This window comes from Struthio camelus, chromosome 5, assembly GCF_040807025.1.
Source record: "Struthio camelus isolate bStrCam1 chromosome 5, bStrCam1.hap1, whole genome shotgun sequence".
Lineage (NCBI taxonomy): Eukaryota > Metazoa > Chordata > Aves > Struthioniformes > Struthionidae > Struthio > Struthio camelus.
This window is the reverse complement of record NC_090946.1, coordinates 22,895,264-23,379,124: the sequence shown is the minus strand read 5'-3', so window position 1 is coordinate 23,379,124 and position 483,861 is coordinate 22,895,264. Positions and strand designations below refer to the sequence as shown.

The 483,861-nt window shown below is 41.7% G+C and overlaps 10 protein-coding genes, 1 long non-coding RNA gene and 2 other non-coding genes across 50 annotated transcripts; 11 read left to right on the top strand and 2 right to left on the bottom strand.

Moving 5' to 3' along the window:
• The first annotated feature begins 7,069 nt into the window (after positions 1-7,069).
• SCUBE2 (signal peptide, CUB domain and EGF like domain containing 2) lies at positions 7,070-54,363 on the top strand. 12 transcript variants are annotated; one of them, XR_011141365.1, is made up of 22 exons: positions 7,082-7,187; positions 9,783-9,905; positions 11,547-11,672; positions 14,837-14,971; positions 20,660-20,785; positions 21,173-21,289; positions 22,405-22,494; positions 24,143-24,259; positions 25,282-25,404; positions 27,204-27,320; positions 30,307-30,429; positions 30,927-31,043; positions 31,653-31,739; positions 32,463-32,567; positions 34,340-34,543; positions 43,423-43,590; positions 46,239-46,400; positions 47,565-47,762; positions 48,744-48,896; positions 50,059-50,138; positions 50,852-51,058; positions 51,200-54,363. XR_011141365.1 is itself a non-coding variant. In XM_068945027.1 (22 exons), the coding sequence occupies exons 3-22, from the start codon at positions 9,863-9,865 to the stop codon at positions 51,002-51,004; spliced, it is 2,544 nt and encodes an 847-aa protein (XP_068801128.1). In that variant the 5' UTR covers positions 7,694-8,291; positions 9,028-9,212; positions 9,783-9,862; the 3' UTR covers positions 51,005-54,363. The 12 variants fall into 12 exon arrangements, 9 of the variants coding, with proteins under 9 accessions (XP_068801135.1, XP_068801126.1, XP_068801129.1 ...); XR_011141366.1 differs by having other exon boundaries at positions 50,852-51,062; XM_068945027.1 differs by lacking the exon at positions 7,082-7,187 and adding exons at positions 7,694-8,291; positions 9,028-9,212 and having other exon boundaries at positions 50,852-54,363.
• A 1,221-nt stretch (positions 54,364-55,584) lies between these two features.
• NRIP3 (nuclear receptor interacting protein 3) lies at positions 55,585-81,840 on the top strand. 2 transcript variants are annotated; one of them, XM_009680242.2, is made up of 9 exons: positions 55,585-56,186; positions 58,703-58,807; positions 67,083-67,594; positions 75,646-75,816; positions 76,460-76,542; positions 78,923-79,062; positions 79,432-79,484; positions 79,587-79,684; positions 80,183-81,840. In XM_009680242.2, the coding sequence occupies exons 3-9, from the start codon at positions 67,421-67,423 to the stop codon at positions 80,196-80,198; spliced, it is 735 nt and encodes a 244-aa protein (XP_009678537.1). In that variant the 5' UTR covers positions 55,585-56,186; positions 58,703-58,807; positions 67,083-67,420; the 3' UTR covers positions 80,199-81,840. The 2 variants fall into 2 exon arrangements, with proteins under 2 accessions (XP_009678537.1, XP_009678538.1); XM_009680243.2 differs by lacking the exons at positions 55,585-56,186; positions 58,703-58,807 and adding an exon at positions 66,401-66,446.
• A 94-nt stretch (positions 81,841-81,934) lies between these two features.
• On the bottom strand, positions 81,935-93,523 carry LOC104147524 (uncharacterized). Its single transcript, XR_694910.2, has 4 exons — positions 93,093-93,523; positions 91,315-91,392; positions 89,364-89,426; positions 81,935-88,472 (listed from the first exon to the last, which is right to left on the bottom strand). It is a non-coding gene; the product is annotated as an uncharacterized lncRNA (long non-coding RNA).
• A 25-nt stretch (positions 93,524-93,548) lies between these two features.
• Positions 93,549-107,385, top strand: TMEM9B (TMEM9 domain family member B). The gene is made up of 5 exons (XM_068945018.1): positions 93,549-93,754; positions 96,579-96,670; positions 100,384-100,492; positions 101,563-101,697; positions 106,220-107,385. The coding sequence occupies exons 1-5, from the start codon at positions 93,671-93,673 to the stop codon at positions 106,373-106,375; spliced, it is 576 nt and encodes a 191-aa protein (XP_068801119.1). The 5' UTR covers positions 93,549-93,670; the 3' UTR covers positions 106,376-107,385.
• A 4,248-nt stretch (positions 107,386-111,633) lies between these two features.
• Positions 111,634-112,176, top strand: ASCL3 (achaete-scute family bHLH transcription factor 3). Its single transcript, XM_009680245.2, has one exon. The coding sequence runs from the start codon at positions 111,634-111,636 to the stop codon at positions 112,174-112,176; it is 543 nt and encodes a 180-aa protein (XP_009678540.1).
• Positions 112,177-115,032: 2,856 nt separating this feature from the next.
• C5H11orf16 (chromosome 5 C11orf16 homolog) lies at positions 115,033-122,370 on the top strand. The gene is made up of 7 exons (XM_068945017.1): positions 115,033-115,403; positions 116,213-116,372; positions 118,065-118,293; positions 119,050-119,112; positions 119,272-119,703; positions 120,176-121,668; positions 122,165-122,370. Exons 1-6 carry the CDS (start codon positions 115,033-115,035, stop codon positions 120,370-120,372), a joined length of 1,452 nt encoding a protein of 483 aa, XP_068801118.1. The 3' UTR covers positions 120,373-121,668; positions 122,165-122,370.
• Positions 122,371-122,512: 142 nt separating this feature from the next.
• AKIP1 (A-kinase interacting protein 1) lies at positions 122,513-127,922 on the bottom strand. 5 transcript variants are annotated; one of them, XM_068945020.1, is made up of 6 exons: positions 127,812-127,922; positions 127,557-127,634; positions 124,852-124,965; positions 124,479-124,529; positions 123,453-123,554; positions 122,513-123,085 (listed from the first exon to the last, which is right to left on the bottom strand). In XM_068945020.1, exons 1-6 carry the CDS (start codon positions 127,920-127,922, stop codon positions 123,062-123,064), a joined length of 480 nt encoding a protein of 159 aa, XP_068801121.1. In that variant the 3' UTR covers positions 122,513-123,061. The 5 variants fall into 5 exon arrangements, with proteins under 5 accessions (XP_068801121.1, XP_068801120.1, XP_068801124.1 ...); XM_068945019.1 differs by having other exon boundaries at positions 122,513-123,554; XM_068945023.1 differs by lacking the exon at positions 124,479-124,529.
• Positions 127,923-127,966: 44 nt separating this feature from the next.
• DENND2B (DENN domain containing 2B) lies at positions 127,967-325,367 on the top strand. 8 transcript variants are annotated; one of them, XM_068945010.1, is made up of 22 exons: positions 131,460-131,624; positions 161,397-161,481; positions 173,429-173,517; positions 215,633-215,737; positions 246,562-247,779; positions 252,020-252,156; positions 268,809-268,957; positions 271,395-271,610; positions 274,958-275,054; positions 276,022-276,066; positions 278,382-278,566; positions 279,231-279,340; positions 281,035-281,104; positions 290,666-290,743; positions 294,877-295,017; positions 297,703-297,851; positions 317,665-317,842; positions 318,953-318,994; positions 320,037-320,148; positions 321,133-321,372; positions 322,389-322,475; positions 322,888-323,670. In XM_068945010.1, exons 4-22 carry the CDS (start codon positions 215,658-215,660, stop codon positions 322,920-322,922), a joined length of 3,369 nt encoding a protein of 1,122 aa, XP_068801111.1. In that variant the 5' UTR covers positions 131,460-131,624; positions 161,397-161,481; positions 173,429-173,517; positions 215,633-215,657; the 3' UTR covers positions 322,923-323,670. The 8 variants fall into 8 exon arrangements, 7 of the variants coding, with proteins under 7 accessions (XP_068801110.1, XP_068801115.1, XP_068801114.1 ...); XR_011141364.1 differs by lacking the exons at positions 131,460-131,624; positions 161,397-161,481; positions 173,429-173,517 and adding exons at positions 173,983-174,174; positions 324,134-324,203; positions 324,769-325,367 and having other exon boundaries at positions 322,888-323,610; XM_068945009.1 differs by lacking the exons at positions 131,460-131,624; positions 161,397-161,481 and adding an exon at positions 127,967-128,118.
• Positions 325,368-325,641: 274 nt separating this feature from the next.
• Positions 325,642-328,867, top strand: RPL27A (ribosomal protein L27a). Its single transcript, XM_068945016.1, has 5 exons — positions 325,642-325,790; positions 326,055-326,118; positions 326,420-326,495; positions 327,296-327,470; positions 328,690-328,867. The coding sequence occupies exons 1-5, from the start codon at positions 325,788-325,790 to the stop codon at positions 328,816-328,818; spliced, it is 447 nt and encodes a 148-aa protein (XP_068801117.1). The 5' UTR covers positions 325,642-325,787; the 3' UTR covers positions 328,819-328,867.
• LOC138067578 (small nucleolar RNA SNORA3/SNORA45 family) lies at positions 326,851-326,982 on the top strand. The gene has a single exon (XR_011141761.1). It is a non-coding gene; the product is annotated as a small nucleolar RNA SNORA3/SNORA45 family (small nucleolar RNA).
• On the top strand, positions 327,815-327,946 carry LOC138067579 (small nucleolar RNA SNORA3/SNORA45 family). The gene has a single exon (XR_011141762.1). It is a non-coding gene; the product is annotated as a small nucleolar RNA SNORA3/SNORA45 family (small nucleolar RNA).
• Positions 328,868-335,354: 6,487 nt separating the features above from the next.
• Positions 335,355-396,706, top strand: TRIM66 (tripartite motif containing 66). Of its 2 annotated transcripts, XR_011141363.1 has the most exons (22): positions 335,355-336,013; positions 345,857-345,960; positions 350,354-350,501; positions 356,239-356,371; positions 357,888-358,004; positions 358,798-358,912; positions 359,375-359,521; positions 359,667-359,784; positions 361,772-362,643; positions 363,861-364,022; positions 373,936-374,205; positions 374,380-374,608; positions 377,475-377,535; positions 378,309-378,483; positions 379,310-379,614; positions 381,194-381,317; positions 382,900-382,974; positions 384,130-384,282; positions 384,877-385,095; positions 385,416-386,588; positions 394,870-395,006; positions 396,599-396,706. XR_011141363.1 is itself a non-coding variant. In XM_009684699.2 (20 exons), exons 1-20 carry the CDS (start codon positions 335,794-335,796, stop codon positions 385,473-385,475), a joined length of 3,807 nt encoding a protein of 1,268 aa, XP_009682994.2. In that variant the 5' UTR covers positions 335,355-335,793; the 3' UTR covers positions 385,476-388,368. The 2 variants fall into 2 exon arrangements, 1 of the variants encoding a protein (XP_009682994.2); XM_009684699.2 differs by lacking the exons at positions 394,870-395,006; positions 396,599-396,706 and having other exon boundaries at positions 385,416-388,368.
• A 2,061-nt stretch (positions 396,707-398,767) lies between these two features.
• STK33 (serine/threonine kinase 33) lies at positions 398,768-462,208 on the top strand. 14 transcript variants are annotated; one of them, XM_068944999.1, is made up of 15 exons: positions 400,245-400,507; positions 425,082-425,189; positions 425,852-426,275; positions 429,339-429,455; positions 431,249-431,362; positions 432,682-432,786; positions 433,973-434,111; positions 435,216-435,304; positions 438,406-438,484; positions 444,596-444,671; positions 449,501-449,613; positions 449,891-449,976; positions 457,167-457,412; positions 460,282-460,365; positions 461,366-462,208. In XM_068944999.1, the coding sequence occupies exons 3-15, from the start codon at positions 426,057-426,059 to the stop codon at positions 461,531-461,533; spliced, it is 1,635 nt and encodes a 544-aa protein (XP_068801100.1). In that variant the 5' UTR covers positions 400,245-400,507; positions 425,082-425,189; positions 425,852-426,056; the 3' UTR covers positions 461,534-462,208. The 14 variants fall into 14 exon arrangements, with proteins under 14 accessions (XP_068801101.1, XP_009682996.2, XP_068801107.1 ...); XM_068945000.1 differs by lacking the exons at positions 400,245-400,507; positions 425,082-425,189 and adding an exon at positions 398,768-398,937; XM_009684701.2 differs by lacking the exons at positions 400,245-400,507; positions 425,082-425,189 and adding an exon at positions 399,476-399,558.
• The last annotated feature ends 21,653 nt before the right edge of the window (positions 462,209-483,861 follow it).

Genomic DNA, 483,861 nt, shown 5'->3' with positions numbered 1-483,861 from the left:
TGTTATGACAAATTATTAGAGATGTCTAAGATGTTTGGAGACAAACTGAGGTTTGGTGACTCTCAAGCGGTATGTGAATAGCACATGGTGATGAAGCTACCAATCCGTTGGACACTAACTGACGTGGATATTTGAAACAGTCTTATAGATGTAGTACATTTGCTGAACTGCAATAAAATTCAACTTTTAACATGAGAAGTAGCATTAATGTGCTATTTTCAAAAGCCTCTAACTATAGTTTGGCTAATGATCTTTTCCTCTTTGCCTGAATGTGGATATGTATAGCTCTTTGGTGTCTAATCTCAAGTGAAGTTCATCAGAAGCATGACTTTCATTATCTTCACTGTATGCTGCAGCAATTAAGAAAATTACATTATCTATACAGTTTTTAGCGTTTTGAAAATAAGTGATTCCTTTTCCCAAACCCGTAATGGCAATGAAACCTGAAACTGAACACATTCTCTGGTATTCTGTAGTAATACGTGTTGAGGATGTGCATGTGAAGTATTAAACTTTTTAGCTAGACTAATCTTCCTCTGTTTTGGGAAGGGCTTGGTTTGCCTCAAACTTCTAATATTAATCTACTATTCTTTCTACGCTGTGTCCTTTAGGCCTTCTTTCCTGTATTGGACCTTCTGTGAAGACCTTCTATACTACTTAAGGAGTATAGAGGTTTTTAACATTACTCCCAATGGATTAACCATGGATCTAACGAGGATTATTAGCCTTCATTTTTGTATATTCTTTTTTACAGGATCTGTTCTTGAAGCCTGATTCTTTATTTGTAAAGTACTCCCTTTTGTTTAGTGGACAAGTAGTCTTAATGTTAGTATATCATCTGCATTTTGAATGAGCATCAGGTATTAAGTGTGTTTGTCCCCATTCCTTTTCAGTTCCTGTAATATGGGATAATATGTGTAGCTGGAAATAAAGTCCAATACACATCAATAGGAGAGAATTTCTGTGTAGATGTATATATTAAAACAATCTCTGTAGAGTGGACCAGAATGGGATCTCGCTATCCAAGAAATGGCTTTTAGATATGACCTAAACTCACTTTCTGCATTATACGTTGTTCTATATACATCTGTTCAATGAATGCCTTTCTCCCTGCCCCAGTGTAGCCTTGTTGCAAGCAATTTTTGTCAGTCAGATGGCACCATCACTGGAAGAGAAGCTAACTCAGTAATCAGGGAGTGGGGGAAATGAGAGCAAAAGAACTAATGTAGCTCTTGGAGAGCATCTGTGAGTACGTATATGTATACACACGCATATACTCATGCATCTATTAGCTTTTCTCCTGTCTTAGAATAACTTCTGATTCTAATAGTTATTTGACAGAATTTGATGGAAGTTTCAAAATGTTAAGTTCTAGAGAATACAGTTAGTGTGCTCTATGTACCGTGTTCTCACCCTGTCGGGGGCGATGTGTACCAGAAGACAACTAGGAGCAGCAACAAAGTATTCTCTCAGTGCCAGAAGCCCTGGGAAAGTGCGCATAACATGAAGACTTGCGTCAGTACCAAGACGGGCAGGTGCGTGTGAGTTATCCGAGTGCAGATATTGAAAGCAGGGCAAGGATGTGAGAGAGGGAAGATAATCCCGATGCAGAGTGCGGCTTGTAGCAATGTAGCAAAGCAGCTTTAATCTGTAAGCACAGCTGCATTCTCACATAATAAGGTATATAAGAGAGGACGGAATATGAAATAAAAAATCTTGCTTCACTACACGCAAGGTTCACGCTTCAATCCCCACATCACCCTTTTTTTAATGTGAGAGGATCCACAGAAAACTAGAATTTGTCTTAAATGTTGATCATGTAACCTTAGATTGGAAGAATCAAATAGTTAAGTGAGAAAATACCTCTGCTCTATCTCTGAGACTCTAAACATAGCTACATCTGTAGCACACATAAGTACCTGAGCATTATTACTTATTTGTCTGTCTCCTACTTGTGTATCCCATCTTTGCCCAGGGTACAGCCTAACTTGGAAGATACTGTGTCAGTCCCAGACCTGGAATTACTGGGAGGAGGGGTTGTATTCAGGCAGAGGCAAAAGCATGGTTCCTTCCCCCTCATTTCACTCACTGCTTGAATGATTTGAAGTACATACTCATGCAGCGGAGCCCAGTATGATCTTTGTTCCTTAGGTATTGCTCTGCTTATCTACCCCTGAAACTGGTTCTGCCTGCCTTACTGTATGCTGAATCTAGTTTCTGGAGTTAGGTGAACCAGTAAAAAAAAGTGAGTGAAGCTTATTTGTAGTTATGCTTTTATAACTTTTCTGCTGCCTATGTCCTGCATGTTACATGCCTCGGTTATGTGAGGAGCAGGGAGACCACATATCAGTTATACTCACTTTTATCTCCTTCATCCAGAATTTGCCTGGGCATGAATGTCCTGGGGAGTACGATGACAGGAACAGGTAAGAATGCTGCTTCCCCCATATTGTACAGTTTCTGCTGCTTCCTCAGCCCAGCGTCTGCAAAATAGAGCTCATTCTTCAGGTGTGTGACTTTTTTTTCCCTTTTGTTTGTTTTTTTGTTTGTTTCATTTTTAGAGGGCTGCCCTGTCTCTTCTCTTGAGCATAGCCAGAGAGACTTGCTTATTCTGACCTGCTGTTGAGGAATGGCTAACACTTGCTTTGACAAATTTTGAAGCAGACAGACACAAAGAGCAACTTTCTCAGCCTGCAAACAGTGGATCAAGTTAAGACTAGCCTGAAATTGATGGGGCTTACCCTGTGTCAATCCATATGAGATCATCACTGGGTATTTTATAAAAACGAGGAAAAAAAGCAAGGAGTTTGATCATTATATAGAGATATTTCTTTTCTCCTCTTCCCCCTGTCTGTGTTGCAGGATCGTTTTGTTTGGGTTTTTTGTTTGGTGGTTTTAAGCTTTACGATGTGTCTTAGTGGAAGCACTCCGGTCTTCCTGAGATGACAGGGATTACGCAGCACTTCACGATTCGCGTTGTCCTCGGGCGGACTCGGAGGGCTTGGCAGGGCCTGCGCTCAGTCTTTGCCCTGCTCGGACTAGATGGCGCTGTTGACCCGAGACTGGAGCAGCTTTAGGGTTTTGAAGTCGTGAACTCGGTGACCGCTGCCAGGTGCGCCGCACTTAGGCAAAATGCCAAGTCTGTATCTCTAGGAAACAGGCCACCTTTTCCCTTCTCTGGTTTTATTAGATCTGCTCATCCTAATTCCTCTGCAAGGGCTACACAACGATGGCCAGTAGGTGCAGGTGTGGATGGAGCTAAGAGGTAAACGTGATTTCAGAAAAGCATTTATTTCATCAGTGATGGTCTTGAGTCTTTCTAATTTCCTGCAAGTGGAAGGAGCAAAAACGGGGGTCTTGGTAAGTAAAATGTGTTGAGTAACTGTTGACTTCACAGCACTTTTTTGTGTGCCAGGTCTGAGGTAAATGATAGGTGATAATGTGTATTAGTGTCTGGTGGTGAGGAGAGTTTGGGCGCTAGACAGGCTAATGCTTTTCTGTTGACTGACAGGTCTAATCATGCTGTGTCTAGAAATGTGCTTGCATTATAACTGATGACTTGGAAAGCTCTTACCTTTTAATAGAGAAGTACAGATGTCAGAATGCTGCAGCAAGCAGGTCTCTGTACAAAGAATTTCATGTAGAAAATATTTTTTTTCTATGAAGATTGTATATTCATTAATGAAACAAATTATATTCAGCCCTGAAACAAACAGAAACAGTTCTTAGTTCAGTGACAGTTGTATTTTAAGGTAAAGATCCAATAACATTTGAAATATTGTCAAGGAATCTGATGTTTGTTTCAGAAAAGATTTTTTTTACTAGACTTTCATAAAAAAAGACTTGAACAAAGAGTATAAATTGCATGAGAGGTTCTTTTGGAGAAATTACTCAAGATTTCATCTGTGCTTGACGTAAGCCATATGCTTGTGCCGGTCCTGCTCCTACCAAAAGCCACAGTTGAATTGCCAAAATTAATGCTGATTACTGAAGCTGTGTTATTTTGTGTTGATCTCCACAACCCGATTAGTAGCTTGGAAAACCCTTGGATACTAAGATGGAAAGTGTAAGTGCAAAAGTCTGAGTGATTCATCTTGATGCAAAACAATTGTTCCAGACTTTATAGGCTATATGGAAATGAGCAGGACTTGACACTGAAGCTCTGAGTCATTATATGTGTGCAAAGCTCTGGAACAACTAAATATTTGAAAATATTCTTTCACTTGTCTGTCTTCTCCTTTCCATTTTGCCTTTCTAGCACTGCTATGTTTTTTGTTGTTGTGTTTTTGTTTTTAACTACTACATTATTTTTAGCTTCTGTCACAAGCACTTGTTATGCTTTCTCAGTTGTATTACGTTTTGGGTCAGCCCCAGCAGACCCACTAGTTCTCACAATGTTCAAGTAGAAGTGAAATAGCAATCTAGATTTCCTCAACTAAATGCTTGTAATTAATGAAACTTAACAAGGAATATAAAGCATAAAGCAGTTGTTATCCCAGATTTTCAGGCAAGTGTGTTCAACTCTACTGAGGAGATCAGGTACGCAATTCCTGGAGCAGTTTTTACATTGTAATGTCTGATACGAAGAAGACTGTGTGACGGCTTAATCTAGACCTTCATGTGAGGCAGCTTCAAGCCATATTTAATTTAGGGAGAACTGGGGAGAATCGTGGATCTTGTCTTTATCAAACAGTTCCTTTGGAGAAGCGGGCTGTATTCACAGCAGTGTTGTAGTCCTGGGGGTCCAAAAAGTTAAGAGATCAGCTTGCAGGAAGAAGTACTAGCTTTTACAAGATTATAACAATCAGAAAAAGCAAATATTTTCAGATGTGCAAGCCTTTCTCTAAGTATAAAACATAGAGCATACCCCCACAAAAGCATCTTTGAAACATAATTGAATGTGACTTTGGTCCACACAGCATGGAGAAAATGTAGTTCAAGACTAAAATACTGTATAGTACCTAAATAAGCAAAAACCTTGCTATTGATTTTAGGATCAGTGTGTATAATCTATGAGGATATCTTGTTTACATATGCTTCTTATGAAGATTTGCAAGTAGCTGTTCCACTGCCCCTAAAATTCTGTGCTTTTCTTTTCTCAGCTATTTAGAAAAAATATGTTATTTGGGGTTTCTTCTTATTGGACTCTCTAGTATTTTTTCTTTCATCATACTTATTTAAATTTTTAAGGCTCAACTTCAGCAACTTTTAGCTTCTCTTTACCAGCCTCAAGATCCTAGTACCTAGTGCTGTCCACTGTGCTCTGGTCTTCATATCTCACTGACTCTGCAGTTCAATAGAAATAGTTACATTGAGGAAGGCTGTCAAAAGGTGTCTGAGCCAAAATCTAAGCTTTTATCTGTTTTGTGTGTGTAAAGAGATATGTTAATGGCATTCATCATAATCAAAAGAGTATTAAAGTGTGTTAAATTATAGTTAAGAATCTTCACAAAGCACTCTAAGGTTTATGTATAAGAAAAGATCTCATTAACTGAGATAAATTTAATATTGGTCGTGTTTATCTTCAGAGCTGTGTATTGGGAGTTTTTGACCCAGCTCAGGCATTCCTAAATAGTTGCTGCTGGTAGCACTGGTGGTAGGGATAGGCTATCAGCTTCCAGCTTTGAAATGAGCTGTGTGTCACTTTAGTTTATATGTTAGTTCACAAAAGTGAATTAGATGCTTTGCTCTTATTGTGTTTCAGAATGCCTTGGTGGTTCAGGTATATGGCTTTTCTCTTTGGTGTCTGTTACTAGCTTCTTGCTACAGTTTTCATAGGTAGATTTCATATCTGTTGTTTTATCTCGTAGCAGTATGAGTTTTAGTCAAGTTCATGTGGTCAAGTTCCTTGGGAGAAATCTTAAGTGGAAGGTGCCAGAAGTGTTTAACAGCTTTTAAGGTAGTTCATAGTCATGTGCTTCAATGGGAAACTGCTTCTCTGTTGATTTAGGACAATTGTTTGCAAAGGGTTTACATCCCTAGATGGAAAGTGCAGTGGATGTATGGGTTTCCATCATAAATACGATTGTTTAGTCACCGAATCATAGAAGCTGTCAAAGTCTTTATTCATTTCTCATTACCCTCTGTTGGTAAGAGGAGGCTGGGGGTGTGGAGTGGTGCTGAAGAATCCTTCCAGTGTTTAATGAGCAGCTTTATGCATTTATGGAGGAGTTTGACTAAGGCTGAAAACGTCCATGACATACAATAGGTTGCTTCTCATTGGATTTTAAAGGAGAAAGACTTTGATCGTTTCAAAAGCACTGGAGCCTGATGCTCCAGTGAAAAAGGAAAGTGGTAATTTATAGCTACCGTTAAGGAAACAAAGGCAAAGACTGAGGGGAAAGTTTCTCTCTGAAGACTTACTAATGTGTATCAACCACCCTTAGGACTAGAAATAGTTTGGTGTTTCCCACAGAACAAAAAAGAAAGCAAAACGGGGTGGGGGGAGAAGTGCCTGCCTTCATTTGCACCCTGAAAGGGCTACTCAGCATTCAGTACACGATACTTCAGCCGGTAGCGAGCGGTCACCTCGGCCGCCGGAGGGCCGGGGAAGGGAGCGGGGCGGGGGCTGCTGTGTGCCCCCGGCGAGGGGACCCCGGCTCTGCAGAGGGGGTGACACCACTGCTTAAAAATCGCCGTACTGCGCTTTTCACGAGGGAGGCGAGGCTGGCGCTGCCCGCGGCTGGTCGGCGGCGCTGCGCTGGCCGGCACGCCTGCGCTAGGCAGAGACGGCCGGCGCCGTTTCGGAAGGGGAGCAGCGGCTCCGAGACGCTGGCGGCCGCCGGAGCGTGAGGTGTCTTTGTGCATCTTGCGGAAACCATCCGCTTGCAGGCCAGCTGCGCCGGGGGTGGCGCGCAGGTGTCGGAGCGTGGCGGCTGCTAACGTGGGCCGGGCGGGGAGCGGCGGCAGGGGCTGAGCCGCGGGGCGGGCGGGCGGGCGGGCCCGGGGCTGGGGCAGGGGCAGGGGCAGGGGCAGGGCGGCGCGGCGGCCCGGGCTGGCCCCGGTGTCAGTGCGAGGCGGGCCGGGCGCCCGCAGACACCTCCCTCCTCCCGCCCGCCCGCCGGCGGCCGCCGCCGCAGCGCCACCGATGGGGTCGGGCGGCCGCCGCGCTGCGGCGGGGGCGCGGGCGCTGCCGCTGCTGCTCCTGCTGCTGCCCGCGCCGGCCGCCGCCGCCCTGCCCCTCGCCGGTGAGTGACCGCGGGGCGCCGCCGCCCCTTCAGCCCTGGACAGCGGCTGCCTCGGGCCGCCGCGTCCGCGCTCGGCGAGCCGCGGGCGGCGGGGACGGAGCCAACCGGCCGCGGAACCGCCCGGCGGGCGCCGGGCCGGCCCCCGCCCGGGGGTCTGCCGTGCGCCGCTTTGAAGGCGCGTGGGGAGGGGGGCGGGGGCCGCTGGCGCGCGGGGAGCCGTTGGCGAGGGGGCGGCCGTTGGAAGCCGGGGAGCCGTTGGCGAGGGGGCGGCCGTTGGAAGCCGGGGAGCCGCTGGCGCGCGGGGAGCCGTTGGCGAGGGCGCGGCCGTTGGAAGCCGGGGAGCCGCTGGCGCGCGGGGAGCCGTTGGCGAGGGGGCGGCCGTTGGAAGCCGGGGAGCCGCTGGCGCGCGGGGAGCCGTTGGCGAGGGGGCGGCCGTTGGAAGCCGGGGGCCGTTGGCGCGCGGGGAGCCGTTGGCGGGGCGGCTGCGGGCACCGCCGGTGGATTTTTAACCGTGAGTTTCCCCCTGGGGCCGCCGCTGGAGCGGGTTGATCCCAGGGGCAGGGCAGCTGGTTAACATCTCACCTCCGCGGGAAAAGCGGGGACAAACTCTGCGCATATCACAGGCTAAATCTGCCTTCAGTCGCCGAGGAGTGAACTCAGTAACTCTCCCTGCAGCCTCCTCCGCATCCGCCTCGCTGCCAAGTTTAAGGCTGCAATGTTTGCTCGTAGTCTCCCTTCCCCAGGGTGTCTCTTCAGCTCAGGCTACCGTCGCCGCAGAGGAAGCCTCGCTGTATGCGCCCAGTAATTTTCTAGCCCTCTTCTCTGTGTACGTTAACGTACGCTTCTGCATGCGTTAATGCTGTTTTTTGCTGCTCTTCTTCGCCGCGTGCTGTGGATCACAAGGACTTAGCGTGAAAAGTAACACAGCCGCAGAACAGCCGTCGTGGTGGACCTAGCTGACGTCTGTGTGCTGTAGCTTTGACAGAAACCCCTCCTTGGCACTTCGTGGCTGGGAGCAGCCTTGCTGCGGGCAGGTGCATCCCCCTGCCCACGCTGGAGAGGGGAGACTTGGCCGTGCGTGGTGATGAAGGCGGCACAGATGCAGTTAATGTTTCCTTCTACCTAGTTTCTTTCCTCCCCTACCCATCCTATCCTCCTGCCCCATCTGCCTGAATCCTGCCAGCTGGAGACCCCCTCGGCAGTTCCCTGCCCCCTCCCTGTGTGACTGCCCCCTCAGCTCGCTACCCTTTCTTAGTGCCTTGTCTTTTCTCTTGAGAGAAAGGGGTTCTACCAGTCTCTCCAGCTGTCCTTCGCCTTCCCCGTGTTTTCTGATGGCTGTCTCTGCAGGCCCCCGTCACAGTTACCGTTTCTGTGGGCACCTGAGCATCAGGAAAGTGCTCTTATATAACACTGGCTCTTTGCCATGCTTCCCGCTGCCAAGGTCCATCAGGAGTTCAAACTACCTGAATACTTTTCCAAAGCTGGCAACTGTTGCAGTACCTACAGGCATATTTTGTGATTGCAAATAGAAAAAGAGATGAATGCTGTAATTGTAAATGGGAGAGGTGCTGGCTGAAATTCAGTTAGAAAGTGATCCCCACCAAAAAAAATGGTTGACTACTCCAGTAGTCGCCTTCTACTGATATTTCTGCAGTTTATTCTATCATTTTAGCATTCACTTTTTGTACTGATACAGGGTACCCCTTCTGCAACTCTTCCTCTTAACCAGTCACTGGAAGTCCTCCTCTTTCTGAGGATTCTGAATCCTCTTCTGCAGCATGAAAAAGTTCTGCTGCCTATAACTACTCTTCTTTTTCTGTCTACGCTTCTTTATCTCCAGGACTTCCTCCTGTTGATGTTTCTCTTTCTCCCCATTTTCTCTACTCTGGAGTTTTCATCTGGATATTTTACTTCAGTATGCCGTGTGTTGTGATGGCTGGCCAGGTGATTTGACGATGTTGCTCATCAGATATTATTTTAATATTACAAATTGAGATTATTAATAAATTAACCATCTGTTTAATGGTAAGTCAGTCTTTTAATGTGTTAAGGGTGGTGGTGACTTTGAAAGTACCTTTCTCTAAACTTCCCTTGCTAGTTTAAAAGTTATCATGCTTCCTTATAGTTACATCATGGCTGTGACAAACAATTTTTTCAGTGACTATTTTTTGTTAACCAAAGAGATTAACAGAGATTTTTTCTTCTCCTTCATGCTTCTGTGGAGAGAGAAAATCATATTTCCTTCTGCTGTAGATTGATGCATCTCTGTAAAACTTTGTCAGCTAAATCTCATGGAGGATCTAGCCCATAATGGATTGATGTAGATGTATTTACAAGTGGGAGAAAAAGCTTAATACAAGCTTATCTGAAGTCACACACACACAAATATACCTATAGGCGGGTACAACCATAATACAAATTTAGATCCAGATACTGTCTCTGCATGTTTCTGTTTGACTTGCACGTGCTTATGCAGGCGCGTGCACCGCGTGCAGACCCACACAGAGAGTCTTACATCGCCTAGTCAGTGATGCACCCAGGTATTCCTACTCTGCTCCTGCTGACATCCCTTCTGAATCTGGTGTCTTTTCACAGATGTGGATGAATGTGCCCTTGGACTTGATGACTGTCATCCAGATGCTATTTGTCAAAACACCCCGAAGCTGTACAAGTGCATGTGCAAAGTGGGTTACACTGGCGAAGGGAAGAAATGTGAAGGTAAAGTGACGGAAGCACGACACTCTGCCTGTGCCAGCAACTGTCTCTCCTTCCCTTCCTGAAAGGTCCTCAAGTGCTTTATAAAAACCAATACAATCAACAAGCTAAAGTTCCTTGTGCAAGTGGAGGGCAGTTGCCTCGCAGTGGCACTGTTTCTGCTCTCTGTGAGATGAAGGCAAATGTCAGCCAGGGATACTGGGACAAAAATCTCATTTTCATAAAAGATGTCTTGGAGGTCCCACATACTCCTGCACTTGAAAAATCTTAGTCAGCACCAATGATCCCTCACCTTAGCCAGCTGTACTAAAATAAAATAGATGGGTATCCATCCACTTTTAATTGCAGTTGGATTGGTACCCAGAAATAGGAGACTTGATACTTTACCGTAGTCCTTGGTTGCTTCTTACCATTTCCCCTTTCCTAATTAAGATAGGTATAAGTGAAGGTGTTGAGCTTCAGGGCTGGCAGCTGCTCAAAATGTAACTGTTTGCTGGAGGAACACGGGATAGTTTACAAGATCAAAGCAGCAATAGTGTTGTGTTTTTGTGTGTGTGTGTTGTGGGTGTTTTGTTTGTTTTTTTTAATTTCCAAAATCTGACTAGCAGACTGAGGAGGTGAAAGAAACACTGCAGTATGCGAACGTGTGTGATGCTGTAACCACAGACGTTTCCTGCCAGCGCTAGAGGTAGAACTTGTTTTTTGTGAACCGTTCTCCATGATTTGCCAGTCCGTGATTTATCTTCTTTAACTTTTGCTTCTCTGAAGTGGATTATCCATGCTACAAGTAAATTAGTGCATACTATTTTTTGAATACTGTGAAGATTTTTGGTGTGAGTGATATGCAGCAGTGAGTTCCACAGATCAGTTGCTTGTATAACATATGTTTGTATGAGCTTTCAATTAAATTGAATTCTGCCTTGATGAGGCATGATGACGACTTGCTGGTATTAACTTTTGCATTTGTTATGTTACGTACTTTTATCATATCACACTTTATTGCATCACTTTACATTTGTCCGTTGAGTCCTTACAGAGAATGCAGAAAATAGCCTCCGACTTCTTAGTGTGCCTTTGTACAGGAGCTTTTTCATTCCCGCCCCAACTGTCTACTTGTTTGTGTGTGTGTGTCTGTGAATCCTCTTAATCATCTGGTTGCGTTTTCAAGACGAGGTCGCTAAAACTGTGCGTGATGTTACGTGTGAAAACATTAAGTATTTCCATTAAGACCAGGAAGGAAATTAAAAAGTAATGGCTTAAAATATGGAAGACGATTTATTCCTCGGGCTGATTTTAAATCAGGATACTCTTTGTCTCGCCACCTGATTTTTTTCGGGTTTACAAAAGCAAAGAGAGCCAAATGCATGGCTTTCATCTAGTAGTATCACTTGATCTAATAATTAGTTTGTTGTTTAATCAGCAGCCTTAGAAAGCTTAAACTGTAACATAAAGCTACATGGGAATCTGGAGGAATTTTGTTACTTTTTAGAAACATTCAACAACTAATACCTTAAGTATAGTCTATTTGCAAGACAATGATGACTTAAGACAGCAGTTGCAGTTAACAGTTACATGTTTGCATCACAACCTGTCTATAATGCTCAAGCAAGCATCCATCATATTGACTTTTGCTTTATTCTGTAGACGTTGATGAATGTGATAACGACTTCAATGGCGGCTGCGTGCACGAGTGTTTCAACATTCCAGGAAATTATCGCTGCACTTGCTACGATGGCTTCATGTTGGCTCACGATGGCCACAACTGCCTGGGTAAGAAGTGTGCTCAAGAACGTTGCAAGTAGCGATGCTAACTTAACCCTTTAGCATTTGCCATGGGTACAGTTACGCTGAATGGGTTTAGCTAGAGAAGAACGTTACACCTGGGATTCAGGAATTCCAGGTGCTGATGTGCTGTCCCGGGGTGGCTGTTCAGTGAATCCCTTTCCCCATCTGTAAAACGAGAGGATAATTGTGCTACGTTTCTGCTAAGCACTTTTGATTAAAGTGTGTGAAGTGTCACATATTATTATGCTAAATATATTTCTAGAAAGTTACACGTGGTGTCATTGCCTTTTCCATTCCAAAGTTAGCTTGGGGTCAGTTCTCAGCTTTGTTTATGGGCTTAGAAATCTTTTCTCTCAGATGCCAATCTAGGTCTATAGCATATGGACTCTTATTGCTCTTATTGTGTCAGAGTTTTTTGTGAGTTGTAAGCTGTAGGAAGGGACACAAGATTAGTAGTGTACAGTAGCTGTATATGATAGAGCAGCATGGAAGTACAAAGGGACTAAGACAAGGGTGTTGTGGGTGTTTTTTGTTTTTATTTGTTTGTTTGTTTGTTTTGTTGGTATTGATAGTTTCCTTCTTTTTGTGCACCAGCAGGTCAAAATCTTTAGAAATGGGTAGCAAGGCCTTCTGGCTTTACTGTGATGGTGTTCTTCAGCACACAGTGCAGCAGTGTGCAGGAATGCTTGGGCTGCCAGCCTGCTGGCACAGGTCTGGGACAGAGCCTCATGGGGATGAAGCTGTCCTACTTGCAGGATCCAAGCTCAGTGTCCTGCCCTGTGCTTTAGTACCTGTCCCATTTACTATTTCAGAGATGGCTCAGTTTCTTTCTTCAGCTGCACTGCGTGTGAATTGCTCTTGCAGACTTCCATGCCCATGTCAGAGGAAACTTGCTCCCACAACATACTTTAAAAACTGCAGTTAGCTTGAGTAGGGTATTTCACACTAGCATATGGCAGATCAGGTGGGGGAACAAACCACCCTGGGCTATATCTTCCACTGGGACAAATCAGAAAAGCTCTGCTATTAGACTGTATTGAGTTTCACCGGCTGGGAACCTGGTTCCTGTGTTCACAAACTAATTTTGTTACAGTGTAAGTGGAAGAGAGGGTAAAGTCACCAAGTTCCAAGTATTTTACTAGAGGAAGTACACAGAGAGATATGAAAAATATCTGCTGATGCTTCAAAATACTAGAAAAAGGATCTTATTTTTCTCTTTGTGTAAACATACAGTGGGGTTCGGTTGAGGTTAGCATGAAGAGCTGAATGTGAGCCTCTTACAATGCCACCAAAGAGTGTATTCTCTTTCCATCCGGTAGCCCCCTTAGAGCATATTTCCCCAGACTGGCTTGCAATCAGTTAGATACAGATATAACTTAGACCAAAATCTACCCCCTATTACATTGCTGTGAAGCTGCTCAATATTGCATGGCAGACTTTTAAAAATAAAAATGTCACTGACATACAATGAAGTTTTTATCACTGACCAGCTAATTTTGAGATGTGATGTAAACTTTAAATAAATATTTTGGCATACAGCAAATTGGATCACATCTTCTCTTAATCTGTTTATTTACTTTGTTCACACCATGGTTGCCCCCTTCTCACCCTCATTTTTGAAGATCTCAGCTATGGGCCTGGGTTTTAGCCAAATAGACAATTACTTCTTGGAAAGAGATGGTAATTTGTAAGCTTTCCAAGGTCTGTAAGACAGAAACATCTGCTGGAGTTCAAATCTGTAGCACTGAAGACTCATGGTGGCTGTTTATTCATGATTGTTTGCACATTCACATCACTGTAGAGCTCTAAAATGCTCTGCTTCTCTGTGATGGAGATATGTCAGCCGCTTTTGTTGCTATGGCAGGTCACGTTCTTTTGCTTCCAATTGGCTTGCTCGTTGCCTTCAGTAGAAATTAAATGTGTTGTAATGCTACGTTATGCTTCTTACTAAAAGGTCTTCTCCTTCTCTTTTTTTGGAAGACAGCTGTTTTATGCCAGAAATGCTTAAGTGGTAAGTTAAAAGCATTGTACTATTAGCACAGGAATCATGAAGAGAACAGAGAGCAAATGTGGCATTCCATCTGAACTTGCAAATGAGACCAGTGCTTTGCCTCGGCAGTTTTTTATCATGTTTTTATGGTACTAAGCATTTTTGTTTCCTTTTCATATTGCCATCTCATAACATCGGGGTAGGAAAACTCTTTGCTGATAGAGGTTACACAAATCTGCCATTACTAAGGGATAAATTTCAGAAGAACTGGAGGCTGGGAGGAACATCTGTTCTAGTCTTTATTTCTCTTGGTTGTATTGCATGCAGAGTCTTCCTATATTCTCTGGTTTTCGTTAAGCTCTGAATATTACAAAATCAGCACTACTTAAACTATTTCAAGAATTTCTGCTTTTGTCCTTGACTACGGTTAGGCAGCACAGCAGCAGCCTTAATATAAGTGATGATGAGCCAGAGCTGAGGGAGGAGGATAGTAAATCAACCCAAGCATCAGAACAGATGTGGTATATGATTTGTAGCTAGAGTGAAGGTCAGAGGAAAGATGAGGGTTTTATGTTTAATTCAGACTGATGTTGAGGTTGGTATTTTTCTTGTTCTATTTTAGCCTCAGAATGCAGAGCTTTCTGAAAAAAAAACCTTTTGCTGCTTGGATGGATTTGAAGCCAAAGTGTGTATCCCTGAGCAAGACCGAACCATGTATGGATGCTCAGCCTAGATATAAACGTGCTAGCTTGCTTAGTGGCAATGCCCTCTAGCTGCCAAGCAAGGTACCTTCTTCTAGGTGGAGGGTGCAGCCAGGGAAGCTGCCCTGCTTCTGGCTCCCCCCAGGCTACTCAACCCTCCTGATTAATTGTCCAGAAGTTCCTTGGAGCCCTGTGACTGAGCTGGCAAACTGTGTGAACAGGGGAAGAGGAGCAACAAAAATACATTTTTCCAAGGGTGGCAGAACAGCAGTCTGGCTCAGGGTGTCTCAGCTGCCTGGATAGTAATATGCTGAGTAGGTGTCTGTTCTGCCTGTTGAGCGGCCTCTGCCCATACGAGGTCTTGGTGTTAATTTGTAGAGATGACTTTCATTGTGGTGGGGCAGGTATAAAGCTGATCTCTCTTCCTCTCTCTCTCTCTCTCTCTCTCTCTCTTTCAGATACAGATGAATGCATGTTCAACAATGGTGGTTGCCAGCATGTTTGTGTTAACACTGTGGGGAGCTATGAATGTCGCTGTAAGGAAGGGTTCTTCCTAAGCGATAATCAGCACACCTGCATTCATCGCTCAGAAGGTATGGGCTGCTTTCTTCCAGGTACAAAGCAGGATTTTTTCACAGAATCTCACTCAAAATCTCTAAAGAAACTTCAAAAGTATTTTTAGTTTGAGTTTTTCAAAGATGAGGAGGGGTCTTGAAGTTCCCACTCATTTTAAAAGGAACTATGGGTCTGGATCTTCTAAGTGACTTTGAAAACTCTTCACATCCCTCCTGCCCCTTTGATCCCACCCTTACATCTGTAGCGTTGAGCTTCTATTAACAGCTGCACTGTTGTACTCCCAGAGTACTTTGTGCTCTGTTGTGTAGCTGGGCTAACCTCTGATCTAGGGAATGGCGACGCAGTACAGAACAGTGAGTTCTGGCTGCTTACATGGACCTCAGTGGCAGGGAAATAACCTTCGGTACTGTCGGGTACCTTTCAGATTCCCTATACACCGTTTAGGTTTCAGCAGGGAGATTTATTGTATGTCAGCCCTAAGGGTATTCAAATCTTGTTCTTTGTTTTAAGTGAAGCCTTTATGAAGCAACCTTTGAGAGATCAGAGAGCTTTGGATGCCTAATTAGATATTAGATTGAAGAAAATTATTTTGGAGGCCCTTAGGGAATGCTTTTAAGTGGTTGCTCAGATCAGGGAGTTGTCCATTGAACTATACCAGGAATATCATACTAACAAGTATTTAAAGCTGCAAAGTTTTCTTTAATCTAAGGCTTATCATTGGCATGACTGTAAGAGGAATCTGAGTATGAATAAACAAAACTCACTTTAAAAATCCCCATGGTGAAGAGATCAACATTTATAGACATATATGGTCATCCAGAGATGAGTGTGCTGAGGTGGTTTTCATCTGACGTAGCTGAATTGATCTTCTGTTTGAATTAAGAATTTGTATTCTCAGCCTCTCTGGTACTGGGCTTGGTCGCCTGGGGACCTGCTCTGATACATGGTGATCTCTCAGGTCATTGTCCAGCTTACTACTGCAGGACCTGAACCAGGAGTGGCAAAAAGTGGGGAGGCTGCAATGGTGGGGCAATGCTTTTCCCTTTATGTTTCCTTACTAGCAGCAATGTTTGTATGGATGGTGAATCTAAGGGTGAAAGTCAATTGCTTGAACTCCTTGTCTCATCTGATGCCATGAGAGGAAAAGCTTCCAATTCTTTTTTCTTCTTTTTTACCTCTTCTTGATAACACTCCTCTCTCTCTTCTCACCTGTCCTAACACCTAAGCAAGGTATTTCCTTGCTTAACTTTTTGTTCCCTAAATTGTCCCTTTGGACTTTCACCTGTGTTCTGCTTTTGGGCAAAAAAAAGTTTTGTCCATAATACCAAATCTCCACTTAATTTAGTCATTCTTTCATTGAAAAAGAAAAGCAAGAGGGAAATCAAATGCATGTTTTTCAAAGAAATACTAAATAAAATGTTTTTTTTTGTGGAAACCAATTTTAAGAAAAAAACCCTTACTGGTTTTATCTGAAATGTGTCTATCTTGATACCAAAACACAGAAGTGTTGTTTTTATTTTTAAAGCCATATTTTTCTGGTCATTACCCTGTTACTGTTTTTTTCACAATTCTTTTCGCGCTCCACAGGAGTCCCCATCTTTTCTTCTCTTGGGTGGGCAGGTCTGTGGTAAGCCAAATCTCATTGTTCTATCTCTCCCCTCACTTTAGTCTCCTCCCCTTTTCTACTCATCTCTAGGTCTTCTCATTTCCTCTGCCACATATATGTCGTCCCCCCCCTCAGAGAGCACACCCTTTATTAGTCCTCTTTTACTGACCTCACAGCATCGATCTAAACAGCATTTGGTACCTACGTCCTAACCTAACTATTCAGTTTCACTTCTTACCCATAATATAAGGCAATAATGAAATTTTCAGCTTTACATACACGGCCAAAGAATGAACTGGAGTTGAGATAGGAGAAGTGTGGAGGCTTGAGGCTGTTGTATTCCTCCTGGTGGCCAGTGTAATGGGGATGCCTCAGACTCGCCTGCCTTTCCAAGTTCATCTGCTCTTATCTTCTGGGTTCTTTGTCACCTATCTCAGGACTGAGACATGGGACTCAAGGTCAGGTAGCTATTAGAGGAGAATTTAGTAATTAAAGTTGATCTTCGTCTGATTGTGTTGGCCCAAAACATAGGGATGCTCTGAGGAGGTTTAATGGTTCTCCCTAGCCCCTACTTAAACCACGTGAACTCAGTGTGTCTTGAGGAGTTGTGCACAATCCTAATTTTTCCTTAGCTGTCTGGTCTCCGTTAGCTTTTCTTCCTTTATGCATGGGGGGATTTATTCTGGGAGGCTGCTGCTCTGGCCAGCAGGTCAGCCATACGCATACAGCGTGTTTCCATGTTTGTTTAACATACTGCATATTAGAGAGTATGAAAATTTAAAAGAACACATGGAGTTTTCACTATTAAATATGCAGCGTGTCTTGCAGCTGCTATTGCTGTTCATTGCCGCTCTCCCATGTGATATGTCACAGAGCCACAGCTATTTACTTTTTGGTTTGAGTCAATGGGAGTGATTTGGACCTGCGAGATGAAGGCCACATTTGAAATCACTGCATGGACTGGTGCACAGGGCACCCTCTCTGCCCCCTGCTGCTCTTGAACTCCCTTCTGCCTGAGGAAAACAGGGGTAGTCAGAAAGCTTTCTGCAAAAATGTTACCTTCATGCAGGGCTGTAGAAAGCATGCAAAAAGGCTAAAGCATTTCTGAGATGCCCTGCTCTGCTGGCTGTACTCCTCGACCTTGGGCTAGCAGAGGACCACCTCAGAGAGTCTCTGGTAGCTCCTGTACAATTGCGTACTCTTCTTCTGTGCTATTGAGCACCTGTCTGGAAGTGCCCTAACTGGACAGTTAATGTTCTCAGTAGATTGTTGTCAATGTCCTTACATCTTCTGGATAAAGAAGATAAAGATGTAAACAGAGACGATATACATAAATGGTGAATTTATTGGGTCCTAATAGGAAAATACCTTATTGGCTCTTTGCCTATGTCTTACCGCTAATAGGAATGCTCAGATCCCATCAAGATTTGGTGGGTAACTTCACAAATGCCCAGACATCCGAAAGGAGTGCCATGGCTCGGGGTCTGCTAGGCCAGGCAGTATCTGGACTCTGCTCTCTTGGCTAGGAGTGCTGCATGAAGGAAGTCGTCCTTCTCAGGGGACTTGTGTGTCAGCAGGGCAGGATCTCCTGCCAAAGCTCTGTGTCTGGGAAGTGCCTGGTGCAATCTGACCAAAATTTACTTGTAGTTTGGATCTGGACCACAATCTGCCATTGGAACAGTATGACCTGGGAGACCCTCTGTCCGTGAAGAAGTTTGCAGTCACATAATGTTTACAATTGCACTGACTTTTCTGCAACACGGCCTTAAAAATTGGGTCTGAATGGAAGATGATAATCTTCTACAACCTTCAGAAACATGCAGCAGCTTCACAGTAAATGTTAGAACATGCAGATGTCTCTCTTCCGTCAAATACTCTCTTTTGGGTCAGCTAGGCTTTGATGGTTTCTGTCATGTATCTTGCAATATGCGCTCTTTTGGAAAGTGGATTTTTAGCTTTCTGTGGAGCAGTGATCGAAATCTGCTCTCTCAGGACTGAACACCCCAATTTGGCATTTAAACCATTTGTTTGATATCAGTGAACTTCACCAAAGTACCTGCTTTGAACGATTTTCCCTTTGGTAGCTCAAAAGAGACAAAAAAAAAAAACTTTGTTAACAGAAACTAAGCTGCTAATTCTCTTAATGCCTTCTAACACCTCTGAGTTAACAGATCAGATCATATTGCGTGTTTAAGGGCAGAAATGTCATGAAAACACAGGAGTTAATAAGGCTAATTTGCAATCTCATGGGTTGCCCTATTCTTTAACTGACAGCACAATAATGGATGACAGCATTCATGTGGGCTTCTTGGGCTGTTTCTGTGTGCTGCAGGGTTTGAAGTGTCATTGTCTTGTTAGCCTTCTACACAGTTCTCACTGTGGGAAAGGAATCAAAAAGCCAGTAGAGCAGAATAATCTAGGCTCTGCAACATCCATTCTTTTGTTGCTTAAAGCTTCCTTAATAGAGGAAGAGTACTGTAGCTCACGCTTGGGATGGCGAGAAGAGTGAGGCGCAGAACAAGGACCTAAATGAAGTGTAATGGAATAATGGTGAGGAGCTGACCTCTGCTTGCCAATATAGTATTTTGCTTCAATTAGTAATAGGGCTGCAAAAAGGGGCTGTGTATGTTTTAAAAACATATAGGGTGTGGGATTGTTCATGTAGTCCATTTTTAGCAGCGTGTCGCCCTGTTCGTCCTCTGTCTGATCCTGCTCCTGCTTTTCTTCAGTAGAAGTTAATTCAGTGAACGCAGGATCAGACCTTCAGTGGGTTAAACCCTTGTAGCCTAAGTACACCGAATCTGAGTCTACTCAGGTTAAGCGTTCTTGCCAAGAAGAAAGCGCGTTTTGGTGTCACATGTTGTCCTGTAAAAGCCAAATGCTCAGCCTGGATGCGTTTGATGGTAAAGGTGTGCCCTCAATATGCCTGAGGAGAGCATTCAGGTCTCCTTCTCTTCTTTCCCAATTTTGTAGCAATATGGAAGGTTTCAGCAAGAATTTGAAGTGTACCTTGGTCTACAATTAGAAGGAAAACTATTCTTTTATTTTGGCCTAATGATCCAGTTTGATAATTCAGCCAGTTGCTCCGTAGTTTTAAGATTTGCGCGTACAAAGTGTGCTATGATCTTGCCAATGGCCAAGGCATTGATTTAGCTGAACCACTGGGCAAGGTGAAGCGGACTTTTACTATAATTGTAGGAACACTTTCTCTCTGCTTAGCTGGCTCTAACGTTTTGCAAGGCCAAACAAGACACTGTGAAAGTAATTGAGTGCTGGTGTGTGAAGGGCTTGTAACTCTCGTAGACCAAAATGACAAGATGCTTTTATGAGGTGAGCCAAAAGGAGGAAAATCACTAGTGTCACACTGCTATTTTTTTTAGTTTCAGTAAGCATTGGCTTGTACTAAACTCTATCCAACTAGAGAGACATGCAGAGATACGGAAAAGTGTGATAATCCCCAGAGGCGTTATTTTGAGAAATTTGTTGAAATTGGAAAAAATGAAAACAAAACGGTACACACAAAAGAAAGTTGAGATACAGCATAAGTACAACCTGCATGTCTGCCTGGTCATTTGGTCACTGCTGGGGCAGTTACAGCTCTGGGAATCTGCTCTATAGGCCAGTAATTGAAATGGGGGTGATTTTTGTGTCCCTGGCCTCGGCGTTGCTGTGCCTGGTGGCAGCTCTTTTAAGCAGAGAGTTAAGAACTTCACTTTAGCCTTTGATCTTGCCAGCTGTCAGCCACCTTGCAGTTATTGTAAAAGGAATCAGGAGGTTTTATTAAGAGTGATATTATTAATTGAGAAGACCAGGTGAGCATGCGGGTGCTGTACAAATCTAGGCATGTTATGTTTTGACCTTGCAATCAAAGGACATGAGAACATAAAAGATCAGAGCTGGCAAGGTGTGAGGGGGCACTGGCTTTGCAGGACTGGACTTTCTGCATTTCCTGTCTGTCAGCTGATACTTCTCGTCCTAACACTGTAGAGCCTTCCCAGAAGTAACAGGATGTTTGCTGTGTGTGTATTTTTATCTGGCCGCTGCCTGCACACAGAGATGCTGAGGATGCTGATGCTCTTGCACTTGTCCTGTTTTGCAGAAGGTATGAGCTGCATGAATAAAGATCATGGCTGTGCCCACATCTGCAGAGAAACGCCCAAAGGAGGGGTTGCCTGTGAATGCCGACCGGGATTTGAGCTGTCCAAGAACCAGAGGAGCTGCATTTGTATGCAACGTTCTGCGTATTCTTATAGTTTCCCATACTAAACAAAGTGTTCTGTTTGCAGTGATATGGGATTTGGTACGCTATAGTTAAACTGGGATGACATGCCTAAACTGTGTACATCTAAATTAAACCAGAATCAGTGGCTTTGCAGGACACTGGCACACCAATCTATTGGTTGCAAAAATATCTGTAGTTTGGGAGCCTCACTGTGATTCGTGATTGCAGGAAGTTCAGCTCCACAAGAGAGCTCTGTGCTGTTTCAGTCCCATAGAGTCCTTGAGGGAACGGGGCATGTTAGGAAGGTGTGTTGGATGGCCGTACAGGGACAAAGTTGGTCATGGTCATGCTGGAAGTACTTGCGAGATGTATCATATATTTTCTTCCTAGTAACATGTAATCATGGAAATGGTGGCTGTCAACATACATGTGATGATGCTGATAATGGACCTATTTGTGGATGTCACCCCAAGTACATCATGCATGTGGATGGGAAAACCTGCCTGGGTCAGTATATAGTGAAGAGAAGTACTAGATGACTAGAGTGTTGTGGCATTGCTATGTATGAACGATTGATACTCCTCTTAATAGTACCAGCAGGAAACATCAAGGAACCTAGAAGAAACCTGCTTGAGCACAAGTGAGTTTGTTGGGTCCAGGCAACTTGTGCTTGCCATAGGATGTCAGAGCAGAAAAAAGGTGACTCTGGTCATGTTGCTGTACCCTCTGAGCTGAGGGAGCCAAGACTGTGCTTTGGCTCCTGTCACCATCTCCAGAAACGAAGACTGTGGGAACTGTTTTGTTGACTGGCTGGGCCAGTCCACAGCATGCAAAAGAGAACCAGGCATTAAAAAGGCTTGCAGCAGGGGGACAGCTGGTTGCGTTAATCTGAGAAACCTTTACAGCAGGAGAGCCCCAGGCTGCCCTTAGGGACTGCTGTCTGTCTGCTTGAGCTGTGCTAAGGCTCTGGCCATGAAGGAAAAATTTTTCCCTATATAAGTAGCTACCTAGTGCTCCTGTTGTCTGTATTTAGTGCTAGTCTCTCTGAAGTACCAGCAGGCCTGTCACTAATCGAAGAATATTCCCTTCTCCTCTAGGATATTTTAGAATGAGCTGTTTGTATAACCCAGGCTAGAGACTGCTTATGTTAAACTCAGGTCTTTGAATTCAATTAATGTATAATTTTTGCAAGGTAGTTATCCAGTAAAGAAAAAACTTAAGATCTGTAAGTCTTCCCGTCTCTGGAAGAGTTTGTTGCCTGCTGATGGAAATCAAATGCTCGGGCATGACTGGCCAGTCCTTGCATTAGTTTGTGATAGATGATGACAGCGTGCTCTTACATAGCAATTCATGACAACTCAATTAGTTCTTTCATCTTGCTACTGTTCACCACATCCGTAGTACACTTTCTATTTTGTCAAGCTTAAGAATACTGAAGCAAACATATGAGTTGTTAGGAAGCAAATGATAGCAAAATATTCTCATGGTTTTGACTGAAGGATTTGACTGAAGGGTTTTCTTGCTCCTTTTTCTCCCATCTCCTCCCTTTTCTTCCCTGGATATCAGATGAGGTTTCTGGTCAGGGCGTCTTTACTCACTTGCTTTCTCCATGTTCCTTACAGAGAGGGAGGAGGCTGCTCTTGAAACTTCTGAGGGAAACACTACAGCAGGAGCCGATGTGGACAAGAGGGTAAAGCGACGATTGCTCATGGGTAAAAGTGCCTATCTGAAATAATTTTGCTTTTTACTAAAACCTTTTGTATTGAATAATTGTTTTTAATATAACCCTCATAGCTCTGGGCTGAATTCTGCCTGGGAGTTGCTCCATTTCCTTTTAAGGAAGAAATATTATTCTATGATGTATAAGAAGCCATATACATGGTTTGTGATTGTCAGTGCAAAGTGTTGGGAGCTTGCTTTCAAAATGTCATGTGTTCCCATGCTTCTACTTCATCTGGGGAACCCAACCCTTCTCAACTCCTGCTTTGGCCAAGTGATGGTGAGAGATGCAGTGTTTTAGCTGCTTCTCTTCAGTTGAAAGTATACTTCTGCATGGAAGAGAAGAACTGGGCCCAGTGAGTGGTTGCATCTGGAAGGGCATATTAGGGAACATGGCCATTTCGTTCTTCACTGAGATGTTCACATCTGGCCCAGAATGCCAGCCTCTGAGGGTCTGTTACTACTGGGAAAACACTTTCATGAGACGCAGCTCACAGTGCTCTCAGGGCAGCTTGGTCAGTGGATGTCTTTCTCTCAAAAGCCCTTACTCCGAGTAGTCAGAGTGACTTACTGTGCTTGTTGGTAATGGCTGCAGAAGGGACAAAGTTCATGGAGGCTGAGGAAGAGAATGCCAAAAGTACAGCCCTCGCACTGGGCTGCTAAATCCATATTAAGACACCTAAATCAATAGCCTCATATTCAAGAGTATTAAGTTTCTATGGGAAAAAGAAGAAAGTTGAGGCACTCTGTCTTCAAGTGGAGGTTGCATGCAGTCTCCCAATATGGAACAAGAGATGATAGAGAAGAGGGGGAATAAACCAGTAAAAGTCTCAGAAATTGAGAATAAGTAGCATATACTTGATGCAGCAGAGAACAAGAGAACAAAAGAGAGGTGCAAAGAGAGAATTAAAAAAAAAAAAAGAAAAAAAAAGAAAATGATCTTTATAGCGATTTTCAGAATCAATATGTGCTGGATAAAGTTGCATTTGTCCAGCCAGGGAAAAGGTTGTTTGACTGAGGCACAAGAGGGTGATTGCCAAAGTGTGAGTTATTCAGTTGGATAGGAAGGGCTGCATTTTAGAGGTATTCTCTGGAGGGGTTTGGCAGGATTTAGACATAGTTTGCATACAGGGAGTTAAAGGAATGTTCAGATTTAAGATGGCACCTGGGCTACAAGCCTGAAGGATGACCCAGTGTTGGCGTGATCCACAGTGACTGAGAGCACAGGTAGCAAGTGATGGTGGGTAGGGCGGAATTTAAGATATCTAGTTTAGTAATGCTGAGTGTAACCAGGTGTTCAAGCATTGGTAGGAAGTGTCAGAAGAACAGGCCAGGACTGAGTGTGGGCGTAAAGGGATAGACTGACAGGAACAGATTCATTATCGAGGAGGTGGGAGTTTAATTTGCATTTAAGGGCAAGGATATCCCGAGGCAACGTGCAAGTCTATAAAGCCTCCACAAAAAACTGGAAATAGCTGAGGGAGGGATTTTGCCAACACATGTATTTAGTAGTTGCTCATGTGTACTAGGCTAAGTGTTGCCAAATATCAGTGTGCCTGGAACCATGCCTTGTATCACATGATATTTCTTGTTTCCCTTATAATATCTCTGAGCAAACTTTAGCTTTATTTTGTCTGCTAGAAACATGTGCAGTGAATAATGGTGGCTGTGATCGTACGTGTAAAGATACATCGACCGGAGTTCACTGCAGCTGTCCTGTTGGATTTACACTCCAGTTTGATGGGAAGACATGTAAAGGTGAGTTTTGTACTTGTGGACATGTGCATACCAACACCTTGCTGTAATGTACTTATCTCCAAGTGAAAGTAACCCAGGGTCCTGAGAAAAGCTGGTATGTGAAATTAGATATAAGAAAGCACTGCAGCCGGGCGAAGATGCATAGTTTCCTTGTAAGGACATTCCACTGTGTCAAATGCATCGTATGCAGAGCATCTCTGCTGTTCTGCCTCTTCCCAGTTTTTCCCCCCTTCTCACCAAGATGGCCTCATTTTTGGGAGATGGGTGGGAGGCGGAAATACAGATCTGTGGTATGGTAGAGGTGAGTGTTGGGAGATGTAGGCATATAGGTCTTTATAGGCATACAGTCCTATAATCTGTATATGACCCACAGTCAACTGGGTATTATAAAAAGTTGTAAGTGAACATGAAAGTGTACACCAGGAAGTATAAGTAGAATTGTTTATGCTGGTCTAAGCAGCTCTAAGGATAATTAGAGCGCTGGAAATGAGCAAAGGGACTTTTAGGTGGTATGATAGAAAATTTTCCGATAATTAGATGTTAGACTGTTCTGCCAGGCAAGAATGCTGGAATTCCCATGTCTGACTTAATTAGAATTAGACAAAGAGCTCGGTCCAGTGTTGGTGAGGAAAGGACAGAGTGGCTCAAAAAGTCTCCTCTGTCTGAGATTTCTGCAGAGCTTAGGAAGAGGAGACTGCAAGATGATTTTTAAAAAGCTAAAACCTTTTAGGGAGCATTTATGTCAACATATTTTCAAGCAGAATTTAGGGAGGTGTTCTTCTATGAATACATGTGCCCAAATGTAATTGATAGCAATATGTTAAATGAAAGCAAATAACACTGTCATGGGTCTGAATGGGCAAGGTCATTCTTGGAGCTGGATCCGAACCTTCTCAAGATTTGCAGTTGTTTTGCTTGATTTTGTTTCTCCAACCAGTTGGATGTGACTGTCTTCTGGATCTGGCAATGAAACTATGTTGAATATACTCTGTTTACTTGCTGAAATTCTTCTTTTGTTACAGATATTGATGAATGCCAGTCCAATAATGGAGGCTGCGATCATTTCTGTAAAAACACTGTAGGCAGTTTTGATTGCAGCTGCAGAAAAGGATTTAAATTATTAACAGATGAGAAATCTTGTCAAGGTATGTGCACTGGGGAGTCAATAAAAGTAGGACAAATCAGCTTGGCTTGGACACCTACTATAATGATGAAGTGATAATGGACTCCAGAATAATTTCTATGCATCAGATTTTTTCTTTCTATAGCAGCTGCTGAGTAAATTCAGTTGGCTTGATACTATGGTACGAGATATGTTTAATGGCACAGTGAACTACTATCTGGAGGCAATACAGATAGCATTGTGTTAGAAAGCTCTTTATGAGGATGACACATTTTTTTCCATCTATTAATGATCCAAAAATAATTTACAGGGAGAAATAAAGACAATATCTCTCTATCTTATTGACTAGTTCAGCATTTGCAGTGAGATTATTCTTTTCTTAAAGGGACATTTAAATGATATAGATTCATTATTAAAAAAAAAAAAGCAATATCATGTGATCTATGAAATCATAGGCCTGTGGGCATAGACTGGATTCACTATTCCCTAAAACACTATAGAAACATTTGATTTTTAAGATGACATGGATTTCCCCATGAGATTTGCAAAGCGTTTTTGGTTTTCTATATAATGATTTGTACGTATAGAGTGAGCAAACCTGTTTTGGCTGTTTAAATACATTAAAAACTAATTATCGCAATGATCTTTGTGGTTTTGTCAAAGCTACAGTATGTAACAATGTAAAGCTGGTCAGTCACTTGGGCAAGTGAATTTCCTAGACAGCCAGCTGACATTTAGTGATGAATTTCAGAAAATTTCAGAAAACTGACTACCAAAGAAAAAATTGTACCCTGGTGTTTGTTGCTTTCTCATCCTTTTTAGATCAGACTTAGAAGAACAAATACATATAGAAAGCAAACTCACTATAGAAGCATGGGATTTTCAAGATTTTTATATGGAAGTTGCTTATTAATTTCTTTTAAAGATTTACACCCCCTCCTTTTGTCTCTATTCTGTCACTTTCCCTAGATTGCTTTCCAAGTGGTGTCTTGAAGTGGGCCTGAATCTTAAAAAAACAAAACAAAGCAAAAACCTCAATGATGTTGATAGGAATTTTTCTTTATCTGGGAACATTCTTATATAGCATGCTTAATGTACTGTCATGGAAATTTAGACACTTTAGATGGTGTAATAAAGATTTGGGGCCTGAGATAGTAATGGGAATTTTATCATTTTACCATTCAGTTTGCTGAGACCGTGTTTAATTTGTTGTACTAACTATACTTTACAAAAAAGATACATGCAAAATGATTATAATGCCAAAGAAAATTTTCACTAGGGAAAATAGATAGCAGGTTTTAGACATCAACATTAAAATCTAAATATGCAATATAAGGGATCCATGAAAAAAAAAATCACCAAATCATTTCAGTCCTCTGTCTTCAGATGTGTCTCAGAAGTAAGTGATTTTCAGCAGACCTACATCAGGCCCTGCATATTACTGTAGGGTTAAAAATTTGGCACCATATTTTCACTGATGGGAAAAAACAAAGGCAGGATTTTTTTTGGTAAATCTATTTCCTGCAGACCTTACCTGGACATTGCTTAAAGAAGTAAGAGTTTCTGCTGGCACGTTTTTTTCACCAAAGAACAGAAAGAATTTATTTTAAACATAATCATTAAAAATATAACAGCAGTTTTCATGTTTACCAAGAAAAAGCTTGTCTAGCAAACTAAATGTTCTTTTAAAAGTTGTTTCATTATGTTAGACTATTTGCTTAGTTTACATAAATCTGCACATCTCTGCATCCAGCTTCACTAGCTGGCAAGTATTGCCTTGACAGGCCAAAAGATACTAATGTATCCCTTTATCACTTGCAGATATTGATGAATGTTCTTTTGAACGGACATGCGACCACACGTGCATCAATCATCCAGGCACCTTTGAATGTACTTGTAACAAAGGATACGCCCTCTATGGCTTCACGCATTGTGGAGGTGAGCTAAAAAGATACTACAGGCCGTGCTAGTAGAGTGCTACTGCTGCAGGTCTAATTAGTGTCTGGGCAACACATATGTCTATCCATGTACAGTAGGCATATACAGTAAATGTTACTCTTTGCCATGGTAAGGGGGACACAGCAAAAGTGAAAAGTCTTTGCTGAGATGATTTGCCCTTCCATCCGTGCATCAGAAAGTTCCTGTGACTATTAGAACAGATGGTTGCATTCTGCACCTAGGTTTAAATGCCATAATTTGACAGATTTTTCACATGAAAAGTCTCAACTTCAGTGAAAAGTCAGTGGAATAAGGTTTTAATAACAGAACGCTCTTGGTGACTTAGAGAATTACTCTTTTGCAGGTGGTTCTTTTGCAGATGTCAAATTCTCATGCGATGTCATTGATATTTAATTGATGTAGTAAGGCTGATTTACACTGGCCAAGAATCTTAGTCCTAACTGTTTTACTTCTCTCTTACAAAAGAAGTTCAACGAAAGAGAGGAAGATGTTGATATGAAGCTGAATGTGTGTCAAGTGTGGAATGGAAATAAATCTGTTACATAAGCCCCAGGCAAGACCTTACTGACTACATATGCTTATTTTATTTTGAGGTAGAATGAGCAGTCCTGGAGATAAGAATACAAAGGTCTCTGTGTGCCTGATCCGTTCTAACCTCTGCCTCTGGAGAAGCTGCAAAGAAGATTACAGGGATACAACTTCACTGTGTTTTATCCTGGTGAACAGGGAAACTTGTTTGATTGGATAGGGAGTAACACTGTTGACATGTTCTAATTGCCAAAATAAGTCTTTCCTCATGAATTTCTCTGTGTTAATTCCACTTCTTTTGGCCACTAATGAAGGACAGGACTGCGATTTTTTGCTTGGGTACCAGTCCTCCTCCTCATATTATACTGCTGTGCAGAAGGTGTTAATCCTTGTACCACAGAAAGTCCTTCATTTACTGGCAATCATAGACTGTGTCAGAGCTGGTAGGTGTACTGAGTATATATGTTCTGACTTATATGCAAGAAGGCAATAAGCACAGGAGACAGTAGGATGCTATTGCTCGCAACATCCTACCAAAAGGTCAATCAAATCCAAAGATTTAGTTTGATTTTGTGCTGTCTTAGGCAGCAGTACCAGTTTAAGACATTCTCTTCTTTCTCCTTCATTCCTCTGCTGCTTGTTCCTGCCCTTGCTGTTTCAGTTGTTAGTAGCATGTTTTATTTCTGAAATCAAGTCAGTTTCATAATCTGGTTCACAGCATTTTCTACTAAATGATTGCCTCTCTAGAGCAGGGAAGAGATGAAGACCAGTGATAAGAACTGGGAAGAGCAGTGATAAGAATTCGCACTGAGAAAAGAGTTTGTAGAAGCTCAGTTACACAAGCTTCCTGGGACTCATTGGGACTCACAAGGCATTCCATGGCGGCAGCTTTGTAGGTTCACGTACAATTACCATAAAGCTATCAGGGGCAAGGGAAGCAGTCATCAGGGTGGACCTGAGAAGCAGAGACACGAAAGTACCGAAGTCACAGAATCACTGAGGTTGGAAGGGACTTCTGGAGATCGTCTAGTCCAAACCCCTGCTCAAAGCAGGGCTGGCTGACTAGAGCAGGTTGCTCAGGGCTATATCCAGTTGCCTTTTGAATATCTCCAAGGATGGAGGTTCCACAGCCTCTCTGGGCAGCCTGTGCCAGTGTTTGATCACCTTCACAGTCAGAAAGTTTTTTTCTTATGTTTAAATGGAATTTTCTCTATTTCAATTTGTGCCCATTATGTCTTATCCTTTCATTGGATATCACTGAGAAGAGTCTGGCTCAGTCTTTTTCAGTCCTTTCATCAGGTATTTATACGCATTGATAGGATCCCCCTGAACCTCCTCTTTTCCAGGCTAAGCAATCGTAGCTCTTTCAGCCTCTCCTCATATGTCAAAAGTTCCAAGCCTTAATCATTTTCATGGCCCTTTGCTGGACTCACTCCAGTATGTCCATGTCTTTCTTGTCCTGGGGAGCCCAGCACTGGACACAGCACTCCAGATGTGGCCCCACAAGTGCTGGGTAGAGGGGAAGGGTCACCTCCCTTGACCTGCTGGCAACACTCTTCTTCATGCTGCCCACGAGGCTGTTGGCCTTCTTGTCTGGATTTCTAGCTCATGGTTGACTTGCTGTCCACCAGCACTCCCAGGCCCTTTTTCTGCAAAGCTTTTTTCCAGGCAGTCAGCCCCCAGCCTATACTGGTGCTTGGTGTTATTTCTCTCTAGGGGCAGGACTCTGCATTTCTCTTTCCTGAACTTCATGAAGTTCCTCTTTACCCATTTCTCCAGTCTATCGAGGTCCTTCTGAATGGCAGCACAATCATCTGGTTATCAGCTACTCCTCCCCATTTTGTATCATCTGCAGACTTGTTGAGGGTGCACTCTGTCCCATCATCTAGGTGTTAATGAAAATGTTAAATAGCATTGGCCCCAGTATTGTCCCCAGGGATACACCACTAGGGACTGGCCCCCATCTGAACTTTGTGCTGCTGATTACAACCCTTTTAGCCCAGAAATTCAGCCAAAGGTCCTAAAGGCTTCCTAGAAGTAGTAAGGGAGGGAACTGCCTATTTAATTCTGTTACAGCAGAGTTCGGGGTGCCACGATGTCAGGTATATTCTGCATCAGCAAGCAAGAGTTCGCCAAAAGAATATATTGTGTTGTGGTAAAATGGTGTTACAATTACTGGATCTTTTTTTAATATGTGAATTAAGGACATACCTAACAGCTACCCTCCTACAACATTTGATCCGTTTTGACATTTAGCAAAGGATTTCCATGAAAACATAGCTATTTCAAGGTGGGTTTCCAGATAGCATTCCCAGAATCTTTTCCAAGCCACACTAAGCAGCATTTGTGTACATGATTATCCAGTGTTTTTTTTACTGGAATGCAGAACTGCAGCAAGAATTACTTTTTTAAAAGTATTTTTACCTTTCTTCTATAGATATTAATGAATGTAGCGTCAACAATGGTGGTTGCCAACAGATATGTGTGAACACAGCGGGAGATTATGAATGCCTGTGTCACTCTAACTACAAATTACATTGGAATAAAAAGGATTGCGTTGGTAAGGTGCCTAGCAAGTATATGTTTCTACTCCTGATGTATCTGACAGCCATGCAGTTATAGTCAAATCTGAAACTCTTGAGCTCTCTAGTGAAGTGGCATGGATCATCATTCCCTGTATTCTGCTTTACTTTTTAATCAGGCATGATGGTACTGATGTTGAAACTGGTTTAAAAAAACAAAAACAGGAGATACTTTGAGGGTCTGTGCTTTCTTTCCTGTGCTTTTATCTAGCTCACTTTTCCTATTTCTTTTTGCTTCCCTGCAAGAGAAAGTTTGCTGATAATAGCTTTTCCTGAAAGGAAATTACTTATGTTGTGTGACCATCCTGTGATTTTTGTTCTGCCTTCCCTTTTTTCTCTATATAGAATTGATTCTATACAGAATTGCATGGGTTCTCTCTGATACCAGCTATATAAGCAGCTGCACATCCATCTCTTGGTAGGGTGTATGCAGATGTTTTACTTTTCCCGTGAGTGTTTGTTTTATCCTGTTTAGAGATAAAGGAGCCCCTGCCTGATAATGTGTCACCCAAGGTATTGCTGCACTGCATTAAGAGTGGTGGGAGTGATAGATGCTTCTTAAGCTGCTCTTCGGATGTCCAGGTAGTTTCTGGTAAGTCAAAAAAACCAAAAACAAGCATATGATTCTGTAGAGAGTGCAAGAGTAGCAAACCTCCTAACCCTCATGGAAGCCCCAAGAAATAGACAATCAACAGGGACCCTTCCTCTTTCACTACAGATGAAGAGCGATATCCCTGTCAGTGTCCCAAGAAGCCCCCCTTTCCCTGTCTTTTATAACCTCTCTACCCTCAGATTCCCTTCTCATGACAACTGTCCTTTTTAAGCTGGAGGGGACAAGGCAGAATTCTCTGTGCTCCCTGGGCCATTCTTTAATTGGCCCCAAGACCTGCTGCTGAATGGCGTGAAGGCATTCCAGCCCTGCGTGGGGTCCGAGCTTCTGCCTGAACAGCTCCTCCGCAGGGGCAGGACACAGCTCGCAGGCTTGGCCCGTGATTGTGGGACACATGCTGCTTTTCTTCCTGAACCCTTTACTTGCTTAGGAAGAGACAAACTAAGCTGACGTATTTTATGGGTATCATAACCGGAAAAACGTGAAGACGATGATGCAGATCAGAAAATTAAAAATGTCTTCTATACCATAGGGGTCTTCAGTCTGTGCATAGAGCCTGTGTCTTCACTGTCTGTATGGTCTGTCTGTTAGGAACACAAGATGCCTACACCCTCACCTGTGGCAACTCTTCTCAGATTAAGAAAAAGCAGCAAAATACAAATGCATCCACTTGGCTGGGTAATTACTAGATTTACCTGTTGCATGATTTGACTGATTTCTTTTAAAAGATCACTGAGAGAAAGGGGTGTACTGTTAACTTTCTTTGTGTTTTCCCTCGCTATGTTGCTCGCTCTGTTTTTGTCCCTCTTCTTTTGTAAGTGACTGAATAAAATTCATGATTACAGCAGGAAATTCCAATATTCCTTTTATTGCTTCATCAGCATCACCTCAGCTAAGACTTAAAAATAAGAAAAGTGAAAAGCATCAGTGATGAAACAAACAGTTGGGTCTGGAGTATCATGCCTGTTCTTAGACACGCAAATTTGACAGCATTGGCAACAAACAATGTGTATATATAGGTTGAGCTGTTGGACAGCAAAGTTTAGAAAGCATTTGAAATTGAATGGATAAAAGGTACTATTTTGTATAAAAATAAATCAGTTCCTAAGCTGTTTGATTTAAAGTATTTCCTTTGATTTCAGCCAACCTTTATTCGATTTACCCAGTAGCAGATCTGGGCTTGATCTCAATTAAAAAAAAACAAAATCACACTTTGTTCCAATTCCAGTTGTGAGCCAGCTTCACAGCAGAAAGAAGCTGGCATCTCTTTAGGTCTCCTGTGATTACCACTTTTCAGTTTATATCAGCATTTTTTTGAAGTCATCATTATGATGTGACATTAAGGTTATCCAACTTTTCTAGTAATTTTTGAAAATAACATGCCATTATTTCTTCCTGAAGATGCCTCAGCCATCAAGATAAGTGTAACCTTTAAGTTAAATGAAGGAAAATGTAGTTTGAAAAAGACTGAGATGTTTCAAGAAGGTCTGGAACAGATGATACCAGGTATGAATATAAAAATGCAGGTAAGCAGGTTAGAGTCATAGCTCAGGGGTTAAGTGCTTTCCTGGTAAGAAGTGCACCATAGGCAAAGCATTAGAGGGCTGCAAACTTTCTGCTCTTTACTGACCTCATGAACCATGCTCCTTACCAGCCTTAGTTCTAGCAATAGCTGTTTAGGATGGAAGGACTTCCCTGTGACAACTGTAGAGGTTGCTCATATGGGGAAATCTTGCTAGGAAAGTCTTTCTCCTTTTTTGTTTGTACCACTTCCAGTAAAGTGTATTCTGAGTAAAATCAGGCATGCTTTTCGTTCTTTTGATTTACTTCTTTTCTCTCCGTACCCCTTCTTTCTCTCCCTCTTCTTTTCTTTCTCCTCTATTTCTTACTGTCTGATGCCTCAGTGAAAAAGCTTCCGGCCTCTTTTCTTATGCTGACTGTGGTGCCAAAGTATCATTCCTCTTTTCTTTTCTCCTCTTCGTATACTTCAGCAGCTCCAGATGGACACAGTGAGGTCAGCTCTTCCATCTGTTTCAAGACAGAAAGTATAGTCTGGGAACTTACAAAGTCAGCAGAAAATGAGGAGGAGCACACTTTAAAAAAATTACTAAATAATAAGAGGAATCTGCATGTCAGTTTGTTTGTCCTTAAAAGAGTAATAGTGATAAACTATGCTAGATGCTCAGTGAAGAATATGTATTCCAGAACCAAAGCTTATTCTGGATGTTTTCATTAACTAAATCTTGTTTCCTTATGCAGACCTTGACAATAGTCTCCAAATGTCCTGTGTGTGCAAGCACTACTTACTTTATGCACCATTATAAGCTGGCATGTTTTTCACATGCTTCATCTGAGTGCAAAATTTTTTCCCTCGAGTAGCCTGCTTGGTGCAGGCAGAGTCATGGTTTTAAGATGCTTTGCATAGTGCCAAGGCAGTTTGTTGGAACTCTGCTAGCAAAACCCAGGGGAAGAGGGCTAAGCACTACAGCTAAGCTCTAATCCTTGCAGGGAGTCATGCCTTAGACCTGGTGCAGCCAGTGCCTCAGCCGGACAGAACATCTGTAGGTGTGCTGAAATCAATGATTCTACATGAGGGTATGCCAGTTAAGAAGCTGTCTAAATTTTTTGTTCACTGGCGTCTGGAGTTAGTCGTTTGCTCCCCTTGCAGTTTTTAAAACAAAATATACTTTGAGCGCTAGTGAATGTCCAGTAATATAGCTGGCCAAGCTTTTGCTTCCTTTAATTTTGTTCATACAGAGAGACATAATTCAGTAATGGAGAGCTTCCACTATGTAAATCTAACATGCAGCTCTGACAAGAAAGTTCATGGACCCTTCAGTAGACTGCCAGCGACTAGAGAAATTTTTATCACTGTGGACTTTGAGCTTGAAACAAGCCATAAGGAGGTGACAGGTTGGTTGGAAAATAACACAAGATGGAGTTTGAAGCTTCTTACAGTTTACTCCTCAGTTTCTGTATTTTTCACTTCTATCTTTATGCAAAATAATAATAAAAAGTATCTCCTGTTTTGAAAACTAATTTTTCTGCTTCAAAAAGAGTAAAGGATGGTGATAGTTTCTAAGATCAAAGAGATGCCCATGGATTAAAGGCTTCTGATCTGATTAATTTTCTTCTGGCCTGCTGGTGTTGTCCTTAAGGATTTCAGACTTTCTTCACAGAAGTTGCCTTCTCAGTGATACGCACTGGCTGGCCTTTTCGGTCAGGTGGATTTTTGTGCATGGTCAGTTACAGCAGCTTTCACCCTTGATACTTTTCAGATACGTGTGATGTGCGCTGTGCACGAAAAAAGACTGAAAAGAGGTTCCGTAAAACCATTCGAACTTTACGGAAGACAGTCAGCAGGGACCACTTCCGTGTTCGCATCTCTGGCATGGACCATGAAGTGGCAAGAAAGTCCCTCAAGCTACCAGAGCCACAGGAATCATGTGGTGTAGGACAGGTGCATGTGGGTAACAGATGTGGTGAGTAAACATAAATTAGGAAGAAACCAAACTGTCTTTTTTGGTTGTTTTGCCCAGGTCTGATGAGTATGAAGGGACAGTGGGAAGTTTGTCCAGGAGAGAGGACAGCTGTGTGGAGTAGTAGGGGTTGCTCTTTGTGCCAGTGATAGCCTCAGTCTCTGTCTTTTTTACTGTTGGTAATTGCCATGTTATAGAGTAGAACTCAGTGCTTTGCACTCTGTTATAAATGATGCACAGCCTACAGTAAGCTTTGAGGTAGAAAACTTGGGGTAACATCAGACACCAATTGCCTAGAGATCACCAATGTTGTTTATGAAAGACTGCGTTTAATATGTAGTATGGTGCTGTGCTTCTGGACTTGTGAATATTTCACCTCTCCCTTGTTCCAAAGAAAAGGCTGAGCAGATTTTGATGGTCGCATTATCTTTGCTGATTAAGCTTTAAATGCCAGAGAATGTTCACAACAGAGTTATAAATTAATGGAGAATAGGGGGTTTTATAGGCCAGTACTGGGCAAATCTTAATTATCATGGCACTGGAAGGCATCACCATAGTTTAGTTCATGATAAATGCTTCTAAACACAAAAGTTAAGGAGAAGGGTCAGATGTTATCTTAACAGGGGTCTAACCACCATGACGGCTAATTCAAACTGCATAGGGCATGCAGCATGTAAGTGCTTTAGTGAATCAGCAAGCCTTTAAAACGCTTGTCAGATTGAATTAGCACATCTTCCAGCAGCAACCCATTCAGCCTCAGAATAGATTTTCCAGTCTGGTTTTGCAAATTCTGGAAAAACTTGGGTTCATATAACAGAGGAATTAATTGGTGATGTTTAAAACCTCTGTCAAGAGCATATCCTTCTCATGTAGATTTGCTGTGATCAAATGAGCATGAAACTTCCACCTCAGCGTTTTTCTTGCTTGGACACTAAGAAATTCTCTCTCCTTCACTTGCATATTTCCTACATATTTTGATTAAACTTATAGAAATTTAGTATCTTTGAAACCTCTCTGCCTTCTTCACCAAAGTGCTGGAAGTTCACTTGTTTGCTGGACAAAAAGTTCACTAGTTGCTGAGGAGGCATAAAGTGCATACACAGGCAGTGTTATCGCATAAGCCTCATTTTCTTAGGAGAACTGTTCCAGCATTTATGGTAAAGGCAGCACGAAGTGGCAGCGGCGGCTGCTGCTGCTCTTATTGTCAGTTTGAAGTAGCTAAGAAATAGAGTGGGAAGAAGAGAATAGAATGGGAATAGAGTGGAAGAAGAGGAAGAAGCTAGCTCAAGCATATGGGTGGGAGAGTAAGTTTATTGTTTGTTTGTTGAATCTGATTGTTTTCCAGAGCTGCTGAGCACTTTGGACAGGATTGACCCCCTGTTTATCTAGACATGCTTATGCTTATGATTCTAGGGAGAAGATGACTATAGCAAGAGATATCAGGTCAGCAGATGGATTCAGTGTGGTTGGTCAATGTGATCTCAGGACTGGCAGAGAACTTTGGCAAAAGGATTTTGCCTAGTCTGATCTGAGGAGCAGGAAGCAGTGAGGGAACAAAGTAATTTTAGGGTCTTGCAAGTCTTCTATGATGCAGATAGTGAGAAAAGTACAGGATTCAGTTCACTTTTTTCAAATATTTTTTTTTTAAAACAAAATACTTGGAATCTGACAAGGTCAGATACAGCTTTATTGATTCAGACAGTACTGTACTGGTCCTCTTCCTGTGACAGATTCCTCTTGGCAGCGCGTTGCCTGAAACATTAGATTCATCTATGGAAGAGGAAAAGTCCAGCTCCTGTTCCAGCGACTTTTTTCTTAGGTAATTGGCCTGCCATTGCAGCACTAAGCTAAACTGCATTTGGTCTCCCAGTTTTGGTGAGGTAGTACTTTTCCTGACTTTGATGTTTTAACTCATACTGTCTGCAGTGGGACACAGTGCAGAATAAAAGTTGCAGAAAGGCACTAGGAATGGATTAGGCAAGATTTCCAAGGTAGTTCATCTTTCTGAATGTGCCAAATAGTTGCCTGGGTATCACAGAATCACAGAACGGTTGAGGTTGGAAGGGACCTCTGGAGATCATCTAGTCCAACCTCCCTGTTCAAGCAGAGTCACCTAGAGCATATTGCCCAGGATCACATCCAGACGGATTTTGAATATCTCCAGCGAAGGAGACTCCACCACCTCTCTGGGCAACCTGTGCCAGTGCTCTGTCACCCTCACAGTAAAGAAGTTTTTTTCTCAGGTTCAGATGGAACTTCCTGTGGTTCAGTTTGTGCCCGTTGCCTCTTGTCCTGTTGCTGGGCACCACGGAGAAGAGGCTGGCCTCATCCTCTTGACACTCCCCCTTCAGATACTTGTACACGTTGATGAGATCGCCTCTCAGTCTTCTCTTCTCCAGGCTGAACAGGCCCAGCTCTCGCAGCCTTTGTTCATAGGAGAGGTGCTCCAGCCCTCTAATCACCTTAGGAGCCCTCCGCTGGACTCTCTCCAGGAGTGCCATGTCTCTCTTGGACTGGGGAGCCCAGAATTGGACTCCAGAATTGGTATGTTGAGTGTTCTTTAAACAGCTGTTGATGGTAAAAGGGAAGTCGCTGTTGATTCCAAAGAATGACATATTTTATTTCAAGCTTGCTGTTTAACATACAGTTCTGTCTGGGACTTCTGATGTTTTTGAGGTCCAAGTATTCTGATTACACTTATCTACCTTGTCACATCAGAGTGCTGTACTAATGAGTAAGGATATATAGCACTGGCTCATGTTAGTTAATTCCATAAAGTCCTGTGAATGGCTTCCAAGGAACAGTTGGCAGTAGGTCTCTATTAATGTATGTCACAGGAAATACGTATAGTAAAATGGAACCTTCATCAACCTTTTCAGAGTTGGACTGTCGTAGAAGGAAGGTGATTCTCCCACACTAAAATAAATCTTGCACTAAAAAACATATTTTGACTCAGTTTTGACTGAGAGTGCTTCAAGGCTGAAGCCTCCAGGGATTCAGGAAATCCTAAACGCCTCTCTGAAAGGTGGAGATTTGTCTTGGAGAGCGATAGCCTTGTCTATCGAAGAATGCAGTTACATCCGCTAACTTGGCTACAATTACTGGTTCTAGAGCATGAGCTAGATTTTAGACAGGTTTCACAACCAAAAACCAAACTGTTTAAATACTGGCAATTTCTTATTGGAATTTGGTTTACTAGGAACAGCCATACTGAAAGAGATGAAGTTGATATCCTTCGAGGCCCTTTTGCCCCCAAGTGTTTTCCACTGAGAGAGAAGCAGCCAAGCAATTTAACTGCTTTTCCCATTGCTTCAGATACTATGATTACATTGGTCACATCCCATGTAGCTGAAAGTTTTGTTTGGTATTTTCTGTGTTGGATGCATGAATACTTTTAGTGATGGAAGCAAGGCAAAGAAAAATACCATTTCCTGGTCTTCTCACCGTGTGGAAGGACATGTAAGAATGCCCTTGATCCACTGTAGTCACAGACGGTTTCATCCAGAGGGCTTAGCCACTGCAGAGAACAGCAAGCATGATCAGCACAGGCAAAGGCACTGCTCTGAAGTACAGGTTGAGCAGCTTTACTTTGTGTGGGAGGTGTTGCTGCGTTTCATTGCTCAGCACTCAGCAATTTTGTCCCCTTAGTTTAGAGGATGCAAACAAAATATTAACTTTTCATACAAAATGGTTGTTAAAGTTTGGATGTGGTACGATACCGGCATTATAAAAGCGTGAAAAAGAGGCTTGTAGAGGAAAAACAAAATACTGTCTGTCTTTGCAGTTGTTGCAATTTGTAGTTGTGTTTTCACACAACAGAGAACCATAAGTTGCATTTATTTTTTAACCTTTTATAAAACTGACAAGAAGAAATAAAGAAGTAAGTTATCAAACAGCAGAGACTTCACTATTCTCACCTGCTTGCTCTCACAGTCATAATTTAAGACATAAATCCTTAAGAAACATCACTATCCCATGTGACCTAAGTATGTGAACTGCTAAAAAACAATAACTTCAAGGATGCCGTCTCAGTATCAATTTGCATCAGTTGTTTGTGATTTTGCTTATAGAGTCGAGGCATAGTTCTTAGGAAAATGGCGAGATGGTGGATCATGACCTCCTTTATGAGGTTCACCTTCTTAGCCAGTGAGTACTACAGCATTTGTCTATAGGCACAAACGCTCAAAGACTAATGTGTTGAAAAGAGGGGAAGAGCCTTTAAATGTCTTTGTAACTATTAATCCTGGTTCCCTGTGGGCCTCTCTCTTTCTTTTTTTCCCCCTTTATTTTCTTTCTTGTTTTTGCATCAGAAAAGCTTTCACTTTTCTCTCCCTCCCTCTCTGTCTCTCTCTTTCTCTCTAAAACAGCTGCATGAGATTCAAGACTGGGGTTTTAATGGGCATTGAAGACAAAGACAGTGGCTGCAGAAATGAAGTGTACTGGAGGCAATTGATTCTTTTGTTCATTTGGAGAAAAACAAGCAGGTTGCTGAAAAAGAGCAAAGCCCATCAGTGGAATTCTGATTTAACGTTGTTTGCAAATCTTTAGCTCTTGTTTCAAAGTGGGCATTTCCCATGTGTCAGGAGGGACTATGCAGCTTCTAGTTTTGTGAAATGAGGCTCATAGACTTTTTAGCTTCATTTAAACAAATGCTCTGACAAGAAGAATTTTAATCTGCCTTAGAGGGGGGTTCTTTGGTTTTTGTTCTCTTAAGAGAGGACTCATTTGTGTCATCCTAATTCCATGCACAGTCCTATGGATTTCCGTGGGATGATTTCTGTGTTGATGTACTGTCTCTGTAATGAATGTTACTATAATTGAGCCTAATGCCAATTATATCTGTTTGTTATGGTAAATTGGGCCCTGGTAAGTGCTATGAGTTTCTAAACATGCTTTCCTCATTGCCTCTGCTTTGTACTTGAGTGGGGTTAGATGAGGTGTTTGGAACATCTCTAGGTTGAAGATGGGAAGGAATTAGGAGCAATCCACAGGGAACGTGTTTGCAGATCAGGCTGTGTGGACACTTGTACCACTTATAAAAGCTTGGTTTTATGTAGTCATGTAGAGAAACTGGTGTGTTTAAGAGCTTGAAGCATTAAGGCTTAGGCATCACTTGGAGTAATTTTAATATTTACATTGAATAATGGTATTTTTCAGACATAAATAGCTATATCTTTATCTGGAGGTATTAGCCTCTTTTCTCATAGGTACATAAGATCTATTAAGGCTTGAAGTGTTTGGCATACCTCAAAAGTCATGATGGGAAAAAGACAGGATTGTGCATTTTTTGCATTACGGAGTCCAAAATTTAAAACTTAATTTTCCCAGTCCTTGTATTTCATATATTTTACCTTTATAGGACTTAATCTAGAGTTGCTTGCTTTTTTTCAGTTCTCATTATTTTCAAATAGAGCATGGGCACTTAATACCCTTGTGAGTCAGGGCCATTACTGCAGTTAGTAATATCAGGTATGAATGTGTGTCGAGTATTCTCATAGGCCTATTCCATCTGGGTCAGGTCTCTGCAATTGCAGGCACCATACCACATAATCCATTTAATAAACTAGTAACCTCTGCTGTAAAGGCAGCTAGTGTTTCCTTCACCCAGCTTGCCTTGGAAGGCTGCTCTGTCACTGCAGGGCTCTGGTAATGATGTGAACTGATTTCTAAGCAAAGAGCAGCTGACCTCTGCTTGCGAGGGTGGTGGCATCCTATTAGCCAAAGCCCCATGGAAGCACAGAAGAGCCCATTGCTCATCCAGCTGGATTCCCCTGTCAGTCCAGTTTGTCTCAGGCAAGCTGCCATTGCCCAAACATAGATTCCTGGTTTTAAGCATTATTTCCTACTGAAACAGCCGGGTAGTCATTATTTGGCTTTGTCTCCATGTTGGGCCAGTCTGTCTTCTCTCCTTCCGCTTAATCCTTGACTGATGAGCTTTTCTCTCTTTAAGCTCTTTCAAAACTGTAACCGCCACGCTGTACGCAGCTTTTGTCAGCTGGTTTTGCATATTGCATTGGAGAGTAGCTAGTTGGACACTTTTTACCTTTTGTTGTTGCCACCTTTTAGGAAAATCAAAATGAAATACTGAGGTTGATTGGTTCCGATCAAATGGGAACTTTTTGCTTTGACTCAGGCTGATTTTTAGTTTCTGCCTTTAGCTGCTGCAGTTATATTATAATATGTCACAGCTTTGTATTTGTTCTGTGAGCATGGCCAATGTCATACCCTACCATGCCCCCAGCAGAACTGACACAGTGCATCCCTGGGTGCCCTGTACAGGTAAAGGATGGGAGGGAAATGGGGCCTGAAACAGTTGAAGTGTACCTCCCTTGCGATATGGTAGCAGCTTAATAGGCCACAGATTAACCCTGAATAAAGCTGAAACAAAATTCCAGCAGTCTTTCAGTTGTGCACAAACCCCCAAATAGCAGAAGTCCTGGTATTTGATCAGCTCTAATACTGTTGTAAATCTAGTCTTTGTATCACCTCATAATTTGTCTAGTAGTTTAGCTGCTGCCATCTAATTTGGCTTTGATCCCATAGACACAAAATGGTGATGAGCTGATATTTTTTCTTGTTGTTAGTTAGCTGCAGTGTGGGAATATGCTATGATGGGGAACAAGAAAGCTGTGTTTTATGCCCTAATAGAATTGACCAGGATGAGGAAGGACAAATGACTTGTGACCCCAGTCCTCAAAATCCTGGAAGCCAAAAATTAGCTGGAGCTCACAGTGTGTCTGAATGTGGAGGTAAGGCACAGAAACAGCCCACCTGATGCTTCTGCACCTTCTTTCACTTGCTTTCAGTAATCGGTTGTGCAACATGTGTATGGAAGCCACAGGTTTGGGATCTCAGTGATGCCAGAGGAGAGCTGCATAAATTTACCTCCAGAGTGCAGATTTCCAAAAATTAGTCATTTTGCTAAATAATTCTGCAATATTTAGATCGACTCAGTTTTCTTCCACAGGGAGCTCTATAATTTTATAGCATAACATTTCAAAGTAGGTGATGTGCAGATGGTAAAATAGTCAAGAAGGAGAGATCTGATAGGATAGGTTCTCAAAAGTGACATTTCTATGTAAGGAGTGGATTTGGTTCCTGCCTGGGATGCAGGACAGGTTCCTGTTGAGCTCTGTGAACTAACCTACTGTTATGCTGCACTCTGAGCATGTTCAGGAAACCTGAAGTACAGTTTAAGGTGGTACTTGTGTTTTTATGTGTGTCAACGTAAAGTTACGTTTTTTTTTTTGTTTCTGTTTTTTTTTTTTAAAAGACACACCAAAGATCCCAAGCCTGAAGTGTGATTAGAAGGAAGGCAGAAGGCAGTTTACGAGGAGGTAGCAGAGGGCAGATAGCCTCTAGTGAGGCCACTCAGAGCTTTCCTTGGCCATATAGCCATATACCCATAGAGTTTTTGGGGAAAAGAGACTAGCACTGGGCTTCTCACTAACTCTGGGTTCCTAAAGTCAGTAGATACTTCTCAGAATCATCTTTACTAACCTTGGTGTCTTTCCTTCTCACTGAAATGAAAATATTGCTCTTTCCTTACCTTATTAGGAGTGTTGCAATGAAAGCCTTAATTCATTCATGTTTGTTGAGTTGCACAGAGAGTACAGAGGTGAGGGTTCTGTAGGAATGTTTATAAAATAAGAAAGGATTGAAAAGCTTGGGAGCAAATGAACGTGTGTCCTTACGAGAGCAGAAGTGATATATGATGGAAAAGTCAGAACCGAGAGCTAAGATGGTCATTTTCCTCGCTAGCTTTCGTTGATGATCTACAGAGCATTGCTTAACCTGCTGTATTTTATTTTTAAGCTAAAGAAGAGTGCTCACTATTCGACCAAGTGTATCAGCCATAAACGAAATTCTTCATCATTGATCATGACCGGTAGTTAATGCATGCTTGTTGTTAGTCATATATCCTGAAATGAAGCCAAGGCCAATTTAACTTGCTAACAAAACAGCTATTCAGTGAGTGATTTAGTGGAGCTATAAACTAAAACTAACAGTTTATTATTGTAACAGCTCTTTAAAAGGGCAGGGTTTTTCAGCACAGCTCAACAACTGCAACAGTATTTTGTGCCTTCTACAGCAGGGTAATTATTGAGTATCGGCATGAAAATTAGTTGTTTTGTGAAAAGTTTGAAAAGCAGAATTTTTTGAGGCACCCATACATATTCCTGGGATTTTTACGTAATATTGGAGTGTGTATTTAAATAAAATCAGTCTGATTAGGTTAACGGTCTCTACATACTATACAGAAAACAGCAATTTAGGGCACAGATAATCATATCTAAGATCCAGTACCAGAGGAATTTAAAGTCTTTGAGGCATGCGTTATGTTTAGATTAGTAAGTTTGCACAAGTCTTTATTGTGCTTGAGGTTTTCATGCAATTCAGCAACATTGTTTTTTTTTGAGGTATGATATTCCAACAATCATTAATATTAAAAATACTTTTAGAAATCTGGAAGTACATTTTTGGTAGCTCTGTTTCAGTGCTAAATTATTTCGTTTTGGAGAGGTCCAAGAGCTCTTTACCTAGAAAGAGGAGATAAGCACTATCTGATCACACCATACAGATTAACAGAGATTACTGGGCAGGCCTGGTGTGACAGCTTTGCAACAAAGCATGAAATCCATAGCAGTTCACAGAGAAGTTCACCAGCACCAGAAGTTACCAATGTACATTTCAATTTTACAGGGTACAGTGTATGTACCAAGTCCTATATATTCCTTGCACTTGGTTCTGAACCCCAGGCCCCCACTTGCCCAGTTAAGAGGAGAGCAGTTACATTGTGGAGTTGCAGGTCCTGTGCAGGCTCACTAACATCCTTCATCCCTAACGTACAGGTTGAGGCAAGTGTGTTCTTCCTCCTCTAGATCAGTGCTCACCAGGTGAATATTCCCCTGATGGCTTCAAACCTTGTCTGCCATGCCCCCTTGGAACATACCAGCCTGAAGCTGGGCGGGTATCCTGCTTTCCCTGTGGAGGAGGTCTAACAACAAGATACAGCAGTGCATCCTTGTTTCAGGAATGCGAGACCAAAGGTAAGATCAAGATATGATGGGCTGCACTGCTTTGAGGCAAAGCTATGGCTTTGGCTACAAATGGGGCATTGCAAGAAGGGTGCTTCTCCTTTCAAGGATCTCTGCTGCCAAGCTTCTTGTGGTTGGCTGCCCTGGCCTGACTGCAAGGAAACTCAGTAGAGCCTCAAGTCTTTTCATAAGTGATTTTTATACAAGACTAGAGGCGGCACTGGGAGACAGGTGGAAGTTGGTTGGTGAAGTCTTGGATCTGTGAAAAGTTACAGCAAGGAACTCTGGAAGGAAAAGAAATAAGTCTCAGGGGAAAATCAACAGCTCTATGCCTTATTTCCATTTTGGTTTTGAGCACAGCAGCCTGCTTCAAAATGTGAAGGAGGAAACTGCAGACCTAGGGGATAAGTAAGAAAATGGTTTCTTCATGTTCATAATGAGAAACTGGCTTGGATGCCTTGGGAGACATATGAAGAGCCAGCATTCAGGTTAACTCTGCAGGACCTCACAGAGCCCTCCGAACTTGACCACAATGGAGCTGCCATGCAATTAACTCTCAAAGTTTGACTTACAAGAGTGAAAATCAGGTGGGATCATATCTTTCAAAATGGAAAGATATCTTGTTAGTATTTTAGTCATCTAAAATCTAAAAAACTGAAAGATAGCTATAAAGTTGTCTTTGAAAATGCTGATAAAAATACGTGTCCATAGAGAAAGATGAGACGTTAACTGTTATAATTGCCTAGTATCTTAAGGCATAGGTAGAAGACCATCACTTGTATCAAAATCACCATGAATAAAAAGAGGAAATAGAAAATCTTTTGGAATAGACTAGAAATAAGGGACAGAAATAAGGTCCTGATACAAATATTTGGTGCTAGTTTAGCTTAACAGACCCCTCTGGTATCAGTTAAGTTATGTATACTGTTGAGCATATTGAGAATTGCAACGTAATAGAAGAATCTTGCAGTATGGTTGAAGAACAATGCTTCTGGTAATAATGTGAGAGTTAACAGATTTCTTCAATGAAGAATCACTGAATCCACAAACGCTGCTGTTTCATACTCAATTTTGCAAAGTAAGAACAGTTAAAAATAGTAAAAAAAAAAAAAAAAAAAACACATACGAAAAAACAACTTGGATCAAGATAAGAGGAGCTGATTTCATATTTATTTAACACAACAGGTAAACAAAAGCAGGTCTGTAAATGAGACTCAGTTTCTGAGTTACAGTAAAGATTAAAGGAATTTTTATATCATCTGGAATGAAGAGCCCCCAGGGACTTGCATGTGGAAGAGGCCACATGAGACACTGAATCTGTTTAAATCACAGGTGCAAGAACTTTTTGGAACATGTGTCTGAAGCATTTGGAAGGAGAAAAAAACATGTAGGGAAGTGCTTCATATTGAGCTAGCTGAATAAAAAGCTGAACAAGGAAAAGATTATTTAGGAGCAAGCAAAGACTAAAAGGAACAGAAAAAGGGACCGTGCAGCACAGAAAGGCTGTGCATACATCTGAAAGGCCAGGTGGAGAATTATTTTAAAGTCAAGCTGAGAGAGGTAAATTTGCCAAGTGAAGGAAAAGAAATAGGAAAAGATTTTTCAATCCCACAAATTAAAAAGGGCAAAGAGGTGGAGATGGAGGTAAGAGCAAAGATAATCTATGGCCTATGCTGTTGACTGCTTTCTGTCAGGTTTCAGTACAGATGATGATGGACATAGATGCAGAGGCAGAACAGCTAAGCAAAATCATATGAAAACAATCATATTAGAGATGTAAGCAAAGCTGTTGAGAGAAGAGAGAGAAGAAAGAATGAGAGAAGAAAATCTTCCTGTCTGCATTCCAGTGAGCTGGAACAAGAAGTTGCAAGTCTGCTAGAAAGGAAAATTTTTTTTCCCGTTTGTCCGTCTGTCTTATGTCTAAATCTTCCGTAGAATTTGTTATGTTTATGAAAGGTTTTGTATGTCAGAGTTGGGGCTGGCTTTGACGCAGGAGGTACCCTCAGCAACCCCTGAGAAGGTTATAGCTTATGTGTCCTGGTAATTTGGGTGACATGATGAAATAAAGTAGCAGCAGATATGGTGAAGGTGACTGTACCATGAGTCATTGCATGTTGTTGTAAGACAGTGTGTGATCATGAGAGAAGAAGGCAAAATACTTGTTTAGTCACTAGTATTGGTACAATGTACAAATTGCAGAGGGCCAAACCCTTTCCCCTCTGCTTGTGGTGAACTGATCACAGGGATCTCCTAGGATGCAGCAGCACTACACCTGCTGCTCAGTGTAACCTGGCAAGACAGAAAGATTTAGTTAGTATTTGCACAAAAAGCTCATCTTCCACGTCAAACATTTGATAACATACTCTTCAGGTCTATGCCCTGCTACCAAAATCATGCCAGACTTCTCACTCCATCTTATCTTTTATTACTGCTTCCACACATTGCTCTGTAAAACTACATTTGGGGTTTTTGAACTTGGACAAAGTGATTTGGTGAACTGAAGTCTTTTCAGTTAATTCTGTTTTATCATCTTAGTAGTTCATGGATATAGCATTGCAGGCATTGAAATTAGAACGTGCTCTATAAAAATGCATAAAAATTACATTCTGATGTGCTACTGCCACTTTTTAAACTATGCTGCCTTTTAAAATACCTTCCAGTTCAGTGTTCACCTGGCCATTTTTATAATACTACAACTCATCGGTGTATTCGCTGTGTAGTTGGGACGTACCAGCCTGAGTTTGGACAAAATTACTGTATTTCATGCCCTGGAAACACCACTACTGATTTTGATGGGTCAACAAATATAACACAATGCAAAAGTAAGTATAGCAAGACGCTTTGACAGTCTGTTACAAATGAAAAGGCTGGGTCATTAATATCCAGAGTGACCTTAAGAGCAAAATTTAGCTTTGCTCCAGGGAGCTTGGAGAGAAGGCAGTGGTGTTGCCCCTCTTTTGCTGCCTACCTGCATCTCACGTGACTTACTGAGGTCCATGGGAGACCACTTCTGCAGAATGGTTCCACCATTCTTCTTAAGGTAAGTGATGATTGTGTCTTGCCATTGGGTGCTGGGTCACTCTGGGTCTTGCTATTAAACCTTTTCTCCCGGAATGGAAGTTAGCTCACAAAATCTACTTAGCTCTAGTAAGCATTTTTACTTAATAAAAAACCTCTGAAAGAAGCAATTACAAAGAGAGCCTCTGTTCTACATTATGGTAGCTGTAGTTTGAGAAGTCAAGGGTAAATTAAAGAAGAGAAAACAGAGCAGGGAGAGGAGACACTGGAGTAACTCTGGAGTTACTTGTATATACACACACACATGTATACATACATACGTATATATATAAACATGGTTCTGGGTACTGCGTGTCTCTCACTTGAAAGCCCTGCTCCCTGGACATGTCATACTCACACATCCATGTTATGGTTCTGCAGTACCCAGACGGTACGGTTATGACCATGCCAAGTTGGGGAGTATGCGCAAAGCATCCTGCACTGGGGCTCACCATCTCCTAGTGAAGGTTATGGCCTTGTATCCATGCTGGGGTGCTGATGTGTGCAAAGGGAAGGCCTGGCCTCTTCCCTGTTTGCGTTGCTGCAGACATAGCACCTGAGCAGAGCAGAGCAGATTCCAGTTAGACTTTGGCGGATACTTCTATAAAATATTCTGTCTGGTACAAACAAGAGGAGCATCCTCACTTGACCATTTTTATGTCCTCTTACAACCGTCCTGCTGCTTGGCTATGGGTTGGTAATTAGCAGCTCTTGTTCTTTAGCAGGAATTAGTCTATATTTTATTTCTCAACACTGATTAAACCACAAAGGCAGAAGCAAGCGGTAGTGTGAAGCAAAGCTGGCAGAGAGAGCTGTAGCTGCATCAGATGCAGGCAGCAAAGCGTGTGTGCCTGTAAGCCAGCGACTGCAGAGAGAGCTGTAGGAAGATCTCGCTCTGCCTGGTCCTGCATGCTGTATTGCTTTTTCAGACAGGCAGTGTGGAGGTGAACTGGGAGACTACACTGGATATATCGAATCACCAAACTATCCAGGGGACTATCCTGCGAATGCAGAGTGTACTTGGAATATTAACCCACCACCAAAGCGCCGTATTCTGATTGTGGTTCCAGAAATATTTCTGCCAATAGAAGATGAGTGTGGAGACTACCTGGTGATGCGAAAAAGCTGTAAGTCTGAAATATTTACTGAGGCATATGGTATCTATCTCGATGTGCAATACAGGCTGCTTCTATGCATTGTTGTTAGCCCTAACGTTGTTAGCTAAACTAAGCATAGCGCAGCTGTCCTGTACTTAAGACTAGAGCTCTGAAGGGTAGGACAGCTGATTTCTTTAAATGACAAATTGAGAAATCTTATTTTGCAGAGCTTCTCCATGGGTTCAAGTGAATCAAGGGTGCAAGGCTATGATGTGTCAGTGAACTTTGTGAGAAACATTGTTAAGAAGAGGTAGATAGCTTTGCGCATAGTTCATCACTAGTTAGCTTGAGCTTTTCTAGCCTGGGTTAGGAAAGAGGAGATACTTGCTGGACTTCAAACCACTCCCTTCAGGTGCTTCATCTGTGAATATATAGCTTCAGTTTCTACTATAGGCACATCCTTCAAGGAGTAGACCGTTTTTGTGAAAAAGGAAAATATTCTTGGACCAACAAGTCATCCATTGTTGGCCTGCCATCCATAGATGGCCTGCCTGGTTATGAAGGACAGGGTTTTCTTAACACTAGCAGGATATGGGTGCAGGTTGGAGCATGCTTTTTTCACGTTTACTACATATGTTACTCACAGGTGTAAAAGGCATTCTAGGAACTCCCCTTGGGCTGTACAATACCAATTGGGTGTGAGTTGTCCTATTGAGAGATCAGAAGCATACTGCAGATATTGAAAGCTGGCTGAGTGCCTTGGGAGAAGAAGATGCCAGTGTGTTGAAGGCAGAATTTGTTCCTCTCAATACAATTTCAGACTGTGAGCAAACTCCTAATGCAGTCATGCTTGCAGAACTAGATATGCAACTGCTTTTATTTGACTGTCACAGCATGATGCCTACCAACATGCAAGCATTTCTTGATTTGGTAGTTTGACTTTTTATTTTTTTAATTGTTGATTACCATGAAGTATTGTCCGATAACTGGCTATTGTGTTTTCTTTGAAAGCTTCTTCCAATTCTGTGACCACGTATGAAACCTGTCAAACCTATGAACGCCCTATAGCTTTCACTTCGAGGTCTAAGAAGCTGTGGATCCAGTTCAAGTCGAATGAAGGGAACAGTGCCAAAGGATTCCAAGTTCCTTACGTAACATATGATGGTAAGCGGATGTGAGCAGCTGAGAGTGATGTGGACGAGTGCAGCTGCAGCAGCACACAATTCCTTGTGGGCTTCTTGACCCTGCTAAGAAGGTGTAACCCAGCCCTCTTGGTACTGTCACTATTAGACTGCTTCCAGTAGCTGTCTTCATTTAAAACTAGTTTAAGGGTCTCTGTATTGTGCTGCAGTTCTGAAGTGCAATCACATTTCCAGTCTTCCACAAACTTAAACAAAGAGCTGGGATTCTGGGCTCTCACTCACAAAGGCAAAGTGCAGAACTCGCAGCCTGAGTGTGTACTATGTATTTTTATGCCTTCCTAATTCTGGGTTACTTCAGGGGCAGAGTGTTCCTAGTCAGGGGCACTGGTAAGTGCTGCTGTGGTTTATTGTGTAGTTGCTACCAGCTGTCATCTGGTAGCAGGGGGTGCTCCTTTCAGGCCAGGCCCCTTGAGGCACTCACCCACAGGGCTTTGCAGGCTGGGAGTGTTGAGAGTTCCCCTGTGACCAGCTCTGGATGCTCTGGACCCTTGTAATGTCAGGCAACTCAGCATTGGGGTGGCTGTTATGTCTGATTCTGGGAAATTTGTAGGTGCCTTAAAGGCTCTACAAAGCAGTGATGAGTCTACAGAGTAAAACCTCTCAAAAACTGCCTCCTTCAGAATGAGGCATTCCATCTTTTCTATAAAACTTTTGTGAAAATGCTTCCTTGACCCACCATTTTCAGGTCATTTTGTACATCCCGGCCAGTGCTCCATTATCCCTACGAGCCGTCTTAACCATACGCGTTTATCTTTCTACCCTCAGAGCTAGTTCCCTCCTCTACTGAAACAAAGATAGGAGAGCTCCAGTTTTTTTGTAGTGCAGTTGGATTGAAGCAGGCCACGTGGTTACAGTATGTGCTCCAATCTTAGGTGCCTTATGATTTCTTTTGCCTTTGACAGATTGATGATGAACAGCTCAGCAGAGTATGCTTTACAGCCTCATAGTAAACAGTGTTTGCACTTTATTTACAGAAGAGCATTTGGAATACTTTCTGACTGCCACAATGAGAGCCAAGTACCACTGGTTCTGTTGGGGGTAGGATTTACATATGTAACCAAGGGAGATATTGAATATGTAAGTGAAATGAACGTGCAAATGACTCTCTTGTGCATTCTCAATAGAGGATTACCAAGAGCTAATAGAAGACATTGTTCGGGACGGCAGACTTTATGCATCTGAAAATCATCAAGAAATACTGAAGGTAAATTTCTTCCATGGAAAATGTTGCTTTTGATTGTAAATGACACTAGTTTTTGCCAGTGAGGTTGCCTCCTGCTCTGTATCAGGTTGTTTGTTCCTCAGCGCAGCAGACACGCTACCACTTCAGGAAAGTGCTAAATCAGCACATGCCCCAGTTGTGCAGGGCAGTCGATAACAGCCTCTTTGTCTAGGGAGATCGAAGGTGGGTCAGACCTACTAGGACCATGTGTAATCCTTTATAGTAAGGCTTGGGCCTTAAATAGACTGTGCAGGAAGGAATTGGTGGAGCAAACTGAAGGACACGAGATTTGATCTCCTGGAGCAGAGCTCTGCTGCTATTGTAGCCTATAGATTAGCAGTGGCTTTTCCTCCCTGGGTTAGGGGACAGTTGCATGGGCAAGTTGAGTGGTTGTCATCCCAAGTAGACCTTTCTTTTGCTAGATATCAGCCCCTGCTTTTTGAGTTTTGCTATTCTTGAACATAAGAGGAGTGGAAAAAATCCTGGCACCACTAATGTTCAGTGTGACTCTAAGCTGACTTTCTGTGGGACCTGAACATTAACCTTGCTCTACTGATCTGAGAGCCCCTGAAACATTAGTACTTGAAAAATAAAATGCTCATAATCTGTTATGAGTGGACTGGTCATTGAGCTTTGCTGATACTTACCCTAACTCTTCTGTGGTATGGCTGGAAAATCTGCTTTCCTTTTTCTAGGATAAGAAGCTGATAAAAGCATTGTTTGATGTGTTGGCGCATCCACAGAACTACTTCAAGTACACAGCCCAAGAATCAAGAGAGATGTTCCCAAGATCCTTCATACGGCTGCTGCGCTCTAAAGTTTCCAGATTTTTGAGGCCTTACAAATAGTTGATGCCCAACTTAAAGTACTAACCAGCGCTGGGCATGCACACGGGGCTGGTGGTAGGTGGGGCTGCTTTCTGTGTTTTACTCAGTGGTGAAGAGACTCTGGGGAAACTTGCCAGCTAGCTCCATTCTTGGCGGAGTTTGGCTTTTTCAGCTAATATAAATATTTTCATGACCAGAATTTTGATTCCTTTCTAGATAATACCTCTTGGGTACCCAGGATACTTCATGGGTGTGTGAGCTCTGCCCTGATGCTTCATCAGTAACTCTAAAAGCTAATGAAGACAGACAGGCTAAGTAGTGGGCTGCCATAAATGCACATTACTTCAACAAAGCTGGATTCATGTTCACCCTCACTGAAAGTGAGGACAAGATTGATGTCTCTCTTAACTTTTGCTATGCAGGAAATTCAGAGCAACGATTGAAATGCTTTTAATCTAAACCAGTGAGTCCAAGAATTGCACAAGATGTCATTTTTCTCTGAACGGTGTGTTGTATGAGGCACATGGAGGAATAAGTGAAGTGTTGAATATCAGCTTGAATGCTCTGGGTCTGTATCATGCTGTATTTCTTCATATCCATGCTGATGACCCATTGGTTTAAAAGGAATAACAGCAGGAGGAAAGTAGGGCATCACAGTAGTGGAAAACAGACCCTGACCCACTGGATACTTCCATTTTGGCCTGACTGCAAATGCTGCAATGGAACAGATTCAGTGCTCTTTCCCTGTACATAGGCCTGGGACAGAAATGAGGCATTGCCTCTTCAAAGTAGTATAAAATTCTGTCTTCTGAGCATGTGCAGTTGAACTCATAAGCCCCATTTTAAATGCAGACTTTGCATATAGATTGTGCTCTTGCACATCACAGTTTAAATCTGTATAACGTTCTTAGTTGGGCCTCAATTTTTATATTCTTTATCTTGTCTGAGGACCTTGCAATGACCTTGTTGAGCAGATCAGGGCTGCTTTTCCTGTCTTGCTGGAGAGGAGTAGATGAGTGGAGATACTCCTTAACCAAACTGAGGCCACAGAGGAAGTTTTGGGGCAAACAGCAGTTTCTGGTTCCCAGAATCTGAGGCCTTCTCCTCAGGCTGTTTCTCTTATGTGAGAGAAGGCTATTCTGAAAAGGCCTGAAGGGACAACCATGTTGATCACAATGTTTTTGTCGTCTGAACACTTTTCTGCCTGCGGTTATGTTACAAAACTGTCCTCTAGCAATGCAAACTGTTTCCGCAGTGGGGTGTACTTTCAGGGCCTTGTGTCTGGAAGGGAGACAGGCTCGATCCTGCTCACTTGGAGATGGACTTACAATCTGTTTCTTTCCGAGTAGGTGACTGTCAGTGCTCTGAGTGACACAGTGGGTGCAAAACTTCCTGTGTGGGCCCCTTTAGGAAAAGTACTGAAATTCTGCAGTGCAGCCAGGCTGATTGCTCTTTTCTAGGGTTTGCAATCAGAGCTCTTTGGGTTTCATTGCACTGGCATGTGGTATTTAACTGTTGTATGCAAATAATACCACATTTGCAGTACAGTAGATGAAACTCCCATCCAGAACTAGGGTTTGAGTCTCTTCCATACGTTGCTAGGAGCAAATGAATGCCACCAAATGCAGCCTTACTCCATTGTCACGTCAAGGGAGCTCCGTTCTGTGGCATGAAAGAAGTGTAGCCTGTCATGCAGTAAGGGATGCATCTTGCTCTTGGTGTGATGGGGAGGAGACCTTTTTGGGACAGGTCTTGGGATGCTGGGTTCCCCGTGGTGCTGCTCAGAAGGACCTGCCATGGTCTAGGTGAAGGACAGGAGCTGCTTGTGCTGGTGCCAGAGAGAGAGGTGTGTCCCAGCTGGCTGCGACAGGGCTTCTGCTCTGGCTCAGGCACTGCTTGTGGGTTCCTGCTGGCACGGGGAGGGGTATCCGCTGCAGGAACCGGGCTGCCAGGCCTGCAGCAAGGAGCAGCTAATGAGGCTAGGGGCATGAGGGAGGCTGGGGTAGATCAGCAGAACGGAGGGGAGGGGACTTGGGTCCCTGTGCTTCCCTGGCTGGTGAGCTCCAGCATGAACAGGGCCCTGGTGCCGGGTGGGGAGGGACAACAGGGGTGATCTAGAAGGAGACGGTATGATTGGGGAGAGGAATGGCTAAGGGATGCCCAAATGAGAGAAAGGGCGGTGGGAAAAGTGTGCGATGTCTGTAGTGAAATGTGTGCTGCTGTGCTGAGCTCCCAGCAAAGCGTTTCAAGATAGCCTCCCTTCTGGCTTTAGGGCCTGGCCTCTCTCCTGTCCATGGCTCCCTGCCCCAGACGCAGTGTGTCAGTGAGTCACGGTGACCCACAATCACCTGTGCATGGTGCCAGAGCTCTTTGACATGGGTGAAAGGCCACAGCAGTTGCCCTGAGTGCATGGGTGCTGCGTGAGCAGATGAGCTGCTTGTGGGTGCATTAGCTGAGCCCACTGGAGCAGCTCTGCTGTGGCTTGGCTGCACTCCCCCAGGGAAGTGAGCTGCTCCTTGCTGAAGTCCCTCACGAGAAGGCTACAGGTTTGAATGGCTCTTTTTTGTGTTGCTGAGTGACACACAAATTAGATTGACTGGTTTCAACAAGAGTTTGAGAAAAAAGTTGTACAACATCCAAATGTTGTTCATCAGCACACTCGGGATTTTTTGCACTGCACTCATCTTGTAGGCACACTGATGTTCCAGCTCTGCATGGCTCCTCTGTGACCAAGGCCTCCCCTTAGGTCTGCACGGTAGATCTCAACTTTGCTTCTCTGTTGCCCCATGAGCACGAGGTTTTTTTGCTGTTGTCTGTGGAAGTTTCAGGCATGTGGAAGGAGAGGAGTGTTGTTACTGGGGTGTGCAAAGCAGAAAAACCTGCCACTTCTTGAAGAATAATCCTTTTTGCTCCGTAGCCATGTTTTTTTGTAGGTAAAAAGTAAATGCCTTGCAAGCTCTTTTGTTACCTTTGATATGAACATTATGAATAAAAATTCCCCTTTTACTGTCAATGTTGTGTGTGCAGTAAAAAGCGAAAAGGGAATTTTTACCATCTTAAATGTTGGAAGAAGTGATAACTATGGCAGAATGTTGTAATGCTTCGTACTGTAACTTCATAGCAATGGTAGTGGCGCCTTAGAAATTTGTGTTTCTACTTTCTGCATGGTTGTAGACTGATCTTATTTTTTTTGGCAAGAAATAATTCAAAAAATGTTTAACCTTATATAAGATTAACTTTTGAAATAATAATTAGCATTAACTGGATGACTTAATGTGCCTATGTGAAATACTCATAGGGATCTTTTTCATGACTGTAAATTAATGTAAAATGTTTCAGACTGTTACTCATAATAAGAGAAATAAACTAGTGACCTTTTAGTTGCGTGAGAACATTGGGTAATATTTTCAGTTGTCTTTACTGTGCTAAATAATAGTTTCATGCCCAAATTAAGGGCTGTGCTGCGAGTTACTTCACATCAGACCGACTTTATATCCTGGGAACATCTACTTACCAGGTTATTTTGTTATGTAATACAAATACAAAAAAGTATGATGACTCCAGGCTAATTGCAGCCCAAAACTGTGTTATTCAAATATTCTTCCTGATATTGTGAATGCTGCCACGTGCTAGGCTGCAGTGAGGGACATGAGCGCTGACACCCTCCAGGAGAGGGAATATCAATTTGCTATATCTTCTGAACTCCTAGAAGAGCAGGAGCCAAAATCCTGATTGGGACCTTTGGATGTTTGCATAACGGAAATAAGTAGTAGTGGAATATAGAGAGCAGGATCTGAAGCTTATTTAAATCCAAGGAATGAGAAGAGGTCTAATGTGAGTAAGCAGGAAGGAATGGTATTACAATAATCCTTGGGAACAGACTGCAAGGATAGTGGTCCACAAATATTTCTGAGTTAAATTAGAAATGCAAATGCTTTTTCATCGTGCATGTAGATAACATTCTGTAAATATGGTAGATGCTGAATATGAAACCTGTCACAACTAAAATGTACATAATACTTCCTACATTCCCTTTAATGCTGCTCCACTCAAACTTTGTCTGTCTCTTCCAGCAGCAGCCTTGCACACGTAAGTACTTTCTAAAACCCCTGAGTCAAATCGAGGCCTGGTACAAGTAAGCTTGTTTCTAGGCACTGCTGAAGCCAAATTGTCCTACAATGGGTCTCGCTACTGCCCATTAGTTTGAATGGTCCTTTTGCTTGCAGGGCAGACTTTCACTCCATAGTGTGGAGCTCTGTTTTCCACAACACATGTTATGCTCGTCAGTGGGAAACGCCCTGAGCAATGATGAAAATATTGCACCTGCAGGGAGGAAGACAGAAGGAGTTAAAGAGTATTCAGGGGACAGATTCCACCCTCAGGTCAGTTTGTCTGGTTTATCCTCAAGTTGGTAGAAATCATGTATGACTTTGTGCATGTTGCTGTGTTGTTTTAAACTATCTAATTAAATCCACTTTAAGTGTTCAAAAGAAAGAAACTTTCCCTGTTTAAATATATGTTACTGCAGCTGTTGCTCTAATTAAACAAATTTTGAATAGTGATAGTTTGTTGAGGCCCATTTAGCAAAGCCCATTTAATACACCAGAAAACAAGACCTTGAAATCTTTTTTTCATATTGAAATGTGTGTATAAATACAGAGTTCATTCAAGAAATGCCATCGTGCAGACAAATACTGAATTTGCCTTGTTTTAACACAACTGAAGCCTGCTTTTTTTCAATGGGCAGTTTGCTTCAATAGGCACGGTAGACTTACAAACCTGGATTTTAATAATCTGCTATGAAATTTCCCATCTGTGACCATTGTGGGAATTGGGAAACGAGGGTTTTCTTAGCTTTAAGGGATAGAAAGTTGCACTGGAAACTGTGAAATTCTCTGAAGCTGTCACTTGAGATACAAACTGTTATTTGGTAGTTCTTAGTTCAAGTGTTTCATATTGTGCCAAGATCACTACAAACATCCATGAAAAGTTTATGTATGGAGTTTATGCTTGACTATGCTTAGGCTAAGGGGTTTGTCTTCTGTGTCGGGATCTCACAGAGCAGTGGTGGTCTGAGCACGTTTTCTGTGCCTTCTTTCCCACTTGCTGAGCTACAAGAAATGGCGCAAAGCATAAAGCGTGGACAGGAGCCTTGAGTTTCCGTACGGATGGGAATAAGTTCAGGAGATGGAGAAGTGCAGAGGTATGTGAAATACATCTATGAATCTATGTGTGCGCGTGTGATGAGAATAAGAGCCACGTGTGAAACGGCTGCCATGGAAGCAGCGTGCACAACGCAGCCGTTGTTCAGTGAGGCGGGGGAGGGAAGCCAAGCCGCTGGGGCCGCCAGCGCCGGGTCGCGGCGGCGGCGCCCCCTGGCGGCGCTGGGCGGCCGTGTGCGCGGCCGGGGCCGGGGCAGGCGCGGAGGTGCCCGGCGGCGCAGCGGCCGCGGCAGGGGTGCGCGGGGCAGTTGGCTGTTGTAGGGCCTGAGCGGTCCCGGGTGTTTCACTTGCGTTTCTCTATGAGTCTCCTTCCTGGCCCAGGAACCAGCAGGCAAGAGTTGGGGGTCAAAAGAAAAAGGAGCGGGCAAAGGCGGTTTCAAACGCACCTTTGTCTTCTAAGGTGCTGAGAGCCCTTTACTGCTGTTGGCTGTAGCACTGAAGCACTACAGTGCTATCGGGCTGTTTGCTGTCAGTAAAATGCAGCAGGGAGCCAGAGTTTGCTCTGGATCTAGGGCCCCAGGTTCAGGTTCCCTGTCACTGCATTGGCGCTGGCATCTGCCTTGCACCCTCGTCCCTCCAGGGGCTGTAGCTACGCATGTCCCTGCGCACTGGAAGAGCTGCTGCAAAATGCCAGGTGGGCGCTGAAGGTGTTGCCCAGGGGGAAACCCAGAGCAGCTTAAAGTAAAGAGGCAAGGCATGGATAGCAGCTTGGGGGTGTCAGGAGAGAGGGGATCACAGTTCTTCTGGGGTTTAATGTGAAAATTAAGAAGATACTCCAGAAAACTGGAAATTCCACATCTGTGTGTTCAGTAGATAAGCCTTCATATGGCCACAGCCTACACAAAAATTTGGGTGGCCCCCAGTTTGCTTTTACTGATGCAGTGCTGTTGTGAAGGGTTGTGTGGAAAAGCAGAGCAGTACCAGTTAGTGTATAAAAAAAAAAAAAAAAAAAAACTGGCAGAAAAGTGCTCAGGAGGCCTATCTGACTTATGTAGCGCAACCATTGCACCCCTCCTTCCGTAGGTGCTAATTCTCTCAGTAAACTTACAAAAATAAACCCCTGAAAAGGCTTATCCATGCAGAGAACAGCAACTTCATTCAGTGGAAGAACGAAGCTTAGCTCTGGCAGCTGAGCGCTCAACACTGCAGGCATTGCTATCTCCGTCTGCTAGTGCACAACCCCCTGAGCCAGGGCCGGTAGCTTTAGATGAAGTGAGCATGTTACAGACAACCGTCGCAGCGCTGTACCGAACACTCGTCCGACTGGACTGCGCACCCTTGGAGCGGGTGACAAAGGCCTCTAGCTTTCTGGCCCGGCAGGATCTCTCTGACCCTGTCAGGAACACCTCATTCACAAAAGACCCCACAGGTAAAAGATGTGGGAATTTGCTCTCAGCCTGCCCAGGACTGTATTATTGTATACAGTAACGTAGGAGTAAAATTTGATCCTGAAGACTATCTGGCTTAGGGGTGCTGCTGGCCTGTGCTTTGATGCTGGTGCCCCTGCGCTTAACAGCCTCCTCGAGCCTCGTGCCTCCCTCAAACACCTGCCAGAGACTATGCCTGCCTGGTGTCATTGGGGTGGGGGGAGTAAATAAGATTTTTGAGGATTTGGGGAGCTCTGATAAGGAGGCATAGATTGCGGTGCTCCGTGCGAAGCGGCTGTTCCTGGGGTGCTGCCTGCGTTACCTGCCCTGTCTGTGCCGAGGCTGCCGTGGCCCTGTGGGCTGTGGCACCGTCCTCAGGGCTCCTCACGAGAGGGCAGCATGTCGCCCTCAGGAAAAAGCTCTTAAAGCCCAAGCTGCCAAACAACCATGGGTTTTGTCTAAGGTCTTCTGCAGCAGGAGGCTTAAAACTAAGTGTCTGCTCAAACTGAGGACTTTGTTACCGGAACGGTTCAAGTGTGCTTCTGTCTTCTTGCACAGGCGTATGAATGTACTGAGGAAACGCTTCTTGCTCTCCAGTGCTGGCTTCAGCAGCTCCGGTGGAGTCTAAATGAGTATTTCCTGGTCCACTCCAAACTCTGCAAGATGCAGGAGCCAAAGAGTGAAATGTCATTGCTCATACTTTGCATTATTTTATGCTTACAGAATGCAGACACAGGGCCTAGAAGGGCCCATGCCATTGGGTCAGAATTTGCTTCCTCTCCAGCTTGTGGTGAGAGGAGACCCCTCCTGAACTGCACTCTGAGCATCCATTAGGGCTGTTCCCCCTCTCTCTAGTTGCTAGTGAGGGAACGTGCAGGTTGCAGGTTCCGATTTGCAGGCAGAATAAGCTTCCGAGGAAGCTGGAGGAAACAGAGTGTGACTGCGTAAATTGCGTAGATGTTATTTACTTCTGAGAACAGCAGGCGATTCTGGCCATCCGCCTGACCTGTGCCAAACCCCATCTCTCCAGTGACTCAGGTCTTGTCATTGTCAACAGTGGCCTCTGAACGTTAGTTTTAGGAAATAAAGCTGCGTGTGTAACCAGTAACTGATGTCCTCCATCTTTTCAGGGGAACTCACTTCCTGCTCAGCTAGATCACAGCTTGACTCCTGTCAGTGGCCGGGCAGGTGCTCTTGTCATGCCTCGGGGAGAGCAGGAGTGTCTCGCAGCACAGGTAATCAATAGCACCATCTGTCTCCTCCTTCTCACCCACCGCGCACGTGCTCCTGCTCTCCTGGGGAAGTTGGCTTCGTTTTCAGACATAGTATGAGCTAAAGTATCTCTCGGTTCACTAGACTTGAAGGTGGAGATATTTAACCAAACCACAGCATGGCAAACACAACCTTTCTGTTAGGAGCGTTGCACTGAAGTACTGTTGATGATTCTGTGCAAATATTAGCACTCGGTATCCAGTAACATGTCTCACTACATCTTACTGGTTATGAGTTGCTGCAGTTTTGCAAGTGCTATGTGGAGGGGGGTACAATGGTCGTCACTTAAACTTGCCGCACTTGAGAGAGTTGGAGTCTTGGCTTCATAAAATAAACATAGGAGCGCCACAGAGGTGAGAGATCCTGTGTTTGACTAACACTGGGGTGACCTCTCTGATGTTGTTGTAAATCATATTTTTATCTTAAATGGATACTGTAAAATATCTTAGGCTCAAAATTTAATTCGTCTTAAAGATACTTTGGTACTTAAAGCATTCAAATCCTGAGTTCATTGATTTTTTTTTTTCCCCCCCGATGGGAAATCAGAGCAATTCCAAGCTCTGTAAAGAACTGATGAAAAACAATCTACTCCCCCTTCCCATCTCCGAAGGAGAGGTGCAAAGCTGTCTTAGGTTTGAACTCCATAAGAAGGTGGAAATATTTGTCAAATGAAACCCCTCTATGAATATGCCTTTAACTGGTAGAGGCAGAAGAGGTTCACAGTCAGTCTTTTAAAATACGCAATAAGGATGGTGTTCCTTGGTGAATCCCACACTGGCACAAGTTGACGTAAGCACTTGTTTTCAGGGCTTTTGTAGAACAGGTGGGAAATTCAAATTCTGCTCAAGTCACTTGCTCATTTTGTCACAGGAGATGCTTTGTTATTTTTGTCACCATCACCTGGTGAACCGAGTATGCCATACAGGAACCTTTTCAAAAGTTATACTGTGTCAGCACTGACCTTACTAGCCGTGTTCCAGAAACAAGGTGATCATTTTTGCTAAATTTGCTAAATTTTGTTAAATTTAAATTTTGTCCTGAGATTTCTGTTCTCCAGGAGGTAAACCACGTAGTCCTTTCCTGAGAAGAGTTTCCCTCTCTCTCCTCAAGTGCTGCTATTCAGAAATCATAGCGGGGCAAAGAAATCATAGCGGTGCAACCTGCACATTGCATAGGTCTGCAATGAGAAATATCTTTGCAGCAGCTTTATGCTTGGGTAGAGGAAAATTCTCCAGTTAGAAAGCAATGAGTATTGAAGATCTTCTAAAGCTCTCACAGCACCCATTACAAATCCCCAGTTAGGCTAGCAGCCAGCTGTCTTGACAGCTTTTAAAGGCGAGGGCTTTTAAAGGGTCTGCAAAGCTCCCCTTAGGACCAAGCATTCCCTCCTGTGGCTAGAGGCCTTCAGGTGCCCTGTGCTTCACCACGTGGGACGCTTCCATGCTGGCCCAAACTCCTCTTCAGGCCTCCCTTGTTTCTTCCTGTTGCCCGGCTCGTGTTTTCAGCGCTGCCGTTACGCAGCGAGAGCAGAGCGTGGAGCGGCCGGCCTCAGACACTGCCATAGCAACGGCTTCATCCTGGAGCCAGGCTGCGCTTTGCAGGGACGAAGACACGGCGCTATGGCGAAGACAGCCTCAGCTTAAAATCATCTCGGCTACCAGGAAGCAAGGCACATTTAGATGCCAGTGGGAAATGAATTTGGTCTGCTGTGGGCATCTGCCCATGATGCCACTTCTTTCTGAGAATAATTTATTAGTTTGAAAAGTAAGTAAGAGGGAGATGTCAGCCTATTGTTCCATGTTTGCAGCAATCTGTGGGTAAATATTTACGACTTCTTGCTGCCAAGTCAGAAGTTTAGTAAACTACTTCCCTGAATGTGGACGGGCATGGATGTCACTCTGGGCCTCATGTATTCCCACTGCATCTCCACTGAAGTTCAAGGTGTTGACTCAAGGACAAATTTGGCCAGCATAGATCTAAAAGCAAACACAGATCTCTTAAGTTTCCAAGGGTAATGTATACGTTAAGCACTGAAAAGGCATTGCTTCAGTACCATGGCTCTAGCTACAACTCTCCTGTGCGGTTTTGTGTGCCTATGGATATTTCACATATTAAGGAGTGTGCTTCTTTTAACCATGCTGGAGGAAGGAATTTTGCCCGGAGACCTGTCACTTGTAACCCTTGTTAAGCAAAGCATTTAAGCAGGTGCCTAAATGTGTTGGTGGATTGCAGTGGATTGTTGAATGGGGGCGTTTAGTGCAAGAATTGACTCCTTTGTGTCCACAAAACATTGAAAGATTGCTGCCTGCTGGCGTCACCATCACCGGGGCTTTGTACTGGGTGTCGTGCAGCTGTCTTGGTCTCTCAGGCTGCAGAAAGTGAGAAAGTTGCTGACTGGGCAAGGAAGATACGTGGGGGTGAAAAAACCCACATTTTTATTGGAACAAATTCTGTGCAATTCTTGCTCTTGCGGTGGGTGGTTGTCAGTATCAGCAGTAGCTGCTGCTTAGATACTCTGTTGTTTGGAGATCGTTCGTCCCATGGCTAATGACAGTGAAAGCGTCACAGCTCCCTGGGGTGGGGAGTCCATAACCACTTTTTTCAGGAAGGCTGTGAACCATTTTGAGAAGTCACCAAAAGCAGAGTCAGCAAGAGCGATGCTGCAGCATGCAGCTGCCTTGTGGGAGGCTGCTGCTCAGTCCAGTTTCCCCAGGTACAGCCTGGTTTTACCGTGCTGTTGTTGAGCTCTGCCTTGTCCAGGTATTTCTGACTTTGCTCACTGCCAGAGGAAGCCTCGCGGGCTCTCGTGGGCGGCCAGCAGCAGGTGCCTTACTGCGTGGCGCCGCACGTCTCCTCCTGCCCACGGGGAGCCAGCATCCCACATGTCCGCCCCTGCCTCTCGGGGAGCAAGGGCAGGCTCCCCGTTACTCCTTAGCAGTTTCTGCCACGCCAGAGCAGGACCTGACGTGAAACGAAATGAATGAGCGCCCTCTTTCTCCTGCGTTTAAGACTTCAGAAATCCCCTTCAGCAGCGGTGGAGCTCCCACATCCCCCTTGCTGGGCTGCTCCCTGGTCTCTCCATCTGTTAGGCTTGCGGAAAAATAGAAGAGGAGTGGGGAAATTGTGTTTGTGTAGCATGACATGACTCGCACAGGTTTTGCCTTAACTTTTAACAAGATCCCGCCTATACCTTTAATGACCTGAATGTAAAATTTATGGTGCAGAGAGCCCCCGCAGCGGAGGGAGCCTTCGGCATACAAGTGGCCTTTTGCGGGACAGGAGGGGAAGTGAAATCCGCTGAGATTCGGGAAGCCTGAATGATGTAGTTATGGTTGGCGCTTTGAATATAGGTGTAGCTGACTTCAAAATAAATATTTATGCTTCAACTCTGGCATACATGTGGGAGGGTGAGAACTAGCATGTATTAACGTTTCTTAACATGAATGATTTTGGAAATTACATACTGGCATAATGATATTGCACAAAATAAGCAGAGCTCAGTGTAATATGTATGCGGAAGGAGTGTCCCCTGCCCGGCGCACTGCCTGAGGAAAGCCAGGCCAGGGACGTTTGAGAGAGAAAGAGGTGAGAGCTCATCGCTCTGCTTGGAAAGCACCAGGGAGAACGTCTCTGTGGTGTCCTCTGCTCCATGGGAGCCTTGTGGGGACCAGCAGCGCTATCTGCTCTCGCACGCGCAGCCTGTGGCACAGCGCTAGTCCCGTCTGGAAATGCGGGAGGGCAGCGCCCTTGGCGCAGTGCTCGCCCCGGGTCTCGGAGGTGTGTGGCAGCAGGGGGTCAGCCTGCTCCTGCTGCAGCTGTGAAGGGGGCTGTGGCGGCAGCAGCAGCCCTTCGCTCCTTCAGGGCTGCAGGTGGCCCTTGCTGGCCCTGCGCCTGCGAGGCCCCGCGTGGCCCTGGGAGGCCTGGGTCCCCCAGCAGCCTCATGTTGCTGCAGCTGGGAGGAGCTGCTGGGTGGCTTTCCCTGCGGGACGCTGCCAGCCTGCGCACGGTTGGCAGCACCTCCCTCACCGCTAGTTCACACGTGCGCCGGCAGGACGCCTCCTGACCCGCCGCCAGCCACAAATAGCTCATAGCCACAAGCTGGCCATCACTGAGGTCCGCAGTAGCCCCTTTAAAAGTCTTTGATAAACCTTCCAGGAGACGCTAGGACACACACCACTGTTTTCTGGACCCACTATTCCTGTGCGTTCATTTTTTAGAAGCGTGTTTCAGCCTCTCCAAACCAGGAGAAATATAAGCACAGCTCTTGCAAGACTTGCCATTTTGAACTCTAGCTCAGACGTGTGTCAAGTTTTCTATTCCTGAAGCTCTCATCCATCTGTTGGTGCTGCATGTGAAGTGAACTGGAAAGACCAGCTAAGTGCAGACCCTATGGGAAGCTGCGCAGTGTCCGAGTCCTGTTTCCATCAGTCCCCCGCTCCACCGCGTCCCACCGAGCATGTCTAAGGCAGTGGGCACGTGGGAGGGAAGGGGGCTGGAGCCGCGGCGTGGGCACGTGGCAACATGCCTCGGGGTAGTGTCTGCGGTCGGGCCCGGGAACACGGGCGGCGGGCACAGAGCTGCTGTGCGGAGTGGGCTAAATCTCTCGGGAATCCCATCCTCACTTTAGCTTTGTGTACTACAGCATTTTTTCAGCTCTATCAATAATTTTTTTTCACTAGATGATTGCTGAAAAGCTCACTAAATCGCTCTGGATTTTTCTGTTCAACCCTTTTAGAAAAAGGTGTTTTTCTCTCTGAGTTATTCTGGTTACTTGCCTGAATATGGTAGAGCTGACCCTTTTATCCTGCTCTGATGGACAGAATAACTTATTTCCCTATACCACTTCTTGTGATTTCATTTTCTCAAGCTCATCACAATCTTTCCTCTAGAAACTGAGGTTTTGTCTTTGTGCCGGAGTAAATTATTCTTTCTGGGACTCTTGCCTGCTTTTCCTGTTTCTGCAAAATTATACCACACTGTCCTTTCCTCCTCCTGAGTTTTCTGGGGCATCTCTTCAAGATATGGCAAGTACTAACAAAACACTTCTTTTTAAAGAAAGATGATAAATTATTAAAAAAAAAAAAAAGCCGACCCACTTCCTTCTTTGTCTGCTTGTTCTGGTTTTTCACTGCGAGAGGCGATGAAACACAATTGTGAGCAAAGCTCTCCGCTTTTCTTTCCCTACACTGATTAAGCTACAAGTGCGGCTGGGTACTATGCCAATGTAAATGAGCCATACAGCGCGGTATAAAATTGTTGGGGTTTAGCTCGCTGCGTTCCCGCCGCAGGCAATGTGGATCCTGCATCCAGGCAGGACACAGGTCCGTCCCCTGCGGCAGGCGGCAGATGAGCTGCGGGGAGCTGCACGGCTGGTGCCCTCCCTGCAAAGAGGATCGTTCCCGCGGCCGGCGCTGCCTTCCCACATCCTCCAGCCGCGGTGGCAAGGGCAGTCGAGAAGCTCCAGGAGAGTGCTTCTTCCTTGGGTCTGATCCTGCAGGGGGGTTTGGAAACTGAGGTAAAAGTGCCCCGTTCTCAGCTCTGCTGGGCCAGCAGATGCCTGGGGCCCCGTGGAGAGCCCAGTGCTTCTCCCTCCTCCCCGCACACGGCAGCTCAGCTTGCAGGCTCTGCAGCCAGCGGTCCTCAGGCCCCAGCACATGCTGTCTCCAGCATGTGCCTCTGTCCGTGCCCGCAGCAGTGAGTATCTTGGCTTTCCAGCAAAGCGAGTCTGTTGTGGAAGGCAGGGCCAGCGCCCTCCAAATTAGAGGAATTTTCTCAAATCCGGCCTTTTGAGTCTTCCTGTTGACATCAGCCTTGATGTTATACTGTGCAGAGAAAACGTGCGTGCTGCCTTGGAGTCTGGAAAGAGGAAGATTTTCTTGTCCATTGGGGCTTTTCTGGAGCGAGAGGTGTCGGCCAGGAACATACCTGTCTCCAGTGAGCAGGATGAGAGGTTTTCTGAAGCGTGCTCTGATTTAGGCACACCACGCTGGGAGGGAGCAATATCCCTGGCTAATCTGTTGCGAGCAAATAACCAACTTGCAGGTTAACTAGTGTGTTCAAAGTATCCAAATGGAACTGGTGCTTTATTGTGGATCCTGAAAAATTTGAGCAGATGATTTACTGCTCCTCCTCCTTTCCTCCTTCCCACAATTAATAATCAAGATGGGAGTTAGGATCTTTATCTCATATAATACTCTAAAGCACTGGGCAGATTTTCTTCTTATCTGTTGGCATAAGGTGTATTTATAACATATGGTGGAAGTGCAATTGCAAGACTGATAAAATACGTATTTGCTAAATTAAAACGTAGGCTGCATCTTGGCGCTGTAGTATGAGGAGCTCTTTTAATGCTGCACCTGCTCTTGAAGCTTTACTCTGATAGCTGGCTACGCGTTCACTCGTATGCCAGACAGGATGCCGCTCTGCCATGGAGCTTTTGTATTAAAAATTATCTCCTGGCTTCAGTAGAAGTCCTTCTGTTTTCTTTTGCTCTTCTCCCTTGTCTTTGGGAGAGCGTGGATGCAGTCATACATCTTTATTTAATCAGGTGGATAAGTGCCAAATAGTTCCCAAGGTGAAAAATAAGGTGCTTTTATCCTCTGGGGCATGTTTGCTTGTAGTGGAACAACAGCCCTGCTGCATAATGAGCCAAGTCAGCGCAGGGAGGAAAAACCACATCCCTGTTCAAGCTGTTGGCCTCATTATTGCTCTGCAGACACGGGTTCACTGCGCGCGCGAGCTGGCTCCTGCACAACAGCCTTTCGCACGGCTGTGAAACAACAGGCTTGCATGTTATTGTCTGTCCTGCTCTTCTCTGATTTTGCCTCTCTCTCCAAGGCCACGTGCAGAGGGGCTGAGCGCGTGGCTGCGGCCGGGGTGCCAGCTTGGCTCTGAAAGCCTCCACGCAGCACGCTGCCTCCGTGGCCTCCCCGCGGGCTCTGGGCGCTGCTCTCAGGGATCCTCCTGCCACGGGCTCCTCTGACACCCGCATATCGACTGAGCTCGACGTCCGAGATGCGGCAGTAGGTGGTTGGTCCTGCGCCGCCACGACAGGCCCGGCGGGGAGGGTTAGGGTGCGAGAGCTGGGCTGGCTGAGCCTGGGCACAGGGCTGGATCCGGCCCATCCCTGCTCGGCAGCTCCAGAGGAGGGAGAGTTTGTGGTCTGTGATTTAAAGCCACTCTACCTGTTTGGCGTTTTCATTACTTGCGTGTATTTAGTGCTTTGATATAGCTCAATTCCTACCAGAGGAAAAAGGAACGTCTTTCCTTTGCTGTTTTCAGAAGGGGCTGGTTTTTTTTCTCGTTCTCACCCACCTTAACGTTGGTCTCTTTCTGAAGTGTTTTTCCCTGGCTCCCCCATCCCTTCCCCTTGCTAGGCTCCCAGAGACAGGACTGTTTTTCTGAAGCTGGCCGAGCCCTGGTGACGTCTTCGCGAGCAGAAAGCGTGAGCGTGGGCTGCGTCAGCGGAGAGAGCGAAGGCAGCGTGAGGGAGCCCCGCTCCTCCTGAAGGCTGGATGTGCCCCAGAAGTCGGGCATCACATCCATTCAGGGCTAAGCCCTGCTTTCCTGGAGGTGTTTCCAGACCTACACAGACAGGGAATGGTATTTTCTCCTCTATCTCTACTTTGCAACAGATTGCTTGAAAATCAAAGGGTTCATATGAATAACTTAATCTGCTGGCTGAGCTAGGGCATTCAAAGTGTTTGTGTCCTTCTGACAACAAAAGCTGTTTCTCTTTGGTGAAAGATGCAGCATGTGAAAACCTGCTGTTGTCCTGAAGGCAGCCCCCGGGCGCCACGAGCCCTGCGGGGAACCAGAGCAGAGGGCAACAGCACAGATGGGCCTCTGTGGCGCTCAGGGAGAGCCGTGCTGCCCGGCTCCAGCACTGGCGTAAGGTCCTGGGGCCTGTGCGGGGTGGTCGTCCAGCCGCAGGGCCGTGTGGCTGGCCATCCTGCGTCCGCAGCCCGGGGGTCAATACGTGCGCAGGACGATCGCTGTACGCTGCGAAGGGCTGGCCGCTGTGACCGGCTGGTTGTGAGCTGCACCGGCGCTCCGGGCTGCGCCTGGACAGCGCGGCTTGTGCATCCTGTCCGACTGCCCCACGAGAGCACAAGGTCTCTTTGGTGTTGGTGAGGCTGTCGGGAGTTTTAGGGGAGCCACCAGCGTGTTTGAAGTCTGCATGCCTGCCTGCCTCTTTTTGGATCAGGTCTACGTAAAACAAACTGGTTTCTCTTGCAGGAGCCTCCTGATGCAAAACGGCCCTTTGCTGCTGTGAGTCAGAGAGCAGCGAGCAGTGCAGGAGGTGCCCGCGGCTGACCGCTCTTTCCGAAGAGCCAGCAAGGAGGAGCAGCGCTGATTATTCCCCGCGACGGAGCCCGAGCTCGCCCGCGGTGTCCGTGCAACGTACTGCAGCGCGCCTCAGCCCTCCTTCCCCGCACGGCGCTGCCTGGAGCACCTGCTGCTCTCGGCGCGTCACCAGGCGCTAGCTATAAAGCGCAGGCGACAGAGCGTTTCGCTGCTCGTTCCTCTCCTGGAGGTGCATCCTCGAGAAGGGCGAGGCAGACGCAGACAGAGAGATGTTTTATTCGGGTGTCCTGACAGAGCCGAGCAGGAAAGAAGTGGAGCTCCGGGAAGCCGCGTCCCTCCGGCAGCAGAGGAGGATGAAGCAGGCGGTGCAGTTCATTCACAAGGACTCCGCAGATCTCCTCCCTCTGGACGGGCTCAAGAAACTGGGCACTTCAAAAGATACTGTAAGGTTTATTCTGTTTACTGAAAGGAAAGGATGGGATTTAAGAAGCTGGTGTGTCAGTGTCTGTTTCTTTTTTTTTTTTCCCCCCCCTTGTGCTTAGCATCATTTTATTGTTAAGAAGATAAGTTTGTTTCTTGTGGAAATAAGGGGAAATTGGTATAAGAATGAGGCTTTTGTATATAAAGAAAGGAAGTGGAAATATGATGTTAGGTATCACCAAGGTTGCTTTTTGCTAGTAGGTGCTTTCAGATGTCTGGCACTCAGATCTAAAAGCTTTTTTCTTTTATTTTTTGCATCGTTTCACAAATGCCAGGAAATGGGATACTGTTTTCAGTACAAAAGTGCTCCCTGGATCACAGTAAAACAAAATGGCTTCATATAATACATATATATACACGTGTGTTTGTGATGCATATGCACAATGTATGCTCATAAAAGATTCAGTAAAATGCAGTTACTAGTATACTTCAAAATATGAAATTGCTGAGATTACACTGATAGACTTATGCATATATACATATAAAATGAAGATACTTAAGTTCTAGGTTTTAAATGTATGCACTTGTGATGATCCATGTGATCTTGTAGCTGGCATACAATATCCTCTGTCATGTCCAGGGGCTAGGGAGCTCTTCTAAATATTATCATGCACAAACATTTGAGCTTTCTCTAATGGAAAGTGATGCTCAAGTGTAATATCAAAAGTTCGGGTTGAAAGGAACAATATCAATGAAATATGCCCTACAGGGGAAATCTCCTTTTCCCCTCCCTGCCAATTCTTTCAAAATTTTTGCCATTTGTAATATAAAATATGATTGCTTTCTTCAATGTTTGATGTAGGTTTATTGAAAAATGTGAAGCTTTTTATTATTAGCAGGGTCATTTCATTCTAACATAGTCTTCCTGCTCAGCTGGCTTTGACTTAGATCCATTCACGCGCGATACGTGGGATGAGTTTGGCATCCTCTGCATTGCACACAGCAGCGGTTTTTCAACATCAGAGATGTTTTGCAGCCCTGGGCCACAGAGATTGCTGCCGGAGGGAAGGCTTGGCAGGAGCTTTGCTAGTCACCGTTGCATTGCAGCTGCCTGCCAGGGAGCTACAGAACACCTTTAAAGCACAGTGGTGTCGTTACTGCTATTACTTGCAGGAGAGCAGAGACTAAATAACCTGCTTGGGTCGGGGTCCAGTGGCGCGTTGGTCTGTGACGCAGGTTCCTAGCCTGAGCGGCCGAGCGGGACGGGGTAGCTAGGGGAAGGCGCTGGGTGGCTGAGCGGTCCCGGCTGCTCTGGGAGCCCAGGCTGGTCCTGGGCTGAGCAGCGGCCTGGCCCTGGCCGCCCGTCGGGGGAGTTCGTGCCCTGTGCCAGGCCCTGCCCCTGCTCCGTGCTGGGAGCGCCAAGTTTCCGGAGCATTCGGAAACCTGCCTGTGCCCATAACAACACCAGAGCATCTTCGTGTCTCCAGCTGCAGGGCAGCAGTGATCGCGCGCAGGTGGAACGGCTTTTGGTGTAGAGAGTTGATGTGCCCAGATAAATACTTGCAATTATCTCTGTTACGTCTCAGGTGTTTCTCAGTATGCTACTTTGGGCCGTACCAAACTCTTGCAGCTGCTAACTTGCTTCATATATTACATTTGTATAAAATAAGACCAAACTATCGCATAGCATACATTGGATTTTGGCAAGTACGTGGTTAGCTATACAGTTCTGAGCAGAAATGTTGTTGTTGTGATGCCTCCTTATTGGCCTTCTTCCTGAAGTCACAAGCATCCAGCTTGTTTGACTTTTCCTGCAGTGCGAGAGGCAGCCACCTTACTGAGTACTATATTTTTCTCTCTGTCATCCAGAAGCTTTTCTGCTTCCTGGACAGGGATGGGAAGCACTTGGGCTTGTTTGTGCTCTTCCCGCCAGGCTGGCACCGCTCTGCACCAAATTCACTAGGCTCTTTGTGCATCACGTTTTTGATTTGCCTGTTTTGTGACAAACTTCTCTCGGGCTGGTGAGGTGGAAAGCAAGTCCCTGCTGTGCGCTGAGCGGAGGCAGCAGCTCTGGGACATGGCCTGCCCCGGGCTCCCGCTCCACTTGGGGGCTGGTGTCAGGCGGTGGGTGCTCGGGGCGGGCCCTGCCTGGCGCATTGGCAAAGGATGGAGGGGAAAATTGTCCTGCTCTGTAGTCTTTCCTAGCATCAGAGCGTACCTATTGTAGGTAGTGCCAAAGGGGTGTGTGCAAGCCTCAAAGGCAGGCAGAAAAAGGTTCATTTCCTTTCTGAATTGCTGGAGAACTGCTGCAGTTGTTGCACTGTATGTGCTGCGGCTCTGGGGTGTTTAAAGGAACACCCCGGAGGCGCAGAGCTCAGGGCTGGCCTTCCCCGAGAATTAGGGAAATTTCCCGCAGGTTGCGCTCCTGCAGGGCACCCCCCAGCGCTGGGGCCCCGCGACGGCAGCTGTCCTCGCCCTGGCCCTGGCCCCGCGGCTGTGAACAAGCAGGGAGGCCGGGCGAGCCTCTCTGCCCGCGGGGAAAGCCGCAGGGTGGCTGCGGCGGGCAGGGGCAAGCTGCCGGCGTGGCAGCGACGCGGCATCTGCCTGGCGCGCGCTAGGCGGGGGAAACACGAGCTTTGCTCCCAGACACTGCGGGCACATGCGGAGAGACTGGCCGGCAGCTAGTAATGGCCTGAGGAAAGGGCAGGGGTGAGGAGAGGTAAGGGAAAATGAGGGGAAGGAAAAGCTGCTTTTGCAGCACCTTGGATAATTTATTTTGCTGCCTCATTGTGTTGAATTTTTGCTCCCTGCTCTTTCAGCATATATAGAGCATTTTCCGATTTACAGCCCGTTTGCTTTTGGTCCGAGAGGCCGTGGCTAGTTCTGACGTAGGAGATTCTCCCTTTCCACCCGCCCAGCAAAGCCGGCAGCTTCCTCCTGACCCAGGGGAAAGCATGGCGGCCGTCAGCTTGTGGGGCCAGGTACCCAAATTTACCTGCGTGTGGGGCAGGTGTCCGTGCTCCCACTGCCATCAGCGGAGGCCTAGCCAACACAGCACAGATGTGGCACTTCAGCTGACCCAAACGGTTACCTGCCCCAGGGGTGCGCTTTCGGCCCTGATGGAGCTGTGCTCCAGGGCCTGAGCCCTGCCTGGATGCCCAGGGGCATGCAGGGTTGAAGGGGCGACCTGCAGGTGCCTCAGTCAGTCCCCTCGGCCTCAGCCAGGGAGGTTCGATTTACTGCTGATGAATCAAATACGAGAAAAGTTAATATCGGAACACTTCAGTAATGGTACGGTAATTAGCTTTGTCTTTAGCAGCTCATAGACCCCCCAAACCGGGGGGCACAGGCGTAAAGCATGATAAAGGGGGAATGGGGCACCTGGGCTGCGTGAGTCTCCAGCTGCAGCACGACCAAGCCAGGGACGGGCATGATCCCGTGTGGCGTAAGGAGCGACGCCTCCGAAAGGCGGCTGACAACAACTCAGGCAGAGGCTGCTGAAAGAAGAGGTGGATTTGGCCGAGGGATGGGAAGAAGAGAGAGAAATGGGTTATCTCCTGGGAGGAGCCCTGCTTGTCTGTTAAAACTCCTTTATTCTACTATTTACATGCAAAAGAGAGGACAGACCTCTTGTTCAATATATTCATCGATGACCTGGAGGAAGGGACAGAGTGCACCCTCAGCAAGTTTGCTGATGATACTAAACTGGGGGGAGAGGCTAACACACCAGAAGACTGTGCTGCCATTCAGAGGGACCTGGACAGGCTGGAGAGCTGGGCGGAGAGGAACCTCCTGAAGTTCAACAAAGGCAAGTGCAAGGTCCTGCACCTGGGGAGAAATAATCCCATGCACCAGGACAGGCTGGGGGTTGACCTGCTGGAAAGTAGCTCTGCCGAGAAGGACCTGGGAGTGCTGGTGGACAACAAGTTAAGCATGAGCCAGCAGTGTGCCCTTGGGGCCAAGAAAGCCAATGGTATCCTGAGGTGCACGAGGCAGAGTGTTGCCAGCAGGTGGAGGGAGGTGATCCTGCCCCTCTCCTCAGCCCTGGGGAGGCCTCCCCTGGAGTACTGTGTCCAGTTCTGGGCTCCCCAGGACAAGAGAGACATGGCACTCCTGGAGAGAGTCCAGCGGAGGGCTCCTAAGGTGATTAGAGGGCTGGAGCACCTCTCCTATGAACAAAGACTGCAAGAGCTGGGCCTGTTCAGCCTGGAGAAGAGAAGACTGAGAGGCGATCTCATCAACGTGTACAAGTATCTGAAGGGGGAGTGTCAAGAGGATGAGGCCAGCCTCTTCTCCGTGGTGCCCAGCAACAGGACAAGAGGCAACGGGCACAAACTGAACCACAGGAAGTTCCATCTGAACCTGAGAAAAAACTTCTTTATTGTGAGGGTGACAGAGCACTGGCACAGGTTGCCCAGAGAGGTGGTGGAGTCTCCTTCGCTGGAGATATTCAAAATCCATCTGGATGCGATCCTGGGCAATATGCTGTAGAGGTCCCTGCTTGAGCAGGGAGGTTGGACTAGATGATCTCCAGAGGTCCCTTCCAACCTCAACCATTCTGTGATTCTGTGAGGCTCTGGAAGGGCCGGGACTGAAATCCTCCTGGGCCGCCACTTTCACCTTCACCTGAGTGAAACCACTGTGAAGGGGCTTGTTGTTCCCAGAGGCAGCGGAAGCAATGAGGAGCCCTGCCGAGGAGATGCCTGCTGCAAGCTGCGACTGCTTGTTTGCTTATGGATTAAAGAGGAACAGAATTAGGCTGAGTTATTTATGGTTTTGATGGACACAGAAAAGAACTCATTTTTTTTAGGCTTCTACTGTGACTTTTTAAGTTTTTTTTCCTTTTTTCCCTTGTTTTTTTTCTTTTTTCTTTTTTTTTCTTTTTTGCAAAGCTCTCGAGGATGGAGAGGGAGATATTTTGTGAAAAACATTCTTGCTTGGTATTTATCTTGTACCAAACAGTACCAGGAAATAACGTATTTTTTTGATTTACACAGTGGCATATAGCATTTTATTCTTTCATCAAACTCAAGAGTTCTGTGCAATGTGTTGATCATCTGGGTTACGTTAAACATTTGCACCAGCTGTATTGCCGACCTAAACTGAAGGGAGACCACTACTGACATACAGATCTCTGTCACTGGAGACGTTTTCCTCCTTTTCTTTCCGTAAATGGTCTGCTTGCAGTTTTTCAGCAAAATGTGCATTTGCAAATGTCCCCTGGCACATTATCTGTTTACTGAAGTATGAATCCATCACTTGAGTCATCTCTGTGACTAACATCCCTCACTCCGTTACACACAGAAGTCAAGGGAAATACAAGTTAAAGCAAACTAATTAACAGCCTTAGACAGAACGGTGCTGCAGGGAATCATTTCAACTCCATTTTGCTGGATTATTTATGTATCGGAGCAAGATGTGAGCAACATTTGTCCCCCTGAAGGCAGGAATCAGAGGAGCTTTCAGAAGAACAAGCATCAACAAAAGATGGTCCCATTTCTGCTAGCAGCTCATGTTTGCTGAATGCTGGATTTTTGTTCTTTCAGTGATGAGTTCATATCAGTTCATATAAGATTCATAAAACTCGACCCTTACCTCAGGCTGTGAGGGCCTGTATTTTTCACTTGAGAAAGCCTATGAATGGTTAATGACTTGTAGGAGAACACTCAGTAAGAATTTTTTAGGTTGAAATCAGTAATAGAACACAGTCAAAAGAGCGATGATGGGCATGTGAGTGGCTTGTTCTTCTCCTCTAGCATGTTCTTGCAAAGGAACCTGGCAATGCATTTTGGGCCAGGCAGATCCAAAGAGCATTCAGACTGCCCCGGATTACAACCATTCAGAAATTTCAATCAGTCCTGGTTGCAGCTGACTGGGGCTGGGTGCAAGGTGGTGATCAATATGCAACAGGCTGTCTTTCATCCAGCTGGGAACTTCATCCATCTGTTTCTTCAACTCTTCTTTTTTTTTTTTTTTTTGGTAATGTCAAGAATAAGTTTTCCAGATGTGTGTCTGAACTGCAGGAAAATATAAAGGATAATAAGGACATGCCATCCGCTGTCAGCAAATCCTGTCTAAAACCTGTCTTGCTTTTTTGCTGAAGTGTGTAGCCTCTCTGGTGATAACAGTGCTGGTCTTGCACTTGGCATTTCTGCTTCATGTAGGAGAGCACTCATTTCTGAATTGCTTTCTTCATCTCTCAGTGCAGAGGTTGTACCACGAACAGTGAAGCCAGTCTGCCTACAGAAAGTGGTATTACTTAACTTGATTAAAGGTAGTTTAGTCTCATTGATTTTATTGGGAAGAAGGGAGTTCATGTGAGCAGCACAGTGATGGGATTTGTCTTGCTATTTTTTGTGAGTAGAGGAGACAGCGTAATGCAGAATCTGATTCTTCCCAGCTGCTGTGAACACAGTTATGTTGTCTCATTTACACAGTATCTGCTCTCAAGAGTGCCAGGCAGACACAGCTTCTGCAACTGAAAATCATGATGAAATTTTATTTCCTTCCAAGTCACAGAAGTAAGAACAGTGAAAAGTGGAAAAAGGGAGATTATATATGTTCCAGGGACCACTAGTATTTACTGCATCTACCTGATCTCCTCAGTCAAGTCCAGTTTAACTGTAAGTGTTATGCCTACAACAGAATCTGAAGCACCAACATTGCTTCAGTTATTTTAGGAAGATGCCAAGTTACATTAGTCTCTTGTAAGTGCTGTTATTTAACATGCTGCGCAGCCCATCTCAGAGATGAGGCATCCAGTGCAAGGGTGCTGCTCAGGGAATGAGAGCCTCTGGTTTTCAAAAGTATCCTAATCTCACTGAAATTCCCTTAGCATTAGGAGGTTTATTGCTTTCGATGCCTTTGCAGGTACACAGGCATATTTAATATGAAGGCAAAAATTCAAGCCTGAGAAGGTAAGAAGGTCTCACCATTGTCAAATTAAAATCGTAAGGAAAGGGCAGTGTAAAGGGGGGAAGCTTAGGCAGGCGGAGAAATGAGCAGCTCCTCAGGCAGAGTCATTTCACCCCCAGCAGGGTATGTGCATCCATCCATGACTAATGTTAAATATAAAAAGGCTTTGGGAAAGCAGTCAGAAGCGATATTGAGAGGGGACAGGCTTGTCGCGGAGAAAGTGAAAATGACATTGGCAGCGAGGAAAAGACCCGTGAATGTGGGGATTCCTGGGCACATCCTTTCCTCGGGTGACTTTACCTCTCCTCTCCTGCGGCGGGGCCGGGCACCCTGGGCTTGTCCTGTTCCCTCGCTCCTACCAGCTAAATCGCTACATGGAGGACAGACAGGACAAGAGCCTTATATTAGACCAGATCCTGGTCCGAAGGCCAGACTAGGTCTGACGATAGACAACGTTTTTGGCCATCTTTCTGCAGGTGTGCCTTGTGCGTTTGCCCCATAAGAGCCGAGGTACGCACCCCAAATTGGCTTGTTAAGTCCTGCGTCCGTTCCTATGAGGAGCATCGCCAGAGGCAGAGATTGGCAGCCAGTTATGTCATATATCAGCAGTAGCAGTGAAAGCCTCCGTGTGCGTTCAGTAACTCAGGAAGCTTTTCTCATACATGCTTGGTGCATGTAATTGGGAAGGTAATTTGCTACCTCTTTACTTTTCACTTTGCTGCAGAATTCCCAATACTCCTGTCTACAGGTTGGGGTAGTTTCAGCTGAAACAGCGTCTTTGAGAACCCAGACTTGTTTTGATTCCTATCTGGAAATCAAATCTTGAATCTGAAGTGGAAAAAACAAAGGCATCCCTCCAAATTCTGGTTAATATTTTAAAAGCGTTATACCCTCGCCAATACAAAGTGGCTCTCTTTGATTAAAGTCAGGTAAGCCAGCACTGGCACAAGAACAAATAGGTTTAAACTAGGAAGAGTGTATTTAGTCTGAAATGAGGAGAAAGTTTCTAAACACGGGGAGAGCGGGACCCTAGGGCAGCGCTTGCCTGACAGCAGCAGGGCCCAGGGCGCCACGGAGCGCGCAGCAGGTTGGCAACGCACATCACCTTGTTGCTTCCCACTTGCTTTACTCTGCTGTCTCTTTCTGTTTGTCCTTAAAGCAACCGCATAATATCCTGCAGAGACGCCTAATGGAAACAAATTTGTCAAAATTACGAAGCAGCCGAGGCACCTGGGCTCCCAAGAACGATGTCCCCAATAAGCTGAATCAGACCAAACTGGGCAGCTCCAAGAGGACGGAGGAAGAGGAGCTCATAGTGGTGAGCTGCCAGGTAACGCTCCCTCCCTGACGTCCAGGGTTTTTTCCAAATCCTATTTCTGACAGTCTCAAGCAGCGCTCCTGTTTTCCTTGTTTTCCCAGCTGGGATGCTAGCATAACACATTATTTTGAAACAGCCATTAGTTAGCCATTAATGTCTTTGACAAATTGCTGTTCAGCTGCGGAAGAGAAAGCAGTCGGCTGTAAGGGCAATGGAACAACTTGCAGCAATTTACCCCCCGTCTTCCTCCCCTGCAGGTTATGACACTGGCTCTGCTGTAGCTGAACTTGGTCGCAGTGTTAAGAGCAGCTGGGGGCCACGTGCAAATCCCACGGGCCGTGAGTCGGCCCCAGTGCCGGCCGCTGCTCGCCTCAGGCACATCCCTCCTCCATGGGCTGGCGTCACCCCAGCAGGGATGAGGGTACCATGAGAAATTGGGGCTGCTGGGGCTGGGCACAGCCAGCAAGGGTGCGGGGGGTTTTCAGGTGCTCCTCGAGACCCACCACCAGACGTGCGGCTCGGGCCACGCTGGGCGGGTGCGTGGGAAGGCTGGCGTTTGTGGCATGGAGCAGCACGCTCCTTGCAAACCTGTAACCGCGTGTCCCTCCTCCTCTCCTCCCACACGCGGCTTTCCAACTCCACTCACCCCTCCAAGTGTGCTGGCAAGGAGCTGAAGGCCGTGGTGGACACCGGCTCGCAGTATAACCTCATCTCGTCCACCTGCCTCGACAGGCTGGGGTAAATATCCGCTCCACGGGACTGGATCTCTGTCTTGTGGTTTGGTTTTGTTTTGTGGAAACTGGTGAAGCCTGTCAGCGTGAGCGATGCATCGTGGGCTGCGTTTCGTAAGGGAGAGGGTCATCCTGGCAGAGGTGTCCAGCTAGTGTCCATGCGAGCCCGTAAGTGTCCTCTTAGAGCTGAATCGTGACTTGCTTGTTTTTAAATAGCCTTGTAGGGAGCTGAAATAAAGAAAACGACTTACAACAACCTATTCAGCCTCTGGATAAACCCATTTAGAGGTTTGAATGCATTTGTAATTTTTCAGTGCCTGCCTGTATTTGACTGTGTTCCTCGTGAAATAACTGAAATGCCCCCTGGCCTTCTGCACATCCTAGGAGGGGAGGCGCGGGGCCCCGCGCAGCCCTGCGGCTCTGCGCCGCGAGGCCCGGCCCTCCCTGCTGCTGGGAGCGCTCCCCGGCACCTGCAGGGTTTGCTCCAGCACCCCGGAAAAGCAGCTCTGCAGTTCTGCACCCGTAGGCGCTCCAGGTTAGACGGCTGCCGCTGCTGCTCCCGTCGGCAAATTTCTCCCCGTTAAAAGGAGGGAATAATTTTCTTGGAGGAGGAGGGGATATTAAGCAGTGTTAGGGAACTGAGTGTCAGCCATTCAGAGCAAAGCTCCCATTGATTTCCGAGCAGCAGAATCAGGGCATTGGTTCAGAGGGTATCAAAGAGCTTTTGGAGTTTTATCCCCACAGAGGCATCGCTCTTAACTGCTGACTCGCAATGTTTATGCAGGTGCAATTGTTCCCTGAGCGCTCCTGCAGGACCCTGAATGAGTAATGCCCATTTTCTGTAAAGACTGTAATTGCTTATTTGCACAACAGTCTGTAGTGGCTGGAAAGTGGCTGCACTTGCTACAAACCTGCCACAACTAGGAAGCAGCTCAGTTTACAGATTTTAACAGTGCATGCAGGGAGGGTCCATCCTGCACGATGTTATATTGGCTGCTCAAAATGTCTCAGGTGCAATGTGTCATATGCTGTCTGTGTTACTCGTTTGTGTCCTGTGTACTGGCTGCATCAGTAGTCTGCTTTAAAAGTCCTTCCCTTCAAAGTGCGCGTAGGAAGTAGGTCTGAGCCGGTTTCTGCTCCCGGGTTCAGGCGTTTTCCTGCTGGACTCGCACAGGAGCGTTGTTCGGGGCCGTGAGCCAGGCCAGCCCCCCGCCAGCTCCCGCGGCCCCGCTGCAGCTCGTGTGTGCAGATTAGCAAAGTGAGTTAGGAACCAGAGCGTTGCCCTGCGTTTCTTGCCTGCGCGGCAGTAGGTCCCTGTGCGACAGCAGAGCAGCACTCTGTGACGTTTTGCTTCAAAGCAGTCTGGCGCGTGCAGCAACGATAAAACATGGGTTTTGTTTAAATCCAGCCCAGGACGGCGGCGGGAGAGGAGCCGTGCTGAGAGCGCTTGCTCTCGTTCCTGCCAGGGCAGGAAGGGCCCTGCCCTGTGCTTTAGCGTACTGCGGTTCGTTTTGTTGAACACCGCTGGGCTCGGTGGCGACAGACTTGCCTGGGTCTGGGGTCTCGTCACCTCGCAGCGGCGCGTGCCTCACGCAGGCTGAACGCTCCCTTTCTTTGTAAAACCCTTTTTGCATTGTGTCCCAGTGCCCTGCAAGCTCATCCCCTCACCTCTGCTTAGACAATCAAGAATAACAGAGCTGTTAACGGAGAGAGGAATTACTGCCTCGGACTGCGTTAGAGTCTAGTTCAATTTAAAACACAAACGAAAGCTAAGTAATTCATCAGTGTTACCAGAACAGTTCATGGAAAGCAGATAGGAGAAACTACCGTACTTGAGATATCCCTTTTTCCTCTTCTGGGGCTGCAACAGGATTTATACGTCACCACTTTCTCTGAAGAAAGCCAGCACTGATAGCTGCTAGTAAGTGAGAATGGCACGTGCTGGCCTGGCTGTAAGGCACGGAGACAAAAATGTCGTCAGCTCCATTGGGAAGTCAAAGTGGAGCATCGCTTGCTTCCACCAACGTCAATGAGAAGCAATTTTAGATTAGCAGCTTCTTAAGTCTTGAGGAAGCGTAGAAAAAAGATTCCTCGGGCAAAGAGAAAAGGCGAGTTATTAATTACATTCAAAGCTCTGCTTTGTGCAAGGCCCGATCCTACCCCAGGGCTATAACTTGGAAGTGTGTTATAATCTGAAGTGGAAATCTGCTGCTGGCTGTACACAGATCAGCGCAGGCAACCTGCCAGGGACGCAGCCTGCAGCAGGAGCAGGGCAATAGGAGCAGGCTAGGCGCCCCGGCGCGCGAGTCCCCTTCAGACACTGTTTGCTCCTTCCCAGATCGGCTGCACCGTGGCACTTTCGTACCAGCCTGTTTTCACTGTGATAGGTTGAAGGAGCGTCTCAAGGCCTTTGGTAACGAGGAGGAGAGGATTTCGTTGCCGCACAGCGTGCGGGCGATCGGCCAGATCGACCGGCTGGTCCTGGCGGTGGGAGCCGTCCCCGTGGAGTGCACCGCCCTCGTTGTGGGTAAGCACGCGGCTGGCGCCGGGGCCCTGATGGCGGGCGCCGTCCCCGTCCCCGTGGGCGCCGCGCCGCCGTCTCCCGCCACCGTCCGCTCCGGCACCGCTGCTGCGCAGCCACACGGCACAGGGGGAGAAGGTGGTCGCAGGAGCTGGCTGCTGGCAGCCGGCTCCCTCCCGGCCGATGCGATGGCCCCGTCGCCCTTGCAGGGGCTCCTGCCTGCCCTCGCTGACTTGCCCCTCCAGGGTAACTCGGTCCCTGTATAAACCGGTCGGTATTTTAGCAGAGCAGCCATCAAGGAAGGGGGGGTGATTATTGCAAAAATTCACCAGAGGCCATTTTACATGTATAAATCTGAATATATATATTTTTCAGAAAACAGTGAGAAACCCTTCTCCTTTGGGCTGCAGACGCTGAAGGCTCTGAAGGTGAGGAGGTTTTTCCACTGGGGTTTTTACTGGTGCTGGAGAAACCAGGGCCGCTGCGAGTTGCGGTTTTCCCCCTTCTATAAAGGCGTTTGTTCTTTACAGTGTATCATCAACATGGAGAAGCACCATCTCGTCCTGGGCCAAGCCGACAGGGAAGAAATCCCTTTTGTGGAGGGTGACGCGGCTGTGGAGGACGAGCAGTAAGTCTGTCGCGAAGCTGAGCTGAAGGGGCTGAGCGGGGCTGCGCCAGCCCTGGTGCACGCGAGCCAGAGCGCGCCCCTGCAAACAGGGAGTGTTTTCATCGGCTCGTGCAGTTTCACCTCAAAGCCCCTGGCCTCTTCCAGTAGCCGCTTGCTGATTGTTCTCCAGTAACCGCTGAGGAGTAGAGGGGGGTGTTTACAGAGGCAGCCTCAGGCAAATGCCTCAGAAACTGTCTTTCCTGGAGGTCATCAGGAAGCCCCCACGTGGGCTGAAACCCCGGCGGACCGAAACCCCGTGCAAACCAAAACCCCGCTTTCTCTGTCTCCTTCAAAATACGAATGTGCGAGGGGTGCTTTGTAGCTCTGCCACAACTGCAGTAACAAATTATTATTTCTTGTTGCGGCACTCAAGGCCAAATTTTGTTTTTTGTGTGTTTTTTTTTTTAAATTTCATGCAAAACTCTTACTGAATTAAATGCCTCTTCCTTCCCATTTCAGCACTTTGGAGGCATAAGGAGAAACTGAAATGCCCCCACACGCCAGCTTGACATCAAAGACCCTCTGTGCAGCTGTTCCAGATGAAATGGCAACATGCTGCTTTGGAAACATTTATACTAGGCTTGAGTTTAGCTAAATGAAATCCTGTTCAGTAGCCAGTAACTTAGAGATATTGTCATGTTTATCTATGGGTTTTGAGAAACAAACGTGTGCTTATTTTCTGGACTTTTCTATATAGTGCCCTCTTTATTATGAACAGTCAGACAAACCTTACGAATTTCTTCTGATGAGAAAAATACTTTTTATAGTGGCCTCCTATGAGTAATTGTATTCAGCTGTGATCAGAGGCTATCAGAATGAGATTTTTATTAATAATTTTTCCAGAGGCTAAGAATTTATATTTACTTAATTGATAATGCCGTATTCAAACAGCCATTACCGGGCAGTTACTCATAGCAACATAACGATGCTAATGCCATCCGCGGGTTATGGCTCACCCTGTTAGCCATGGTATTGTTGCTATATAATGAGGGCTGTGGCTGCCAGCTCGATGAGGAGGAGCAATTACAGCGTTATTCAGGGGCGAGGTTTGTCCTCGGTGGCACAGAAGCAGCCCCGCAGCGGTGGCAGGAGGGCACGGCTGGGGGGGACGTTGTCGCCAGCTGTGCGGGACAGGCAGGAAAATTGCCCACTGGATTGAGTCAAAAAGATGGGAACAAGCACAAAATTTTACAGGCTGGAAAGCAGCAGGTGCAGAGCTGTAGTGGTATATCGTGAAGCAATGCCGTTATTTTTACATCTAGTTACAAGTCACTTGGGATCTGTAAGTACAAGACTAACGTCGCTCACCCTCAGGACAAGCGGGAGTTTTTGCCGGGACCAGCATTTCCTTCTGCATTTCTGCCCTGCAGCAGCAGCTTACTGCTTCGCCTGCTGCTCCCTTGCAGACCAGAGCAAATGTGCTGTGCTGCCTCGAGGAGCCTGGCCTGGTGTAAAGGCAGCTTTCTACATTTTTAAAAGCTAATGGGAATTAATTCCTGTCCACTGCTACAGAGGCACCTTTAAAATTCAGAAGAACATCCTTCTGGTGTACGGCACCTGCTGACGCGGGACAGCAAGTCCCCACGGTAGGTTTGCAAGGGCCCGTTCAGTGCGGCATAGCCAGGAGCGCTAACCCTGCGGCTATCACTTAGCAAAAGCACCCAGGTTCCTCCCAGTTTCAGCCAGTCCGGGCCCAGTAATACTGTCAGCTGTGTTCAGCCATCTCATGCCTCCAATGGCATCACAGCTGGAGCTTTATCTCCTGCAGTGGATTTGAACCTTTTTTCAATATTGGGTATTACTAGCAGATCTGGAGCATCCGTATTTTGAGCTATTTTCTATTTTGGTGATATGTTTTAGTGCTTTCTCTACATACAGTATTTTATATAACATAGCTATATACATACATATAAATATATATACACATACAGGGTTGGGCTGCCTAGGGCATCCCACCAGTGTGTTGTAGAAATATTTCACTAAATATGAAATATATTTGATTATTTTATATGCTATGGATTTGGTATTTTGGCACTTAATTCTTTCTGTGCTTATTATTGTGCTGAGTATCAAATTAAATCTAAATAAAGTTTAATTGTTATGGCCGTTTATTTGCTCATGCCTTGCCATATGCTAATTATTTATTTTCAGTGAGCATATCTTCTGGGAATAGGAGTTCATTTTAATCTGCAGCCTGACTAGCCTCCACAGAGCTTTTATGACTCTGCTGGGAATTGATTTTGTACCGTATGGAGACTGGCAGCTTCGACACACCAGCCAAGCAGGCTAAATGGCATGCAGGATTGGTGGTACAATACCAGCATTTGGACTTCCAGCCTTTTATTGCTGTGCATCTCTCTTGCAAAGAACGCATGAACTCCAGTGCGTGCCGTTTGAACTCTACCCTTTAAAAAGACTAGTTTGTTTTTGTGGAGTTTGTCTAGCTTGTTGGGACAATACAAGTCGGTTTAAGGTAATATGAAAGAAACTTTGTGAATTTTATGAAACTAGGAAAAGAAAGTGATAAGAGCAAAAGACAGGTAAGTCATACATATTGGATAATTTAATAGGCATGCAGCCCATGACACAATAACAAAAGAGAGGAAGCCTAAGAGTAAAGTCTTCCCCAAAGCGTTTAATTTTGATTTAGATGCTTGCTGTATCTGCAAGGTGGGCGTGAGGTTGTTTAAAAGGATGTGGTTTCTCACTTGCTGATGAGAAATTGTCCTAGCACCCATGCATTGATCCGCAGGGAAAGGCTTTGGTCGTGCAATAATACTGCAAGCCACAGCAAAAGCCACTTTCCTCAGCGCTGCAGTGCCCTTCCTACTTGGAATTCATGAGCGTTTTGCACTCGGCTGGGGCCTCTCTCTGCAGTGAGACCCTGTGAGCTGCAGGGCATCTGTTGCCTGAGAGTTCGCCAGGGAGGCTGCTCTCATGGACCTTTCTATCACTGTTTTGCTGATGATAACGTGATGCTTAGTGTACTATGAAAACAAATCCAATTCTTGTCTCTCAGAAACAAATAACTAGATGACTTCATTCAATATCAATGTACAGGTTTAGGGCTGTACGTTGGTTGCTTTGTTACGTGGGGCAAACCTCAACTGGGGTCTATATTCCTTTATCGCCTGCTCATTTAATAGAGGAGGTGAGGTACTGGCTTTCCAGCAGCTGAAAGGCTCATTTTTATATACTGGCTTTTCTCACGTGCTTCTCTCCATGGCTCCCTGTGCTGCCCCCACTGTGAGATGAGCCCTCACTTGGGCTCAGCCCAGCGATCGCCCTCTTTCACATATTCCATGAATCACTGTTTTGCTTTTCTACAGTTTTTGTACCTTTTCCTCAAAATCAAGGTCCTGGCTCCTGACCAGCAGCATTACCTCCTGAGTTTTACACCCAGCTCAAACCAAGCTGACCCACAGCCCACACGGTGCTGCTGGGCCTAGCTCAGCCACGTGCTGCTCTCCACCGCCGCCTCCTCCTCCTCCACTAATAACACCACAGCCACCGAGAGGCCACGATTCTCGAGATGACACTGTAGTGACATTTCACTGGTGATGATATTGCTAAAAAGCCATGATTTCCTTACGAGAGTGGTTCTGCCGCTTCCCCAGGATGAGACTTCATCGTTACCAAAGTGGGTGTGAAGGCAGTCAACAGCCTAAAATTACCGTGAGTGTAGACATAGCAGAAGTTACACCAGCAGGAGGAACGTGGCTGGGGGAACGCTGCTATTTTTTCTTATGCAGCAGGATCAATATCTGTGGTTCATGATAGAGCAGTCAGCACGGTGGGCTGCCCCTGCGGTGATACGTCACCATCAGCTCTACAGAAAGCATCTTGGCTTGCACAGAAAGAAGAGGCACAAAAATATACACTTGTTAAATAAAACGCTGCAGACTATGCTGGAAACAGACGTCTCTGTGGAAGACAGGGAGCTCCCAATGCTGTTTCGGCCCTGCAGCTGCTGCGTCCACAGGCTGCATGTGCAGCAGTGGGGCCAGTGGCTCTGCCGCTCGCCTCCACTCACCTGTTTCCTGAGTGTCTCAAAGATCCATCAATACTAATCGATACCAGTTAATACCCCCACACTGATACCACCATATCTTCCAGGCCTCTTCTGCTGGAGAGCATCTAAAAGGCAATGCAGTTAATAATAATGTTGGAAATGCCCACTTAAATAAAAATGCTGAGAACTGTGTTCTCAATTAGGAAAAAATATGTATTTTTTAAATGTTACTATAAACTTGAGTCCTCTATTCCTCCACAAACAGATCAGCTGGAGCAGAGAGCAGGTGCTCAATAATGGCAAAACATGCTGTGTCACAGAGAGCGCATGAAAACTCAAAGGACTATAGGTGCCATCTGAGAAACAGCAGGCTGCTTCGGCTACTAATTTAGAAAGAATATAGTTTGGGGTGCATCGTTGGTCATTCCTAGATCCAAAAAGCATCTCAAAATAGCTGACTGGAACATGAAGTCCAGCCCAAGTGCATTGCAGCCTAGCAACTTTTTTTTATTCAAGCCAGTAGGGATCAGGACATCAGGATTTTTTCATGGGGCAGGTGCCAGCTGGGAAGGGCAAAGCCTTGCGGGACACTGAGCAGGGCCAGCGCTGGGTGCAGGGAAGCCGAACTGCAGTGGGGCGGATGCGTGAGAAGCAGGGAAGCAGGTCGGCTGTGCACGGTGCCTACCGGGCTGCTGCCTTCTTGGGTTGAAAGAGGAAATTTGCGGATTTTTAAACTCCTTATACTCACAGAGAGCTTCTATACCTGGAAGTATCATATTGCCTCTCAATTTAGGCTTCAGTGATGTTTTTAGGATTGACTTTTCAGGCTAACAGAAGGGAAAGATAGGATTTCGTTCCTCCAGAAGCAGATGATAATGTATTTTTAAAAACAAATTATGTATGAGGGCTAATTAACTTGGCATTTCCAGCTTAGCATTTTCCTAGATGAATCTGCTCCAACTGTGATCACATTTTGTTGGAAGGAAGCGTCTGCGTACCATCTCTTTCCACCTGCTGCTTCATACGCCGTGATATTAAGGTCATGAGCCGTTTTCCAGTGCCTTGTGCCTTCCAGTTAAGCAAGGAGTAAACCAAAGATCCCGTGTACGGTTTAGTTGTGAAGGCCAAGGTGTCTCACGGTGTGGCTCCTTATGGCCCAGGTCAATGTTTAACAGTGAGAAAGTGCCTAGTGGGAAAGGCTCCCAGAGGGGTTTGCTGCAGAGAAGTGATTTAACTAGCAGAAATGCTGTTGTTTCCGCTCACCGCCAAGAAGAGCTCTGAGCAGGTCGCACTAATGAGGGGAAGGGCGCTACGTGATGAGGGAGTCATTTCCTCCTCCCGCACTCGGGCTGTGCTAATAATTTTCTCTCTCACAGGCTGTGGGTGCAGGTGATGGCTGGCAGGGGCTGGGGGACAGACTGCCTGGGCACGTGAGCAGCAAGAGGCAGGCGAAAAATGGACTTTGATAGGGCTGGCATGCCCGCACTGCTCCCCCTGCTGCTGCCAGCCCAAATCTTGCTTGCTGGTGCTGTGCTGCTTGAGCATCACGTCGCACGAAGGGACGCCGCTTGCCCAGTTTGCTGGGGAAATGCAGCTCAAGAGGGAAAAGCTAACCTTGCTTTGACCTGGGTGGTTATTTTACGTTGACATTATTTCAGCATTATTTAATTCTCAGCAAAGTCCTCCCTGCCCTGCCATGACTGCTTCCCACCCCAGGCGCGTCCCCTGCCCTCGGGGAAGCATCCGGCATCGGTGCCTGGCAGGTCTCCTCAGCAAGTGGCTCGCGGCTGCTCAGGGCTGTGCCAACACCCTCATCGAGGCGACACAAGCCATGTCCACTTCTGGACTTTGTGTCTTCTAAGGCGTTATCTTAAAGAAGGGAAAAGGGTTTGCCTGTATGTAGCCAGAGGGCACTGAGCAGTGGTGGCTCAAAGAAACTGCTTGGAGAAAGCGCTGATGTGATGAACCACCCTAGACTGTACCAAGGGGACATTAATGGGCTGCTCTCATTCAAAAATCATATTACAGTGTGCTGATTTCAACATCAATTGTCCTCCCCGCACATCCACTTGCTACTGCCCCAAATTGAATTAAGGTGATCCAGATGGGTTTCGTACTGCTTTCGGAGAGAATACATCTTATTTTTTTTCCTGAGTCACAGGTAATTAATGCAATATAGGCCAGGCACAGAAAATTCAGAACCAAATCCTCACCCGCTGTGAAATGCTGTAGTCACTCTGAAATCAGTGGAATATACCCATGGGCCTAGTGTGGACGTTTGGCATATAACTTCAGGAGAGAAACTCTCAAGACTTTGATAGGGCAAAGGAATAACGGGTGCCGGCCACAAAACCAGCTTGTGGGAAGGCTGCAGTTCTGCACGGCTGAATGTACGCGTGCAAACTGAAATCCTGAACTTCTTTCACCCCTTTAGCTTTTCTGCCCTTAATTTTTAAGCCTCAATTGACAAATCTTCAGCTAACAAGCTTGGTTTTCTCTTTCCCCTACTAGTCACGCAATTTCAAATTATAAGCATAGGCTGGGGGGGTGGTGGAAGGGGACAGACAAACAAACCCAAAAGACATGAGCCTTAAAAAAAAAAAAAAGTGTCAGTTGTTGTAAAGCCTAAAAGCTCTCATTAAGGTTCTCGTATATTAAACATGATACAGACAAAATACAGTCCGGCTCCAGCTTTTGAGGCTGTCCCAAACTGCTTTCAGAAAAAGCCATACTACTCAGTTTGAAAAAGGTTCAAAATTTGGATTTTTTTTTTTTTTCTTGCTGCGACACAGCGCCTTTCTGCCCCTGAGCTGAGCGAGGCGGGCACTCCTCAGCCGGACAACAGCCAGCAGTGCCTCTCGGGCTGCACAGCACGCGCTGTACTGAGCTCTTTGGCTTCTGCTAATGGTGTTTGATTAATTTTCATTATCAGTGTGAGCAATCTTTGTGCTTTCTCTGCATCTGTCTTATTTAGAGTTGTCTTTTATTTCTCAGTGAAATGGCAGCTCGTACAGACGGTGATCAAATTGTTCCTCGGTGCCTGCTTGAAGCAGTCATAGTTAAGGATGGACATGGTATAATTTGCAGTCCATGTGCTATGGCTCTTAGGGCTCAGATCAAATAAAATAGAATAGCAGATTAACCAGTAATTAAATTAAGTGAAAATGCAATGTGCAGGCTAATACTGAGGTCACAGAAATGTTTGGGCCAGGCAACACTGAATAATGTAGCCAATCAAAATAGGCACGTTGCAGTCACAAAGCTGCAGGACTAAGAGCCCTCGCGCAGACACCCTGAGCTAATAACACACACCACTGCTTCCTCTGCACCCACGCAACGAGCTCGTGCAATGGAAAGGTTCGTGGATTTTATCCTGCATCTTTGCAGTGCTACAAAACTGAGACACAGCAGCCAGGGCACGAAGAGCCCACTTTCTGCTGGAGGGGCAAACACCCAGCTCTGAAGACAAGTATTTGGGGAACGGCTGTATCTGGCCTCCCACGCTGCCGCTGCGCTCTCTCACGCCTGCAGCAATTCCTGGAGGTGCGCAGCTTTTAGAGAAGCTGTGCCTCACCAAGGCAGACCTTCCTCTCCATGACAATTAGTCCCAGCAACTCACTGCCATCTACTACACACAATCTGGACTTCCTTGAGGTGTGGTTATATTTTAATTCACTGCTGCATGCATGAAGAAAAAGGCACACTGTAGCAGCAGCAGTGAAAACAAGTACCGTCCCTGGGGCACAAACAAAGCCATTCCCGATTACATTAGCAAGCAGCAGTGCGCCATGTGAAATGGCAGCCCGAAATCAGCCGTCTTCCCAACGTTTGGGCAGTGAAGAGCTTCATGCTCCCTGTTTTGATAATCAAAACATCACTATTTCAATTAGGTATTTTTTTTCCTTGTAAAGCGTTTTCTCTTAGCTGGCAGAAGAGGCATTGTCCGGGGTTGCAGGTGGCGCCCTGGACCAGCTGCGGGATGCAACGAAGCAGTCCGGAAACGGGCGCAGAGCTGCTTCGCGGAGCGTCGTCATGGGAACGGAGCAGCCAGGGCACCAGCGAGCCCTACACGAACTCTGGCAGCGCCACGGCATAAAATCAGTGTTGTTCAGCAGCGCTAGGATAGCCGGCTATGAGGTCTTTCTCTAGCAGAGATTTAATCTGAATAAAATCCAAAGGCCAGAACTCGAGTCTGTGTGAAAACGGTGTCACTCCTCTTGAGCAGAATGAAGCCAGACTTGATCTTACATCATGTGAGACTTTAGAGAAAGGACTGAGATTAAAAATATCTGGTAGAACCACAATTTCATCCAAAACCCTCTGAAGTAAGGTAACGTTAGAAAGCAGTTATTGAGGCCTTTGTTTACTTGCATGATTTTGTTCACTTGATTTTCACTGGTTTTGCCCATAATAACAGTCTATTAATTTGGCATCCACAATAATTAGTGGCAGAAGAAAAAGGGTCTAGCCCTGTGTGTGAACCACTGCTGCGTACAAGCTAACAACAGTACAAAATACTACTGTAATGTCAGTATTTGTGGTCATCTGAGCTATCTGATCAATGCTGTGTGAGTGCAGCTTACCTCCTTTGCGCAGGTAAACAAGAATTTTCCTTATAAGAAATACCTTTTGTGATCCTGTAGTTGCAAGGGACGGGCAATGGGAAGAATGGTTTCTCACGTAAAGAGGAACACAGAGATTCCTGTTCTTGCAGTTACAAAATAAGGAGTGATATATCTTAAAAAAAAAAAAAAAAAAGAATATTGTTAATGCTACAACACAGAGACCAGCCAAAGTAGAATCAAAAGCAATGTGTAAACCAGAATCTGGGAAAGGTTGAAAATCTTCACTGAGAAAAGGTTAAAAGAGCAAAACTCTATTCGTTGCCACCAAACTTTCATCGTATCTTGCCTAGGTCTGCTGACAAAGTGAGGAGCTCTTAATTAAAGCAGGCTTCTGCAGCGTAAGTGCGTTGCTGCTGCTGATCCCAGCCAGCTGTGTGTGCTTGAGCCTCGTTTCCTACTGACACCCCAGTGTGAACGACGGGGCCCTGCATCGAGCTGGGCTCGCCCAACGCGTGCGCTGGGAACGTGACTGAAGCAGCAGGCAAAGGAAGAAAGCTGAGCCAACGCGTGGGGGGTCCTCTGTTGAGGTTATTGATTAAAGCCCCTCTTCTTAGCAACGAGCTTGAGAATAGTAAGCATAAACTTTATCACAAAAAGGCCTGTCATTGTATTCTAATCTTAGTCTTTCACAGCCTTTAATATACGTCTCACTGGGTACAGTGTTTCCATGCAGGTTACAGCAAAGATTTGACTGAAATGGATTAAATACACAAATGCAGAAGCAGTGCTTTGTGCTGCAAGGGATGAGATCAGAGTCGTGGACTTAAAGATTGTGATTAAGCAGCTGCAGACCCATCTCCAGCTACGGGCCGCCATTCCTTGCATTTGCTGCACGTCTCCTTTGCTGAAGGAAGGGACGTGCACTAGTAAGTGCGCTGATAAAAGCATGGCATATGTCACTAACTGACGTCATACGTAGAGCACTGCAAGCTCCCCACACGGGTGCTCTGGGGAGGCAGCTGGTACCAGCAAAATGCTGTGGTGTATGAGAGCACAGACTGACCTTGCATTAACAGGAAAGGACCTTGAACCCTCAGAGGCCGCAGAGGAGCCGGGAGTGGATTCACTGAAACAGAAAGACACAATAGACACACAGCTCTTCCCTCCATTTGCCTCATGTCATAAATATCAATACAAATGTGGAGATACAGAGGGAAACACAGTTTGTCTAGCTTCTCTTTTCCATATGCATATCTGTCTGTTGTGAAAGGTTTTATGTAACTTCTTCCCGCAGATTGCAAAATAATGCTTTGATTATGAAAGGAAGCCACCAGCCACCACGTTTCCTACATTACTGTAATGGGTCTCCGAGATGAATTATAACTGGAAAGCTTGCTTTTACTGTAAACTTTGTACCCCGTCCACCCACTGGCATTCGTTTCTCTTTGTATTCAGCAGAGACCAAAGACCATTAGACCAGAATACCAGCTAAACCTGAATGGAGCCACTGAGGTTTTGACTCAAAACAGAAACTCATGCGAGAAAATTGTGCTGTTTATTTCAGGGGATTCAGTATCAGTGACAGAATGTGTTCAAATGGATGCTGATGACCAGTCTGCTGAAAGGTGCATTTTTCTCTTTAGCCTGCAGCAACTGACGTTGTAATTAATTGCTTCCTACGCTTCTCTGCTAAGTAAAGGCTGCTGTAGTAACAAGTATTGCCATCGATTACATTTTTTAACTGAATATAGGAAATAGACAAAAGAGAATCTGTATTTTATTTTTCTTTCTGTGCAAATGTCACATGGCTATCAGGCTGGTAATGACTGTAAAACTGCCGATTCAATTACTTATTTACATGATCCCTTTAGATTACTCTCTTATATAACTGTTCATAATTAAAAGACTTTTTCAGCTGAGAAAAGGCATGGAAGCTAGCAACTTCTGAATGTGAGTAGGCTAAACTGATATAAAAAGATGGCAATTTGCATTAGTAAGAAGTAATTGTAATGTAAATTATCATAATACTGTCTACTCTGCCTGCCCAGAGGATCATCACCTAACACTGAACGGCCATTCAGCTGCCGAGCGTGAAGCACACACCACGCAAATTGTCTGATACAGCACAGTCAGTTCAACGGTACTGCCACTGAGTGCAGAAAGTTATTTTACAGATAAACGGGTTTAGGGCACCGGATTTCAGATGTGACTCAGTGCAGCCCTGTAAGGCAGAGTAAAGACGTTGCTGAGTGCATTGTTTGTACAGGGTTGATGCAACTCCGGCAGGCTCCCTTGCAATGGGAAAGGGACAGCAGGCGCACACTCTGCATGTACAGCGCTTGGAAATACAGAGCTCTGTATCAAGCTGACTGAGGGGAAAAGACACGCCCCCGTGAGTTGGGGAAGGGCTGCACGCGCTGCGCGGGTCCTGCCTGGGGCTGCCCAGGAGCTCGGCCGAGGCTGCACCTCCAGGCACGGGGGGAAGCGCGGCGCCCCTGACTGGCCCCTCTGTGGCAGGGCTGCGACTGGGATTTCTCCCGGCACCCCGAAAGCACAGCCTCTGAGGCACCACGGTACCTCCGGGGGAGTGGGGGTGTGAGCGTCGGCAGTGGAGACAAATATCACAGCCTACAAAATGATCAAAAGCCCATCTACAATTCAACATAGTGTACTAACAGCAAAGCATAACATTTAGCTGAGAGAGGCTGGCTTGAAGTTGCAATTCTCAAATCTTAGTGTTAAAGCCCATCTTATGTTATTTTACAAAAGCAAATGACAGGTGAGAGCTTGGACCCATTAAATTTAAGAGGGTTTATCTGGTGAGGGCTGAGCTAGGACTGCAGGAAGCAGCCTCCACTTCGCTAAAGCTCAAACCTCTCGGATAAGCCTTTGAGAGAGCTCTTGAAGATGTAACCTGTCTTTGGCTTTTCTGGAAGATTAACATAGCTGAAGAACAGCTACAGATAGGGCTGTTATGGTCAGGACAATTGCTTTTTCCTTAAAATCAACCCTACCTTTATCTTTTCACAGGACTGGATGATGACCCATGGTTTTTACTGTGGTTTAACAGTCTTGTTTCTGACGCTGGTAGGCTGAAAAACAAAATTCAAAAATGAAACTGAAAAAATCTAAACATGCAAATAGAAACTTCCAGTATTTTTCCTTAATAATTCATCCAGCAGTTTTGCTTACTAAATCAATGCTTATTGTTTTCTGGGGAAAGAACGGGCTCTGCTTCTAGGAGAAAAAGTCTCTGCCTCCTGCAGCGCCAAGAGCCTGTTGCTCACAGGCCCCTCGTTTTTTAGTGGTCACCCTGGATTCGAAGAAGCTCCAATGCAGGGCTTGAAGGTCCCAAAGGCTGTTTCAGCAGCCAGAAAAGTGTATTTATTGACTGTGTATTAGGAATTGTTCAATGTGTTAGAAAAAAAAATATATATATTAGCCTATTAGAAATCTTTCCCACACAGTGAGCTGTTCCAAATGCAGAGTGATGTCTCTGAAACTGCGTGTATTTACTTCAGCTGAAAATCTGATCCATGATTTTCTAAAGATGCAGCATGTTTTTTCAACTCAGCAGTCAATTTGCCAATCGTGAACTCTGAGCGTGGGTGGTTAGGAAGACAGAGAGCCACGTTCATGCTTCAAAACACTTTCAGTGCAGGTAGAGTCGTTAAAAAGATGATTTGTTTAGCTAAGGTTGAAATCTGATCTATGCTCATTATACTACTCTGGTGGCAATTTCTCCTGAATTTTAAATAAAAGTGTTTGTGTTTCTATAGTAACTCCAGTTACTTTACTGAGACGCTTAGTGCACCGCTAGAATTACGCAACCTACTGAATTAAAACAAAGTATAATAATACAACCGAAATGTAAACTATATACAAAGGATAGTTTTATTTCCTAGGAAATTACAGCCACTTACCGGAAGGTGGAGGAGGAGAAAGAAAACAGAGCAACTCTTTGGCAATGTACAGTGTTCCTGCTAAGCAGTTTGGGACAGAAAATGGATATAAAAAAGGTACAAGATATAGGAACTGGGGAGGAAAGACGGGCAGAGGATGTGGCTAAAACAGGACGTCTGCGATTCCTCCTGAAAGGCAGCGGAGAACCTGAAATGAACACAGGCAGTTTCCGTGGCCGGGCTCAAAAAGCCCTTCAGCGCTGACTCCCGAGCAGGAGACCAGCTGAACCCCCTCCTAGCAGCAGCAGGCGCTCTCTGGGTCTTCCCAGCCAAGGACAGGAAAACTCAAACTTGCTCGATCTGCCAGGTCCCAAAGGACTGCAGCTGAAAATGCTGCTTCTCATGAACGTTTATTGCCTCTCTGAAGGAAGGTGAACTCTCTTCTTGCATGGACACCACTAACCACCACGTGAAAAATAGGGGACAGCACTGTATTTTAGGGACATTATCTTAGAGAAAAGCTGTCTATCTATGTATATGTCTATCTATAAAATACATTGAAAATATATACTGCCCTTCTATGTTCAGTTACTGAAAAACTCGTTACCAGCAACCTCCACCTCTCATCTGGAATGCTACTTTGCATCACTTCTAATACGTTTCAAAACTTTTGTGTTGTTTAACTGACCCAAAATGCACTTTATAGGGATAATTAGCATTAATTGTATTTTTAGGCTTAGCTTCAGTGTAACCAAATGCGCAATTTTTTTCTGTAATTTCTCAGAGCCTGTTTGCACAGGGAAAACATTACTCTTGGTGCTGCACATCGGCAGGTCTGCATACAGTAACTACTGCATGTTTGGGGAGGGTGAAGAAGTAGGGTAACTAACGTGTGGTATGTTGCAGGTGACGCCTGGGTCGTGTCCTGCTCCGCGTCCCCTCGCCATCCGCTCCGTGGGGGACAACGGGGACACTCCTTCTGCAGAAGAAAGGCGGTCAGCCCGAAGGAAGGTATCGCACGTTTTTGTTTCCGCAGCCGGGGCGCACAGCACCGCCGCGCTCCCCGGCCGGCCGGCCCGGGGCCCAACCGCCTCTGCCAGACCTCAGCGCACCCGGTTTTTTTCTTCCCCTTCGCATTTCAAACGTGGCTGCTTGTCATTTCTGTGAGCAGCAGGTGAGGAAACGCCGAGTCTCTGCTCTTTCAAGCGCTTCGTGAATGAGGCTGCTGTTTGAAATCCAAGGGCCAAGAGGCGACGGAGAGGCGGCCGGGCAGGGGCGGCCCCCGCCGCCCCGGAACCCGCCGCCGGCGCCGCCGCACCCCGCCGGCCGCCTTCCCGGCCGGACACCGCCTCACGTGAGGCCGCCGGAAGGCGGAAGTGATGGCGGCGGGCGCCGGGGGGCTGGCGGCGCGGCGGCGGCGGCGGCGATAAGCAGGAGGTTCCGGGCCGGGCCGAGCCCGGGGCCCGACATGGCGGCCGGCGGCGGGGGCTGGCCGCGGCTCTGCTCGCTGCTGGCGCTGGCCGCTCTGGCGGGGCTGGCCGCGGAGGCCAAGGTGAGCCGAGCCGAGCGGGGCGCGGGGGACGGGTCCCGGTGCGCCTTGCGGCTCCTCGCCCCAACCGTCGCCCTCGCTCCCCCCCCGCGCGCGCCCCAACCGTCGCCCTCGCCTCCCCCCCCCGCGCGCGCCCCAACTGTCGCCCTCGCCTTCCCCCCCCCGCGCGCGCCCCGACCGTCGCCCTCGCCTCCCCCCCCCCGCGCGCGCCCCAACCGTCGCCCTCGCCTCCCCCCGCGCGCCCCAACCGTCGCCTTCGCCCCCCCCCCCGCGCGCCCCGACCGTCGCCCTCGCCTCCCCCCCCCCGCGCGCGCCCCAACCGTCGCCCTCGCCTCCCCCCGCGCGCCCCAACCGTCGCCTTCGCCCCCCCCCCCGCGCGCCCCGACCGTCGTCCTCGCTCCCCCCGCGCCCCAACGGCCGCCTTGGCCCGCCCCAGCCGGTCCCGCGGGTGCCACCTTCCCCCCCCCCCCCCAACGGTCGGTGGTCGGCGGTGGGTTGGCGCGGGGCTGTAAGGCCCCGAGGTGAGACGCGGCCTCTCCCGGGGCTGGTTTGTGGCGCCTCGGCTCTGCTCCCCCTTTCTGACGTCCTTGCTGGTACCTCGGCTGGTTTCTTGCTCAGGTCGTTGGTCCTGGTTCCTCCAGGTCTTTGAACGTGTTAACTTTCCCAGCCTGTCGGTGAACGCTTACCTTAGCTGTGAACGCTTGGACTGCTGTTCTAATTTTTTCGCTATCCCACAAGCATGTTAATTCATTATCACGTATTTCAGTCATTGCTTTTGTTAAAACAGAAGAACAGAGATGACAGGAGTCCCTTCTGAATGTCAGAGAGTAGTCCTTTGCAAAGGGAGGACTAGGTTTCCGTTAATTACCTCCTGCTTTTGTGAAGGTTCAGGAGCTTGGGCATCTGGTCTGGCCGTTACTTACTGACCTGCCTTCCCCGGGTGCCATGGAGCAGAGGGTTTTGCCCGAATCTGTTAAAGCGTCAGGCATGTGCCCACGCAAGATCAGATTTAGGGGGTAACTTCAGTTTATATCGAAGTCATAATTGCTGATTTTAGCGGGACGTCAGGTTGCTTTTTACTGATATCTTCATAGGAGGTTTATGAAAAGTAGAGATTGCAGTAGCTAGGTGTTGAAAGCTAGGTATGTGACACGTTGTAGAGCAGAACATAGCAAGAATTAGAACTAGTTGAGTTTTATCTGTTTTTATTAGTGCTTGTGTCTGTACAGAGCTTAAGTTTTCAGCGTTTTACTTTAGTTTTGACGTAGTGCTCTGAGATGCTGTCACGTGCAACCACAAGTCATCGTTGTGTATTCATTGAGAAGGTCTTGTCTGAGAGAAAGCTCATGTTCTTGTGTCTGACTATATAAAAGGAAAAGGGGATCTGCCAGATGTCTTATTTTACTTTCAGCTTGGTGCTCTGCTTCCACTCAGCGTTACATGTCTGAGTGCTTTCATCTTCTCTTCTGTTCCATGGTGGCTCTTCCAGCTTTGCTGCCTTACCTGACTAGAGTGTATTTAAATTCTCAGTTGTTGGTCCTTGTAGGTTAATATTTTGCATTTTGCGGCTATAATCTTATTGTCTCTGTGACTAACTGTGAGAACATAGTATCTCCTAATAGGGAAACTTCCAAATTGCGGAAGCACCTTTATATGTAGCTTCTCCATGTTTTTAATGCTAATTAACTGTTTGACTTTCCTATGGCAAGACCAGAAGTGCCTTGGTATATACTGAAATCAAGGTTTTCCAGCCGACCTACGCTCGTTTAGCGTTACTCTGATCTAACTGTTCAGTATAGATGTTTATTTATCAATACTTCTTAAGACAGTCTCTTATGATCCTGGCAAAAGTTGCCCTGAATTTCAGATAAGTCAGGCTTACCTTTTGTGTCTTATTATTTTCTCAAATAAATTACTCTGATTTCAGTTTGAGACTGCTGTCATCTATAACTCTTTGCTCGCTATCTCTGTTCTCTTCACAGGGTTTTCCGCTCTTGTGCGTTTTGGGAAAGGAAGGAATTATCTCACTAGAATATACACAAAGTAGTTTCTTTCTGGAATTGCTTTCTTCCCAGTAGTGGTCTAACTGTGATCTTTGGGTGTTAACTCTTTCTCACTTCCCATAACTGTGGGATGTTAATTTTCCTCACTTCTTTTTGCAGTGCCTCTCGTTGCTTATGCAAGTCTTCGAATTGTTTCCCTAAAGCTTGCTCTTCCAAGTTTGCATCATTTTTTCACATTTCCTTCTCCTTTATTTGGTATTCCAGTTTTGTACTTCTCTACCAGGCAGTATCCTGCTGCTGTTTAAGATAAGAGGGCTGTAGGTTATAATGGTCCACTAATAGCTTTCCTTACAAAGTTGTTTTTGCTGTTCAGGAGCAATGGTAAATGAGTACAGAATTATCTGCAAAGGCTTTTTTTGCCAACCTCCATTGGGGGTTAATATTCTTTCATTCATTTTAAACTAGTCACTGTGTTTATATTATACAGCTGTCCTCATAAATTGAATAGCTGACTTTAGCGACATAAGTAACTCCTAAAAGTATGTTAACTGTTTAAAAAGAAAAATCTGGAGTTGAAGCTCCCTTTTATTTGGAATACTATCTAAAACAATAGTGTTACTTGAGAAATTGCTCTGCTTACTGCTTTTTCTCAATAATTTTGAAGGATTGTTCTTAAACTTGAAACAATCCTGGGTAAGACTATTCAGAGACACTTGCAAGTAGTTTGTGTTAAATATTTCATGTGTTGCATCAGCAGAATGCTTTCTGTACCCTACTTTGGTCACTGGTGATAATTTGTTCTAAACATGTTGTTTATTTTTCAGAATTCTGAGGATGTCCGATGTAAATGCATCTGTCCTCCTTACAAAGACCATTCAGGACATATTTACAACAAAAATGTTTCACAGAAAGACTGGTGAGTTTGTGGGACATCAAAATTATAATGAGTCTTACTAGTTAAAGTTGTATTCCATTGTGATTATATGCAAGCCTTCTGTAACAAGGCCAGGAGAAATTACATCTTTTGCATAACTTATTGGTAATTTACTTGTAAAAGTAGTCCAGAGTTCGTCTCCAGTGAGGGACAAGGCCCAAAACCCATAATTCTTGCTTTGTCATCTTTTTTTTTTGCTTGCGTGTTTTGTTATTTATTTAGACTTGAAAATAGTAGAGAAGAACGGGAGTGTTGTAACTGAGTAATTGGAGTTCAGTGATTTGAAATTGTTTGTAGAATGGCAAGGAAACATAGCCTTGGAGCCAGGGCTCAGGAGAATTGTCTGCTCTTTCCCTACTCTTAAAACTTGCCTTGCTATCATTTAGCAATTATTTCTGGAGATTTCTGTTCTGTTCTGTGTCTGTGCTATTTCCACAGCCAGAGAGTGCAGATACATGAGACAGCTTGAGCTGTCTCACAGCACGTTGTTCCTGACAGAGAGAAGCCTTGCTTCTCTGTGCTAAAGCCATGCGCTCTGTTGTTTAGTTTATGCCAGCTATGGCGTTTGTCAGACTCTTCTCTGAGCTGAGAGCTGGCGTGCCAGGCTGGGGATGAGGGTTTGGGGGAGAAAGGGACGTGGCAATCATTTACTACATTGGCCTAGCTCTCTTGTGCAATTTCACCTTGAGTATCATTGTCTACGTGAATGATACAAATAAAACACCACACTTTGAGCTCAAGTTGATGTCTGAAGTGGTCAGAAATTCTTGGATTAACCTATTAAAATGTGAAATACTTTTTGGTATATTACTCTTCTTTTATTAGTTCTTAACACATCTGAAGACTTATCAGTCTGATGAGCAGCAACAGGATAGCAACTTGATTCTGAAGAGGTTTCATGCCCCTGAGTAGTCTCACTGAAGTAATTATAGGAATAAATTTAATGATACAAGTGTGTGTAGAGCTGTACCTTAATTTATTAAATTACTTACAGAAGAACTGTGAGAAACAACATTGTAAATTTCAGTCTAACCTAATGAACATGAAATGCACTGTCTAATAAAAGTTATTACTTTTGTCCCATATGATTAACTTAACATTAGTCCTACTATGACAGCGAGGAAGGATGCTGAGAGAATTCCAGCTGCAACAGACATTTCAGAGTAGCATTATTACTGGTTTTGTCACTCATTGCTCCTCTGCAAATGAAAATGGATTTGTCAGTGAGTGTTGCTTAATATGTGACTTTCTGGCAGAAAAGATCCTGCTTCCATTTAGTTCAGTATTGGAAATGACTGACGGAAAAGCTAGAGGCTTTTGGAGCTAGAGGAAGTTGCTAAAGGCTTGACTGATTTTATGGTGAAAGATACTGAGGCATACAGAATCTCCAAAATCTGTTTTCTTCTCTTAAATGCCATTTTGTTGAGATCATGTCTCAGGAGACCATCTGGGAATGTTTTATGGCTTTGATCTTCAGTTTGAGATGTCGTCTTGCTACTTTTAAAAGGCTTGATTGCTGGTTCACGTATACTAAAATAAAGAAATTTAGTGCTGTGCTTGGGCTTGTGCATCTGTGTAAGTGATTTATTATTGAATAGAACAGGATGATAAACATCATCCTTTTGGTGTTTAGATAAGTCACTGATTTAAGAGACAAAAGCCAGATCGATTTCTAGTGTCTTTATGAATTATGAATGGTATAACGATGACTTGGTTTATCCTGTCATAAACGTAAAAAATAATTTTTAATATTGAACCTGTATCATGCATGATGATATTCTTATTTAGGTGTTTCAGTTCTTTCACTTGAAGTGCTCATTTTTTTCAAGCTTCAAAGACTGGCGGACAGTGTTACGTTATTGTCAGTACGAGATGATGGTGCTTTGATCCCATTAAAAGCATTCACTGTTCTAGATTCAGGCTAAGTACTATCGCAGGCAATCCAGTCCTGATGAATAATGCACTAGGCAAGCGTAATGATGTCTAAATCTAAGCACCTAGCGACAGTGTATTCGCTTAAATAACCCACTTTGAAAGGAGTCTATTGTTGCTTCGTGTTTGGAGCCTGACTGCTCCACCATTATAGTGGTGGATTTGGAAGGGAGGGAGGACACCCTGTCTTCTAGCGGGAAAAACTGAACATCTATCTGTGCAGAAGCTGCCCTTCTGACTAGCCCGGCTCACACAGGAGGAAACACTTCCTCAGTGCTGTTATTAGAGGCATAAGGGAAAGGGTGGGAATGAACATACTTCAGGAAGGGGTTATCCTTTTCCACGTTTTCTTTCAAAATGACTATGGAATGACAGTCCAAGGAGATCTATTATCAAAATTCTGAGATTTTAATGGCTTTTATACTTCCTAGCAACTTGAAACACTGAACTAGAGAAAAAAAATGCTGACCTTAATATTTGATAATTCACAGTAACAGCCTTCCCACTGTTCTTAAGCAGCATACTGATGTAAGCCTGCAGTATTATGAATTATGCAGCAATTATGAAATTGCTTAGATTATAGCTTCACTTATCTTTGATTTTATAGTTTGAATGTGGCATTTTGGCATGGAAACCGTAATTCCAATTACAAATAAGTGGAAAAAATAAACCTTCCGATCCTCTTGAGAGAATGGATTAGATGTTTAATAGTTTTAGTTTTGAAGGAGAAATACAAACAAAACAGAAAAGATGAGTTGATGTCTGGCCACATGGCTCTGCAGCGTCTTCATCTAGCGCAGTACAATGCAGAATCATAAGCTACTGCTGTCAGTCAGGCACTTTATTACCTACTTCTATCTGTACCACCACTGAGTTAACAAAGATAAAGGCAAAACCTGTTTTCTTCTGCCTGTGCTGTGCCCTGGAAAGGAGCTTGGGATGTGAGCTCTGAACAGCCAATCTGAGTCGGCACAAGGACTGGAATTGCGTAAATTACTGGCAGAAGTAGTCTCGTGACAGCTGGATTTAGTGCTGTGGTATAGAATGTCCACAAGATTATCAGTCACGCCTTTTTGCATGGGAGCTGACTTCTAATCTGTAATCTTTTAAATCAAATTACACTTTTGCATCCTGGTCCGGTGCTGAAAACTGGTTGCTGCTTATTTACTGTTAACGTTGCTTAAAAAACCAACCCATATGACTTCATTTTTTTTCTGTAGTGCCTGTAACTCATGACAGTAAAAACAAGACTTCCATTCATGAGCAAAAAGAGGTTAATCTTCCTTCGGACACTGGAAGGATAGACTAAAGCTCTTAAAATATGATGGAGAAAGAAGCAGGCTATAGCTGGAATTTACTTTCATCTGATATCAGTGTCAAATGATGCGTTCCCTCTGGGAGTGTACTGTGCTCTTAATGATGAGCAAGCTCAAATCCTTGAATTTGTTATGCGAACAGCTGTAAGCTCTTGTATTTTTCAGTGAAAACGTAAACATCTATATTTAGTTAAAGTTCTTATCAGACTTGTTTAGTAGCTTGTCAATAGCCTCTTCCTTACTTAAGTAAAATAGTTGTGGCATAGTGATTTGTTAAATCTTGGATCCCTATAATTCAGAACAGTTTAACTTAACAAAAGGTGACTTCTTAACTCATGCAACTGGAGTCTGTGTGCATCTGAAGCTGTGAGATCCGCCTGCATAGTGGAATAGGTAGGGTAGGGTAAAACCAGCTCAGAACTAACTGAGCAGTTTTTCTTTCCTCAGCGACTGTCTTCATGTGGTTGAGCCTATGCCTGTCCCTGGACCTGATGTAGAAGCGTACTGTTTACGTTGTGAATGCAAATATGAAGAGAGAAGCTCTGTCACAATTAAGGTAAACAATATAATTCTGTTGGTGTATATATTAAATATTTCAACCAAATTCGTAAATAGGTCTGTCCTCTTTTAACTTTTAGAGGAATATTCTTTTTAGCAGAAGAACTCTTCTAAAGCAGCATACGATTTAAGGGTTCCCCTCCCCCAATGCAGCTGTTCACAATTTAGCTTGAATAGTAATGATAACATCAAGGTATAGCTGAAGGAGCAGGCTTAAGAACCTTTACTGAACATGGCAGAGCTTGAGATTAAGCTTTATACCCTGCTGACTTTTTTTTTTTTTTTTTTGGGTCAAGCTTTGTACTTGATATTTTATAGGATCTCTTATTATTCAGCTGTCTTACTTAGTAGAAATTTCCTTTGTATGCTGGGAAGCTAAGATGAGCAAAATCAGCCATGTTTGCTCTAATGGATGAACTCCAAATTCTTCACTCTTCTCCTTTCAAAGACTTTGTCTCCTAGGCTGGGGTGAATAGATTATACAGTCTACCTTTTCTTCTTTTATAGCTTGGATTGCGTTTTCTTTTTGATCTTTTAGAAGCTTAGTATTTCTTTTTTCCTTCACATTTTTCTCAGTGATCTCAGTGGATGTTTGAGTGCAGAGCCATGCTAGAGAATGGAGACCATGAAGGAACCCCTACATTTTGTCACTTCAGTTTAATACTTGATGTCTGTTCCTGGGAAATATGCTCTAGAGGACCCTGCTTGAGCAGGGAGGTTGGACTAGATGATCTCCAGAGGTCCCTTCCAACCTAAACGATTCTGTGATTCTTGGTTGGGGTAAGATTTGTAACACCAAGTTGTATTACAAGGGACAGCAAAGCCCAGCTAAGAGAAACTTTGTTTCAAACTGTATTTGTCCGCATCCAAACCCTTGTGATATTGTGTTGGTAGTTTGGTGGCTTTACTTTGTGGGTTTTTAAATCGTCTAGTGACGCTTCCAGAGATCAACAGGTTTATCCCAAACTTTGCACATGCCTTTCTTTTAGTCCTTGCTGCCTGCTGAGAGATTGTGAGAGTAATGTTGTAACACTGGCATAAATTGTGCATATGTTTTATATTGTGCAGGTTACAATCATCATATATCTGTCCATTTTGGGCCTACTTCTTCTGTACATGGTTTACCTTACATTGGTGGAGCCTATACTGAAGAGACGTCTCTTTGGACATTCACAGCTTATACAAAGTGATGAAGACATCGGGGTGAGTTCGCCTGAACGCATACTTGGGAGGATGTAAAGATTGGGATGGTTATTTGTTAAGTAAATTCTTGGGATGATTAGCTTTTTGCCAGGCATTTAATTTCTTTTCCTGAAGGGAGAGGCTGTTCTTCACAGGAGTCAGAAGGCTGTATGATGACTTTCCTGAAGCCACTATCTCTTCCTTCCCCCCCCTGTTTCTCCTAACTGGATTAGAAAGTAGTAAGGTGAGGAGTGCTTCTGTTATTCTAGCTCGAGACATGGAGTTTATTTCTCAGAGCAGAAATAGAGTAGGAAAGGAGTAAGCTCACATAGGCACATCTTCTGAAGGGCTAATGATTAGCATGGTCTTGCTAGTGCTTGCATTTTATGTGAATTACCTACTGCTTGGATTTCTCTCTACAAAGAGAAAATATACACTGAGAGGTTACCTCCTCTTTTGTACTCCAGCTTGAGTTTGTTGATGCTAAAAATTCAAGGAGGAGTTACTATAATGAGGTAATACAAATTACTTCAGCATGAAGCACTATTAGCATTAGAGCTAGAAGCAAAAATGTGATCGTATATTCCCACAGATGAGAACAGCCTTTTGCAGGAGGAAAAGGGGAGTAGTCCGTTGATGACAAATGACAGCAGACTTTCTTCTTTCTTGCTGGCCTTCCCCATCGCTGACATAATGTTTTTAACTTGTAATAAAGAAGAAATGAAATTGTCTTCAGTCCATTGCCCCAAAGACATTTAAGATCTTATGAAACCTGGTATTGGAAACAGTGAAAGGCTTTAATGCCTGGTCAGTGTCGATAAGGAAGACTAGTTGATGGGAGAGGTCATCTGGAACCAATGTACCAGTACAGGCTGGCGGTGCACCACTTGGAGAGCAGCTCTGCAGAGAAGCACCTGGGCATCCTGGTGCACACCAGGCTGACCATGAGTCAGCATTGCGCCCTTGTGGCGAAGGTGGCCAATGGTATCCTGGGCTGCATTAGGAAGAGCATTGCCAGCAGGTCGAGAGAGGTGATCCTTCTCTTCTACTCAGCCCTGGTGAGGTAACTTCTGGAGTGCTGGGTCCAGGTCTGGGCTCCCCAGTGCAAGAAAGACGTGGACTTACTGGAGGGAGTCCAGTGAAAGGCCGCAAAGATGACTAAGGGATTGGAGCACCCCTCATTCAAGGAGGGGCTGAGAGAGCTGGGGCTGTTCAATCTGGAGAAGAAAAGTCACAGGGGGATCTTATCAATATTTATAAATACTCGGTGAGAGGGTGTAAAGGATACGGAGCCAGACTCCGCTCAGTGGTGCCCAGTGACAGGACAAGAGGCAATGAGCACAAACTGAAACACAGGAAATTGCGTTCGAGCACAAGAAAACACTTCCTTATTGTGAGGGTGACTGAATGTTGGCACAGGCTGCCCGGAAAGGTTATTGAGTCTTCATCCTTGGAGATACTTAAAACCCAACTAGACATGGTCCTGGGCAACCTACTTGAGTTGACTCTGCTTGAGCAGGGGATGGATCAGGTGGTCTCCAGACATCTCTTGCAACCCCAACTATTCAGTGATTCTGTGATCTTTGTATTGAAGAGGAGCTTGGAATAGTATAAAAATATGGAGTATGGCTCTGTAACTGTAAGGAATTTTGTAAAGCTTATGAATCTGTAAGCATTGGAGAAGTATCATCATGAAGTAATGGGGGGAAAGTATTCTAAACTAGCAGCCAGACTGGTGGCAAAGTGTCAGTGTTGAAAAGCATGAAATGATAAAGGAGTTTGAAGTCTGATGATAACATCAATGTAGTTGCTACCCTGAGTGCTGTTTTCACTGGTAAAGTTCCTTTCAAGTGTGCTGTAACCTTAGCAAGAGTTTCTAAAACCAAACCCAGTCAATGAAACAAGATTTCCATTTGCTTTAACCTAAGCCTTTCAGCAGATGTGAGCACTGTTGAGGTAAATGAGACCTACTTAAAAAGACTTAAAGTATTTATTAATCTCTTACAATAGAATCCTTAAGAATATTTTTAGCATTCCTTCAAATAAATCGGAGGTTAATAGGAGATAAATTACTTTGGTCATGGTGAAACTATTATGATGACAACACTTAGAAAATACATTTAAATGTTTTTAAATACCCAGTAGTTCTGGCTGCTTGTTATTTCAGTGACTTCATAGATTTGAATGTATCCAATTTGGTAAATGTTATGCTCTGTATCGGTGTTTTTAAGTGGGTCACACTCAGTTGTGCCATATTTTTGAAGTGAACTGTCATTGTTAGTAAACTGAGGAAAAGCATATTCTTTAGCTCTATGTCTCTTCATCAGCAATGGCCACAACAGCCATCTTGAGTTAAATAAAAAAAAAAAAAAAAGAAGTTAGATAAAAGTTTAAATGAAGCATTTTTCTTAGATAATAGCTTTTATCAGCTGTGCCTTCTTTTTGTACCTTGATTTCGCAGCAAAAATGTGTGATTGTCACCCCAGTTTAAGCTAATATTTGGAATAAAGCGTATTAAGACAGGAGTATACTATTTTTGTTGTGAACCAATGTTTCTGTGCTTGCTTGTGTCTTAGATGGAGATATATTCCATGTGTCTTTGTATTAAAGTCCTAAGATATTTCACAGTCACTTCTAGGAGGATATTGGTTTTTTTGGAAAGGAGGGATTGGAGTGACTCTCTGTCTGCATCCTCATAGCAAATTGGGCAAATTCCTGCTTGAATCAAATGAACTTGTGCTGTAAGCTGTACCTCAGTTGGATAAATTGTTATAATACCTCCAAATCTGGAGTGGAATTTTCTGGGTGTAGGTAGAAGAACTAAAATAAATCCTATGGGAGAGCTTTAGTTAACTACAGAATGAATTCATCCTAAATTCTGGATCCACTTCATCCAATTCCATGTTTTGCTTTGTCTGTTACTGTGTCCCGTCTTGTGTTTGCAGAGTCACTAGTGCTTATATCTTTGAACGGAAAGCACGCTAGCTCCTTGCTACGTTCATGCTACTCCCTTCCCACTCATCCTTCTTCAGTAGGCAGTAAGTGTGGAATAAGTAAAGGTCTTTCATGGCTTATCCCCTTCCTTGTCTTCCCTCTTAAAAGTCTTGAGGTATTGATCCTTGTTTCACTCTGAAAATACCAGTCCTCATAAGTTTCTTTTTGTGTTGTTGAACTTCAAAAAAAATGTTTGTTCTTTCTCTCTTGTTGCCCACTGATAGCAGTGGCAACGGATGAACATAAGCTGCTTCTGTAGACCACCCTCTTTTTGATTTCTTTCTTTGCCATGTTGTCTACACAGAAACTGACAGTAGTTAGTCTTTGAGCTGAGACAATTGTTTGTCAGGCTAGGCAGTACTATCTAGCTTTTCCCGTGCTCTCTTTCTGTCCCTGTGTTTCTTGGTGGAAAGATGCTGCTATTGTGATTTGGTTTCACTGTGAAGTGATTTGCCTCCTGTTAACTTCCCATTCTAGGTATAGCCAGATGTATAATCTTTTTACAGTGAGATTACAACTCTTTGGGTCAGGGGTTGTCTCTTGTTCTATATTAGCCCATTTCTTAGCCCATGGAGGCCCATGTGTGTCTTTGGGACTTGTCAGCATCACTCCAGTAGATATCATGAATGACAATTTGTGTGCTACTGAGACTTATAATTGAGCCATTCTACACAGCAGCATGTCACAAATAAATTATCCATTAATGTAAACACTTTTAAAAGCTTTTGGGAATAAAAAGGAAGATGAAGTGTAGACATAGCACAAAGGATAAACACTTACTTAATACAGGACATATGTTCTCTTTTTATCATTTGCGCTATACGTTGCATGCATGATGCTTTCTGACATTAGCTTTAAAAACACGACTTTGTCGAAAGCAATTTAACAACCACATAAGAGGTTCCATTCCAACTTTCACTGTTTTTGACTTAGATTTATTTATTAGAAGAAAATACAGCTTTGCAGGTATTGTTAGGAAACAAACAGAGTAAATATTAAACAAGCACTTGGTTATTGTTGAGCTCTTTGCCACTTAAACAGCTGTATTTACACTTTGCTTTTAGACAGCTTAGTACAATGGGTTTAGTTTGGTAAACATCAGTGTGTGTTGGTTTTATATAGAATCTTTGTGTGAACATCCCAGGCTGCCTTACGGTAAAAGGCTGAGCGCTGGCAGAGCACCAACTCTTTAATTCAGTTTTACAGTGAAGCGCATTCCTGATGATGAATGGGAGGGTCCCGATATCTGGGTCTGTTCTAAGCTTCTACCCCAACAGCTACTAATGGATGCAAAGCTCTAGGCATCTCTAGGCAGCAACTGTAGGCAGCAAATAATTGTTTGACTATGTAGTGAAGTTTGGTCTACTTGGCAAACCTGTGGAAGTTACTTTGAATGAAAAATTGAAGTATAGTTCTAACTATCAAACACCTGTGTTGTCACATTGGCTGACGAGCTGGTTAAATAGCTTGTTTTGCCTGGGGGGGGGGGGGGGGAAGTACTTGCTAACAGCAGTTGTTGGGATCTAACTACTAATTTTTGCCGTTTCAGGATCACCAGCCTTTTGCAAATGCCCATGATGTGCTGGCTCGTTCTCGGAGCCGTGCCAACGTCTTGAACAAAGTGGAGTATGCCCAACAGCGTTGGAAGTTACAGGTCCAAGAGCAACGCAAATCTGTCTTTGACCGTCATGTTGTGCTGAGTTAATTGTCTCAGTAGTAACTCCAAGGAAGGACTAATTGAAAGAGCTGACTTACGTCTTCCTGATCCTACCACTTCAAAGGGGTTCTCTCTAATGATTCCTTACTGATAGAAAGAAGTATTTGAACTTTGAAAGAATGTACTGGAGTGGAAACTATTAAAATAAATTTAGTTAACCAAAAGCTAAAAATCTTTACATTTTTCAAATGGCTTTTACTAACAAAGCTTAAAAAACAATTACAGAAAACCGTGAGGTATCTTGGGTTGTCACTGTGGTACCTTATTTAGAGTTGTGACTTTATGGTAATTTTAAGCTATATCTTTCCCTTTACTACTTATGTGATCAAAAAGTACCTGGGAACACAGTAATTACTTAAAACTCACTAATCACTTTATGTAAAGATCTTTTGTAAATATACTTGGATTTTCTGCTGACTAATGCTAGGTACTAGAAATCTAAGTCTTGCAGTGCGGTTTTCATATCAGAGAATGAAATCCTGATTGGCTGTGTTCATCATTTGATTTCTTGCACTCGTGCTTTGAAGATGCTATACATTAAGTGATGTTTGCAGATTTGAGGCAAAACTTAAACGGACACTGACTCTTTGAGCTGCATACTTAAGTACTGTGATGTAGATAAACTCCAATGCAGTGCATATTAAGACAGTGTTGGCATTTTGTTCTGTTTTGCTCTGATAGCTTAATATGTTGTTATGTGAGATAACTCTTAATCTGCTCCCTTTCTTTTCATGGGTAAAGTCTCAGGAGTTAGTATGTGATGAAATATTTATTATAAAAAAATCTTTCTGCATCTGTGTGCACTGATGGTATAAGGCACATACTTTCTTTAGCATCTGTCATCCTGGGGATTAGGTTTTTTTTTTTTGTTTTTTTTTTTTTTAATCTGTGATTCTATACTCATCTCTCTAAGAGGTATACATTACTAGATAACTGACTTTCATATATCCCCTTTGGAATGTAACAATTAAAGATAAAACTGATTTTCGAAAAAAGGATGTGCGATATCCATGTCATCATTTCTCTCCTTCAGTATTCTGCATGTAAATTCCATATATAAATGCATTTCTCTGAAAATGCTTCAGAGTAGAAATATGCAGTGGTGTGCAGTGCTCGGGTAAGGGAAAGAATGGCTCACCAAACTGCTGATTGAAAAAAGCAGTTTGTAATCCCTGACTCAAATTTAGCGAATTGTCTTACAACAGTTTTCAGTTCCAGCGTCAAGGGAAATGGTATATAGAACAGTGCTCTTGGTTGGGAATGCCAAGTGCAGTCTTGGCTTTCTTAATCAACAGCCTGGGGAACTGGATGGATGTGGCAAATAAAGGGATTGTACCTGTACAGGTAATTTTTTCACACCAGGGATGGAAACATAGTTGCCCTATAACAACATTTGCAGTAACTCAAACTAAAGCTTCTTGCACAAAAAAAGAATTAATTTGAACAGAATTTATAACGGATGTCTTAAATTGATGGGGGCACAGGATTCTTCTTTTAAATAAAAAACCAATAGAAAGTGGATTGACAGGACAAGAAATCCACACTTGGGTTCAATTACTGTACTCAACATCCAACCTGATGAGTCAAGAATCAGTTATGATAGTGATGCACCTAGGATCCCCTAAAGAAGAAGCATACAAATTGTTTGTTTTATGCATGCCTGTCTACCAGTTCTAGTAGTTGTTCAGCTTTTAAAGTTGTGTCCTATTCCCTGGACAAGTATATAGTGAGGAATATATAGAGCTATAGAGATTCTATATAGACCGATTGCCCCATGCTTGGATTCTAAGTTTAAGCAAAGTTTTAAAACATTTGTCTTGCTGCTGGTTGCCCCATGTTTTCATTTTTTTCCTTGAAGACTTCTGTAAGCACTTTTATTAAAGGCCTATTAGAAAGTTTTATACTGCTTAAGATTAAGGGAAATTCTCCCACATTAAAGTAGGCATAGTGAAGATTAAATATGAGGATATTAAGTTGACTCTGTGTGTCCCCACCTCTATTTTGGAGATAAGTCCATCCCAAATTCCTTCTAAATAAATGCTGACTTTCTGTATTTAAAATGGAGGCTATGAAAAAGTGCTTTTTTATGCATTCACATTCCAGCTAAAATGTAATTCTGGTACTAGTATAAAACTCATGTACTTGGTAGAAGTACCAGTAGCTTGTTTATCATTGTTAATATGCAGTAATATCAGCTTGAAAAAGCTGTAGGCAAAGGTGTTGCAAAACAACTGAGTCTTTTCGATTCCTGGCTTATGCCTGGAGACTAGTCACAAAGGGCAGTACAGCACACTGCTCTGAAACCATCAGGAATGCACCTCTTCCCTTCTAACCCTGAAGAGGGTATCTGAGCAGTTTCTTCTCCCCAAGGGGTGTGAAAAAGAAGGAATAAGGGATAAGACTTGGGCTCATTATTGAGTTTTGGGATAGGAGCGCACAGCTTCAAAGTAGTTGAAGATCTTGTGACCTGGTCATAGCAATCTAATATCAATTTAATCCATACTCTTATTCAAATATTGATTTCTGCGTTCACTGTAATGGCAAATTCTTAACTAAATTCTAGTTGATTGTTATATGTAGACGTTAAAGTACAACATTCCAATAAAGGAAATTACCACCTTAGCAAACTGCAAGAGAATGCAAATCGGAAGTAAACAAAAAACATTCCTGATTACTTTCTGAGGTAATCCAGTTGTGTTCAATAGAGTTTTAAAATTTCTAGTCATCACTGTCAGGATTTGTTGCCATTATAGGTATGATGTGGGTGGAAAAGCCGAACCAGAAATGAGCAGATCCAACCATAAGCTACTTTGCATGTTGTCAATTGACTATAAATTACAGTAATCATTGACTCAGCGGAACAAGCTGCATAATTCAGGTAAGAGACTTACATGTTGCTATATCTAGAAATAGATCTTCACTGAATATCAGTGTTACTGTAAATCACTTCTATCAGCTATTTAATATGAGTGCTTGTGTAGCTTTTTAATGACTTGTGTTTAGTATGACCTATTGATTAAATATAGTGTATAAAGAATGGAAAATATTAACTTTTCTTTAATATCATTCAGATATTTTCAGATGTTATTCGTCAGTCTTAAAATAGCACATCTTGTTTCCTTGGGTTTTACTTTCATCTGAAGATTGGTGAGTCTGTAGTCTAATAGGAAGACAATTCTAGCATGTGAATTTTGTACTTTGTGCAGACAGAAAGGTGGCAGATTTTGTGGAATGCTGTTGTGCAGCAGAACTGCCAGTGCTAAGCAACCAATGCTGCAAGTATCTCTTTTTGAGGGGGTTATACTGGTTTTGGCTTTTTTGCTATGTGAAAACATTTTTACTATAATGTTTTTTTTGCTCTATAACGAACTTTATTCGGTGATAATGTCTTTCCATCATGTTACAGTAGAAATTAAAAAGAAAATAACCCAACATGGGCCATTAGCAAAGGGAAAGATGACTGTCTGCTATTTTCCTTTTATAATGGGTATATGTGTTCAGCTCTGATCTTTCTGCGTGCATAGTAATTCATAATGAATGTGTGTTCATGCTGCTGGCCTCCTTACAGAAGCATCTGTTTTTGAGATGTATGTGACTCTTGTATAACAGCATGCTATAAACAAATACTCAACTCATAGGATTTCTGTATTGAGATCCATTGCATTAGAAAAATGGATGACACTGAATATAGATGTATTTTGATGGAATATGGTATGAGGATAGACCCACACTGAGTGACAATTCTTTCCCTATTAAAAGTGACAGGTATGAAATTATTGGAAGACTTGCAATCTCTCCATGTCATTGTGAAGGATTAAGGGAATCCTGTTTATGTTGTGGAGCTCCGGTCTGAACATTTGAAGCTTTGTTCAGGTTCTTGTAAGTAGCAGAATCTAGGTCTTTCTAGTAACCTACTTAATGTTCAGGTGGCATTTCCATTACAGAAGGTGTAATAAAGCCTAAATGTTCCATAGAAAGCAGCATACAGATGAGAAAGTGAATGGTAAGCAAGAGTGTGTCTGGGTGCCTACTGTGTAGGCAAGTATTGCTCCCAGTCAGGGAGCAATGGATCACAGTACATTTTTCTTAAGGTATCATTAGCTATTTTACACGTATTTTTAAGTAGCTGTTAGGTAACAAGATCATTGTTACGGTGTGCTGAGATTTAGCTGTTATATAACGTTATTGGGAAGGCACTATAGTATAGCTTTCTATAAGACACTGAGAAGTTATCTTTCTCATAGCTACTCAAATCACATATATGTTTATGCCTGCTCTGCTGCTCTAAAGAGCGAGTATGTGTTTTTAGTGGGCCAATCTGAATTACAGGTTTCTAGCAGTGCTCCAAGCACTGTGTAGAATCCCTACTTCTTAGTAAAATAATTCGTAACTGGAGGAATGTGATCAGAAGGCGGTGGTCTTTTTTTTTTTTTTGCATTTAATGTCAGCTAATAAATTGATCTTTTTGTAATCACTCATCACTAGTATCATATTTAGTATTCTATATCTGTATTTAATATACAGGTAAGTGCAGGAGCATGGGGACCCAAGGAGATACCAGGTTTGCCAAGAATTCATCCGTTAGCCTTTTTGTAAAACTTTTTACATAGAACAGGTGCAATACCTGACAGGCATAAAATTGAGATCCGTTCCCTGCACAAGCTTTCCATCTACTCAAGGCAGTGAGTGAGACATGAAACGAACGGAGAGAAAAAGTAGCGTGTGCTGTAAAAGGTTTTTGGTAAGGGTAAGGAGTCTCTTACTTTAATTGTTTGTTTAATTTTTTCAAGGAAGGAGAAGGGGGTAGAGAGAACATCTCAGATGTTGGCCTGTTTTTTCTGGGATGTAAGTTTTAGTGGAATCTGAGCAAGCTAGGTCTGTGTGGGAGATATAAAGGAAGTTCCTCTTCCTTTCTAAATCTGAGGTCAAAGGAAACTTTGCTGCCTCCTTTAGGAGGCTTTGATGGCTTTATTTTCTTAAAACCTGTAGTGAATTTGTATCTGTGTTGCTAATTTGCGCCCTCCTGTGTGTTCAAATGGAACATGGTCTGTTCTTATGTAATGATCTTCCAACACCATTCCGAAATATTGCAAGTGCATTAAAAGTCTGTCCTGGAAAATGCCAGAAATGCCAAGTGTTGGTAAGTCCTGCTGAGTGGGGTTTTTTTGTTTTGTTTTCTTTACTGTTCAATATGACTTGTTAAACTGTTACATAATTATACATCTCCAGGTTAAAAGCAGAACCTGATGGATGGCAAAAGCTGCTGTAACTTCATGGACAAGTTGTCCATCTGTAGTGACACTCAGCGCATACAGCTGGCAAGGTCTTTCTGTGCAGACCCCGTGGTCAAATTTCATGTGTACCCAGAAACAGCAAACCAGGTCACTTGCTCTGAAGATTTGTCATTCCTTCCTTTCATGTCGGAGCATCTCATCACAGAAAATTTCTACAGCGAGTCCTGCACCTTTCCCTATCAACTGCCTCGTTCCAATTACAGCAGAAGTGAGTACTCCTACGGACCAGCTTTCATCAGAAAGAGGAATGAAAGGGAAAGACAGAGAGTGAAATGTGTCAATGAAGGATACGCCAAACTGAGGCATCACCTACCTGAGGAATACTTAGAGAAACGGCTCAGCAAAGTAGAGACACTCCGTGCTGCCATAAAATACATTAGCCACCTACAGTCTGTTCTGTACAGCGAATCTGCGATGCCAGAAAAAAAGATCATGGAACCAAGCCAAGCACCTAAAGCAACTAACAAACAAAACCAGTTTTTGAAGACTATCTAAACTCTTCCAAACCAAGCAAAAGTTATCCTGTCTAGGAACCTAATAACCACTATATTATTAATGGCGTGCTTTTCTTGGTGCATTTGAGGAGCAGATCATATCACACATCAGTATTTAACCCAAAGAAAAGAGTTTTAATTTCACAAATAGAAGCTACAGTTAGCTATGAAAAAGGCAACTAGCGAAATAGCATCTGAGTGGCTTAAACTAATTCATGGAAATTGGAAAGCATGTCTAAAATTGCTACCAAACCAATAATGCATACCTGTACAAGGAAAGTAACTATATACCATCACACCCTGCATGCTTTTAAATAAAATGCGAGTTTTCCACTGGTTGGGACTGAAGTCCTTTTATTTTCAGTCATGTTATTGGTTTACTCCTGCATGCACTTTGTTAAAAGATTTTTGTTTTAATTGGCAATGTTTTTCCTACAAAACAAGGAGGACTTTTAAAAAGTCCTTAGGAATGTTGTGAGAAACGAACAGAAAGGATAAATTGGTTTGGGGGTGGGGGGAGAGGAGGAGAGCAACTTGCCAAAGCATAGTTACAAGCTTAGGAAGAGCATAATGTCTTGCAAGTGCAATTCTATCCTTTTCTTGTTAACCAATACATTCATCAAAAACTGTTGGCTTGTCCTAATTTCTATTGAAAACCAGATTCTTCTTCAGTTTGTGAGTGTGCTTACAAGTTACTAGGACTGCTCACACAATACAGTGTGTGAAGAGGGTTAGCAAGAGCAGGTCTTGGAAAAATTGTATCCTACAACAGAAATTCTTCAGCACTTTCACTGATAACGGTTGAGGTCTGGTATGGTCTTTTTTCCCCTCCTAATCTGTTTCTTTTTGCTATCTACTGACAGTTTTGGCCCAGCGATCTAGAGCAGGTTTATGTGAAAGTGATTAAGAGTTTAGCTCATAACTTGCAGCTGGCAGCATGAGAGGGGTTAATGGGTGGGTGCAGCAGAATGTAGAGAAAATGGTGACAGACTTCTGCCTGTCTATCCTTGTCCCTAAATGCAACCAGTCATCTCCTCTGTTGTGTTGCTTTTATGGGAGTGAATTGAAAAATACCCACAAAATGCAATTAATCCCACTCACACACACAAAAAAAAAAAAAAAAAAAGAAAAAAAAACCACTATCCTTTATCAAGGAAGAAAGGGAGATTAGAGATCACAGCAGCGATCGACAGGAAGATTCCTGCATGATGTTCTGTCATTTTTTGATATTCACCTTGAAGAAAAAGGGGATAATTCATGGATCCTTTCCTGTTATTATGAAAAGGGAAAGTTCATAAAATGATTTGACCCCCAGTTTGTCTCAGCTTCAACCCTTCTGTCCACTTTATAAACCAATATATTTGTAACATCCCATGGTATTTTTTTTTAACTGAATCACAGTTTCATATAATGTTATTTTGCCCATGCAAAAAATGTTAGAGGGCACTATACCCTCTCATAATCCATTCTCTGCCCTCAGACTTTAGTGGAATATCTGGATCAGCAGAATTGTATTTGAGAGTTTAAAACTGTGTAGGTAAGTGGTAGACGAATGGTCACCTCTGTAGTTGTGTCCCGCTAGTTTTTAGCCAGTAAGATCAACACGTCAGTTCCTGTTAGTGATGACTATGGCAACCTCCTTAGTAACTAGGGAACAGTAGCAGCAAATGGTTTCTTGCATCAAAAAGGGAAAAGGGCAAGACTTCTGCATCTGGACTGCGTCCAAAGTAACAAGATTTAGCGTTATCAATAGCTGGTAAGTTCAAAATATTGCTGTGTTTAAGGGCTTGGAGCTATCCAGAAAAACCTCATAAAGTGTTACAGATTGTCTTTGTCACTGCCCAATGTTATACATAAATAAGGGGACCTGGCTCTCCTCAGCAGTTATAGCACTGAAAAGGCTTGAAGATGGGCTTAAATTAAACAATGCTTGCATTTCTTGGGAAAGCATTACTGATTCCAGCTTGTTTTGTTTAGTAGCGTGGGAGTTTGGGTAGCTGTGAAATAAGTGAGCATGTTGCAATGATTTCCTCATTTAAAGACACGTTTTACAGCATTTAATCTACTCTTAGTTCTTGCTGGGTTTGGTGCATTAATTTTTTTGGAGGTTATATATAACAAGGGCATGTAGAAACTGAGAAAAAGTGCTCCTAGTTCATATCTCTTTGTTATCTAAGAAACAATAATATTCAAAGCTAAACGTTTTCAGAAGTGCCTTATATGAGAGGTTAAACTGTATTTTTTTAATTAGGCACTTCAAATTTGTATCTCATTGGGTTTCCATTGCAAATTTTACCGTAAGCATGCTAAACATCTCTAGGCAATATAAAAAACTGAGATGGAACCTTGTCTACTAAATTTTTTCAGATTACCAGAGATAGCATCACATCATGAACCTCACTGTGACAGGCTCTGAATAGTTACCACTTGTCAAATCTGAGCGTCTCTTTCTTTCTCATGGCAAGCTATAATCTTGCTGTTATAAAACGTGACAGGACAGCTTGAAGATCAAAATATTTCTTCTTAATGCATCACTATAAATAACACAAGTAACAGGCAACTGTAGTCTAACTTTACATTCAAAAACTGTCATGTTTACTCAGCTATGTCAACTCCAGCTGCAGTTGTTGTCATAGCTTGTAAAATAGGGAAGGTTTGACTGGGACAGCGTAGAAAGAAACTTTTAAGGAGAATGTAGGTGTAAGAAGAGAGAGCTGAATGTTACAGAAGTAAACAGAAGTTGGAGGAAGGAAAGAGCGTTGTTCTTCTGGAGCTTTTCATAGCATTTCTAGTTTTTTGGGGTGTTTTTGTCACTTTACCATGTAGGTGGTTGAGAGACTGAAGATCACTGACATTGATGATATGGGTTCATCTGAGCAAATTCCAGTCTGGATGTTTTGCATTCTTTCTTTTCACTGCAAACACGCAATTAATAAAAGTTGTTGAGTCTTTAGGTGCACTGGAAAGCATTTGCTTGTGCTGGAAAATGCTGATGTGTTGTCCGTGTTCTCAAGTACCAATAGATCATGATTTAGTTTTGCAGGTAGCTGCTCCTGCAGGAATGGCTCGTTCAAAGGGATTTCTGCCTACAAATCACAAGTATTGCAGTGCGATGACAGCTCTGGACAAATTCTCATGCTACGGTGTCATATCTACTGTCAACCCCTGCTGCAGGAACTCTTTGGCAGTGCATCCTCCCTGGATCACCATGCCCCTCACCCCCTGGAGGTAAAATTAAGTTCCTATTTGGATCCGGGATTTGTTCCTTTTCATGATATCTAATAGGATAAAACAGACTGGAATGTGTCAGGTTAATAAAACCTGATCACCGTTTCTCCCCTTCTACTCAGCAGTTCTTTAGATGATCTTGACTAAAATGATTTGCTACCCTGGGGATTATGAAAAGCAAAGCCTGGAGTGAGCCTACTATCAAAGAAATGTGCCTTTATGTTATTCAGATAAATAAAAGCATCTTACGTAAGCAGCTATCTTCTGTGAAATGGTTCCAGTGCTTTGTGCCAGGGAATTTTCTTTGTTTTGAACCTGAACCTGTCGTCACCTGTCATCAACTGTCAGCAGCTTTGTTTTTTTACTTTTCTACTTTTCTCATGTTCCCTGAATGAAGTGCCCTGGATTAAACTGTCAGCCATAGTGCTCAGATGCATCTAAGTTGTGCTCTGTGCTGCAGACATATCCTTTCTCTCTCCTGCTCTTAAAGGCCCCTTCGGCTTGCCGTATAAATTGCAAAGCAGCTAGTGTAGGTTCTGCTAGCCCAGGGTTCCAGCATCTTCCTAGCACAGTTCCTCTAAACCCCAAGGCTAAGAGGTCTGCAAAAACAGGCACTGGTGGGTTTTTTTTCCAAGAGCAAGGAATTTCCCTGGCACAATTAAGTTTTCTATTTCTTTCTACTTGCTTTGGCCTGTGGAACTACTACAAAATCAGGCACAGTGATCCCATTCTCAAAGATTATAAGATGTCTTCAGTTGACCTATAGAAGCTGTTTTCACTCAGAGCTGACCCATTTTCTTTTCTTCAAGGTGCCAATGGATTAGCTGCTGCCCCCTTTCCCCTGATGCAGTGTGGAAGAAGCTGAGTGTATCAGAGAGATTGGCTGGCTTAGCTAGGAACGCCCCTGTTCTGGTGCGAGGGGAACACGATGGATTTTATTACCGTGGTACAGTAAAAGAGGAGCTAGAGGTGAGTGACTGTTGCTCTGCGTGGTCATGTAGGTATTTGTAATACAGTGTGTGTAGTGGGAGGCAGATCGATTCGTCGGAGGACACAAGTGGGTCACCCAGTGAGCTCCATCAGAAGAGCTGGGTAAAATTCACTAAGAGTACGTGGTCCCCCTTGTTAACGCTCACTGCATCTTTGAGTGCTAGAGAAGACTGAGCTTGGTGGACATAGCCCACCAGCAGTCACAGGAGCTATTAGAAACTCTTTACACATCGTCTGGGGTTCAGCTGCTGCATAAATTAGAGAACAAATTGCAAGGGCAGCTTCTGTTCAGCATCATGTTGATTCAGGGCATTAAAAACCCCATAAAGGGGCTCCTAGTGTGCCTGATTCCAAGCTGTCCTTGCCCGCTGCTTAGCAGCATGCTGTGTGAGCCTGTTAGTACAGCACAGCCTCTGACGTCAGTATGTTGGTGATGTTCAGCTCCCTGCTCTGCTCAGCCTCCTTTCCTGACTGCCTTCTTGTGGGTTGGGAGGCTCACGTCAGGGATCGTTAGCTGGTGCAGAAACTGGGGGCCTGCCCACCTTTGTACAAAGAAAAGCAGCTATTTGTGCCAGAGGGGCTGCTAAATCTCTCTTGTTTAAGAGGCAACAAGTATGTTGCTGTTTCTGGTTTAGAGACTTCATAAAGATCTCGCATGCTTTCATCAGGCTGGGATATTGTGACTGTTGTGCCCCTTGTTGGGATTCTTTGTCCGTCATGCTACTTTAATTCAGAGTGGATATTAAGTGTTGGGTGCACTGCTGCTCTCCTCCACACCTCCTGAGCTCAACTCAGAGACCTTTGCTTTTAAACCTAAGGTTTATTGCCACCAATTGTTTGTTTTGGGGAAGCTAGTCTTTTGCCTCTCTTGAACCTAACCTGTGAGTGTCCCCAAACTCTCAGTTCCTGGTGACAGCTGCATTGCTGTGCACTTTGCAAGGACAGGCCATCTGTTTCTGTTGGTGCAGGGCATTGAGCCAGATTCAGCCAGTGTTAGCACTGTTGTGAACAGTATACCAGCGACTGTTGTGTATAGACACATAACTATCAATAGCAAGGAAAAAGTGTCAGTGTATTATGTATACACTTCCAGCTTGAGTCAGCTACAGACCAATGGCATGGTGTCTTTTTTGGAGATGTTAGTGAAAGCTTTAATTCATTAGTTTGTTAGCACTTCAAACTTAACAGAAAAAAGAGCCTATTCTTTCCTGAGAACAGGGCAGTGCTTTGTTTCACTGTTGATGGAAAGCGTCTTGACAGGCCTTAACTTCAATTCCTCAGAGAAGCAGTGAGTTAACATTGTATGTAATGAGGAAGGACTCGGGCATGACTAAAGAACAGGTTCGAACAGGTTCAATGTCCGCTGTTCTGTGGTGCATACAGTGTGGTTTGTGAAATCCAATTGTACTCATCTAGTAGCATTTTCTTTTGGGGAAGAAAGTACAGATCCTGGCTCTAGTGAATCTATAAACCTGCTTATATTTACGCTCCATCTGCTATCCCGTGAGCATCCTAGAGTTCTCTCTGGCTGCCTCGATTCAGGACTAACACCACGTGCTGTTTAGTTGATGTTTAGGCTGGCTTGGTGCTCTGACTCAGCCTAAAAAGCCACAGAATGGTTTTCTAATGAAGTGTTTTTCAGAGGAGCTCTTATTTTGTTCCTGGTAACAGAGTGAAAGAGGAATGTTCTTGATAGAGTTCGCCAAACCACTTGTGGCACACGGAAAGTGTCCAGTATGTGTGCAGAAAACAATCAAGGATGATATTTTGGAGTACGTGAATGGTATGAAGCACTCCTTACTCCCTGGAGATAAAGTGCTGGCACCCTGGGAACCAGATATGGTGAGGTATGGCCCAGGAACCGTCCTCACGGGCATTGAGACACGGGATCCCTCACGAGGTAAGGAAAACACTGACCTGTTCTTGCTTGCCTTGCTCAGGAACATGAGTGAGAGTGTCAGAATAAAAACAGTGGTGGTGCTGAAGCACCAGTGAGCAGTCCGTGGTTTGTTGTTTAAAGCTTCCAGGAGCTAATGTAACTTGCTAATGGATACCTGCATGTAACCTCGCTAAGGAAGCTGTGACCTATAAAAACGTCACCTTCGTCTCCACTGATCTATTATTTCCTGTCTGCTCGAACAAGGGTGGGTCTGTTGTGTGAAGGACGACTGCCTTTTCCTGAGGGATCTGAATGCAGCAGCTCTCAGGAGGCATCCGTCTGTGCTGGAATGCCTGTGTTTTACTTAATGATACACACCGGGGTGATGTTGTCACCCAAGCATGTGATTTCAACAGCTTGTTCATTTTCCTGTCTTTGACAGTCAGGCTCTGCTGACTTATCAAAATACTGGTAAAATGTTCTCTGAGTGTTGCTGCTAACTTGGGCAGCAACAAGAAAAATTATTCAGTCAGCGTTTACTTGCTTATTTGACAAAAAATTGGGAGGAAAGATGCTGCCAGGCCTATTGTCATGCTGACAGTGCCCTAGCTGCCACTCCATCTTCCATGACATCGTGATGAGGTGTTGCAGAGTGAGGGGGGATAGTTGACCCCACTGCTGACAGGAGTAGAAAATATGTGTAAAGCTGCAAAGCCTGTATGTGTGTGTGCCAAAGGCAGACCAGCTGCTTACAGCTGCTTACTTTTCTCTCAACAGCCTCAGAAGATGAAGAAATTATGGTCCACTTCTGGAATGGCAAGAAAGTGAAGGTTCCACTAGGTGCGGCTCTTTGGATCCCTCCTAGCCTGTGGGAGAGGATTGTAGAGATGATCCACATGCCCTTCACCAGCAGATTAAAGCCCAGAGAAAATCCTGACACTGATTCTTGTATTTTTTCCTACAGTCACGTAACAGTCCCAATTCCTTTTTGTGCTGTAGATAGCCTGGCTAAGCATGGCTTGCTTTGCTGGCCACGTTTCCACTGTCACTGTGATGGTATATGCTGCTCATCAATACATGCAAGAAGCATCTGCTGCTGCCATCTCCATACTGATGCCTGGTGGCCTCTTCCAGCCCGGTCTCCGGTCCTTCAGAGAGAAATGGAAGAGGCAGAGCCCAGCAGCAAACCCTCTTCATGCCTTCTAGACTTGAAAGGTCTAAAACAAGAAGGAGCAGCAGCAGCTGCTGCATCTTCCCCCTCTTCTGATTCAGAGCGTGATCTGGAGGCATTTGCCACTAAAAGCACTATGACGGACAGTGCTGTTAACACAGACTCCAGTCTTCTTGGGAAGCCCAAGGTAAAGGAGTCTGCAAGACCAAAGTGGAAATACTGGAAAAGGAGCCACCACAAGTCGCACCCCAGTAATTCAGGTACCTTCAAACAAACAAAAAATCTCATAGAGAAGAAGCAACCAGAGGGAGATAACCAGTGTGTTCTGGTGCCCCCTTCAGCTGGGCAGTCACATAGCCTGTAGTTCACTGGATAGATATTACAAACTTGCATATCAGCCTCCGATACAATATATTCCCCTCCCTAACATTTCTCCTGCATGCTAGCTCTTCTTTTGGTAACTTATCCAATAGAAAACTACCAGAAAAATGAATCATATTTGGAAGCATAGATAGACCACTCTGAGTTCCTTCCCCATCATCTTCCCATACTTTTTACGGTGCTAACTTCCTCATTAACCTTCACAGCTAGCCTATGCAGAATAAATCACTTGAAAAAATTCCTTTCAGACTTAAAGTGCATTTTCTTCTCTTCTTAAATGAATGTTTCTCAACTACAGTTCAGGTTTTATTCTTCATAAGGCTTAGATATATATAATTTCACTCCCTCCAGGAATCAGCCCTCACAGCAGCTCATATACAAAGGGCCAGCTGGAATCCAAAGCCACCAGTGTTGTGGACCGGTCCTGTGTTACCCCAGCTAATCAGAGTGCTATGTTTGAAATCATTGAGCAGCCTCCCAGAGGGCAACTCACAGTGAAAGAAATCTTAACCTACCAGGATTTCAAGCCATCATCAACAGTAGGGTAATCTGTATTAATACTGTATTTACTTACGCATTTCATTTGTTTGAATGGAAGAAATATTCTTGTTAATGGTCTGGGGCTTAGCCGGAAAAATACATTGCCCCAAGTCTATTGTCTGCTAAAGCCATCCACCAAACCTGTGATGGGGAGGGAACTCCTCTACTACTACTAGAAAACAAAAACAAATAAACAAACAAAAAAGCCCACCTGTAGGAGCATCCAACAAACACTGTACCTTCAGAAACCAGCCAAACGATCATTGACATCAACCCTGTTAAGCCCTGCGGGAAGTGGGGACTCCTGCCTAAGTGGCCCTAAAAACGGACAGCTCTGACCTTCAGCAGCAATAAAACACAACAGAAGAAAACTTATGTGCCATAACGCCTAGATTGAGTCTGGAAGGGTGCTGGGCTCTGTTAGTCAAGCTCTGATGGTCATGGCCTCTCTTTCTGAAAGATAAAAATACCTAGCAAACAGTTCTTACCGAGTATCTTCTCTTCCTCCCTGACCAGAGGCAGGCAAACAGGAGACTGCTACTTTAAAGGTAGGAGATACAGAATAAACAAACTGTATCAGAGCTAACAACAAGGACCAACACCCTGTTTTTTAGGCTTTATTCCTTTCAGCCAAAGGCCCCTCCTGTTCTAGAAAAACTTGAAAAAAAAATCTATTAGAGACTGCATGCCAAACAAAAGCATGCACTGAACAAAGGAAGAAAAAGCTAGCAGGAAGAAGGGGAACATGAAGAGAATGGCAAGCTGAACAGAAACACTGCTCTGCACAAGAGCACCACAGGTACAACAAATTATATATTATAAATCATGTATTAGCTCCTCTGTACCTTCATTTTCTTGCTACTGCGAGCTGACTAGAGAGTAAAACTTTGAATTTGCTAATCTTGCATGATTTTTCTTCAGGAAACGATTAATCTGCTAATGGCATGACTTAGTGAACAGAGAATATACTGGAATATCTGCTCTACTCTCACAATTATACATGTTAATTTTAAGCTGAATCCTACAAACTTATCAATTGTATGTTTCCTATTTTATTATTTAAATGATCATAATATATGCATGTTATACGCTTCTTGTAACTGATTTACCTTTTCTAGGAACTTGCAATTTTTATGTCAGTTTGGAATTCCAGACAAACATCCTGTATGTTAACAGGTGTCATAGCTGTGCACTGAAGTGACATGCCTTTCGCCTGCAGTAACACCAAAAATAAACCAGAGTGTCTTCATTCTAGCCCAAACCTGCAGCGTGAATCATGATAACGGACAAAACATCTCCATACAGTAAGAGGACATACCTTAAAAACAGTAAAGGCTATTTAACGGGAAAGAAAAGTATATTAAAATCTAGGTTACATAGCTATCCCTTGAGATAGCTGAAACAGTTTTGTCTTGAATGCAAACTGCAGCCACAGCAACTTTATTATCTTTTGAAAATATGTAACACAACACTTGTAACAAACGTGAGGTAGGAGAGCAGGCTTTTCACAAGTGCTGCTGGGCTAATGTCCTCCCACTGTAGTCAACAAAAAACTCCCACTAACTTTCACAGGAGCAAAGTTTAGTCAAAGCCCAACAGCTTCTGAAAATCCTATGGTCTTACCATAACATACTTGTGTTTCAGCAGAATAATTTGTACTAGTACAGAAATTATGCCGTTATTAAAAATGATACAAGGCAGATGAACCTATTTTACAGCCAGGAAAGTGGAAGTTAGACACTAATGCTTTTTTTTTTTTTTAAGGATAGACTTTTGGAAAATTTGTTTCCTGTCCTCCAGGAACAGGAGGACAAAAGAGCAAAGAGCTCACGCGCTACAAAGCAGAGAGAGACATGATCCATGAGAATTTAATAAATGTACAGCTGATGAAGTTAAGGAGTTGAAATTTCACTGAAAGCTTGAACAGATGCATAGTAAGCATCTAATAACCCTCCAATTTGTTTGGAGTGCTCTGGAGTCAGCCAGAGGAATTCAGCATGGTAATTTCTTTTTGTAGAAGCCAGAAGGAACAGAGAAACAATACAAGCTGATAGCGGAAAGTACTTTCAAGATTAGAAACAAGAGAGGAATGTAACCAGAAGGTAAAGGACATGCTACTGTGGATAGGAAACACCAAAATGCTCAGAGTGAGAACTCAAGGCACAGAATTTTATTTCCTTGTCAAAGTTAACATTAGCTAAGAGTATAGATGTACAGATCATGTGACTTATTCTAACTGTAGCATCTGATTCTTCAGCAGACATAAGCATCCAGTGAGTCTCATTAGTGGGACTGTGCATGTTTTTAAAGCATATTAACTCAGAAATAAGTTGCAGCATGCAGTTGCTCAGCAGTACTTCCCTCTGCAGGAAAGGTGAGGCAACTCAGGTGGGTACCTCACCTCCTACTGAAAAAGGGCAACTAACTAATGTTTAGTCTAGGCAAGAGCCTGCATAGAGGTTGGTCTTGAGTAGGTTGCCTGGCAATAGTTTGTGCCTATGCTGAACATTTGACAAATATTTAAGCACCTTCTTGAGTTGGGGTCCTAGATAATGAACTTCATTGGCATTTTCTTTCCTTAAGAGAATAATTGAAGCAGAGAGATGTGGTACACTGTGAGCCAGATCCTCAGCTGTGCCAGTCTGCAGAAGCTCATGCACATCTGCATTCATACTGCAGGGATTTTGCTCTCTGTGTTCAAGAACATGCCATAGACTTTATCTGAGGATGATACAAAAGAAGTGGTTATCACAATTCAGTCTTTGTGTTTTACTCCATTGATTGCACCTTTAATTGGAATTATACAGTCACATAATTGGAAATAAGGCACACAGTGTACAAATATTTATAAAATCAATGTACAAAGTGGGCTGTATATAATATATATATTTGCACTAAGTATAAGACAAATATACAAGCCATAAAATGCAGGCCCAACGTAGAGAATACTGTTAAAGTGCTAAAAGAGTAAAAGGAATGCATAGTTCATTATATGCATTAAAAAGCCTAGTATTTTATTCCCATGATTGCCAAGAAACAACAAACATCATAGAACAAAAGTTAAATCAACGCTTTGTCCTGCACTGACATCCACCACATGGGTTTGTTTCACCATGTCCTCTGAGGTTGCTGTGACAGAATAGGTGCCAGGAGAAACTTCAATGTAGATGTCTTTGGAAGCCTTCCTGGTCTTTAAGGAAAAAAGTAAGAGTTTCATTACAGATTAGTGATCTTAAATTTCCCCCAAAACAGACATTTTGAATTTTGAGTAGAAAACTTACATTTCAACTGCTATATGAACATATTACTTGAAAGATTTTTCAAAATATACAGGGAGCAGGGCAGTAATTATAAAATGTTTCTATCCAATAGGAAAATTAGCAAGTGCCATATTCAAAGACTTTCATTTAATATTTTTAACAATGATGATAACCAACCTGTGTTAACTTGACTCACAAAACAGAAACTTGTCAAAATAAACATTTCTGAACATAAACCTGGAAAACATCCATACAGCAAAGTACTTGTATTAATCTGTACGGTGGTATAGATTCCATGTTTCTCATCTTTTGCAGCTTAGATGTTCCTAAAATTTATTCAGTGAGTTGTTAGCCTTTGAAAAATAAAAAGGTTTTCCTCTCCTTTGAGGAAAGAGGAGTCTTCAGAGAGACTGCACCAGGGCCAAGCATAACTGGCTAACTAACTACTGCATGCCTTTGTTGCATGCCTTTTTTCAGCATAGGAAATACATCAGGAACACAAACGAGGCTGGAGGACTACTAGATTATTGTTGTTGAGGCAAATTGGAGGAGCGGAAAGATCATTCGCTCTGCTTGACATTCAGTAACAATCCAAAATATAAAGTAGTCTCTTAGTTAATTATGTGCCAGAATGTTTATCTGGTTTGTAATTGTGTAAGTCTCTAGATGCAAATTCTACTGTTCACCTATACGCTAGGACTGTGAATGCATCAATTACAACACTGATGTATCTTCTGTGCCATTACAAAATCTCTATGCCTGATCATAAATTTTAAACTACAGTTTGACGCAAAATGATAAGGAAATGCTATATCTCAATTTACAATTTAAAATCAAACTATCTATAAACTTACATGTTGTTGGCAAGTTTTAGGTTGCCTGGACGCTACAGAGGCTGCATTTTTCTGGAAAGAAAAAGATACTGTTTTCTGACCATACCACACAAATGGTATACTCAGCCCTTGAGAGAAGGGATGCTTTAAGTCTGTGAAACTTTCCCCTTCACATGAAGGCCAAAATGACACTGGTGCCACGAGGAGTTTACTTTACCCCTGCCACTAACAGGGAGGCTCACAGCACTGCAGGCTTTCATATGTCTTTGATGTCAGACTCCTTCTATTTAAAGGTAAATTTGTGTAAGCAAGTATCACAGACACTAGATGGACTAAATTGCGTCATGGGTAAGGGCTAAAAATAACCGTTGGGGGCAGGCGAGAGAGCACTTACCTTTTCTTCTGCAGCCTCCATCACTTTTTCACCTGCTTGCCTGCCGTGGTATCTGCAGATGTGCTTCATTTCATGCTCTTTGCATCTACAGGCTGGCACCAAGCTATAGTACTTCTGGACAGCAATCGGAAAGGAGAATATTATGTAGAGAAACATCTCAGCCATTCTCACGACAACTCCAGATCCACAACTACAAGGGAAACTACAGAGCTCCTGACCTGCTGCGTTAATCACCTGGTTTGTTCTCACCAGGAATAAAAATACACTCTGACGTCCACGAACACCTTCCTGTCAGCCCTGGTTTTAGACTCCTGTCTCCCTCCACAACACATGGGGGCTCTGACACCTCAGGATTTAGGTGCCAGAAATATCAGACAGTGACTGCTCTTTTGTCTGGAGCAAAATCAAAAGAACTGCTCTGGACACATCCCCCTGCTCAGGCCCCTCAGGCAAAGCAGGCGGGAGAAGGCACAGCCTGTGGGCCCTAACAGGATGTAGAGGCGAGCTAAGCGCTTTGCAGCTTGGCCAGTGAGGACAGGTTCTCCACATGCAAAAGCAGCACTCTAAAAGCAGATAAAAAGTTAATGCTGAAAAATTAGTTGGTGAAGAAGCTAAAGGCTTCAAGGCTGGTACCAGGTAGCACGGTGCTTTTGAGAACTGCATCTCACTCCGCAGAAGTCCTGGCTCTGCAGCAAAGGTACCTGAATTTTCTCCCCTCCCCGCTGCAAATGAAATACTTGAGTACAGCTCTGCTGCCATCTGCTGATGCCACACAGCTCTCCACAGGGTTACCTTGTTGATCAGAGGAACCAAAAAGTTCCCAAATACATATTCCATTTCATTTGTATTTTCCTTCTGTCTGACTGCCAAGACTAAACATAACACAAATAAGGCTGACAGCAATTCTTATTTCCAAACCTATTGCTCTACTTTATTCCTTGAGTTTATGCATGTGTCAACAGACTTGGTTGTGAGTATTGTGGTTTGTTGTGTAGCTATGCCCCAAAATACCTCAGATACTCCGACCTGTTGGATAACGCTTCACAGAGAAGCGCTCTGTCACAGGAGGTGAGCTGGATTCTTTTACATGATGACACGGAGCAAAAATGAAATCAAGCTTTAGCTAGTTGTATCAATATCAAAAGCATCTTTTTATAAGAAATGTGGATAAACTTTTGTTCCTAAGTGTTTCCAAAGAACTCATCCTAAAACATACAACTTTAATCGTTTGCCTTCAGTGGCATTCAGGTGTCTAGATGATTATGTTCTGCTGTAGATTTTTAATTTACCTTTGTAAACTATCTAAGAACTTAACTCCCTCCACCCTTTTATAACGCTTTCTTCTTCTCTAAAGATGATGTCAGAAGCAGTACTGTCTAGGCCTAAGCAAGAATTTGGGAGTCAAACACCTCTAATTCTAACTCTATTATGGATTCTTAACAGGGCATAAGATGAGTCTCTAAACATTGCTGTATTTCTATTTCATCTTATGTAAAACTCTGTTCTGCTAGTTTAGGATTAACTAGTTAACTATTTATGTAGCGCCTTGAAACGATAAAGGTGTTACTTAAGAGCTAGTCATCTGGTAAATGTTGAACTACTGTTTTCCGTAATTGAAGGCTTAGCCTCTGTTATTAACTCTGCAGATAACAAGCTCCCTGCTGCATAACGATAGCAAACCCCGAAGGGCATAGATGGTGTAAATTGTTATGGAGTTTTTAAGAGATTTTAATCCCATAGTCACGCTGCAGGGTTTTATTCTCAAGGAAGAACGGGCAGGGACCAATTCCCAGTTCCAGTGTCCCCAGAATGACATGATATTCAATGACATTCAGCCAGCCTGGCTGTCAAATTACAGTTTCACAGTGAGTACGCTCCAACGTGGAAAGAGCGGAGCTGTGGTTCTGTGTGTCTCACCTCTTGGTTTCTACTAATCACACATGGAGATACAGTCCTGTTCAAAAGAACCGAGCCCATACTCTTTATCCAGTAGAAACATCCCAAATCAAAAAAGTAATTTGCTTAAGCAATAAAAGAAACGCGAGCTTCAGCCAGGACGGGTGTCAAAGGGGGAGGTTAACCCTAAATCCAGAGGGAACGTGAATGATAAAGAGCGAACTAAATGGTTTTTCCTGTGCTGCAGACTCAAACTTGCCCTTACACCCGCCAACTAGAGCTCGCCGAACGTAGCAGCCAGCATTACCTGTCGGTGCTGGCGCGAGGCGGGCAGAGGATTACTCGAAACCCCGCGCGCGGCAGAGATGCGGGGTGCCGTGGGCCCCCGGAGAGGACGCGGTGCAGCGCGACGCGCGGTCACGCCTGCGGAGGGGCAACGCGGTCACCGCGTTTGGGGCCGTCGTGCGAAGTTCCTGTCTCTCCCTCCAACCGCGCTCCCTTTCCCCCAAGTGGGGAGCCCCCCTGCTGAGCTCGCACTGCTCTGCTGGTACTATCCATGGAAAGCGCTGATGGGAGTGTTTGTCCCCCTCCGCTCGGAGCAGGTGAGGATCACGCCAGTCAAGAGGCAGCTGTCCACCCACGCAACCTACCTCAGCAGGGCAAAGCCCCCACGTTTCTTACTCCAGACCAGCGCCACAGGCTCTTACCACGCCATGAGCAAAACTGCCCCGAACTCTTAATTTTGTAGCGTTAGCAGAAGCTGGGCAAACAGGCCTCTAACGGGCCCAGCCCTGGCTCCGAGCCCTTACCTCGCACTGCCTTGTGGCTTGGCCCATGAACTCCACGAGCGTGGCCAACGCCGCGCCGAGCCGCTCCCGCTCTTCTTCCTGCAACCAAACGCTTTAAGTCACAGCGTGGCGCTACGGCTCAAAACCCGGCAGAAAGCGCCTGGAGTTTTGCGTTTCCTCTTATCGCAGTTCACGCCGCCGCGCCGCGCCGCGCCGAGCCGTGCGCCTCCGCTCCCCCCCACCCCCGGCCCGCTCCCCGCCGCCCCCCGCGCTGACCGGAGCCGGGGCCGGGGCCGGGTCCCGCGCGCGCCCCGCGCGCCGCCGCCGCGCGCGCTCCAGCACGGCCCGCGCCAGCCCTGCTGTCCGCCCCGCGCGCGCGCGCTCCATCCCGCCCCGCGTCACAGTTGCGCACGCGCCGCGCCCCTCCCCCCGCCCGGCCCGCGCGGCCGTTAGCGGACGCAGCCGTTAGGGGACGCTGCCGCGGCGCCCTCGCGCGGCGCTGCTGTGGCCCGGCCGTTGGCGGCGGACGGCGGCTCCCGGTCCCCGCGGCGGGCTCGGGCTCTGCGCCCTGCTGGGCCCTGAGGTAAAGCAGCAACCGTCCCCGGTGGGGGTGGGGCTTCTTAAAATGCTTTCCTTTCCAGTCTGAGCTGGTGCCTTTTTTTCGTGGTGCTCAGCTTGTGAGGCTGTTGGAGCACCGAGGTGATGTTAGATAATTCTTACAGCCTGGTTAAAACCAGAAAAAGCACAGCGAAGCCAAAAATTGCCGTTTCAGGCTTGGCGTGAGGTATAAACGTCGCCAGGATGTCTTGCTGGAGGTCTGAAGCATGTCTGGTGGTTGGTATTGGCATGCCAGAAGGGTTTTAATCTCAGGATACAGACCCCTGAAAGACCCATGCCTCATGCTTGTGCTGAGGTGGAGTATGACGGTGGTGCCACCATTTTGTGAATATGTTACACTGTGTTCTGATGGCATGTCTGATGGAAGCTGGTATTGCCATTCTTTAACTTACAAGGCACAAAATAATGATTATAGTATCTAATGATAGGTTGGTGAGTGAAACAGGTATTGCTAGCAGAGGAGAGTGCAAGTTCAAAATAGAGCAGAAACTCTATTTTTGCATGTGTTCTCAAAGGAAAGTCCTTTAGTTTTGATTAGTAGAGAAAAAACACAAAGCATTTTGGCCTTTGAGGCCCTATTGCAAGCAAGATTTGCCAAGTAAGCAAATTCGTTCCCTTGAAACCACTTCTAGTCTAGGAGGGTTTTCCAGCAGGGTAGAGGCGTATGTTTGAGGCCTTCATCAACTCTTCAGCATGTGAGGCTGCAGTCACTATTCTGAGCTACCAAACAGGCTTGGAAAGCAATTGTGGCTAAATGTAAATTAGAGCCACTCTATGGCTTTTCTAACCTCGCTTACACTGAGATCATAGTAAGGACAAAATAGGCTCAGAAACTTTCTCTATTTTTAAATCCTATGCGAAATGCAGTGTGGCCACAGTCAACAAGAAGGCATATTGGCTCTGAGTTTTCAAGTCCTTCATTCTTGTTTATGGAGAGCTTTGCTAGTTGTAATCTGTCTGGCAAGCAAGAAAGTAGTTTACATTTTATTATCATCTTCCAGTTGCTTAATTAGAGCAGCAGCCAACTCCTGTAATAAACAAGCCATTTGCAGGCTGTTAGTTCATAAAATACGTTGAAGGCCCCAATTCAGTGTTTAAATACAGGCTTAACTTTAGATCAGATCTCTTCTACTCAGTGGAAGATTTAGGTGGTTGCTGAGGTGCTTGACTTTTGGGGGACTGAATCTGACATAAATGGGGGAGAAAAATAATATTTGATAAAAACAGTATTAGCATGTTTGAGTCATATCTTTTACATGATGATGAAGTAGTCAAAATAGACTGCTTCCTACTTAATTAGAAGTTGAGCATCTTGCTTCGAACATCCTTCTTTGGTGGTCTACTAGTGAGGTGGATAGGATTGGTATCTTGCTGTATTGGTAAAGTACTTGAAATATAGGTTGGATATAAAGGCCCTCCTATGTCATTTTCCTAACTGGGAAAGAAAATTGTATTCATTTTATGTTCCTGCCAGGTATTTGTAGCAGTAGCTTGTTGTTCAGGGGGTAAATTATTCCTTGAATGTTGAAATTCAAACTCCCACCCTTTTTTGAAGTTCAGTGACACAATACTCCTTTTGCAGCTGAGTAAATACATATGCCCCAAGAAGGCTGACAGCTGAAATAGCTTTTGCTTTGAAACACACATTCACATTAGAATCCAGATGACAGTTACTCTTACATCCTTTACGTTCGTTCTTTGAAATATTATGAAGGTTTGTGAAATGCCAGACGTTTACAGCAGATTTCCTTGTCATGTGGGATGACAGTTCAGAATATCTCAGACAGTATATCTTATTTTGTTTATGAACTGGGGAAAGCCAAGGATAGCTCATCCTTGAGTGCTTGGATCTGGATTGAGGAAAGTATCCTTGTGAGGGAGAGCTCGTAAGTGTTTGTCTAACTCCAAGCACCATTTAGGTTTCATTTCAGTCAATGGAAGGAAAGTAAGCACGTGCTTAAAATTCAAGAAATGCCTAATGTTGGTATTTTTATTTCCAGTTATGGAGTACATATGACACTCTTCTCTCTATATTTCTTCTATTGCTATTATCGTTTGGTTAATACACTATAATGCGATTTTTAAAAAATAAATGTTTACATAAAACGTCAAGATTTATGTGCATTCCTTGTATTCTGTAGCACTCATGACTGTACCTAACAGCTAGCATCCTGCATCTTTTTGTTTTTTGTATTATTTATATTATCTATCTTGTGCCAAGTTCTCATCTGTTAAACTGGTAGAAGTAAGAGGAAAGGTGTACCAGGGAGCTGGCCTGTAAGATGCTGTTTGTGCTCGCTCTGGTGAACTGGGTGTTTAAGAGAATGGCAGCCTTTGCCTCTTGTGCCATCCAGTGACCTTCTTCATCCTCTGGTGTTTGCATTGCCATGTTTCCACAGTGTGCAGGATGCAGGCTGCCTGTGCGCAGAGGGCTGTCAGAGGGAGCCCCTCTAGGGGCTGGAGCACATCCCTAGCTGTCGGCAGCAGAGGGCTGTGGGCTCCAAGTTGGACCGCTCAGACTGTAGTCACCAGGGAGCAGATCATTACAAAATTGGTGTCGGTAAGGTCGACCCTGCAGGCTGGATTTGACTATAGCTGCCGGAATAAAGTTCGTATGCATGCCTCTTCCTCCCTCTCCCCTCCTCTTTCTCCATAGATACTACTACTCAAAAACTATCAGTAGGAGTTGAAAACCCCCGAAATGCAGTGCAGGAGCGGCGCAGCACTGGCACCCCGTGCCCGCCGCCCTCGGGGGGCTCGCACATCCCTGGCGCCGTGATTGAAACCATCTGTCTGCGCGGACCCGCCGTCTGTGTGTGCAGGAAACTCTCTCTTTCTTCCTTCCTTCCTTTCTTCCCTGGCAAGCGTCTTCTCTCAGAGGGGACTCGAGCAGTGTTAGTTTTTAAATAAAGAAATAAGCGATACAGCTCAGCTCCTCGGGGGCAGGGGGGCGGGGGCGAAGACTGGTCAGACAGTGGCCGTGGTCTTCCCTTCCTCTTCCCCCTGCCCCTGCATCTCCCCGCAGAGCGGCAGCCCTGCCCGGCCGGGGGCTGCCCCGCTCCCCCCTGCCCAGCAAAGACCCCGGCGTGGGGCCGCGCGCAGGGTGGCGGCGCCCACCCCTCGGCGGGGCTGGGGCTGGGGCTGAGCGTGGCCGGCGGGAGCGGTGCCCGGGCTGCCCGGCCGCGGCGGGGCTGCGGCCCAGGCCGGGGCTGCGCTGGGGGAGCAGGTTTCTTTGTTGGCTGCCGGGTGACTGGTTCCCATTAATCTCCCGCACTGGCCGAGGCCGTCTCCACTTCCTGCCTTTGCATACTTCTCTCTCCCTCGATCTCAGTCCCTTCCCTCCTCCCTTCCTCCCTCCCCCCTTTCTTTCTCTCCCTCTTCCCAGCTTCTCCAAAAAAGCTACAACTGCCCGGGCTGCGGGACCAGGGCTGCAGGCGTCCGGCGGCGGGAGCGCACCCCCTGCGCGCCTCGGTAAGAGCCGGGGAGCCGTGCCGCTGGGTCGGCCGTCCCCTGCGGAGACCCGGGCAGGGGCACGGGCGCGGCGCCGGGGGGCACGATGGGTCCGGCTGCAGCCCGCCGCGCCGCGAGCGCCGCCCGCCTCCCGGCAGCGGAGCGGGGCGGGCTGGGACGCGGCGGGGGCCCCGGGGCGCGTCCGGCAGCGTCGGCTCCCGGCGTCCCGGGCCGCGGGGCCCCGGCGGCGGCTGCCTGCCGGCCCGCCCCGACACATGGGCACGCGGCGGAGCGGGGGCTGGAGCTCCGGGGCTGGTGCCGTGTGCCGCTCCGCACCGCCGTGCCTCGGGGGACGTCTCTGGGGCCGTGGGGGAGAGGACGGAGGGACCCCAGAGGGTCAGAGCCCAGGAGACCTCCGCAGCGGGACCAGGCTAGCTCAGCCAGGCTGGGGAGCCAGCCCTCCGGGTTTGGGGCTCTGGCTGGGAGAGACAAGCAGAGCTGTGGCACTTCTTTTCTCTTCCTGTGCCCACTGACATCGTCTGTCCAGCTGACTAATTATTTGCATGCACGTTGGAAAGGAGAGCCACCTGGACGGCAGCAGAAAACTTTAGGATCCCAGGGTAAATTTAGCTGAAGAGCTAAGGGAGCTGCTTCAACAGCTCACTTGGTGGGAAAATCAGATGTACTGCTCTTGGCTTGGTACCAAGCGCTTGCTTTACCAAGGAGCAGTAGGTCACCACAATCAAAGAGTAGCGGCTACATGTTAGAGAACCTCCTTATGTTTATTCTATTTATTTTCACTCAAATGTACTTTGAATCTTAGTAGTCAAGCTGAACAAACCCAGATGCATAACATAATTAGATAGAGTATGTTAATAGTAATGTTTTATCCACCCTTGTTTTACTGCTGGACTAACTTTGGGGAACAGGTTTTCTTCTATCTTATTCTGTATAATGACTTAGTTTTTGACTTCAGCCAGATGTTGAATAACTCAGTATAAAACACTTGGAATGATCAAAACATTTGGAAAATGAAGGATGAAACTGTTAGTCAAGTCCGATTTCTGATAAAGCAAAATAGAATGAATTGAACAGAGACTGACTTGCATTTAAGATGATTATTCGTGGTTAATATATAGTCAGTAGGTGAAAATATTCCATATTCTGGACAGGTAAGTTAACACAGAGCAGGAGTAGAAGTATCTCAGGTTTAAGATCAGATTTCTCAAGATTTTCCCAGATTTGAGAAAAGCAAGTCTGTTTTAGCAATGTTTAGGAATGTCACAATTTAGCTTGTGTTTTGATGATCAGGTTATGCAAGTGGGGTAGTGGAAATCTGTTAGAAAGTTGAAGGGTGAGAATAAGATTTATGACCATTCATTTTCATCATGCAAACTGCACCATGTTTAAATGATTATGATTACTTTATCAAGTTGCATAAGTATATAGCTAGGCACCTTTATAAAGTACCTAATAACCCACGTGCTGTTAGGAATGGTTAGACTGAAAGCAAACTGCCATCTTGCTTATATGATGGAACCAGTTGCCTCATGGAGTATAGAGGAGTTGAGGAGAAGAGCTTCTTGGGTAAGGATGATAGAGTAGGTGGTGTGAGGCCTCACTGGGGCATGGATACTGTCAATCTTCTAAAAGCATATAGCATGTGTTCCCCTGTCGTGTGCGGAAATAAGGGAATCCTACCTGGCCTGGCTTTCTTCTGCTCTCTTCAGGGTGATAAACTCCTCTAGCCAGCTTGTTCAGTAGAGTCACTGCAGTTCATGGCGCTGGGAAGGAGAGGCACTGTCTATCATTTCCTATCCTGTGTGTGCATGCTGCAGCTGCAAGGATCTGCTCCAAGGGGCTCACAACCAAGCCCTGCAGTTTTCCTTTAAGCAAGTGACTTTTAACATATACTGTAGCTTTTTAAGGAGCGTGTGACCCCTTATTGTTGGTGACCCTGTAAACCATTGTGTAATCTGTTGACTGTAATGTACCATGCCAATTTATTCTTGGTTGGGAAATCTTGCCAAGGACTTGATGGAATAGCATGATTTTATCCACTTTATTGTTTTCATTGTGTTTCATAAACATCTAAGACCCTCTGGGAAGAATCGCTGGGGCGGCTGGGGCTCCTTTTTTTAATTGCTAGTTAAATAAATGTTGCCAGTTAAGAAAAAAACAAGTGGTATGCAGGATCTCAGAATGCCTGGAACTGCTAATCGTATTCATGTTTAGGAAGCAGAACTATTTTTAGTGTAGGGGCATTTAAAGAAATGATACTAGTCCCTTCTGAAGAGGTCACTGTTAAGTGCACCGAAGAGCCTGCTTTTAACTGTGGAGCAAAACCAAGTTTCCCACAGCTGAGTAAAGCTAAAGAACTAGAACTGTACTTTCCCACTTAGCTGAAGAGAGAGAGGTTGGATTTCTTGTTAGTTTACAGTAGTGGGAATGAGTAGACTTGAATTCTTATCATACAAAAAAACTCCTGGTCTTGGTGAGATGCTTAACTTTCTGATTCTCTCCTGCTATAAAGAGCACAGTTCTCTTGAACCCCTCCAGTGAATGTCTGCAGTGAGGATATGGAACTGAAAGGCATTTAATACTTTTTGAGGAGGGCTGGGGACTGGCAGCTGAGAATACTATGTACCTCTCGGGACCTGTTTCTGGGATGTCATGACTCTCTTGGATGGATCCCGGGCTGCCCTTCTTATCCAGAGCTAAAAGACCATGGATAAAACTTTCAAAAAAAGTATAGGTGCTTTAGAAGCCAGTTTGGGATCCTAAATCAATATTGAATATAGGACTGAGATAGCTCAATGACTTTGCAACCACTGAAAATTTTCTTCAACTCCTCTGCCCAGAAAATAGAGACACTTGCTTTTAGGGGCTTAGTTGATGGCTTAGGAGAATGTGGTTTAGGTCTAAATTACTACTGTATATTAGATCCATTGTGTCGTCTTTGGTATCTTGATTAATATAGACACGGTTAATTTAACCCAGTTTCTTGCAGGTCAGTGGATCTAAATCTGGACTGATCAGACTCTTAAAATGTACCAAATGATAGCTGAGTCAAATCAAGTTTCAATCCAAACTTTGTCAATGTCTTGTTTAACGTAAGTTCAATTTAGATTTCAAATTACTTCATTTTTTTAGCGCTGAATGCCATGTGTGTTAGTTTTGTCCTTGTGCTGTTGTGTGTGCAACTGTTGCTATTCAGATTTTTTGGTCTGCAGTTGGGATTTAGTTGGCAGTGTGGATAGAGGCAAGTTTGGGGAACTGAATCCAAATATTTACATTCTCAATTTGGCCTACTCCTTATGCTTGTAAACACTCATAATCATATTGAACTTTGGTGAGGTTTTAAGTGGGTTTGCCAGACCTTGTGGAGTCACACCCTACGAGACCTGAAATTCCCCCTTTTGGAAAGGGTTTTGAATGCGTTTTTCAGGTGGGTATATGTCCATTGAGAGTTGGTACTTGTCACTCTTGCCCCTAATCTGACTCTGCAAAATCTCTTCCTGTGTCTTGCAGCTTTTTCACACAGGAATGTCATATGCTAGGGAGATGTGTCAAGTTAAATGCCATGGAAGAGAAGGCCTGCTCACTTGGGAGGTGCAGCACAGACTCCAGAAGTGCCGGCCTCCTGTGTGACCACACTGAAGGACTTCCTCCCTCCATAATTACCATCCTCCTGGTCCTTACTTTTTAGGTGGACAGAAATAAGGTTTGAGAAGTGATTTGAATGGTGGGGTTGTTTGTCCGTAAAGAATTGTATTTAAGTCCTCTTTTCATTCATATTGGCTTTGAACAGCTGTCAGATTTTATTAGCAAAATGTTAATTGCTAGGGACCGTTTGAGCCTTAATGTTTGTTTCTGCATTAGAAGTTGAACTTTCTAAAGTCCATTTTACTACCAACTGTAGAGATAGGAATCAACTGCTAAGTTAACGCTTTGTGGTTAAACTGCCCTATAGCATGGGTATGGCCTTTCTATTTGGGTCTGTTGCTTTGTTAACCAGAATTTGAAATTTGAAATGACAGGTTAGTTGCAAACAGCTTGAGACTCTAGATATAGGTTATTGAGTTACAGTGAGAGCTACTACTCATCCGCTGTGTTCTGTAACCATGTCTGTATCCTTAGCCTGCCCTCATTTTGAAGGCTACTTATTTAGCTTAACCCACAAGGAAAGTTTTTAAAATAATCTAACTTTATTTTATATCTGGAGTATATACCCAGATAGTTAGAACTGCTCAGGTAAATGAACGCTAATTCATACAGCCACTGCTTTTTGCTGCGTTCTGCTGTAAGGTTGTAATCTTGGAGATATATTTGTTAGGGTTGAGGAACATACGACAAGAGCAGGTTTTCGTTTTAGCACCGTCTTTCACCATTCTTTGAAGACATGTTTGAGCCAAATCCTTCTGCTGAAAGCCTGTCAGCCACAGCAATGTAGCTGAGACTTCAGTGAATTTGTGCAGATGGAAAAGTCCTTAAGGATACACTGAAAGCACAGTGAGTTTTTCTCAGAAACGAACACTATGTGTGCGTTCATACTCAGAAACAGGATGTTATTTCAGTTTAAATATATCTGTCTCCTAATTTCTCTTTAAATGAAGATGTAAAAATGCTTGATGTGTGGACATATAGTGTTAGCGCTGGTGCCAATACAGGAAACTAGGTCTTTGAGTTGAAACATTTAATGTTATTCCCTAACTCCCATGTTATTAAAAACACTCATTTCGTAAAGTTCTAATACTGTTACTCATTTCATCATTTTGACAGGGTCATCACACTGAATTAGTAGTTTGCATTTTTTCCCCTAGAAGAAGCATTAGTTGTCTTCATGGAACATGCAGTCACAATCAGAGGAGACAGATGATAATTGAGTAGCATTGTGCAAAGCGCCTTGCTTGGTCTGGTGTTGTAAGTATTAGTGCGGAGATCTAAGTACTTGAGGAGAGCAGCCTGGGAACATCTTGCAATCCTTTCTTCAGTGAGGGTGTTGATCCCAGCAGGGAGCAGAATTCTGTAGGCAGATGTTCCAGAAATGGACTCTTTCTGATGCTCTTACTAAGAAGTCCTTCCTGTCAAGAGATGGATGTCTCTTGACATTTTTTCTTCCACCACTGTTACTTCTTTGAGGGTGTACAAATAGTTTTTTCAATAAAGGGCGGAATGTATGAGAAGTTATAATGATTTTGATCCTGTGTCCTGGTGGAAACTCTTACCGCTCAGCGTCACTGAAAAAGGAAATACATTTGGCCTGCTGTCATGCTGTTTTCTGTGTGGGCAAAGTGCACTGAAGAAAAATGGAGAGTGTTGACTCTGCGCATGTGAGAACATGCTTGTCTCATTTGTACTACAAGATTATGTTTGGTGCTTCCAGTGTGCCTCATCTCTTAATCCTGGCTCTAGGCTTACAAGATCCTTTTGGCCAGTGTTGTTCAAATGAGCTTCGCAACTGGGAATATCATTTTGAAGGTATGGCAGATGAGCAAAGTCTAAAAGCCTCCCAAATCTTCTGTGTGATGGCAGGATCTGATTATTTCCCCTGTTAAGAAGCAAACTGGACAGCAGTTCCCCATCACAATATGAGTTTTACTGCCTGTAATATTCCATTTGTTAACTTTAGTCTTTGAGCAAAACATCCCTCATTCCACCCCAACTGAATAAGAAGTGGACAGCTTGAAAGAGAAGTGAGATCAGAGTGGAAAGGGCAGAAAAGGATCAGAAAGACAAAAGGCTTAAATCATCTGGAACTTCCTATAGGCTTTATGTAAATGATTACTTACTCTACAAAATTATTAAGACGCTGAGGGTACAATTCATGTGCCTTTATGTTTGTATGCATGCTTCTGTGTTAGTATTTTACAGATATATCCATCACCATTTCTCCCGCAGAACTGCGTAAATATCCTGAATTAATTAATCATAATGTTTGAAAAATATTCCATGCAGGGAGTGATTGCCTATGTGAATATTTTCCATAATTTGCTCTGCTCTGATCTCATGCTTAAACCCAGTTCATATCAAACAGACTAAAAGAAACGAGATAGTTGCTCTGACTTATCCTGGATGGGTTAAGAATGCCATTATTCTGTAGCCTGATGCTTAGGAAATAAGAGACACCGTTTTATTGAATGGTAGGTGTCCATAAGTGCAGTCACGTTGTGCAGTCACATTGTGCCCCATCACGTGAGACCAGAGGACTCTGTTGTTCTTTGCAGTAACTATAAAGGAGCCACTCGTTTTTATACTCAGAACAAGCATAAGGCACAGTGCTATTTCAGTCCCTCTTTTCTGCCCTGTTGAGACAGAGCACTTTACTGCTGTGAGCTTCTTTCTTCTGCTTGGCAGTTGTTTGATGTTTGTTCATTGTTCTGAATAGCCTGGATTGCTTCCCTGAAAATAATGTTTTTGCTTGGCTTGCAAAGGCTGGATTACATCCTCTGTCCCTCTGCTCTGGGGAGAGCGCTGCTCCAACTTCTGTTCTTTTACAACTAGAACAAGGAAGAATCAGGACCTTGCACGGCAGAGTTTTCTGTTTGAATAAGGAGGCCATGACTGGGTCTGGGCTGCCATGGCTGTCCTTGGTTGGTATTGCCTATTTCAGGCCTCTTGACATCATCTTGAGCACTGGGCCTGAAGCCCAGTGGATCTGAATTTGCTAAGAAACCCACCTGGAACAGACAGCATTATCTGTCTGGCCCTGGTAAAGAGAGATGTCAGGCCCTCTCGGCCAAGGTGAAGTGTGGAATCTCCCCAAGAAAGCAAGGATAAGCGCTATGAGCTCATATTGTCTCCACTCTAGCACCTGTCCTCTCTGAAAGCCTGCCTGACACCCATGGGCATTCCTGGACTTCAGTGAAACAACTGTGATTGTCTCAGTTTGCTGTCAGCAGACCTGAGGGTATCTTCCAACCCTCCTTCCCCATGTCATACCCTCAGGTGCTGTGCTTTGCTCTGCCCACCACCGGTGCCCGGGGTTGCTGCTGAAGAGTTTCCTACTGGCTCAGTACTTTATTATCCTCTGAACTAGCACCTTGGCAGCAGGATCTTCAGAGGCTCTTGCTGCCATGGTTGTAGAGCAGCCAGCTCTTTTTCTCCTGAGACCTCTCCATGGGAAGGTGAGGCCCCTCAAGCCTGGGAAGGAAAGGTAGATACCATTGCTGGGTGGTGGAGGTACCTTTCAACCAGTGCCGCAGTGAGCTGTGCACTAATCTTCGTTGGTCTGGCCTGATTTCCTGTGGCTACATAACTTGGGCAGCACAGGTAACGCAGTGGAAAAAATTCAAGAGAGTCAAGGGCCCAGCAGTGAAAACGTTCTCACCTCAGACTCCTGCCATTTTACATGTCAGTAACATTTCATCTAAACCCCTCTGCTTCAGCGAAACTTGGCTGTTAACTCCCAGGAAAACATTTGTCATTCTCTTCTGTTTGGCTTTTCTTAATAAGTTCCTTTTCTTCTCCCTCCTTTTAGTTCTTGATCCTCCCTCTCAAAGCACTCAAAACCCAGCAGCTGGGCTTAAATGAACGGTATGTGTCATAGCCTCTAGTTGTGCTGCCGCTGTATCCGGGCTGTATGTGGATGTGAGATCTAGCTCTCGTGGATCCCATTTTTACTTTGGCTTGTGGTTCATTAGGATCTGTGAAAGGGAAAGTGGTAACAGAGAGATATTTCTCCACTCACCTGTGAGCATCATGGTTTCGTGTTCATCATAGACATTCCCTGATAGCAGCTATTTGAGCAGCAAGAAGTCAGCTGGTGACATATGCCTTCGCTTCTGTTCGATGTAAAACATAAAGACCTTGCTTTGCATGGAAGTCTTGTGGTTACTGTGGGCCCATGGGAACTCCCTTCAAGGTAAAGCTCTAGTAGCAGTAGAGCACTCAAGAAATAGTTTTCGTTGTTTTACATTTTTTTTTTTTTTTCCAAGCAAGATCACAAGTGCTAGGCCATTTTTCTGATGTTCAATTTTGCATTTGCTGGAGTGTCAGATTGTGCATTGCACCCTAAAGCTGGTATCACATAAGATTTGATGAAGACAGCTTGAATTTTGGATTTGTTTGCCATTGAGTTCTCTCCCTGCAAGACAGTTAACCTCTGAGTTGGAGAAGCTAATGGAGACATTGAGGAATGTGGAAATAAGATGCTATCTCCCAAATGAAACAGTAAGAGCCATGAGATTTTTAGTGACAAACACATGCTTCAGAGAGAAAATCACAGTAGAGGCTAAAATGTTGTGAGAAGAAGTCATTGTTTGTTTGTTCATCCATCCACCTCCATGAGATTAATTGCACCCTAGGAGGGATCAGGATATATGGCGGAGGGGAAATGATTATCTCATCTTTTCAGCTGGGTGGGTGGATCTTTGTACACTGTTTTTTTTTTTTTTCCTGCCAATAGAAATACTGAAGAGGTTAACACCTAGCATAATAGCACAAGCTATAAGATGAGTAAATTTACTTTTTGCCCGGATGAAGTTGACTTCTCTTTTGAAGAGAATGGTTTCATTCGATATTCTTTTCAAAAGAGAGCATAGTAATGCACAGAGAGTATGAGATGAACCAGACTGTAATTTTTGGCATACTAATATTGACCCAGAACTTCTGTGGATAGACAGTGCTGTGATGGAGGGAAGAATCTGGCCTATTCTTCTACAGGGCTTTTTGCCCTGTAGAAATGTATCTGAACTACCAGGATGGAGGTGTGGCCTGGAAGCAGAATATTTAAGTTTAGTGACACATTAATGTAAGAAATTAAAATATGTAATGAATTTCGAGGGACATGCATATTCATGAGCCTGTGGATAATGGATAAAACAGCAGGAATCCAGCCCTGGATAACTTACTGCTTTGTCTTGGACCAAAGCTTCCTTTTCCCTTTCCTGTGTGCTTTGTAGCAGAACAGGTTGGCAGCTGTGGCTGCTTGTCCAGCCCAGATAAACATGTAGTCAGAAGGTTAGCTGGGGTGGAGACCACACAAAGCAGTGTGATTTGGACCAGGTGAATTATCCCAGCATACAGGTGGCATCTACGCAACTCTTGCTCACCTAGCACTTTACTCCTGGCTGTGACTTTTCAAATTGTTTCTACATCCAGCTCTTTTTCGTTTCTTTTCCTAGTTGGCCAAAAGGTGAAAGGCAAATACCTGTCATCTATTTTGAAGGAAATTTTTTTCACAGAGGCTTAGCATGACCCTAAATGTTGGATTTTCAGTGTGAGACTTTTTGATTCAAGCCTCATTGACGTAAATGGGATTTTTTTTTTTTGATACCTAACAAAGGCACTTACTTCCATAACCTCTGAAAAACTCAGTGCAGGAATCCTACACCTGAGGCTAACAGGGATATGTTATTTTCATCTCTGGACTTCATCATGTGGATTTTGAAAATCTGAATGGTGAGAGTTCCTGAAGCCAATTAGGATTAGTGGTTCCGGAGCAGGGCAGAAATAACAAGTTGAATTCAGATACATAATTTAAAGTGACAGAAAGATGATGAGATTCTGCAGCAATGTAGCATCTTTCATTTGTAAAACTCAAAGCACTTAACAAAATGATAATGAATGAAAGAATGTACTTGCGGGAGATGAGGGAAGTATCAATACAGATGGGAAGGTCCAGGAAACTTTTTCTCTCCACTTTCATTTCTAAGTCTTAGGAAAATCAGACTTAATTTTGTGAGGCAAAGTATTTTTTCTCATCTAAAACTCTAAATACCCAGAATAGTGCTTCTGAGATGGTAATACTGCTCTTCTGTCCCTCAGAAGGCTTTTTTAGACTAGAAAGAGATTTCAAGTCAAGTTACTTAATTTCAAGATTTGTGTGCTTAGGTAATGAGACTAGCAGGTTAATTTAGACTTGTAATGCAGTGTTTTCTTAACTACTTAATATCAAATATGTGTTAATGGACTAATATATAGAGAGAGATGTCTTATTAATAGTCCATTTTTTCTCTTGAAAAGTATGAGTTCTTCTGTATTTATTTATGTTTGATTTTTGAGACCATCCTTTTCAGTTACAAATCAGCAGTTATGTTGTGACTTCTATTTTTTTCCTTGCTGTAAAGCTATGTCAAGAGGCAAAGTACATTAATGTGCAGCCCAGGTTTACCTCTTACGTAAAGTATATTTGTCATTATTATTCAAAAGATAATAAATTATCCCTATGATTTCACAAATATTCCAAGCAGCATTTTCTGTATGCTGACCAAATTAGCTGTAAAACCCATTTTCTTAATGTAAACAGAGGTTAGCCTTGATACACAAGCTGTTCCAGTTATCCTCAAACTTCATTTTATCTGGGTAGCGGAGGAGACAGACATCCTTTCCGCCTTCAGAATTCCCTCTCTCTGATTATTAGTTCCCAACTCACTACAAAGTCATAACAGGGCTAGATTCATAAATAGCATAAAAAGTGCTTGCTTTTTGTACAACACTGCTGAGATTTCCTAAGTCACTTAGGAGAATTAGATGCTCATTTTCCGTGAAAGTCAGTTTGAACCAGACACAGATCTCCTCAGTGTAGATTTGGCCTAATTATTTAACAGTAAAATATCTACATGTTCTTAGAGGGAACTCAGGATCTTCGTATTAGGAATATGATAATTAGGCTGAGCATTGCAAGCAGAAGTCAGCAATTTATTGTTTCAACTCCTCCTTTTGCATTCCAGATACTTACTTACTTACTTATCCATGTATATACCTCTACTGAAACAGAAAAGTACCTCTTTCTTAAAACAGTTTTACCCCAGAATAGGTGCTTTACTTTTGTTCTTATCTAAAGCTCAGTCAGAATAAAATGGCTTTGTTCTGTAATTTTGGTGATTTGATACTCTTATCCCTTTGATTTTTATCTACTCTGGGAAAGCTCACTCATAAAGATGAGCTTGTTCATCTTTCTTCAGAAGAGACTCATTTATTTTTTAGAAGCAGCTACTATCAAGTACAATGTCTATAGAAAGATATGAACCCAGGTAAAGAGACACTAGCATGCAATTGTCTCATGTCATAGTACTTTATTGTTGACTCACTAGGAGATCCTCTCTAAGTCATTTCATTGCCTGTACCTCAGTTTTTATAAAGGGTGCCTCAGTTTTCTCTAAAGGGTTTCTGTAAAGGGGATAATTGATGTCTCTGGATATTCCTGAGATCTGCACATTAAAGAACCATAAAGTTACTGAATGTTTGTATTAAGCTGTTTGTTATGATATGTGTTCTGCAGTTTGTTGCATTTCTTTTCTAACCTGGAAGAGATATGATAGCCTGAAATAGCACTCTGGAGGCTGATGGCTGTTTTACTGTTAAGTGTCAGTGATCAGAAGATTGAGCCTGAAAAGTGCACATGAGTCAGGGAACTCTGAACCTAAGAAGGCAGTACTTCATGTTTGTTCTGCACTGGTACCTCTTGCCAAGCAAAGAAAAGGTGTTGACGTTGGAAGCAGCTGCAGCCACGCTCCTTAGCCAAATGTGAGGTGAAGTCCTGAAGGGAAGGAATAGCCATGGTGTATGACCCAGAAAAGAGTATTCAAGATGACTCCCTCAGAGTAGTTGGACCCTCCAAGGCACCTGACAATTCACTAACTTCCAACTTGGCACCCTTGTTAGAACCTGAAAGCATATAGGCTTTATAGGCCTCTTAAAGCAGGACTGCACAAAGGGGCTGTTAAAGTATTTTTGTGATGCAGCAAAAGTTCTGACTTTAATTTTTTTCAGCACAGTTACACTTTCATTTAAACAAAATAGTACAAATATGCTTATAGTTAAACATGCTATGTGAATACCTTATTTCACTGCTTTATTAAATGTGTAACAGATCTGTTTGGCAGCTACCTAATAGGAAGTAGTGTACAGGTCTCTCTTGCACGTATGCTGTGCTCTAAAGTTTTCAGGCTAACGTTAAATTGAGTTTTAGCTAACACCTTCTCTGTAAAACCTTTCAAATAACCTTATTTCTTTCTCAGTTCCTTGGATTCTGTAGGAATTGTTTGTTAATTCTGAATGCAGCCTGTTTGACTTGCTAGAGTAACTTCAGTTCCCTGAAGCAAACCTAGCTGCAGCCTTTGCAAAATATATTTTTGTACAGTTGCTCTTGGGTCCATCATTTTAACCTATGTGGATAAAGTACAGGCAAGGAAGAGAATGAGCAGGTAAAGGAAGCCTTGTTTACCTCCTCAGCTGTGCTTTAATTTCTGCAGTGTCTTTTCACTCATGATAGGCACCACAGCAGTCAGCTTCTCTCCTGTCCCCTCTATTATGGAGGGGATGCAGTTTGGCTGTGCTCGCTCTTCCTCCCCCAATCACTTCTCTGGTCCTTTTTCACATTAATGTAGACATTCCTCCTTCACAGAGCCTGTACCACTAGCTGAGCTGAGCTGATCTGTCCTGTCAAGAGTTTATTGTATTTACCAAAATTTTCTTTGTATACAAACTAAATTTGTTGCTGCTCTGTGCAAACTCTCCCCTTTCTTCAGAAAACGATAGTAGGAGATGGTGTAAACAGGAGGCCTATGTGGGTGAAAATTCCTCGATCAGATGGGATACGAAAGGGACAAAGGTTTCTGAAAGCAATCTCAGCTTGTGCACTGTGAGAACGAACATACATGGGCGGTTTCAGCATACATGCCCCTGGCTTTATTGCTTGTCTTCCTCAGAACTGTTCTCTGGCCCGGGAGAATCATTCCTGAAACGTCTACTCAATTTAGGCAGTTTCTGACCTGCCCCCTAACCTTGGCCCCACAGCTGCTCACTCCTTAGGCCATTTGGGCATGTCTTTACACCAGGCCAAATGCCAATTACATATTTGGGACTGAAACTTCATCTGTTTTCTGAGTCAAAAAAAAGCATTCCTAAAAATGTGACTTTCTTTTGTATTTTGTAGTCAGTGTTGTTCAAAACAGGGGAAATAGAAGTCTAACCCTTGAGGTGTATAAGTATTTGAATTAGCTCAGTAAAATGCAAGTGCCTTAAAATCCATGCAACCACCAGGACATAAGTTTCTTATAAGAGGATAGTGAATGAGAAGAATCAAGGTGAAAATGAAATTGGATCTTCCCAATGTTTCTGCTTCCATTCTGGAAACCTGATCCATTGATAGTTTTCTGTACTGTTGCTCAGTAGCAACACTGAACGACATGAAAAGCAGAGACGAATGTATATTTTTTCCACAGCTGATACTTTATAAGATCAGGGTTAGGTATCCTGCTCTACGGCTGAGTGATGCCCACTTGCTGTTCACATGGGAGCGCAGTTATGAGAGGCTTTGATGCTTTGGGTTTCTGCTGTGTGTAGAAAGCAGTTCCTGAGGAATTGTTCCATGATAAGGAGAATGCTCCTGGATGGATTCTATAGATGACCACCTACAGTGCTCTTCCTTACAGTTGGGCTGAATCTCAGTCTTATTTAAAACAATATTTGAAAGACTGGTGAAGAAAGATAGCCTACATTCCCGCTCCCCCTGCATCTCGCAGTACTCTTTACCCTGCTGAATGTAAAAGGGTGAAAAAAATCCCAGTGTGGTAGCATTTTACCCTTACTTAAGAAAGAATGTAAATTCTTCTGCAGAATATGAAGCCGTGTGGAATCTGGCTTTGAATCAGGACTGGTGGGTTTAGCAAAGCAAAGCATGTGATGTGAAACTAGTTTTTGCAAGGTCCTCTAAGACTTTCTGGCTAAAGAGTTTCTCATGAGTTAAACAGTAATGGGAAAGGCTCTCTGTGTGGGTAGGAGACCTCCCAAGAGCATATTTGGTTCTATGATTCAGTGTATGGCATCTATCCCCTGAATGAAGAAGCCACCTATGAGTAGCCCAGCAAGGAGCTGAGGTCGCAAGAGACCATGGTCTTCAAAGGAGATATAGATCAGGTACTAGACTTAAATGCCTTTCTGCCCGAGGAGTTACTAGTTCTCTTAGATTTAAATGATAGTTGTAGGCACTCTGAACTTACAAGAATGTAATAATGATTGCCCTGTAACATTAAAGTGTCATCTAAAGATAACACAAGCTCAGCCCACCAACACTATTAAACAATCATAAACAGTACAGATTAAGTTAGCCAGTAAATCAAACCAGAGAAAACCTCCCTTCCACCCTTACCAACCCCTGCAGAGAGTTGTTAGATGCAAGGCTTTTGACTCATCCTTGGAAGATTATCAAATTTGGAAATGCGGGATATGTCTGACCAATTTGGCATCAGGCTCAGGGTGCTGTTTAAATTCTGGTTTGGTTAACTGCACTTTTGCCTCCACAGACTTCCCCTCTTGCTCTAAATGGATACAATAATATTTTTTTCATTTATACCCTCTATATTTCTGTGGCTTTGTACTGCTAAATGGCTTTTATGCGTCACTCCAGATTCAGCAGTAGATGAAGCAATTTGTGTGAGTGTACACTTTTTATTACTTATTTTTCAAAGATGTTGCAAGTTATTGTTATATTCCTTGAAATTCTTCCATGAAAAATATCATATGACTTGAAGCAGTGTTTGATTCAATGAAGGCATAAGAGATATTTCTTGCAAGTATTTTGAAGTCTTAGTTCATATTTGTGCAAGTAATAATACCTAGCTTATATATAGTGCTTTTCTTTGTAATTCTCCACAGTGCTTTGCAAAGCTGACCAGAAGCATTACTAGAGCTAGTCAGAAATTTTTGATTAAATGAAGCATGATTAAAAAATGCTATTTTGATGATGCCGAACATTGTGGAATTAAGTTTATGCTAGGAAAGTTTCTTGAGAGGCCTAATTAAAAAAGAAACTGTTGCAGATGAGTGAGGAGTGATGCCCTTCACTCATAAGAGAGAAGCAGCAATATGTTTTATTGAGGTGAGATCATGATTTAACAAAGTTCAATCGTAAATAAGACAGTGATTTAACAAGGGCCGATTGCAAGGTTCACTGGGTTATTTACTGCATGGAGGACAGAGTCAGACAAAAGCGTCAAGGAGACTCTCCCATTGAGTCTTGAGGTTCAGAATGGACCCCCTTGCTTTCCAAACTTGTTAGAGGAGTCTAGGTGTGGCTGGATCCAATCTTCGTCCCAAACTTGGTCAGCGGTTTATGTCTAAAGAATTATGTGCACAATAAATCTGAGATGCAACTTAGCACTAAGTTTACAAAGTTTCAGTGCGCTATTAGTCACTTACCAAGGATCTGTGGCAGGCAAGGAATCTCTTGACAATGAGGAATAACCTTGAGAGGTGTCCCTACTCAAGGGGAGATTCTGCCATGCAGCCAGCCACCATGCAGGAAAGCTCAACAGGCTCTGGGCTGCCCCCTATTTATGGGGTAAGATGATTGACTCATAGTGACATTTGCATAGTAGATGCATTTTAGTTGGTGCATGCTCAGTTGGCTCATGCCCATGTGCTGTTTATGGAGAGATCAGGTTGGGGCAGGGGGAAGAGCACATGTGGGGTTGGGGGTGGGGGTGGGGGTGGGGAGAGGAGCTTACCATCCCAGAAACAAACCCAACAAATGCTTTTCATGGGGAAGTGAACATAACAACACAACTCTCTTATTGAGGAACAATGGAAGTCTTTGGTTTCATTCAAACATTAGAAGCAAATAATGAAACTTTGAATATTGTCATGTTCTTGGATGATTTTAACTAGTATCTCCTTTTTGTAGATTAAGAAATTGAAGCAGAAGGAAATAAAATTACTTGCATGACTTGAGTCACCTAATATGGCGATGAGGGAGCTGGGTTTCTGAGTACTCCAGCCACGGGGCTACCTTTCCTCATGGTACTATGATACTTTGTCATAGTTTAACATGGTGCTTACTTTACCACTTTTGCACAGGCACTTTTATATTCTCCCAGAAATCAAACTTTTGTTAAGTAAAAGGTTTTCAGCTTAGGAAAGATGTTGCAGCTTCTTTAATACAGTTCCATGCAAAGCAAAGTCTGCAGATAGATGATAACAATGGATTTCTCATGTTCAAAAAAAAAAAAGGGGGAGGGTAAGACTAAAGGTAGACCTAGTGCTTAGACTGTAAATGATAACAAAACATTAACTGTTTCTCTGTTGATACATTGCAACATTCCAGCTTTCTACGATTATAATAGGAGTTTGGGAGCAAAGGTGGAATTGGAATGAATTTCCTCAATTTATAAATAATAACACTGCTTCCTGCTATTTATCAGCATCTCCAACAATGCAAGGATAGTACCTGTTACAGTGTTTCAGCATGGATGACAGGAAAATGCTAGGATATACCTGTGGCAGTATGGTTTTCATTTTTAAGCTTTAGAAAGTAACTTATCTAGCCAGATAATTCTGTGCTGCCCCACTCTGCTGTCTTCTTTTAGGTCAGTCTAAAAGACAGTGCTTACTCTGCATAGCTTTTCTGTTTATGAAGTGAAATTGTTATTGCCTTTAAGTCAGAAAAAGCCTTCCTCTAACAAACGGCAGAGTTGCAATGCCCCATTTATTGTCTTGACATTGTGTTTTATCATTCCAGTTTACAGAACAGTCTCCGGAGATTTGTTAAAGTATGCATGATTAAGAGAAAAATGTGCTTCTACTTTCTTTTGGGAACTTAGGGGATTCCAGCTTGGAAACAGGCTTGGCTGTCTATCTAAACCCCTCTCTCACGTTCCTATTGGCACTGGCAGCAGTCTGGCTAGCATGGCGCTCTCCTATCTCTGCCTCCTACTTTTCCTTGCGTTTTGTTTCTATGCCTACCTTCATCATCCATTCCATGCTGTTCACTAACAATTTCACAGTCTCACTAGATGTCTTTTCCCTTGGCTGCCTTATTTTCTTTATTGTTCATATTGCAGTATTGTCTGCAAACCCCGTTAGTTACTGGAGCCAGATTTCTTGCTTTACATACATAAGCTGGTGTGTGTGGGGAGCTACAACAAAGGTCCTTTTTTGATTGGAAAAAGCAGACAGGAGGAGGGGAAATAAGCGTTAACCTTGATCCATGTATTGGTAGTATACTAAAAAGTGACCCAATAGACAAACCTCCTAACTGTTCTCAAAGGCTGAGGGGTAGCTGGTCTCTAAGCAGGCTTATGTAGCATTGGTCTTGGAAAATTATATATGGCAATCCTCATCACACATGGGAGAATAGTTATGTTTATATCACAGAATATAAATGAGATGCTAACTTGAATAGCTTTGTAGCATGGAATGTCTCTTTCCTTCGTAGCTTTACATAGTTCAGTGCTTCCCCTTCTTCATTTCCTCATGCCCGAAGAATGCAGACGAATAGCTGAAAAAGGTTTGTCTCTAGTGCTGTTAGGTCATTAAGGTTCTTGGCCAAAAAATGTCCCTGACCTCCCTGGCCAGAGGAAACCGCATCAATAGCAATAGAGTTTTAAGGAGATTGTAGCTAGTGTGTCTCAGCTGTTGTGTTGGAGGCTTAAGAATGCCTCAGGGGATAGAGCAAAATCTGCTGTAGGTCTTTTTTTTTTCCCCCCTCATCCAGAAGCATGCATCCAGTGAAAATCTTTATGCTTCGTTTAGTGCAAGGGTGATGCCTGCAGAAGGTGCAGAGGGGCGTTCTTCTTGTGTCTGTGTTTTTGTAAATCTTCAGAACGCTGGTTTTCATGTGGGAGTCTGCCATTCTATATGCTTATGAAAATATAATACAAAAAATTGTCACCTGCTCCTGTGACTCTACAAAGTACATCTAAAGTGAGAGAGGAGATTCACAAGGAAACAGTATTAGTCAGCATGAGGGTCCTGGCCATGACAAAGAATATTCTTACCAGAGTAATTTGAAAAAAAGATAATGAAATAGTTTTAAAGATGTTATTAGGGAGAAAGTACAAAAACGCTGGCTTGGAAAATTTAGAAAATGGGTGATAGATATAGGAAGTAAGAGCTTAGAGAAACATTTCACACTAAAATATATAGGAAAGATAATGCTGTATAGAACAGGTCCCCAAAATTTAACCTCAATGCAAGGACCAAAGGAAAGCTGAGAATCTGAATTGGCACCAGTATTTTGAGCTGGAGTGAAAGGTAGGATGCTGCTGGTCTCTTCTGTATTCAAAACGTTACTGTGAAAGATTGTGGGGGGTGTTTATACAGGATGGAGAGGAGAGCATTACAAATGATGTTGTTAGCCAGGTTGAACTTGGCAGCTGGTAATGTGCAAGCAAAAAAGTTAGAGGAAGCTAATAAAGATTTTAATTTGAACAGAAGGAGACAAGTTTCTGTTATATGAAGGGCATGTGCTACATTGTTTAGAACAAAGGAAAAAGAGAGAGAGAAAGGTTTAGCAGCTCTTCACTGTTCCTGGAGACACTATTTTCCCCTGCACTTGTGCACCCGAGAAGAGTCAAGAGATTTTTTTCACAGGCAGTTCTGTTGTGCTGATTGAAACAGAAAGCAGTTATGTTCATACCAGCAAGATTTATTCTGTTCAAGTTTTGTCTTGGTGAATATTCGGAGCTACCCTCAAAACAGCTGAAATACCTGCTGTTTTGACTGTGTTTCTGAGAGAATATAGTGGGGTTGGACAGTTGCAGGTTGTTTCTGAGGGCTGCACATCACCATGCTGAGAATGCAGGGTCTGTTTGCCTCTCCAGTTGAAGAAATTAAGCTGTTTGAAGGAGCTGAGAACCAGTTACAATAGTTTGTAACTGATACTGAGCTGGTTGTACTACACAAGTTTGTGCCCTTCAAATTGCAGGGCAAATCACTTCCAACAAATCTGTGCATGTGGAAGTGAATTGTTTTTCAGTCTACTGGGGAGCAATCAGCATAGCTTTCTGTCTATAGCTCCTCCAGCAAATTTTCTCTGAACTGGAGCAGCTCTTATGGCCTTCCAGCACAAATGAGCCTTTGACAGATGTGACCTGAGAGACACTGTGTTTATGGGAGACACTGGAAATGTTGTTAGGGCAGTATTGGGGGAGCACCCGGAAAGTTAATACTTCATCAAGAATAAGTGTCAAGAGCCAAACCCAGGATCTCAAGTCATAGCTAGCAAATTAGAATATCTGCAGGAAGCAATAGAGAATATTGTGGAAATCTGGAAAATCTTCTGAAGTGCAGCAGGCTGTTGCTGTATTACTGAATATAATCAAATACACCAAGTCATGTAGGCTGTTTGAGAAAAGCTTGGTATGAATACAGTGTTGGCATATGCCTTTTGTCTCAGTCTTCCTCATAGAGGATGTTCCTGTTCCTTCACTGTTTTCACTGACCTATTTGGAATTGTCTCCGCATTTATATTTTACTGGGTTTTGTGCCCAGGTCACGCTTTAACTTTTCGGACTCAAAACTTCTCTTTGGGAGCAATTTTGGGTTCATGAAAGTTCTTCTGTTGCTGTTTTCTTGTTCATGTCACTCACATTTGGGCACAGACCTCTCCCTGCTTCTCTTTGACTCTTTCCTTGTGTTTTCTGTGATCTTTCTTTTCTCCTTTGGCTTCACACCCTTCTGAAGAATATTTTCTCCACCCCCTCCCATTTCACTTGCTTCATGCATGTGCCCTAGTTTATCTTGTGTTTTTTATACAGTGAGGAATTTTTTTTTTAATTTTATCAAGAAAGTACTTAAATCTTATTGCTGTGTTACAAAAGCTGACAGTAAAGTACTCAATCCTATTTCCATATGGAAAGTGGAATACGCTATATATAAACTGAGTGGCTATTAGAAGTTCCTCTGGTGCTAGGAATCCTTTTGCATTATCCCTCTGAGGAAAATGAGAAGAGTAATCAGAGAACATATATATGTCTTAAATCCAAATCAATGTGTTGCTGCCATCTGTTAGTTTGAGAATCTAGTGCTTTACCCTTTCTTGTGAAGAATCTGTATGGGGGAATTCAAAATCTTCCTCAAATGGTTAGTGCCTAATTAGTTTCAGATAAACTTTATCTCCTTGCATTTGTTGTTGTTCCTTGTCCTAAAGGTTCTTGTGTTGTCAATCTTGTGGGAAAGTTTGCTTGTATGATAGGCACAGGCTAATCTCACCACATTCAGCGAGGTAATGGTTTAAACTTTCTGGATTCTTTTCCAAATGGCCTATGTTCCCATGAGGCTTGTGTTCATGGCTGAGCATTGGTTTAAGTATTTTCTTTGTTATGTTACAGACCTTTTGAATGTGGTCACCATTATGTACAAGTATCTGCAGAACAGAATATCCTTTGGGGGAAATGAGTTTGGGTCCTTCAAGCAGCCATTCAGTTTTGAAGCCGAGCAGTGTGGACAGATGTTAGAGCCTAATGGCTTCTGCATGGAGAGAGCATACAAGAACTCTCTTCTTCTTGGAGGTTTCTTTCCTGGAAGCCTGAACTATCTGTGGGACTCCCAGAGCACCCATGGCAGCCCATTTTTGCCTTTTGTTAGTGTCTCTCTTACAGTCTTCACACAGAGCATGAGCCTATCTTTTGTAGGCATGTGGACCAGAATGACTATGAAAGGCGCCAGAGGCCAGGGCTGGTGAGCAAAGCACCCTCTTTAACTTTTTGGGGAAAAAAAAGCCCCAGAAGATGTGGGCAGTGACACTGCAAGACTTTTTGCATGGCTATTTACAGAAACAACACCTTTCTGGAAAAAAAAAATGGGATTCTTAACTGTCTTCGCTTTACCGAGAAAATAAAAATTGTCCAGATTTACCAAGCAACAGTGAAACCTGCTGGTGTCTCATGAGATTGCTGTGTGGAATGGTGTGTAAAACTAGAAGATAGCATCTAAGCCAAAGTCAGTTGAAATAAAGGACTGTCTTTCTAATAGTTTGAGTAAGTAGACTTTGGGTGAAGCTCATGGTAAACAGTGATGTTGCCTGCCTGAGACTTGGAGTATAATTTCTTTTCTTTTAATAAGCAAGGCTTTCTCCATCCTTGGCTTCTTTTTTTGAAAAGTGATGTTTGCTATGAAGGATATGAATCACTGCAGATCGACTGGTCATTCATTTTAAAGGTGTTGCCTTTGTTGACTGAAGAAGTAAAACTTTGTTACCCAACTAGGTGGTGTCTGAAGTTGTTACAGGCCTAAGATATTTAATGAGATAAATCCAGTTTTTATCACAGGGATATTTTAAATAAAAGGTAGAGTTTGGTTTCTGTGTGTGCCCACTACTGCTAAACGCAGGAAAGGTAGTGAGGTTGGTGCTCATGTAATCTGCTAGGAGGCATGGACTTCACTGATTTTTGGGGGTTTCTCTATCTGAATTGGAAAATACAAAGGAAGAGTCATGTTGGGATAACATATAATATAGATTTATTTCTTTTCTTCTTGGAATGAAACATAAATCATTGTGTCAGATGAAATGTAATTCTCTTTTAAATTTTGACATGTCAGCTAAACTTCAGAGTACAATGTTTGTTTTGAAAGGAAATCTCAAAATATTTCATTTTAGAAAATGTAGTAAAACATGATCTTAATTATTAACAGGCAAAATATATCAGGATGGATTTTGTACCACCAAATCTCTACTTTTTGATGAACAAAATGTTTGAAACAATTCAACTTGGTCCAGTATTCTTGTCCTTTTTAATAGCCATGGAAACATTTATATTATCTAGTCCTAATCTCCCCTACACCCTAGGCATGATTATTTTCAAGGCAATCTCTGCTTTCTGATTTTTTTTTTAAATGTACAAACGATGCAAGTAGGTTATTTAGAAAGTAGAGGGGTGTATAAAATGGCACCTGTACCAAAACAAAATGATTTCAGATATATCTCCAGAAGCTGTATGTTGGCTTTCTGATGGCATAAAGTGTACAAAGCCAATGTGAAGGTGCCTGTGAATTTTATATGAACTTGAAAAAACAAATTTGAAACTCATGTGCTTAATTTCTATATTGACCATATGTCACATTTCTGGCTTGTATTAGTTTTGCACTTCACTATGTAACTCTGCAGAACCTGCAATAACTTCTGAAAGCTCATACGTTGCACCTGGTTAGTGGTGGTTAGTCTTTCTTCAGCTGACATCGTGATTTTTCTACCTTTATCTGTGAACAGAAAAGAAATAAAAATTTAAATAGATTTATTTTAATTGAGGGTGCATAAGGAGGAGGAATGAATCTCCAAACCCTGACTCCAATTTTCTGCCAGCCTGTGCTCACAACAGAGTAATAAGAGGCCAGCGTTCACAAGGATTGCTGTGTATCCTGAGGAAAGCTTTCTATTGTAGTTCCATTTTTTTCTATGGGACAGTGAAGAACCTCCCACAGCACTGAGCCAGGCCTGATTGATGGCAATGGTGGGTTTCACTGGCAGCCCAGTAATCACTGGGCAGATGCAAAAGGGCGAGTCAGGTCCAAGGTCAATCCAGGCGGCAAGTCAGGCCCATCAAGGAACAGGGCTGGGCACAGGCCAACCCACAACATGGCCTGGCCTGAGCTTCAGTGGGGCTTCTGGGCCCTTGGGCAGCAGGCACATAGGTGCAGGTCACCGGTCAGGCTGGTTGGGGCAATTATGGCCTGTTGGTGCACTCGGGGCCCCAACAGCTGCTCTGATATGGGCCAGAGTCCAACATGCTGATGGCACATGTTATTTTACTCTACAAGAAGTCCTTCTGGACTCTGTGAGACAGGTCACTGAATAAGGCGCTACTGAGTGTGAGTAAGGAATAGTAAGGGCTTCCTTTCTGGAGGCTAAATTGTGAGTTATAAGTGTACCTCAAAGCCAAAGCAAAGGAGAGTACAATATTTTACTTCTTGAGGGGCAGACTGAGCTATGGGTTGTGATTTTTGATGGTTTGGAACTGCTGCGTTCTGCCTGCTGATGTGCCCTGCAGTCCTGGCATATAGCTCCCTGCATCTGTGGTGGGTGAGCCTTCCTCTCATACAGTTATCCACGAGGGCCTAGTCTCTTCTCACGTGAGCAGGAAAGGATACATTGACTTAGCAGAAGGTTAGATCTCCTCTGTGCTACTCATAAATGCATAGGGAGGTTGGGAAGACCTTTATACACCTTTACCTGAGCAACCATTCCAGCTAGGCCTTGTGCTAACACTTTGCACTTGCCTGAGTCTGAAGGCAAGTAAACTCTTCTGCTGGCATATAGTTGCCTGCTGAGTTATGGGGACTGCCTCTCTGTATAACCACTCACTAGTGCGGGATGGGCGCACCCTACCCTGCAGCATTTGTAATCTGAAAGTCTCCAGGCATTGCTTCTGTGTCATGATATAATAAAGCTTTCCTTTAAGGCAGCCTCTTTTCCCTCCTGCTTTCTGGCGTGCACTGTAATAGAGTACTGGTAGGATTATTCTTAAAGGGTCCACAAGACCGTGCTTGGTAGTGACACTAGTGAGCAGTACAAAGTGAAAACCACAGTCTTATATTAGTAATTTCATGGCATCCTGCTGGCTTATCCTTCGCATGCTAATTGCATTTTTGCATACCAAAGAGAGGGACACTTCTGTGTTAATGAAGAGTTTGGGTGAATGTAAGTTTTGGAAAAGGGGGAGAGGAAGTGTGTTTTGCCCTGAATGTTTCAGTTGGCATTCTGCACACTCCCTAAAGGAACATAAAAATAAATTCATTTCAGTGTATGGTTTTCTTTTGAATATTGAATAGAGCTGCAGAAAAGCCCATGTGCAGAGTCCATGTGGAGAACAAAGCTAGGGAGGGAGGAATGTGATCTACTGACCCAAGCATCACCTGGTAGGCAGCCTTTCTACCCTGTGATACCAGCTCCAACGCTGACTTCTTTGGTGCTTGGCAAATTACCAAGGACTGGTATTTCCAAGCAGCATGAACTAAAACACCTCAGCAAACAGTGTCCCTCTGCTTCAATTTCTTCTTGTTGGGTGCTGGGATATGCGGCACTCATAAGCTGTCTTGGCAAAAAGGGCTATCAGGGTGTGGTGAAAGCAGGCTGTGGTGGTGGTCAGGTTACCTGCCTGTACTGCGGCAGTGCCACAGTGCCCCAGGGCTGCACACATGCCCAGAAGGGACCTCTTGGGCTGTCAGAGCCAATGCCTTGCTACTGGGAGGTGGCCGCATCCCTTTTAAACATGGGAGCAGGTATCATTTTGGCCCTGTGCTTCTGCTTGTTGGAAAGCTATTCTAGTACTTTAGTATTATGGTGGTTAGAATCCTTTTTCTAATTTCCAGCCTAGGACTATTCATGGGCAGTTTCTGTCTAGTTTGCTCTTGAATCAGTCAGAGGAAAGCAAATGATGAGTGCAGTGAATGAGGTATGCCTTGAGAGCTTGTGGATAGAGCTTGCTGAGCAGGTCGCTTTCCTAGTCTTGCAGCATTAGTCTGGTGACTACACATTTGATTGCAAACATTTAGTGCAGTTCAGATGGTCGTTAAAAAGAAGGAATGCAAGTCTAGTCCAAAGCTTGGAGAAGCCTATTAGAAAGCCCATTTTGACTTGGTTTTGAGAATCAAGCCTTGTAAGGCTTGCATAGAGCTGGTGTCAGATGTGTTTTCCACCCGCAGTTCAGGCAATGAACATGTGTGCAAAAGGCTGGTGCAATTATGAGAGAGTTCAAAGGGAGCTTTATGTACAGCAAGAAATATTCATAGACTGATCTATGCCCCAACAGTACACTTTTACACAGCAGCCATCTGTAGCATGGTGCCTCTCCGGAGAAGGGAACATCAGACGTGCCCCCATCCCCCAGGATTATGGGATGTACACGATGCTCTCTGGGGACTGGGATGAAGTTACCACATATGAGTTTTTTGTGCGTTTGTTTTGTGAGAGTCCTGATCAGGTTGTTTAGGTTACGAGTACACAGCAGCTTGCTTGCTTACAGTTTGATGTGGAAGAAAGATGTTTGTTAGTACACGTTTCTGCAGTCAAGAGGGATATTTTGGGAAGTGAAACTGATGTGTAGGCAGCACATAATGATGTATGTTAAAATAGTAATTGCAGAAACAGCTATGGATGGAGAGGGCTGTGAGTGAAACTAGGGAATGGGAAGAGGATGTTCTTGGACACCATAACCTGTTGAGAAAAGCCTGATGTGTTGATGAATGTGTTGATATTTGCTCCACGAAGGTACCCAGAAAGTTTTGATGGTATGAATTGTCATGCGCTAGACTGGTGGATCCCTTCTGCTAAGCTGTACTTGGTCTCCAGATGCACCATTTTTGGGTTGTGACTTCACCTGTTTTCTCAAGCATAGCAGGTGTGGGGCAGAGGATTGCTGTCCTTTGGTAAATAGAATGTGGTGCCTTTGTAGAACGTGGAGTTTGTCGCATCCTGAATCCCTGTCTCCCATGGGAGTCTACATCTGTGTCAGGGCCCAACGTGGTGGCAATGTCTTGCCAGAGGCAGCTGTCAGCTTTCATGCAGGAAGAAAAAGATGTGATTCAAACTACCAGTGGTCATCAAAAATCTCTCAGTTATGTCACTAAATATCACACTGCAGGCACTTGAGTAGGAGTGGGCTGATCTAGTTTTTAAGTATTCAAATTCCAGTCTGGTTGATTTCTTCCCACTGTCCTTCATTTTTATGTGTCCTTTAAAGGCTGCCATGTTGTGGCCCACATGCTACTGTGTTTTGCTGGCAAATGAAGCAGTTTGTGTTTGCTCTGTATATAATTGCAGTTACATAATATTTAAATATGTAAAAGTTGGAGCCAGGATAGTGTGATTTTTACAAAGTGTGATTGTGTGGGAGATAGTGAGTGATAAATATAAAAGAAAAAAAAGGAGGTCTTCCTTCTCTTGTCAGCTGTAGCAATCTTACTATTTTTGATACTTGATCCTCCCCTTCCCCCCCCTTTAAGGCCCAGGTTCCTGGAATTCAGTGATTATTAGAAAATCTTGACTTTATTTTATCCTTTCTGGCTAACACAGGTACCTAGGAAAGCTTGAAAACAAAGGCTTGAAGTATAGAAAGCTAACAAAAGGAGTTCAGCCTTTATTTATACTTGTAATTTTTTTAGGTCATCTCACAGTGTCTCAAGGACCTGTCTAAAGATATTGAAATGTCTAAACCAGCAGTACAAATTTCTTTTTATTATCACTGTCCACTTGCTAGTGTGTTGTCTTAGAGAAAGTAGGAGATGAGACTGTGGCTCAGGCCTTTCTCCTGTTAGACGATCACTACAGGAGAATAGATGCATCTACCCAGAGCGGTGAAGCAATTACTCACCCTATGTAAAGGAGCCAGCACCTTGTCTCCTGTGGGGTGAAGCGATATTGCATTGTCATTAATGTGGATGAGTATCTACAAGAAACAGCTGAGCCCACAGCTGTGCATAACCATTATTATTTACAGCACAATTACTTTCCTGCTGATGTCACTGGAAATATATTCAATATTGCTACCAACTCTTAGTATTTTAGTAAATCTCTGAGACTAGAAGCTGGAGGCCTTGGCATGACAAGCAAAACCATCAAAAATGGCTTTTTTCTGTTTGTTTTGCATTTGATTTTAATAACAGACAGAAGCTTCAAAGAAGGAAGATTGCACATACTTTATGCAGTTTGTCTAAAGAACACTTTCTCTACAAGGAAAAAAAAAATAAAAAGGAAAGGAGTAACTTTCTGGAGAGAATCTCCTACTGCTTTTGTCCTCCATTTGAAATGAGGTGCTCACTAGCAAGCTGAAAGCTTTTTTTCTTGTCAGAATAACAGAGCTTTATGACCATGTTTTCCACTTAGCGCTGTTACTGGAGCAGGAGCAGAAGTCTGTGATGAGGATGAGCTGGGGCATTTGACCAGGGTTGCTTGCTACTCGGATGCTCCTCTGCTGTAACGTATGCATTGAAGCAAAGCTTTTGAGGAAATCAGACTTGACTTTGCATTGAGCCTTTTTCTCCCTGCCAGCCACCATGAAGGTTTGATTGCTCCTTGGTACCTGTCAGTGCCTGTTCAGTTTTATTTGGTAGAATGCAAGCTGTGTTTGAAAGCACTGAACTGTTTCTAAAAAAAAAAAAAAAAAAAAAAAAAAAAACCAACCAAACCAAAAAAAAAAACCCCAAAACCTGCCAGAAGTTTCATGGAAGCCTGCATGTTGATTCAGACAGAAAGATACACAGGAAGAAGGCCCTTGCATCAATGAACCAGATTTCATAGATGGAGAGGATGAAGGGACCACTCTAGGTAAGTAGATTGTGTATGAAATTAGGGAAAAGGGAAGTAGAAGGGACTGGTCTATTCTTGGCTTGACTAAAATTTACAGTCAGTGCAGTGATTTGAATGAAGTAATTGCATTTACTCTAGTGGAACTGAGGGTGAGATTTCAGCCATAGCCTATACAATAAGCTAAAGTATTCCTGAAGAATTCAAAATGTGTGATGTCATTCACTACCTGGGTAACTTTGTTGTTTTTGTACTAAGTAGGAGGGAGTATTTGTCCTAAAGGAGGGACTTTAGGGCTTTCAAGACAAAATGAGTTAGAAGTTGAAATATAGAAGCAGTGGAGTCACACCACTTCTCTCTGTTCTTAGGTTTTATAACAAATGCACAAAACTCATGTATGGAAAGCAAGAAGTAATTTCAGGGTTAGCCTTTAAACAAAATCAGGCTCTCTTTGATCTGGTGAATTGGTCTTGATACTGCTGATCTGCTTCTGTTTACATTGATTTATGGGGGTGAAAAAGCGTTGGAACTACAGACCAGAAGCTGATTCAGTTTTTTGGTTCAGAAGACAGGCTGTCCAACTGGGAAATGCTTGTATCATTGCCATCCACTGCTGCTACTGCAGATGTGGACAAATGAGTGGGGTGTAGCTGGTGGCTCTGCTGTGTGGTTTTCAAACAGCCTGTTATTTGACTGCTTGGTTATAGTTTTTAAATTGGGCAGATTACCTGCTTGTTGTCTGTGTTTACATTGCTGAATGTTCTATGGGCCAAGCTTAGAGTCCAGCTGCTGGTGTTGTATTTGCATTTTTGTGGATACATTAATCATAGGAAAAATCTTTGCTCTTCAAGTATATGTGGATAGAATTTCTATCAGTTATTTTAACACTTGATTAGCAGATGCAAACAGATCCTTGGGCATCAAAACCTCAGCTAATTGTAGGCACAAACTGTGACTTCAAAACCAGATACTTCCCACTTACCAAAGCAGTCTCTATTTGCCAGTTGCAGTACCTTTGCAGAGATCTAGCAAAATTTAGCTTGCATTACCCTAAGGTTAATATGTATTTGTTTTATTTTAAAAAACTTTTACAGGGCATTAGTTTTTGCATCATTGCTTTCAGTCTGCAGGTAGTAGTCACAGCTTTATGGACTTCAGAGGAGCATTAGTCATCTACAAAAGGTAACAATCGGGCTCATTAATAATTAACTTCATCTTTATGACAACCTATGAATTAGACAAGCAAGTGTTATTACCCTGCACTGAGGTATTGAGAGGTTGGTGTCACTTTGGGAAGGTCAGTAGTAATACCATGTTCATATGAAAATTCAGAATTCTGAAGTTCTCCATCTGACCATATTCACACCAGTATATGATAGGCTGCAACAGCATTGATGTGAAATGTGCACTTGCAGGCAAGGTGGATTATAACAGGGGTGAGAGTTCCTGGTTCCCAGTTCTGTGCTTGCCTTTAGATGACCTTTCTTTCTAACTGAAGATTGCACTATCTTTTTCTGCTGATATCTGCTGCTCAATGACTTTGAGGAACAGGGGCTTATCACGCAGTAGATCAGGACAGTTAAAATGAGCTAAATATAAAACTGTCTGGAATCAGAATAGCTTTACTTTGCCACAGAAGAGTCATGCTTCACGTGTGAATGATCTTTCTTTGACCTAAACTTAAACCATGAGTTCAGGGAACAAACATTTATAGAGCTGGTTAGGTCTGTAATTCCCTGTGTGAATAACAGAGGATGGTCGGAAGGAGAAAACAAAAGACCTCACTTCTCAGCAAAGACACGAAATAAGGACTAGCAAAGTCTCCTGGGTTTTCTTTCTTTCTTTTTTTGGGAGTTGAAGAGTAGAATTGGTGGGGTTTCAGAAATATGCCTAATCAGTATAAACCATTTCCTATTGTGGCTGGCAATTGTTCTTTCAGTGTTTGCAGATGTGGGACGCAGCAGCGCTCCTTAAGAAACAATTGCCTGTGAAGAGCAGATGAGTTTATCCGATTTTCTGCCTAAGGAAGAATGCACCCCCCATAAATTCATGCGTTATTATATATCTGGAATACTTTTGTAGCCTCTCATTGGAGCAACTGTTGAGTGGGATCCTGCATCCACTTGAAAATGGCCCCACCTCAGCCAAGTACTTGAACATGTGTTCAAAAGCTAAGCATTAACTTCAGCAACTTGCCTAAGGGCTGACTGAGGATTCATGCTAGTCTGGAAGGCTGCAGTAGTTCTCGCAACTGTTCTCGTACGGTGTTTCCTCCTGCAAGAAGTGAGAGGGGACAGCAATATTTGTGTACTTCCTCTGCCTGTGGAATACAATGCTCGCTCCTTCCTATCCATGCTTAAGTCTCTCTTTTGCAGTGCTAAGAAAACCCATTTATTACATGACTGGATCACTGGGAGTGAGTGTGTGACATCCACTGATGCTGTGGGTGTTGATCTGGAGTAAACCGGCCCAGATTCACCTTTGCTCTAAGTCCATCAGTTGTGCGTTATGGTGTGGCTGTGTGCATGGCACAAGGGACAGCCAAAACAGAGCAGGAAGGGAGTGTTGACATCACTGTCATCCCATTAAGGAAGGAGAGCTGAATTGCAAGATATAAAGATTTTCCAGGATTGAATAATGCCTATTTTTCCATCAGTACCATCTGAGACCTGTAAAGTGCACTTAGTCCAAAGCCTGCTAAGCAGTCTATTGCAGGGATCATACTCCGTAGTCACAGTGCTTCACCCTGAATGGGCTGAGAAGTGGTATTACTGTGCCGCGCATGGATATTGCCGTAATTCATTGTTTTTTCCCTGAATGTTGCTTTATAGTGTTTTCCTAAGAGGAAAAGAACTAAATCAGCCTTAACTTCTTGATGATCAATGGACACGCCAGAAAGTCTAGTTACTGTAAAAGGTAGGTACCTTGCGATGTTGGGGTTGCTGTAGCTGTAGGATAGTAGACTGTTACCTATTGAGCATAGCTTTGCTTGACTCAACTCAGGTTTTCATACAGCTTTCTGGGAGATCAGATTTACTATGCATGTTTGTTCTTTCTTCATTGATCCAGAGTGTTAAAGTGAGGATAGTTTAACACAGAGGTAAGAAAAGGAAAAAACAAGGGCAGAAAAACATTTTGTCATTTGCTGGCAAAAATAGTTGTGCAGTGTAAAGCAGTTCCCAGAGCTGTACAGCCCCGCCTTTGTGTTTTGAGAGTGCACATGATTTACTGCAGAAATCAGTTTAGCATAGCTAGCTGTGCAGATTCAGCAGGACCTACTATTATCTTGTCATGTTTTTTAGCAAACTGACTTTTACAAGACAGCAGTTCAAAACCATGAAAGAGAAATGTGCTGAAAAACCCATTCGTTCTTCCTCCCATCTAGTGTTTGCTGGCAAATCTGACACAGCTGCACCCCCGGGCATGGTGGGGGTACTCAGCTCCCTCACTTGCGGGCTCTGGGCATTCTGTGTGCGTGAGCTGCTACAATGGGTCTTGAGTTTATTGTTGTGCTCTAAAACTCCCAAGTTGCTGGCTTTTCTGCTAAGTCTGGCAGTTCAGATGTGGCCTTCTGTCATGTTACAGACTTCATAGCATTTCATTTGTATAACAAGAGTAACAAATGGACTGTAGCAAAAGTTTGCAGATCTTTCTGCTTTTTAAATCTGCTTACCCACAGTGTGTGTTCTCAAATGGACAAGGAAAAATGGACAGAAATCTGCTGGTTTTGTGGACTCGCACCAACTAGCATTGCCTTTTGCCACTGTAGAAGGGAGAGTATTGAGCAAGACGTGTCCGTGGTCTGACCAAGAAGTGCGTTTTGTGTGTTCTTAAAAAAAGCCTCTCTTCCAGTTTCAGCACAGACATAGCCATGGGTAAAGGGAACCTGCATTCTCAGATGTTTGGCAAATGTGCCTAGATTTTTGTTTACTTTTAAGGGGTTAATTTAAAATGTATAATATTTTCCTGCCTTCTGGGATTTAGGACATTCACCCCATGTGTGTCTCAGCAAATAGCTTCTATTTAATAACATCTTTGAACATTACCATTAAGAGATGACCATCTAAGCTATGAATGTGCCCAAGGATGAAAAAGAACAAAAAGTAGGATTAGGGGGAGGGGAGATAGGAGAAGGAAAGTACTTTGTGCAAGGTTTTTTTCAGTGGATAGTATGTGTAAAGAGTATTGGCAGAGATGCTCCAAAGAGCGTTCTGAGGTAGCAGAATAGCTGGCTTTAGATTGGAGTGGCTGGCCATCCCATCCCTGCATGTACACTCTTCCTCCATCTCTCTCCGTCTCTCATGCAAACCAACCAGTGAACAAACAGCAGCATTTGTGAGTGGAGCAGGGCTGTGCCCAGCCCCTTCTTTTCTTCTTTCATCAGGTTTTGAGAATAAACAACAGGGTTAATGGTGTTCATGGGAGGCAGGAGGGAGGGTGTTACTGCACTGCATGAACTTCAGTGCTCCAGAAACCCTGCCTCAACCACAGCAGTCATTTTCTTGAAGATATGACTGTTTCCTCAGTAGAAGTTTTCCTCTGTAGAAAATACTTTTTTCCTTTCCTCAGTAGAAACTACTTGATGCTCAAAAGACCCATCTACTTTTGAGGATTACACAGGCAATACTGAGATGCCAGTAAGGGAGACCCATCCTCTGATGCAGCAGGTTCAGGTCCCCCTTACAGCCTCTCCCTTGGATAGATTTTATTACCTGTCACAAGTAAGGTCTTAAAAGCTTTTGAATAGCTCACCCAATAGAAAAATCTCTATTCTGTACTAATGGTTAATAGGTCTATTCTAGCAGATGTAAAATCCAGTGAAACATATGCAGTTTCTTTGGTTTTAACAGGAACAGATGATTTAATAAGCAGCTATAAATCTCTTTGGAATGTACAGACATAGTCAAACAACACACTTCTGCCAGATTTTTCACTGACTAGACTTATAGCCTGTGAGTCATAGCAGCCTGTTCCATTCTCCACCTCAAATGCCTTTAGCTGTCCTTGTTTTTGCTTTTAGAGGTGCTTGCTCTGTGCTGCTTATTGTGGGTTTTATCACCTTCTTGTGTTAATGAGCTTGCTTTTTCATCCAGGAGATAGCATTCAAGCTGTGGACTTTTGTTTTCTGTGTGTGCATGACATTTCTTTTCCATTTCATAGCCCAGTGTGTGGACTTTAAAATTGTCTAGTGAACATATTTCTGAGGATTATGTTAATATAGCCTCCTAAATGGGTTTAGTTAGTGGGAATTTGGTTAAATTAAAGGAGGCATAGTCAGCTTCTTTCTTAATAGAGTGATGCTTTCCTTCCAGCGATCTTAGGCCAACTGATGAAGTTTAATAGATTTATCTTAACAATGTTTCTAATAGACTTCATTTGTTATCAGCTTTTGAGAGGTGAGGAAACCAAGGCAGAGAGCAGAAAGCTGTTTCAATTGTGTGTGGCTCGTGTTGAATAGTAGGGGAGGGTTACATTTCCTAAAGCACCTAAGTGACATTCAGAAACGATGTAAAATGGCATTGTGTTTTTTACAAATGGTTTGGTTTGCATCTTGTTGATTTGCTGGCATGCCATAAGGCTTAAGTGTCCTAGATGGCTAGGAACTGGGAATATAAGCTTCTATTTTGAAAATTTTACTGTTGGTTCATAAACTATGTCAATTACACTTGGGGGCCATTCCAAAGGAGGTGAGATATTGGAATTGCTAAGATTTCCTCCAGATCACACCCTGATAAATCAGAGATGAAATTGGTGATAAAACAACAGTTTTTGTGGGAAATGTTTAACCATGGGGCAAGTTCTTGTAAGATGGATGGATGTTTATTTTGAATCCAGCTGAATGGAGGGGGGTTTCAAAAATGGCCTACGGTGTAGGGTGGTTTTTTTTTTGGTTAAATCTTGCAATGCAAGTGTCTAATATTTTAGAATGTGACCATCTACAAAATCTTTGTCAAAGAAGAACAGTGCTAAGGTCTCACTTCATGTCATACATAGGCAGGAAAGATCAGGGTCTAAATCTTTCACTGGCTCAGGACCACATTTGCTTTTGTTGAACTATGGGACTGTGTATGTGGAAAGTTTATAATTTCAGTGTTAGGGATGATGAAGAAAACCTGTCCCTCTCTGGCCTTTTGGAGGCTGCGTGCATATCACAAATGCGTAGATATGAAGCAGGTTAAGAAACTGGAGACTTGGAGCTTTTAGGGTTGGTTAATGTACAGAATTGTATAATGTGATCAAAGATGCATATTGATTGAAGTTTATGGTGAGATTACAAGTTACTGTATGGTCCCGATACTACTGGGTTCTGATTTGCCAGTGCTTCAGAAAGCCGAACAAGTATTACATTATTAGTGAAGAAAGTTGTCACTGGGTGGTGACAAAATTGAGAACAATGTTGGATTCTTCTGGCTGCTTGTTGGGTCCCTTCTCCACCCTGCTTCCTTCACAGGGTAGATTTCACCCCTGTGTGTATGTGCAAAAAACCCCTCTCAGATCTTTCTGGCAGACTGAGAATTGCCTTATGCTTTCCGTAGGCACAGAGCTCTCCTATATACTGATGGGACTTTCACACATATCAGGAAATTAGAAAACTGGAGTTGTAATCAGCATGTCTATTCTTGAACAGGGAATTTTCCCCAAAGCGAATTGTGATGCATACTCTTAATGATTTGAATCTTACGGTTCAGATTTTCCATAGGCTGCTTCCAGCATTGTAGGAACTAACCTGTGTGTGCGCGTACACATGCCCAACTGCCAGCATAATAGCCATAAGTTATATGTTTAAATCTCAGCATAAGTCTGCGTGGTTAGTTGGGAATGGTCAGTGCCTTTAGAAGCCTGGTCCTGTTGTGGTGTTTAGCTGGAGATGTTGGTGAGGTATGCGGTGCTCATGATGTCACAGACCAGGATCGGGCTTAGCTGGAAATCAAGACTTTTAGCAGAGCTTTTGCTAGCGCTTCTTCATTGGCAGCAAGATCTTTTGCAAACTTTCTTGTGTACCTTTGAAAAGCTTGTGTGTGGTCTTTTTACACCGAATGGCTAATGCTTAACCTATGTTGCAAGTTTTCGCCATTTTCACAGTATTGGCAGCAAGCAACAGTTGCAGAGAGTTAGTTGTCCATCCCCTTAAAGCAACGTGCGTAGCAATGGGGAACATCATGTGACTACATGGACCTTATCCAGTGTTTTAAAGGAAAAATATCTATAACAGTGTCCTGGCCTATATAAGCTGTATAGTTTTCCCAGACTTGGAAGAAAAGTACTGGTTCTTTCCCAAGTTCCGCCCTTTTCAGTTTGATGTAAAAAAAAAGTTGATTCTTGCTTTCCCTTTGCCTCTAAAAAGGGAAATACTGTAATTAAAAGAAGAAATCATACTTTTTAATATCAGGAGGCAAAATCTTATCTTTAAGCCATCTATTTTGATGAGAGTAAAGCAATGTCTACTTTTACTATTTTTTTTTTTAAAAAAAACAACATCCTATACTGTTAGTGGTGAAGAGGAGCCAGCTAGGTGTGTGATTCCCCAACAAACTGAAAGTGGAAGTGAGCAGAGTTCTGCCTTGGGTGTTAAGCTGTTTTCAGAGGCTTCCTCCTAGCTGTGTTTAGAGGAGTGCACAAAATCAAAATGGGAAGAACGACCTTGCTTTTAAGGCATTCATTTGGAGTTTGGGAACTTGGATCTGAATTTCCAGTGCTGGGACTAGCTTCCTCTTTGAAGTGCGTTGCTCAGGGGATGTCTGTGCCACACAAAGAAGCTCAGCACAGAGAGCTCTGGAGCTGACTCCAAGAGGCTGGCACAGCCCCACAGTGCGGTGGGGCGCTGTGTGGATACACAGCCTCGCCCCCAAGGAAGCACAGCTGCTGCACTAGTCCAAACGCTGCCCTGTGCTCCTGCGCCTCTGCTGCATTCAGTTCTTTGAGTTATCACTGATGCAGCTCATTTGGGTATCTCTGTACCATAGTCCGCTGCTAAAACCAGGAAGCACTGAAGTACTCAAAATATAACAGAAGGTCACCAAATGTTCTTGAACTGTTTGCATACTCTGATTTTGGATTTCTTTTGTTTTGCACAAGTTCATCCTAGTTGCTCCACTGTCACTGTCTTTAACTTCTCCCATGGCACTGGAAACCAGCTAGAAGAAAAGCTTGATTTCAGCTGTTTCCCATGTCCAAGCCAATTGTTTTCTGGGAGGAAAAAAGTTCTGATATCCCTTGGAGTTCAGCTGACCCTGACTGCCTTCCAGGCTCTAAATACAACCTCATGGGAGGCAGCAGAGCCCAGTGGTCAGAAGTCAGTCACACACACAGTTTCTAAGGGGGCTACTGTGTGGCCTTACACAAAGCCGCTTAACTCCTTTGTTCCAACCAGTCACACATGGGAGTGACATTTACCTAAGTTTGTAAAGCACTCTGAGGGCCATGAAGGAAAGAATGAAAGGAACTGAGTATATTTAAAGCAATTTTTTGTTTATCTGCTCTGTCCAAAATAGAGAAGAAAAAAGCTTTTTTGTCTACGGCTTGAAAAATCTGCCTGATGTTAGGATTACAGCAAGGCAAACTCCTAATACGCCTAAGAAAACACATCCCATTCCTGGCTTTAAATTCTATGGGGCATAGGTGATTGAAATAGTGCTGGGGTGATGCTTACAATATCCTTCCTTTCCAGAGATGCTAGGCAGGGCTCACAGGCATCACCCCAGCATGTTGCTGACAGTTCACAGGGTCTCCAGGCCATCTCAGAGGTTCAAGTCATCACTAAAATAAAGGAATCCAATTGCAGAAGTTATCCCACAGATAAGTCACTGCTTTTTATCCAAAGGAACGTCAGGCTGACATTTTCTTTTTTAGAGCCTCTTGGCTAATAGGCCTTGGAAGATAAGATCTATCCAGTCAGAGGGGGTTGCATAAACTTCCTGTGAACTTTTGTAGCTGATGAACAAAAGGAATCACAAAAATGTTGTCATTATCTATCTATCTATCTGTTTATTTTGATATTCAAAGGGAGCACAGTGCCATTGGTTGTGATTGTCTCATGAAAACAAGGTGATATTTCATTGGATGCTCAACCTTAGGCCCTCTTGTTTTCCATGTTGACTTTAAATTATGAGCTCTTCTTGGGGAGCGGCAGGGGGGACCAACCACCATGCATGTTCTGCTTCAGAAACCAGTACTGCTTAATTGATTATACCTGTCCTTGTGTCCATTGCTTTGCTGATTATGTGATGCTTTTCCCTTTATTAATTCTGTAGAGTCACTGTATCAATAGAAAAGGTTCCTTAGCAGCATCTTTCTCCTTTGTGCCACTACCAAAGTAAAAGTCATTTTTTACAGAAAGAGCTACTTTGACAACAATTTAAAAAGTACTTCTTCAGGGGGGGATTTGGCCTAAAAGAGCTGTCTTTTCCAATCGTTCATGTGCTCATGTGCTCTGAGAAGGATTTTGCCCCTTTGCTCCCATTAAGTCAGAGTTTTGTAGCGCCTGCTCAACTGTACACAAGTTAGTCCTCCATGAGGAGGACTATATATACTCTTGTGAGTCCTGCTTGCATTACAACTTCAGGTGTAAAGGGCTCTGTTTTTTAAATTGCCATCTAGCCCCTCAAGAAGCATTTTCTGCTGCAGGATATATGTTGTGAGCAAGGGTAATAGAAACTTGTCCTTTGGCTTTTAGCTCATTAATGTTTCTTTTAAGTAAGACACGTTGAGCTATCTTACGTGCATGTAGGATCAAATCAGAATTCCTGTGTAATTTCAAGCAACTCATTAACATCTTTTCTGATATGGCCAGATCCCAGAGGAAGCCTGCTTGTCTCATTTGACCCTCTTCTCAGGCCATAAATCTAGGCTTGATGAGGATACAAGGAGGAAAGAAAAAAAAAAGTGTAGGAAGGAATTAACACCTACAAAAGGGCAAAATTTTCTTATTTTATCCAGACAGAATAAATAGTGTCTCCACAGGGGCATCCCCCCTCCCTCTGATTTTGGTCCTACGTTTTCCTGTCTTTCCTTTTCAGGCATTCCTTGGATACAGCTCAGCTACGCATAGGAAGGGGGTTGACTGGAGTGCAGATGGGTTGCAGACAGGGCTGGCTCTGGAGAATTGAGGAGCAGGAGGACTCATTTACATGAGCTTCCCACCTTTTGGTTATCCCTACAGCTTGGCCTGCTGCCAGCTGAAACAGTTTGCAGCACTGGGATGTTGAGGGCTGGCTGAATTGGCTGCCTGGGCCCAGAGCCAGTTTGTATGGCTTATTTGGCTTTGCACTGCTTTCTTAGCAGGATGAGCTGTAATATGTGTCTACTGTTGTGAATCAGACTATAGGTATGGATAATTCTCAAACCAGGCATTTACATGTGTTAATTCCACGTTGTTCAGGTTTAAAGTTATTTTATTAAAAAATTATTCAACTCATTGCTTAACTGTTTGCTTTCAACCTCGTTAGTATATTTAGCATGGAGAGTGTGTCCCTGTTATTCACCAAACAACATCTTAAAACCTTAATTGCCAAATAAGAACTGTTTCCATCTGTCCTTTCTAAAATATACAACACTACTAAGGCGCCACTTTGGTAAAAACATTTTAGCACCTGTTTAACATATTTTTAAGTTCTTTTGAAGTCAATGTTTAAGTACTTTGCTGAATCAGGGCCTAAAACAATAATATCCACGAAGTAAAGCCACTTCATTTCTGAATAAGAGTATTTGCACAGGAGGTGAATGTGTGTCAGCTTTGGTCATGATTTCCCAGGTACAGATTTGCTCTAGTTTCACTCAGTCATTTAGCAACTTTTGCAAATTGTTATCATGCGCCCAGTGGAGAGGTTGAGCTCAGACCCTTGTATGGCAAGCTTTCCTTTGCAAAATGAGGATGGGATATAGGGCCATAAAGGGATTGGCAGCCTCTCAAAAAGCGCACAGCTATGATTAGCCATTTCCTATGTACACATATGTATATATACTTTTTTTTTTCTGGGTTAGTGAAATCAGTACGGTGCTTCAAACATGATCCTTGTTGGGCTATTAAAAGATGTCCTGAAAATTTTTAATCGTCCTGCTAGAAATGAGAGTTATGGAAGTGTTATGGGTAATGAATCTGATGTGGAAATGGGGGAAGAGAACAAGGTCACAGCTCACTGATCCTAGACCTACACCTATGCCATCCCATTGAAATCAGGGGGCCTCTCACATGTAGGGTCACTCCTTTGCTTAAATGTTTGCAGGGCCAAGAGATACTTTTGTACTGCTTACTGTGATACCACACTTCTAGCAAAACATGATTTAGTTAGGCCAAATTGAAGTCAATGTCCCACTGAAGTCAGTGGAAGTTTTATTCACTTTGGTAGAATAAAGTTTTGGTGATCAGAGGTGTTATTTTGTGGCACTTGTATTGCTGTGCTATTGGGCTGGAGTGTTGAAAGATAAAGGCTGATGCTGTGGACCCTGAATTCGCAGACCTCTCAGGCATCGTGGGACTGCTCAGATGACCGTGATACTAGCGGTACTGAATGTCTTTTCCTTGTCTGCTGTGGAAGTCAATGAATGTCCTGAGCGAAAGTATTGAGCACTGGGCCTTTAAACAACGAGTAAGGACCACAATTTATCTAGGGCAAGCCTGGTTTGTGTTATGAGCTGATGCCTTTTCCCTTATTTCCATGTCTTTGCAAGTCGCTGCCTGGTGATGAGGAAGTACTAACTAGTTCCTTGTCTCTCGCAGTGAGGTCAGCAGGAGCTGCAGGCACTTGCCTTCTCACAGTAGCAGATTAAAAAAGTACCTGAGGACAGCGGTACTCAGGCATCCGTTTTTGCTGTTTTGTCTTAAGTTTATCTACGTTTAATTAGATAGGTATCCATTGAGGTCACTGAGAAGATAATCAGTAACTGTGAAGTAGAGATGACAGTAGCAGGAAGAGAAAAAAGTATTCATCTTCTGTGGGAAAGGGAGGCAGAAAGGTCATTTGAGGAGGGGAAAATGCAGTTATTTCACTTTACATGAGTAATTGTACATGGAACTTAGTTTCCCTTTAAAAAAAGCAAAGGAAAACTGAAGATGGTGCACTAATTAACCTCAGTTTATACCCACTAAAGATGTGCGGTGCTGTTGTGGATGGGCTAGTCTGTAACCCATCTCTGTTTTTGTCCTTTTAAATCCCAGAGTTGATGCTGTGTTTTCACCTAGCAAAAGCAATAAGATTTCATGAGCCATTTAGGAGCAAATTTGATTTGTTTCCACTCCTGTTCCTGATCATGGCTGCTTGATTTGAAAAGCATTCAGTGAAGAAACTCAATCCCTGCAGCTTGTGGAGAGAGTAGCTCATATTTCCATTTCCACTCTCCAGGGCACAGGCACCAGGTGTGCCCTGGTGAGGTCTCCCTCTCTGTGCGCTCATCCTTTTCAGTGCATGTCTGTTCCTGCGTATGTCACGTGCCTTCTGCATCCTGTGCTCGTGGCTGCGGAGCATAGGAGCGAGTGTGTTCAACCCGTCAGTCAGAAATGGGAAGTGTATCGGAAATAAGAAACTAAACATCAGCCATATGTGAGTAATGGATTGTTCTAATACTGCAGGGGGTAAGGATACATGTTCTGATACTTTTTCATCACAGTGTAGCCATGACACTTTTTTGATATATATTTTGTAATTAATGTAATAGAAACTGTTCATCATGTCCTCTCTCTGTGATCCTAAATTCAGTCCTGAGGTGTTGAGGCACCCATAGAAAAACCCAGCCAGGAAAAAAGTAAAAGATGGAAATGGTTCTTGTTTCACCCAGACCAGTTTGAACAAAATATTTTGGCTTTTGGCAAGAAATCGATTAGGAGTGTATTTATGAGGCTTAGAATAGAAAGGTGCTTGTCTGGGGTCTTCTGTGGTAGTTTCCTGCCCAAGACCAATGTTTAGGCTGTACTGTTTACTACTGTGTTTTGGACTCAAATATTTGTGCAAACGTAATACATTGTAGCTACTTTTTGTTTTGTCTGGAGCTCTTGACTGTAACTGAGTGTATATGTAATGCAATGAACATTTTCAGTTGTTTACAAATGCTAACATGCGTGCTCCCCCCCAGCCCCTTGCCATGTATGCAGATGTGTTCTCCTAGCAGAGTGCTGCAGAGCGTGTGATAAATTCTGGAGTGGGATGTCACGCAGACGGTTGCTAACTAATCCCATGCTGTCAGTAATGGGGTCCATAGAAATTCTGAGACTGATAGACAAGACTTAAGTGTTTCACCTGCCTGTTGATCAATTCTTAGGGTTTTTTTTTTTTTTATTACTTCCGTATCTTTGAGCGCTCCCTTTGCAACGATGTAGGGGAAAATATCCCTTTCTTGGGAGGAGTTACCTGCCTCCCTATTTCCCCCAGTTATACTGCTGAAACTGCCCACTTGCAGCAGTCTTAACTCAGTCCTGCACCAAAGAAGGCTTTTTAAGGTGAAAACGTATCATTTTTCTATTTGAGTTCTGTGGTTCTGCAGGGATTCACTGGCATGTGAATCAAAGGAATTTGGCATGAACGTGCAGCCGTAGTATGTGCCACTTTCATGTCTAGAGAAACTGTTTAATATGACGCTATTTCAGCATCTTCTGGATTCTTAACAGCTGGAGTAGCTGTCTTATATTCATCTATCTGTGAATAATTTTTATGCAGTTTTTAATAACTATGTAACATAATTCTCAAATAGTTTTTGGGTAGTGTTTTCAACGCAAACAAAGAATGATGTGAAGTGGCTTAAGTGGAATGACCTGTGCTGTCCACTGACAGCTTCATTATTCACAAAAAAGTCAAGTTTTCAGAAGTATAGTCAATAATATGTTCTAGCATAGTTTATATTTCATAATAGCTGTGTGTAGACAGGTGTTCCCATAAGACATCTAAACTACCTCAGGCTCTCTAGGCTTGTTTTATGCCATCTCTGTTATAGAAAGCCCATGCTACGAACATAACTGGAAGAAAAATATCTTGAAACTCTTTTATATCTCCTCATATATAAACCTAGCTGTGTTGATTATGTAATAGCATGTACATAAACGTTTTCTTGTGTTATATCCCCTAAATAAAAACAGCTATAAATGCTCATTTTATTTCATGTTGCTGATAACAGCCTATATTCTTTGGACTGCGAGAATTGTTAACGATCTTTGGTAAATGTAGGGATGGAATAGCACAACAGCATAATGAAGTGGATGATGGAGAAAAAATAGATTGGGTGATTTCCTACTTGGTACTGGATAGTTATTTTCAGCTTTGTATTTTTATGCCCACTAGGTGGACTATTGCTCATATTGCATGTTGCAGAAAGCAGAATCATGCAGTCCCTTTAATATCTTTTATGAAGTTTTAAAACTTTGAATGACTCACTCTGATTAAATCCTCTAAAGAATAACTCTCCAAGCTATTTCCCAAAGTGTAAAAACTTTGGGCACAGTGCTGTTCTTCTAAGTCTGCATGCTTTTTACTGTATATTCTTACTAAATGTTCTTTTTCCTTCCTTTTTAAAATTATTTGTTTCTCTTGATTTATCAATCTACACTTTCCTATATGACATTTGTGGGGATTAACTTAGAAATTTTTTTGTCAAGGAAAACATATTGTGTGTCTTTCTTTATGTTTGGAATTAGTTTTGTTTTGCAGCCATGGTGCCAGTGAATATGTTAAATTAATCAGTTCTTGTAGTCTCAGATGTCAGTGAAATGGGTTTTTGCTTTAACTGGGAGATGGTGGGTTTTGGGTAAGAGGCATGTAATCTTAAAATTGTTAAGTCCAAACTTGTCTGTTTTTTCTTATTTGGCTGAGGGATTACTTTAGTTTGTTCATTAAAAACAGTTGCATGTTCCTGACCTGCAGATTTTTCTACTTAAACACAGAAATATGAAAGAATACAGGAAGTCCTGCATGACCACCATGAATACCTGTGCTAACTGAGTCACTGCCTGGGTATAGGAAGAACAGCAAGGTAAGCAGTCAGGCCATGCCAGGAGCATTTCATATAATTTGCATGATTGTATTTCAACAAAGCTGTAGTGCTTTCAGATATCAAAGTCATAACAAGGCAGGCAAAGATAAACAGCCTGCAGGTTTGAATGCAATAGATTTGCCTTTAGTTCAAAGCTTTGGCAAGCAAACATTTCTGTTTTGCTTCTTGGGGGAAAAAGTACAAGTTCTGTGTTGTTTTTTAAAAGGCAATATCTCTTATTTCAACAATCGATTCATGACCAAAGCTCAGCTTCCTGGGCTGACTCTAGGGAGGGCTTGGAGGAGGAGTGGAATGCTTCAAAAACTTAGCTGATGAAAAGGCATGCTGTTTTGTGGATGCCTCCCAGAATTGTTTAAGTGTGTGTGTGTGTGTGTGTGTGTGTGTGTTGTGTGTATGTATGAAAAAGAGAGAGAGAGAGAGATCTCCATGACAACTGGCCCAGCCAGTCTGTGTTCTCTGCAATCATTTTGCTGGAATCAGTGCTGCAAAAGGTCATATGAAGGAGTTGTGGGAAGCCCAGCAGGTATTAGACGCTCAACGACTGGTTTTCCGATTGCCTCAGATAATAGGAAGGAATTTTGTCTGGGAAGTACAAATCTGAGAATGGAGTGGAAAGGGAAGTGCTCCAAATTTCAGGTAACAACAATTGCCTCTTTTGTGTTATTTCTTCCCACTCTGAGAAGTTTTTTTCTGTGGTGTTTACTCCCAGCCGAGCGTCTGTGCTAGCTTGGATTCCCTAGCTCTGGGGAATGATGTCATGCGGCAACAGTTGGATTCTATTAGCCAGGGAAAGAAGAAACATCCTGCATTTCTGAAAAAAGATACTTTGGCCCTTTGTTGCAAATCTTGTGCAAAGGTTGCAAAAAGTGCTTAAAAAATTTCTAAGAAATTAATTCCCAGAAAACATCACTGAGACCTTGAAAGCACTAAAATTAAAACAATACAATTACTGCTGTATTCAATAAAATAGTTATGGAAGTGTTATAAGATTCAGTAGGCATTTCTTTCTTTTTGGGTGCTCCTGTATCTATCTTTAATGAGAAAGTTAATTGCCTCTTAATTAAGTAGAGGATTTGGAATCTCCATGCACTTGGAGTCCTTGAGCGGTTGTTTGGAGAATGTGCTGCGAGAGTTTCTTCTGGGGTGGACTCTTGTCTCAGATTGCTGCTTATGAATAGATGACGCTGGCAGCATTGTTCTTAATAAGATTTTCAGTCGTGGACTGTGTTTCTAGTCTTTTTGGGGGGGAGGGGGTACAGAGAGGGAGAAAGTGGAAAACTTTAAATTAATAAATCCAGCAATTGGAAGAGGTGCTTTCCCCCTTTCCTCTGACATGTTTGCTAAATGTTGTAATCCACAGTCAACATTAGGATGGCATGCATAGTACTTTAAGTGAAAAATACCTAATGATTAATATGCAGTTGCCATGTCCTAATGAAAAGACTTAGAAAATTGATACAATTCTCCTTTCTCAGACATCACAAAAATACACTGAACTGATAACCATGATGAGAAGATTAGGTCACCCCTACATTGTTTAAAACTCCCTTCTGTCAGATGCTTGTTGCTACTTTTATGTTGCTTTGCTTCCTTTTGTGCATTTCAGGCATGCTCCAAAGCATGCTGGCGTCCATGGGAGTTTTCCCGTCAACTTCAAAGGGCATCGGATCAGCCTGTGGTTGAGAACTTCTCAGCCTCTGTTTCAGTCTTTTGACTGTAGGACCAGGCCACTGGCTCTTGGTTTTCTTTCCTGAACTTTCCAGACAGAGGGTCTTTTGTATTGCACCAAACAATGACAGACACTGCTGATTGGCCTCAGTGTGCCTGCTAGCACACATCGGAGATAATGATGATGCTTATTTCCACTTTCTGCTGTAATCATTCTAGAGGGGGAGTAGTGCAGGGAATGGAAATCAGGTGCCTTTATCCCATCTCTCCTCCCCACACAATGCCATTATTTGTGTGTGTGTGTGTGTGTGCGTGTGCGCGCGCGCGCACGCGCAAATTATTTCTTCCTTAAAGGACATTATCAACTGTGCTTCAAGGATGAATTCCAGGAAGATTTTAGTCAGAAAATACTGTTATCACTGTGATCTGTCAGTAGAGTACTTCATGAGGGAGAAATAGGCTGTTATGGAGCAGGTAATCTTGCCACAACATATGCACAGAGCTGACAGCTGTCATCTGTGATTTAAGGGCTAATCAGCACAATGTAACATTTTATGTTCTTCTTTCCTACCAGATTTGACCAGCTTGATTTTCTATGAATAAAATACTGCTGCTAGTGATTATCAAATAACAGCCTGATTAAGGAAAATATAATGATTTGACCAACTGTTTGATGGTTAAGAGCAGTTAAGTAGGGAATCCTTATGCCATTCTTGAACAGAAATGAAATATCTGCAGTGCTGATGTCCTAATTTAAACCATCCTCTTCTTAACAAGGAATGCTGTGCTGATTACACAAGTTTAAGGCTCATTTGGGAAAAAACGCTATTAGTCACCCAAATTTCTGAAATGCGAAACGATTACAGTTTTCAAAATTGGAACGTATTAATTTTACTAACTGTCAGTTTGAACCTCCTGAAAGATCTCTGCAAGCTGTTCCAAGTTAGGCATTCCCAAAATGGAGGCATCCCAAAGGCAATAGTTGCTTTTTGGAGCTTATCTGTCCTGTGATGCAATATGGTAGGAAGCCTGATGAGTTCTTTTCTAGAGTTTCTGGCTGAGTGGCATTTCCCATAATGGTCTGTGTTGTAGTATTTACACCTTACTTTGAAAAGTGATGCCAGGCATCACTTCCATAGTCCTGTAATATAATTTCCAGGTGTCCTCTCATTCTGAATTGGCACATTCCAAATGAAGTCTGCGTATGTTATATACTATGTAAACTTTACCAGTAGGAAATAAAGAACATTAATAAATCATAGTATTTTTATAATTACATTCATAACAAAAGGTATCTACTGGCTGAGCTATTACGGCTGGGCGTAAACGAAGCCAGCAGCACATAGACATTGACACACTGTATTTTTTGTTCGTTAAAGCAGTGAGCAGAACTCAAGAAGGCTGCTGTTATACCAGGGAAGCGCATGGAGTTCTTCAAGCAGTCTGTACAGATGTAGTGGCTCTGTGGGCCGTCTACTGTATGGTCCTTAGCCCACCGTTTGCAGCCTGCTGGAATTACCACTTTTCAAGTGTGTTTATTTATCTTGAAGAGAGTTGCATTATGTTGTTATCCTGATGTGAGTCTCCTTGTCGGTCTCATGGAACTACTTCTTTTGTGTCATGGTTGTTTGCCTGCTTTCTGTCTGTGAATAGGCGGTGTCTCTGTTTTCCAGCGGTTACTGTGCTTTTTCTGGTAAGATTAGTTGTGTCCTGTCTCATTGCACTTAGAAGGAAAGTGAATGGACATAGTGGAAATATTTTTTCTCTCTCCTTGACTATCTAATGAGTAATTTACATATATAATACTATAATAAGAGCTATAATGCTTTTAATTGCTTGATTTATCTTGCTTAAGATCATCTTTTGTGTAACTGCTCATCTGTAGACTGAAAATGTACTTTGCCCTGTGGTGTCTTTGTTGCACTGAGTTCCAGGTTAATTGTTATGCTGACACACGTTTGTCTATTAGCTGGAAATACACAGCCTTGTTGATGTATAAGTTGAGGATATCTAGGAGCCCAGGACTGGCTTTCTCCATCTTATTCAGTACTTGTTTCTGCTCTTATTCCCTTCTCTAAATAACTCCAGTCTTTTCAATCTCTCTTCCTAGGGAAAGTCTCTTTAAGACACTAGAAAAATAACTGCAGTTGTTTCAGTTTCTGCTGTTTTCTTTGAAGGTGGGGTGATCTTAGCAGTACCTGCTATTACAGGTATGGGCAGATGCACCATTAAATTCTGAGAATAGTATTCACTACACATAAGTGTGTGCTTACAAAAGGTTGAACTGGTTGATTGAAAACAACAGTGCTGTGTATTTAAAGAGCTGCCCTGAGGATGCTCTAATCTTTCCTTCATTTTGTTTAAGTTGATTTAAATTCCAGCAGTATGAACAACTAGTTCTTGCTATTGTCTCCTCTCAAGTTGTTGTGTGGTCATGGTGACTTTGAGTGACTTTCTAAGGTGCAGAAGTCAGAAGTGCAAAAGGATTTGTTCTGAGTAGCATGCACTGGATACGAATGTGGCTACCTTTAGTTACAACAAGAACCTTGAAATGATTGTACTGTTACTCTGCTCTGCAATGCAAGGTCTCATTAGCACTAATCAGTGATCTCTGTTCTGCCTTTCCATCTTTGACCTGGTTACTTTGCTGAACTTAACACTGTTGCTAGTGTGACACAAAGCAGACTCTTGGCACAGCGCTGATCACAGAGCAGGGAGAGATCTGGCAACTTTCACACAAATCTGTTATAATTAAGGCTTCCGGTCTGGAATTTAAACTTCATCTTGCTGCTTAAAGCCTCAGAGACTTTTTTTATTTTTCAGGCTGCAAGTGAACCTATTGCCAGTGGAGGCCAAGCTCTGTGACAGTACTAGCTGCAGGCAGACCTGGGAGAGGCAGGTGCACTTCTTGTTGCTTCTGCAGGCTTTGCAAATGCACTTCAACTCTGAGCCCTTTTTGAACAGAGCCTCCCAGTTCCTAAGTCTCATGTGACAACAACAAAGTACCCTAAGCGGTTAGAGGAGTGTGGCACAGTTGGCTTTCTTCCAGTGCCAGCTCTTATTCTGGGTTAAGACCTCATGAGGCATTAATCCTCTGAGCCAGCTCTGAGCCAAACTGTTGTATGCATGGGGCTGTTCAAAGGAGTCCCATTAACCCGTCCAGTTAGAGGCACTGTTCCCCCATTGGACCATTTTTTTCCTATTCTGTTGCGGCTTGATGACAAGAAGATGAATTGGAGGCTAAAACTTCTGCCAAAGGCAAGAACACAATTTGGCATCCCTTGTGCAGCTGGCACACAAAGGATACAAGCCATCAAATTATCCTGTGCCCCGGTCCAGCTGAGCCTGTTGGTTTGTGACCAGAACACCCCTCCCCCCCCCTTTCAAACATGCTTAAAAGTTGAAAGGCATCATTGAACGTTTACCGTGTTATGGACATGCTGAGAGCAGTTGGACAATTTTGACGATGCAAGAGCTGCTCCCTGCAATGCTATTTCATGCCCTCTCAGTGGAGAGCAAAAAGCAATTGTAAGCTGCAGCGGTATGGAAACATTTGCAGCTGCGCAATTCACATTCCTGTGTTCGAATCTCACACAGGTCCATGCAGACCTCCTATTATTAGTTTTAACAGGAAAATAACTGACAGCTGATTAATTTGAGCAGAGTATTCCAGAGCGAGCTGTTTTATGACAGAGTTGTCAAGAGTGGCAAGCCAAGAAAATACAAACTAAAGTTATGAAGAACATCTCTGTGATGTAGAGCACAATCCTGTTTTTCCAAAAGATTTGTCCATCCTCCTACCACTCTGTTGCCCACGTATTCAAACCCATGCTCTGCTCAGCCTGTTGCGTTCGTCTCCTAGTATTTCCTGGCAGAGCTCTGCTATGGTTTCCGGGGATGTTGTTGTCCTAGGGGAGGGGCCATATCTCAATTCAGTCTTCAGAAATCTACCTGGTGTTGTTTCTTGGAGAGTAGGCAAATTGGTTTCAGAAAGAAAAGTGACAAAAATATTTTTACACAGTCAGTATGTTTTGTGTGATCAGCTGATGCTATGGATTAGACCTGCTCTGTCACACATCAGAGACTGGGTTTCAGCATTGCGCCGACCCCACTATACTGCTTATGCTCTGGTCTGCAGACTGGCTTTTGGGAACCTGTAAAGACCCAAAGGCAAACTTTATTTTTTCACTGCTCTTTTATTAGCAACAGCAAGTTACAGTAGGTTGCAAATGGGGCAGTAACACCCCCTGGACTTGCACATCCAGCTTCCTGGCCATCCCTTTCACTTCCTGCAGAAAGCATGGCCCTCGAATGCTGCCTGTAAGCAAGGCAGCCTGCTCCCCAGCACTGGCAGCTGAAGCACAGCTCCTGCTAGAGGTGCTCCTTCCCTGATCTGAGGCTTGAGTGGCGAGGGAGAGCTAGTCCTGTCTCAGGATTTGGGTGCACCCAAAACACATGCAGAGATGAGCTCCTTGCAGACCGTGCCTGTCACTGTGCACTGCCTCTGCCTTCTGTCTGAGCACTTTGTCCATTGGGACTATGGAGGCAGGGGAAGGTGTAGCAGTGAGAGTGGGGCTTTTTCCCTTTCTATCAAGCAATTAGGCCTAGTTTCCTTTTCCACTAGAGCTTTCACTGGAAATGATATTTGTTTCTGGGAAAGGCTGAGTACAGACAGAGGTTAAATCATATTACATTTAGAAATGCTCGCTTCCTGTCTGCAAATTTGGAGCGCTGTGTGTGTGTGATGAGAGGACTGTTTTACAAACTGGTTGTACGTAGGACCCCATCAGTAGATTATAATCTCTTCTGTGCTAGACTCAGTGGACAGTATAATACACTTTGACACTTGCATTAAGATCTGCTTTCCTCTGCTACTGAGACATCACCCAGTTTCTCTGTTGAGACACATCAGGAGCTAAGGTCCCTGCTGCTTTTTATTTCCTATTGGCTGACATGGATGGGCAGTAGAAAACAAATGTAGACATGAATCAGTGCTGGGTAGGCAAGAACTACAAAAGCACAGAACATTTCCTGGGGATTTATGACCATCTGGGAAGAATGAACAGTCGAAGGGGCAGCCCAAGGTCGTCAACTCCAGCATGTTGTTGGCGGGCCCCAGCGCAGTTGTACCTGTGCCGCTGATAACATGGGTGCACATACCTATAATGGAAGATGAAGCCAGTGGAGTTATGCTGGAGGCTCCCATAATTTTTTCTGGCAAATCCATGCAGCTTATGTTTGGGATATGGCAGACTGATAGCAAAGTGTCTGTTTTTCAGGAGATTTCCAATGTCAATCAGTGGCTGCACTGGCCAGGCTGCCTAATGTTCAGAAATCCTGAACAAATGGCCAGATTCCTCTTTATCCATCTGAATAAAATTTCCATGTGGAAATTCCATGGGCAATGTGCCCTACGGTGACCTTGCTTGAGCAGGGGGTTGGACTAGATGATCTCCAGAGGTCCCTTCCAACCTCAACCATTCTGTGTGAAAAGAGGCTGCATTAGATGAAGCTGTCTTGTGTGTCAACCCTTGCTGATTTGTATCAGCTGAGGATCCAGCCCAGAGTTTTGTTCCCCCTTTCCTCACAGCACAATGCCAGTGCGCTGAAAGGGGAGGTGCCATGCCTTTCTCCCATTTGTCACTTTACTGGCAGCACCAGAGCTCTTGGCACTGATGTCTGCTGGATGCAGGTGACGTCAATAGCGATTACAGATACAGCTCTCTTGTACTTGCTTTGTCTTTGCCCATGTGAAATCAAAGATCCCATAATGCTCATGTAGGTAAGATCTGTAGTGCCATTTTGGCAGTTGCTCTGCTGGTGAGGTGTATGTCCTTGCATACAGAAGCAGTGCACACATGGACTTACTAATATGTGAGACTGGGTATCTCCTGCGCCCCTCAGGGACACAGTGGCAGGATAGACTCACATATGAACCACCACTGGTTCTGAGAAAGACAAGTTCTTGCTGCCTGTATTGGTGCCAAATGATAAGCTGGCTAGTGGAAGTATTAAGGTGTTTACTGTCAGAAAAGATTTGTCATGAGAAAAGGAGAAGTATGTTGCTAGCAGTGGGGGAACACTCAACTACTTCTGAGTCTGAGTAAAAAAGGGAGATGCTAGGAATAGATGGGAGAAAGAGTGAGGAAAGAAGCCGGCTGCTTATTCTGTGAAAGAGGAAAGAGAACCTTGTTAGAAGGGAATTAATCTTCTGGACAAATGGTTGGCTTCTTGCGCAGTGGGCAGAAGAAGAGTGAAGTCAAAACCCAAACTTCTGTCCCAGCATAACACTTACCATTTCAACATTTGCTTTCAATTTGATCTAAAAGCAAACAAACAAAGCATCATGGTAGATGGGGAATTCTGTAACATATTTTTTTCAAAGACATGGACACTGGTGTTTCCAAAATAAAATGTTCTGACACCCTGGCTGGTGAAATTGAGAGCTGACTAGGCCATTGCACTGCTGCCCACTATTGAACAGGAGCAGCAAATCTGTCAGCTTGGGCAGATTGCCCTTGTGACAGTGGCTCATTAGCAGTTGTCAGATCACTTATGTTTCCATGATAGCCTCAGGTCTGACAAATGTGACAAAGCTGCGTTTTATCAGCAAATCCCCTAGCAAATCCCCTACTGGCCCTCGTCTGGAAAGCATATGGATAAGAAGAGAAAATGATTCTTCCTGCTCTTTGTTACTGACTGATTCTGTTCTTTGTATGTGAACCAGCCAGCTAGGACTAGTTGCATTCCTCTGTAATTTGCAGCAACTCCTGTATGTGGCTGAACCAGGTTAACTGTTAGACTGATGAGTTAATGCTTTTTGGTTTTTTTTTTTTCATTTTTTAAGAAGTTTTTGTCATTTTTTTCAGCAACCAAGACAATTCCAAATGTCAGATTGAACTTTTGGGGAAATTGAGAGGAAGCTCTGGTGGTCTGACACTTATTTAATTTCAGCACAGGCTTAGGTACCTTTGGATCAATTTGACTTTTCTGTGGAGGGGATATAGAGATTCAAATAGGTATGTAGGCTTCTCCAGGAGGAAGACTAGCCAGGGTTGAACCTGTGGGGTACACAGTTCAACATATTTTGTTGTAGTTATAAAAAGGAGAGGAACATTTTGTTCAGACTTTCTAAACGTTTTTGAAGGCTGGTGACCCTTGAAATTCCTTGTTAAACACTAGAAGATGAAAAAATCTGCAACTTGTTGTTATTTGTAGGTCATCTATTAATCTGTTGTATGCCAAATCACACAGATAAGTAAAATGAGGGGAAAAAAATCATAGGCATTCAAAAATCTCTTTTCATCACCAATGTTTAAGTCTTGAAATCTAGCAGCATCTGTAATATCCTAATCTGCCTCTCTTATGCAGGGAAGGTAAAGAAGTGAGATATTATACTGATAAAATACTTAATATGACCTAAAAGAAGTAAATGAGGTGGGCTTCAGAGGTCTGTAAAGTATGATATAATTACCTTTTCCTGAAAAGAGTCAGATCTGCTTACAAGCTTTCAGTCTATCTGTACAGGAAATCACAAACAGGATGCAGCCTTGCTAATACTGGTAGGTAATGGATTTTTTTTACCTCAAGTGATAGACCCCTTAGGCTTTGTATCAGAAGATATGAGGTTGGTTGAATCCTGGTTCTACACACTGATGTTGTGTAGTTTAGCTGATAGCTCTGTGTGTGTGCATGTATGTATGTATATATCAATTACCGTACTCTGCCCACCTCTGCTGTCTGTATTAACAGACTCCAAGTAGTGAAAGTGTCAGCAGGAGCATTTTATCTCCAAACCAGGCTGAAGATCCTAATTTTATCCAAGAAGGGTTTCCAAGAGAGTAAAGGCAAGTCTGTTTCGATCAAGACTATGTTCTGGGACTGACCATCTCCTCTGACTGCGTGAACAGACTCCACACAGACAGTACTGAGTAACTCTGTAGCTTGAGATGACCAGTATTACCTCTGAAACAGGAAATGATGATGCTTCAGCTGCTCACTAGTACACTGCTATTTATAGTGCCACAGTTGTGTAGTTCCAAACCTGAAGGTGATGACTTTGATTGAATTGCACATGGATGAATATACATATATATAAAAACAATGATTAATAAATCTATTTATTGTTAATGCAGTTACTGCTATAAATTAAATTGGTGCTTTTTCAAGTATTGTTGGCAGTTCTGGACAAAGCTGCCAGGTGAGACATGTAAATCCCATTTTTACAGCCCATGTCTGCTGGGTGCAGAAGCAGAGGGGGACTCTGAATAAGAAGAAATCAGAATATACATCAGGAAGATGGAATTTGCTGTGTGCTAATGGCAAATGATTACTCTCCCAATCTCCATGTGAGCAATTGGACTTGCGCTGAGGGAGAGAAGAGATATCTTCATGACTGGTCAGGCTTAGTCAGCAGAAGAAGACTGAATGGGAGACCAGGGATGGAAATGTGCTTGTTCTCAAAGAGGCTGTGCTGTCTCAATGGTGGACTTCTTTGGTGCGTTATGAGAGTTATGGAGTTCAATATATTCATCAATGACCTGGAGGAAGGGACAGAGTGCACCCTCAGCAAGTTTGCTGATGATACTAAACTGGGAGGAGAGGCTAACACACCAGAAGACTGTGCTGCCATTCAGAGGGACCTGGACAGGCTGGAGAGATGGGCGGAGAGGAACCTCATGAAGTTCCACAAAGGCAAGTGCAAGGTCCTGCACCTAGGGAGGAATAATCCCATGCACCAGGACAGGTTGGGGGTTGACCTGCTGGAAAGTAGCTCTGCCGAGAAGGACCTGGGAGTGCTGGTGGACAACAAGTTAAACATGAGCCAGCAGTGTGCCCTTGGGGCCAAGAAGGCCAATGGTCTCCTGAGGTGCATGAGGCAGAGTGTTGCCAGCAGGTCGAGGGAGGTGATCCTGCCCCTCTCCTCAGCCCTGGTGAGGCCTCCCCTGGAGTACTGTGTCCAGTTCTGGGCTCCCCAGTCCAAGAGAGACATGGCACTCCTGGAGAGAGTCCAGCGGAGGGCTCCTAAGGTGATTAGAGGGCTGGAGCATCTCTCCTATGAACAAAGACTGCAAGAGCTGGGCCTGTTCAGCCTGGAGAAGAGAAGATTGAGAGGGGATCTCATCAACGTGTACAAGTATCTGAAGGGGGAGTGTCAAGAGGATGAGGCCAGCCTCTTCTCCGTGGTGCCCAGCAACAGGACAAGAGGCAACGGGCACAAACTGAACCACAGGAAGTTCCATCTGAACCTGAGAAAAAACTTCTTCACTGTGAGGGTGACAGAGCACTGGCACAGGTTGCCCAGAGAGGTGGTGGAGTCTCCTTCGCTGGAGATATTCAAAACCCGTCTGGATGTGATCCTGGGCAATATGCTCTAGGTGACCCTGCTTGAGCAGGGAGGTTGGACTAGATGATCTCCAGAGGTCCCTTCCAACCTAAACGATTCTGTGATTCTGTGACAGGAGAGGTGCTCGTTGTACAGAAGATGTTGAACCTCAGCGTAGCTGGGTCTTTTGCGAGGGAACACCTTCTGCTTTGCTTTCTTCAGCAGAAATGAATCGGAATCTGTATTTTGAGAAAGAATTAGAAGACCTAGTAAGAAATGGAAGGTGATGCCTAACTAATGAAGTATTTTTCTGCAAGATTAGAAGTTCTTCTGCGTCTCTGACACTGAAACTAGGAGGGGCATCACTAGGAGGACAGTTGATCAAAAGATGACAAAAAAGTATGATCTAGGAAGACAATATCCCTAGTGATGGGCTATATTTTGTGTACTTTGTGAGTAGTCTGACTGGCTTCAGCTTGACTGTCCAGAACTTCATTCAGACTTCAGTGGGGAATCTGCGTACGGACCGACCCAACCGTAGTGAGTTGGTCTGACAGTATCTTTACCTTTTAACTGTGCAGGGCAATGCGGAATTGAAGTGAAGCAAGGCTTGCAATGGGAACCTTTGCTGTGAGCTCAAGGATAGCTGGTGGCAGCAATATGTAGCATTACCAGTTCTATTGTATATCCTTTTTAAAAACTGCAGCAAAACAAAATGACTCATGAAGCTTGCTGTAAAATTTCTTCCTCTCCTAGCAGTAATCAATCACAGCAAGTTACCTCTTCAATTATGCCTTTTTGAAATGCAGTGGTCATATGAAAAACTGTTTGGGTTAAAAACATCCTTGTAAACTCAGGTTGTTAACAGTGTTTGAAGGGAAACTAATTAGGCTAATTTTTTGTCCTTGGTTTGTACAGCATTCGGTACAGTAAGTCCTAGTGTCCGGCTAAGTTTCCTGGGCAGTGAGTGTAATAGTAATTGTATTAATAAAAATCAGGCCTGATAGCATCACTGTTGAACTGGATAGAGTACTGCCTTATTATAGGTATAGCTCTCTAAAGGACACACACATTTTGATTTTGAGATCTAAGAGCCATTAAATATCTTTGGTTAAAGGGTAGGAAGAATGAGTCAGTGGATATCCTTTGCTCATTACTTTCAGTTGTATCACAAATCTGCAGCTAAAAGATGCCATACTGACAAAATCTCTCCATCCTATATCTCACAAGATCTTCCCATTGTGTATCTCAACAGGAAGTTTGCGTTTCTGATCTGTTTCCATACCCAGCACGTTTCTGCAGGCAGGGCTGGAGAGGGACTGGAAAACTGACAACTTAGAATTGTGAAGAAGTGCTTCCTCTCTCTTATCTATTTGCATCTTAGTTTGGAATTTTTATTCAGATATTAAAATCATTTCCCAGAAAAATGAGTTTGAAGTCCTGACAAGTATTCCCAGTGATATCAATCAATGATATCAATGAAATATCAATGATTGAGCCATCTTCCTTGGGAATTGAGGGGTTGCTGTCTCCTGGAGTAATGGCCTTAATAAGTAAGATAACCAGATAGTTAAGAATTTGTCCTAAATCTATATTATGCCATTAATTATTGTTTCTCTTAAGCATAGTCATACAGGGAGAAAAATGATGTCATTATTTTGAGAGAGGTTTTCTTTTGGTTGATATAGTAGCAGCCAAAACAAAAAATGGTAGGCTTCATAATGAATAAGATGGTTAATTAATATTCAGGCTGTTGTAATGCTAGTTCTGTTAGTCCCTGTTGTAACTAATCCTGTTGATGTCCCAGTTTGGAGGCAAAATCATTCCTGAGATTCAGAAGTGCCCTCTAAAGCCACACAGGATCAGTTTTGATGTATTTAAGCACTTAATTGTACAAAGAAATTAACAAATTTTAAGGAACAGTTTCAACTTCCATTGAAATAAAATGAATTTTACTTGCTAGATGAATGTGGAAATGCCACTAAACACTTAGATGCCTGGAAATCTCCTCTAACGGTGTGCTATCGGGGCTCTGAGGCCAATGTTCACAAAAGCCCAAAGGTCCCGTTGACTTCCAGTAACTTTAAAGTCCTGAGTGCTCTGAAAGCAGAGCTCAAATTCTTTAAGCACCTGCACAAGTTGTTACTACATGTATACTCTGTGTTTTTATGCGTGCTAAAATACCGTATCCTTAAACTGTTTTTAAAGTCATGTGGGTCAAAAGAAATTGTGTTTAATTTTTTTCAGATCAGAAAAGTGTCCCCCCCTCCCCCGCCCCTGACAGAGCTGCATAACTATTTCACTGCAGTTAGAAATGTAAAGTTTGCATTTTAGATGGAAATGAAAATTGAAACAAAGACGTCCTGCTGATCTGTGGGGAAGTTGGCTTAGCAAGGGCAAAGTGAATAGATTTGGGAGTCTGGAGGCTTTGAGTGGCGTTTCTTTAGCAATAGTGTACTGAAGAGCTGTGAAAAGCAAAGAATAAGAGACAAAAAACGTGAAGAAAGCAAAAGGATGAGGGGAGAATGTCAGCACTAAATGGATTAAGAGACACTTTCAGTAGAACAACAGTTGAGAGGGACTTTCTCTTCCCCCACCATGATACTTTTCCAACTAACCCACTTTTTGAAGCAGTTCGTATCTTGCAGTTAAACTTTGTTTCCCCTACTTAAACATAGTTAGATCGTGTATTTGCAGTTTCATGTTAGAAATAACATGTATTAATAATCCTAGATGCTCAGGTGAATGTAAATGTGACAAATACCTTTGTGACAGTTAATTTGCCCTTGCAACTTTATAGAAAGCTTTCTAGCTTTCTTTTTCTAGCAGAAACAAAAGTCTCTGTTTATAAAGAGTACATGCACACATAGCTACAGACAGGGTTTTAGACCGTCAGTGTTAGAGCTGTGGTGTACGCACAGCAGCTGATCAGGTCTTAGAAAAGTGAGTCTCTGAGTAGGCGACTATACAGATTTCTTTCTTCCTCCCTCACTGATTAAAAAGTGCATATCCAAGGGCTGTACAGTGCATTCTCTTTAGCTCTCTTCTCAATCCAAGAAGCTGTTAGTGGGTGTGAAAGAAATTGCCTGCACTTCAAATTGTAGGAAAGATGTGACGGCAAATGACCTGAGGGGAAAGAGGTGTGTAAGGCTGTGAAGAAATGAGGAAGAGTAATAGAAGCCAGGAAATAAAGAAAAGGAAAGGGAAAAAGGAAAATGCTTTAAAAATAATTCAATAATTAGACCTCATTCAAAGGATGATTCGTAGAACTTGGTCTTGGCTGGCTTCTGAAAGAAGCTTTGGAAGCAGTAGTAGCCAAGAGAGGTATTCAGCAAGGTAAGGTGCAAATGCACCAAAGGTCTTTTGGCATATCGCCTTTTGGAAATACAAGGTGAAACTCCTCCTGGTGCAGTTATAGCTGCCATGCTCTCTAGTTCACATAAAAGCATAAAAAAAAATTCTTATTTTAGTCACAAATAGAACTACTCCAAGAGCTGAATTTAAAAAAAGATATTCTGAGGCAATTGTGGTCATAACAGGATTAATTTTAAAATTCTATCATCTAACCTGTAAAACAGTGCACAGTGTCATCCAAATACTATGTGGAGACTTGATGGAATCTAGACCAATTCACTGTAAATATTCTTTAGGGACCAAGTAGATGAAATGTAAGACCATTAAGCAAAGGAGACGTGATGGTTTTACACTGAGCAAAATATATACTTTTAACTTATCAAATGGAAAGCTTTTACTGGCGTGTGAGAGTAGTTAACATTAATTACTTTAACTGTAGAAGAATACCACAGCTGATGGCAATCATCATTTCCTGTGACTTCATTTAATAGCTTATGTCAATTGAAGTCCTGTCTCTACTTCTCCAATTACTGTGGAAATCCCATTTTGGTCGCATGTTATGAGTATATTCTGATTGAACTAGAGAGTTCTAATGCAATAAATCATTTTTCAAGCTAGTCAGGTAAAATGAATGTTCAAAAATGGCATATCAAGTCACAGGTTAGACGTCTGGATTTCATGCTTTAGCTGAAGCACCGTGTTAGGAAATTAGTTGATTTTACAGGATTTGTGCTTTTTTTTTTCTTCCTCCTATAGGTGGAAATTGTGCCCATCCAACAGCTGATGGGAGTGTTGCTGTTGTTATTTAAATTGTTGCTTTTAGTTTATGGTATCGTGGCACCATATGTTTCTTTCACCTTGCTACGTGCAAAGAACTGTTGGTGAATATTTTGCAAGCTCTGTTGCAATAGCATTTTTGATGTGGTCTTGACATTGTTAACAAATAAGACACTAAAAAGAAAAATGGAGACAATGAAAAATACTGCAAAAGCAGAATTAATAGTGAGCCTTTAGGTTGAAATAGTCATAATGACCAAGGTCCTTGGATCACCATTTCTGCTTAATTCAAACAAGGGTAATGAGGGTCCAGGGAGGGTCCCTAGACAACTCTGAAAATTTTACTTGTAATGTTTAAATAATGCTGCACCTTTGTGGCAGATCTCAGCTGTTGAATATATAATGAACAGAAAGCACTGGTTATGTATTTCTTGGTTTGAAGTTGTCAGGGAGCATTACGCTGATACCGTACAGGAATAACAGAGCTAGTGTGCCGTAGAGCTAGTCTAGTGGAGAGGTAAAAGCAGAGCCACAGTATGGTTGAGATATGACTCCCACTTACATTGCAACTAACCAAAGGACCTTTCCGATTTCTTTCTTAGCTTAAATCAGAGTTGATTGGAGCTGTGTGTACAGTAGATTTCCTTTTATTTTAGTCATGGGACGCATAACTGGATTTGTTTCTTTTGTGTCTCCAGGCAGTTGCAGTTGAATTCTGTTGCATTTTCTCCTTGTGGATGATCCTGGTTGAGAAGTCTGCTAATCTCCATTGGACTCGACAGGGAAAATATTAGGGATATGGTTTTGAAACTGAGAAAAGTACAGCTCTTTAATACACAGTGGTTGGCCAATTGAACACAAGGATAAAATTCATTCCAGACTCTGTATTTGAATGGAATGGTTTATGAATGGAAGCGCAATGCCTAGATTGTATTTCAGCAATAGTTTTGAATTGTGCTATTTCCGATATATAGAAGGATATATATTTTATAAGCTTTTCTTCCACTGTTCAGAGTGTTCAGATATCAAATCTGTTGTGCTGCAGATGACTATGGAGTATTTGCCATAGAAATAACCTTCTATTTGGGGGGAAAAAAAGGTTAGTAACTGTTGTGTGCAATTTACATATGGAAAATCTCTATATTTAGCTGAAGGAGAATTGTCTAATGCCCAGAGCAGAGAGGTATTGCAGTTGTATTTCCACTTTGCTTCCATTTCTCACAGTCCATGTCTTGTTTTATAGCATTCAGCTGTACCTCAACTCTGTCAACTGTCAAATGGGGATAATTCTGCTAGACGACCTCACAGCCATGGACATTGCTTATTACTGTCTCATGCAGTCAGATGTTTAGATGAAAGCTACCATCTGCAGTAAAGGTAAATTAGCATCAGCTATATTCAGATGGATAAGCTGCAAGACAACAGTGTCATAGTTATCAAAGAAACAAACAACTGAAAAGAAAATCTGCTTAAGCAGCATGCATTAGGAAGTTGGAGTCTTCCACTGAAGTCTACAAACTTTCTAGCTGTTGCTGCAGAGAAACAACAGCTGACAGATAGATGCTTAAAAATGAATAAGGAGCCAAAACCTCCTGTCAGTTAACTGACTGTGGTTTCACTCACTGCTTAAAACCGTTTACTTTTAAACCTCTCAGATGGATTATGTTATAATGTTGACAGAAACAAAAATGAAATGCAAAACTCCAAACACAAAAGAAAAGCTTAGGCACAAAGTTTGAGATGTTCTTTTACAGTTGTTAACTGGAAACTTTGCACTTTTTATTTTTGCTTTCTTGCTGCCTTACTTGTTGAACTCCTGTAATTTTGGCCTGGCAAAGGTAAATTGAATTTTAAGGCTATATTTATCTTTTAATTCTTGCTATTTTTGTAGTAGGTCACAGTTTTAAAACAGAAATGTCAGATTTCTTTCTTTAAGCTAATGAAATTATTTTCTAAAGAACAGTGTATGGAGTTTAGAATAAAAACTGAAACATGGGCTAGATTTTCAAAAAGCGGCTATCTGAGTTGTACTTGAGACCAGTGGGATGATAGGTGCGATATAAGCCACTTGTTTTGACCAGTTTGCTAGCAGTGTGTTTGTGCATATTGGGCCCCTGGAGGTAAATGACAGGTTGTAAACTGAACTCTGCAGAAGTATGCTGGCCTACTTTTGGAGAGATTTTCTTGTCTCCCTGTTGTTATGAAAATGCTTTTGTTGCCCATCTGCAGCAAAAATCTAGGAGTGAATTATTTTGTCCTGTCTCACTCACTGAGTTCAAACTACCTATCCTGAAATCAGCTGAGTTAGTCTGCGTTTAGTCCAGATAGGTGAAAACAGAAGTTGCCTTTCTGTGTTTCAATTTATGCTAATATTATTAACATGGATTGTTATGTTGTTCAGAATAATACTTCAGAAAATGCTAGTTTATTGTTGCCTGTGCATCATCTTTGCTGCAAAATAAGAGAAAAATACAGCTAATAATACAGGGCCCACATATTTATTCATGTCTGAGAATTTCTTCATCACTGGACTAAGAAGAAATAGTTTTGGTTTTGCTTTAATTTTAGTAATTAATAAGGAGATGTAGAAACTTTAGTCAAATAGAATACCCAAGTAATCTTTTAAGATATCAATTAATATATATTTTTTTGAGTAGGTAGAAAGACTAAATAAAAAAGAAAAGTTAACAAAGATCAAATTTTGATAGACCTATGGCAACTAGTTAGCAGCATGAGCTGCAAGGAGACAGAAAGATACCTAAATATGAAGTAGAAATTTCTTGCTCTGCAACCATGAGGAATTTCTATCTCAAGAAGGGACTCCTAGTGAATGACCACGAAGAAGAAAAAGGAAGAAGCTATGGTGAAATGAGAGGAAAAACTCATTGGGAAATAGAGATGCATCTTTAAGGTCAAGAAGCATAAATATAAAGTGAGGATTGTGAGAGGTTAAGTTGAATTAGACACTGCTAAGGATACTAAAATAAAACAGAGCAGGTTCTTTCCCAAATATTAAAAAATATAAATAGGAAAGAGGTGGGAGATGATTATGTGAGGAGAATGGGATAGTTACTAGTGACTGTACAGATTAGGCAGAAACAAAATTATGCTCGGCCTCCGTTTCCAGTAAAGAGGTTAATATGAAAATATTGACCGTGGAGGCAAAAGAAATATAATACTGGCACATAAACTATAGCTTTTGACTTGGACATTTTATTTTTTGAACAAAACGTTAATCATAGAGCAGCTTCTTCTGAAACTAATATTTGAGGGCCTGTTCACTTTCTGAGAGATGAGCTGTGGGATTTTCTTTGCTTATATTGCCGAAAGAGAACTTAAATAATAAAAACAATCACAAAAACAAACAAAAAACCGACCAAAACCCCAGCAAACCAAACCCCCAAGTTTTGCCCACATTCTACCAGATTACTGAGGACTTTGATGACAAGAACGATGTAAAGCAGTTGAGGCTAAAAGTGCTGATGAACCTTCAAAGAGATGCTGTAGAGAAAGCAGAAGCTTATTTTAGATTCAGTCTGTGGAAAATTGTCTCTGACACATGCTTTGGAGTATAATCCTGATAAACTGCCTGCCTGTCTGTCTGTCTGCTGTGCCCATAGGAAGCAGATGAGCTGGTGTTCTGTGCCCATCCATATAATTCATCCCTAAGGTATCCTCAGGAAGACCCTTCCTCACTTCCCCTGCCCACCCCACGTTTATGTGGAACCTTTCATCTCCACACAGCTCTGAGTGACGGCATATATTAAAATACTTCATGGAGGGTAAGAGAAAGACTCGAGTTACTTGGCCAGCCTGAGCAGGGCCTTTGGATTCTTTCCTTGAAAGTCAACATTTCTTCCAGTTCTTTTTCCTTTCCCCACTTCCTGCCTTTTTTTTTCTTTTTTGAGCTTGTAGACAGACAGAGCACCACATCTTCCTTGTCTGAGCAGACTGAACTATACAGTGCTTACGTTCTTTGTGTTAGTTTGTGTCATGTATTATGTTTAAAATGTGATAATCCCCTATCCACAAACCTTTACTGTATTTCTGCCCAGAGGAGCATCTGAGGGGTGAGGGCAGGGTTAGGATGTTGTATTTTCAGACTGAAAGAGGAAAGACAAAGGCCAAGATGAATAGTGGCTGATGTTTACCGAGTATTTTTCAGTAGGAAATATGTGCAGTGTTGTTTATAGAAAGGTTTTATCTACAATGAAGAATGTTTTATTAGCCTTAACAAAAATAAGACTTGAATAATTTTAAGCCTATTAAATGAGCAATTCACAGGAATATTAGATATATAAATACCACATATAGTAGATCATGTCTTGCATGCATAGATGAAAATTCTAAAGCACCACAGATTCACAGCACCTGAAAGGTTGCCTGTAAGGCTGCCTGCTATTTCTTTTTACTAAAAATAAGGTTCAAACTAAAATAGAGTGGCCCTTGGCCTTAAGTCCAGATGACTGAACTTTCTTTGACATCTAGTGGCAGCTATATGGGGCCCTTAACTATTCATGCAAAACTCCTGAATTCAGCAAGGAAAGTACTGCAGGATTCAACCTGTTCAACCTCCACAAAGAGAATATTCTATTATAAAAGTTACTGTCAAATAGAGAGGTATAAGACTACCTCTAGGAATTTCCTAGGAAACCTAACACAATTTCAACTTCCAACTTTGCCAGTACTGAGCAAGCAGACTAGAACGCTTGCTTTCTTGGCAAACTGATTTCATGGAGCTTTTGGGCTGACGGTTTTGTATATAGGGACAATTTTGGAAATGAAAAAGCAAGTAGTTCTCAACTCTCTGAGCACAGTGTTTCTCTGTCATCCTGGCCATGTCCTTTTCTCATCTTCCTATCTCTGTAATGATCAATTTCTGAAATATGAACCTGTAATCCTAAATTCAATAACTGATTTAAAAGGAAGGTGCCTGCTATATAGTCTGTTTATAGACAAGAATATTTCTAATTTGTCCTTTGTTTCTTCTTAGATGGTTGAGTTTCCAGGTGGCTGGGCAATTCAGCCTGTAGTAATAACAGAAGATGAAGCTTTTGCAGTGTGTAGTGTTAAATAAAATACCACACAAAACTGATAAACTTCTTGGCTTTATTTGAAGCAAGTAAAGCTCTTGCCCAGATTAGACCTGGAGTAAACACTCTTTAGCTTGGTTTACCCTTGACCTTACCACGGAATTTTTCAGATAGATTACTGTATTCTGTATGATCCATTGGCATCAAAGAGATCTTGGTGTCTAATAGCATGCTGAGTAATGGGGCTTGGCTGAAGCAGGGTAGCTTTGAAGGAGAAGATTTGGCTGGCAAATTGCTTTTATTTCTTCCAAAAATCTTCATATTGAAATAAAAGTGCTGCCCTTAGCATGGGTAAAGTACCTTGTTGATAATGTTTTGAAAGATATTTGTAATGCATTTAAAGAGGTCACTAAGGTAGTTTCCTCATGTGGAATTTTGGCTCAGTGTATTCTGTCTGTTTTCAATGGACATTCACTTGTGTAGTTATTCTGAAAAGATGCTGTATTGAATGACACACATTAAGAGGCTCCCTCTTGTTTCTCGTAAGAACTAAAATTCCTTCTTGATGCCGGAAAGCCTCATCCTGTGAGGCAGCGGTGAAAAATGTCTTGTGAGAAATATGAAGCTCGGTATATTCTCCGTAGAAGCTGCCTGTGTGTGTACGCTCCAGGCTGACTGCTTAGCTTAATGCTCTTACACTGAATGAATGGCTGGCTTAAAGCAGATGACGTTTGTTCTGTATCAGCTGTGTTGAAGGTGATTCATCTTTTCGAAGGCATCTAGATGACTCATGCAGTTGTAGACTATTGACTTTCAGTGACACTTAGGCGCTTAATTACCTGAACCATTGTTGGGTGTTGGAATAAGACTTCTGTTAAGTGTTTCTGAGAATTTGTGGAGATAGCATTTAGCTGCTGAAGGTTAGTGTTAGGTGCTCGGAGCAGAGCACCTGCTGGAAGTCTGGTGGAAGTCTGCTTTGCTTTGTTTTAGCAGGAGAAGAACAGATGCTATGCACCAAATCAAGTGAGTGAGGAGATGAAAACAAGAGCAATGAGAAGCTGGAACAAGTAGGAGCATGGCTCTACTTCATCTGTGAGCAGATACATGCTCTTATGCATTCCCCTGATGTAGAGCTGCTGTACTTACCTCTAGATGCTCCAGCTACCCATACAGTAGTTCGTGCACAGAAGGTCCATGCAAAGTTTTGAAAACTGCTCTCTGAACAGTCCTCTGTGCTCTGCACATAGATTATACTGTATATGTCAGCACGTCAAAGACTCTGGGAGCATCTTTAGGTTGGCACAGGTATACTCTACCTCTTGCATAGCACTGAAGGTGACGGCTCAACTCTAGCTCTTGTGTAGCACTCTTCAGTACTAGTGATTCACAAAACCCGGAACAAACTATTATCCCTTCCTTAAAGATTCTGTGTAGGGAAAGGACTGATTGATTAATCTCAGTGTAGTACTTGGAAAACAGAAAATGTTGGATACATCATTGTGCATTAAATCTTGTTACTTATAGATTTGTTAAGTGTAGTAGCATCTTGTAAAAATGTAGCCGTAATGCTAGCTTGCTAAAGAACTCTCTATCAATGGAGTTGTTCAGTTTCAGCTACGTTATTCATTAGATTCCCTCCTCCCTCCAGCTGTTTCCAAAAGCTGACGGACTTTGTTTCAGTTTATAAACACTTGTTTCCCTGTTGCTTATGCCTGCAGCTGTTTTCCATGCCTAAATATCCAACCCCCCAGGAAAAGAAATTCAAACCCTATAAAAGAAGCCATGTGGAATGATCTTTGAGGAGAAAATCCAAAATGGCACAATATTTGAGCTGCCATCTGCAAAACTTTGATACTTGACATTTCTATGTTGGAAATCTCTAGCTGGGTGGAGACATTAGGCATAGAGCAGAATATGAGTGGGGTGTGGTTACGTTACCAAAGGGTTCTCGTTTTTGTGTTGTGGCTTCAGTTTTATTTTTAAAACTGGAAGGGCCCAAACTTGCTTCTGTGAGAACTGAAAGGAGAAAAGACTTGGCATTCTGGTGGTACAGCTACAGAGTTAAGAGAATTTGTCACTCAAAGAAAATCCGGCTGTACTGACTTTCTAATAGGAAGACTGGTTAAATGGTTAAGAAAATACCGATGTCTGGAACAGCAGAGATAATACCTTGAAACTGTGCCATAAAATTTCAGTTTGGGAGAAAAAAAGAAAAAAGAAACTTCAAACCCATCTTCACAAATGTAGTTTCTTTAGAGAAACTCCCACCAGGAGCACAGCTGCTGTGAAAGATTCAGTTAAACTGAATTTCATTTTTTTTCTCACTCTTAAACTTCCTAAGATCAGAAAAAGGATCCTTTGGCATGACTCTTGTATCTAAAGCATAGGATAAAGAAAAAACCCTTGTTAGGGTATATGGATGTCCTACTATGAATTCTTCCTTCACATCAAACGGGAAAAGTTTCATCAGCGTGGGCAATGAGGTGTGCATTCAGATTGCCACAGATATTGAGTACACAGGAGAAGAGATGCAGTTGGTCCTGTCAGGAAACTGTTGGAATCTGCGGTCTGTAGGAACCTGTGAATCCTGGGGAATTCGTAACTCCCACGAATTTCAAGGCAACATATCGGCCCAAATCACCAGATGAACAGATAGTCACAAAAGGTATTTGAAGTGTATTCATAATCTCATAAACCATTTCCTTTTGGTGACATAAGAGACCTTTATTTTGTCCTAGAAGGAAGAAATCTGCTATTAGTCAGATTTTGCCTGCAATGCACTAGGCGCAGTTAGGATTCTGTCTGCCTCTATAACGCTAATGAAAATCCCAGCATCCTAAAAAATTTGTCAGGTATTTGTCTACCTTTTGGAGGACTAGAACTGAGTTTTGAATGAGCATATGCCAAGTTTGTGGTATCAACTGGAAACCATGTGAAATTTGGTAATACAAACTTCATGCCAGACAAAACTCATTCATTTCTATTCTGAATGTTTAGATTTGTTCATTAATGAAACCCAGGAAGAAATATATTCACAGAAAGCTGAAACCGAAGAGTTTTCATGTAATGGATTTTATAAGCCTCAGAGGCCTTATTTATTTTATGGTGATGGAATTTTTAGTAGAAAAGCATTCTTTATACTGTGTCTGTATATTCTAGGCAGTTTACTTACTGGAAGATAAGTTTTGTTTGTGAAGTTTATTAACAAATTGTGTACTGCAGTATTGTGCATATATAATTGCACAAACCTGTGTGGTCTGTAAGTTTTATCTACTTGTGGATGCGCATTTTCAGTTCTCTACTTACAGATATTAGAAATACAGGTGTGTATGCAAGTGACGAAGAAGGAACAGTGAAAGAATAGGAGACAGGAGAAAAGTCTGGTATATGATTTAATTTCTGATACCATTGTTTATCAAGACTGGCAAAGGAGTCTGACACTAGAATTTAGCTGTCAACTACATAAGCATAAACACTCTGAAGCAGAACAGAATTAAGGTTTGCCCTTTAGCTAGGTGAACCATATGACTGATCACAATGAAATCTTGTTTTGACATTTTTGTACGTTGATGAGATATATTGGGAGTAGAAAGGTGTAATTCTGAAGGTCAGTTTTATAGAGGGTTACTTTTCTGGAGTAAACCACACTTTAAAAGACATAGTAAAATATTCTTGTATAGGTGGGAGCAGATCCAAATTAGATCTCCACGGCATTAACCTTAAATCTATAGGAACAATGAAAAGGAACATGAATGCCAGCGTCAGTGTCAGGAGTGTATGAAGCTACCATTTAAAATTTTGTTGGAGTATGTACTTCCCTTGAGATGGGGAAAGTTTGAGTGAAACCTTTGCTGTAGGTTCACTCGTTTCTGGAATGAGAGAGCACATGTGTTTAGCTAATATTTTTACACCCTGGTCTTGTCTTGAAGAAGGTATTTGCATGTAGGTGCTATACCAGCTTTACTCCACTGCTTATGGAATGTGCTCTGTTTGGCAAGAAGCCAAAACATTCCAAGGAAGGGAAAAGGGGCTGAAATTGTATCTGATCTGAGTGTTAATCTGCTGTCCCTCAGGCTTATCCTGTGACTGTTTCTATGTTGCAAAGGCAGCACTGGATATGCTTTTTCAATGAGATCATTGCAAAATCAAATTGCTATTAAATTGTTTTTTACTCACAGTTTTGAAAAGAGTTAAAGTAGGACCCCAGTGCTAAAACTTAGGGTAGAAATAGTGGTGCCTGAACAGCACTGTAAATGCTGTCAGGATGAAATTAATCATTTCACACAAATACCTCAAGTTCACGTTACATGTTTTAGTATTGTTAAACATAAGTGATAGCACTGCAGCCAGTTTGAAAACAAAAGTGGGGCCCCTATTCCCTAATGTGCTGGCTACTTGTCCTTCACCGACATATTCAGCTGAATGGCATGGAGTTATGCCTTATTCTTGATCTGTTTTTGAGGCTGTATACTCTCTTGCCCTCTCTGGCAGTAGAGCTGCTAAGACTTGCTGTGCAAGCAGAGAAGTGAGATTTCAGAAGTCTGAATCACTTCGTGCAGGATGCAGTGTGGGAGCTGTCTGTATGAGGCCACGTGAAGGGGGGGGTCTAGGTTACAGGGATCCTGGGCAGCAATGCTTGTCTGAGCACTGCTGTGGGGCTTGGTCTTCTCTGCTCAAAGAGTGAAAGGGTTAAGTCTGCAACAATGCTCTGCATCAGGTTTACTCCCGTTTTGCAGACTGTGAAGAAAGATTGTTCCCCGAGCAGAACTCACCAGCACAGTGCGTCTATTCAGGCCTGGATCTGGGAAGATAGTTAGTTCTTTAATTTATGAAATTCCTATCATAGAATCGTAAGTTCTTTGGAGCAGCAACTGGTCTCTTGAGAGGTCCCTAACATGTCATGTACACAGCAGTATGTAAATTATTTTAATAAAAGGAAAGAGAAGAAGCTCTATCAAATCATCAAATATTATCTTGAAGCCTAGAAAGGTTTAAAAGATATTTGATATCACTCATGGTCTGTTTATGGGTTTGTTTTTGTTTTGCCTCTCTCTAAAATCCCCTCTCTTCCATCTGCCGTTGTGAATACAATATACACGCAAGCAGAGCTAACACGTCTGTGGCCACTGTTGTAGCTTCCTTGCTCTGCTGGGAATGGTTGTTGCTCCAGGAAGCTTCAGCAGAAATCCTGTGTTGGCAGGATCCACGGTCCACAGTGTGAAGGTGGCTGCTGCAGCGAGCTCTGTAGGGTGGGTGGGTGGGTGTTTCGCTGCCTCCGACTACAAGGAATGTTAAAACAAGGTTAAGTGTTTCCAGTTGTTTTACTGTCTGGTGGTTGGAGGCCTGATGAAAGTAGATTTATAACACTTTTGCTGGCGGTAGCTTGTTGAAACTTTCTTTTCATGCAGATGATGCAGGTCAGTGCTGGGGAGCTATACTCTTTTCTTGAGGAACGCACCTATTCTGATGGCTGTGTACACCTGTGACTAAGCAATAGCTGAGTGCTCTCTACAAATTCATGAGCTGCCTTGTGGTAGTAAGGCAGGAAAGCTTATTAAAAAAAGCAATTATGATGCCAGTGTGTGTAGTGGAGGACCATGGCACCATTTCCTTTGCCATAGGTTTGACTCTTCACCATTTTAGCATATAAAAATGTCCCTTCTACCAAAGAACAGCTCCTTCTCTATTGGATCTTATTGGTGTTTTTTTTACATTTGTGAAGGGCAACTCTTCAAATTCCTTATGTTTCTTCTAATGGCTTTTCAGTGTTGATTCACACTTTCCTTTTTTGTTTTAGTGTGGAAGAGTGAAATTCCAGCAAGGCTGACTTAGTGAAAACTGAATTAGTGTTGATGGCTGGAGAGAAATGTAACTTGATCTTCTGTCTCCAGTGCTTGAATCGAGAACTAAAATAATTGTTCTAAGACCCTGGTAGAGTTGCCAGAAAATGGAGCAGGGCTTCTGCCAGAGAGTCACCGCAGAAGCGCCAGACATTCCTTCCCTCTTTGAGCTCAGGAGAGTGTGTATTTGAGAAGGAAAATACACACGGGCAGCAGGGGACCAAAATGCTTTTCTGTCTCCATGGTACTGGCTGCGTGTGCAGTGTAGTGCAGTACCACCGGCAGGGCCATAGGGATATCAGTGTGTGATGATTAGCAAGGGGTATATGTGCAGAGCTCAAGTAAAGGAGGTTCCCCCCCCCCCCCATTTTCTCTGTCAAGCAGTGGCATTAGTCACTCTATCACATGGCATGATGGAAGATATGAGGTAAAGCCACCAGATATGGGATAGAAGGGCTCGTCACACAGCAAAAGCAGCTAGTTCTGTCCCCGCAGGATTCATAGCTCACTGGAAGAGAAGATGGTGTTTGCCAACTACTAAGCCCAGCTGCACTGGTTAATGATTTGTTCCTTTAATTGAAACCATTTTGCACTATTATAGCCCTGCCCTGTGGGAGCTGCTGGTGCAGTAAATCTTGATTTTTCCATATTAGAAAGCTATGTCCTTTTGGGATTTTAAAAAGACTTTTTTTCCTCTCTCTCTCTCTTTTTCTGTTGCTATGGATACTATAATTTTTGTTAACAAAGGGTTTAAAAAGTAGTTTGCTGCGTTTAGTTTACATTATCGTGACTCTGACATAGTTGCCAATGCTCTCTGTTCCCTCCTTTCTCCCCTCTTTCTTTTTTTTTTTCCTTGAGTCAGTTCTCTAAATAAACTAGGAGTCTGGGAACTGCTAGACTCCTTCAGTCACTGGAGGGTTGTATGTGCATGGGGTATTAGGCTTCTACTTATGAACTGGGGATTCAAAAAGTTTGAGTTTGGATTTGAGTTTGGGCTTGTAGTTTGAATGAGCAGCTGTGCAGAGTTTGTGTACTTCGCACATTAGTGGAGTCAGTGCTGCTTTGCAGGCCAGCAAGAGTTCCTGTCTCTTACAGTGAAGTCTCACATCTGACTATCACCATTTGGAAAGAGGCGGACTGCTATATTCAACAGAGTATGGCAGGTCCATTTCTCCTCAGATGTCTTTGGGAAAATGTAAAGCTTTTTGCCTGAGTAAAACTTTTAGTCGTGAAATGAAAACGTCTCTGAGCTTGAGGAGAGATGGGCTTCTCTCTCTGAGGAATGCAGAGAGCTTTCCCCCAAGTGGAGAGAGGAAAGAGGAGCATATTTCTCTTCCTTCCTGGAGTTTCTTGCTGCCTTTTTCTTTCCCTTTTCGAAAAATCTTGCCTCTTCATCTTCTTGTTTTTCACCTTTTTTTTCTGATATAGTATGTTTGCCATCCTGCATCTCACTTTGTTCTATCAGTCTTCAACTCTTCCTATGTTTGTCTGATCATCTCCCCTCCTCCTCTTTTCTTCTTTACCACATGTTTCCTTGATTTCAGCAGCATAGCTAAGAGGGAGGTTGCGGTTCACTCGTTTTGCTGGCACCATGCTTCTCTTCTGTGTTTCCTTTCAGTCTATTTGGTCATCTGAGCTGGGAGATGGCGCTTAGACAGGCAGGGAGCTGACCAAACTCTCTGTCAGTCAGCCATGGCCCTTCTGGTCACACCCCACTGTGGTTTATAGTCATGGGAGCACAGGCATTTTGGTTTTGTTTGTTTTGGTTTAAAATTTGTAAAGTTTGAGGCAGAGGGAGGCACTAGCCAAGAGACTCATAAACATGAAGGGAATCTGAACCAAAGAACCACTTGCACAAAACAGGTGCTTACTGCCCAAAGATATGTCAGTTTGGAGGAGGAAAGACTCAGCAGACAAGAAGGGGTGGCTCTTAGTGACTGTAGTAGAAGCTGGGGAGGAATGACTTGTCTCTATTTACTAAGCGTTTACCGTTAGTGATAGCTGCATGTCCTGGTCCTACCATGTTTTCTAAAGAACTTGTACTTAATGAACATGTCCTCACAGCCTCTGTCTGAGCTGAATCATAGTTATCCCTGGCTCCTTGGCAGAGCAATGATATTTCTAGAGATGAAGGCATAGATTTCTGAGGTAGAGCAGCCAAAGTAGGAGTAGCTCTGGGAAAATGGGCCACTCATTCAGATACCCAAATGTGGGCTATGGGGTTTAATCTCTGGCACTAAAATTTGGCACTAAGTTTGAGGATCTCAGCCCTAGGCAGCATTCCTGAGATCACAAAAGAAATATGTGCCAGATCTTGAACTAAGCCCTGAATCCTACAGTCTTTACTTTAAGCTCAAGAGCATCCTTTTTCTCTGAGTGTAAACAGATACTTCTCCTGAAAGTTCTGGCACAAATGCCTCATATAAACAACAGACATTCTTGCTATCCCATTTGCTGCTGCTAATACCTGTGTCCAGCATCACTTTTGGATGTACTTTGCATATAGGGGAATTGAGATCTTCTCTGTGCCTTTATACAGATTCCCTGGGTAACTGCCAAGAGCAAAAGAGACAGACCCAAGGTTGTTCTCATCTCTTTGTACAAGCCAAGACAGTTTTGGCTGATAGTTTCTGCTTATATCCATGAGATCTCCAGCCCAGTTCCTCATCCTCCTGGGATGTTCTTAAATCATCATACTGAGACATCCCATGCAAATTAATAGTTGCTTCACTTGAAGTGTTAGTATTGGCAGCTTAAGTATCATGGATCAGATCTGCTTCTTGGAGATACTGACTCAGAACAGTAACATGACTAGCAGTAGGACATAGTGATCTAAACAGAGGAAGTTCAGAGTAAGACAGCATATCAGTTCTGGACCTTACTGAGGAACCTGTATTAAAGACCTTCACCTGCTGTTTGAACCTTAAAACAGCACCTTGCAACAATGTCAACTTGCCTTCTGTATATGTAGATTAACTTGATTTTATTGTACTGCATAGTATTAGGGAGAAATCAAAGGACAGTTGCACAGGACTGCAGCAGTAGTTGCAGTGACTTAACTTCTGCTGAAGACCTCTATTCATCAGTCCTCCTGACACTCATGAAGCATCCATTCTGCATGCCTTTCTAGATGCTCCTCACCAGCTTCCTCTGAGGGAAATTTGCATTGGTCGGGGGATTTGGTTATCCTCAGATTGTTCTTAGCTGAATGCTCCTTACAGCCTTCCTTGGGAGTGAAACACTGTTCAGATCTCTTTACAGATTTGATTTGGTCTCAGATTTCCATCTAATTCAGTTTTCTTCTGCTTAGCACCAGGAGAAAGGAAGTTACACACACTGGATGTTGATCCAGGACTTTTGCTTTATTGCTCTAACTTGACCAAAGTAGCCACTTTGTTCCTATGTTTACAGCCAGGGCCAGCATACCAAAGGTTACCTCATCTCTTAGCAAAGTGTGCCTGAATGGGTAATGAATTCATCTCCCAGTCACCTGCTGGCTGTGTCTCTGCTGAGGAACGGCAAGGCTCCCTTTTAGCTTTCACTTCGAGCACAAGTTGCATCTTTTGCTTGGTTTGGGGTGGTGGAAGGTGGAAGGTCAGAAACCTTCAAGATGGCAATCTGGAACAACTTGCTGATGTTTATCAGTTGCTGGGCCCTAGTCTTAGCTGCCAGACCAGCCACTTACTTTGAAAAACAGCTGTTACTTGATTTACTGAAACTCACTTTTCTTACTATCCAAAGGAGATGCTTCTTGCTCACCCTGGTGGTGACAGCAGGTAGTATCAGGTACTTCAAGGAACAGTTTCCTTTTCTCTGTAGTACGGGTGGTCTTCAGGATGCCAAACTTAGTGGAGAACCTATGAACCTCTTCCTGCTCGTCTTCTCAGAGCTGTAAACTACTGTTGGCTTTGCAGTATGAGAGAACTGAAAGGGAGTGCTCTTGCCTTGCGCTTGATGCACTTGGATGGAAAGCACCAGAAAGCATAACTTCAGCTGCTGCAGGAGGAACAAAATGGTCTGGGAACACACAAAGCTCATGCTCACCTCCAGAAGGAGATGCATTGACAGGGACATCCCAGAAAGCCACTGTTAGGGCATAGTAAATAAGTACGTTATTCTCTACTTCCCAGGGACCCGCATGCAGCAACATGTCCACAGCCTCTTGTGCTAGCTCTGATGTGGACTTCCCAGGGGAGTGACCTTTTAATTGCAGAATTGAACTTTTGGATGTTTTGGAGGAGTTTGTTTCGTCTTAGAATAAAATGCTATTGCATCTGCCTATTTGCTCTCCCCTGTGCTTTAAGAGAACAAAAATGCTTTTGGGTGGTATGTGGGAGGGTTTCACTGATTATAACGCTATTTCCCACATCTTTTGTGAAATGGAATGAAGATGAAATGGGAATGGATTAATCCAGAGTATAACGTGCCCTGACATGAATGACAAAGCATCAAAAATACGTTTGACTCATGCCATTCAAAGTGAGGGGAATTCCTCTCCTTCCCTTCTCTGCCTCTGGTGGCAGAAGAAAAACTCCCTTAAGCTGCTTGGCCTTTCTGTGCAGATAGGCAGGCCCACTGTATCTTTTTACCTGGATTGTACTGTTGTATAGTGTCTATCCCATTGGAGTTCAGGTCTATTGCTGGGGCTTTTGGGTCCTAATATGGTACAGAAGATAAGAAGTAACAAGTTAAGTGAGAAATCCCAAATGGGAAGGGAGACAAGATTTCTAGAAGATTTCTCCTTTGTCTACCATCCTTAATTCTTTCTCTTGTAAACAAATGTATAAGGCCTTTTTTCCTCAGTTAGCCTTGCGCTCAGCGACAAACCTCTTCAGCTGTAGAGCTAGCAGCATGGTTTCTTGCTGCCCTGGCAGTGAGTCTGTGATAAAGAGTCTGAATACTTAGTGTGACAGAGAACCTAACCTGCCTCACTGGATTCTGAGTTTACGTTTTCATTTATCTTTGTTTTATTTCTCTTTTTACTGATTTGTTTGCTTTTTCACTAAAACCTTCATCTTTTTTTCTCCACACTGACACTTCTGTCTTCCACTTCTTCCTCTCTTTTTCAGCCCATTTTCTTTTTTTGCTGCTTGCCCTGTCAGGGGGCAGGGAGTCAAGATGAGGTACCAATCTCTCTGTCCTGCTTCGCTCCCTGTCATCACTGACATGGGAAGAGGAAGAAGCATTGCTGTTGTGTGGGTATTGATGACGTTTGTCTGTGTGGGGGTTTGGTAGCAAAATGTCTCCATGGCCACCCTGGCCTGTGGCCCGTGTTTTTCCTCCTCTCTTGTCTCAGGGAGGGCTCTGCACAAGGAGTCTGAGGCAAGCAGGCTAAAAGGTGTCCTGTGGCCTTCTGAAGGTGGATGAGCTGTGGAAAAAGTGAGCTGTGAGTTCCACAAACTAAGATGGCCAAGGTGGCCACTTAAACCCCTTGATCTGCATGCTTCTTTCCACTTCTTACTGTTTTCCTCAGTGGCACTATTTCCCCACATTGTCACAAATAGCTGCAAAATGAAAGACAAGGGTTTTCAAGCTTTCTGAGTGTAAAATTCATTGCTATCTCTCAGGGCATTGGCGAGGAAGCTCAAGGGTCTATTTGCGCAGTCAGTGGTAAGCTAAGTTATTTGTTTATAGCTCACCTGCCTGCTATGAGACAATTCACTAGTTATATACATACTCCTAAGCATGCATTTATACGAGGTAGTTTGGAAAGTTTGTTTACCCACTGTAAACACATAATAAGAGTATCTTCATGGAGAGTTAGTGTGGAAAAATTAGCATGTTGTAAATTCACCTTCTGGTCCAGACAAGTTCTGATTTGTTTCTGCTTTGTAGAGTAGGAACTAAGAGAGGGTAAAGTAGGAACTGAGATGTGGTAATTAAGATCATTTGTATACTGGAAAGTTAATTTAGATTTAAAGTACAGTATAGTGCAGCAAAACAGATATTCTTAAGCCACCCTCTGTGTGGTTGAGGGTTACTTCTGACATTCCTAGTTAGCACAGCCTACTTTTAGAATAAATGTCCATACACTGGAATAGTCAGGAAATAACCCAACTAGAATAATTCAGGCAAATTACCCAGGGTCTCATAGGAAATCTGTGCCAAAGTGAAGACCAAGTCCTTCTCTCTGAAGTCTCAATCCAGTTGCGCTGAGATCCTCCTTCCTCCCATTGTATATTATTAAAACTTTGTGTAAATCATAAAATTGCTATTAATTTTACAGCTTTTGCTCTAGTGATGCTGTGATTGGGAGCCACCTGTGCCTGGCAGGAAGAAAGTGAGGTGCACTAACAGTACTGGAGACAGCAGCTTGCTATGTGTTATAGATCTGACCCCTGTTTCACCTTGCAAGATGCTCTCATGACTCAAAAACTGAAGTGATTGCAACTTCAGGATGCTTCTCAGCTCTCCAACAGACTTTATCAGTCTGTTTTGAAGTAAATTTTCTCCTGAACCATTTTTCCTCATTTTTCTCCTGTTCATGCAAAAAAATTTAATCAAAAGAGTCTTGGTTTGTAAAGCTGATCCACTCCAATTTCTCATCCCTTAGCAAAATTATAATCTGCTTTTTGTGACATAAGAAACAATTCCTTATTGTGCAAATGGTTTTGGTGTTGCAAGTAGAGGATTATAATTTCATTGAGGAATAAGCAACGTGAGCAGGTGAGCTCCTGAGACTGGAACTGACGTTTTCATGCAAATACCCCGAGGCTGAAGGGAAAGGACAAACGAAGAATAATACTGAGAAATTGTGATGTATGTTAGGCACAATTTATAAATAGGCTATTTTCATACAAATGCCTGGTCATCTTTGAAATGTTTATGTTGCAAAGGCCCAAAATAGATATGATTTTATATTAAACTTTTATCACAAAATGAGACAACTGAGGGCTTTCGACAAATGAATGTTCACTAAGTCTATTATCAGGCTTACTGAGAGGATTTATCAGATTGTGATTTACACTGAAGTACAGCAGAGGGAAACAAGAAGTCACTTTTCTGTAGGAAAGCCTGATTCAGATCTGAGATGTGCACATATTTTGCTGAATGACATTTTGATGAAGCCACGTGAAATGTGGCTTCCTATTGATGTTCTGCATGTAGAGACAAATTTTAGCGCTTAAAAGCTACATCGTTTTTTTTTTTTGCATCAAATATATGGGTTTCTGCTGCATTCATGTCAAAAAGAAAAGTCTTGATGAGTGTTTTTGACCTTTTTGCCTCTTTCTGTTCTCAAAAATTAAAAGCAAAAATAGTTTGCACATTTGCAGGGCCCAAATTGTATTTTAAATACTGTAGGAACATATTTCTAACGTTTAGAGTGCTGTCCACAACTAAAAGGATTTCTATCTTAAAGACAAAGCATGCAAATATTGTTTACCTCAAGTGTCTGTAAATGTCATAAGGACGTACTGAATCCCTTTGGCATTAGCAGAAGAATAATTTATTTGGGATTGATCTTCTCCACTCCAATATCTCCCCTTTATGAGATTACAATCTAAACTGTCCGTGCTTCTAACTTCCTGATTTTAATGTTGTGTAATACATATTTTGAAAGCACATTTTAAATATTTTTTCCAGACAGAGCAGAAGAATCCGAATGAATGGCTGAAAACCAGCCCTACCAACAGAAAAAAACAAGTGGTTGTTTTTTTAGATGAATCTGTTCCCTGAACCAGATAACTGCACAAGTGTGATAGGGTGGGAATGTGTGGTCAGGGTAAGGATGAGGAAGTAAGACTCTAGCAGCTGAGACTGAGGTCAGTTTTAAGGGCAGTCTGAGGGTGTGTTTCAGGACTGGCTAAAGCCATGCGAACTCCCACTGCCACCAAAATGGCTGTACCTTCTCCTTGCTTGAGCCAGAAGGCCGTAACGCCTGCCTGTAATCAGTCCTGCTACCCAGGTGGCTTGTAGTTAAGTTTCCTGAAACTATAATAGTACCACCTAATATCATTGTAAGAATTTTAAACTCTTTCTACACTGATGTTTCAAATCAAGATAGTTAAGCTTGAATTAGTCAATGTACTTTTAAAATCTTTTCTCCAACCTACACAGGGAAGTGCTAACTTCAGATTCAGTAGCAGCCATGCAATTTTTGTAATGTCTCCTGAGTTCTCTGGGGAGTAGTTGCTCTTAATGGGAGCGTTCAGTTTCTTCCAGCTGGATACGTCTATACGTGTGCACCAGTTATGTTCAGTTATGTGTTATTATGCATAATACCAGCTCTTTAAGCACTCATTTAGCACCAATAAGTCAATAAAAGTCACAGTGAAGTTACTTCCCTGCTGATACAACAATAGTTATAATTTATCTAAATTGGAAGAAAGTCTTACGTTGTCTACAAGTTAGGTGAAAAGAGGCTATCAGAGTCTGTACTAAATGTGACACAAATCAATACATCTTTCATTTCTGCAGAAAGTAAGAAAGATTCAGTTCAAAGCTACTTCAGCTAAGATGAAATTCTAATGACTTTAGAGCAAAATACAAACAAAAGCTTACTTGTCCTTTTTAATACTGAAGCAATCAAGATAAAACAAACACCCTAAGTGCCAGAGAGTTACCATAATCCTATTTGGAAGTTTTTCAAATACAATGTACCTTCCATAGTCTGAGAAAGATGCTGACCCTAGTATTATTGCAAATTCCATCATAAAAGACAAGCAAATCTGGGTGGTAACACTGGTCGTCTTTCTTTGATTTTCATGTTGTTTTCTTTCCATTTGGAAGCTGTGATTGCCCTAGTAGCATCGAAGATATGAGAAAAGTTTAGTGCTCAGTTCTTACATTTGGACACAAATTTTGGACTGCAGTCTGTTTTAAGTGAGGTCTGTTCTGTCCAGTAGATGTTGTCCATTTTCAGAGCAAGGGTGAAAGCAGCTTGAGGGAATATAAATGAAGTAATAAGAAGAGATAAAGAAGGGTGAGGGAGACAGAATGAGAAGGGCATGAAATAGGTACATGCAGGAGTAACAGAAGGTGAGGGAGTCTTAGCTGACAGGGAGACAGGAGGGGGTTGAGGAGTGACTGCTCTGAGCAGCGTGCCGGCTTTTTCACCTGCCCAGTCTGCAGCCACCTGGAGCTGCGTGCCCAGGCCAGGGGAGCTGCCTTCCCTTCTGGTGCGTGCCACAGTGTTGGCTTCCTCATGGCATCAGTTTTGCTGAAATGATAGCTGACTGCTGGGAGGATGGTTGGCACTGCAATGTTGCTATGGCCAGTCTCACCATCAGCTGCACCAGCCAGGTTGTGATAGAAGGGTATTTGTCACCTAACTGTGAAAGCCCAGCAGAGAGACTGTTGACGTGGTTGGAAACAGGCTGGCTGTGGATTTTAAGGAGTGAAACTTTGGATGTGGTTGTTGAGTTAACACTAGTTAAAGTCTGTGCCTTTTGCAGTGTCGTAAAGATGAGAAATTTGACAAATCCTCTTTCTTTGCGTCACAAACATTGCCGCTTTTTCTCAGTCAGGCAGGGACTTGGACATAAGTAGCAATATTAAAGGCTTGATCTCGTTCTGCTCACTAAGAGATTATGCTAGAGCATAATACAGCCCTGGCATGTAGGCATCACTGATAACACAAGGTCTGTTTCTCCGATCTTTAGGACTAGCCTTGAAGTAACTTGTTTCTTGCGTCTTGCAAGGAGCCTGTTGGTGTGATCACAGGTTCTCTGTGCCCTGTGAACTTTGGATGAGACAGTCAAATTAATACTCTTTGAATCTCTCCATGCCAACTCCTTGCCAAACTGTTCGTTTAGCTCTTTATGACAGTATGTTGTGTTGTATAGTTAAACTTACAGTGGCCCAGCGTACCTGATATAGGTGTACTTGACAAAAGCATGGAGTTCTTATAAAAATGTTCTGTGAAGTCTCTACAGAAGCCCGCTAAAGGCAGAAATCTTTAACGATTCACTGGACTTTCGTGTTCATCAGAGCTGACACCATTCTGGGAGGATATAATTGTCTGTTTTACTGGAAGGCAAATTGCAAGAAAGCTGAGCTGTGTCCCTTAAAAAAGGAGGAGTTTAGCTATACAACACCTCTTGAAACGCAGGCAAGTGCCCTTAAAGTGCTGAGAAAAATGTATTATTGTTTTAAGCTAACTTCTCAATGCCTAGAGACATTCTACTATAGTTACTATTGAGAGAACAATTACCCTATATATATATATATATATATATATAAAATTCTTCATTATTAACAATCTATTTCTGAGATTTTGGTCTTTATGTAAAGGTGCTTTTCAAAAGCATGAATTGCTCTTAGTAGCTTGTAATATTTCTCTGTAACATCCTCCTGTTAGATCTCCAGGTCTCTGCCCCATGGTAGGGGAGGATCCAAAGCAGTAATATTTTCTTGATCAATGGAATTTCAAGAGGAAAATCACCTGCCTTAAAGGGCTTCAAAACATGCAGCTCTCAACAACCCAGACTGTACCTGATAAAATTATCTTGATTGCAGTACAGAGTGGTTCTGTCTAGGATAGTTTGTAAGTGTTAGTTAATCTTTGCAATACGTGAGACAATAAACACTTTCCATACACTGAACTGTCACCCACAAACTTTGCTCAAAATTAACAGCACAAGTCCAGTGTGGAGAAGTCTTATGAACACAGTTGACCTCCTTGCTGGAGGAATTTTCCACTGGAATTTTCCGGTGGGTGACAATATATTGCTAATGTCCTTTGCTTCTGTATGTGGCACTTGCTGTAGTCTGATGTGTCATATACCCTTACTCTACTGTTGAAAATTTATTGCATCAGAAAAAGAAATGAATAATGCAGCTATTGCTTATGGAAAGGGCCATTCACCTAAGGAGTGAATCTCTCGGTATTTCCCATATGAATCTCTTTTTGTGTCCCAAATATGGTTTATTGACTAAGTTATTCTAAGTCCTTATCATCATTCATCATGGTATGTGAACACCTTTCTAAGTGACATGACTAATATTTGTCACATGTTTTTTCCTCATCCTCTCCGAAGGGAGCAAGTACTTGAAAGCTAGGTTTGTAGGTTTTTTTCTTAGCTTAACTCTTGTGCATTAGTCCTTCACAAAGGCCTTGGTGGAGTGAGAGGTATGAGTTGTATCGTAGATTGACCTGATTCTTCTCTTTCTCAAATATTCCTTGTAGATTTGGACCTGTGTTAGTGATAAAGTCAGGAGAGAACTTGGGAGCCCACGCTCAAAGGCCCCCTTCCTAAGTTATTAGAAATGCTAACATTTTCTTCTTTGCCACCTTCCTAACTTCGGCTCTGTGTTGCAGCCTGGGTCGCAGCAAATGCCTGCTCGAGAGGGCTAGATGCATGTGTGTATTGAGCTCTGCTTGTGCAAGGTCAGTGTTCACCGATAAGCAGCAGAATCTGGACTCCTCTTTATTAAGCTGCCAGATAAACAGTGCTAACGTTCTTGATATTCAGAAAGCTGGCTTTGAAGGATTGCAACGTATTTTAAGGACTTTTTATTGGAACTGTGTATTTAATGAAAATATGAGTTAGAAATGAATGCAGAAAAATGGAGTGCAATGAATCTTTTTTAAGTCTAAGCAGGGAAAAGGACCATATGGATAGGAAGAGATATTGAGCAGGGTATAAAGAAAAAGAAAGCATACAAGTTTGCTGACCTGAAGAAGCTTCAACTGAAAAGTCTTCTTCTATTCCTGTTATCCTAACAGAAGTGGAGATGGAACGATTCAGTTTAGGAATGTATGTTCTCTAAGACGTCTATTGATCCAAGACTTCTATAAGGCATTTTAGAAGTGCCCCTTAAGATGACTGAGCATAGACATAAAAAAGTAGGCTCGATGATGCTCACCTTACATGGGAGAGTAGAGAATCAGTTCTTGCAATGCAGGAACTCATGGATACAGTCTTTGTAGGAAAGCAGAAAGGCTTCTTGAGACCTTAGAGACTCTCAGATGGCACAAATAAAGTACCCCTGACTGCAGTGACTTGTCACCTGCTTGCTCCAAGCCAAGTTCCAACCCTGAGCCACCTGCAAACAGGAGTTGGCTGAGGGAAGACTTGCACCGCGGTGCAGCTGGGAGCAGTGCTTCCGAAGTCTTGGGATGCTTTAGGAAAGGAAGAATAATTTTTAACTGTAGAGGAGGAGCTTAGGATTTACACCTCACTTGTCAACATGATGCTCTTCAGGTTCACTAGTGCAAGGCATGACTCTTTTAGTGCCCCCTCTGTGCGTAAGAATGTGCCAGGCCACACTTTTGTTCACCATTTTGGAAGTGGAAGGAGACCTTTAAGAAGGGGGAGATAGCCCGGAGGGAATATTCTGTCTTCAGGGCTTCCTGAGGTAATAAAAATCTTTTAGAAAATATCTGCATTGAAGCAACCATTTTCAGTCAGGATGATGTCAGATTTCAGTCTGGTGCTAGCAGCAGATCCCATGTTGCCATCGCACCATCTCTTATATTTGTCTCTCTTCTTAACTCCTTTGTTACTGCCAAATGGTGTGTGGAGGTTGTAGACAAAGCATGTAATAACAAATAAGGTCCAGATTCTGCCATCCTGGCTCATTAAATGACCACTTTGAGAGTTGTCGCAGTGAAACTAGTGAGACTGCTTGTGGAGTACAGCACGACTGAAGTTGAGTAAGGGTTTCAGAATCATTCTTTAAATTTACAAATAAATTGGAACTCTGTATGTTCTGTACAAACTGCAGTTAAATGGTTAACTAGGCAATGCAGACTCTGTGACATGACTATTTTTGGATTTGTTTTAACAGTATGTCACAGTACTTGAGAGATTTTGTTTTTCTTTGCTTTGTGAAGAATAGTATGCAAATACTGTGATGGAGAATGCTCTCATGCAAGCCCATGGGAGGTGATTTTTACCATACAATGATTCATATGAACTTACAGGGTTGTCAGCCTTGTTCAAAGGCCTTGAAATAACTTGCTACACGACCCCAAAGCTTAGTTTAGTTTTTTTTCCTCTCTTTCCCTGTTACTTTGGGGTTTTTGTTTGCGTTGTTGTTATTAAGCCCCTAAATGACTGGGTGCTATTAACTGTGCTTCCAGGACCTTCAGTAAAATGCTTACTGACTTCTTTTCTATCATGTTCAAGTTATTTGGATTTTCTCTGCATAGGTTCAGACGATACCAACATCACCCACAGTAAATTGTTCATGCAAAATAAACATTAAAGAAAAATTGCATAGAAAAGTCAGATGACATCACTGTATATATCAGCGTTTCAGCTGCATGACACAGTTCTTTCACTAGATTTGACATATCTTGTGAAATTTCCTTTTAGAACTTGGTTCCACTTTTTCTGAAAACAAACTGTTAGCATTCAAGGTAGCCTTGAAATGTGGGGTTTAAGTAGTCACTTTTTTTTATATTGAAAACAATGATTTTATCAAGTGTTTAGGAAACTGAAATTTCAGAAATGCAAAGCTTCCATCAAAAGCAAACACCTTGATGCATATATGTGCAAATTTTTTTCCCATTGGGTTTTGGATGTGGGAGAAGTGGAAGATGGAATGACTCTTACTGTGCTTTTATATTGTGATATCCTCTCTTTTGTGTGTGCCAGGTCAGTATCCCATGTTTTGAGGGTCCAGTCAGCCTTTTTTGGTCTTCAGTAGAAAAGCGAATGTTGCAAAATGGATGTAACGTATGCATGCTAGAAGTTGTCATTTGTGGTATGCCACATTTATCTCCCTTGTTTTTCTCACCTTATATTAGTGATTAAGACAGATTTAACACAGGAAAGGCACTGAACTGGTGACTGGAAAACATTACAAAAGCTACTAGTTCCCTGTGGAACGTACAATCCTAGAAAGCTTGGCCAGTGTCAGAGGATTTTTTTTTTTTTCCCAAGCAAGCCCTTTTCCACTCTGAACAGGCAGTTCTTTGCAGTCCTGTTATCTTAATAATGTAACAGTAATAATAACACTGAGACACTGGAGGAATTTGGGGAGCTTTAGTGTAGAAAAAATGTTACCAACTGGAAAAATAAAATCTCCACTCCATCTGAGAAAGTTGATACGCACAAGACAACCAGAAAACGGCAAGTCGACCTGGCGTTTGTGGTCAGCGTGATTGATACTGCGTTTGGAGCTGCATTCCACAGAAGGTTTTTGTGACCTTATTTGCAGTAGGACTATTTGGAATAAAGTGATTCAGAGAATGTCCTCCTCACTGTGATGGGTCTGTTTGTACAAGGATTTTATGTGTTGTTAGTACCCAGCTCAGTTTTCAACATCACTTTGCAGTTTGCTTTTCAAGCAGTCTGGATTTACTGTGGGTTTGGGTAAACAAGAAGTTTTGTAATACCCCTTATTTTTGCTTTAACTCTAGCATTAATGGTTCTAAAAATTGATAGTTCTGGTCAGATCCTGGGTGGTAGTTTTGCAAACCAAGGTACTTATTTTAGTCTACAAACTAAGGATCATCTCAGGAAACACTTGGGGGGCATGCCAGGCGAGCCACAGAAGCCTTGATAAATAACCCTTGTAGAAGCAGGTGGCATGAGTACTGTCCCACTTCTGTCACGAGGGACTCTGCTGGCCCATTAGAAATCTTCTTGTGGCATTTATAAAAATACATTTATCCCTCATTTTGCAAAATGTTTCTCAAGTGTTTACAATGACAGAGGAAATAGCAACGTTCTGTAGCAGTGAAAGGTGGGGTCTAGTTAACAGAGAAGCACGGTAGCAGAGGTTACCCCTTTTTTACATCCTTGGGATTACATCCTGGCCCATACCCTTAGTGGTTGTATTCTCCCTTCAGTCTTAGCACAAAATTCCTATTGAGATCAGCGGGATATGGGCAAAATAAATCTTGCTACTGAGCTGTTTCTCAGCCAGTATGTAGCAACGTTACAGAAGTAACACGGCCCCTCTTTTGGGCTCCTGGGAGCACAACTAGCCACTCTGGCATTCCTTGCTTACATATTTGTGGGGTATGATTTATGAGACATCTTGAAAAGGTGGAGTTGCCAATCACTTCCTCTCCTTGCTTATCTGGGAGATTTTTTTCCAGAATGTTTTTTTACTCAACTTCTCCTGGTTCCAAACATCTTTACACTTGAGAATCAATCTAAGGTATCTGTTTAATGTTTTTATAGGTGTTGTGGGAATTCACTTGCAAGAATTTCTCCATACTGTCTGCATTTCCATTTAGGCTTTCTTCCATGCATCTGGTATTCTTTTTGCCTCCCAGGCATGCAGCAGAACAAACAATATTTGTCAGCTTTTAGCAGCATTTTAATTTCTCTTCTGAAGCAGGCTATCAGTCAGGAGTTAGTGCAGTCAGGAAGACACTAGTCTTACCTCATACTGGGAATTCTAGAAAGTATAACTGGATGTATATGGCTTTTATTATGGCTGAAATTTAATTTACAGATTTTGGTTCATTACCAAATCTCATGTCCTGGTATTGCTGGGAAATAAGTAGGAATTAGGAATGATGCTTTATACTGCTTGAGATCTTAAAAGTGTCCTAAGGTAGTTTTATTTAAAGAATTTCATAGCTAATCAAGGAATAGGCTAGAAAACATTGTAGATGTTTTCACATCACAAACAGATTTGAAAATTATTGTTTTCAAAATGATCACTTGTGAGGATATTCAATATATTTCACAATTTAAATATATTTGAGTAATTTACTCAGAGCTGCGCTTTAAAATTGAAAAATGTTTCTTCATTGCTTGCAAAAGCCTTTGTGTGACCAGAATGCCAGTCATAGCTATATTATTTGCAAGCATTCACAGTGCAGTTATTGGTCCTCCATATATACTTATGGATGAAAGAACCACACCCAACTTCTGATATTTTTTAAACTCAGCATCACGCTCTGTTCCATCAGATATGCCAGAATCTGAACCATATACCCAGTCCCCCATAAAATCTCACCCTTCAGCATTGGGCTCGGATAAACTGGGATGTAGATTTGAACCACAGCAGTGGAGAGGTAGGGTTTAGTTTTCCAGAGACTGATTTAATTTTATAGATTTATAGATTGAAAAGCAGTCCAGACTTCTGCCTTTCCCCAGCATGATATCTTGGAAATGTTACTTCTGCAATCTTGAAAGGTTAATTGTCATTTGGATCTGTCAAAGCTTAATTGGCTTTTCTTCTCGCAGATATCCAGATCTCTAGAAAGCAGAAATGACCATGACTGCCAACAAGAATGCCAGTGTCAACAGCAGAGCTGGAGGGAGTAAAGTGCCACAGGACACTCTGGATAGGTAAGTGAACTACAAGTTTTGTAGACTCCAAGAAGGGTTTGTCTATGTTGGAATAGAGTCTTTGTTCAACGATAAGTAACCTCTGTTCTAACTCAGAGAGAGCTTTGCTGGGCTGAGTGCTATTTTGGGTAGGAACTGCAGGAATTAAGGTGTGAGAAAAGGTACATTCTTGGCATTTTTCTGTCGAGCTGTTGCTGCTCACTACCTGGTCATGGTGATAAGTGATTGCAAGGAAGGACTTGTGTTGAAGGCATTATGTAGGCCACAGAAGACTTGAGCCAAATTCCTTAGCCATATGACCACATATCTCCTTTTCTGCATTGCCAGTCTCCAATACTGTGTTTTGTATCTCTCTCTGTCTGTTTTGACAGACAGTGGGCAGAGACTACCTCACGTTGCAGGCCTGGTAGCAAATATGAAAGGGCTGGGTGTAGAGTACAAGGCTCATCTTTGTTCCTTTGCTTATTTGTCCTCCTTTCAGTAGCATTAAGTCATTTACGGAGCAAGTAGATCAACTTTACTGTTTGTCGTCAAGGGAAAACAAATACCCTTTCCCACTACCATGTGACGTATCCTCCAAACTCAGTATTGTAGCCAAGGACAACTTGAGTCCTGAAGCCTGGCAGTCCTGAGGGAATCAATCTGTTTAGATCAGGATAGAAAACAAAGCGTGCTTGCAAATTTGTGCATGTTTACCAGTGGCTAAGAAACACTATCCTAATAGAGCTCCAGTCCATCAGAAGGCTGTGATGTGATTGCACACAGTAATACAGATGCCTATAAGTAACAAGTATCTTTCACTCAGGAGTTAGTACATGAACTGGCAAAAAGGATGGAGTCAGTTATTGCTCCCTTTGTCTCTATTTTGCAGTAATCAAGGGCAGCATTTTGGGGACAAGAAGTTTTCTTTGGGATACAAATAAACAACTCATCTGCACTCAGGGGAATCTTGTTCTCAGACTTTACGAAACGGTGTTGACTGATCTAGCCTGTGGCCTTCACACAGGACAAGCCTGCTGGCTCCTCTGGTGCTGGGATAGGGCTGACAGTTCCAAAGCCTGCACTTAACTCTGTAGTCCCACTAGCACAGCCTCAGTACACTTTGGCTTGGAAAGTTTAGTCAACCATCCAAATAATGAACCAGTATGAATTAGCTTTTTGAACACAGAAGCAAAGCTCTAGAGTTAGGATATCATATTAGCAAGGTAAGTAGAAAGCAGACCAAACTGTGCAGCGTTCTTCCTCAAATGCATGAAGTGTCTGTTGACTTACCTCTGTGATTGTCCCTGCTGTAGCATTTTATCCAGCTGTCTAGGGGATTCTTATACAGGCCTATTGCCCTGTTCTGTTTTGAGGGGCTACTCTACACCACCTTACGCAATAACATGCCAGTCTCTGCACTATGCTTGTGCTGGGTGTTGGACATAGAAATAATGAAGGTGCTTTTTGCCTTTTTGCCAGTTCAAAATGCAACTCTGCAAGGCTTTTTAAGTAGGTTTCAGTAACGTATTCTTTTACCCCAAAATGAGTGTTTTAGAGGGGCGATCTTGAGTAATGGCAGTCTTGTTTATTTGTTGAACATTTTGGGAATGTGGGTTGTACTGATGTAAATGAAATGCTCCAAACATTTTGGCTAGGAAAGTCTGCATCAGTTTTAGCCATGCTTGAATGAGGAGCATGCCTGACAAGCTGTACCAATGTTAGTCCTAGTAGACAGCGATACAGCTTGTGCGCAGGAGGGTTATGTTGGGAAATCTTTGCCGTTTCAAATAAATCAGCAAAGACTGTGATTCAGGTGAATAGATCTGACCTAGTTACAGGTTAATTTATCCACTGGAAAATGAAATGTCAGAGGCAAAAGTCCCTGTATTGGCAGCTGGCAGGTAGAGGTAGCTAGCATAGATGGAGAGATTCGGAGGGAGGTGGAAGCTGTGGAGTGTTGGCTTTGATCCTAAGTAATGAACTGTAGGTCAATTTGAAAGTGATGTCAAATCCTGGCTTGGTTTGGGACAACTGCCATTGTATTCTGGACTTTTCCAACCTCAAACATAAAAAAAAGGGAAAATACAAATTAAATTCTGAAATTTTCAGGATGGAGGCACTGGAAGAGACTTTTAACAACTTATTTCTCTTCTGTTTTTATTTAAAGGAAAATCTCTTTTGGTGACATGTCTCTATTTGTGTTTAAACACTGTTCTCAGTTTTGGTTTTTCCATATTTGATGCACATATGGCTGCCTCTGCATTCAGACTTCTGTGCCTAATCATTCATTTTTCTCTTTCTGCTCTCTGCCATACCTTCCCTCTTGTCTACATTCTGTCTCTTTGAATCATAGTATTTCCAGACAATTTTCCTGACTTGAGTGAAATGGCCTTATCCTGACTAGCAGCAAGCAGTAGGTTGACCTACAATACAATGGTGAATTAACAATCTGGAGCCTTGGGTCGTAATCTGCCCCCAGTCCTGGCTCTGCTAGTGACTTCCGTAGTGGCATTGTTACATCCTTCCCATGTCTAAATCCTTCTTTCAGTTAATTTGCCTTTCATTTCTTAAGCTGTGCAGTTGACTACTGATACAGATGATGTATATCCATTATAGTGTCCTTACTGGTCATATTATAGAAGAGTAGCTGTGTTAAAACTAAACAGAAATGGACTTGATATCCTTGTGCACTTCCGAGTTTGTTAGTTTACGTGCTTGGTATCTTTTAGTAGAAAATAGTAAAGCCCATAAATAGTGTGTGTGTGGGGGGGGAATTTCTAGAGATATATAGATAATGTGGATATCAAAACCAGATCCCTGCTGATATTTGACACTCCCATGTCATTTATCATTCTTCCGTAAGTGCAAAGACAAGTGTGAGCTGAGAGCTTGGGTCTAGACTTCAGTAAACTTTGGACCTACTCTTCTAGTTCAAAATCTTTTCCATTCTTAATAGCTTAGAAAGTACTGTGGGATGCTAAGTCCCTGGATAATAACTGTCAAATAAACTATCCTTCCCTATCATCGCCATCTGCTTTAATTAAATTTGTCCAGAGAAAATTTTGTAAGTACAAGCATGGACCCGATGCTAAGGAAAACCTTGAGTTGCGGTTGCCTGACAAGTGAGATGGATAGGTTGTCACGCACCAGTTCTCCATTCATTATTTTGCCTTACAGAATCTTCTTCACCTCTTTTTGTGAAACCTTGTAAGAGGATGTTACTTGAGTCAACCATGCCGATTCTTCATCGTAGGCAAACTGTAAATCAGTGGAGTAAGTGCTGGCATAATAAAAGTTTAATTTAAGGCTTTTGCAGTATTTATTGCAAACATGCTCACAGATCCACTTAAACTGAACAGTCATTGTCTCTGTTCAGTATGGGATGTGACTGGGGATCTGGAAAACTGCAGTATGTGCTTTCTTTATAATCTGTGGGGACAGAGTTTCATTAAGTGCTGATACTGGCATAACACAGGTGAATTTAGCTCCTGGTGACAAAGGCATCTTTTTCGCGTTACTTTCTTGTCAGTGCTAGTTTTGGTGTGGTTTATTGCTGCAAGATGCAAGGTGTGTTACAGTTTTATAGTGTCACCATCTGGTTAAACCTTCTGTAATTCCTTATGGGTCAGATGCAAAGCGCAATAAAGTCCATGTGAGTCTTGTCTTTGGCTGTGAATCAGACCTTCGTAGATCATAGATTTACTTTAATCATAAAAAATCTTCTGTGGGAAGGAGGTGCCTACTAGTAAATGTATATACAACTGTATATTTTGCAAGCATCAAGATTCTTGGTGTATCTAAGATTTCCTCGGTCCTCACTGGCGTGTGGTTCCAATGGCATGAAGTACTGCATGCATTTTGCTATGCAGAGCTGTGCTAAAGGCAGTTTAGGAGCTGAGGGAGAAGCAAAGAGGAGAGTGAGGACATTTCTGGGAGGAGTGCTGGTCCTCCACCAGAAGCTTAAGAAAATGACTTTGAGTCTCACCTAAGAGAATGGTTGTTGGGATTCACAGGTTTCTGGTGTGAGCACAGGAGGAGAAAAACTTCAGGTGTCAAAAAAGTGAGGCAATTTAAATGTGAACTTTCGCACTAATTCATTCTTTCTGAAGTTATTTGAAGTTCATTTGCCAGTTGTTACAAATGGGCATTTATGTGACGCAGTCTTAGGTGAGACGAATTTGACTGTACTCTGTATGGAAAAATTATGCTGAAAGATGACAAAGATGATTGAAGGAGTGGAACATTTTTACTACAGGGCAAGAATAGATTGACAGGCGCTCTTCTGCCTGGAAAACAAAGGAGTGGAAAGGCAGAAGGGGTAATAGAAGTCTTTGAAATTATGGATGGAATAAAGATGGTGAATAGGGAAAAAAATCTCTTCCCATATAAGAACAAAAGCATCCAATGACACCAGAAGAAGGCAGGTTGAAAAAAAGTTGAAAAGAAGGCACTTCTGTGCAGCATCTCTTTAAACTGTGGAACTTAACTGCTACAGGATGTTTCAGTTAGGTACCTTCATGGAAGAAAAAAGGCTGTTACGAAGGCTACACAAGGCTGTTAACCAGAAAACCAAAATCTGAGAGTCAATGAGTCTCTAAGCCTTTGTCTGTTAAGCTATTGGAGTAGCACTGCACACTTATCTGTTCTTACTCCCTCTCTAGGCACCTGCTAATGGCCATGGTCAGTGAAGGAGCCTGGACTAGGGATATTCTCTGGTCAAACCCAATGAGGACATTCTGATATTCTTTGGAAAAAGAGTCAATGACAGGAAGTGAATATTAGAGAGTTTGCGAAAGTATTGTTAAAATTACAAAATGAAACTTTCTGGCTTTTTCTAAACCTCAGGAACAAGCTTTTAAGCCTTCCTTGTGATCTGAGGCATGACCTCTGTCACTGATGTGAAAGCCAACAGAACAGGAGGTTAGGAAAGCACCTTCTGTATAGCTGAAAGCGTCTTCTTGACAATCTGGCAGGAATCAGCTCTGTGAAATGTTACTAATTCTTCTGGGGGAGACAAAGGAGCCTACAGCATACTTGCAACTGGTGCGTGATCCTTTTGTGCCAAATGACTACTTGGTTTGATTGCACCATGCTTAAGAGGATCACTGTAACTTGGAAGAAACCTTAAGAGAACAGAAGTCAAAAAAAAGGCATAGTAGTGTTTGTGCCTCTCTCTCCACAGTGACTTGCTTTTCCTTAGGAAATGATTTAAGAATTATCTGGAATCATTGTTTTTAAAGCTAACTCCATTAATGAAATTTTAGGCAGAAACTTTATTGGAATTAATGAATTAATTTGTAAAGTATTTGTCCTAATCTTGTATTTGCTCCAGTGCAAAGTTAAATATAGAAATGACACTATCAGCTCTGTTTGATTAAAAAAAAACCCACTATACTGTATTATAACAGGCATATATTTATGTTTATGATGTCATGCTGTGCTTTGCAAAATATAGGTTTGGTAATTTGCAGCCTGCTTAGTCTAACAGGAAAGGAGACAATTTTTAGAACAAGATAATTATATATTAATATATTATTATATCTTAAAATTGCACCATAGTTAGAGACGCCGAATGTGACAAGCACCAATCCAGAGCTGAAAAGCACAATGTTAAGAGTAAATATTCCTACATAACTTCTGCAAATCATTCCCCATGTCTTCACCTCTTATACGTGTGCCATCTCTTAACTCAGGATCTCAAAGCATGTTTCGTACACCTAATTTGAACCTTCTCCCCTACTTCAGTGTACTACTGAAGTCCAGGAAATGTTAGTTTTTAGAAACAAATTCTGCATATTTATACTTTTATAACTGAGGGTATTGCATGAGATGTAAGAAAGTTCAGAATTTGAAGATACAGACTTCATCCAACATATTTGGAAGCGAGTGACAAGTATTTACATAATCTTCAACCTTTGTGGCATAGCCTGTGCCTGAGGTATGAATCCCACCTTGTGAGCCGGATGCAGAACTGGAAATAGGAGGGCTGCGCTCCTGCTAGGCAGTATTGCCCTGATACAGGCAGTGATGGAAGAAGAAACAGAATAAAATATTACTAGACACGTTATCAAAAAAAGATCCTATCCTATAATAAAATTATCTAATTAAAAGTATTTCAAAATATGAGCGGTGTCCTTTTGCTGTAAGCACAGAATATATCCTTGCAAGGAGGAATATTTAGACTTTGGTTTGATGTAATTTCTCCATTAATAGCTTTTGCCTGAATTTCTATTAATCTGGAGCAATTTTACACACAAGAAACATAATATCTATTTTCATAAATGGAATGCTGCACAAACAGTAGGAAGATATTTTGATTAAGTAAGCAATATATACAGTTTATAAGATACCTGAGAACAACATCATTACAGTTATTCTCAAATTCTTGAGAATTTCTTTAGAATATTCTCCAATTTCCATTTACAGAACAATGCAAAGTCTTTTCCAAATAAAGCACATTTTGCATAAGGGTTTTATAAATCAAGACTTAGGAGTGAGCTTTTGAAAGCTTAACCACATTTGTATACTATTTACAGTGAACAAAAATGAAGTTCACTGCAAGCAAATGTTTTATTAGCACGGTGACTTTAGGCACTGGCATAATGAACTAGAACAAAGATCATTTTAGTCTAATGTCCCTGAGCTTCTTTTGGAGAGAGCCAAAGCAGAAACTGGTCTTGGTACCGAATGTGCAAAAGCGCTATGTGGCTGTTAGTTTGAGGAAATCTACCTCACTAAAGTTATGTTAGTTTCGGGATGGGTTAGATTTTGTGATGTGGGCTGTTGTCTTTCCATCTGCTCCGCACTGGAGAGCTGTCACCCTCGCTGAACTGGAGATCGTTTCCCTGCTGAGTAATCACAATCTAATGACATGACAAACTGAGGATGCTAGTGTCAGTTGTTGTATGGCCAGGCATCTTGAAGTGTACTAGCAAAAGATTACATCTGCACGTTGCTGTGAGCATAGAGTGGCAGGCTTTTTAAGTTACTAGTCTAATAACATTCATAACACTTCTCATATCTAAATATTTTATTTGAATTCTTGAATCAAATATACTATTGCTTGATTAAAACTGAAATCTGGGCTGATGCTGATCCCTAAAACCTTGTTGTCTGCAAAGTATTGTGCCTTGATTTCTGGTTCCTTCTGTCTGCTTTAGTCTACTAGCATCTTTGAAGCAGTGACTTTTGTGTGCATTAGTAATCAGATTTCCATTAGGGTATCTTTGATCTCTGAGTTGCATCTCTCTCTTTGCCTGGAAAGAACAGGAAATAACTGAGCTGGGTGCCCACAAACCTCTAAATATAGGCTTTGGTTTTTATCTCCGAGCAGTGTGTGAGGCCATTCCAACTGTCGCCAACAATTTGTCAGCTCCATTAGTCTAACATGCACTGAGATTTGTTTGTACTGGCTTTGTGGCTCAGACATTCTTCAGAACGTAAGCTAACAGGACAGAATTGGTGGGAGCTGGCTTACGTCCAGTGAAGGCAATGGAGATGCACCGCATAAACCTAATGCGTATCTGGACCAATATAACTCTAGAGGTAACTAAGGAGTGTTTCTGCTTAATGGCTTATAATTCTGTAAATATCAAATAAAAGTGATTTTTATTTCCTAACCAAGAGAGCTCATGGGCTAAGGTTATGTCCAAGTTTATCACGAATCCCGGATTATTTGCAGCTGTTACTTGTAGGTAGAATCACTGTTTGAAATCCTGAGAGAAGACTCTGGCTGATGCATCCAATTGCTGCTAGCCAAACCAGAGGTCAGATCTGGGCCTGGTTCCTCACGGCCTTGGATTCTGTGTAGCCTGTAAAGTGGATGCTGGATGCTCCCCTTTTTGGAACAATAGGTTTTTACATGCGTTTTATGCTTGCTTTGGGGTCTTACAGCTGACTGCAGGAGGTACAAGGGCTGTGGAAGACCGACTTGCAAAGTCAGCTGTGAGCCAGTAGAGTCATGGGGTGCTATTTTTGTATTCAGCTTCCCATATTCAGCCTGATTCTTTTCTTTGGGACCTGGTAAATAATAAGTATGTTTCTGTAGGTGAAGAAAACCTCTCCCTCACGCTTGTTTTAACAGCACTTGTCTTGATGTTTAAGTAGGGTAGGACAAAGCAAAGCTAGGCTTTGGAGAAGTGTTGTGTTAGATTGGTTCCTGCTCCCCATCATGCGTATGTGTTCATATCAGTAGGTGTGCACATCAAGGGCTTACGCTTTATTACCATGCTTCTCTGATGAAGGCAGAAACAGCATGAGCTTTGAGGAAAAGCAGTCTCCAGTTAAAGAGAGGACATCATGTCTATGTTTCAGCCTTAGAAAACTGAGATGTAGAACCACTTCCAAAACCAGTCTAGTCAAGCCAAATTCATCCAATTTTACAGCACGTATCCCCCTTTTTTTCTTTCTTTTTTTTTTTTTATTAAGTAAAATTAATCCTTGGTACACATTAATAAATCCAGCTGAAATACTTTATTTCCTTTGAAGAAAGAATTATGTGGTTGTGGCCCGGGCAGAGGATTAGAAATATTTTGCCTCAGGAGTTGAGACCTTGAGAATTCTTAACTGCAAGACTGTGCACATACGCCTGGCGTTAGGTCTAGCCGGTGCCCGGCTGCTGGCAACCCTAGAACGGGGCTGTCGGTGGCGACTGGTCGCTCTGCTGGCCTGTCCTGGGAGTGCTGTACTCTCTTCCCTTTCCGCAGTAAAGTTTCCATTTCAAAGGTGATCTCAGGTCAGGAGAAATACCTGTCTGTGTAGGGAGAAGTGCTTTCTTCATAGAGGCAATGTCTGTGCAATTGTGTGGGTTGTTTTTTTTTTTTTTTGGGGGGGGGGGGTGTCATTCAGGGAAGCCAGTACAGGGATGCGACTCTTCATGCCTTTCGCTAGCAATGCCTTGTGCTTGCAGCTCTGTACTCTTACCTGATGTGTAAGAATATGTTTTAACCTCGTGCATATAGTTTCAATCCTTTTGCTACTGTAAGTCAGCCCCCTGCCCCCCCAATATATTAACAAAAACCAGTGCCTTTCAGCTCTGTGTTAAGTTGTAGATACTGTCCAAATTTTTGTCAGGTCACCCATCCAAAAGGAGTCCAATTGGCCTGCACTGACAAACGTGTTATCTTGTGAGTAACGCAGAAGTGCTGTGTTCAGCTCCGGGCCTGCCTGGACGCTTTGGACAGGCAGCTGCAGCAGTTCAGTGCAGAACTCGCTCCCTCCGCTACATATGTGTGCCTACCACAAAGGAGCCCTGATCCTACCATAAGATAAATATTAATAAAATAGTAAAATAAATAAAATGTGATTTTTGTTATTTGCCTACTTCATGCAAGTATAAATTTAAAGACCATGGTATTTTTAACATGTCCTGAGTTTTCTGAATGGAAAGCGCTTGTATGTCCTGTGGAGAAAGCAACAACTTGTAAACCAGAGGACATGTCTTCAGCTTCCAGGCATGCCACTTCTCCTTGTGAGCACCCGACCTGTCTGTGTGCTGTGTTCAGCCTAGAATAGTGCTGACAGTACTTTTTGCCCTCCCTTTTCTCTAATACATTTCCACTGCAGGGTCTTCAAGGTGTGAGACTCTCTGTATGGTTCTAAAACAATGAGGTCGTGGTCTTATTTGAAACTGTTACCTATGCAATTTTCCTGTATTACTATGCGTGATTGCCACTGACTTAGCATTATTATGATAAAAGATGCTCTCATCCCTTACTCTTTCTTGCTAAGTATGTGGGTGGTGTTGCTGCGTGTGATAGAAATGCTGCTTCTTTCCCTGTCATGAGTGGCTGCTTTTCAACTATGGGTGAAAACACTCTCTCTGCCTGGGCTCTAAAGTTCGTTAAATGGTTTAAAAGTGTCTCTGTAAACATTAGTTATAGATAGTACGGTCAACTAAACTGTTCTTCACACTTGGATACAAATTCTTGTGTGGATGATGTGCTCATCCATGCTTAAAAGAAGTCTTAATGGGATGCTGGATGCTAATCCAGTTTGTGTTATAATTATTTGTCGTGGGAAGAATGCTGGTTTATCTGCAGCTGCCTCAACTGTATCTTCATGCCGAAAAACTTACCAGAACAAACAAACAAAACCAGTGTTTCTCATTACAGACTTCGAATTCTGTGTGGGGGACACACAGGTGCAGATACAGAAAACATCCACAGAGAAGGCAGGAGGTCTAGTAGGGATTGATGGTTTTGCACACCTTTAAAGAGATGCGTGTATTAACTGGTAGCTCGGCTGTTGCCGAAATGTGCATATTTGGGTGAGCAAGGTCTCATTTTCAAGGTGCTCTCACTGGAGCGGGGTGAGATTCAGCTTGGTAAGAAGAGTGAGCTGTGAATGCCTAAAGCAAAGAGTCCAGTTTTTAATTTGTACTTTTTAAAGAAAAAGCTTATTTTTTGCTCCACCAGTCGTGGGGTAGCCTGAGCTAAAGCAGCTCCCAGCTAGCACAGCCCTCGGGGACTTTGCCTGGTAGGGCTTCCAGGGGCGCGCGGTGCGAGTTCAGCTCTGCGTGGGAGCAGCTAACGTGCTCTCGCCGCGTGCCTGGTGCAGGGGAGCGCACAAGGAAGGGCAGCGTCGCCGGCCCCCACCCGCCACAGCTTTCTGCAGCTCAGCCAGGCTTAAGGCAAGGAGGCACTGAACTGCGGAGACACCAAAAGTATTTCCTGCCAAAAGTATTTGTCTACTGCCTGGTAAGAAATACTAGTGAGACTCTTTTTAACTCTCTATGAATTTGTGATACAAAATCCATAGGAATTGCTCGTTTGTTGCTTGAAGAGAGAATCAGGTTTTAATATTTTGATAGAGAGCTTGAGAATAGGAAGATAAGGGGATTAATAAAAGTCTGCTAGGAATGACCAATATGTCAAGTGATTGGAGCCATGACGAGATGTTGCTTTTTTCTTTTTAAGCCATTAAGATCTAGAAAACAATACAAATAAGCATCAGCCAAACAACTGTGGAAACAGAATAATTGACGTGAAATCTCTTAGCAAGTATTGTACTCTTAAAAGCCGAAACAGCTTGAACTGTACAGCTGACAAATTTTCAGAAGGTCAGTTCCCAACAGAGTTACGTTTGATTTAGAAAAGAACATAAAGCAGTTTTTACAGTGTAAAGTCAGAGGTGTGTTTGGGACACAGAGCCCTGGCGGCTCTGCTCAGAGCTGGGCCATGGGAGGTAGGAGGGTGCTCAGTTATCAGGAACAGAAACATCAGCAATGGGAACAAGTCAAAGCATTGGTAAGAGTGACCCTGAAACTGGGGAAAGCTTGAACACAGACTTGAACTTCATAGCTCTCATTTATCTCTGTAAGAAGCTGTGGTCGGGTTCTGATTTCCTGTGGTGTGAGGAGTGAATTTCATCCCGATGCCTTCTCTGTTCCCCTCTCTTGTCCTGTTCAGAAGTGACGTCTGGGGAGGTAGCTCAGGCTGTGTATGTTTGAAATCGCTTTTGCAGGGTTGCAGAAATATTCTTGTAACCACAGTGTTTTAAAGGTATGAAGGAAGAATGGTTTTAAGAAGACCTAATAGCTTTTTATTAGATCAAGAGAAAGGATTGGAAAAAATGGACCTACTTTTGAGCCAAAAGTAGGCCCCAAATCCCCCAAGATGGGGGATTTTGCTCTTTCATCTCTGTTGTTGGCTATTTTGTTTCATCTGAATTTTAAATTTTGTCAGTTCAGGAAAAAGCATTGCTTACTTTAAATGAACTTGTCAGTCAAGTGAATCTCTCACTTTTTCCTAGTTGGAATTTCTGTTAATATATCCCTCCCACATGCACAGATTTTTAAGAACAAAAATAAAAAGAATTTTGATGCATTTTGTGTCATGTAGCTTCAGATCAAGTTTGCTTGATTATTACTTGAAGCCTGGAGGAATGTATCCTGGCAAATTACTTCCCAGTGTAATTTAATTCTCACGGCACTTTGAATACTTTACTCTGCCTTTGATATGCAGCAAATCATACATCATCATTAAAATGATCTTTTCTAATAGTGTTTATGTTTGCTAAATACATGGAAAAATAATATAAAAGGTGAAATATAACATGTATTTTAAGAAGCAGAGGATTGTAGCTGACAAATAAGACCAAAAGTAGAGTTTTTAACTGTCTACTAGTCCAGTACAAGGACTACTTAGAGTAACACTGCAATCTTTACTTGTTTCATCACTGATGATTTCTGGTTTTGCGTTAGTGTACTCAGTAGGACTAAGGTTTGAACTAACCTGTTATATATTTTTGCAGCAAGTTCTTAGAACAGCATGGATTTGGAAATGTTTCTGATTTCTTTCTAGTGCTTTTACTGCTCTGAAATTTAGTGAACAAGGGCAATGAGCAAGGTATTTACTAAAGCCCTTATGGAAGTCCCTATCACTCCAGCATCAGCAAATAGAAGCAGGAGTCTTACTTAAATTTGTTTCAGGGCAGTGATAAAAAGTGACACTTAAGTCCATAAGGAACATCCCAGACGTGCCCCAGGATGTGGCATGCAAGACATTTTTACATCACAGTGCCAGTATTTCATTTTTTCTGAAGGAACTTGTTCTTAGGAATGAAAATCCTGTTGCTTCCTGGACCAGGAAGAGGCTGGCAATCTCACTGGAAAGACCGACAAAGATACAAGTCATGACCATTACTACTGATGGTTCATATTCTATGCATATCTGGTCTCTTTACACTTAAGCCATTGAAAAGCCATCATTATGGGAGAACAATTCCTGTTCAGTGCCCTAATCAGTCAGGATTTGAATCCGTGGTTTAGAAATGAAAGACTGTGTGTTCTCTTACCAGTTCCCTGCTCTGTGTAGTTATCCTAAAAAGATATTTTCCACTTGAACAGAACAGAAAATTCAAAGGAAATGCAACAACATTTGGTAAAGAGTAGGATTCAAAGGAAGATTTGAACATACTGAAATAAAGATAAGTGAAAGAATTATTTTGTGGTTTTTCCCTGATTGGAAAAAAACTGTTTGTCCAGGAAGCCGGAGCAAGAAATGAATTGACATAGCATTCTCACATTCGTTTCACAGACTTTATCCTGTAGATAGTAGAATAACTATTCACCAGATAGTATTGTGTAAGGTAACTGGGCATTAGCCAAATGCTTGATTCGGTCTCCACACTGAGTGTCACCCTTGTTTTGGCCCTTGAGGAAGAGGAACAGTAAATGCCCTTTAAAAGCAAAGTATTTTCCTGCAAGCAGGAAAATAAGAGCTAATGAAAATACACATAGTTAGGCTCTGTCCATATTATTACAGTGTGTATGTGCAAAAAATGCCCATATTGCCTAGGAGACTTAGAGCAAGAGAATGTTTCAGTGAGATGTCTTGGACAGAGCCCAGCTGGCTTGAGGCCTGGCCCTCTGTCCGAGAGCAACACGTCTCGTTATCATAGTGCCGCTATCCACATAAAGCCAAGAACTTGCAAAAGTGGGTATGTAGGCTTTAGCTATATAGAGGACATCTGGGTCATCCATCTTTATCTTTTGCATTAGATGTGACTCTGCATTTTGGCCACCCCCAGTGTATAAAACTGGCCATGAAACTAGGCCTCAAAATAGAGGACCACCACAAGCGAATTTTATAAAGATCTATCCACTGAAGCTGTTGACCACAGTGCAGCTGGTTCATGCATCTTGTAGGATGGTCTTCTGCTTGGAAAGCACAGCTAAATATAATGATTGTAAGAGGTAAGCTATTCCCGATAGCCAAGTATTGCTACCTTTTTTTTTAAATTTGTTGAGTGAATTCATAAAATTCCATTGAAGTCAATGGGAGTGTCAGCTCCTGTGACAACCTGACTTATTTGGGAAGACTGAATATGTTTAGGAGTTTGTTATTATCCAGGTATAGGAAATTTGTCCAGGGTGCCCAAATGTTGCTTATCAAGCACTGCCAAAAATCCATCTGGAAAAGAGTTAGTAGAAAAACAAAGGAAATATTTTATGATTGCTGTATTAATGGTGAGCTTTTATGTATGTTAATATTTTATCATGAGGAAGCTGTAGAAAACCCTGCAGAAAAAGATTCATTTGTTTTGTTCTCCTCTTAGATTTAATGAGAGAATGTTAGCATTGCAAAGCAGGGCAACTTAGTGTATGCCATCCGCACTGCTGTGACTATACAATGAATATGTTTTTATGCTAAACAGTTAACAGCAGCTAATAAAGGAAAATGGTATTTTGCATTTTGGATTCATAGAATAAGCCCATTTTGCATCAGAATTTCTCAGAGCCTTTTTTCAGGTAATTTCTTTAGGATTTTAACCCTGAAAACAGAAGCCAGTCAAGTGGCAGTAGCACAGAAATGTTTTATATTACAAATCCTGCTTGGAAAGTCTTGGAAGATTTTTCTAATGGAGCCTGGAAGGTAGCTGGATGGCTCATGCACGGGACCGCTGTGGAGTGGGATGGGGTGGTACTGACAGTGTTCCAGGATGGGAAGTGTTAGTTAATCCTCTTATGTTATCCCAGCCTACGTAACTCCAGTCAACTCACCTTTTTTTGTCTGTATAGAGGGACTTTCCCAGGGAAGCAGCAGTGCCTCTACAGTAGGTGAGGCCGTAAGGGGGACTCATCAGTACAGGCAATTCAGTACAGTGCACAGTAAGCAGATTGCTCTCATTTGAAACTTCTACCCCCTTGATTTGCTGCTGGTTTGGAAAACCACTTCATGTCAATGTAGGCAAATAGAGGAGATGGCAGGTAGGCTGTGTCCTTTTGAGACTGTTGGAAGAGACCTGAAGGCATTTTAATGTGGATTTTTAACCTCTTCCTTTCCTCCCTAGACTTCAAGATATGTGTGTTCAGTTTGGCAGGCTTGTTCAATATTTCTGTGTGTTTGTGGTTTGGTGTAACTAATACAGCTTGCACGATTTCACTGGTCAGTAATATACAGCCAGATTGCCTCAGTTCAAAGGTTGAAGAATGAATTGTAAACTATTGTTTCCTGCAGTTAAACCAACAATAAAAAACAGAATTTTTCCAAGTCCTGGGCAACCATCAGGAAACTTTTGGCTTGCCAGATTCCTAACACACCTGTCCGCTCAAAATCAGCACGTCAGATTGCGGAGAAAGGCTTTGTTAGTGTTAGTCTTGTTAAACATTAATGTTAGTTTCCTCCCTTTAAGCATACAAAGGGATAGAGGTTTGACAAATGCAGTCAGACTGTATGTCGTTTGCTGCTTGAGAAGTAAGGTAGCAGGTTTTCAGGAAGTACAGAGGACACAGCAAGGCACGAGGGACTGAAAGTGGAATTCCTCCATGTTCATTCTTCAGGAATTTTACAGGAGAGAACAACTGAGTAAGTTTGGAATCGGTTTGAAGTGCTTGCAGTGATGGATAGTGGCATGCTTGTCAGAGACATGAGAGGAGGAAGAGAAATAAAGCAGAAGCAAAAGGGGCATGAAATATTGTAGAAGTGTTTTCTTTAATGTTCTTTCCTGTAATCACTTTTGTAGTTAGGCATGCTTGATATTCGTTATCGCATTTCTGCTCATATGCGGGAATTTAACACCAGCTTTCTGCTTGCTAAAGCTAGTGATAGCAATAGCTTTAATTTCAGAGATTGCAGCTCTGTGTAGGTATAGAAACGAGGGCCTTTATAGGGCTACGACTTGATTTACGCCCTTCCCTCCCAGACTCTGTGGCTCTCAGACAGGACCTAATTTCTCTGCCTGGCCAAATGCATGTTTCTTGTGTAATCTGATGAGAATCTTGTTTGTTTGTTTTTTTTAATCTTACTTCTTGAAGATGATTTCTAAGTAAGTTATGCAGAAGTATTCCCCATGCATTCTGCCGTTGCCCTCTTTCTCTCCAGATGCACCTTGGAAGTATGCTGGTGTGTATGAGGAGTGACAGCCCTTACTGCTGTATACTTAGGGTGCGTGCTTTGGACATACTGAGCTAAATTTGGTTGTATTGTAAGGAAAGTGTTAGTCCACTAGAGAGACGCCATCTTTATTTATACCTAGGCTGAATTTGTTGGCTGGTAGTGACTGTCCTTTTCTAAATATTGGCTAATTGTGTTGAGATGGGAGCCCAGAATCAAATGCAGTGCTGCTGGCGTGCTTTTTAATGTTGTGTTGGCTCTGATGCCTGTTTGTGTGGGTTTTTTTTTTTTTAAATATGTTCTAAGCAATTTACTTTCTGGGGTTAGAGACAGCTTGAGGTTTTTTTCCATTGAAAATAGCAGAAGTCTTACAGGTTTGTGCTTCTTAAAGAAATCAGTATTGTGGGCCAAACTCTCTGTGGCTGTGAGGGAGGTAATGTAGGGTCAGATTCTGGACCTCAATTTGTTGCTCCAAACATACATTAGCTGAGAGTCCATGGATTACTGCAATGAGCTTGTTGTTAGCCTTCGTAGTCTTTAGCCAGCAAATACTTTCACAGCTGATGATCTTATAAATGTTGCTAGTTACTTTTGCTTGCTGCCTTGCACACACATGCTGGTGCTGCCTCGTTCCTTGCAAATCATTTTCATTTTCTTGATGCTTTGCCCGATGCCATCTATGTATCTTCCTTTAGGGACAAATGGTCTGTCTGTGGCTTTGCCCTGGAAGGAAAGGATGAGCAATAGAAAGAATGTGTAGTTGCTTTTAGTTGCTCTAGTGCACTGTGTATTAAGTAGCCTTGCAGTTATTACTGTGCTGTGCTCCTGTTCCATGTCAGTGGAAACGCATCATTTTCATCCTCTGGGTTATAATATTTGCAAATTCCCAGAGAAAATAGGAAAAATAAAGATATATTGGCCAACTCCTTACAAAACCTAATAGGCCAACAGAAGAGTGTAAAACTAAATCCACAGTTTTATAAGAAGCCAAGGCCCTGTGAGAATGAAATATTTATAAAGGTTATATGAATCCCCCAGATATTGTCCTGATTCCAACTTTAGGCTTGAGATCCCACAGCTCTTGCAGATGTGGGGGTGAAATGGTCTGGGAGGCTCATTTCAGCTTGGTGGGTAATGTATACTTTTGCATTACCCTTGATCATGGTGAGGAAAGATGTCATGAGTGACTTTCCCTGACCTAAGTCTGCTCCTGTTTACATCTATGGTAAAATCTTTGTAAAGAGCAGAGAGAAACCAAGCTCGAATCCTTTGGAAAGTTTCCCTTTAGCTCATGTTTTGGAATATTGGTGCGCTCAGTGCTTGAGGACTGGCTGATCAGTGCTTTGTTAGTATCCAGTGAACTTGTTCCAAATTAGGGCCAGATGCAGCCTTTGGTTAAGTTAAATGTGGCCTTGACTGGACTATTATGTAGATGAGTATGATAGCAACAGGAATCACAAATCATACTTTGGCTTTTTTCTCCTTTTTTTTTTTTTTGTGCGTTTGTCTGCCAAAAGATGGGGAATAAATAGATCAAAGAATTTTTCAAATTTGCATTCAGCTAAAAAAAAACCTGGCAACTCTTGGCTGACAGAGGCTTTCATATGACACTCAGTTATGGCTATGCACGACTTCCTTGTTTTGCTGGCTTATTTAAACAATGTAGAACAAAGCACACAATTAACAGTCAGATATGGTAACATAATTGATTTTTCAGTGAATATTCTGTTATTTAAACTGAAACTGTGCTTTCCATAGCATAGTGGCTCCAGTTCAATACCATAAATCATCCTCTAATAACAAGTTTTGCATCAGTTTGTAGCTTCAGCAACTTCTCTTTGGTAGCTCTTGATTTGTGTAGACATAAGTGAGAAGAAAATCAAACCCTAATTCATAAATACTTGAAGAAAGTGAATGAGAAAGGGCCATCAGTGACATTGAAATAAAATTCCCTCTTGAATTCAAGCAAAGTATTCCATTTCTTCTTAATCTGTACAAATCTATGCATGCCGTAAAATATATCAAGCTAGAATCTATTTTGCATGCCATAAGGTCAGAGCCTCTAAATAAAATTACAATGATAAGAGGTGTAATCCTTCAAATCTGTCCTCCTGGAGAGGCAGAATATAGCCTCCAAAGTGCGGGCGCGTTACGTACTCAGTTGGCACACAGAAGGTAAACTCTGAATGTGTATTGGATGTTTTTATCTGCAGTTACGTTCTTTTGTTCCTCTCACCATAATGTCAGTAAAATATGAAGTATGTCTGTGTACGTTAAGGAGCGCAGCTGCAGTCTGTCGAGTATGCTGGCTGGGTGTAAGAAGGGTGTCAGTACAGCACCTATACGTCCTTGTCGGGCATGGTATGTGCACGGCAGGGATGGCACCTTCTGAAACGCTGCCTGAGCCCTCGCTCTGTCCTCACACAACTGCCCTGGGCCACAGCTCTGTGTCTGTGTCTCTCTCTGCTAGCCGTGCTGGCGAAGGCAGACCAAGCAGGTTTGCGCTCGACAGACCAAGTATTGCACATCCCTTGCACACCTATTTCTGGTATCTGAGAAAGCAGCAAGTGTTCATGTGTTCCCTTCCTTCTCCCTGGCTTCAGCATCTCCGCTGATCATACTTCTCTTGTCAGCTGCTGCTTCTCTTTTCTGCTTTTTCAGGTGCTGAAAAAAATTCCTGGTTCTAATCTTGTTCTTGTAGTTGTTTACATAAAAGCCATATTTTCTAATGGATAATTACTAGTGTTCCCCATTACGAAGTCTGTTGTGAATCTTGATGGTGTTCTTTTTTTAAAAAAATAAATATGTTCGTTTTGTTAGGAAAACTGTTTTGGCCATTTTCAAAGGTTGCAATGAAGGTAAATATAAGGGTGGGAGAGAGAGAGAACTGTCTGGGCTTAGTCTCATAACTAAGTGACAGGGAAGTTTGCAGAAGGAGGTAATATCTTTTATTATGCTCTTGGCACGTTTGGAAAAAATAAATAGTCAGAGTTTTAGGGCTCGGACCTTCAGAGCTCTAGCTAGATAGAAATTGTCCCTTTTAACTTCTCTTCTAAAGAACAGAGGCTAAAACTTGTGAAACTAAGCTAACGATGAAGAGCAAGAGTGCATTTCTCTAGTCATATCATTGTAAGGGTAATACAGTAACAAACAAAAAGCTGCCAGACTGCTTCATCTTTAATTATAATAGAAACAGATGTGTAAAAAGTGCCATTATGAGGACAGATGAGCTTTCTGAGAGCCGTGTAATCTAGCATGCGTTTACATTATGCCACTCTTTCTGCTTTTTTGCTTGCACAAAGTTGATCTGAGTTGCTTTGTTGCTTCGGTTGTCTTGATGAAAGCATGGCACCCAGCAAGTGATCAGATGAGAGACCGCTCAGAAGTCTAAACACTCTTAAGACAAAGTTTAAAATCAGAATTACTCCTTCTTTCCCTGCCCCGCAGAGCCCAAATTAAACGTGAACTGCCTTTGCAACACAGATTTCAAGTGCTTGGGGTCAGATAGGCTGCCTTCAGGCGGGGGTGATGTTGTCCTGCGTTCAGAGACAAATATTGCAGGCGCTTCCTTGTGCTGGGATCTTTTTCCCCTGTGCAGTGCAGTAACTGCAGAAGCAGCGCAGGTATTTTCACATCTTTTAAATCACTTTGGTGTTATCCTGTCGTGACATATTTTATTTTCTTGCTGGGTCCAAATGTCTCAGGCCTCAAACTTGCTGTATTGTGATGTTAGTAGCTGAAATGAAGACAGAAATTAAGAATGCCTGTTTCATTCCAGACGGATAACAGTTTTCAGTTTTATAACCTGCTCTTTTAGGATGCTTTCTCTCTGTGTTAAATAAATGATCTAGTTTTTGAAAAAAGAAAACGGAAAAAAGCAAATCTATACAGAAAGACCTGACTGGACATTGACAGCACTTCAGGTCTCAGATCTCTAGTACTCTGCTCCTTGGGATAGTGAAGTACTTTAACCTATAGATAAAGCAGCCACTAAAGAGGAATTTGGCACCTGCTGACTGATAGGTTACATGACATCTACAGCAGTAGAAGCTGAGGACCAGAGCTAAACTGGTGGATCTGGAAGGAAAATGCATCCTTGTGAATACAGGCAGCAAAGGCAAATAGCAGATGTATTTATTCTGAAAACAGCTTGTTCGAGTGGATGAAATTTAGAATGGTTCTTAAAGATGGGGGATGGAGTCCTAGGTTCCCATTTTTTTCTCTCTCTGTTACATATTTATTTCTAAGTCTATTTGATGAGGTTTTGTGAGACCTAAAAGTTAATTTATATGTAAAGCAGGGAAAGCTTGGTGGTATTCTGCATTAGTGTACGGTCAGGACTCGTGATTTTCTGGCTTTCAGTTCAGTTCTTTTTCTCTTTGCCTATAGAATATTTCAATAAAGTATGCTATGACCTCATAGTATATTCTGACTGGTGACAGTAGAAAAGGAGTGAACCTATTTTACAACAGCTTTTCCAAACCAGAATTCCAGGCTTAGAAGTTCCTGAACCGAGAATTGCCTCAGATGAGGAGTTAAAAACTAAATGTCACAATTTATAAAATCATTTTATAACCCATTCCAAACTGTGTGTGTATAGGTTTAGAATACTTGTGAAGCTCTAACAGAATTGGTTCCAAAGAGTTTATTATTGTGAGATTCCAGGGCAGATAAACAATGCTGAAAAATTACTTGTACTTTGAAAAAGCAAAGCTGAGAGCATCCATGCACATTGGGATTTTGAACAATCGTGTTTAAACATGCGGTTAAAGAGCAAATTTCAAGGACTGGTCGTTCTTAAACAAACAAATCCGTGCTTGTGCATTCTGCCTGATTTAAGAGAATGCTATCATTTGCTGTGTTCCCACCCTCCCTCTAAGGAAAAAAACTAAGATCTTAAAGGCAGGTAAGACCAAATCACCCTGAATAATTTCCAGAACATGATAAAAAATAAGACAAAGTGGAGACATAACACTGGAAATTTCTACTGCATAAGTTATTAGTCAGAATATGTCATAGGAAAAGAGTAACTGTGAGGGAGGCTTTCATTTTTCAATTTTGATTCATATTATTTCTTTGTGGAGGAAATGAGGGATGGTCCTATGAAACTAGTGCGCTGTACTTCAATAGAAAAGAGTGAACGGCTGTCTCTAATACTTCAGTTCCTGCTTTTGATTTTTTCCATGTGCAGTCAGCTGCTGAGCTTTGTGATACAAGGTACAGTGCAGACTAGTTAATCTTCTGTGCCTGATTCCCTGTGTTTTAGGTAATCATTTGAGAAGAAGCCTTAAACATGGCAGTGTTTAAAAACTGTGCTGCATTTGCCTTGTAACAGAGCAGACGACTGCCATAAATCCAGAGCAACACAGAGTCTAGACCTCTCAGTCTAGATTATTTCACAATTTCCTGTTACCTTCTTTACCCTTAGAAATTTATTGACAAAGGCATGTACCTAGTGCACCTTGACTGATCAATAGTATCTGTCACTGGCACATTTTGTTGCTGTCTTTTGCTTTACAAATCCAATCTAATTCAAGTATTAGGATCTGACTCATCAGCTTTTATTTATTTGCAGGGTTTTGTACAATCGTAGAGCATAGTTACCATTTCACATAATTTACTTAAGCCGATTGACTCCTGAGTTATACTAGTATACCTCAGACTTTGCTTATAAGTCATAAAACCACAATTTAATTGCAATTAGTTGAGTTCCTATGTACTTCTCTTTATCAAGATTCAGAACTCGGAGAGATTTTTATTTGTAGAAATTCATCATGGCATCCTCTCACTGGTGTGTCCCACGATCCTTCTTGTTAACTTGATGTTTCTTGAGAGCACAGAAATTAGAACTTTTTAAATTGTCACATAGAACGTGAACCTTTTTGTTGTTTCACAGACCTAGTGCCTAGTTCTGTATCTGATATGGTCTCAATTTTTATTTAAACGGCAAATATCAAAATGCCCTGACAAAAAATTATCAGAAAAGTACATGCAGAAAAATATTTATGTTTCTGATTTTTTTCCATCTTTAAACATTTCATCACATTCATCCACTTGGACTGATTTTTTTTTGATTCACTCTTCGTAAGTGCTGGGACTTTTTCATCACTAGCATACGTTCTTGAGAGTGAACCTATTTCAAGTAGTCTTATTACGCAAATTCACTTTTTAGTTTGGAAAGTATCTTTTGTTTTCTTTTGTTACAATCCCAGAGTCAACAATGAAGAGAATAAGTTATTCAGAGTGCAAGTTATTGGGAATTTTGAGCTATAGTCCTGGTAAGAGCTCAAAAATAATAAAGTGTCTTATGGCAGGGTGGTTATTGTGTTGGCATTTATATCACTTTTATTTCAGAGCGAGAGGCAAGATACGACAGGTTTTACTTCTTACTTCACTACCAAATTGAATCAGCTTGAAAACCACCTTACTACTGTATGTTCAGCATCAGGTGTGAAAAGTTCATCTCCTTTACTCACCAGAAATGCTTATTTAGATTTAAGGTAATTAAATATAATCTGCAGTTATCTCCTGTATGTAGAGACTTGCAATAAACTGTTTAATCTGCTAAAGCGCAGAATATATTACAATAGAAAGGCTTACTGCCAAACAAAATTTGGTCTGGACTTGGTGGTCCAGGAGGTTCCTTTTTGTCTGATCTTATGTTCCTGTGATTCTTGGTTAGGAGGAGTAACAATGACCTTGATTTTAAAGTCCTTTTCTACTCCCCAAACAATTAATATAACAAAGGATCCATCTTCCTTAATGTAGCATGTAAGGAAGTTGTCCAAGCCTTGATGAACATTTGTACTTGAAAAGAAAATTTTAAAACTCAAAATATCATCAATACATGGATTACTCTTGGGTTGCCTCAGATAAGCAACACATGCCACATATTTTAGTGATGGTTGTGCATTTGGCTCTCATGCTAAGCATGTAGTAACCCAGCCAGAGCAGTCTAGCTACCTGAATTTGTCCTTGAGCATTCACTGTTAGCGCTTTGCAGTGAAGGAGGGAACTCAGCAGTGAGGACGTCGTGTAGGGGCAGAGAAACAAAAGGAAATGGCACAGTGTCACAAGCAAATGATGTTGAATCTTTGCGTCTCTGTTTCTCTTGTCAAAATGCAACCAAACCACTTGCTGGTAGTGTTTGAGAGCAGAAATTGGACTTCCAATTTCTGCGCTTTTGGAGAAAAGCGCAGAGGAAATTATTCCTAGTTCTTCTATAGATAGAGGGGGAAAAAAGTCACTGGAAAGTGTCCCTCCACATTGCTCAGTCATTGCTGTCTTGTGGTCCTCTCCAAATTACTCCAGTGCTTCTTTGCATGTGAAGAGGCATGACTCTTGTACTGCAGATTGTTGTAGTGCAGTAGTTCTTTCAGTTCTTATTTGTGTGAAAATACTGATTAGTAGTGCGAGCTTTCACAGGCATGTGTCTGATGGAGGAAGGAGAGTGATTTTCTGTTTGTCTATTGGACTACTTCCTGGCAAACTGTGCCTTACAGCGGCGCGAGGTTGCACCAGCTACCTGGAGCTGCTGGTATTGAACCTTTTTCAGAGGGACTTGTTTTGTACAGGTAACAATAGCGGTGATAATGAAAACACTGGCCCTGGTTTGACTTTTTGTTGTTCTCTTTGCATTTTCTCTTCTCTGCCTACATTGTCAAATTAGGTAGTTTTGTGGAAATTAATAATATAGCAGACTATTAAATCCATTCTCAGTAGCAGAACATCAAAATGTGCATAGTAAATTTGATTCCAGTTAGCAGATTAATAGTGTGGTTCACTGTCAATTTAAGTTGCTCTGTGAAGGATGGGTTCCAATATTCATCCTCATGCTGACTAAGAGCCTGTAGGAACTGGTCCTAAATCGAGGGGCTTTTCTGTGCTGCTGAACTGCTCTGTTACAGTGTGACTATATGAGGCTCTGCTTTCACGTGAACATGAGCAAGAGGTGAACCTCTTTTTCAGTTGGAAAAATGTGCATCCTCGTTTTTGTTCCTATATACTAAATTATTACGGGTCAGACTTGATTTCTACTCATATAATCTACTTGTAATCTGAATGCAAAAGTGCAAATGCTGTTTTTTAATTTGGTGAGAAATTACACTTGCATGGGAGAAAATGCCCTTTTTGAAAATGCAAGAATCTGATAAATTATATCTTGTACTTTGAATTTCTTATTTCACTTACCTTCCAACTGTTTGGAGGCTTACATTGGTTGAAGATATGGACATAGATGAGCTCATATGAGCACACACAGTAACCCTCTCCTCCCCCCCCCCCCCCCCCCCCCCGGGCCCCAGCCAGGATTTACTATTTTTTCAACGTTCACTTACAAAAGTAACTGCAGTTTTTCATTCTGAAATCTGAACACATCCATTTTGTTTGATTAGTAACCTAACAGCCTAACAAGATGCCAGAATGGTGTGAGCTTTCCTATTCTTTCCAATGGAGTGCTAACACTAGATATCTGAATTAGTGTTTCAAATGATCATTTTTATGCAATCTGTTGCTAAGGAGAAGTTCCTTATTGAAAAATGGGGATCAGTTATTAATTATAAAATAGTATGAATTTGTAGTGTCATATGAACTAATTTTAAAATTGATAACTGAGGATTTCTTAACGTTTTATCTTACAAATTTCCAGAAGAAATTTTAGAGTTTGATCCGCAATTCCCTGGAATTAGTGTGGCTTTAGTGACCTTATTGGAACTCTGTTGATTTACATCATCCTAGGATCCAGCTGAAGATGGATATTATAAGCAGTTTAATGAATGAAAATGCATACCTTCAAATCTTTCTTGAGAAATATTCTTTATACTCAATTACTGGGAAAACCAAATGCTTATTTTAGTTCAATGAATTTTATAGCTCCTGAAAGGAGAAATTTCTATAGCTTTTTTTTCAGATCTCTGTAAATGTTGGAGAGAGTAATAATAAGTGTCTAGTCTTCTGACTGCACAAACTAACTTATTTAGGTCACAGCTGGTTCTGATTTTATTATTGTTACTCTGAAACAGATTAGTTTGTCTTGATAAAATGGTACAACGCTCTGAGAAAAATCAGTGATAAGCACAAAACTACATAAAATACTAAGAAATCCCCTTTATCCTAGCAAACAGAGCAGAAATCTTGAGGAATGCTAACAGCAGTATGTCGCCTCATGTGAGCTCACCAAACATCAGCGTTTCTGTAAAATGATGGGATATTGTCAACAGGAGCCTGGAAAGACCCAGTACCTTTTTGTCATCACGTTCCTCATTGTTTTTTCAGTAAATGGGCTCCCAAGGGATTGAGCATGTTGAAATGGGAAATTCCCTTGATTAGTGAGAGCCAAAAACCGTCTTATTATTCTGGAAGGGTTAGTTTAAGCAGGGTAGATGGGATTTGTGAAACTGAAAGAATGCTGAGCGACTTCTCCCGACTCGTCTTTCTTCAGCGCAAGATGCTCTGTGGAGTCATTTCTGATGCTTGAGGAGAGCTAGAGCGGTGCTGTGGCGTCTGTACTGCCTAGCCTCAAAGTCAGAGCAAGCAGTGGGAGCTGAGAGTAGAGTAACTCTTCTGTCCAAGGCAAGTCAGTTGACCACCCTCCAGTCAAATTTAATCCCCAGTCTGAAATACAACTTAATATCGATTCATTCATGTTTATAAAACACTAGTGGACTGTGGATGCAAGCTCTTCAATAAATGCAAGCTTTTATTATCCACCTTAATCTGACATCCAAAAGAAGTATAAAGCCAACTCTTTGGCCACCATTCTGGCTTCCTCTTGTTGCTGAAAGCTATCTAACAAAGTTGTGGCAGTTGTAAAGCCAGCACTCCAGTCTGCCGCTCATTTCTCCTCTGTTCTAGAGGTGATAATTGGCAAAGGAAGCATATAGGAGCTATGCACCAGGTATAGCTCAATTTTGATATTCATTTTGTATTGCCTGCTTTCAAAGTCTTCTCCAAGAATTAAATACTGCCTCCTCTCCACACAGCCAGGTGTTTTGCAAATAGGAAAAGATTGGTATCCTGTCTAAAATCAGAGACCTCCTGACTTTTGGGTGAGTTAACAGGGTGAGGGTTCAAACGTTTATGGCACGAAGAACCCACCCTTCTCCATCAGCATAGATTTTTAATGCACGGTAGCCTTGCTGTGGGCCTCACAAAGGTGGCAGGAATTCAGTTTTCTTATCTTCTGCTTTATAAGGAGTAGGGTGCAAATTATCTCAAGACGGAGTGGCAAGCGATCCTGTTCTCTTGTTGCTTTAAATGAGATGCATCTCCACTGTTATCCATGAATGTTCATTTGGCACAGGTAAGTGGAGATGGATATTGATACTGGGCTTTGTGATGATACTAGGCTTTGATGATATGAGTACATACATTGGTCTGTGGAAGCCATATCTTTATTTGAGAGCTGATCTGGAAAATTACACTTTTTGTAAACTGAAAGTTCTTTTCTGTGTTTTGGTGAGAAAAAGAGGAACTGGAGAGGAGATAATGAATCAGACTTTAAAGCTCGATTATATCTATGTTTCCAAGTGTGACAGGTAGTCACTACAGTTACCATTTTTTTCTTATTGTGGGTACTTCTGGTGATTTCTCAGGGAACAACTCACAGCAGTACAGCTGAGCACAGTCTATAGGGTTGGAAACAACCTCTCAGATTCTATTGGGTCCCTTTTTTGTGCAGCAACGAACCCCAGCAGGTAGACAGGTAGGTAATCTCAGGGTCTGTGGCCTGCTCTCAAGCCCTTCTGTGGGCTGCATGATTTTTGGGCTGCTCCCAGTCTGTGGGATTACGCTGAGGCTGCAGTGTGCTCTGCCTACTCAGCAGCTGGAGAGCTTCTTGCCTGAGCACTGGAGCGATATCCTCATCAAGTAGGGAATCAGAGCAACTTGTTCCATTTTGTTGTGTGAAATGCTGATGTTCTCAAAGTAATGTTGTTCTCCTCAAGTGCACTTGTTAAGAAGTCTAAATTTGGTTCCATAATTTTGCTTATGCTGTTTATACCTAATATTTTGAAGGTCTATGTAATGATACGTTTTGTAAGGTGCTACGTGTATCATTCTGTATATAGAAAACTTCAATAAAAGTGTTTTGCTTTAAAAAAAGATTACAAGTTATTTCATTATGTTGTCTGTCCAAAAATACCAGTCTTAAAGATTGCAGAACTATTGTGCTTCAAGAGAATGTTCTTCTAATGGAAGTGAATTTCTTGGGGAAGAACCATCTTATCCATTGTTCAACTTTTGGACTATTTTTTGATTCTGCTACTTGCCACTGTCTGTGGGAGAATGCATGCCTGAAGCCATACACACATAGTTTTGCCTCTCTTGCTTGCTGAATTGGTCCTATAGCTTCTAACTGGGTTACTTAAGATTACAGTATGACTCACTGTAAGGCAGGATCTTTCTGAACGGCGATATCACAAATCCTTCACGGCGTATGCCTCTAAAGGGCCTTTTGTTCTGCAGGCCCAGTCTTGTACAGGGGAAGTGAGTGGCAGTTTTCTAATTGACTTCAGAGGGTTCAAGATCGAGCCGTAAGTGCAGTTAGCTTACCAGGAACCTGGGATTTAAAAGAATGGCTCATACTTCTAAGGAGACACATTGTGCAACTTCTGCAAGTCATGCAAATCCTGCTTTCCCTTCTTTCTTCCTCTCCTGATGAGTCAACAAACTTACAAACCTTTTCCTGACACTGAAAACAACTGAAAAGAAGTTCTTTAGAGTATAAACTGATGAGGGACTATTCCTATCAGGAACGTAAATACTACAAATGAAAACAGTAGTGGTATTCAATCAAAACCAATATTGGATCAGCAATTGCAACTGGGGGTTGGCATTCCACCAGTTCTCAGAGGAGTAGCCGGTCCCTTTCCAGGGCCCTGTGTGCACTCTAACATAATGTTTGCTGTTGCAGGGGATCCAGATATTCTGTGCAAGGTGCTTGTGAGTGTTCTTCCTGATTTTTTAATTGCCTTTTTAATTAAAATAGTATAGTAAAGAAACAAAAGTACAACAGTCAAAATGACAAACTCTACAACACCTGAATGTGAACATTAGAATTTGTGAACAGGAGTATCAGGCAGATTGATACAGTCTACATTAATCATGCAGATTAAGTTGGTCTGGTGGCTCAAATATAAGACAGGAGCCTGAAAGCAATACTTGTGAGCTATGGCTTTTTTACCTTATACTAAAACAGAGCTGAAATAATTTGTCTTCTTCGCAAGACTGTTCACTTAACATAGCGAAGTGATTAATGTGTTATGTTTAGGTAGGCTATCCTGGAGTAGTTAATAAACTATATCTTAGAAGAAAGGCCTTTGTAGATCTCCTTGGAGAATCTGTGTTCTTAAATTCAGGTGTTTTTTCAACTGGATTATGTGCTCTTATGTGCAGAGTTGTCACATGTGTATTTCTGTGATACCAGCAGATTGGGCTCCTGGCCTGACTGACCTCTCTGTGCCACAATATAAGGCAGCAACGCTATTAATAATGATAGGAAGATGTCTTTGCACATCGTACAGTAAGTAGAGTGGGGATGATCACAGCTTCCCAGATGAAGTAAAGTGAAAGCAATGCTTACAGTATTTTTTACTATATAGTGAGACCAGCAACGCAGAGAGAGGACTGTCAGCAGGATCTTGCACCTCTGCTGTCCCATTACTAAGTAAACTCCAGTCATCTTGTAATTTGTTCTTGCTATTGTCAGTATAGATTATCATTTGGGATTTAACACATTCTTTTAATTGAAAAGGGCCTCATTAATTTGGATGTCAGTTTTCCCATGCTGGAGAGGGAAGAAAAAATGTTTTAACGTGTGCTCCATATGCTAAAGAATGCCACATGGCCTCTTTGCAGGGCCTGTCTCTACCCTTTTGCTGAGTCCTGACAGTGCATTTAGCTAACAAGCAACTTCAAAGGCAGCAGTGTGGTCTTTGTATGTAAAATACATTTCAGCCAAGTTATACTTGCTTCATTCAGAGAAATGTTAGTGTAGCTCTAGAGTGGCCTAAACGACATATAGAAATTTGGAGAACGCAAGCTCAAGTCTAAGCTAGTGGACTGAGTGTTAAGGATAACATAAATGTGGGGATTTTTTGGTATTAAACTGAAGAGATCAAGAAGGGACAGAAGGTAATAATGAAGGATCAAGGGCAAGCACCCCTCAGCCTTTGTGCTGAGACAACCAGCCAAAAGTGTTCTTCACCTGTTACCTGTTTTTGATCTTTTGAGATTTCCTGTTTAAGACACCTAGCTAAAGCTGTGTAGAATAGCAGGGAATTTAACTTCTAGGATTTAAGATGAAATAAGTGTACTCTGGTATGCATCCTCTGACCCGGAATGAAGTTTTCACTGAGCTTTAAGTAGCTGTTGGTGAACTATTTGCCGTTGTCTTTGGCATGAGATCTATCTTTTCCTGTGGACATATTTATTTTTCAAAATGATGAAGAAACAGAACTCACCAAGAAGTGCAACTTGTATTCAAAAGAGGCTCGATTTATCACAGGACTCTGAAAAAGAGAGAAGTTCACTTTTGTGATAATTTGATTTTTGTTCTTTTCTGAACTTTTCTCTTCCATAATACTTGTGAGATTTGCTTGCAAAGTATCAACTTTAGGAAACTTAGATGAAATCTAATAATTTGTTTTGGGGATGTGTTTGAAGGGGAAGAAAAATCTCCTGTCTCAAAGTAAGTTTTGCAGAGATTGCCTCAGTGCACTGGACTTTCAGATCGCTGCATAGAACTTAGCCCCTCTGCTTGTAAGGCTTGGCTGGCGGCTAGGGGTGAAAGCTGTAGAGGAGTTCAGAATCTCTTCTGCCTTTGCTATAACTGAGATATATGCTCCCAGTATTTCTTTTGGTTAAGTTGTTCTTCCATTTGCATTTTATGATTATAGGACAGTTAGTTAAAAAAAAAAAAAACAAACACACAAACCCTCAGCTAGTTGTCCACATGCCTTACAGAACACAAACTTAACGGCATATGCAAGGCATTATTTTTGATCCTTCCTCTTCTTTCCTTACTGTTTGGAACAGAAGGGTTTCTAGGGCAATATGTCAAAGGACTTTATTTCTGCTATGTTTTGTTATGTGTGTATTGTGGCAGAGCAGTAAAAACCTCTTTTTGACATGGTTTTGGCTTAATTTTCTTATTGCTGGCTCATCACTGATTAATGTGTTGCTTAATTTCCTTTTCCCTTTTTGTTTTTAAAGTCTTTGTAACAGTGTACAAAACCCCAGGAACAATGGCTAATTTTGCAGACCATGACAAAAATGTATCCTAAGGGTTTTTTCCAAGGTAACGTTGAGACCTTTCTGTATAGTTTATGTTCTTCAACGTGTACTGTGGGAAGATTAGCATGTTTTTTCAGTCTGTAATATTCTTTTGATAAGAAATTATTTCTATTCTCTTTGATAAGGAGAATTTAATCTGTTGGCCACAACGTCAAACCAAAGACAAAACAGGTCCTCCTTTTGCCATTTTTTAAATCTACTGTGTACATCAGGGATTTGAAATGCTGTGGCTAAAATACCACAGCTGCTGGCCATGGAGATAACTTTGATTCAGATTTTATGAATTAAAAACTCACATCTTTCTTTTTAAATTGCTTGGCTCAGTGCAACCAATGTATAAACTATCTTCCTTGTTAGTCAGCCTTTCCAATTTTTGCTTCAGCAGGAATCTCCTCCCTGAAAATCCCCTTTTCCTGCAAAAGAAATCCTTAACCTTGGAGGCCAGGGACTTATTCTGGTATGTGTGGTAGATGAAAAAGAGTTAAAAAGAGGTGAGAAAACTGGCTTTGTAAGTGTTGAAAGCTTTGCTCATCCTTGGTTAATTGCTTGTCCCCCAATTTTGTGGCTGAGTGGTGTTTGGTGACTCCTTGGTGATGCTTTGAGGTAGCTGTGTGAAGTGCAGACATCCTCTACTTTACCTGCAGTCAGAAGAAATGTGGCACATAACTCCAGCTTTTCCCAAGGACTTGATTTTTTATTTCTTTCTGCTTCTAGGTGTCAGTCAGTCTCTCCACCGCCTCTTTTATCCCCGCCAAGAAGCCCAGCCTACCCCCTCAGCGACAGCGAGGACTCTTGCCGCTCTGCTCGTCTCACCAAAGTTTCCAACTCCAGACTGCGCCTCAAGGACTGGAGCAGCCGAGCGTCTACCTTGCGAAGCACCTCCACGAGCCCCTCGGACACCGACTCTCCAAGCCACCCTCTCAAAGCCATCAGCGTGGGTGCTTTGGATAAAAGGCTGTCTGTGTTCAAGGCAGAGGACCAGAAGGAGAGCCCTAAGGAGGCTCAGGATGGGGATACGATAGGGAGCCATCCACTCGCCCGGAGCACTCTGTCCTTGGGCGCTGCTGCGAACTTGAGGAACCTCTCCCTCAGCCGGGCGAGCGTCCGCTCACAGGTGCTGGACATTAGGCAGAAGATCACAGAATGGGAGTGCCGCCGGGAACCTTCTCCCAGGATGAGCACGTGTGTGGACAAGAGGGATGCTGGGGAGAGGTCGGGCAGTGAGAGCTGCCCTAGCGTGCTCACCTCTCCTTGCAGCGAGAAGACTTTTGATTTCAAAGGGTTCAGAAGAATGAGTCGAACGTTTTCTGAGTGTTCTTACCCAGAAACAGAGGAGGAGGAACTGCTGGACAGGGACTCCTGCCATCGGTTGGAAAAGAGACCAGGCAGGAGTGAGCCTCCTTCTGCTGCTTCCCTGAAGGGCCACGTGAGGAAAGAGTCCTCCGCTGTGCTCAACAGAATCCAGAAGATTGAGCAGGCACTAAAAGAGCAACCTGGCAGAGGCCTCCCCCAGTTACCCAGTAGCTGTTATAGCGTTGACAAAGGGAGGAAAAAGTCTCTAACTCTGAGTACTGTGGAGGCACTGAGTGAAAACCTAAGTGATAGCAAAGGAGGGAATGTTATTTTGGGGAGTGATCCAGAAACATCTACGGAGGCTGAAAAAAACAGTAAGATGAAACAAGGGGTTACTGCAAACTTGGCTGGCCCGAAAGTGCTCCTTGAAAGCCCAGCTAACACAGTGGTGAATCCTGTCCCCAAGCCCAAACGCACTTTTGAATATGAAGCTGACAAAAATCACAAAAGTAAAGCGAGCAATGGCCTACCTCTGTCTCCTACGCCTGCTGCTCCTCCCCCCCTCCCATCCACCCCTGCACCCCCTGTGACCAGAAGGCAGAAGAAAGAGTCACGCTTTCACAGAAAATCCCAGAATAGGTAAAATCCAAGGAAATGTTTTGGGCTTCATTTTAGAATGAATAAATATGATGTCTTTTTCTAATAGCAAAAATTAAATCTCTCCCTCTAATGTGATGTATTTGACCTGAGAAAATTCTGGGAATCATTTGTGAGATGAGTACTCATTTTTTCCCCTGGACTGCACTGATGGGATGCACTGGTGCAATACTTTTACATGGCTACAATTTTGGAGCCCTCCAACCTGCATTCCTCAATCCCTGGAAAAGGCTGTAGATTGTGTGTGCTAAAGGTTATCTCACTCCCTTTGGCACAAATGCCCTTACTTGAGATGTTTCATGGAGCGTAATTTCATATTCTCTTGTAGCAGGACTGTAGCTGGTCTGTCAAAGTCCTGTCTGCCTGTTTACCACAAAACACGTCGTCAGAAGATTTGTGTGTCCAAAGCTTGCTAACACAGCAGTTTTGTCAGTTTTGTGGGACGCTGGTGATTTTATTTGATTAAGTGCTTAGAAGTGTTGTCCGAAGTGACTGTCAATAGCTGTAGAGGATTAATGTTGAGAAAACTATGCTTTATCACACAAGGGCCTTTATAATTTTCCTGAGGTGCTGAGGAGTAGAGTATATGGCTACTTTTGCACAGCAGTCTGTGGAGTTTGCGTTGTTTTAACTGCATGATTCCCACTGACTTTTTAGAAGCAGTGAAGCTCATTTTACTCACTGCTTGGAAAATTTTAGGGATAGTTGTTGATAAACATTCAAAGTACTGCATTTTTAACATGTTCAGCTCTCTGTGTATGTGTAGAACACACACACACACACTCAATATTTAGCAATGAGCTGTGCAAGTAACTGCTAAACAACATCTTGAATGCACACTGGATTCAGTATCTGGTGCTGGATGTTGACTCAATTAATTATAAGTTTATGTCAGCACAGCCTGACCTGAAGTATCCTGGAACAGGAAAAGGGAGAGGAGGAGCCTTCAGATTCTTTTCTTTACTTTCAAAAAACACCTGCTTCTGAAGTGGATCAAACAGCTCTACTGATGTGTGTTGTTTCTCTGACAAAGAGTGGGGGAAAATGTGAAAAGCCAAGCTCTGATTAGTAGTGCTCGTCTTTGAATTTGGGCAATAATGTCGGTTAGAGGAAACAAATCTAGATCTTCGTAAGAATTTGTGAAATAAAGCTAACTTCGTTTTGTTCAGCACAGCATTTGCAGTGTACAGAAGACAAAAAGTAGTTTTTAAATGTTTGGATATAAATGACAGTCTTTATTGGAAAACTGAGGGGCAAGTGGCAAAATGGTCTGTGTAAAAAGGTAAAGGGGTCTGTGAGGTGGGTGGATGAGATGAATAAATAACAGAAGTTGCTACTTGCCGCAGAATCACCTTGTGACCTACAACTAAGCAGTCAAAGTCAGTCTCTGAGTATACACACACGTGCAGTTTGAGACCACAGTCTAGTCTAAGTCATCTAGGAACGGCATTATTTTGTCACAATTATTTTTGAAACCTCAGTCTCTAAACGGTTCTTTTTTCGAGAAGAGATGCAGTTCAGGCTTGTACCTGCTGTTGTGCAAGTTCCATCTCTGTCATAGGTGGGTTAGACCATAAACTCTTGTGAGCAGCACTGTGCAGCAGCACGCAGTGAGTGCAACCCCCGGTCCTGGCTGGGGCTAGTAGGTACGAGCCCAATTTTATCAATTTCAGTTATGATTAGTGGAGTGTAAGATGCAGGATTTGCAGCACTACCATGAGTATTTGATGATTCTTGCAAATCAGTCTGACATTTTACAGGATAGGTTTCTGTTTACCTGTAGCAACTTTACTCCAGTGTAATTTAGTGTTTTCTCTGGAGTTATCTCTGATTAACAGTGATGTAAGTATAAATCAACCCTCCCAAAATCAGAGATTGCAGGCTGACTCCCAGGCTGGGTGGAAATTCACTATAAAATCTTAGCTTTATTGTCTCTCTTTTAGTACTTCCTTTATTCCTTAAATGTTGGGTAAGTCCAACATTTACAAAGAGTTTGAGACCATACAAGTCATCTAAGAACCACAATATTTTGTTGCAATTAGTTATTGAAATCTCGGTCTCTAAGCTTCTCTTTTTGAGAACAGACATAATTCATGCTTGTAGCTGTGTGTTGCAGGTTGAGCATACATGTGGCCTTTACACTCACTGGAATGTCATGAGAATATCTGAGGATATTTATTATTCTAATGTTTTGTTCTAAAAGACTGTTCTTCTTTCTGGTGTCTAATTTAACATTATAATGAAATGGAGAAAGTCTTCCATATTTGTCTGCTAGCATAGATCCAGCCTGTATCCAGGGGAGTGGTGCCCACTGTAGCTTCCACACTTCAAATGGGTGTGAGCCGGATATTCCCTAGTGGTTGGAGATCCTCTGGCACAGATGCAGAGCAGGAGTGAAGAGTTACAGGGCAGTCTTGGAACACATGGAGCACAGCTGAGTGCTAGTCCACAAAATCATTTCTGTGGCCCTATTATGCAGTGGTCACTGCATAATAATACTGCCTTGAAATCTGTGAGGATTGGATATTTAGCGTGCTTATCTATGTAGTCTCATTTCATACACTGTTATGTCCTCATTGCCTAAACATCTTTTAGAGTTGCTGGTAGGTGGGGAAGGGCTGACACGTGGGTCTGAAACTCGCAGCTTGTTTCTGTCGATATCCTGGTCTCTGTACCGTGGACCTGACAATTCTTAAGATTTGAGAAAGGAGGGAATCAGAGCTCTTAAGCCCACGCTGGACCCATAAGTCTGCTTCAGCAAACAAATGACTAGAATGCTCCTGTCAAATGCAGTATACAATAGTTTTCACATTGATTACAGCCTGTAATATGTGCAGATAATGGATATGCTTGAGCCGATTAAATTAACAGGCTGAAGTGTGTCTCCTGAGCCTTGGCCACTGTCAAAGTCCGTTTCACTCCAGCTGGCTGATTTACTGTTACTTTACTAATCATCCTGTTTACTCAGGATGATTTACTGTTACTTTAGCTAGTCTGGGTATCAGTGAGTGAAGCATGGGCATCAGCACAGCTTGTACAAGCCTTGCAGCAACCCTGACTTTGCACTCTGAGGTGAGCTCATTTTTCACACCATTTCATCTTCAGCACTGAGTTACATTAATGCTAGCCCAGATAGAGCCGACAGTGCAAACCATGTACCTCTCCACTTCAGTATCGATGCTGCCTCAGAGAACAAACGCTGGGCAAACTGGAGAACGGGGAGGGCTAGGCCTCTGTGCACAATCTGCTCAGCAGTGCTGCAGCCACTGTGAGTGAGAGAAGCTCTTTGAAGGCTGCAGAGAATCTCCTGTCTCTGGAATGGCAGGGTGGGAGAAAAGTTGCTTTGATTCTCAGGAGCAGTCTGTAAGACAACATGACTGCTGGGCGACTGACCTATGTCAGCCCCGTTCCAGCTTCTTGCAACCGGCGGGTTTATCCCATATGCATTTTGGCTGGAGGTACGGTGCCAAACTTTCCAACCACAATGATGGGTGAGAGCACAGGCAGGAGGGGCCAGTATTCCCTCTGAGCAATGAGACATCTAATCCAACTGCCCTGCCCCTCACCTTCCTGTGAGACAGCCCAAACCTTCAGGGCCCCAGCCATCACCCTGGGTAGCTCCTTTGCCCCACACAACCTTAATATCCTGCAGCTGCCAGTGCTTGATGCAGGATGTGCAGGGGAAATAGGTGATTCCTCCACATGTGAATCTACCTTTGACATTTGTGCACTGACCTTTATGTAGGGACACAGCTAAAAGTTCAAGATCTGGGAGAGTTTTCAAACTAAGCTCTAAGTCTGCTAGAGCAACTGGTGGAGGAATACTTTCCAGAGAAATGTCTTTTCTTTGAAGAGAGAAGTCCACATGTCTCCAGGGCCCCTGGCAAGGGCAAAGCAATTTCTAATCCCAGGACTTTGCTGCTAACTTACTCTATAACTTCTGAAAAAAAACCACATACTTTCTCTATATTTTCTCCCTGCCTTTATGATGGGGATAACAGTACTTCCCAACCTTGTAAGAACATCAGAAAAGTTTGTTATGTTGAGACTGCTCTAAGTACAGGGCTTGAGGCTCCTCTACAAGTTAGGTCTTAGAGTATGAGGTGTTGGGTTTTTTTGGTTATTCATTTTATTTATATTGGTTAGCAAACACATGCTCAGCTAAGTATTTGGGTCATTTTGCATTCTAGTTACTAATTACTTTACTTGTTTTAAACTTCAGAAAATCTTTTGAGTTTGAGGATGCTTCAAGTCTGCAGTCCTTGTACCCTCCCTCCCCAACCGAAAACGGGACTGAGAGCCAGCATAAATTTGGATCCAAGAGCACTTTAGAAGAAAATGCCTATGAAGATATTGTAGGTAAGGACTTATTGCAGCACGTGGACCCACGGCAGGATGTTGAACAGTTGTGATCAGAAAATGCACTGGTGAACGCGTCCTGTGCAAGAACATTCAACTGCTGTTGGTAAAGAGGGTTTTAAATGGAGGGTAAATGAGCTTGATGCATCAGAGCAAACATAACTCACAGTCTGCATGCAGGAGGTCTTGATTGCTTCGAACCTCATTGAGCAGTATTAGAAACAGATTGTTTGGTCAACTTTTTCTCATACTTTTCAAGAACTAAATTGTTCTTTTTACCAAGGTCTTGGCTTGAAGCCATGACAGGTGTAAATTTAAAGAAGTGAAATAGATACAGAGTTTACAAACTGATCCAATGGCAAGATTATCCTCGCAGGATTTGTGTAGTCAGCCTGAGCTTTTTAGGCTTTCTCTGTGGACTGCCCCAAAGCAGCTGTGAGCAGCGCCATTCCTGGTCTCCTCTCAGTCCCGGTTGCTGGTTAAAGAAAAATTAATTTCCTTTAGCTATAGAGCCATCAGGAATGCACAGGGAAAACACTGTTTTGATTAAGCCTCGCAAGAAAAACATGTTTCTTTTGGTCTTAGAAGGAAATCTATGGCCTATGCATACATTCTTTCAACATAAAAAAGGTTTTATAATTACTGAAAATTGGGCAGCCCTTCAGAGCACAAATTTTCCGCGTAAGTGATGAGTATCTGCATTACTTTTAACTCTTTCAGTGTTGTATAATTAGAATGGATACAAAGGGTACTTTATTTTACTGTGGACAATGAACTTCATCTGTGGCAAACTGGAGGTCTATCAGGATGGTGAGAAGCCTAGAGAACATGTCCTATGAGAAGACACTGAGGAAGCCGAGCTTGTTTGATCTGCTAAAAAGGGTGCCCAGAGCCAATCTAATAGTTGCTTATAAATGCTTGAGGGGCAAAAAAGGCAATTGAGCCAAACTCTCCTTGGTTGTGCTAGCTGATATAATGAGGGGTATGGCCGCAAATTGCAGCCTGGGAGGTTGAGATTGGACATCAATAAGGACAATTTCATTAGGAGAACGCTGGAACCCTGGAAGAGGTTCCAGGCTGTGAAATCGTCATCCTTGGGAGTGTTCAGGACATGGGTAGATCAACTGTGGCTGTTGGCAGCGGTCTTGCTTCAAGTGGGAGGTTGGCCTGGTTGACTTCCAAAGGTCTTTTCCAGTGAGCATTTTAATGATTCTGTGATGCAAGTCTGGAATTGGCAGCTGTGACAAAGCACACCCCCCTTCTCACTGGTACTGTAGTTTTGACAGGTGACAGAGAAAAATGGGACTCAATCAAGCAAGAAGTCGCTGGACTGTTAACATCCTTTGAAGTTGAGAAGGTGTAGGGGCATACAGGATCAGTCCCCTTTGAGGTTTTTATATGGGTAACCCTCATTCTTGGGATTAGTCATCAATTTTTATTTCAGAGCATGCTCTTGGGTTTTTTGTCCTTCAGGTGCATGGAATATGCTTTGGCAGAGGAGAACCAGATGGAATTATCCTTCCTCTAATTTGTTTTGAAGGCCTAGGTCATATGGGCCTGCTATTGAAAAAGCTTTGCTGAATTTAGAGCTGTGCTGGGTCGAGTAGAGGGTTCTGGATAGCTGTGCCTGGCAGGGCAAATCACAGCAGCAGACACTATGATTGCCTTGCAATGCCATTGGCAATAGTGGGACTCCAATAATGGGACTCACAGGAAAGAAAGGGCTTCTGTAGAAAACCCTGATAGCCTTTTGGCTGTGACTCTGTCCTTGTAGACAAAATCTGTCCCAGGCTAGTCAGCTTCAATGAGAACAGGACTTTACTCTTTCAATTTTAAGCTGTGCTCTCCCTCTCTGCCATTGAAAAAAGATGCTTTCTGAACAGCAAAAGTGCTCCTGTTCAGTGTCTGTTAACGAAAGTATGAGAACTTAAGTAGACATTAATTTTTTTTTTTTCCTGTGGAGAGAATCCTTATATGATCATCAACCTTCTCCATAAACAGTCAGACCAGCGTGTGATCCACACTGGAACATGTATTGTGCATTACACTGCTCATCTCTGATCAGAGACTGTCAACATGCTGCCAGAGGTTAGGTGATAATGCTTGTTTACCTTGCTTTGGTTTGTTTTTATGTTAAGAATCAAAACGGAACGCTCAATATTGGTATGAATGTTTCTTCGAATGAAAAGAAATGTTGGATTCAATAAAACAAAATCATAATGGGCTCTTCCACCTCATAGGAACTATAAGCCTGCTCCCTGAAGATTATAATTTGTGCATTTTGGCAGGGCAATGGAAAGAGAATGCAAAATTTCTCATCTGTAGACAAACACAGAACTTCTTTGTTTTGTACTGCTTTTTAACAGTCTCTTTCCAAAGAGCTTCATTCAATACAGGCAGTGTGGGGGGAATACCAAATCAGGATAATTCTAATAAGCTGTCAAGCATGATTAAAGATAAGCCAAAGTAGTCTGATCACCGGTGTTAAAGAAACTATCGTAGTTTTATATATCTCATCTGCATAATTTATACCAGTAGTGCTAGACCTCAGTCTCTAAGTAGCACTTTTGTACTCATGCAAACCAGGTGCCTGTAAGAGTGAGTTTGTTTGATAGATTTACATGCTGTTTCAAAGCTAGAAAGGACTTTGTCATTGCTGCTTTGGGTTTTCTATGCAAATCATTGCTGCAGAGGTGGTACGGTTTTTTGATCTATAACTGATTGAATCTCATGCTTACCTAAATGCTTCTTGTTAGCTCAAACGTTGTCATTCTAGCAATACATTAAATACAGCTTTTTTTTTCTGGAATTAACACTTTTCATGTAGTTGGTGTATAAACCTCTCCCCCCCCGCCAAGTCTGTGAATCTTGAGCAGTGCTGTAAGCACTTTACTGTGAGACACAGAAGTATAAAAAAGGTCAGGTTGGAAGGGACTCTGGAGTCAGCTGGTCCAACCTCTGCTCAAGGGAGAGCTGGTTTCTCAGGGTTGCATCCGGCTGAGTTCTCAAAGTATCCCGGGAGGGTAATTCCACAGTTTCTCTGTGCAGCCTGTTCTGGTGCTTAGCAACCACTGTGAAGATTTTTTTTTTTCTTTGTGTTACTGTGAAGGAATTTTTCTCTATATCCAGTCAGGATTTCTCAGGTTGCTATTTGTGAGCAATGTCTTTTGTCCTTTCACTGTGCACCTCCAAGAAGAATCTGTCTCCATCTTTTCTTAAGTCTTTCAGGTAGCCAAAGACAGCAGTTAGATGTCCCTTTGACACTAACCAGTCCCAGTTCTCTCAGCCTTCCCTCATTTACGTCATGCATACATAAGTACTAGGACTAGAATCATTGTTTTTGAAGTTACTACATGACCTCCTTGTCTGATGCATATGCACACTAAACCTTTGTCTTTCTCCTTGTGCCCTTATAGTGTTTACTTCTTTAAAGACCAGACAATGAGAACTACTGTAGGTAGTTTATGTTATTTTAAGTGAGGACTTTAAAAAAAGAGTCTTAAGATTATTAAACGCAAAAATGATTGTGCTTTGAAACTCAGTGAAGTTGTGAACCAGAGGCTTTGTTTAATTTTGTAATATTTTTTACATTTTAATAGATGAAATATCTGTGTGTTAAGTTCAAGACAGATATTGGAATGGAAAATAATGATTCATTCTGCATTAATCAAGAAGCAATTGTATAAAGGGGTACACATTGCTAATATTAATCAGAGCTGTATTGCATACGCAAGGAACCATGTGGACTTCATTCATCTTCTGTACTAGCACTCAAAGGAATGCGGCAGTCATAGTAAACGTAACATTGTTTTGCTTCTTGTGGTTTTGAATGACTCTTTAATCAGACCAAAATTAATGTGGCTTTATGAATCCATTTGGGGAAACCATGCTTGGCTTTGTGTGAATTCAAAAAACTATCATACTATTAAGAGATGTCTGAGATGCTTGCTTCTGCTGTGCTTGCGGACAATAGTATTTCCTGTCATATGTGCCATATGGTTTCCGTTTCCCAGTCTGTTCCCCTAAATTCAGTTGAGATATTTAAATATTGTTATTTAATCTCTGGTATTTCTGAGACACTTTTCACCTGACATCTTGAGGAAAGCACTTGTTATCGTCACCAAAAAAAGTTGAATGTGAATAAAATGAAGGCAAGATTATAGGCACAGCAGTAAGTTTGACTTGGCAAGATTTGGTAAAGCCATGTTTAATAAAACAGGCAAACAGATAAATTATAGTTTGCGTTTGTACAAGAAATTACATTCATAATTCTGACATTAAATATAGCTGAAGAGATCATCTTTGCTGAGGAAAGTGTTCTTACTCTGTTTGTGACTCCTCAGAGTGCTGGATGCAGTAGAATAGGTGGAAATTTCCTCTAAGAGGACTCTACATAGATCTGCCACAGAGCTGTTGCTCAGCTGGGCTGCGCATGTTGTCTCTTACACTGAGAATGTTTAACTCGATGTTGCACAATTCCATTTGCCCTGTCCAAGCAAGAGCCTTTTGCACGGATAGCTGCCCAGGCCACACTTCAAACATTCACGTTCAAAACATTTTTCCCCAAGAAGAATGAAAGGAATTAAAATGCTTTTCTTCCCTGAAGATCTATGAATAATAATCCTGTAATTGAAATTTCTGGGGTTTCTTGCTTCTCTGCTATTCTTGAAGTCATGGGAGGACTATTCACAGAATCACAGAATCACAGAATGGTCGAGGTTGGAAGGGACCTCTGGAGATCATCTAGTCCAACCCCCCTGCTCAAGCAGGGTCACCTAGAGCACATTGCCCAGGATCACGTTCAGATGGCTTCTGAACATCTCCAGCGAAGGAGACTCTGCAACTTCTCCGGGCAACCTGCTCCAGGGCTCAGTTACCCTCACTGGAAAGAAGTTTTTCCTCATGTTCAAATGGAACTTCCTGTGTTTCACTTTGTGCCCGTTGCCTCTTGTCCTCTCACTGGGCACCACGGAGAAGAGTCTGGCCCCATCCTCTTGACACCCTCCCTTCAGATACTTGTACATACTGATTAAGATCCCCCCTCAGTCTTCTCTTCTCCAGACTAAACAGGCCCAGCTCTCTCAGCCTTTCCTCATAGGAGAGATGCTCCAGGCCCCTCATCATCTTCATAGCCCTCTGCTGGACTCTCTCCAGTAGCTCCATGTCTCCCTTGTACTGGTGAGCCCAGAACTGGTGGACCCAGCACTCCAGGTGAAGCCTCCCCAGGGCTGAGGAGAGGGGGAGGATCACCTCCCTCGCCCTGCTGGCGGTGCTCTTCCTAATGCAACCCAGGATCCCACTGGCCTTCTTGGCCACAAGGGCACAGTGCTGGCTCATGCTTAACTTGTTGTCCACCAGGACACCCAGGTCCTTTTCTGCTGACCTGCTTTCCAGTAGGTCAACCCCCAACCTGTCTTGCTGCCTGGGGTTGTTCCTCCCCAGGTGCAGGACCCTGCACTTGCCTTTGTGGAACTTCATGAGGTTCCTCTCTGCCCATCTCTCCAGCCTATCCAGGTCCCTCTGAATGGCAGCACAGTCTTCTGGTGTGTCAGACACTCTCCCCAGTTTAGTGTCATCAGCAAACTTGCTGAGGGTGCACTCTGTGCCTTCATCCAGGTCACTGAAGAATACATTGAACAAGACTGGACCCAGGACTGACCCCTGGGGGACACGCTAGCTACAGGCCTCCAACTAGACTCTGCGCCATTCACCACAACCCTCTGAGCTCGGCCACCCAGCCAGTTCTCAATCCACCTCACTGGCCACTCATCCAGCCCACACTTCCTGCATTTACTTATGAGGATGTGATGGGAGACAGTGTCAAAAGCCTTGCTGAAGTCCAGGCAGACACCATCAACCGCTCTCTCCTCATCTACCCAGCCAGTCATTCCGTCATAGAAGGCTATCAGATTGGTCAAGCATGATTTCCCTTTGGTGAATCCATGCTGACTACCCCTGATCACCTTCTTGTCCTCCACATGCTTGGTGAGGACCTAATAATCCCTGTATTCCTCCTAAGTGGCCTGTCCCCTTTGCCGCATTCTGTGTACTTCCTTCTTCTGTTGGAGTTTTGCCAGTAGTTTCTTGCTCATCCGTGCAGGTCTCCTGCCCGCTTTGCTGGACTTCTTCCTCAGAGGGATGCACTGATCTTGAGCCTGGAGGAGGTGATGCTTGAATATTAACCAGCTTTCTTGGACCCTCTTCCTTCTAGGGCCCTACCCCACGAGATTCCCCTAAGTAGGTCCCTCAAGAGGCCAAAGTTAGCGCTCCTGAAGTCCAGCATTGCAATCCTACTCATTGCCCTGCTCCCTCCTCACAGGATCCTGAACTCCACCATCTCCTGGTCACTGCAGCCAAGGCTGCCCCCAACCTTCACCTCTCCAACTAGACCTTCTTTGTTTGTTAGTACAAGGTCTAGCATTGCACTTCTCATTGGCGCCTCCACCACCTGAGTCAAGAAATTATCATCAATGCTTTGCAGGAACCTCTTTGACAGTTTGTGCCTAGCTGTGCTCTCCTCCCAGCAGATGTCAGGGTGGTTGAAGTCTCCCATGAGAACCAGCACCTGTGACTGTGAGGCTACTTCCAGCTGTCTGTAGAAGGTCTCATCGACCACTTCCTCCTGATCAAGTGGCCTATAGTAAACCCCCACCACCGTGTCACCCAGGTTAGCCTGCCCTTTAATCCTTACCCATAAGCTCTCAACTTGCTCTTCATCCACCCCGAGGCAGAGCTCCACACATTCCAGTTGCTCCCTCACATAAAGAGCAACTCCACCACCTCGCCTTCCTGGCCTGTCTTTCCTAAAAAGCACGTAGCCATCCATGACAGCATTCCAGTCATGTGAACTATCCCACCATGTCTCTGTAACTGCAACGAGATCATGGCCCTGCAAGTGCACACAGATCTCTAACTCTTCCTGCTTATTCCCCACGCTGCGTGCATTGGTGTACAGGCATTTCAGAGAGCCAATTGAGCATGGAGGCTTCTCAGGAGAGGTGCAAGAAGACCCTCCATAGCCATGTCCCATGCTCCCTCCTCTGGCTGCATGCACAACATATAGCCCTGGTGTGCGTTTATCAGATTATTCATCTTCTAACAGGTGTAGTCCTTCATTGGTGTAATAAAAAAGGCAGTTAGTATAAAAATGGGTTTATTTCAGCCACATGTATTAGTGCAGAGATGTCTTGCACTGGTAAGGTTCCTGTTCTGCCTGACTGGCTCACAGGCAAGGATGGTATCTGCTCAGTAAATTTCAATGGTCCAAAGTGGTCTTATAACTCAGTGTAAAAGCCAACACTAATGAATTAATCTTTTAGAGTTCCCATCTGGTGTTAGGTTGCCTTTTCCTTTAGGGGAAGACAGACTTTACTTTGTGACCAGAACTTGCTGAAATGCTCATGATGCTGATAGTTGCAGAGGACAAACCCATGCTCCCATCTGGCTTGTCTGCATGCCTTGGCTTTTGAGTGCCTGGCAGTTTGGGGTGGCAATAGCCTTTCCACTTTGGTTTGCAGGCTGCCTGCTAGGGCCTTTCTCAGTGCGTAGTTCTTCTGCCAGAATAGCTGCAGGGCTGAAATCAGTCTTTTAGTTCATTCTTCTCCATCAAATTCTAGTGAAGAGAAACAGAAGTGTCAGCTACTACCCAGTGGAAATTTTGGTTTTTCACTGGTATCAGAGTCCTCAGGAGTACAAAGCAGGGGAACACTGGCATATGCCAGTTAGGTATAGCTAGGCCTGGCGTATGCCAGCAGTTAGGGGACATGCGCGAGGCACAGTAAGCATCAATGTCAAAACTTAGAATAGAACTGCTTGGTGGCAGATCCAAGTGCTGTGCTTAGATCACTAGGCCATCTCTCTCTTTTAATCTTGTAGTTGATATAGTCAGCAATATGGGACTCTTTTGTTCATAAAATGACTTTTGTGACGTTTTAGAATATACTGTGGGATATGGAGTTCAACAAACACCCACCAGCTGAGGAAATGCTCCTCTCAAGCAGGCTCCAGCAGCTAGAATGGGAATCTGGAGAGCTGCCTGAGCAGTTGGATTAGCTATTAAAGAACAACAGATAACCTGGGCGAGAGGAAGGATAGTCAAAGGTTTAAGGTTCAGACAACTGGCACAAATTCCTGTGAAGAACTCATTCCTCTAACCAATGCCACAGTTACTATGCAAAGTTGAAAGCTGAAATGTTTTTATTTTAAAGCTGGGGTTCAGCTGTAGACTTCTACTCCAGCTCTGGAGTCTAAAAGAGCACAGTCCTTTGGATGTGGAATTTTGATATTGTGCATAGTGATAGAGCCTAGCTTGCAAGTTCAGCTTTGAATTCAGTTCCATCTTCTCCCCATTTCTCTCTGCTTCCACATTGGAATTTTCCTGTGGTCCATTAAGGAGACTAGAGACAGTTGCAAATCCCTGATGGGGATACGGACTTCTCCTCAGCTCAGAAGTGTTCAGAGCCAGAACCTGGGTTCTGGCTCTGGTTGTATTTATATATGTTGAAAAATAATTAATGAAGCCAGTCAAACTGGTCCTCTGGAGTCTGTGAAGGTCTTAGTCAGCTGATTTAGATTGTTTTAGATTCACTTTAAATAAAAGATGATAGTTAAATAGTGTGGAAAATCTGGCTTTCTATGGAGGAGAAAAAGCAAGAAAAGGAGACAGACAGAAGAACTGAGATGGGTAAAGGAGAGGCAGCTGCTGACAGCTACTGTGTCTGCTTTGACAGCTAGAGCTGAAGCAGTCTAGAAAGTTAAGCGATGCACCCAGAGGTACTACTGTGGGATCTCTAAAACTGGGTTGAATTTCTGAATGGGACCTTGCTGGTCAGCACCCATTGCAAAGAGTTTGCAGAACATTTCTTGGAATTTGTGGTCCCAGGGCAGCCAGTGTTCTTGAGGAGGGCTTCATATGTACGCTCTGGCTCTCCGGACCTGTTCAGTGTCATGTTTAGGAGATTTTGAGCCCTTTCAGGAGGTGGATGCTTCTCTTAACAAATATTTGTAGCACTTTAGGAAACATTAGAGAAATGATAGCAACTTAATCGCTCTGCTTTTGTAGGAGTATTATTGAAACTTTTTGTTACAATTGACACCCAAAGTGACTAAGTTTAATTATACAAAATCCTTTAGCTGTTTTACTTCATTCATCCACTTGACTATTTCACTTCAGTATGGGGAGAATCTGCTATTTGCTGCGCTCTAATGGAGCAGCTAGTTCTGTGTTTGCATCAGTCCTCTTCGCAGCCAGAGTTTTGGGTGAAAAATAAATCATTATAAAATCCCTAACCTCTCAGATAGGTACTAGGCCTAAAAAAGTTAACTTTTTGGAGTAAAATCTCATCCCCATAAATTTTGTGTACAGGTTTCAGGTAAATGCAGGAAGAAGAATGTCCCCCTTTTGCTGTGTCCAACTCTCCTCAAAACTAGTGAGGGACAGGTTGTGCTCGGGTGAGTACTGTCTTTTCCAAAGTGCGGAGGAATAGCTGGTAAAGATGGACAGAGCTGGGTATCTCAGCTATTTCATAGTGTATCAAAACAAATAAGGGAGATGGAGCACTATGTCTCAAATCAGCACTATTAGTAGAGTACCAGGGCAGCCTAACCCAGGTGGGTGCTTGAGCAGTTGAAGTAGGCAGGTGCGGCCTTACAAGCAAGCTCCTGGGCATGGAGGGAATGTCCGTGGTTTGACCTTCCTTGCAGAATCTGGTTCTCAAACACAGTGTTGCTCCTTCATCTGTCCCAGTGAGGCACCTCTTCTCTCCTAAACCGATTAGTTGTTTTGAATTCTGGACATACTGCATATCATGTAACAAATGGATGATTTAGCTTTTTTACCGAGTCTTCCATAAAGAGTGCCAAGAGCTGCAGAAATGATGACTGAGATCCAGTTGGAAGATGTTTCAGCTTGACATTGCTTCCAAATTAGAATATTTGCAAAGTTCTTCCAGTAAATGTGGAAAAGGGTTAGAGACAGAGACCTGAGGCTCCTGATGTTTCCAGTAAAATCCCATCATCACGTGCCACATTATCATCGGACATACTATCGTTTTGTGTCACATTATCATCTGTCATATTATCATCTCGCATCAAAACAGTCCTACAAATCTAGCAGAAAGTGGAATTGCCAAACTGCTGTAAACTGAACCAAACTTTGAGAGATTGCACTTCTGCCAGCAGTGCTGTGCTAGTCCCTTCTTTGAAGTGACACTTTGGGCTTTTAATCGGACCCTTACCAGTAAGTAGGTCTCTAGACAGCCTGTTAGTCAAAGACAGAGACTGATTGATACAAAATGATTATGCAGGTGGTGATCAGGGAAATGTACATTCCTGTCTTCTTCCACACTGCTACTCTGCCTCTCAGTCTAAAAAGCATGATAGTTTTTGGAAAATGTAATTGTGACAATTTTAATAATAGACAGTGTAGGGTCATGGCAGCCAGAGCACATTAAATGAAACAATATCCATATGTGCTTGTCAAGAAAGGCCAAATATTCTGGTTGTCTCATCCTCTCGATGATCAGCCTGCTGATTTGTTGCTACATCAAGATACATGGGTTTCAATTTTTTCTGATTATTATCATCCCAGGTTTTATTCAGATCTCTATTTTTCGCTGTGGAGTCTGTCTCATAGCTATACAATCCACTACAACTTCTTTTGAAAGTCTCTGCCAGCCTTATGGCCTGGTTTTCTAGTCAACCCTGCAGGTTAGTAAAATGGAGATTAAAATGAGCAGGAGGCTGCTCTCCTGTATCCTAGTCTAAATCCACAGGGATTGTGCTGAAGTCAGCAGTGTTAAACCTCAGTAAAGCGCAAGCAGTTGAGGCATGAAGATGCTGTACTGTGCTAACAGTTGTTCATCAGTTGTTTTCATTCACCTGATTTTGGACTGAGTGTTGGATGACTTCTTTCGATGAAGCTTTTTATTCATTTATCAGCCATGCTTATTCTTCTGCAATTTATGCTTGGGTATGATTACAAATCTAAGTTCTTGCAGTCCTTGCAGAGATAGCAGGGAGCTGAAAGTCTCTGCAATGTTTCTTCTACTTATCACACGAAAGTCTCTGCAATGTTTCTTCTACTTATCACACAGCAAAGCAAAGCTCGAAAGGTTTAGAAAGTACAGTCTCTTAACTACAAACTCCAAGAATCAAGGCTCAAAAGGCTGATTGCATTTGAGACTTGTTGCCCTGCATGTTGCAGATGCTCTACTTAGTCTCTGAGAACTCAGTACTGACCTGACCTACTGGCTGATAGGATTATAAGCAGGTAATGATCTATAACTTATTTCTGTTCAGAAATAGCTTTTCAAAGCAGCTACATTGTGTCTTTGCTGTAATTGGATATTGATGTAGTTCCTCTCCATACAGACTACTGGAGTAAATTCCACAGCTGAGATATGCTGGTGCAGCTTCTCTGATGTTGAAAGATCTCATATAGGTACTAAAGATCTAAGTTCAGATACTTTATGAGAGTGTGGAGATTTTGTGGTTTTCATCCATTTGATCTGAACATGCTCATGAACATTCCAATGGCTGAGTTTTCCCCCAGCATTGGTGGTGTGAATCTGTGTTTATGTAATTTTATGAATAAAATGAATGAGTAATGCAGGCACAGAATGCACCTGGGTTCTCACCATTGAGCAGTTCTGTGGACTTAAGTGGGCCAAAGATGCTAGGGGAGCTGTAAATCTGCATAACGCACGAATCCCACGCTGTTGCCTCATGCAGTGCAAACACTCCCAGGTTCATTCCCATCGCTTCCTCTTCAACGGCAGCAAAAGTAGAACTCCGCAAGCATCTGTCTCTGCTTGCTTCCTGCGTTCCCAGTTGTATTTTATCTTAATCTTCTGCAAGGGCTTGTGTGCACTAGATGTGCATGAGCTGGCTGAATTGAACTATATCTGCAACTTAAAAGAGAACATGGGCAGGAGGTGAAAAAGATGCTTCAAGAATTTGTAGATGGTATCAGTGGGATTGTGTTTGGGAAAGGAACTGATATTGCCCCTTGTGTCTGATGTTACAGAAACACTGCAAAAGGTTTAGGAGATAGGTACTACAAGCATCAGAAGATGGGTGCCACAAGCATCAGAAGAACCTACAGAGTATTCATTTAAGTATTTCTACTTGTCTCTTATTCAGTCCCAGTTCCCACTCTTCATGCCCCTTTTCCTACCCATGTATTACCACTGTTTCTGCCCCTTGCCTCTGGAGATATGTGCTGCTTTCTCCTAAATCTCTCCTAGGTTGGCAGCTGAAGCTTTGATCTCCCAATTCATTATAATATAAAATAAATTAGTCGCCCTGTATTTTGTGTATATGCTGTAGCTTTCAGGAAATAAATATGTGGTCATTTATTGGATGCTAAAGCCATCTCAATACAGATCAGGAGCTTAGGCTTCCTTTGCAGCCAGGGAAAAAAGCTGTAGGCTGTTAGTCTGGGTATTCAGCATCACTCTCTGGAGACAGTATCTTCCCTCTGTCAGCATTGGCTCCTAATTTAGACCCCAAAAGTTAAGACAAATATGATTAGCCCTTCCCCTTAATGTGTACCTGATGTTGATTTTTTTCACTTCATGGCAGTGCAGAAGGCAGTAGTTATAGTCAGCACTCAGTGAATTACTTGGTTCCTCTCATAATTCTTTCTCCCATCAAGAAAGAAACGATGCATTTCCCTGCTTTCTGCCATTTATAGAGAAGTGTCTGCCTGTTTGTTTTTTTTTTCGCCCTCAGTCTTATTTTTCACTCCTTTCTCAGAGTGAGACAGGCTTGCTGAGTGTGCCTCTGCTTCCCATTTGCCACGTGTGAGAGGCTGAGCAGAGGAACATTGTGTGCTGCCTCAGGACTTGGTGTGGCTGACTTGCAGAGCGTCACGGAGCAAGGAACTGCAACTGCTGGAGGAGACTCATCAATGCTTAAGCTCAAGGCACTGCATTCCTCATGACTTTTCTAAAGATCACTGGATATTTTATCTTTTTTTTTTACTTTCCCTTGTGGACCAATCATTGCATTGCCTGTGAGATCTTCTGAAGATAAATGTCCTGTAGATAAATGTCGCGTGTTAACTCAGCGGTTTGGTACGTAGAATTCAAGAGAATGGGAAACAAAAGTGCTTATAAAGAGAACTGGAAGCAGGCATGGTGATTAGAAACAGTATTTGCCAAAAGGGTAATACTGAGTGTAATCGTATGCTTTCTGGGATCTAATTCAGCTTCCTTTGAAGTCAGTGATAGTCTGCTGTTGTCTGATGTGGTAGCTGGAACAGCCTCCTTAAGACAAGCCTAACCTCTGTACTGCACAGTGTTTCTCCTTTTGGCTTCCAGTAGAGACAGACATATGGAAGAAACAAGGAAGTTTCCTTGTTCTTTCATGGTAAATGTGTTTTCTTTTTGCAGCAAATACAAATGAATGCAAAAGCAGGGTTTGCAGATGGTGAACATTCCTTGCCTTGGTCTCTGGGACCAGGAGAAGTGACAGTGTTGAGGCACCAAAAGAGGAGAAATACGGAGACTAAAGCAGCAAACTTCTGGAGTGAGCTCAACTATCTGGAAACCTTCCTCAGCCACTGCTGCCCTTCCCAAGAGCTTCCCTGTGTTGCAGGACCCACACCTGCCAGTGACCATCCATTCCCACTTCTTAGTCCCTGTGGAGGGGAGTCACAGTGCAGGTGGATGGGATAAATGCTGCTCTAAGGCAGTCTAGGGTATTCTCACTCATCTCTTTGAGCTTACTTGCAGTCTTGGGTTTCTTGTCACTTATCCTTCCTATTCTTGACTCTCAGTAACCAGTCTAGCTGGGCTGACTGGTGCTCTTTTTACATACCTGGTCTTTTGTGTCTATTCTACCAGAGAGAGCATGTATACTAAAAATGGTGGTCATCTAAGACTTGGGCAAATAAATTATCTTTTAGTTCTCTGGCTGAACCAAAAACTTGGTTCAAATACCAACTCAGAAAAAACAGGTTGTTTCGGATTGATCAGACTATTTTGTTATCAGAGATTTGGGGGAGGAGGGGTTATTCTTTAAAAAATAAAACAGTGAAGCACATTTAGGAATCATTTCAAAATGAAAAACTGAAATAATTTCATTTTTAATCAAAAAAAAGGAAAATAAAGAACTATTCTGCATAAAGTTGCATTTCATGAGCAGTAAAATCGGTCATCTGTAGAAGCTTGCACAGCTCTAGGCAAAGAGTTAAAATCCTCCCTTTAGTGTCTCCACTGACCTCCACGTTACACTGAAGAGGAATTTGGCCTAAGTTTTCTTTTGGTAGAGAATCCGAGGCAGAAAAGCAGCCTCTGTGCATGGTTCCTTGCTCCTCCCTTTTCCCCAGTTCAAGACTTCTCTGGGCCTGTTTCTGTACTTAATATTTCAGATCAACAGTAGTAATGTTGAATTTAACTGGGTTCAAGCAATTCTGTTTTACATTGAATCTTGGAAAAGGGATTGACCTAATATTAAGTACTTTACATTGTAAAAAAGTTTCTCTTCACCTGATGGACTTGTTTCTGCTCAGGAGTTTGGATGCTGTACAGACTAATGTAATAACATTTGTTTTCACAAGGAAGTGTATGTTTAACTGCTGTCTAATGTGGTTGGATATTTTGAAATCTATTAATCCGTTCTGAAATGCTTGCTTGACCTATACTTGACTTGGACTTACAAGAAATTTTATTATGCTAGCTACACTCCAGTTAGCTGTAAGTAAAAAGCATTTTGCAACATTTACTCTTTATTGTTGTTATGATTATCATATCTGGAGCTCTAGAGCTTACAAGTAACAGAATTAGTGTGCAATTATCTATTTATTTTTCTTCCTGCAGAAGGAATCAATCAGTACTAGAGTCCTCCCAAGACTTTTGTAGCTTTAATGTTTTTTAAGAATATTTGTTGCTTTAGATTTATCCTGTTCATTGAATTCCTCAGGAGGCCTTTCCTCAAAGAACCTCCTGCACCTGAAGGTCTTCTTTCCATGCCATGTGTGGATTGACTATGATAGTACAGCCTCTAAAATTGGATTCCCTCTGGATGAGATAATAAGCTATGACTGCCAATTCAAACATTCCTCAAGAGCAGCAGTAATTCAGGCTTTCTAATTAAAACAGTGCTAAAACATTCACTTGTGCTTCTATTTGACTAGAAATCTTAGTAAGATGCACTGCTGAAGTAAGACCATATTTTTACTCAGTGCTTGTAACATGTGAGTGTGTGAACTTGATAAGCAAAAGCTTTTATCGCTATAATCGATGAATCGAGCGATCCCATGTTTCCAGGCTTAACAATAAGGCAGAAAGCACAAACTGTTTTCTTGTGTATGAAGAGGAAACGTAGTATTCTATCTAGAACAAAACTGGTGGTCGAATATACTAGGTTTTAATCCAGGCCTTACTCTCACTGGGAATATCTATGCCTCAATTGTCGTCTGTCATCAATTCTCAATTAATACAATGTGTAATCAACTGGATTTCTTCTAAAATTTATATTTAATAGCTTGAATTGTCATATATATTTTGCTAAAACCACAGGTTTTAGAGTCATTGTTAGATATCAAAACACAGGCAAAGTGATGCAAAAACTTTGAACTTCCTGCATGTTTCAAGTTTCTGCATGTTGCAGTTTTGAACTTGAGTAGGTCAGTTTTTTGGGATGGTTCTCTATATAAGATGGATGCAAAACTGGAATGAACGTGTGTTTACAAAACCTGAAGTTCTAAGCCAGTTGCTGCTGCTGAACTGTCTGAAGAAACGGATACAAAATTTTCCATTTACTGATGTTCATTCATCTTCATGCTTCTTAGTTTAGTGAGAGGTTTAGTGTATTTAGAAGTTCTGAGTTGTTTCTCTGCTCCTTAGGTAGAAATGGCTGCTGAAGGATATTAGATCTCATACATTAAATCTGGATTACAAAATTTGGTTCTAGTTTTCAGATACTAAAAGTTCCAGGATGGCAATCTGATTTTAGATATATTTTTTTTCGTTCAACTCTTAGTTCGGGATTAACTGCTCAAGTGTCCATATATTACTGGCTGGATGAATACCCTTCTGGGAGATACTGGTTTTAGACAAATTGAAATGAATAGCTGCTTAATTAGAAAGTATGATGTACTTTTAAAGAACACTTTGAGGACACGGTATGATTGGTGCAAAAATTCTTGCCTCTTCCTTTACGTTTTCCAGTATACTCTCTTGGCATTGCTGAGCTGAAGTGTTTATTCTATCTTTTCCTCTGTGAGGGGAAGAGAAAAATGAAGGTAGCATCAAATGAAAGTTGTCTTATCTTGTATAAGGGTGGTATGTTAAGAGCAGTTATTTACTGCTGTGCGTTTCACCTTGTGAGTGTCTGCTATAGATTTATAAAATCTACTGATATGCTTTAAAGTAGCTATATGTCTTTGTTTTTATATATCAATAAATTATGCACAGCTGTGGATGCTCAGAAGCACATCTTATGAAATCTTTGCATTTTATTAAAAAAAAGAAAAGAAACTTGTTGACCTCATAGCCAAATCCTAGTCCAAATGCTTCCAGCTGCAGCAAGAGGGATGAGTCATGCTGAAAGCTGAGGAGCTTTTATAAAAGCCTTTCACTTCGTTCACATGATTTTTTTTTAATTTTACATTCCTGTCTGTTTTTCTTTAAAAAAAAAATGTGAAGGCGAGTCACCCAAGGAAAACCCGTATGAGGATGTGGAGCTGAAAGGCCGTCACGCGGGCCGAAAATCCCATCAGCTCTCGGAGAATTCCCTAGATTCCTTGCACAGGATGTGGACTCCGCAGGACAGGAAATACACAGCACCTCCCCAGGTAACGCACTGCTTCTCAGGGCAGGACAGCTCCTTTCTTTCTGTGGGAGAGGCTTATTTCAAACTGTTGCAAGAGAATCAATCATGACATAGCAGAAAGAGCAGCTGTACAGAATGAGAAGGGAAACAGAAAAAGAGTGTGATCAAATACATAAATTGTTGCTGTGAATGCTGTTGGCAGCTCTAAGTCAGAGTCTCAGCACTAAATTGCAGAAGCTGTTTGCTGTTTGGAATAGCCCTGAGGAGTGCTGGTTAAAGCCTGAGGTGTTTAGTCAGAATCCTTCCACCAGTTGTTCAGGGAGCTGAATCTGGCCCTAAATGTTTCATTTTATTGAGCCTCTTTGTGAATTGCCTCTGAATGTGCAGCAGGGCTTTTAGTAGGGACAGGAAGGAAAGAACTCATTTTCTTAATCTTGCTGATGTATTGTTATGTGAGGCCTATTGTAACTTGGTAGTGTGGCATGTTTTCTTGTAAGATGGAGTAGGCCAAGCATGCCCCCCCCAATAAATAGCTCTGTTCACGGCATAAAGCAAAGATCAGGAACTCGGCAGACTTTTCATTTTGTGGTGAATTTCCAAAGCAGTCTGGTTTTGTGTGGAAGCTGTGAAATGTCGTGTTTCTTGGTTGTTTCTGGGATCATTGTATTCATAAGGAAATTTATCAGGTATATCATTTTGAGATTCAAAACTTCATTTAAAGGAACTTCATTTTACACGGAATCAACAAAAAAAAATTATGAGGTTGAATAAAAGGTCACAGAAATTTACATTGTGGCCTTATAAAGTGACCTAGTAAGTATTTTTTATTTACTTATCGTGTGTGGGTGCATCTGTGCACCACAATCCGAGAGTCAAAAGTAGGATCAGGATTCTTAGTATACATGTGGCATATCATTTACAAAACAGGAATATTTTCAGCAAAGTTACTGAAGGGGGCACAACAGGTGGAAAGTGAGTAATCAGGCAGAATGAGGAGAAACAGAAACTGCGGCAATTAAGGTAACTTCATAGTGAGAGATGCATTATACATAACAACTATTTTTGACTGTACTGTGTGTGTGTATATGTGTTAACAGGAATTGTGATAGCTTCTAGAGGATCCAACAGATTGTCCGATTAGGGCAGGAACCGTATAGATCCGTGGTATGATACAGTTCACGACCCAGAGAGAATCTTAGTAGATAAAGCAAAAGCGTAGGGTAGGGGGTATCTCCCTTTTACACAGGAGGACCAAAAGATATATAGATTTAAGTGACTTCTCTGGAGTTATCCAGTAAAGACATAATCTCTGGTATCTTAGCAACAAGGCTATCTTTATTGCAGTAGCTTCTTTTTGAAACGTGGCCAGGAGTTTCCATCGGTTCTGCCATACCTGCACTGTCATTTTGTTGATATATAAAGCAAAGAGACACTAGCAGCAAGTCAGCTATGGGCCTGGGTAATTCTCCGATGACCAGAAATAGAAAAGTCTCCATTTCCTGAAGAACGGCAGCTTTGGCAGCCATTTATCACCCAGTTTTTCCAACATTAGCAACATAGCCGGATTAGCAACATAACTTTTCAGTCATGGATCATGATAAACTAGATGGAAGAGATCGGTAGGTCAGCAGACTTTTGACAGTCATCTCCAAAAAGAATTCCTTTCACTAAAATATAGACTGCTGCAAGTTTTCCTGGCGTGCAGACCTGTGGTAAGCAGAGACCTCAGAAACATTGGCTTGTGGTCGTTTTGAATCCCATTGTGTCTTCTCCTTTCCCCTTTGTTGGTTGCAATTTTGAAGTTGTCCGTTATAAAAAGAGTGTTTTATTGATGACGATGTATTTGTGATGGAAAACCCACACATACAGAGACACCTAGGTTTAATCTCAGGTGGTATGGCTGCAATTGGGGGAAAAAATACATACATACATATATATGTGTGTGTGTGTATGTATGTGGATTATATATATGTAAAAACGTATGTATGCCCTTTAATAGATTAACCTTGCAAGTAGAAAAAGTGGGGCATTTACTGCTGCAGGTTTATGGCTAGTAGTACTACAAAGAGAATATTGGCAAATGCCAATTAACAGTTGCTTGACTGAATAGTACTTTTCGCTAGACATCCTGGTTAAGCTTCTTACAATATTTGAGGTAGATACAGGAAGGACAATTAGGTGTACAGGCAAACAGGGAGAGCGAGGTGGAGGAAATGGCTTGCTCTCTTTCACTTACATCACAGCAAAGCAAGCAAAGCAAGCAAAGCTTAAATAAAGTCTTAGATATTGACACTTATCTTTTCATTTTGACCTTGAACCCTCTCTTCATGCATACTCCATAGAGCAGTGGCTTGCCCAGCATGGTGTCCTTGTGTAGCCACAACTTGCTAACAAAGAGCTGCTTCTGCTGTAAGTGTTGCCAAGGAAGGGAAGAGCTCAAGGTGTTCTTGTTCCTGCAGCTGCCTTCCAAGCCCAGCAGCCAGTCTCTGCGCATTGGGAACTGGTCGGAAAGGAAGAGCCACCGCTTGCCGCGGTTACCCAAGCGGCACAGCCATGATGACATGCTGTTGCTGGCACAGCTCGGCATTCCCTCCTCCCCCTCCAGCCTCAACGAGGACAGCTTGAGTACCACGAGCGAGCTGCTGTCTACACGCCGGGCCAGGAGGATCCCAAAGGTACTGCCAGGGTCATCTTGTCCCCAGCAAAGCATCATATGGGTCTAGCTTGGGTTTCACCAGTGGTAAAACGCTAGGGCAAAACAGCTCACTGAGCTATCTCAACTGGCCCTAGAGGGACAAATACTATGCTGTGGGGATTATTGCCACCACCCAATAAACAGCCTCATTTACATCCCTCCTTTTCCCTACAGCCAAAGGAATTGCAAGGGCCTGTTAAAACTAGATGGGATCTGATTCAAGTTAAAGAAGTCTGAGCGCTCAGTGGTCCCTTATGTTTGACTTCTGGGCCTCAGCTGGAGATAAGACTGATTTCAAGGCCTCAACTACAAGACTTGTATTGAGGATAGCTCACCCATCTGAAGGAGCTTTTCAGTTGCTCTACAGCCTTTACCCATCACTGAAAGCTTTTTTGCCTCCAAAGGGAAAATTGAGATTCCAACAGAAACAGAAATTCTTGGGAGGCAAGACACTTTTCCTTTCTACACCCACCCATGCAGTGGAGGTCCCTTCTCTGGAAGTGAGTAACTGCTCTGGCCCCAAAGTAGCAAATACCTGAAAGCCAGCTTTGCCCAGAGTTGGTTTTAAACCAGCTCTTGTTTTCTACAACAGTTTTCTACAACACTCTGGGCCAGAGCGTTGTTTCGTAACTAACTTGATGATTTTGAATGAGTGATGGCTGAGCAGTTATTTATAATGTGCAGCAGCATCTGAAGTGGATTTTTTTCCTTCATTTCTTGCTCTTCTCAGGGAAATAGCTATATGTTTGCCTTTGTTTCCTGACAACCTACCCCGGCCTGATAACCCTGTTGTCTTGATGGGTTTGAAGTAAAAATTAATTTTCTATTTTTCAAGGAGTTCAGATTTTCTGGTTCAAAGTGAGATATGAAAAAAACCAAACCTTTTCTAGTGCAATAGCAATAGAGGGGAGAGAACTACCAATATGTTTATTTTGGGCTTGTGAACAAAACTGATTTTTACTGTATATTTAGCTCTTTCCTGTTCTTTTTAGAGGGCATATTTTAAAGTACATGGCTATAAATACTGTGAGTTGAGGGAGACTTTTATGTTCCTTCCAATTAGTCTGAAGTTCTGTCTAAGCAGGAAGCAAAAAAAAAAAAAGGAGGAAATTAATCATATATCCTTAATATTTACTATATTTTTATTTTCTTGGTATATATTACCTTACTGCACAAGTTAGCATACATCTGTGGCGGAAGTTATGGAGTAATTCACAGAGTAACTTACTGTTCAGTGTAATACTTGGAAAGTTTAGCTGTTGATTTTGTACCTAATTTTCATTTTCCGTCTGATTTAAGGGACAGACGTTTTCTTCATATGAAATTATGTTTTCAGCATATGAATGCTCATAGTTTTATCACAAATCTCATGATAATTTATATTTTTCTGGCAGCTTTAGCTCCTAGAATCACTTATTACTGGAAAATCTCATGCTTTTATTAAGAAAGTAAGTTAGTTACTAGTGGAAAAGCTTGAACTTCAGAAAGTCCTGTTCCTCCCATCCACTCTGGGCCTCCACAGATGCAAAACACAAAGAGAAGATAACAGGAATCCTTTGTGAAGCAACATCTATCTAAATGCTTTAAAAAAACTGGGCTTTGGTCCCCACAGGGCCAGTATTCTGCTCATGGTGCAGTAGCTCGAGCAGAGAAAGCGCGAAGCAGCGCGCTGAGGGGAGTGAGAAGTCACAGCAGGGCCCCTTGCCCCGGTTCCCGCTGCCTCGTTCAGCGGCCTCCGCTGCACGGCTGAGGCTGTGCTTACGCGCGGGGTTCCTGGGCTGGCGTCCACGCGGCAGCCAGGCAGGATTTCCTCCCGCCGGCGCTGCCTGTGGCGGCCGGCGGCTTCCCAGCGAGCAGAGCCAGGTGCATGGCTGCTAGCAGGGAGCTTCCAGCTGAGCCTCAGTTCCCCAGTGGGAGACGGGTTGCACATGGCTCAGTCAGCACGCAGAGACAAAGCCTCAAATACCTCTTCAAGCTGGATAACAAGTGAGGATTTTAACACTTTAAACTCAGTGTTCTTGGCCAGACTCTTTTCACCACCACGGAGAAGCTGCTGTGACCACGTGTTGGTATAAGTGTGAAGAGAATTTGAGCAGTAATTATAAAATTTGCCATCAAAATTGGACACATGTTTCTGACAGCTTTCCTTGTAAAATGTAGGCAGTGTGATTCAACTGTGGATGAAACAGAGGGGTTGGATGACTTGGTTTCTGTCTGTGCTCTCTTACGGGCCTTCTGCTGGGCCTAGGGCAGATTAGTTACTCTCACGAAGTTTATTTCTGTCTTCAAGCAGAGGTAAAACAGCTTTTCTAAATTGTGCTGTAATTCTATGAGGAAAGCTGCTATGGAATGATATAGGCTGTTTCTGACTTGTTATGAAGATTAATTGCTTCCTATTTAGGACTTATTAGAAATAATAATATTCTGTTACTAGTTCTTAGTAATCTCAACCTCTTGTTAAAGTCACTAAACACTAATTAATCTGGTTAATATTTTCCATCATCTCAGATCTCTTTTTTTTGATAATCGGTTATTATCTGAATTAGCCCTGCTGAGGGAGGTCTTAAAGATGATTACCAGAAGTTAAAATTCTATTTTAGCTGGCACTAGTAGCTGACTTTGAAACCCTTTGGTAGGTCAGGATAAGCTTGAAGAAAGCAGATGCAGCACCTCTGAAGGTCTGTATAAACACAGCACAAGGTGGAAGGGGGAGGGAGGAGAAGTCCATGTGGGCCAGGTCCTCAGTCGGTATAATCTGGATTCCAAGCCACTGATTTACGCACCTGAAAAGGCTTTAAAAAGCCAGGACCAGCTCCTTCTGTCCTTATTTGAACATGCTAAAATTACAGTTCAGAGAGGTGCTAACAGATGTGTTACTCGTGTTCAAAATTTGTTACGATGTTAAGGTCTGTGAGAGTCTGGCAAAGCTGGCTATGGCTAATGGATCACTGTGTTTAGACATTGCAAGTGAAGAGAAAAGCAATAGCAAAGAGAGGAATGAGGTTGTAGAGGGATAACGTTTCCGAAATGTGCCTGTGAATCCTCAGTCTCATTGCACTTTTATTGCAAATGTCTAAGTCATTTTTGAAAATAGGATTTAGGTTTGTTGATTTGGTTAACCGTTTCTGAAAATATATCCATAGGTAAAGAAGTAATATGTCACTGAGATCCAAAATAGGAGAGAGAGGAATCCATTTTGAAATAGTAAAGGAGTGAGAGGACACAGCTGGCCTATCATCCATGGCCAAATTTTGTTTGGATAAATTAACTGAAAGTTTCCTAGCAGAGAAGTGTTTGTTCTCACTGACACATTTTCTTCTTTTGCAGCTTGTCCAAAGAATTAATTCCATCTACAGTGCAAAAAGAGGAAAAAAACGATTGAAGAAACTTTCAATGTCCAATATTGAGACAGCATCCCTACGAGGTATGACACAAGCATTACGGTTCAGTGAGTCCATTTGAATGTTACAGGATCACTAACTACAGATTGCCTTCTTTTCTCTGCTACATCTGCCCTCTGCTCTACTTTGTTTAGAACTTTCCCCTATTTACAAAGGTAACTTTGTCTCTACCAAAGCAGAAAATGGGGATGGGCTAAAAAGAAACCAAATCTCTCAGCAATGTCAATACTATTAGTCCCATGACTGACTAAAGACTCACCCAGCCTGTTCCTTATTTAACTTTTTCAGTACTTTGCACCTGTAAGTTTTGTGCAAAATTCACAGTTTTGATCCTGTAATTCATTCATGCTATTTCCTGGCATGAACATGTGAACATAGCTCATTCTGGGCTTCAGATTGCTTCTGGAAAAGCATGGGTCCAGAGACAAAATCAGGCCATGTTTGTAGTAGCAGTACAATGGAGCTTTATGCATGAATACATGTCAGAAATACATCTTGTCATAAGGTAACCTTTTGCATGTTACTCTCATTCAGTGTGGTGAGTTCTGCCAATTGAAAACCTTGCCCAGGGAAAGCTCGTAAGGCTTCCCTTGACTTCCCAAGTGCTATATAACTTCCTTTCGGAAATTAGAAGTCTGAAAAATAAGTGAAAGAGTGACAATCCGTTTTCCAAATGGCACATTCACCTCTGTAGTTTAGCACAGCTGGGGGTTCAGTGCAGTCATTTACCCCAATGGAGAATGAACACTCCACTTTCATCAAAGCAAAGCTCTTATTTGCAAGCAAAATTGAAATGTCTTCCAGGGAAACTACAATCTAAAAGAGTCATTCAAACTGTTTATTTCCGTGTGTTTTAAAACTCAGGGAAGAACACGTAAAGATCATAAGGCTCAGTGTGAGATATGATTCTTTCCCAATTTCACCGCACTAAACCAAATTCTCGTTTGCTTTGGTTTTGCATTAACTGATCCCTCTTTATCTCCCTTGCAGATGAAAACAGTGAGAGTGAGAGTGACTCAGATGACAGGTTTAAAGGTAAGGGATCAGTCTTCAGTGCTTCTAGGCAGCTGCTGTCACAGTCCCTGTCAACATACATTCTCCTGCTACTGCACATTGTTCCAGCCCATGGATTATATTTTCCTCCTTGAACTATATTAACTCCATTACAGTAGGACTCACAAAGTTTCTGACACAGGAACATGAATGTGTAAGGTGAGAATAAAATGACCTGTGAGGATCTAAGAAGGATTTGGCAATTATGTCATCTAATGAAGAACAGTTGAACCTTTGACAGATTTGCTTTGTCAGCCGTGTCACAGATGCTGGTGTTTTCCAGAGTGACTACTGGGTGCAAACTTAGAGGGACAGGGTTGGATAAATGTACCGTTTTCTTATTCATTCACTGCTTTACGTGTTTACTACTAGCTGCTATTGGAGACAAGATGCTAGGTCTGATCCAGCATAGCAGTTCTTATACTCTCTTATAGGCCTGCAGTCTCCAAACTGTAGAAATTCCTTTATTAGTGCACAGCACCTGCACAAACTCTGCTTGAACCAGACCAGTAAATGCATCCCTCCTTGTCAAGAGTCCTGATACACAGAGAGAGTTACAACGAAAGACAAAGGCAGCAGCAGCCAATTTTATTATTAAAAAACCCTCAAATCTATCATGTTATTAATAAATGAGGAAAAAACCCAGGAGTGCAGAGCTATGATTATGAGATGAGGAGTAACTTCTTATCTGTCTACTGCAGGTGTCACTTGCTTACTGTTCATGTTGGAAAACTTGCTGGAAAACATTGAGGGGAAAAAAGAATTGTTCAGGTGAAGTGGCAGTAAGATACACAGCAGCTCACCCAAAAGAAGCTGTAAATGACGTTATACAGTGAGGCATGAGGAAGGCCAGATACCACCCCAAAAGCACTTTCAGTTCTATTTTCTTTTGTGTAGAAAAATATAGAGGTTGCTCCTGCCCGTAGCTCATGAAGGAGGACAGACAAGGCCTGGCCTCTCTTGCTGTTGAGAAGATATTCTGGTTTTACTGGGACCTGGGAAGCTTTTCCCCTCCTTGCTGTGGAAAGGAGGATCCTCGTTCTGATGGCTCCCTAACTAACTGCTTCTGTCTGACCTTACCATTACACAGATACTCTCAAGGCATCCAGAGCCAAAGATCCGGTTGTCCCATGTAGCTTGACAGGATTTGTTAGGTCCCCAGCTTTTGGGGTGGGATGGGCTCCTTTTCTTATCTCTTGCAAATAAGAAGCACTGGCCAGCAGTGTGAGACTATCTCAAAGCAGGACAGATGTGCTTTCTTAGGATTTGGCTTTCCTGGCTGTGCAGGCACACCAAGACCCAGAATACTTTATCAAAATAACTGTTAATCTTGCTGTTGTTGAACTAGTCCTTGACAGCTGATCATCAAGAGGTTTCCCCTTTCTCCTGTTGATTAATTACTGCTGTGATCAAGTGCTTGTGACATCTTATTTCCCTACCACAAGGGACACTCTGCCTTTGGCTAACTGTGGGCTGTGTCAGTGAATGCAGTCCTAAGGGGCTGACATGCACTGCTAATATTTTGCCTGCCATTGCACAGAGATCCTGCTGTGAAGAGGTGGGAAGAGAATACAGACAGCTGTTTTCGCTTAGCTTCTTTTTACTTATTGGTCTACCGGAATTGGTAATGATGTGACTGACTACTCTAGCTCAGTGATCTGGGGACAGGTCAGTGGACTGGGGAGTACCTTTGGGTCAGGACTGGACGTGGCCATAAATCTGAATCTGCCCCTCGGGCTGAACTGGCACAAGCAAAGCTATCCTGCAGGAGGCATTTTGCAGCTCTTTTCTCCTCTCTCACCTCCTTCCTTGGAGATCGTTCCACAGCTTGCAGGGACAGAGCTTGTGCTGCTGCAGAGGAGGAAGTATGCTTTCAGGGGTTCTCGGTGCAGAGCTGTGCTACATGGACTGGTCATAGATTTGGTTTTCTCCAATGTAAACCAGCTCCGAGTCAGGCCTAAGGACGTGTGCCATGCTGAGAGCTCCAGTGCATTTGCGCAGCCACATAAAGGCTTATAATCTAGCCCTATGTGTGAAGAAAAAACAGATCTTTGGCAGAGTTACAGTTATGAACTGCAAATGATTGCAGAGGCTTGGTGTTGCATCACTTCAGTACTTGGAGAGAGTTTTGATTTATGGATAGAATTAGTGAGGGACACTACAGTATGAAGGTCTGCTTTTGAAAGGAGAGCATGCTTGGAGTGATACAGTTCTTTGGGAACGACTGTGGCTCACATATTCACATTACGTTCCCAGGTAATGATCTAGCTCTCTTTTTGTTTTCTTTGAAATGCTAGCTCATACGCAGCGTCTAGTGCACATCCAGTCAATGCTGAAAAGAGCTCCAAGCTATCGAACCCTGGAACTGGAGCTGATTGAATGGCAGGAGCGGGAGTTATTTGAGTATTTTGTGGTGGTGTCACTGAAAAAGAAGCCCTCTAAAAGTACTTACCTCCCAGAAGTGACATATCAGTTTCCCAAGGTAAAAGAAAAATTCTTATGTACAGTTTATTCTAAATGCTTTATAAGATCATTTTGGCTAAGATCGATAAAGTGAGTAAGTGGGAAAATTAATAGAAATCTATTTCTTAAATGGAGTCAATCATTCAGCTTTCAGATTTTTTTCCAAAATGCTCTGTTATAAAGTGAAGAGTACAGAGAAGGTGATTGAGTGCTTTCCTAGTTTACAAAATTGCCTTTCCCAGTGCTGGAGAGTTTGGCCTGATGGTAGACAGTTTAAATGCTGTGTTTAAATTCAATTTCTAAATATTTCACTTTTAACTCAATTTGGCTGTATTAGGATTTGTGCCAAAAGCCACTGATGTCAATGGAAAGACTTCTGCTAAGCTACGGCACTTCTCTCATGCTCTTTCAGCAGAAAGGAATTTGAGATAGGACTGTATTTTAAGCAGCCATTGTGCAACAAAGGAATTTCTGGCAATTTATATAACTGTCAGTGATCATTTCTATTATGCTAGCATCTACAAGCCTCAGGCCTGGGGTCACGCTTCATTCTGCTAAGCGCAAATAAAGAACAAGCTGATGGGCCCTTGCTCCTCAGAGCTCATTAGTAAAACCTCCTCCTGAGAGCTGCTGTGAGGCTGGCACTAAGGGCAACCCAGTGAACTTCAGTTTTTCCACTGCAGCTAGAAAGACCCACCAAACAAATGCGTGAAGCAGAGGAGCGTCTCAAGGCTATCCCTCAGTTCTGCTTTCCTGATGCCAAGGACTGGCTCCCTGTCTCCGAATACAACAGGTAAACTCTCTTGTGCTCCGCTACTGCTCAGTGCTGATGGAGTGCATCTGGAGCAGCCACAGGCTCGCCATTACCCAATTAAGGAAGTAGCAGTTTGAGTCTTGGCCACTTCAGACTCAAGCAGCTGTATTTAATTTTTTTAAGTTCTGTATTATTTTTCTTCCCCATTCTGTCTGGCTCACAGGCCTCTGTGGCTGAGGGGAAGACATTTGAAGGTTCCTCTGTGCCAAATCCAAAAGCATAAATGGAAGTATTTAAAATAAATCTCAAAAAGGCCAAGGCCCTGCCCACCACCTGCCCTAATCATTTATCCCAGAATGCTTGTGTAACATTGCAGGGCACCTCTTGCACCAGCTTGATTCAACGCTGTTTTGAAAGTTTTTTGGGGGTGTGCTCTGTGCCAGCAGAGGAGCTGATCTTCCTACCCTCAGAGGTGAATGACTGCCTAAAAGAGGCAAAGGAAGAGAGCGCCAGGCTCACATTTTCCTTTTCATTCAAAAGAAACCTCAAAAAATGTATCTGTTTTTTTCTTCCTGCATTAGAACTTGATGATCTGAAGAGGTAAAAGTAGATCACCCAAAACATGAGATGGCGCTTTAAGATGTGTGACAGGAGATGTGTGTAAATGAAATAAGATATGTTCAGAGCGTGTCTAATGGGACTTTCAACTGTGACATGGAGCTAGCATTCACCTACAGGAATTACTGCAGCCAAAAATATCTATGGAACATTTTATTGGCTTTCATATGGCGCATACCACATAACCCTACAATAATGGTATATGCTGTTTTGCTTGGCTCTAGTATTCAGTACTTGGAAGCATCTGAATAATGAGCTATTGAAAACACTGAAGGAGAAGCAGAGAACTGTGGGCATCATTGGTGTAAGCATTATACAGCCGTGCTTGCACAGCACTCCACCTTTTCTGGTACTCTCCTAGGCAGATCTTCAGCGAGCCCATGTCTATGAAACAAGAAATCCCTGGCATATACTGCTGTGATTATATAAACCCTAGCATTGTAGCGCAAAGGAAAAGGGTTTTATATAATGCCATTTCATACTTGCAAAGCAATCAGCAGTGTTTATCAACCCAGGCACAAAATTTACGTGCCCACCCCTTTACCTGTGCTGTAATTACAGCTTTAAGATGTTACCTATCTCAAATGGTATTTACTCAGATGAGGATATGAAATGAGCTGGATTTTGCAGGGCTGTACTGTTTCCGGTTTAGAAGGTAATTTCTGTGCTCTAAGAGAATATCTGTGGTTCTCCACTTTGCGTGGGCCAATGAGAGGCTGTAACTAAAAGGTAAGGGAAATACAGCATTTGAATACTGCCCTCAAAATCTGATTCTTGTGTTCATTCTGCAGTGTAAAGGGACTGTCATGTCACTGAAATTCAGCATCCATCTCCCCTTATAATAAGGCAGCTAGGTCATCCAGGGCAATGCATATTTGATTTTTTTTTTTTGATGGAATTTGGTCACATAGTATGTTCAGATGATGAGAAGAAAGCCCTCCAGTGGGTAGAATTTCTCAGTGGATACGGAAGTATCTGTTTTTAAATGATCTACCCCATAGCTACACTGTATAAAGATATAAAGTAGTATAAGACAGTATAAGGATAAGATAGTATAAGTAATCTTATATAAGGTGTATAAGACAGTAAGATCTGGACAATTTATTTTCTTCTAGTGAGACCTTCTCTTTCATGCTGACTGGGGAAGATGGAAGCCGGAGGTTTGGTTATTGCAGGAGGCTGTTGGTAAGTACATCACTTTCATCTCAAAACACAGAATTTTGTAAGAGAGTATCTCAAAACTATAATCTGAACTTTGAGGGTGTCTCTTGTGGTTTTAAAATAAAACTGAGTTACTCTGAAATTTGGAAATCTAAGGCTCTCATGTAAAATCATAATTTGTAATGTCTGTCTGAATCGAATGGATCCTAAGTCTTTTGGAAAATTTGCAAGAATCTGGAAAGTTTCTTGTGTGGGCATTTAATTTTTAATTTCTTTGTATTGCTTGGTTTTAAGCAGAAGCAGAAATATTACAGCACTGCAAAGAAAGGCAAATGTAGTATTTCTAAACATTTCGGAGCAGTGTTTATCTCTTGAACAGCTGCTTATGTCTCTAGAGCATTGTGCCAGCACTGCCTCATCGGTCTGCAGCACGTCTGTGTTGCAGGTAGATAAGCCGCTCTTTCCAGCACGGGGGCAACAAGGATGGAGAGCAGATTTGCTCTGTACCATGCACTAAGCTGATGCCAGTTGCAGAAGTCTGGGTCCTCAGGCTCCTTTTCAGTCCTCGTGACCAGAGTTAGTCTATCGGTGGGGTGTGAGCCCAACTCAACCTACCCAACAATTCCGTCTCATCATCTGGAAAGTGGACAGGTCAGTTGGCCAGTGAAATTGAGAGCATGGCTCTGTGTGCGTGCCATGGGGGAAGGGAATCACATAAAGGCTTGCAAAGTTTATTTAGCCAAGTGAAGCACAGTGCAAATATGTTTTTTGCTGTCTCTCCCCACAGACCTGACTGGATGGCAGCCAAGCAGACAGCAGCTGGCCATGCCTGCACTAGCCCACGCTCCTCAGGTGTCAAATAGGTTTGGAGCTGATTGTGAGTGACTAGCTTGGGAGCTGTGGTTCCTTTGCTGTTCACATTGCAGTTGTCTATGCTTGTCAGGAGAGCTTATGTGGATATTAGGTGCTGCAGAAGCCTTTTGCATGTTCTGGGTGCAAAATGAATTTATGCAGCAGCGTTGCAAGCTTGTAAATAGGTGCCTCCTTTCTAAGAGAAAAGGACACTGGCACTTTGCCCATCCCTTCTTCCCTGGCATAATTCCCCATCTTTCCAAGAGAGAAAGCCAGAATGTGACTTTCAATAGATAGAGCAACTTCCTGACATTAGAACAGCATCCTCCATGCTGCATGCTGTCTGCACGTGACCCAGCTTTTACTTGGGTCTACGTCAAAGCTCTTTGTCGTGTAGACAGGAGGTGCTCTGTTTGGGGTGTAGCTATGTATGTGGTTCCTATATTGGTAAGAAGTTTTGTTTAAACTAATCTAACAGAATTTTTATCTTGTTTATTGATTCTGTGGGCAGTATTTGCCATAGGTAGTATGAGAGCCTTGCTCACAGAGCCTTGCTTACTCTGTATAAAGTGTGTAAGTGTAGGCTACAACAGCAAGGTTTAAATGTGAAAAGGAAATGTCGATGAAGGCTTATGTTGCTGTAAATCTAGGGCTGGTCAAGGAGTGATTCAGAGATAAACAAGCGGAGTATCTAGAATGTATGTATTTATGGGTGTAAATAAGCATAACAAGATGTAGGGCAGCAGCACTGTTCAATTACTTTTTTATGTGTTGTCATTTGAAAGGATAATAGGGTATAGTTGTGGAAAATTAAAAAACCTCAGAAAATGTTGGCTAGAGTTAAATTATGGAATGTTTTCACTCTACCAGATAAAGGTGGTTCAAAACTTCTGTATTTCTGGAAATGTCAGCAGGTTTGGGATCATGAGCAGAACTTACTTTTGTGAAATGGAAAACAGCTGATCCTTGATCAGTTTGGGACTGAAATAACAGCCACAACAAAAAAGATATATATACAGGAATGTTGAATTAGTTTGTTAGTGAAGGCTTAATGCAGATTTTTTTTTAAATTCATTTAAGGCTCTGTGAAATCCACCCTAAAGGCAAGATAAAAATAGAATGTGAACTTTCAGCTACTGCACGAGAGAAGTTAGTATATTAGGCAATGCTGGGAGCAGAATTAAATCAATACTACACATTTTCATTTACATAGTGGTTTGAAACAGCGTTGGGGACTGTTTTGATCCTCCATTGGCCATGGCAAACATGAATCAATCAGATAGCAAAACAATAATTTGAAAAAAAGGAAAAGTACTGCCCTGTTAAATCTATCTAATAATTATTAAATCAGTTATAAAGCTGATTTGCTGCTGCTGCCCTGGGAGATCACTTCATTCAAGAAATTTCCTCTGCTTCCAAAAACTGACACGCCAAGGCAGGTGTGTCTCATCTCATCCGTGCAGCCTGCCCCACGGGGGAAAATGGGGTGATGGAGGGATACCAATATACTTTATGAGGAGGTGGCTTGCCCCATTCTGGGGCAAATCTTGCCCCACCTTTTGAGAGCAAAACTGGCGCAGTCCGGGGCTTAGAAAGAAAGAGGATTTTGGAAGCGTCAGAGAAAAATCTCAGCATTTTTCTATGTAGGGAAATAGCAAAGGTGGCAAAGATCTGCTGTTTCTTGGACTCTGCAACCTCTCTCTGCCCTCCTGGGAGAAATGGTGGATTTGGGGTTGTTACGTCAAGTGCCTTCCCTGTAGATTTCTGTTGTGCTCCCAAAGATTAACAGTTTCTCTTCTCCCGCAAATGTGGATGCATGGGTGGAACTACCTCACTGATATGTACCTCAGTATGATATTCCTATTTACAGTTCTGTGCATACTTTCCTATTTTGTATATGCCAGTATAGAATTTGTACAGGCAACAAAGAGCAGGTAAATTCTGCAGGTGCTGTTTATATGCCAGAGATTTTTGTGTTTGGGTGTCCAACTTCCTGAGCAGAACTTCCAGAGCAGTTTCTGAAAGCTGCAGTCAGGGTGCTCAGATGACCAGGAGTGCACAGCATCTCCTCTGGTGATCAGACCCGTTCCAGAACCGCAAGCTCTGTCAAATATGATAACCATAATTCTGGAACTGCAAGCAGTTTTTGGCAAGCATTGCATATGAGAAAGATGGGGCCATACTGTGCAATACAGAACTGTAAAGACAACAACAACAACAACAACAGACCTCTAAAAGCATTATAAACCGTGCTGCTTCAAGACAAGCCGACTGCTAACAAGGCGAATTTCTTAGAAAATCTTCCTCTCATAATTTTCAGCTAGGGGTTTCTCAGATCTTCCTCTAAAGCATTTGGCAGTCATTGGCAACAGGCTCCATGGCTAGATGGACCAACAGTCTAGTCCTGTGTGGTAGGTAGTGTCCAATGTACTGTTTGTGTCCTTTTGTAGAGTTTGGTGTTCTGATTACTTAATTTTTGAGATAATTACTTTTTTGTTACTGAACTTTTTATCAGACTTCTTTTTCTTTGTATTACTGTGAAACGAACTGCTCCACTTTTCTGCCTTCCTGTTGTTCAGGTCTTTTTCTTTCTTCTAAAACCGTGCCAAGAATACCTCAAGGGATACAATGACAAAGCTGTTTGTACAACAAATCCTGTGTGGTATCTACTTTACATATATTTATATTATTTAGTTTCATTTTAAAACAGGATTAGAATGGAACATAACCTATAGTATTATAACAAACAATCCACACTTTCATACCTAGCATGAAGTTTTCCAGTTACATCTTGATACATCCAAGGCAATTATTTAACAGCATTCCTGGTGACTCGATGTGAGGAGTATGCATTTTCATATGAAAGGAAAAGGGCCAGTGTATACTAGACATATTAGCTCTCACTACTATCTCATTTACCTGTCAGTAATGCGTTTCTCTTTAATAACCCAAAGTAATTTTGCTTTCTTTTCCGTGCTAATCCACCAACTTGCTAGGCTTTTTTCTAGAGCTGTTGGGCTGTGGCTCTGTGATATGCACGTGTCAGTGGCCCAGATGATTTGAGCAGTTCCTGCTGAGGGCTCAGTGTCAGCCAGCAGGCTGCTGCCCTCTCCGGCTGCCGTCACTTCCGTGATGCTACGGGGCAGCCTCCCCAGCAACGTGGGCAGGGGCGGTCGGGAGAGTTGTAATGCAGGACCTGCAGAAGCCCACGGCAGGAAAGGAACTGAAGTGAAGGTAGTGTATCATGAACCGGAGAACATGCTGTAAAATACAGAACTGCCATTTTTTAATTTGCTTTAGTTTATCATTTAATTTTAATAATCTTCTTGATTTAATATGTTAAAAATACTTTATGAAGGGTGTGACTTAAATCCCAGCTCTTCTCTGTCTGTGCAACCTCATAGGCTTGTGCACAGTAAGAGCGTGGTGGATACACAAGCATTACAGTGGGGAAAGCAGGGATGCTCTCAGGAGGCTGCTGCTGACAGAACCTGAGCTGTGAGGCCCCCAGTGGTGGAAAATCTGCAAAATTGTCCTTATTGGGAGGCCAGGAGCTGGCCTGTGCAGCCCAGAGAAAGGGAGGAGACAACTAGAGAAACACCAGGCCTGTTTCCTTTGGGAGAGGCTTTGGTTCAGTGCAGATCCTGGGCAGGCCGTTGCTTCAGGGACTTTACAGCTGGGACATGCAGCTGTGCTAGCCTGATCCCCAGGAAGAGCCATGGCGTATGAGCTGCTGTTTATGGGATCTCCACAGGCAGAGCTTTACTGCCATGGGGGACCTGCTGCTGATGCTGATGGGTGCTAAGTCTAGCTAGTGAGGCAGTACTGGACAACCCAAGACCATTGCATCCTCAAAGCAATGTCCTACAGTCCAGTTGTTGTAGATGGCAGCTGGCTCATGGTAACAACATTAGAGACACGTGTTTCACGTCTGAAAGGACCCCCTTCTCAGAGCATACAGCCTGACAGTATCAGGATTTCTTGGCTGGTAACTTGGTACTTGCAGAAATAAAGTAAAAACTCACAGGGTTTGTTTCATCCTATTCTACCTCTCTCTTCCCTCTCACCTAAAAAATGTCCCTCCAGCACTTTCCTAGGCTAAGACAAGCCAGCTGTAGGAGTCAGTGGAGGAGCAGATGCCTGAACATGAAGTGTGTACATTAAGACGTGAAAACCAGTCTTTACGTGGGACAAGTTGATCTTTGCATTTGCTGCGGCAGGGGAGGGAATTTGCTACAGCTTAGAGGCAACTCTTGTGCAATGCACGTTAATGTTTCTGGAACTGCAAAAAGCTCATTGGAAAAGCTTTCCTCCTTCCCTCCTGCCTGCTCTCCCCCCAGCACCTTAACAGCTCTGTGCATATTGGGTACTCTGGCATTAAAAGTTTATATTGCATATGTAATGAGAAGACTTTAACACAAGCTTTTGGACCCGGATTTAAAACACCCACAATTTTTTCATGGTCTTGGTTTGGATCCTAGCAAGGATAAAGAGCTGTCACAGAAACTGGCTTGTGACCCAGGTGTTAATTTTAAACTCCCAGTGCCTCAGTTGTTCTGATTCCTGATGCCACAGAGGCATACCACAAGCCAGCAACAAAACGTGAGACTTCCCAAGAAGGAGCCTCGCTGGGTTTTCAGTCTATCTCTTTCTCTCTTTTTCCTGAGATGCCAAGCTTCATGTAGCATTTGCAGAAAAATGATCATGGAAAGTATCTGCTCTATCCTATTGGTGTCAACCATTCAGGCTACTCACACCACCAGCCTGTGTGTGGCTCTAACTAATGTAACTGAGCAGGTGACATGTGTTTCTGGAATACCTTTTGGAAAGTTACTTTATAAACTCTTGTTAGCTGGACAGGACCGCCTTGCTTCCCGGGGTCTCCCCTTACTGCTTCCGGAGGTCTTCCCTCCTTCATCCTGATGTTTCCCTGTTCACGTTTTAGCTTGAGTCTGCATCCTTCATTGCTCCCTGTTCAAGACAGTTCTAGAGCCAGGTAGGATTAAAATAGTGCCCTGCAGAAGGGAATAGACATGCATACTGTGTGCATTCATTGCAAAAAAATGGCATGTGCACTGCCATTTAGAATTCAGTATTTTTATGAACTACCTCTTTTATGTGGGCATTGTCCTAATTGCAGCTAATTGCAAATGAAGCATCCACAACTCTGGTCTTGCAGGGAGCCCAGAACATTAGAGCTTACCCAGAGCTGATCCATGCACTTGGCAGAGGCCACTTCGGCCAGCTCGGCTGCTGCTGTGCGTTTGTGGTGGTCCTTTTTCACGTGGCCCACGGCAGCCCTTCCTGCTTCCTCGGATTTCCCTAATGGTGCTCTCTGGGGAATTATCTAGAAGAGTCCAGACAAAATGTCGTGGCCCACTTTGAGGCAGGAGGAGTCTTTAGGTTAATGCAAGTCTGTTTCTTGCTGCATTCCTGCTTCTCTGAGATGGGAGGTAGGGCCATGGTGCACCTTGCTGTGTGGTAGGTCTATTTCTGCTGTGTTTCCTTTCCACCAACAGTATCTTCTTGTAGGTGGAAGAGGCTGGGAGGAGAAACGCAGGAGGAGAAATGTTACCTTTGGTCCTCACTGCCGTGTGTGCTCTGACGTGAGCATGCTGGGACAAGCATTCCCCAGTTAGTTCTGGGGCTGCGAAACCAGGAGCTTTCCTGACAGCCTCCTCCCTGCCCCCAGTGCTGTCTTTAAAACCCAGAGAGCCGAGTTTTGTGGCTGAGCAGCTGGCTGGTGTGCACACTGCAGGAGGGTGTGCTGTGCCTTGAAAGCAGGCACGTGCAGCCTGTGGGAGCCCCCCCCAGCACTGGGCTGAGCTGGGGTGGGAGCACTCTGAACGCCTCCCCTGGGTCTCAGGCACCTGGGCAGGATGGTCCAGTTTGAAAGAGAAAAATGGCAGGCTCCATTGTAGGAGCAAAGGCTCTGGGTTTCCCCTGCCAGAGGCAGGATGTAAAGCAGGTTTGCAGAGGGTTTTACTTAGCAAACTCCAGATTAAACTAACTATAAGAAGACTGTCCTGAGCGACTTGCCAACCTGCCTTGATGCAAATCTCAGCTCTTCCATCTCATAGCTAAGTTCTCAGCAGTTTATGTTCTTCTCCCTGAGAATCTGTCTCCTGTTACCAACAAAACTCATTAGTATTTTTATTAGTGATACTGAATTAAGGCTGAAAATATTCTGGCCCCCATGAAACCTATCTGTGGTGTGCGACAGCGAGCGGTGGAGATGCAGCTACCTTGTAGAGCGTGGCCTGCAAATTAGAAGTACTCTTTTCTGGGGAGAGGGGAGGTTAAATCAGTAATGCTGGCCAGCCCCAGCCCCCAAGTCTCCACTAGTGGAGGGAGATGAGTCCAGGCAGAGAAGGAAGGTTAAGATGTGAGTCATGTCCTGTACGACATTTTTCTGGGAAATGAGCTACAGTGTGATGAGCAGGTGTTTTGGATCCATCTTTGAGGCATATGACCCAAACCCCTCCATGGTGTAAATTAATGGCTGAGGGGGGAGGTCATGAGAAGCGTTCCCAGCGTTAGAAATTTGAGAACTCCTGCCCCTCAGAATAGCCCTGCTTGAGGCGTTTGCTTGTTACATCTTACAGAAGATTTGTACGCACCCAGGAGGCTGTGCTGTTTGCAAGAAAAGGTCTCTGAAATAACAGAAAAGGACATCCTATATGAATAGTGCAAGGAGGGAAGAATCCCAGCTCAGGGGACATGTAGCCTTGACGATGTTTGCAAGTGATGATATTTCATAAAGCAGAGTCTTTGAGTAAACGCTGAGCAGTTATTTTTTCTGGTCTTATAGATGACCCAAGAATGTGATGTTTTTACTGGCACTCGGTAAGACAGCTCTTGGTTGGGAGCTGTCCAAGACTCCTGGCATGGCTTCGACATTCCTCCAGATTTGACAAAATGATTTTAACCAAAATCCCACATGCTTGATATAATCACTCAATGCCTTTAGAAAGAGTTTTATACCTAATATGGACAAAAAAGGGTTCTGCTTTTTCAGAGATGTGACGTGTAGTGAGCAGGTTTGGATCCAGAAATAGACTCATCTGTATTCACTTAGTCTTGGTATTTTTTCGTGATCTTTATTATAACTGCCCAGGCACCTGCTGGCTGTCCAAGTCTAGGTTTGTAATGCTCAGATTTAAAAAGCGCAGCTACCCCTCAGATATTATTGATTGACATCTGTGGGGCATATAATTCTCAAACACTGTGGGGAAGTTATTCACAGTATCAACAGAGGCTAATTATCAGATAAAGACAAAAAGGTCTTTAGCCTTCTGTGTGGATACGGAGGAGATGATCGGCCACTTTGGCTAAATGTACAAGTGAGTAGAAGCAGATGGAAACAACGACTCGGGGCTCCTTTATTAGAGCGTTGTTATTAATGGGGATGATTCTGTCACTGCTGCACATCAATAACGTACAGCTGTGCAAAGTGGCTAAGTGACACCAAGTGATTCTCTTACAGACACTTTTTGCTCAGTTTTGCACAAGCACAGCTCACTCCACAGGATCCCAGCAAGCAGGGAGCCTTGCCCAGTGCCTCAGGCCCTGCTTTGAGCTTTGGCTCCTGGGGTTTGCTAGTGTACCCGAGCCATTCTGTGCCATGTCAGGCGTGGTTCCTGCGGTGGGTGTCAAGTCTTGGGAGTACATCTGACAGCATCTGAAGTTGGCAAACTTGTTAAAGTAATGCCATCTAGGAAGTGTGTGCCTGCCAAACTGGTGAAAATCAGCTGCAACTACACAAAGCAGGAATGCTGCATCCCACCTATTAAAAACACAGTGGGAGGCTGTTCTGCATGCCCAAGATGTTGCAGCCGTCCATGCACCCCCGTACAAGTGCAGGATACAGGCAGACTAGCTCTTCCTTCTGCAGACCCTGCCAGTGAGGATGGGGTTTCTGAAGTGCTCAATATTGGCCTAATTCTACTTCTTTTCCAGTAAACAGGCTAAATCCAGCAAGGGTTGTGCCCTTTCACACACAGTTCTGCCAGGCCTTTCCTTGCAGTGCTGTGGGAAGGATTGCAGATTCTAGTAAGCCAAGGCAATACACTTCAGCCCTGCTAGTTTAAACCATTTACCGCTCTCTCCTCTTCCAGAGGAGGGTTGCAGAGAGCGGTCTTGATAGTTTTGTGGGGGAAAGGCATATTATTGATTCATACTTGCCACTGTTTATGTTATTTAAAAGTTTCATATTTATCATGCATGAATCTGAGGGAGTTAATGATTTAGCTCATGCAGCCTGCCTTTGTTTAGCGCTAAGCTCGCTTTCTGCAAGACAAGCTCTCTCTGAACATCATGGGGTGAGTGGGGAACTAAAGCCACCATAACCTCTTAGCATTGTAGTTCTCATCTCCCAGCACGTGGCCCCAGGGTGGCCTCACTCGTCACGCCATAGCAGGAGCAGAGGACAGTGATAGCAGAGGCGTGAGTTACAGTTGTAGTTAAATGTGCTTTTATGGCTGCAAGTTGGAGCAGTGTTGAAATACAGCTCCAAAGCACTGTGATTTCCAAAGTGGATAAGCACTATTTATGTTTTTTAGTTTCCTGTCTTATGGAAGAAATACGATGCTTTTCCAAGAGTAACTATTTTGATGGAGAAACGGATAGTGAAAGATGTCACATTATGGCCAAGTTTCTAATCAGAAAGATAAGTGTATTTCCTTATGGCTCCAAATTAATAAGTAATTTCAATCTCCTTTTCATTTTTATCAGCCAAGTGGAAAAGGCCCACGCCTACCTGAAGTTTATTGCGTCATCAGCCGGCTGGGGTGCTTTGACTTATTTTCCAAGGTAAGATTTTTTTTCAGTGTTGCTTTTTAAATTGACTCTTTACTGAGAAGCATCCACAATGATGAACCAAACAAGGAGAATTTCTTCCTTTGATGGGAGCTAACCATATTTTACAGTTGCTGTTTTGGAAGTTCCATCTCTATTATTGGGCTCATCAAAGAAGGTCTTGTTACTTCTGTAACTGAGGCAAAACTTGATGCAAAAAACATCTGGGTGTCTGTATGATTTGGCTGACTGGAGTTTTTTCCATTGTTTTCTAAAGCCACTCTTGCTGAGCTGTAATTCTTGGCATCCACAATTTGAATGATGGGCCAGTACCACTTTTATTCCAATACCCTATGGAATAATGAGGTTAAGAAAAAAGATTACTTGATAAGTGAATTCTATATGTTTAACTCCATTGGCATGTTTTTTTATCTTAAGAAGTTACGAAAGTGTGGACAGTCATCTTAACTGTCCTCTACATTAATGAATCCAGAGTTGCATCGTATGCTGATGTGGTTTACCTAAGTAATAAATTTATTGACCTAGGAGCTCTGAGACAGTAAGCAGGGCATTGCAGCTAAACTGAGGCATTGAATAGTCTCAGAAGCAGTTAACTGCAAGTCAGTTCCAGAGCCCCAGGCATTATTCTTTTATAAGAAGAAAAGATTATTGGGTAAACTATTAAAAATGTTGCTGATTGATTAACATTTGAAATCTCTCTCTGGCTGCCAGCTTAGTGCCTCCAGTCCTCTGAGAGAGTGTTCTGCAAAATCCACTGAGCACCTCACTATACCATACAGGATTTGTGGGTGATCCGTGGAGGACAATGATATGTCTGATTTCGAATGGCTGCCTTCCCCTTTTCAAGTTTTGGTACATAGTTTATAGGAACGTTGTTTTAATTCGCCAGAGATTTTCACTTCAGATACCAGGAAATGTCATAGAACTTAAACATAGACTTTTCTTGTTCATTTGTATAAAGTTGAAACAAATATGTAAATCATGACATTTATATCATTTTGATGATTTAATAACCATACAGAATGATATCTTTCATCAAAGCGAGTTTCAAGGTTTGCTAGATAAAACTTTGTTTAACGCAAATCTTGCCTTCGACAGTTAGGCTGAAATAGTTAATTGCAGTTCTGCTTCTGACGTCTTTCATAAAGCTCTGAAACCAAGGGTTTATAACAGTGACTCTTAGACATAATATGTATCTAAACACAGGTACCGCTGAGTGAAACAGAATGCATTGTTCTGGGCAGGATAACATAGCTCACGAAAATGATGATCTTGGAAGCTAATGATACGGGGAGAAGTCCTGAGGCTGTTCATTTGCCTTGATGTTTTATCTAATTTTGCTGGTGCCCTTATTTCCCAAGGAAAATTTGAGAGAGGGAAAAAATAAAGCAGAAAATGTAAAAATTGGAAATTTAAGTATCCTGCTTATAACCAGCTGGTTATAAGTAGCTGGGGTATAAAGTCTGCAGCAGACAACAAAGATGATGCCAAGAAAGAACAGAGACAGGCCAAAATTGCAAATAATCTGCTTTCCCAGTTAATTCCTAATCTGAATGAAAGTGTCTGATCATCCAGTCAACCTGAATCAGCAGCTGACTGATCAGTGTAATTTCACTGGCTTCAGCAGGGGCTGTGTCCAGGTGTCGGAGGAGGAAGACACAGTAGACAGGACCTCGTGACATGGCAGGGTCTGCTCAGGCCTGAAGCTCTTCATCGTGGTGCAGACAGGAAGGCTCCCACTGAATTTATATATCGGGCCCTGAACGGAGGTGTCACATGCCTATGCTCTTCTGACTGTGGGATCACTGAGGGGCTGGGCCACAAAAATACCCATCCACACTGGAGTTTAGAGACAAAGTCCTGCAAAGTGCTAGGCAGCTCCCGAAGGTACTGGCATCAGGGGAGAGCCGGGTGTTCGGCAGTGCGTGGGGCTGATCCCTGCTGTAGGCTTGACATAGCATATTTCTTAAGCACGTGCTGCAAGCACTACAGTTGTAAAGGGTTTGGATAAAACAGCTGCAGCTGTTAGAGAAAGAGGAGAGCCTTAGCATATCTGTGGGCTTTGAAGACAGATACAGTGTGGGTGCAGAGAAGTTCTTAAGAAGTGAAACAGTCTCTTCCCAGTCTAGTAAGAGGAACCTGGGCTGTCCTAATTGATAAATCTCGTGAAAGAGAGGAAAGTGATCACGATGGTGCACTTTGCTGAACTAGACAAACAAGGAGCAATTGTCTTTACAGAAAAATGTGAATGATGAAAGACCATGCAATATTAAACCTTGGATATTATTTATCAGAGAAACAAAAAGAGTCCTTTGTTTTAAAATGTTTATCATCCTGTATTTAATATCCTGCATTATTTTCATGTTTCTCAAATCCTTTTATGTTCACTGTTGTAATACCTACTGCTAAAACAGACTTGAGAACCATAGACACTCTTACTTCCAGATCCTGCCAGTTCATCTGGGCATAGTCTCAATAGATGTTTTTGTCCGTTTTATCTTCTGAAATCTCTCCGTTCAACTTTTGTTCACTTTAAATACTCTTTATTGATATTGTGAGGTTCGTTAGTCCTCACACATGATATGACACACACATAAGGTGATACGCTACCTTCCACAGAGACCTTTTAATTGAACGTATCCAAACTGAAGCACAAGGGACTGATGTCTTTTATACGTAGCCACCAGTTCCAGCAACGTAAAGTGTCACCTAGCGACTACAAGGGAGACACGTGTTGGGAGTGTTACAGTGGCAGGCTGGCGGCCTACAGGAGTACTGAGGAACCTAGGGCGCAGCCTTGGTAACTAACTACTTGTCATTAGGACAGCTGATTTTGTTTGATGAGAATGATTGTTGCTCTGCAAGTTACGTTAAGAATGAAATCCATATATTCATGTCATCTGCCATTTCCACTAACTGGAATGCAACTATGTGCATATGCTCAGGTATGTTTTAGAGTTAGGCCTTTACTATTTTGCAAAGAGAAAAGGGAAGCTGTGCACCAGTGAATGCCTCTGTTGGCATTTGGTGTCATTAGCTTTTGTTGTAACTCACCAGCTTGTGCTTAAGAAGCTTTTAATATTGTTTCAATGAAAAGCAATTCCAAGAGAAACAAGGGAAAATGCCTGGCTCAGACCCACTAACTCTCGTATGGCCTTTTGCTCTTGAGTGGTGGTTAAAAGATCACTCTTTCAGGTCAAACCACTAACTGCTTTGAAGCCTGCTTTTTCTTCTTCTTTAGGTTTATCATCTATATGGTCTGTCTAATGTGGGAAAACTTAGCTGTGATCTAATTTATGTTGGCCCATATGACCAAAGAGAGATGGAAAAAAATTTCTTTCTATCTGTAAGAAGTTCCATCTGCTCATTTTAAAGCTAGCTTGCCTGCTCTGCGTCATGTCAAACAGAAAATGCCCTTAATGCAGGCATCCAGTGTAAACAACTGGGCACGCTTCAAGAGCCTGCTCATGATTGGCTCCAGTTCAGCACGGAGACTCCAAAGTGACTGCTGTGGCCATGGGCAGATCTCCTCCAGGAGCTCTTTCCTAGTAGAGCCAAAAGCAGAGTGTGGCAGAGTTGTTCTTCCTGCTGGTCTGGCTTTTTCCTGCCCTCTCAATGAAAAGGAAAGAGGTGCAGCTTTGTTGATACGGCTTTGTCATCCAGCTTTGACGTTTTTAAGTCTGGAGACGCCCAGCATGGAAAAAAGTGTTTCTCCGTAATGCAAATCTCAGATCTGTGTCTGGGACCCAACACTCACGTAGCCTGTGATCATGGGATTTGTCTTGATCTTTCTCTTCTCCAGCTGACTCTGTTGTTCAGGCCATATTCCAACACTGCTGATTTCTTTTTACCATGCTGGGTCTTCTCTCTCCTTTCCAAATTTGTTATTTCTTCCTCGTCTCTCTGTTCAGCTGCATTCCAGAAAGGGCTTCACTTTCTAAATGAAAAATGGATCGTTGTCAGAGCAGGGTCAAATCTTGTGGCTGCAATGGTAGTGAAGGAGTGCATGGCAGAGGAGAATTAAACTTAGGTCTGCCATGCACTCAGGCACACATGGGACAGAGGGTGCTTCAGAAGTGTACACTGTGCTGACATGTTCTCTCTCTCTTATCTGACTAATGGATCAGATCCTGGATGAGGTTGAAAGGAGAAGGGGTATATCTGCTGCCTTGGTTTATCCATTTATGAGGAGTCTGATGGAATCTCCTTTTCCTGCACCTGGAAAGACAATCAAAGTCAAAACCTTCCTGCCTGGAGCTGGAAATGAGGTAACAGAACTACAAGTAAGAACTGCTAAGTCTGTACTAGTAAGAACACACTAGTTATCACAGTGGTAAAAGCTAGCATAAGTCTCGGTTTCCCGTGCTGACCGTGCTTGAACAGTCAAGCAAATAGCTATTGCTGCAAGCCTGGTTACTGCTGGTCATGTCATTGGTGTAAGGAGTGATCAGCAGCATTTTTAAATGGCTGTTTTCTGCAATGCATGACCTGTACCTGGCCCTCCAAGCCGTAATTTACATTTGGAAAAGTAGATCATATAAAAGCTTTTTGTGTGTATGTGCACACGTATAATAGATTTAATTTCATTTTATTACTGACTCAAGTAGCTAGAAGCCTTGCATTGCAGAACAAATGCCTCACTGGAAAATGGCAACACTGGTACCTTACTTTAAAAGTTTTTTGTGATTTGAGGGTTACTAGCCATTTGGCGCGTCAAATTCTGATCTCTGCGAATCCTGCCAGAAATACATGGTAACTCCACTCAGATGGGCAAACCTATAGAGGAATTACATCACTGCAAGTGGGAATAGAATTTGGCCCAGTTAGTCTAACCAGGAAAAAAACATCTTTTCAGTTTTACAGTCATTTTACTGCTTTTTACATTGAAACATGTCTTCTGCAAGCGTAATGCCACTGACTTCAAGGAACTGAGCCTATAATGGCACTTGGGATGAAACGTAAAGGTTCCCTTGTTAAAGTAACTTGCGAGGCATGTTTAGATTACATGCATTTTCTTCTGGAGAAGCAAAGGAAGATTAAGGGACTGAAATGAGTAACGGTTGAAAGATCTGATGATGCTTTTTTGATGTGACTCTGTCTGGGAACCATGGATCTGCAACTTCTCTGTCCTCAGCTCAAGCTTCTGAACTCTCCCAGAGAAAAATATTGAGATAATTCCAAACAAACAAACAACCCTACTTTGGCTCAACTTTGCTCTCTGTTATGCTAGTACAAACTCGTTATTTAAATGGAATGCACTGGCTTAATTAGGAACAGAATCTTGTCCTTCCATTGTGGCTCCTCTGGCCTAAACAAAGATGATGATTAATTGGGAAGCAGACAGTATATTTCTTTGTTAAGAGCAAACTGAAGCAGAAAGCTTTGCCAAGCAACAGAAAACATCTATGGCATTTGTAAAAGCTGCTCTAACTTGCAAAGCATCCTTCCCCACAGCAAGATTTCAGCGTTGGAAATCTTGCAGCAGAACTAGCTCCTTATGGTTTGGCACATAAATATAATTTAAGCTTCCAGTCGCGCTGCTGAGGAAGGGAAGTGGGCACCTCTACTGAATGTGAGAGAGGGCAGGCTGCATTTCCCGGAGGTATATTAATGGATCGCCATCGTTCCATAATTTGATTCTTACTGCTGATTGGAGCAACAGCAGGGTGATGAGTATAAAATGCTCTGATACAATAATGTTCATGTATTTCAGACTTTAAAAAAGCAAATCTATATATAGCTATTGTTCAAACAGTGACTTTCTTTTTACAGTTCTGTGTCACTGATCACAAAACAGTACTACAATTTAACTGTGTTTGTGAGGGCTGTTTGTGTAGTATGGCATGTTGTAGTATGGCATATAGTATGCTAGTGGAATGTGGTGTCATTTGCATGAAAATGTAGAAGTGGTTTAAAGCAAGAAAGTGACGGTGATTTTTGGACATATGGAAAGAAGAAGATGTATATATGTAACTGTTAATGTCTTCAGAGATTTCAACACAACTTTAAATTGGCCAACTTTTCCCCTTTCCCCTCTATTTCCTCGTATTCCTCAGTAGTTCATCATTTGCTGTCTTGCACTTCATATTTTTCTTCCTGTTATTCTCTTCATGTTATTTTTCCCTCTTTTCTTTTTCCTGTCCTCTGTCTTCAAGTTCCACATCTGAGCATGTCAATTGCAGAGTAAAAGGAAGATATAATAAAGGAATCAAGCGAGAGGCATTTGAGAAAAGGAAGGAGAGGGCCTGAGGTCATGGATGAAGTGTGAAAATTAGACTTTAAAGGGATGTCAGAAGTCACCATCTAAGACCTTGTCCTGACTCCCCAGTTAAGTATATATATATGTATATATCTATATGACAAAAAAGGCTTTAAACATTAGACGGTGAATTATGCTTAATAAAGCAGTGAAAATGAGGTAAATTGGGTTTTAATTTTGCTCAGCATTTAAGTTTAGTCCCTGACTCCCTTCTAGGTGTTAATTTGAATCACGAGCCAAGTTAATACCACATTTAGGTTGCCTTCATGGCTGTTTAAACACACTAACAGTTTAGCCAGTGAAGAGCGTACCCTCCCCTTTTAACCTGTAGGTTTCCAGTCCCAGCGTTTACAGTTTGTTCCTTGCTTCGTACTGTTGCCTCAGCCAAGCTGTACATTACTGACAGGGTAGTGAGAAGTCAGAATTATGCCTTCCTAGGAAATGATGGCAGATTTAATGAACATAATTATATTCTGAGAAAAAGAATGATTTGATAGTGAATTGTGTAATACACTGTTCTCTGGAGTGCTGTGACTCCAGCCTCAGTTTCCAAAAGAGGCTGGGGTGGTTCTCCATGTCCCCTCCCCAAGTGAGAGGGGAGCAGAGCTGGAGGGCAGGGGCCGGGGTGCCAGGCGTCCCTGGCGCACTGCAGCCTGACTGGGGAAGCTGACTGGCTGTTGTTGAATGTGTGCAGGTGATTGAGCTCCGGCGGCCCATGGACTCGCGCCTGGAACATGTGGACTTTGAATGCCTTTTCAAGTGTCTCAGTGTACGGCAGATCATCAGGATCTTCGCTTCTCTCCTGTTGGAGCGACGTGTGATTTTTGTAGCAGATAAGCTCAGGTGAGTGGCAAAGAGACCTGAACCACAACATGTTGTTCAGGGCAGTACTGTCTCCTGAAACAAAAGGCTGTAGGAAATGGCTACAAGGATGGTGGATGTGAGAATGCACTCACTGCAGGATTTTAATCATTTTTATATCAGCGGCAGTTATTTGCATCAGGTGGGTAACATATTCTCCAGCTGTCACTAGCTACAAGTCACATGTCCTGTCTTATTTCCGTTTGTAAAATGGGGAGGCCAGTACTTGTAGACAACATATTAAGCTAATGCTTGCACGGTGTTTGGAAGCAATATAGTCCTAGCAGTATTTCATTTCTGTTTTGGAACAGAGCTCTCTTGAACAGTAGCAGAGATTGTCACTGAGGTGTTCCCCCTTGTGGCTGTTGGTTCCTTGCAGCCCAGCAGGGAAGTGGGGTGCTGGAAGTTGCACCCGGATTTGCTCCATGCAGTATAGAGATTCAGCAGTAGGGCTAGGCTTGAAATCCTGCAGTTACCAAACACATGCAGTGTGAGTATTGAGAATGCCAGTATGCTCCTTCCCAGCCAGTCAGGATATTTTTCCTGGTGCTCGCATGACCTGAAAGCATTTCCTTTCTGAAGATCCATATTGGATTCCTTCAGCATACTTCCCTGCTCTGTGACTGCTCTCTCCTCCCTGCCTCCTCAGAGGCACATGCCCTCCCGAGGTGTAGGCAGGGAGCACAGCAGGTTGCAGCTCTGCATGGCCTTCATCCAGGAGATGGGAGCTCAGTCGGTGTAGGCTGCATCCCTGCCCTGCAGCTCTGAATCAGCCCTTTTTTGGACGCCTGTGTAATCGATACAGAAGTGTGTGGACATTTTAAAGATGACATTCTTTGCTGTGGCATGATAAATAATAAAAGATGGCAAATAAAAATATAGACCTTAATGTATTGGACTCAGGAAACATCCAGCATCTTTTAAAAGGACCGAAAAGACTGTATGGGTGGTTAAAAACACAGATGGATTGACCCAAACAAACTCTGTTAAACTCTCTATCAGCCCCATCCTTCTCTGAATGATGGCCAGAAATAATAGCTGCACTTAGTGGCCGCCAGTGTATATAAGAGCAAAAATACTTTGCATAGTAAAAGCTTTACAACCTTTAAGGGAGAATTTCTTAAAGCTGTGGACCTTTTTCAGGCTATAAAATGACTTCCTTAGCAGTCTTTCTAGTTGTCTAGAGCAACAGGAACATTTTATTTGATCCTTTCCCCTGTCAGTAACCCTTAGTTTGATTGACCATTTCGGATGACTTAATTTCACATGAACCTCCTGTGAGAATTGTGCAGCTAGTTGAGGGTTTCTACAGGGCTTTAGAAGATATGTGAGTCACTCCCGGGGACGCTGGCGCAGGTGACTTTTGAAAACATTACTGATGTGTTCCTTCTGGCTGTCTTTCTACAGCATGCTTAATTACATCGTTCTGCCTGTTTCTATTTTACTGTTCATTTAGCAAAATTAGTGGCACCCACAAGTCTGACTCTAACTCAGAACAACTCAGAATGGCACAGTTCTGTGTTCCTTCAAACGGCACAGTTATTTGAGTGGAAAAGCACAGAAATGGTTTGGAGAAAATGAGGGCTGTACTGTGGCACTGCCAACCGCTGCTCCACTTTGGAGTTCCCAGTCACTCCTCTGAGGTGTCCTGGTTGGCAAAGTACGCAGAGCCCTTGATCTCTTGACTGTGGGGGCACTCTGCACTCTGCCTCAGGGCTGAGGCAGAGAGCAGCCTTTCCCTGCAACATTTCTCAGGGAAAGCTGGTCTAGCCAATGTCATATAATGCTTCTGGGCACTGCTCAGTGAAAAAAAAAAGAACAAACAAAGCATTTAAATCTACTTTGACAAGCTTGTGGCAGCTTGGCGTGCAAAACACCTGTGTTGCCAATGCTGAGGGCTTGTAGTAGCCCAGGACTTGATAGGCAACCAGGGTTTTATACATAGTGCAAATCTGACTGGACAGTTACAGCTCAGGCTTGTCTACACAATGGCCTGTTCCTGGAAGCTGCCTCAGTCCTACGGGCCCCAGAGCGCAAGGGTTAATGGGGACTCCTGCCTAGAGACAAACTGCAGCTGCTCTCCTTTTTCACGTGCAGAAACAGGGCACCAGGACCAACAGGAACTAGAAATGATAAAGGTGCTTTTAGCATTGTATAGATAGGTTTACCTCCCTCCCACAGAAAACATTCTGCAGTGAACTCTTCTTTCTGTTGTAAGAGCCATCCAGTTAGGGGCCGTTAGGCACTTTGAGAAAGGAGAGAGTTCAAACAGATCAGAGGCCTGCGAGGTTTTGTGAGAAGGGCAGAACCCAAGCAGCATCGGTTGATGGGTGCTCTTACAACTGTCAGTGTACCTGTTCATATGTAAAAAGCTAACTTATTGTGGTTATTTTATATACATTATTTTGTTGTATTTAAAAAAAAAAGTATGATGTTACTGATCTGGTGGGTAAAGCCCTGGATTAAGGCTCAGGAATCTTGAATTTTCTTCTTGAACCCGCTGATCTGTGGTGTGACACCTGCAGGAAACTTAGCTCCTCTCTTTCTTTGTGCTTCTTTTCTTTTGTCTGGTCTGTCTGGGATTCTGAGCTCTTCAGGATGGAGACAGTTTCTTGCTCGGTGTGAACACACAGTTATAGCTGATATAACTTGGCCCCCTCTCAGCATAGGGAGCTAGGCAGTACTGTAAAAAAGAAACTAATAATGAGTCCTTTGACAAAGGCCTGGAGAAAGCGGCAGTAAGAAGTGGATTTAAATTCAATACTTACTGAGGTTTTCATGGTTTAAATGGGGATGAAGTCTAAAATGAAACACTCCAGCTTTGAGCTAATAACTGTCTGTCTTGGAACCTTTGGCTTGTCTGACATGAATTTTGTTTATGGGCATCGTGGCTGAAACTGAAGGAGTTTACCAGTAACGTGGAAAAAAAGAAGTGAAATATCTTATAGGCCCGGTCTATGGGCCCAAAGAACCAGAGCAGGAAATTAAAAAGATTTTACAAGAGTTTGATTTCTACATGTACCCAAAAACTAGCTTAGAAAGAAATGATGTTGAGGTTCAGGCTTCAAACAATGAGATGCAATGGGCTTTTGTGGCTGCCTATTTAACAGGTCTCTAAGCAATAAAAGATTTCACACATTATACAAGTTTGGGAAAGTCAGACCTAGTGAAGTGAGATTCATGTAATAATTTTTTATTTATGGTTCTTATAGTGCCCAGAATGTGAAAATCTATAGTCCTTGGTCTTTACTCAGAAGAGGAGGTTGTTATTTTCAACACAAAAAGTGATGCTACCAGCAATGAGGAAACAAGATTAAGGTTTGAATGACTGTGAGGTTGCCTTGGTTAGCTGTGAGTGTGTGCATTTAAGGATTTTTTTTTTTATATAGGCTGCTTGTACTTTTTTTCTGCTTGGAATTGGGTGAATAAATCCCTGCAGCAATTTGCTCACCTTCAAAAATGAATTCGAATCTACTGGTGACCTATCAGTATTTTGCTTTCCATGAGCAGTCAATGGAGAAATGAAGATAATAATAGAGATAATAGTGGTAATAACGATAAACAACTCAGAAATGGGGAACTTAAAGCTCCAGTTCCTCACATGTCTGCTGAAAGCACAATTGAGGTGGTATGTCCCATCCCAGTCCAAATCCCCGTCCCGGATGGGAGCCCCTATTTCTGTTCCCGACGTTCTGCCTGTTCATCCCACCTCTGAGAAATCCCATGACTCTGCCAGCTGCAGACGGAGAGCTAGTCTGGCATAGCCCTCTGAGGTTTGAAAAGGCTAGGCAGCAGATGGAAAACAAGTGGGTTCTACGGCTCAAGGGACATTGGTGTTCCTGAAGGCACAAAGGTAGCAACAGAGCATAAACAGAAAGCAAACAGTAGAGGAAAAATATTTCTCTGCTTGTTTTAGTTTTATGCTGAGGAAACAAATTTGTGGGTGTGTTTGCTGAGAGGGTAATGTATCTGTGTCTGCGAGAGCAGTTTCTTTGACTTTTCCCCTGAATGTTTGGAGAAGGGGAAAGTAAGGCCTTGGCCATTTCAACGTCCCTTTGTTATAACCTAGCTTTTTATAAATAGAAAACAGTCTTGCTGCAATCCTTTATACTGTGAAGAACACTGAGCGTATTTTGCCTGCTTTTCAAATGTGGATCCAATCCAAAGTCAGCCAGAGTTGGTGGGAGCATCTGGATGAGGCTTGTCTTTTGCTGGAGGTCTACATCCAAAAATATTCCTCTTCAGTGCCCTTTATGAAGTTTTAGGGCTTGTGAAAGGTGTCTATAGAGTCTTTGCTCTTGTAAAAGACAAAGTAAGTTCTCATTGTAAATTTTTCTGAAATGAGATATTTCAGATACTTCTCAGTGATGCAGGAGCTTGGGCCTCAAGGAAAATATTCTCTGCTGATAGCAATGGGATTTGCGCTCCTAAGCCATTTAGAAGAGCTTGAAAATGTGGCCCAAGGCAAAGGTATGACAGGCGTTTCTCCGAGTGGCAATGTCAGTTCAGGGAGCTCCCTCTCCTGCTTCCCACTATCTGTTCCTGCCCTGTGCCACGTCCACCCCTGGAGGCAGTGCTGGCTCAACCATGGCAGGATTTACTTGCTTTGCTGAGTTTTTCCAAGCCAGGGGAGCTCCCTCAGCCAGTTGCAAGTCACAGCATGAGCTTACGTTCTGGGACAGGGTAGAGCAGGGCTCTGAGGCTGGGGTGGGCAGTAGGGTTGGGATGGGCTCTCTTTTAGCTGGTGTTGCCACTGAAAGATGTATCACCTACCATCCTTAGGTGTGAGCCAGGTGAACGCAGAGTATATCAGTCCTCAGTTCTTCCCAATTCCGGCGGTCCTCAAGTCAGTCCACAAGACTTAGGACCTGCATGAAGGGACAGAGTGCACCCTCAGCAAGTTTGCTGATGATACAAAACTGGGAGGAGTGGCTGACACACCAGAAGGCTGTGCTGCCATTCAGAGGGAGCTGGATAGGCTGGAGAGGTGGGCGGAGAGGAACCTCCTGAAGTTCCACAAAGGCAAGTGCAGGGTCCTGCACCTGGGGAGGAACAACCCCAGGCAGCAAGACAGGTTGGGGGTTGACCTACTGGAAAGCAGGTCAGCAGAAAAGGACCTGGGTGTCCTGGTGGACAACAAGTTGCATTAGGAAGAGCACTGCCAGCAGGGCGAGGGAGGTGATCCTCCCCCTCTCCTCAGCCCTGGGGAGGCTTCACCTGGAGTGCTGGGTCCACCAGTTCTGGGCTCACCAGTACAAGGGAGACATGGAGCTACTGGAGAGGGCTATGAAGATGATGAGGGGCCTGGAGCATCTCTCCTATGAGGAAAGGCTGAGAGAGCTGGGCCTGTTTAGTCTGGAGAAGAGAAGACTGAGGGGGGATCTTAATCAGTATGTACAAGTATCTGAAGGGAGGGTGTCAAGAGGATGGGGCCAGACTCTTCTCCGTGGTGCCCAGTGAGAGGACAAGAGGCAACGGGCACAAAGTGAAACACAGGAAGTTCCATTTGAACATGAGGAAAAACTTCTTTCCAGTGAGGGTAACTGAGCCCTGGAGCAGGTTGCCCGGAGAAGTTGCAGAGTCTCCTTCGCTGGAGATGTTCAGAAGCCATCTGAACGTGATCCTGGGCAATGTGCTCTAGGTGACCCTGCTTGAGCAGGGGGGTTGGACTAGATGATCTCCAGAGGTCCCTTCCAACCTCGACCATTCTGTGATTCTCTGACTTCATCTGTGTGCAAGGCAGATGTGAGGAAAGGAGGCTGCGGTCATGATGGGTGTTATGACAGAAAACTTCAGTACAGCTAAAGCTCCTGTACATCAGTGTCTTCCTTCCTTAGGGATGCCACAGACAACTCCATCTCCCCAAGGAGAGGAGCGTGTTCTCCTCCCTGGTTCTCTGCCAGCTCACATCCTGCTGCCAGCTTTGGGGGAGCCTGGTCCAACACTGACAGCAGTCTGTCACCTGCTGTGGTATGACCCCGTCTGCAATGCTCACCTCTTAGAGGCAAGGGGCACTGTTGTCAGTAGTAGCTAGGCCCCTGCGAGGTGGGAAGACTTCCAGTAAAGGATGAAAACCTCTCTGCCCCTTCCTAAACTGTTGTGGATTGTCATGAGAAATCTGTAGTCCAGCACAATTGTAGAAAGCTTAGGTACATCCTAGACTTTACCAAAGGTTATAGGCTCCAGACAGGAACACTGACTAATACAGGATAGAAGTATAAATATGTAAGTAGCGGGGGAAGTCATCCCACAGGCATGTCTCTGTTAACTTTGTGGAGCAAAAAGGGAGCAGAGTGTACTCGTATACAAGGGCAAAGGCTTTCAGAACAAACAACAGTATTTCCCTAATCTTGCGGACAGAGACAGTTTAGGAGCGTCCTTGTTTCCTTAAGGATGTTCAGAGAGCCCAGACGCTTGTCTTCATATTTGAATCCATTGTTTTGGGAGCTGTGTCGCCATGCTAGAAGGCGGCACATTTAACAGTTAGGAGGCAGCCTGGTCTCTCAGTGCCTGCCTAGAAGAAGGAATTTAGGGTCCTTTCATCTAGCAGACAAAGTCATAATATGATCTCATGGCTGGAGTTAGCATTTGCAAAACCAAATGGAGATAAGCTACAACTTTTTAGGAGTAGGAGTAAATTATTGTTTCTCAGCCCTGTAGCAAGGTCAAGTGGAAAAGCAAGAGTAGCTAAACCCTAGGGCAGATTACTAAGGTGAAAGCTCTTTCCCTATTTTCCAACTTTTTTTTTTTTAGTAAGATATAATTCTTACAAACTAATCATGCAAAAGATTGGCCTGACCAGGCTTACCTGCTTCCTGCTTCTTTCCAGTAGTCTGTCATATTGTAAAACTTGCCAGGCCTTTTAACCTGCAGGTTAAAAGGTAAAAATACATGTGTTAGGGCAAAGAGAGAATGAATGCTCAATAAACAAGCAATGAGCTTTGGCCAGTAATAAAGATTCCTTTACTTTCCCACTGTCACAAAAACCTCCACAAAATAACAGTGAGACAAATTGGACAGCAAACACATGCCAGAAATGCACTTGTGAGGGAGAACTTGCTGTGTCTGGTCTCCAACTGTTGCTGTTTATTCCTATTCTGTACCATTTCTCAGGACAGACAACAGGAGACATACCCAGATCACGGCTACATCTTCTCCTGGTCACATCTGGCACAGCCCTATGTTGAGCTAGAAGTTCAGTTCTTTGTTTCGAGGGCTGAAAACTTCTGTTTTCAGTCATCAAAAGTGCATTGAAGAAGGTGTTTAGAGATGCAATCCAGTGCACCTACTGGAATGTGGAATACCTCACAGATCTTAACATCTAAACTGAAGACAAATCGGGATGACTGTCTTTCCTGCTGGTACTTTTTTATTCAAAGATCTTGAAGTGCTTTCTGAAGATCGTCAAGATTATTATGCTTGTCTGGTCTGACGTGCCAAACATAAGCTAGGGAATTTCTCTCACTAATTCCTGCAGTGGAAGGAATGATCACTCGTCTAAATTATCCAATATGTAATCATGCCCAATAGACAGAATTTATTCTATGGCAAAAACACCCAGTTCTCATGTAAGTAAACATAATATTTCGATTCCCTCCAGTGAGAGCTGGATCAGCTCCAATTGATGAGTGATTTAGAAACCAAGGACCATCCCTTTTACTTAAGGTAGAGCGACAGGGAGCTGTCTGCATCTTTTATATAAAAGATGCATCCTCTGGAGTCTGTCTGAGTCTCTGTTACATTTCCTGCAATCACTTTCCTTTTGTGAGGCTTTGATTTTTCTCAGTCTGCTTGCATTATGAAGCATTACTAAGTAGAAACATATATTCTTAAAAAAAAAGAAACCTTAAACCCTCTTTAAAATGTTTCTTTGCCCTGATGTGGCTGTAATTTACTGACATTCTGCTTCCTTCTTTTCTGCCAAATGTAGCTGCATTCTTCTTTGAATGGGTTGTTTGAATTTAGCCCAGTCCTGCAAGATGCAGAGTGCCTTGTCTTACAGTCTACGTGCTAGAATAGATGTTCAATGTAACATGAAATTAATGGTTTAAGGTAGCTAGTAGGGTTGTCGCTTCAGATTTTTGAGAGAGAATTTTTCTACTTTATCTCCCCCTCTCATGAGATGCTTATATTTTGTACCACTTGGATTACGTTACTCTGGCACACACATTCTGTGGTGATTGAGGCCAATATATGAGCTGTACATTGACAGTACTTCAAACAGATTTTCTCAGGAAGTGTGTGTCAGGCAGAAGAGACAGCCTGAGAAACAAAATGAACTTTCTATGTCTCTGGCTTGTTTAAGATTCAGCAGTCCCAGAGAAAAGCAATCTAATAATGCCATTTTTAATAGGCACTAAACTTTGATGGCATTTTTAGTGTGCTGTTCCACAAGAAGGGTAGAGTTTTTTCCTGCTTTTCCTACTTCTCTCCTGCCCTTCTTCATTCTAGACTTTGGCCAAAGCTCTACAGTGGGAAAAACATAATCTCATTTATGATTTATGCAATGAAATTCTTTCTCCCTTCTCCTTCCCCATGGAAGAGAATAGGATAAGGAGAAGACCATGTTGTTGGGTAGTTCTCTTCTGGATCACTTATTAGTGCAATAACTGTATGGCAATAATTTGCAGCGTTTTCCCATCTCAGCCTCCACCTCCCAGCAGCGGGATTTAGAAAGATTCCCTGTTTTCAGCTTTTGAATGAGAGGCATTTGGGGTTCTTTTGTCCTCTTTTGTTACTGACTAGAAAAATTCTTCCTCCTACTTTACAGCTGTCATGCTGTTAATAGTGTAATGATTGCCTGCCAATCTGAAACCACCAGTATGTGCATTAACAAAGATGAGTGGAAGCAAAGGTCCTAGTGTGGAAAAACAACAAGTAGCTAATACTCCTCTGCAGCACCTGGGTAGAACCATGTTTATTATGGATTTATGCTAAGAAACTGTCATGCAGGAAGGACCTGGATAACTCTGTGGGCACTAAGGATAACTTTCCACTTTGAAATGTTGTTTTTTCTTTTAACCACCTGACACAGCTTGGGCAGGAATGAATGTCCAATGAATGATTTCTTGCCAAAAATCTTATTTGCTTGAGCTTTGTGGAAAGTATGGTTGAATGCTAGTGACTTGAAAAGCCAGATCCTAGTTCTGAAGGGCAGTTTGCATGTTTCTTTTTTCCAGGGCTTTCATATATCTCCCTCCTCATGCACTAGTATTACGGAAGCAAAAAACAATGTCACGTTCCCCTTTAATCAACTTTTCTCTGCTTTGTTTTAAATGAAGGACTTAAAAGCTATTCTCTGAGGGAGATCTCCTGACAGTGCGTTCCACCGTCTGCAGCTATTGGTTCCATGTAGTGCAACCCAAATTTCTATCATCAGCCAGTGTTGTGCTTTCATCAGTTACCTGTAGTACCTTAGACTGTCTGTTAGTCAGATGTTCCAGCCAGGTGGGAGTTGAATTCTGAAGATCCAGTTCTTAATGAAGTAAAATGAATTAGTAATTAGTGTAGTCATGATAATTTTTGGAAATTTTGCATAAAATATTTGTCTTCCACTATTTGGATGATAAAAAGAAAAAGCCCCCTCTGGAGTCAAAATGAACTCTGTACTTGGATACTCTTGCAGAGTATACCCTAACGAGTCGTGTAATTATGAAACATTGAAAGTCTGAATTAGTTTAACTAGCCAACAAATCCAATTGCTTTAAAGTAGGAGTCTGTGAGAGTGCATCAAACTTCTATCCATCTCTGTTTAGCTAGGAGACATCATCCCATCAAGGTAGACAGCTCTCTGGCCTTGGCCATTCCTGACATCACCTCCTGGCTGCACTACAGCATTGTAATGTACCTGCTCATTCCTAAGCCATCAAGATGTCACAGTCAGCACGGACTGCTGCAGCAGCCCTCCTTTGTCACATGGGCTACCATAAGCATCATAGGCATAATCTTTGCTCTCTTGGTTGTTATCTTAGAAAATACTAAAAGGTAAGGTCCTTGCCCTCAACGTATGTCTTAGCACAGTGCCCAGCATATCAACGTAGTACCTGAAGTTCTGTGATAGTCTCTGTTCTGGTATAATGAAACTTTTTATTGTAGTAGAAAAGCTTTTCTGTGCACATGATTCTGGAATAAACTTTCAGGGGGAGTGATGAAAGGACAGGCAAGCGTCACCACTGGCCCTCACCCTGCAGTCCCACATTCTCTGGTGTGCTTGTAACGCGCCATCGGGACGCATTTGGGTAATTACAGTGAGGCTGCTGAGGCAAGTGTACTGGTAGGATAAGATAGCACAAGATAGGAGAGGGTGTTGCAAGCTTAAGTTACAGGGATGCGCTCAGAGAAGAGTTTATGTGTCACCCACTCAATTTTCTATAAAATATGATGAGGAGGGACCAGAAATGGGACATAGACAATGGCACAAACCTTTGGACAAGTCTGTTCTATGAATTGTACTCACTGACATGGCAGTGTGAACAACTATGGCTCCACGAATTAAAGTCAGAGGAAAAAAATCCAGAAACTGGGTTGCGACCACTATGTTAATAACACAAATCAGCTCCCAGGAATCATTAATGGCATGAAGAATTCAGTGTCTGGGCTCCCTGTAATGCACCTTCATTAGTCATTGGAGTCTGTCCCAGAACTACCTGCGTCAATGGTGACTTGCTGATAAGGAACTGCTGCCCTGCTTTAGCCAGACAGGTGAGGCCATGTTATGGTTCCTTCATAGTATTTAACAAGCTCTGTGTTTCTCAGACTGCCTTGTAGAAAGCTCAACTTTGAAAGCTCTGTCTGCAGAGCACTGCACCAGATAAATCCTGAAGTGTGACTCATCTCTTGCAAAACAAGATTTGTGTTGGCTTGTTTTCATGGGGAAAAAAACACATGATTTGAGGGGTAGAGGGGTTAAGTAGCTGCACTCTTTGAGTTGTAAGCATAGCTAAAACAATTCTGTAAAAGAGGATAACTGATAATTGGGCTGATGTGATGTGGAAAATATGCATTTCCTCCTCAGTTTGTGCCTCCTCTCCCTCCTAGTGTTATCACTGAGGCCTTGTTTGCGCTCTGTGAGATATCACAAAGCTTGCTTGCAGCAAACGTATCAGCATTCAAATTAGAGGAGCCACCGTGACTTGACTCTGCCTTTCACACTTAGCAAATTTGCAATTAGGTTCTAACTTTTGCATCAGGCTGCTGCTGCCAAGTGATGGAAGTGTGGCTTGAAAAGTGAGGAAACAGTGAATAGATCCTTGAGGTGAATGGGCATGTTGCAATAGCCATGCTCTCGGTTTGCTGAGTCAAGTCACCCACTCTGGGAAATATTTGGTTTCTGATTAGTATTTTTCCTGTGTCAAGCTCCTGCACAGTGTACAATGAAGGATTTGCACCTGCTTCTGGACTAGGAATGAGTTGCTAGCTCTCTGCTAATACTGGGTAGTATCTGTTACAGCCCATCTGTATTAAACAGAACAGGGAGATCTCTCATTTTTGTTTGAGAGAGCTACTTACCTGGTTGCGCAGATCAGCTGTGCAGTATTTGTTGTAGAGTGGGTAATAATTAAGTATGAAATGTTCAAGACTGGCTACCGAGCTTGAATTAGCCCAGACGGACTTGGCTCACCATGATTCTTACATGAGCAATGTATGCAGGGTCCCATTCTCTCCCCACCCTTTCCCCCCATGATCAAATGTACACTAGGGAATTCCCTACTTTATTTAGATAGGATGAGCAGGGCTTTCTACTGGCAGATCTCCACTGACATCAACAGATAAAGTAACCTAAAATTTGCACGTACAGATTTGCCAGTATTTCCTGAGAAGAAGGAAGGCAGGTATTGATTGGAGGTAAAGTATTAGCTGCATATTTTAATCCATCCACTAAAGACATCATGTCATGACTCTTAGTTGACTTCTGTTCTTACTTATGTGTTTACTTTAAAAATATAAATGAATCCCTGTGCAAAATATTACTCTAGCTTTTACAGCCAAAGCACACTCACCTTTCTGCATAATATGTGCCCACCGCTCTGATTTTACATGTCTCATTGATTATTCTAGAGAAAAAAAAGTCAGATTTAGCAACCAGAGGAAAATCAGAAAGTTCAAAACTAACCTTCCAGTCAAGTAAGCTGCCACTGCATCCTAAACTTCCTGGAGCTCTCCAGATCTTCACAGAATTGCCTGAAGGTATTAAAATCAACACTGCTGCAGGCCTTGGTATCTACACCTGCAGTGTTGGTCTGGACAAATTCACAATTAATATAAAGGCAAGAAGCAAATAACTTAAATATAGCAATTAGTAAGGAATCTTCCCAACCTTTTTGCATGTCAAACAAGCTGGTTTTGTTCTTTTGGTTTTAAGTGGGAGATCAGCAGAAAAGCGTTACGTGACAGTTGAGATTTAACCTGAAATTAAGCCTGAGAAGGAAATAAAAAGATTATTAAAAAGTCAGTGATTTCCATAATTATTGCCTTGCACTCGAGCACAGGTGTAACAGCTGACCTTCCAGAGACAGCCGGCCCCTCTGCACTGTCCTCCCTGAGGGTAGCTGTGACAGGAGCAAACATGGCAGTAAAATCTTGAGAATTTACTGAGGTCCATGCGTGCTGCAGAGCTTTCCCCCCATCTTAACCAGAAGGGCTGGCTTTGCCCTCCCCTGCGGGAGGGGGGGACTGTTGGGACATCCGTGCCTAGCTCTGCGGAGGCTGCTCTTGCCTCCGCCTGTATCTGAAGCTGACTCTGAATCCTATTTCCTACCAGCAGAGTGCCATGCTGCTGAGATGGACAAGGTGCCTAGGCTGCAGCAGGGGAGTCCTTCTCCGTCTGTACCCGTAGCAGCGGTGGGCCCTTTTAGGTGTGACGTGAACTAACTATAATTCCTGCTGGTCTGTAGTCATTAGAAATAGCTTTTCTGTCAGTTCTCAGACAGATTACTGTATTAGAATTAATATGTGTTTGAGTCAAACAGCAATAAAGTGAGGATAAATTCTAGTGCTCATTTTGATCATAATTTTCTCTCTTTCTCATGCAGGTATATAATTGTTTTGGAGGAAACTTGTCTTTTCAGTTTGTAAATTCTTCCTGATAGGAGCTGTGTTTTTGTGTGTGTTTGCTAATCACCAAGCTGCTGTGCAGTGGGGGAACAAGACTGGCAGAAGCATAAAAGCTTTCGTTATTTCTGACCTGCTTCTGCATCAGGAGTTGGCTTTCGGCGCCTCTCGTAGCTTCAGCTACGCCAGTGCGGGCCCTTCCCTGGCGCTGCTCCCGTCGAGCTCAGCCTCAGTGGGGGAATGAGGATGGACAAGGGGAATTGGCAGCCTGTCAGTCCCTGCCTCCGCCACGAGGAGCAGAGACGGAAAAGCTTTTCAGTGACCTTTCCGTTTGTCTCCTTGTGTGTGACGCAGCCTTTAGCCATGGTCACCTGCGATGGCTGTCCCTGCTCCTTGCGTGGTTCAGCCCAGCCAGTCACTGTCACACCCCTTCACTCTGTGTCCCAGCCTCTTTGCCTTCAGTTCACTTTGCTTTTCCATCTGCTCAGCAGACTCATTTCGTCTTCCTCCTCTCCTGTTCCTGCCTTTAGTTTTTATTCTCTAATTTAATTCTGCATTTAATGCAGCCACCTCCCTTGCTGCCCTTACCTTCCCTAGGGGTCCCTGCAAGCACAAGAGGCTTCTGTCTCTCGAGTGCTGACTTTCTGCTCACACCTGTGGTTGGCATTGCTCAGTGTAGCCCAGGGCTACAATGGAAAGGAAGGTGCTGCTTAACGTGGACAATTTCTCCAGAAGAAATTAGCAGCAAAAATAAATCTCTGCTTAGTATGCACAACTTTGTTATTTTAAGAGGGCTTCTAGCATAACCAAGTTAAAGCGAGTTTACACATCAATAATAGATGTCAAGTCCTTGGCACACAGGCCACCATCTCCTGCCAATCTTTAAGTCCTTGCCAGCAAAGCATGCCACCTTTTCACAGAGAAGGGGATCAAAGATGTTTTATTTAGCAAAATACTATCTTTTTTATCGGGCCTTGCTCCTGGAAGGACCCTAAGCTACTGTTGAACAAGGAGGTAGGACCACATGACCTCCTGAGGTCTCTTCCCACCTAAATTATTTTATGATTCTATATCATTTTGCCTGAAACTGGAAAACAGAAAAAGTTATCCAGAGGCAGACACACAAACTTAAAAAATTCAGGGAAAACGAGTTAAATTTTGAATCCTGCTCATGTGAAAACAGTGCCTTCCAAAAGAAAGCTATAGTACTAATAGGCAGGTTTCCCAGACCCATCAGTACTTGCAGGCCTTATGCATGAGCGTATAGAGATCCCCTTTTAAACTCTAATCAGCATTGATAGTACCCACGACAGTCTAGATTCTCAAACATCTTCATTTCAGCTTCGCTTCAGTATTAAGTTACAAGCACAAAGCTGCTCATATTGTTCCTGTGGAGAAGGTTACCCCGTACGCTTCCCGCAGTCGTCCTCTGTGACAGCCCCCTCCCCGCCATGCCTGCGCCTGACGCTGTGCCCCTGAATGTCGCTATTGTTCGGGAACGCCTGTGTTAGCACATTCTGTGACTTGGGGCCTTTTCTCACGGCCACAGCCAGGCAATCAGATTGCTCCATTGCCATGCTCTTTTTTCCTGCAGCAACAATGACTCACATGATTTTGTTTTGAAATGTTCGTGGGGTAGATCTTCTTGCTAAAGTCTGCAAAACATGTCATTTCTTTAGTTTGAGTCAAAAGAAATGAATTCCAGATTTTTTTTCCTGTCAATGCCCTAGGGTGATCAAAGGAGGCACAATCAGCAGTAGTTTTGCACATGTCGAAATGCCAGCATGTCTGACAATTTAATGTTAGCTGGCAAAATGGAAATGTCCTGCACCGTTGTGTCAAAGATGGAAACCTGAACTCCCCCTTCTTCCTCCCCGGCCTATTTGGTGGTAGCTAGGTTAAAGGAAAATGCATCCTTACAACCCAGCAGTCCCTGGAGCGAAGCAGAAGCGCTTGATGCTGTGGGGCGCTGGGTGCAGCGCAGGAGGAGGCGCCTGGAGCCGGGGTGGGGGCTGCAGCTGAGCACTCGTACTGTGCAGTGCGGAGCGGGTGTCCTCGCGCTGACTGCACCCCCGTGCTTGCAGGTAACGGCCTCCCTAGTCACCCAGCTTTTCAAACAGTCCAGGGGTCTTCAGGTGCTTTCTTTAGAAGCTGACCTCTGGCAGAAAGCCTGCAAGAGCTGATGATGGCTAGGCAGCTGGAAGATGAAGATTGTCATTTAGGATACTGATATATTTTCATGTATATCTTATCCCTGATGCTATTACGTGGTCTTATCCACCTGAATAAAACTGCTGCTCTTACTTAGTTATATCAACCTGGAGCTGTCTTAGAGAGAAACCTTTATTTTTCTCAGAGTGCAGGTGCGTACTGTGTCCAGCGCGGTGGAGTTGTGCTCCAAGCGCCAGCCTGTGTAGTAACAGCATAACTGCCTGCACTCCATCTCCCATCCAAAGGGCAGCAGTCTGCTTCAATTATTACTTTCATTTTCTCCTCTTTACCCCATGTCTTTCAGAGTGCTTCAACAGCCTCTACTTAAAGGAGTAGTATCTCTTTCAGCGTGGCAAAGTCTATCTTTGTTGATCTAAAGTCAAATTATGGCAGGTTAGCCAGCTACTGTGCATAGGCCGAGCTATAGGAGCTGTGTGTGTGCTGCAGTCTGTGGCAGGTGAGTGGTAACTTCAATTAGATTATCTTTCTTCCATTAAGGGATTTAGTTAAGTCTCATTAACTCGCTTTTGACGTGAGCCTAGACCATTTTCACAAGGCATCACCACAATTTAGCTGAGTCATGGTCAGTTCTTAAATTCCTGTACCCTTGGTTGTTAGTCTGAGCTTTGGGTCTCGGCAGCCAAGTACATGACCGAGGAAAGTCTGTGTGTGCTATCGTGAGAAAAGAATTTGGAAGAAAAAAATACCCCAGAGGAAGAAAAATCAGCTTTGAGTGGGAAAGAAGTATTGTCATCTTTTGTCCGTCACACAATAAAAGTTATTTTTGTCAGGAGAAGTTTTGATGATAACATAGACTTTCCATATTTGAAAAGATTTATCAAGTCATGTAATTGCTGATGTGCAGGAAAAATGTCTCTAATTTCCTGTCATTCTCAATAGACTTAGAGAGAAAATGTTAAAAAATCTGTGATTAAAAATGCATAAATAAGACTATCTAATGTTGTATTAGTACCTTCATGGGGAGAATGTCAAATACTGAAGGCATTTTAGCCTCGTAAATAAAAGGCGTAGCAAGAACCAAAACCGGGGCAAATCCCATATAAGAGTAAGCGCACATTTAACTTTTAACAGGATGATGATAACCATGGAGAAGAGGCAGAAGTGGAAGTGGTGGATTCTCTGTCTTTTGAAATCAATTTTAAACTCTTTTTTCTCTAGAAATTATTCACTGATTTTGCTTTAGCTGAGTGCAAATGACTGAGTTGAGCAGAGGAGTGCCGGGATGAATTCTGTGGCCTGTGCTACACGGTAGTCTGACCGTGCGATAGCCGTACCCCTCTGTATATACGAAAACTCCCTTATCCCGCAAAACTTACAAAGGAGTCACCTTTACACAGTCAGTTACGGTTAGCAGACTTATTCAACGTGTGCAGTTAAACGTGTGTGCAGGACAACGTGTACCTGGTAGACGAGACGGACACGCTGGGTTTAAACGGAAGGCGGCCTCTTCCCTTGAGCAGCGCAGCAGCCATGAGGTACCCGAGGCCGGCAGAGGACGGCGGGCGCCCCCGGAGCGGGGCGGGAGCTCGGCGTTAGCTGCCCTGCCGCCGGGGCAGCAGCGTTGCCCGTGCGTCGGAGGGAGCGAGCCGTACGCCAGCGTCGGCAGGTCGCGCTGGGACCGGGGGCACGGCTGGCTCCCTGCCGTCTCGGGGCAGCTGGCCCCTAGCATCGTGCGGCACCTCCCCCGGCAGATGGCTCCTGCGGCTCGTCCTCTCTGAAATATGTGATGTTTTCTGCTCCTTGTCGGTACGTGACTCATGCCACAGTTTCATTCCTCGTGCCCATGTATACAATTACCTGTAAATAGGTAATATAAGAAGCGTTTTCCAGTGAAATGACAACTAGAACATTCTGCGATGTTCCTGTAAAAATGCATAAACCGAATGAAAAAACCCTTCCCCCTGCGTTATCAGAACTGCCTCGGACTATTACAAGTGACAATACTGTAAAAATCTAGTCGGCGTGAGTATTCCGTTGGCTGACTCTCCGTGCTTCACCCACCGTAAAAGAAACTGTCCGATTTTCCTTTGCATTTCCCAGGAACAAGAGCAGTGGGACAGTGTGTGGGATGCAAATCTCGAAAGGAGAAGTGGTCGGGCTTTCTCTGTTAATTTACCAAACACATTTCTCGTGAGTAATATCCTTTTAAAAGGATTTGAACAATATTTTAGAGATTTAAGCTAGAGGTCCCCTCACAACCATCAACCATCTGAATTTGACCTTACATACTGTAAAGACCTCACGTAGGAGTCAAAGAAATGTATCCTTTAATTATGATTCTTTCTGGCTACTGTAGAGGCAGAGGCACTTTTGTACAAGTAAGAGAGTGTCGTTCAGGTGTCAGGTGAGGGTGCGTGACTGCCACTGACTTCTCCGCGAGCAGCGAGTGTGAAGGAAGGCGCCGAGGGGTTCTGGGGCTGGAAGGAAACTTTGGGGACGTTGAAGTTAAAAGCGAGTGTTTCATGGCTGGGCAGCCTGGGACTTCTCCCAGGCTGTCCCAGATTTGCCGAAGCTGAATTTTGAAAAACTCGTGTGCAGAGCCTTAAAGTGGACAGACCGAGCTGCTCTCAAGGGCAAGAGCGTGACCTGCACGAGACGAGGCTGGCAGAGCAGGGGCGCCTGCAGGACGACCCCCCCATGACCGCTAGCTGCACGCAGCTGCCGCCCTCTCCCAGCTGGCTCCGGAGAGAAACCAGTGTCCTGGGCAGGAGCCCGAAGCCTCCCCTAGCGTGGGAATAGCGCACACGAGAGGATGTAGGGGCTGATTTACGTCACAGTGCTGCATGTAGAAGAACAAGTTACAAAAGGGCATTCTATAGAAAGGAAAAAAATATTAACTAAATATTCGAATGTTTGTCTTCCTGCTTTTAGCATAACGTGATTCTTTTTTTAGTCACTTTTCTATGATGACTGAATTTGTAAGAGTTGAAAATACTGCAGAGTCATTACAGTGAGCTTGAGAATTGTGCTGAGAGGCTCTGTCATGCTGCTCTGCAGTTCTTCAGAAACACGACATTATGCTTGCTGTTGCATATGCTGTAGAGACCAAAATAGGAGTCAATGCCAGCACCATCACATGCTGTAAAAAAATTAGAAAAACACATCCTTTTATAAGAAACTTGTGTCACGCTGCATATATTACAAAAACATTCTGTGACTGATAGATATTAAGTAAGTGTCAAGTAAAAACTCTCCAAATTATTTACAGTAAAAGACAAACATGCACCCTTCCCCCACCTTTTTTCTCTTGTTCCTCTAATTCTTGGCTTGACCATTCAGTAAACTCCAAAGGGTAATCATTAAAGCAAACAGGCAGGTGAGACGTTTCTCCTGTTCTTGGAATAGCCCACAACTAAAAAGCCTTGTGAGAGTTACTCCAGTGGAGGTCTGATGCCACCTAAAGTTCCTGAGAAGTCTTGCAGTAAGAGAGCTCAGCAATTCCCCCCCCCCCCCCAATATTCTGAAGCGGTAATAGCTCTGAAGTTACTAGTTATTTATAGTTCTTTGTGGCTACGTTAAGCACAGCAGAAGTTTGCACTGTGAGAAAATCAGCTCATGTTCAGCTGGGTAAAATTCCAGAATTCTGTCAGCTTCGGCTTGCAGAAAGCAGACATTTTAACTCAGGCCAAAATCAACGCTTTGAAAAGAAGAGCCTATCTTTCTTCCCCTGCTGCTAAAACCAGCTTGATAAGGATGTTCCTTCATTTCTAACTTTTGGAAACCACCTGACTGTCAAAGTTTCAGTGGGTGGAAAGACAATGAAATTGAGACATTTTCCACACACAATACAAAGCTTTGCTATTTAGGGAATACTGATATGTTTATTTCAGAGCACTTTAATGAGCAGGGTTAATACTATTGTACCTAGTGTTGGTCAATAAACCTCCTCAAAATGTATTGCAATAAAAATACACTGTTTTCACAAAAATATACATACGTTGAAAAGTGTGTTGCTTTTACTAGATTTCCTTTGGCACAAGTTTTGAAAAAAAAGTGGTAGAATTTTTCTGTAGGATATTTTGTTTCAATTTTGATTTTTTTCATTTTCTCTTATTTGTGCACTAGCGCTTGACATAAGAACGTCAGTATTATTCATTGTTACTATTGGCATGGTCGTAACAGCTAAGAACTGAAGCTGTTTTTTTATTTTACTCATCATTAAAAGTGGCTGCTATTTAGGGCTGTTGGGAACATTAAGCCTTATTTTGTAGATCAGAGTGTTTCCTGACTGCTGTAATGAAACCAATTAACTGTACTCTTTTAGTTTCAGTTTCAAGTCACCTAAAAGACAGAGGAGGGGTCACCATGCAGCACAGTACAGACAGGGGTATGCCCTGGAACAGGACCCAGCACGTCCTAAGCCAGAACTGGCACGTTGAAAGGCATCCTGGGAAACGGGGGCAGCCCCATGGGGCAGTTTAGCATTTTAGTACGATACATTTATCAGCAGATGGTAGGTGTTTTGGATTAAGACGCAGCTATGTTCTTAACGTGGCTGTTCCTCTCTCTTCAGCACCCTCTCCAGCTGTTCGCACGCCGTGGTGGCTCTGCTGTACCCCTTCTCCTGGCAGCACACCTTCATTCCTGTCCTGCCCTCGTCCATGATAGACATTGTGTGCTGCCCTACCCCCTTCCTGGTGGGACTGCTCTCCAGCTCTCTGCCCAAGCTGAAGGAGCTGCCTGTAGAGGAGGTAGGAGCTGGCACCAGAGTTGCTTGCCTGGAGTAAAGCTGGTCTCACCCTGCAGAGGGTCTGGCATTCTCACATAGTCCTCATATGTTTAACTTTTAATTTGCCTCTTTGCTTCTTCTCTGCCTAATTCTCATATACAACTACCACTTGGTAACATTGCAAAAGAGTGGACAGATATTAAGGGGTTTCTTTATCTCTCTATTCCAACTTCTTTCATATGTCTGGCACCTTGACAGAGAGAAGTGAACGTTAACCTTGTTGACAAGTAAGGACAGCATAAATATTCTGATTTGTTCTGATTTTCTCGAACCCAGAACAACGTAGTGAAGTGACAGCAGGAAGACATGAAACGCAAACTGCTACGACACCTGTTAATGCCAACGGAAGTTGTACCTGCAGCCTTAGGCAGGAGAGAAAATAAAGCCTTTAAGGCCTATTTTTGACTTTTAAGGTCTTGCTAACAGTATATTGGAAATTAAATGAGACTCATATGTCTTCAGTTCTTCTGGAAAAATACCACCAAAATCCTCACAGGCACGCTCTCCTTATTCCTTCTGTTTTCCTGTCATTTTTCCCCTTAAATTTTCTTTTCTTGTGCTCACTTTCAAGGCTCTCTGCACCTTTAGCCCTTGTAAATCTCTGCTGTTCTCCTCCCACTCTCCTAACATTGTCTTCCTACATCTTCCCAGCTTCTTCTCTCAGCTTTGCTGCTTCATTATCATTAACATTTCACACTTTAACCCTTCAGAAGTCCTTAAAGTCTTTTTGCTCCTCTGAAATACTTTTCTTTTGGACACTAGCAAAAATTATTAGTGACAACTTGCTTAGGCAAAAAAAATGGCCTGCCTAGCCTTTTAAGGTTTTATGCATAATAGTCTTTATATGAAGTCCATTGTACCTGAATTATATTAAATTAGACTGTAAGCTCTGAAGAAGGAACTTCATTTTCCTGTTTTAAAACGCACGCAACCTTTTTTTTTTTACAGTAGGTATTTGATTCATGTTGAGACTTGGGACCATTCAGATAGTCCTTTTCTTTGTAAAGGCGCACACAACGAACGTTGCCTGACTCTTAAGATATATTTCACTTTACTGTTCTCTTTTCTTTAGGCTTTGATGGTTAACCTGGGATCTGATCGATTCATCAGACAGGTAGAGTACAGCTTGAAATGTTGCCACCCAGTTTAGCAAGCTGTTCAGTGCTGTAGTATTATTAAGTTTCTTTAATCAGAGGCATTTGGCAGGAACTGTGCAGTGGATGAGAGATTAAGAAAAGATGTACTCATGTTTTCTGTTTCACCTGCAAATAAGTACTGCTCCTCAGGTGTGCCAAAAGGACTGAGGTTGTTACTGTCAGAAGAAATGAAAAACTGTATTCACAGTGCAAAGACGACATCCAAACATAACATCATGTTAGCAGGAAAACTAGCATTACTGGAGGTGAAAAAGACAGAAATTGCAAAAAGGAAAAGCCTCCAGAGTGAAAGAGGAAAGGTGAAGAATAGTTTAGTATGGTAGGAGAAGTAGGAGCCCTGTGAACGGGGAGAGAAAGGATCACCATCTCCTGAAAGTAACGTGGCACTAGATGACTTCAGAAGTGTTCTGTCTGCAGGTTAGGCAAGGAGTTAATTTTTTTTCTAGGATTCCTTGGAAGATATGACTGGTGAATAGCAGTTGCACCTTTAGCATTCTTGTGTTTGCTCGCTTTTCCTGAACAAGCTTTAAATAAGATGAAGAGAGCAGGAGAGGAAAAACAGAAAACAAGATATACCAGAATATAAGTAAAAGAAACTACTAAGAACTAAAGAAGTTGCCCCACACCAACTGGAACAGCTGTGTATACATGTAGCTAGGCTTTGCATGACGTATATTTAGTAAAAACAACTATTTGGACTCTACTGTGCCTGTCAGGTTATTCTGCATTACACTTGTCACGTAAAGAGCTGATTCCAGGCTTATATATATTTAACTTGCTCTATGGGATCATCTTTCCTGTCTTTAATGTCATTAAAAAGTGACATGAACTTTTATTTGGAAATATATGATAGATGCACGTAGGTTTTCATTATTTCGTTTATGTAGGCATGACAATAGCAGATGCAAAATGCTTTGCTTCAGAATCCGAAACCTTGAAAAAGTATTTGCTGTAGTTATGGCACGGATGACTGATCTAAAGAATTTTTTTTTCTGTCAGATGGATGATGAAGACACACTATTACCTAGAAAACTGCAGGCGGCTCTGGAGCAGGCTTTGGAGAGAAAGAATGAACTGATAAATCAGGACTCAGATAGTGATTCGGATGATGGTAAGTTCATTTGGAAACAGGATTTGTATAAATAGGCATGTAGTAGTATTGTGACTTTCCATCCTGGAGAAAGACGGGCCTTCAGTACTCAAATACCTTTTGCAACTTCAAAGTTGATCTTGGAACACAGGGAGTGGGGCTGATGGCATCAACAAACAGTACTACATTATCAGCAACCTATTCACATTTCTTTGTAAATGACATGCTCCCATGCTCCCATGAGGACTTCCAAACCTTTACTCAGACAGAGGTTTGTAGTCAACTTGGTCTTAGTTCAATCCAGATAAGTATAGGTGCTTAGGGGTGTGTCAGAGTTCAGAGAGAAGCAGAGACCTGCAGAAAAGCACTTCGTGTACTAGAATGGCTGAATTGCCTCTGCAGGTTCATATTTCTCTACAGCAGTTATAAAAAAAAAAAGCCTAAGGTGAATTTGAATGCCTGTGGTTAAGAGGTATGAAAAGGGCCTCTATTCCGTTTTTGAAATTTAGTTCTACTCATCTTTGCTATACATATGTAAAACTATTTGAACATCTCAAAAGTGATAAAAAAGGAAATTCTACAACATAGCCTTTTTGATCAGTTCTTGGTAAAGGTTTATTATCCCCAGAGCAAACATTTTAACTGTCGGAGCTGTTGGAAGTTTCTCAAGAAAACACTGATTTAAACTTAAAAGCAGAAGTACAATTTTGATGAGGCACTGGCAGCCTTTAATTTCCTGAGCTATCTCCTGAGAATCTGTAGTTCCTGTTGATTCTTGGTTATGAAGCACCAATTATGTAGGTTGGCACTCTTGATTGTAAGGCTGTTATGGTTTTCCCTATCTGACTAATATCTAAGGCTTCAAGGAATTAGTACAACTGCTTTGGGTTATTAGCATAGCATCAGTAAACTGCTAGATGACCATATCTGGCCCAGGGTTTATGACAATGCCGAGAGCTTTTGTAGCAGCTGATTTTGGTGTCTTATTGCTGCCTTATTTTGCAGAATGTAACACCCTGAATGGATTAGTGTCTGAGGTTTTTATCCGATTCTTTGTGGAGACAGTTGGCCATTATTCCCTGTTCCTAACCCAGAATGAAAAAGGAGAGCGTGCCTTCCAAAGGGAGGCTTTCCGCAAATCTGTGGCCTCCAAGAGTATCCGCCGCTTCTTGGAAGTTTTCATGGAATCCCAAATGTTTGCTGGTTTCATCCAGGACCGAGAGCTGAGAAAATGCAGGGCAAAAGGTAAGGGTGGTTGTCCTTGCTGCAGTGCAGACTGTTGTATTTCACAGATACCCAGCAGCTAGCCTCTTTATTTATTGGCAGAGCTACGTGTAAGTTCTGCATCGGTAACGCGTCTCCAGAAACACTTTATGCTCTTCTTGTGGGCCTTGATCACAGCAGCAGTAATGATAAGAGAAAGGTTTCAGCCAGAAGAATCTTTGCATCCGAGGGGAAATTGTTTGTGCCACAACAGGCAATGAGCCTGTGAAAGGTGCAGACCGTGGCGGATGCGAAACTGCCCTAGGGGCTGCCTGCCAGTGCTGTTCAAAAGGAAAACGGAAAAGCCTTATTAAAATAAAGCTCCATTAATCAAAAGGTTAATTTACATTCATTCAAAAGAGTTTCTTAAGCAGTCTCAGGCTGCAGAAGGTTTTTCTCCTGCCGCTGGAGCCTGCCTCAAGGTGAGGCACAGGCCGATGCCCAGTGCCCGCTGCCTGCCGCCCGCTGCTCGCTGCCCGCTCCCACACCGCGGGAGTTTCGTGGGCCGCAGGGCGCCAGGCAGGACGTGCAGCCCTGCTTGCGGCAGGGCCGGGAGGTGCGGCCTTCCTTCCCCGCGCCGCCCAGGTGGCTGGCGGGAAATAACCGACTGAAGTGGCGGCAGGCAAGAGGTGGAGGCGAGAGCAGTTCAGCTAGCTGGTGGTGCGTGGAGCTGGCGGCTGGCGTGCCGCCCCAGGGCTGCGGGAAGCGGCGAGCCGCAGCACCTGCCCGGCCCGGCCCAGCCTGGCCCCGGCTGCTGCCTGGCCCACGGTGAGCAAACAGAAATCCTTTATCCTTGGCGTGACATCTGCAGTTCCTGGTGCCAGCCTCAATGCCCTGTTAAACTAATGGGCAGTGACCGTGCAGTGAAATTTTTGAGTACTAGAGGCAACGACAAGCGATTGTAAAAGTAAAAAGTTGGGAATGCGTAAAGGAAAAGGGGAAATTGATTCAGCTTGACAAAACCTTTTTCAGCTCAATTTTTTCACCCTCTTCCACAGGTCTCTTTGAACAGAGGGTTGAACAGTATTTGGAAGAACTTCCGGACACTGAACAAAGTGGAGTAAACAAGTTTCTGCGAGGTCTTGGTGAGGAAAATCTTTGCAAGTATCTCTGAAATGCATTTATTTTTCTAATTTAAAAAAGCCTTGCCTGAGATGAAGTCAAATATATCAACCAGTGGTTTCAATATGTGATAAGAAATATCAAGAGTAAAACAACGAAAATGTACTTAAAGCTGACAAAAGTGCGTTTAATTATGACCCTTCTTAATGCTTTCATCTCCATTTGGAAAAAAAAAATCTCTCAAAACACAATCTAGTTAAAAAAAACGTGAAACCCTTGGCCATTCGAGATTCTGTGAATTGGGTATCTCTACTTGTATTAAATAGAAGATTAACTCTGTAACAACTACATTACAAACGAGACATATTTGCTAAGTAAGTTCTGACTGCGTGTGGCTTTTCACTCTATGTTAGTGACTCGTGCTGTTTTTTTTAGGAAACAAAATGAAGTTCCTTCACAAGAAGAATTAACTCCTTTCTGCTGAAATGCCAACCCAAAGACTATTTATGACACTGTGCATGACACTGTGCATGACACACCTGCAACTTTTCAGATTTTGGTGTGGGAGGTGAATGAAATAAGCTGACCACAGCTTTAAGTGACTACAGATGCTGTTAGACAGTGTGCCAGATGATGGCTCTTTTATGTATTTGGATAGAATTTGTAAATAATGTGCTGTAAGCTTTTGTAACTGATTTTGTAATGAGCAAGGAAAACTGTGGTAAATATTTGTATATTCCTGAGAATAACAGGTGCTTTTTTCTTTAGTATGAATTATGCTTGGTGCAAAATTGAATAGCTGATTTTGTGCAGCTGACTGTCTCAGCAGAACCACTGACTTCAAGGGATGTTTGTGAGAACTACACTGATGCCTGAATACTGCCGTAATGAATGAACTCTGGGGTACATGGGAGAGGTTGTGTGCGGGGGGGCTGGTTTCATGTTGCAGAGTTGTTTTTTTTTTTTCCTAATTTCCTTCTAATTCATTTTAAAAGAAAGAAATAACAAAGTAACTTTATAATAAGGTACTTGGTTCACTATACAAAACTTCCACTTGGTTTGAACTATGGTCAGTAAACTACTTGTAACACATTCTGCGTTAGGACTGCTAAACATGAGGAAATCTCAGTTCTTTGACATGCAAGCTGCAATGACTAGGTACAGTACATCCTTTCCGTATGTATGTATGTATGGTTTCTAATAAACTGTGTAAATATATCTGTTTGTTTATATTCATTAGAAACCTTTGCAGATTTCTGCTGTTGAGTAGGTACAAAGTCAGAGTAAATTTTCTGTTATTTTAATGATTTTGTAATTAAAATGCAAAACGGTTATGAACCTGTCTTTTAGTAGGTTTGCTGTTTCACACCATGTGTGGGGGGTTCCTACTTAATGTTATTCACTGGGGCTGAGATGACATTTTATAACACTGCTCTTTTAATTTAAAGCTAACAAAATCATCTTTTTTATAGACTTTTTTCTTTACATAGAACAGCAGAGAATTATTTGTGTCATTGTTAATATCATAGACACTATTCCTGAACAGTGATATTTTCAGGTTGATTTTGAGCTATCTTGTTTAAATGATTTGAGTAGAACAACGGGAGCTGGTAGCAGAGCCTTTGCCTGACTTTCTGATGAGCTGATGACTTGTCTTTTATGATAGTTTCTTTCTGTCTAGGTGCTGCTTTCATCTCAGTGAAGACCATTCAGCAGGACAGAAATGGTTAGTCTGCTCATTCTGCAGGGCAGTGAGTATTACCTAAGTACCACATTTATCTTTAATCTGGTAGCATAACATACTGTGATTCTGCTGCCATGCTGTTTTTATTCTATAAGCTTTTCCTTAGTTTGAAGTAAAGAACATAAAATATTTGAAAATATTTGCGAGTCTGACAGGTAATGAAAATTCTGTCCCTTAAAAAAAAAAAAGGGAACACTGGATTTTTTTCCATTTTCAGCATGGTTTCTTTCCTTGATCGGACTGGCTTTGAGGCGTGCGCAATTCCTAACCTGGCAGTGGTTCTGGTTTGCTATCAGCCTCATAGAACAATATCGAGGGTTTATTTGCTAAAAAGGTGAAGTCGTTTCCTTTTTCTTTTTCTTCCCTCACACCCTTGTATATACAAAAGCTTGTTACCCATAGATGGCAAGAAGTATCCGTAAAATGTAAAATACCAAGTGCCTTTGATTCACTGGAAATGTAAATGACAAACGTTAATTTCTACTAGTATTACTCTGTAATATGCTGTAAACTACAGAATGACTTCTAGATTTAGTTCTTCACACCAGAAAGAATAACCTTCACTTTCATAGGTGGAAGATGGCTATTTTATGAACAACAGCTGCTGGTAAATACATGGGGAAAACAACAGATAAAACATCACTGTTGGCTGAAGGAAATGCTGCCAAGGGAACAGTTGTTATAAACAGAAGAAAGAGAGGGCTACAGAGCGCTGATGTACAAGACTGGTGTTGTAAAACACGTCTCCATACTGCACTTTAGAAATCTAAGTAGAACGCTTTCAAATATTAAATAACCCATCACCATGTCGTTCCAGTTTTTGCAACGTGAACGAGAGAAGAGTATCAGACAAGATGACGTCATGCGTTTCAAAAGCTTGTAGGTGCCTTCTTGATTCGCAAACATAGTGTGGCTATATGAGACAATCCTCATGTTACCCAGAGATGTGTTTCAAAGCATCAACTGAACCAAAAATACGGAGTATATTATTCCACCCTGTATAGCAGTTGTGAAGACGCTGTTTTCAGTTGTGAGTACACTGTTTAACTAAGAATGAAATCCTGAAGAAAGCATGTCCAGTAGTGAGACCTGTGTTTTTGAACTGGAAGAGATGTGTATAAAATCTTTCATTGTAAAATATATTAAAAAACAAGTATGAAAAACAATAAAACTCTGCAGGAATTGTTACTGTAGGGTGACAAGTAGTTGTGTTTAAGTGCATTGTACCGAGTTCCCCATTATCACTGCAGAAAAATGTGACCGAACTAGCAGATTTTCCCCAAACTTGTTAAAAGATTCGACTAGGTCTTGAAGCGAGTTACTTTTTGCTGCAAAGCGTAGAGAGAAGAGAGGGAAGCCGTGTCCCTGACCCGCCCGACCCCGGCCACCAACGGTCGTGCCCCCGCCGGGGCAGGGCTAACGGCCCACTCCGAGGCACCGCCCTCCCCGCCGCGGCCGGGATTCTCGCGAGACCTAGCCGCGCCCCGCCTGGCCAAATCTCGCGAGAGCTCGCCGTGGCCCGCCCCCCGCGTGGCCTGCCTGGCTCTCGCGAGCCCCGCGCTCTTTCTCTTCCCTCGCGGCAGCCGACAACATGGTGGGTGCGCGCCGCCGCCGCCGCCGCCCGGCGGGCCTCCGCCGGCCTCCGCCGCCGGGCAGCGCGGAGGGGGCCAGGGGCCGGGCCGGGCCGAGCCCCGGCCTCGGGGCCGCGGGGCCTGGGCGGCATGGAGGCGGCGGCGCGGGGCGCTGCGGGGTGGGGTGCGGGGCGCTGCGGTGCGGTGCGGTGCGGGGCGGGCGGCTCGGTCGGTCGCCCGGCGCGTCGCGTCGCGTCGCTCACGGCGGCTCTCCCCTTGCCCTGCAGCCTTCCCGCCTGCGGAAGACGCGGAAGCTGAGGGGGCACGTCAGCCACGGCCACGGCCGCATCGGTAAGTGGGCGGGCTGCGGCGGCGGCCTGCGGCGCGCCCGGGCTCGGCCGCCTCGGCGCCGGTCTGCTCGCAGCCCTGCTGCCGCCGGCCAAGTGGGGACGTGCCGTGGCTCTGCCGTGGGGCCGGGCCGGGCGGGGGGAGCCTCTCCCCGGCTCGTAGCCGGGGGAGGGGAATGCAGGAGAAGGGGCGGGACCGCCGCCCGCCGTCAGAGTGATCGACTGAAGGTGACGTTTAACATATCTCTGTGTGCAAGTAGTACGTATAATACTTCTGGTGTAATGAATTTAATTTTTATTTTTAGGCAAACATAGGAAACACCCTGGAGGCCGTGGTAATGCTGGTGGTATGCATCATCACAGGATTAACTTCGATAAATAGTAAGCTAATGTTTTAAACATGTACCAAGAAAACCTATATTTTCAAACTAGTAGAAACAACTCGCTTCTATATGTAAACATCCAAACTTCCCTGCAATCCGACCTATTTTTTCCTCTCTAGCGTGAACTGTAATGTTAGAGCTGCACTCAACTTGCATCCCCATTTCCTCTAAAAGACCTTTTCACTTAACCTAGACATCTTTGAGAATTCAGTGTGACGTTCAGTAAACTTACAATGCCTGTGTGTTACAATCTGGTTCGTGCTGAAAAGGTGCACGTACAATGTCATGTAAATCCAAACTCCATCCTATTTAACTGTATGCCATAAAGGTCAGGAATCTTGTGTTTAGTTAATGCCGAGACTAGAGTCACATCTGGACGCTGCCTGTTGTCCTGGTGTGCTAGAGTACTCGGAAAGTAACAACTAATCTATATTCACTGGCTGTGACCGTTCCTGTTTCAGTCAGTCACCAGGTTAGTGACAGGAGGTCTGAAACTTCTCATGCAGCACGATCCTCCCTGGATTCAGTGAGTTGTGGTTGTCTAGGAAATACAAGATTGGACCGGACGCACCAGAAAATAACTACTTTCTTGAGAACAATGATTTTCCTTTGGTTTGGATAATAATGAGTGTTACACATAAATGTTATATATTAATATAAGAAGAGAATAATATGAAAGATAAAATTATTTTTCTATGATCACTTTGAGCAAGCAATACACTGGTTTCAGTGTTGATTTGCAGCGTTGTTTAGGATGAACTGAAAATTGACTTAATGAGGAATGTGCTTCTTTCACAGTCATCCTGGTTACTTTGGAAAAGTAGGTATGAGGCACTACCACTTGAAGAAAAATCAAAAGTTCTGTCCTACTGTCAATTTGGATAAACTATGGACGCTCGTTAGTGAGCAGACAAGGCTCAATTACGCCAAAAACCAGGCTGGACTAGCCCCAGTCATCGATGTTGTACGCTCAGTAAGTTTCTGCTTGCATCCAAATCTGCAATTTGTGGTCGCTTAACGGATAATTTAGCTTTGCGGATCTGAATAATAAAAGGGCAAACTGCAGATAAGCTACAGTGCTTGAATCTGTAAACTTCTCAAGGCAAATACATGTATCTTAGCCTGTCAGTAGTTACCCTAGTATTTTTGCTGTTACATTTTTTTTCCTGTAAGAACTTCTTATACTTGTGAGTGATGAATGACAAGGATTTCACTTATTATGGAAGGTGGTGAAAGACTAGTTGTTTAAATTGTTGCTCAATGTATGTTTAAAACATGGTGTAACTTCTCTGATTTATGTAAATTGATGTCTTTAATATCGAGACTAGAGTCACATCTTAGCATATTTGATTGTCTTGATGTGCTATAGTTCTCGGACATAAACATCTGATCACTATTCACTGGCTGAGATGTCTCATATCTCAGTCAGCCACCGAATCAGTAACACTTAACTAGTTTGCCTAGTGGATGTGTTCTGCATCTCAAATTAAGAGGCCTCTATTGACCTCTTCTTTTAACAAGCTGTGACTTTAGATGCTGTAGTATTAATGGGTCTTTTGCCATGACTGTGCTTATAATATAAAGGACAGGAGCAAAATGAGTGTGAGAACAGCTCTTGCTGTGGAAGCTTGGAAAAGCGGATAAAACACAGGTGCCTTGGCAGCAGTGCGGCACCCTCACTCCCTTCAGTTGTACGTGTAAGATGCACAGAGTCTCCTCTGCTCTCTTCAGAAGTACTGAATGTCTGGGTTTGCGGACCAGAACCAATTGGGTAGTAGCTGGTAATGGAAGCGTAGCTGACTGCCCTGTCCTTTGGAAAGGCGGGGAAAAAGCCAGCCTCTTGGTTATGAGCCTTTGCAGTTGTCTTCCATATATGGAGTACTGGAAGAATTCCAGATTCACATATTCAAAACTACTGGGAAAAAAAAAGTTCAATTTACTTTATAGTTTCTGCTTTTTCTTTGAACAACTGCAACTCCCCTATGTCATGCACAATATTATTCTTTCACTTGTGTTCATTTTTTTATTGGAGATGTAGCCACTAAAGAAGGTCATGGTGTTTCTGATTTGGGTTTAACTGGTGCATGCTGGTGTTTCTGATTTGGGTTTAACTGGTGCATGCTGAAAGATAGGTCTGAATGTGGGAGCCTAAAGGACAAAAACTTACGGATTTTTTCTTTTAACCTTTCCAGGGATACTACAAAGTCCTGGGCAAGGGGAAGCTGCCCAAACAGCCTGTAATTGTGAAAGCAAAGTTCTTCAGTAGAAGAGCGGAGGAGAAAATCAAAGAAGTTGGTGGTGCCTGTGTGCTTGTGGCATAAAGGCCTTCATGTTTTATTCAACTTTTTTGAATAAAGACAATGTGTGAAATTTGTGGCTAACTTTGATTTATAGAAGTTTCTGAAGCTTTTTTCCTGGCTCTTCCAGATACTGCTCATACTGAAGTCTTGTCATACTTAAGTCGCTGCCTTGGCTTTTGGGGATGGGAAAACTAGAGTGAGGACAAAGGATGAAACAGTGCAAAGTAGGTAACAGTATAAAAAACTTGCTAGGTGAAATAGACTTAGTGCAGGCAATTATTTGTGATTGGTAGGTCCAGGCTTCCTTTTGGGATTGCACAATAATTTGTCTAGCTGTGTTTCCATGTAACGGTGGAGGTAGAGTGTAACAGGGAATTGGGGGAAATAAGTGGGGAATAGGTGGGAATTAAACAAGCCCAAGTTCCTACCTCATTTTATGATTGCCTAGTGCCTCTTTTGTCATTAGAAGCACCTGAAGCAGGTATCAAGATCCTTTTTTCTGCAGATGCTGCTAAGGGGTCTGTCTAGCATGCAGCTTTGTCATGAACAACTCGAGCTTCTGAGCAGAACAGCCCTGTACCATGTGCCCTTTACGGTTAACAGTAGTTGTGGCTGCAGTAAAGTGATCTTCACTTTTCTGCTCATCAGTGTTATGCATAGAAATAAGCTGTATTTTGAACTTAATTCAACAACATGGTCAAATTCTTGTTTGCATTTTAGTGGTATTGTTAATGAAAGGGCTTTATAAATAATGACCTCTGTATTTGTCCCTACAGTACTTCAACTGCTGCTGTTAGGCTAATGCATCATAGCTGTCTTGTCTTCTGACAGCAGTCAACATCTAAAATGCAGACTGTTTTAATCTTGTGTGCTGTTTTAGAAACTACTGCTGTAATACTAGGAGCACAAACTGAGGAGTTTGCATCCTATAATTGTCAGAGCATAAGGCTTGTAGTCACATAGAGTATAAATTGCATCTTGTGAATATAACACTGTTTTTTCAGTCTCTTATCTAGGTTAAACCTTGCTGTGAATGTATTGAATGCTTTTGAGATGAGGCTGACCTCTTCTACCACAGGATCAAATTGGTCTTACATGATACTAATTTGGAATTTCACTAATTCATAGTGGTTGTAATGGCAGTATACTGGATCTGTCCTGTTGGTAATGTGGCAAACTAGTTAGCTTGTGTTAGGATAAAAGCTTTTAAAGCCTTTTGCCAGAGTTACTGGATTTAAACATGGCAGTTCCAAGTTGGTGCCCTTTTAGGGGTTAGCAACAGTATGTTGCTATCTTCATGGATTCACAGTCCAAATATTCTTCCTATAGGCTAACAGTAGTAAGGTACTGAAACTGTTGCTTAATGTCTGAATTAATACAATAACTGTCAATTAATTCTTGCAACTGATACCCTTCTCCATAAGTAGGGTACACAGTTCCTCAACTTACCGTGTGAGATACAGTAATGGTGCCAGTAATAGCTCTGACCTTGCCTACAGCTGATGTAAAGCAGTGGCATAGCTCTAGAGCTGCACTGTATAAGCAACCTAGTGAAATTCGGGTATGTTTGCCTTAAAATGATACGAAAAGCATCGCAAGGCTTGGGCCTGTATGCCAAAGCAGAACCTTTAAAGGTAAAAATCAAACTGTATTATTATCACTATACTATATTGAGCAGCTTTTCACCACCTCTTAAGTGTCTGATCAAAAATACGTAGACGCTGTCACCTGTTTTCTATGCTTACTATTAAGAGTCTTAAAGTATTGCTAATACAAATTACCTTGTGGTATGTGTGATACAATCTTGGTTAATGCATTACAATCACTTCTCTCTCAACCTAGCTCTTGTCAATAAAGTTTTGGGCTGACATGCATTGCTTTGATTAAAGCAGCTCATCTTTGCTGATTGGTGCTACTGTTAGTTGTGAAGAGATACAATGCAATAACAGTTTGTAAAATACTGAGGTGACAGCATCTGAACTTTCTTTATCTTGGTGACTGCTGGGACCACTGTCTTCTAGTATGTGATCCAGTTCAACCATTGTCAAAGCTAAACGCTAAAGCTCTGTGAAACATAACAGTTCACTTGTGTTGTACAAATTACCCAATTCCCTTATGATAAACCTTTTATTAGGTACAGGATTTGGGGGGGGGGGGGGGAGGCCAAATCCTCACCCAAGAGCTGTGGAAGGCAGAGTCCAGCTCTCAGTACACTTGAGGCAGTGAAGACTGGCTGCAAGACAAGGAACAAGAACAAAGGCAACATAACCAGAACATCTGTCAAGCCCTTGGTTCAATCCTCAAAGGTAAGTTATGCAGCACTACAAAATAAGAGACTTTTCTTGCTCCTTCCTGTCAGTAATCTGATGCCTGATCAGATCATAAATTGGTGAAAAGCTCAAGTTACAACGAAGTCCTCCAAGCGCACATGACAATAGGCAGGTGACTGTAGCTCACTAAGGTACACAGAAGTAGACACAGCTTTTATGCTTTGGGGCTTACCGTAAAATACAGAGATATTTTGTACAGCTATCTTGCGTCCGAGTACAAAAAGTTCTTCAGGCCAGAAGCATGTGGGCTCCACCAAATCTGATCATTCCTGCTCTACTGAAGAGCTTTACTTTTAACAGTTAGTGGTCTAAGCTTCCCCATGTCTATAATAAACTTAACGATTAGGTTAAAGTTAACAAAAATCTCATCTTAAAATGAAGGCTTAATCAGGTGAGCACAATATATCTTGCATTATTTGTTTACAATCAGTCACATTTGTCTACAGTTCAGTAATGCCAATTGCAGCAAGATATATTTTTAAATATGAAACGATATTTAAATTTTTAATTATATTTTATATAAAACTTATTTAATTATATTTTAAAATATAATTAAATGCTACATGAAATATTGCTAAATATTGTTGAGTTCATGCCCCAATAGAGTTATTCTAATAACCTAGTTTAACTCTTGCTAAACCTCTTAGTTTTAGAGGAAAAACATTTCCTTTTCTCTGATTATCACTGTCTAGCTAGTCCTTTATGGTACAGGAACAGCTATGCATAAAGTCTCAAGAGCAACTGAGGTATGGCTAATGCCTGATGGCTTAAATTCTTGTTCCTAACTTGCTCCCTTTAATTGCCTTTTTTATTTTAAGTAAACAACCTGTTTTATACTCCACTAATCTGTGTTACTGGTCATGTGATGATCAAAGCATGAACAAAGTTAATGAAAAAAGATGAATATCCTTTAGTAACTATACCGCAGGATAATGACTGAAAATGCCCGGATGGGACTCCAGCCTCATGTGAAGGAAAAAGCCAGAGCACCCTAAAAGAGATGGGACTGAGTTGCTTAAGTCTTTCACTGTGATCTGCAAACAGTATACAAGGAAGCGTACAAAAGAGGTGAGGTAAAACTCTGACGAAGCACCTCTCAAAAGCTAACTTCAAGCTCAAGCCTCCTCCTTCCTGGGCTGCGAGCGCGTCGTGCCGGCTCCCCAAAACCACCGCGTTCTCTGGAGCAATAAACGTGCCTCTGGTGACGGACTAGAGTTGTTTAAAGTGCTGTCTGAATAGCAGCTCTGCCAACGCTCAGCCGCCCGGGGCCAGGCAGGATGGCGGCGTCGGCCTCCGAGCCGCCCCTCTCCGCACCAACGGCCGCCGCCTCGCGACATCTCGGGGCCGGCCGCTTCCGCTGACGTGTCACAGCCCCGCCCCGAGCGCTGGCCAGCCGCCCCTCTGGCCGCTGTCACTCAGCCCGGGGGCCACGCCCCGCGGGGGGGGCGGGGCGCGGCGGAGCGGCAGTTGGGCGCGAGGGCGCCTCCTGCCGCGGCGGCCGTTGCGGCGGGCGGTTGGGCGCGCGGCGCGGTCGCTGGTTCGCTCGCTCGCTGTGAGGGGGCCGGGGGCCGCCGCGGGTAGCCGTTTCTTCGGACAAAACACTGGCAGGGAATATTTCCCAAGCGTGAGAGCGCTGGGTATAGACAAGAGAATTACCTTTATTGGCAACTTTAATTACAGCTATTCAGTCGATTCACCCATTCAGTTGACGTTTTTATTTAAAATAGTTGTGTGTTTTGCCCTGAGGTCCTGGCTTTGATTTAATGGTTGTTGAAGAAAAAAATGACATGGGATTTTGCTTTGTCGCTGACTACTTTTTTTTTTTTTTCCCTTCCTTCCTTCTTTGTGTGGAATGTGTTGAAATGACTGCTTCCGAGATTGTTCAGGTGAACTGTTCAGAGTGCTAATTAAGTAGGCAGGTGTCACTGAATTCCAACTGGTGACGTTTCTGTGTCTTACAGTGCTTCAGCAAGAAATTCCTGTGAAGCCTAATAAGAAAACCCAAGGATGACTGCCTACACCGTCCCTTTTCTCCTGGAAGGAGAAAATGTCCCAGTAAAGGATTTTTGTATTATGGTGATAAGCAAAATCAGAGAGTGGGAGCAGGGAAGCTAAATAGACTGAAGACCCAACTAACTTAAAAGGTGAAACTTTTCCTTTTTGTTATTTACCTGGCATATGTTTTGGTAAATGGGGTTAGTTTTATTTTCATGAGCTATGGTTTCAAGTAAAGTAAAATTTTTGGCAATTTGTTACTGCTAAGGAAGCAATTATAGACAAAACTGGTAGAAATAATGTTATAGCGCTTTAAAATGCTGTAACATGCCTCTTGTAGCAACATCCAAGTTTAATGGAAGAAAGAAAACGCAAACCACCTGATTAAATCTGAAGAAAAGGAGAGAAGTGGAAGACTTGCATAAAGATTTTAGCTCTAAAATGCAGAAATAATACAGGTATGACAACGTATCTTCTATGAGCTTCCCTTGTATGAAATAAATTAATGCTTTACTAGAAGTTCCAATCCTGTAATATCCGGATGTTTCTCTTTCATCTCTGTTGGGGCTGCTGATGACTTATGAGTGGCCCTGACTGATCTTCTGGTCTTGAGGGGCCACCCTGAAACACAGTTTCTTTTCTTCTCCCACATTTGGGCTGATAAGCCAACTATCTGGTACTTCTTTTCCACTTCCACACACGCCTCTCTGCCTGTCAGCTGCCTCCCCAGCTCTCCCCATCTTCATTCATTTCCTTTCTCGTGTCCTGGCTCATGATCCTCACCTCGCACTCCAAATGCAGCTGAGTTTATTTTCTTCATAACCACCGCTGCTGGACTTGTTTCCCATCACCATAGCCAAGTCACTGGTAATGTAGTCGTGTGATTGCAGACTTATGTACCAGGCTCAGCAGGAAACTTTTAACTTTTTTCTTAGCCTTATCCTCTGTTCCCCCTGAAAACTTATATATACTTTTGTTATGCAAAAAGCATAAACTGAAAGGTATGGTAACCCACTTCTGCACATTCAGCCACTGGTTTGGTATTTATTATGATATAGCATTTCCCAATTTTAGGCTTTGTGTTTGCACAGATTCTCTGTGTATAGATGCTTTGGTCCTGGGCTGTGGTTTCCCTCTCTGAACTATATGGTAGTTTAAGGCCTCACCTTGCTATTGCACAAATTGTATGTTTTTGGAGGTGTTTGTTTGTTGTCTTAACTGTAGTTGCAAGAGACAAAGGAGACGAAACAGGATGAGAAACCATGCTGCCCTAGGCATATCTGTCTCTGGAAGATGGTTGATGAAGATGCACTGTAAAAAGTGAGTTCATGCAATAAGCGCTGTTATAAGGTTTAGTTACGCCACAGGATTTTAAAATTTTAAAATTATAATCAGCTATGAGCTTTAGTGGCAAGTTTGAATTTGTCTGATAGGTCAATTCGGTAAAGTTAGTGGAGGTCTGACTGTTTTCATTTGTTCCTTGCAGTGGGTCTTGGGTCTAAAATGCAGTATAGACTGCAACAATTGGTCCATTTAAAAAAAAAATGACTTCAGAATGCAGCACTCTTAAAAATGGCTGATTGTGACTTTGAGACATCCATAATCTTGTTTCATCATAGAAAAAGACCGGACTGCTAACCATTTCCACTGGATTCTGCGCTGGGACGGAATCCCCCAAGTGACTATATATCCCTACAACTAGAGCTGTTTTCCTTCTGCGCTGGGGAAATTTGAAGAGAATATCAGCAAGATAAGTGCTGCTGGTAGCAAGGCCACCAATACCAAGGTAGTAGGCAACTACAGGGCGAGAGAGGGGCAGTAACCCTGTGGGCTTCTGTCAGCTGGAAAGCTGGTTCTAAGGGAGACAGGACTGTATCTGCTTTTCCTCCCCTGATGCTCTCCTGCAAGGAAAAGGAAACTGTGAACTGCAGCTTGCAAAAGTTTCTTTTTGCAGGTTATGTCTGAAAGACAGCTCTAACAATGTCACAATCAAGGGTGGAACATGGGCTGCAAAATATTCAGTTTACCTTGTGGAGCTCAGGCTGGCAAGAGGAACACTATCGCACTTGTAGAAAGTTCAGATTTAACCTATGGTTTGATCTGTGCTCTTCTTGACAGGTGAAGTTTGATCACTGTGAAGTGCATTTTATGAATTTCTACAAAGATTAGCAGAAAAGTTTTATATTTATCAAGGCAACTTTCCAGCAGGCATTGCTGAAATGATGGTAGTATGATCACTTAATCTTATCATTTACTTTACCTGAAAACTAAAATACTCAGATGAAATTATAAAAGCAGTAGGGGGATATCATCTTTTTTTATTGCACAGCTTGAATGCTTCTAGCAGGATATGAACAGCATGTGACAATTCAGCCTGGTAACAACTTTGTACATAGATCCATAGAACAGATTACTTCAGTTTTTACAAAAGTTACAAGTACTATAGAGAGATAGTGGGATCATGGTTTGTAAACCTTAAACCACACTTTCCTGCACGACAATCTGCAAAGAGGATGTTCTTTTTTGTAAAGTGAGTATGTGTTGTGCAGCCGCAAGAAGCTTCCCCTTTCTTCAGAAGGACTACATAAATGTTACTTCTGAGATTGCGCATCCTGCAGTTACCTTGTAGTTTGCACTTGAGTGATCAAGTGTTTTAAGTGAAGGGGCTGTCATGAGCCATTTTGTGACTCTTCGTGTTCTTGATGTTAAACGTCAGACAACAGAAATGGAGACCCTGGATCTGTTGAGGAGTTGTTTGGTGTGCAGATGGGACCTGCAGAGGAGAAACCCCAGAATGCTACCTTGTCTTCATTCCTTCTGCAAGGACTGTCTTCCAGATTTGATTCAAGGATATAGTTATATTCCTGCTGGGTATGAAATTATATATGAAGGTAATATTTAAGAATCTCTTTTTTACTTATGCTCTTTTTAATACAATATTATAATAGAGGGACTGAGAAGTATTTTTTTTTTTTATAGCATGCTCCTTTAAAACACTAATTTTGAAGAATAAGCTAGGAGACTTGAAATTTGTATGAGCAGAGGGTGAAACTGGGAACAAGTCTAATCGTTATGTTTTCCATCCAGCAATATATAAATGATGCAGTGAGGCAGTGTTTTAAATTTCCAGAGTGGGCTTGGTTTCAATTACTTATTCATAATGCTATACTTGTTTAAAATATTTGCTTTGTTTTGGGAATAAATGCTACAGGGTAGCTGCTAGGCTACATCTCTATTCAATCTTTTGGATATATTGGAACTTTGTAAGGTACTGGTTGTAGTGACAGATTGCTTTACTCCTCCTTCTCTCCCACCATGCCCCAGCCTGCTCCCTCCCCACCAACACCACAGCAAACACTGACATAAAAACTTCCAGTTCTTTGCTCCTAACAGAGGTCACAATCATTGTTGTTATGATATGTATGTTGTAGGGCACTGAAACTCTTTTGCACTTGCCTTATATCTCATTGTAAAAGTAGTTTTACTCTGTCTGCACTCTTAAGACTCTAGGATGTATTGTAATTCACTTTCACAAGCTGAGTAAATCTAGTGATAGAGAAGCGTTTCGTGACTGTGGCTTTTGGAAATTCTGAACTTGTACTGTTCTTAGTATGGTGTTAAGAAAAAATATGTAACTTTTTTGGAACAAGACAGGACTTAAATCACAGAAGCACAAACATTTTATTTTTAACTGAATGAATGAGTCTTGTCATGGGGGAGCATTCCAGATCCATTACTGATTTACAAGAAGGGTAAAGGCATGAAGGTAACTTGAATTTTCACAGGGTTTGAATGTGAGATGAGTAAGAGACATCACTTATTTATTACATACAAGATTTTAAAACGTAGGAAGAGAAGATACCTTCCCTGAGGTGATGATAATCTGAATTGACTAGATAACGTAAGGCAGGCAAGTTCAGGTTTGAGAACAAATGGGAACAATTCTAGCAGACCACTGTTGAAAGGCTAGGAGAACACAGGAGGAGGAGGAGAAGGGGATAAATGTGAGAGGAGAAAGGCTATTCGTGCATGGGCAATTAGAAGGAGGCAAAGAGCAAAGCAGTCATTTCAAGTAAATGCCTCCTTAAATTTTTAAATGTCCAGTCATTGTGGGCTTAAAGTCTGAGAGACTTATTTCATAATAAACTGCTGTTCAAAACACCCGCTACATTACTTTTTAGGTATCCTCATTTGACTTCTGTGCTATTACCTTCTCCCTCTTGTTTCTGTTTGTCAAGTGGAAAGGGAATGTATACCACTTGGTGAAGGGCAGCTAAACGTTCTTGTGAGTTATTACAGTATTAAAATACTAGATGTTTCTTAAAGCTCCTGAGAGTGGATCAGGGATTATTTGTCTATAGCAAATTGGAACAAAGATTAGTTTCTCTCTGTACTGCTCAAGTTTCTTTATTGCTTCCCTCCTCCTTTTATAAATTGGGGTCTTTTATGGGGTAGAGCAACACTGGAGAGATAACAGAGGAAAGAAGTAATGAACAGTGATGACCCAGTAAATGAAGTGAGACACCAGGTGCAAATACTCAGTTAATATATGAGCAACAGGAGTGGCAAAAACAGCACATTTGTCTCTTATTTAAATATCAGTGACTGAAACTGCAGCCAGCATAGGTCAGCCAGGATAAAATCTGTAAAATCATCTGATGGCAAGATGCTAAGCATTGCTTGTTTTATCTGTGCTGAGTTTTTGGCTGCTCCTACGTCAACTAAATTTTCAGTGTTATCTTTTAGCATGATTATATGTTTGTGCTAATAGTAAACTGTAAATAAAAACAATGCCAAGCCACTTCAGCTGAGGAAACGTAAAGTATTGCCTGTAACAAGAATACATTCTTTGCTTGAAACTGTGGTTTCAACATGCTGTACTCTAAGTAATGCTGTACTAAAACTAAGCTGTTTTCTAGTTTGTTGTTGTTGTATTAAGACTGCTGAGAAGATGGAAGTAAGTGTCCCTGATATTTGATAGGGAGTGATGTTGGACACTTGCTTTTAAACCTGTATCTCAATCTTCTTATTTAAGAAGGATCATTAATGAAAGCTCTGAGATAGCCTGAGCTCTTATGGAAAAGCTGCAAGCACATTAGAACTTATTAAAAACTATGAGAACAATGTTCTTGTAAAATTTATGAATTATTACCAAATAATGCAAGATTACAATGTTACAAGACTCAGAATTTGGTAATAATTTGAATGAACTTATGACAATGCAAGTTGGGCTCCTACAGGTGTTACAGATATGAAGGGGACTTTGAGAACACTGGTTTGGAATTCACTGCCAGTAATTTGATGCTCGGTCTCTCAGTGCTGCAGTCCAGTGTCACTTTCCATTTTTTCCCCTCACAAAAAAGAGAATCCAGATTCTTCTCCTCTGCAAATCTGCATGGTGTGCTTTTCCAGTCTGTGTAGTGCATGGGAAGGTTTTTTTTTTTTTTTTTTGAGAGAGAGATTGGGGAAGAGAGAGGGTGAAATTTCCCAGATCTCCAGAGACGAAAATTTTCCAGAATAAGACTTTCCCAGGCTGCTACATGAGTTCATACATGTATGAATTCCCATTCACAGTACAGTGTGCAGACATACAAAATTGGTTTGTGCATGATGTCTTTGGTCTGGTTCCCTCTCACTGTGTTCTAAATACCTTCAAAAAAATTTTCATTCTTTTTTTGTGCATATGCCTCTCCTGTTTTGAGGGTGGGTACCAAAATGAACCAGCCTTTAATGTATTATCTGCAAATTTTTTCTTTTAGTTGTTTGATTTAAATTGTTTAAGCATGTTAAATATCACCAATGTGATAATTTAGAAAACAGTTGAGTTAGGAGCAGCGGGGGTTCATGTTTTTGGCAAGACTATCCCAGCTCAAGGGTTAGGTTTTTGTGTGTGTGTATGTGGATTTTTTTAAGGCTTTTTTTTTTTTTTAGGCTTTTTTTTTTTTTTTCTGTCCACACTCGAGTCATATTAGCTTTCCACACGTAAGAGAATCTGAGATCCGCACTTAAATACCAGGAAATGTAGCAGGGTTATGTATTAAAGAAATAAAGTGGTAAAAGCAAGTGAAACCAGATTGTTGAAGAGAGCACATGTGACTTCAATCATTGACAGGCACCCCCTTACTGCATTTCACCTTTCTTCAGCTTGTAAGGTAGGTGTTACAGATAGCCGTGGATTTCCTCATTGTGAACTGCTTGCTGGCAAGGGACGTGGAAAATTCAGCCAAGTACTGGTCACACTTGCATTTAATGTGTTCAGAGATATCTTCAAGGGCTTTGTTTCATGACAAAGATTGAGCTCTATGACTGCTTTAGCTCTAGGCTCACTTTCATTACAGTATATCGGCATAAAGAGTAGGGCGTAGCGGCATAAGGAGGAGGCTCCAGGTGCTGACATGCAATGCTCTATCTTGCACAAAGTTTATATGAAAAAATAAGAATATCTGCAGAGCTCTTTACACTGTATTTGGATTTCCAATGGAGTACTATTTGGCCTTTTGTGTGTTACAGCTGTTGCATCTGCAGGCCCCGAAAAAACATGTTGTGAGGCAATGATATAAGGCAAGTGATGTGATGTATCACATCTAATAATTCTGAAGGGGAAATACCCATTTGCTTTAATTAGATTCACTCAACACCAAATACATGTTTTATTTCCAAAAAGGGAAGTAGAAAGCTTATCCCAAATCTGGGGAACAATGTATTTACTGTTCATGATGTATATGTGTAGTCATCTGAAAATGGATTTAAAGTTACTCTGTTCTCCTCATGCTGTTGCTTACCTGTCGTATCCAAAAGGCAAGTGAAACAATTGGGTTTGGTTAAATATATAGGAAGATGTAGAGTGCGAGGTTGTCTTCAGAACTGTGTAACTGTCTCCTATAACCTATAATTGGTTCTCGAAGGAAATGTGAATTACACCTGCAGCTTGAGCTGTAGGTAATGCTCTCTGAGAATAATTATTCTAATTGTTTTTGGAGGAAAAAGAGTGGAGGGATATAGGTGCAACATGTGGTCAGCAAGTATGAATGTGATGTGTGTGATAGCCCTGCTGTTTGTTTAATTATGCTAATCAGTTCTCAGGTTAATTATCTGCATTGATTTATTTCTCAGACAACCACCTAGAGCGCTCTTTCTGTTTAAACCTGACCAGACTGGAAGACCATGAAACAAAACTGCCAGTTGAGACTTTTGATGTTCAAAAGGGCTTTGTACTCTTTCTACACATAGTGCAGAGGTTACAGCTTATACTTTCAGAGATGATTGCTACAAATTATCCACAGCCTTGTCACTTATAAGCTGGATCACCGGAATATAGGTGGAGCAAAATCCAAAGGGCAGTCAAAACTTTCAGCTCTTTGTTTGTGCTTCTCTAGAGGAACGTTCTGTACTGGAGTCACTACCTTCATGTCCACTTACTCTTCCCTGGGTGCAATGCTTCAGTGGGCTTTGCTGGAAGAACCCTGTTTTCTGAAAACTGATTTCTGATATCCTCGATTGGGTGCCCATATCTGACTGTGGAATCCACTGACTTTGAATTTCCATTTTTCCCCAACCTACTGTCTAGTTACTATCGCTAATGAGAGCGTGAGAGTGGAAATGAGCACCTGGCTCATGAAAAAGGGCTGCAAATCTATTCAGCAAAGTACACATCTGATGCTGAAGTTTTTCAGGGCTCAGGGGTGTGTGTGTATATGTATAAATATACATTATATGCGTGCATATTTATGTCTATTGCTCTGTACTGTTGGTGGTTTTTGTGGTGCTGTTCAGGTTCATTAGCCTGCCATAGAAGGCAGTTACGGGAGTAGTGGAGCACTGCAAGGATGTATTTGTAGGACTATTCTTTCACATCCTTCATGTGATGAAACTTTCTGGGAGTCCATTCAGTGTACATTGTGTTCTTCACAGGTCATTCAGTACTAGCTGATAAATCAGATATATTGAGAATGGCTTAGATGTGGTTTATCCTGCATATCACATAGAAATAAGGATCTATCCTGCGTATCACACTGAAACAGGGTTTAAACCCACCGTTAGGATCCTTGCTAGCCTTTCTAAACTCATGATCATCTCTTTAGCAATGAAGTGCGATATCATAAATAATGATTTCAACTGATAAGCAGGAGATAAGGAACTCTTGCAAAAATGATTTATGTAAATGTTGCTACATCCTTCCTACCAAAAAAAAAATCTACATACAAAAATAGAGCATGTCGACAGCACTTTTAGCTTTTTCTTATTTCTAGGTATTTTGATAACAATAATGGACCTCGTTTGGACATCATGACTGCAGCAGAGCTCGGTTTGGGTCCTTATCTCTTAACATATAAGCTCTGTTGTTTGAGCCCTGTAATTCCATGTTGGATTGCTGTTTAGATCCAACAGTTGCATCATTCTTGTACGTACAAACAGTGAGTCTCTAGGGCTTCTGACTACTCATCGCTTCACCCACAGTGCTATAATAAAGACAGCTCATTTAAATATATCATTAAAGTAGGGGTTCTTAAAACAAATTAACATTGTTATTTAGAGGCAGTATTGAGATAGGAAGGCAAGAAACATTTTAGGGAATGGTCTGCAAAGCATATGGTGGGAGTAAATGGCTTTGTAAGACCTGCTACCTGAATCCAGAAAAGCTCTCTTCTTTCCTTCTGCATGCTTGTTCCAGGTTACTCGGAGGAGTGAGAGAAGACCTAGGTGGAGGGAAGTAGGGTGCTGCTATTCATTTTCACTATGGAATTTTTATTTCACCACTTTAGGAAAAATACAACCAAGGCAACTTAAGAGAGGCCTAAATGAATCTCAGGAGGTGAGGGCAAGAAGGAAGGCAAGAGAAAAATATCATGCATCTTGCAGTGGCCCGGTACACCTCCCTACCCTGCTGATTTGTCAGCATTTCTTGCTGGAGAAGGGGGAGCAGTCCCAGGTACTCTGCGGAAAGGTGTAGCTGCTTCCATCGGCAGTACGGCAAAGCCTGATTCCAGGGAGCACACTGTGCATGCAGTTCTGCTTAATAACCATCTGCTTCCCAACACAAGCGACTGCGACGTGTGTAGCTCTCTAAGTGACTGTTTGTCCAGAGGACAGGTAAGAGGTTTCTAGCAAATTGTACTTCAGTGGAGATTTGCGCTCTTAAGCCTAAGCGCAGCACAGCATGCGCACTTTATATTGTTGAAGTAGCTGCAGCTTGTGGCCATTTGTAGACATGCACGTAAGGTTTGCTTAATTTCAGGATAATTGCTTCATAAGCCATTCTGTAGTGTGTTTATTATGCCAAAATATCATTAGATTCTTTGGGGAATTTATATAAAATTGGACATTTCCAGGGAGCGCAGATTTTTATTTAATGGAAAAGGAATGAGATGAGAAGACGCCCAATTAGCTGATCAAGTATGATCTCCAAAGCTACCATGTTCAGAGGAATCCCTCTTTCAGCAAGATGCAAATATGTCTCCTGTGGATCTAATGAACTCATAAACATAGAATTCAGTATTAGGACAAGTGAGAAGGTGCTTACTGATTAGTCCTTGTATGAGTAGGAAGCTACTTTCAATAGAAGGTTGCTGTGGTGTTCCTATCTCTTTTTTTTTTTTTTTTCTGTTAGCTATTGCTCTTTTTCCTGTTTGTTTTTTGGGTATTTGGGTTTTTGTTTGTTTGTGTTTTAGCTGAGAGCTAGACACATCTTCTGTTCATCTCAAGGGCATTTTAGGTTTGAAATCATTGAATAAATGTTATAACAAGTCTTAAATATCCAAGTAACTGAATTACAATCAAAGCCGTATCTCATTTGATTGTCTGTGGTAATGAGATTAATACAATATTCTGGCCCGTGCCTGCGTACAACTTGCTCTGTGTATACCTTTGAAACAGCACAGATTTCCATAGGAAAGGCTAGGATCTGAAAACTGGGAAATACTTGCCACATGGCATCTATAATATTGCTTTTAGATATCCAGCAATATTAATCGGCAGCAATGTCATCTATCTCCAAACCATGATTGTTCTAAACTTCTTAATACCATTTCATTTCTCAGTAAATATGAAGAGGCTTTTGTGAATAACTGAAATTCATGCATGAAATATGTTTTCTTAGAGTATTGAAGTTTTCTTAAAAATATTAAAAAGACAATAGTGCCAGTTGTCAAATTAATGCCTTCCTTATACAATGTATTTTGTTTCACTGGTTTGTAACAGATTAGCATAACTGAAGTTCACAGGAAGCCGTCTGAGGCTGTGAGCATTCCATTAAATATCGTTCAGTTGGTATAATTTAACGTTTTGCGTGACCTGTATAGTGTTGGAATGTAATAAAATATGTGACTTAATATTAGCTTTTACCTTATGCGGTGAATACACAGAAGTTGCCCTTGCTATGGCAAAGTCCTGCACACTGCTTGTTTCCCAGTAAGTTTTCTGTTCTCAGAAACGTTTTGTATAAGTCTGTATGCTCACCGGTGCAGTGTGTAAGTGAAGGAATGACTGAGAGAGTCATGCAATTCCCACTTTATCCCATGCAATCTCGGTTTAGAGGTTTTTTCACTGTATTAGCCAGATCTAGAACTGGCACTGTTTGGGCAATGAGGTTACGGGAGTAAGAAACCGGTTGAAGATCTTGAAGTGCTAGAGACAATTCCCTGTAAAAAGTGCAAGGAGGTTTCAGTGTGGCTAATATAAAGGCATTCTCATATAAAGGTGATTAACTACAAGTTCAGCTGGACTCACTATACTAAGGATGCAGAAGAAAGGATGGGTTTAGAAGACTTCTACATCATGGCAGCTTTAGCAACTTAATCAAATGAAGCCCCTTTAACTCCTGTTGCCAGAGCCTTGCTTACACAAGTCTCAAGTTACATACACAGAAGATGAGCAAAGCACTGCCAGTTGCTTGCGATGCCCTTTCCCCTGGGGTGACTTGTAGCTGAGTAGCACAGCCACCTGTGGATACTGGCCTGCTCTTTCTCACAGCTGTATGAACACTCAGTGTTATATGAAATGTGCAGTAAATAAGTGTGAGGTAGACCTTACCCTGTCACTTTAGCCCCCAACTCACAGTTCTGTTGTGAATGTGACCTGGGAAAACTAAACAATGCACTTCTCAAAAGCTTTTGCTTTTATTGCACGAATAGAGCTAAAAAAGGTCTTAACCTCATGAAAGTGGTTCTTTGTAATGTGTCCTCTTCAAAGGAGATGCTAGAGAACTCATTTTTTTTTTAAGCTTTTATGAATGAAAGTGAACTTATTCAGCCATCTGACTGCACAGTGCTTTTGTTGGAAGTGGTAACGTAGAAAAGGCTTGTGAGTCTCTAATGCAGAGTGCTGCTGTTAAAAGAACAGTAGCCCAACTCTGCGAATGAGAGGCATTCAGTATTGGAGGTTAGAGCTGTGCATCTGGTCAGGAGCTGCAGGAGCCGTGTCCCAAGGGCAGATAAAAATCAAGCACTTGGAAAATATGAGCGTCTCTGACAACCATCTAAATAATTCTGAGAGTAATGGACAATTTAAGATTTAATTATTCTACAGGCTGCTACTCTTGCCTAAAAATAACTTTAGCATGTTGAACAGTGTCAGTCCAGTAGAAAATTGTCATTGATCTTTTTTTTTTAAAAACTTACTTTAAGTGAGTTTACTTCATTTAGCCGTGGAAAATACTGCTTTTAGTTCTTACAAACTGATTATTTGACAAAGTGAGCATAGCACTGAAATTTTGTTCTCAACAGAATGGGAAGACTTAGATTAAAAAAAAAATTGATAATGTAAAAATAGACCAGTGTGCTACCATCATCTCTGAAGGACTGGATTCAGGTTTACAGTAGTTTAGAAATGTGATCAGAAACATGCATGGTCCTTTTCAAGAAAGCACTGTACCTTTCAGTAAGTGTAGGTCTTAGCCCAAGAAGTCTGGGAATGAAATAACTGCGATGTAAAAGGGCAGTCATACAGTTACGGACAGCTTCTTGAACTGCCGTGTTAGTGCTCAGCATGGGCAAATAATAGAATTCATTCCAGTTATACACAGTAACTAATGAAGGCAGAGCCAGGTTCTGCTGCTCAGGCTGTTCTCTTTGCTTTGCTTCGCATCAGGGGTATCTTTGGAAAAAAGACTGTTCATGTTTTGCCACCTGTAGAGTTGTAGTAGGTCTCTTGCAATGCCTGTTAGAAACTTTTATTCTGACTCTTTGCTTCTGCTGGCAGCTTAATACTGCTCTTTGACTTCATAGTTGAAGCATAGCATGCTGCACTGTAAAATTAATATCAGGTAATATGTATTTTATGCCTGGGCTTACCTCTGGTAGAGTAAAGTTTGTCTAGAAGAACAGTAGCTAGTATGCAAAAATAAAGTAGATGGGTAATAAGAAAATTCAGCTTAAAATGCAACATGCAGCTTAGTGTGGCGTTGGTTTTTTTTGTTTGTTGTTGGTGGTTTTTTTTAAGCTATAAGCCCTGATGAATTCATGGGAATTCAGACTGATAAATACTGAAATAAAACCCAGAACCACAGTGTTTTTCTAGTGTATTTCTAGGAACTTTATTGCTTTGGTTTTTGTTCCCTGTGTATTTTACTAGATCTAGCCACAAGTTGCTTATGGCTTGAAGAATACCGTAGTTTCCTGGAACTAAGCGTGTCGGTGTGATGTACAAACGCTAGCAATAACTGAAGTGTGGTTTATATCGTTTCCTGATTTACAAGGCTGGTCTGTGCTCTTTTATTTATTTATTTATTTTACATTCAGGTATCCTTTCCTGCCCTGTGTGCAAACAGACCTGCTTTGCAAGAGATGTAGTTGAAAATTTCTTTCTCAAGGACTTTCCCACCAGAAATTCAGCTATGGCAAAGGTAAGTAAAAACCACTGAGCTGTGTGCCTTGTGAGTTGTTAAATCACTGCTAGATGGACACTGATAAGCAGACCAAACTTCATATTGAACAACAGGAATCTCTTACAGTTCTGTGAAGGAATATGTAATTACTTCACCCTTAGAGATGGACGCACTGCCTTCATAGTACATGTCTTTATTTGAAGGAGGAGTTTGACCCATATACTTGAAATAAAAGGCATTTTAAATGTTGATACTAGTGGTGTAGGACTGGATCTGTGTGGCAGACAATATACTAGGAAGATGCTGAATGTCTTGGATTCCTCATTATCTCCTTTCTACTCTCAACACAAAGTGAGCATGAACAAAGATTATTGGCTGGTGATTACACCGAGATTATCTATTTGATCCAGTGGCATATCATTGTTTTTTGGTCACTTATTTTAATGATGAAGCGATCACATCATGTTTCATTTTCCTGTGGTGGAACAAAGGAGAACTGTAAGGCCTAAGGTTACCACCTTGGCCTTATATTGATATTGTATGTAGAGGTGAAGAAGGATTTCACTTGCTTTAAGTATCCAATTAACAGGCAGGTCTACTCACAGTATTGCAAATTTTTTGGAACCTCAGGAGAAACAGAGGCAGGTGTGTACCTCTGCTCCCTCTGCGGTACAGAATTCTGTTATCTGCATTGAGTAAGAGGATTTTAGAATCTGGTAGTATTGCTGGTAATGGAGTTTAAACAGCTGGAAACATGTTAAAACTAGTCTGTAATCTGCCAATTGCTTTATCCAAAGGTAAGAACTAGTATCAAAGAACCAGGGATTGTGGGCTTCACCTTCTGAACAAGATCCTGGCCCTCCATCTGTCTCTTTTGTGCTTTTGATTGCTAAGGAAATTGGATAGCCACAGTGGATATTCAGTTTCAGAGCCTTTGGGCACAAGGGAACACGTTTTCCAGAATGCAGGACAGAAGACTTGCCTTTCCACTCCTCTGCACTCCTGTAGGAGTAGCAGCACTTTATAGGTTAGTTCTGTCCCCACAGAGAAGGGACTAACCCCTTTAAATTCTGACTAAGCGACTAACCCAGTGATCTAATTGCAAAAAAGTACAGAAGAGATGTGCTTCTTCCCTGTCACAGATAGGCAGTTGCCTGTCAGTCATTTTTGTTTCATTTTCTCCATCTTAAAAAAAGGAAGAATGTGCCACCTAATCCACGGAGCGCACTGGGAGAATTTGTTAACTAATGCGAGCAAAGTGTGTTGATGGCTTCAGATGTAAAGGGGCTTCAGAAGTGCGACATACTTTTATGTAAAGCAGAAAGAGGCCTCTTCATGTGCCCTCTTCAGAGAGAAGAACAAAATTCGTAAGATAGTGCTGCAGTGTTTAAAATGCCCTTAGTATACTGGGATTTCTTAATTACCGTGACTCACTTCATTTACCTTTTAATGAGAGTTGACATCGAAAGGAAATCAAATGAGAATATTTAATGTCTTCAGAATCACTAGATTATTTTTTCAAATCTTCTTCTAGAAGATAGTTTTTCTTCTCTGTAATGCCTTAGGAGTCCTAAGAGCAATTCAATAGAAGCAGAATTCTCCCTGGAGCATAGCAGTACCCTAGAGGGACTAGGGAACCTTCCGAATAGCTTTTGGCTTGCTTCCTTTTTATTGACAGTCAAGTCATGTAACAGTGAAGCTTGCCATCTTAACAAAAAACACTCGCCCCACCCCCACAAAAAACTAAAGCAACAGTCTTACCAGCAGTGATAGCAAAGAGAGAAGCACCAGATCATCCAACAGAGACAAAGCTGAACAGCCATCGCTTTCTTAATTTATCTAATGTGTTCAAATGAGAATCTGTCAAGGCATGTAACAAAGCATTTGGAAGCAAGATATTTCTCAGTGTATGAGAGGAAAGCACAAATGATAGAGCATGCTCTATACCAGCTGTAGGAATTCCAAAAACATGAGATTCAAAATCTCTTGCCTATTTCCCCATGTCATTCCAGGAACACTGTGCCCTACAGCTTAAAAGTAATGTTAACGCCGTATAGTTCAGCATAAATTCTACTCAGACTGTCTGACAGCCAAACAGTTATGGGTAGACCTGCGAGTAGGCAGTCTTGGTTATTACAGAGAAGGTAGAACATCTCTGAACTTGTGATGTGTTCCTCCAGCTGACCCTTCATGATTACATTTTAAATTGGCCATTTCTCTTTATACAGCAAGATTTGCTCCCTAGAATAAATATCCTTACATTTTGATTATACAAGCTATTTGGTTCAAACTGTTGCATGTACCTTTTGGAAAACATTACTGATAGGCAAATAGCTAAAACACCAGAATAGCAACACAAATACTTTCCAGCTGAGACGGCAAACCTTTAAAGACATTTAAAGACATTCACAACTTTGCTTTGATGCCTTATTGTCAAAAATTGCTCAATGTCTTAAAAATTAGAAATACAACTCTTGAACAATAAGTTGATAAGGGACCTGCTGTAAAATTGCAGCCCCGCTGAAGGGAACGGTAAAACTTACATGAATTTCAGTGGAAGGAAAATTTTTATTCTTGGGCTGACATGAAATCTTTGAGTCAAACTTTGAGTCTCAGTTAGGTAGATACAGATGTTCCACTTAATATTTAAGCTGTAATTTAAAACTAGAAGGACCAGCAAAGGAAGAAATGTAGCTTTTCTCCCCTCAGGCAATCTAAAATCACAATCTGAGACAAGGTGAAGAGAAAATATTCTATTCCCTTCCCCAAGGCTTGGATCAGGGCCTGTGTGCTGAATGCATGCTGTTACGTCCTTCTCCTTGTGCTTTCCATCAGAACAGTTGGGATGCGATTTTAACTAAACTGAATTGAAGCTGAGCTGATGCCCAACAGAGAGGACACTGTAGGAAGTCACTTTGCTGTCTCGTATTAGTTGCTTGAGTAGCAGTGATAGTGGTAGCAATACTCAAGAGCTATGTACTAGTACAGTACAGTAGTATTACTACAGTAGATATTTTCTAAACTTGTAGGAAATGTTTGAGTGTGATAATAAGCTGGTGACAAAACTTTCAATGCTTTGATGGTAAAATTATATCGGTGATCACTGGCAAATTGTGTGGTGCTACGGTAAGTCAACAAATATTTATATTATGAATTCTCAGACAAGGTATTTTTATGCCTAGTGCAAATCCTTTTTCAGTGAAGTATCATCATAGCTATCTTGAAATAGCTCTTGAGTTTGTTCTGGATAACAAAGGAATCGAATTAACCACCTCATTTAAGTGCTGCTTTATTGATTTCACCTTTATTGACTATTCTAGACATTATGGCCTATATAACAAAGGAGAAGAGGGCATTCCCTGAACAGTTGAATCAGTACAGATGATAGTTAATTAAAAAGTTCCAGTTTTTCTCATATTCTCTTGTCTTTCTTATCTCTCATCAAATTTGAGATCAGTATATAAATTGAGCTCATCTTTGTCCAACTCTCTTTAGGGAACATTAGCTAAGTTTTCCATTAATAGTATGTGAGTGTCTATTGTTTTCAAAATTGCCTTACCATTTGGCATATTTTATTGTATTTTTTTGATAGCTATGCTGTATCACAGAATTGTTCATACAGTCCTACAGCCAATGTAGTAAACTCTAATTTTACGTAAGTAGTGTGGATCTAGAGTAACTCTACTGAATTTGCTCAAATTTAAATTCATATACCTGAAAGTAGATGAGGACCCCAAGGCTATAAGTTTTGTAGAGTATTGATAACCTTTAATAGGCAGAAACAGGTGAATGACACTGAAGCAAGATAAGGTAAAATGTTTCTTGATAATGCTGTGATTTAGGAGGAAACGTAAGGTTAAAATTTTTTTAATGGCTATCTTTGACTTTCCTTTAATGTTTTGTTTTGTTTTATTTTGCAACCTAGACAATCTTTGTCTCATTTAAGAAATGGGTACACTAATTTGATGTTAGAGCCATCAGTAAATATTTCAACACTAATAGAAAGGGACTACAAAGCACACCACTCACTTTCAGAAATAACCTTCACTAGTCCTCCTTGTGCTGAAATAAGACTTGTCTAATTTCATAGATTCATAGTTTTTTCAGTTCAGAAGACAATTATTATTATTTATTCTGATCTCATGTGTAACAAAGACCCTAGAATTTTGCTGAATAGTTCCTGCATCATGTTGTAATTATGCTCAGTTATACTAGACCATAGAAAGACACTCAATTTGATTTAACAGCTCCAAATCTTTGTTTTACTCTAATCAATGCTCTTAATCACTTGAATCACACTAGTTTGAGGAAGAAAAAATATCGAATTTACCAATCTGAATCACAGTCTAAGATAACAGTATCTACAAGCCAATTGATTATCCTTGTATTTAATTGCATTTTTTGTTCTCAGAGTTGTTCCACTTGTAAAGAGAAGAGACCTGCTCACACTCTCTGTACAAGCTGCAATAAGTGGCTGTGCAGCTCGTGTACAGAGGAACACAGACATGTCAAGGAAACTGGAGACAGCTTCCTCTCTGTATCCATGAAGGACTGTTCAGGTACCGAAGATACACTTTGAAGTTTTACGTTTCTTCTCAAGCAGTTATTCAGTTCAAATGGAGCAGTCTCAGGCTCTGTGCCAGAGTCACCATGCTCCATGTGAGTCTGACTCAGAAGGGTTTGTATATGTGAATGAGAGATTATGCGACCTGCTATAATTTTAGGGGCCTGAACCTACCCTCACCTCAATCAGTGCACCATGTTATCTAACACATCTTGGATACATGAGTTTCATGGAGGTGCAGTCTCTTCCGCATGCCTCTTCAGTTTGCAGAGCATCAGGTTAGGATTTGGTAGGCTTCCAGGCCAATAGGTCTTGCCCTTTCAGTGTTTCTGCCCCTTTTTGGATACTTGCCTTCAGGAAATCGCCATAAAGCAATCCCTGTGCTTGCAGGCAAGATGGGGGATGGAGGGTCACAAAGAGGAAAAGGCTGTGACTGCTGTAGGATGTTCTGTTCCTAAGGCTGGAGTGAAAAACAGGGTTCCCGAGTGTGACCAATGTGTTACTGTAAGCAAGCAAAGCTGGAACCTCTTGACAAATGTGTACCTCATTGCTCTACAGTGATGATTCACAGAGAAGAAGTCCTGAAGTCTTAAGTCCTGAGTGTTCCTATGAAACAGTTTGAGTCATTTCACGTGAGACGTGATACCCTGTGGCCAAATAGAGTGGAAACAAGAAAAATAATCTGTAAGAATAATAAAAAAGCACAGATGACAGATTTAAATGGTTTCTGAGTCTTTTCTAGAGAAAATAAAGACTGAAACACCCCCACAAATGCCCTGATTGGATGGACAATGTTTTTCTTCTTGAGTTGATGGCAAGATAAGGACTGTGGTTTTGAGGCTCTAGCTGTTTATAATTTCCCTTCACTCCGAGTAAGGCTTACCAGCTCATTTTTGCTGACAAATAACACTAAGAAAATCTACCTGTGGCTTAGTTGTGGTATTGTGTATGCTGTATAAATAAAAAGGTGCAAACACACTTTTATACTGAAATGCTTTCTCATCTTTTTAGTCCTAAATACTCTACTGAAACAAAGAATAATGAACAGAGAGGTTAGTAGTACATATAGGCTAGTTAATCTAAAACATGATTGGGGATGTAAAATAGCCCCTTGGGATATTTCAAAGAAAGCAAAAACTGGGATATACTGGTATACTACAACTCAGGCTGAGAGTTTGAGAGTGTGTTTTTTTTTTTTCTTTTTTTTCCCCCCCTTTCTGGAAGAAAGGGTTCTTCTGCTTTCAGGTTCAGTAACCTTCAATCTCTATATGGTGCTTCTGTACTACAGTTACTTTCTTCTCTGTGAGCTCTTGCAAGAGTGATAAAAATAGAGAGTCCCTTAACAGGTGTATCTTTAAACTGTTGTAACTTTTGCCGTTTTCTTTGCAAGGGACAGACTTTTTTTTTTTTTTTTTTCTCACCTGAAAACTAAGATTCACTGGGTCTGAAATGAGGTAAGTAGGACCCTGCCCTGCCTCAGTCCTGCCCATTCTGGTATTTGTGTCATTTTGATAAACAACAAGCCCTTCCTTGAGGGGCAGAACTAAAGGAACCTAACTTCCCATGGGAACCTCTCTTTCTGCTTATTCCTTTGCCATATCTGTTCTCCAACTAATGCCTCTGATCTTCCCCATCCCACCATGCAGAACCGCCAGGTCTCTGCCCTGGTACCTCCCTGGACCCCTTACCCTGTGAACCACTCAACCCTTTTCTTCCTTCCAGAGCCAGCAGGACCCAGGTCATACAGCTGAACTGAGCTCAGGTCAAATTTGTGTTCTGAGGATAATGGGGGAGGGGGAAACAGGGCAGGACTAGACTGGGACAGAAAAGTGGCAGATTACAGAGGAATTTCCTAAGGAAAAAATTTTAAAGTAGCCTGATCTCCCTGCCACCATGGACTTGTCTTTTGCAAGCCTGAAGTGAAGAGCCGTAAGAGATGATGCTGCTGGCAGGGGATTCCCTTCAAGGGCTTCTCAGCTTGGAAAGTCTGTTCATGGTTGGAAATAGCTTTATTTTTTTCACCTTCACAACGTTCTGTGAGGGCACTAGAAACGTCTGGTAGCTAGTTTTTTTTCCTAGATAAGCTAGACTTCTTTATTTTGAATGTATTCATTGGGAATTAAAATGGGAAGTTGTGGGAATGGTCTATCTCACAGTTGTTTAGCTAAGAACTCTCATTGAACTCGTACATTTTAAAACAGGACTTTTTATTTTTAAGCCTAAAACCAGCTAAGTAAATAGCAAGTGCCAGACATCGCTCTGACTTTAAACAAAATTTTCCACCTAGCATTTATATGTTGTTCAATTGCTCCAGTATGTGCTTGTTGGCTGAACCACTTACAGAGGTACTGTCAAAATTTCAGTTCTGACTTATGAGTGCCAGGCTAATACAGCTGGTTATGAATATGAAATGCTGAGATGTGGTTCACAGCAGGGTTAAATCATGGGCCAAGACAGGAACGTTCTTTATATAATGGTGAATGAAGGAGGCAGCCTGTATACAGCAACATCAACAGCATCTTTTCCACAACCACTGTATCTTCCTGATAATTTAAAAAACAAACAAAAAACACAAGTTTTCTGTATCTGTGGCTGTTAGATGTGAAAACTTTAGTTCAGACTATTTAAATTCAAAAAATCAGAACTTTTGGCTCTCTTAGTCCCAGTTTTCTTAAAAAGATGATTCAGTTTTAGTATAGATTATCTCCTGGTTAAGTGGAAGCCTGTGCTTTGCATTTGAGTAGAAAAAATCCTTTTACCAAACTATATTATAAATAGTTGGTATGTAATAACCAGCTCACTTAGTTCTAAGCCAGTTCACGCACTGACTTATTTTGTCTTTGCTTTACTACTCTTTTCTTGTAGTCTCTCAAGGTTGAATATGAACCTATGAAATCAAAGCACAAGCCAGTGCAAACTATGCAAGTTATGGGAGGACTGTATTAGCCAAGATAAGATTACTCTTTCTCAGTTGGCATCTACTAGTTAGCATAACAGAGATTTAAGACTTCCTGTTTATTTTTCTAGAGATCCATGTGAGATAGGAAAATGCAGACTGTAGGAAATGGTGACTCAGATGATGCTAATTCAGAATTTGGGGCAACAGAACTTTCCCTTTTCTTCATGTGATGTTCTGCTCAGGAAACTAACCTGGATAGTTGTGGTCAAGATGTCTGCTCCTAGAAGAAGCAAGTGCATGTGCTTATTTAGCTCCTAATTCATATGAATTCCACTGATTTTAAAATTAAAGAGCCTAGCTCTGAGCTGAGCATAAAGTAGGTCTGGAATGCCTACTGCTGAGATTGATGTATCAGGGTGAACTGCCACTAAATTGAACTAGGGAATTACTAGAGATGGAGACTGTGGGTCTGTGTTGTAATTAAATAACATTGATTTTTATCCTTTTCAGTTTGCATTTGAAATGTGCTGTCTCTCTTAAATCTGACACAGTCCTGAAAAAAACACTGATTTCTTTGTGATGATTACAAGGGCCTGAAGGCTAAAGAACCCTTTCAGAGAGAGGAAGAAAAAATGGAGAAGTTGTTACATGAGATTGTGAACAAGCTTTGTTACACTTGGCCCTGAAAGAGCACGTGTCCCTATAAGCAGGAGCTGTTTAAATATTTCTCCAAATACATATTTCATGGATAATTTGATCCTGAGCTTTCAAAAAAGAAAAACACACAGGGCACAGAACACCAAGAGGGGCTTTTGCAACACAGGAAAATTGGGATAAATGTTTTTATTCTGTGTGTGGGGGGGGTTGTTTTTTCAAGATTTGATATGATGTGATAGGGGAGGAAGAGATGATCTTTGACATCCAATTACTTGGTTATATGTTATTTGCCTTGTCATCTGCAGGGTTTTACTGCAAAAGCACATACGTGCAGTGCAATTGGAGAAAATTTGGCAGTTAAGGTGAATATAGTTTGTATCTTGATACAAAAATTGTTGGCATGGGCTAAAAAAAAAAAACCACCCAGGTTCAACGTCTGCTTTTAATAATGCTATCTATTAGGTTTTGGTTTAATGATAATATACAACAATATATTTTCCTGAAGAATAAAGTATAGTACTCTAGTGAATATATCATAAAAACATAAACTACGTAATGCTATTGCATAAAAATCTTGACCTAATCTATCACAGTCACCTCCTTGCGTGTTATGTCGAGAAAGGTGAGGGAAATAGCTCGACCAACTCAGAGGAGACAGCAATCCAAAAGTTAAGATGCTTGGCTTTACCTGCTCGGGTACATATTTTCTTCAGAGCATGGCATGGATTTTCTCCATACTTTCATTTTGTGTGTTAGCTCTCAGATTTTTTTAGCCTTTCTACTTTTATGTTGTGCATTTTCCAATTTGAAAATAGATTGAAGTGACTGAATTAGTGTAGCTTGCTGTACCTTATGTTCTATGTTATTGAAGTAGAATCGGTTCAGAGGCTTGATTGTATACAAGGCTTCATTTTGCTAGAGGATCAGGCATGGTCCCTGCCACAATTTGTTGTTGTTGTTTTTAAGTTTAGATAAATAAGATGGATTTAGTGTAGGGAAATGGAAGTATTTTTCCTCATTTTCTTTATGAGGCTATAATGTTATAGGAGTACGTTTTAAATTTTTACTTAGTTTTTGTCAGTGAACGTTGATCTAAAGATGATTGCTTTGTTGAATTTCTCGTGGATTGGTAAAAATGATAGGAGAGTGTCATTGTAGGAATACTTGGAGGATGCAATTGTGTGATTTCCTCCCCCCATACTTCTCTATGTGCTGATAATGTTGATGATCCTGTAGACAGAGGTCTTGAACATTCACCTGCATAAATCTGCCATTGTACCTAACACTGCTCAAGCTTTCAGACCATTTTGAGCAAATGATGGGTTTCCATAATACTGATGACGGGTGGTCCTTAACACCTTACACTGATAAATTAGTTCTCTGAAGTCTAAGTTGTTTGGGAATCCAAAACGAGAGGTTTTTCTGAACTTTTAGTATAGATTTATTTGTGCAAATCCAGCTTCAGTGGAAGGGATTTTGTTTTACCACTTTTTGAATTTTCTTGCATTCTTTCATTGAGTGTGTTCTTTCTTTCTAAAGCAATTCCACCATATCCAGGAAAGAAGGAAGAACAGATTAAAGAGGAACAATGCTTCTGCTTTACATTTCTGCTGTTCATCAACTACTCTTCGTCACCTCGCTCTTTTAGAAAACTCTTATTAGAAAACGTATTAGTGTATAATATCAATATTCCCTAGCTCCTGAAATTGATGTTCTGCATTTATAATGAATCCAAAACAGTTTGTAAAAAGCAACCCCCATGTGACTTTTTAAGAAATAAGGATTTCCTTGCTTCTGCTGTGACTTCAGATTTATTTAATGTATTTACTCTTCTATGTTACAATACAGTTTTGACTGGTTTGCCAGCCCAGAGAATTCAAAGTCATGAGGCAGGTTCCCAAAATCATGAGATACTTAAAACTCATGTGAATTTAGAGGGCAATGTAAATTGGGTTCAATTACTTGTTTCTGAACCTCTTTGATGTGCTCAATTTGTAGGATCTGCAAGACCAGGAAAAGTCCCAAAAAAACCCTGCCTCATATAATCAGATGGTTCCAGGGTCTGGGTCTTTAAAAATAATATTAAGGCTTTCCAGTAAAATTGTGAGAGTTGGCAACTCTTTTTGAACTGTAATAGCAATTTCTCTCAGTGATGCCATTGCTTTATATTCCTCAGTGACTGAAGATGAAGCAAGTGAATTTTCCTTATTTTGTCCCATGCATACTCAAGAGCTGCTCAAGCTGTTCTGTGAGACCTGTGATACCCTTACGTGCCGCAGCTGCCTTCTGATAGAGCATAAGGAACACAGGTACCGAACGCTAATTGCTCAATGTCTGTTTCATAATCCCATCTAAAAACATATTTTATTTAGATTTAAGACTGTTCCTCTGCATTTCCTGTCAGCTGAAACTGTAGGCTAGTCCAAACTTACAGGTCACAGCAAACTCAGTTCAGTGGTCTTATGCCTAAGCCATGTGACATATGGGTTATTATCCTCACAGGATCATACACTGCTCTCAGCAGTGTATACCCCTCGGGTTGTATTATCTGCCAAAATACTGTATATACATGCATCTAGTTCCTTGCGGTTGTACTCAAAGGCGGAAGCTGAACATGGTTCAAATCCTTGTATTTACTCTAATCAAAGACACCAAGGCTATACAAGGTGAGAGTTACCAATGCTGAAGCTTGCTGTTTGCCTGCAGAAGTGTGTGAGCCATGTAAGAAATTGTATGTAGACAGTGACAGGGGGATTCCTTGTAACATGAGCCTGTCTCTGTGAGGTGTAGTAGTGTCTGGGATAGCAGTTACAGAGAGCATTTGTCAGTAGGAAAGGAGGAGGTGACCGGCTCCAAACAGACATTAAGGCAGCCGCTCCCCTAAACTGCCCATCTGACAGCAGCTGACTTGAACATGTCTGCTTCTTCTGCTTTAAGCATATAGCTTCTACCTTCAAATACAGAAAGCCAAAATCTATCTATAGGAGTTATGTATAGAAGGAAGGCAGAAGTTGTTTGGGAAGAGCAGTACCTGTGGCAGCTAAAATGGATTGCTTGGATTACAGGGGCCAGCTCCTACAATTCATACACTATAGGCGAAGTTGGGGAGCAGACAATAAACAAGTAAATAAAGGATGACCTCATTGGAGAATCTGCTGCCTAAGTATGGAGGCTGCAGTCCAGCTGAGGCCCCTTTGAACACTGTCAGGAAGTATGAACTCCTTATTAGCACGGGCTACCAGCCTTCAGTAATAAAAATGATTTATTTTTCAGGCTGGCAAAGAATGTTTTTAAACACAAGTTCTGTGAGATTCAAACCTAGGTTTTCTGGCCATCTACCAGATATCTGGAGTGACCTTCCTTCTTAAACAAGTGTATGCCTTTGCACTTCATCCATTGCATAGAGATAAGAGCTAAGATTCTTATTTGCATAAGCCGTATCCAATAGCAGGTCCAGTGGTTAGGACAGCTCCCTCTCCTCTCACCATGGGATTGAGGCTTGATAAATAAGGCAAAATAGACCCTTTGATCTGTGCATCCTCTTGAGTCCTCAGTGTATCTGGCTAGCTGCAGAGAGAAACTAGCAGTATGCAAGGGAAATACGGAGCAGGAGGTGAAATCTAGCAGTGGGCAATTTTGCTTAGCCGTTCAGTGTTGTGGCAGCCACACTGGATCCAGCAATTTCCCTCTAGCTTGTTGTAATATCAGGAAGTGCAAACAATGCTTTATTTGAGGTTATCGAAGAAGAACACAGCCATTTAACTTCTCAATAGTCGTTTGTCAACAGAAAAGAACATGGTGTGAGAATTTCCCTTCCTTTCTCAGGTTCAGACACCTTGATGAAGCTCTGCAAAATCAGAGAGTTATCCTGGAGAATGTCATAGCTAAAGTGGAACAGAAAAAAAATGGGATTCAGGTTTCAGCTAAACAGATTGAAGACAGGTAATTGTTATGCATTTATTTCATGAAAGTGAATGATCAGTAAATATATTATTTTCACTAAATGTAGCTTACCAGCAGTAATTGCAGATGCTATGTTTTTTCTTGGAGAGTAGGTAATAGTAGGAAGATTAAAAAGACCAGGTTTATCTTTAAATGATGCTCACATGTCATGGCATTGTACTGAGGATTTGTTAGTCCATGCGAGTCATGTGGTAGCTGACTTCAGAGTTTAATGTTTTATTTCTATAATCTCCTGTTTCTGAACTAGAATTTAAAAAGATGAGATAATTTTTGAAATAGCTTATTTCTTCAAGAAACCTCAAAACAAGCTACAGTTTCAGTCAAGACTGCTATAAAAATGAAAGTATTTCATTATATGAACTAGATTTCAAGTACTGATTATGTACTACCTGTTAGTTTTATTAATACAGAAGGGATACTCTTGCAAGTGTTTGAAATAGGTATAAATCTATACTCTAGCATAAAGTGAAATCATTAAGTAGAAATTAATTTTTATTTCCTCTTTGTTGTAAACTGGCCATCTGAATTACATGAATTTTTTGGATGTGGCTTCTGCATGTGTTTGTTGAAGAAAGACTGTTCTTAGCGTGATGTTTGTTAGTGTCTATCAGCATTAGCATGTTCTAAGAGAAGTATGGGAAAAGTTACAGGAAATGATACAACTTTAACTAGGCTTCTTCTCCAATACTTATATCAATTCTTGTAACAAGTAACTGTCAAACACTGAATGGCGTATCAGTTGGCTCATCTGGGATATTTGTCTTCCCCACAGGTTGCTTGAAATAAAACATTTATACAAAAAAGTTGAGAATCAAATCAAAACGGCCAAAATGGTTTTGATGAATGAAATCAATAAACGAACAAACATCCTTCTTGAACAACTTGAAGTAAGTAAGGGTAGTTTCTTTGATATCTTGGGAAATTAAACTAAATTAAAATTAAATCCAAATGCAATGGAAGGAATACAGATTGTGAATGTTAGTGCCCCTTTGCTTATGTTTTTAAATATCTTTTTTTCTGCAATTGTAGGTTGGATCAGTGGTTGACAGGGTTTATGATAAAGTGACAGAGTGGATGCATATCATGAGTTAACCACATTTTCTAATGCAGTTACAGAGAATGTGTGTGCACATTTTGAGTACTTACAAAACAAACCAACTTCTTGCTTTCATGTTTATTGCTTTTTCTGAACTTAGACTTATCAGTTGAATAGGGTTTGCTTTATATGATTGGTAGTTTAAAGAATTTCTAAATAGCAGTGCCAATGCAAATAATGCATAATGTAATACCAATGACTGTATACGTTATATGTCTGACAATTAGCTCCTACTGTTTGACATTATTAATAGAAAATCACCAGTGAAAGGAAGCAGAAATTGGAACAACAGCTGCAAGGCATTGTGGTTTTAAGCAGACAGGTTGAACATGTGCAGAACTTCATCAGCTGGGCAGTGTGCAGTAAAAACAGCATCCCGTTTCTCTTCAGTAAAGAACTGGTAAGAGCAATACTTGTTTTCTCAGTAAACTGAAGTTGTGCAGTAAATGTGAGAAGTGTTTTAAGGACTTAACGTTTCCCAAATGAAATGCTTTTTGGGATCTTACAGTCATGAATAAAATCATAATCCTTTGATTTGTTACCAGATTGTATTTCAGATACAGCGCTTGTTAGAGACAAACTGTAGTACAGACCTAGGCTCTCCCCTGAAGATCAGATTTACTTGGGATCCCTCCTACTGGACTGAACAGCTGTCCAGTTTAGGTAAGAAAAATAAAGTGTTTTTGTTTATTAGGCAAGTGCCCAAAGTTGGATGAGACAGATCCAGAAAATACAGTACCTCTCCTTTTTTGTTTTGATTTCTGCTTTAGTTGTTCTTGTTGCAGACCTGAAGAAAAGCTATTGTGACTGAAAACTTCTGTTTTTTTCCCAGTTATATCAACTTGCCCATTAAAGGGCATCACTGTATATAAATATTATCCTGTAAACATTACCTGTAAATATGTTATCTTTGATCTTAGAACATTGCAATGTAAGAATACAACTGTTAGTTTAGTAAAAACACTGTGCAGGGCTTAAGTGGTGCAAAACATAAGGTTTCTAAGCACTATTTCCCTGCCCTAATGCATTCTTAAATGAAAGATGTTGTATAACTAACTTTTATTATGTGGAATACAATATACAGTGGCATACAGCGGCCACAGTGCAGCTGCTAGACTGTCTATGTAAAATTCACAGAAATGTATATTATGATAGTGGTAGAATTGCTTAAAGATAAAAGGTTCCTAAGGTTTAGGTAGGGTCACAACAAAATATGATTGTAATTATTCTATGAAAACTGCATGGTGATTTAAAAAAAAAAAAAAGGGGGGGGGGAGGGTAACTAGTTTACTTCAGGTTTGTGAGAAGGATGGATCCTTAGTCCAAATTTACCTGTTATAATTAGAAAACAGCATCCAAAACCCACAGAATACAAAGGAATGAGAGCCACAGAAAGACATTGTAAGTTCTATAGCAACATTCTTTTGCCTTATATTGTAATAATGTACACAGAATGCACTGGAATAGAAATCCTTTCACTTTGTCAGCTGATGTCACTTTGCAACATACAATAACACTTCAAGCTGTTTGTTAAATGGCTCTGACCTGGTTATTTTCGTATTTATTGTGAGAAGAGGTTAGGAATGGACCTGTTTTTCATTTGCATGAAACTTTAAATAGGAATTAATTACAGTACATAAAATTCTCCCAAATCCTCTAATTAACAGCTAAAGCTTCAATTATTGCTTTTACTTTATAAAATATTGAATATGATCGAGTATAAACTTCTAACTGAAATTACTCAGCATGTAGTGTTATTAGCTGTCAGATAGCCTTGACTTTGCCTGTTTTATCTGAAATTCAGTTCTGTGCTGGGAGTGACAACTCTATAATTACAACCTTGTGGTCCTAGCAGTCGTATCAAGGGTTCCCTGGGTGAAATGGCGAATCTGCAGTGAGCCTTGTGATGTTTCCTCTGCCTTACTCAGGGAGAGCTGGGCTCAGCTGTGTCTGTGCTGCACAGATCCTCTGGTGTCTTAGCAGCCAAGGAACCTGAGCAGTGCTTGAGACTCTTAAAATTAATGGGCACAAAGATGGCTTTAAGTCACTGGCCATATAATATTGACTCTGTTATTTATATAATGGATGTGCATACATCGAGTTTGTTACCCACCAGCTATAAATTTCCTAACTGTAGTGGGTTTCTACAGTAAGTTCAGTTCAGTGTTCAGATCAGCGGTCTAAAATGTTGGTTCTTCCCATTTTAAAATAGTTGAAATTAGATGTAGTAAAATACTAGGAAAGGTATTGCAGGGAATAATATTATCTTGGTAAAGCGCATGGACGAGATCAGTTCATTGGTCGTTTCCATTTGTAGCTTCTGTGACTATGATTCAGTCCTACGTAACATAAATCTGTTTTATTTTTCTCACTTTCACCCTGAAAGCAGCCTTTTGTACCTTTGCTTATGGATGAAAAAATATGCTCGTACTTTAGTGAAAAATGGAAGCATGAGCTACATCCATCAATTAAAATAACGTAAGTTGAGGGCAATTTATCAAAACATTGACTAGTATTTCAATCATGAGTTCCACTGACATCAGCAGGAAATTGATGCGACTTTAAACCACACAAACATCTTGAAAAAAGGCATCTTGAAAGTATCTGGAAGGACTGTGTGAAAAGGATACTCATATATATTGTTTTACAGGAGGTTTCACTATGGAAGGTGGACACATTTCTCATTCAGATGTGCTTCTCTGTGGAAATGCACAAGCATTACAGACATCCTTGTGTCACGGTCAGCAATCACCAGCATCACAACTAGAGCCTGCAAATAGCCAGCCGCATCAGTTGCCACCTCCAGTTCAGTGTCCTACACCTGTATGTTGCTCACACTGCCTCAGTGTACCTCACCGGAACAAAGCTCAGCCTTCGCACCAAAACATGAACTGTCATCAGAATTTTCGACAACCTCCTGAACCTCATAAGCAGCATTTTCCACTGCAGCACAACATACAGCAACATGACAAAGAACCAAGGGGTACCTCCCAGCCTCTGAAACTAACACAGTCTGGGCTGGAGCAACAGTCTCGGTCAGAGCCAGATAATATGTTTGGGAGAGTTGGAAAGCATTTACCAGCCCAGCAGTTGCAGCAGAGTGCATCTCCTGGTTATGCTGTGGCATTGCATGAAGCTCGGCAAGTTCACACAAGCCATCAGCAGCCGTTGCGCACGCAGGCTCCTTTGCAGACTCCAACTGTGCATGTGCAGCTTGGCCATCTCCAGAAGATAAAGCCTAACCACTTGCAGCAGCAGCCACCAGCATCGCCACCATCAGGTCAGAATGAGAACACCCACAAACAAGTCATCCAGCAGAGCCTGGACATAATGCACCACCAGTTTGAACTGGAAGAGATGAAAAAGGATCTGGAACTTCTTCTCCAGGCTCAAGGACAGCCCAGCTTGCAGCTGAACCAAGCCAAACCACCTCAGCATGTTCAACAGACCATAGTTGGTCAGATCAACTATATAGTGAGGCAGCCAGCCCCGGTTCAGCAACAAATCCAAGATGAAGCACAAGTAAATTCTTTAGAAGTCATTTCCCATTGTATTTAGTCAATGTAAACTTAAATAGGGGAGACATCTTTGTGACTTCATATATTTGGTTAGACTTACTGTCGTCTTGTCTGTGTTTGTATTTCAGCAGAGGCTTCAGGTCTAATGGAGAGCAGACCATTATTTTCTGTGAAGTGCTGCATACACAATATGTATTCCAAAGATCTGACTGTCTAAATAGACAAGGCAAGCAGAAAGTGGGAGAATAAAAGCATTATCGCTCTTTTATGGATAGGTGATTAAAGGACAGATAAATAGAACGACTGACTTTAGTTTTACAGCAAAGAAGGAATAAACCACATCTTTTGAATCCTGGTCCAGTGTCCTAGCCACAGAATTGTTCTTTGTTCCATGTGTTAAGTCATCTTATTTGTTATGTGGCACTTCCACAGAAGTTAAGGGAACAGAGGGGAGTCATTTGATTTAGGTTACGCACTGCAGTAGCTTCACTCTCCATCTCAACACTACTTTTTTTACTGGAAGCTTCCAGCCCTGAGTCCTTTTTGACTCAGAGGTACCTTTTTGACTCCGGCTGAGCAGTGGAAAGAGAGTGGAGGAACACAGTTTTTCAATCTGAGAGTTATTTACTGTTCTACCAGTAACTGCTCTTGCTATTGCATCATGTCCTTTAATGTTTTCTGGGTTTTTTTGCCGTTATAGTTGCTGTAGTGTTTAAGAGTTTTGTCAGAAAGGCGAATTTCTCCCTTCTTCCTGTGTTAGATAGAATTCTGCTATTTGAATAAGGGACAATGCCTGGTGGTGGGCATCCAAACTCTCTGAAGCAGATAAAGTGGTACAATAAAGTAGCTTTGCAGCTCATTCAGAGCACAGTGGGGACTCTGGCAGATTGGAAGAAAGGTGGTTGGGATTTTCCGTTGTGCAAATCCTGTGGAGTTCCCACCTTGAATAGCTCTCAAAGTAGTTTAAGCATAGGGGCAGATAGAACACTTCTGGAATAGCTATCCATTTCAACAGCTTTGTTATGGATTTTTTCCGTGAAGTGTTTCAGAGAAATGTCTTTCTATATCTGTTTCTCTCTCTAATTAGTTACTCTGAATACCTCTGTTGCTTTAGAGTCTTTTCACTGTTGTCATATTATATATGCTGTGAATTGATGTGATTTTGCTACTATTTTACTTTCTGAGATTTTGAAAATGCTAATTCTTAATCTTTATTTGTAGATCTGTGAGAGTTCTGTTGAACTAGATGTTCAGAAGGCTGCAGTTCCTCCTGACAGAAGTGATAGTCCCTCCCTGTCACAGTCACTGGATGAAGGATCCAGTGTCAGCAGTCACTCTTCTGAGAGCATATTGCAACAATCAGCTTTTCATCCAGTGAGAAAGGTATAAAGAACTTTTAAAAATGAATATTTTAAAGAGAAAACATGATTTCATAATACTGAATGTAATACCACATTAGAATTTGCATTCAAATTGAGAAAATTAAAATACATTAAAAGCTGACAAAATGGCTTGTAAATCTTAGATAGCTTAACCTCGTTTGTGTCCCTCCAGTAATGCTACTATACACTGGCCTGTAGCCAGGATTGACACTGTTCTATAAGCTAGTAGTGTCAGCCTAAGTCTGGCTGACGTGATTGTAAAGTGTGTACTGGTATATAAATACAACATCTCTTTCTTCACTGAGTAAATTCAGTCCAGTCTGTATCTGTTGTATTTTAAAAAGAGTACATCAGGGATTCTGATGATATCAGGCATGACAAGCATCCTTCAAAATAGTTGCACTGGAAATAACGCTAATTGTTACTGAAGATGTGGTGTCTGAAAGAGATACAATTGTCTGTTATGGAGCCTTTTCCTTAAGCAGAAAATGATAGGTTTTTGTATCTGTAGAATGTTTCTGCATGTAACAGAGCCAAACTTTGATTTTCTACCTAGTGGGAGCCCCTGACTATTAGAGAAGCCACATAAACAAAGACAGGAGAGCTCATATTAGTGAATAAATACTTGCTGGCTTTGGATACCACCTGTGCACTTGAGGCAGGCAAACTGCCTTTTATCTCTCCATACGATTTGTTTAAAACACTCCAAACAGCATTTTACATCCTGATTGCTCACATCTGTGTGGTACTTCTGTGCATGGCTATGTTTGTGGATGTGGTCTCAGGCTATCTTCTACTATGCAGAAGTCTTTCATGGATGTTTCTTTCCTGGAGTTTGTGTGTGGAGGATTGCAGAAGAACTTGTCTTTCCCTTATTGCCCCCAAAAAGTTATTTTATCCTGCATTCATTCCTATCTTTGACCTGATATATTTATGATGCAACACTAACTTAGAGTTACTGGAGATACTTTTGGGAATTGTAGAGACATGGAAAGGTGATTACTGAGGATTTGGAAGAAACACGCAAACCGCTTTGGGAAGCTACGGTGAAATCTGCAATTGTTAAACCCATAGATGTGATAGAATTTCTGCATCAGGCTGGTGGGATCACAACGTTCTGGGATTTGACCCTCCTTGGATCTGAATTTTCACATGTGAAAGCAGATCTTCCTGGACGTCTGATGGAGTACACTACTGAGGAAAGCTGTGCAAATTCAAGATTGGGCTATGTTTACTTTAGGAAATAACTAAAAATCTCTGAGATATGCATTTAAGATCTGGGCAAGAACATGAACCTAGGCGTGTACTTTTCTTGCAACATAGTCATGCCCCCAAAGTTATTTATGGGGGAAAAAAAAGGGAAAGCTAACCAAGCTTTCAGAGACTCTTTCAAGATGTGTGTTGAAGAAGTCGCCCTTGTCTTCTGGACCCACAAAGGAAGGTTTCTCTCAAGAACTAAAATTAGAAAAGTCAGAAAGAGGGAAGAAAACAAACAGGTATGCAAGAGAAAAACTAGCGTAATGTGATGGGGAAAGGAGGGGGAAGGAAAAAAAGGAAAAAAGAAGAAAGGCTGATTCTTTGCCAAACAAATTGAGAAGAAGGCAGGAGGAGGATACTCCTAGGAAAAAAGAGGAAAAATTCCCTGTAGGTGCTAAGAATTCTATGCTCTTGTGCAGAAAGCATAGATCTCTACACCTTTCACTGTTTTCCTGGTAGCTCTGGAAGAAATGGGAACACTCAGCAGCTACAGCACACTATCTTTGCCCATTTTTGTCTCTTGTAAACGGCCTGTTTGGGATGAAGTCTTAATATAATGAAGGCAAAAGCTTATTAGGAATGATTAAAGGAAATGGCACATTAAGGAAACCCTGCAAATACCCTTCATGTTTAAAGGTGTATGACTTCTTTTGTTGGCAATGAGACTAATTTGAGCTTTGAACAGGAGACCAATTCTAATATAAGAAGAAAGGGATGCATCTATTCATTCTCATGTGTTTCACCTGATTATTTAAACATTCCTGCACTCATCTCCAGATAAACATTTCTGTAATCACAGAATCACAGAATGGTCGAGGTTGGAAGGGACCTGGAGATCATCTAGTCCAACCCCCCTGCTCAAGGAGGGTCACCTAGAGCACATTGCCCAGGATCATGTTCAGATGGCTTCTGAACATCTCCAAGGAAGGAGATGTTCAGGAGATGTTCTACAACTTCTCTGGGCAACCTGCTCCAGTGCTCAGTTACCCTCACTGGAAAGAAGTTTTTCCTCGTGTTCAAGTGGAACTTCCTGTGTTTCACTTTGTGCCCGTTGCCTCTTGTCCTCTCACTGGGCACCACGGAGAAGAGACTGGGCCCAAAACTTCAGAACACTTCATCTCTGTCATAAAAGTTCTTGAAGGACATCACAAAATGTGATGAAGAACTGTGCAGAAGTCTAAAATACTCCAGAAAGCATGATAGAGAAAATGGCAAAATAAACTTTTTTCTACTAGAAGAGGAATTGTATTCTGCCTTTTAGACAATTACGGCTGTTAGACTTCTAAGACATGTTTTGTAGTTCTGCTAGACTCTGACACCCTTCCTTATGTGCAGCACTCCTAGTGGAGTAGGTAGTTCTCTGCCTATTGAGATTCCTTCGTTAAAGAAGCAGCAGTGTGAACCAGGATGCAGCAAAACTCAAACTTAACTGTTTAGATATATATTTGCCAAGATCTGTCAAAAAAAAAAAAAAATCCACTGCAGTTACTATTAGCCCAGTGGTTTCTTTTTTTGTAAACCTTGACTATTTATGTCATTAAACATTTGTGTTTTAATTTCAAAACATGTTTATGATGTGCACTTAATATTGTTGACTGATAACTAGATTAATTTTACAAATATTATCCTATATATATATATGTGTGTGTGTGTGTGTGTGTAAAACGATATAGAACAGATGCTATTGGGATCACTACATTGCTCATAAATGGTGAAACCACACGTTATTCAGAGCTTTCCAAACAAGTGCTAGTGCAGCCGTTACACCACGATGTTAGGTATTCGTACGTCTGGAGTGCATTCAAGTTCAAAGAACATGTGTCAGAGTTAGTGAGTGCTGTTCTCTATCTAGCATCTTTAAAGCTGGTTATTGGTAAATAAAAGTAGAGAAGTAGTGATGAAACACCTCAAACACTTGCAAAATGTCTTCAAGGCTTGTATTTCACCATCTGTCAGAACAAAAATTAAATCTAGCTTCACTGCGCAGACAGAATTTTGGCTTTCTAGTGGTATAAATTAGGGATTTCTAGCCAGTGTCAATCAGATAGGAACTACCCTGGGCTTTAAGAAAGCGATAGCTTAGATGCCATATTTCTATGTCCACCAGCTCTGTATGCACAGGTATAGTATAGTCTTTGAACTTATAACTTAAGTTACGTGTGGGCTTGTTTTCCTTTATTTCACTCTTTTGGGAACTTTAGTGATAATGTTTTGTCAGCCTTTCTGTCTTCCTTGTGTACATCTAACTGGTCTTTCTCTGTGAATTGAGTTTATGCAGAAGAAATATTTCTATACGTAGACCATTGAGATGTAAATCTGAAGTATTGCACATAGCATAATTTGGGGCTTGATTAGCACCTTTTAAGATTGTAGCACTAAAAATGTAATTATCTTGTCTGTCTGCAAAATGAGCATAACTGTCTCCTCATGCTTTCCGATCAGCATACCTCACTTTTCACCTAGCTGGAACACCTACTTTGATTGAAAGAGCTATTCTCTCTCCATGCCTGCTGAATACCTGATCTCTCTAGTGAGAATGCCAACAAGACACAGAAATAATCTCAGGCTAACTCTTGTAATACTGGCTTTTGTCTTTCGAGGAATTTTACCAAGCTCTAGCAAACAGATTTTACACAAGCCATTGAATTGCTATGTTGCAGTGTGAAGGAATGAGTACTCAATTAGATTAAAATTTTTGTGGGGAGGGTTACCAGCCTTCTGGAATGATATGGTGTTCCTATTGCTTTTGCATAGTATGCTATTAAGTTAGTAATTTGCACATAGGACTGGAGAGGTCATCTATTCTTGAGCAGAAGCAAGAATAATAAGATATTTTTGGCCTAATTGTGTTTTTAGAGGTAATAAAGGGCATGTAGTCCTTGTTTTGCTTGCATGTACCTAGTTGTCATTTATGGCTGTGATGAGCAACAGGTCTAAAGGTTGTACCTAGCATTTGGAGCAATGTCATAATTACTGTACTTCAGTAGGACAAATTTATAGTTTAAGCCTCAGGTACGACAGCAACAGGCTTTGCCGTTGCTGTAGGACCTCTCCTCCTCAGACTAAGTACAGTCCTTTCATTACTTTGGAGCTAAGCCTTTGTTTCTGGGAGAGAGGATTCCTTGGCTCGTCCAGCTTTTGGATCAGGCCCTGGACTGTGGTATGCTCCATGCCATCTCCACTCATCTTAAAAAAAAAAAAAAAAAAAAAAAAAAAAAAACCCTCTTATTGAAAACAAATATCTGAATATGCCATGCATTGTATTAGTAAATCATTATGGAACATGATTGAGGAGCTATATTTGATCATATATAGCTGTAGCCAATAGCAGATACTTAGGGACTGGTAAAAGAAACAAGTAAATGCTAACTGATCCTTTACTGGTATGTTACCCCAGCTTCTGGAAACCAGCACTTTATAGACTTCCTGAGCTGAAGGTTGTACTCAGACCATTGTGTTTTGCAGCCCTTCATAGATCCCTCATCTGTGAATTTTTTAAATCCCTTTTTTGAGTCCATGTTTATACTGTTGGTCTCCTCAGCATCGTGAATTGTGAAGTTCTTCTGCTTGATTATTTTAAATCTTTTGCCTGATAATTCAATAGGACAGCTTCTAGTTTCTGTGTTAGGAAAACAGCGAATAATCATTCCCTATCCACTATCTCCATAACATCTGTGATTTTAGAGGTCTGTAATGAATTTTCTCTCAAATATTTCCTTTCGAGGCTGCAAAGTGATTGCTAGTCTTTTCAGTGCCTTTCTGCATGGAAGCCATTCTGTGCTTTGGTTCCTTATACCCCTGGACCTATTTTCTAGTCTTAATATATCCTTTCTGAGACAGGGTGACCAGAACTAGTAAGTAAGGGTCGAGCATGCTGAAAATGTATGTAGTGCTGTAATGATTTCTGTATTGTATTGTTTTGGTTTGGTTCTCAGTAAGTCATGACTTCTTACTTATTTAAACAGCTCTGTGTTGGTCTCTCGGGCACCACAGAATACCTGAAACAGGGAAATCCTAGAAGATATTCCATGCCGTCCAAGGAGTGCTCCTCAGTGCGTTCTGAGACATGCATCTGTTTTATTCCAGTTACATGCAATGATGGTGTCCCATGTAAGGCTAACACCTTGACAGTTCACGGTGGAACCTCTTTACTTCTCCTGAGACATAATGAGTATGAACTTCTCTAATTCTGGCATTTGAAGGCCACCTTCAGCTCGTGATGAGGAGAGAGAACAGTAGATTTCAGTCTGCTGTAGATGGCACCGTTGGGTATTTTGCCCCAATACTTCACATTTGTCCTAAGCTTTAATAATGACAACTCTTCCATCTTAGCATCAAGTGCTTACGTAGCAGTATTTTTTTTTCCTTCAAAAGCAGTGCAAAATTTATGGAAGAATAGGGGGCTTGTGGGCAAGGGATAGGTTTCCATTTCTGTTAGTATTGCATTGAACGTGTTGTCGTTGTTTAGTGGTTAAGAACAACAATTTAATACTGACTTAGGACTCTGAATCTTGGGGTGGGGGGAGGGTGATTTTTATTAATTTTAGCAGGGTTAACGGTGGAGGAAATGGTGATAAGAGCCTGGAATTTAGGGTCCTGCAAATTCCTATAGTATCAGAGTCTTTTTTGACTTCAAAGAATCGGGCTGCTTACAGCCCAAATCTGTTCATGCTTAATGCAATTAGGTACGTTTCCTAGAATGTTAATTTAACAAAACCTTTTGCTTTGACCTGGAAAAGAGGATAAATAAAACATGATGCTGCTTGCTCCATACAGGCTCTTGCTTCAGCTTTAAGCCAGCTCCAGTTTATTCAGACAAATGTTAAGGAAGATTTGGATTCTTTTTTTATAAAAATGAAAAGGAAATCATTTGGATTCTGTTCTGAAATTGAGAAATAACACATAGAAAGCGTTTGTAGAGTGTGTTATCAGTGCTGCTGTGTGTGGTGAGTTAAACAACTGGATTGGAGTAGTACATTTGTTTAACCTCCTAGCATAATGAGCTGCCAGGGGGATTGCTCCACTTAATAGCAGCCGTTCATTACTCTGCAACCATTTGCAGTGCGTTATTTCTCTTATAGCAAAGAGAATTGGCGGTTCCTAGTCTTAGTTTTCTTTTTCTGTGACACTTAGTGTCAACAGCCTTGAGACTTGGCCAAAACAATCCTAACAAATCCTAATCCCAGTGTTTCAAGGTAAGTATTTGTTTCTCAGAATTATTCTGTTTTAGTGCTGCATGTTTACACTGGACCTTTTTGAATGCAACAGTGGTCGAAGAAATACTTGAACTGAACAATGTGTTTATTTTTTGTTCTTTGAAGGCACTTTGCATGTTCTTTATTCTTACCTTTCACTACCATAGCTATGAAATTTGTGGTAGAAGGCATTTTTGGGGTGGTGATGATACTGCCATTATATTATAAAGATCATCAGAACAAAATTAATTATGAGACAAAGAGAATTCCATTTGCAATGACGCAGATGTAGTTGGATGTGCCATGCTGTACATTAAAATGTCAAAAGTTTCAAAATTAACCAGCAACTGAAGCCATCCTCTACCCAAGAGCATAATTAATGCTTGTTGTTGTTCAAAGGGTGCAATGTAAGAGCAGTAGAGCTTTTATAAAACGGAGATCAATTCTTTAAAGGCATCCCATTTTCAAACACTAGCTGAACTGTCAAGGGAAAAGAGAAATTTTTGCTAATGGCAAAAGAAATGATTATTTTAAGGAGTGAATTAATAGGCTATTAATGAGCCTTGTTCCCAGTGCATTGTTCTCTTCACACTTGACAGCAGCTTCATGGATCAGAATGGAATGTGTCTGTTCTTAACTGTGAGTTTTAATATTTTGCACTGAAAGATCATAATGTTGCTTCATCATTAAAATAACCACAAAATTAACTTTTGCCCCAGGGGAAAGACAGATGGCAGTTTGATGGCCTCATTATTCTTTTTCCTTTTTAATAAGAGTAAGGTTTTATATTGGCTTATATAATCTGAAAAGATCTCTTAAGAAACTAACTTTAGCTAGAAGAGTAAAAGAGATATAGCCGTATGATGTAATATAATTTTACCTGTCTAAAAATATCAGTTATAGCAAGGTCTCATGCATATGTTTATTTCTCTCCTGCAGTAGGAGTAGTCCCAGTGATTACTTACAGTAACTAAACTTGGCTCACTGAAGCCTATGGTAGTCCTACGATTGTCTTGGTAGGGCTAGCGTTTCGTTCACAGTGTATACAGTTACACATAGATGGGTCTTTGCAGGGTCAGACCTCAATATGTGGTAGGTGATGGCACACTCTTGTAATATGAGTAAAGGAAGATGCATGTAGTGATTAGAAGAGAATAGCCATAAGGTCTCCTGTTAACTTGCTATGCAGCTTTGGGTGATGTACTTACTGTGTGTGTGCCTCAGCATGCCCATTTCCAGTGGAGCACAGCTTTAGGTAGTTCCTATTGACTCAGATAAGAATTCGGGATGCTTCACACTTTTGAGAATCTGGTTAAATAAATATTTGCCTACCTCACAGAGACTTAATGCTTACAGTGGACTTTGAAGTAAGAGGAAAAGGGAAGGCTGATTGTAGTCCATCTGTTCAGTTCAAGCAGGAATCCTGCTGCTTATTTGTTTGGTTTTCTGTTAAGTGATACAAGAACAATTCACATAGCTTATTTTATCATCTGAAAAAGGCACGTGAAGAAAAGGAGTGATGGAATGAAAAGGAAAATGCCTACTCAGCAGGGCATTCTTACTGCCACGTTTGTCACTGCATGTGCAGGATCTGTCACAAGCAAATTATTACAGCAAGTAAATATTTCTGATCTTTATGGTTGTCTTTAGGCTGTGACCATGAAGGCTGGATTCGTTTCTCTCTGCTCTACATATATTCCTTTGGTTTGAAACTTAAGCAGTCCCAGGATTGCTCTGTCAGAAGGAGTATATGGAAAATGGTGTCTCCATCAATGCATTTCCTCATTTGCTGTGTTCTAGTTTTCAACTCAAAAGTAAGGTAGGAAGAAGACTTGTTTAACTGGTTCCAGCTAGTTCCAAGACATATTTATAGCCTAGACAGCTTAGATTCAGGGACAAGTAGCCTCAAGGGGAGGAAAAAGGCCTATACGTTGGCTGCAGGGACCCAATGCTATTTGGTGTTCCTTCTGCATTGAAAGGACTGTTTAAAACAGCCTTAACAGAACACCCTATGGTAGAATGGTGCAAATCTTCCCCGATGCTGCAGATGGGCTGACCTCTTTCTGTCTCTGATGCAGGCTATTTTCTCTCACTGAATGTGTTCCTGGATCAGTAATCGCTGTTCAGGCAAAACTCCTGCTCTAGGGTCTATTACAAAGTAAGGAAATGGAAATTTAATTTCCATCTGAGGATGTAATTTGTCTGTGGGCAGAGTATACTCTTAGCACATAGGTGATATGCATTGTAAGCAGAGGAATTCGAGACCGACTCCTCTGGCATTATATAGGATTTACACAGGCTCAACTGACAGCTGAATCTAGACTACTGTTCTTTGCCACTGCCTGATTAAGATGGAAAAAGTTGTCAAAATCCACAATAGAGTAATAGTTGAGGAAAAACACCAATTAAATCTACAGCATAGGTCCTTTCTGTTCACTTAAAAGTCACAGACCAATTATGAATACGAAACAGAAAAAAATTATGCAACAATGAAATTAAACTCCAATTCAGATGCAATCAACACATTTCTTTTCATCTGGATTTATATTATAATGAGTACTACTTACTGTATTGTAATCAAGCGAAAAGGATTTATTCAGTGAATTATCAAGGGTAATGGAACACCAATGAACTATGATAAAGTAAATGGAAAATTACATATTCAAATGACACAGATCTACATACTTCTTAAGGCTGCTTATATTTGGCTCATGTTGGCATGATTTGATAGTCCTGATTTCAGATGTGTCACACATGCCTGGATGTAAAGCAACTTAAGGAAGTCACCTAGATGGTTGGATTTGCTTTGTTTTGCATAATAATATTTCTGTGTTTTGACAGTGCCAAATCATGAGACAGTAGGAAATGCATATTGCTAACGTTATTATTTCAGACTTCGGTAAATCAGCAATTCCCTTTCTTTGGAAATAAGACAGGAGCATCCTTTCTTTATTAGTACCCGAGATGTGTTTGCATTTACACTGTCGTATTTTAAAGGGCAAGTGCCTTAAGTTTTAATGGGGCAGACTCATTAAGTAGCATAAAGTATTCAGCATCGTTAAAGTAATGACGGTTTCGTCCACTTACGTCAGATCTGAATTTTGTTTCTCCTTTGGAATAACTTAACTGATGCTAGTAGGGTTTATATTAAGGATAGATTTAGTACAATATTCTACATGCTTAGACTTCCTGTTCACTGTAAGGAATTAAAAATCAAGATCCCTTGGAGTGATCAAGGAAAAGACGATTCCATTCTCAGAAGAGAAACCTAGGCATCTCCTTTTCCAGTTTTCAGCTTTAATGGTGGAAACTGTAAAGCTTTCGGTAGATGGTATGAGATTACAATAGATACTTTCAAGGCATTGACACAACTACTTTATTAATGCAGCATCTTGTGCATTCTAGAAGTAACAGCAGCGTTTTGCTGCATAAAAGCTGATTAGCTTTTTTTTTTTCCCCCAGCGTTCATCGTCATTAAACACTGTGGACTTTTCAGAAGGTTTAGAAATGGAATTACCTTCAAGATTATCTAGGTCAGCCGATCCACAGATGCAAGGTGCAGCTGCTGTAACACTCAGCCCATCCGAGAACACCCTTCGTGACTGTAATACACCACCAGTGTGGGTGCCCAGCTACAGTTTGGCCTTGGGCAGAGCTCCAGGTGACCCGAGCCCTGGAGCAACTGCCAGCATCGCACCAGGTGATACGCTCCAGGGCAATGCTAAATGCAAGGTAAGACTTGCCAGAACTCGTTTACTGCTGTGAATTCAACTTTCAGTGATAGCACTGTTTTAAAGTCAGTCAGCTAAGTAAAGTGTTACTCCTCTACTGGCCTTTGAGCTCTGATTACAAATTATTTTCTTAAGGTAGAAATGAATAATAAAACTTGTCTGTTTTCCCCTGAAGCTGGAAAATGAAGATTTCAATACTGTGGATCATCTTCTAGAAAACAACTTGGCTACAGCTGGGCAAGATGTTGTAAACGAATTCACTCTTTCTGTGCAAAAAGTGCTGGAAGAACCTATCAATCTTTCGGTAAAAAAATCTCAGCATTGTGCTTCTCCTTCTGAACTGCTCTGCAATACTTCTTGCCTGCCCCTGAACGCCAGAGTGAGACAACTTAGAAATGAAGAAGGTACCAGGCTTTTTGTTATTTCTTTAGGTTTGAGGTTGGGCTTAGCAGTTTACATTGCAAGCATTGCAAAGCAGTGTGCTTATTAAGGTACTTACATAAGTTTGCTTTTCTAGCAAGCTTCAAATATTATCACGTACTTAATCCAATGGAAAAAGTGTTGGATCTCATTTGTGGAGGAAAATAATGGAAATGATATGCCTTGAATTTGTAACATCCTTCATCTCTGAACCAGAAACTAGCTTGTCTGTGTGAAGTGCCTGAAGTATTCGTTCTCTTAGAAGCACTCTGGCTAATGATACCTGCAGTTATTACTATTGAAGAGCTGGTTTGAAGAATCCAAATTCACTTAAAAAAAAAAAAAATTGCTTCCAAAATATAATGTGCCTTCTGCTAAGTCCTTCACATCAGTAGCGTAGCAAATTTTTGTTAGGTTAATGTATTGCACAGTATGTGCCTCTGCTTGGCTCTGTCTGCTGTGGAACATTCCCTTCAGCCAAGGCCTATTTCTTCAGTCTTAATGGAAAATTAGACCTTACTTAACTCTCTTCGTGGGCAAATTGCCAGCATCCTTGTGCTACACTATAAAGCCTCATTCCTGAAAACTCTAAAAGTCAATGGGACTATTCATGCAAGCAAGGGATTGCAGGATCAAGCTGTTGACTTATGCCAATATTTGGCTGCTTTTCTCTGTAAAAGATGAATTAATATTTCTATCTCTGTGCTGTGTTTATATTCAGAAAATTCTAATTAGTACAAAGAAGGCCCAGCTCAGTGAGCCAAGGAAATGTATTTGTCTTCTCTTATGTGTACTAAGCCAAATTGTGACAATTATGGCAAGATCATTTGTGTGAGTAGTAAGCATCAGCAGTACCCCTAAAAAGAGTGCTGAATTAGCTGTGCCTCAGACAGGCTAAGTCTCCTTGAAGGGAGCAGCTTTGTAGTATGTGGTTTGGATTGTGTGACACTACACACAGAAGGCAGCCCTGGCATGGAGTCAGGCGGTCCGTAACAGGTGCTACAGAGTCGCTCCATTCAAAGCATTAATCCTGTTGTGCAAGAGGATGGAAAGGCAAGAGTCTCAAATGCAATGCTGCTCCCTTTTTGTAAAGAAGGACCATTAGTGAACGACTGCAGTCCTGCTCTGACTGTGCAACAGAGCACAGCAAGGAGATCTGAGATGATGCAACCATGGCGAGCTGTGTGTACCAGTGAGAGATATTAACTCTGCTGCAAAAACAACATATCTTTGCTAATGGCTCTCGGTAGGACTTACTAGCTTCAGCAGTGCTGTGCTCCCTAAATACGCTACTCCTGGTATATCTCCCCAGTGACTCATTCTTTTCTAATATCTAATCTAAACCTTTCAGCTTAATTTACAGCAAAATACTTCTTATCCTAACCCCAAGGGATGTGGTAAAAAATTGTGCATAATTTCATCATTTTGTCTCTTACAGCTTCTTTCTTTCTTATGGTGGCTTGTGTTGTCACCTCCCTCAATCTTTCCTTGGCTAAAAAGTCTGATGATTTCAGTCTTTCCTCATGGGTTAGTTTTTTTTAATGCCCCCTGCTGTATGTATTCTGAGTTCTCTGTAAGTAAGGAGTGTTGCCCAAAAACCAAACAGTGTTGTACCTCAGGGCTCCAGGGTGCCAAGCCGAGTATCAACTTCCTTTTTTACATTCCTCACTATTGGCAATATACTGCAGGATGGTGTTTGTCTGTTTTGCAGCAGCAGCATTGCATTGTTGACTCATATGTAGTGAATGGCTACTTAACTCTCAGTTCCTACTTGGCATAACTCTTCTAGTCAGTTATTTTCCTTGGTAATTTTTGTGCATCTGATCTTTTCTTCATAAGCATTGTTCTATAAGTTGTCTAACAAAGTTTTACTGATTTTGGAGATTTTTTTTCACCAATGTATTAAGATCATTTTCAAACTGTAAACATTCTCTGAAGTGTTTGCAACCCCTCTGGTTTGGTGACATCAACAAATGTTATAGGTACTCTGTCTTGCAAACAGAGATGGAAATACTGATTAATATTACGACCACCACCACCACTGAAACATCCTGCGGTTTGACAGCATGCAACGAGAGCTGCTCCTTCAGCTCACTGTGCCATCACCTTTTAGTAATTCTGTCCACGTCCGTGGCTACCAGCCTTCACCAGAGCAACAACAGCAAGTGAATAACGCGTTGGGAGTGACATGAAACACACCTTTCCGTGTCAGTCTCCATAGTATTGTATTTCCTGTGTCTGAGAAAAAACAGCAGGCTATCTCAGAAGCATTTGCTCTCAAGCCATGGGGTAGGGAGCCCTGATCTGAGATTTTTCTAGAATTTTCTTTAAAAAAGTGTTTTTTCATTTCACTTGTGTCTCCACAAAGCCATGGTATTTGTTTTATTGTCTCGTCAGTGAACTAATTCCTAAAAAAGGAAGGAGTTTCTTAGCGTGGGTAGGACACTGGGGAGACTTCCTGAGCCTCGACAGCTCAGACCTCAGTAGGTCTGTCACTCTCGAATGATGGCTGTATAGCAAAGAGGATTTACTTATATAGTTCCATGTATTTGGATGAATGTGGTATGTCTGTGGACATACAGAATTCCATGGGAATGTAACCATTTCAACAAAATGTTTTGGAATGATGCCTCACATTCAAGATAGGAACTGTGGTTAAAAGAAAAAGACAAAGACTGTATCCTGGAATAGCATACACATTTTATATATGCATATAGATGAGATGATTCCATAATTCACTTATATCATATTAAACACCAGTCAGAAGTGCATGAATATTGAAGTACTTCCTAGCCTAATCTGACTCTGATATTATAAATATTTTATTCATTTTCTTATCTTCTGTTCCAGATTCCAATAACTGTGAAAAGGAACATTTTGAAATGGGTATGAAAAGCAATCAGAATGTCAGGTAACAGTCTCTTTCTTTTTTATTTTTTCTAATACAGAAGCACTGGCTGCAAAATGTTATGCGCGTATTTTGAAAATTTGTCATACTTAATGCTAATGGGAAATTTGTTTTAGAAACAGTGCAAGATTCCTTGTAGATAATAATTCTGAATGTTGTAAACTCTTCTCTTAAACTTGAAAACAGCAGTTTAAAAGAAGTGGCAAGTTCATGCATTTCTGTTATTCTGCTGTGATTTTCCAGAACATATCAATATTTATAAACTTACCTCATTGAAAAACTAGGAATTGTTTAGCCACAATGAGGTATTAAAAATACTGAGTAGGTTAACATAATGAGAACAGGATTAAAATTACCTCAATAGTTTTTATAAAATTTTGTTTTCAGATGTTGCTCTGCTAGTATTTTAAAGTAAAGTTGAATGATGTACTGTATTACTTTTTGAAGCTAGCTGCACTGAAAAGTATTGAGCTTGACTTGGACTGAGATGATTAAAACAAAAATATATAGGGACAGCGTAGGGCAAATTTTTAGGACAGAATTTAGTAATGTGTTTGCACACACAATCAAATTAAAGTGATTGCATTCCCATTTCTCAAAACATAAGCATGTGAAAAACTTCTACAACACTTAGCATGTACTGCAGCCTGCAGAGTAACAGTTAACAAAAAAGAAAAAGAGCACAAACACAGTATATGAAAAACGTTGAAACTGGACGTGTTGGGGGGATTTTGCAGAATATGAGTGATTTTAACCATGTGTCATTTTGATTGTAGAGCTGGCTCTAAGGAGCTGAAGATCCCCTACGTGCGACTTGAACGCCTGAAGATATGTGCATCAGAATCGGGGGATCTCCCAGTGTTTAAGCTGCAGCCACAGGAGAGTGAGCAGGAGGGCACTTTCCTTCTGATAATTGAGTGTGGGTCCCAGTCTTCAAGTATGGCAATAAAAGTGAGTAGAATTTGCTTGAGGCTGTATTTGCTTTCTCCTCCTCTTCCCACTGGCTTCTACTACCCGCAGTTACTAGCAGTTATTATATTCTAAACAAGTCTGTTGATTAGTTTCACCCTTGGACACGCTCTGTGATGGGCTGAAGTAACATCCAAATTTAAGGACAGGCTGCAGCTTTTGTTAGCTGCGCAGCTCCCTGTTACTTCCCATTTTTGAGACTGGATAGCTGTAATGTTATTGTATTCTAACAAACAACCTGGTTCATCTGTTTTGTTACAAATATAGGATAAGTAGCTTAAAACTGACCTGAATGCGTATTCAGGTTTCTTTGAATAATCGACTGATTCCAGATATTAGAGTAATAGATTATTTTAAGTTTAATCTTCTAACACTTTACTAAAGTCTTGAATATGAACCTCTTTCCACAGAAGGAAATAGGAGTTTCAGGTGGGAACAAACCCTGTACTCCTTGTTTCAAACTGTTTCCTGTAAAACTTGCATTTGGCAGAGATGCTGAATAGAATATATAGTTATCATAAAGAGCAAATATGATTGCCAACTATCCTGTTTCTATTTCCTGTGATATGAAACCTGTACAGCTGTCTCACAGTGCTGTTATGCTGTGATATATGGAGGAAGTGACTTGACCAAGCTCACCTGGCCGTGCAGCAGTAGATACTGAGCTGAGCCTAGACTGCTGAACTCCAGTGCCCTCTCTAGCAGGGTTCACTGCAGAGAAACCATTTTGTCTGCAGATAACCGCTACTGTTATATCCTTAGATGTGAAAATGATGATGCTGTGATTCCAAATTTTTCTCCTTTCAAGATAAATAAAGATAGTCCACATGAAGAACCAAAATCCAAAAAGGACTCGGAGGACAGAGAAGTATCCATTACCCAGGCTGCAGGACAGATACTCTCTCCTGCAGCAGATACTCCATCTGTTGATCAGAAGTTCAGCAATGGCATCTCCCTCATGAAGAAATCTCCAGTTACTCAGGAAGTCAATCCAATGGAAAATGAGGATTTCTGTGCCGTGTGCCTTAACGGAGGAGAACTGTTGTGCTGCGATCGCTGCCCCAAGGTGTTCCATCTCTCATGCCATGTTCCAGCCCTGCTCAGCTTTCCAGTGTGAGTAGATGTGACGTTTCCCTAATGTGCTCAGTTTCTGCTTACTGCTTTGGGGCAGAATATATCCTGAGAAATATATGCATCAATCTTAGAAGGATAATGACTGCATCTCTCACTTGTCTTCTCTCCCCCTCCCCACCTTATTTTTCTTACAATGGGAGGAGCTGTCTGACATACTAGGAACTAGATGAATTATTAGCAAGAAATATTTCCAGCCATGTGTGCTCTTTCTGCAGTTAGCCAGCCAGTAAAACAAAGGATGTGTAAACCTGAGCTTTAAAAACATCCTTTCAACTTACTTGAGACCAATAAAATTCTAGTGATCGTATGACATCTGTAGTATAAAGGTCAGCCCTTCCCTGCAAGAACAGACTAGCATAAGAACAAGTGCGATCAGTGAGCTCCTATTCAGTTTTTCCAGCCACTTATTTCTTCTTCATGCATCAAAACATAAAGCTTTAGATGACCTCTCCTCTTAAATATGTGCAAGATCGCACTTTTTAGGAAATATTTAGAATTATTGGGGATTTGTGGTAATGTTTAGGACATAGGTTTCCCTATATAGTGACTATATAGATATATAGTCACTAGCAACTTGTTACAGCCAAATTGTTTGTGACAAAGATCCAGAATTAGGCGTGCATTCACATATCAAATTTAAAAAGTGAGGCTGGGTAAATAATGTCCATTACTAGTGTTGCCTAATTCTGAATTCTGTTATAGATCATTATCACCAAATAACTCTCAGCTGAGCAAAATGCTTTGTGGGGTATTAGCTCAAAGTTTGTGGGTTGTTCTTTCTGTTCAAAAGACAGGAAGTGCCATCTTTTGTCCTTTTCTCCCTTTTTCTCAAAGGCCTAAGTCGTTATTAAACCTCCATTTTCAAAATACTATGAAAAGCAAGTTTTTCTTGTAAAATAAGCTTCCTAGGCCAGGTTATATTCTAGTTAATTAAATTAGTTCCTGTAACTAACCTTTTATATTCATATTTCTTTATGATCCTTAATCTGTAGTTATTCAGGCCCTGATCTTGCAGAAGTTGCATCACTAAGGGTTTTATGAGGACAGAGGAGTTTCTGAAAATGGATCTGCCAGCAAGGACACTTATGCCCCTGCTGAGTTATATCTGTTTGGCTGAGGATTGCATGCCCTAGCACATCCTTTTGTAACAATCTTGATTTCTTTGGTAATTGATACATTTATTATCTTAACAGATCCATTTTTCTCTTATGACCTAACTGTTGTCTGGTTTTTGTATTGCTGGCTGTATTTTTTTCTAATTTTCTAGGAAAACAACATTTCGATGTGTGCAGCTGCACGCATTGTTCATATGTGGTTTCAAATACTTACTATTTTTTCTTTTTCGCTACACTAAGTGCAATGACTAGAATCTGAAATATTACATTTCTAATGAGATTTGAATTTCTTGGAGAGTGTCCAGTACAATGGGCTTAAGATCGCTGTTCTCGTACCAATTAAAAATCAGAATTGTTTCCAAATACAGTGATTCCTGAGGTTTGTTATTTGGCAAGGTAGCTGGCAAAATTTGACACAGGTTCTTTGATGTGTTGTTTTGCAGGGGAGAATGGGTGTGTACGCTTTGTCGTAATCCAGTGAAGCCAGAGGTAGAATATGACTGTGAAAACACCCGTTACAACCGCAGTTATAAAGCACAACATGGCCTTGATGACTATGACCAGAAGGTGAGAATAACTGCATACTATACTATATAGAAAAAGAACATACGATCTCTGCAAACAGCTTTGCCTCCTATTGGAAACATGACTTGGTTGCTACTAGAGTGTTTCAGAGGATAGTAAATACAACAACGGCATTACGTTAATGTTCAGTTATATCATTCTCTTCTTTCTAGAAATCCCTGTTTAATTTACAATAAATGCCATGTTACAGAGAGATGAGGCTGGCAGATCTGGAATCCCTTTCTCCTCTGAACAGGCAAGGCACACTCAGCAGCAGCAGAGCAAGGTTCTGTGAATCATCTTTGCCTGGCTCTCTGCCACTGAATCTTTTCCTTTAAGACTTGGCATCCTCTCAGACATCTACTTAGGCCAGTTGCAATGATATTTTTTTGATGTGGACAGTTTTTGACTCTCAGTTGGATTGAAATAATCGGTTCACTTCATATGGACCATTAGTAACCTTTAGGATGATATTTAGGCACTGCTAACCCAGCCCAGATGAAAGCTTGTACTCTTTGCATCCCCATTACCAGTTTCCTCTAATAAATATCTCATGAAAAATAGCTTTTCTTAAAGTCTGCTTGGTACTGGGAAGCAAGAAGTTCCAAATGCATGTCATGTGTATGTGAGTAACAACTGGACAGGGAGGCTAAGTGCACACAGCTGGGTGCAGATGCTGAGTTGGCAATGCACTAATTAAATCTAGGACTTGGCGCTAGTCTAATCTGGGCGCTATAGATAAAGACAACAGCAATGATTCTTAAAGCACTGCAGCCCCCTGGCAAGGCCTATGAGCCTGGCCACAGCACCACACAAATTCATCTGTTTCCAGTCATGAGCTACTATGTCCGTATAGGGCTGAGTATAACTTCTGGACTTCTATGTGATCCCTCTCTCTATTGCATTGGGTACAACTGGGCAGAAATAGCTGTGATCTGGCCTTTGATTAATGAAGTGTTAATTAGAAAATTGAGTTAATTAGAAATTTCCTTGCTTGATTAACAGTCATGGCTTATGAACTGTTTTGCAGCACATTTCTTGGCCTCAGTGAAAAAAACAGAGGAAGAGTAGTATAAGTATTTTGCAAGTTAGTGTTAATGATGAATGATTAAACATAGCCATTTTCATATAGTGCTGCGAGCCACATAACTTATACCCGTTTGTTTGAATGGAATTTGAACTGTGTGAAACATTCTCCATGAAATAGTTTCCATGCTGTTGCTGTTGTTCTTTCAGTCAAGAGCCAAGGAAGAGTACAGAAATGGAGTGCGGAAAGGAGATAGTATTGAATTCTGAAGAGTTTCCATCTAATAATACAGTACAAATACATTTTCAGGAAAGATTCATGCGTACAGAAAAAACTTCGATAATCCTTCTTTTCTTCCCTATCATTTATTATCCTCACTTTCAAAACTGCTAAAATGCTATATGATGCCCTCAAGTTAGTGAAGTGTGCCATCTTGCATCAGAAACGCACAGGCTACATAAAACTCCCTTTGTCATTACTATGATCTGGATTAGCTAAGGGCAAGAGCAAAACTCGTTTGCTTTGAATTAGAGCTTATTTCAAATCTGGATTTTACAGAAGTGTGAAAAGTTGGTGCTTTCGCTGTTGTGCAGTAGCCTGAGCCTCCCATTCCATGAGCCCGTCAGCCCCCTGGTAAGTACTGCACACACGTGGGCCAGGGGAATCCAGGGAATGCTGTGGTGTTGCTCACGAGTTCTTCCTTTGTCTTCTCACAAGATGTTCACTTGCACTATTGTCTTGCATCCCAGGGGTAGGCGTTTCCCTCTTGAAAGTGATGTGAAAGTGCCAGTTCAAAAGCAGGTAAATACTGGCAAATGTTCTTGGGCCAGGTTTGGATGTTAAAGATGCTGGTAGGAAACGACGACAAAATCAGGCATTCTGGTGATTAAAACTGTTGACCTGCTGTGTATATGGAGAACGTTTCAGTGCCATAAGCGAGATCTGCTTTACAAATAACCCTGCACTCCCTCTTTTCTGATGTGCTGCCCAAAGGTAGTAATGTGACTGTGTTCAGGGGAAGATGATGTTGTCAGGACATCGGACAACAGTCTAGAGACTGGTTGCTGTTTCGTCCATGTACTGAACACTTGCGGTATTAACTGGCTATTTTAAGGAAGATGTAGATTCGAGTGATTATAACAATGGAACACAACATGAAACAAGTTGGATGGGAAAATGAAAGAAAAACAGCAGGCTTTATATGACTGAATAGTTCAAATAACAATATTGAAAATTTTCCACCTCGTAAAACATGTGAAGAGCTTATGGAACACACAACCTAGCAAAGCAAGTTTTGACCCAGAAAAATTTAAGGAGTGGTAACGGGTGCCTGTTGAAATAAACTTTTGTTGGACTTGAAAAGGAGAGTATAGTACCATATTTGTAGTCACTCTAGGCAGACTACTTCCCACTGTATCAACTGCCAGTGTCTCAGCACATTATTTTTATGTTTGCTAATTCAGTGTTACATTCATTATCGATTATGGTTAAATGACAACATTTATATCATGGGATAAACTTTAGGGAGTGCAAATAGCAGAATAGTCAGGTATGCCGTTTTGAAGATCAATCTTGCAAGCAAATATATATATATTTTTAATCAAACCTAAAAAAGCAAGCAGGAAGATGATGTGCAAGTGCAGGTGCTAAGAGACGAGAGCTCTATTCCTTGCTCTGCAAGGAATCCTCTGCAGTGACTTCTATTCAAACGTGGATAGAAGTCACTGGAGATGAAACATTTTAATTAAAAAGGTTACGTCTGTTTACCTGTATTTATTCTTATTGCAGGCTCGGCATTATTATCAGATCATAAAAAGGCCAATGGATTTGTCAAGCATACGAAAAAAGCTGCAAAAAAAGGACAAATCCCACTATTCGGCACCTGAGGAACTTGTGACTGACGTGCGTCTCATGTTTTGGAACTGTGCAAAGTTCAATTATGTGCGTATATAATATGCACGGATGAGAGTATCTAAACTGGAGGGTGGTTCTTTCAAGCTGTCACACTGGTGTAGCTCTCTTGGTTCCATTGACATCAGATGGAGGAATGGGATAAACAGAAGGATTGATGAGTTTTTTTAACTCTTTGGAAATTATATAGATTTGTTAATGACAAAAGTGCCGCATCTGAGAACTGGAGCTGTGTGTGGGTATAAAATTAGAGAGGAATGTCTTAGCCGATGGCTTTCTGGAATGATGCTGGGTTTACTGTGAGAAGCCAGGCATATCCAGCAAAGCAGCTAGCAGAATGCAGGTGCATAGAAATTCCTAAGCAATGAAGACTGTTATTCTTTCCAGTCCACTTCACATCTCTTTTCTTATAGATGCAGAAATGTTTCCCTTAATAGCAGCATCTGCTTTTTACTTACACTGTAAATGCAGAGGGACTAATGGGCTATAGAAAGTGCACAGGAGACTAATGGGGACGTAGCAGACAGAACCAAGGCAAGATGTTAGGACAGGGTAGGAATTTGTTTCTGATCCTTGATGACTTCAGTGTGCAATAACACTAAATGATTGTTTTTTCTCTTACAGCCGGATTCGGAGGTTGCTGAGGCTGGACGATGCTTAGATGTATTCTTTGAGGGCAAACTGAAGGAGATTTATCCAGACAGGCATTTTCCTTCAATGCAACAGGAAGACTCTGATTCTGAAGAGGTAGCGAGTCAGAAGAACAAAATGCCCTCCAAAGACTTCCAGTGGCCATCATACGGACAGGAGTGTGTTCAGCCTAAAAGGAGACGGCGCCATGCTGTAAGGATGCAAAAGCAAAAGCATTTGGTTGCTAAGTGGCCACCCTGCTAATTCTGTTTACAGCTACTCATGGGAAGTTTTGACAGTGCTGTGTGGGAAAACTGTCAAGCTTCTATCCGATAGATGTGACCGGTTCTACAATTTTATGTCAAGATCTTCTCAGTGAAATGAAGTGTCAGTTGTGTATAAGTGTGTGTGAGCTTGAGCAAGTGAAATCTCTCAGGCCCCACACAGTTATCTTCCTAGCAGAAAACTCTATCAAGTTTTTTTAAAAAGACTAAACCCTCTAGCTATTTACTATTTGTTTCCTTTGTACACAGGGAGGTGAAAAAAATAAAAGAACGATGTTTCAGCCAGCTAACAGCCTTCCTCAGGTATGACCTCCTGAAGATACCAAACTTGCTGTGAGGAATCCAGGAGCATAACTGACAGAATTAAGGTGTGTGGGAGGAAAGCAAAGCGCTCGGGCTGTTAACTTAACCTCTCCTAATCTGCTGACCGTATGCCTTATTTCTAGATCTTGTGGATAGATAAGAGATCCAAAGTGTTTGAATCTGTCAATATTCCATCTGTTAAATCATATATGTTTTGCAGTCTTTATACTGAAGTACTAATGTTTTGGTGATAGGCAATGATGATTAATTAATAAAAGTAACATGTTAATAATATTTAATACTACTGTACCATTTTGTAATCTGTTTACCATGACGCTTATTTTATAGAGCACAGGTAACCATGTAATAATCTTATAACCTCCATGTGAATGTTGGCTATGTTTTATGATGGATACCGTGTGTGGTCATAAAAGACTTAATCCTGTTTTATTCAGTGATTTTTCTGGGAGCTTGATTGAGTAAGGCCTATGGGATACAGTCTAATGTGATTACCTGATTAGTTGTTTCTTTCGAACCAGAGCATTTTCATTAAATCACAAAAAAGCAAGTGCTAATAGTGCTAATATTAAGGCTCTGTGTGAGCTAATTTTGAGTGCATGCTGGATGCTCGGTTTGCAAAGAATAATTCTTCTGGTATCTAATTCACGCTCTGTAAAGCAGTGTGGGATTTCTTGGGTCTCAAAGGCAGTGTTTTTATACAACCCAAACCAGTTGCTGTTCTTTAAAGCAGCTTTGGAGTTTAGTAAATTAACTATGAAACAATTTACATGGTTATGGAAGTGCCTATAAAATAATCATATGTTCCCAATTTTCTCTTTGGTTATTTCTTGTAGTTGTGATTCCTAACAGTACTAGAAGATAACGATGTGTGTATATAGAAGCGCATACAGAACGAAAGGATGTTTAAGCCTTTGTTTTCCTAAATTACACAATCTATTGGCAGAACAACACCAAGGGCTGGAATAGCAACTTCACAGTTCACTTGAGCAAGAGGTTGCATGAAGTTGTAAAGACCGAAGGGTGGGATAGGTAACAAAATATGATGCCTGATCAGAAAGTGGTAGTTGGCAAGCTGCTTCCCACCCCTTCCAGAAGCAGGTGAGCAAGATCTCTTGGCCAATGCTTTCTTCTTACGCGCGTGTGTTGGGGGGGGGGTTGTCCTCCCCCTTAGTTCTGCAAAGCTGGGCCATGGTCTGGCTCTGAGAAAAAGTGGTTGTTGCAGATCCCGTGCCCAGTTAAAGCTCATTTTAGTTAGTTTCCTGTAAATAAAGATGATATTTTCAGCATAGTTTATATGGGTTATTTGGTCTAGTAACCATGTTTGTTATTTTAGATAACACTTTAAAGTAAAGGTTTATATATGAAACAGTAAGACTTGAATGTTATATTCTGCTATCTATATGACTTATTGTTTGCCATTAACTTGGTAGCGAGCTGATGTTTGCTTTGAAAAAATAAAAGTCTGGATATTGTAAGCTGACTGGAAAACTGAGAGATGAAGGGATGCCCTTTACATTCTCTGAATGTGCATTTCCTGTGTGTTTACTTTCTATCACATACTGTTCTGAGAACATGGAAGTGTCTTGCCACAGGGAAATGAGTGCAGGTTTGTGACTGAATTAATCACCCATATCTGTACTACGGGTATTACCTTTTCTCAGCTGGTAATTAATTCCTCCACCAAAGACCTCTTTTACCATTAACAGTGCAAAAATGATATGTTGTATAGCCTTCAGCTGGGGGCAAAGGTAAAAATGGGAGAGACTGTGAACTTATCAATTCCTTTTTCCTGCAAGAGCAAAGTCCACAAGAGCCTGCTTCCATTTCTTAAGTGCTGTAGCTTTGTTAACTGTGCCATTAGTTTTGGAGAACACCTATTTTATTCAGGGTATACTGCACTTACCAAAAAAAAAAAAAAAAAAAAAAGTGTGCCAGTTTTCTGACATATACACATATACAGGTTATCCTTTAGATGAGTTCTGGCAATATTTTAAGGCCTGAGCACCCTTAAGGCTAACTTTGTTTCAGTTACTTCTGTAAGACATAGCAATAATTTTAAAAAAATATTCATAGGCTTTGGGTCATGCTGGTAAACAGAAAAAAAACCCCGAACTTAGGAGTGCGAGTCTCAAAACCAAATCCAGGGGTCTGCAACTTCAGTGTGGTGTATGTCATAAGACATAATATCATCCACATGGAAGGTACCGTAAAATTGCTGGCTTGCGATGCCCGTCTGCTGGGGCGGTGCCTGTGCCTTCTGCGCCACCAGTATCTGTCTCTTCTGTGGATGTTTACTCTGTTGAAGTCCAGCTACACACCGGTCCCAGCACTGACGAGTATGAAAGGCCCAAGCGCAAGTGAGAGGTTTGGTAGTTTCTTTTTCTTCTGTCAGACAGCCTGCCTCACAATTCAGAGTATGTAGGAAGGGGAGTGGGGAGGAATCGCTGAAATTTTCCATTGGAAGTAAGTATAGCAGAAACATCTGCCAGGAACACTGTGGGAATGCCAGTGAACGCGCTGGGCTTCTGGAAATGCAACCAAGGGCAGAATTTTTCCCTTTGTCTTTGGTAATGGGTTACATGTAGAATGGGAACATCCTCTTCATGCTTAAGCAGTTGGAAAAGAGATTAATTACACTTCAGTAATAGGTCTGTAGAAGACGAAATGACAACTACAAATTTGACTTTCATTCCCCTATAGACGGTTTCAAAGTCATAGTTCCTCCAGTATGATTAAAGCAGAATGAATGACATTAGAGTTAATACAAACAGGTGTTTAACAATTCAGATTATTGAATGATTGCATGTTTATGTATGTAATGTGCTTTGAACAATAAAATTTGTGAAATGTATTTTTGCACATCAATCTGAAGTTTTGGCTTTAACTACATTTGCTTTCAATTAATATATGGATTATGTAACATCATTTAGCACTTATTAGCTAAGCTACTGATAACTTGTGGTGGCAAAGCAGAATGGTTATAAAAGCAGTTATGCTAACACAGGCAATCAGTTTTCTATTTTGTGCTGGAATTTTCAATGTCAATTTGATATTTTTGCCTTTTGTTTTTTAATTAGTATAAGTTAGTGACAACCAAAGGCACTGACAACAAGTAGCAAAAAGTGTTTGTGGTTTACATGTACGCATGTATTAAAATGCCATGAAACATTGCACTTACTAGTAAGATGAAGTGTTTGATCCAGTGTATTTGATCAGAAGGAATCGGAAAAGATATTTTAAAATTGGAAACGCTGAAAGTTAAAGAATTATAGAATAATTTAGAATAAATAGAACAAAAATGCTCTATTGGCAAGCAGACTGCAATTTTTTTTCTATCATTATTGGTTCCTCCCAGTTGGTTTGTGGGAGTATAAGAATCAGCACAGGCTTTCTGACCTGGTGGCCTACTGGCTTGAGGAAAAAGGAATCCTTTCAGTGGTTGTGTTAGAGCTGTAATGCTCTTTAAGACATAGTTAAGACAGAATTTGTAGATAGAGATAACTTTGTTTTTACTATATAAACGGGAAAAGGTAGACAAACTTTTGGGCACACAGCTGCTTCGAGTGTGAAATACAGGCAATAAACTTCCAAACTAAATATCAGCTGAGTTTCTCTGAATTTAATTGGGTATCAGTGGAGACCCTCTGAGGAAAAATAAAGATAATTGATAGCTGTGGGGGCTAATGAGGCTGCACGTCTTTTGAAACTACCTTGTAGATCAGGAGCAAGAAACGAGAAGTGGAGTGATTGCTTTGCGAGAAACGTTATTCTGCTATCTGTTACTGTCCTTTACTAAACGTTTATGACAGCCCATTGTAGCATGTAACGTTATGTGTATTTTCATCTGCTGAGTTTTCATGAGAGCATTTAGTATATTGGATGAAGTTTATACTGGGTTGTGCAATGTGGAAAAGTGGGAGCTGGCTGACTCTGTGAAGAGTATTTACTGTGGTGGGAGTGCTTACTGTGGCGGTGGGAAATTGCAGCGCTCTAATCTGTTGTCAGTATCTAGCTCTGCTTGTTCCATTTTGGTTGATCGTGTTTGAAAATGAGGTATTTTTCAAACAACTTCTTCCTGCGTAGGGTGGTGTTTGTAGCAAGATTCTATGTAAACTCTATGTCACAGCAGGTTTTTGAAAGAAAGACCCTTTTAGATTAAGGAGATGAGGTTTGCAAGTGTTATCCCCAGAGCAAACAGGGCAGTGCCTGAAGGCCAGAGAGTATTTTACGGCTTTTTGAGATTGTTTCAGATAGTTAAGAGTTTTACTGAAGTAGCAAATACTGATTTATGGTTATGCTGTGTATTGTAGTTTGTAAGTTACTATTCTTCACCTTGATTATAATGTCTAGGAAAACAGTGTCAGTACAGCAGTATCCCAGAGGCAGTCTCACACTGAGGTACTGAAGCAAAGGTTATTAAATTTGTTGTGGAAGTCAGTGAGGTAATCCAGGTTTCTGGCACAGGTGATAAAGATATCACCTAAGTATCTTAGGTGTGACATAGGTGCTATGTTCCCATACAGTCTGGGCTAATGTAATACATATTGTAATACATTGCAACACTCCCTCCCTTAGTGTTCTGAGGTGAGCATTGTTTACCACACTAGAATGACTTTCACAATGTTTCTCACCAACAGAGTTGTAAAATCACTTTAGACTTTTAAAAGCCACCGTATTTTAGACAGGGACATTTGTTCAGGTAAGTTTCATTTCTTGCCTTTTTTTCCCTGTCTTTGCTAATCAGCCTGCTCTTGCTTCTGACGAAGTGAAGAGCAGGAGTAGTTCTTTCATCTCTTACAAATTCAGTCCTTGCTTGTTAGTCCGTAATACCCTGCTCTGAGAGACCAGCATTGGTGCTCTTTCATTTTTTACAGTAGACTTGGTAGTTTTTTTTTCTGATAGAACACAATACGGTCAGAAGACCCCCTTAGAGGAAACTTACAGTGAAAACACTGTAAAATATTCAAAACAGCTACTTGAATCATAACTCTGAAACAGTGAGGTTTGTTCCCGTGGATGGACTTTATAGAGTTTGGTTGTCAGGCCTTGTGCTGACTGCCTGCGCTGGGCTGACCTTCTCTTATGGCCGAATAAACGTACTGTCATAACAGTCCTTCAAACATTGAATTATTGTCACAGAAAATGATAGAACTTGATCTGGTTTTAGATTAGACCCAGCAAATGTCTGTACAGTGCAGTAATGAAAAAGCACGAGAACAGTGCTATCTTTAGACACTGAAAGTAAGACAGATAAAGTGTGTTATATTAGGCAAGATAAGGAATTGGAGTGGCATGATATTTTATGTACTCATTTCTGGATCATACTGTACTTTGTAAGTCAATGTATTCACTGTATAGATAACCATACTTTCAATCTTTTTCTATAGTTATTAATGTTTCTTGCAATAGCATTAAAATGGACCTAAGTTTAACCCAAGGAAACATTTTATGCTCATGTATATACTGTATTGCATATTCTGTGGTGCATGATGCAATACTTCTAAATTTACAGATCATTGGGCCAAGCTAAACAGTTTTCTCTTGCAGCTGAACAGCAAATGGAAAACACCTATAATCACTAATAATGAAAATATTAATAGAATGTGACCATATCTATAAAACCAACAGGCTTTGCAAAAGTGTTCTGTAAATCACAGAAATTAAAGGTAAACAAAAACCTTAAGGATATTTTATTCTGGAGTATAAATAAAGCAACAATATAGAACTTAAAGTGAAAATCAATTCAGAATTCATCCTCACATTCTACTTGAACTCAAAACTCTGTGCTGCATCTTAGCACATAGCTGTAAACACCTTAGGCATCTACAAGGCAGTATATTAACACGTATAAATGGACTTCACGTTATGAGAAATAGCATTAAAAACATTCAGTGCCTTAAACACTGGCCCCTTCTCTGTTTCTTTTCTACATGGTCTGTGAGGGCTTTAGGAACATGGACAAACTGGCTTTCACCCGTATTTGTGATGTACTTAAGAAATAAATATTTCCCATTTACAACTGTGAAAAACAGAAGTGTGATCAATTAATGGAGCAAGTGAGCGGCAGAGATGTAAATTCAGTATAGCCCTCAGCACTGGTTGCAGTATTAAGCTCTAGTGGTGTTACACCAAAGTAGTGTGAGACATTTGGGTTTGGGGTCCAGAGCTAAAGGTATTTCTTACAGAGGAGGGGATTCAGCTCTGGCAGTGTGCTACTGTGCTCTGCAAACAGCTCATGAGATTTGCATTTCCAGCTCTGGAATGGTACTGAGAATCACACAAACCTCTTCTTACCTACAAGAAAGTTGTATCTAGTGAAGGGGAGGCAAACACTGCTGCCAATCTGCCTTACAGCTCAGGAGCAGCCACACTGGCATGGACAATTTGGATACTACAGTGATCATCTCCAGCTGGGTGAGGTTATCTCAGGGTAATTGCAAGCAGGATGGATGCCCTCCAGAGAACGTGCCTCACAGAGGCTCCCTCGAAGTAATAATATACCATTCAAGTAAAAGGAAAGGCTTCATGTCTCTTTTCTGACCTCACAAAAACCTCAGCAGTGCCCTGTGGCTGGCTGCCATGAGTCTGCTGGGTGTGGGAGTGCTCTTCTGAGCCGCCTGCCTCACTGCCTTGGCGTGGCTCTTGCGTCATGCTCCGAGCTGGTCCCTCACTGCTTGCGCTGTGTTGCGTCGCATCATGCCAGCCTGCGCCCCGCGTGTGCGTCGTACGAGGGGGGCCTGTAATCCCACAGGCACTGCGGAGGCTGGCCCAGCAGCGGCCTGCTGGAGGGAGAGGAGCACCTGGGACACATTCAGCCCCGGAGCTGGGAAAAGCGGAGCTCCAGCACACCTTTCATCTACTGCCTGACTAATGCAGCAGAGGCATATTTAATGGAAGGAGAATATAATTTCTCTCTTTTCACTGGTCCTAATTAGGAAATACTGTAAATATCTGAGTACATTTATACTCCACAGAACTCAGCCTTCTACTTCTCGGGCTGGAGTAGGGAAAATATCTCCAGAATTAGTTTGATTCTGTGCCTATGGCATTTTACTGCTTCCAAATAATGTAAGTGCACTTTACAAACAAGTTTATATTGCGCTCTCCCACTTCCCCGCTGTCACACCCTTCTCCTCATTCTGAGCTAAGGTCACCTGTGTGGTTGATACAGCAGTTTGTCATTAAATGATCAGCTGATCAAATTGGTCCCTCAACAGTAGGTGTGCAAATGCAATGAAGACTGATTGGTTTAGCTGACGTCACTCAGCTAGATTAGCCTTCAGACCCTCTATTATGAAGGGTGAGAAATAAGGGGAGATCATCTCAGGAAGAAAAGACTCTTGGAACAGGGGTCATGGGGACTGTGTGTGCTCATCTTGGGCACGTTTTATTTTAACTCCTGTGCACCAAAATGGTTCTGGAGCTAGAGAGCCCCAAAACGTGGGCTCCTGCGTTCATAGTATTTTACAGTGTCAGGACTGCAGTTCTGATTTTAAGTTGCTTCATGATGACTAGCTGGTTTCTGCTTTGTGCTACAGTGTCTTATCACGTGGGAACAAAAGGAAAATTCGAGTGTAAAGGTGGGTAAATGCAGAAGGGCATTGGGGATGGTACTGTAATATCATTGTTTGATTTGGGTTTTTGATTTTTTTTTTTTAACAATAGTTAGAAAAATAAAGCACTGTGTACACCTGTGTCCCCACTGGTTTGAGCAAGTGCTTCCATATCATATATGAAAAGAATAAGATGCTCATACAGAGGTGAGGGGAGAGAAGATGATGACCTTTTTCCTCCCTCGGTTAGCTGTTGGCAACCAACTGTGTTTTCTCAGCCCACAAAAGCATTTAAGTATTGCTCGCTTCCGGAGATGGAGGCACAGCCTGGATGGGTCAGTAAAGTTGCGTGATGCTGCAAAGCTCAGGTTTTCTCAATGTTCCCTTTGGACCAAGCGGCACCCATAAGGCTATCTATTGTCTATCTGTTATCCATCCCCCATTAATGGGGGATTCGCCCCTCTGCGGGGAAGTGTTGCACAGGTTTGGCACGCAGGCTGTTGAGCAGAGTTGGTACTACTAAAAAAAGGCAATTGGCTCCCTCTGCTGATTTGCAGCATGATTTTAGTTGCTGTAAGCAACAAGAGCACTCCTCCAGGGTCTCAGAGGTTCCCGTTTCATTGCGCCTTTTAGTTTTAATATGTTTCTTTTCCCTCTGAAGGCGCTACCAAGCTGTATATTCCCCTTTAGCTTAAAATCTGTACAGGCCTTTACAAACATTAATATATGTATTTATAACAGAGAATCAAACTGTAACATGGTAGCTGAGGTAAGGCCTCCTTAAAACCAGAATTACACCCATCTGTTTCCCTTAAGTATGCTGTAGAAAACAGTTTATGTATCACATGATACATAACAGATACATAAACTCGGACTGAGCTCTCTCAATCTCATGCTATGGGGAAAGAGGGAAACTACATTTTCCCCTTCGTTTTCTTTCTAGAAAAAGATAGTGCATAAATTCAAATATATGAGAGAACTAAGCTGAAATTGTTTGTCAAATAAGCTTACTTTGTATATGGCTAATGTCAAAACATAGCAGAGTTTTCCAAAAGTCAATTACCTGCCAATTAAGGAAACAACAGAGCAGTCACATTTCTAATAAAGCTGTAGCTGTATAAATAGACATATAACAATAAATAAACACATGATTTTTACATCAAAGCTGCTGGATATAAAAATAGCTTGGTAAATAGCTGTAAACTGTATTCTCCTTGAGAAGATGTACAAATAAGCTTTACCATTATGACCTGGCTGATATGTGATTATTTGACCAGACTCTCAGCTGGAGTAAATCAGTGAAGACTTCAGCGGAGAGCTCTGAAAGGTCAGTCTGAGCTGTGGCAGGACTGACATACTGACTCAGAAAGAAGTACTCCTCTATAGTCAGAAAAGGAACTGATTTAAGACACTATGGAAAAAGAAAATTGGACCAGGGAGCTTGTGTTTGTGGGGGGGGGGGTTTTGTTTTTGTTTTTTTTTTTAAGACAGACACTTATTGGTAACTGTTTTAAGGGGCATTAGTGTTAAGATATTTGATATTACATAGTTCTAAAAAGGGCAGCTTGCAGGGATTTGACAATCTGGACACAACTGAGTTACCTAACAAAACGTAAGCTCCTGGAGCCTTTTGAAATGTCCTCGAGTATCCTGCCTGCCCCAGTGCCTGGCAACGAAGGGCTTGGGTTTCCTCCAGGTGCTCTTATCATATCTGCCCACCCCACACAGCTGTTGCAGGTACTTTAGGGCATCTTGAGTGGCGCTTGGTATGACTTATGTATTTTTGGGCAGTTGGTAACCTTCTCCTTAACTGCTTTTCCTTTCAGGAAGAATTCATGTAATCCCCAGTTACTCAGCCTGCGTCACAAAGAGGAAAAGCAACCCAATTTAAGTGTGAACGATGACTTCTGTAAACACTTGGAAGTTACTGCGGGTTCTCCATGGTTTTTGAACGCGTTTGAAGGTACTTCAGACTTTCAATAGCTTTATGAAGACAATATGCTTTATCCCTCCGGTAGATACCTACATGTTTGTCAGGGCCTTTCTCACTGCGCGGGCCGATTAGTTGGGCTGGTGTGCCAGAGCCCCCTGACCAGGTGTTCCAGCTGCAGAAAAGTTAAACATGGTTACAGCTCGGTACCATCACATAGTGTAGGATCTTCTGACTTTGCAGTAGCCTCCTGGAAAGGATCGTGCTAAACGTGCAAGTCCAGCCACAGCTGCCTGCCGGCTGTCCTGTGGTTTGTTCGGGGGAATACTGAATCTTCCCCAGCAGGCTCTCTGGGCCTGCTGCAGGCATTGCAGATTACACGGTACCAGTAGATGGAGCTAAAAGACCCCAGTCACTAAAGAAACGGTAAAATTGAAGATGAAGGCCAAGATTTTGCCATTTTCATGTGCTGCTAATATTTGCCCTCTGTTATGATATTTTTTCCCCCTTGAGTGAACCTACATTGAAAAAGTAACACAAGTGGAGCACTTTACAAGCTCTGAGAAGTCAGATCGTCTAACAAAATTCAGATTTCCTGTTCTGTGCCTCTGTTCAAGGGATGCTTCCTAGATTTCACCCACTGTGATGACACTGCAGCTGTTAGTGTCGCGTTGTCACTGTCATGGCAAATAGTTAAAGATACTGGCACTTTATAAGCTCATTATGCTCTGTGCTGTGAAGGATGTAAAATTTCCTCTGCCTCCGTGTATGGGCTTTTACTAGATTTGCACCACTGTATTATAACCCCCATTTTCCACCTCTTGTAATTGTTTCCTCTGGTGTTGCTACCAGCATGTGGGGACTGGTGCTACTTCCTCTACTGCTTATTTAATGCCACACCTATCAGAGACAAAAATAACTTTCTGCAGACGCAAAGGAGAAAAGCGTGTACATTAGCACATTGCAACACAAGACAAATATTTAGATAAATGGGAAGGATATCTAAAGCTTTACTGTGGACTTTCCTTTAGTCCACGCTTATAGTGGATTCTGTTTAAAGCACAGCTAAGGGGTGCAGAGGGGTGAGAGCTCTTAAAACTTCCCCTTCCAGATAGAGAAATGTAGATGTCACATGTCAAACATAATCTGACCTCAGTGATTTCAGCCTATTCCTTAATAGGCATTTCTCACCCTTGAAAAAACTACTCTTTTGAAACAATGCCTCCTTTCAAGAACTTTGGCTTAGTATTATGGCACGAAGGTCAAGATTGTGTTGTACTGACCGAGAGGAGCACTGCAGCTTTCTCAGTGGTTCCTTTACTTTATATGTGGCTCTTACTTGTTCTTTAACCTTTTGAACTAAAAAGATGAAAAACAGTATGAGAAACTATCATCTTCCATGTGAGGCTTCGATGCGTTTTCTCTTTGCCTTACTATTGTTGTTGTATTGGGGTAATATTGAATGCTTATTCTCCTATTAACTGATGCCATTCACATGAAAGAAATATGTGCTTTCTTACTGCTGTTGGCTTTCAAGTTTCCTGGCAAGGAAACAGGCAATTTCAGCTTGAACCTTTCAGTAGTAGGAATACAGATGCATTCAGTGGCGCATTTCCTTTGTACAGGCTGGCTACCAAATGGGATAAACAGCTGATGGGCCTGTATGAGACTGAATAGCTGGGTCAGCTCAACCCAGACACCACGGAGGTAAATTACAACACAGGCAGGCTGGGAGCAACTACCAAGAGCTAGGACAGGCTACGTTAAAATCTCTCAGATCTGAAAGGATTGCTTCTGGTCATAACAAGAGGCTGTGCGCTGTAAGTGTGCAATTATTTCAGAAGAGCAATGCTGCTCTAATTGACCCAAAAAGGCAGTTAGCTGGTCAGACAGCTGGCCAGGGACAATGGGGCAAAAAAAAAAAAGCCCTGAAAACAGCCCTGTGTTAGATTAGATTGCATATTTTGTTATCACCCACCCTGGACAAGACCTCCTGCCCTTCCTCGGGGTGGCTTTGGTGGCTGTGAGTTGGCTCTTGGCCTGCTTTCCTAGGGGTGGAGGGACATGCAAAATACTGCAGTCATATTGCAGCTGTGCAGGGAACAGCAATCTGCAGTCTCAGTATCTCAAAGGAGTTACCTGGATGATTCACAGTGGTCAAGCACACAATTTTTATTCTGTACCTGGCAAGTCAGGTACAACCTCTCCTGCAGGAAGGGGCCTGTCACAGATGTACCTATATCACTGTCACCTCCAGCTCTGCTTGCTCTATAATGTATCTTTTGTTGAACTGAAACTGAAGGCAGGCTGGAAAGGATGCCTCCAAGACTAGAAAGATGACTTAAGTAACTGGGCTCTCCTTAAACTGGCAAGTGTTACAGAATTTAAATATACTTATAATCCATTCCTTTTTTAAGATGCTTTTTCCTCCTTTGTCTGGAAGGCCTTGTTTCTAATTAGATTAGTCTCTGTTTGAAGAAAGCTCTCTTGGCATTGGAGGCCCGGCCATCGGGGCAGGAGCCGTGCCAAAGTTAGACAGAGAGAGGCCGCAGCCGGGGGCTCAGCTCTGCGGCTCGTGAGGCGCAGGGAAAAACGAGACACCACTGCCCTCCCTTTGCCCCGAGAAAGGGCAGCACAAGTGCCTGAACTTCAGTGGGAACTCCCTGAGATTGTTCCTGGAAGGGGGAGAAGCGCCATTTGTCCCTATACTGTGACAGGAGCCTGTTTCACTTGCTTTCAGAGTATCCTAGGGCTGACCAAAATGCAGGCCCATGTGCATGTGTCTAGAAAGTGAATAATCTTTCTTAAGGAAAAAATAACCAGGTCTACGTTTGCATAAAAGGAATGCATATTAATTTATGTGGAGTAACTGATTCGTCTGTTAACCTGAGCTCTTAAAACTTCAGGTACTAAATGGGGCATATCTGAGGTCTAATATTAAGCTCTGGAAATGTGGCCTATTTGAATAATATTGATTTCAAAGGCCAATTTAATAAGGTAATAGTGACACTCACAGAAAACTTTTTTAAGGCTAGCTTTTTAAATTTTTAAACTTCTTTCAATTTCTTAAGGGCCAATCCTTACTGAAGTTAGGGGGAGTCAATACTCATTTTGGTTGGAGGTGTTGGACTTTTAAAAAGATGCCCTGGAGTCCAGATGAGCTAAAAGAAAGCCATTTGGAAGATTCTAATTAACGCCACTAAACTTGATTTACCTTCAGCTACCTTTTAATATCCTACATTTGCATAAACGCAGTAGTTTTCCTTTTCTGCTCTAGTTACCTCTTTCTTAGCATTCTCTTTCCCTTGCCCCTTTATTTTTTTCCTTTCCCCCCTCCGCCCTGTATTCAGCTACGATACTAAAGCTTTAAAACTGTGTACTACATGTACCGGCAGAACCTCGCTGAAACTATTGTGCCATGTACTGCTTAGCAATTCAGGAATTTGGTTTTTTCTTGCAGCCTTATAATACCGCGTTTGTTTGCCTGCCTCCTGAAGTGTAAGCAGGGTGCGTTCTGTCTTGTGGGGCAACGCAAATTTTAATCATGTATGACAAAGGGAGAGGCCACTGAGGTGAGCTGCTTTCACTCAGCATGAGCTGAGAGTCTCCTGCTATGTTACTTTAGATACGCTGCAGTGACTACAGATATATATTTCATAAGGTATAATGAACAGGATAAAAGTGCTTTTTAAAAGAAAATCATTTTTCTTTACTTTTTATTGGAAAATAAAATACACTTCAGTCAGGCACGTGAGATATTTGTATCCATGACAGTGAGATGGCAATATTTTTAGCATGGAGAATATTACTGCAAAATTCAGAAAAGAAAATGCATAGTTACTCCTTTCATGTAGCTTTTAACGCTCTAATCCCCAAAGGTGCAGTTTCTTGTGCTGAGAGCCAGCTGCAGGAGTAAGCGTTGCTATGAAGCTGGGCGCCTGCTGGCTTCACCGTCTCTCCACTGGTAAGCAACTTTGGGAAAACAACCCAAAGCTGGCTATTAGCTGAAATATGTGATATTCTTAACAAACGTTATCATTTGAGAACAGTTCTTATATTATGGAGTGTAAATACTTATATTTACGAATATTGCATTTTTCTGAGATAAACCTATCTGGGTCTGAATTGATCCGATGCCAGACACTAAACTATTTATTATGGGCAGGCCAGGTGGTAGCTCCTGCAGTTCAACTTCTTCAGCTTTATGAACAGCCCAGAACTTACTGACCTACAGCGTCGTCGTCGGGCCTGGGCTCACCTCCAGGGTCCGGCCCACGGGTACCAAAGAGCCATCCTAAACGAGGACGCTGGGGCTGTTATTTAAAGGGGACGGCTGCGGTAGGTGAGCTATTTAAAGGGAATGCCAGTTCCACAGAGGAGCTCGGTTTGCACGTTTATAGCAAATCAGATACAGAAGTGACTGATCCAACGCTGGGTTGGAAATGGGGGACGGAGTTACAGCCCAGTGACTACCCAGGCTCTAGCGACGCGGTGTGGGGGGACAAGGGCACATCTCCGAGGGGCAGCTTTCAGGAGAACGCTCTGACCTCCAGTGTTGGGCAGCGGCAAGCAGCAACTCTGTAAGGTAAAAAAATGAAAATTAAAAAAGGCACTAGAAGTAGCAACAAATGAAACTCCACATTAAGTTTAAAAAAAAATCTTTTTTCTCTCTCTTTACTGATCAGTTTCCCTGTGCAATACACACTGCTTTCACGATTTTAAAATTCGGCAGTTATTTTCCCAACGGCTTTGCTCTCACCGCACTATCACTGAACTCGCGTTTTCCCCTTTGGGCAGCGGAGAAGCGGAGTAAAAAAACTTGCAAAGCGCCTGGGCCCGGCGGCCAGCCCAGCCCGGGCGGAGCGGGGCGGCCCTGGGCGCCCCCCGCCCGCCCGAGCCGCCCGGAGGCAGACGCCGAGGGCAGAGCGCGGCGCCTGTGCCGGGCAGCGGCGGGCGGCTCCGAGCGGGGCGCAGGGGCCGCCGCCGCGCTGTCCAGCCCCGCGGGGAGGCGGTGCGGCTCCGCGCGCCCGCGACGTTTGTCCCCGCGCGGCCGCGGTACTGCCGCGGGCCGGGGCCGGCGGGGGAGCGCGGCGCGGGCGGTGAGTGGGGCGGCGGCGCGCGGCCCCGCGGCCGTTGCGGGGCGCCCCCGCCATTTTCTGCCCGCGGCGAGGGGCGGGCGGCGGGGCTTTCCCCGCGGAGCGGCGCCGCCTCTAGCTGCGGCCGTTCCCGCCGGCCCCCCGCGGCGGCGGCGGCGGCGGCTGAGCCGCCCCAACGGCCGCCTGTCGCCGCTGCGACTTGCTCGCGCTGCGGGGAAGCGGGGCGGGCCGGGGCGGCCGGCGTGCTCCGGCCGCGCCGCCTTCGCTGCTGCACGGCCAGCTTGCCCTAAAATGGGGAAACCTTCCGCTGGTTTTCCCCCCTCGGTAACTGAAGACCCTGCTCTTCTTTCGCGTTTCACAGTGCGTCTGTTTTCACTGGTCGGGACGGAATCTGCCGTAAAGTACAGGCTTCGATTTTGATATTAAAAGTGCTCTTAGGTAACGTATGTTAGCTTTCTGTGTTTGCCCGTACTATGCCGGTTTATCCAGAGATTACTGGAAAGGTCATCTAAGAGTTACGTTACTGATACGAAGTATATTGGTGATATTAAATGCCAATTTACTAAAACATGTCATAGATACGTCTTTCAGCTTTACTGCTACTTCTTTTTTTGTCTTTCCCGAAAGTATGTCTCTTGATTGTATCACATATAAGCATCGCAGTACAGACATTCACGTTCTTTGGTCAAAGCTACATCATAGTTGTTTAGACCCTGATCCTTTAAAGCCCTTGCGTTCTCTGCGTAGGAGTTTGGTTCTGTTTTGCATTACTCATTTAAACGCAGAAGTAACGCTTTACAATTGGTTTATTTTGACATTCTGAAAACGGGGAATAGTCTGTTGGTCGAGGCAGGGCACATGGGCTAGCTGGCGGGATCTCGGCTCCATAACCAAAGCTGTTCTGTGGTTAAGATGCAGAGCTCTCTCTGACCTTATTCATAAGCACCAAATCCAGTTGAAAAAAACCAGCTAATTTAAAACAAACATTTTGATTTATTTAATAAGGTCATGCCAAATGCAAATAGTGAGAAGGCAGGTTTGCAGTTGCGTTCTATAGTGTTGAAAACGTGGCAGAAACATTGCTCCTCAAAGGTAAATACTCCTTCTGAAGTACCTTGTTTGCTAGAAACATGGAAGCTGAGGAGATTCCTGTTTGCAGGGTGGTGATTCTAAACCTCTGCCTGTCCCCTCTGACCCCCAAGTCGCCTTTAATGTATTTCATATTCAGAAGGGCTTACAAAATGCTTAGGGTATTTAAAACATTAGATGGTTTAAAAAGAACTCAGTAAAAGTATAATTATTAGCTGTGGATAGAATTACAATAACAACTTTTTGACTGCTTTCCAGCAGGACTCACAAGCTCAGACTTGTCTGGTCTATTTCCACCCAAGCCTCTTCACAGTCGTCTTTTCTGATTCATTTGGGAAGCTTGCTTATCTCTGCATTGCTCAGTAAGGGGTATACCATCTGCATATTATTGTAATTTAGAAGGTTCATCCATCTACTGTCTTAGATGAGATTTCCTGCAGGAATTTGTTAAATTGTATAAATTCTCATATCCCTTCTGGAATATTGAACAAAACTCATTTGATGACTGTAGGGTTTTAGAGCAGAAGGGGCAGTAAACTAATATAATTAATCATTGCGTCATTGCTGCAGAATAATAGACTAATTCTCTTCTTAATTTCCAGTTACTTATCATTTTAAATCTCACAGGGAAAGCAACACTGTATAGAAAGCAACAAGGAACAGCCAATTAAAAAAAAAAGTTTTTTTGTTTCATCATCTTAAGTATTTGCAATGTGCTGCAGAGCTGGGAATGCTCTGGTTGTGATTTAATAGTTACATTTTTCTGAGAGGTTACCTGCGGTTGCATGTTTCACTCTACTGTTTTGCATGAAAAATAATGTATTTCCCCATATAGACACACATTTTGTGTATTGAAATTACATTTTTTAAAAAAATACAAGTATACAGAATAGTTGGCTTGAGCTAAAATGAGCACGAACCAAGCCATCTTTTGAGCTAACAATTTTTTCTTTTGTCAGCTGTGAAAAAAGTCGAAACTCCTGCAATTACAAAATTTCAGTTATACTCTGACACTCTGCCCTAATTCAGGCCACTTAAATATGTGTGTATTGCTTATAAGACTCAAGTTTTTATTTCACTGCTGAACTCAACTGGATTGGTGAGTATATTCTTTACCTACTAATCATTTTAAGTGTGTCTGCTACCTCTCATTGTTTTCGGTGCGAGACTGTAGGCTAATGGTTGCCCTTAGGCATTTAGATTTAGATTCATGTGGTAAAAATGACCAGTACCTCTAATATCTCCCACTGGGAATGAAATCTGGATGCTTTTAGAAGGATTCCAGCCGCTTCTGCTAGAGGCGTGGGGAGCCTCTAGGAGTATCACAAGAAGAACAGAGAACCAAAAGGAACAAAGTGCTGAGAAAAAGTAGTTGAGAGATAGCTATGGTAGCAGCAGGCACAAAGGATCAGTGCTAAGGGCTGCCTGGCACCTGTGAGGGTGCGGCTGAATATGGGATGGCAGAAAGGAACGGCAGAGTGGGAACGCAAGAGGGAACAGGCGGTCGTCGGTGGGAATAGAGAAGGCAAGTATTAGCGTGTGTGAGAGAGAGGACTCCATGAGATGGGTAGAACTGAAGGAAGAGAGAGGATTACTAGTGTCTGACAGGGCTGAACAGAAGAAGAGCATAAATTGGTAGTTCCTGTTCCTGTCTTTATACGCAGAGTTCAGTGTCATTTCTAGCAGCAAGCTGGAAAGCGTTAAAGGCTGAGTTTTTAACCAAAAAACTCTTGCTATGTTGAGGCCCAGTAATCCTATCTGAAAGGTTAGAGAAGAAAACACTAAATAAATCAGCCTTTTTTTCCACTGGATTTCTTGCAAGTAAAGCTAATTGAACTGAACCTAGAGGAAATACTGGTTTGAACGTTGTTTTTTTTTCTTGAACTATAATTCAGTGTGAACTGTTACTTTGAAGTTTTGTTAAACTGGAACAACTTTAGTTATTGTTGAACCGTAATTAGAACCTAAGTGAATAATTAAAATGTTTACCTCTGTACTTAAACATGATAGTTTTAATATCAGTCTCATAAGTTTGAGCTGAGACACTTTTTTTTTTTTTTAACTTTTATGATGGGCAGTACTGTTTTCCACATCCTCCAGTTCAATCCTACTTCTCATTTCTCCTGTCCAGATTCCTTCCAGCCCCCTTTGAACTTTGAACAGGGGGGATGAGTGGGACAATACTGGTAGGCTTTTAGCCCGTTTCAGTAGCGTTGCTCAGAGCTCTCTCCTTTTGGGACGTTTCTATTACTGCGTCCATGCTCGTGTCAAACGTCCTGAAAGGTACAGAGGAATGACGTAACTGCCTGTGAGACACTGTGGAAAATGTTTCTCTGTGCTCAGTTGTGCTGCTAAGCTAGCCATCCTCTGTGCCTGCTGATCAGAGAAGCACTGCTTTGACAAGCCACTTGGGGGGGGGGGGGGGGAGGAAAGAGTAACAGGGTTGTGTGGGTTTTCATCTAGAACTGGCTTCAGGTGTTTAAAACATTTCAAAGCAAGTTCTAGGAAATTCTTGTAGAAAGAAATTGCCATGCAACAGTCAGTTCATGCCATTTATGTTGTTAGTAAACTTAAATGTTGCACAAGCAAGCTTTTTGAGTTTGAATTTATTTCGCTCTGTTTGTCTGGAGAACATGGTGTCAAGTGCCCATTTTTTATTTTAAGAATAGCCTTAAAGACTTGATTGCTGTTTGATCCTCATGTTGTGCTGAAGGTAGTTCAAAGTTATGAGGAGTGATGTATGCTGTATCTTAATGAAATGCTTGTCTGAAATGGTACTGATAGCCTGCTGTGAAAAAATCAATTTGCCATCAGCAAACTCAGTACTCAATTTAGTTCACCCAAGTATTTCATGTTCTATCCCTATAGTAAAACAAAAGGGTCCTGAGAATTAATTACAGTGTTAGCATCTGCTCATGGCAGTCTTGCTGATATACTTAGTAGAAGAAGATAGTTAAGGCGTGAGAGAGATGGAGTGCAAAGTTTTTTACCACTGCTATTTCTTATGCAAATGTATTTTAAATAACAACTCTTTTTTCTGATTCCTGTGGATATTGTTTTTTTCTTTTTGCCAGAGTACCTGGTTGAATAGAAAACCAGAAAATACTGATGGCTTACAAATAATTTGTGTTGAACCACTTCTTCATGGTGCATATTTCTGTCACCATTGTTGGCTGCACAGTGGAGCACTGATTATCTGACTGCTGAGTAACACCATTTCTTCCTTTAAAGTAAATTCCAAGCTTTTTATGGGTCAACAGATGAATGAGAAGTTTGTTGAGATTACAGATTCCTGAGATTCTTGATGTTGGATTTTATATTAATGTAATTCCAGTCTACTGTGGTAGTACACTGGAGTACTCCAGTACACTGTGGAGCAACCTTGAATGCTGGATAGACAAACTTTTGAGATGTACACAATCTCCTGTGACAGTTTCATCTTTCTTAGCTTTAGAAGATGTGTGTTAACACGCCAATCTGAAATGAGGGTTTTTTGTATGAAACGTAGACCGAGATGCAGCACAAGTCTACAAGATATTGGTAAATCTAGGACTTTAGTATTCTGTAATTTTGTATTTTGACACACATTTGTTTTAAACCAATACAGGATTTTAGGTAAATGAGTAGCTGCTCACTTGAAATAGAAATAAGATCAGGTCCTGTACTTTCTGACTGTACTTGTTGCCAACAGATCAGAAGGTCTGAAGTATCTTTCCTGGAATGTCTGAGAAAACCTAATTTCCCATATCCGATAGAGATTAATTATTCTTCAATTCTCCATGATTTCTCTTGTTGGTTTTGAAATGCATTCATCCATGCCATTGAATGTTGGAGGGGATCATTTTAGATCTCTGGGAGAGCGAGTCAAATTCAGTTTTATCTTGAATAACTGTAATCCCATTAAAGGAAATGGGGTTATTCCGTTTGCATTGAAGAGCAATTTTAGTTCACATAACTTTAATAAAACCCCTAAGTTTGATGAAATAAGAGCAGGTTCATTTTCTTGAGTAATTTGTTATTTGAAAGGAAAATGATGACCAGAAATAGTAGGAATTCTAAATGCTTTTATTATTTATAGATTCACGTTTTCTGACAAGCTGTAAGAACAAATGGGAAAATGGCAGATTGTGTTTGCATGTCTGAAGGTGGAATATATCCTTTAAGATTTCAGAAAATTTACAGGTGGCCTGTATTAGTTGCTTGTACATTTTGAATGATAGGTTCTTAGCAAAGAAATAAAAGCCAAACTTTCAATTAGATCATGCTTTTTCTTCTTGAAGACATTTTACTATTTTTATGACATAGTTAGTTCATTTCATTCTTTTTTTATATACACACAATAGTCTCTTTAATGTTTTAGCTTTTTTATTGGATACGATTCTTATTTTTATGTCCATTAGTTTGCCATATACCAATTGCTTTTAACTTATTAACGCATCCAAAAATTGTTCAAGTGCCTGGCGCCCGTCAAATGCAGTAATAATTAATACTGTAGTGAAAAGGAAAACACCTAAGTTATATATTTCATTAACTAATGTTCTTATAAAACGGTAGTAACACAGTATGGACATTTAATGTCCCTGCCTGCACATCTTATTTCTTCTCTCAACTAAAATTTCAACTGAGTAAGGATTGAAAGAGTGGGTCTTTGTTCCCTCTTGGCCAAACAGTTGAAAAGCTTTTCAGGGTTGTAGTTTGCTTTATTAGAACATCACGTGACGCCAGTGTTATAGCTCTGTGCATATATCACAATTTTAGAAAGAACATGTGGTTTGATATTCTTCCAGAGCAAACATGTTCTCTAAATAATGCCGATTTTGATAAATACTTTGAATGATTCCTGAGTGTGTCTAGAGAAACCTTTGAACATAAAACTTTAAGTGAAACAAAAGCACAACTAAGCTCTCAGTAACCTTGGTGATAAAAGGACAGTCTATCTGGACCTCAGAACTGGGCTGCAAACCCCCTTCCTTTCCTGTGGGTCGAAAATACACTGCCGTTCTGCAAACAAGGAGGCCTTAAAACTTACAAATCACTTTTTAAAAAATGCACTCTCTCCCCAAACCCGAGAGAGACTAGAATTCGCTGGTCATGTTGGGAAGTATGATTAGCAGATTACTGAAGCCATTACACTTTCCCCACCTCAATTTAGACATATTTAATTAGCAAATATCATAAATGCAAAATTTGTAATGGAAAAAATCATTTTTTCATTTAAGCTTCTTAACTGTTGAACATATATGGACCAATACCTGGCATTAGACAAACTTGTTTGGTCTATTACGTATAGAAAATACCTTTGTCCTTCAGAAGACCACATTTCTTATATTACTGCTTTATGAAAACAGATTCATATTTTGAAATGTTTTAGCTATTACCTTGCTTTTCATCACAGAAGTAGGTGCCATTACGTGCATGTAAATTTAGTATGTTAAACTCAAAAAAAGTAGACTGAAAATCTTTCTGCTTCCTTATACGCAACTCTGTCACTCCTTTTCTCTCACTGTTTATCATTTTACACCTGCTTAGAAAAGCCATCCTTCGTAGGAAAAAAAGTCTCTTAATATTTCTTTATAAAAACAAGATGGCTTTTTATTAAAATTGTTGGTGAGGATGTTTGTGATTCCTTTAGATAAGAAGAAATACTTAGATGAATTGAAAATTAGTGGGTTTTACAGTTCCTGACTATCGGTCTAAGCAAGATATATGTTTTATATGTTGTAACGGAATAAAAAGAGAAAGAAAAACGTTAGCAACATATGTTATCGTGCTAGAATGTTTTTAGTGCTTGGTAATAGTTACCTTGAAAGTAGTCAGGATACGCTTTTGCATAAACTGTAAAGCTGTTTGTTTTTATTTTCTTTTCCTGTGTTAGACTTGGCCTAGGAGATGTGTAAAATCTGGTGATCTTAATTCCTTATCTTTATGTGAAAAATAACTGCCGGAAAGAAATACTTTTTTGAATACTTCAGCAGACAAGAAATGGAAACTTATATGTAATTCCTTGTTCTCTGCTTCCAGTTTCATAAAGAAGGAAATCAATTTAGTGAGGTTTATTTGAAGTGGGAAAAGCATTCTTGGTAGTCTCATATTTCATACAGTTGTGAGGAAAAATTGTAAGTTTTGTACACAGCTCGCTTCATTTTTCTAGAGGTTGAAATTATTTTGTTCATAATTTGAAAGTGTTACTAAAGTTGTCCCTCAGATACTGACAGTGAGGTGTTTGTATCCGTTTCTGAAGCTCGTCACTGCTTTCCTTGTGATACTTTAATTTTTTAAAATCATTGGTTTTAGCAATCACAATAACTAATCGGTTTTTCTTACCGTGGGTACATTTTTGGCCTTCAAAGACTCTGCTCTATGTACTTGCTTTTTTATAGATTCTTATATTTTCTACTGGACTTACTAAAGTTATTAAATATGGGGTTAGATATGGCCTTTGACAGATTCAGACGTGCCTGTGTATAGTTGAACTGATGTGGTTTTGCACAATTTTATAGTTTTATGAAGAAATCCCGTAAATAGTATACATACATGTGAGCCATGGTTTTTGAAATGCCCAGACAGACTTAATTCTGCTTTTCTGGTAATAGCAGTGTGTTTTTTCGTCTTTAAAGTAGGTTTTAGACTCTATTTATCATGCTAAAATAATTCCACAAAGAAATTACTTCACGCGCTGCTTTTCTCGCGGTTGCAGCGCTGGATGTACAGCGAGAGGCGGAAGTTTGCAGGCTCCGGGGCGATGCGGTAAGGGGCAGCCGAGCCCTTCCATGATGTGCTGAGGAAAACCAAGTTCCGGCTACGTGATGTACAGGCACCTGACTCTACCCCTCCTTATTCTGAACTGGGACCTGCCAATACAGTGCCAGGGAACGTAAACACTTTTGGAGTAAAGTAGCTGACTTTGTAGCCATGAGCGTATTCTTGCTAAAGGAGAGGGGTAATTTTCACTCACCATTGGGTGTTGAAAACAGTGGAGAGGAAAAGGTGCTTAATGTTAAATTAAAGCATATCTCTAGCTAAAATAATCGAGAAAGTAACTGGAGATACTAGCTTTTGTTGAATGGCTATGCTGGAAGCCAGGTTTTTTTGAAATCTTGTAGTGATTTGCTCCCATGATCCATGTATTTATCCGTAATGCCATTTTTCACTTTTGCTCTCAGTTCTCTTTTCTTGCAGTGCTTTTTTTGTTAAGCTGAAAGTGATGCTTGGGGTGAACTTTTAATTTATTCACATGTATTGATAAATATTTTGTAAAATTTACACTGGAGAAGCAATGGGCTGGATTTGAGGGACTGCTGAAACTGTTTGAATGATATGCAAGACAGAGAAAGGTATATATACATGCATATATTTTTTTTCCAGGCAGTCAACAGGAAACTTTAACAAGACTTTAGAACTTTGCAATAGTATGCAGAATTAAAAAACACGCTCTGGGAGGTGGTGATTGTTGTATCATCAGGAAATGACTGCAAAAAAAACAGAGTAAAGGAGGGTGAAATAGCACTTGGGGATCCGTGATAATCTGCTGATAGGCACTGAAGCAATGCAGGACATGCACTTGTTGCAGTTTTTGATGGTGTGTGATGATTGTTACTGCATGCAGTAGCCGAGTGAAGAAGCTGTATTGAAATGGTAAGTTTTATTTAATTTAAGGCATTATCTAGTTTCAGAAAGTGTTTTTCCAATACTGTGTCAGACTTTGCAGAGTTTAAAAAAGATTTCATATCCTTTATGTTGCTTTCAATTTCTGTATAACTGAATTTAATTCCTTAATTAATTTTTTAAGCTATGTAGCACTGCACAAGCAGCTTTTTTGTCTTTTACGACTGTTTAAACCTCCCTGAAAAATACTCTGTTCTATTAATTTCTTTGCTAACTATGTTTAAGTTTGTCTCTAAGTCATTCTTTTTAGATAAGATCTTCCCACTATTTGATCATAATTTGATTTTCTAATCTCAAAATTATTTTGATAGCTAGAATTATTCTTGAAGTTATGTAAGGAGGAGCTGCAGCTGCATTTAGTGTATAATTTCTTGTTTGTTTCCTGGTTGGTATTGCCTATCAGTGTTGAAATATGATATGCTTATTTGAAATACCTGTTGACTAAACAGTAGAAGTTAGGTTTTGAAATTATTAAATCTAATGGATGAGATGGCATCCCTCCCTCCTGACACTCGTCCACACATGCACAATTATTGACTGTTAGCTGTAATTTGTAGCACATAAAATCTTGTCTTTCCTTTTTTGTTATTTTTGAGAATAAAATGACAATCTGCTTTGGGGATAATCAAGAACATATATAAAAATATTTTTATAAAATTTTAGTTTTCGATGCCATCCCTTGCATGTATGCATCATGGGTCTGTCTTCATTGGCAGTCTGCTACAGGACAGGTCCCGTGTCATGCAGTGCTGCTTAGTGAAGTTGCACAAGGGACCAGCGTTCAGTGCAACATACAGTCGTAAATCTAACCTGCCCTGGTTTTTGAAAAATGAACTTTCATCACGATACATTGTCTTAGTATAGTTTTATTTCTGAGTATATTATATCACACATGAATGTTTTCATTTGGAGAAGCAGCATATTTAGTGTATTGCATTTTTCATTACAGATGCTAATTAGTAATAGCTAACAAATGATGATGTTATACAGTAATACTCAAAAGAGTATCCAGGAGCTCCAGGATGAATTGGAACCAGACTGGGATGGGGATGCCTACTCCCAGAAGCTCTAGTCAAAATACCAAATGCATAAAGAGATTTGAAATCTCTTGGCATATAGCGGAGTTAATTCCACTGTGTTTAGCATAATTTATTTATTGTACAGAGTCTTACATATGAAAAATGAAAAGAGTAGAAGTCTACCAGAACATGGTAGGAAGGGAAGTTTTATTTAATAATTTGTTGTTGCAGGAGCACAAGGTATTGATCATCTCTCTCTCCCTTTGAGACGTTACAGTTGATATTTTTGGTTGATTTGGTTAATTTCTGCAGCAGGAACTATGTCAGTTGTGGGATTTGAGAAATACTCTCTGATCCGTAGGGTATATTTTGGCATGTGGATTAGATTGTAAGCAACCTATTATGGTTTCCTGCAATTACCTAATTAAACTTGATGGTTCAGATAGTCCCTTTTAGTTATAAGTTCCAATGAAGGAGTCAGGGAAGGTATTTCTTTATCCATGCTTAATAGCAAAATATTCCATATTTTACTGATAGAAGTAACTCCTATTTAAGTTCCATCTGAAGTGTTCCAGTAGTTCATTTTTCAGACTGCATTATTGTCCTGACTGACTCCTTACTAAGCCTTTTTATTCACCTCCGTGGCAAAAGAGTTTTTCCTGTGGCTTTTAAGGCTCTTCATTGCAATGTTTCCTTAGAAGAGAGCTAGATACATCATGTGGTAGGCCTCGCCTTGTTTTGTAGTAGTTAAAGGTTTTCAGGTTCACCTTCAGCTACTTTGGGGGTTTAACTCGTGTACAGTAAAAAAAAGTTTTCCATAGAGGCTGTTCTTTCAAATAACACTCACTTTGTTGACCATGGCTAGACACATTAGGGCAGTTACACACACACACACGCACACACACACACACAAACAAACAAACAAACAAACAAAATCGCCTTTCTCCTGTTCTCATTCTAATCCAAATCATAAATTTGACAGGTACTTTTTTTTTGGATAATTTTTCATCAAGTATTAGGTCATAAATGCAGACTATAGTTATTGTTTTTGAGGTTACAGTGCTGCTGCTGCTTCTTTTTCTACTCCAGTACCTGCTGCAGAAAGACCGACCACATGGAAGTTGTATACTGCTTTTCAATAAAACAATATGTTTTTTCATCTGCTTCCTTCTCCAAGGCTGGAAAGTCTTGATTTGAACTTGTCTAAATTCCCATGTGATTTTAGAGTGCAGGTGCTAGAAACGTTACAGGTTTTCTTGAAGAATAACTCATGAGATGATTTATCTGTCTGCGTACTGTAGGCCAAGCGAGAAGTTTAGAGGGAAGGTAGGAAATTTTTTTAGAACAAGTTTTTAATAAACTATCACAACAAACGCATATAGTTTATTACTGAAGGTTATTTCATTGCCGTGAGCCAATGCTTAGGATGAGTAGATACATTTTCTTGCATACCTTCTTTCACTTACACTTGTTTTGAACTAAGAAATCAATTTCATACACGCTATACAGCAGTCTTTGTGAAATTTCCAAAGTGGTTGGGTCATTGCTGGAACATTTGTAGGGGTCTTCAGATTGAAGAAGTTTGGAACCACTGCATTAAATTTAATGGTAGCTACTCTTTAAGAAGATATATAGAAAATGGTGCTTGATGGGCAAAGGAAAGTAACCGTAAGAATTAACTTGTACTCTTGACATTTCTATTCAGTAAATACAATCTTCTAACAGTGCATATAATTCATATTCTCCTATTTGTACTCTTAAATCCTGCTAGATTTCTAGTTGTTATGACTGTTTCAATTGCACGTCGATGGCAGTATAAAACTGAATGACATTTAATTTAGTACCACTGAGTTTTCATTTTCAAGGAAGATCTAAGTAAAATGCATGAATGTGATATATTATGCTCAAGAAGATCCTGGGAGTGATTTTCTGTAGACTGTTTCCCCCTTCAAAGAGCTGATCACTGAAATCATAGTTGCTATTCTGAACTTACTTGCATAAAGTAGATAGCTTAGCTGTGTTTGTGTGCGCATAACTATGTGTGTTCCTGTGAACTCTCTTTTTATTTAATATAAAAGAAAAATCGGTGCTTTCCCACATCAAGATAAAAAAAGTGTGGAATTCAAGGAATACATACGTTTGAGTCTGGCAGAAGACCAGACACAAAAGAACAGTGATAAATCAAGACAGCAGGGTTAACATAAGTTCTAGAGAGAAAGGCATGTTTGATTGCTTATCTTTTTCCTCTTCATAATATAATTACTTTATTTATGGTTTACATTTAAACGTGACTTGATGTTATCCAAGAAATCTTTTATGTTATGTATGATTAATTTTTAATTAGTGCTACGTTTAGTACATTCTTTGCAACCACAGTATAATCTGTAATTACTCATATTTTTATAATTTATTTAAAATATATAATGATATAAATATTTACCAATGTAATGTATGTATTAATATGTAACTTCATACTGCACTGAGTACTTTTTGGCAAGCACATATTTAGCTAATGGTTGATTTTATTTTTTAATGCTAAATTTTATATAACCTTAAAAATTTAGATCTTTGAGGGTGAGCGTTGAATGACTTAAGTGCTTTCATCAGTATCAGAGTAGCTTAACCTATAAATCTAGCCTTATACAAGTTTATAGAGTTTTCATTTTTAAAGCTTTAATACTGAGAGTGCTGAGTATTAGTACACAGAATATTGAGATATTTTCTGTAATCATTTAGGAAGCAATTTATCTTTTATATTTAGTAGATGAGTGGAATTGGAAAAAGATTGAAATGGAAACCATGACTTGCAAATTGGTTCATATCTAAATGGTAAAATCAATAAATGTTTGATTGTAAAGGAAGAAATATTGCTAACTTCTCGTGTCTTTATACAGTGACCTCCACTTTTCAGCTGAGGTTACAGTATTTTTTGTAAGTGATAGGTCAGTCCTACTCAGGTTATTGAAGAAGGAAAAAGTAGAATAAAGATGCCACCTTGTGGGTGAAATGAATGATGCAGTAGATATCATTCAGAATAACTCATTTACCAAATAGATTGCATCGTGTACGTTTGTGACTGGCTGCTAGAATTTTAGATGGCGTTTATCTTAAACGTTTACAGTTACTTTTTGGCTTCACATTCTGTACTTTTGTAGAAAGTATCTAAGTAACTGCCGTTGGGCCATTCTGGTCTTGAATGTTAAATGACTACTAAAAATCACAAAAAGTAATTTCATTTGTGTGCCTAATCACCACATAATTTTGGCATCAAAGTCAACATATTATTCTTAAAGTATTGAAAGGCAATTTTAATGCAGTCCCTCCTAACCTGAAGAGGTAACCAAAATTCATGGTGATTGTATATTATTCCTTTTCCGAAGTCAAAATGGTGATGCAGTCAGGTTTCTGTGCTGGAGTTCTTTTCATTACCTACCTGGATTAAGGCACAACGTGTGTTAACTCGTGTGTCTTAGCTGCACTTTGTGGATTTCTTACAGCCACCCAGGTTCTACAGACCTCAGTGTGATGGTTTCTACTCACCTTTTTCTTGGGAGGTTTATGCCTTGTGTTCAGAGTTTTGAGGCCTTTATTATTTCAGTTTTTTTTCTTTCATTCAGTAGTCATGATCTTTCTCAGCCCCTTGAATATGTGGGGCACAGAAGTGAGAGAAATAATAGCAATACTTAAAAAGTATGGACCAGCAGAATGTTGCTGAGTCAGCTCATTAGAGCTCCCAGCTGAAGGCAGGAATGCTTCCGATGTGTATGGACTTGAGAGCACGTTTTGTAACCTTTTTTGTTTTTTGTTGTTAATTGCAACAAGGTGACTGCAGCAAATCTGGGGTAGTAGTTGCTGAAAACTAGAAGTCTGCTGATGTCTTCTTTGTTTCCTAAATGCCACAGGTATTTTGTAGAAATCTCTGCACACAGACCCTCTTTCTGTGGCCCAACTGTAGACAAATGAACGGTGTGCCTTTTTAAGTGACAGCGATGTTTCTTCTAAATGGAGTGTTACACTTGTCCTGGGATACTCTGCACGCTCTTTCCTGCGTTACTGTGCTTTGTTGCTGACTTTTAGATGAGGGGCTAAACTGATATTTCCCTGCTATTCTCACTGTGAGAGATCGTGGAAGTTTCGTACAAGCAGTGATGCAAAGCTTGGTGTCCTTGCCAGGTTCCAGATGGGTACCAGCAATTCCCCAAGCAGTTTCAGGTAGAAATCAGATTTCTGTTCCTATCATATTGTGTAACGTTTGTGTTCTGTTTATACAGTTGCCACAGAATGACAGAGCTCTATGAAGTACTTTGGATGAAAGACTCCATATAACATCTGAGTTACTCTTACTCTGGCCAACTTATCTGAATTTACGTGTCCACTTTGTTGTTTCGAGGGGTCTTGGAGATGAATTTATTTGGGTATTTTGCTTTGAAAAAGACATGTTTTCCATTCAGTGCAGGTTTATTGCATGATAAGTTCATAATAAACTCTTCAGGTTCAGTTAAGCTTGTTGTGGCATCTTGAATCATTGATGTTACACTGGCATGGGGAAGACTTCCAGGTGTCAGTTAGAGTTTTTTAGAAACTCTTGTGTTTGCATGCTGTACGAGATCCTTTTTTCATAGGCCACATTGGGTAGCTCAGAGTTGTTTGGGTGGCAGAAACAGTTTTAAGTGGTGTTGCCATGCAGCTTCTGGATTTTGTTGCTGATTGAGGGGGTATGCATGCGAAGGGGCATCTGAATTATCCAGATCTCAGATGTGCAAAGTAAGCAAGCTAATGCAGGTTGGGAAGACTGAGATCAGGTTGTCCTAGAAGCCATCTGCAAGTCAAAATCCAGCTGGCAATGAAGTCCTCTACCCAGTGTGATCCCTGGTTCTCATCCGCCTAGGGAATAGGGCTGCACCTCCCCCTTACCTTGGCTCATTGTGTTACGTGTCTTGTAGTCCTCAGCAAGGCTGTTAACTCTTAGATGTTCAAATTTTCTTTTGATGGTGACATTTATTCTATTTTTTTGAAGACAGAAGGTGGTCTGTTACGAGGCAAAGGTTTATATTTGCAAATAGTAAAGTTTAACTACGTGTGTAGCTGAGTATTTGCATTTACATACCACTAGACCAGTTACTTACCTTGCCATGACCAGGTCTGAGCTGGAGAGCAGAGGGCTGCTGCAGAGTTCCTGGCTCGCCCCACGTAGCCCACGGCCCTGCCTCCCCCGAAGCATTGACTGCCGTGGAAACCTGTATGTGTGTGCTAGGAAAGAGCCACAGCATACTCCAGTCCAGTTCTTGATCTGAATTATTGGAGAATCAGGGCATTTTCGTGCACAGGAGAGAGTGCTTACCCCTCAGTTTGGACACAGACTCTATGGCTTCAGTAGTATAACTGCTAAATGCATTTTTATGGTAGTGGCTGGTTTCTGTGGTTTTCTGTTGCCCAAATTTCAGACAAGAGAGCAATCCAGAAATCTGTGTTGCGATTCTTTTCAACCTAGTCAGTGGAAAGTGAAATATATAAAGTACTCTACATTTCCACTGGACCGTACAGTAATACACTTGTGCCAAACAGATAACACGTCCCTAGCTTGATGTGTTTATAGTCTCAGTGCACAAAGGAGAAAAAAGTTCTACGTGAACATGGCACGTGGCAAAGAGGGGTCTTGTGACTGCAGTTCTAATATTTCATGGAGTAGGCTAGCCAGACATTTCCTTGAGAGAGGCTGTAATGTTTTGATGTTTTTTGTCTTACGATCTTAAATGAGGTCTTTCAGTCGCATTTCTTCATGCCGTATGGGCACCCAAAGGGGAGAAGCCTGCTGTCTCGCACAGCACTGTTCCACCTTTGTCTTGCATCTGTATCTGCACGGATGTCTTCCTGCTGCCGTGCCTCTGCTTTTCACGTCAGGAGTGTGCAATTATCAGGTCAGTCTTCTAAGTCAGGGACCCGTGGATGGGTGACATTCACAGTATAAGCTTACTGTTTTCTATTAACTAGTCAGTGAACAGTTCCATTGCACCCTGCCATGTTCTTACTCTATTACTAACGGTTACGCATTAGCCAGACAGGCCCTCAGTGAATCTGAAGAACCTGGAGTGAGCTGGCATTTGATACTGATTTTTCATTTCCTCATAGTTAATCAAATATTTTGACTGGCTACATGTTTGAATATTTCTTCTGAGGGTTGTTTAGGCCAGTCTTGTCCCCCCCCTCCCCCCCTTCTTTCAAAGGTTAGTTTTAACACAGTTTTTTTTTTCTTTCACCTTAGTGATTCTACGCCTAAGACTGCACTATGTTTAAAATGTATTATGTGTACATTTGTAGCTGTTGACCACAATCTTGGACTCTAGACTGCTAAGCTGTGGGAGCCTCTCAAGGAAAGGTTAAAAAAACTCCAAGCTCAGTAAAGAAGGGGGAAAAAAAAGGCGGTTTGAACCTGCTTTCTTTAGTCAGAGCTTAAAATAAAAATGCAGTACTCAGACTTTCTGTTTATTCAAAGTACCTACAAACAACAACGTTTCTTTGGCTTAGGATTCAGTTCTTACTGATTAGTCTGTAGCTTTCAGGAAAATCATTACTGTAACCTATACAAATACTTTCCTCTTTCTTTTCCACCACTAACTTTAGTTCAGGTTAAGCAAAGACGAATTTTGTCTGCTTCCTTTCTTAGGGACAAGCCTGACTGAAATAGTGCGGGTGGGAGTTCTGCTGGGCAGTCATAGGTGGCAATTACTTTCTCCATGCCTAGCATCTAAGATATTTATGAAGGACTGGTTTTACCTCTAGGCAAGTGATGGAATTAGGCATTTCCTATTCCATAGATGGAAAGGTAGCGGCATTCCTTGTTCCCAGCTGCAGCTCAGAACTGTCCTGCCTAGTCGAATACCATCGCAGTGCCCCCACCACAGGAAGGCGACGGCTGAGCGGCTGCTGCGTGCTCCCCGGCAGCGCAGGCTCTTCTCGCGGGCGATGCGTGGGGCTGAGACTGCCAGGCCTGCTCCTCTCGGGCCTCTGCTTGGGTGGAGTGGCTTCTTGGCTGATGTTGACCATAAAAGGTCATAGGTTTAAAAAACTTCGTTGCAGCATGCTTAAAAAAAACTTCCTAGGCTGAACATGTTCTTAGCCTAGTCTCCATTATGTTTCCAGTTAGCTGGTTTGTGTACAGTTAGGAAGTAAACTGTGACGCTAGAATCATCCAGAAACCCAGGTAACTCTGCTGGTAGTAACTTTCACGTACAGCTTTTGTGTATATGGTTGTGCACGTGCTCTAGGCATGCCAAGTTCTTTGGCTTGTAATCCCCTAGCCTGTTATTACTGTTCTGTTAATGTATATTTAAATGTTAATGTAGTGCAAGAAAATAGCGTTTATTGGTTCAGAATATTTTACTGCAGGGATCTGAGATCCTGTAAGAGTGTGTTTGTTACGAAAGATGCATCTTTAGTATGGCAGCTTAGTATCCTGAAATTAATACTGCTTTGCACCCCATTCAGAAGTTACAGGATACGTGAAACATACTCTGAAAATTCATTCAAACCTTTAATACTTATTATGTTCAGGAGAGACAGATTTAAGAGTACTGAGATTTCTAGTTGAAGTACTTCAAGCAGAAATCTATACTCCATTAAGTTTTGTAACATTATGTGACCTTAATTTTCCAGGTATTTTGCCCTTGAAATTGAAGATAGTATTTTAATACTGTTTAGGTCTTCTGACGAGCCTTGTAATTTGATAGGCCTGAGTTGTGAAACGTTTGAGCAAAGTGAAAGATAAAAGAGTAATTTAGGATTTTGTATTTTTTATATATAGCAACATCAAATAATGTATTGAAATAACTAACAGAAGATTTTTTTGGTACATTTATCAGCAAAGTTATAAAAGTGAAAATAAAAGAGTAATTTAGGATTTTGTATTTTTTGCATATAGCAGCATCAAATCATGTATTGAAAAAGCTAACAAAAGATTTTTTGGGTGTATTTATCAGCAAAGTTATGTGTATGTTTACTCAGCGTTATTTCTGGTATTCCTTTGCATTTGATTACTTTAGGCAAAGCAATTCCCAGTGCTTTGAACGCAGGGATTTGACTCTTAAATTGTGGTCTACCTCAAATGAAATTCTTCCTGGGCAACAGCTATGATGCGTTATCTTAGCAGATAAAGTAGAATTATAGAGCTTTATTGACTTGTTGAGGAAAGATCTGAAGAATTGTTTAAAGACGTTTTATAGAAGAGCAATAGGTAAGAAACTGTTGTGTTTTTATTAATAAAAGCAGTACAATCTTTCAGTAATATTAAATACAATGAAACTGAAATTACCAGCTGCTAATGTTGTGCCCAGATCCTTAATATGTTAGAACTGGACATAATAAATTATAGTAATAGTTTGTGGAAACTTGTGAAAGAATATAGCACTTATGCTAGATGTGCAAATATATATATTTATATGTATATTTGTACATTTTGTAAGTGTATATCTTGATGGTCGCCCTAGGCATTATTATTTTTTCTGTCTAAATATCATGTTTTATTCATATACACCAAAAGTGTCAATTACTAGGTTTTCTGGAACTGTCTACAACACTGACTGGTACTGCATACTGTAACAACTTAACATGTATTGCCTTATTTTCATTATTTTGCTGATAAAATCTCATTTAATTGAATGTCCTTTCTGCAGACTTGTGTGCTGATAAATACCTAGCAAATTGTATGTCTGTTGCAGTGTCAGACAGAATTGCTTGAGATTTGTGCATTAATACTGAAGCATTTTTCAGTCACAGCTTCAGGTTAGGTACTGTAGTTACTGAGTACAAGAAAGAATTTGAAACACAACTCAGCAGGCAATAATTAATTAAATTTTACTTGTCTTAACTGTTGTTGTTGTTGTTGTTCTTGGCTGTCAAACAATGAGATTTTTCCATGTATTCCATTAGTTGTTTCCCAGTCCCTTGGGCCTATCTGTATATTTAATATACTTCTCTAATTGTTTGAAACACATTGGTAGAGGCTACTGAATTTTGTCTTACTGGCTGCTGCAGTTTTGGTGGAGTCAGAATCAATTTCCTTTGTTGATAAGACTTTATGTGCTGATTTTTTAAGCATCCCAGGCTGCCTTGGCACTCACCAAGTGTGAACATTCACCCTTCGTTCCTGCCAAACTTGGAGGAGAGCAACTGTGAGTGCAGAAAGGCGGCCACAAATCTCGGATCAGGAGCTGTGAAAAATTAAGTCCCTTTTTGTCTGCACTTCTGGGCTCTATTTTGCCAAAAACTACCAGTTTGGCCTCTGCTTTGCTAAATTTTACTAACTGATAAGTGCAAATAATCTAAAAAAGATTGTTCCAAATAATAAAGATTGTGTATTCACTATTTTTTTTCCTTTTTCCCCAACTAGAAAGCTGTGAAGTTTTGTGTCTAGTCAGAATAATTAACTGAGCATCTTAGCATGCTGAAATGCAGAGAGCAAGGCTTCAGGGGGATTGCAGAAAGGAAATTGCAGTCAAAATGCAAAAAGATTAGAAACATAAATTTTCAACATTGGTGGGTTAAGGAAAACAACGCTTTAATAACGGTTGAGTTCAGAGGCAAAGGTAGAAGTGACTTTGCATACTGAAAGTTTGAATTAATAGCCTTTGTTGTAATCAGCTTACTAAATGAATATTATGACAACTTCTGATGTTTAGTTTATGTAATGAATAAATTGGTCAATGCTCTTCAGCTTGGATGGTAGAAGTTGAGGAGGTCTCTGCTGGGTACCTGAGAGTTCCAGGTTCACCCCATGCCACAGCAACTTATGTCATCTCTTAGAAGTTGCTGCAGCCAGAATTTTTGTAATCCCATTAGTCTTTATTTAGACAGGCTTCTCCCTGAACCCAGAAGGACAAATGTGTTCTTACGGTTTATTATCACCGAGAACTAAATAAAATTGTGGCCGCTGTTTCTGCTATTTGCAGAATCAATTTACGGTGTTACCTCAACTGTAATGATGGATCAACAGTGTTATATTCTCTGGTGGTGTTGCATGATAAGTACTGTACATAATTTGTAAGCAAAATCGAGCTTGCATGTTCTACACTCTAACCACAGATAAAAAATAATTCTCCTGATAAAATATAGGGCAACAATGTTTCTGTCTAGCATTTACAAACAAAGAACAGAACTTAGTTTTAACTTTGAAGAAATGATATGATGTTGTCCTTTTAATTGAAAGAAAGGATTCTTTGCCTGTGAAAATTAAATCCTGCGCAGTTCGCAGCTGCTTTTCAAACTCTTCAGCCTGTCAGTGAAATCATGTAATCTGGTAATAGCATGCCTGAGGCTTATTGCATTTTCTTGGGCAGTGGTGTCAGCAGATGATGTGCTCTGTTGATTTTAATCACATTGGGTTTGATCCTGATCCCACTGACCAGGATGGAAATGCAGAGTAATTTCATTGAGCGCACTAGAATTGCCGTAAACGTCTCCTAGTATAAATGAAATCAGAATTTAGTTCATTGCATTTATGGTTCCACCCGTAAGATCTTCAGAAGTCACCAAAGGAAGGAAGGTATGGATGACTCTTCCTTCTCTTCATGACAGCTTACTTATTCAAATAGCATTCCTCTTTGACCAGTTGTTAAAATTGTCATGTATCTGCCCTGTGTGTTTGTAGTGAAGCCTCAAGGTCGTCGTGCTAAATGCACACAGTAGTTGACTTTTCGTTGTCTCATAGTTTGAGTTGCTTTAAGGCCTGCAGTTTGTCACTAGAATTTCTCGTTATTCATAACCTTTAGGAACCACTCTAGAATATTTTTTGTTAAGTGGCCATAAATAAAAGTAAAAATAAACTATTGAAATGTAGGATCTCATCCAGCAGTTGTTTTTTTCCACCTCTGCTGTTGTCAGTGGGAGTTCTGTCTTCATAGCAGGGACTAAGATGGCAGCACACAATGGAAGTGTAGCTAGTTTGCAGCAGGTTTTATAGCACAGGTGTCTTTAGTGGTACACATGTGGACGTCTGCTATTTGGGAAGACTTTTTCTTTGCACTGGAAACCTGTTTTTCAGACTTGCGAGCCAAACTCTCCACAGCAAACCATTTGTTTGTTTTTGTTTTTCTTTTCTTTATGTGATAAGACCAGTTAATTTGGGGCTGAGCCTGATGTGCTTTTGGTTGTGGTGTTATGGCTGTGCTCGGTTCCTACTGATAATGAAAATCAATGGGAAGTCTATGGCCGTTTGTGACTTGTGCTTCTGAAAATATCCCATTCCAGTTTTTTAAGATCTTGAATAAACGGTATTATCTGATGAAGGTCTGAGATATTTTCGTTAATAACTACTAACTGTTACGAGTAACTAGTAATTAAGTAGTAACTAGTTTCTGTTATCCCTGTTAATAAATTGGTCCAGTGTAATTTTGTGCATCCTCACTGCAATTTAGGAATAATAATAATAATATAGAAATGTGAAACAAAATCAATAGGGCAAAAAAAGGAGGAGTGTGGAAAAAGTGAGTATGAGGTGTATTTTTATATGGCAAATACCTGATAATTGTAACTTTTTTAACATGGTTTAACTGAGCCACTGTCATAGATGTGATTAAAGTGTGAAAGCAGAATTTTAGGCATGTTCAGACTTAAAATGCCTGCACTAGTATGTAGTGAAGGTCACACTGCCCTTCTGCCTCATTGGTGTGTCTGGCCCCTTGTGGCTGCAGAAGGACCCAATTAGGACAGTCTAAAAGAAGTGTCTGCAAGTGTTTTACCTGAATGAGGGCTTTTATCTTTGTTTGCATTGCCAAATTATTGTTCTTATTTTTTATTTAGGGGAAGGGTGATAATGTATCCTAGCAGTTCTGGTCTATGTACAGACAAAAAGTGATGCAATTTTTAAAGGTAGACAGTAATGCTTTGCAGACAAGACCACGTTATCTGCAGTCTCTAGTCTCATTCTCTTTTTAGGAGTTTTCTGTGAACTCACTAGGAATTCACCCCTCAGCTTTCTAGCAATTTACCGCCTACTTTCTAGGAAACCTCACCTTCTGCTTTCTAGGAATGTTTCTCCACTGCTTTCTAGGAGTATTCCCCTTTCTAGGTATTTTCCATGTGCTTTCTAGGATTTCCCCCTTTGCTTTTTAGGAAATCCCCTTCCACTCTCTGGGATTTTCTCTCTGTCCTTTCTAGGAATTTACCTTGCATAATTTAGGAAATTTTCCATGTGTATTCTAGTTTTTTGCTCTCTGCTTTCTAGGAATTGGCTCATCTGCTTTTTAGGATTCTTTTCCCCTCTTCTGCTTTCTAGGGATTCCCCCTCTGTTTTCTAGGGATTGTCTTTGCATTTTCCAGATATGTTCTCCTTGCTTTCTAGGAATTCCCCCTCTGCTAAGATGTTTTCTGTCTATTTTCCAGGAATTCCCCCTATTCTTTCTAGGAATTCATTACATGCTTTCTAAGAAATCTCCTTCACTTTCCGAGATTCTCCTGCTGCTTTTTAAGAACGTGATCCATTCTACTTCTTCATGTGACTGAATATTACAGTATTTTCGTTTAAACTGAAGATAAAAACATATTCCTGTATTAGCGAGCTGTATCTTGAACTCCAACTTAACAGTCTTTTTTTTTTTTTTTTTAGAGAAGAATTTGTCTGCTTTTTAAGGAATTTGCTAATTTGGAGAAGAAAATTACAGGCTGTTAAGAAAACTGACTAGTTAATAGTGGAGAAATACTGATGTATATTCTCTACAAGACTTACATTTTGGAACATTTTGGAAAATGTTTTTTTTTAGATTTCTATACTAGTAAATCTCTCCAGTCCTTGTGAATGGTTATGTGTAAGTTTATTAACCAATAGGATCACCGTTTTTTATTTTAGCATTGAGCGCTTTTATTTTGAGCCTCCATTTTTTTTACAAGAGGCTATTACTAGTTCTAATTTTTCTTTCTAAAGAATCAGATTTTCTGAAAACCTACATAACATGAAAATATTTTCTCCAATTTAATAGAGCATTTTGGAGTGAGCTTTGTATAGGCAGAGGCTGTCATCTCGCTTTTGTATGCATACTTTGTCAACGACAGTGAAATCCTGGCCCTGCCTTTGTGTGTCCTAGATCTTGCTCTTTTGTAAGTAAAATTGCAGGAGTCTACTTCATAGCTCTTGCAGTGCGTGTCTTCTATTCAAGTGATTTTTCATATATTAATATTTTACAACGTTAAGTGTGGTAAACTGCATTATCTTAGTTTAACAGATAAAGCAAATTGTAGCAGGAGGGTGATATGTAACTTCTCAAATCCCAAAGAAGGTGTTAGGTTTGAGAGAAAATTTAATTTTTGACTCAGTTTAAAAGCAGGTGTGCCAAAGTAGAAATGAGTAATCAGTAAGGTTTAAAACCTAGCATTCTTTTTTTTTTTTAATCAAGTTTGAGTATTGTACATGCTAAAAATCATAGTGGAATTGAAATAAAAGACGATCCAGGTTGTTAGATTGTGACATATGGGCCAAGTATCTGCTACCTTTCAGCACCAGAAGGTTGAACGTTGGAATTCCTCGTGTGTGAACGTTTTTTATTCACGAAGCTGCTAATGTATCTGCCTTGACCAGTAACAACTGAATACATCCATGTGAGCTCGCGCTCCTCTTGCATCCCTCACCATCGCAACTTTGATCAAAAGCATAAAAGAATGCTTTTGGGCTGTGAAGGAAAAATAACTTCAAATTGGTTTTTGATCACATTGTTAATTTGCCGTGGAAAAAGAAAGCAAAAAAACATTTCCTCTGTTTGCTATTTTCTTGTTTGTGTCACATGCGTGTTATATTGTCCCTGTTGTTAAAAACAGGTATATATTTATCTGATTCTCCTGTACAGCTTTTTAGTTGTAAGAACTGTGCGTTTGTCATTGTTATTTAGTTAAAGTGGTTAAGGCAGAGAATTCACTGTTTGAGCATATTAGACTTTGGATATTTATTACCAGTACTGTGTATTCTTGCGGTACGATGCTGTACAGCAGGTTTTTTTTTCTGCCCATAAAGCTTTCTGTCATGCTGTCTGTTCGTTCTTTAATTAGTTATTAAATCTGTTGTTATGATTCCTAGTTTAAGTGATTAATAAAACGTTGCAAAATACTGTGTTAGATGCGTGCAGATGTCGGCGTAGGGTTTGCCCGATGTCGTGACCTGTTCTACTGCTACCGTAAGGTATCACATGACTCTCAGAACATGATTCAAGTGTAAAGAAGAAGTTGTCTCAAGGAGAAGCCAATATCGGATCACTTTGATTTTTACTCTTGGCAGTATTTTGATTTAAAGCAGCTGTAGGTGCCTTTTTTTTTTTTTTTAAGCTATGCTTTTAAAAAAACATTTCTACTACTTACTTCTGGCTAGACAGAAGGGTTCACAAAGATTTTCTGAAAAAGTAGTCCCTCCTTTTTTGGCTAGTCTTGCTGATAATATTAAGAAAGGTTTACTGATTGGTCAACAGAAGGTTTTACTCTGTCAGCACCGTTTCTTAGGGCGTAAAAACTTAGTCCAGAAACAAAACATAAAAGAAATTTAGAATATATTCAAGAGAACAAAAATATATCTACATATCATTAAGCTCATCTTTTCTTTGGGCTAGTCATCACGTCTCTTTTCTGGTAAGTTTCAGAGGATCAAAGATTGTAACAGTTTTATCATATTATGGTTAAAAATTTCTTAGATGGTGGGAATAAGAGTACTAATATTGTCAGAGACTTATATATGGAAATAGGGTATTAATCACATTTCATTTAAATTGCAGAATGTAGGATATCTAATGAGATTAGAAACTCTCTCTCATTACAAAAGCAGTATATCAAAAAAGAACATACTCTTAAGTATTTCTTGCCCACATGTAAGGATTTTATATTATTGTTTACTAAATAAGCCATCTGTCATTCAGAAAGAAAAGACTGAGATCTGAGAAGTGAGAGGGTAGGAAAGAACTGAAGACTTAAAGATATACAGATGGCGTTATCTGAGCTTTTCTCTGAGGTGCATAAGTGGTAATGGAGCGGAGGATATATTGTAGACTGCATACTGGAAATTGGGTCCTTGCTTTCTGCAGAAACACAGGCTGTACACTCTCAACTTAAGGCAATCTTTTCCATTTTCTTGAAATTTACATCCTTCTTTTAGCTCATTCATCTCTGTCAGTCTCTAAAATGCCATCTCCCTTATAATCTTCAGCATTTTAAACCCCAAATTGCCTGAGGCAAGGGATGCTTCATTTCATAACTGTTGGCATTTCTCTGGGCAGGGCAGCAGCTCCTCAGCTGCTTCAGCATGAGGAGTAAGAGCTCCGTATTTGATGACTCCAAGTGCAAGTGCTCATTTCCCTGCCCTGAAGAAAGGGAAGCAATTACAGGTAGTTTTCAGCCCCTCACTAGTGTTAACCCTCTGGAATACAAGAGTGTGCAGAACTCCTCTCTCTTAGTTGGACATCTTCAACTTGATGATATTCCAAGAATTAAAGGCAGCTTATAGTCCCCTAACTAATCCCCTAATACTTTCAGGTCCTCCATTGTGGAGGAATTGATCCCTGCCCTTCCTGCCTGAAAATGTGTAGGTAAACATGTCTTTTTAATGTTTTTTTTTACCCCCTTTGAGCCTTTTTGCAGCTTACTTTTTGAGAAAAGTAGATGTTGAGGAATCATGTCCAAACTAATAGCTCTCCAGTTGAATTACAGGAGTACCCAGAAATACTTGCTTTCAGTATCACCGTCTTGGCCGTATTCTTGAGTTATGTTCTCACATGGTACCAGTTAGAAGCAAAAGTTCATTTCTGTTTGACGCTCCAAATCAATAACTTGCCAGGTTTAATGAACTATTATTTATTTATTAGTTATTTAATGAACTATTTTGAAATTCTCCAAAAATGTGTTGCATCCCATTTGCTTGAAGGAAAAAATCTGTTACAGTTTTGTACTGTCAGGTGGAAAAAACACTTATTTCTGTGGCTGAATGCAACCAGTAATCTGTAAATAGACGAGCTGAAGTGTAGTTTTTGACTACATTTTCTTTTTGCAGATCTGCTGTTTAAACCAGTATGCTGTGTTACCTGAATCTATTTCCTCATCAGTGCGGCAGACAGTTGAAGTTGGGATTCGAGGCTTTTCTTCTACCAGTCCACTCACCTCTCGGGTTTTATTTTGTTTCCTCGAGCAGTGGACGTGTTCCTGCCAATCTCTGGGTTATTATTTAATTTGGACAGAGCATATTTAAGACTGAGCAGATGGCTGAAAACAGTCAAGGGAAGACCGTAACATGTTCCTTGTGCTTGGCCTCATTTCAACCAAGCAATGTCGTGGGTTTTTGCCCCCATTGCAACCAAGGTCCCGTATGTTTTGGGGGTGTGTTATCAGAGACATCTGACCAAGCAGCCAGTGACAGTACAGCCGCCCTGGATGCCTTATTGCCTCCCCTGTTGAAGGATTCTGTTTCTATGGAGGAGGTAAGCAAATTGGAATTGGACCTACCATGTTTTCCTGTTTATTTATAAGGTTTGTATTCGAGACTAGGTATTCCTTCATGATCTGTGCTTGTTAGTGCTCGTTTCTCTGTAAAATGAGGATGAGATTTCCCAATGAACTCTTTTAAGAAGTATACAATAGAGAACGGCTATGTGATTTCTCTTCCGTAGAGAGTGTTTTTCGAACTCTTGCACCTAACGGGAACTTGACCTTATTTTTGGTGGTTGTAGAAAGCACTTGTTCCCTAGATGTTCCAGAAAGCACTGACAGAGTGGTAATTAGAACAGCTGTGTAAGACACGAATTCTACAGCAGAAATATTAACTGTTTAAAACGATCTGTTCATTGGAAGATGTGTTGAACAAATTAATATATCAAACTTTTAAAAAATCTTTATTTTTGCAGACATACAGCATTATTGTTTTACTGCAAGGTGATACATTAAATGGGATGAGTTAAATAATACTCTGAAATGGTGTAGTGGTTTGTGGTGATATTCATGTGATGGTATCACATCTTAATTCTCAAGTTGTAATTCATTCAGAAGGTTTGTCTGTAAGCCCAATGTATGTTTTTACCGCTGTGTAAACTGATGAGGAAATGTGTATTCTAAAGGGCTCTTTAGTCCTGTAGGAGACCACTTAGCAATAGCCTACCATAGATTGGATTATGCTTATAGGCCGTAAAGTTATAAATTAGCCTAAGGTCTGGCTAGCTGTACAGGCAAAACTGAAAGTTAAAGAAGTAAGCGAGATTCTGTTAGATCTATGTCAGAAATAATCAGGTGATACCCAGAGGTTAGTCAGTCCCCAATTCAGTGAATACATGCTCTGTGTTTTCCGAATTTGGATTATTTGTTGACTTGAGCCCCAGGGAATTGAACTATGAGGTCATATGCCTAACAGCTTTGTTGAATAGTGTTTTAAATGCAACCAGGCTGATTGTTAGATATACTGGGAATGCACACATTCAATTCAAGTTAATGAAATTTGCAAGTTCACATCACATTTTGAAAACCAAGCTTTTGATTTAAGAGCCAGATTTTGGATGTGGTGGGCAATTTTCTCTTTTTCCTACCACCCGCTATACTCCCGATGTCTTTCAAATATGGTACTTTTCAGCTGTATGATAGTATGTAAACAGTGACACTACCCTATAGTAAAAGTAGGTGAAAAAATTTAGATTTAAAATTGATTGTCTTTGATGTCTCTGTAGTCGATTCTTATTGATATACAGAGTCTATTTTTGTATCATTCCTGCAGTGGTTACTGTGTTGATTGGAGACATAGTCATCTGGTATCATAATCTTCTCTTTAATATGATAGGCTCTAAATTTTACGGTTGGAGCCTTTAAAAGCTTTTGTTGGTGGAGTTTGTAATATATCTACATCTGAAAAGAGTAAATTGAAAAAAGCACTTAAACTGAAATTTCAGACTAAAATCCACCATTTGGAATATTAACATAAATGGGTCCCTTTTCGGATAGCATTTCTAAGTACGTGGATACAAAGTAACTACCATCCTGAATTAGTAATATCTGAATATACAACCGATTATTTAGTTTTATATGTTAAATGAAAAATGTGGCTAATAGGAGAATGGAGTAAGAAAAGTCTTAACAAAGAAGTTAGAGACATACAGATATTTGTCGCTACTGCAAGAGAAGTAACAGATTTTATTGAATAATCATCCCTGTTAATCCTAGGAATTGAACGTGTAGTAGTAGCTTTCTAGTTGGTTATTTGGCTGCTGGTGTCTGAACAGTACCCACTTCTAGATCTAATTGGAGTTGTATGGAAATGTGTGAGGAAATTAGATTAAAATGGCACTCTATTTTGTAAAAAAATAAATAAATTAATAAATAGAACACTTATGTTCAGTATTACGTTCATGGAACACTAGTTTATTAAGAACAATTTTTAATCTGCAAATCCTCAACATACAGACGCAGTTTGTGACTTCCCGTAGGCATCACAGAAGCTTATTTTTTGTTCTGTTTGTCATTAGCACTTAACATACTGTCTCTCTAAACTCACTATCTTTGAATTCCAGCAGAGTCGTTATCCTAAGTTGACTAGAGAAGTCAGTGGGTATTTGTTTGGCAGTGGATAAGACAAGCATTTTTCAGTATTTGATTTCCATCCTCTTCAGATTATTCCATCACCTACTGCAATTTAAGAATTTACTTCTCCCTCCTATTCCCTTCACAACCTTGTTAGTACCTCTGCCAAAGGGGAAGTGTCATGTTTAGCAAAACATTTGGATAATGTAATAAATGTAATACAGTTTTGGATACCTAAATATATGCTTAGCTTTAAGTAAGTTAATAATACAGTTGACACTACTCACGTTTCTCAGTTTGTTTGTAAATGTTCTGCTCTTTGGAGCATTTAAAAACTGCAATTAAAATTTTTACATTAGTTTTAAATGGGTTTTATTGGTGTTCTCTGTACTCAGCCATTCCAGAAAGTGATTTATAGTAACTGAAAAATGAAATTTCTAGGAATTTAAGTGTCCTGATTTCTTGTACATATCTTTTGAGGAAAACTTAACAATGTAGGATAGAACTGGCTCTATGCTATTAAAATTGAACGTGGACTATTTTTAAAATATATTGGCAACACTTTTAACATATTGGTTGAATTAGCTTTATAGAAATCTGCAGCACTGACAAATGTAATTATTGGCCTTAAATAAGTCACTTCATTTCTAATTCATTCTGTGACCAAGTCATTTCATTTGGCCACCAAGGTAGAATATGGACCACTGAATAGAGACAGCAAAGCTCTCCAAAAGATTTAAAAAATATTATTGTTTCTTGCAGATTTATTTATTTATTTATTTTATCTTCCACAGCTTTCTGTTTGTCTTGGGCTTACATGAAATTAGCTAATTAATTAAAAAACATTTTTTACATCTTGTCCCATGTTTAGCCTGCGCGATTATATGTTACATATCTTACTGTGGATTGGATTTTGATGCATCTGAAACAATGTAAGGATTTTTGAAGTGGTCATTTTAATAGTGCTTCCTTTTTCCATAAAGATGCCAAAATTGGAGCTGAGAGAACCTTACAGAAAAATTTTCACGCAGTCAACTCGCAGCCGTAGTGCAGAAGTCAAAATTCCTCATACCCGAATAAGTGATGGAGCTGCTATTCAGGTATGTACAATTCCTGGCTGCAATAGATACTAATGGATTGTGGGCTTAGTTGTTCCTCCTGAGTGTGGGCTCCCCCATCGGAGTTTCTAGGCTGACGCACCCTCAGTCCACCCAAGCCTAAAAACTTCTTGATAGAAAAAGACGATAAATTCAGGAGAATGAAGTGGTAGCCCTAGTATGGGCTAGGAGGGTGTTTGTATGGTTTCCGTCAAGGTAAGTTCCTAGCAAGCAAAGAGGATTTTCCTGGATAGCACTGGGAGAAGTCCTTAAAAAGCAAAAGGAGAGGATTTCTGGAAGGCAGAAAGCAGATTTCCTGGAAAGCAGAGGTTTGGAGGGGAGGGGGAGGAGTTTCCTGCAACGTGGACTATTTTCTACAAAGCAGACGGAAGGAATTCCTAGGAAGTAGCAGGGGAAATGGCTAAAAAGGAAAAGGAGATTTCCTAAAAAGCATGTGAGAAATTCCTGGAAGGCAAAGGGAGGATTCCTGGAAAACACATGAGAAATTTTCTAGAAAGCAAAGGGGAGAATGTGTGGAAAGTACATGGAAAATTCCAGAAAGTAAAAGTGGGGTGTCCTAGATAGCACATAGGGAATTTGTAGAAAGCAAAGAGGAAATTCCAGAAAAGCAGAGGTAGGATTTCCTAGAACCCATGTGGACAATTCCTAGAAAGCACATGGGGAAATTGCTGGAGAGCAAAGCGGGGAGTGCCGAGAAAGTTAGGCTCTGGAAAGCATAGTGGGAAGTTTTGGAAAGCACATGGGATAATTTCCTAGAAAGCAGAAGGGGCAGTTTCCAGAAAGCACGTATGAAATCCTTTAAAGCAGAGAGGTGAAATCTCCTATAAATGAGGAGGAATTCCTAGAAAGCTAAGGGCGTATTCTTGCAAAACACAGGGAGAGTTCCTTGAAAGGACTGCTGTAATCCCGACAAGTTGTTGTAGTCACAGTAGGGCTGATGTTACAGCCGCAGGGACGATGGGGCCGAGGGAACGCGACACGGGTATTCACTGCAGGTCGAGGCAATGGCGACGGGGTGTTATTGTGACACTGGGGAGGTGGTTGCAACATAACTTTGTCCACATTAACTCTCCCTGTCAGGGTGATGTAACTGGACGTGGTGAGGTGCTCCCGGTGGGTGAGGAAACTGAGATGGGTCAGGTAATGGAGCAGGGAGTTCCAGGTAACGCTGGCAGGGGTCTAGGGACCAGCGGCAGGGTCTTGCAGCAATTCCTGTCAGCACTGAATTGTGGTGGACATGCTCTGTGTACAGGCGTTTGCAGAGCACAGAGAAGCAAACTTCAGTCTTATCACAAATTAGGATGTACAAGTATTTTGTTTCAGAAGTCATGTTTATACTCATGTTGCTCTCCTAAATCTAAGCTGTCACTGTCTGTGCTAGCAATTTCTTTATACACTGACCATGTTGTTCTTAATATTTCAAAATTACATCTTACCTGTTATCTCTTTGGGACTGTGGTTTTACACAGTATAACAGTACAATTACAGTTCATGGTACTTTGGAAGGTCAGACAGAAAATTCGTACTGAACTCTACCAATTGCTGGTCTTAAATCTTAAAATAAGCATGCATGAAGGCTGGAACAAATATTCAGCATAAAAACCTGTGAGTATTTTCACTGAAAGATCAGACTGCTTCTCTCCTACTACAGACATGTTTTGAACATTTAATCGGAAAGTTTAGTTGTATAAGCTATAAGTTCTTGGCTAATAAATATAATATGTTAAAACTTTTTTTCTAAAGCTGCACTTTTTTATGTTTCTCTGCTTCTTTAGGAAATCTATTCTTTTGGAAGGAAACTAGGACAAGGCAGCTTTGGGGTGGTAATTGAAGTGAAACACAAAGACACTGGAAAAAAATGGGCCATTAAAAAAGTGAACAGGAAAAAGGTAAATATCATATGGATGGGTGATTTATTTTAAAATCTCCCTTTGCTTTCTCAGGATCTGATAATTCTTTTTTTCTAATCTCTTTTTGAGCACTATGATGTCATTACATCCAGAATTTCTCTTTTGACCTATGTAGATATTTATTCTCATTTTTCAGATACTACTCTAACTATGTCTTCATCATTCCCCTGTAGCAGAAACTAGAAGCGATACCGATTTTTAAAATGCTCAAAGTATTTAGTCTGACCATGTAAGTTAGGGCTCTTATTTCTTCATGAAAGAATAATTGAAAAGAAGTTTGCAAGTTAGCTTCCGAACTAACCAAATATGATCAAAGAATAAATTTAAGTGGCAGGTTTTTATTTTGTAAATTTTTCTTTTATTTTTTAAAAAAACAATTAAGGGATAAATCAGGAAAATGAAACTTTGAGATCAGAAGTCAGCATGAACACAGTGGTATAACTTTATGCTTAATATTTTATGCATGCATGATGAATCCTGAAACTGGCTCTTTACCAGATGAACAATTCAGATATGTTATTTTGCTACTCCTGATAATTTAAAATTTTCAAACTGTTAAATTCAAAATAATAAATTCTTTTAAATTTTGGTTTCTTAACCAAGTTAGAAAAATGCTATACTTCAGTCTCTGTCATCACATGACAGCCGTGGTAATGCTGGGTCTGACTATGTTTAAATGGGATCCTGTCATGAAGGGTAGATTAAATTCTTTCATCTCATTGATACCAAACCAAATCCATCATGTTCTTGATGGGTACAGGAATGCTTGGTGTTCTGTAAAATAATTTTCTTGCTCATTTGTACTTGTTTATATATTCATGAGATTATGGATTATGGAGTATCAGCTCCACTGAGCCGGCCCGCTTCCAATATGAATAATTACATTTTGTTTAACTCCACTGCCCCACCATCTTATTTTTTGTTGGGTCTAAATGCACCTTAAACATCAGCTATTCTTTATTTAAGTAAAGTCATTCTCGTTTTTGTTTCATATGCACGTCGTTCATCTGGGTAGTGAGAAAATGCTTGTGGTTTTCTGCATAGATGTTCTTTCAGCCTAAAGGCTTTCAAGATGTTTCACAGAACTGTGTATTTGAAGCTGTAAGATGTTAAAGGCCAAATTTACTGGATTAACGCAAGCGATCCTGAAATACAGTAGGAATTACTTTGTAGTTATGTTTTTAAATACAGTTGGTTTTTTTTAAAATGCATCCTGTCCCTTTTTTAAAAAGAGATTGCCGTTGTTTAGAAATGAATACTGTGATGTCTGTAAAATGTATTTCCCATAAATAACTAAGGCTGGAAGCTCTGCTATGAAGTTACTTGAACGGGAGGTGAGCATCTTAAAAAGAGTGAACCATGACCATATAATACACTTAGAAGAGGTGTTTGAGACACCAAAGGTAAGATTGCATTAATTGCAACAGCTAGTATTAGTACCAATCAAACGAAAAATAAAAAGATCTCTGTTCTCATGATATGTCGTGTTTAACGATATTGTCATACGGGACAAAGTTTCTTACAACTCTTGACCAAAAGATTGTGGAAATGCTTATATTTTATTTTCCATTAAGTTCCTTCTAAGCCACTGTTGCCAGAAATTTAAACTAACAGTTGAACAGAGGACAAAACAGTTTATGTCAAGGGAAATACCTGGCTAAGCTTGCTTTGTGTGCGAGTCTGATAGGCAGAAACAGTTACTGTAGCTTAGGCTTTTATTTCTTCCTTCTTTGAATTCTCAACTTAGTTTTTTCTTCTGTTCTTTCAGAACAATTTTAACAATAATTAAATACTGTTACAGTGAGAATTACATGTTTTTTTCTTTACTCTGCTTGCTTGTATAAGCTTGTATAAGGAAGTGACCCTCTTGTGTGTCCCTAGGAGAAACATCAATCGAGAGCCAGAGTTTCCATTTTTTATTTGCCTGTTATTTCAGAAATAATTGGCCAAAGAATGATGGAAATGTTGTTTTTGAGATTAAATCATTCCTATTTTGTCTGTCACATACCATGCCATTGTTTGAAAAGGTGTTATTGCCGAGTTGAATGGAGGAGATCTCAGGACATTATAATGATTTCACCATATGATAAATATTGCATTAGCACATGTAAACTAATATTTGTTGTTAGTTGTAGCATATGTTTTATCTTGGAGTACTGAATTGATCGGAAGTCATCTGTATAGCATATTGTAGTTTTTATTCCCAGTTGCTGAGAAGTTGCATTTTATCTTTTTAAACATTGGTACTTTCTTAGGGTTTCTGTGAAAGATGTTGATAATACATTGAATGGAAACAGTTTTATGCTAAATCTGTATTCATCCATATCTTGAAATCTAAAGTATTTTTATACATTTTTAAAATGCATATATTTTGAAACCCTGAGAGTTTGTTGCATTACTGTAAACATTGATAATATTTGGGGCAGGGTAATTGTCTTTTGCTTTGTGTTCATAGAATGCTCAGTGCATTGTGGTTCTGAGTCATCACTGCATCTAGAGTGCTGCAATTATATATGTCGTTATTACCTGAAAAGAAATACTAAACTCAGAAATGAGAAAATCATTGCTTTGTCTCTTTATTAACATTAGCGGGTGTATCTTGTAATGGAGCTGTGTGAGGATGGAGAACTTAAAAAAATTCTTCATAGTAAAGGACACTTTACAGAAAATGAGACAAGGCACATCATTCAGAGTCTTGCTTCAGCAATAGCGTATCTTCACAAAAAAGGTAATTAAATTCCTCCGTCTGTCCCCTATGTTCATCAGTGTCAAGTTCAACAACAGGTTCAGATTACTGTTCTTATCTACTACTTATTCCATAGTGTAAAGCTATTCCAGTAGAAAAGGAGTAAAATATACTACAGGAATGCTTTTTAAAAACTTTATTTTTCTTATAATTGTAATAACTGCTACCGTTTTCTTTGATTTCTCTTTCTGAGCCAGCTATTGGGTAGTAATGTGTATTATTATTTCTTAGCGTGTAACTGCTTTGCGTTATAAGATTAACGTATTTTAGTAGTTAAGTATATAGTCTATTGCAGAAGGGGAAAAAAAGGAGAAGTGGAGGGCTTTTGATGCTTTTTAGTAGCCTGTCTTGCATTTAGGATTCAGTAAACTTAAACATTTTTATCCACCACAGGGAAGTACTACAATTATGCACAATCCATAACAGAATTAACCTGTTCGTCCAAAAATTTAAGAGTTGGCATATATTGAAGGATTGTGAATACTTCTAGACTTTTTTCTACAGAAATTATTCATCTCCAAAAATTTAAGAGTTGTCATATATTGAAGGATTGTGAATACTTCTAGACTTTTTTCTACAGAAATTATTCATCTCTGTATTTCAGCATGCCACTTGTAGGAATCCTTCATTTACCTTTTTTCCCATACAGATGGAGGGTTCCTTGTATATGGAGTGATGCCTTGTTTAGGGCTCTCTCTGTTCTTTGTAGGTGTTGAAAGGGCAAAAGCACCTAGTGCTTTGGAATATGAAAATAAATTGTGGTTATGAAAATACATGCAAATTTGATAAGCATACAACATAAAGCCTACTTCTTGTTAGATGTTGGCTAATCAACTGATATTTAAGACTGAAGCAATATGAACTTTTCCCCTTTATTCCAGGGTACAAATCTGATCCAGATTTGAATATCTGTATGACTCCCTGGCTGTAATGGGAACGATGCTTTTCTTTTGGTTTCCAGTAGTTCAGAGTAAAATATGCTAGAATTGCTCAAAGAAATTATTCAGTCAAAAGAGTTTAAAACATTTCTGTCAGAATACGTTCACTGCAATTGATAACATTTTATTTCTTATTCTTTCTTGGCAGATATTGTTCACAGAGATCTAAAACTGGAAAACATTTTAGTTAAAAGCAGTGACATCGATGAAGCAAATGAAATGAAATTAAACATAAAGGTAAGACTGCAATTGCAGCAGTTCTGCTTCTAGCACTGGTTTTAATATCCAGGTATTACTGGGAGACCTGACTTTGATACCTATTAGCAGCTTTTGAAGTGAGCTACTAAATGCTGTTATTAGGGGAAAAAATCATTTTGGAAGCTAAGTGCCACTGTTAAAAAACACTTTCTCTGTAAAATGATAAAAGAATATTTCTAGGTCAATTAAAAAAAAAAGAGATAACCATACCTTATTCCTCTAGATCTGCATTAGGATAGTTCCAAGCCATTAGTTACAGTAAGTCAAGCAGGAACTCTAAGATGTAATTAATTTTGAAATTGTCCATATTGACAATGTAATCTAAATCTGTTAGTAGTTTAGAAAAAAAGTCTATTTAAATTGTGCTGTTGATTGAAATACAAAATATATTACAGGAATTTTGGGATATTAATAAATATTTACTACCCAAACGCAGTATGCCATGTGCTTACACCTTATTTTCATTGAAAGAAGTGGTTCTTGATGCTTAATAAATCATATGATAATTATCTGATACTGACTTAAAATTTTAGTAGTTGTGAAAATGTATGCATCTTTTAAAATAACCATGTCGAACTGAGTTACTGGATTGTGGATCTACTATATTAGGTGCACGTTGAGAAGTGTTTTAGCCACCAAAGAGTATGGACAACTCACTAATTCATGGTGGAAGAATTCCAGGGTACAGAATCCAGTTTACTATGTATCTTAGAGCTTATATATTTTTACATAATTTTATATTCATTTTGAGAAGCATAACATTCCAGATTGTTTCCAGATTGTCCTTCAGTTTGAGGCAGTTTGTACCTTTCTTCCTGCAAATGCTGGAGGTAGTGAAGGCATTGATATAAATCTGGTTTGTCAGCAGGCTTTCCATCATTATACTCAGTATACCACTTCCATCAATGCAAACAGCCTCGGCTAGCAGTTACTCTTGTTTCATGGTCTTACTTTGTATATCCATTTGGAACAGCAACTATCAAAATCTGTCATTTCTCCTTTCTTCATCGTGGTTTTACTTGTTCTCCGTATGGCTGAATAATTCTAGGAGAAGAAGCTGAAAGCCAGGGAGAAGACCCCAAAGCTAGTATGGCTAGTAGCAGTGGAAGTGGCTGCAGGAAGGGGAAGGTCCGTCTCACATCATGAAATGGGTAAACAGCAGAGAACTACATTTGTTTCCTACCTAGGTCCAGAGTTTTCAGGTTTGAGACAGCTAATGTTAAACATAAGGCCAAGGTTCGTACTCTTCTGGTTTTGGCTGTGAGATAGAATCCAGAATCTTTATGATTCTCTCTTTTTGGCCAGGAGGTGCAGGGAGAATTGTAAGTGAAGCTCAGACCCTTCTCTTGGTGAAAGAAGAGACGTTCTTCCATATATGACATGTCAGTACATGGCAAAGGTGCATATTAGCATGGAGTTTAGAGGGAATTTTGATTGTAAGTGTAGACAGACCTTTGGTTTCATCCCACCTGCAGATATCACGACATTCCAAGTTCAGAGATACTGACAGCTTCAGATGCAGGTATTCTCTCACAGACTTTGAGATGGAAAGTACGAAAGTGTAATGAAGAAACTGGATTCTACGTAAAAACATTGCACCTGAAGGTGTTACTATCAAGATAAAATGCTACCTATCCATAAAAATGCAACATTTCTTTACATCCTTTGAAATACTCTCCCACGTGAGGGGTGAAGTCAAAGCCCAAGGGATAAGTCCTCATTGCTTCCAGTTTTTTGCAGGAGAAAAGGCACAGTCTAAGTATTTTCTTATCAGGAATGATGACTCCCAGAAAGGGAACAGTCAGAAATCTGGATTTCCATCAGTGAATATGTGGAGTATTATGTCTGAATGTAAGATGCTGTGAATGATCGTTTTTCTCGGTTTGACTATAAGGGCTCCTCATGGTTTTGGTACATGGGATGAGATGGGGAAGGAGGAAGTGGGGTTAGGTCATGACAGCCAGTTCTGGGACAGCCAAACTGCCTGCAGGTGGGTACAAGAGAAAGTTGCTAAACTCCTCCGCCCTCCTTTTTTTTCTGGTAACAAAAAAAGTGCAATTGTTCTCTGGAATGCAGAAAAACTAAATCTTGACCAGACCCTCATTTACCTTATCATTCAAATTTTATAGCCTTTTCCTTTTGGTTGCATGTTGGTGTTGCCTCTGGTGTCTGATTCAGACCAGTAGAACAACACACAGAAAATTTCCTCCAGCAGGTGAAGTTTTCCTTTTTCATCCTCTTTTCCTTAAAGACCAGCTTGAGAGATGGGGGAATCCATGTCAGCCTGATGGATAAGTACAAATACCTTCATACAATACAAAACATGAGATGCACATTTCAGTGGACCAGAGCTGCTGACCCACTGACCCTGAAATGCTGCTGTGAGGAAGGAGGAGGGAATTCTTTCGCTTAGTTGGGTTTGGACCCTTGCCAAGCATCAGCTCCCTTTTGGGTGGGGACCGTGGAGGCATGTTTTCAGCCATTTGTCTTTCCTGCTGCTATTTGTCTCTGCTGCTGTGAGGAAGGACTGGATCCAGGGACTATAGTCCTAGGTTGAAGTGTTGCCCATATTCTTTTGACTGTCTAGGTTTTATTTAGGTTCTTAGCAAGCAGTACTCTGATTTATCAGCAACTTGGTTTTATTTCTCTTGATCTTCTAACTTCTGGCTCTGTCCCTGCTTGCTCACAGCCATATAGCGTCTCCACCATTAGTATGTTTTTGGGGGGAATTTCGACCTGCTTTATTCACAGGAGAATGTAAAATGATACTTGGGATTTGCCCTGTGTCCTTGGAGGACACTTAGTTGAATGTGAATTTGAATGTCAAGGAAAAAAAAGTTACAGAAAAAAATGCTTAAACAGTGGAAAAGATTGCCCAGAAAAGTAATTTCAGGACAAATATTGGTGGTGTTTCTGAAAGACTGGGGGAAGGAGAGAGACTAAAGATCATTATATGAAAATCTCACTTCTACTAATTTTTCTCTGACTTCATTTTCACTACGAACAGTGAGTTCTGAACTGAACAAAACTAAAAAATTCCATCTTTACTGATAGTTTTAATACTGTATTTTTTCTACTAGGTGACTGACTTTGGTTTAGCTGTGCAAAAGGCTGGTGGTAGTGTGTTTCAGTCGATCTGTGGGACTCCTATATACATGGGTAAGTTCAGAGCTTCATAGTGTTTAAGTGCTACTGCTTGCTAGATCTTTCTAGATCGCAAAGTCATAGATATCTCCCTCTCCTCTTCCTCCCCTGGCCTCTTCCTCTTCTCACAGGAACTGTCATACTAGCGTAAAACTGCCAGTATTTCTAATCACATATGATTTCTCTGAGGTCCAGAGCTTCATAAAAAGGTGCAGCTATAACTGGTAACAACCTTTTAGTGGGGTTCATCAGTTCTTATGGAGCTGCTGTGGAATAAATTTCCCATCGTTATAAGGATTTACATTTCATCTGCATTTTGCTTTACAAAAATGTGAATGTTCATAGTATGTTTGTGATGTACCCATTACGCTAAGTTCTCAGCTTCTATGTAGCAATGATTCCACAGATTAACACTTTGTTCCCAGTGTAATGCAACTCCTGGATCTCTGACACACTGTTCTCATAGATTCGTTTTCTTTCTCTCTTTCTCTCTCTCTCTGACTGGTGGAGATCTCACTACAGATTTTTGACAATGAGTATTGTCATCTCTGATGAAGAAGGACACTAAGGGATGGCTCCCACTAGGTTCAAGAAGCTGAATGGGAGAGAGAGAGAGAGAGAACAGAGAGAGAGAAGTTCAGCCAGGGTTCTTGTCTGGAGTTCTACTCTGAGAGAAAAGGAAGCTGGGGTGCGTGCCTTGCAACCTGTGATTTAGTCCTTCAGAAAAATGTCATCTCCTCAGCTCTTTGTAGCTTTTGTGGAATGGATGTGGAAACCACATATATTTCAACCTCCAGAATTTCTGTTTGGATGATACCTCTATCAAACACCATTATGGGATGACCTTCCTTGGGAAGTAACTGTGTTTCATTCTGCTGTTATTCATTGGCTTTCGTATTTCTTTTGAGGCTATATAGAGCAGCTGCATAGATCTTTTACATCACTTCTCAGGGATGGGTAATGAGTAGCTCTTATTTTGATAAGGCTTCTTTTAATAATCATGGGCATTATTGTTTAAATCCATTGGTTCAGCAAACTGGAGTGTAGATAAATGAGCCTTTGAGGAAAAGAAACAATGATTTATTTTGAATAAACTTTACGTGTGTTTGTCTATACGTGTTCCTTCTTTCTATTGCTGTTCTTGCTTCTTCATTGTTTAAGGAACTGAACAGTACTTAAAATGGCCCCATCCTGTATGTCCTCTTTGGAGGTTCATGGAGACATAAAGCCCAGACGAAGCTGACAGCAGGCGCTACTGCCCAAAGAATCTGGACACAAGCGCATGTGATTTTTGCAAATGTACCATTAGTGGCCAGAAGGGATCAGAGATTCAAACCGCCATTTTTTATTGTAAGGTAAATACTTCTCAAACTCCCTTCTGCACAAGGGAGATGGAGTGACTCCGTACTTCTCAGCTATGCCTAGGAAGAGACATGTTAACTGTTGCGCACTGGCTGAGGACTGCTGCTGCTGCTCACCACTTGGGACAGCCAATTGAGGGGATCCTCTCATTCCACTCACCATCTGGTTCTTAAAGGAAATGAGCATGGGAATCCCTACAGTAAGCACAAACAGCAATTCCAGCTTACTGTACCACTTCAGAGTGCAACTAGAGTCACATGCTGTATCATGGAAGGATTGACTTCGTTACTGATAACTGCAGGCTCCATGAAGTTAACTCTATGGCTACTACTAAAGGAGGAAAGCAACAGTTAACCAAGATTGGACCAGATCTTCTGCGTTGCTATAGAGGAGTCTGAGTTCATATTGTTTTGTTGATCCTGATGCTATTGCCTGATGATGCTGTGCTGTTCGTTGATGATGATAAGTCAGGCACTTGTTTTCTACCATATTTTTTCTTTCTGCTCCTTTAGCCCATCAGGTACTCTATAAAAATCTCTTAGGTAACATGCAGAACTGATTTCTTCTTATTCTGTCATGGGCTTTATCATATCCACCACACAGAAAACCCTCTCTTCACCTTTCCATTCTTCATGTTGTTGTCTTCAAACTGACTCAGTCTGCCTTATGTTATCACTAAGTTAAGTTCAATGCAGATTCCACGTTCCTTTGTTACAAGGTCAGCTTTTTCTCTGTTGCGCGTTTTCCAATTTACTTGGCCAGGTGTTTTTGAGGCCTGCAGGGCTGTCTGAATCACAGTGCCTCCCACTGGTTGTATAAATTACCTTTGTAACTTCTGAGGTGCTGCAGAAGCTTTCAGGAGTTTCTGTCTATACAACTGGATTAAGTTTTAAAACAGTTTTTCTTAGAAAATTTCCATCGGAGCACTCTGTGTACTCTCTTAACACTGACTATCATCTGATGTTCAAAAGGAAGTTGGAAAAAAACGTGAAAGTAGATAATTAAAACGTAACCTGTCCATAGGACATGTTTCTCAAAATTCCTTGTGCCTGTTGAGGCAATAAATGCTTTGCATTCTGTGCTATAAAGGTGTTTACCCCTTTCAGAGTTACAGTGCGTGATATACTAAACCCACTTCATTAACCAGTGTATCATTTCTTTTTGAATTCTACAAAGTTCTTTTCCTCAATGGTATGTACTAGCAATGCGTTTCACAGCTTGCTTATAACTGACTGAAGCAAAAAGGAAATCCTTTCCGGAGGAAGATCATTAGTCCTTCTGACATTTTGATTGATGAAATAGGAGCAGTATTAAATACTTCTTTAAGTAAGGGGGTTGCAAGGGACTAAATTACTTTCCGATTTACTAATCATGACAAACACAGAATCTTAGCACTGGAAGGGACCTTTGAGTCATTTGATTTATTTCTCTGTCCAAAGAAAGAAGCACCTGCACTTAAGTCATTTCTGACTAATATTTGTCTTAAGTGTGCTTAAAGACCTCCAGTAATGGAGAACCCATAATCTTGCCAGGTGCTCCAGTTCAGTGCTTCGTTGTCCTGAAAGAAGGTTTTCCTCATGTCTGCCCTGAAGCTTCAGTTTGATAGTCAGCTCAAACTGATACTTACAGGCTACAATCTGATGACTTCTTTCATTTTCAGTTTTCCGTTGACTCACCTGCAGTCACACAATGGCTAAAGCTGACCTAAGGGAAGTGGTGGGAGCATATGCATGGCAATAAGGGAAAAGGTGGAATTGTGCTTTGTATTTTAAGGCTGTTTCTTGCCCTGCCTATCATGAATATGAAGAACAGGTAGCCACCTTCCTTTTTTCAGCAATCTGATATCACACTTCTCCCTTGGTCTTTTGTTCTTCGGGTTGAGCAACATGAATTTTCTGAATCCTCTCCTACATTTCTAATCTTTATTATTGATTGGCTGGCCATGCTCCATTTGGTACATGTTTTATTTAAATGGAATAGCTGAAGTTGAGCGCAGTATCTAGTTGAGGCCTTACCAGTGCTGGGTTGAGTGGAAGGATTATTTTGTATGTATTGCAGACTTATGCTTGTGAATGCATCGTCTTTTTGCAATTTCACGACTCTGCATGAAAGGCATTTGGGCTATTTAAGGACTCTGAATGCACATGAGAGAACAAGATGTGGGTGCTGGGAATCAAGCTATTTGCCTATTATTTTACCGGGCATATTTAGATAGGCTTGTAACCCAGAAGAAGGACGGAGTGTTTGCCTTTGCCTCCTCAGAAAGGGCAGGTATACCTAAGGAGGTTTTGTACCAGAGTGGCTGTTTTCTGTCACCCTGCCTCACAGAGGCATTACCAGGTCATGCTAAAACTATTAACGCGTGATCGGCATGTGATTCACAACAGTCCGTGCACTGCTGCCTAACCAGCTGTTCTCCATGTATTTGCATTCTGAACTTGCCTTTCAATATACTTGCAGTCATTCCTGGCTTGATGTTGTCTTCAGATTTAATAAGCATGTTCTCTCTTGGATCATTTGGGTCATCAATTGTAATAGTATCATGCCTAGGACAGACACCTACAAAACATCCCTTGATGCAGCCTTCTATTTTGACCATGAACAAGAAATAACTACTTTCTGAGAACTGTTTTTCTAACCACATGTTATATCCTGTGATGTTTTCATATAGAAAGTATTACCAAAAAAAAGTTACGTGAAACAGTATCAAAAGCCTTCCTAAAACAAGGATATATGATACTTAGTGTTCCTCCGCTAACCCTGAAGCCTGTCAACCTGTGCCACAAGGAGATTTGTTCCTGACAAGTGCACAATGGCTGTTACTTTACTCTTTGTTTTCTTCCAGGTGCTTATTATTTCAGGTATTTTCTTGAGAATTAAAATTAATAGGATGTATCTGTAGTTCTCTGATGCCACCTTTTCCACCCTGTTACAGATAGATACCATGATTGCCTGTTTCAGTCCTCCAGTATGTTTCTTGTCTTCCACAAGTTCTTGAACCAGTAATAGTTCTGAAAAGTCTTGTCAGTTTTTAAAGTACTCTAGAATTAACTTCATCAGTTACAGCTGATTTGAAAATTTCCAGCCTAAGTACTTGTAACCTTTTGCTTCTCTGTAAAAAACTGAGGTCTTGCCCCTTTGTCACTGATATTGATTGTGCTATCCCCTGCTTGCTGTTGGCATTTGGGTTGAGACTGATGCAAGAAGACATTACATACATTTGCCTCCTGAGCATCATCTATCAATATATCAATAGCTTTCGTGGCTGAATACAATACCAGTCTCTTTATTCATTGTCTTTGTACTACTCACATACTTACAGATTATTTCATTCTTAGTTATGTGCCTTGCTAGTTGCTCCATATTTTTCCTTTCAGATTTTGCCCCTCTGTGTTTGTTTTCCTTCTGTTCTTATTTCCCCCCCCTTGCATGCTCCCTTCTTATGTCTGAGGCCTATGGAGATTCATGATTTAACCAGCCTGGTTTATCAATAGATTTCCTATTTTTTTAATCCATTCTTTGATACAGTATCTTTCTGTAATTGCAAACTCCCTTTAAAAATGTGTGTATTACATACATGGACATATTGTGAGGTGTAAGTTTTGGTAGTGCAATTGCAGTAAAGTCAGTGGAATTAGATGAGCTGAGAATTTGGGCTTTCATTATATTTTTCTGGAGATCGAGCCATAGGTATTCCCCAGTTTAGTGATGATGTTTTGTGCAGGGTAAGTATTTCCCCCCTGATGTTAATAGCATGAGTTATTGCTGGTTTAAAATGTTCTCAAAACAATAGATTAAAAATGAGGTAATACTTGGATTTGTAGTTTTTGGTCAGTTTGGCAATACTGATAATAGAAATCTCCTTTAAAGTCTTGATTTACCCGTTGTGGTATTATCAAAACATTAAGTATATTTTTTAGTTCCTTGACCTAATAAATAAATGTCTGAAACATTACATAAAACGTTAAAAACTGAGATGACAGCTAACCAAACTTTTTGAGTTGGTGGGAAAACACCAAAAAAAATAGTCTCTGTCATTAATGCTTCTGTTATGGAAAGGAATTAGTTTTCTGTTTCTTCCTGGGGCAAAACATGTTATCTTCATTGAGTCTGGAAGTGAAGACAACAGATTTTGCTGTGATCTCACAATCATATTTACCATGATATAGGAGATAAAATGTCAGTGAGATGATCCCAAAGCAGCATCTTTGACATGTGACTGAAACAATATGAAGAGATTAGTGAATAGATTATAATATGTAAGTTTTTAGTCTAGAATATAAATAAATCAGTTGGACAGTTTTTATTTTGAGAGTATTTTGGCATTGATTTTTGTTCATTCTGTGATGTATTCTAGCCAATAAGTGCAAACAGAGGCTCGTGTCTTGCAAAAAATGGATATTTTCATGTACTGCACTTATTTCTGGGGAAAAGATTAAGGTCATATGATATCTTTCAGTCCTTCAAGCCAGTGTTTTATGAATGCTACTTTAATAACTTATTGTGGGGAAAACAATGCTAAGTTTAATCATACAGCTAATGTCACAATGTCACCACCCCCTTAACAGCTAAATGATAAAAGTGAGGACACATCAGCATGAATTGTTAAGGTCTGTACATTATTCATTTAAACATCTGCTGTTAGTTCCTCTTTACGTATGGGAATAAATTATACCACATCAGCACATTCTTCATGCTTTGTGTTTAAGCATTTAAAAGTTTTTTTTTGTATTATTAATATTATTTTTTCTGCTTGGTTGGCAGCCCCTGAAGTTATCAGTGCCCATGACTACAGCCAACAGTGTGACATTTGGAGCATAGGTGTCATTATGTACATGCTGTAAGTAGCTTGTAAAACTAATATAAAAAGTTCAGACCCATTTATAATACAAGTACTTACAATTTGGCATTGAAATGTAAAGTAAACCTGTGTGCCAAACCTTAACAAATGACTGTACTCTTATAATTGCTTGCATGTAAACATTGCAAATTTCTATTCAAAAGAAAGTGAAACAGACAGTTCAGTGTTAAAAGTTGAGTATGTGATTTATGAACCATTTTATAATACTGAAATAACACGGAATTATAGAATATTGCAGTGTAATGCTCTAAAACTAGACTGAGGTTAGGCCTGTCTTTTGCCTATGTTGGCTGGAGGTATGTATGGGAACTAAGTTATTGATTTACAGCTTATTGGTCAAATTCTCAAATGGATCGCACAAACCAAGCGATCGGGGTAAGGGCTTTTATTCTGCGCCTCTGTGTGTGGCAACTCTGTCAGCTGTGATGTTCAAAGGCTGCCAGCTCTCCTCGTACTGGCTGCCTACGTCCTTTGGAAGTTAGCAAAGCCTGCTGCTATTTAGAGGAGGAAATGCAACTCTATATTTGCAGGCCTGCATACGTATTTTTATTGAAGTCTCATGGTTTGTAAGATTTGTCTTAGTTACGAAATAACAGCTCCTCTATGGAAAAATCTCATCTTGCATATGCTACCTAAATACCATATAAACATATCCCAGGGATTAAAAATAAAATGAAGCAAAGTACATAAGCACCTGTTTGTGTGATGTAGTTAAAACTGAGAATTAGATAATTAAAATGCCACATTGTGTGCAGAGGCTCTTTTCTCAAAATGTATTTGCCTGCTTTTTCCCTCTTTCAATCTTTTTCTTCTCTCAGTTGCCTCTAGATGATGCTTTGATGCAAATGTTTTAGAATGTTACCTCCTGCCATTTCATTTGTTGATATTTTTGCTGTACTATGATTATTTTACTTCTGTTATGTGCAGCCTAGTTCTTTTATAACTGAAGACTCTGTGCACAAGCATGCAGACACGAGCATGCAGTTTCATAACCTCCTTGTTTTGGTATTTTCTGTGATTTTTTTTCCCACTCTGTATTGGTTCCTCAGTTTCTTTTCTGTACAATTAGTGCATTTTTCTTGTTGTGTCAGCATGATGAAGCATTCGTAGCTTTATTGCCTTTATTTTTTTATTTCTAAAACCTATGTGTACTTTTTATGCTGATACAAAATGAGTTTTATTGTTGTACTTCATGATATTAATGTTTGCATCACAGTAGTGGGATTTGCACAACATAGTACCACAGCATACGTTATAAAAGGGGCAGTTGAAATTGGATGGTTTGACTGGCTAATAAGAAAGCTGAGCAGGGCCTGCAATCAGCACAATTCACAGCTCAGGACGTGTACAATTCAGGGCAGTGAACTGTGTTGATTGCAGCCGGAGCTCAGAACTTCTGACCTTCTTCCTTAATTAGCAATATAAATATTTTTTAAAATTAGCATTTTGTAATCACAATAGTGTCAGAACAAAGTAACATTAATTCACCCCTTGTTGTGTCTGCTACGCAAGAAGGAAAATACTGTGTGTGAATTAATAGAATACAATTCACACTGCTTTTTATTGCTTAATTTGAAAATAGTAATACAAAAGCCATAAGATTGTCTTCTGATTTTAATTCTGTTTTTGCAAATTACTTTTCTTGCTTTCTTGAATAATAGCTTGTGCTGCTGGTGCTCCTCTAATGGGCTTAAAGATGCCGTTACAGCCATTATTGCTACCATCACAACTTTGACCCTTCTAGGCTACAGTTAATGCCTCCCTACGAATTTGCTAGCTGCCAGAGCTCTTTTTGCAGTGTAGATGGCACGTTCCATCTTGGTACCAAGGGTATTATTGCCACGACAGGCTCAGTCTCCACTTATCTGGGGAGCATGAGCCCCTGAGGTGACTCATGAACTCTGCTTTCATGAATGTTAATGCACAGAGTTGCCTCTGCATAATGGGGCAATGCCAGCATGATAGATTTTTATATGTAATTTGAATTGAGGTGTACTTTTTATTTTCCATTTCATTTCTATTTTAATGTGTATTAATAGAAACATAAACAATAGTAACCAACAAAAAGAAAATCCATTAAAATATGAAGGTATGTCAGCACACTGATAGAGTAGAGGAGCAAGAGTCCTGCTGCTGGCACACTTGGAGCGTATGGCCCAAATGCTGATGTCTAATAGGAGAAGACGAGGAGCTTTTTTCCTGTGCGCTCTACACGCCTGGATTTCTCGGTAGTTCTTTTGAGTGTGCTGAGAGAGAGACTCTGGCCCCTGGAATACTTCTCTAAAGCCTTTGTGGAACTGAAGGAGTCTAAGATGCCTAATAAATTACTTCCTGCATTGCAGTAATAAGAAACCAATTAAGAAAACATGGTAGTTTTTGCTCCTTTCTAAAGACAGGAGATTTTTTTTCACAGGTTTGCAAAGTTCCTTGCGATACATTGCACCTGTTTAACTTGATATCTTTAACTGAAGTTATCCATCATCTGTCACTGCTTTAGTCTGGAGAGAATGCAGTCCTATCTGTGCATAGCAGAATAATGGGCATTGTCACCCGCCAAGACTTAACGGTATTGTGTGTTGAAATGAATGCATTCTCCCAGTTTTCATTTCTTTAAATTCAGTTCCATGTGAATTTAAGACCTGAGGGAGATTGGGAAGGAAAATGGGAGGATAAAGAAAGTGGAGCAGTTTTTGTTTAAAAGTAATTCTGAGCTTAAAAAGTGTGCGGGGAAATGTGCCAGAAAATGATTTTTTATGTTTTATCCTAAAATTAAAAATTGAGGCCACATAAAAAAAAAAAAATCCTAGAGTATTTTTGTCTTTTCTTTGATATAAAGTGACAAGAATGCTTCACTAGGATGTGACAACTACATTTTCAGTAGCTACTTCTGAGTTTTGAGAGTAGAGCTAAAAACGTAGTTTGGTGCAAATAATTTATTTGATGAGGTTAGGTTCTTCTTTGTCTTAAATGGCCACAAATAGGTGGATTCATTTCTTGAAAGTATTTGCTATGTGATTTTTGCATGTCAGTTGTGCATGAGTAATTTGATGTAAAATCTTTTAGAAATTTAATCTGTCTTTATTAGTTTTGACTGAAAACACAGATCACATGATAAGGTTTTCCATTCGTGATGTTAGTAGAACGCACATCAATATTTACTTTCAAAGAATATTCTCTAATAATCATTTATAGATGATTTTTCTATTAATACCTCTGTTGGTAAACAGCAATAGTCATAGAAACCAAATACAAAGCGCGTAGAAACATTGAATGTGGTATTACCACAAATATTTTCTTGGGAATGCATTTAATTTAGTCTCATATATATTACCTTTTTATTGTTACCACATATATATAATTGGCCTAAGGGAAGCAGCAGATACAGAAAGAGTAAACTGAATTAACAGACATTCTGACACCCTCTTTGCTTAAGTATTTTGCGCAAAATAACAAGAAATGCCTACAATGCAAGAATGTAAGAATGTAATCAACATATTTTTACAAAAATATGTACTCTTACTATGTACACTTGGGGTATCTCTTAGAATGTTCCTGAAGTTTTCAATGTATTTACTTTCTTATAATTATATTTCTACTGATACCTTAGTTTAGATTATACCAATTAAGATAACGTTCACACTATGTAGCTAAAGATGTTGCTTGATACCACAACAAAAAAGCAACAAATTAAAAATGATTTTTTCAGCAAATTATTTTCTGCTTTGCATTTCTTTTCTGAAAAACATGTTTTTGTAATGGTAAAGGGATACTATATATATCTGTGTTTTTCTCTGAATGACACTTACTTTGATTTACTACTATCCAATGAAGAAAAGTTTGTGTGTGTGTGTGGTGTTTTGTTTTGTTTTTTTACCTAACTGCAGACTGAGAATTGAACTAATACATATTTCTTAGATTGTAAGCTCTTGGGACTGAATTTATCACTTTTTGAACAGTAGAGCAGTACATTCAAATTGAAGGACACAAACATCCACAGTGTATGACCAATTTGACTTCTTACGTAAATTTTATTCTGTGGTCTTATTTTATTGCGTAATTCCTATATTGAGCCTACAGTGACCTGTAGTTGATCTGAAAAGAGTTTTCTGGAAAGACAGCTGATTTGGATTTAAATTTCTAAGTTGAGAGAAGTGTATTGTTTCTTGTTGTCATTTCAGTTCTTCTGATTGTTATAAACTCGGTAGAGAGTCACTAATCTAAAAACAGTGGGGGCATAGATCAGTGATAGTTCTTATTATTGAAATGTAATAGGTTGCTGGGACAGAATTGTTGATTTTTTTTAATGGTAAGTAGTGCTGTGGCATAAACAAATCAAGAGAAACAGTGTGAGGTGTATGTAGTGAACAATTTCCATGACAGAAATACTGCACATGTTGAAGATGGGTTAGCATTCAGTTAACCAAGTGATTTGGATGAGTGAGTTACAGAGTAGCAGCACAACACTGTATTTTCAGTTTAATTTCACTTTTTTTTTCTAGCTGCTACTTTCAGTAGTTGGATCTTTTTATATCTTTGCTAGTTTAAAAATCCATATAGTATCAATTATCTTCTCCCTATGTGGGTACATAGTGACCAAGATCAAATCACCTTTTAACCTCATAACCTCTTTACCTTAAATCTCTGTGGGAGAAATATTTGTCAGAACTTGAGTCACTTTTGTAGACTTCTTCTAAAGCTTTGGCAGTCGTGCTCACTTTTTGATTTCACAGTGATCTGGTAATGCATAGTTTTTGCCTCACCTGTGAAAAATAGTAGGTTTCCATTCACTGAACCTAATTTTCTTACAGACTGTGTGGTGAACCACCTTTTACAGCAAGCTTAGAAGAAAAGCTTTTTGAACTAATAAGAAAGGGAGACCTGTACTTTAAAAATACAGTTTGGGATACAGTTAGTGAGGCTGGTAAGTACACAATGCTCTCACCAAACAAATGCTGATAGTATTGCAAAGAATTCCACAAATGTAGTTTTGATCTCTTTTTTGCCTTTAAGTAGTGTGCCTTTTCTGAAAAGTGAAATTGATGCTAAGAAATAAATTCACATAAATGACATCATCAAATAATTTCATAGCATTGTAAGTAAAATATGCTGAATTAAAGCACTGCTTTGAAAGAAAGTGTGTTGAGTTGGTTATTGTTAACAGAAATGAGATATATCAAAGGATATTTTCTTTTTCCTAGCAAAACAAGTATTGAGACTACTTCTGAGAGTAGATCCTGCTCACCGAATCACAGCTAATGAATTACTTGACAACCAGTGGATAACAGTGAGTTTTCAGGAGTTATAATTTCTTCACCCTGTGCTCTACGCTTTACTTATTTGGCCTTCTATATTGGTATAGATGCTATATTGCTTCTGTGAAATCCAGTGGAGTGAAAAAGGGGGGGGGGGGGGGGAAAAGAGCAACCTTTGGGGGCCTTATCTAAAGCCCTAAAATCCATTGGCATGTTTTGTTTGTATCACATGGGCTTCTGATCAGCCTGGTAACTAGCAAAAAGCTTTATACTGCATGACATCGAACCCTTACCCAGACCAGCTGCACCTGACTTGGCGTATGTTTTGACTTAATATGGAAATGTGGATTCAGGCCATGTTTAATTAATTCTCACAGCATTCCTGTAACTATAATAGTTTGTTGTTTCTTCCCCCTGCACCCTCCCAGTTTACACACAGAGGACTGAGCTACAGGGAAATCTGGCCATTTTGAAGGCAAGTGAATTGTAGTTCCAGAAGGGGACCTGTGAGTTCCTGCCTCCCTGGCTGCGGTGCCGAACACGGTGCTGTGAGAGTATTGAACTGTCAGCCGTTTGCTGAAACGGTTGCCCTGTTTTGCACTTCCTTGAGATTAAAACAGAAGGAATGGATATGTTTGCTACTTCAAGGTAACACGGATGATAATAAAGCTTAATTTCTCCTGTAGCTGGGTTCAATGCCATGTAGAAAGAGAAGTGTGTGTGAAAATATTCTGGTGTGTGGGAGGATAAATCTCTCTCTCTTTTTGAAAACGGACCACTGATTTTCCCTCACACCTTCAGCTACAAAAGAACCATTCTGGACTAGGAGACCCGTCTTTCTTCTTTCCTGCTAAATGACTACAGCTGAACAAAAAGCTTTTTCTCAGAGTTTCCATGCATCCTTGTGGGAAGGAAGAAAAGCCAGAAGCAAATACGATAACTCTAGAAAAGCTTGAAAAATGAGACAATGTTCATCTTAGTTCTGCTCTGCTGTACTATGAGTACCTTACTGTCCTTGCTTTGTTAAGCTGCAGGTGTGGAAAGCTACCATCCATGTGATTTTACAACCTACCACCACATATATTCCTGAAGTTTGAGAGTAAATTTCATAGGATAACATAACTGCATGTACAAGTAAAACAAAACCTTGCTATAATTCATAATAAACCATTCCTTCTCTTCATATTGTGTAGCAGTTCAGGCGCAGTAGATTTCAATTTAGTATGCTTTTCTTCAATTAAAAAGTAGGTTGTAGCTAACTATAAAATATCTACAAACTCAAGCCCATATTAATTCTTTCATTTGCACTTTCACAGTAAATGTACAACACCTTTAAAGAGTACTTTCAATGCAGAGCAATAATTTAGATTCTTCATCAAGTTTGGATGTTTACAGATGTTGAGGTGTTGCCATTGTAGACTGCTGACAGCATTCCCTTCCACTGGGGAGCACCCCCCAAAGTGTGAAGTTACGGACAGCGTCTGCAGACGTTCCTTGGTCAGAAGTGAATACAGTCAGAAAGGAGCTGTGGAAATACACTCAATCCATTTGTTCTTCCAGCTGCTCTACTCCTAGCACAATTTAAAGCTGTTACCTTAAGGGAGAACTTTGTGGACCAGACAGTGCCTCAGACAGTGATACTTCTTTCGCACCTCCAGTGTTTCCTCTTGCCACAGAATTGCAAGGAGACATTTTGATCTCTAAATATCTCTGTGTTAGTGTTAGTTGACTTTCAGTGCCGTTTTAAGGCATAGGTTGCTGAGTCTCCAGTTTGAAAGGAGACATTGACAGCCGTCTGTCTGCCTGTGAGCAGTAGCTCCAGCCTGCTGTGAATGCCCTGTGTAGCTGATCAGCTCATGGATGGTATTTGATTGAACTTGCTCTGTGGGTTTCAGTACTGGCGCATGTGCACCTGCCATGCCCATGGCTTCCTTGTGTCCTCCTGTGGTTCCACTAATTTGCTTGAAAAATGGTTTCAGCTAACATGCCTGTTTTCTTAAATACAAAAGGGGCTTGTTTAGCACTTTAGTTATTAAATGCATTCCTGTCTCTGTTCAGTACTGAGACTTGCAATTTGTTTTTTTTTTATTAAACTTTTTGTTTAGTTCACATCAATTATTTGTTTTGTGTAAGGAGCTAAGAACATCAGAACGGTTGTACAAGTTGATATCAGAGTCTTTCTCATCTGTCTCTCATCTTCATCAGTGGACAAGAATAGATGCTTAGACAAGCATTCAGTGCTGGAATATTATACCAGCTTTCAGTCACTTGTTGGTTCAGAGACCAACCAAAGGACCAAAGGAGAGTGTTGGTAATAACATTCAGTTGACTTTTCTTTCACTAATTTGTCGAAATATATTTAAACTCATGTGAAAATTAACCTGTGGTAAAGCTGTCATTGGGCTGTCTGTGATGGAGAGTCTCTGCTGTTGTTTTGTGCCTTCCATCTACTTGTTTCAGTTGAAGCTCCCAGTTGACTTACTTGCTTTCTCCTGTGCTGCTTTTGATGTTCCTGCGTATTACTTATTGTGATGTTAGAAGTGATAATTAAATACTTTTTAATTTCTAGTAAGAAATTTAGATTTTTACAGGAGGGTAGAGAGAAGAAACAGGGACTTTAAGTGAGAAGTGACACTGGGCAGAATTGTCTAACCACTGTTCCTTAAGCTGCCTTAATGTGGCCTGGTTTTCAGAACCACTGAGCACCTGTGGCGCCCGCCACCTTTCAGTGCGAGTTGCTGATACTTGGTACCACTGAAAATCGGGACATCAGTTTCTACTGCGTGCATGTGCCTTCATAGCCTTTGTGATTTTACAATAGCCAGATGGGGAACATGAAAGTGCATTATCGTGTAGAGAATTCTGCGTGTAAAAAAATTAACCCCTTGGTGCCAAGTGACACATGAACTTCTGCATAGAAGGTAATGCATTTGGCACCGCAGTCTCCCACCAGGAAATCCGTACCATCTGTACCAAAAATGTATAAAGTCACAAGTTATTCTACATAATTAAAACTGACATTTCAAACATAGATGCAGCAGAACTTATTCCAGAACTCCACTTTAAAAATAAAATTTCTCGTTTAAAAATTACAGTGTACTTATAGCTAAACAAATGACCTCAAGCTCTGTTTTAGTTGGTGGCTACCTCTAGAGGTTTATGTGTTGTCAGTTTGAGACCACATATAGTTTTGGCTGGAGGCTATGCAAAGAGTTGATGATTAATTATTTACCAGAAATACTAATTAATGCAATTCTGTTACTAGTTTTGATTATTCTGAGCTTTATACCTGTTACAACTTTTCCAGACAAATTTAACTTTTTACAGCTGCTAAAAAGTAAAAGCAAAAAAGATGACACGATAGCAGAATTTCGTTAAGAAAGACAGAAATTATATTCCCGCTAGCTGTTGTTTCTGCATAATCTACAGAACTGTTTTTACTTACTAAGTAAAACATTCATGAAGCCTAGGGTAAACCTTATTTTTCAATGAATTTTTATAGATGCATATATTTTGGTTTGATACTATAATTTCCAATATTTATTAAACTAGATATTTTAAAAAATGCTCTATTCCGTTTTTTCTACCTAATACTACATGTTGTATGGCTGTTGATATATTTTAGGAGGAAGAATGCTCTATCGTCTCCTTTGCTTCACTGCCCACAATAAAAATGTGATATTTTCTTGGGGCTGGTAAAACAGAAGATAGTGTTTCCACTCAGGTAGCAAGGCTGTTTGGTTTTTTTTTTTCCTCTCCTACTAGTTTTCTTCTTCCTGAAATAGCTTTTGAGCATGTTGAAGGTGAACTCTGATTTAGAATTTTTTGTTTATTGCTGTGATTTTTGGTGAAGTTTACAAGTATATGAATCTGCTTGACTGGAGAGTAAAAGCAAGACTCTGAATATAAAGTTTATGCATACAGTGAGATTTCTTGTTTCTTTGGGCGCAGATTGACATTTGCAACCAAACAAAACACCCAAAGACTAAATCCTTTGCTCCCTGGCTTATAATCCCAATTCAGCAGAAAGCATGTATGTGTACTCCTTTTTTGCGAGCTATTTAAGCAGGTTTCCAAAGTTATGCAAGGATTTTAAAAATTTGATCTAATGAAGTACTTGGGTGCCTGAGGATTCCTAGTGATTCTGAAAAGAAGTCTTAGGACTGTCCCTGTAACAAAGAAATCTCTTGTTTTTAAATTTTTGCAGCTGTCTGGAGGTGCATCTTTTTGCGCACCTAGAGCTCCCTCCCTAGGTAGCACTAGGCAGCTCAGAGCCTAACTGCAGCAAAGCCTGATTAGGATTTAGAAACCGCAGATCTTCAGAAAATCACATGGCAGTCACTGATTTGATCCCCCTGCCAGCAGAACACAACTGATGAGTTTCTATACAGAATGTAATGAAAATCACGGCTCTCTCTCAACGGCTGGCAGAGAGACGATCCTTTTGCATGGAAGCCTCGTGGTCAGAGTATCTAAGGAAAATGCAGGAGTCCTAGCCTCAACATACAATACAGCTTTGCTAGAAGCAAAGGTAGACACTGGATGAGAGCACAGCGTTGTGTTTTTCTCCCTTGACTGATGTGATGATGAGTGGGTTGGATGACATACGAGAAGATCACTGTGCCTGAAGTATTTTTTGTGATTTTGTAGAGCATGCTTTTGAAAAGAGTGATAAGGACTAAAATACTAAGAACACAAGGGGATTTAATCTCTCACATGCACCTTAGCTCTGTACAAAATAAGGATCTTGAAACAAGTTCAACGTTTTTGCTTCCAGTAAAATAATACATTCTGTTGTCATATCTCAATAAAATAAAAAGCAATTGCATGATGCACTCCACAATCTTTTTCTAATACAAAAGTTCCCGTTTTGTTTTTACAGTCTATAATTACTTGTTGGTGTATTGCTATCCTTGTAACTTCATTCCATCCTAGTTATCTTATGTTTAAATTTTCCATTTCTGTGGATCAGGATCACCTTTTTAAATTGACAATTGTACTCAAGATTTCTCTAAACTAAATAAAGAACATTTGTCTTTAGCTTTGTTCTGAACAGGAAAAATCAAGAAAGCAGGCAAGACAGGTGCTCCATTTTGCCCTGTCTGTAGTTGCATTGTTTTTTTTGTTTTTTTTTTCCCCCCCCCAAATCTAAGACCTTTTGGTATGTGTCAAGACTTTTCTCTGCCTCTGCCAGCTTTCCTCATGACATCAGTAGCATTTTTGATTTTTTTTTAAGATATCTTGTTCTTCCATTTCCTGTGTATCACACCTAATTTGAAGGCTCTTCTGTTTACCTTTATAATATTTTAATTACTTCAGTAGCATGTTTATTTGATTACGAATGTCAGATAACGAATCAAGAATTAACAGTTTTGTTGCATGTTCTCAGTTTACCTGTGTTACCTAAAATCTTTTTTCCCTAATACTGTTAGCCAACTTTTGGCCCTTAATGTAGCACCTAAAATACTCTGGGCTAACACTCTGAACAGCTCTTGGAAGTGATCACTTCAGCCTGTCCTCCTTGATGTTTTTCAGTTGTGAATGTGCCACTGAGATTAACAAAATGGTGATGCTTCTCAAACTGAAACTTTGTGTATTTCTAGGAATTTTAGAAGGGTTTGAGGAGAAAATACTTCACAATGTTTTCCATGAGTAGTTGGACATCTCTGCATTTCTGTCTGGAATCCTTCTAAAATTTGCGTCCTAAAAATTGAGCAGAAAAACACTGAAATGGAAACAAAAGAAACTGAAACAATATAGTCTGTCAGTTAGTAAACCTCCATCCTTTTACCCGCAGTTGGAGCAGATGCTAGTGAATTAAACTCAACAGGTGTTCCAATGAGCCAATGCAGATAATTAACTTAAATGGTTCTATTTTCTTGAAAACTGTCAGGAAATAAACTCCCTCTTTCCTTTTATGTGGTATACAATTCTCTGGTGCTCTGTAAGGCCTAGGTCTTTTTAAAAGGCCTAAACTCACTCCCTCATTTTGTGGGAACAATTCACTGCACTCTACATATTTGTCTACATAATTGTTCTTGCAAAAGAGGTAGTTAAAATCTGTGTCATCAGTTTTGCCCGCAGTTATCATAATTGCAAACGTAAATTTGCATCTGCAAAATATGAGTTTGTTTTTTAAAATCAAACGCTACCTTTCTAATGGAAATGAATGTTTCTTCCTTGATCATTTGGTACATATATGTGTAGAGCCGTCTATTTCAAACAAAGGAAATATTTTGTAAGTACCAGTCCTTAAGTAAAAGAAATCCAGATCTAGGTTTGAAGTAAGAAATGCTGGGCTAGTAATAAGATGGGGGAAGGAGCTCTGAAATAATGTCTTCTGTCTGTGCCCTCCTTCCTCTGTTGGATCCACCGTATAACCTCAGAAAAGGCCACATTAATTCTGTTTTCTATGATGCAGTTTACCAGTCTGTACAGTGCAGATAACGAACCATCTAGTAACTGTATAGTTAGAAAACTATCCCTGCTGTTAGTGAAATGCTCTGAGATCCTCAGAAGATTGGTGTCAATAATGCAAATCGTTATGCCTTAAAAATAATTAACAGGCCAACTCTAGCATTGAGAACAAACTTTGCATGTACTATGCGCTTTCCTTTCTCTCCAAACTTTCAGACACGTAATTGCCAGCTTTCCTGAATGACCAAAGGAGTCAAACAAAAATTATTTCAAATCGTACAGTGAGAACTGAGAGGACAGGAGCCCAGCAAGTCTAACAAAAAGTGTTGCTTGTGTGAATTTTTTTATTCTGAACCCATAGATTGATTCACTGCCCATTCCAGATTAGGCTAAGTAAAATGGGAGTGTTGTATAGACAATATTCGCATGCCCTATAGCATAAAGAAATACTGATGGATGCAGAAACATGGGCAGCCAAGCTCTGGCCCTTTGGTTTTGTTGTTATTGTGGTTGTTACAGAATGAGCCAGGAAGAATTTGGGGTAAAAATTCCTTTGCAAATTTTTGGGATCTATAGTTGCAGGAGTTGTAGGGGAAAGATCATCTTTCCTCCAAACTAGTAAAGAGATAGGATGTTACAACTGCAGAAGACATGATCAGCATTTGGAAAACACTTTTTGTTTTTGAGTGTGGATTAAAGTGCTTGGCTTATAACAAGTAGGGCCACTATACTGGCTTTACTTTTTTAATAATATGCCCTAGATTCAGTGGAGTCAAATATTAATAAAATCTGTTCTTATGTCTAGGGTGAAACACATGCTGTTCAGAGACCTTGTAACGTCTTGGAGTTGATGAAGGAATGGAATAATACTCTGGACATTGGTGAAGTATGCAGTGTGGAAGAAGAATCAAATAACCTAGCTAGTACATGCCAACGAGATGAAGTCAGTGAAGCACAAGAAAGCCCTACCAGTAACAATGGTAACGTAAAATGTGGTGCAGAAACTGAAACAGAGAATGGGGGCAATAAATCCTCCACATCAGCAAAACAGGTAAGGCTGAATGCAGTATTTTAAAAATACAAGGCAAAGTAAGTGATAAGTAGAATTAAGAGTGAATTAGGAAATGTTGGGCAGGACCTGATGCAAGGGACAGCTGCTGGTGTCTGGTGAAACATTTATATGTAGTATAAGAATAGAAATAAATAATAGGATGTGGGGTGAAGCCTCCACCGTACAGTATCATTTAAGTCCTGTGTACTTCAAGAAACCACATTGACCCAGAATACCAAGTCCATAACACGTAATGGCTCCTGTTCATTCTCTTCAGGTGTAGGTGTATGTTTGTAGGAACGTGACAGAAAAAGGTAGGATCTTAAGACAGCAATATTCAGGGGCAATGAAGAGGAATTTTTTATAGGTAGCCCATTTTTCCATACACATTCCCGCTGAATAATATAAGTAGCCATCTTGGGATGCTGGGGGGGGGGGGGAAAAGATGGTTCATAAGCAACAAATATATAAGCCACTATTAATACCAAAGTCCAAGGTTTAATATTTGGGAGAGTGATATGATTTCTTTAGGCATTTGCCCAAGATACTGAATTTTCTTTTATAGTGCCTCTCTCAATCCTTCAGCTGAAGCAAAGAAAAACCATAACGAAAATACTAAGGATTCTGCATTAGCTGTGACCTCTAAGGCTCTCAGATTGATCAGTCACAAGGCAGCAAGCTGCGCCACAGGCTGAAGGCATCATTGTTAATATTTGATGGGTTCTGCTTTCAAAATGGGTCTACTTAGCAAAGAATGAGCTTCTGATATGAAGTAACAAAACGTATTTATTATAGCTGAGTAGTATTGTGTGAATTAGAAGTGAGGGGTATATAAGCCAAAAAAAAAAAAAAAAGCTTAAATGCGCTATAAATGTCAGAATCAAAATCACAGTTCTGAAAATTCTGTTACGTGGCCACTCTAACTGGAGATACCAAAACGGCATTCTTCGCTTTCAGCTTCCTTGGGCAACCAGATTTTTTCTGCTAAGCCTGCCTGGAAGTGTCTAGCCTTGGCAGGGGGACGTTCTTCTACCAACGCCCCTTTGAAGGGCTAGGTCAGGGAGTGTTTCCAGACTGTAATAGAGTAAGAGTTGTATACAACATATTGAAAACTACCTTTTCTTAGAGACAGGCCCTGAGGAGGTAGAGGTGGCGATACTAGTGCTACTGCTCTCTTCTGTGCTAGCCTAGACATGGGATATGAGTTGGCCAGGACTTCAGTTTCCTCTTCTTTCTGAGCATGCTGCCTGCAGGCACTTCCTTTCTCAGTGAGGGCTATTCTGGGTATCCTTCAGTGAACCCTGGCGCTCCTTCCATAGAGAGAGGCCAAAAGCTGTGTTTTGAATTCCACTGCATGGACCACGCACATTCAAAGAAATTATGGTAGTGCTTGTGTTTTACGGTGTTCTTTTATTCAAGTTTGCTTATCTTTCCCCTCTCTTCCTCCTTTCCCACACAAGATAAAGGCAGGACTTGGCACAAAGCTTTTCACAGAATGGGGGAAAAAAATCTTTGTATACCCAAAACTGCAGCACAGCTGTATGGAGATAAAGCTATAATTGCTCCTGCTAACAAGTTATCAGTTGGGTCACAGTGCTTAGCAGAAGACTTGGCATAAGATGTCTCCCTGAGAGCACTATTTCCTTCCAAATCAGTTACATAGGAAGTCTTAGAGACATTGTGCAGAACTGATCTTCCCAAATGCTGGTCTCTTTTTTTGTCTGTCAAGCCAAATAGACAAAACTCGAGAATGTATGAAACTCCTTACAGGGTCAGATCATCTAACTTAGTGCTCCAGCTCTGACAGTGACAACATGAAATGCTATTTAGGGAGAATGTGCAAGCCCAGCCGTTTCCTCCTGGGTAGTGACCTGGCATCCAGAATTGTTCTTAGTGTTGTTAGAAGGTACATCCCAACCTAATCCTTTTAGTATTCATTATGGACCTGTTGTCAATGAACGTGTCTAGTTCCTTTTTGAGTATGCTGGTACCATCTGCCTCTACAGCTGCCCATGGCTGCAAGATCCAGAAATGCACTACTTTCTGCGTAAAAATACTTTTCTTTCCCTGTTTTAAACTGATCTGCTACTAGTTTCATCAAATATCCCTTAGTTCTGGAAGTACAGTATTTGGTGAACAGCTCATAATCATAATTAAGCAAAATCTCAGTCTTATCCTTCCTCAGTCACCATCTTGACAAATGGAAGAGTTCCAGCCTTTTAATGTCTCCTCATATATGGGTGCTCCATCACTTTGATAATGGCCGTTCTCTATGCCTCTTCTAACTCCACTGTCCTTCCTGAGACTTGGAGACCAGAACTGCACAGAGTGTTAAAGATACATATGCACCAAGGTTTTATATGTTACCAAAGTGGTATGTACTGTCTTGTTCTCGATACCCATCTCAACAGTGCCGAGTATTTTGTTGGCTTTTTGGCTACCACTTCTTGTGCAGCCAGTGGTTCCAGAGAAGAGTCAGTGCTCAAGATCACTTTCCCAGTGTTGTAACTCTAGCTGCCAGTTCTGAACTGAGGATCATGTCGATCTGCTTTAGATTATTTTCCTCTGAATGCTTTATTTTTTTTTCTTCCTTTTTTTTCCTGGAGCCTGTTTCTCTGTGTTCTGCAATGGAGAAGGAATATGATTTTGCCCAAGGAAAAAGTGTGCTTAGCACGTTTCCAGGAGCTTAGCTGTGTAAGAATTTTACTGATGATGAACATACAGATGTTGTCACTTACCTGGACTGTTCCTTTCCCCCGAATAGAGCCATGTTCACAATTACTTCATTGATGCAAGTTTCTCTAGGGCCTTTTTAAGCCTCCAAAGTATATCAGCTTATTGCTTCAGCCCCTTCAGTCTTGTTTCACAGATCAGCAAGAAAAAAAGTAGCATACCTGTTTTACCAAATGGAACACTGAGAAAGAAGAATATGACCCTCAAGACTGCCAGTGCTGTGAGTAGTTTCTCAAGTGCCCTTGCTAACGCTTTATGGAAAGATTTTTTTTTTTAATTAAGAGATAAGGTAATGTGTAATGAAAGACAAGTTGTCATATTTTCCTGGTAGAATATTGTTTAGCATTCAGGCAGGAAACAGAATGCTGAGGACCTGCTATTTCCCTTTGAGGTGACGGGGGCTTAGATATTTGGGTTTCCACCTGTAGATTTAGGAGCATGTTTTTAAGCTTCAAAAATATGAGACTACTTAATCTGTTAGTAGGAGAAAAGGAAGGACCTTCCACTTTCCTTCCACTTTCTGTCCTTCCACTTGCCTTTTCTGAAGGGAAAAAAGGCTTAGCTCTTCAGCATAAATCATTATTATGCTACTAAAATTGCTGGTTCTTATCAGTTAAAGATATGTACCCAGGAATATTCAGCTGTTTTGCTAGATTTGTCTGGTTTTCCAAAGTAATAAATTTTACAGCAAGATGAGTAACTTGTAAACCAGAGAATAAGTCTTGGCCCAATTAAGACCATTGGTGGGCTCATATATAGCCCACTACAAAACAGACCAGAGAAACAGCTACCAAGGAGCAACCTCGTATTTATGAAAGATAAAGATACAGTTTAAAATTGTATTTGAATATTGTGATGAATTAATAACTGTGATCTTGATTCAGAAGCCTAGCTAGTGAAGATTAAAATCAGAGATATAGTCATATACAGTTAAAACAAGAAAGTTCATCTCCTAGAGATGGAATTTAAAATTTAAAGGTAAGAAGCTTCTCTCTGTGTACCATAAAGGGAGATTAAAAATATCTTTTAAAATGCAGTTCTTTTATTCCTTTATATCTTATTTTTACATATTTTTATGATGTATACTGCAGCGGAGCAAAACTGGCATAGTATTTTATAATTATTCTCTGTTGTGCTACATTGTTCGTATTTTTGTTATTCCCACCTTTCTAGTGAGTATAAAAAGATGTAGTCTTTAATTGTATTGTTTTAACTTATAGTCCCCTGCAGGTAGGTCAACATCTCCAGTATCAGTTTCAAAGCGGAATCTGGAGTGCCAAGAGAAGAAGGGAGAATTGGACAAGTCCATAGGGCCTTCAACCCAGGGACTGGGAAGTAAAAACATACAGAAGCCTGCTGTCACACCCGGAACCAAAAAGAAATCATAGGACATCCATCAACTCTGAATGGCTTCAGAGTGAACAACTATTACTTGTGCCAAAATGAGCAGACTTTATAAGGACGGACAACTATATCCTGAACTGTTTGTCTTTTTACTTTCCTGAACCCTTTAATCAGAAAGCTTTAGCTTTCCTTTAACACTGAAGAAAATCTAACAGCAGTGTGAACTCCTAACCTGTAAGAGGGCATCCACTGATAGTATTTTTGTCAGAGTACAAATTACAGAATTGTCTAAAACTGTATGTAATTTATTTGTTCTCTGCTAACAGGCCCCATGCCAGGTAGGCAGTTTGCTTTCACAAATCCATTTTCCTATGTTTTACTTGCATCTACTTTCTTCGGTTTTGTCCCAAACATTTAAGGGGAAAAATGAGGCCAGAATCTGTAATAGGGATTCCTGATAACTATGTGCTTTACACCATGAGAATATTCTAGGAAATTGCTTATAAATTTGCTCTAGGCGCTACAGCTCAAGTGCTTCAGTCTGGAATTTGTTCCTGCTATTTTAGGTTGCTGTCAATTGCTTATTTTTAGGCAGAACTTATTTTAAGCTTGACAAATGGGAGACGTGTTTTTAAGTACAATGGAATTGCTGTGGTTCTCACTACTGAATTTCTGGTGTTTTGATTACATTCTTTAAATAAAACAGGTGTTAGAATTAATGGCCTTTACAAGTTAGTTAATCTTCATTTTCAAAAGGATGAGCTACTGTTAAGCTTAGGTTTATTGTACATATGCACAAAATGCAACGTGATTTACTGTTCCAAAGACAACACCTTTCTCTAAAGACGGGTCTTACTGGTAGACTGGCATTGTGGTGCATTATGTGAGCAAAGTGTACATACTCTTCTTAGTGGGTTAAAAACAATTTCCTTCAATATATGTACATTCTGTGTTATGTGTTATTCCAGTAATTCTGCTGAGAACATCAGTCTGAGGAGACACCAACTGCTCAGATCTCTTCCTTTCTCCACAATAATCTTAGAGTTCCTCTTACAGTTGTTACAGCCTTGATTTTATTTAAATGTGAAGTAATTTTATTAAAAAACCAAATTCTTTCTCTGAAGATACCTGAAAACTTGGAGAGATCTTGTGTACAATAAACTAATTAAGAGCTTTTTGAGACGATGTAATATTAAAAGGATAATATATCACTCTCTCTCTCACTGAAGAACGTGTGTGTAAGCAGGCACCTTTTTGGAATATTAATCTTCTAGTTTGTGTTTTTCACCTTGTAAAATGCAGCAAGTTTAAGAAGGTCACAAACTTCTATACTTTTCTGACTGAATGGAGTAAGAATTTCACTTCAAGCAGAAAGTTGTCCTTTTCTTTTTGTTGTGTGCTCACACAGCAGCTAAGTCTGCTTCACAGACTAGCTCTAATAGTCGCACTGTTTTTATTTGAAGTGGATTGTATCTTTTACAAAGTCCAGACTGCTTTCTGGTTCTCATGAAACCAAAATGTTAGGTCAGATTGCGGCCTAAATAACTATCTCCTCGGCTATTAACCGACTGCTCATTCTTTTCATTTAGCGAGACAGCCACTCGAAGGGCATGGCTGGACTCACTCTATTAGAACGGCGGCTGCATCGTTAGCCAACCTCAGGGCAATCCCACCGGATCGCTGTAGCTGCAGAGCAGCAAAGTGCTTTCCCTGATGTGGGACAGTGCTGACGGTGCAGGTATCCTCTTTTCAGAGGCACTCTTTTCTAGCACAGATGAAGTTTTTAGAAGCCCAGCAGACATGCTGAGATGCACCACTGCTCTTTTTTTAACTAAGGAAGCTTGAAAGCATACTGCTTCACATCACAGGGTTATGTCATTTTTACAGTACTAGCAGAATACACTAAGTATCATTTACCTGTAGAGAGTGAGTTATTTACTTGTTGTGGGTGCATTCTTCTATCCTGAGGCATTACATCTTTTTCAGTAGATCTTAGGATATTTGAGCTTAGAACGCACCTTTTGTGGCCTGCTCCTCAACAGACTTGACTTTGATCTCACCTATTCTGATTTCACTCGCCTTCCCTGCCTTCTCTGCAGTTCTGGATTTGATTTGTATGTTGTTCTTTCCTTCCACAGCTTCCTCTTTCTTTTCTGCCACAGACCAGATGTGTGCCCCAGTCCCATCTTTGTCCGTCCCAGTGTGTCCTGTGCAGGCACAGGCTTGTCGGGCTGCGGTGGGAGAGTGCTACAGGCTGCCAGAAGGGTTCCTGCGGCTGTAGCCGGCCTCCTGCCGGTGCCGGACTTCTTCGGGGAAGGTCGGTGCGAGAAAGCTCTGCAGCAGCGCTGCCCCGGGGCCTGGAGCCTCCCTGCCGCTGCAGTTCCCAAAGAGGCAATGGTTCTTCCCAAAGGTTGTAGAATAAACTTGCATTATCTCAGTGACTGCTAGCATTAAACCTCTTGTTAAACAAAACAGAGCTCTTAGAATAAGCTCCATGCATTTTTCCTTTTTCTTCCTTATCCTTTTCTTTATGCCTTTTTTCACCCCTTTTCAATGCCTACATTTTCTCTGTTGATTTTTTTTTCATTTATCAAAAGATTTTTGTTCTTCTTCCGCAAATCTCTTTCTTGTTTCTCCTTTTGATGTGGCTTTTCTCTGTGTTTGCCTTTCAACCCTCAGAGCTTACTTTAGTCTCTTCACTGTATTTGCTACATGGAGGAGCCCTATTTAAAAATTAAAAGTAGATTGCATGGGAATTTCATATTTCTCCTTGTCCTCTAGGACCTCATTTCTCTTCCCTCCTATTTCTATGAAGTTTACCACCCTCAAATGCTCCCTTCTCGACTTCCACATCATGTTACTTATCTTTCTCTCTCTTGCTCTGTCCTTCCACTTAATCTTCCCCTTCACTTATTGTTGCCTGATATTTAAATTCTAAGGTAGAATAAGAATCCATGAGAGCATTCAGATTACCCTGCTGGGCATAAATACTCCGATCTGTAGCCCAGCTTTACTGACAAACACTACCTTTCTGACTGCATCTCTACTGGCTTTTTCTTTCAGTTTTTCTATCACACGCTCCATAGCAGTAGTTGGTACTATTAACGATAGCATCCATATTATAAGCACAGTCTTGTATAACCCATTACAGGTCAGGTCTATATGACATTGTAATTTAAATGATGGTGGCTCCTGGCAGCCCATCTTTGCTTGTCCTCCTATTATTACAACCACCAATAGAGCTGTTCTACGGGGAAATTTCAAGTGTAGACAAAGCTTTAATCAACAGTAATCCGATCCTTTAAAAATGCAACACCAATTCATTTATTTCTCATTTCACATATGAAATTTTAATAGGTACAATCACCCTTAAGGATGTTTCAAATATTAACATTATGCACAATTACAAAACAAAACCTTTTTTCTGTATGAAACTATCAGCATCTTTGAACCAAGTAAGTAGTTTTCTGTGCTGACATCAGGTTTACTATCAATCAGAAACTTATTAACAGCTGTGTTAGCCCTAATTAAGTGCAGAGCAATGGCAGACTTTTTAATTAAGTCTTATTTTCCTAAGAGGAGACTGACTGGTGTTTTTCTCCCCTTCTCTTCCCCACCTCCATCCTTATTTACTGTGTAAAGCAGGCATTACAAATAACTGGGACACAAGATGGGGCCATTGACAGGGGGCCAAAGACACCAGAAAATTTTTCCTTTCCAGAATGGCTGCATGATTATACTTGGCGTAGTTTATCCATTTGACTTTTAAAATAATTCCAGAAATGTTGAGTGCTTCTGCAGTGCTTTTCATTTGGATTTTTTTTTAAATTCTCATCTTGTTTGAGGTATATTTACTATCTTGTCACAGTGTCAGCAGAACTATTATTGAAATTAATTTTGGTGTATAAATTAATTTGCGAGAAAGTGGTGACCCATGACACCATGTGCACCAAATAATGTGCTTGTTGCCCGAGTATTCCTCTAGGCATATGCTAGAAAACGTGCCACATGTGAATGGAGAACCCGGCTGTTAGGAGAAAGAACAGGCCTCACAGGCAAGTCGAAATTTAACTCTCCTTAGCGGCTCTGAGAGGCACGTGCATGCTCCTGAGGCAGAGATACAAGTACCTTGAAAATGCTCTTAATCTGCGCTTTCTGCCTGGCGCTACTGAAACTGGGATCTTCTTTAGCAAACCGCAAACAATTGTGGATGGTTGTTTTGCTCACAGAATAAGCAGTGTGGTTCGTCTGAGACAGCAAACTAATCTCGTACTGCTCCTGACAGGGTAACATCAAGCATGAACGTTTTTATTCACCATTACAGGTATAAAAATGCATTTACCTGAGCTGAGTTCAGTTTATATTTTAACTGCAGACACAAGATGACTCGGGGCAGATCCTGACTGTGCTCTGCTGACAGTTTACACCAAGGATTGCAGTGAAATGCTGCCAGTTTACACTGGGTGAGGATCTGTCCCTCGTGGTTTAACAAGAAAGTAGGGTCAGCCAGACTGAGTTTTGGCACAGTACGTGATACGAATTTAAGGGTTCGTTTCAGGCACAGAGCTGCTGAGTTTGCTTTTGCGCTTTTCACATAGCAGACTCTTTTCCTTTCAGCAAAGTGGTTGGCAGGAAGAACCCAACATTTTCCTGGAAAGGACTGCTCTACGAGTCTTCATTCATAAGCAAAAAAAAAAAAAAAAATTAGGAAGATAGATAGGAAGATAAAGCCACAGGCCAGCGAGTTCAAAAGAAGCAGCAGCTCACTGGAGCCTAAAAGCCATATGAACTAATGGTATTGCCTGGCCAGTGTTAACACGGTGAGCTCTTGGGGGCTTGAATGGTCATTTTCTAAGAGTATACAGAGCGCCTGTTGCAACCTGAACTGGCCTGAGCCCAAGGCGCTGATGCAATATAAGTGCCAAGGACAGTAAACTCTCAGTAATAGCTGTGATGGTCAGCAGCAGCTTTAAAATACTATGTCTCAATTACGGCAGTAAAACTGGGTCTAGATATAGCAGCTCTCCATTATGGGCATGAAAGTATGGCCTAATTGTCTGTAATACATTGTTCAATGGGGATTACAAGGGCAACACTGTATAAATCCTGCCTTGTGAAGCAAACTAGTTCATTTTTCTCAGCTATGCATTCTGTGGTGTTCCTGTCTTATTTCCAGCATGGGTCTGTATTTTTAGAAGTTTCTGTCTAGTAATTCTTACGGTGGTGTATTCTGTTTCATTACTGTTTATACATTGTCTGGATAGTAAACCTTAATCCAAATTTGAATCTAATCCCACTTTTGTTTCCAGGAAAAAAAGCAGCTCAATAAAAAAAATAACGCTCAAGCATATTTAAAAAGAGAATAGGTTTATTTGTAATGTTTATGGATCATTTTCATACTCACATTATCTTGACTACATTGGCCCTGTGTGCTTCAGGAGTGTCCACGTTTGATTACTTTCATAAAAAGCAGAATAGGCTCATGAATTTCTTTTGCTTCTGCCCTCTGTCTCTCATCTACTTACATGAGGTTCAGTTTCACAGTGGAAGAAATGTTTGTGTCCTCTGAAGACTAATTGAAAAAATGCCATTATAGTTCTTTTCGTGGCAATAGCAATAATAGGTCAAGGTGGGGTCGTTGACTTCCAAACATGGTGATGCCCTGGACCAGGCTGGTACCAGAGGCTGAGCACGTGCTAGCAGTGCTGTTCGGTAGGTGCGTTGGTGCAACAACACAGCTGGAGGCCAGGGCCGCAGGAGGGTCTTTCTTGGGAGCATGGTTGCACTTTACGTGAGAGTAACTAGAAGGAAGAAAACACCACTGATCGACCCAAAATGCTGCTGTTTGACCTCTTGTTTGTAGTGCTGTTATCTTCATTTAAATACAGCAGAACAATACCTTAGCAAAATTGTAAGCAGGGATTTTGCTGGAAAATTTCTATACAGAAGAGCAATTGCATAGCCAAAACCCTGAACTCGACACAGCTTTGGTGGAAATGATTCCTGGATAGCAGCCAGCAAGTGTGCTATTCCCGTTTGGCCTAGGTGAGGCTTTGGAAGGAACTTTTTAAAAACAACTAACACCGTAAGATTCCTTAAGCTTCTGTTCCTTTTCTGTCTAAAGCATCTGCTTTCCTAAGGTGGAAGGAAGTGTGTTATGGTAACACCTGGATTGTTAGGACCTCCACAGCAGGCAGCATGGTTGAGTCTTGTATGTCCGTCCGGTGTGGAGTTCGCACTGGTGGAATTACTTTGCTTTTCTGTCTCAAATAAATGCACTGAGGAGCGCCACAGATTACGCTAAGTTTGTTTGAATAACTACTGTTTTCTGGTAAAATTTGAATTTAATGATAGCAGTGAGGTTTAATTAAAACACGTGTTAAAAGTGAATTTATCTTTCATGTTGATATTGTGTAATAGTGCAGCATAGCTTATCATGCCTGTATGTTTATAATCTGCATGGAAAGCAGACAAGTACTGTGCAAACATTATGGTTCAGGGTCTGTTATTAAAAGATAGTGATTAAAAAAAATTACACCCTTCCCTTTTCATAAGACTGGGTTTGCTAATTATCTATAAAGATACATGGACAGGGTTGTCATAATCAAAGTATGACTTATCTGTTAAGGAATGCATTATGGAGTTATTGCAGGGTTCTCATTAACTAGGAAACACTTTGAAAAAGATGGTGCATCAGTGCATACTGTCAAAGGAAAGGAGACTGGGGGGTGAAAGAGCAGGAGGGAGAAACAGCAGTGGGGGTAACCGCTGTTACAGGTATCTGATAGGGAAAGAAGATTGCACGTACCTGGAATGAAGAAAGTCAGAAAGAACATCTTTGAAAGAGACAAAAGGACTCTGATCTCCCCTTTCTCCCTTTATTTATTAAATGAATTTAGTGCTTGCAGAAAGCACCTGGTTGACAGTTCTGTACCTTGTAGTCCTGGGTTTATTCCCAGCAGAGTATACAGTAGAGACATCTACAGCATGAGTTTCCCCTGCTTAGGCTCCTAACAGCTAACGTAGGGTGCACTTTGATCTCCAAGGAGTGTCCCTCCTGGGCCCGCCTGCCCACTTTGCCAGCAGGCTGCAACGGTGCGGATACGGGCAGGGGCATCTGAGTGACTCGCGGGGTCGGATCCAAGTGAGACGCGAAAGCTGTTCCTGCCCCAGCCGTCATCCCCACCCTTTGGTGGATGTTGCCACCCCTGAGGCAGCGATGTCTGATCCACTCATGAATCAATTATTGAACTGTCGCATTTTTCAGCCTGGCCTATTAAATTAAACTGACATGAGTCTCATTTCACAAAGACATTAGATAGTGATGAATTTCAGGTACTGTTAACCTGGTTTTGAATTGGCCAGCTAGAGACAGATAGATTTATTTTTCATTCCAGCTGCCAGAACCACTGTCGTATCCTATCTTGCCATCGTTGTTGTGGCTTGTTGATCAATGGGTGGCTTTCCGTGCTAATTCATGAGAAGGGGCAATTTCATAAGGAGAAAGGGAACACAAGAAAGCCAGAAAGGTCAGAAACTGTTTTCTTCTTTGTCAGAACCCTGAGGAAAAATGTCCATATACAAATGGTGAAACAGGCTGGCTGGTTAAGGCTTTGTTAGAAGAAAAAGTACAGTGCTGCTTACACAGACTTAAAAAGGCACTGCATGGAATAAGTAATACAATATATGTTAGGGAAAACCAGGAAAAAATGGAAAAGAAATAGCGCATGCTGCCAACAGCGTTGTTTTCTAGCTTTAGGCACAAGAGTATTGTAAACCTTCCCATGCTGCGCAGACCCTTGCTTTGCCTTCACTCTACTTCCCTTCACTGGGTGCTCTCATTAAGGAAGCTGGAAATCTCTGTATTGCGGCTTGTTAAAAAGGGGGCAGTCCTCAGCCTGCTCTGAGCAGAACCTGAACACGTCCTGCCTCGTCTAAATGAGTTCCCTTCCTGGATTTTGGTTTTGTCAGTGACATTTCAAACATTTATTTCAAAACAAAACTGAGTTCAAACTAAGGTTGGCTCCTCCTACAGTTTATTGTTTTCACTGCCTAGGAGAGAAAGGAGGAAAGGGTGCAGGTCTCTGTGCTGTGTTTTGATGCCTCGTGGTAGGGTGGAGCCGCATCGGGATACAGGCACATGCCAGTGCCCTGCAGCCTGCCTTGGTGAACATGCTTCTCTCTGAAAGCACAGCTTCTCCTTTTGACTGTGAGAAAAAAATCAACAAGGAAACCCTGGCAGATATTTCCTGCCTACTGGAGCTGTGCGTTCATTACTATTAATAGAACTCTTAATGGGCTACTTGGTAGCACCTATAAAAATTGATTAGATGCATATGAGGAAATAAACATCGTTTAGACCATAGTGATGCAACAGATATGAATTTGATGACCTATTAGGACTTTAGACATGTCTAACAAAAGATTTTTTTAGTAAACATTAAACTGCAAATTCTGCCCTCTGGCACTTCTCCCAGTCTGATGAATGTATAATGAAAGCAAATATTTGATATCGCAGAAAAATCCTGATTTTTAAATCTCATTCCTGTACATTTTCAAGAGGTTAGCTTACTTGACATGTAAAACATCTATGAATTTTAAGTGAGGCCAGATTAGTAAAGCTCTATAGTTGGTCTTTCATCTTAATGTGACCAAGAATGTCCTCTAGCTCACCCTATTTACTAAGAAATTAAAAAATATCACACACATCATCTCCTGCCATATGTCCATTTCTCTCCTGGGCTCTGCTCTACAGCGATGTTAATTGACTCTCCTAAATCCCCTTCTCCTGAGTTGTGACCGACCGCTCCTGATGAAACAACCAACAATGCTGTTGAGCAGAACAGGAAATGAAAAAAAACAAAGCAAAACAATGAGCCCCATTAAATACAAAATCATTTCTGCAAAATGAAAATGAAACCAAAATAGTGACATATAACCTACATTTAAAACATGCTAAGTATTGGGTGCTCATGTAGAAAGCTAAGTTTTCAGGCTCAGCATTGCCTGCCAATCAAAGACTTTTTAAAGGCATTTTATATTGAGGAAACAAAATCAGTGAGTAGAAAACATACGCATACACTGACATACACATGTGACTCTTTTTTAGCTCACTTTGAATAAGGTCACAAAATTGAAAAACCTTGAAGGCTGTTAAATAAAGACCATATATTCCCCCACTGGGCAAATGAGTTGTTCATTAAATCTCTATATAATAGTTCAATTGGATTAGATGACAGTAAACAAAAAATAACAGAAGTTGTAAGTTAGCAGTAAGTTAATGAACTTTTTAACCTTTCACTTTGGTCTTCAGAGAACTACATTAACTCATTAGCTTTGTGTTTTATACTAACATGACTGTGCCTTACCTCAGCATCTTCTTCTGTTCCCCCACTGCCTGCCAGTTTAAATGCTGGTGAAGGCACCTGTGGGCAGCAGGCCAGCTGAGGCCAGTTTGCCCCGGAGCTGGGTGGGGGGTTGCAGCGTGCAGCCCGGTTGGCTCAGGCTCCTGGCTCAGCCCATACAGGTGTGCTCAGGGGCAGCTCTCCTCTTCCTCCAGATGTAACTTGGGAGGGGTGGAGATGTCTGTAGGCACTCCACTCCTCGGTCAGGCTAGTTGGCAGGGCCGAATGCTGACATGGGAAGAGAGGAGCAGCCCAATGGTGGGGCCAAGCCCCCAGGAACCAGGTGGCCACTGCTGTGCTGTGCTGGGAAGGCCAGGAGCTGGGCTGCCCTGGGTGTCCTCGTGCTGCCTCATGTTGGTGGAGAGCTCGATGCCCCACAACTGTGAGTCTGCTCACCTGGTACTTACTGGATATCCTTCCCTTCTACCCCTTCTCTTTGGGTGTGTCTGTGCTGCTCTGGGAGTGCTTCAACCAAACCTTACTCTGGAAATGTGTTCTTTCAACTTCTCTGCAGCTTTCCTGGGTTGCTACCACTGGAGTAGTTTAGTGCTTTGCATGTGTTATGTCAGGTAGTGATGTTTGCGGTCTCTGATAGAGGTGTATTATCCCTTTTTTGTTTTTTAAGGCATAGTGAAGAAGGAAAGAAAGCCTTGCTCTGTGCAACCACTTGTGTGGGGTTTTTTTTTGTTCTTTTTTGTTTTAAGGTTTAAAAAAAACTTACCTCTTGTGACTGTAGTGAAAACTGAAAACATGAAATCCAAAGAGACTCAAATGAAAAAGCAAATGTAATGAGTTCTATTGTCATTGATACTTTGTTCATTTTCTACCAGTTTCATGATTTTTGACCTCTCAAAGCTGGCAATACTGAAAAATGGAGCATAACTAGGGCAGACTTATTTCAGGCTTCCTTCACAATGTTATTTGTTCAGAGATACTAGAAAATAGCTATGAAGTTAGAATTCTAATTTTAATAGCACTTTTTTTCTGGGTAGAGTTAGTCAATCAATCTTTTTATTATGACAAGTTATTTTAAACTACTTGGTATTCAGGGTATTTGCAGCTGCAATGAACAACTTCATTTAAGCATCAAATCAATCAGTATTTTCACTAGAGGGAAATTTTTAAGTACCAATTAAGAATGAAAAAGTGATATACATCCTTTAATACAATATTAATGTGCTGAAATGGGTGATCCCAACTGCAAAAGAAAAAAATGCAGCTGTGCATATGCTTGCCTTAGGAAAGGGGGTATTTCTGTCACTTAGAATAATTTTATGAATAAGAAGTGGTTCTTTTATTACTGCTAATGAATGGAAAGCCCACCAAATTGCAAGGCATTGACACGCATGATGCTGCTCTTTAATTAAAAGCACAGTAGATTTTCATAGTGATAATGGAGCGTATGAGCACTTTGTACGACGGATGGACTGTACTTGTTTTACTGTAGTATACCGCTACCTTTCAAGAGTGCATAGATCACAGTTAAGAGTTACGGTAGGCACTTAATTCTGTAATTCTCTTTTGAAATATCAACCTATCTGTCCATAATGCCTGTGTAGGGTGGGTGGGTGTTTTAACAGAGGCACAGGTAAAATTGTGTCCTTTAGACCAATCAGAACGTGAAATGATCTCCCCAAGGAAGTGGTGGTGGTGGTCTTGCTGATGTAGTAAGACCTGATCTACATCACCGCATCATATTACTATATCTACATCTTGCTGATGTAGTAAATATGCTATCAAAAAACAAACAAAAAAAACTTGCTGTGGTATGATGATCTAGAGCCATATTCTCTTCTGGTGTCTGCAGTTCTGTTTTTGTTTGCTTTGAAGTAACAGGTGCAGCACATGGAGTGACCTAAGGAGGAAAAACAAAGGCAGGAGTAGTTCTTTAAAGGAATAAGGCTTAGGTGGGGGTAAGGTGGTAGTGTTGTATGGGAAAAGTATTTTACAATGTCCAACAGTGACTGGAGGGCTATGTTGGGGGACCTCTACTGAAAAGTCGGGCGCTTTAACCAGGAGGAAATTTATAACCTTGACTTGGATATCTTTGTTTCACCTTAACACTTGCGTGATTTTATAGCAGTTGATCTGCAGGAGATGTCACTGAACAATAAAGTGACAACCTCGCCCTCTCAAAATGACATAAACAACATTTTATTTATGTAGTGTTTGAACTTGTCATGCCATAAAGGTATTTTCTGAGCACAGATGCCTTGGGGAACATCTGAAAAAGGGGAAAGAAAGAAGTAGGGGGAGACACCCTGAAGTTGAACTCTTGAGCTAAAGATTGCCTAGTCTCTCCAAGGATTCATTAGGTACTTACCTGTGAAACTGTTTTAGAAAGACTATTTAAACCAATTTTAGTTTTCTTGTTCTAGTGAATTTCTTGCATTAATTTCTATAAAAGTTTGGGGGTGTTTTCCTGTGGTATTTTTGTAAGTTTTATCCAAATATGTGATTTAGCAACTCAAGACTGTTTTTTTTAACTGTTTTAAAACAGCATCCTTATGAAATGAATTTTTTTTAGGACAGTAAAATACATAATTGCATCCTGGTTATCTGAAAAAAGTATTCATTATTCATAAGCACAAAATAATTTGGCCATGTAAAACAAGATCCAGTGAAGTTAGCTTGATTTGCACAAGCTGGGAATTAGTCCAGCTCCTTGAAATATTTTGCAGTTTTTGCATACAGAATCTGAGTAAAACAGTATAGCTTCTGCTCCCTTGCTGGGTTATAAATAGTTTATATATTAGGCATTTAGTATTCATTTTTTTAATAAATCGTCACATGTCCTGAAATCCAGGAAGCTTTGATCTGCGCATGTTTTTGCGAATACATAGCACCTCTATGATGACCCCACTGCTAATAGCAAACTGAACATGGGGCTTTTCATAAGAATATTCAGAATTTTTGCTGCTTGGTCAGCAACAGTCTTGGCTGTATGCCACATCATTTTCTCTCCATGCACCACTGAATGAGTGTTGTTGGAGACATGACAAAAATAGGCTCAACATTATCATGCACAGGATAAAAACACCTTTGTGGATATTGCCATGATAATTCCAGCCTTGCAAGGTAAAACTATGTATACAAGAAGCCTGCAAAAGAGAGAATGGGGAATGTAGTAATTGGGAAAGTGAGTGGAGTCATGTGGGAAAATATTTGTACCAGATGATTCTTTCCCAGCACTGAGGATCTTGCATTAAAGAGCTAATGTTTAAGTTAATGCTGCCTGAGGCGGGATTAACTTCTTAATGTGTAGGCACTGAAGATTTGCTAATGGCCTAGCTAACATGAAAACCAGCTGGTAGAGGCAGGTGACTTGCAAAGTGTTGTCTGCTTGTACCGGCTACTGGCTGTTGCCAGGTGTGTTGTTCTGAGCGCCTGCTGCCAATCTCGCAGCCTGCCTTTATTGAGTGGGGAGTGAGGTGGGTGGTGGGACCAGCCTTTGCTGGAGTCAGGTACAGAGGCCAAATCAGTGTTTCTAACTGATTTCCTTCCTGATCCCTGTCACTGCTGGAGTGGGCACTGAAGAGCTTATGCTATTTCCTTGGACCGGATATGTGACTGGTGTAAATCAGTGATATCCCAATGAAAACAGCAATAACTTGCACCCAGTGGGATATAGTGAGCCTGGTTATGCTTTGCGGTACAAGGGAAGATGTACTCTTGTGTTGTGCAGTGGTGCCTGTATCGCTTATTGGATGCTGTCTTCATAGGGATTTAGTCTAATAGTATTTCTCCCTGCATGTGCTCCTAGGCTCTTACTTTGCTCCCAGGTCCTTCCTGGAAAACTGCTCCACAGCCTCTGGCTGTGCCCAGGGGCCTGTCTCTCTGGCTCCCTGTTACTTTCTCAGCTGAAGTGCTTTGCTCTTCCTGGTGTGGCTGCAGAGAGCCTGCCTCCCAGCTGTGCAAATGACAGCTTTCACCCCCCTCCTCAGCAGCAGTTTCTGTTGCTTGTTCTGTGTTGGATATTGTGCAGTAATCCACTTTCTTATTAAAGTGCATGCTATTTTAATATTACCACCTAACTCTCCTGTTAGGATACATTGGAGTCTTAAAAGCAGATTAAAAGCAGGAGGAGGGGTAAAATAAGTCTTCCTCTTCTGTTCAGAAGATAAGCGTTAACTGTGGGTCAAACAATGTGGTCCTTGCTGAGGAAGAGCTTGTATAGACTCAGTGGTGTTTTTCTCAGAAGGAATTTTCCCAATGAGGACCTCATGATTCACACCTGAAAGCAGTATTTTAAATGTAATATATGTTTTTGTGCAAGTTGTCTTTGTGCAAGTATACTGTCACTCAGCTGCTGCAAAAGCAATAAGACCCATCAGTATGTGTCAGTCCAGTTTTGAAGCAACCTTTTTGGGTGCTGTGTCTTGGAAGTTTCTGCCTGTTGTGCAGCCTTTGGGCTGAGTGCAGTACAGGCGTGTGTGACGGCTGTGCGAGGAAGCAGAGGGGGATAAGTGGTGTTAGTGATAATTCAAGGAATTCCTTTAGCAGCAGCAGGCCGTGTTCTCCTCCAAGCAAACATGGATTACTCAAGTTAATGCTAATGGGTGTTATGCACAAGGGAGAGGATGAGCTATCCTGCTTCATGCACTGGGAAGTACAATTCAAAGCTTTCCTGAGGCATCTTAAATTAGATTTCTTGGAGCGCCTGCCTTTGAGTTGTCTCACCAGCGGAACTCGGACTGACTCACCAGGGCTGCTTGTGTGCAGATCAACGGTGGGGGATTTCTCCTTTGTTCCCTTTCAGTAGGTGTAAAGTAGACATAAATTGCTCTCATTGATGTGATATACATATGCTTTCCTGTTCATATGGTACTGATCCACTTCAAGGCATGCACTTTTAGCTTAGATGAATGCCAAAACGCTGGGAAAACAACCCCTTTAAAATTGATAAGGAAAGCACTTCCTTTAAAGCTAAAAGAGCCTATTCCGTGGCCTTGATTGCTGATGGAGCTGAAGAAGCATAGATTAGTCAGGTAACTGTAAAGACTAGATGTTTAAATGACTAGCAAGGATATACAGATTTGCCAGAGTGAGGATTATACAGGCTCCAACAAAATCCCCAAGGCCCTAGGATATGAACAGGGGGTGAGGAAAAGCCCTACGCATTTAAAAAAAAAAAAAGGGGGGGGTGTTATGTAACAGCTACTTCAGGGTTTCTAGCACCTTACTATAAAGTATCTGGTATTAGCTGTGGTCAGTGATAAAACATGGGATTTGACTGATCTCTCAAGTCAGCCAGTTCCTATGTTCTGGTTTTATCCAATGGAAGACAAATGGTTGGATGCTTTTAACTCAGTAGAAGGTGGCTTGTAATATTATCATAGATGCACAGGGTGTTTGGCAAGATCCCCTGTGTTTTGGTTGTTAAATGAAGGAGGGGATGTGTGAATTGTTCTGTTGAAACAAAGTACTAAACTGAGTTAAGTGGAGGAGAAATATTGTCAGAATAATGCCCTCATATGATGTGGGAGTTGGCAATGCCAAACTGCCATTTGACAATTTTACCTTTTTCTTTTCCCTCTTCTAAACACAAGGGGGATTTTAAAAGGATATATTTCTCCTAAATAGCTTTTTGAAACCAGTGGGGGTTAATTAAAAACTAAATATGGAATCTACAAACACCCAGAAATTATTTACACTGTTGTTAATTTCTTCTTTAATATTCATAACTGTTTTCTCTTAATTAAGAAGAGAGGGAGAACATGAAGAAAGGCTCTGAACAAAAGCAGTCTGCATACAGATAAGGGCCTGAGTTCTCAAAGAACAGGACTAAATGCATATGACTTGCACTGACTGAAGCATTTATATGCCATGAATGCATACATACTGCAGCTGAAAAACTGGGTGAACGTATGTATGAATCTTACTACATCAGCACTCAGCATGATCCTCTTCACCACTGCAGACATTTCCCTGTTTTCTGCCATTACATGTGCTGCAATTTTGGGGCAGTTTAATTAGGTCTTAAAGTGGGGCTTGCAACTGGGAAATACTTCCAGCTTTTGAAGTAGTATTATATGAAGCCTTTGTAGAAAATAAGGCTGTATAGCTCAGAATAGGGGGCTACACTTTTTTACACTGTAGAAATCATTAAATAGCTGTTAATCTTTTCAGAGACTTGTCATATTATCTTAGCAGCACCTAGAAGCTGTGCCGAAGATCAGGGTTTTGCAATGCAACCCATTTCACATAAACATGGAGTCATTTTCCTCATGACAAGTAGTATTGACCAGTCAGGCACGGGAGCTGTTACCTTGCAAGTCACTTCCTCGCATGTGAAATTGAGTTGTTTGCGGAATCTTCTAAATCCAAGGCCTTTGCCGGCTTCTCTTGCTTTTAGTAACACTTGTGTCATTTCATCCCTACCAGTGCGTTTGCCTTTTGTCTTGAAATAAGTCTCTTATTTAAGCTGTTTTGAATACTGGTCTATCTCGGATTTGGGCTACTATCTCTAGTCCATTTCACACCACTGCATGCTATTTGTCATCTCTGTAGGAATTAGGTGAGTATTACATAATGTATTTTAGAATATATTCATGAATAAAAGCACTGTATTGCTTGATAAGTTTTGGGAGCCCTGTGTTACTTGTGAATATTACAGCAAACCTGCTCATTAAATGCTCAGAAACATGAAAGTTTCATGAATATTACTCCATCAGCTTAGTATAACCTGGCTGACTTTTTTCCCAAAGGGATGAGGGAAAAGATGCTGCTGCTTCTTGGAGGTCAGTTATATCTGACTCCTTATTCCCTTCAAACCCATTTGAAAACATGGTCTTAAAAATCATTGTGTGTTACTCCTCTGCTCAAAATGTTTGACTTGGCCAAAGAAGATGCAAGAACAACTTTGTCCAATGTAGGTGACTAAATCGCGTGCTTTTGAATAGTATATGATTGATAGAAATGATTCATTTTCAGAGGCAGAAAATCTAAATCGTGAAGAATAGCTAGCCTCAAGAAAAATAGGGTAAATTAGCTTCAAGAGAAACAGTAGCTTTCCCTTCCTCCCTTCCATACCCTCAACCCCTTGTAGTAGTAAATAATACATTTCATAACACATTTAATGCACTATCGTATCTATTGACCTAAATGACAGGTTAATTGAGACTTTGCATTTAGTTTCCATCAGTAGATGCAACAGTAAAATAAGCAATGACTTTCAACCAGTCAAGAGATTTTCTGCTGGGTCATAGTTGCGAAAGACATATATATAAATATACGTGTGTGTGTGTGTGTAATGTGTGTATACATACACACTTTATATAAAAGGTGTGCATGCATATATGTATAAAATATGCCTGCAATATGAAGAAATGACAAAGTGGAATGAAGACCCTGGTACAACATGCTTAGTGAAAGACGATCCTTTTTTTATTCTTTCCTTTTTCTTCACCTCTGTATTTCAGCAGGCACAGTTTGAAAGATTTAGACTGTTTGCTATTGTGAAAGTAGATAGCTGGTACCCAATAAGGCTTGTGAGAAGAGAAGACTAGAGATATCAGATAATTAGTATAAAGCAGGATCACTTAAGTTTACTCATCAGTATATCATCCTAAGAAAAAGGATCTCTTGAAATATGTAATGCCATATTCTGACTTTGTTAATGACAAAAATTCACCTTTATGCATGCACACAACTGGAGTTCATTCAGCCAGAAGGTTTATATATGTGGGACTTGATGCCCTGTGTTGTCTGTCAGTATAGGGATCAGATTGCTGAAAGACTGTTAGGACTAAGCACTGACCTTACCTGAGGGTAGATTTCATTTTGGATATTTAATGTGCACCTGTATTTGATCTGTTCCACAGGTAGAAAACAGGAAAAAAAAAAAATACAGATTTCTATGAAGCCCCCTACACAACCTGGCTTGCATGATAGGTGTTCCTAGACTGGCACTCATTTGCTGACTGCAGCGCTATCAAGACAGGCCTGTTTTCAGGTTTCAAACTCCACCATACCTACCCTGGGAGTCTCTTCAGAATGAGCTTTGTGGGGATAATAGAAAACTGGAAATAAGGAAATAGCATCTTTAAAAGAAAAAGGAATGGGAGGATGGATTGTATTTCCTGTCTCAGGTCAAAGGTAGCAAATGTTTTTTTTTTTTCCAAGGGTGGAGATCCAGGAACGGAGCTGAGTGAAGAAACAGAATTAAGAGAACCTGTGGTCCCGGGAGGGTGTTTCATGCTCCAAGTCTTACAAGGCTTATTGTGGTCAGGATTTTAAGCTGTGACAATAAGGTTAAAGATGCAGCAAAAATTACTTGGGGAAAGATTTATGGAAGAAATGCAGAACACGCAGTAGAGATCAGAAGCACACTTCAGGCTCTGGCAGCCTGAACACAAGTTAGATACCTGGGTTAGAGATGAGAGGAAGCTATATGTACAAATAGATGTCTGATCTTTTTGATATGAAAAAGATCACAAATTATATCAGAAAATACAGGGTCGACAGAAGCAAGAATACCTCAAGGGAGATGGGAGTTACAGTAATATCAGAAGACAGCTGGTAATGGGGCAACAGCAGTTCCCCCCCCCTTCCCCTTAGGGACAATGTTGGAACAGTAATTACTGAGAAAGCCAGAAACCTGCAGAGTGTAGGAGTGTCTTGCTTGCAGCTAGAGATACTGAAATTTGGCATATACAGGAATCAAAATCTGATCTCTGAACAATTGATCTACAGATGGTGGATAGGTGAGAATGCAGATGGGATGGGTAAGGGGGCAAGAAGGAAATGAGCACTGCAAAAAAGCCTTCCTTAAAGTACTAATGCACTCTAGTCATGTCCTTTTAAAGGCTCATTTGACAGTGAAACTGCATCTTTCTAACCCAAATTTTTATATAAGTTGAACCCATGAATAGGAATGGTCTGGGTATAACTGGATGCAGTTGGATTAGTTTGCGATGTCTTCTAGAAAACACGGTATGGCTGTGCTCTTTCATCTCCTCTGTTCTTCCCCCATCTCCCATATGACAAACTTGTGCTGGTCTAATGGGTGATTTTTAACCCTTGCTGGTGTTTGATTTGCAGACTATATTTGTGTGGATTACTGGTGCTGGTGTGAGGATGAAATGGGTTAACTGCTCTAAGGCATAAGCTGCAAAATAAAAACGTAGGCCTGTATTGTCTGAAGTCAGAGTGATCTAAGGTGCTTGAAGCCCGGCATGAGAAACCTGAAAAGGGACTGAGATCTGGGGGCTGCTCAGATGCTGCTAAAAATTGGGCCACTCTACACTCTCCCAAGGAGGTGACTTAATAGCAAGACTTTCGGCATTAATAGCATCTTCTATTGCAGGCTGATTTGTCTTACAAATGCCATCTCCCAGCAAGACCGGTTCAAAGTGAATGCTTAGGAAATAGAAGGTTTTCCAGTATGTTGCACTTTGTTTTATACTGATTTCTGAGCCTGGAATTGACTATTGTTCGTCTCTGTCCTCACCAATTTTTCTTTCTCCCTTCCAGAAGTAAATGTAGTTTCTTTGAGGGTTTTGTTTTGTTATCTGCCCTAATGAACTGTAGGGCAATTTCTGTGTCAGAAGAACAGTAAACCTCTCATTTGAGTTCAGTGGAAAACACTTCTTCCCTCATGTCCCGTGGCTGCCACTGGAATCAGTCATGAGGTGCACTGTGGGCACCCGTGTTCACTCCGCAGCTATTGAAGCTGGGCTAAGATGGAAGCAAAGCCTGGGGGAAGTGGGGTATGTCTTCAGCACCTTTTCAAGAGCTGACTGAGAGCTTCAAAAAGCTTTCTTCATGCTTTACACAGAGGGAGTCTTATGCGACTTGGAAGTTTGTTATGCTGTATTTATATGTAACCATGAATCATTCCTCCCTCTTTGAATAAGATATGAAACAAGTGGCAATGAAAATGCAATTGAAAACAAAATTCTACAGAGCTGAATACATTGTTTCCTTTGCATATTAATGATGAACTGATGGGATCAGCAGAAGATAGTGCAGTGGGAGAGAAATATTTCAGTGAGTGAGTCTGTCCAACCCCACTGTGAGAACCTTGGAGGACAGAAGTTAAATGCTTTTCCTATAGAACAGAGTTTAAATGCCAGAGATCTAACCATCACAGCTGTTTTTAAAGCTATGGGCAGAAATAGTTTAACATCTATGTTTGACTGCCAAGGGACCACTGCATGCTGGTGCATGCAGCTGAAACCTACCACTATATAATACACTTTTCATGTTTCTATAACCGTAAGTATTGAGTACCTTTATGAAGCTACATGATTTTTTTTAAACTGAGATCTTTCAAGAGGCAAAATTAACTGCACATCAGTGTTTAATACATGAAACCATGATTTACTGTCCTGAGAACTTGTTTAGGTCTGCTGTGGATGTAGAGTCTCACTCTATTACTGTGCTACTGGGCCTGATTCAGAGACAACTGAAGCCAGCAGGTCTTTCCAAATGCTTTTTATGGGCATCAGATCAAGCCTTTAATTAATGCATCATGGAGTGCACAGACTCATTTAAAAAATTCTCAATTTTAGATATAATACAGATCTTTCGAAATGTCATTGTACTTTAAAGCTGTTCAACTCTCTTGGATGAGAAGTTATTTACACTTGTGTGAATACATCTGATATATTCCTTCTTTTCTCACACCATAATATGCATACAGTATGTGTTTTGATATATTATGTGTATTTTTGAATACATAATATATTACCAGATGGTATGTGATTAGCAGGGTACACTAAAGTAGAAAGATGTCTTCTGCCCTGAGTACTTGTACACAGTCTGGTAGTATACATATTTAAAGTGAGTATTTCAGAATGTATTTTTATGAGAGAAAATAATTGGTTGATACATGCAAAAATTCTGTGTATCTAGTAAATTAGCTACCTGGGAAAGTTTCGTATCTAATGTGGTACTTGAAGTATTGGAAAACTACCTTTAATTCATGAACTTAGCTTGATGGAATTTCAGCTGAAAAGATTTATTTTCAGATGTCTTTGGCATCTTTTCAGTCCCAGTAACTTAATAGTTTACATTTACAGTTCTCTGCTGCTCTTAATTTGTAGACGAGCAAAAAAAAAAAAAGTTTCAGACTGAGTTACTGCCTGGTTGGGTTAGAGAATTTAAAAGTCCCCCTGCAACAAGTAAGTGAAATAATAGCTTTTAAGTTTTGAGCTTGTAAACAAAGCTCCACTGTTGAGGAAAACTTACGATGTTTCAAATTCCAGAAAACTCAGCGTTTACATTGGAAGCATTAATACAGCCTCATCTGAAATCCTATGACTTGCTTAATTATTAAGGCTGGTGTTATGAAGAGACCTGAAGTCATGGCCACCTGTTGTTAGCACAGTTCTTAGTCATCAGAAGTTGAATTCCATGGGCCAAGCATTGAGGTTTTGGAATTAAAAACTAAACAGTGAAGAAAAATTACAGCTATTCCAGAAGTGTGCCCTTTATGGGTCTGTTCATATCTGGAGATAGCTTTAGGTTGGAAGCTGACAGAGAAATGGTGCAAGAGCCTTCGCTCAGGTAAATCAATAGGGCTTCCTTGATTTTTTTTTTTTTTTTTTTTTTTTTTTAATGGGCTGATGCCAATCTATGCCACCTGAAGAGCTATTGCCTAGACTTACAGTGTAAGTAATATCATTATATTATGACTGGTTTTGCTTTGGTTCACTGAGCTGGCAATAAGTGAGCTTTAGTGTTGTCTTTTTCTTCTTGCTTAAATTGTCTTTTTAGTGCATGGTTGGAGTTAGAACTCAGACCAGTTTCTCTCCCAATGCACTGTTTTCACAGTACTAGCATATAAAGAAGATACTACTGCAAAGTGCAGGGCTTGTTCTTACAGGCCCTGTGTACTGCAAGGGTGGCAGGAAGGCCCACCTCAGAGCACTGTTTGGCACTGCATGAGCCTGCTTACTTGGCAGTACCTGCAGGAGACTTGATGCTTTACAGTGTGGCTACTATTAATGGCTGCACTGAGGCTTTGACATCATTGTTGTACCCTGCATTAGGCTGACTGGGAGAGCATAGCAACTTGCTAGATAGGATTGTTTTCCTGGGCTCTGTCAGCAAACTCCAATGAGACATCAGCGTATTGATCTCACAGAAGTGAGGCTAGCTTTGCAATCAAATGGGCTAGAACGTTTTTAAAACTAATTATTAAAATCCCAAAGAATACAGTGAGCTCTCTGAATAGAACTGAAGAAATATCTGAAATCAGGTTGTTCATTCAGACCTAAAGACTGTGGAAAGTGGAGGATGATTGCCACAATAGAAATGAAGTAAAAGCATCCCCCTAGTTCTTCCTTTAAGTTGCGTATGTTTTGTGTCACTGGCCACAAACCTTCACAGAAGCTAAAGTACAGTGTCAGCACAGGCCTCTCTTGCCTGGTTGTGGACTATCACTTAATTTCAATTACTCTTCCCCTTCTCACAGAATCACAGAATCGTTTAGGTTGGAAGGGACCTCTGGAGATCATCTAGTCCAACCTCCCTGCTCAAGCAGGGTTGCCTAGAGCATATTGCCCAGGATCCCATCCAGACGGCTTTTGAATATCTCCAGGGAAGGAGACTCCACCACCTCTCTGGGCAACCTGTTCCAATGCTCTGTCACCCTCACAGTGAAGAAGTTTTTTCTCAGGTTCTCCATTTGTGCTGTGAGGTCCCTGCTGACAGCTAGTCTCGGTGAAAGAATCGATGAAGAATTATTATTAATAATTAAAGCATGAATGGCCTGTTTATACTAAGTGGGCTTAAGCCTTCCAAATACAGGCCAGATCTGCACTTGGTTTTGCAAGTGTGTCTGAAGAGACCTGGGGTAACTTTAGTGATCTCTGGATGTAACCGAGAGCAGGATTTGGACACTGGCTCTAGGAGCTACTCTTCACTTCCTATTAGCACCAGAAATCATGATTTCTTGCTTTCAAGTGGTTGAAATATCATGTAACTCAGGAATACTGTGCAGAAAAGGGGCTGAAGTGAGT

Bases quoted from the DNA above. Each gene is read 5' to 3' on its own strand.
- SCUBE2 (XM_068945034.1), top strand. From the start codon at position 7,088: ATGGGGTCGGGCGGCCGCCGCGCTGCGGCGGGGGCGCGGGCGCTGCCG. The intron at 24,260-25,281 runs GTGAGTTTTGTA...CTTTTGTTACAG, and splicing joins TGATGGGAAGACATGTAAAG to ATATTGATGAATGCCAGTCC. The intron at 25,405-27,203 runs GTATGTGCACTG...TATCACTTGCAG, and splicing joins AGATGAGAAATCTTGTCAAG to ATATTGATGAATGTTCTTTT.
- NRIP3 (XM_009680242.2), top strand. From the start codon at position 67,421: ATGTTTTATTCGGGTGTCCTGACAGAGCCGAGCAGGAAAGAAGTGGAG. The intron at 76,543-78,922 runs GTAAATATCCGC...TCACTGTGATAG, and splicing joins ACCTGCCTCGACAGGCTGGG to GTTGAAGGAGCGTCTCAAGG. The intron at 79,485-79,586 runs GTGAGGAGGTTT...TGTTCTTTACAG, and splicing joins AGACGCTGAAGGCTCTGAAG to TGTATCATCAACATGGAGAA.
- TMEM9B (XM_068945018.1), top strand. From the start codon at position 93,671: ATGGCGGCCGGCGGCGGGGGCTGGCCGCGGCTCTGCTCGCTGCTGGCG. The intron at 96,671-100,383 runs GTGAGTTTGTGG...TTCTTTCCTCAG, and splicing joins AATGTTTCACAGAAAGACTG to CGACTGTCTTCATGTGGTTG. The intron at 100,493-101,562 runs GTAAACAATATA...TATATTGTGCAG, and splicing joins GAAGCTCTGTCACAATTAAG to GTTACAATCATCATATATCT.
- ASCL3 (XM_009680245.2), top strand. From the start codon at position 111,634: ATGGATGGCAAAAGCTGCTGTAACTTCATGGACAAGTTGTCCATCTGT.
- C5H11orf16 (XM_068945017.1), top strand. From the start codon at position 115,033: ATGATATGGGTTCATCTGAGCAAATTCCAGTCTGGATGTTTTGCATTC. The intron at 116,373-118,064 runs GTGAGTGACTGT...TCCTGGTAACAG, and splicing joins CAGTAAAAGAGGAGCTAGAG to AGTGAAAGAGGAATGTTCTT. The intron at 118,294-119,049 runs GTAAGGAAAACA...TTCTCTCAACAG, and splicing joins GACACGGGATCCCTCACGAG to CCTCAGAAGATGAAGAAATT.
- AKIP1 (XM_068945019.1), bottom strand. From the start codon at position 127,922: ATGGAGCGCGCGCGCGCGGGGCGGACAGCAGGGCTGGCGCGGGCCGTG. The intron at 124,966-127,556 runs GTAAGGGCTCGG...ATTGCTGTCCAG, and splicing joins AAGCCACAAGGCAGTGCGAG to AAGTACTATAGCTTGGTGCC. The intron at 124,530-124,851 runs GTAAGTGCTCTC...TTTTCTTTCCAG, and splicing joins TGGAGGCTGCAGAAGAAAAG to AAAAATGCAGCCTCTGTAGC.
- DENND2B (XM_068945009.1), top strand. From the start codon at position 215,658: ATGACCATGACTGCCAACAAGAATGCCAGTGTCAACAGCAGAGCTGGA. The intron at 278,567-279,230 runs GTAAAAGAAAAA...TTTCCACTGCAG, and splicing joins TGACATATCAGTTTCCCAAG to CTAGAAAGACCCACCAAACA. The intron at 295,018-297,702 runs GTAACAGAACTA...GAATGTGTGCAG, and splicing joins TGCCTGGAGCTGGAAATGAG to GTGATTGAGCTCCGGCGGCC.
- RPL27A (XM_068945016.1), top strand. The intron at 326,119-326,419 runs GTAAGTGGGCGG...TTTTATTTTTAG, and splicing joins CCACGGCCACGGCCGCATCG to GCAAACATAGGAAACACCCT. The intron at 326,496-327,295 runs GTAAGCTAATGT...CTTCTTTCACAG, and splicing joins AGGATTAACTTCGATAAATA to TCATCCTGGTTACTTTGGAA.
- TRIM66 (XM_009684699.2), top strand. From the start codon at position 335,794: ATGAGCCATTTTGTGACTCTTCGTGTTCTTGATGTTAAACGTCAGACA. The intron at 359,785-361,771 runs GTAAGAAAAATA...ATTGTTTTACAG, and splicing joins TGAACAGCTGTCCAGTTTAG to GAGGTTTCACTATGGAAGGT. The intron at 374,206-374,379 runs GTAAGACTTGCC...TTTCCCCTGAAG, and splicing joins AGGGCAATGCTAAATGCAAG to CTGGAAAATGAAGATTTCAA.
- STK33 (XM_068945000.1), top strand. From the start codon at position 426,057: ATGGCTGAAAACAGTCAAGGGAAGACCGTAACATGTTCCTTGTGCTTG. The intron at 429,456-431,248 runs GTATGTACAATT...CTGCTTCTTTAG, and splicing joins GTGATGGAGCTGCTATTCAG to GAAATCTATTCTTTTGGAAG. The intron at 432,787-433,972 runs GTAAGATTGCAT...TATTAACATTAG, and splicing joins AGGTGTTTGAGACACCAAAG to CGGGTGTATCTTGTAATGGA.